At 43.3% G+C, this 576,716-nt stretch overlaps 14 protein-coding genes and 4 long non-coding RNA genes across 45 annotated transcripts; 10 read left to right on the top strand and 8 right to left on the bottom strand.

The window, feature by feature from the left end:
• Positions 1 to 94,510: 94,510 nt before the first annotated feature.
• Positions 94,511 to 195,117, bottom strand: CLIC5 (chloride intracellular channel 5). 3 transcript variants are annotated; one of them, XM_065681810.1, is made up of 6 exons: positions 195,010 to 195,117; positions 128,051 to 128,160; positions 127,570 to 127,695; positions 126,108 to 126,214; positions 105,992 to 106,173; positions 94,511 to 103,478 (listed from the first exon to the last, which is right to left on the bottom strand). In XM_065681810.1, exons 2-6 carry the CDS (start codon positions 128,104 to 128,106, stop codon positions 103,311 to 103,313), a joined length of 639 nt encoding a protein of 212 aa, XP_065537882.1. In that variant the 5' UTR covers positions 128,107 to 128,160; positions 195,010 to 195,117; the 3' UTR covers positions 94,511 to 103,310. The 3 variants fall into 3 exon arrangements, with proteins under 3 accessions (XP_065537882.1, XP_065537880.1, XP_065537881.1); XM_065681808.1 differs by lacking the exon at positions 195,010 to 195,117 and adding an exon at positions 186,279 to 187,222; XM_065681809.1 differs by lacking the exon at positions 195,010 to 195,117 and adding an exon at positions 166,823 to 167,153.
• Positions 195,118 to 195,849: 732 nt separating this feature from the next.
• On the top strand, positions 195,850 to 204,779 carry ENPP4 (ectonucleotide pyrophosphatase/phosphodiesterase 4). 3 transcript variants are annotated; one of them, XM_065681800.1, is made up of 4 exons: positions 195,850 to 196,037; positions 197,976 to 198,840; positions 200,129 to 200,299; positions 202,861 to 204,779. In XM_065681800.1, exons 2-4 carry the CDS (start codon positions 198,018 to 198,020, stop codon positions 203,223 to 203,225), a joined length of 1,359 nt encoding a protein of 452 aa, XP_065537872.1. In that variant the 5' UTR covers positions 195,850 to 196,037; positions 197,976 to 198,017; the 3' UTR covers positions 203,226 to 204,779. The 3 variants fall into 3 exon arrangements, with proteins under 3 accessions (XP_065537872.1, XP_065537873.1, XP_065537871.1); XM_065681801.1 differs by lacking the exon at positions 195,850 to 196,037 and adding an exon at positions 196,056 to 196,295; XM_065681799.1 differs by lacking the exon at positions 195,850 to 196,037 and adding an exon at positions 197,356 to 197,424.
• A 5,237-nt stretch (positions 204,780 to 210,016) lies between these two features.
• ENPP5 (ectonucleotide pyrophosphatase/phosphodiesterase family member 5) lies at positions 210,017 to 219,632 on the bottom strand. 4 transcript variants are annotated; one of them, XM_065681795.1, is made up of 4 exons: positions 219,318 to 219,632; positions 216,249 to 217,118; positions 212,336 to 212,512; positions 210,017 to 211,024 (listed from the first exon to the last, which is right to left on the bottom strand). In XM_065681795.1, the coding sequence occupies exons 1-4, from the start codon at positions 219,616 to 219,618 to the stop codon at positions 210,660 to 210,662; spliced, it is 1,713 nt and encodes a 570-aa protein (XP_065537867.1). In that variant the 5' UTR covers positions 219,619 to 219,632; the 3' UTR covers positions 210,017 to 210,659. The 4 variants fall into 4 exon arrangements, with proteins under 4 accessions (XP_065537867.1, XP_065537868.1, XP_065537869.1 ...); XM_065681796.1 differs by lacking the exon at positions 219,318 to 219,632 and adding an exon at positions 218,896 to 219,125; XM_065681797.1 differs by lacking the exon at positions 219,318 to 219,632 and adding an exon at positions 218,914 to 219,125.
• Positions 219,633 to 221,403: 1,771 nt separating this feature from the next.
• RCAN2 (regulator of calcineurin 2) lies at positions 221,404 to 307,002 on the bottom strand. Of its 5 annotated transcripts, XM_065681803.1 has the most exons (6): positions 306,908 to 307,002; positions 297,830 to 298,056; positions 238,001 to 238,174; positions 235,092 to 235,263; positions 227,655 to 227,861; positions 221,404 to 226,668 (listed from the first exon to the last, which is right to left on the bottom strand). In XM_065681803.1, exons 2-5 carry the CDS (start codon positions 298,052 to 298,054, stop codon positions 227,701 to 227,703), a joined length of 732 nt encoding a protein of 243 aa, XP_065537875.1. In that variant the 5' UTR covers positions 298,055 to 298,056; positions 306,908 to 307,002; the 3' UTR covers positions 221,404 to 226,668; positions 227,655 to 227,700. The 5 variants fall into 5 exon arrangements, with proteins under 5 accessions (XP_065537875.1, XP_065537874.1, XP_065537877.1 ...); XM_065681802.1 differs by having other exon boundaries at positions 221,404 to 227,861; XM_065681807.1 differs by lacking the exons at positions 221,404 to 226,668; positions 227,655 to 227,861 and adding an exon at positions 233,787 to 234,505.
• Positions 307,003 to 307,116: 114 nt separating this feature from the next.
• On the top strand, positions 307,117 to 313,727 carry LOC136015622 (uncharacterized). Of its 2 annotated transcripts, none has more exons than XR_010613270.1 (5): positions 307,117 to 307,202; positions 308,086 to 308,151; positions 312,069 to 312,192; positions 312,670 to 312,728; positions 313,451 to 313,727. It is a non-coding gene; the product is annotated as an uncharacterized LOC136015622 (long non-coding RNA). The 2 variants fall into 2 exon arrangements; XR_010613269.1 differs by having other exon boundaries at positions 307,170 to 307,251.
• A 3,576-nt stretch (positions 313,728 to 317,303) lies between these two features.
• On the top strand, positions 317,304 to 338,604 carry LOC136015621 (uncharacterized). Of its 4 annotated transcripts, none has more exons than XR_010613268.1 (4): positions 317,304 to 317,801; positions 318,699 to 318,822; positions 323,893 to 324,082; positions 324,813 to 325,140. It is a non-coding gene; the product is annotated as an uncharacterized LOC136015621 (long non-coding RNA). The 4 variants fall into 4 exon arrangements; XR_010613267.1 differs by lacking the exons at positions 317,304 to 317,801; positions 324,813 to 325,140 and adding exons at positions 317,917 to 318,167; positions 338,568 to 338,604; XR_010613266.1 differs by lacking the exons at positions 317,304 to 317,801; positions 324,813 to 325,140 and adding exons at positions 317,917 to 318,167; positions 325,928 to 325,955.
• On the bottom strand, positions 319,786 to 345,103 carry LOC136015619 (24-hydroxycholesterol 7-alpha-hydroxylase). Of its 4 annotated transcripts, none has more exons than XM_065681790.1 (12): positions 344,744 to 345,101; positions 337,422 to 337,557; positions 336,854 to 337,028; positions 335,372 to 335,521; positions 334,412 to 334,505; positions 332,806 to 332,904; positions 330,800 to 330,890; positions 329,578 to 329,711; positions 327,900 to 327,995; positions 324,989 to 325,077; positions 321,345 to 321,432; positions 319,786 to 320,328 (listed from the first exon to the last, which is right to left on the bottom strand). In XM_065681790.1, exons 1-12 carry the CDS (start codon positions 344,918 to 344,920, stop codon positions 320,257 to 320,259), a joined length of 1,401 nt encoding a protein of 466 aa, XP_065537862.1. In that variant the 5' UTR covers positions 344,921 to 345,101; the 3' UTR covers positions 319,786 to 320,256. The 4 variants fall into 4 exon arrangements, with proteins under 4 accessions (XP_065537862.1, XP_065537865.1, XP_065537863.1 ...); XM_065681793.1 differs by lacking the exon at positions 344,744 to 345,101 and adding an exon at positions 344,403 to 344,484; XM_065681791.1 differs by having other exon boundaries at positions 320,243 to 320,328; positions 324,989 to 325,090; positions 344,744 to 345,103.
• A 2,840-nt stretch (positions 345,104 to 347,943) lies between these two features.
• SLC25A27 (solute carrier family 25 member 27) lies at positions 347,944 to 356,115 on the top strand. Its single transcript, XM_065679214.1, has 9 exons — positions 347,944 to 348,197; positions 349,684 to 349,875; positions 350,596 to 350,680; positions 350,871 to 350,993; positions 351,237 to 351,349; positions 352,659 to 352,743; positions 353,399 to 353,491; positions 353,836 to 353,938; positions 354,792 to 356,115. Exons 1-9 carry the CDS (start codon positions 348,098 to 348,100, stop codon positions 354,861 to 354,863), a joined length of 966 nt encoding a protein of 321 aa, XP_065535286.1. The 5' UTR covers positions 347,944 to 348,097; the 3' UTR covers positions 354,864 to 356,115.
• Positions 356,116 to 357,304: 1,189 nt separating this feature from the next.
• TDRD6 (tudor domain containing 6) lies at positions 357,305 to 368,826 on the top strand. Of its 2 annotated transcripts, XM_065681784.1 has the most exons (5): positions 357,305 to 363,932; positions 364,406 to 364,524; positions 365,578 to 365,667; positions 366,478 to 366,535; positions 367,853 to 368,826. In XM_065681784.1, the coding sequence occupies exons 1-5, from the start codon at positions 357,305 to 357,307 to the stop codon at positions 367,939 to 367,941; spliced, it is 6,984 nt and encodes a 2,327-aa protein (XP_065537856.1). In that variant the 3' UTR covers positions 367,942 to 368,826. The 2 variants fall into 2 exon arrangements, with proteins under 2 accessions (XP_065537856.1, XP_065537857.1); XM_065681785.1 differs by lacking the exon at positions 366,478 to 366,535.
• Positions 368,827 to 368,963: 137 nt separating this feature from the next.
• PLA2G7 (phospholipase A2 group VII) lies at positions 368,964 to 387,350 on the bottom strand. Of its 3 annotated transcripts, none has more exons than XM_065681786.1 (11): positions 386,999 to 387,350; positions 379,743 to 379,867; positions 377,320 to 377,470; positions 376,611 to 376,704; positions 375,975 to 376,043; positions 375,027 to 375,174; positions 373,447 to 373,560; positions 373,076 to 373,167; positions 372,451 to 372,624; positions 371,179 to 371,327; positions 368,964 to 370,305 (listed from the first exon to the last, which is right to left on the bottom strand). In XM_065681786.1, the coding sequence occupies exons 1-11, from the start codon at positions 387,342 to 387,344 to the stop codon at positions 370,202 to 370,204; spliced, it is 1,566 nt and encodes a 521-aa protein (XP_065537858.1). In that variant the 5' UTR covers positions 387,345 to 387,350; the 3' UTR covers positions 368,964 to 370,201. The 3 variants fall into 3 exon arrangements, with proteins under 3 accessions (XP_065537858.1, XP_065537859.1, XP_065537860.1); XM_065681787.1 differs by lacking the exon at positions 386,999 to 387,350 and adding an exon at positions 380,472 to 380,732; XM_065681788.1 differs by lacking the exon at positions 386,999 to 387,350 and adding an exon at positions 380,023 to 380,465.
• IMP3 (IMP U3 small nucleolar ribonucleoprotein 3) lies at positions 380,727 to 382,451 on the top strand. The gene has a single exon (XM_065681789.1). It carries the CDS (start codon positions 380,787 to 380,789, stop codon positions 381,342 to 381,344), a length of 558 nt encoding a protein of 185 aa, XP_065537861.1. The 5' UTR covers positions 380,727 to 380,786; the 3' UTR covers positions 381,345 to 382,451.
• Positions 387,351 to 389,288: 1,938 nt separating the features above from the next.
• Positions 389,289 to 394,054, top strand: ANKRD66 (ankyrin repeat domain 66). The gene is made up of 3 exons (XM_065679212.1): positions 389,289 to 389,448; positions 390,745 to 390,973; positions 393,657 to 394,054. The coding sequence occupies exons 1-3, from the start codon at positions 389,310 to 389,312 to the stop codon at positions 393,835 to 393,837; spliced, it is 549 nt and encodes a 182-aa protein (XP_065535284.1). The 5' UTR covers positions 389,289 to 389,309; the 3' UTR covers positions 393,838 to 394,054.
• Positions 394,055 to 397,625: 3,571 nt separating this feature from the next.
• On the bottom strand, positions 397,626 to 398,576 carry LOC136014457 (taste receptor type 2 member 40-like). The gene has a single exon (XM_065679211.1). The coding sequence runs from the start codon at positions 398,574 to 398,576 to the stop codon at positions 397,626 to 397,628; it is 951 nt and encodes a 316-aa protein (XP_065535283.1).
• A 10,535-nt stretch (positions 398,577 to 409,111) lies between these two features.
• Positions 409,112 to 422,217, top strand: MEP1A (meprin A subunit alpha). 2 transcript variants are annotated; one of them, XM_065679210.1, is made up of 14 exons: positions 409,112 to 409,180; positions 409,265 to 409,289; positions 409,391 to 409,438; positions 410,317 to 410,357; positions 410,464 to 410,542; positions 410,879 to 410,996; positions 411,677 to 411,852; positions 414,812 to 415,033; positions 415,999 to 416,148; positions 417,842 to 418,057; positions 418,951 to 419,409; positions 420,563 to 420,736; positions 421,313 to 421,520; positions 421,980 to 422,217. In XM_065679210.1, the coding sequence occupies exons 1-14, from the start codon at positions 409,112 to 409,114 to the stop codon at positions 422,125 to 422,127; spliced, it is 2,133 nt and encodes a 710-aa protein (XP_065535282.1). In that variant the 3' UTR covers positions 422,128 to 422,217. The 2 variants fall into 2 exon arrangements, with proteins under 2 accessions (XP_065535282.1, XP_065535281.1); XM_065679209.1 differs by having other exon boundaries at positions 409,385 to 409,438.
• A 4,341-nt stretch (positions 422,218 to 426,558) lies between these two features.
• Positions 426,559 to 490,409, bottom strand: ADGRF5 (adhesion G protein-coupled receptor F5). Of its 3 annotated transcripts, XM_065681780.1 has the most exons (23): positions 473,325 to 473,578; positions 459,433 to 459,517; positions 459,045 to 459,171; positions 457,568 to 457,698; positions 455,295 to 455,355; positions 454,757 to 454,927; positions 453,366 to 453,545; positions 449,931 to 450,058; positions 449,404 to 449,462; positions 448,586 to 448,728; positions 447,571 to 447,783; positions 445,698 to 445,931; positions 444,610 to 444,774; positions 444,256 to 444,474; positions 443,787 to 444,005; positions 442,497 to 442,649; positions 441,099 to 441,295; positions 439,901 to 440,080; positions 437,163 to 438,533; positions 436,222 to 436,263; positions 436,064 to 436,123; positions 429,295 to 429,379; positions 426,559 to 427,941 (listed from the first exon to the last, which is right to left on the bottom strand). In XM_065681780.1, exons 4-23 carry the CDS (start codon positions 457,670 to 457,672, stop codon positions 427,862 to 427,864), a joined length of 4,065 nt encoding a protein of 1,354 aa, XP_065537852.1. In that variant the 5' UTR covers positions 457,673 to 457,698; positions 459,045 to 459,171; positions 459,433 to 459,517; positions 473,325 to 473,578; the 3' UTR covers positions 426,559 to 427,861. The 3 variants fall into 3 exon arrangements, with proteins under 3 accessions (XP_065537852.1, XP_065537853.1, XP_065537851.1); XM_065681781.1 differs by lacking the exons at positions 459,433 to 459,517; positions 473,325 to 473,578 and adding an exon at positions 490,371 to 490,409; XM_065681779.1 differs by lacking the exon at positions 459,433 to 459,517.
• An 8,043-nt stretch (positions 490,410 to 498,452) lies between these two features.
• LOC136015614 (uncharacterized) lies at positions 498,453 to 506,583 on the top strand. Its single transcript, XR_010613263.1, has 2 exons — positions 498,453 to 498,745; positions 505,994 to 506,583. It is a non-coding gene; the product is annotated as an uncharacterized LOC136015614 (long non-coding RNA).
• Positions 506,584 to 509,779: 3,196 nt separating this feature from the next.
• Positions 509,780 to 541,304, bottom strand: TNFRSF21 (TNF receptor superfamily member 21). Of its 2 annotated transcripts, XM_065681782.1 has the most exons (7): positions 541,119 to 541,243; positions 534,917 to 535,571; positions 532,738 to 533,229; positions 518,877 to 519,142; positions 514,591 to 514,644; positions 512,079 to 512,298; positions 509,780 to 511,203 (listed from the first exon to the last, which is right to left on the bottom strand). In XM_065681782.1, exons 1-7 carry the CDS (start codon positions 541,170 to 541,172, stop codon positions 510,974 to 510,976), a joined length of 1,971 nt encoding a protein of 656 aa, XP_065537854.1. In that variant the 5' UTR covers positions 541,173 to 541,243; the 3' UTR covers positions 509,780 to 510,973. The 2 variants fall into 2 exon arrangements, with proteins under 2 accessions (XP_065537854.1, XP_065537855.1); XM_065681783.1 differs by lacking the exon at positions 514,591 to 514,644 and having other exon boundaries at positions 541,119 to 541,304.
• On the top strand, positions 540,091 to 553,430 carry LOC136015613 (uncharacterized). Of its 3 annotated transcripts, XR_010613262.1 has the most exons (5): positions 540,094 to 540,900; positions 541,920 to 541,960; positions 542,033 to 542,131; positions 545,683 to 546,372; positions 552,578 to 553,430. It is a non-coding gene; the product is annotated as an uncharacterized LOC136015613 (long non-coding RNA). The 3 variants fall into 3 exon arrangements; XR_010613260.1 differs by having other exon boundaries at positions 541,920 to 542,131; XR_010613261.1 differs by lacking the exon at positions 552,578 to 553,430 and having other exon boundaries at positions 540,091 to 540,900; positions 541,920 to 542,131; positions 545,683 to 546,382.
• The last annotated feature ends 23,286 nt before the right edge of the window (positions 553,431 to 576,716 follow it).

Below are 576,716 nucleotides of genomic sequence, written 5' to 3'. Positions count from 1 at the left end.
ACCCTGCTTTGGAGGTGAATTGAGCTGTGCCATTGTGGGATGTACCCTGGCCACTGGACTTGAGCCCTGGCCTGTTTTATTTGTTCATACAGTGGCTATTGTGACTCCATTCAATAATTTTGAATCTTCTTCTGCTTCTTTTTGATCACAGAACATGTAAAACAATGCTGATGTACTTGCTGATGCATGTGCAATTAATGTCAGCCACAAGCAAAGGCATTCGTATGAACGCACTGTGTATCACCTTTGGGAATGAAGTTTGCTCCTTTTATTCTTTTTCATTTTGCTAAGAGGTGCCACAGTTGAGTAAAATAGACTATTTCAGTTGGAAAGGACCTACAACAATCACATCAACTGTCTGACAGAGGCATGTTCTTCCCTGACCCCTAAACTGCAGTTTTATCCAGAAAAAAGGACAATTAAAGTAAGACAAAATGAATAATGCAGCAAAGCCACTTATGATGATATAATCAGGCAGGTTTTGTTCACCTCCAAGCAACATCAGTAAAAATGTTGCTGATGTGCGATGGAGTACATTCACCTTGGTGTGAAGCTGATGGAAGGGTCTGCAACTGGTCCTGAGGTAGGTCTGTGTCTTGATATTAAACCCACTCCCTTTTTAAAAAGAGGAAGTGGTAGAGGTGGAAAACAATCCCTACAAAGCTCTTCCCTTGATGCTCACGAAGAGAGAGGGGTAAATATTATGGAACTATGTAATAAGGGGATTTGTCAGAACAGGCAGCAAATCCTAAAACCCCCATACCTGAAAAACCTTCAGGGCCAAGTAACATTTATCTCCTAGTTCAGCCAGAAATGGCATGAAGGGGCTATTTACCTTTGATGTTCAAAGTCTTTTGCAGAACAAGTTACAGGGCTGAACTAGTGTTAGGAAGAAAGGGAAAGACCTCACACTTCAGGTGGCAACACTGATGGTAGCAGGAACCTCAGCTAAACCATGTATCCATTACATTTGCTGTTACTGCTCTACCTTATTCAGTAGCATAAAATGGGTGTGCACCGAAAGCACAGTTTTGCTTCATATTTAAGAAGGGATTTGGGAAAGATTAGCAAATCCTGTGCTTGTGAACATGATTTCAGGAGCTGGTAACATAACTGGAAGACAGCCACACACATAGCAGGGGAACAACCACAATATCATCATTGATGAAAGGGTGGCTTGATAAAAGGAAGCTGCAGACATCATCATTATTAATTAAACATTGAAACTGGAGAGAAGGAGGAGTTTGTGGTTAAAGTGTTGGACTCAGACTCAAGAGATCTGGGTTCCATCGCTGGCAGCGTGAACATGGTCAAGTACCTTAACATCTCCTTTTGTCAGGTCTCTCCATCTGTAAAATAAAAGCAAACTACGCTCCTTTCCTTTGCCTATTTAGACAGTGAGCTTGCCCCTGCACTAGCCTGCAACAACCAGCAATGTGAAAGCCTTATAGCAGATGAAGATTCCAGGTGCTAAAGCCATACAAACCCATAATAAGAAATAATGGTATTGTTGATAGAAAGGTTCTCTTCCTTATAAATTAGTTTTCAATTCACTTCTCCTAAGGAAGAAATTCTATATTCTTAAAGGCCAAAGACCACTTGGGTTGTTGTTTTTTTTTTTGTTGTTTTGGGTTTTTTTTTCCTATTCCAATGCTCACAACGTGGGAGGTGAAAATCGAGTTCATAATGAGAACTTGATTCTGAGGGCTCCCAATGGGAGCATACATGTTGCAGGGTAAGTGTCCTGCCTTATAACAGCTTTTCCTGCTACTACAGCTATAACTAAACTGGTAGAACAGAAATAAGACCAGGCACAGTAAGTAACAAGGCTATGTTTTACCTTGGGTTTTATTTGTTGTTTTTTTTAAGGTCACTAAATGCTTGAGAAAATAACATGTGAAGTTACATGAGTTGCATCTGCTAAATCAACATGAGACACTGTGGATTTCACGCATGTATTTCATGGAAAAGCTTTATTCCATATATTTTCTGGAACATCTAAATCAAGGATTATTTTTCCCCAAGAGCCTTCCCCTTACAGTAATTCAATATCTGTCTCAAACACCTCAAGCACTGAGAGATTAATTTTTGCCATCCCAGGAAGCATGTTTTTCCTTGCTCTGCAAGCCTTCTCTCTTTTTCTCACTGACCTGGAGACTAAAACAAGCAGAGCTCTGGTTGTTTGTGACCTTGCTTCATTTTATTGACCCTAGATATCTGGAGATAGTTCCTGATCTGTAGAACCACATCTGTGTAATGCCTCCCTCTACTGGATTTATGTAGATGGCTAAGACAGTTAATAAATGGTTGTGGGTCACTCACAGCACTGGGAAAAGATGCATTTCTCTGCACATTCATAAATGATAGCTGGTTTGCCTTGATTTTACAAGGATTAAAAGAATGTCATGCATGCAGCTTGGCTAAACAATGGGTAAAGTAGATGAGATAACCATCTGCAGAAAGCTGTGAACATGCTGGAGTTTGCAGTTAAGCAGAGTTTAAGTGATTAAATTAGGAAGGGCTGAACTTTGCAGAGTCTGGGGCAAACAAAACTCTTCACCATTTTTTTCAGGGAGTGGGGGATTTGGGAGATTCAGAGTCACAGAACTGGCCTTGCTTTGCAAACTCATTTTTTTCCACTTGTAATTTCAACCTTTGTTGGTTCCTTCTCCACTTTGAATTCAATTAAAAGAATGTGTTTTTGGCTGCGGACAAATCCATGATGTATAGCGAGGAGGGAAGAGCCATTTAAAAACTATTCAGCCACTTCACCATGGCATCGACTGTTTTGTTCACTGCAAGGGGTAAATTTTCTGGCAAAAGGCACAGATCACTGTAAATGTGAGTTCAGAACTGATAACATGCTTGTGGTCCACCTGTATGTAACAACATGAATTTCTAATTCCTACTGAAACCCTGTGCCATACCACAATATTAACACTTCCTAAATTTTTCACTTCCTCTCCCCCTACCATTTCTTTTGAATCACACCACTGTGACAACTTTATTTCACTTTTTCAAAATTCCTCTTTATTTGGAGCGTCTGTCAATGTGTCAGTAAAGCTCTGTATATGCCGCAAACCCAATGGGACTGAATTGCTCAAACCATGATGGTGTCAAGGGGGATTTTCCAATCAGCTCTTACCAGCATCACCTGTGCATGCCTAAAGAGAATTGGGAATGTTATCACTGCAATGAGAATCAGAGCAGGGTATCTACTGAGTAAAATGGAGCTGTTTCTGTACACAATGACCTGTCAGAGCAGAACTGTTCTTCACAATGCAGAGATGTGCTTTGGTTCTGTTTTAATGATTGGGTAACGTTGAACTGTATCAACAATTGTATCTGTATAGAGATCACAGGAAAATTACTTCTTTCATGAAGCCAAATTATCCAGGATGTATCTGGTTGTATTAGTAATCTAAAGTGAGATCATACTGAAAAAGATCTGTGGGGAAGAACGAATATAATTTTGTAGGAGAGCTAAATAAAGATTACACTTAATCGTGCATATACTTCTATTTGTGATGATGCTCACAAAATGCAGGATGACTTCCACAGAGAAGTCATTTGTCAAAATCCTTTAAAAACATCTTTCAGAAATTTGGGCAGCTAGGACTTTAACAAACAGGAAGACGAACTGGTGAGGGCTGCAGGTTACTGTGTTGGATTAGTAAAAAAGCATCAACTGCCTACAGCCACAATTCCCCCATGTCTCACAACTTGAAGAGAGTAAAGGGTTTCAGAAGTTGAAACCGTGGCAGGTCTGGGATCTTGCTTTTGCTTTTCTCATTTCTGGGTCTGAACTATGTGCCCAAACGAAACAGACTCAGCACTTCAGACAGCCGATCTGCAGCCTGTCCAGTCCAGCTTGTACAATTCTGCAGGTCATTTTGAAATACTTGTTGAGCAGTTTATCACAACACATAAATAGTTTGAGCTGCAGGGGAAAAAAAATAGTGGATCGAAAAAGAGTCAGAGTTTATAAATGTTTTTCAAACCATCTACAATCTCCTTTGATTGTAGTCTCTAGTGACTTCAAGGAATAGCCAGCCTGTGGGGGTATCATTTGCCCTACCTTACATAATGTCCTTGCTTCAACCCCTATGAAATGCATTCACACCCTTGGTGGATCTATCCTTTGGGCTGCATAAGGGAATACCTCTAAAGGACTGATGTCTTCCAAATACTGTTAAGGCCCAGCTTCCCTTTTTCAGACTAAAAGGATCTCGGAAATGAAAATAGCACTAACAAAAGCAGCATTGTTTGCATGGACCTGTTTTGCTAGGAAAAGGCATTACTATATGTGCCTCAGTGTCAGAAAGATGTTATTAGATGATCTGAGCATCATCCAGTGCCGGATGGTATACTAGGATGGGGCTGGAGCAGAGAGTGAGGTGGTGTGGAAGAAAGGGAGACAGGAACAAAAAGAGTTTATTTCTTTCTTTGTGAGAGTTAGTCTTGTTGGTTCAATTTTATAAAATGCTTAATCTAGATTTATGAGCAAATGGTATCTTAATTAAAGTCACAGCTGAAGAGATCATCTTGATGCTTCTACAGTCAGGTCTTCTGCCTTCTCTCTGAAACTAACCTCTTTCTCATCTCACCAGAGCAGATGCAGGTGACAACACTCAGGCTCCCACTGATACTGTTCCCAGGCTGCCCCTCTGCTTTGACCTTACTCCCAGCCCTTCAGTGCCAAGCCACCCTACTCCGCAGAGCTAAAGGTCTCCAAAACGCTGCCTCCCTTTACTCCAGCTGTGCAAGAAAGCCTTAGTTGCAGTCTCTTGACAAATGATGATTGAAAGATATGTTCTGGGTCTCGGAAGATACTCCACACTGTCACTTTCCCCTGCATGCTGTCAAAAATGCACATTCATGATGGACACCCTCCTTTTACCATCAGTTCTTTGGTGAAAGGACTCTACTTTTAGCTGTTTCTATAAAGTACGTGTCACACAGTAGCAACAGAGGTCTTTTAGCATGGCATTGGCTCTTAATGACAAACACCTTCACCTGCATCTGAAACCACATGGGCTCTGCATATCAGAGCTGTTCTTATCTCTGTTTTAGCCACCTTTTATGTCTAATGCAGCGTGAACCTAATAAGAATACAGCTAGTTCAGATGAACCAAAATATTAAAATAGGCTTCAAGAAGCCTAGATAGAGCAAAGGCATGTGCTTCCATAGGTATATCATACTGTTTACTTGCATCATGGTTCCGCAGAAAGAAATCTAGAATAAAATGTCTAGGCACAGAGCACTGGGAATTGTGGAATGAACTTACAGTGAGACAAATTGTCTTAAAATTGTTACATATTCATGGATAACCCACTGACTCCCATGATTAGAAAAAATCCATTCAGTCTGAAAAGAAAGGTAGGGTGGAAAATATGGTTTTGTACTATAAACTTTCTTCAAAAGGGTTGTTTAATGCCCAGATACCAAGCATGTGAATAACAAGACTGATACTGATTGCTTTTGTTGGGGGTGTGTTTGTTTCCATCTAACTCTCTGGCATCTAGAGCTGAGCAACTAAGAGAGTTGCAGGGTTTTTCCTTGTGCAAATAACAATCATTTACTGGCAATGTCTGATGCTTGATCTCATGTTTGCTGAAGTAGGTGGAACCAAGAGGAAAATTGAGAGCTGCTGCATGAGTTTGGTTAGTATTCACTCTAGGTATAGGCATCATGGCTGTGTCCAGATAACATTGTTGCTTTCTCCTACATAGAAGGTGTGAACTTCATGACTGATTTAGGACCTTAAACATTGATTTATTAATGTACAAGGTAAAATCAGCCCTAGCTCACTCTCCCAATGTGGTGTTGATTCATCAATAAAGCTTGCTTTACCAATGCAGCTTAAGTGGATGCAACTTAGCAGCTAGATAGGGATAACTATGCTGGCACATAGTTATCTCATAACTGGCACATAGATGCAGACACATTGACCTTGAAAGTGCCGCCTTTCCATAAAATTTGCTGTAAGTTGAAGTTGGAAAGTACCTTCCCATTTACTCCAGAACTGCAGGAACCCAGTCTACAATCCATTCTCTGATTGCAGACATCCTTTAGTCTGCATTTGCTCTGTTTGGCAGTGATTTGTAACGTGAATATAATGTATATTTACACATACACCCTCTTAGCACTAGCTGCCTAGCCAAACTAGGAAACACTGCTGAAATAATAAAAGCAAGTTGATCCCCTTCCTGTTTGACGGTTAATGCTGTGTGGTGAGTGAAAGACTTTTCAAAATTGTTTTATTAAGGAATAACTGGGAACCAGGAGGCAGTTTAATGTCAGTGATTTTTTTACTTTAGAACAAATCCCTGTTATGAACAACACATTTTCTGCGAAGATCTCACAGGGAAACAGAAATGATTTTTCACCTATCAGTGCTCAGGCAGGAGCGGACTGGGACTCACGAACTAAAGATTCCTGATGGAGGTCAATAAGGAAAGATGAAGAGCAAAAGGAGAAGAAAAAAGAAAGAAAGCAAGAAAAAAAAACCCAAACCCACAACTAAACACAACAAAACTAATTAAATAAAGCAGATAGGTGCTGTGGGCAGTAGGTGGGTATTTCGGGGGCACGTGGGGTTTAGAAACACACCAGTCCCCGGTTTGCAGAGCTTCATCTTCTCTGTTGAAAAGAAAGCACTTGTACTAGTGGGGAAATGGACATCCAAAGCTTTTCTAGTATTACCACTCCTTGGGTGAGTAGACAGCATGTCAAATCCATGGCAAGAGAGCTTCAGCACAAGGATCTGGAGTGAAGAGGTCACAAAGCCAATGAGGTGTTAGGCTGGCTCAGGAGCAGCAATGGGAGTTTTTGCACCCCAAGGTGAATCTGTGCCCAGCAGTGGTGGGGGCCCCTGGCTGTCTTCTGTGTTTGTTCAAGGGCAGATCACTGATAAGGGTGACATGCAGGGGGATGTCCATTCAACTTCACAATATGCCAAGGATGCCTCCATGACAGATCTAGGTGATAGGGGGACGGTTCTGCAAAAATAACGAAGTGATAGCTGGGATTTTCAAAGTCATCCAAATGAATTTGACTCATCATTTCCTCAGCTTTCAGCAGGAATTGGGTACATAACCCTTCCTCAAGAAATGCTTCCCTCCCCTGAAAGTATGAACATTGTGTTTTTTGGGCTAGAGTCAGGCCAACCAAATTAAGGGACCTAAGAAAGTGTAGCAGCTCTAGATCACCCTCAGAAGACAACTGAGGTCTTGGTGGCCTCCTGCCTCCACTGACTGCAGGGGATATCTGAGCCAGTTAGACTCATATGCCCTCTACATTGCTTGTGCAAAGCTGGGCCGGAAGAACTTGGACATCTTTTTCTGCAAAGTAACATCACTCCACCTTCCAAAGGCATGGTAATGATCTAAAAGATGAAGTGCCGAGGTCCTGGGGTGATGGAGACTGCAAAAGCACACAAGGTGAAATCACTGTTTAGGACCAAGTTGGCTGAACCCACTTTTCCTCACCTCCTAAGCTGCTTGGTATGCTGCTGTGTCAGCATCCTCAATGCTTTTTGACATGGGTGCGGTCCTTGATGGTTTTTGGTACTGGAGAGTTTTCTGTGGCACTTTGCAGGATCCAGCTGCTGAGTTCCTGGCCGCTGTGGGGATGAGGATTATGGATTTAATACACCCGCATGCTTTACCCCCGTGTAAATCAGAAGCAACTCCACTGATTTCTTTGGCACTGAGCCACTCCAGCTCCTAATGGAGCCATTCATAAGAATCCCACTAACTTTCCATGGGGGAGTGTGGATACGTCCCTTGCCTTGGGAGGTCGAAGTCAGCCTGGTGGGGTTATCCTGTGAACAGGAGGGAAGAATCAGCCCTCAGGCCTTTCCTTTCTAATTCTGAACATGCTGCCAGTGCTTAACCGTGTTAATAATTAACCCGCAAGCCTGGAATTCCCTCCTCAGCCTGTATGGCAGCCACCACTGAGAAAAAACCTTTGCGAAAATGTGGGAGACCTGAGCTGGCTGCCCATGGGTTTTTCTAAGAGCACACAGTGCAATCTGTGGGATCTAAACAAAGGGGGAGGCTAATTTCCTGAGGAAAGCTGTAGGAAATCATCTCAGAACAAATTTTCTGTTGCAGGTGAGAAAAAGGGGAAGTTTTCAAAACAACTGTGTATTTGGATTTTATACTCTGCACACAAATTAACCTCTTTGAATAGGGTCACTCCATTGTTATTATTATTGTTTTTAGATACGTAGTTAAAGTTATGGTTAGCTTTATCCCCTCCTGTGTTATTGTTGTTATACCACATATTAATGTAGTGCTTCTGTAGCCGGGAGAAGTATGGTTGAATTACAGTAACGCACTACAAGCAGGAGGAAAGTGCTGTGGTTTGGCTGGTCCACTAGTAGATATACACCAGCACATCTGGACAGGAGATCATGTGACAAGTAGGAAAGCCAGAAACATATCCTGGATACTATAAAAAATGGGTTCTGTTAAATTAAAAAGGCTTTAAATATTGGCTCAGCTGGTTTCTGTATAATGTTTTTAGTAGTTTTGGAATGTGTTGCAAGATTTGTGATCATCAAGAACTTGATTAAATATTGCAAATCCATTGTGTTGCTAGTTTGTTCTCAAGGGCTCCGTGTTTCTTGCCAGTTCTCCTGTACTCTTGTAACAGAAGCCATGGCTTCTGATTCTGGATGAGAACTTTGTGTCCTCAGAACAACTTCTGTGCAAAAAAAAAAGAAAGCAAAAAGGAAAAAGAAAAAAGTAAAGAAACCAAACACACACACACACCCCACCACCCAAAAAACTATGCTTTTGCATAACATTTTGGACATTTCCAAAGCTGTAGCAGGTTTTCAACTGCTGTAAGATGCTAGACCTGACTCCCTCTGGTTGAAAGCCAGTCTGTTGACTCACAGAAATTTTAATCCTCAGCCAGACCAGTTGCTAAATTTCACTCATGTCTGTTCATGACCTGCTATGAAGTGCTGTTCTGCAAACACTGCTTCATGGCTGTACATGCCATCCTACTTTCTTCCTGAATGACCTTAATAACCTGGGTAGTCTTTGGTTCAGGTCTGGATACAAGTCATGTTCTTCTTCCTTTGTTGTGCGTGGAAACAACAGTCTTACTAGAACAGGCTGTGATTCTCCAAAGAGCAATGTACCAGCAATATTAATAAATTATTGGTGTTGTATCACAAAGAAAGCCACCATTGTATCAAAAATAAAAGGCTAGAAGGGGTCTTAAGTGATCATTGTATCCAAATTTGTGCTCTGGTATTAGCCCTTAACCTGTGCAGAGGAAAAGTAGGAAACACAAGATCAGACTGTATGGCTAAAGCATGAGCTCTCAGTTGACCTCCAGCAGAAGCAGCATACAGGGAGTGAACATGAGGGCAGATTACTAGTATAAATATGCGAGAAGAGCAGAATCATGTTAGAATAAAGTCAGACAGGCCAAAACACAAAACGGGATTAAAGAAGCAACATAGAAGGTGTCAAAAATCATTCTATAGATACATCAGCAGTAAGAAGAAAACCAAGGAAAGCTGGCTTATTACCAGCAGATCGAGGGAGGTGATCCTGCCCCTGTACTCTGCTCTCGTGAGACCTCACCTGGAGTATTGTGTGCAGTTCTGGTGTCCTCAACATAAAAAGGACATGGAACTGCTGGAACAAGTCCAGAGGAGGGCCACGAGGATGATCAGGGGACTGGAGCACCTGCCGTATGAAGACAGGCTGAGAAAGTTGGGTCTGTTGAGCCTGGAGAAGAGAAGGCTGCATGGAGACCTCATAGAAGCCTTCCAGTATCTGAAGGGGGGCCATAAGGATGTTGGGGAGCTCCTCTTCATTAGGACTGTAGTGACAGGCCAAGGGGTAATATGTTACACAGGGGAAGTTTAGATTGGATATAAGGAGGAAATTCTTTACTGTAAGGGTGGTGAGGCACTGGAATGGGTTGCCCAGGGAGGTTGTGAATGTTTCATCCCTGGCGGTGTTTAAGGCCGGGTTGGACAGAGTCTTGGGTGGGATGGTTTAGTGTGAGGTGTCCCTGCCTAAGTCAGGCAGGTTGGAACTAGATGATCTTAAGGTCCTTTTCAACCCTAACTATTCTATGAATCTATGATTCTATGATTCTACATTACCCAGCAGTGAGGAATATCTACTGTCAGATGATGCTGACTCACAGATATGTTTAACACCTTTTAAATAAGTTTTCATTTAAAGGTCTAAGATGATCAACATCATGAACAATGAATAAATCCATAATTTATTTATTCTTAGATTGGCTGAGACTGATGAATTCTGGTTGAGGATGTTGAGACTGCAGCTCCATGTCCCTTGAGTTTAGATGGGAAATGCACTGTTATAAAGGATTTCCCGATCTGCTCCATTTACTGTGCTCTGATTTGTTTTCCAGACAAGCTTAGATTTCACAATGAAACTAAACAGGAAGATACACCTCATGAGTGTTAATTAGTAGTTGTTAATGGGCATAAAGTCCCTGGGACCAAACTAGAACTAGTCTGAGGAAAAACCCAAACAAGCAGAGCATGGCAATTGGGATTAACTGCTTTTCATGACTGATCCATTCCTATCCCACCACAATGCTTGCACAAACAGACATAGCTTGAAACAGAAGGGTAAAACAGTCTTACAAATGTTAGCTATTATCTTTGACAAGCCTTTGGCGGAAGGTGAAGAATTGAAATTGGAAATATTGCCCATTATAAAAACAGGAGAATAGAGAAGCCAAGGAACTGTAGGCTTCTCTATTTACAGTTTACATTTAAGCCCCAGAAAAATTCTGGAATGAACAAGTGAACAAATTATTGCACCTGGAAAATACTAAGGACATGAGTAGCAGCCAGTAAGGGCTTGCCAAGAAGAAACCAATTGAGTATTCTTTCAAAACAGGAAAACAGGTCTTTTTGACTGATGAAAGTGGAAGTGTTTCAAAATCAATGCTGTTTCACTTGCCATTCTCATAAGCAAACTAAAGACATAGTTCAGGTGAAATTAGTTTAGGTGTAAAACTGGCCAAATTATTTTATCCATTGAGTAGGCAGGAATCTGCCAAAACTAGAATATACAACTTGTCAAGAGAATTCCACAGAAGTCTTCAGACCATGAAGCAGAGAGTAGATATATTGAATTTGCAGAGAGCACAAGTCTGGAAGAGACTGCAAAAGAGATCTTGAAAGAATGTTCTACTTGACCTCTGCTGGGAATGACCACCTTGAAATACACCCGGGGAGCACTTCTCTACTTGCTTCCACCACTCACATTTAACACAAGCTAGAGATTCAAGGAGTCTTGTTTTTCTCCAGCCTTAGGCTGGCACACAGAGAAGACCTCACAGTCCACGAATAGCTGCCCAGAGAAAGCTGTGGCTTAATCATCCTGAAACCTTAACTCCTTCTGCATGAGTACTTACATCACAGTGAAGTCCTGGGTCAATAAGCTTACATAATTTATTTTCTGATTCGCAGGGAATTCAGTCCTGCTCTTATTAAATCAGCAGCAGAGCTCCTGAGGGCTGTGAGTGACCAAGGTGCTAGCCGAAAAAGACAAGGACTGGTGATGCTCTGCTTTATTTCTTGATGGTATTGTTTGACATGCAGTAAGTAGGGCAGGGAAGGACATGCTGAACAACACAGCTATCAAGAGCTTCCTATATACAGGGTATCTGAGACATTACTGTTACACGATCCTTTGGGGAACCATCTCACACAGTGTGTACATTATGGTTTCTTTTAAAGAAGCTTATGGGAATTATTGAGCTCCATGTATTAGTCACCAAAATGATTAATAAGGACCTAAAGGTTCACATGCACATACTTCCATGTTAATGAAGCCCTCATGCTTTATGCATGAAGCAGAACACAAAGCTCCGGAAATAGTTCTCCTCAACCTTCTTTCCAATGCTCCCATTTTTTATGCTGTAATAGACATTGATTTATTTGAAATCAGCATAAAATATGTACCAGCTCAATAAACCCCAAAGAGGTTCTCAGACTTTGTTGAGTGTCCTCATCAGGCAATAAATCACAGAAGCAATAAAGTATGTTAAATAGCTTAACTGATCATGAAGTGCAGAGCCATCAAATGACTCATTTAAATACTTGTAGGACATTAACCAAATAAAAGATACTGGAGTCTTTAAATATATGTTTCTTTCTCACACTTATGCAATAAGTGTGAAGATAGGACAGTAAATTTCTAGGCCATGCATAAAAAGTTTTAATATTTTTCTCTGTAAATGGGAACTGCTATATGCTATATTTACTCAGCATATATCTCCCTAAAGTGTTTCATGTTGAACTATAGTATTTGAAGGCTTAAAAATCTTTACTATATTAATCTTGCTATATCTTACAGAGAAAAGGAAGTAACCTTGTTACCTCAAAATCGGGGAATTACAGGAGAGAGAGACTAAATGCTAGATCAGTAAAGGAGCCACCATAAGCAATTATTGGGGTGTACAGACAATATTTAGATGCTCAAGAGCTTTAGTGTTAGTATAATGTTAGAAAGATAAACATTCCCTCAGAAATGTAGATACTTACACTTCAGCCACTGGAAGCCAGCCGCTTACAGGTGAAGGTGCCTAGATCTGGTTAACTGAATCCCTCTAAAGATCTCACTGACTTTGCCAGCTAGGTCTTCATCAGCTGTACCCCGAGATCAGCTTGCAGCAGTCATCTACATTTACATGTCTTAATCTGAACCTGTATTACATCCCAGCAGACGTCTTACCTGTAGAACATGATTAAAGTCTTGGGCTATGGGCTGGATTCATGTGGCAGCCTAAGACCTGCATGTCACCAGTTGAGTGACTCCCTCTGATTTACAGCTTTCTCAAAGAACCCAGCACCAGACCCACATCCCATCTGTGAGAGAAAGGACTGTGTTCAGAACTTGTGGCGTTATGGGGGCCTTTGAAGGCTGAGTCAGTTCAGCATGAGATATAGAACTAAGACTAAAGTTCTGACTTTCAGTGTGACTGTTTAGAGTCTAGTGCCTTTTTACATAGCCTGAAATGGGTATCAACCTAAGCAGTTTTTGCTGCAGAAAAGGTCTAAAAGTTATTCAGACATAATTTCTCATTCTTGCTCTCCCTCAGGTTTTTTAGTGTCCTTGTTAGATACATACTTAAGAAATACTATGTAATACAAATATTTCTCATGTGTATTTTATGTGTGTGTATTATAGGAAAATAAACCATATGTATTCCTGTCTATATATGGGGCCAGAACTGGCAAGTAGGTGTTTCAAGTGCATGCACTAACTACTGGACAAGATTGTCTTCCACCTACCATCCTGCTCCTGGATTTCCTCTACTTGGAGAGCTCCTTGTAAACATGAGTCAGAGAATGAGTTTAACACTGGCACAGATAATCAGAGAGTTCAGTGCAAGCACAAAACTGAGGCATGAGCTAACATGACAGTGTAGATTTACTCAAGGAAGAGGATGGCTCAGCACATACACAGCGCTCTGCAGGTAAAAAAAGGCCTGGGTTGAAAGTAAAGCAGGGGATTCAAATGTGGGGCTTTCCACACTAACCCTGAGTACATGAACCCAGTAATTAGATTTAAGGGGACCTTCCCCCATAATTTCTGTAATAGAGCAATGGTAAAGCTCATGATAAGCAGGTGGAAATAGAGTGTGTACTCACTCCTTGTCCCACAGACCATTCAACAGAGACATTTTTTTAGTTAGAGGCTGCAGCCTGTTCACTAGCACACCTTGTATTCCTGGATTTTAATCTCACCTTAAACCCACTAACACCTCCGGCTTCTGTAGAAGTCTGCAACAAGGAGTTCCCTGCTTAATTACATTATTGATTAAAAAATTATTCTTCTTGATCTAAATCTGACTGATGATTTCCTACGGTGGTTTCCTCTTCCTGTCTTCTAAAAAATGGAAAGCAATTGTCTACTCTTTGCTTTCTCCATAAGACTCCATTTCTACAAGCTTCTCAGCTGTCTCTTTTCCAGTCTCTTTTTTTGCAGATACTACATTGTACAAACAACTGATCATCACTGATCGTTATTCTCTTTACCTTTCCAAACCACCCCTTTTATCTGTTGAGATGTGGTGACCAGATTTACACAGTTTTCAAGAATGAGCCCAGGAGATGTGCATGTAGTTAAATAATGATGTCTTCTGCTTTATAGCTTAGTCTTTGATAACGTTTTCTTTCTCTGTTTACTTTTTAGACTGCTGATACCTGTGTTACTGTTTTCACAGAGCTGCAGGATCTGAGTTGACAATAGCTTGTTCAGAGCTTTTCATTGTTTATGAACCCTAAGAGCTTTTTTTTTTCCACCAAATGCCTTAATTCACCTTTGAAAATATCATGGAGGGTGCTTGGCTGGAAGCTCACCTGAGCAGAGGTGCCCATTTACTGCACATTTTGTATCCTACAACCTTAGATAGGAGTGCTCTGTTGGTCACAACAGACCAGTAACATCTGCCTTGAACTAACCACTGTGTTGAAAAACTAAGGAGCACGGGCTATGTTGAACTGATGAAAGCGCATGCTGGCACATGAGATGGAACGGGGCAGCCGTGTGAGAGGATGGAGACACATTAGGGTAGAATTATAGAGTCATAGGCTATCTTGAGTTGGAAGAGGCTCATAAAGAACAATTAGCAGATGAGTAGCAGCAGATCTCGAGCCTAAGTTAATGTCTGGTCAAAAATGACCAGGAAGAGAGGTGGAGGGATATCACGTGGTAACCCTCTAGCTTGTTCCTCACTGTGTACTCATCCCTGTTGCCCCACAAAACAGTGTTTCTTGTGTTTCCTTATCCACAAAGTCCCCTGCCCTCTTACAGCCACCCGCAGGCAGTCTTTAGCCCCTGCCAAATCTCAGCTTGCTGCAAGGACCTCTCATCAGAATCCTTCACCTTCCCACCTCCTTCAGACTCAGTAGAGGTGTCCTTTCACAGGATCTGATCAAAAGTAAGCACAGCATGATTTGCTTGAGTGAAAGATGGTTGGTGTATCCATTGATATACACTTGCCCATCAGCTGTTTCCTCTGCCTCCTCTGACCTCGGTCACTCCCTTCCCAGTCCTGCTGCTGCCCCAAACCTGCCCCTGCGCTTCTTGATGTATTTGAAGTTGTGTGCTCTACATCCACGTTGCCACTGGCCCTTTCTCCTCACTCCAGGCCTTGAGGCACTGTGACTGATGAATCCATACCTCTTGCCCTGTATCTCCTCATAGAAAGAAAATCTTCCTCCTGCTCACTGTGATGGTTTGGAAGGCCTGGTCGTGACTTCTCATATAAAAAGATCCTTCTGGAAGACATAAAGGTAGGTGAAAAAGGAGTATGTCTGAAAATAGGTCTACAGGAGCCTCAGGACCAATCCTTTGGCCACCAGAGAGGTACAACACCCGATGAGATCAGTTGTAGTATCTTGCAATGCAGCACAAAGAAACTTGGACCCTAGTTTCTGTCCCAGATTATAGTAGGACTTTGGTCAAACTCCAGCTCTTCGTGGTAGGTGGGCTGGCTTATAGTTGGGAAAGTTAGGTACCTACTAAGGGGTTCATGCAGTTGGACTAGACGTTTGTTGTAGGCCCTTTCCAATGGAACTATCCTATCCTATCCTATCCTATCCTATCCTATCCTATCCTATCCTATCCTATCCTATCCTATCCTGTCCTATCCTATCCTATCTTATTAAATGCTCCATTAAATAGATGATGTTTTGATGCAAATTCTCTGAAAATCAGTAGTCACTTCACCACCAATTCTAATCATGTTGGCAAACCTCAACAGGCAAGGCAGTGCTACTAATTCTTAGCTCGGGGAAAATTTTCTTGGCACTGACCATTTTCATGTCCTTCCAAACTGTCTCTGAAGTTGCTGGCTGAAGAATCATTTTCTTCCAGACACAGTTTTCTGCCTGTGTGTATGAATGCACATGCTTGTGTGTGTAGGGGACAGGGTGAGTTATTGTGGCTTGACTTCTTAGCTAGATTACCAGCTCCATTTGCACAATCAATGTACATGTTTCCACAGGATTATACAATACACTGGTCATTCCAATTCAGCTGCACAATTTGGCATGTTGACAGTTGACTCCTCCTCCTCTTCCCCAACCCTCCCAGAGACTGGCTTCACTCCACTGAAGCCAGTGGAATTGCAATAAAATAAAAACAATATTATGGAGCAAAAGAATCAAGCCCATCTGCCAATATATTTATTTAACAATCCACTCATTTGGTACATTTCAGATTCTGGCAAGTGGCATCCTATAGATTGACCTCATTACTACCATGATAAGACCTCATAGCAGCCTTCCAGTATCTGAAGGGGACCTACAAGGATGCTGGGGATGGACTATTCATTAAGGACTGTAGTGATAGGACACGGGGTAACGGGTTCAAACATAAACAGGGGAAGTTTAGATTGGATATAAGGAAGAAGTTCTTTTCTGTTAGGGTGGTGAGGCACTGGAATGGGTTGCCCAGGGAAGCTGTGAATGTTCCATCCCTGGCAGTGTTCAAGGCCAGGTTGGACAGAGCCTTGGGTGGCATGGTTTAGTGGGAGATGTCCCTATGGGGGTTGGAACTAGATGGTCTTAAGGTCCTTTCCAACCCTAACTATTCTATGATTCTATGATTCTATGATGTGACAAGCCAACATCCATTTCTGTCACATTCTTGATATCAGGAGTTGGACTTCACAAGTTGGACTTTACACCTCTCTGTTCTTATTTTTAACCTGGTGTATCTAATTTTGCATAATAACAAGCCCAGAGGATAAGAAAAATATATAGTCAACCTAAGTATTAACCAACCAAAATACAGATATGCACATGTACACACATGCACACTCAGAAACGTAAAACCCAAACCCTGATAAAACCATTGTGTTGCTGCAACAGGTGAGATTTATCACCTGCTTAAACCTCTGGGCATGAAAAAGAGTACAGAAAAGCCCAGGAGAGTGTGGGCTTCTGCTTCCTTTTCATGCAGCCCTTGTGTGATGGCGAGAAAACTAATGTAGTAGTACAGAGGGGTTGTAGCTGAGAAGACAACTGGTTCTTCAGTGTTGTGTTTACCAGTTCCAGGGCAATTTTCAAAAAGACTTCAAAACAGCAGGATGAGCCTCCTGTCAATGTAGCTGATTTCTGACAGATTTAATTTGTTCTCTCCCTTTTCCAGGGGAGGAGCTGCAGAGGGAGCCGGTGACAAAAAGCCAAGGTCTGTAAGGTTTTCCCGGGAGCATCTAACAAATGCAGGAAACCTTGAAGGGGAAGACTATAAATCAGGAGCCAAAAGGATGCACTGCCCGCGGCAGCAGCTCTGAACCTTCAACAAGGCATTTTTGAGCAAGCTTTTGGAATTTTGGTGGGCTCTGACCTGCAGTTTTCACTTCCAAAATAACTTGACTTTTCTAAAGTGGTAATTTCATTTTCATGATAATGCTAAACTCAAGCCACATGTGCTTTAATTTAAAGCAGGACTCAGGCAGTGGACTCTGCCAAGAAACAGTAGAGAAACATGCTTATTCTACTAGTTTGCTTGAGGCATTCAGCATTTTTGAATGCCTAGGCAGAAATACAGTTTTTAAATAAGCCAATCCCAAGGAGAGAGAGGGAGCAGAAGAGGGAGGGAGAGGTAGAAGGTTGCAGCACATTTTTGCATTAAGCTTTTGTTGCATTGGCTGGTTAAATAAGAACTAATGAACTGGCAACAGAGCAAATATTATTTATTGCCTTCACAAGCTGTTTGTTCTTTTTGACAGTGAAGGTGTTGTCCAGACCCCTTCTCTTTTTCAGACACAAAATAGCATGTTAGACTTCATTATGGCAAAGGCTATTAGATTGCTTTAAATATACACTTGGTTGCACAGCTCTATCTGCTAATTACATCCCAGGGAGAGATACATTTACAGTCCTTTTGGCGGCATTTTTAGGATTATTTTAAACTCTCCTGGGAGGCCCAGGCAAGCAACCTTGTCTTTTTATTTAGTGAGAGCAAAAGAGAGACACAGAAAAGGAGACAAGAGACAGAAATGTGTGGACAGAGGAGGAGATATTTTTTGTCACCCTCCTCCAGAAAGCAAGAGGACCAGGTTTTTGGATGGTCTTGGATTTAGAAGCAATTTGCATCAGGCGAGAAGGCAGCTTCTTCCCCCCATTAAAGTGCCTTCTGACTACTTGTATCTGTCATTGGAAAATAAAGTTTGGTTGCAGTTTGCAAACTGCATCACTAAGACAGGACAGTGTTATCTTACTTGTGGAAGAATTTATACAGCCATGGGTGGTTAGAGTTAAAGGTTACAGGGTCAAATCCTGACCTGCAAAGGCTCAATGCTTTTCTTGTCAGGCCACTCTCATTTTAGATGTTCACAAGGCAGATGAAGGTCCTCACAAGAGGCACCAGTGGTTGCAAAACCACAGAAAAAAGTCATTGGTTGCCTACTAGTGAAAATGTGTTTTATCTCATCGGCTTCAAGACACACTAGAGATGCTCTCAACTTGTGCCTCTTGAGGATTTTCCTAATCTAATGTGTACGGTTAGTAATTACAAGAGTTGGAAGCAGCGATATCCACCTCTTTGTTGTACCCATAAGACCACAGCTGCCCCAGCTGTTTGGAATTACCCCAATAGAGGCTTGGCGTTATGTGTATGATACAGGGCAAATTGTAGCTGGAAAACTATGTTATTAAATATTGGACAAATTTGCTCATTTTTAACCGTTCCATTCTGGTCACATGTGTCTGATAAGGGTCATTAATGCTTCAGTCAGGGTTTCTTCCTCTGCTTCCAGCAACCCTGTCCCCAGATGTCCCCGACGGTTAATTCCTGAGCTTTCTGCTCAATGTCACAGTCCCAGGCCCATACACAAGTGTTCCCAAACTGAGACCCAGTCATTTCCAGCCAGGAAATCTTCTCTGTGTGCCAGCTTCAAGGTGCAGCATCAATTTTCTGTTTCCATAGTGCAGGGCCATGTCTGAAGCTGGAAATGGGATCAGCATGAAGGATGCAGCTGGGTTCAGGAAAAGTCCTGACAGACTCCAGGTGCCTTCTCTCATAATTAAAAAAAAAACACCCTTATAAGTAAAACCCCAGTGATCCACATTGCCCTACTCTGGACAAGTTTTTTAAATCCCTTGAAATAATCACTAGCATTCTGGAAAAAATGAGTGTGGGTTTTGATCTTAAAGAAAACAGAAGGTATTGTAACAATGAATTCTAATTTTGAAAGGCTGAGAGTTGCCTTTCAAACAATTCTTCCCTGGCCCTGGAACAGGCAGCCTTAAGACTGGTTGTTTTACGGTGAAATAGCTTCAGTAAGAAGTATTTAGAAAAGGAACCACAATGCCTCAAGACAGACATGATTCAGTGATTTCCCAAAACAGGGATTTTAAATAAATATTGCATTACATCTTTCTGGTTTTGTTTTGTTTTGTTTTTATAAGCCATCTGTAACATACATGTAGCAGCTTCCAGGAAGGATGTGCAGGTAGTGAATTATCCATAAGGAATGACCAGGGGCTGAAAGCTCAAAGCTTCCCTCTTTCCCTGAATTACCTGGCTGGCAGGCTATAACAAACATACATGCCACCCACATACTGTTTTAAAGGATTACTATTAAGGTTGCAAATCAATTCTTAACTCAAAAATGAACCTTAAATCATTTCCCTTGTGTATATGAATTATATAAGTCTTTAATTAAATGAATACCTAGTATATTTTCCTGCACCTCATTCAGAATGGCTGGTGCTCTCCTAATTCAATATTTTGTTCTCTGCTTACTATCTGAAGTGTGACCCCAGGCCTTATTTACAGTACAAATCTCATTCTGAAGACAGAATTATTAATTTCCTTGTGGCTTCTCCTGTGGGGTTCACCACCGCAGGATCCAAGGGGCTCCACAAATAGTCACACATCAGTCTTTCCAAAACGGAGAGGAGGGGGTGCTGTCATCCGCGTTGTTCTGGTGAAGAAGCAAGGCACAGGAGACTGATGAAAAGTAAGATCTAGGGGGACACAGTATGAGACACATGGCCTGATCTTGCACTTTATGTTCAGTGCAGTCAGGAATGATAGCTGCTTCTGCAAGTCAGGATGCATGTTCTTATCAGAGATACGGAAGGTGAGAAATGCACAGTTAATGACTTGTGGGAAAAATTTGGTTTCAGTGACCAAAGATGGGCTTAACAGACTCCAGGATAAAAGTGAGTCCAACTCAGCTAATTTGATCAAGAGACCATCCTTGCTTTTCCTGGAACCTTCATTTCTATTCTTTTTTCACCATTTCCATGCTTTGAAAGCATTGAGATAGCCATGCTGAAAAGAATTCTCCATTCAGAATGCCTGTTCCTAGAGCAGAGACTTATTGCACTGGGAAATGGGAAATATAGGAAGTCATTAAGCTATTAAAATCTGCATGAGCACCACTTACTTAGACACAAGAAACCAAACTGAAGTTGAGCAAGCACTCTTAAATTTGGTGACTCCTAACCTTTGAATGTTAACACTTTTTGTTCCATTTCTCAGGTTTTTAAGAGGGCAGTCTGAAAAAGACTTTCCCATAGGAGTTATTGTCCTGGCACCCACATGGGCCCATCAGCATGGCTGGAGCCTCCATATCACCCTCTTGGCACTTCAGATTACAGAATAGCTGGGCAGAGGGAAGCTTTGGGGAGGTTGCCTAATGTCTTAAAACTGTGTGAATTGTGGTTTTTCAAAGCCTGAAACCTTGCCAATTCTGGGCAGATTCTCACAGGGAATGCAAAAGACTCATCCCATCCATAGCAGCCAGCCAGCTGTAAAATTTGAGGTTCCCATTAGAAATTAAAAGAAATGTCCCCAGAATTCAGCAGAAAATAAACTAATTCTTCTTCTTGGAAATGGCTAATCATTTACTTCTAAACTTCTTCCCTGCAAAAAAGGGGGAAAAAAATAATCATTTGTAAACTATCAACCAAATTGGAAAATTTCAGCCCCAGCACAAAATCTTGGGAAACTCACAATGACATGAAAATTAGAGTGGTTTAGTAGTATTTGTTGGGCAATTTTTAAAGTTATTATGACAAAATTTTTCTCTCACTTGGAGCCAGGACATAATCCTAGAGATATCAAGTGACAAGAAGTTACTTTTGGTTTATGCTTGGTTACTGTTTGCTTGCAGCAATGCAGGTGAATCAGAAAATGTGGTCTATTTACCACGTGGCTTCATATCTCTGCTTGTCTTTGTAGCACTTCGACTGCTCTGGTTAAAATGGTGAAAGGAATATATGCAGTGGGAAACCTCAGATCATTACTACATGTATTCCCACTCCCACTCCTGGATGAGACCTTAAGTCAGCCAAATACTTTATGGTATTTAGATAATTGGCCTAATTTTCAGAGGTGTGAAAAGATTGCAAATCCCTCGTGTTTGACTGGCACAACTGGAAAATTGTACATCTTGGCTGTCCAAGTAGGAACTGAGTTCCTGAACTGAAAAACCTGTGACTGAATATGTCTGACCTTGCTTTTGAAGCGTTCAAGGCATTGTCTGGTCTAAGTTGTACAAAAAACAATGGGGAATTTGAATACTCTTTCATGTACAGCTTCATGCTTGCAGACAGGACTCTCTCTTGGCCAGATAACTCTATGGTAGATCAGAAGCTAATTTATTGTTGGTTGTTACCACTAAGATTCCTTCTAAAGAGCAAATGTCACCTGCTGTAGGACATAGAGGAAGGATCAGTCCATGCACACCCAGGCAGTGCACTCCTTGACCCCAATGAGCCATTTGCCAAAATCACCATGCAGATAAGACTTGCCTTACACAAAGACAGAGGAGTACCAGGAGGTATTCACAGGTGGAAAAGTTTAATGTTTTCCTGTGGGTCCTATCACTCGTTTCTGAACACAATGCTCTGTTCTAGCACAGGCTGTGAGGATTGTCTGGGCTAGAGGGCTTCTTCAGCAGCTTCCCCAGTGGGTCCCAACCTGTGTGCAGTGCCAGCATGGGAGTCACCTCTGAACAGCTTTGGAGGAAGTAGCTGGAGAGCCCCAGGTTGACCATTTGGATATCATTTTAATTTATATTCTTCTTATATGCCAGCTAATTGCTATTTGATGTGTAAAGCATGGTGATGGCTGCATGTTTTATAACTGCTAATGGGTGGGGTTCAGACAGCATTTTTAAAATTAAATTGGTATTTTTTGACAAAAACGACAATTTGTTACAAAATCTCCCTTTTTTTTTTTTTATTTCAGTAAAAAATAAGCTCTCAAATCCAGCTTAAATACATGAAGTGTTCTGCATATTTTCTCCAAGATGCATTTGCCAAAGTGTTTGAATTTTGGGCTGTGATGTTTTTTTTCCTCCACATTTTCAAATTGCCAGCAAAACAAAAAAAATAATTGATTTTGCCCAGTACTGCCTGGAAGATCATTTAGAGAGATGCTATGTCAACGACATCCATAGAATTTAACCCCTAGGGTGTTATATCTGTGTTTCTCAAGCTCTACTCTATCATAGTTTGCCATATCCTTAGGAAAAATTGAAGGTAGACCACTGAATTAATCAGGTTTGCTTGATTTTTTTGCCCACTGGAACTGGAATAAACAAAACAAATGCTAACATCTAAACCAGAACAACTGCTTGTCTCTCTGATGAATTAGGAAAGCCAAGAAGTACGCATTTTTTTAAACAAGAACAATGGAGAGCTGACATTGCAAAAGGCTTGATAAATGATACTATATTGTTTTCTTTTCAGTGCTTTCCACTGTTGCCCACTTGTTTCAAGCCCAAAAGGCCAGCTCCAGAAAAAGAAATCTTGATTTTAGTAAATGCAACAACTCCCAGTCAAGCTTGATGATTTATTTGTTCACTCTATCATTAAAACCCCTCAATCTGGATGCCACGTTCCGTGAAGAGCCTTACCGGACATGTTACATTGTTTGCATGGAGACTCATTCATGGTGGTATAAAGTGAACTTGTGCTAGCAGTGGAATATTTAAGTCATCTAGGCAACCAACAATTTGTCTTCCAGTCATCTAAATTGGATCTGCCAGCATATGCTCTTGCAGTGTGATGGACTAAAAAAGAGACCACTATTTAATACATGGTTGTAAGCAACCAGTAAAATAGTCCATTTTCCCTCCCTCTGAAACACTCGCAAGTTTAGCTCTCTAAAGGTTAAATAATTGGTTTAACCTGATCCCTCTATGACTCTCCTCTACCTTGTGGGAAAACTCCTGTAAGCTTATTGTAAACATAATTATGCTGTGTGGGCTTTTCATTAATCTAGCAAAAAACCACAAGATGACATGCATCAGACTATTTTTTTCCTTTCTGGAACTTGCCTCTACTTGCAGTTGCTGCAAGATGCTTATTTGTATAGTCTGAGCTTTTTTGCAAATGTACTGTGAACTGAATCTCTGTTTTTCACATTCTGAAAATTAAACAGGAGGTATCCCAGGGTTAATAATAAGGTCTTTAAGGCGGACCCACTTCTTTAGCCATTACATGACAGAAATCTCTCACCCTTCTGTTCTTGGGCTTTGTTGGCAAGTCAAGCAGCAATATATTACTTGAGAATGTGAAATACAAAGACTGGAAGTCTTTGCTGAGCCAAGTGACTTGGTGGCAATGTAGCCTTCTGAATTACATGTGGTTTGCAAGCTGTCCAGGTGTAGATCCTCTACCTTGCCTATGGCAGGCAGCTGCCTTGCTACACTGACGCCTAGAAACCCAACATTATTGATATAAGGAGAAGCAGGTAAGCTGAAGACAGCTGTGTTGGGCTACCCCAGAGCCGGCTGAGCACCCTGTTGAGTTTGCAGTGGGACATCTGGGAGCCATTGGCTTCTCCTCCTCCTCCTAAGGACTTTTGGAGAGTACTTCGTGCTTTCTGAAGTATGTGATAAGTATCTGGTGGCTCTTCAGGGATTTGGGGTCAAGATGTTTGGAGAGGAGTGTCTTATTGTGCTGGGTAACATGGACTTTTAAGGCGTGTTCATTAAATTAAGGTCAAATCTAAGGATACCCCAGTTTGCACGTATCTGCAGGCTAGTTCAGCTGCCTTCCTCTGCTTTCTCTTCTCCTGGGAACCACAAAGGAATATCTGAATTGCTGAATCTCAGCCATGATTCAGCAGTTGCATATTGTAGGGCCACTGACTAGAGACCAGGGCTGGGAGCCATCCTGCAATATACGACCCATTTCCCCTCACTGTCTTCGTCTATTAGGAAAAAACAAAAGATAAGTAACACGTGGTAGGTTGCCTAAAAGGACATTCAGGGACACGAAAGAATAACATTTGAAAATTGCTTTAGAGAGTCCTGTTACATATACCGAAATAATAGATACAGATTACTTTTCTCTCCAAAAAGAAGGTGCAGCCAGTGCTTGAATATGCATTACAAACTGAATTTGTTAGTTTGGCCTTTCCCACACAGCAGACCTGCACTCACATCATCTGGTCTGCAGCATGGCTGCAGAGGAAGCACTGATCCAAAACCGACAAGCGGCTCACTGAGAGTAGCCCAGCACTTTGAGCAAGACTCACGGGTCTGTTTAGGCACAGCACTGCACTAACGAAGCTGCTCAGCTTTCAAACCAGAGCTGGCTCGTGTCCAGCTCAACTGCAGGTCTGTCTGCAGGGGCTGGTGCAGAAAGCCCCACAGCTGGTGTTCCTGGGGTGGGAGGAGGGCAGTAGCCCCCTTGTTAGCAGCACCCTATGTGATATATAATACAGGTCAGCTGCTGGGGTAGCAGTAGCATGGCTGCTACTTCCAGCCCTACATAACTGGGGTCTAAATGAAAAGCAGAACATACTTCTAAAAATCTTTTTTTTTTTTTTTTATTTTTTAAATCATACATCTGGGAGCCAAAGGTTGGGCAGCAGTTGGTACTGAAACAACATCCATATAGAATCATAGAATCATAGAATAGTTAGGGCTAGAAAGGACCTCAAGATCATTTAGTTTCACCCCCCCCTGCCATGGGCAGGGACACCTCACACTAAACCATCCCACACAAGGCTTCATCCAGCCTGGCCTTGAACCCCGCCAGGGATGGAGCACTCACAACATCTTTACACAAATAGGGAGGTGTATAAACAGGCTTCCAAGTCTGCTTTCACTGGTACAATCAAAGTGGATAGCTTGGGGGCCAGAAATCAAAGAAATGCTGTACATCAAGACCTTGTTGCACAAATCAAGCTGTTTAAGTCTCCCATTAAAACCCTAAAGCCAGGTGACTTTATGGTCCAGTTGATAAGTGAGAATTACAGTGCCTGCAGAACAGCACAAGAGTTAAAATTGCTGTTGTGGATGTTTTTTTTAGAAGAAATCTTGCCAAACCAAACTGAACTCTTCTTCTGGCACAGCAACAGTCCTTTTGGATAAGAGAGAAGCATAGATGTTTTATCTTGCCTCTAATAAGTTTTAGATATGGTTTTAAACAGCATTCTTCAGACCAAGTCAAAGTGATAATACATGGGAGAAAAAAAAATTGCTGAGAAAATAATGGTTGCCAATACTACACTCTCTACTAGGAAATACATCATGAGGAGAGTTTTGTAGTAGTCTTCTGTGGTAACATTCAATGACTTCGTGAATGAACTGGAGATAGAGGAGAGAGAAAGCTCATTAAGTACATGGATCATGAATTATGCAGGCATTCAAAAGTGAATTCTGAAAGAATATTCAGGAACCAGAGTAGAATTAAATTAATTTTCACAAAATAAAGAAATGGCTGGCAAAAAGTAGGACTGTAGTCTGACAGGGGCAATAAGGAATATTATTAATAAAATACGGAATGTAGTCCCTCTGCTCCCTGGGTTGGCTAAATTTAAATTGAATTACTGTGTTCAATTCAAGAAATATGCGGCAGAAAACGCACAGATATTCAAGAAGAATGGTAAGAAGTCTAGAAAATATTACCTGCAGATTGAAGGGATTAGGATTATTTAGTCTCTTTAAAGAAGATTTCAGGGAGATGCAATAATGGTCTTCAGATATGTGAAATTAGCAGTAAAGAGGAAAGGAATAAACTATCCTTGCAGCCAGTGCAGGGAGAAAAAGCAGTAATAGGTTTAAATTGCAACAAGAAAGATTTAAGATAGCCTGTGGGGAAAAATGTAAACATAAATGTAATTAAGTACTGAGGTGGATTGCTTTGCAAGGCTGTGGAATCTCCAGCACAGAAGGTGTTTAAAAACAGGTAAAACAAGCATTTGTTGGAAATAATATCAGTATCACTTACCTAAGGTTGGTTTCCCACAATAGATTAGACAACCTTTCAAGGCTCCTTCTAACATTTTTTTTTGATCATTTTGAGTGAAGGAGAGGGTGTAGCATGTTAACTAGAGAACTATAACTATGGAGCAGAGCTGCAAGAACATCCTTACTTCTACTACTACTGTGTGACTTTCATTAAAATACTCATTTTTTCCACAATAATCTTCCTTATTTTTAAATTGCTTGTACTGTGAAATATTGTATTGTTCTTCTAAGTATCTTTGATTTAAAGATTTCTTCTATGCAGGCATTCATATAACCAATTGCATAGTTCCTTATTCTTCAGACAACAAGACATCAGGTAACATGAGGAGGATAGCAGAAGCTGATCCTTATTCCTTGCAGTCACCACTATCCTGAATAAAGCTAAGGATGTCTGTATTTCTTTCTATTTGAAGATAGCTTTTCCATCAAAAAATTCCAGGTGCAGAAGAATGAGTTAACTTTAGCTCCTTCATAATACTGTTCATGTCTCAGGTTATATTGTTTAGTTCTTCAGTTTCTCTTCTTGAAAATGGAACATAACAGTATTATAGTAGAGAATACCATAATGTTTTATTGTACTATAGCAACAAAGTCAATATAATACGTAGAAAGACAGAAGATACAGGCCACAAGCCAGGACAAAACCATGGGCAGTCTGTAGGCATAGTACTTTAGGTTTTCTGTAGACCTTGGAAGAAGTACAGAATGCAAAAGTCTATGCATTTTCATAAAATTAAACAGGACATCACTTTACTACTGGATATATATATACATATATGCCTCAGCTTAACATTGGTATCTACCATATTTCATGGATGAACCGAATATGCGACCTGTGTGTGATCTGGAGTTCATAGCATAAATGGAATTCCTCTTTTCTTTAGGACTGATTGCATATTTGAGTGACTGATTACTGTGCAAACAGAAAGAGATGTCAGAAAATCCTGCCCTGAACAGTTATGAAGAGTGACTCCAAGAAACAAGAGTGGATGCCAAACACATTGTTCTGCAGACCTTTTCCTTGATTTCTTTTCATTTTGGACATAGTATTGCTAGATTATACTTAGCATTTGTTTTGAAACTAATCAAGTTTGACTGTTTAATATGTATCTAAAAAGGCAAATGTCTAATTTCCACTTTTTAATATTCCTATTTCATGTTTTCCTTAAAAGACTGCTAGTGAAAGCAGTTTAACTATGACACATCATATCAAAAAGTAAAGATGCAGCACTTTTTTCCACAGACTGTTTTGGATTGAAAAGCCTCATCTTTGGGTCATGTACCACAAGACAGTAGGATAAACTAAAATCTTCCTTGACTGTTGAGACAGCATGTAGCAGGAATCCCCTGTATCCTTCAGGACAGAGCAGGACGCATTGAAATAATACTTCAAAATAAATAAATCTTTCAGAATATACTACCCCAAGATGAACCTCACCTCGAGCAGCTCCCATGACAGTAGAGGTGATCAGTCTCAATTTTTCACAACCCCCAATTTGATGCCTCTGGTTTTGTGTTAGGTATTAGCTGTAGGTACTACATTCTTTTTTATTGTTCTTTTAAAACAGTTTAGGTATTTTCCACCAGACCCTATAAGGAAAGATACAGTTTTCTAAGAGTTTCATTAAAACAATATACATGGGTCCAGTCCATCTCATCTGACAAAGGTAAGGTATGTAGGTAGTTAGATTAGGCTCTTTAATGTGGTCAACAGATTATGCCTCTTTTACTGATGATATAAGAAGCACTGAAAGACAGTGCCTCTACACAACACCTCACTGAGATGGGTTGAACCTACCTAGGTAACACCTGTGCAGCTGAACCCCCAGCTGGAAGCTAGGAGATGTGGTTTATGGCAGTGATCACTACATATGCTACTGTTTCTCCAAAGTAGACCTAGATGAATGCTCTGGAGGAACTTAAAGTTGCTCTATAATACTTTTGCTAGTCATGCAGTATTTTATCATAGAATCATAGAATAGTTAGGGTTGGAAAGGACCTTAAGATCATCCAGTTCCAACCTCCCTGCCATGGGCAGGGACACCTCACACTAAACCATCTCACCCAAGGCTCTGACCAACCTGGCCTTGAACACAGCCAGGGATGGAGCACTCACAACTTCCTTGGGCAACCCATTCCAGTGCCTCACCACACTTACAGTAAAGAATTTCTTCCTTATATCCAATCTAAACTTCCCTTGTTCAAGTTTTAACCTGTTAGCCCTTCTCCTATCACTACAGTCCCTGATGAAGCGTCCCTCCCCAGCATCCTTGTAAGTTCCCTTCAGATACAGGAAGGCTGCTATGAGGTCTCCACGCAGCCTTCTCTTCTCCAGGCTCAACAGCCCCAACTTTCTCAGCCTGTCTTCATACGGGAGGTGCTCCAGTCCCCTGATCATCCTCGTGGACCTCCTCTGGACTTGTTCCAACAGTTCCATGTCCTTTTTATGTTGAGGACACCAGAACTGCAAACAATACTCCCGGTGAGGTCTCACGAGAGCAGAATAGAGGGGCAGGATCACCTCCTTCTACCTGCTGGTCACACTCCTTTTGATGCAGCCCAGGATACAGTTGGCTTTCTGGGCTGCGAGCACACACTGAAGCTGGCTCATGTTCATTTTCTCATCAACCAACACCCCTAAGTCCTTCTCCTCAGGGCCGCTCTGAATCTCTTCTTTGCCCAGTCTGTAGCTGTGCCTGGGATTGCTCCAACCCGGGTGTAGGACCTTGCACTTGTCACTGTTGAACTTCATAAGGTTGGCATCAGCCCACCTTACAAGCGTGTCAAGGTCCCTCTGGATGGCATCCCTTCCCTCCAGCATATCAACTGGACCACACAGCTTGGTGTCATCGGCAAACTTGCTGAGGGCACACTCAATCCCACTGTTTATGTCACTGACAAAGATGTTGAACAAGACTGGTCCCAACGCTGATCCCTGAGGGACACTACTCATTACCGGTCTCCAGCCAGACATCAAGCCATTGACCACAACTCTTTGTGTGCGGCCGTCCAGCCAGTTCTTTATCCACCGAGTGGTCCATCCATCAAATTGATGTCTCTCCAATTTAGAGAGAAGGATGTCGTGTGGGACAGTGTCAAACACTTTGTACAAGTCCAGGTAGATGACATCGACTTCTCTACCACTGTCCATCAGTTCTGTAGCCCCACCATAGAAGGCCACCAAATTGGTCAGGCAGGATTTCCCCCTAGTGAAGCCATGCTGGCTGTCACCCAGCACCTTGTTGTTTTTCATGTGCCTTAGCATGCCATCCAGGAGAATGTGCTCCAAGATTTTGCCAGGCACAGAGGTGAGACTGACTGGTCTGTAATTCCCCAGGTCTTCCATTTTCCCCTTCTTGAAAATGGGGGTTATATTTCCCTTTTTCCAGTCATCGGGAACTTCACCTGACTGCCATGATTTTTCAAATATGAGGGACAATAAAGTATTTCACAGACAGAGTATTTCATAGAAATAAACTTTTCCCTATTGCTGAATCCCTGTAGGATATAGCAGGCCCTGTGATTTATTAGTCTTTACCATTTTGTTTAGTTTAATACTTTAACAGGTACAAGGAGGATTGAGGAGAATTACGTTCAGCAATAGTCAGAGATGAAAGATGCTGTAATTTAAAGTAAGAAATATAATCTCAGAGCCATTGACTTTAACTTCTGTATTGCCTCTCAAGGCTTATTCTTTTGTGAAACCTTTGCCATAAATTAAATACCTTCTCCACCAACTGTGAGATGTAAAGGATGATTTTGAAAGCTATTCTCCACTGTAGGTCATGCAGAAAGTGCCTGTTCTAGCTGGATGCAAGGTTGTGCAGGACCAGGACTAAGAACAGGTGATTTGGGCCTGCAATATCTCAGTGCTGATCATGTCATCTCTATAATACTTGGAACATTTTATGCCAGAGGACAACATATTTTTGTTCTTTTCTGTTTGGTTGGGGGTTTGTTCTTTTTTTAATGTAAATGCTTTATAAATCAACTGCCATTTATAATACTGACCCAACAGAGTTTTCTGGTTAATAGAAGTCCCGTCTTCCTCTAACATATTGATTGCTCTCAAGAGTAAAACTGTTGAATATTCCCATATCATCAGCAGTGAAGTCATCTAAGTTTTGTTTAAGGATGCTCATACTATTTGCCTCCAGTTCTTTTGAACCAAAACCCTTCCTGTTATTTATTCTTTCCCTACAACAATACCTCCTTCAATTCTTATGCTGACATCATCTGAGGAATTCAGTATGTGCTTACAGAAATCGATGGATTAATCCTCACAATGACCCTGACCCAGAAAATTATTATGTTTCTGACTCAGTATAGCAAAATATCTTTACCCAAAAGTCAGATACTTACAGTCTTAACAATGCAGAGCCGTAACAAACAGAATCATTATCTATTTTCTAGACTTCATGTCCATGTTCTGGCAGTAATAAAACACTTTCCCTCCCCTATGTAATGCATTCCCTCTTTCTTCAAACATCCACCCTTGAAATTCCTGCTTAGTGTAAATGTATTATAATCCTTAGTTTCAATATTTCAGTCAATTCATCCCATAAGCAGACACTTTCAAGAGCGAATAATTCCATTTTGAATCAACCCCTTTTGTATGTGAGTCATTCTTCCCATGTATCATATTTGCAGTCAGATGCTCTGTACTTTCCAGTTGAAACATACCTCTTGTCTCAGTAATAATTTAGGAATCAGTATCTGCTTTCTATAAATTAGCGAGGGAAAAACTTCCAAATATTCTCAAAAGCTTTCTTGTGTTTTCATCACGGCCAATTCAAAGGCAAATCTGATTCTTATTCACATAGGATAAGCATGTCAAATTTCTAATCCCAGTACAGTCTTTACTGCTGTCCTACGCTATTTATTCAGTTTATCCAATATTTCCATTGTCTTTAGAAAGCACTAAATCAGGCAGCTATACAGCTGAGATTTTGGAACAGATTTTCATTAGTGTAAGTAGCAGTGAGGTGCATAGCTCTTAGGCAGTTCACATGGGCAAGTAATACGGCTGCTCAAAGCCTTTGGGGATTTGATAATCTCTTCCCAAAACCAATGCAGTAGAATAACCTACTTCACACTTACTTGTAGAAAGTGCGTCTGGATGAGATGGCAGGACAAAAGAAAGTGTGTGCTGTAAACTCACACCTGAATTTACTTCATAGCAGTTACCCAGTGTACACAAGCCTCTAAGTAAATAGCAAAGGCAAATAAATCCAGCGCATTCACCAGTCTGCTGTTTGCTGTGATCACATTAGAGATGAGAGTTCAAAATTCAGATTTTGCCACCCTATTGGCAAAGTCTGGATATCAGTATGACGTTTTCAGTGTCTGTGTGAAATTGTACGTCATGGTCCTTGTAATATTTTGAGAAATGATCGCCTCATGTCGCATCTGTGTTCAGCTTTGTGCTTTGCTTTATTTTGTTTTTAAACCCAGGGAAGAGAATTATTAAAGCTCGGAGCTTTTGGAATTTTGATCAAATTCAAAGGAGTAATGGGATCCTTTTACTGCAACCTGATAATTTGTGTATGATTTTGACAGCTAGAAGGAAGATGATTCCTCTTTTCTTTTAAGCCTATCTCTGGTCTCAGACTCATTGAACCTTTGAGCGCTCCAGGCAGTCAAATGATGTCAAAGTCTATTCCTGTAGCAGCCTGCAGTGAACTGAAAGAACACTTGACACAGTGTCTCCTTCCCTATTGATGTTAAAGGAGTATTCTCAGCTCAGATTGGCCTCAGTGGCTCAGCTATGGTCACCTGTGGGCAGGAAGAACTGACTGGGCATCGAAATCAAATAATTCTTTGATGTTATTTGCCAGGTCAGTTCCTTTTGGAACAAATGAAAAAGAAAGAAGCCCCCGGTATGTCTGAATTAAGATCATCAGGCTTTAATATGTGGTACTCATTTGGAGGGAGTGGAAAGTGAAACAAGACAGCAGAAGCAGATATGCAAAAAATTGCCTTTGGCAGCAGAGTCTTGACAGATAATGATATCTAGCCCAGGAGAAGAGTAGGCAGAAGGAATTTGCTTTAGCTTATATCTGAGGTTAATTTACGTTGTGATGTTCGTACATCTGAGTTCACTTGATGATAATCTACACCTTCCCATGCCTCAGCTGTAACTACACAGTGCTGTATAAACCTGAAGTTCTAAGCAACGTTACAATGATCCAGTTGAGTGTTCTAGAGTCTGTTGCTGGTATGTTATGTGTTTGGTACCTGGAGCTGGTACCTGGAGCTAGTGCCTGGAGTTGGTATCACGTTAATTTAGGTGGGACAAGCACAGTGTAGGCTGAATAAGGGGGTAACTTAAGTGGGTTAACTCCTTGCCCCGTTGCCAAACAGAGGTTATGTCAAAAATTTCATTGATCAACCAGGATTTTGATTGATCCATTTTCAGCAGGAATCAGTATCCATCAGTAAGTCCCGCCTCTTCAAACTATGAAGTGCTTTGCAAATCTGTGCCCATTTTGATGACAAATAGGTGAGGGCAACTTGTGCCTATTCAGTGCTCACAGCTACTGCTCGCATTGTGCAACAGCCATGTTGAAATCTGTGCTTTACCCAGTTCACAGCCAGGATTTGAACCTGCACTTTGCTATTCCTCCGGCAAGTTTCCTAGCAATTTTTTTTTTTGCAGAGCAGCAACTTTTTTCCACACGAGTTGTATCTGCGTGCCTCAAGTTGCAAGGGCCTGGGGGACCTCACTGCTCAAATACTTGTGTGGAAGTTAATCCTCCTACAACTCACCCTCTGCTTATGTGGCCAGCGAGGAAGGAAAAACACAAAACCCCAAACCCCATTAGCAAAAAAGATTGAAGTATTTCATAAAAGTGACCCATTGAACTGTATGAAAACTGGACAAGTTCTAGTCACTTCTTCAAGGTCTGAAGGGGAATTGAAATCTGCAGATGAAACACTAGCATGACATCTGGGATCTCCCCGCAGACGGGGCACATAGGTGCAGTGTATGGATCTCATCAAAGACAGACGCGATCGGGAGCCTTTTTGGTTTGTGTTCATTCATGCCTTGCCAGTTCTGCTCACTTTGATGATAAAATTCCTTCTCACTGCAATTTCAAGGAAATAATGGGGACAAAAAGCACACAAAATACTATGGAAAATTTCAGTAAGGCCTTTAGAACAATTTTCTGTTAAGGAGTCAGTGTTTTTTCTCTAAGGGGGATTTGCAGTGTTTCAACCAATACTAAATAGGAAACTAAACCAATCTGTCACTAAAAGTAAAATCTTGACTCGTGTTGACATTTGAGCCAAAACTCATAACAGACCTTGGGAAGAACAGCTAAGATCTCTTGCATCTGCTTCCTATCTGGAGGTAGAGGATATTTGCTTTATCTTTTACTAAGAATAAAAAAGATGAATTAACACCTAAAAAATAAGGTTGAATTAAACATTGCAAGTCTCTACATATTTACCTGGTTTCTCACAGGGAAGTAAACTCACTAGAAATCTGTAAATATTTTCATAGAATCATAATGATCATTCTTAAAAGCTTAATTAATATCATTTGTGAGAAATCAAAGTATTCATACCTTTAAAAGTGGTGAACTGGGGAAAAGCTATGAATTCTACTCCAGTAATATTCAGTGTCTGCAGCAGTTAAAATGATAACACCTGAATTCATAGGCAAATCTGACTTGGACAAAATTTCCATGGCCCTGGAATTGATAATGCAGAGCACTGTAACTTCTAATAGTTGCAGATGCTGCACATCAGCTGTGTTGAGAAGGTAACCTGGTCAGATTAAAGACTAGAATTTACACATACTATATATTTTTTACATTTATATTTATACATTCAAAATACACAAGCTGGTCATTCGTCCGTAATGCTTAACATTCCAAGTAACAGTACCAAGTCGCAGTTCCAGACTTTCAGGAAAACATCCCTCTGAAATATCTGGCAGGGAAAAAAAAAACATACCCAAACCAAAAGGAGCAGTCATTTCCATTAGCAAATGCGGCAGATCTACTAAATTCTGGAATATACGACCACATGATAGTACAAACCATCAACCTCCGAGCCTTAGTTTCTCAAACTCTGTTGGAGGTGACTTGAGACACATTTCCAAAGCTTTCAGCTGGGATGTTTTGTTTAATGGGTTTTGTTGTGTGGGAACTGATTAATACCAATGATATGATAAGGTCTGCCACTTAATTGAGAAATGGTTTGAGTTAATAAATTTGAACTCAGCCACTGCCAAGTGCTATCAGAGGGTGAAATCAATGTATCAAAAAAACCCCTCACCAAACTTTATACTATGGAAATCGGTGGCAGGATCTGGCTGCATCAGAGACCGATGGGCCTAATGTAAGAACCTCAAAGCGAGGTTTTGTGGTTGGTGTTATGCCGAGAGTTAGTCTAGGTGATCTGAATGGTGCCTCCTTGCCCCAGAAGGTATTAAACTGAGGGATGTTTTGATATCTTTTCTGAGTGTGTTGTTTAAAATGACATTTCTTGTGTCTGCTTTCACGCTGTAAGTGCAAGGTATTCACTTGCACTCATATTAGAGAGCTTTTAGCTTCTCTAATCAAGACCCTGCAAATGTTGTCTTTGGGAATGGGGCTAAACATATTCATAAGCTTTTGCAGGAGCAGGCATTAATCAGAGCAACCCGTTTTAAAAGGACTGCATTTAATTAAATTAATTATGTTTCTTTGTATTTAATTAATTCCATGCTTCAGGGTTTCCACTGGATGCCTAGAGAGGCCAGGAAGATTTTTTTTCCCACCTTTGATGAATAACTTGGCTGCTGATTTCAATGTTTATTTTTCCCTATTTTTCTCAGATTCATCAGAGATCTGGAGGCAGTCTGACATGGGACATGAGGTCAGGTGCACTGCTGCTTTCCCCTTGATTTTGTTTTGTGCCTGTGCTCAGTATAAACCAGTCGTCAGTTACAGGGCCAGAAAAAAAGTTCTTCATGTCAGATTTGCAGTAATTTTGTGCATTGGCAAGATTCCTTCCACATTTTCACCTGGATAGTGCCCTGCAATTGAAGGTGCCCAGACCGCTGGCAATGACTTGAGCCTCTCCCGGGCTCATCCTGTGCAATACTATGGTTTTGAGGTTGTTTTGCTTGCTTGAGCTACAGATCTGACTCTTTTTTTTCTTCTGTTGGGGAACATAACCAATGGTGTTTGGATTTGTGCATAGAAAAGGCCCTTAGGAGACCTCCCAGGCTTAGCATCTGTTACATTTTTACTCACGGGGAGTAAGTTAGCTTATCCAAGTGATGTCTTGCAGTCTGACATCCCTGAGATGGCTCAGCATGAATTCAGAGTGTGGGATTATTTTATACTTGTAATTCTTGGGCACCATGCATGTAAGAAAGGGCAAACTGCACAAATTACTCTAGCCACAAATTTTAAGGAGATTCTAATGCAGGACTTAATAATAGGTGACATATTTATAGAATTACTAGTTCCCATTACAGTTTATAACAGCCATTCTGTTAAAGGCTTTAACACTGATGTGTGATGCATAGCTGAGCTTGGCTGCTATGCTGCCAAGGAAATCCTCAGGACAGAGGCCAGCTCTGCGACCAAGGCTGGAGCTGGGGATGGAAGGTGGGACTTTCTTATGGCTAGCAAGGAAACAAACTGGACTCCAGTGCTTTTCCTCCCTCGAGGTGACAGGGCTACAGTGAAGTGCACAGCTTGAAAGAAAAACTTGTGATGATATTTGAATAACAGGGTACCTGCAGATGAAGAGGGATTTGTGGTGATCATAATTAATTAAGATTGTGACAAACCATTTTGTTCAGATGATACCCAAAATCCGGTTTTGCAGTGGATCTAATACACAGATCATAAAATATGGCTTTTTTTTTTTTTTAATATATAAAGCATGCTATTGACCGGAGGGTTTAAGTGTGGGCTTTTTACTTCGTTTCTTTGATGTACACCAACACTGCTTCTTCAGGAAACCCAGAGGAAAGGTCATCATCCAAGACCATCTTGGGCATGAGGAAAACAAGGATGGAGTTGCAGAAATGCCTTAAAATCTTTCTGGGTCTGTACAAGGCAAGGTTTGATTTAGACTGGGGTAACTAAGACTAGGGTTGTGCCTAGAGTGAAGAGTAGGTGACTACTAGAACCACAGGAACTACATCTGTGTTCTGAATGTCTGGGTAAGAGGTTTAAGGAGAGAGTAGGATTGCTCCTCAATAGTCCATCTTTCTGGGTTCTACCCTGTGGAAGTCATTATTCTAGAAGGCATATCTTGCTTTGAGATGAGCCCAGAACCAGTGTTACTAATTCTTCCTTCTCAAAATCTTCCTGCCTTCATGCAATGAGTACCACAGAAAGGCTGTAACGCAAGTGCTCTTTGGTTCACTCACAAATTGGGTTGGGGTTGCAAATACTGTGATGAGACTAAATGTGGAGTGTTGCATTCTGGAGCTTCAGAACAAAGGCTTTGTCTCCTTTCTGCCAGAAAAACTGATCCAGGGAGCAAGGAAAAATTCTTGCTCTTAACGCACCATGTCAAGTGTGACCTGCTGCAGTGCAAGGCTTTGGTGTTCTTAGGGTTCCCTATCCAAACCAAGCTCCAGGATGAAGGCCAAAACAAAACAAACTTTTCTGGCTCAACTGAATTTTCTGCAACAAGGGTAAGGACAAGGATTTCTCAATGCTTGGGCTGAGTTGTAGAATTAAATTCCCCAGGAATTAATAAACATCACAAAACTCGCCGTCTTCTTCTGAAATGCAAGACACCTACCTCTGAGCTGCCTCCTTTAGCACAGGACAATGAGCAAACACTTAATAATCTTCCTTGGGAAAGCAAAATCCCTGTTGCACACGTTGTCTCCTAGGAAAAGTAAGAGAAATAGCAGATGACAAGTCTCTCAATTGGCTACTGGAGGGCAGTCATACATTAAGGTGCAGAGCCCAACATACGAACATACCGACACATACCATCATATGATGTGTCAGCCCATCATCAGACAAACTTCATATCGAAGCCAGGAGGGTATTTTGTCTCAACATAATGCCTCTTACTCACGTCCTCAGCATTTGTTACTTTAAAATCATAGCAGGGCTTGTTAGTTTGTTTGTTGTTTGGGTTTTGTTGTTGTTGTTGTTGTTACATTTAACTTTTTCCAGTACGTTTTAAAGGAAAAAAGAAATATACAAGAAATTCCTTCCTCTTAACAATGCTGTCTCCCTTTTTTAGCTTTGCAGCTGAGGAAGGGTGTGTTCGAGGAGGAGAGTGCCAGTTTCTTGAGAAAGCTTTTATTTTACAATAAAAAAAGCCAAACCAAAATACGAACAACCAAAAAAACACAACCCCAACCTGAATAAACCCACAGAAACCAGGAAACCAGTCCAACAAATCAGAATGCAACAACAAATCAGAAACTAAACAGTAATGTCAGTCAAGCCAAAAAAAAAGGAACATCAGATTCTTAAGTAAAAGCTACAGATAGAGTGAACCAGATGCCAAACTGATTTTATTATGCCTCCACTTTAGCATAAATAGGGAACTGTCAAAATACAGCATCTTGTCATTCGACAAAGTGAAATTCTACTAAATTGAATCAAGTTGAACAGAGAAACGACTGTAGTTTAGACAGGCTCTCCCTCCCCTTCTGACTTTGTAGGCCTGCTTGGCAGAGCACTCAGGTTTCAAATGAAAGAAATGTGTTGGAATAGAGCAAGCGATGAAAAAAATGTCCTTAACAGGAACTTCATTAATTAAAACTCAAGAGGCTGACAAGCCTTGAGCTAGTATCTTGCAGTGTTGGGGTGAGGGGTATATATTACTCAGAGCTACAAGCCAGGTTTATCTCCCACCCCTATTATCAGGACTTGTGGAAGTTTCGTCTGGAATTTAAACAGTATTTACTGTTGGAAGAGAAAAGAAAAGAAACACAACATCAATAAAACTGAGCACGTTGCACTTCTGCTAACCTTAGGGCATTGTGTATCTCTCATCATTTATGAAAATCTGGGCTATAAATTTCAGGGTGATATACTGGTGTCCATCATCAAAATATCTCTCAAAGCACCTAAGGTAGATTAGCCGCAGACTAGCTTTGCAGCAGTTTTCATGGACTTAGTGAATTCTGGCATTTAAAAATCCACCTTGGACAGGATATTCCCTTGGTTTGTTTGTTGATGAGTTACGATTTTTTCTTAGCTTTCTACAATTACATTTGACGTTAGGCTGGTGCTTCCTCTAGGTAGAAGAGGACCACCTGGGGGCTTTCAAGCATCTTGCTTGCAATAGTAGAAGAGATAGTAAGGAAGAAGGGGTACAGCATTTCCTGAAGATCAGATGTACCTTATCTTTTGTAAGGTCTATAAAGCAGATTTTAGCTTCAGTATTTTACAGTTGTTCTGCCTGCCTTAATGCTGCATGATACTTTTCATTGCAAGATGCTGTGTTCATTTGTCTATCTCTGAAAGTTTTTCTGAACTCTTTCCATGCCATGTGCTCTCTTCAAACTGAATTTCTCCTGAAGTATCACCAAAGTGCTTCCTCACTTCATAAATACAGAGCCCAGAAAAAATATTTACTTCTGTCATACAAGACATGAAGAGAGTAAGTTGAGGGGAGTTAAGATGAGACAAGGAGCTAGAGGTCTGGTAGAAAGCAATTAAATAGGACCTCTAGGGTGAAATGGCTCAGATCGCATCCTGATGGAGCCTGAAAGCGAGGAAACAGAAGAGTGATTGGTGGAAAGTCACATTCTTGGGCATTGCGTAGCTGCGTGAACCAGGCCACCTGTCTTTTTCTGCAACCTTCTTTTATTTTTTTTTTCATCTAATTTCAGCAAGTGATAATGAATTTTTGTGATAATTAAGCAGGGACAGCTATCTTTTCAATCAGGACTATTTATTAGCTCCAGTGAATGTCTGTTCTGCACACTGACAGACGCAATGATCCACAAGCTGGGAAATATCACATCTGATTGGGAAATATGAAATGGAAGTTTTTCCCTAAGAACAATGAAAAGAAGAGGGCAGGAATTAGTTGCCACCTGGCTCAGTGTGCAGTCCTTTGCACCACAGCAAATGAAAGGGTCAACAGACCTTGCTATGAAGCTCCCATTCCCCTAAGCATCTGTGGAATTAACATGAGGTAGAGAAAGAAGAAAACAAAGCTTAAAAATTACAATATTGAAAAGGAGATTATAAAAGAAACTGGTCTGTTATCTTTCTTTTTTCTTTGCTTTTAAATTAAAGTATTTCACACATAAAAGAGAACATTTTTCAAACAAAAGCCTCAACATCTGGAAATTTCATCTTTTCACCATGGACTAGACAGACCTTCCTTCCTTCCTTTCCTTCTGCTGGTCAGTTCCAGCCAAAAACTACAGTCCAACATCCATGCTCAATAAAGTATACAGAATAAGACATTACATGTACTACACTACCAAACAACTGGTAGTAATCAGTCTATTGAAATTAGTGGATTAAAAGAAAAGGAGTTTGACCCATTTGCAACAAGAAAATGAACCCAAGGCTATTGTAAAAGAAGAAGGAAAAAATGCAATGAGAAAAATGTATTTTGTTAAACAGAAATTGCTTACTAATATCAAGGTCTCTTCAGGTCAGAGGAGACTGCCAGATGTCTCTCTCAGGCTAATAGCACTTTTGCAGACATATCCATCTCACAGACTTTCCACCTTCAGCTGTATGGCTGTTCAAGATGTCCTAATACAAACGGTGTTGCCGTCAATTGTCTCCAAGTAATTTCTCCATCCATTAGTTCAGGCCACATGAAGGTTTGCATCCACATGTAAATACCAGCTTATAGCCTAAGCCCATCTCTAAAACCTTCCTTTGCAGCAAAGAGGAAAACAGATTTTTTTATTTATTTTTTTTAGTTTAATTTTTTTAGTTAATTTAATTTTTAGAAATCAGATAATCTCCAATTTTGTCTGACAGGAGAAGTTAATGGTTTCTGCGTGGGATTAGGTCAGTAAAATTATCATTAAGCCAGTCACCCTTTTTCCACAGACCTTTCACACAAAGATTAATGTCATGCCTCAAATTTAATATGTGTAAATGCAAAAATATCTGCATAGGATCAAAGGTCTGACCTAGGATCAGAGTCAGGCGCTCTTCTTGAAGCAATGATTCAGAAAAGGAGCTACTTCACATCAACTCCCGAGAAAACACTCTTGGGTAAGGACAAACCTTCAATACTGATAAAAAGGTGGTAGGCAGGAAGGCGATTTTATACAAGTATTACTGAGACCAGTGCTAGAATGTTTCATGCATACATTGCTATTGACTCCAAATTTAAAGAAATTTTGGAAAACTGGAAGAAAGATGTCAAATTATGGGAAATGGCTTTCAACAAGAAACTCATTCTCAGTTAAAATTGTTCAGTCCATGGAGTTTATGAGCAAGAAAATCCAGCAGTCCTGCAATTAGAGTCTGTGAAAATATTCTCAGTAAGGAAACACCCAGGATACAATGGGTCTTTAGTCAATCAGAGAAAGGGATAATGGGAGAATAAGCCCTAAAAATTACAACTAGAAATATAACAATGGAAGTGATTAATCATTATCACAAACTGTAAGGGAAGCAATGAAATATTCACCTGTGGAATTTTTCAAGGGGCTATAAAATGTCAAAGGTATATTTTGGCCAATACAAAATTATGGCTTTATGAAGTAAAAATTATTAGAGTCTGTAATCAGTTTTCACTACCTTTCTGTCATAGCATTATTTGACTCAATTAATTTGCTATGGTTTCCCCATTCTAAACTTGAGCAGCTATGAAACCACTGATCGAACCTTTGCACAATAAGCGCATGTTTGCAGTGCTTTGGTACAGCTGAGGGATGATGATGGTATTAATATTAGAAATTAGTTGCATGGATCTAGTTTAAAAGTCAATGGAGGTTATGTATAGCTTGCATATGTGATGCCCTTTAATGATCTGAAAGGGGGTTTGACTTATTTAGGAGGAGGCTGTAATGCTGTCAGCCTGTGCAGATCTTCTCTCCTAACTGAAATATGCAGAGCAAACTGCTATTTATCAGCATAAAAGTTCCGCCAAGGGAGAAATGAAGAACTTCCCAGTCTTTCACACGGAGCCTTTGAATTCAGCCTGTCTTCATAGACAGTAATATTAAGTGATCTGAGGAGAGACTGCCTTATAGTCGTTCCCAGGCTTCTTTTTGGAGTAGCTGGCAGAAAAGATGGGAGGGAAGTAACAGAGAAGGTAAAAGATAAAAGGAAAAGTTTGAAGTGAAATGTTCCAGTTATTTAGCTGACTAAAGTTCACCATCTGTGTAGAGCTGTTTGAGAGCCAAGGAATTTGCATGTTACAGTGAACCGTTTATGAAATACACAAATATGTTATATAAATATATTAAGTTTTCTTGTAGTTGGGGTTTCTTCACCACTGAAAGACCCTAATTACACTATTGTTTGTGACTCTATATAAATCACTTACAATAAGGAATCAACAGATTTCCGAAAATTCTTGAGTTTTCGTAGACAGCTTTTCAAAAGTACATATAATATGAATACTTCAGTATTCACTTTGAGCTTTCATTTCATTTCCAAAATGGGGCTCTTCCCCTCCCTCTCCCCACAAATACTCCCATCATATTTTTTATCAGCCTGATTTTCAATTAATTGTTGTTTTGGACAGTATAGTATGTATTAATATCAGCTCTGGAAGAATATCACAGATTAAAACTTTCAACTTTATTATACAAAGTGAGCTCTTTAAGCCAGCCAAAACTTTCTAACACAGAACAAAATCCTCTGGAGTGCCAGGGCATGTTGACACCTCTCTGGGTTTTAGTAAAGAAACTCGCTTTCTAGCTTAACTTTTTATGTGCTAAAGGCTTTGGTTTTGCAGCTCTGGAGGCTTAGCTGCTGAAATCTAGTAGACATTTGCGCAAGATGAAGTTCTGGGTCCCTCTGGTCACTTAAAGGCAGTGTGTGCAGGTAGAGAGAGAAACAGGAGGAATTGCCCAGAGCTATCTTGCTATGTGCCACCTTTTGCAATATTTGTCAGTCTATCACTGTGTACAGCTGTATTTCATTCTGCACCCTAAACACCCACTCCAATCCTCAACTAAACTTTCTGCTTTTCTTTAAGGGGATCATGATGGTCATTCAATGCTATTAAACTCAGAAGTACTTCTATCTCCCCCCTGAACATCAAGCTCAGGTTTCAGTAAGCAAAACACACAGAGGGGACTGTCCTGGTCTGGCACTTTCAGTATTCTCACAAATGACTTGCATGATGGACAGCACAAATGTGAAGCTATCAACACCGTGGGAGGGGCTGAATGCATGCTGGAAAAATGGATTGGGATCAGGATGAGATGACAAAGTGGAGAAATGGTCAGAAAGAACAGGGTGGACTCTGATAACAGCATGTGCGAAAGTCCAAATGGAGGAATAATCAACTGTACAAATACAAGATGAGGATTACCAGCAGTTTTGTTGAAAAAGGTGAGAGCATTACAGCGGGTTAGAAATTGAGTGAATGTACATCAACACTGTCAGGCTGTTGGAAAAAGGTGAACACAACAAAAAGCATGAAGAGCTCCTCCTGCTCTCTCCAGTATCAGTATGTTCCAGATGAGATACGGCTGAGATCCAGTTCTGACACCTCCCTTAAAGAAGAGTATATACAGGGAGAAGCCAGTGGACAGCAGTGAAACTCACACAAGGGTAGGAGAATGTCTAGAAAACCTGGCCTGGGAGTTAAAACTGAAAAAACAATTTTTAAGAAGACAATAAACCTGCAACAGTTCCCGAAGGTATCTTCTTTATATTCCTCTTTGCATGCCATGTCTATGAAATATGTTCACTTACTTTAGTAAACACACCTGAATATGCCTCTCTCTGCCACCTGTAAGGGATGATCCCCAGTCATGCATGTACGGTCTTGGGTCCCCAGGACTGCTTGGCCTCCAAATTTGGGACTGACCTCCTCATCTCAAGCCTTAAGTTAACTCCAAACCTGTTAGACAGCAGGACAGGACACTCCACTGCCAACTGCCTTACAGCTTCTCGATGAGGAGTTGGCTGGCCACCAGCTGCTGTATACAAAATAATCTGGGTTTAGGCAACAACATGTAAATGATTTCTTCCCTCTGCGGAGCAGTGTCTTTCCCAGAAAAATTACTAGAGCTCTTATTTGCCTTTAACTGCAGGAAAGTAGTCAGCTACAAGCTATAAATGCAGATCCATTGTCTATTTAGCTCCAGGAAATGGCAACTGCTCATCTTTCGGACTGTAAAATTTACTGTAATAAAACACGCTTTCCTAAAAGGGGCTGTGCTTCAGCAGAGCTGAAGTAGCATCTGCCTGAATACACAAATGCCCAGGTACTGGATCCAGTCTCTATCACAGCTGTATCATTTAGACTAAATCAACCATTAGTGTTCACTGGCCGTGACCAGTATCTGTGATTTACAGAATTTCCTCTGTACCATGTGCGGTAAAACAGCTGAAGGTTGCAGGACCATGTGCACTTCCATTGTATAGCTTACTATTGTACTAAGCTAAGGTGTTAGTGATAAAAACTAAAAAAAAAAACAAAATCCAAAGCCAAAATGTAAAAAACAAACAAACCCCACCAAACAAGCTAAACACCACCACCACCTCCTCCTCTGCCTTTTCACAGAAGAGTATTTGGTGTAGCAAACAGCTTCTGAAGCCTCAGTCAGATCTCTAACAAAGCGGGAATGTCATAGGCTGCAAAAACATTTGAGTCAGACATTCATTAGAAACACACACAAAACCACACACACACACACAAAGGAATGCACAGTTCATATGAGCAGACAGACTTTATATTCTGACAATATTCATGCATGTAAACACTTCACCTACAGATCAATTTTTTTTGTTGTTTGTGTTCTGTTGTTTGAGGATTTTTTTATTATTAATCCAAACCTTTTTAGCAAATAAAGACGCTGCTGGGGATTTTCTCCAGTGCCACGGTTTACAAGGAAGTCTTCTAAGAGTTTTCAAAGAAAATAATGTGCATCATCAGATATAAATATTCATGGCTGCATCCATTTTGCAAATAGCTTTGTTTAAAACAATGAGTGTATTTATGACCCTTAGATCATGTCAACAAATACTCCAAACTGGGTAAATTGTGGCCACTCCCACTGAAAAATCTGGCCATGACAGACCAGAGAGTTCAGAATCATATGCAAAACTTATTCAGTAGGTAATCACAAATGGAATATAGAATAAAGGGAATCATGGAATCCAGAAAATGAGATAGGATGTGTGGGTTGCATGTGTGCCTGCAGTCAGCACATAGCACATGCATCTTATAAAATAAACTAATTTTCTTATAATAGAAGTCTTAGGACAGACTTGAACTACAGTTCAAGTAGTTCTGTCCAGCTGTTCAGACTGATTATATCTCCATGAAAACAATTCAATCCTCTGTTTATTTATTTTTTCAGTTGTACTCAAGTTACTACTGAATGAAAGAGCTGTAACTCCAGGTGTCCTTTTTGTGTACCCATTTAACAATCAGATTAACATTTCAGTCCCCTTAGTTTTTAGGCAATATCTCCAAAGCAAAGCTTTGTTTGAGGGGAAAGTATATTGGATGTGACCTTCAGTTTGTTGTAGTCATTATTAATCTATGTAATGAAGCTAAACCCAAAGCAGTCAGTTTTAAACATGTGTTGAACAAATCATCTGAACGCATTGGAAAAATGGAGTAAAGGTGAAATTTGAAGAAGAAAATACCTTGCCTCAAATGTAGAATGAAGAAAATTGCCTTGTCTCAAATGTATCAAGTATATTCATCAGTCCACTTTATCAGTAGGCGCATGCATCTACACACACACATATATGCATACACTGAGACAGACACATGCACATACACATCTACGTGCATATGAATAGCTTTATGGCAGGTGTCTCCAAATGGCAGTGTTCCCACGGAATCTCCAGTTCTGTTCCTTGACACACAAGCAGATTTTTCTGCCATGTAAAGACATGCTGTTGCGCTGTTATGAGTTTTAATTTTCTGGCTAATTGTTGAGAGAAGTTCATGACATCTCAGGGCACCAGGTGAACCCCGAAACTGCAAAGAAAAGTGTAGAGCCTAGGTACAGTTAAAAGCTCTTAACAACTTGTTGAATCTGGTAATCTGATTTTTTCTTGACTTTGGCCTTTGCTCTTTCTGTGAATCTGTGCTTGGAGCTGGTTTGTGTGTGAGACATCTTGGGAGCCAACAATCAGCATGAAAGTAAGGATTGCTTTGCCCATGCTTGTAATCCCTTCTCTACAGGAGAGGTGCAGACATCTAAATAAAACAAATTGCACTTCCTGTGTCACCAGACTCATCCTCTATCATGCTGCTTAGTCAAAATATGTGTCTATATGCCTCCAGCGAACTATATATGGTGGAATACATGAGAGAGCAGAAGGAATTGCAATGTCTGTCCAGTTTCTAAGAAAGCAAAGGTCTTCCAGCCTAGCAAAAGACTACTTTCAGACTAGAACACCACAGCTTGTTCTGATTCATTGCCTTGGAGAAGTAAGAGCAGCTTTGGCATATACCCTTGTTATTGTGTGCCAGCTGACAGAAGCCACACATTGTAAGCCTTACACTGTAAGCAAAAATTTAAGTAAAAATCCACGGCAGTAATTGCTTCTTGTTAGTGCAGCTCCAACCCACAGACTGCAAAAGGTTAAGCTTTTGGTATATAACCTAAATAGAGTTTGTCATGTTGGTCCCTCATAAATACAGTACTCTTCTGTTTAGTTTGTTGTTTAAATCCTCTTGCCCGTGCCTGAGCCTTCTGCAGATGTCTGAACATGGGAGAAGCTTTCTGGTGTCAAATTCATTTTGAGACTAGCCATTTATTTTATTTTTGGGTTTTGCTTTGGGTCGCTTTTTTTTTTTTTTAATTTGTTTTGTTTTGATGTTGACTTTTTAAAAAAAAAATCTGATTCTGTTCACTGGAATCAGCCTTCTGTTTGACATGCAGAAACACACACACGTGTGCATGAAACAATATTGTGGCCACTTGCCAAAAAAAAGGTCAGGTCCTCAGGACATGAGCTGGTGGGTTTGTATAAGTGCACTTGTCCGCAGTGTGAAGACGTTCACCATGGGAGCACATCTGAAAGTGCTGTAACAGAGCTCTGGACTCTCAACAGGGCTGCCATGGAGAAGCCACAACCCCAGCAATTGCCTGGGCTTTGAAAGGAAAGCAGATTTCTCAAGCACTGCTAATACTTCCTCAAAAGCTTTTGTGCACAATTAACTTGGGGAACTCATTGCCACTAGATAGAATTGAAACCAAGGTTATGCTAATATTCAAAGTATGGATGCAGAAGCACAGCACAGAAACACCCAGCGGTACCTTAGCTTGCATGAAGATATGTACATATGGAAAGCAGCACTGAATTTACGTTTACAGGCAAATTTCTGTGGTCTATACTCATTAACCAATTTCCTTAAAAGGCAGTTAAACAGTTAATCCAGGCTACAGCTCCCTGAAGAAACTGTGCATAAAAATGCAAAAATGTTGTTTTCTTTCTCTGTATCATCTTGTGTCCCAATGAACTGCTATAAATTATTCTGCAATACAGATTCTGAGCAGTACAGTTAAGCTCATCTCAGATAAGAAAGGCTTGAGGTTTGCAAAGATGTCATGGTTTTACCCACAGTAATAATGTATCCCTAGACACTGTAATCTCAGTTTGCTCATGTGAATCCTCGTGACTTGCTACAGTGGGAAAATATCAGACTTAAAGATGGGTCAGAAGATGTCGAGTTAGTGATCAGCAATGCAGTCTCCTGAACTAACCTCTGGAAACTATTGCACCAAACTCAGAGGTGAAATAAAAGTGCAGCTCAAGCCATTTCAGAACAGCCTAAACTGTGTTGCTCAAGCTGTACAGACAGCAACTAAGCGTTTCATAGCAATTTCTGTAATTAACAGCTATATTAATTTAACAGAATTTAAACAGATTCCATTTTCCGTGGACAATTTTTGTGAAGCATCTAATTTAAACACTTATCAGTATGACAATCAGGATATAAAACCAACTTTGGAGAGAATGATACATCTTTAAAATACATCAGACAACTTGCCCTTCTCTAGAGTAAGCAATTTAAAGAATTTTGTTCACCTGCTCTACTTTTTTTGCTTGAAGCTATTAAACATTCAGTTACACTGATTCGAGATTGCGATCTCAGGAGCCTGTATCACAACTGCTTCCTATTCATTTTAGAATGAATCTCAAATAATTCTATTAAAAATTATTTTCTGAACCTCAAACCTAATTCATGTCTCATTTACAGGGCTTTTTACAAAGGCATATGACCTTATCTACCTGCTGTCCTGACACCCCTTGTCAGATTAATGGGTTACTACCTCTTCTGCTCTACCAACTGACTGACAATTAGATTTGGTTTCATCAAGCATGGCCCAAACTCCTCCTGGAATATCTGTTGCTGGTCTCTGCTCTGATGGTGGGTTCTGCACCTACTTCCTATCTTCTACCCTTCTCTTTTGTGTCTTTCCTTTGTCAGGTCTGCCCCGCCTCACATGTATGGCTTACTCCCAGCTGCTTCTTGCTCACCCATGCTAAGTGCAGATAATCTTGTGGCAAGCCCAGGACTTGGCTGATTTCCCTTTAACTTTGCTGGCCTTCTAGCTAAATATTTTTTTGTGATTTCCAGGCAATTCTGCATCCTAATATGAGCCCAACCTCAGCATTTGCCTCACCATTCGCCTCACCATTCTCACCATTTCTTCTTGAACTTTCTCCAAATCAGATCTCAAGAGTGCTTTCAAAGGCACAACATAACCTTCCTTGTTTCTTTGGTGCCATTTCTCTTGCTTGCTTTCTATTTCACAGCACTCTCTTTCCTTCCTTCTGATACAGAGGCACTTGTGTTCCTCCTTTAACACTATCAGGCCTACCTCACATGGTGTCTTTACAGATCCTGTCCCTCATTCCTCTGAATTTTTCACTTTTCTGTCATTTGTACTGCATTTTCGTCTTTCATACCCCACCTTAAAACATTGTTCTCCCATTGCACCTCCAAAGACACTGGTCAGGATCTGAGGTGCCAGTGTACTTTGACTCCTGTTTGTCACACTGAGTAGTAGTTGTCTCCTTCACTTGTGATTGCTGTCCACAGCCACCTCTTGTTTCTTGCCCCAACCTACTGCTGGGGTACATGATCTCATTACCAACACTTGGAGAGTCACCAGGACGCACTGAGCCACCAGGAAGGCCTGTGTGTAAGCCATTAGCCATCAGCCATCAGCAAACAGAATGTAAGACAGCTTAGGTGGTAACTTTATTAACATAGGGTCTGTATTTATAAAGCTCTTTGTTGGGGACCTGACCCTAGAGTTCAGGTCTCCCAGGGGCTAAGATACTTAGACTAATAATAATACTAATCCCACGAACATCGGCAAGGGAATGTTTTTTATTACAATACAGATGCTGCTGTTGGAACGCAAGGCTTCAAAATCTGCTTGTATTGTAATTTAAAAGAAATGGCTATGCTGTGGAAGGCCCTTTGACTCATTTATACTTGCTCCCAAAGTGATGTGAAATTCATCCCCTGAAGAAAGACAGTGCAATGAGCCAATTAGACCCCCAAGACCTACAAAGGGTGAGTTATGCCCAAAGAGCGCCTACATGTTATGAAAGTATATTGCTGAAAAAAAAGTACCCTAACTGTGTAACAGTCTCTTTGAACACAATATAAATGCTACTGTGGACCACAGGGGTTAATCCATTACAACAAGGCAATTAGATTTAGTGACTGTTTGGAAGATAAAAGCAGCGAGTCATAATCAATCCTGAGCACCCAGACATGATAAATTTCTATAATTTCCTCTTACTTCATAGATCTGAGCATGACAAAGCGAGTTAGGGTGGAGTGGTTACAGTCCCATGTCAGAAATGCAAGAGGAATTTTATTTTTATTAAACAACTTACATGTGAAAAAGAAGTCTTTCCCTCGCTCCCTTTCTGGCAATCCCATTCCAGATGGTGATATGTTTAGCCCTCAAACATTTTGTGGATGCCTCTTGCTAAGCTTTGAATGTCAGCTTCTGTAGAGAAATGGGAACGAAAGCTTTTGGGTTTTTTCCTACTGTAGCCAGGAGACATCAAATTGAAGTTTCTCATTCCCTATCTTCTGGCTAAATCCTGCCCAGGACAGTTATGCTCTTCTTAACAGCTTGTTTCACTTACAGTGGGTAGTTGGAAAGCATGTTTTCAGTCTTGTCTAGAGGTAGTATGTAGCATTATGCAAAGACACATGTTTCCCAAACCAGATTTCAGTAGTGGACCAAACGATTTCTGCAGCAGAGAGCGGCAGGTCCCCCAGTCATAAACCACTGTGCTGTCCTCAGAACCAAAACCCCAGGCAAGTACAAAAGACTCACTTAAAAGGAAAGCTACTGCAACAGTTTGAATTGTGCACTCATCGATCAATTCTGCAGCACAAGTCATCCAGCCTGGCTGCAGGAGGATCCTGGCTCTCTGACAGTATCCTCCAGCAACCTGTGTGTTGGCATAAATTAGATATGTGAGTTTGGATGCAACTCCACAGATCTCACTACACTATGATATGCCTACAAAGCAAAGGATCTCATTCTCGTAGGATATGAGTATCAGGGTGATGCCCTTGAAATACCGATCTCTGTGAAGTCGTTGCTCAGATTTTCTCTATAGACTCAAGTTAGAGAAACAGCAATGCAAGTGCAAGTCACTGCCACCCCACACAGCACAACTGTCCTTGGCATGTGCTACCTGGAGCTGATAACAGCTTGGGGGCTGAGATTCCGTCGCAGATAGTGGGACTTATCTCACCTAATCTTGGGTCTCCAAAAATTAGTGACATAACCTAAGCAAGTCATTGAGATTCCCTCTGCACTCAGGAGGAAACGATCAGGCAGGGACCAGGATCAGGAGCAGGCAGCTTATCAAGAGCTAAAATAACCCTAAATAAGGGGGATTAACACCCTTTTAAGGTGCTAGCCATACAGAAGGACTAAGCGATTTGTTTAGACAAGAAGCTTAGCTTTTAAAGAGCTGAAGTTAAGTGAGGTAAGTACAACTCTTTAAATCTGTACCAAGCTAGAGGCTAAAAGTAAGCTCAGGTATGTGGCATCAGTTAATTAGCCTCCCTCTCTCCCTTTTCCCTTTGTCTGAGGTAAAGCCCCAAATGAAGCAGGTTGAGCAGCACCCAGACATTGTCCTGGCCCCTTGTAAAGCTGTAGGTTCAGAACTACCACATAGGAATTCTCAGGAAGACGTGTCCTTGCTGGGACAACCCTAACTTTTCCTAGGTGAACATTGGCAAGCTGTCTTCTTCAGTGAGGTCACAGCTCAGCACCACAGGAGTAGAGTGCCAACCAAAAAGATGACACAAAGAGTAAATAAGATGCACCCCCCTTCTCTCCCCAAGCACCCATCACACCCAGCAACATGCATCTGCTGGCAGCATTTGGGTAAAGAGAACTGGGCTTAAGCCACCTCTCTGGATGTGTTGCTATTCAGTACCTTAAGTGACACATAATCCCCTGTTTGACAACTGGCCTGCATATCAGTGGTGATTCGACCAGCTAAATGCAGTTTGAGCATTCCTGTTCTATGTGTAGGTCATTAGGGCTTTCAGCATTTTTTCTCATTAATATAAGAATATGTGAGGAGGAAGAACATGGTAGCAATTAAGTGCAGCCATGAGTTCTACGAACAGTTTGCTGGAAAACACATGAATGACTTCATCAAGGCTGAGTGCACACATTAGCCCAGGGGTATTTGCTTTTTAAAACAAATGTAGTGCTCAGGAAAGATGCCCAGCTGACAGCCCTGAAGGCTAAAGCCCTCTCATAGCCACAGAAAAGATACAGTGAAAGCAACAGTGGGATATACCTCACTGCATTGCCATGCACATGTGGGCCTCAAGCCTGTTTCAGAAGGGTCACCTCTAGACTGGCAGAATAATTTGATATTACATCCTTCGCTGCTTATCTGTATTTGGAAAAGGTTCCTGTTTATGCCAGCAGTAATAGTATCTGTAGTATCTACAGTAACCAGAGCCTGGATTTTCTTCCAAACTGTAGCTGAAGAAACCGAATTACAGCTCTCGAAGAGTCAGCACCATTCTGATGTACTTCTTTTCCTAGTAGGAACTAGAGGCTCTGAGCTACCTGTAAAGTTAATCTTTCTTGTCTATTTGTTTTATTTATTTTTTTTTTATTACACATAACTTCACACCTCTTTTTCAGGCTGCCCTTTGAGTTTGGAAGAAGTTTCTGATAAATATCATAAAAGCATAGAGCAGCTTAGGTTGGAAGGGACTTTGAAGATCCAACCCCCTGTCATGGGCAGGGACACCTTCCACAAGACAAGGTTGCTCAAAGCCCTGTCCAACCTGGCATTGAACACTGCCAGGGATGGGGCAGCCACAGCTTCTCTGGGCAACTTGTGCCAGTGCCTCACATTCTTTGCAGTGAAGAACTTCCTAGTATCTGATGAAATCTCCCCTCTTTCAGTTTAAAGCTATTCCTCCTTGTCTTATCCCCACATTCCCTTGTCAAAAGCCCCTCTTCAGATTTCCTGCAGGGCCCTTTAGGCACTGGGAAGCTGATCTAAGGTCTCCCTGAAGCCCTTTCTTCTCCAGGCTGAACAAGCCCAGCTCTCCCAACCTGTCTCCATAGTGAGGTGCTCCAGTCCTTGGAGCATCTTTGTGGCCTCCTCTGGACTCCCTCCAACAGCAACACATCCCTCTTGTGTTGGGGCCTCAGAGCTGGACACAGTACTGCAGGTAGGGTCTCACGAGGGCAGAATCACTTCCTTTGACTTGCTGCCTATAAAATCTGTAAACCTACCCTATTTTCATTACGTTGGTTCTCTTCTTAAACATTTCCTTTGTCATATGATCTAAAGAAGACCAAGTTGGAAAAAGAAACTACAATCTTACCCCAGTGTCTGGCATACTAACCAGCAATGACTCATTGGCTCTAACTCCAGGGCTATCTGTTCATTATTCTGACCCAACTGGCGGCTCATGGTCAGCTGTATCCTGCAGGAGGATATGTTCCAGCTCCAGACACCAGACACCTCCCACTGCATTTGTACACCTAAGAGATGGACAGTCTCAGACTGCTCTGATGCCTGGTTGGCTTTGGAATGTAGAAAAGTTAATTTTTTAGACTGTTGACTTCTTAAGGGAAGAAGCCACTTTTAATGCAGTTTATGCAGAGAGCACAGTGAGGTCCAGGTCTTCTGCAACAACAACAATTCCAGACAACCCCACCACAAAATTCATATCCAATTCAGGATTCAAAGACCCATAAATTTTGTTCTTGGTTATGAAATTCAGCTTAGATTCTTATTACAAATGATTGCTAAAGCCAGTGTCATAACTGGACCCAGGCCATCCTTTGCTAGGAACTGAATCACTGCACATAGAAATATGGAAAATTCTCAAGTGAAAAGAAAAATACTGCCAAAAAATGTTTATAGACTACCGTTTCATCAAAATGCTATTACCCGTGTACTCCATTCTCAGTACTTAAGGCTACTTCACCCTTTTTTTCTCATTTTTATTCCATCACTAGTGAAATCTATCACATGCTGGTTTTGCATAGGTACTATTTCATGAGAAGATATTTCAGATAAAAAGCAAATCCATATTTATTTTTTTTTATTTCATCCCCCTCAGAGTGTAAGGACTAGAAGAATAAAGAAAATGGAAACAAAGCTTTTTCAAACACATGAGAGGAAAGCACTTTTTAACACACTGGCTAGTAAGCCTTTGAAATTCGTTACTTTTACATAAGATTACCAAACATACATGAGGACCTAAAAGAAGTAATTGATTTGAAAGCAACCTTATGTATAAGCAGAGTAGGTTTTAATTTTTGGAACAAAGGCCATCATTTCATTTCTCATAACTTTTATGGGTTTTCATGAAGTTAAAAAAAAATGAGGAAATAATTCATCAAGTAACTCCAAACAATTGTGTTCTTTTCAACAGAATTGCAAAATCACAGAACTGCTGAGTCTGGAAGGCACATCAAGAGATCACCTAATCCAAGCCCCAACTCAGAGCAGGGTCACCTACAGTGGGTTGGCCAGGACTGTGTCCAGTTGTGTTTTGAATATATCCAAGGATGGAGACTCCACAATCTCCCTGGGCAACCGGGTTTTGTATCATCTGCAGCCTTGCTGAGGGTCCACTCAGTTCCACCAAACATGTCACTGACGAAGATGTTAAACACTGTTGACCCCAGTATAAACCTCTAGTGCAAGCTGCTGGTGACTGGCCTCCAGCTGTATTTCATACCACTGCTCACAAGCCTTTAAGCCTGACATATTACTTATACATTATTTTTTTTCTTACCTAGATTCCATGTCGCATGATCCTACAAACATATATGTGCATATACAGATATATCTGCACACATACCTGATTATGTGTCTGGCTTTAAAACTGGATATAGTCCTGATCATTTTGGACTTACTCCCTAACTATTCTATGAGTCTATGATTATTGTGTGCAAGACTGTACAGGATCAGAACTCTTTAAATAACCTCTATGGATCCAAAGAAGAATATTCATCTGACCTCAGAATGCTGGGTATCTCACAAACACAGCTGAGAGCTATGTAAGCCAGGAAACTTAGGAGTAGAAAGATTAGAAATGGAAACTATGAATATTTAAGCATTTCCTTGGGTTTTTTTAATGTAAATTTCAATGAGGCCAATCTCTTCAGTCCATGGTTATTTTAAACATTTCCGTACCTCTCAAAGTATCTAAGGTATGGTAATAGCCAGCTTTTATGCAACACAAGCAAAACTACACCGTTTCAGGTTACCAGAGTTCCTGCTTTGGAATATGGCACCTTCCTAAGATTTTGCACTTATTATTGTTGATCAGCAAGGTCTTTTCCCATGTATTTTCTGAATTAAAAAAGGGAAGTCAAAGGTGGCGGTGAGATGTGCTGTGAAACATAGTTGTATATGAGGAACCATGCATGCAATGTGTATTTTCACAATGTCCTCAGCACCAGCCAAAATTCCACTTCAGAAGAGCTAGCCTTTCACATTTTTTTTTATTTTTTATTTTTAATATGGGAGGGAAGATTTCCAGCACTTCTGTGTTTAGTTTCCATATCATGCTTTTGCTGGAAATGTCCTCTTTCCATACAGCACTTCTGAGTCACGGCTCACTGGGAACGCTGACTGTAATCTCCTCTTGACATTAAGATGTTGCTGAGCGACTAGAGGATATTTCAAGCAGTGGAATTCGTGTTCAGCCACATGTTTGGGCTGACAACCAGTTAAACCTTGCTAGAGCAATATTTTTCTATGCCGTTAGTTTTTATACCAAACAAGGTCTGTAGTAACTGGACGCCCCAATTGAGCAAAACTGTTTACAAGAAATAAATCACTCCTGGCATTAAGAAAACACAAGGCCCATGACTCGCAAGCACAGCATCATTCACATCTTTATTTCTCATAAACCTAAACCCCTAAACATGTGTATTCTCATACACTGTGACTTGCGTGTTGAGTTGTGGTTAGCACATTTCCATAACCCTTTATTATCATGCTTACCTAATCTTGTAGCCATATTTAGCTGCAAATGCATAAGACACCATTTGACTGCTCAAAAAGGGAAAAATAAAAAGAAACAGAGCTGAAGACCTGACATGAGGTAAGCATTTTGTTTGCTTAAAACCAAATCTTACCTTTAATGCAAAACTCCAAGTGATGCATGAGGACCAAAACTTGGCCCCAGGAATGGTGTGTGGCTTTCTCAAGCCACTGGTGAGCCTGAGTTTCAGGTCCTCTTTCTACCAACCTACAGCGGATATGAGTTACTACAACTTCTAGCTAGGCTTTCCTGTCTGGAGGTTTCTGAGTTGCACCATGACGTGGCAGGTAAGAGGACTCGTCTATCACTTGCGAAGCTGTCAGACCTCAGTGCTGCAGACGAGCTTCCTCTGAGTGGAGGAGGAGTGCAATCCGCTGATGACTTGGAGCTTATGTTTTCAAATTTCAGACCAGAACGTGGTTGTTCCATTTTGTTTATGGAGCAGCACCCTCTGCTCCTCAAAGCCCCAGAGCACAGCTGCTGAAAGCAAAGAGCACTGAGCAAACTGTTTGGAAGGAAAGAAGGAAATGGAGTCCAGCACCTTGCTTGCTTCCCTCTCCATCACAGTAAGATGCAAGCAGAGTGCTGGACCAGAACTGGATGTCAATCTCAAATCCCTGCCAGTGTCCATTTTTTGTCCAAGTGACAGTGACTGGGTACAGCCTCAAGGCCATCTAGCTCCTTTTACTTTGCAATACAAGATCAGACCCTACTAGAGAGGCTACAGAAACTGATACTCCTTTGAACAGGTTTTTTCTCAAGCTGCAAGTTTCTCATCTCAGATAAAATTGATATGATTCTCTGAGTGATGCGTGTAGTTGTTAGTTCCTCTTTTGTAACATAAGAAAAACAGTACTTACAGTTTAATACCCGTAATCTCATCTCTCCAGACAGTTATCTTTTAGCACCACAGCCTACTTCTTCCTCTCTTTCTGCACAATATGCAGCATAAGAAAGCCTTGATTTTTGACTCAGACCTCTCGTTTCCTCACTGTGGAAAATAAAAAAAAAAAACAAGGTATTTTGAGAATTTAATTAAGTTCCCACACTGCAGAACTTTAGTATTTTTCTCTCATATAGGTAGCAAAATGTTATAAAAAACAGAGTTTCTGCTCAAACATCAGGTGTTTTGCTTAAATTATGTTTTACATTGCTGATTGTTTTAAATGGATCGTCTCTGTTTTGAAATACTTTTTCAAGTGTCCTATGTGTTCTCAGCCTATTTTCTAACCCTGTGGGTATCCATTGAAATGAGCCAAAATATTTTACCTTAGCTTTAACAGAAAACTGTCATTTCTGCAGACAAATACATAAAAACCTTTGTCAGTCAATCTCAAGAGTGTGTGCAGAAATTTTGCTTGCTTCAGAGAAGGTGATTGACTAAAACTTAATGTGCTATTTCTGGTTCTAAAAGCATAGCTTACATGCACATAATGACAATTTTCTGCACTGTTTTCAGTTACTTAGTTATTTTAAGTTATTTGCCAAATTTCTAATTTCTAATTTCCCATCCTGGATATGGCTCTTGGAAGATGTAAGTTATGAGAGAGGCCAAAGGATCCCACTCAGAACAGTTACATTTATAAAAATAAATTAAATGGGGTCAGACGCCTTTCTCTGGTCCTGAGGGCAAATGGCACAACATAAATCATGTCTGTGTCTTCTTCTCCTTCATTCCCAAAACCCCCAGTGCATCATTATCTGCACTGCTTACCAGGAACACCATGCCAGTACAGACCAGGTGAGTCCTTATTGGCATTTATCAAAAGCATGCCAGGGAGCACTTTTGATCATATGATCCTATGCTTGATGTAGAGTTTAAATCAGCCCCATGATATTAATGACCTTGTTTTCTCATCTGAATAATGTTTTTAATGGACATAATTTTAAGGAAATATTGCTCCATCATATTTCCACCAAGATGTGCTTTTTTTTTTTTTTTTTTTTAGAAATTACCAATCTGATCTAATATCTGCAGTAACATACACCTGACACCGGCTGAGTTTGAACGCAGAGGCTTAACAGAGGTTTTTCCAGGGATTTTAAGATTTATGCTTGTTTATATTATTGAATAAAATAAAATCCTAGAGAGACAACCGAGGAAAGCCTCCTTTTATGTACTTTGGCTATGGGCAATCTGCTGTCATCTTTACGCAAACCCAGAAAATTTCACTTTTGAGCTAATTAATAGAAGCAAAGGTGAATATCGCTGTTCCAGGCTCACTCCCATAAAAACAGAAGCTGGGCTTCTTGTGTGGGCACAGGTTTCAGCTGAGTGGGCAGATTTCCAGGCTTGGTAGAGAGTGCAGCAGGTAGATCTTGTGAGACTCATGACAGGAAACTCTATGGCTATCAAGTGCTTTAAGATGTTTTTGAAGTCTCAGCTGTGAATAATCATAACATTTCCACAAAATTGACATAAATTCTATGGTGATTATACTCTTTTCACCTTAACTGTGGAGCCAGAGTTATAAAGCTGTGGCACCGGGTGGCAAGTGTGCTCATGAAATCGGATAGCCCACACTGTAATTCGTAAAACTGGAGCACGTGTTTGGCTGTTGGATAAAATTGGAACAGCTTAGCTTTGTGTCATCAGTCCTAATAATATAAATAACACTTTTTTCCTAGATGGTCATTTTTGCCAATGATCATCAAAGTCTTTTACAAAGCTGACAAGTATAATTAACTCTAGTTTATAGGATAATAATTCAAGGCACTGAGAAGTGAAATTTCTGGTGTTAGGACTCACAGTCTGAGTTTTGCATGCCCTGCACACCAGTCTGCTTTCTTGATGATGTTAAACCCAAATATTGGACTTGCAGATTCTGAATTCTTGTCTATTTCTACCCCAATGCCCTATCAATATTGTATGCATGATATCTGTCTATAAAGGATTTAGGCTGGTTGCTTAAAAAATCCTATTCATTGTTATTGAAATATTGTTCTACTTCCAAAGCCCTGTGAGAAAAGAAAGCAGGTGAAAAGAAAGGAGGATAACTTTTCTGAATGCAGTAATATCACTTTTGAAGTCAATATGCCTTTTCTAAACTGTCCAACTGTTGTTCTTTAGAGATAGTGAAATAAGAAAATGCAACACATTGACATAAACCTCCTAGGCAGATAAATTAAGAAAAGCAATTAGTATGCATGAAACACTCAACCAACTCTACTCTTCCTCTAAGCTCAAGTGTTGCCTTTACCTTCTCACATAGCAGTAAGTAGGAACAGAGCCAGACATACTAGGTTTAAAGGTTCAAACACTTCCTCCTCCCCTGCCCAACAGAGAAGAGAGACGTCCAAATATCTCCAAAGCAAATTATAATGGAGGCAACCACAAGAATGTCTTGACGTTTCACAGTGGCTTGCATGAAGCTGGTCTCGCTCTATCCCAGTGGAGCAGAGCAGAAGAGACACAGCGTGGTGCACTTAGACCTCAGCCCCGTCAGCCCTTTCCAGCCTCAGGAATCTCAGGGTAATTTATGACCAGCTGCCCTCTGCCTCTGTGGCTATCTAGGTAAATAGCAGTGTACCAGAGGGGACTTGAAAGGGTAAGAGTCATGCACTTTGGATCACCTTCCATCATAAACACATGGATCTCTTGGTGTACTTTGTGTCAAGATTGCGGGTGGACATGTCATCTACATGGCATTGCTCCATCTTTGAAATGCCCCGCTGGAAATCCAGGAGGACTACACCAGTGTTTGTTCTTACTTTCTGACAGCTTGGCTTTCTCTAGAGGTTTTCAAGACCTTTCTCTTGGCTTTGTTAAAAGTGGTTTCCTGTTCAAACTTCCACTTTTGACAATATGCTTCATTGCACAGCTGTTGGGGGCAAGAACCACAAAAGGTCTTGGGTTCTTAACTTGTCTTCTAAGCTGTTCCTCTAAGCTCCCATGAAATCCAAATCCCTGTGTTACCTCCCACCTAACCTTGGAGATGCCTCAAAGGCACCACCAGCTGTATTCCCTAAATTTGCCACAAATCTTTGCTCTTGGCTAAATAGCAAACAGCCTAACCCGTTCTGCATCTCTAAGTCCTTCTAATCCTCTTATAAGTATACACCTGTATCTACCCAGGAATACACTTACCAGTGGGGAGGAGAGGTGATTCAGTAAACTCTAGCCCTTCTTTAATATCACTTGGTGTGGCATATACCCTCTGTGACAGCACTGGGAAGAAACTGGCAGAAGCATATTCCTTCACCCACAGAAGAACTGCATGAGCCCTTAGCTCTGTACCATTCTTCAAAGGACACTGTCCTATAGCATATACACGGCTTTCAAAACCTGGCCTACAGTAAAGGGAGCCTATACTTCATCCCACTATGACACTTTTTATAGCTGTTCATAACGTCATAAATTTAACCATTTGGGATGAAATTTTACAAATGCAGTTCACCTGTTTCCAAAAAAAATCCCAAGAAAAAAAAAAAAAGAATCCATTATTTTACAACATAAAACACACCAAAACCCAAATAGGTGTTTCATTAAAAAATTCTACTATCCCTTTTCTCTGGAGCAGAGATTTGGAATTCAGCGAGGGGCTTACCCTGCTGTCAGAGACATGCCTTTTCCTGCAAAAACCTTCTCCGGTGAAATTATCCTACAAAATGAGCCTTTGGGAACTCTGAGGTCGCACACACTCCACAGAGACTTTTTTTCAAGTTTAACAGCTTTGGAGTTTCCTCCAGCCCTGAGCCAAATATGAGTTTCCAGATAATTTGCTGCTCTTGGCTGTGGAAGGGGTGCTGGTAATGCTGGGGAGTTGGGGGACGCCTCTCGTGTGCTCCCATTGCTCCTCCTGCTGGAGTAGAGCAGCATGAGGGAGGCTGCTGGGAAGGGAGATGGGTAACACAGCAGTCGGGTGGGAGATGGGTATAAGTGGGGCAAGGAAGAAGTGAAATCAAGTACAGGCTTTGACCAGTCACTGCTGCTGGGACTGTCTGTTCAGGTTTTTCCCACAATTACTGTAGTTGGTAATTTATATAGTTTTTTAATGAAAATTTAACTCTCTGTGCGAGTTTTATGTTCTGTCAGCTGGAAGAAAAGCGGTAATTCTAATTGCCAGGGGAAATATAAGAACAAGTGTTCACAGCACCAGGAGCAGAAAACACAGCAAGAAAGCAGATGGAGCCTCTTACAGAGCTCTTTTCTTCCCCTGTAGTCCCCTACTCCATTTTACCACATCCTCACATGAGATGTGGTACTGCCATATGGCAGATCTTGGGACTTTATGCTTCTCGTTCACCCCTGAGAGTACTGATCCTGAGCATTGGATGATTTTGAGATTGTTGAAAGAGAAAGGATGTGATCATTTTATTCAAGACTTTACCATGGACTTTCTTGCACATGGAAATAAAAGGTTGCAAAAGCTACCGAAACTGTGGCTTTTCCTAATTTCTTGCTTGCTTTTGTGACCTAAAGCTCTTGAAGCAGAGAGATGTGTGCATGCATATGTACATAACGCACATTTTTCCCAGCTAATTTTTGTCTGGGTTAACACAGACATCAGACTGTCTAGTGTAAAAATTTACAATATGCAAGGTAAAACTGCAGTCAGAAACTGCCATTTTGCCATGGGTTTCAAAGCTGAGAGACACCACAAATAGGATAACAAGGAGAGTTTCATTAATCCAGTTGCTCAATAACATAATGCAGCCTTTTTAAAGCCTCAGTGGTGGATGCCTGTCTCCAGGCTCTCTTGTGGTCAAGGAAGTGTGAGGAGCCACAAATGACAGCATGTTCTTGGCAGCAGCATGCTGGCGTTGCAGGTCTTGTAGGATTCTCGTACTTCAGGACCTCAGTTTTTCATTCACTGAAGAAGAAAAAAAGGCATGTGCCTGATTTATTTTTTTAATCATTTTTTTCTGTCTCCTGCACTTCATGCACCACCACCCCCCACCCCCCCCCCCCCCCGGTGTCTGTGTATGAGTCTGAGAATGAAAGAGGAAACCGAGGGATTTATCTATTTCACATCACTTTTCAGTAATGTTATTAGACGGAAAATGAAAAAAAAATGAAAACCCATCAAACAACAGAAAAGCATTTTAAGAAATGGAGACAGCAGACAGAACTGAAAACACCTGTCTGTGAGATGGCATCACATTGGATACAGACATGTTTGAAATTTCTCAGTGAATATGGAAAAGATCACAATTATTACATGCAGTTGTTTCAGAGGGTGGTAGGCGGCTGGATACTCACTTTGAATTTCACTTCAGTGGTTTTCTAGGTAAGTAAGTATCTCTCACCACAAGAAGTACTTAATGTTAGAAGTCCTTTCAATACTGTAAAGACAAAGCCCTTTTTTTAGACACTGTGAGAGAAAGACTTGCCTGTTGAGATCCTTGGTGAAAGAAGGCGTTCAGAAATCACTTCTGGCAAATGAGAGAGGACTAAAGCACCATTCCCTCACCATAAAAGCAACTTGTCATTGTGCTGTGGGCAGCTGTTCTTTGAGACTGTGGGGAGGACAAGTTCCTCCAGAGCTGGAGAGTATCAGAGCTTCCTCTAGAGCTGGCAAAAACCAAGAAAGATCAAAGTGAAAAGAAAATTCCTTTAACCATGTCTTAGTAGACTAATACATAGCTGAAGTTAAAAATTCCTTTGGGAGACAGAGATATTTGAAACCACTTTAGACAGCTCTGTTCATGGGCTTAGGCACACAAGGTGCGCATGAAGAGCAAGGGAACATAAACAAGAAGTAATGAGTTTAAAATTCAACAAGAACAATTTAGGTTTGACAAAGGGACAAAATTTTTAAAGCTAAAACAGCATATTACTTGTGTATTTGAGTTTGTCATCACAGGGTGATTTTTAGAGCAGGCAAACATGTGAAGGACAACATGGATGACATTCAGCTTTGCCTTCAATGTCTTCTTGAAGTCTTTTCCAGAATTCCAGAATTATATTTCTCTAATTCTGAGATGTCACATCACACATGTAAAACTACATTAGAAAAACATCAGTAAGATTACAAAGCAGGCTTCAAAATGTTCATAAAATCTAGACTTTATGCTTCTCTGTGTCATTTTTCTATCTTTAACTCCCTGCATACATGCATGATGAGACAGCCAGCATCATTATTATTGCCTGTCTGCCATTTTCAGTAGTAGCAGTGGCATTGGGTCTGGTTTGTACTGTTTGTTTCACTCCTGGATTTTTGTCATTTACTAATATTCATCTGACAGACTTACAAGTACATCATGAATGTCCATATTTTGGTCTCAGACATCCTTCTGTGGCAAGTATTTCTCTGTTCTGACAGAAAGAAAACTATCTGGAAGACTTCAGAGTTGGGGAGGCTGTTGTAGGATACAGCCTCAGATTTTCTGTACAGAACTACAAATTCATACCTGGAATGTGCCGTAGACAAGACTGGTGGGAACATCCAAGCTGTCTGTCTTTGATGGGTGTCTGAAATTCAGATCTGGACAGGGAAAGGAGGAAGCATAATAGCATGGTGTACATGGGGGCTAAATACCACATCTCTTTCTACTCCAGACCTAAGTGATACTTGAAGGGCAAACTAGCGTTTGTAATGAATTGTAAATGACTGGACTCGATTTGCTACCAAAACAGATGATTAATTTTTCCATCAGTCTCAGGCTTGTTCAGCCTGCTTTTATAGTAGGATGGATTTAAGTCTAGTTTTGGCATAGATACAAATGTAATGTTTCACCTCTTTGCTGTTAATGGTGAGATTAAAGGTGTTTGAATAACACAAAGACTGAAGAGATGCTGTAGACCTTTTGTTCAGGTGATCTTTGATTTGGGTCTTCTGCAGTGCTTGGACAAAGACCATCAGCTCTAACATGAGTGCGCTTAACCGTATGGATACATGCGGTCAAGAAGACCGTACATGTCCATGACTTATAAGTGTAAGCACACAGGTTTGGTTGATTGCCTGTAACAAAAATGTCTTCTGAAATAGAAGAACTTTTAATTGTGTTTTCTACCAGCAAGAGAGGAATTAATCAGATTACAGAAAAGAGAAGGACTGACCAGTTTGCTGGGCAAAGACTTTTAGAGGTTTGATTGTATATCGGTATTGTTTAAGGCAAACAGTTAAGGTGCAATAGCAATTTTGATACATCTCTATAAATTTTCTAAATTTGTATGGGTGTGACCATTGTATCTTTGGTTCCACAACCAGCTCAAATCTGCAATGCCTCAGAGGAACCACTTTGTCAAAGTGATGACTGCTCAGATGATTGGCTATAACCTAAGAAGTTAGCACTTCCCCTGATACGGAGATGAAAAAGGCACTACAGTAATTGTCAGAAATTCATGATCTCAAAATTAGCGGTTTAACTCCCTTTTTGCAGCTATTAACTCCTTTTTTGCAACTCAGATTTTATATTCAGCTTTGCTTCATTTGATGCAAAATTAATAGGCAGCCTTTCCATTTCTTTTTCTACTCCTCACTGTTACATGTGCATTTACAGACAGGAGCCTTGAGGAAAAAAGTGTATGTGATGAGATAACTAAAGACTGTATCATAATTTGCAATGCCAGAAGGCAATGTTTTGAACTTGATTGACATCCTTAATTCTGGCATTTATCACCTTTAAGTGCTTGATTCTACAACTATAAAATGTTCTTTCAGGTTGGCTGGACTATTTACGTATTTATTTATTTATTTAAAAGTGTACCCAAGGACTCAATAAATCCTTACTCTCTTCCCACTCCATGGTTCAGCAGGTGCCATCATGCTAACGTTCATCTGCGTCATGGGAAGGGCTGGACACTATTGATGCAAACTATGGATCAACCACTGCTAAAGTGGGAAAGCAACGGTGAGATTAAATGTCATCTTCTACCAAAGCTAAGTAGAGGTGAGAAAACTTCACCAGTAATTTTCACAGACATTTACTGACTTCAAAGGAATAATGAGCAATAGAAATGCTGGGAGTTATCCAGACTGCAGTGGGCACAAAACCAGGGCTCATTCCTTCTTCCCCTTCCTCTCTGACTTCTCCCACTCTTCTTCCTTCTTCTGACACTTTACCCAATCCCATGCTTCTCCCCTATAGAGCTGCTCAAAACAGAGCAGAAAAATATCTGGTGTCAAATTATACATGTGGGCATTTAACAGTTCTCTGGACAGGCATAACAGAAAGATAGACAAGTAGGTAAAAGCTCCTAAATTGGTGAACTAGAACAAGCAGGGGTATGTTTTCCTTTGACCTGCTACATATCTGATAACAGGTTTCATATTCTCACTGTGTTCAGAAACTGTATTAAAAATGTTTTGGGACACATTATACTAAATTTACAAAATCTAGAGTCAGCACTTGCTCACACACATCAAAGCCCCATATAAACATAGGCACATTTGACTCCATAGTACAGATGCTAACGTATTTTTTTCCTGTAGAGGTTTTCTTTTTGGTCACTTATGTGGTGGAGAAGATACATTTCAAGAAGCACAGTAAGTAAATTCAGTAAGGCCCAAGGAAGTGGGTATTGTCATCTGTTAACTACCATGTTGAGCTTTGAAGTTAGGAGAAGCCACAGTGCTTACCACACCGCCATGGTCAATTTCTGAGTGGTAACATCTTCCTCCAGATGTCATTATGTCAACCACTGCAGTAATGTGCTCTCTCTCTAGCTTTGAAGGTTTTTCTTCCGATCAGTGTCTAGGATTTTATCGGAAGAGTCATGGACCTTGGGGGAACAACTGCCAAAAGCTCATTGTGAAATTTTGCAGGATCAGATTACAGTGGTGGAAAGAGGGTGAGAGTCCAAGACAACTTTAGACAAATCTGTCTAACTCAGTTTATTTGATACCACTTGTCTGGTTGCACAAAGCCTTATTTCTTTGTCAATATGAAATAAGAAAATATTGCTGCTTAACAACAAGACAATTATATGGCTGGATTCCAACTCAACAGAATGGACCTTGCAGTAAACTCCTTTTTTATTTCCCTGAAGATAGTAATTTTCTATTCACATGAAGGTCCAGCGTAAAAAAACTTTGTAAGAATGATGCTTTATGAATGACTAATGTTCATCAACTTTTTATTACTCAGATGTCAGGTGCTATCAAAACATCATGGCTTGTGCTCTAATACTTTTTATCCTTTATCTCTTCAATCTCTGTATCCTTTAAGTAACTATTTCTGTGGAAAGATTTTTTCAGGTTTGTAATTGTGAAATTAAAACTAACTTGCTTATACCCTCATTGTCTCAACTAAAATATGATCCAGAGTTAGCTAAAAACCCTGTGTAGTATTCGTTACTATATTAACCTTGCCCATGGTCAAACAGGAAGACTGTGAAATGACCACAGAGTGAGTTTATGAATCCTATACCTAACTCTAGTTCCTTGACCATAATATCATCCTTCTCATAAATCAGTCACATTTGGTTTTGGTTATCCAAAACCTCATTGATGACGTTTTGCATAAACAGAAAAATGCCAGTGTTGGGCTAACAGTAGCAGTCAGCTGGGCTATCCCAATCCTCATGTCTTCAGTGGGTTTGAATTGGTATTAATGAGGGTAGGATCTGCCCTTCTGTTACTTGGAATACAAAAGGATTTCAGTATGCAATGCTTGAGAGGTAGGGACAAGGGGAGAAAGATGTTCAAGCTACGGATTTGTGCAAGTTGCTTGGTCTTTTTGCTCAGTCATCAAATATACTGATCTTGCATCAACTTTTTTCAGGATAAGAAATACCATATATTGTTTGCAGCAATCCATGTGTACTCATATGTTTCAGTCAAGACTTGTATAAAGTCAATATAGAATCATAGAATCATAGAATCATAGAATAGTCAGGGTTGGAAAGGACCTTAAGATCGTCTAGTTTCTACCCTCCTGTCATGGGCAGGGATGCCTCACTCTAGGCCATGTTTCCCAAGGTTCTATCCAAGCTGGCCTTGAATGAAAAATAGAAGGAGGTTCCCCTCTTTAGGTAAGTATAGCTCTAGAAATAAGTAGTGCAGACTGTGCTCAGGATCTTCAGACCAGCAGCAGATATTTTTTTCTGTAAAATGTGGGTAGATACATTAATGTTATGCTTTGGCCAGGCAAGATGTGACCAAGGACAGGCGTAATGAACTAAACTGTAATTGTCTGTTAAGTACAGTGAATCAGATGCACTATTTCAAAGTTTTGGACCACAAGGACCAAGTTCACCTTACCATGGGTATACACTAAAATACAGACTTCTGCCAAAAAACAGTAACTCTAGATTCTCTTTATAGTCACAGTATCATAGAATCATAGAACCATAGAAACATGGCAAGGTTTGAACTTGAACGGACCTTCAAAGGTCATCCAGACCAGTCCCCCTGCCGATGGCTGAGGCATCTTCCAGTAGATTAGATTGCTCCAAGCCCTGTCCAACCTGATCTTAAACACTCCTAGAGGCGGGGCTTCCACAGCTTCTCTGGGCAACCTGTTCTAGTGTCTCACCACCCTTTTAATAAAAAAATTCTTCCTTATGTCTAATCTACATCTACCATATTTTAGTTTAAATCCATTGGTCCTTGTTCTGTCACTACAGGTACTAGTAAAGAGTCTTTCTCCACCTTTCTTATAAGCCCTCTTTATATGAGCCAACAAGGAGAGGGGCCATGCTTGACCTTGTGCTCACCAACAGGGAAGGGCTCGTTGAGAATGTGGTGCTCCAGAGCAGCCTTGGATGCAGTGATCACGAGATGGTCGAATTTGAGATCCCCAGGACAGTGAGAAGAGCATGTAGCAAGCTCACTGCCCTGGACTTCAAAAGAGCAGACTTTGGCCTCTTCAGGAGCCTGCTTAGTAAGGTTCCATGGGATATAGCCCTGGAGGGCACGGGGGCCCAAGACTCTTGGTTAATATTCAAGGATCACCTGCTACAAGCTCAGGAGTGCTGCATCCCAACTAGAAGGAAGTGCAGCAGGAGGGCCAGGAGACCTCCTTGGATGGAGAAGGAGCTGCTGAGGAAAATTCAAAAGAAAAACAAGGCTTATAAAAAGTGGAAGCAAGGACAGGAGGCCTGGGAAGAGTACAGGGATGTTGTCTGGGAAGCTAGGGACCAGGTTAGGAAGGCTAAGGCCCAGTTAGAATTAAACTTGGCTAGGGATGTTAAGGATAACAGGAAGGGATTCTATAGGTACATAGCAAACAAAAAATAGACTAGGGACAACATAGGCCCCCTGAGGAAGCTCTCAGGAGAACTGGCTACACAGGATTTGGAGAAGGCTGAGGTTCTGAATGACTTCTTTGCCTCAGTCTTCACTGGCAAAGGCTCTGACCGCACGACCCAAGTGTTAGAAGGTAGACACAGGGACTGTGAGAATGAAGACCTCGGGCCCACTGTAGGAGAGGATCTGGTTAGAGACCATCTTAAAAACCTGAACGTACACAAGTTGATGGGACCTGTTGAAATCTATCCACGGGTCCTGATGGAGCTGTCAAATGAAGTTCCTAAGCCACTGGCCATCATATGTGAAAAATTATGGCAGTCAGGTGAAGTTCCCGATGACTGGAAAAAGGGAAATATAACCCCCATTTTCAAGAAGGGGAAAATGGAAGACCTGGGGAATTACAGACCAGTCAGTCTCACCTCTGTGCCTGGCAAAATCTTGGAGCACATTCTCCTGGAAGGCATGCTAAGGCACATGAAAAACAACAAGGTGCTTGGTGACAGCCAGCATGGCTTCACTAGGGGGAAATCCTGCCTGGCCAATTTGGTGGCCTTCTATGGTGGGGCTATGGAACTGATGGACAAGGGTAAAGCAGCTGATGTCATCTACCTGGACTTGTGCAAAGCGTTTGACACTGTCCCACACGACATCCTTCTCTCTAAATTGGAGAGACATCAATTTGATGGATGGACCACTCGGTGGATAAAGAACTGGCTGGGCAGCCGCACACAGAGTTGTGATCAATGGCTCAATGTCCAGCTGGAGACCAGTAATGAGTGGTGTCCCTCAGGGATCGGTGTTGGGACCGGTCTTGTTTAACATCTTCATCGCTGACATGGACAGCAGGATTGAGTGCGCCCTCAGCAAGTTTGCTGATGACACCAAGCTGTGTGGTTCAGTTGATACGCTGGAGGGAAAGGATGCCACCCAGAGGGACCTTGACATGCTTGTGAGGTGGGCTGATGCCAACCTTATGAAGTTCAACAGTGACAAGTGCAAGGTCCTACACCTGGGTCGGAGCAATTCCAGGCACAGCTACAGACTGGGCAGAGAAGAGATTGAGAGCGGCCCTGAGGAGAAGGACTTAGGGGTGCTGGTCGATGAGAAACTTAACATGAGCCGGCAGTGTGCGCTCACAGCCCAGAAAGCCAACCGTATCCTGGGCTTCATCAAAAGGAGCGTGACCAGCAGGTCGAAGGAGGTGACCCTGCCCCTCTACTCTGCTCTTGTGAGACCTCACCTGGAGTATTGTGTACAGTTCTTGTGTCCTCAACATAAAAAGGACATGGAACTGCTGGAACAAGTCCAGAGGAGGGCCACGAGGATGATCAGGGCACTGGAGCACCTCCCGTATGAAGACAGGCTGAGGAAGTTGGGGCTGTTGAGCCTGGAGAAGAGAAGGCTGCGTGGAGACCTCATAGCAGCCTTCCAGTATCTGAAGGGGGTCTATAGGGGTGCTGGGGAGGGGCTCTTCATCAGGGACTGTAGTGACATGACAAGGGGTAATGGGTTCAGACTTAAACAGGGGAAGTTTAAATTGGATATAAGGAGGAAATTCTTTCCTGTTAGGGTGGTGAGGCACTGGAATGGGTTGCCCAGGGAGGTTGTGAGTGCTCCATCCCTGGCGGTGTTCAAGGCCAGGTTGGACGAAGCCTCGTGTGGGATGGTTTAGTGTGAGGTGTCCCTGCCCATGGCAGGGGGGTTGGAACTGGATGATCTTGAGGTCCTTTCCAACCCTAACTATTCTATGAATCTATGTTTCTATATTGAAAGGCCACTACAAGGCCTCCCTGGAGCCTTCTCTTCTCCAGAAGAACAACCCCAGCTCTCTCAATAGCCAATAAAGACAGATGCATTTTAAAGTCATGACATATCTCTTCCAAATACAGATAACAAAAATAAGCAAGATGAAGCAATCCCTAAGGGATCCTATTTCCTTTGCTTATAGAAGATACCTGGGTGATTACCCTTAATGCTGATATCCTCATTGTATCTTTCTAAAGTTATCCAAGATGAAACCCACCTCAAGTGACAACAGAGGAAACAAATTCAGTTGAAGTCAGGATGCATTAACATATCTCTTACTAAATTAAACTTTTAGAGTGGCATATATCAGGAATAACTCTATTCACTCTTAAAGAGACTCCAATTCAACTGACAACTTATTTTGAAAGATAGTCTGGTAAATGATGAAAAGGCCCAGTTTTCAGAAGCAGCTTGTCCCATTTTCACAGTGAATTTTTTGAATCATAGACTGTGTACCCCTCAGGTGAGGTTTACTTAATCAGTAGCCACTTTCAAAGTCTCATATTTCATATATCCTGATATTGCAGATTTTGTGAAACGGTGTTTTCATGGTATAAATGCCATTGGTTTTCTCTGAAAATCCATTCTTTAAAGTGAAAATCAACATTAACAGCAACGCATTCTGATTGGTGGAGTCTTCAGAGAGTCTTTATCACAAACTCAACCACATCTGTCTTTCAAGTAAGTCTACTGACATTTCTAATGATGAGGAAGGGAGAATGGCAAGCCTGTTCACTTCTATATGTCTGGCTTACCTCCCTGACATGACATCATTGCTCATGCCCTACTCTAGCATAATCGAGCAGGTCAGTGGTTATTCCAAGCTTCACCCATTCCAGATTCCACCCTTAACCCTCCAAAATGAGTCTTTTATAGTTAAATGATTCACTTATTAGGTAAAATAAACACAAAAATAATGTCAAGTTAAAATAAAGCGAAGTAGCATGAAGTTAAATTCAGACTGACACTGAACAAACAGTCTGGCTGGAATCATTATACCCTTTTGGAAACAGGCACGGATATCAGAGCATGGATCCAATTAGTTTCAATTGGGAGGACCCTTCCTGTTCCTGGCTCCCTGAGCTTAAATCTCACAGTTTAGATGTTCAATTAGAGTGAGGGACAACTCTCCTGCAGTTGCCATCTACAGGAACTCCAGAAACCTGCAAACTGTTCTGAGTCCAAGACAACAAAAGAAAGGTATTGAAAAGTATGTAGTTTATCATTTATAAAAATCTTTAAGACCTTGGTCATGTAAAGGCTCAACAGACCATGGCTCCTGTGACAGCTTGGAGAGCGAGTCAAATCCAGTCCAGGTTCTCCAAATCAAGCACTGGTCTTCATATCTGGAGCCAACAGACAGGCCAATGTACACAGAAGAAAAATGAGTGGAAAGAGCCGTGTAAGGGCTGCTCTGCAAGTCCTTAAAAGAAGTGCTAGACCACTTTTTCAGGCTTGCCATTATTAATAGGGCGCCACAAATTGTTTAGTTAGATTCACTACCAGACTATTGCTACAAGCCCTTTTTTGCTTTCCTGCTACTTCCCCTTGCCTCAGTCCAGCAGATACAAAATGATATGCAAAGTGGCATGAAAGAGCAAGTAAGCAGTATGGAGTAAGCTTTTATCTGTAGGTAACTTTCTGCCTTTCAGACATAAACTCTGTTCCTGAAGTTGCAGTATCTTGTGGGAAAAAACAAAACCACAAATTTAACTCGGTGGTGCCACTTTAGGATCGAGCTGGACACAGGATCATCACTGAGCACAGCTATTATCGGTGCCGCACAAATACTAACCCCAGAAGAGGAGGAAAGCACATTTTCCAGGTAAGATAAGCTTCTCTGAGCTCACTGAGGAGAAGACATCTTTCACACTCGTTTAGAAGAAAACTCTCAGCAGTGCTTGTAAGCTTTAAACCACTATTGAAACCATATCCAGGGTGTGTATAATAAGAGGTATAGTATATCCTTACTTGTTTGTAAACATCGCACTATCCTAAGAACTGTCAGTGCTCCTCAGCTGTATCATAAGGGGTAACATTTTAATATCCTGAGCCAACAGAACTCAGAAACATCTCAACAGCTACCTATCATGAGGCAGTCATGAGCTCCATGGAACAGATTTGTAAAGTTCTTGATTTTTGCAAACAGTGAGAATCAAGAAGTATGTCCGGATGTAATTTCAAATACTTGGATTTTTATTTGCATTTTGGTGACAAAATAGGGACATTAAATCCCTTTTTTTCTGTGTTTTTTTGGGTTTGGGTTTTTTTTTGAAAAATATCAAAGCAAACGGAGTCACAGTACTTCTGTTGGTCTACACCACTACTGTTCTTCTGAATTCTGTGTCTTTGATGGAAAGCAGTTTTCAGCTCTCTCTGCTCTACCTTAACTTGCCAATGCACATAAGGGTATTATACATATGCTTAAATTACCTTTCAGCTCAATGAAAACCAGACATATATTTTTAATTATCAAACTGTTGACTTTGAAAATTGGGCAACAGTGATTAAAAAAAAAAAAATTAAAGATGATATCACCATCTCAGCCAAGCGAGACTGATCCAGTCAAAACTTGGCATAATCAAGTGGTATGAATTCTTCCAAGCATTCATCACAATCTTTAAAACAATCCTTCATCCAAAAGGCTGATACAGCATCAGTCATCACTCCAAGGAAGCACTAACAAAATAGGTAAGAGAAAAGGCAAATGAAAAACTCTCTTATTAAAAATCATGCAAATTAGGCAAGGAATGTCTTAGCTTTGTTTTTCTTATGCTAGCTTCTCAAATATGACAGCCAATGTTGTCTACTTGTGCATGTCATCTGTGTAGGTTGAGTATTCTCTGGATGTGGACATCAGCTTTTCTGCAGACCATATTTCACCCTGGCAGTGTGTCACAGGCCTATGTCCACACACAAAAAAAAAGCCATGTCTACATTATTCTTAAGAAAATAAAACCAGCAAGATGGTATCTCTGTAGAATTTCTTCCCTTACTGCCCCAGGGAAGCTGGAGATCTCTGCCATCATCTGATTGCTCCAGGCCAAAACTACAAGCACAAATGAAAAGAGGTGGAAAGTATCTTTGGCTGGGGAAATTCTGCAGCCTTCCCTTCTATAAAGGAAAGGAATTCTTGGTGCCAGTCCCACCTTCCCAACATGCCTTTCTGCAAGACAAGCCACCTTCCCAGCATGTCCTTTGGTAACATCTTGTCCCTGTGGTTAATATGGCCACTAATATGTGGTTAATGTGCTGCCAACAGAAAAGTGAGATTTGCTTTGCCCACACACCCCAAGCAGAGCCAGTAGCTTGGCTCTTCTCCCAGAACACAAATAGCTACTTGCACCTTTCTCACTTTCTTAAAGAAACTTCTGCCCCACCAGTCTGTCATGACTGTCATGACAGTCCAGCCCTGACACAATCCATTGTGATCCCCCTGTCCTTTCTCCATAGTCTTCAAGGACCAAAACACCCACTACAAAGAAGACATTATAACAGGTTAGTCAGCCTGTTGGAATATTTCTGGTTTGGAAAGTTTGCCAATAAAAAAATGTCCAATGCCCACCTATGTACAAAAGGAAGTTTCTGTGGGTTTATGCCCATAAGCATCCTGTTTACTAGGAAAGAGAGACGGTCAGGGTGAACTATGGGGCCCAGAAACATTGCTATTGATGACCAGACCCAAAGCATTACATACAAGACTGTTGCCTGGGTCCAGTTTGTTCCATTCATAACTTCAAAACCGGAAAGTGAGCCACAGAATTAGAGGCCAATTGCTACTTTAGGACATCTCTGGTCTATGCACTGTCCCTGTCATCTGAATGAAACCTGCAGAGCTTGACCTTTTGAAATTTCATGTTACTACTTATTCTACATGATCCATATATTCCAAGCAAGTCCACAGATTGCAAGTACAAGAAATAATGACTGATGTCCCTCACCTGGACCAAGGCGAGACTGCGCAATCGTTCACTACTATTTGTCCTCTGTGGAACTATAAATCTTTCTGTGATTCTCTCATTTTTACCCTTAAAAATGCAGAACAGAAGTCACAAAGAACACTCAGCTTTTCGTAGTACTTTAGATTCAGCATCCTAGCACAATATTAAAATCCTACCAAAAGAAGGTTGTTAAACAGAACTTATTTAGAAAGAAAACAGGTGATGATTGAAGGGATTGTCTTCATGGCCCCTAAATGATGGATGGCCTAAGGATATTCACCCTACGAGATGATAGTGAAGACTGTAGTCTGGCTCTTATCAACACAGATGTACGTGTTTATATAAGCAAATCAATATGGCTCTGCATGATGCCTCTACTCCATTTTTATCACACAACATTGGAGCAACTTCAGAGTCAGCTTCATTGTTTTCATCCCAGATATTGCCAGTCACTGTTTTATACAATACAGCATATCATCTATGTTAGTACTAAGAATGTCTTATAATCAAATACATAAGACCTATTTTCAGTGTCAGATACTGCAAGCCAGTTGAACAGATGCTACAGAAGCAGAAGGCAATGCTCTCATTGACCTCACAGAAATCAGAGAAAGACTAATAAGAAATGGTTCTGGAAACACCACCTTGAGGGCACTCATGAAGGAAAAACTGCTCATCTTGATCTCAGTAATGTGTTTCCATAGTTTACCCTGGTGCAAAGAAAAAGGCACAAATCACAGTACCTGCTGATGTCTGTCTTACAGCAAGAGATTACGGCCACTCTGCCTCCTTGAATTTTGTAAACAGTGAAGTCCCAACACACTGGCTACTGTTTTGTATATTAAGTTGTTGGGGAGGTGGTATCAATAAACAGCTGCACAGTCAAATTAGTACTGTTTACTGTCAAATTAACAAGGAAAGTGATACTTTCTGCTCTTTGTTTATAACTCTGCACAGTTGGCCCTGGCACCAGAAAGTCTAAATGAAAATGGACAGCTCCCAATGGTAGATGATCTCCTAGATCAAGCAGAAGGGAAATTTTGTTTGTCTTGTAAAATAAACAGTATCTTTTCAGGTTCATGTGCTCAGAATAACAGCTATTCAGCTGCACCAGCTGTTTTTTATTTCACTGCTAATTGTATGTCTCATTCCTCAACTGACTTACAGGTCATTGTTTGATTGCTGGTGTTCACTCAGGGAAAAGGAACGGGAGTCCAGCACACATGTGTGTGCATGAGGTATTAGAGTGGGGAGATGTTTAAATTCCTGGATGAAAGTTGTGTACATTTGTAGTCTTGCATTGTACTGAGCTTTAGAAGATACGCCCTGGCCTTTCATCACACTCCCTGAGCTTTGTTCTTGCAGAGATGGTATGAAGGGGATTCCAAACATTTACAACAGTTATACTGTGTCCACACGTACGGTATTTTGTCCCCCAAAATACCTTCAAAATCTACAAATAGTCTTTGAGTGTAAAGAAATCCTGTGAGCTCCTCAGTTAAAATATTAATTTTGAACAGAATTGAATTACTGCTTTATTAAGATGTCTATGTTGATAGGAAAAAAGGAATTATTTCCAACCGAGACTTATTTTTAGGCGTGGTCGAGGGTCCTTGCATCAGGAAACCATTATTTCTGCACACTGTGCTTCTTGCCATTCACTCACTCTTCTGACATTTTTTTCACCGTTCATCAAAATTTCTCTTGCAGTTACTAATGTTCTGAAACCCCAAACACTCAGAAACACAAAATGTTGCCACCGCAAAACAATATAAAAAAACCCAAAAAAAAAGAAGTCACAAAAACTGTGCACAAGCTTTGTTTATGATAGATTTCTCCCTAATTTTACATGATTTGCGTTATTGTCACTTCAAGACAGGTTTCTGCAAAACACTTGGTGTTGGTGTATCTGCCTCCTTAATTCCAATAATAATTTTACCACGTATTTTCAAAAGTACAATTAGGAAAGTTGTGTGGGGAGCTTTATAGAGCTATATTTCTCATAAGAGTAAAAATTGGAGAAAGTAAACACACAGGCCATCATAGTTCACTCTTTGCATCTTTTGTTAAATGTTCAGAAACTGTGTGAACGAGTGTGACATAAATGCTTGGATACATTAAAACCAAAAGACAGATCTTCTCTGTCCCCAGTTAAAGCAGTTTTGTGGTGATATCATGGTGATAAGAACTATGAAATGTTATAAATAAGTAGATATAATCACTAAAGAATGTGCTTGAGGTATTCTAACTCATCCATCTCAAGAAAAAAGTCACTGCAAGCATCTTTTGCAGATTAAACAAAGTTTATTAAGCAGTTATATCAGTGAGAGCTGGCCATTTCTCCTGACTTGGTAGCTTACAGATCAGTATTATAGTTGGGAATCCTCACCTAAGTGATTTACTTATAAATTAGACATGAAGGTTGGGATAAATCAAGCCCGAAGTGCTTTCAAGACACGTTTACATGTTCCTGGTCATCCAGACCCCTGTTTTAGTCAGTTTAGGTTTAATCCTAACAGTCAGTGCGGTTCGTCTTGCTGTAGACATCTACATCTGGTCAGATGATCTTTGGCCAAGGTTCCACTAACCATATCAGTAACCTTTTAACTACAATGGTAGTCAACACAATGAGTTCACAGGTAAATATCTACATCTATAAGCATCTGAAAGTATGAATTAAGGTGACATATAAGTTATTTGCCTAAGTTCCCTGTATAAAGGGTGAGAGGAATGTCCCTTATTCCACACTAAGAGACAACTGTAAAATAACTGATGGGGTGTCGTACAACACTAACTTCTAAGGAACCCTAGATGAATTATTAAAGCTACCTACACAGCTTTGGAGGACTAAAATTCTATGAGATGAAAGGAGGAGGAGAGGGGAAGAGAGAGAAAGATAGAAAGAAAGAAAAAAGAAGGAAAGACAAAAAAGTGAAAGAAGAGTGATTTCTTTTTTTAAACAGAAAACAGCATCATGTATTGAGGAATTACACAGCCATCTTTACAGGCATTTTTAAAGAATAAATCCTTAGTTGCTATAAAATGAGATATTGAATCAGGATCCTACCAACTGAAATTTTCCCTGTGCTTTCATCTGGATGTTTAATGATATACTTGCGATCCAAAAGATTCTGTAATTATTCCTTCAGTATGACACTTCACGAATAGCTAAACTTCAGAGACAAGTGAAGCCATTTCTGAACATTTGCAGGCTGAAGAAAATACATCAGAATAACGCAACAGCAAAAGGTGCCTGAGTACCATATGCTGTAGCTCCGCTAAGCCCTCATCATGGTAGCTACTTTATTTAATTCTAACAGCATTTCTGTTGTGTGATGAACAAATGCAGGGTGACTCTAAAGCCAAAGAGGGTAAAGGAAAACATTTCTTGCAAATCTTTGTCAGACCCTTTCAAAAGAAAACTAGGAATGTAGCAAAACTGATCAAAGACAAAAGAGCCTGCCAGCTTTATTTACTCTCTACCCTCTGTCTGTTGGGGATTGACATTTTTAATATTTTTATTTCTTTTTTAAAAACAATAGTTTAGACAAATGTGTCTAGACTGATGGTAGAGCAAATGTGACATTAATTATGGATTCCTGCGCAGTGGCTCAGTGTATGTGGGCAGTCGCCAGTTCCCAGAGAAACAAAAATTGCCAGGCTGCCAAACTGGAAATAGCTGCTCATCTTACCATGCTTACGTCTCTTGAGTGTGACTGGTATCAGATGCTTCAGAAGAAGTTGCTGGCACGTTGAAGCAGACAACTGTACTGTAGCAGCACTGGAAATGTGCTGCTACATTTCCAGCAAAAGGGGTTAATGGACAGGAGCCTACAGGAAGATCTATTTTCACAGATCTGCAGGAGGTACTTCAGACCAAGTCAAATGCCAGGTGAAAGCTCACTGTTGAGACTGCTTCTGCACCCCAAGCTAGCTCTTTTAGTGGTATCCCTCAGTCCGGTATCACTGGGTTGATTTGCTCAGGTTTGTCCACAAGATGATGAGTACACAGAAATAGGCAATACTGCAGATCTTTTACAACAGTGTTAAAACAACTTCCTTTCTGGGAATATCTTCCATCCTGGGAAGACTTTCATAGAATCATATAATAGTTAGTTAGGGTTGGAAAGGACCTCAAGATCATCTAGTTCCAACCTGCCTGACTTAGGCTGGGACACCTCACCCTAAACCATCTCACTCAAGGCTCTGCACAACCTGGCCTTAAACACCGCCAGGGATGGAACATTCACAACTTCCTTGGGCAACCCATTCCAGTGCCTCACCATCCTATATCCACCTCCTTATACCCAATCTAAACTTCCCCTGCTTAAGTTTGAACCTGTTACCCCTTGTTCTGCCACTACAGTCCCTAATGAAGAGTCCCTCCCCAACATCCTTATAGGCCCCCTTCAGATACTGAAAGGCTGCTATGAGGTCTCCACGCAGCCTTCTCTTCTCCAGGCTCAACAGCCCCAACTTCCTCAGCCTGTCTTCATACGGGAGGTGCTCCAGCCCCCTGATCATCCTCGTGGCCCTCCTTTGGACTTGTTCCAACAGTTCCATGTCCTTTTTGTATTGAGGACACCAGAACTGAACACAATAGTCCAAGTGAGGTTTCACAAGAGCAGAGTAGAGGGGCAGGATCACCTCCTTTCATATTATTCCGGTTCCATTATGTTGGTGACTCCAAATAAATGTGATTATCAGCTAACAAACTAATGCCTTTCCCATCTCAGTTACTTTCAGCTGATGTCTCTGATATTCCAACAAAAATTCCCATTATTAATTCTAAAATGAAATCCTTGTGTTTTGCTCAGTTGAATATCATAATATTTCAGCTTTTCTCACCCTCAGGACATTGGTTGTCACTGCTTGATACCTCAGTCCTTTTTGTGTCATCAGAAAATCTCAAAAGCCTTTTGTGCTAAAGTGACTAATGACCATATTCAATATGTTCATTCTTAAGAAATGGATAATGGCAAACATAGTCCTTGAAAAAACTGATCTAATAAGCTCCTTCCAGCCAAATACATAAATTGTTTCATCACATGCATCTTTACTTTCTATTGAGCTAATTTCTTACACATCTTTCATCTAATTCATATTTGATCACTGATCAGCTACCACATACATTTTGATATCTTGTGGAGTTTTTAGAGGGCAGAGCAAGATATAAGCACATGATACTAACAGGACAATATCATTTAGTGTAGAACATGCTGCTGACCATACCCTTCTACACTTCTCAGTTTATACATGAAAGTCTGTATTGCAGTAGTCTCCCAGACTGTATTGTCAGGGTCTGCACAAGATTCTAGGTAATGTTTTTATCAAGAAAAAGACTTTTTAACACTTGGGCTCATGGCTGAGCCTAAAAAAATAAGTAAAATAAAATCAAAACACCAAAAACACCCCCCTCCCCCCCCCAAAAAAAAAAAAAAGAAAACCTAAAAATAACTTTTTTTTTTTAAAGGTAGTAGAGAAAATGGTTGAATGGTTGTGTATTTTAATAAAGCCTCAGCAGTACAATTTTTAGAACTTGCCAGTGACACAACCTGTTGTTGGTTTGTCCATATTAAAAACTTCCTGGGTTTACTTTTAATTAAAAATAGCTCTGACTGGCAGAAGTGCTGAAGGCTGTAACCTTCTGGTTATCCACAAAACTAGAATAACAAGGGCAATGGGGCAACCTTTCCTCACCCTGACTGTTCTCCCAGAGGGTCTAACTCTTCCCACTCAGTCTAGTGCTGTTTTGCTGAGTCTGACACCAAAACTGTGGAGCTGAATTTCCTGTAGGGATGCCAGGGACAAAACCAGAGTCAATGTGTAGCCACAAAAAATCCCTTAAAATTTAAGACTCAGAAAAATGACTCAGACTGGCTGAGGAAGCCAATTCATACAGATAACTTCTCTCCATAACATTCAGGCTAGGGTGAAAGAGGTGGGTGAACACTCTTGCCCTGTTATTAAAAAAGCAATTTCCCTGAATTTTTCCTGAATTGAATTCTCCATTGCCATGAGTGAGCCACTGGTGAAAGCGCAGCAGTCAGCTCTGCTGGTGCCAGAACCACAGGCGCTAGGCATTGCTCGCGCATCACGCATTCTCTCCGGAGGTAACGCACCTCCTGAAATCTCTGGTTCCCCACTTTCATGGGGGGTTTGAATATGGAGCCACTCAGAGTAGAGTGGGTAGGGATGGACTGTATGCTTCTCTGCTGTGCCTGATGCATCAAGGATCTGAACCAAATTGTCATGGCATGTATATAGATACCTTTAACACTCCATTTAATGACCAGGAGGAAACTAGCGCGTTTGCATGTAGTGTGTCCTCCTGAGCTTAATGAATAAATCAGGCATGTGTTGATTCTATTCACAGGTGCAAGTGGGCAAGGCAGGTAGAAAGAACTGGAAAACTAGGGCTCCAAGAGACATGCCAGTAGGAATGCCACCTCCTGGGATTTGTATCACCTCCACCTCATAGGTAGTGTCCAATTAAATTTCTGCCTCCTCAGCTCTATCACATCCCTGTGTATGGGCTGAATGATGCTGATGGTGTTTTCATGAAGACACTGCTCTGAGTAGAATGGCAGGGTAGTGACATTCAGAGGCACCAATCAGAGTGGCAACAATCATGCCTGGACCCATCACTGCCAATTCCATCAGCACCATTTGTCAGACTCCTGCCTCCTCATGCTGCCCCCTTCTTCATCTGGTTTGGCTTTTAACATTGAACAGGTTTATTCAAATCAGCTCCCTGATACCTAGGAGGTAAAAAAATATATACCTTTTAACTTAGACCTTGCCAGTGAAATGTTGCTTTTCTTCAAAGAAGAAAGCAATCCTTGGAAAGAACTGCTCCTGGCAAAGATGTATCGTGAAGACAAACAGATATGACACACAGAGGAAACTGGAAAGCCCTTTAAATTCTGTATCAAGAACGGGTTTCCATAGATTCAAAATGAGGACTTATTTTACCCAAACCAGTCCAAGGATCATTGCCATACCTGCCAAGCTATGTGACCACATGCAGAACGGCAACAGCAGAAGGAGCAGAGAAGTAGGGAGATGAGACAGCGTATGGGCCAGGGCATTTGCTCCTGGCATGAACATCAATCCATGTTTCAAAACATGCAAAGAAAATTAAGATGTACAACATTCCTTTGGAGGGTTCAGAGTGTTCACTAAAAGCATTTATTTCATGAAAAACAGGTAAACCTGCCTGGTGTGGTAGTAGCTATCAACCTAGGTAAAATAAGACCTACCTAGTGACAGTGAGACTCTGAATGACATTTTGGGCTTCCTAAACCACCAAGCTCTCCCTAAGCTTTTTTTTTCCTCATTTGGGCTGTCTGACACCTTTGACATTGTCCACATTTCATTTATTTTTTTTAAATTCTAGAAGAATATTAACTTTCCATGAAATCTTGGGCAAAGAAAAATACCTCTTTTTCCAATTGAATCCATAAGTAACAAGGATACATGGATTATAGAAACAAATCAACTGCTTTTCTGTTCCCACTGTGCACAGTTGTATTAGTTTACTTAAACTATTTAGCTTCAGCCAGTAGTCAAGTCCTGAACACCAGTGCACAACAGGAGACCAGCTACTTTCAATCAACTTCCATTTAAAAGATGTATCTTTAAACACAGCCTAAGTTTAAGTAGGTGGTATTGTTCCATGGATAACTCATTAATGAAGAAGCTGGAGATACACTCTAGATATTCTGTATTCAGGTACTTGTCTTATTAGTATCTCCCTGTGCCTCAGTTCCCCTACCCTTAAAAGACAGCATTAATATATCCTGATGTATTATTGATACAAAGTAATACAGTAAAATTAACCAGTCCTGTTTATTTAGGAAATTCAAAACTAGAAGTTATACACAATATTAGTTAATATGCATGTAAATATTAATTGTTACTGATGCAGCAGTTCCTGAAGACAAATAAAAATCTCAGTTCCCTCCTGCACATTGCCATCAGCTAATTTTAGTTTTCAATAATTCCCCAAAATACTAAAGCTCTGCAAAATCGTTGACAGGGGGCTGCTTGAAAGGGAATTAAAGAAAACAATTTTCATCATTTTCCTTTGATTTTTAACCACCTTTCTTCAGCCTCTTTTAATTTGCTAGTACTTTCCTGGGTTGTTCACTGTTGAATAATGCCCGTGTGTTAGGTTGATTTGCTTTTTTTTTTTTTTTCTCCTTCTAGCATATTTTTTAGTTGCTCACTTCTCATGGGAGGTGATGACCTTTCCCTGTCCTCATCCTGATAAGAAATTACTATAAGTACTGAAAATAGGCATTTTTCCTGTGTTTTTTTCATAATTGGACTTTTGGAAAAGAAAATCCCTTAAAATCCTTAAAATAAATAGGAAGCAACCTAGAATAGTTTTTTGTATTGTACTAAAACTTGATTTCTTTATGTGGGTTAGTCTGAGGCTGTTGTAATGAATTACATGTTCCCAGCATCCAAAGATTCTGAATGCTCACTGCCAAATGCCAGGAGTTACTATTAATAGTAAGCTTTGGACTACTTCCTGCTTGGTAAACGACTGTTTGTGATACAGACTGGGCTCATACTCAGCATGAGCAACATACACGCAAGACTGCACATTCATGAAATACACATGTACCCTATGAAAACATGGGCCAAAATGCACTAAAAAAGAAGGGAGATGGGAATACTTTATAGATTGAGAGAAGAAAGAGAAAAGGCAATAGGGGTTGGACAAGCAACAGAGCAAACAAAGAGAAGGTGCAGGACTGTGGGATCCTGGTGTTTAGCTGTTCCAAGAATTTCCATCCCAACATGTTCCAGAAATCTACCTCTGGTTGTTTATGATAGATACATATTTAAAAATATCTATGCATTTATACCAGTACCTTGAACATGGGAGCAACACTTCACTGGATTGTCCATGTCTACACTGCGAAATACTGTTCCAAAAGTGGTCAGCTGCATCCTTTGCTGCTGCTACCAGGAACTGGGAGCAGTTCCTGCTCTATGCTAACTCCAGGCTCACCACCGGGCCCTGATGGGATAAGGCCAGAAGTACGCTGGGGAAAATTCAGGCAATTTAACAGCCGACACAACCAAGCGGCTGCACCAAAAAATGCTCCTTGGCGCTGCTTAATCTATCAGCATAGGTGAAGACACAGTGTATTTTGTCAAAAAAAAACCCAAACAATAGCAGCAGTAGCAACATAAAGCCATGGATCAACTGAAGTAGCCAAAACCACTATTGCTCTCCCAAGACACTGAGCTCTCCACATTTTGCTTTCAGAGCCACTCCTAACAAGATGCCTTGAGTCAACAAGGTATTTACTTATTTATTCTAAATTTATCCCACTGTTGAGTAACCAGTCTTTTATTGCCTTCCTTCCTTTCTTGAGGGTTCCTTCCCCCACCTCCTCTTCTCTACCTCTACCTGATGACCCTGTAAAAATAAACATTTCCCAAGCAATCCCGGCATGTGGACCTTAAGCTGTCTCTACTTCGAAACAGGTTTCAGGACTCATTTTTAATGTATATTCAGGGTGTTGGAGGAGCAGAAAGGAGGGGAAATGTGCACAGTGGATTTATTTCTTTTTTGCACTAGAGCAAATCCAAATTAATTCCAGTTGTGCTGATGAAAGAGAAATTCATCTTTGTGCTGCCCAGCAGGGATCTTGTAAGCTACAGAATATTCAACTCCTTGGTTGTAGACCAACACAACCTTACAGTACACAGGGTTCTCTCTTCACAGCCCTTGTTTGGCTCAGCCCTGATTTGCAGATGTCAATAAGAGCTTTTTCCCTGGCTCCAGTGGGGGATGTCTACAGCTTTTGCCTGATTTGCTTCCTACTCATCACATTTTGCTGGCAGCTACATCTACCACTGGAGGAATAAATGTGTTCTCGTATATCTCCTAATTACTGACCTATGATACTGCAATGAGAGGAGCTTTTCTGGGGCTGCAGAGGAATTTGTCCCTTACAGAGCAGTGGTTCAGTGAATGTGACCGCAGATAATCCTGAGGGTTGGTTAGAGCAGCTGCTCATTGCCCAATCCAGCAAAGTGTGCAAGCCCAGTGCTTCACTTCAGGCCACTCATAGTCCCATTCATCTCCATATGAGATTATTCTCACTGGTGTTCACCCATCATAAAGCTAAATTAGTAGTCTGAGATGGTCCTCTGGAAAATAGGTTTGTTCCTCCCATCCTAAGAGGTGTGTCTACAGTCAGCAAGGAAAACAGCTTTGTGGAGGTGCTCATCGCATGTCATTGATAGCAGAGACACCTTGGTCTGAGGTAGCCAACATTAGATAAGGACAAGCCCACGTGAAGTGTTTGGTGTCAACCCCCAACCCTAGTAGAGTCACACCAAGGTGCAGTGGGCTCTGCAGGGGCAACACTCAGGCCTTACCGATGCAGCAGTTCCTGAAGACAAATAGAAATCTCGGTGCCTTGCTCCTGCTCATCACCATCAGCTAATTGATCCTTGTGGTTCAGAGTAATATAAATAAATAAGCAGATCTGTGATTCGCAGCAGACAGGTTTCTAAGAGGTTTTAACATCTTTGTGAATGAAGCTTTTTGCAGAGTGAGGTAACAGTGTCCCATCAGGAGACACCTAGTGCTGCTGACTGAATTCATTGGAAAATCTGGCTCAACCTGCAGAGACCAAATGGGAAGAAATCCAGCTCCTGGGTCTTTAGAAAAACTGGCCCTTGCAGTTCAAAGTTTCTTGTTTATTTCCTCCTCATCTGTCACCCCCTGCAGTCCTACAAGGAGTCAGAAGAAATTCGGTGCTAGAAAATAATAAATAAAGAAATATAGCCAATTGCGAAGAGGGTGCCAGCAGGCCTTATTTACAGAGCTCATCTTCACAGGTACTGCAGACATGGCACATATTTGTAGGTCTCTAGGACTCAACACTTGCTATTCACAAAGCTGGTGCAAACACCTTTTCCCCTCAGCCGCTGCATGTGTGTAGCCTATGTGCCCGGGATGTTTTTACTACAAACTGCGGTCATTCCTGGTTTGTACAAGCCCAGGCTGTGAGAAGCCACACGACTCCTCATAATGCCCCTGATGCAGTGATGCAAACACCAGGAAGCGGTTGACCACCACGAAACTATGGCTCAGCTAGAGGGGCAGCTGCAGAAAACCAGCTTCAACTCAGGTGGGGATGGACAACGTGGTCAGATGTCTGGTCTGAACCACGACCTCGATTTCTCTCTGCCTAGAGAGCGTTTGGGCACATACCGCTTTAGAGTGACGGAGCAGATGCTTAAAAAAAGGAGAAAAAGCTTTGAAAATGTCATAGCCTCTACTGCCTTCAGTGCCCAGAACTGTATTTGTACAAATATATCAGGAGTATCAAGAATTTTATAATGATACTCCCTCACCCATGGTTCCAGTTAAAACCTCTGTAATAAACAAAATATACACAGCACATCACTGGCACCAGAGGCTATAATTTTCTCTGAGCAGAAATATTACCAAAAAAAAAAAAAAAAAAGAAGAAAAAAAGGCAGGATTACATCCAATTTAGGAAGAAATCTGCACAGATCTTTTCTTTCCTTTCATTAAACTTCTCAACTACTATTAAAGGAAAGTCAGTAGCCAAAAGTTCTTTGATGATGACATTGAATAATTTGATGATAGAGTGTTTTGGGAAAGGCTGCAGATGCAGATCACTGGTAAAAATCTTGAGTCCCAGGAAGAATAATTTTTCAAACACCAGAATACTTTCCCTTTTGTGAAAGAACACTTTTAACCCTCTTCTTCAAGTGAGCTCCACATTTTGTCTTAAACACAGCTATGTTTAAGCAGCTATGAGGAAAATAACATATGATGCCTTTTATTCTTAGGCTACAGAAGATTCTGAATGATGGCAAAGAGAAAACAAGTACCAAGGCAAGAAATCTTGATTCTGCAGAATATGAAGCATGCAATACTCAAGCATTCTGGGAGACAAGGTGTTTATTTTCTTATTTTCCTGCATAAGACATTTTATAAAACCACAAGGAAAATGTGGGCTACATAGTGAACCATTCAGGGCTGCGCAACTCCTCATTATTCCACATTCCATTTCCTACGTATCTGTAAGTTTCAGATATCCTTACTAATCCGTTTTTCACTAGTTTTTAGTGCCTGCCTGCAGACACTTTAAAGAAGAACGACTTTTGAAGGTGCTGATCATTGCTGTTCAGAGGATGCTGTCTAAAGGTGCTTCTCCTGATGTGTCCTCTGTTCAGTGAAAGTGACCTTCTCCCTTACCTTGCCCTTCTTTTTTCAGTCAATCCATTTTTCTTTAAACTTGATGGAAATGCTCCCATTCAGTAAACAAAATAAGCACATCTTCAAGCACACACTAAACTTTATCCCAGATCAACAGACCATATAATCCCTTTGACTTCAGCCCTGGATTTAAAGGTAAGTATGTGGCCATGATTTTTTTCCAAGTGGAAGGCAAAGAAATGAAAGATCCCATCCATGCTGCATATGGCCAACTTTGAGCACATGCAAAAAGAAACCAAGGTGTTGCCTGCACCCATCCTTACGATGAATTATGAGGATCATGGAACCGTTTAGGTTGGAAAAGACCTTTAAGATCATCAAGTGCAACAGTTAACCCAGCACTGTCAAGTCCACAAGTAAACCATGTCCCTAAGCACTTAGTCCAGCACTTCCCTGGGCAGCCTGTTCCAACACTTAGTAACCCTTTCAGTGAAGAAATTGTTCTAATATCGAACCTAAACTTCCCTTGGAGCAACTTGAGGCCGTTTCCTATCTCCCTATCACTTGTTACCTGGGAGAAGAGAGAAAACCCCCATCTCACTGCAACCTCTTTTCAGGTAGTTGTAGATAGTGAGAAGGTCCCCCCCGAGCCTCCTCTTCTCCAAGATAAACAATCCAAATTCCCTCAGCCACTTATCAGTCTTGTGCTCTAAATCCTTCATCAGCTTCACCGCCCTTTTCTGGACCAGCTTCAGCAACTCAATGTCTTTCTTGTAGTGAGGAGCCAGAACTGAACACAGGGTTACAGGTGCAGCCTCACCAGTGCCCAATACAGGGAAAAAATCACTGCCCTGGCCCTGCTAGCTATGCTATTGCTGATACAGGCCAGGATGCTGTTGACCTTCTTGGCTGCCTGGGCACAAGCTGCTTGTGTTCAGCTCCGTCAATCAGCACACCCAGGTCCTTTTCCACTGAGCAGTTTTCCAGCCTTTCTTCCCCATGCCTGTGGAGCTGTTGTGACCCAAGTGCATGGCCTGGCACTTTGCCTTGTGAGCCCCATGCAACTGGCCTTGGTCCATTGATTCAGCCCATCCAGATCCCTTTGTAGAGCCTCCTCTTCATGTACTCCTCCACTTCATTCATATTTCACCAGCAGTAAAGCATGGGTCCCCTGTATTATGAACCATGGTACTCACCATGTTCACTCAGCCCACTTGTCAGAGGACAGCAAGCATGGGGAACACAGGGTGACAGTGACTACCAGCCAAAAATAGCCTTTTTTGGTGCACAGGAAGGAATAATTTCTTCTGAGCTGCCATCTTAAATACGTAATTGCATTTCTAAATACTGGCTTTCAATGAGATATTTAATCATAGAATCATAGAATCATAGAATAGTTAGGGTTGGAAAGGACCTCAAGATCATCTAGTTCCAACCCCCCTGCCATGGACAGGGACACCTCACACTAAACCATCCCACACAAGGCTTCATCCAACCTGGCCTTGAACACTGCCAGGGATGGAGCACTCACAACCTCCCTGGGCAACCGATTCCAGTGCCTCACCACCCTAACAGGAAAGAATTTCCTCCTTATATCCAATCTAAACTTCCCCTGTTTAAGTTTTAACCCGTTACCCCTTGTCCTGTCACTACAACCCCTTGTCCTGTCACTACATTGAGGCATGCTCAACATATAATGCTGGTGGAAGAGAAGGGGGGGAACATTCAAAGTTACGGCATTTGTCTTCCCAAACAACTATCATGCATGATGGAGCCATGCTTTCCTGGAGATGATCGAACACCTGCCTGCTGATGGGAAGTAGTGAATGAATTCCTTATTTTGCTTTGCTCGCATGCACAGGTTTTGCTTAATGATTAAACTGTCTTTATCTCAACCCATGATTTTTCTCACTTTTACCCTTCTGATCCTTTTCCCCATCCCTCCTGGGGAAGAGAGAGCAAGTGGCAGTGTGGGGCTTAGTTGCCAGCTAGGGTTAAACCATGAGACTGCTATAGTGGTGGTGGCACAGAGAACATGAGGATTTGTTGATCAGTACTATTTATCAACTGCATTATCTAGCCCAAGTGCTGAGCATGATTTCAACCCTCTACATGGGATAGGAGGTCAAGAGCTAACATGCAGCACGGCACAGGCAGCTGTGGCAAACAGAACTGGGAAGAAGAAATGGAAATGAGACTGTCATGGTTATTCAGTGTCTGGAATCCTACATGGTCACAGAAATAAGTAAAGACTTGTGGACTCAGAGGGGAGCTTTTCAGAGCATGGTCTGGCTATATTTTTCTCTGGAACCACCAGATGGCAAATAGGCCCTAAGTAAACACCATTTCTTCTTAGCTCTGGCCTTTTCTTCCTAACCCACTGTCACTAGGTTTCAACTGAAACTCACCACTACCCTTTTCCTCTCGCCTTCCTTTCAATGCAGTAGAAAACCTTGCTTTATTTATGCTAGAAATAGGAAGGCACTGATGATCCTTTGCTTCATACATTAATTTCCAGGAGATGAGGGCTGAACTACTAACCTGGCTAATTTGAGTGATGAGTGAACATCTCTGGACAATCTTCTCTCTGCAAATGGAGTCTCCAGTAAGGCATCTTTATCTCATTTGGCTTACAAATACATGGGAGTAGCACAATCCCTTCATGAATTTATTACATTATTGACATAGTGTGTCATATTTTTTCATAGAGAAAAATCATTATTATATTGCTACATCACTAGAATATGATGTCAGGCTTTGTTTAAAACTTCTTTCAAAGCTTGCTGTGCCAAATGATGCTGGTGTTACCCATTGGCTATTTGTCACCATCCCTTACACTTCTCTGCAGTTTTTCCAGAAGAAGAGATTAACCAAATGCTCTGCCATCACCTTCTGACAGAAGCAGACAAGTTTGTGCACAACCATCCTCGTTGTTCATTCAAACTACTCCAGATAAACACCATCATTGACTTAAAGAGTTCTCAGGCAGCCCCTTGCCCATGGACAGAGTCGTAGCAAACACCTGGGACAAGGACATTTTCCAGCAGCTCGGTAGTTTGCTTAGCAAACCACTGTCCACGGCATTTTACAGCCCTGAGGTTCTATGTAGATAAAACAAATCTGATTTATTGGCAGAGAAAAGAGGACTTGTCATGGAGAATCTCATCCCTGTGCACATCCCAGGATGGTTTGGCGGCACAATGGTCCCACTTGACCACTGTGGCTTGTGGCACTGGGAGGTACAGTGAATTTAAATCAAGTTGTGCCTCTCCCCATAAAGTGAAAGGTAAAAGCATGTTAAAACATGATTTTCTGAATGGCAACCAACAGAAACAAAACTCCCTAGGCAGCTGCTTTTCCCAAGTGTCTCTTCAACAGGCAGCTGGAACTGATAAAGCTGTAATTGCCCCTTCCATTTAAGAGAGCAGCGTAAGGAGGGATGCACTGAAGGCAGTCTCTGTCCTGCCTGGTGGGTACAAGAGTCTTATGCAAAGCAGATCTTTGAGTGGAACTGGTGTAAAGGTGTAGAGAAAACATTTATTTTTTTTATTTTTATTTTTTTTTACATGAGCAAATGTCACATCACCTAGACCCCCTTGGTCCCGCTGCATCTGTTTACAGACCTGGTCCTGCTGGTCATGCCTGTAGGACCCTGGTACAAAAGGGAGAAAGCAGAGTCCCGTGTTGCTTTTCCATGCATGGCACAGATGAGCAGCAGCCAATAGTTTGGCTGCCAGAGGAGCCCCAGAATCAGTCTGGTCTTGAAGGAAACAATGGCATTGTTGCCACTGGAATAAACATCTTGGTGGCCCTTTTGTGTTTATCTGGTATTTCCATTCGCTGCTGATTAACCCAGCCAAGCGAGGTCTTCATGTGGTAATTACAACACAGCTCATTTGTGTGTGTTTTACAATGGTGTTGATATAATCCCACTAGAGCACCCCAAGCATGTGCAAGGAGTTCCCACCAGAAATCTAAATAACGCCCCAGTGCTGCTGACAGCTTAATAACATGACAAAGTTCAGCCTCGCTGGATGTCAGGGACAGGAATGCGGCTCAGGCTGCTCTGACCTGGAGCTTTCAAAATACCTTACAGTTGAGGCTGAGCATTTGACAAATAACCTTTTCTTTGCCTGCTCGAATACATCAGACGTTACCAGGTGCCATGGAAAGGCCACATGCCACTGTTAAAATGTTAAATTGAGTGGCACAGCCATCGAAAGCTCTGGGGAGGAACATTTATCTTTATTATTATTGTTATTAATAATGCAGATATTGCTGTGTGTTGCATTCCAAGGTATTTTTGCAGCACTTAATCATCCAAATGCCCATCTATGGCCCTGATAAATCACACAATAAACCAAAATTCAATACAGCTGTCAGCCCAGACCCCAAGCAAAATCTCAGTGAGCTTAATTATAAAGTTCAGGCAGGGACTGAGCCTGTTTGAACAGGGATGAGTGGCAGCATGGCACTGCCATTTCAGGCGCTTGGGAAAGGTTGTATCAGCCTTCTCCTGCTCCTCGGTATCCCAGCACTGCCAGAAGCAGGAGGATGGGGACAGCTGCTCACAACAACATTTCTCATTGTTTTCCTCTTTCTGTTCTTTCCACACTGTTTATTTGCTTCTTATTTATTTTCTCCATTTGTATTAGTTCTACTTTTCCTTTTGCTCCTCTCTTTTCCTCCCATCTTTCCCTCTCCCCCATCACTTGCCTTCTATCTCACCATCCCTTTCTTGCTCTTTCTCTCTTCTTCCCCTCCTGATCCCCCCATCAAAGCAAGGAAACCGTAACCCAAAGGGAGAACAAGAATTGAACCTGTGCCAATGCAATGGGCCAAGAGGCTACATATGGAACCAGCAAATCACAGAGCCTTGAAAGATGTTAGTGATTTAAAGTTATGTATATTGAAGTCTGGATCTTAAAATGAATCCATAATGGTAGAGGTAACTAATGGGAAGACTTAACTGACAGCAAGCAAAGTTTTTTCTTTAACATTGTTATGGTCCCACAAACTCCTCTTTTCCTGTCCCCACCCTTTCCCTGCTCCCCTTTCTGATTAGTTCAACATCCACGCTGACAATGAAAAGCTAAAGCTGCTGCTTTGTGAATAAAGATTTTAGCCCATACACCATAAATATGAGTGTTACTCTGGCTGGACGCAGAGCAAGGCATCCAACTGGCTCTGACAGCCGTGGGGCTCTCCCTGGGGAATCGTGCCCAGTGGCATGAGGTAGTGAATTTTCCCAGCCGACTGGGCATGGTAGCACATCTCTCACTGCAGTGTGACAAATAACCTCACTAGGACTCCGGCTTCAGTGAAGATGGGGCACAAAATCCAGCTGGTCCCCTGTGGCAGCTCAAATACCAACTGCACCTATTTTCTGTGATTCTAGATACCCAGACTTAAAATGCTTCTCAGAGGGAAGGATGACACTATACATGTATACATACATATATGTAAATAGATGTATGTATGTGTCTACGCATGCATATTCACACACACACAAGACATTACACATATTAAAATTACAATAAACATTACTACACTTGCAAAGTCAAACACTCCAAACATAGGAAAGACCAAATACTGCTCAGCTGACCCAAATGTGCTACTTTTTATACACGAGCATTCTGGCAGCACAAAGACCTGAAGCAACAGTTGAGGTGCTGGAGCAATGAGCACTCCCAGCTGCACTTACAAGCAGCAGGAACTCAAATACCTCCCTTTACTAGCGTATGTATATAGATGCATGTATTTCTAGACTGTGAGATCCTTTTAGGCTCAGGCTACCCAGCACCCTCCCAAACTAAACTGTCCCCAGCATCATTTGGAGGTTCATTTGCTAGGGCCTGTTTCTAATAAGCAGTTTGCAGGCAGCCATCCAGTTTGGGAGAGTAAAGCCAGTATGGACAGGAACCATATTGTGCCAGTTTGTTTCAGAGATGAGGAAATTCCCATCACATTGAATTTACTGATACAGCAGTACCCTAAAATTGCTGTTTAGTGCAACATACTGCGAAAAACTACATGTTGAATAGATGAAACTGAGCATCACGATCCCATGATACCATGGCAATTTTAAAGAGCTTCCTAACAGGCTGAGTAATAAGGAACAAAGAAGGCCCAGCACCACACACTGCTGAGAAAACAAATGGCATCACCTGTTCAGGGGTAGGACCTGTGCAGGATGCAGTACATGAGCTGATGAAAGCTGGTACCACAACCCGTCTGCACGAGGACATGACTGAGGATTACATGGGTGATCTGAACTCCAGCAGGTACTTTAAAGTCCTTCTGTTGACACCTATCATGTTCTTTAATGTTGTTTTAACAAAGATTTGAGGGAAGGGAAACTTCTTGCAATAAATTCTTTCTTACACTTCTCAATTAATATGCTTTCACCTAGCTTTTCCCAAACCCTGTGGCTTCTAATAGAATAAATCCCCCCTATTATCTCTACCCGAGAAATCAGGAGCATAAGGATTTAAGCACCAAAGAAAGCACCCTTTCTTTTTGTTTTTGGCAATTTAGGCTTTCCAGTCTGCTTCACCTTCTTCCCTATGGCATTAAATAACCCTTTGCATTCCGCAATGCTGACTTACGGAGAAACTTAAACAGATTAAAAGCCCCTGGAGTGCGCATAAAACACATGGGAGAGAAGGGCTGTGTTTCCCTCTAGTTGCTGAACAAAAGGAGACTGGGCACCAGCATTGTGACACTCAGCCCTGTGATGACAGTGCTGGTGGAGCTGGTTGCAGGCCTGCTGTGGAGTGACTAGACTGCGGGTTTTTCCTTTTCCTCCAGGCCTCACCAGAGAAAAGCTAGATACTGTTAGCGGTGGCTGAACATTGGCCAGATTATGGGGCATGCGGGTATAGCCTATATTTATTTTTTAAGTATATATTTGTTTGATGTTTTGCAAGCATCTGCTTAAGATTTCTGTGCTTATCTAACGGGAGGAAAGAGCCCATTCTTCCCAAAGCCAATTCAGTGCAAGAAAATGTCATAACACTGCTGGGCCCCTTCGTTTCATCCTTCGCCAGAGGGACTCCATAGTTCCTCTGCTACTTCTTGGAAAGCCAACAGCAGTGGCTGGCAATTAAAGGCATCTGCTGGGCTCATGAAAAGAAAGGCATGAAGGATGGATGACACCTGAAATGTCTAAACTCTTGTCTGGCGCAGACTGGACTGATTGCAGTGTGTCTAGCAGGATGTGTAGAGTGTTACAGCAGGTATTGAGATAAAAAAGGAAAACCAAACTAAACCCTACTTCACAAAACTTCTCCCCCACTCCATCCCTGAAGAAACTGGTTCCAGCAGCTCCATGCAGCATGCTAAGGACACTATTTTTCACGTAGCAAGCAGGGAGATACAGCAGTACAAATCCCTTGTCAGATAGAGGGATTAGCTGGGTAGAAACAATCCTTCAGAGACCAAATGACCAAAGAAATGACCATCAACATATACATATGGTTGTGGAAAGGGTAAATGTTGTTCAAAGCAGATGCATAAGGAATGATAAAACAAAGACAGGAAAAATGATGAGTGATCCAGGTTGTTACTCACCCCATTTTTCATCATTCAGGTCTGCAATCACAATCACTCACACACAGAAACCTCTTTTCTTACGCAGAGCTGAATGAATCTGATGCACTCACTACCATAACATATTACCCAGAGCAGTGTTTGGAAAGCCTTAGAGCAGTGTCAGGTCTGTTTGTACAACAAGAGCAGCCAGACCTATAGGTAGCTATTTTTAACGAAATAAACACTGAAAAAACACCACCAGTGTGGCACACTTTTTGTTTGTGGTCAGTATGTTAAATCCCAGCCTGGGGATCCTGGCACCACCCTTTGAAGTATTCAGTACAGACCACTCTCAGAGATGCTCATCAGGGTGCACAGTCTCATGTGTGGTTCTGGCAATGCAGCGACGTGATGGAGCTGTGTAAGGTGTGAGTTTCTATCAGAAAATGCATGGCAGTGTTAGCAATCAGCCACAGCAGTGCTAGCCATGGCTGACCCTTGTGCAATTGAGTGACCAAACAGCAAGTTGTACTTCAGGACCAGTTACAAATTAGGTGAAAAAAAGCATCACATTACCTTATTTATTCATTCTCTGATATGCCTGATGGTGAGCTTTGCAGATACTCTGGTTTTCCTCCATGCTGTCAAAGGGAACAACTACATCTGCTATAAAGGTGCAATTGAGTATACATTGAGAGCTTAGTCCAAAAGCAATCAGCTGAGGACCAGGGCTTCTACAGTTCTGGACAGCTGAATGGCTATTTCAGCACTAGTTAAAGCAGAAACATTTAACTGACACTTAACAGCTTGGATTAGAAGAATTTGAAACAAATCATCATTTGTATACCACACATCATGAGAGATGCTGTACTACAGGGATGTGGCCAAAAGGGTTCAGACTTTGTTCACCAGAAAAAAAGTTGATGTGTAAACTGGGAGAAACCCTACATGCTCCTCTCCAATTGCAGCTGTTGATGATGGACTGTTGTTATTCCAGATAAATGGTGATTCCCTGTCATTGGCTGTGAGAGGGACTCTGAGCCTTTGTCTCTAATGCCTCTCTGGAAGTGGTTTGCTTTGGGGAAGTTAACTTCAAACTTTTGTGCTGGAATAAAATTTGCAATACTTCACATTTGTGTATCGTAAGCCTAGAAAGGCCATCCCAGAGCCAAGCCACCCAGCCCTACCTCGGCTGTATCTAACCTCTCACAGCGGAAGTAATATAAGAAATAAGGCAAGTGGAAATCTGGGCCCACTTCCTGGACCCTCTCCCAGCCTTGATATTTAAGGACTTCTTGACCTCAAAACTGCATCTAAACTTTCCTGTTTAAAAGCATTAATGGACCTGTTCCTCATGAAGTTGTCATATCCATATTTGAACCCCATTTTAATTTTGATCTGCGGAGCATTCTCTGGTAAAGGTTTCCAAAGTTTAATTATACAATGTGTAAAAAGGCACTGCTTTCTGTTTGCTTTTGACTTGCTGCTTCATGATTTCAGTAAGAATACATACTCTCTGATATGAGAAATACTGAATAATCATTCCCTGTTTCACCCATTTCATTATTTCTTAGACTTATAACCCCACCAGTTCTCATCTCCTGTGTGCTGCACTTGGATGCTGTCTTGGATGGAGGTTACCGGTCCAGGCCAAAAAGGTTCCACCAGCTGCACCATCTATACGGCAACAACATCCCGGAGACAGTGCGTGAGTTATACCCTGGCTATGTTTCTTCTTCTAGTACAGATTTAGCTTACTTGTCCTTGCTCTCTTTCCCTTTATTTCTATTAAATCTATTTTTAAATCCAGTGATGAGTATAGCTGTATTCAAGCTGTGAGCACAAGGGTTTTTTGATTGCAGACAATGGAATGGTGCCTGCTCAAAAAACAAATATGGATCAAGCAAACAAAAAAATCCTAATTAACAAATTAAACAAAAGTTCAGGAATAACCCAATGAGAAAATAAACCGCTTTTATTCAAATTATCAGGTGTTAATCACTCTTGGAATATAAGATTATAAACAGCTCCAATTCAGGAAGGTGCATTTCTTCATTTAACACGTACTCATTTGAAGGATACAAAGGAAATGTTTGCTTATTTATCCAAAAGCTTAAAATGAAACAATGAGCAGATTCTTCTTTGCTTTTAAAAATTAAATTTGACTATTTCTTCAATGATAAAATATACTACCTATTATACAAAAAGGACATTAATTTTGTTCACAGTTGACAGAATACAGCCGCACAATCAAAATAATAAAGGTGAACTGCAATGACAATTATATTATTCCTATTATTATATATTATGAGGGTTAGAGCAGCACACACAGGCACTAATCAGGTTCCTTTAGTTTCAAGAGCTGCACATACAGAGAAGAAATATATAGTTCTTACCCAAAAGGTTACAGTCTAATCTAAAATTATCCATTATCAGAGGATGTGCCTCAACTGAAAATCACGGGTATGTGAAGGGATTTCTCCTGCTTTTCTTTCATATCTGCTGGAGACCCCAAGATACACAATTATTTTTTACCATCTACCGCTATAAAATAGCTGTTTACAAAGAAATAACTTGTTTTTAAGCTTACAAGGTCTGAGTTTGAAGGTCATTCCTGCTTCCTTCTTAAGAGTTCCTCATTTTGCTTTTACCCCATAAGTCCGGGCAGTGACAATCCCAACAGCCATTTGGCAGTTCTGAGATTAATGATATTTTGGAGAAGAAAATCCAGTCCTGGACTTGGGTCCGGGCCAATACCTAAAAATTTGTGTGTCCTTCCAAATTAGATATTTTTTTCCTATATAATGCCCCAAAGAGGAACTGTTCCCAGTCTCCATGTTAAGTGTTCACATCCCAGGTTTTGCTTTTAACATCATTTCAGTTTTTAAGGAACTGTGCATCAGCTTAGAGCCATTCGGGTACAGGCTGCTTTCATGCTGAACATCAGAAACTGTCCATATACCTCCTAGGACTTCCATATCAGCTCCTGTTATCCTCTCACAGTGGAAGGACAGTAGCACATACAGTGGGCTTCCTTTCTTCTCTTACAACCTCAGATCCTCCTCAAAGTAACCAGGATTGTGCCCCAAATGAGTCAGAATTTGGAAATGGAGTTTTAATTAAAAAAAAAAAGTCATTTCCAATCACCCCTAAATCTCAGTATGTAACTTGATTGGATCTTCAGGCTTTAGAAATGAAAACAGACAACAGAAATGAACCTACTGATCACTGGGTCATACATTTCCAGGCTACACAGAGCAGCACCCTGAAAATAAAAATGAAAAAAGAAAAAAGAAAGAAAAAAGGAAAAAAAAAGGGGGATACCATCAGAGCTCTGAGGATTTGCACAGATGAGGACCCATTCTCCAGAAGCCAAAACAAGGAGCTATTGGGAATCTATTCACAGATTCTGAAAATATATTTACACGCACAAGCAGTCAGTTTTGCACTAGGAAAAAGGATTGAGTGGGGTTTGGGGTTTTTCACCTTAATTTCTTATGATTAATAATGCCCAGTAATTTCCAGCACTAAACAATGCGATATACTCCTGGTTTATTTGAGTCCCAAGGCTTAGACACAAAACGGATTTGGAAATGAGAAGTGAGGCAGCGTGGCAGCTCAGCACACTTAAGGGAACATTTTTAAGCCATTTAGCAGGAGTTTATTGCTTCAGCACAGGAGTCTTTGAGCATTCAAGCACGACAGGGAGTGCATTGTTGCGCCAGAATTGCCCGCCTTGGGTGTGTGTGGTGTGCGGCAAGGGGCCAAAGGCTGTGTTTAAACGCACCCGCACGAGAAATGCGATTTAGGCAGAACAAAGTACACTCCTGTTGTGCCTCCCCGTGATTATAAAATAGATCTGTGTCATTATAAATAGAAAATGACTGGTGACAAAGATGGTGCTTTGACTCACTTCTGAGGCCAAGCTTTTACGCTGTGGTTCCTGATGTCAGACCTATTTAGTGGCTGGGCTGCAGGCAAATGCGTCTGGTTCGGGGTTAGCCAGTCCGCATCTGATGATGGCTTAATCTCATTTTATAACAGCAGGGGATTCACTGCGGTCCTTCACAAGCAACGCTATCCGTTCACCCAAGGATGGTCCCAGACGCCTTCTGAAATGCACTGTGCCCACTGCAGGACTCAGATTGCTAAATGGCAAATTACCCTGTCCTCCAAAGAGACTGCCAAGCTATCTGGATCTGTGAATTTGAGATCCTGTTCCTACACAACTAAATGCTGCAGCTCTTGTTTATTTCAGTGGAAACAAAATCGAAGGCACAGAAGTAATAGTGATGTTTCAAGAGTGTAAGTTTTCCTCTTTATGCCACCTTCCATCCTAAAATGATTTATAGCACATTATTGAATTAAATAATGAAGTTAAATAAAGTAAATATATATACATAGTTTCTATGTTGTACAATAACTAATTAAAAACCCAAAACATCAGAGATTAAACCTGAATCTTAAGTCCCTATTGCAGTATATGGAGCATTTTGTTGGTTTATCCCTAAACATGGTCCTTAAAACAAACTGTAGTCTTCCTGCTAAAATTATTTAATCAGAATCACACTTCTATATATATTTTATACCACAGTTTATTCCCAAAGCTGGGGATAACCTCTCCTTTCCTTAAAGCTCTTAAAAACTTCCTTAATGAAAAAGCAGACAAATCTGCTGTTTGCAAGTTCTATTTGCTTATTGCTTACTTCCAAACTAAAGTAGTTAATTTAATGAAGGGGGGAGAAAAAGTGAGAGAGAAAAAGATTAATGTGGTGCCCTTAGCCATTTCCCAAATTCTTCAGAGTTTATAGACCTAGGGAGACAGGGAAAAAGCAACTTCTCAGCAGTGGAGCAGAATAGGCTGAAATGACCCTGTGAAACCAAAGTGATTCTGGGAATTAAAGGATGTTCACTCCTCTTATGTTTCTATGCTGCAAACTCCTTTTAGGGCTCCCAGTAGTACCCATTAGCAATAGCCAAGCTTTTCTGTTTTAATTTAATTTCATTTAATTTCCACCAACAAATTCCACCCTGTGGTGAGAATTGACAGTATCATGTTGAGAACCATTAAAGCATATTTGGACTGGTTTTACTCCATGTATATATAAAAAAAATTCCCCCACCCTTCTCAGTATTTTTTAGACAAGAAACTTCATAATAAGAGTGTGGCAGACACAGTGGAGGCATCGTTATACTGTGGGATACCACCACAGGGAGCATGGTTGGAGATACAGCAGAACATGCCATGGCATTACACTACAGCGTGGCCTGGTCCCAGCTTCATTCTGAACCTCCCCATGATAAAGCAGAATGGAGCCTGGCAGCAATGGTGGTGTCCCACCAGGTACCAGTGGAACATAGCTGGTGTCCTTTTTCTCTAAGAAGACCCCATATATCACTGCTGCTTCCTTTTCTCTTTGAGAGTTTTCTGTTCTGTAAGGACATCTTCACACTTGAAACATCTTCATGCTTATGTAGCCTTGGGCTCTGCTAGGAATTCCTATTGGGAATTCCCCCACTGGGAATTCTGCCACCAGATTTCAAAGGAAAGAGAATAATAATGCTCTTCATTAATATAGGCTTTTCTGTCATGACTTTTAGGCCTCTCTCCAGGCGAGCAGGCAAGCACATGTTTAACATTAAACACACGAGTAGTCTCCATTCACACGCTGCAAGCTAGAAATGCTCATTAGCGTTGGATCATGGCCCCAGCTGAGCTGCTAACACACTTCAACTAGAGAGCTGGGCTGGAGAAAAGGTGGCACTGAAACCTTTCACCATGGCTGCACCATCACTGGCTGAGCAGCTTCAGTGTTTCCTACCAGAGCACTGTTACTCCAATGGCCAATAGGTTGTCCACTTGGCAGCAGAGGCACAAACTGTTGAGCTGCACAGTGTCATCATTCAGAGCTGGTTCGCTGATGAGCACAGCTCAAAATACACCATATTCAAGTGCATCCTCTGGAGTATTTTCAGCTTTAGCATCTCTGCAATGAATGGTGAAAGGGGAATGATCTGAGGCAACAGTGGAATAGCATGATTGCTGCAGGCTCTGAGTGCTGGGTCCTGTAACACCGCGTGGTGAGTGCCTGAGAAGTTACATGGGACTCCTCAGACCATTATGTTACATGTTAAAACATGGGCTGATCAAGCTCTGAAAGCCAACATTGGATGGGGTTTCTGTATATCTCTATGTATCCTGGGAAATACCTAAGCAAAGCCGCCTTAAATATGGTGGCTTGCTCAGGTCTGTGTGGAAAATCACAGTCCAGACTAAACAGTCTATCACTCTCAGTTTTAAGTATCCCAGATGAAGAGACACATTTTGGTTTTAAACTGCTTTTAATACTGTTTTCAAAAAAATAAAAAAGAAAAATCATTACCTCCTTGAACTTCTCAACAAGTATAAACCTCACAGCTTTCCTGCCTCCTCTGGAATCACTAGGTCATTGCAGACATCAAAATTAATGAAGAGATGAAAGATTCGGCAGAAAGGCAAAATCTTACTGGAAAAAAAATATTTCTTATATCAAAAGCAATTTAAGAATAATGAATATATCTATCAGAGTAATAAACAAATACAAACTTCCTGATGCCTAAAAGAATGCACATGAAGGAGGACATAAGACTTGGGGGTTTGTTTTTTTTTTCTTCAAAACACCAATTCTTATTTAAAGTGAATGTATCAATGTGCTTCTGGGGCTTTACGCGAGTGGGATTTGCACTGCCTAAATTTTTGCTATAAACTCAGCTAATTAGCCAAACAGTGCAGAATGGGGGCTCTCTTTGCTTCATCCTTCAAGACAGATGGGTTAAGCTGAAACAGTTCTGCATGTATCCATCCATGAGCACCCTGTTACTTAACACTGAGGAAATGGCAGAATGGTTCTGGCTAACTTGGGATTGAATTTGAACAGGGATGAGAGACGTGGAAAGGTGGCTAGGGGTTAAAATTAAATGAATACATATCCAAAATAAATGCAATGTGCAATTCAGCTGAACCTTCTTGTAGGAAACTGAGGTGTTTAGTTTCTTTGTGATATAGACTGTCAGTCCTCACTGTCAGTGGCTTTGCAGCTATAAAACCTGTAACTCTATATTCCACACTAGACCTGACAAAGCAGTATTATTATAAGATTCTTGGTATTGGAAGAAAATGTTTGTCAGAAGCCCTCATTTAAATACTCCTGAAACAAATACTTCTTTAGTCCTACCTGTACAGCAAGATGACTTCTCGGCAATTTGAACAGTCTAACAGAGAATAAGTGTAACTAATGTATGGGATACTGTAGCACTCCCATACCACTGCTAATAGAAGAAAAATCAATATTAGTTCCAATATGAATGGAGTGTTGGATTGACTGAACAAGAAGCTTTGAAATAAATATCTAAGAAATGTTTGGATGAAATGGACATCTTTACAGACATTTGGTCTGCATTTCAGAAATGTAGATGATTAAATCCACATTGTCGGCTTCTTCCCCCTCTGCACTATGTCTTTCTTTACATCTTGCAAAAAATTTATGAACAAAGTTATTGTAAATCTGCAATGTCTGTCTTGTCACTTAGATTCTTTTCAGAAATGCTGCCTTGCCAATGTAGATATACAATCCTGGATGATTAATATTTATTACCTATAATTCTAAATACAATGGAAGGTCACCAAACATACCCTGCCTAAAGGAGTCTGGAGCCCTTTAAAATCTCACTAGTGATGGATCCTGAGTGAGCTAAAAATCTTAGCAAAACACTTTTCTATGTAGGATTTCCAGTATTTCCTGCTCCTGACTATAGCTAAAGCCAAAAAGCACAAAGGTGTGCAAAAGATACAGATCTGAAAACATGAGCTTTGATTTCAAATCCAAACAAAGGTCGGGGAATGCCTGGATCTTGGATCAGCCTACAATAGAGTTATATGTAAAATGCGAAGTTAGGATGCACAGTGAGACTTGAATTCAGATAGAACAGGCACAGCAGCTGAAAACTGTTTCATTTTCCTCTTTCATATATCTTTCTTCTTCTTATATCCACCAGTACATCTATGTAGAGTATCTTGGGGGTGTTAGAATAATGAAGATATTTAAGGATTTTTTTATTCTTATTAATTAAAAGGAAGGTAGATTGGGGATTTTCAGATTTTATAATAAAATTCTAGAAAGATTTTAAGAACATAAAAATCATCTTAAAAAAAACTCATGGCGCTAACTGCTGATTTTCTTTTTGTTATAAGCTCAATCATTTTTAAACACAGTTTTTTACAAATAGATGCAACTGGAGGTCACTGAGATCAACTGTTTATGATTTAACCCTCTTCTAGCGAAACTAAAGAAACACGCTAGAACATAATCAGAACCACAGGATCCAGTAAATTGGCGAAGATTCAGGTGGAAATCAGGTCAGACTCTGAACCAGTTCACTTACCCTGCCTGAGATCTGCTGCATATTTGGACAATCTTCTCTAAGGAGCTAAATATAATAAGCACATAAGAATCTGCCTCTGCCTCTGTGTCTTTATTCAAAGATTCACTGCAGCTGCGATTAAGCAAAAGCACTAACTGAAGTACAAACCTGAAAAAAATCAACTGAGAAAAGTGTAGATTCTGTTGATGGGCATGCCCCTAGCCAAATCATAGTGAAAATTAAAAAACCCCAGTGACCATTAATCAGATAGAAGACTTTTCTCTAGAAATGAATTTGCAGAGCATTGCTGGTGACACTTTTCTAAACAGAGTGATGTTGACCAGTGTGATGAGTGAAAACCAGAAAGACAGACAGAAAGGACTGAGTCAATTAAAATACATAAATAAATAAATAGGTGCCATAATTAAAAAAAAAATAAATTACAAATAATTCCAGTCTCGTGAAGAAATGTTTTTAACAAGCCACATGTGCTTGTGCAGACACTTCTAATCTCATTAGATTTTTCTGGCTGCTATCAGTGTTCTCTGAGCCAGTTGATTTCTCAGCAGTGTTTTAAAGAGCGTGAGCCTTTGCTCTCCAGTCTAGCCACTGTTAAAATAGCCCATTCTAGGAGAAGACTTGGGAGTTCATGTATTTTCTTCCAAGGTTTTGAAAGTTTGGAACAAATTGACTACTGCATGTGAAACAATAGTCAACCACAAACTATCTTCACAATCAACAATCAACATTCTGCTCCCAGCTAGTTAGTGTGAAAAGTGGAATAATCCCACCAAAGCAAGAGGACGGCTTCAGATTGTCATCAGCATCACACGGCAAAGGCTGACTTTCAATCCTGTCTCCAGTCCTCCAGCTTTTCGGTGCCAAACAAGAATCTCTCTGCTGTGAGATTCCCCTTGGTCAGGGCTCACCAGTTTGTGGTTCCATTCAAATCAGTGCAGCTCTAGCAGATCTCATCAGAAGGGAAGCCACCTTGGGTTACAGCTTAGCTTTATTTTATCCTTGAAAGCAACACTAAATCTCCCCAAACTGAAAATCAAGTGCCATGTGCACTGTTGTACATATCAGAGCAGCTGGGTTTCATGCAAAAGAGCTATCATTCTGAATTTGCTAAAGTAAGGTGCAAATAATCACTCGTATAAAGCGGATTGTGTCACGCAGATGCTACAGATAGAACAAATAATCAGTTTTAGAACATAATCCTCATTCAGAATCATGTAACCTGGATGGGTCAACCCTGGATGAATGGGACTAAGGCATCATGAATGGATTTTGGCTAGCATACTTGTTGAATTTCTGGATGGAAATGTGCCTCTCTCTGTTTTAGCCTGCCCTCTCTGAGGCTCTCAGAGCAAACTTCTGGGGTGAGATGACGAGTGTTTGAAAGTGATCCATCTGGAGCCCAACATGAAGAAAATGCCTCCCCTGCCTCGAATTCGCGTGCAGCAACAGCTTTCTCCTGCCTATCCAAGTTTCCCAAGATAGCAATCATAAAGGAACTGGTAACCACACAGTCAAGATGACAATACCCTGCATCATTTGGTTAGCTTTGCCAATTCTCTCTATAGTTACTGGAGACAATATGCTGTCCCCGTTATCGCTGTGTCTGCGTGTCACTACCAACTTGCAGATCCAAGGGCTGACCACTCAATTGCTTGTTCACTTTTGTTTAAATATTCAGATCCAACAATATCATGTAAATTCTATGCAAAGTAGCATCTGCAAGTCTGACATACTCACTCAGGTTTCCCCCTCTTGTGCCAAGCTAAAAATAAATGCCCTATAAACTCTTGGGCCTTCTAAAACAGAATATGCAGTCTGAGAGTTGTTCGGTTTAAATATAACTGCTAAAAGCATTTCTCCTCTAAGGTCATATTCCTTTCCCCCCAACCCCTCTCAGATTTTGCTCCTTCCTCAAGGATCTCAATATCACTGTGGGAAAAAGCATCCTTGAAATAGCCTACAGAAGAACCTGTTCTATGTGTTCCTAACTCTCGAAAATTCAGCTAACATCCTATTTTTAAAACTCCAAAGAATACAGGTGGTGATATACCCCAACATGAAAAAACAACCCTATTAAAGTGGATTAATTTCAAATACTGATTGCAAATAATACTAGTTGAGGAAGATCTTAGGTTCAGATTTCAAAGGGTCTCCATAATCCCACACTAAAGCTGCCTTCTCTTTTCTCAATCGAGAAGCAGATTTGTCCCTTACCAATACACTTGAACAGATGAAGTCACAGGGATGCCAACCAGACAGCATAAGAACAAAGTATATCTTAAGGCAACAAGGAGAAGAGTCTGTAAAAGGGGATACTGAGCCACCACTGAGGTCACTTAGGACTTGCTGAGCCGCTTGGCCACATCTGCATAAGCTTGCTCAATTTCTTTGTCAGCTGCACAGGTGTTGGTGAATTCATCCCTGGCATACGCGTTCTTCAGGTACCGCCACAGCCCTGTCATCTCCGTTGGGAACTCAAAATTGCGGTATTTCTTTGCAACAATCTAAAGAAAGAGAGAAAATAAGTGAATTGTTAGTGGTATATCTCCAGATTCTCTTTCAGAGAGCTTCTTACTCTTTCTTATTACATAATTAATCATAGAATCATAGAATAGTTAGGGTTGGAAAGGACCTTAAGATCATCCAGTTCCAACCCCCCTGCCATGGGCACTAAACCGTGTCACCCAAGGCTCTGTCCATCCTGGCCTTGAGCACCTCCAGAGATGGAGCATTTGCAACTTCCCTGGGCAACTCATTCCAGTGCCTCACAACCCTCACAGTAAAAAGCTTCTTCCTTATATCCAATCTAAACTTCCCCTGCTTAAGTTTGAACTCATTATCCCTTGTCCTGCCACTAATGAAGAGTCCTTAATGAAGTCCCTCCCCAAAAATAGGAAAGGACAGAAATATTTGGAGGCTCAGGGACCTGAGAAACAAAAAAGCCTGAAAAGTGACTGTTTGTTGTCCTAGATCTTGCAAAGATTCTATTTGGCCTAAAGACACTCTAAACCAATGGCTTGGTTACTGTCACCATATTATGACTTCTATGGTATCTGAAGTTCATTAATTTTACCATATCAGGTTTTGGTGTTTTTTACCAGTCTTCAGTACATTACTTGAAGCTGAGATGCCACATCAGAAAAAGCTGATAAGCTGAATCATAAAATGCAAGATAGGTTTAAGAGAAAGGTATTAGCAACAACTTTACATAACATATCTTCATATTAACTTTTACATTTACCATTATATTTTATATATACTGTATCTGTATCTTTAATATATGCAATATATTTTGCCTGGCCAATTATGTCAGAGGATGTAACCACCTACAGCTGTTGGAAGACTGTATCTGTATTCAGGCAAAGTTAATATTCAGGGTGGTATGGGTACCATGACTGAGAAACCCAGATGATTTAGCAGACATTAGAAACAGAAGTATTAGAATAAACTGGGAGAGAAAATGGTTATTTCAAGACTTGTCAGACTAGGAAATTGTCTATCAAGGGAAATTTTCGATTTCTAAAAACAGTCAGGCCCTTATTCAGGAAAATAGTTAAGTGCATACTTAATTTTAAGCACCTGTATAGTTGCATTGAAGTCAATGGGACTAATCTGTGCTTAAAGCTCGTTTGTTGGCTAAGTAGCTTCCTGGTTTGGGACATTTCAGTTTTCCTGTAAGAATATACCATATAGAATAATCCTGCGGTGACAGAATGAACTGCTGATAGGAAGGGATGGATTAGCTAATTTAATGAGTGCTTCCAATCTTTAATTTTTCTGACAGTATAAAATTGTTCCTGGGCATAAATTACATACATATGTGCCACAGAGTTCCCCTTTATTTTTAAAGCACATGGTAGAGCTGTTTCCCATCTCAGATTTCTCAGGACAGTCATGTTCTTAGAAATGACTGTGATTTGGTTTTATTACCAGGATTCACTTGGTATATGCAAGTCCAAATCCTGTCCTAAACCGCATTTAATTAAGCATTCTTGCCTTCAGTGATGCTTCACACACACTTTGGGAAGATAAAACCCAGTGGGCAATTTAAGATTTTCATAATTTCCAGCACACATCTTCTATAAAATTAAAAACTAATTTACCCTTTTCTTCCATCTGTAAAATGTTTTTCAGGCAATATCCTATGGCTATGCTTGTCTATGAAAAATTTTAATTCTTTTTCAACCTCTTTCATTTCATCCAAGGGGACAAGAACCTGTAAAGGGCCACATACTCATTTTGCACTGTCTGACTCCAATGTCACCAATGAAGACAAGCCAAGTAAAGAGCTAAATCTGTGAGGATGTTATCACATTTCTTACCTGGTGACTTATGCACTTTTGTTTCGTTTTGTTTTTACCTTCTTTTCATGCGTGCAGTCAGCTCTCAGGCTCAGTTTATGTTTTGGCTCATGGAGCCAAATTAGATGCATGGCTTTAATTCCTAGCTTATTTGCTTGCCAAGGTCTGCCAGGTACTTGCTTTATTCTAAAGAAACATGTCATCTTATAAATTAAGTAAATGCAACATTTACAAGTCGGGATGATGTACACCGTTTGCACTATACCAGTGACCATTGTACGTCTTAAATCCTGGACCTCAGCGGTGACTTTGATTTGTTAACTTCTCTGTGTGAATTATCAGCTGGAACAAATATTCCCCAAAAAGATGGACTGTTGTTCTTACGTTATAAATGGGTGGGAACTGACTAAATTTTTTATTTCTCTCTTAAGAATAATGGAAACTAATTAATATGAAAGACTGCTTTTACTTGCAGCAGAGTAAAAATAAAGAGATGAGATATCTAGACCTTAATATTGTCTTTGCCACTAATTAGTGATGGGACAGTTTCCTCATGTATTTAATACGTTACTTAAATTACCTTTAGGAAATAGTGAGGAGCAAAGGTACTTAAGGTATCTATGCTGAAATATATATTGACTTTAGTAGGCAGCTGTCAGAGCAGGGCACTTCATTGTCAGATATGGCTTCTTTGACCATTGAATGACATCTTTTACCTTGACAACATGGAGCTTGGGCAGAAGATTGCAGTCAGCGAGGGTCAGGTCATCTCCATCCAGAAACTTGCGTTTAGACACTTTCTCCTCTTCGGTGCTGTCTGCATCAATCTCCTCTGGCAGAGGGGTTCTCAGATAGTCATCCAGCTTCTTCAGCGCCTTCACCAAACCTTTTTCAAGGGCTTTGTCAAAAAGAAACGAATAAGTGATTAGGGCAAAGTAGGAATTATATAGAAACAGTCACTGTCAATGGCTATGGTAGTATCTCAAAAAAAAGCTAAGAACCACATTTTTGTTGTTAATTTGCACTTCAAAGTAGCCTAGCAAGGTCTGCCTGAAGGTAAAGTTCAACCTAAAATGGAAAAAGTGGACACAGGAAACTACTGTGGCACGTCTTCTCCCGACTAGCACAAAGAGGTCTTGGAAAGAACAGCTTGTCAGCATGATACACCAATAAAACATACACCCTACAGTATTCCTCTGGTCTGTTGAGGCCATCACACAGCAAACTGGAGGCCTGTACGCTGTTACTTTATATTTCTAAACAGCTAGGTAGAACTGTAATGAAACAGAATTTTCCAGCATTACTTCAGCTCTAAGAAGTTGTAGTTTTGCAAGTTTAAAACTTCTTCCCAAGTAATTAAAGGCAATAGCAATAATTCTGAAGATGCTGACCAGAGCTCTAAGGAGCTGGAAGACACACTGCAACTGAAACAAAGGTAGTATTTGTACACTATTGTTGATATTTAACAACAATGAAATACAGCGCTACACAGGTGAGATATTCAACCACTGTTAAGATTTTCCTCACTTCATGTTCAACTTAGGTGCAAATTCTCTTTCTGACATGTCTCCAACAGGGTGTCACAATGGAGAGGGGATTTTCGACCTTTTCCTGAAGACCATGTCCCACACTGCTGCTGGCTCCAACAAAATCCGGTCTTTAAAAGCCACTTCGACATAGTATAAAGAAGAGTACAAAGCTTTTACTTAAAAGCATCAGCCCAGGCACAGAATTTGTGTTCTTTACTGCCGGGATAATAGAAAAACTTGATTGCGATAATGCCTTACAGAAAGCTGAATGACTGTGCACAGGTTTGCATGGTATTTTAATGTCAAACACTCTGGGGTAAGAAGGGTCTTCAGCATTTCTATTTGAAGGGTGACAAGCACCGTGGAGTCCTTGCCCCTGACAAGTGCCCCAAAGTGAGAAAGCAATATAAATAAGAAACAGCAAGAATTTACAATGTGAAAAAATAACAACATGACTCGTGGGCTTAGGGCCAGAATTTCAGCTGGTGAAAATTACCTGCAGTGATTTATACCTGCTGCAGATCTGGCCTGGAGTCAGCATTTAAGGCCTAATCCTGTAAAATGTTATATTTCTGAGTAACGTACTGCCATTTAACTTGGGGAAGACTACTCAATGCTTCAGGTTACTCAGGTGGTGTAGCACTACAAGGCCTGTGGAGGTAAATATATTTATGGAGCACAACATAAGCTTCAAAAGGCTGCAGGGATCACCCAGCATAGAGCAGCCTGCTAGCACAGGTAGCTCTGCTGTCAGCCACCCCTGTACTTTTGGCATGGAGAGAAATGAGGCACGCACAGGGCCACTGAGAGAGCAGGAGCCGGACACCACAGAACATGATTTCTCTGCTGCCCTAACATCCATTAAACCTTGTGCCAGCAGGGGAAGTCAGATTAAGCTGCCTGATGTTTTGCTCCCACTGAAGCCTCTTGGCCAAGCACCAGGAGCCATACCAGCTCTCTTGCGGCTGACTCCTAGACACAGTGGCAAATCCTGGCTTAATTGATTGACTGGAGAAATGACTGCAATCCAACTGAAAACACCCTAACAAACATAGCAGGGAGGGAAAGAATTTTATTTCTGAAAGCAGAGCATCTAAAGCGACTGAAGTGCTGCCATCCATAAAACAAAAGTGTTGCCATCCCTTATTTAATCAATCCAAATTGAATTTTGACACTGACATTCTGCTGTCAGATGCTGGCAGTGGTGTCTTTAATTGTCTGCAGCTGTGCTCTGCCGCACAACTTCTACAGAAGGGTAATAATTTCATAGTGTGTAATATACCCCCACGTGGCAACACTCAAAAGATTCAGCAGTCTCTGGTTTGACCCATAACACCTGTTGAACAGATAGTTCTCCTTCTCTTGGTCAGCTTCGGACTATGGCCTCTTACAGTGCATTCATTTAGAGACAGTGGAATCAAATTACTGTTATTTAATTCAATTTTGCTCATCCAGACTTTAGAGAACTGGCTTAGCACTGAGCATTTTCCAGTATCGCCTTCACCCGGTCGGATTGTTGGTCGTCTGAGTCCTCTCTGCAATATTTCCAGTATCAGTACTATGTTAGATGTTTGGTGCTAGCCCATGGGGCCAGTTAGGTGTGTGTACAAAGACAGGAGCAGCAGGTGAGATGTGTTTATGTAACTTTTCTGGAACTTATTATAGTTGGGGTTTTTTTGCTCTTACTGATATATCAAAGTGCGTCATGGCTGTCGCAAAAACAATGCCTGGAGTAAAGCCTATTCGTGACAGTGGGAAAAACATCTATCTGAATTCATACTTGGCACTTGCATACAGCAACTTTCAGCCAGAAATAAGTATATGTTCAGGGTTTAACACATCTGTGACCTAATTCACAGGCACTGCTGGAACCCACAGGATCCTGTTGACATCTTACAGGCTGGACCATCTCATATCCTGATAGCCAACAACCGAATCACTACTTGTAACACCAATGACCCCATGTAATTAATCAAAACTCTTCTGATTCTAGTAGATCTCTCATAACAGCCATGAAAATCGAAGAGCAGTGAAGAAGGGAGAACTGCCTTTCTTTCAACTGAATAGTGACAGAATTTTTAAAAGCTAAGATAATTAAGATCCTAAACCTGCCATTTCAGATGGAGTTCAGGCATAGGATCAGATTTTTAAAGTCTGTCAATGTTTTTCAAGCCATTTTTTGAAATCCATATGCAAATATCCATATTGCAAATCCTACTTGCTAGGTGTCCTGACAGATTCAGATTTACCTATATGATTTAAGTCATGTTCCTTGAGCAGGTGCTCAGAGAAATGCCCACTGAAAGTAGGAGGATGAATAAAAGAGTCTCAAAAATATTGAAGCAAGAGGCTTCTAAGTGTCACATCTCCGAAAGAATCAAATGTATAATGCTGGCATGACTGGGGAACTCACCCTACGTTTGAATTCACCAGTGACACCCCAGAACAGAGAGGTATCAAAAGGACAGTTTAGTTTCTTAGAAAAAAAACCTGCGAGAAGTGCTCTTTGTGACCACAAAGAGTTGAGGTTAAAAGCTTGATACAGTGGAGACCAGTGAGGAGTGGCATTCTTCAGGAGGCAGGATTGGTTTTGTCAGTGGCATGAACAGTGGGATTGGGTGCACCCTCATCAAGTCTGCCAAGACACCAAGCTGTATGGTGCAGTCAACATGCTGGAGGGAAGGGGTGCCATTCAGAGGGATCTCAACAGGCTTGAAAGGTGCACCAGTGCACACGTCATGAAGTTCAACAAGGCCATGAGCAAGATCCTGTAATTTCAGAAACGTTTAGACAGCCAATTCCCTTGGCAATTTATCCTCTTGGAAACATCATTAAGTAACTACTTAAGCTGATAACAGCTGAAGCTCCACTGCAAATCAATGGGTGGGATTAATCTTCTGTGAAGTGAGTAAATTAAATGAGCTTCCTGTAGTCAGTGGAGTCTCTTCTACGTTTGGTTTTGGTGCCCCCTAAATCAGCTGTTTGGAGAACTTTTCCTGAAGTGTCTAATCTCAGACTTGCATTGTCTTGGTAACACCAGGGTGGAGGATTCAGTATTACAACACTGAGTGGAACTATGCCTGAGAATGTGGCTCTGCTGCTTTTGGAATTTCTACCTCCAATTACTTCCCCACTCTGCGGACTTTCAGTATTAATATAAAGATCCCAAATGTGACCCATTCTGCAAGAGGAGTCCTGTCGTTAGCTTACCCATGCAACTGCTGCAATGTCTGAACTCTTAGAAACCATCTTTCTGGATAGTGAATTCACCAAGCACAAAGGCACAAGCATTGTCTTGCCTCCACGGTGATGTATTTAATGTAACTTCAAATTTTAAGAAGTTCTAGCTGTGTATATACAAAATCCACAGTGGAACCATCTCTCTCACCCTCCACTCTGGGCTATTTATGCAGCCCAAGACAACTTATAGCAATCGCAGTCCTGCTGTGTCACACTACAAGTAGTAAACAACAGTATTAACAAAAAAAACCCTCACGACCTCTTTGTGATTTTCCTTCTCCCTTCAAAACTATGCTTTATACAACTTTAGTTAAGAATCCCGAGTTAGAAGCCAGAAAAATAGCACTTTCCAACCTCAAAGCAACCACAGAACACTTAATGAATGTATTACCATCTGTCAAATGCACAGGGTGAGGTTCAATTTAGCTGATGATACCTAATTCACAATGACGCTCTGTTTTCAGCAAAAGGTTATTTGATGTTGAACAATGACATTAACAAATCTTGACATGCACAGAAATATAAATAATGTAACAGAAGTTAATAATTGGCAAAATTGTGCTCTCAGTTACACTGACATAAAAGAGGAGTAACTCCGCATTGTCAACAAGCTATTCCATATTTACTCCAGTTCAACCAAGAACAGACTTTGGCTCTGTTACTCAACTCTTCAAGCAAAAACTTCCTTAAACTATTAGCCTGTGCAACTATTTCCAGGGGACAAAGAGAAGTTGTTGTGTCTTGAAGTAGTTATACCACAATGGAACAAAACACTGGAAAACGTAACTGCATGGAGCAATACTTCGAGTGGGGGGATGGAGGAAGGAAAGGGGGGGAAATATCAAAGATTCATTACTAGGTACTCAGGATGAAATTTTGGCCATACCAAAGCCCATGGAAGTTTTGTTGTTGACTTACGTGGAGTTAGGGTTTCTCCTGAAGCTTTTAAAGCCAAAGGGGACTATCACTATCAGTTAATCTGACCTCCAAACTAATACTGGCCACAAAACTCCCATCATCACTGGCCATTTCCATCTCTACTTTCTGGGGGGTCAAATAAGGCTGAATTAAAATGGAAAGCAACTAGAAAGTAGTAAAAGAAAAACCGTTTGGAAAAAGTAAAACTGATTCAGGCTGCCCACACCCACAGCATTTGCAGAGGTCAGACAAGGACTCTTCTTCCCCTTCCTTGAACTCCAAATATTTCCTTCCTTGTTCAGTGCTGGGACGAAGTGAAATAGCAAAACAGACAAAGCACATAAATGCCAAACTCTGTGGCCTGAAGGAGCCACTGGAAGGCAAATCATTCTGTCCTAAAATAGTAGCCTAGGAAAAGCTGAATTACCACCAGAGGAACCTCTCTCTCTCTTTTGAGAACAGGCAGACTGGCTACCTAAGTTTAAAATAGCTAAAATTAGGTGGGATGACTCCTGTTTTATGTGTCTGAGTGGAACCATTGCAGAATGAGAATTTTACTTGATAGTTATTATGGGAAGAGATGCAAAGCATAGAGGGCACAATAAGAGCATTAAGAGCAATTGTTCCTTTGCCAAACTGAACATGAAAAACTGTTTGATTTATGTTATACAAGAGCAAGACTAGTTCGTTCTTTAAACAAAGTTTAAAAGCAAACAAAGCAGTTTAAAGCAAAATAACATAAGATTTCCAAACAAGCATGAAAACAAAAAGAAAGCCATGTTTTGGGATGGTTGGTTAAGTAAGTCATGCCTAGACATTCCATCATTTTCACATCACTTTTAAAATGTTGGTAATCTTCAAAATTAACATCTTTTCCAAATTGAAAAAAAGAATAACCTTTTGTTTCAAAAGGTTTAAGAGAAAACACTTTCACTTTTCAAAACAAGTCATTATTCACCAAATTCAACCCACATTTGCCAATAATTCAGGTTACTCACACCGCACACGGCATTTTTTTGTCAAATAAACATTTTGTCACAAAATATTTTCTCCAAGGCAAAGTAAAATACATGTGGCCCTCTTCATAAGTGAATACCACTGAAAGCACAGTGACAGCAAGGCTTCGAAGTCATCTAAGCCCAGCAACATAATGACTTTTGTAGCCATCATCTGAAACCACCTGAGACTGACCTCGGCAGAACCGCAAGTTTCTTAATTGTCAAGCCCGGGCAAGTTCAACAAACAATGATCCATGTACAAAAATGAACAACGATTCCTGCTGCTACCCTGGATCACTGATTGATGCTTTTCCTTTTTACTGCTTTCTTCCACTGCCCTCCAGTAAGATTTATCCTGTAACACACGCAAATGAACTTGGTGAAATATGCAATGAGGGAAAAGGGGGAACAGTACATAAATATTCACAGTCTCACACAAACAATCTGAGATTTATTTTTCCTTTAAAAAAACAAACCACCTTTCCTGATCACTTCCAGATTCACAGAGTTTGATATTATGTGAGACCCAATACTGTTTTCTGGTAGGAGAGGGAAACCAGCTAAGAAACAGCAATTTAAGGTAAGAAAATATCATTCTACCAGCCTGACAGTCTGATTAAAGACCAAGGATTCATATTTTCACTCTCTTTTTTTCTCCATCCTGCCCATTTTTTTTTCAGGCAGGCTCAACAGAGTATTGTAACTTTAATCTGTATAGATTAATCCTTCTCACATGGAGGAGCTGTGACTGCAGTATGTACACCACTGTATTACATATTGAACAGTTTATCTTCCCCCTTATGATTTCAATGTAACCCTTGGGGTTTGAGTGCTGCCTTGATTTCTTTTGTTTAGCCATTTCAGAGTCAGGTATCTTGTCTAAGCTGGTTATGCAGGTTCCCTCTCTGCTCAGAGGTACTAAGCATCTCCAGAGGGCAATTCCTTCCAACTTCCCGAGACACCTGATTTAAACTGGTGTGACTCACTCTACACATGCCCTCCTTGCTGTGTGAATTACAGATAAAGCCTAAAGTACTAATTCAGACTAGACACCTAACTTTCAGGGAGGTAAAGTTAGGTGAGATGAATCCTACCCTTTAAACACAATTTCACAGTTCACCTAAGTGATGTAGGATTACACCTCCCATTTTATTTCATGTTACTTAAATATTAGGGTTTACTCCCCAAAGTACCTTGCCAATTTGAGCATTGCAACATCCTTTCCAGGCATGTTTCTGCCTTGTAAAATCCCCAGCTCTGAGCAGTGCCTATACTGAGAGGCAAATGAGTGGGCAGTCACAAAGAGAACCATTAGAAATTCAGAGGAGGAGGATGGATGTTGTATACCCCCATGCACCCAAGGCATATAGATGCCTAGCTCTGGGCCAAAGGGAGTTTCAGGGTGAATCACCCTCCTATTAAAGATGTTCCACTATAGTTAAATAATTCAGTATTCACTGGAACAGAGACTTGTGCATGTTCCCACAATAAAGATAAATGCCCATACAACCATGCTGAAAGGTTGTGATCTATTTCTCCTAATTTAATGAATCCATGAATACCTAGTTGTGTATACAGAAGAAAAATAGATTAGTGTTTCCTATTCCTCAACTCTACTTTCCTGGTTAGGGATTTCTCTTAAGGATTTTTCTTAGGGCACTGGGGATCATAATCATCATCAAAATCAGTCAGAGCTGTGACTTGAAAATGGATTTTTACTGCTAGTCAGTGTTCAGGTGAGCTCACACCAGTAGTGGGATGAGTCACAAAACCACGGGCACACACATGCAAACAGCCACACATCTTCAGTCATAAGTTGCTTTTCAGACATGGTCTAAACCAGGCATAAATAGGTATATATATTTCCGTATATGTTGGCATATATGTTCTGTGTGTGTCTAGTGAGAGAAATGGAGGTGCTAAACCCCAGGAGCACATCATCCATGACTTCAAGGAACACGGAGCTGAAATACAGCTGTTAGATACCCAAAGCAACCTTAGGAACACAGACACATCAAAAATCTAATGATTGACTTACAGATAAGGTTCACCTTGCCTAACTTCAGCCATCAAAGCATTAGGTAACTAGTCCAACCCAGGTGTTCAAGTCTCCTTTATAGATAGCAATGAAAGAAAAGCACTGCCAAACAAAGTTATTCCAGCTTTATATCCATATTTTAAGATCAACCTGCCCTTTTGAAATGGATTTATTTCCCTCTCCATTGACCACAAAAGAACCCAGGAATATTGAATGACTAATGTATAGCTTTTAGAGAGACTTAGGTGAACTGATCCCTCCCTTACCATCCCTCTTCCATTCTCTCCCCACCTTATCTACAAACTCTTGATGATGTGGATTGATTGATTGATTAGCACTTCAACCCAGAAGTCTAAAATATTTCAGCAGACTTGTCTCAAAAACTCCACAGAAGGCATCTCTCAGTCTCAGAGAGACTGACACCTGAATTCACCAGGTACCCCTTCCTAAAACTGAGCACAATGATCCAAGTTTAAGAGGTTAGATGGATTTAGGACACCTGAGTCTCTTCTTCCCAAACTTCTCTACATGACCTATATAAGGTTTAATGACTTAAATTCCCTGCCTTCAGACTTCCTGTATGTAAAATAACAATAATAGCACTCTTCGGCCACAAACTGTACATTGGTAGAACCAGTATTTTCAGCAAACAAAAAGAAAGCAGTAAAAGCAGTCCACCAGCTATGGACTTATGTTTCAGTTAGAGCGGGATAAATGGTAAATAGAAGAAGAAGAAGAAACATCTTCCTATTTTTGTGATACCATCTGCCCTACTCCCAGATTAAATTTAGTGAAACAGGTGAATCAATAATGTTTTCTAAAAAAAAAAAAAAAGAAATTAAACAATTAAACACATTTTTCAAACATCTAGAAAGTTTGTTTTAACATGTTTCTAGTCTTAGACTAAAAACTCAGTTTTCTTCCTTCCCTTTTCTTACATGATTTTACAGTGGAGGTAAGAAATAAATGTAATACTTGTAACTTTATCATAAAGAATGAAATTGGAGCTCCTTCAAATGCTGTTTTTTAAAAAGAGAACCCAGGTGTTCAAATGACACCAAAAGAGGGGTTCATTTCCCAGTCTCTTAAGAGGCCAAGTGACCCTGAGGGCAGGAAGCAAGTGAATGTAAAACTACTGTCCTACAAGTGCCCCAGGAAGAACAGCACCTAACGTGCATTTCACAAATCATTGTAACCTTGCAGTAGCACGTAAGTGACAAGCATCACTTCTAGAGCACGTCCCCAAGGGCCTATTCCTGACCCCTGTAATGCTAGTCTTTTGCAGGTGTCCCTAAACAAATGCAGACAAGCAGCAGCTGATTTGCATCAGAAAACTGAAAAAAACCCAAAACCAAAACCCCCAAAAAACCCAACCAAAACCACCAAACCTGGCTGATTATAAACCCACATATTTATAGCATAGAATCATAGAATAGTTAGGGTTGGAAAGGACCTTAAGATCATCTAGTTCCACCCCTCCTGCCATGGGCAGGGACACCTCACACTAAACCATGTCACCCATGGTATGAGATTATCACTCTGGTATCATGATTTTTAGGATGCTGTATGTTTACTCAGAGGGTAAAGTTTTGTTTTACTACTAAAGAGCAAAAAGATTATTCTGGGACTAACAAAGGAAAACTAAATAACATGTTTTTGCACTAAACTTCTGGTAGGGAGTGCAACTGGGCTTTAGAGACAGTGCTGTGGGGACCCCTTGTGTTCTAATGTTTAAGCAGAGATCGCTCCTCTACCGACTGTTGATGCTTGCATCTTTAATTTTCTTTCAATCCCAGGCATGTAGAGGAATAAAATCTGCTTTTGTTTACACCAGGATAATAATCTCCGTTGCACTCCCCTGTTTTCGACTGCATTATTTAACTTCAGCAATGGTGGAGGGAAGACACATGAGAGAGAAATGCAGCAATGCAGCCCAGAAGCACCTGAGGATGAAGTTTTAAAGCTTATTGAAATCCCACATTAACTTGGCAAATCTCAGTCTCAAATTGTTGCATTTTAATGTTTCCAGTATTTTCTGCCCTTTGTGTCCAAAAATTGTTACTGAGATACAAAAACCATGAGATGATGAGATTTACAAATGACTCACACCTTAATTCTTTTCCACTGTTTTTCTGCTTTTGAGATTTCTTGTTTCAAGCCCATGAAATGATTTAGGGATCATCCTGACTATACCTCAACTTAACCTTTCTGAAGGGAGCAGACGCAAAAAGAGTTATAATTATGTCTGGATATATGTAAAACTTTCAAGTGCTAATAGGGAGGTCATATACTCTGTTGTAACTGTACTGTTGCAGCAAGTATTAAGAACATTTTCCCAAGTTGTAGTGGCCCCAGTTTAAAAAGGCATTGAAAATTCCAGCAAGTGGTCAAAGGAGAACAGTACTTTAATGAAACTAAGAAAAGGCAGGCTTTAATCCATTTCTGACAGAAATAGGAGAAACTGGGATGGAGGAAGACAGAGTTGCATAGGCAGGTCATGGCACTTTAGAATCCCTAACATCAACCTTTAAGTCTCAGAACAAGAACAGAGGTAGGTTGATTGTACCATCTTGGTTGTCACAGAGAATTCGCCAGTCAACATTAACACTTCATGCCTAAGATGCTTGCAAAAAAATCACAGTATCTTTTCTCCTAGTACGCAATTAATCAGGTGTCTTATAGGCTTCTCCACGGCTATCAGGTCATTCTCTTCTAGACATGGGAGTAGTTGGACCAATGCCTTGGAGTGGTGCAGAAAGTCTTACTGAGTAGATGCTTTCCTCACATATTCAGAGTCATGCTGATTCCAGGTTAAGTTCCAGGAAATAACTGGTTTTGAGCTTTGAGTGGATGAATCCCTGGGGGTTCACCTTCCCCTGCAGTACAGAATATGGACCAATTATTGCCATCAGCTGGGTATACCTCACTCAGGATATCCTCCCCCTTAAAGAGGCATTGTGCACCAAAGACACTTAAGTTTCTCCTGTTCTCTGTTCTGATAGTTCTGATAGAAAGCAACTTTTGTTTTAAATGATGAAATCCTAACATGTTTGCTCAATGGGCAAAACTGACTGGAATATAATTTGCAGGAGGTCATAGCAAATAATCCAAAGGTTCTTCTTGCTTCAAATCCATGAAATTCTGATTTTTTTCTGCAATCAGAAGAATCACAATATGTAGACAAGAACTGTGTCTCCAACTCCCATTTAGTCATCTTATTCCCAGCACTACCTTCAAGCTAAAGGTCAAGTATTTAGGATCCAACCTAATAAATGAAATCAGCAACATTGATTTTATGTCTCATTCCTTTTTTTCCCCATTATTTGATGAAGAACATTTGCATGCATAAAACAAAAAAAAAAAAACCTGTTTTGGGAAAAACAGATTCCAGGCCAATCTTTCTCCCTTTGAAGTCATCAACAGTGTTGCAAACTGACTTCCAGAACAGCCAGTCATTGGACTCTGTCATGTGATAGCTTGCTCTACAGTTGTTAAATATAAGCCTGGGTACAGTCCTCTTGGGACAGTAAAACCAGCTGGGTGCTTAAATCAGGACATTTGCCTATGTAACATTTGGACACTTTACTGAGTAAGGGCATAACTTCATCTACATCCTTGCTGTGGGGAACATACTTCAGATGCACCAAGTCTATTGCAATGAAGGGAGTTACCCACCAGGGTGAAAACATAGAGCAATGAAGTTAAAATTCAATTCTAAATAATAATGTAATTTAGGCCTCCCATTCCAGCAGCGAGGCGCATAATTCCTCCCAGGACTGCTGCCGCCAAATTGCTCTAATCCATTTCCAGCTGTGCTACTGCTCCTGTGCGCAACCATGGGAGCTCAGCTGGGAAACAGAACAAAGCATCCGAGTAAAGCCAGCAGCAGTTGGAGGAATAGTCAAGCTCACAGGGGAAATAATTCCCTCTTAAAGAACAGCATCTGCCAACTACTGTTCCCACTGCAAGTATTTTAGTCTAGGCCTGGCCTGTGCATATATGCCTGTGCATATATGCCTGTGCAGATTCAGCAAAGGCTTGAGCCTGGATTTGAGTACATGGAATCATAGGATCATAGAATAGTTAGGGTTGGAAAGGACCTCAAGATCATCTGGTTCCAACTCCCCTGCCATGGGCAGGGACACCTCACACTAAACCATCCCACACAAGGCTCTGTCCAACCTGGCCTTCAACACAGCCAGGGATGGAGCATTCACAGCTTCCTTGGGCAACCCATTCCAGTGCCTCACCAACCTAACAGGAAAGAATTTCCTCCTTATATCCAATCTAAACTTCCCCTGTTTAAGTTTTAACCCATTACCCCTTGTCCTGTCACTACAGTCCCTGATGAAGAGTCCCTCCCCAGCATCCCTATAGGCCCCCTTCAGGTACTGGAAGGCTGCTATGAGGTCCCCACGCAGCCTTCTCTTCTCCAGGCTCAACAGCCCCAACTTCCTCAGCCTGTCTTCATACGGGAGGTGCTCCAGTCCCCTGATCATCCTCGTGGCCCTCCTCTGGACTTGTTCCAGCAGTTCCATGTCCTTTTTATGTTGAGGACACCAGAACTGCACACAATACTCCAGGTGAGGTCTCACAAGAGCAGAGTAGAGGGGCAGGATCACCTCCTTCGACCTGTTGGTCACGCTGCTTTTGATGCAGCCCACGATACGGTTGGCTTTCTGAGCTGCGAGAGCACACTGCCGGCTCATGTTCATCATATCATTAATCTCTTTGACTTCAGGATATGTTGTCAACTGATTTTTAGGGGTTTGCACATTCTGTGTCTTGAACTTATATAAATATATATATTTATTTCTTTTTCCTCTCCCTCCCTATGGTATGCTATGACTTCAAAGCTACTTCAGCACAGATGTGCCAGAAAATTGTGTTTTCTTGTACATTAATTGCAAATATTTACAGTTCCCAGAATAGCTGCATCTAAGGCTACTGTTCAGGCATACAAAGTACCTGCCTTGTGGGCCTGCAGTCTGATTGTATCTGGACTTACAGAGTTCCAGTTTTTTATTGTTTTCAAATAGTATTTTTTACATTTCCACCAGGAAATCTTCATCCCTTAATTAGACATGTCTTAGAAGAAGGAAAAAAAACCAAATAACAGGAAGGTCAAGAAACATTCCCTAGTAAGGTAGATATTTCTGAGATTCAGATGATGGTTTGTTATAATTTTAGAAAACGGAAAACCTCTTCCTTCCAATGGCATAAAAGTTCAGTTCTTAGTTTTGGCAAGTGAAAAGATATTGGTCCTTAAAGCTGTCACTGGTACCAGACAGAATACTGATGGGTCTGGGCCTCTTGCCAGCATGATTTTGAGGCGAACTTTCAAAAAGTTATTTCTCAAGCAAACTTATTTGTAAAGTGCTGTTTCTGAGCATTTTAGAATCAATCTTTGATTGCTGGTTAGAAAGTAGATAAAGCAGGAGAGATGATAAATGCAACTTGCAGTGCTACTTAACAAGTTAGCACACAGCTATCACCACTGTTTTAGCCATCTTTATATGTGTGTTTTTACAAAGAGACAGAGTGGAAAACAGTTTTATTAACATATCACGAGTGAGTTATATGGGTCATCCCAAATGAATGGCAATAAAAGCTTTATATCACACTCACCAACATGTATGTGGTACTTTATGTGCCACAAATGTTGCAGAAAAGCTATTTTACATATGTTTTAAAGACTGGGTATTTTTTATATTAAGGCTGGTTTGTAAAGCTGCCAGGCACTTCAGCTACTGCGAGCCCAACAGTATTCAGCTCAGAGGGAGTCATAAAAACTTGTTTAAAATGGTCTGAAATAGCTTTTTTGTGCTTCAAAGTGCCAAAGTTAAAGATCTGTCATCCTGATATCTTCCATCACAAAGCAAGTCCTTTTCTCTAAAACAATTTTAAAAGCTATTCCGAGCCCTTCCTGGTTGCATGACAGAGAAAACTTAATATCGTCACAGCATAGGATGAATTGTGGCTCATGCTGGGCCTTGGACAGGTGTTGAATTTTGTAGTGGAAAAGGGAAAATCTGCAACTAAAGAGGAAGAAGGAAAACTTTTAATGGCAAGTTGATACACAGCCATCACACACACAAATATATTTATACCCATATATTCGTACGGCACCTTGGAAATTTGTGCAAAAAGCATAAACCATTAATGTTGGTTCCAAATTAGAACCTGATCCAAGATCCCTGCCACAGGAAACTCACCATCAATACAAGGGCATTCAAACGGCTTTTTAGACTTGCTTTGTCAACGTCAGGAGTTTTGCCAGAAACTTTGCTGAGCACAGGGTGAAGCCTTTAGGCACGGAATAGGCCAGAAGGTACAAAGACTCAGGACAAGCTGCATCACATTTTCAGTTATAATCTGACCCCTAGGGAAGTCAGAAGCCAGGTTGGATGGAAGAGAGGTGAACCCCAGCCCTTCCCCACCAAGCATGGAGATGCTTTGAGGACAGATGTTTTGCTTTCCTACACTGACTTGCTGCTGACCCACAACATTGAGAAGCTCCTACCCAGGTACATATATCAGCTCAAGTGCCACAAAGGGTCTGCACCACAGAGCTGTTATTACTGTAAATACTCTGTAGGTTTTTGAAATGAAATGATTTTCTGCTTATTAAGGAGGCACGCAATGACTTCTAAAAAGAATCAGGGCACACCACCGAGTATGTGCACATACCTATGCTATGAATCTAACTCTCCTCTTAGCAGGAGTAACTCCACAGCATAAAACTGATGTAGGCCAGTTTTAATTCCAGCCCTGTACGTGTGTGTGCATATCTATCTACTGTATACATGCACACACAGCACACGGAGACATTTCCCATCTCACGCACCTAACCACAAAGTGTGATACAGCTACTGAAAGAGGTGAACAGCATTTAATCACATGTAAGTTAATGATTTAAATGCACTTTTATTTTTGGCCTCTTGATGTAAATCCAAACCAGACAAGCGGAGTCCTCTGGTCAGACGGCTGGAAATTCCTCTGCATGAAATCATGTTGGTGGTCTCCCAGCTCAGCGCCTTCTGAAGAGCCATACAGTCAAATATCCTTCCGTACCACTAATGAATGCGCCCACCCACACTGGAGCTTGTGCCCCCTAAGAACTCAATTCAAGAACAACTTTTTAAACTCATAAATGAAATCAAAGGGTTCATTCTATGAGCCAAAGAACTTACAATTTTAGGCGGGACAGTTAATGGGTGGTTACTACAGGTTGTCCCCTTGGTTTGCAGTATACAGTCTCACAAGAAAAAATAATAAGCAGGATACCAAATACATACACAGCATTCCAATTAAATTTCGTCCTCCTCCAATGAATACATATATTGTTGCTACCCTCGTTACTGTACAAAGCTTGAATGACTCGCCTAACATCAATCAAAGGAACCAAAGTAAACACACAAGATGTTGGTTTACTTTCCTGTGCTCAAACAAGATTGCTTTCTAGATATTAAACAATTGCTAAGCAACCAAAAACCCTCAAATTGGCCATGAAAACTCAAGCAACAGCATCCAGGAAACAGTTTTTAAGATGACTGATACTAAATTCTCCCAAAGACCCCTGTTCTCGTGTGGATGAGTACTTGTCATGTCGAGTACAAGCAGTGAAGCCTGGTGGCAATGTCTGGAGAACTGAGTAACTCAGTTGTGCCACTGAAGTGAGGTGTGGATTTAATCCTGCGCTGAGGAGACGACTCCTTCAGAGAGGCCTGTTATAAAATTATCAAGTGACACAGGGGGTGGAAGGAATCAAGCCTGTTGTAATTGAAGTGACTTGAAATAATAAATGCACACACTTTCTTTAAACACAGCTTGCCACATCCTGAGAATCTGGAATCAATTCCTTCCCTTTCAAGAAGCTTAAAAGTGGTGGGACTTTGATATGGCATGAGCATGTTTGTTTCTGGGCTTACAGCCCTAGCCAGCCCATTCCAAGCCTTTTAACGTTTTTATATTATAAGACAGAAAAGTTAGGAAAACAAAGATGGAAAAAAAGAATCAGAAATTCAGGGAACTATTAAATCAGGGCAGCCTGGCTGCCAAATACCTTTGGTAAGTAAATGAATCATGATCAATAACATATTGCCTTACAGACTTACAGAGAAGGTTATCACCTGCTTCTGTGCCAGACATAAAACATAATGGTGTGTGGCTAATGAAGTACTGCATGAAACCAGAGAAATAAAAATGCTGTTTTTCTTTGTAACTTTAAAGCGTTTTACCTCAAAGTAATTTTAACCCATCCAGAATAAACAAGATTTTTTTTTCCATGAAAACTTTGTCAAAATTGATAGGTTATTATGAAACACTTTTCTTTTGATGATGTTGCATTTATAAGAGGAAGCTGTCTTGATAAAAGAAACCTATTTTGTTAAGGGGATGTTTCAGCCGCAATTGTAAAGCTGCTTGCTTTATGTATTCACATATTTGCCAGCAGAGGGTATCACAATCTTAGAAACAGATATATATGCATCATTGCATCTTCTCCTTTACAGGCAAGAAATCAGACATTCACTAAACCAAAAGATTACAAATCTTGTTTTCTTCTGTAACTTTTGCACTATCAGAGAAAAACAAACAAACAAAAAAAAAAAAACCCCACAAAAAACCCACAACAAACAAACAAAAAACCCAAAACACAGAAATCATTTAGCTAATTAAAGGCTGCAGAGTGTTACCTGTGCCACCTCACCACCTCTCTCAGGATAGGGAATACTGCAATGACATGGCTAAGTGATGGGATCAGTTGAAGTCTGAAAGTGTTGCATGACTCTTACTGTAAACCATCCTGGGAGGAACACCACCTTGGGCTTATCTTTGGCATGCATTAAGTTCTCATTAATTCTCACATCCAGTATTCTCATACTGCATAAATCTCATTCATTATCCCAACCACTTCTTGCCACTTTTCAGCAAAGAGGTAATAGCCACAGGCTGTAGTGAGAGCTCATGTTACGTAGACCACACGATCGCTGCTAAACCAGCATGCTATGAAGAATTATCGTATATAATTACACTTAACCCACAATTCTCACACCTAGAGATAGGCTGATGCTACAAATTTCCAGTCTGATCTCCCACGCTTTAATGAATTCACCTCCCTGACGCCCAGTTTAAGAGAACATAATTTAAAGAACTTGATGTTTGGTGATTTAACTTACTTGGTAGACAGCACTCCCCTATTCCCAACTAAAATAAATTACTATTGTATTTTTATAACAGTCTGTGTTCTGCTTTCTATTCTTGATTTATTAACAAGTCTTATTCTATTTGTGCATTTTGATCATGAAGAACTGATGTCCCAGTCACTGGTGTGGCTTTCCAGATTTACACAAGAACTTGAGACAGCTGGAACTGCGAGCTGATCAGAGGATGACTGTGAGACATGTATTACATGTATTACCTTTATCTGAGAACTGGGGTATATGGGAACAGCTTAAGATTAACCACAAGCAGCAATCTCTGTTCTTTTCGGATCTCACCTGCTCATATGGACACAGGGAAAAGGACATTCACCTACATAAGTATATTATATATTTATAAAATGCTTTCTATTATTACAGATCTATATACAACTACTTCTATTGTTATATAGAAACAATAATGCATCAGAACCTTCTGCAAAATGACATGCATCAGAGCAGGGCTAGAGCCCCAGATCCCTTTCTAATTGGTCTTACAATTTAAAAACAAAAATGACATTGCAATTTTAAAAGATGCCAACCAAAAAGCAATAGGTTCATTAGGAAACACACATCCAGTGGTGCTGTCCTTTCCTTTTGCGCAGTCTTTTCACTGCTCAAGAAATCTAACACAACTACCTTTTAATTGCCTCATTGTCTGCCATTCAAATCAGTCTTCAGAATAACTGCTGTAGGTTCAGAAGAACTGGATAGGAAAGTGGGTAAGATATCCCTGGGATAAGGCAACATCTATTATTGCTTAGCCCTTGAAAACTGAAAGTCAATTTGCCAAAATTGAGGTCTACTTCCTGCATGCCTATGGCAGGTGGGTTGGAACTAAACGATCTTAAGGTCCTTTCCAACCCTAACCATTCTATGATTCTATGATTCTATGGCTTAAGTCTGCACTCATAGTCCTAAGGACTCCAAGGTCTTCCAGTACTTTACTCTGTTGATAGAAAAAGCATTTAGGTACTACTTATACTCTGCTCATCTCTGCTTTATTCTCCTTGCACTGCAACACTCCAGCTGTAAAAACTTAAGCTAAAAAGTTTCCTCTGCTTCAAACAGGGAAGTTGAGTATCAGTATGTTTAGAGATTGCAGTGTGTCTGGATATCACAAGATCACAAGCCAGATAACAAAAAGGAGTGAGGATGTTTGAAGGAAACAAAGATTGTTGTTCTACTGCCACTTAACACTTCTTCCCTATAGCCTTAGTGTGCATAATTGCCACTGGGAAGCGTTTTCCGTTCATTTTTAAGAGTACCTAAACCAAGAGTCTGCTGGGCAGAACTAGGGAAAGCTCCCGTTAATCCCACTGCAGCTAGTAAAAATGTGCAGACCAGGTCATGAGCACTTTGCAGGGTTAGATTCCTTATCTTACAGGAGCAGATATACAAACTTGAGTTCCAGCTCTGGTTATGACCAGATGCAGACACCTCTAAGACAGCCACTTATTACTGGCTGGAGATGCCAGCACTTACGAGCCCAGAGATTTGCATGTTGCAGAGTCACTAGAAGCAACATATTGGGATTGTGCGTGTGGACAGATACCTGTGGCTGTTTTAGAAAGCAAAGAGCAGCACAAATGAACTTCAGATTTACAGTTGCAGAGCAGACCATAAAAAATTTGTTGTAAATAGCCAAGATATTTTATTTTTGCTGTAACATCTATTTAGTCTAACTCTTCATTTATCTTCCTTTTACAACTTCCTACAGAGGTTAGCTGAGCATCCCATTAGCATTAGACAAAAAAAAAAACCCACAACTTTTTAGCATCCCTGAGAAGTGAAGCACTATAATTATTTCCTTCTGTTAACAACACAAAAATATTAAGGAGCAGATTGTTATCTGACATAAATCATCATTTACCCATTTTCATCTCATGGGCCAGCCCCAGGCAATGAAACATAATCACAAAGATGAAAACTGTGGCAAAGGTGGAATCTGAAAGAAAAAATCTAGTCTTCTGTGAATGATACAATACAAGCACATGGTACTTAACACGCCTTAGGTCTGTCTGTGAAATTAGTGATATACGGTAAGACGTACGTCAGTGAGTAACTACAAGTATTCTTTTAGATCATTTCAGGGGATATGCCAGTGTAAATCCATTAGCTTTCACCCAGGAAGAAGAGCTTAAACTAGCTGAAGTCTTGCCTTTCCGAGGGGAATATGAAGAATAAAAGCAGTTTCATTAAGAAGACAGTGTAGGATGCATGTAAATATGCATGGCATCCAGCTTCTGGGGGGTTCTTTCTTTTGACACACAAACATGTGAGGAAAAGTCTGAAGCTTACAGAGTGCAAATTACATTTCTTAAAGCCACTTCTTTAATGTACTTATTTTACATTTAATGTCTTGCTGTAAGTCAGTTTACATGAGCAAATTAGCTATAACAGCATAACATAATCATAAGTGGGCCAAGAGTCTGATAGCTAGATCTAACTAATTATGAAGGTTCAGGGCATGAGCTGCTCTCACCCAGTCATTCAGTACTAAATTTTCAGTACTAGCACAGTTGTGAACCCAGTCAACACACATTCCTCTAAGAGGTGCCTGGCAGAGCAGAGGAGGCAGTCAGACCACCAGGCACTTCCAGTAAGCAGTACGGGATCCTGTTCTGGAGGAGAAGCTGGGCTCCGTGGACAGGAGCTGTGCCGTGAGAGTTGGTAAAGGCACTACTAAGTACTCTGTGGCCTGTTTTATTTACTATTATAGATGTAGTTAATTCAAATATGGATGGACATGTGAATTGAGTCCAGTGAACCGACCATCTCAAAGTGATCAGTAGCAGTAGCTGACGTCATGTGAACAGAATTTACAATAAAACTATGGAAGAATGGCAAAATTATTACACATCTAAGCACACAAACTCCCTGGCACTTTTGACAATGATCCTACTCACCAGCGTTATCCTGCTGCTTGGTGTTCTTGATATATGCAGAAAATTTGGAAAAGATATCAATTCCAGCAGTGTTTGATTCCCGGTGTTTGGCAGCCAGCTTGGGGTACCTAAAAAGGGAGAGGCAGTGTGGGGAATGACATCTTGTTACCAGCAACATAATGATGATTACAAATACAATTTGCAAGAAGAAAGAAAAAAGCCCTGTACGAGGAACTGCAATTAACACTGTCATTTATCTCGAAACAACAGCTTGGCAAGTCCCTCTTAATAATAACTGTGTCTGTTTGCATAGTTACAGAGGGATGGTTTCATGACAAAGGTAATTGCACTGGTGCTTTATGTTACCACAATCCAAGATACAGTGGCCTTAAATCAGAAGGAAGCATAAATTTCCAGAAAGGTGCAGGCGAGTTTGGCAGCCAGCTCTCTCCATTATGAATGTCAGTCATGTCTAATTCCTTACGCTGAAAATGTACTCCAGAATGCAATAGCGAGGCATATTAGTATTACCCAGGTGAAGGAACATAAAGGTTTCAGTCCCTGAACTGTTTTTTATAGACATCTGGCACAAAGGAATACACGTATTTGAAAGACCAACACAAACGAACGACTCCTGCTGCCTTCAGTGGTCTTGGAATAGAGTATAGAAAATTTAAATCTGATCTCTTGCCTCAGAACTGGCCTATAGCTGCTGATTCACTTCGAGGTAAAACACCCTGAGAGGAGCCAAGCCAATTTTCATTGATTCATAGATTTTAAAGTCCAGATCACAAGCCAACAATTCCCTCCCCTCCGTTCCCTCTCCCCCTATTATCCTTGTATGAAGTCCAAAATGTTGGACTGACTAAGGTGTATCTGGTTTATCTAAATCTTTCTTTGGGAGCTTGTTCCAGTGGTTAATCATTCATACAGAACAAAATTGTGCCTTCTTTGTAATCTGAATTAGTTTGGTTATAACTTCCAGTCATGGGCTCTTGTCACTTCTTCACTAGAATAACGAGCACTTTTCTGCCCCCAGAGCTTCTCGCACTCTGTAATCAGTTCCCATTCCAACCTTTCTAATACACCATACAGCTCAGAAACCTCCAGTTTTTCACTGTAAAATGCTTTTCCTGGCACAGATATTTTTGTGTGGCAATTCTCGGCATCTATTCCAAGTTATTTTTAGCTTTGTGAAATGTGGACACCAGACCCCTACAAAATTTTTCTAGCATTGGTCTCCTTAATTCTGCATACAAGGGCATCCTGAAATGTGTACAGAGAAAACATTCTGCAGTTATTAGTCATACAAGCAACCTTCACACATGGAAGTCATCTCACTGAAGCCAGTAAGTTTCATAAATAAATATTACTCCTGTAAGTAAAGACTGTAGGATGGAGTGCTTTTTAGGAACTCCTCTTAGGACATCTTTCATTCCTAGGAAATGGAATACTGACTGAAAGAAAAATTGCAAGTTCTTACTTTGGAGGTGCGAGAGTCTCTTCCAAGAATTCCTCAATCTTGTTAACATCTGTCTTGACTTCTCCATTAAAAGTCAAGAAAGGTGGGTGGGTCCCAGGAGCCAGATTGTGTAGGTCAGCTGGCTTTCTGCAGAGGCAGAAAAAGTCATGAAATCACTAATCTTTATGGCCAAATATTTGCACAGATATTTATAGATCCCCAAAAATCAGTTTGCCCTTCTGTTTTTTGCTTTTTTTTTTTTTTTTTAATCCAGTTTGTGGTTAGAAGACTTTGAAACTACCCCAAGTGCCCTGTTTAATATAAAAACATTCCATAAATGAAAAAAAAAAAAAACCAACAACCCAACTTGAATCCCAACTATTTTATTGTGTACCACAGACTCCCTAGGCTAGATACCAACCTGACTGAACCTGGGAGGGCCTTTCTATAGGCAAAACACTGGATCATATAACTATTTTCAATTAAACTGAATGATTTGTACCTTTTCAGGTCAACAGTGGTGACGTTGAACACAACCCCTTTGAGCCAGAGGATCATGAAGAGACGCTGGGAGAATGGGCAGTTCCCAATGCTTTCTCCATCTATCCCAGCCTGAGGGATGGAAAGAGAAGAAAAATAGATTTCAGACTTATTAATCATTTACCTCCCTCAAGATGGAAAATTGGATGTTGAAAGAAAAATAATCACTTTAAAAATAACCATCAGTGCCTGCTATTTAATATAGCTTATCATCCGCACAAAAATGGAGTTACTCCAGGATCTGGCCATCATCAGGAGCTTGAGAAAGTCACCTGAAGTTTCTCTGGAGGGCAGCTCTGGGTAAAGGAGATGTGTCCCTTGCTGATGGCAAGCAGTATCCAGGAGACTATATTTTCTGAATTACTCACATCCCTACAGGACTGCCCACCTCATGGACATGCTAGAAAATTCAGGACAGGTTTTCTGCTCTGTTTAATACTGTGGACTGCAGCTTGTATCAGCTCAAGGCCTGCTTCACTGTGTGAAACACCATAGGTCCAAAATGTGGACTTCTAGATTTAAATTTAAACCCAAGCACTCCGGACATTCACTCATTCTTGTTCATATCAGTAAAGCAACAGCCTCAGACACAAACAACCAGCTCTAGACAAAATCGCCATCTGAATCCTTCCAAGGTTCAAAGCAGATTTCAGCCACCACATTCAGTCTCTTCCTATCTCTACTATCTAATGAGTTGCTTACAAACCACTAAAAAACAATAAAAAACTGCTAGTGTTAGCATTGAGGAAACAGCCTATTTTTTCCTCTGAAAATTTATGGTCCCTAGCCATGCAAATCCTGACTTTGAGCCATGAAGGGATACAAATAACACTAGCTGAACTGAGCCAGAGCTGCCTCCAAGGACAACATCCTTCTACAATAATTATGCTTGTGGCCAAAGCTTTCAGGACGATAATGGTTTTGATAGATTTCCATGTTAATTTGTGGTACCATTGTGTTTAAAAGATTCTTTTAATCCTGGTGAAGCAACCAACCTTCCGTTGTTGAACCACATGGGTTGCATAACTGTATTTTATGCACACTGTGTGTGTCTGAAAACGGCTGATGAAAGAGCTAAGTAAATAGATGCCCTTTTCCTTTGGAGAAAATATTCTATTACTCTGCTTGCTCTCATAAACTTTATCTTGTTAATATTCAAGCTGTGAGGTAGCATTTGTCTGTCTTAAGGAAGGAATCGTTTCTAATTCTTGCAGTTCTGTGAAACATTCACAGCACAATGAGAAGCACTTTGAGATGTGACCAGTTGCTACAGATTCAGGCCTTCCATCTGAAATGTTTAGCTGAGAGATTTTCTGGTTGGCGTCAGGAATCTTTCTCATGTCTTGAACATAGCTGTTGATGATTCTGGGTTTAAAAACAAATTCCACAACTCCTATCCACCAAAACACAGAGAGACTGTACAATCAAGGCTTGGAGACAACCTGCTGCGAAGTTAGGGATATGTAAAGAGTTTTTCTCTGGGTTAAGACTGGTTTTGAGCACACAGATTCTAGGGGTATTTGGATATGGGGGTACAGTTTGGCTGTATTTTTACCTGGAATTATGGATCTGCAATATGCCTTGCACATGGCACATGCAAGAATCAGCAAACAATGGAGTGAAAGAGTGGTATGGCGTGAGGATGAGCAAAAGAAGATGCATTTTCCCATCTGCCTGAGGTGTGGTTAGAGTAGTTCTGCAAAATTTCACTAGTTAGTTAGCTCTGATCTTCAAATCTCATGGCAAAACAATGACAGTATTACAATGGGACTATCAGGCACAACTGTATTGCACGCAGTAATTACTGCAAAGTCATATTCATTGATTTGGCTTGTTAAGCCACTGCCAAGAACTTTTAACTTCTTACCCTTCCTGAAAAGAGGCAAATGCTATAGGAGAAAACAGCAATACAACACTAAATTTCTCTTTGGCTTTTTCACCATCTCAAATCATAATCGTATCCTTCATAATGGAGTTGGCTAAGTGAGTCTAAACAATATATTACAAACCTAAAATTTTAAGAAAAACAGATCAACGACTGAATTAGGGGGCCAAAGACTGCAGACCAAAAGGATGGTTCTCATCTTGCATGCTCTGGATTTACTTTGGCTTGTAAATTCATTGATTCCTACTCATTCTTCACCTGATTCCCTTCAGAGTGTAAAACTGATTTGCCAAGTCCTTCAAACACCTTGAGAGCAAAGAGGTCATGTCTCACAGTAACATGCAAAGCTCTGGCCTTCCTTGCAGGTCTCCATCCCTCATGGATGTGATCCCCTGCCTGTCCTCATCACCTGCGTCTTCTGCTGCAAGTAACAACATGTTTTTTCTGGAAAGATACTTAGAAAGACCATTTCCCTGCTCTCTCCAATTATATATTCCCATACAAAGGTTAAGGGTTACCCAGATCTGCATCTTTTTACCCATTCTATATCCTGCAAGGCAATAGTGAAAAACGGTCTCAATACCAGAGAGGACTAAAGGGGCGACAGAGCAAATGCATGGCAAGGAAGAAACAGGAGTGATGGGTCATGTGAGGCTAAGGGATGCAGAAATCATTGGAGACAGGAGAAAGATGTGAAGTCTGGAAGAAATAAGATTCACTTGGATATCAAAACCAAAATTAATTGTGCAGGTCAAATGAGGCTTCCAACAGCCCAAATGGTCAAAATATCTTCCCAACACTTTCAAAGGAGTGGGAAACATTAATTGCTACAGACATATTGGGAATAGACAGAGGAAATTCCAGAAATGAAAGATAAACTAAAGAAAAAAGCACGGTATGATCTCTGTTCAAAGCTCCTGGATCTGGAAGCCAGGCTTATGATTTGGGTGGAGTCTGACTCATGGTTTTTGATCTCATGTGACTGGCATAACTGAAAATGCTACCACAAATCACAAGGCAAGCTGGTGACAGAGGAAGGAACAGAGTCAAAATCTCCCCAGCAACACAAATTACCCATTAAATTCAGCTCTTTTTCTGCAGATATTATAGTCAAGGCTCTGTTGGTTTTCTGAATTCTTTCTCATTGCTTCTAAGAGCAGTCAGTAGTTCAGTGTTCAGCGCTCAGAAAGAGTAAAACCTTAGTAGGTAATAACTTCAAAGACTTATCAGAGAGTCTCGAGACCCCTGCGAAGTCTATTAACTACCAGGAGGAGAGGAGGAAGAAAAGAGAACTCCCCAGCCTTAGCTGCTCTTAGCTTCAAAGAAAAACAGCTTGCTTAAAGCACCCCACTAGTGCCTAAATACAAGATTATTCTGTATCTGTCCAAGGTTAAGGGCTCAGAATGGAGGAATTAAATAATACCTTCATCAAGATCAAGAAATCAAACAGTGGATGGAAAGAAAAGAACAAAAAATGACAAGTTAGAGAAACACCATTTATCCCTGCTGTTATTCACAAATGAGCACAAAAGCTTTTTCACATCGCTTCCCTGAAGCACAGCAAAAATGATCAACTACATATAAAAAGGAGCAAGTTGATGATATATGCACTCTCCCTGCCAGAAACACCAAATATTTCTGATTTAATGTTTGCAGCTAGGGATAGGCTTGAGGCTTTGTAGGCACTAGGATCAAGGACATAGCTTTTAAAGTGCACTGGAAGTTGTGAAAGGGTTTCAGAGCCGCTTTTTCCCTACAGAGAAGGACCTCATCTGAAAAGTCAGGTCCTCAGAGTGACTGTGGAAGAGTAAAACAGATTCAAGTATCTGCTAGGGGGGATTCTGTTTAATGCTTATCCCACTGAAGTTTAACTGAGATGCCTAAGGCCAAGGCCAGCACGCACACCCAAAAGATTGACCCGGTCACCTTTCACTTTGACTGAAACCAATCAGTGCCTGAATTCAGGTGTGATGAATGTGGACCTCAGCAATAGAATAGCCTGGGGTTTGTGGAGGCAGAATTTCTAGAGAACAAATGTGCTCCATCTTGGAAACATCAGTTTCTGCTCCCATTGCTTCTCACAAGCTTACTTGCACTGGTGCATCTACTAAAAAAGTAAAAATCCTTTTCTACTTCTTCTCCAGCCATTTAGGCACTTCACACCAACTGATGCAAGGTCCTGCCCTGGAACTCAGTATAATCATATCAGGAAACCTCCACCATCTTACCAGCTGCTTGTTTCTATCTGAGTAATGGCAAGAACGAACAGGACGTTCTCCTTCATTATTTATAAGGTACTCCTCCTTAAATACTTCAGCTATTTTTAATGAATTAATTAAACTTCAAAGATATTTGTGTGCACAACTGGGGGATGTACGGACACATTACCAAGGAACACAATTAAGGAGTGGGGGGGAGGAAGTCTTGGTGATGAGTTTGTGCCAAGTACTTTTGCAAAGTAGAGGTAATATCGAGAGCCTCCAACCACTGCACAGCACAGCTGAATGCCATGAATGGGGAGCTCAAGTTCAAGCTAATACTTTGCTACAAATGAAGTAACTGGAATAAGCTTCCTCACTTGTTCCAAAAATACACCAACACGGTGACTGCAATGCACACAGACAACTCTATATTATTTTGACTAAACTTAATGGGGGTGGAGAGGAGGGGAAGCAAGTTTCATTTCCATTTATTCCCAAAATACAGCAGCTTTAAAGAAATATACTGTCATTAATAATAACTAAGCACTTAGCTTAAAAAAGGCTGCCTTGGAAAGGGTTGCATGTCCGAAAGCACTCTGTTTACTCCAGGAAAACAATGTACCTGGGTTTACCTATTCTCCTCCTCCTTTCCATTTTCATTGCATTGAGGCTACTCTGCACAATGGTCCAGTGCTCTCTGAGACTCTGGGGTGAAGCAGGGAGACATTTTTGATGACACTAAAGCACATTTCTTTTTCAAAAGGATTTTAACAAGTTAGCAAACTCAGGCAGGCAAATTTACTTCAGTTTCCCAGTAAGGATTAAGGGAGGATTTGATTTCATCATCCCTACAATCAAAATCTCGACTCACATTACACATGGCTACACCCTCTCTGTTTTAAAATTGGAAAAAGCGCCTGCCTTTTGACACTTACTCTCCTTACGCTCAGAACCCAAAGGGGAAGTGAAAATCCTATTCGAAACCCAGAGCAGGCCAGGAAATATCCTATTTATTGTGCCATTAAAAAAAAAAAATCTGTCTTAGTAATTATACCACACACACAATAGCACAAATCTCCATTGTAGGGGAAAATCATTGGCTGAAACACGAGATCAGACATGCCAAGGTATTGCTTTAGTAAGGATCATTTTCTTTTCCAGTTTCTCGACTCTTTCACAACTTCTCATCCAAATGTAAAAGCCAGTAAGCTATTTGGAGTGCCACCAACGGAGAGGCAAGCTAAGAAGTGTATATTCATAGAGGAGCGCTGGTAGGTCTCAAGTAAGAAGAAAATCTTGTAGCACAAGTCCTGTGTATCACAGGCCACTCTTATTGACTATGGCTCCAGTTCAGGAAAGCATTTAAACATGTGCTGAAATACATCCCAATTCAGAGGAGGTATATGTTTGACTTTAAGCATGTTCTTAAGTCCTGATGATTTCAATGGGACTTAAGTACATACTTAAGTACTTTCCTGAATAAGGGCCTATAACAACAATAATAAATTTGATGCGCAGGATTCTAACTTTGTTGGACTTTCCCTGAGATTTCATTTTGCTGGGAGAAACTCTGAGCATCAGCCTTCCAAAGGAGGGCAAGATAGAGCAGAACTATATTCCTAAGCACACACACATGGAAATGGACCACGTGCATACATGTCAAATAAAAATAGAGCATTTGCTAAAAGGACTGTCAGGGTAGTAACAAAACAAAAAGGAAGTGGTGAAATTCTTTAGCCAGCTCTCCAAAAGCCAGCCAAAATGCTGTCCAAGTCTGGCATACATACAGACATATATTATAGATGCACATATGCTTAACACGGTCTGCACTGCCAGCCAATTTGAAGGGAGCTGGCTTGAAACCCTCAGTTCAAACTGGTTATGCAGCACATCAGTAGAGTTGAGGATCTCCAAGGAGCTGTCATTGTACTTCTCAGATCTCTGCAGGTCTGGGAGAGATGTGTTTGTACCCTTGAGACATTCAGGATCTCCAGGAGATGGAATTGCAGGTTGGAGACCTCATAGGCATCAGTAGTTACGACATGACAAGTATTTTCATCAGGTTTGGGAAAATCATTATTTTCCATTTTTTTATATTCACATGAATGGCAGCATGGGCAGGAAGCAATCAGTCATAAAGGTCAGCTTCTGCCTAGGGATCCTTTCATGATGGCTTGGGATTTTCATAGTCAAAGATCCATTGACTCAAGCTGATCCATAGGCTTGGTGCAGAGCAGATTCATCAGCTGAGGTCCTGGTAGCAGAGCAGCTACATACACAGTGATCAACCTGCACAAATAAGTCTTGGTTTTCTTCAAGGGTTTTGTTAGAGCCACTGGCTACTGCACATGTGCCACGTTAAACATGTTTTGCTTTGAAATAAACTTTGTGAACTGCCATCAGTCATGTGCAGTTTGGATTTGGAAAATTACAGACTAGACAAAGGTAAATAATCTCATCACGTGAAAATGATTCATGCTATTCCATCACCTATTTTCTACAAAGAACTAAAGGCGCGTGACTTGACAAATACCAACAGAGTAGAAAAGCACAGACTGGTTCGACACCCAAACCAAGAAATGTTCCCATTAATATTTGCAGATCTCTTGCTTATCATTGCATGTGTTCAAAGTAATGAGAAATTGATAGTAGATAACTAAAGGAAGTGAGAACTGTAATGAAACATCCTACACCAAAATATATACGTATCTATCTATCTATATGAATTAAGGCTGGCACAAACGTGTTTTTTTCCTAGGAGACCATGTTCCAGAATGCTCTGCTGTGAGGAATTTCTGCATACCAAGTCTGATTTTCACATGGTGATGTGTAAGGGAAAAGCCCCCAAAAGAGTGAGAGTCATTAAGTAACGTCAGTAGTACTGTAGCAACAAACCACATATAGCACATCTTTAATGTATATTCTTTCAGTATCAGCAAAATGTCGGCTAAAGGATGGGTGGTAAATGCAGGCTGACATTTTCAAAGTGGCTAGCAGTTTTAGATCCTATGAGACAGTTTGAAGTCAGGTGACTTCTCACACATATCAACTCTCAACACTTGGAAAATCTGGCCATGAGCCACTTAGAAGGAATAGCTTCTCCTTTGGAGGAATATCCTTTGGAGGAGCACACTTGGGGTTTGTCAAATACCTGGTGGAGATGTGTGATAGCTTTGGCCAAACCACCTTGGAAATAGCCTAGAGTCCTGGTCTGTGGCTCCCCCCTGCAGTCCAGCTGGAGCACGGGCAAGGTGCTGGGACCATGCAAAGTCAGAAGACCACAGGGTCCCACCCCCTGTGTGCAGCTCAGCCAGGGCTCCTGGCTGCCCCATGGCCCACCCACCAGCCAAAATTTCCTGTGAAAATTGCTGACTCTCTTTCGGCTTCCCTCCTCACAGAGAACCCTCAGCTTCTCTTCAACAACGCTGTGAAGGTTTCAAAATGTGGGGTTTAGACTTAGAGCAAAACCTTGAAATTCTTCAAAACCCAAAATTGCCATTCTCATCACAGCTCTCATTAACAGATTTATGCACGAAGGTCATGGGCTTCTGGACACAGAGAACTGGAAATCTATGTTTCTGTCTTGGCTTGATGGACTAATACCAATCATCCTTTACGCTTCCTCCAGAGCCTTTCCCAACCTAATAAGACAGTTGTGATCCCATCATTCACCAGCATCATGGCACAGGATTCTGTGTACCCACATTAGCCACTAGATGTAATCAAAGAGAATAGATTTTAAAAGCTTTGCTTTTTGGGGACCTATCAATAACATATTGTCAGATACCACAGGAACAACAAAAGATCTCAGGAAATGACAGTTATCTTAGCTTAACACATAAAAGATACTGGAACAGATGATTAAACAGTAAGCTCACAAGCACATGGGGAAATCTAAAATTGATAAAGAAAGGCAATATGGACTTTTAGGAACAAATGACACTAAACTAAGCAAATTTTGTTCTCTACCAAGCACAGCGGGTAGAAAGGAAGCAGCTGTTATCTAGAAGCTGACTTCTGTAAGGTTTCCGACAGAGCTCCAGACCGTATTGTCCTAAATAGAGTGGGGAAATAGCAGAAAATCTCTGCAAAGTGCTTGTATAAGTGGTTGAAAAAATAGTTCCGTAATAGTAATAATCAAGTTTTCTGTTAGTCTAGAAACATAACAAATAGAGGCACCAGAAAGGTCTGCAACAAGATGAGTCATATTTAATGTTTCCATTAGCAAAATGGAGGAAGGAATAAACAGAATCTTGAATTATCTGACAGCAACAAACATGAAGATGTTATTGTTATTTCCCAGGAGAGGAGCAGACTCCAAAGTGATGCTAAGGAATTTGAACAAAATACAGTAATCACTTAAATGGAACTTAGGAAAGTAAACATCAAGGTATAAGACATAAGAAGAACAAAATCTAATGTACAGATGCAGAATGGGGAAAGCTGCTGGGGTTTTACAAAGGAAGGGGCTACAAAGGAGGTTTTACATAAATCACAAGCATTGTGACTATGAATGACCAGTGTATGCAACTACAAGCAACGGCAACAACATAATGCAATGTACATGCAATGTTCTACCACTACATAGCAGTCCTCAAGCATATATAAGACTACTTTACAAACTGGATGATGACCCATTGTTGCTCATGCCCACAGAGAACAGGATTAAGTATTTTGCTTAATTTGAAACAGTAGATCTTTAGAGGGAAAAAAATCCAGTGTAATTATAGGATTAACGAAGCACAAGGCAGGCTTTCTAAGGAGGTTGTGGAATCTGCACTAGTGCAAGCTTTGAAGAAATCCAGAGAAAAAAGGTTGGTAAAACTGGTCTCAATTTATTTCCTCCTGATGCACAGGATCATAAAAAATCCTTTCTAACAGTGTGTATTAGTGACTGACAATAAAGTTGTCCTAGCTAGGTGCTTGGTGGGACAGATCTTTGCTCTCCTCTGATCTGCGCAGAATGAAGTCTGTCCCCAGTGCAGTCCATGGGAATTTTGCCCGTGACTTTGATGCGGCCAGAATTTCACTCATAGGTTTAATGGCCAGAAGGGACAATTAAAATAATCTTTCCTGACCTTTTGCGTAATACAAACACAGATTTCACTCAGCCTGTAGCCAACATCTTGTCTTTGAACTAGAACATATGTTCTGAAAGGTTTTTCGGAGTAGACGCACGCTAGAGTGGTAGTAAAATCCCCTCTAGCGGTATATGTTTGCACTGCAGGGTGAAGCTCGCATGGAAGGCAACCACAAACCTCACGTTTGTAGGATTTTGCTACAAGTAGATAACTTGCCCCATCACTTATATAGATTTCGGTTTTTGCTATCCATCAGTTGCATTTCTATATGTGGGTTTAGGTGCTGCAAGAAGTCTTAGTCACAGAATGTGGGGAATCCACAGCTGTACTCAGAAAATCGTCACAATTTTAGTAAAAGTCAATAGAGGTGCTCAAGCATCAGCTACTGCTTGGTTATCTCAGATACAACAGTGCATCTCATAGGAAGAGGTAAGGACTTTGAACAGGAAAGCCACAAATCCTTTTTAAAGACAAATAAACTTATCTTGAAATACATCCATACTGGATGGCTGTTCATGCTCTGCAGATACAGAATGCAACTCCTACATTTTGTAAACTTATGCCTGTAGCTCCATATTCTGGTTTTGGCCTTTTGGTGGCAGAGCTAGTACTGGATTATGCGCTTATACACTTGATCTAATTCCATAACAATCAATATTCATACAAAATATTCCCACTAATGATAAATATACCACTGACTTTAATAAGAGTACAGTCACACTTCGGATTCACCGGATTCTTTCAAAGAAGTGACTAAAACCACAAGTCATTTTATGGGCTCTGGAGACAGAATGTAGGAATTAATCCAGTTTAGCTATTCATAAAGCACCAATTATAACCATTTTAAATATTGATGATTCTATATCCTGAGAACTGATTAGATATATAAAAAAAATCATTCTCCTAGGAAAGCTGCAGAAAATAAAATGAGAGATAGATCATTGTCAAAAGGTATCACAGGCAATGCAAATTATAGTCAAATTATTCATGTTCCTGGTAGAGATCAAATGCAGATAAAGGAGTCATTTCTCCAAAGCAGGCTCTATGCAGAGCTTCAGTTCTTATTACCAGAGCCCTGCATGCAGGTTTTCTTGTAAGAATTAAATCTGTGCACATCTGGAACTTGAATGTCTGTTAAAAATCTCTAAGCCAGGGACAGTAATCTGGTCATGTAGTATATTCTGCAAATGTCGATGAATTGCAGCCAAATTTCCATGCCTCTAAGCAGCATATCAGACTAACAAATAACAGCAGCCAGGTGCTGAAAGTTAATGCTGAACCCGAAATCAGATCCAGGGCTGAATTATTTATTGAAATTCCATGACTTTGCTTGCACTTTTAGAAGAGAGAGTCACTTGCAGGCATTGCAAATAAAGGTCTGAATAGCAGGGTCTCAGTGATAAAGGCATTTACCAGCACATCAACCAACCTCAGCGCAGGCCATAATCTACCCTTGGTGATCTCATTTTATCTCTTATTTAACATCGTAAAAGTACTGTTCATAGGCGACTTTAAAAGGGATGAAAGAGCAATCAGTAACTCTCAGGTGCTATCCTGCAGTGGGCAGGACTTGGTCTTTCTATCTCCTTCTGCATCTACAAAGTTCTCTGAGCTGCAGAGGGTATGAGAGAAGCATAGCCCCAGTGAGTGTCTACCACTTTCACTGAAAGCAGATCAAGTTGCATTGCAAGGAAGCAGCACGCTGCAGGCTCAGGCTGCTCTTTGGGTTGATGTTTACATCTCCGTACGACTTCCCAAAGCAACCTACAGTACGTCCAGTAAACCCATCATTTATCAATGCAACACTTCCAGCATTTGGACCAAGTCTCACTGCCATAAGAATACAAATGCAATATTATTCTTATAGTTCCCAGACACTCACAGAGAAATCATTATAGAGTTTACTTTTCAAGTGATACTTTTTCACCTTTAATATTTTCTTATTTGCCAAAACTGCTGTATTTGTTTGTCTGGTCATTCACATAGACATAGAGTCAAATTTAGGCATTAAAGGGGTGTTACATTACAAGGTAGTTTTTTTCTGATAGCCATCTACAAAGGAGGGGGATGTTAATCTCTCTGGGTGTTTTCTTAAACAAGAAACAAGGGGCAGGTTCTGAGTTTGTAAATGTAAATACCTGCAACAAAAACAAGAGTCTAAAACACACACAGAGCAAGCAAACATTCCTCGTGACTCATCCAAAAGCAAAACAAGCTGCATTTTCAATATCAAATGCTCAGGAAAAAAAACCTAACGATGATGTTTTCCAAAAGCTACTGAGAGTTTCTGAATAAGTGTGTGTACAGGTAGGAATACAATTCACATCTATTTTAAGGTACAGACTTCTGAAACTGATGTATGATAGATGCAGATATTAAAATAGCTGGATCAGTGAGTGGAGTTAGGCTCACATTTCTTGTCCACCCACTGTCTGAGTGCTGGATGATTTCTTAAATCTCTTTGTCTATCCTGCTTGAGTCAGTTTGAAGCGCTCCAGTGATGCTGCTTTACAAACTTCCCATAGGAAACAGTTCTCACAATTTTCTCAAAAACAAATTTTAACTTGATGCTTAGACTGAATTTCCTTTAATTTCATTTTATCCTGTTATCAGCATAAAAAAAGCTTAAGTTTAATTCAATGCTATTTATAAAGACAATTCTTACTTTTCTTCCCTTTTTACAAAAACTTACCTTATTATGCCATAGCAATTTCCTTAGTATCTCTTCACCTCTTACTGTCCTTTTGCTCCTGGCATCCTTGACCATGCTGTCTATTCCCAGTATCATCTTTTTGTTTTATTCTTATCACTCCTAAGTCCCTCTCTCATGCTCCAAGTGGACCACTCTCCAAGAAGACCAGCAGTGACCCCAGCATAATAATCATACAGCAGAACTCTTCTCCATCCTGTTCTTTCCTATCATACCTGTCTCAGAAGCAGTCACTGACCTTCTCCACATTTTTTTCTTGTTCACTCTCTTTACTCTTCAAAAATAAATCACTTTCTTAATTTTGTTTCATTTTTTGCCCCTCATCTTCCAGCCACACATTCTGTTCACTGGCTTCAGTGATCAAGTCAGTGATGGCAACACTGAAATCTCCTGTTCCTTCCCCTGATTGCCCGCTCTATTTCTCTGACATTGTCACCCAGCTGCATTATTAAAATTAAACAAATCCCATCTGATATGGTGGAAATGGAGTGTGACACAGAGATCATGCCCTGTAAATCCCTTCACCCATTTATTATTGTGTTCATAAGATGATGACACCTTTTCCTCCTCCGAAGACAGTCTTCAACCAAACTCTGTAAGTCATAGAATCGTAGAATCACAGAATGGTTTGGGTTGGAAGGGACCTTAAAGCTCACCCAACTCCAACACCCTCCCACCACAGGCAGAGACACATTCCGCTAGAGCAGGTTGCTCCAAGCCCCATCCCACCTGGCCTTGAATGCTGCCAGGGATGGGGCAGCCACAGCTACTCTGGGCACCCTGTGCCAGGGCCTCAACAACCTCACAGGGATGCTGGGGAGGGACTCTTCGTTAGGGACTGTAGTGACAGGACAAGGGGTAATGGGTTAAAACTTAAACAGGGGAAGTTTAGATTGGATATAAGGAGGAAATTCTTTCCTGTTAGGGTGGTGAGGCACTGGAATGGGTTGCCCAGGGAGGTTGTGAGTGCTCCATCCCTGGCAGTGTTCAAGGCCAGGCTGGACGAAGCCTCAGGTGACATGGTTTAGTGTGAGGTGTCCCTGCCCATGGCAGGGGGGTTGGAACTACGTGATCTTAAGGTCCTTTCCAACCCTAACTATTCTATGATTCTATGATTCTAATGTCTAATCTAATCTAAGTCAAATCTTTATTCTGCTTTCCTCTGGCTTCATGATCCTTTCATGATCTGCAGCACTAATCACTGTTTGGCACTCTTAAAAACAAGTTCTTTCTCCCAGCTTTTCCTCTCTCAGGCTTAACAAAATAGATGCAAAATATCATCTGAACCTTCTTGGTCTTCTTGTTTGTTGTACAGGAAAACATTTGCTTAATGGTCACTAAAATCTGCCACCACAGTTTAATCTGAACACTCAGGTTTGGGCTGACAGAGCAGCATTTTTTGCTGTGATAAGAACACGTTGTACTTCCTATGCCATGCCCATGCTTCAGATCCAGATGCTATTTTGGATGGGTTAGAAAGAGATGTTATGCTATCAATCTAAAATCTTGCTAGTCTTCATCACCATTTCTATACTTTTTTATTTACACAGTAATATATAAACTATTTTATATTTACAGCTTTATTTTATATTTACAGCTTTATTTTATATTTACTGTTTGTTGTGCTATCTGTTAAGGGGCACGGTCAGTCTATATTCCAGCATGGTTAGTCAATTATAATTCACACCTTACCACCTCCGAGTGCTCTTTGACAGCTCGTTAGGCCTAGCTATCATACCTAGAGAAGGGCTAATTCTCACCCTGCTTCATTTAAGAAGTTTCTCTGGCAGAATATTGTTCTATCCTGTGCTCCTGCTCAGAGTAGGCAGCAGTTTCCATTTGCAGGCTGTCAAAGAGCTGTTAGCCTGAACAACTGCAATCTGCAGAATGCGATTTGAACTCCATACGCCAAGCACCCGCTAAGAAAAGTTTATCGGTACCTCCAGGTTAATGAAGTAATTGAGAAACTAGCATTGGGCAAGACAATATCTGAACATTTTATGTACATTTGTGTACGGCTAGGCCAAGTTCACTCAAGTACCTGACTCAGCTCTGAAGAATCAGGTATTATTTTCATCTTTACTTACAATTTTCTCTGAAATAGAGGGTTTTATCTACTATTGTGAAATGCCAAGCACACAGGTGGTTCTTGAAGAATAACAAATACATAGAAATCCTATAAATTCACATGTTCTATGAAGAGCTAGGCATCAGCCAGTACAATAACCCTCTTTCTGACAGCATGGTGCAGTGTGATTGCCACTAACTCCACTCATTCTCAAAGATCCTGGATATGGCTTTACGTAAACGTTAAATCAATATTTAAATAAATAATTTTAAATAGATAAAATATTTAAATAATTTATAAATTTCATTTTCTTTTTTAAATAATCCTCAGTGCCCACAGTGGAAGAGATGTTCAGGGGCTGATTCTGAATAATCCCTTCTTGCCCATGGGAGCTGCAGCAAGGTGCTGCCACATGTGCAGACGAGGCTGAGAGGAGTGGCCAAGGTTGAGGGAAGGAGGCATTTCCTTCCCCTGGAAAAGAAAACTAATATTTCTGGGTTTCTCTCTTTGTCAGGGGAGTGGGACCCTGCTTCCGTTAAGTTCCCTTCCTGGTCACTGACTTCCCATGGTCTCCAAGGTTAGAACTGAGTGGATGTGCACAATCAGCACTTTTAAAAATTGTTATTGTTGCTATTGTTTTTGTTGTTGATGTTGTTATTATTAGTAGTATTATAAGAATCATCTCTTTCGAGACAAACGTCGAACCATCAGGCCATCAGGCAAAGATCATGCTCAGGCCAGTGAGACAATGAGGTGTCCCTATACAAGCATACCACAGGCCTGCTGGTTTCAGCATACCAGGATGGGCAGATAATACTTCCCAACCTGAAACAAGTCTTCCTGCATGCATGTTCATCTGCCTTTATTACAGGCTAAATGCTGTGAAGTCAGAGATGAACTAAACCCCAAAAGATTACATTCAGGCACTATGAGGAGATCCTTATGGCTCTCTCTTGGAGTACGGCGAGTATTTAATGCAGAGGAAGCAACGGATCATTTTTGAACCTCAGACAAGACCCAGCTGTAGAACCAGATCTAGAGTGTAATGGGGGAACACAGATACATTGACTTTAAAAAGAAAACAAAACCAAAAATTTGAAGTGAGAGCACCTCAATACAAGAAAAGGCGACTCAGTAAATCAAGGCAAAAAGACGATTCCTTGTCAAGCTGCATGGGTGAGTCAAGTCAGAGAATAAAAGTAAAATAAAATTACCTAAATGCAAGTAGAAGTCTGAAAAAACAGCTTAATAATGGTGGGATTTGAAGCACTGGGTCCTTTTGGCATGTCCTGAACAGGTAAAACAACTGGGGACAGAAAAACAACTAGAATGGCCACTCTGATGCATGCTGTAACCTGCAAGAATATTCCATGATTCAACCCCTCATCATCCAGGAAGAGCTTTTTAAAACATGCTATAAATAAAATAAATGAATGAAACAGGTCTCCAGTTGCACACTGAATCAGCAGCAATGGCTCATCACAAACCACAGGGCAGTGAAAGAAACTAATTTCCTCCCATGATATGCATTTGTATCTGTTTGAAGCTGCGCATTCAGCAGCTAAAAGCAAAAGGAAAGCAGTAGCACAACATGCCTGTTGACCCACACAAATTGAATCACAATCTAGAAAAACACCGGCAACAATAGCAATTCATTAGGGCTGGTTTCTCTGATTTCCACTTGTTTTGGACAATACACAGGTACAGACACACACCAGCACCCAAAACAACAATAGCTATGTGCGGTGCGTGGTGAGGTTCAGGGTGTTTATTTGGGTGTTAAAATGTCATGGAGAGGATAAGCTTGGCAGCTGATCTAGAGAAGCACCTGCCTGACCTGAGGATTAATTCAGTATTTTGTGAGGAGCTAAACCACAATGCTCGAATAGCTTTTATAGCCATTCCCCTATGTAAAGAAAAATGATGGAAGGCAATTTTAGTTGGAGAAGCCATCTGGCTACACAGATATGAACACAAATGTTGGTGCAAATTTTCCATAGGAAATTAAGCCAAGGCAAAAGGATGTGCCATGACTTAGGCAATGACAGACAAAGGGAATTCAGCTCTCTTATCTCCCAGTCACAGAATCACAGAATCACAGAATCCCAAGGGTTGGAAGGGACCTAAAAAGATCATCTAGTCCAACCCCCCTGCAAGAGCAGGGTAACCTACAGTACATCACACAGGAACTTGTCCAGGCGGGCCTTGAATATCTCCAGTGTAGGAGACTCCACAACCCCCCTGGGCAGCCTGTTCCAGTGCTCTGTCACTCTTACAGTAAAGAAGTTCTTCCTGATGTTAACGTGGAACTTCCTATGTTCCAGTTTACACCCATTGCCCCTTGTCCTATCACTGGATATCACTGAAAAAAGCCTAGCTCCATCATCCTGACACCTACCCTTCACATATTTGTAAACATTGATGAGGTCACCCCTCAGTCTCCTCTTTTGCAAGCTAAAGAGACCCAGCTCCCTCAGCCTCTCCTCATAAGGGAGATGTTCCACTCCCTTAATCATCTTTGTGGCTCTGCGCTGGACTCCTTCAAGCAATTCCCTGTCCTTCTTGAACAGAGGGGCCCAGAACTGGACGCAATATTCCAGATGCGGCCTCACCAAGGCTGAGTAGAGGGGGAGGAGAACCTCTCTTGACCTACTAACCACTCCCTTTCTAATGCACCCTAAGATGCCATTTGCCTTCTTGGCCACAAGAGCACATTGCTGGCTCATGGTCATCCTCCTATCCACCAGGACCCCCAGGTCCCTTTCCCCTTCACTACTTTCCAGCAGATCAACCCCCAACCTGTACTGGTACATGGGGTTGTTCTTCCCCAGATGCAAGACTCTACACTTGCCCTTGTTAAATGTCATCAAGTTTCTCCCCGCCCAACTCTCCAGCCTGTCCAGGTCTCGCTGAATGGCAGCACAGTCCTCTGGTGTGTCAGCCACTCCTCCCAGTTTTGTGTCATCAGCAAACTTGCTGAGGGTGCACTCAGTTCCCTCATCCAGGTCATTGATGAAAATATTAAACAGCACCGGTCCCAGCACCGACCCCTGAGGAACTCCACTAGTCACAGACCTCCAGCTAGATTCTGCGCCATTGACCACAACTCTCTGCCTTCTTCCTTTCAACCAGTTCTCGATCCACCTCACTACTTGATCGTCAAGCCCACACTTCCTCAGCTTATCTATGAGGATGCTGTGGGAGACAGTATCAAATGCCTTACTGAAATCAAGAAAAACCACATCTACCGCTCTACCATCATCCCTCCACCTAGTCACTTCCTCATAGAAGGCTATAAGGTTGGTCATACATGACTTCCCCCTCATAAAACCATGTTGGCTGTTCTTAATGACCCCCTCATCCTTGATATGCCTAGTGATGGAGTCAAGAATAAGTTGTTCCATCATCTTTCCAGGGATGGAGGTAAGGCTGACCGGTCTATAATTACCCGGGTCCTCCTTCTTGCCCTTCTTATAGATTGGTGTGACCTTTGCCATCCGCCAATCCTCAGGCACCTCGCCCATTTCCCACGACTTACCAAAGATGATGGAAAGTGGCCTAGCAATGACCTCCGCCAGCTCCCTCAGCACCCGTGGGTGCATTCCATCCGGACCCATCGATTTACAGATGTCCAGTTTGCATAGCTGATCCCTAACCCAATCCTCATCTACCAAAGCAAACTCCTCCTTTGTCCTGACTCCTTCTGGGGCTATAGAAATCCGGGGCCCTCGGGGAGAGTCTGCAGGAGTAAAGACAGAGGCAAAGAAGGCATTCAGCACCTCTGCCTTCTTTATATCCTCTGTCTCCAGGGTACCCACTTCGTTCAGCAGTGGGCCTATATTGCCTCTTGTGTTAGTTTTATTTGCTATGTATTTGAAGAAGCCCTTTCTATTGTCTTTAACCCGACTAGCAAGATTGAGTTCCAAGGAGGCCTTAGCTGTCCTAATTGCCTCCCTACATCCTCTAACAACTGTCCTATATTCCTCCCAAGCGGCCAGCCCCTCCTTCCATAATCCATAGATTCTCCTTTTCCACTTGAGTTTGCCCAGCAGCTCCTTGTTTAACCACGCCGGTCTCCTAGATCCCTTACTTGACTTCCTACTTATTGGGACGCTCCGATCCTGAGCTTGGAAGAAGCGGTCCTTGAATGCTAACCAACTATCTTGAGCCCCTTTACCGCCTAGTACACTTTCCCATGAGACTTCCCTTAGCAGTTGACTGAAGAGGCCAAAGTTGGCCCTTCGGAAATCCAGAACTGTGGCTTTGCTAGGTATTCTATTCCTCCCACACAGGATCCTAAACTCCACCATCTCATGGTCACTGCAGCCAAGGCTGCCATTGACCGTCACCACTTCGACCAAACCCTCCTTGTTGGCGAGTACTAAATCTAGCAGCGCTGCTCCCCTAGTTGGTACGTCCACCATTTGCATTAAGAAATTATCATCAATGCACTCGAGGAACCTCCTAGACTGTGAATGACTGGCTGTGTGAGTCTTCCAGCAAATATCGGGGTAATTAAAGTCCCCCACGACGACTAAGGCATGTAGTCGCGAGGCTACTTCCAGTTGCCTGTAGAAAGCCTCATCAACTCCTTCGTCCTGATCAGGAGGTCTGTAATAGACCCCCACAACTGTATCACCCGTGCCAGTCAGCCCCTTGATTCGTACCCACAGACATTCCACTTGCTCCTCATCCGACCCCGGACAGAACTCAATACATTCTAGTTGCTCTCTCACGTAAAGAGCCACTCCACCACCTCGCTTTGCTGACCTATCTTTCCTAAAAAGGACATAGCCATCCATGACCACATTCCAGTCATGTGAACTGTCCCACCATGTCTCTGTAATCGCCACTAGATCATAACCTTTAGCCCGCACACAGACTTCTAACTCCTCCTGTTTATTCCCCATGCTGCGTGCATTGGTGTACAGACATTTCAGGGAGCCAGTCCTAGTACCCTTTTTCCCCTGCGGGACAGGGTCTAAAAAGCTATCCTTTCCCACAAGTGAAACAAGAGATTGATAGTCCTCCTTAGCCCGCCATCCTTCAATCCCTAGCATGTTCCTCTTGGGCTTGTCCCCAGCAGGCCCAGTTAAATCCCCTCCCCCCTTCATAACTAGTTTAAAGCCCTGTCAATAAGCCCTGCTAACTCCTGCCCCAAAACCCTTTTTCTTCTCTGGGACTGGTGTATCCCGCCTGTCACCAGCAAACCAGGTGTCCCATACAGCAGCCCGTGACTGAAAAACCCAAACCCCTGCCTTTGGCACCAGTCACGTAGCCATACATTAACCTGCAGAGTCTTCTTATATATCCCTTCACCCTCGCTTGCAACAGGTACGGAGGCAAACACCACTTGCGCTCCAGACCCTTTAACCAGCCGTCCCAGGGCCCTGTAGTCTCTCTTCATCGCCCTTACGTTCCTCGTAATAATTTCGTCACTGCCAACCTGAAAAACCAGCAGTGGGTAGTAGTCAGACGGCTGCACCAGTTCAGAGAGCTTCTTTTTAACATCTCTAATCCGAGCCCCAGGCAGGCAGCAGACCTCCCTGTGGGGTGGATCCGGTCGACAAATGGGCCCTTCTGTTCCCCTCAGAAGGGAGTCACCCACCACAATTACTCTTCTTTTCTTCTTGGTTGGAGAAGTTCTGAGGTATGTGGGTGAGTGACTAGCCCTGGGTGACTCACTAGATAGATTTGCCTCACCATCTCCATTCACCTGGCCCTGAAGTTCCAAGACCTCGTACCTGTTATTCAAGGGCAACTGGGAGGGAGGAAGGGATTGTGAGGGTTTTCGCTTACCTCTCCGAGGAGGAACCTCCCTCCATCCATCCTTGTCCATTAAGCTCTCTCCTTCTGTCTGATGGTAGGAGGGAAGGGGATCCATATCTTGTTGAACCACTTCCCTCTGCCCTTGCCTTAGGGTGTGGTTCCACCAATCTATTTCACTTTCACACTCTCTAATGGCTCTCAACCTTTCTACCTCCTCCCTCAGTTCAGCCACCTGCCTGAGCAGGTCATTTATTTGCTCACAGCGAACACAAGCAGTATCACTGGCTCCCTCCAATACAAGTGCCAGGCTCAGGCATTCGCTGCAGCCAGAGACCTGCACAGCTGCATGTCTGCAGGAAGGCTCAGTCTGGATACCCACATTAGTACTCACTGCAGCTTTCGATCGTGTTGTAACCATGATCTATCTGGTCAATCAATCCGTCTACGTCCCTCAGCACTCCTTCCCCCTCCTGTACTCCAGGCGAGTCTTCTCGATGAGGCGGTTGGAACGCTTCCCTGCCCGCTTGCCTGCCCGCTCGCCTGCCCACGCGAACTGCCGCGCAAACTGCCTCGACCCTCTGCCTCGACGCTCTCTGTTTGCCGGCTCTGTTCGCCGCGCTCCTGGTCGCCGCGCTCCCTGGGAAAGATTTTTAGCCACTCCCAGCTGGTGCCACTCCTCCTGGCTCCGCCCCCTGTGAGTCAACCCCTCGCGGGAGCTGAGCTTCCGAGTCCTGGGCAAGTCCTGTTGAGGACTTGAGGCTCCCTCCTCAGTGGCTCTTGTCGCTCTGAGGTGAGGCTCCTGGACGCTGATCTCTCCCCTCTCCGCTCCGGTGTTGCAGGCGTCCTCTCTCAAGCTACTCACCTCAGCAACTGATCGAGAGTGGCTGTTGGTGGCCGGTTTGAATCTGCCACCGAGCCTCCTGGCTCCGCCCCCTGTGAGTCAACCCCTCGCGGGAGCTGAGCTTCCGAGTCCTGGGCAAGTCCTGTTGAGGACTTGAGGCTCCCTCCTCAGTGGCTCTTGTCGCTCTGAGGTGAGGCTCCTGGACGCTGATCTCTCCCCTCTCCGCTCCGGTGTTGCAGGCGTCCTCTCTCAAGCTACTCACCTCAGCAACTGATCGAGAGTGGCTGTTGGTGGCCGGTTTGAATTTGGTTAGCATTCAAGGACCGCTTCTTCCAAGCTCAGGATCGGAGCGTCCCAATAAGTAGGAAGTCAAGTAAGGGATCTAGGAGACCGGCGTGGTTAAACAAGGAGCTGCTGGGCAAACTCAAGTGGAAAAGGAGAATCTATGGATTATGGAAGGAGGGGCTGGCCGCTTGGGAGGAATATAGGACAGTTGTTAGAGGATGTAGGGAGGCAATTAGGACAGCTAAGGCCTCCTTGGAACTCAATCTTGCTAGTCGGGTTAAAGACAATAGAAAGGGCTTCTTCAAATACATAGCAAATAAAACTAACACAAGAGGCAATATAGGCCCACTGCTGAACGAAGTGGGTACCCTGGAGACAGAGGATATAAAGAAGGCAGAGGTGCTGAATGCCTTCTTTGCCTCTGTCTTTACTCCTGCAGACTCTCCCCGAGGGCCCCGGATTTCTATAGCCCCAGAAGGAGTCAGGACAAAGGAGGAGTTTGCTTTGGTAGATGAGGATTGGGTTAGGGATCAGCTATGCAATCTGGACATCTGTAAATCGATGGGTCCGGATGGAATGCACCCACGGGTGCTGAGGGAGCTGGCGGAGGTCATTGCTAGGCCACTTTCCATCATCTTTGGTAAGTCGTGGGAAACGGGCGAGGTGCCTGAGGATTGGCGGATGGCAAAGGTCACACCAATCTATAAGAAGGGCAAGAAGGAGGACCCGGGTAATTATAGACCGGTCAGCCTTACCTCCATCCCTGGAAAGATGATGGAACAACTTATTCTTGACTCCATCACTAGGCATATCAAGGATGAGGGGGTCATTAAGAACAGCCAACATGGTTTTATGAGGGGGAAGTCATGTATGACCAACCTTATAGCCTTCTATGAGGAAGTGACTAAGTGGAGGGATGATGGTAGAGCGGTAGATGTAGTTTTTCTTGATTTCAGTAAGGCATTTGATACTGTCTCCCACAGCATCCTCATAGATAAGCTAAGGAAGTGTGGGCTTGACGATCAAGTAGTGAGGTGGATCGAGAACTGGTTGAAAGGAAGAAGGCAGAGAGTTGTGGTCAATGGCGCAGAATCTAGCTGGAGGTCTGTGACTAGTGGAGTTCCTCAGGGGTCGGTGCTGGGACCGGTGCTGTTTAATATTTTCATCAATGACCTGGATGAGGGAACTGAGTGCACCCTCAGCAAGTTTGCTGATGACACAAAACTGGGAGGAGTGGCTGACACACCAGAGGACTGTGCTGCCATTCAGCGAGACCTGGACAGGCTGGAGAGTTGGGCGGGGAGAAACTTGATGAAATTTAACAAGGGCAAGTGTAGAGTCTTGCATCTGGGGAAGAACAACCCCATGTACCAGTACAGGTTGGGGGTTGACCTGCTGGAAAATAGTGAAGGGGAAAGGGACCTGGGGGTCCTGGTGGATAGGAGGATGAAAATGAGCCAGCAATGTGCTCTTGTGGCCAAGAAGGCAAATGGCATCTTAGGGTGCATTAGAAAGGGAGTGGTTAGTAGGTCAAGAGAGGTTCTCCTCCCCCTCTACTCAGCCTTGGTGAGGCCGCATCTGGAATATTGTGTCCAGTTCTGGGCCCCTCAATTCAAGAAGGACAGGGAATTGCTTGAAGGAGTCCAGCGCAGAGCCACAAAGATGATTAAGGGAGTGGAACATCTCCCTTATGAGGAGAGGCTGAGGGAGCTGGGTCTCTTTAGCTTGCAAAAGAGGAGACTGAGGGGTGACCTCATCAATGTTTACAAATATGTAAAGGGTAGGTGTCAGGATGATGGAGCTAGGCTTTTTTCAGTGATATCCAGTGATAGGACAAGGGGCAATGGGTGTAAACTGGAGCATAGGAAGTTCCACGTTAACATCAGGAAGAACTTCTTTACTGTAAGAGTGACAGAGCACTGGAACAGGTTGCCCAGGGGGGTTGTGGAGTCTCCTACACTGGAGATATTCAAGGCCCGCCTGGACAAGTTCCTGTGTGATGTACTGTAGGTTACCCTGCTCTTGCAGGGGGGTTGGACTAGATGATCTTTTTAGGTCCCTTCCAACCCTTGGGATTCTGTGGATTCTGTGTTTTCTTAAACAAGAAACAAGGGGCAGGTTCTGAGTTTGTAAATGTAAATACCTGCAACAAAAACAGGAGTCTAAAACACACACAGAGCAAGCAAACATTCCTCGTGACTCATCCAAAAGCAAAACAAGCTGCATTTTCAATATCAAATGCTCAGGAAAAAAAACCTAACGATGATGTTTTCCAAAAGCTACTGAGAGTTTCTGAATAAGTGTGTGTACAGGTAGGAATATAATTCACATCTATTTTAAGGTACAGACTTCTGAAACTGATGTATGATAGATGCAGATATTAAAATAGCTGGATCAGTGAGTGGAGTTAGGCTCACATTTCTTGTCCACCCACTGTCTGAGTGCTGGATGATTTCTTAAATCTCTTTGTCTATCCTGCTTGAGTCAGTTTGAAGCGCTCCAGTGATGCTGCTTTACAAACTTCCCATAGGAAACAGTTCTCACAATTTTCTCAAAAACAAATTTTAACTTGATGCTTAGACTGAATTTCCTTTAATTTCATTTTATCCTGTTATCAGCATAAAAAAAGCTTAAGTTTAATTCAATGCTATTTATAAAGACAATTCTTACTTTTCTTCCCTTTTTACAAAAACTTACCTTATTATGCCATAGCAATTTCCTTAGTATCTCTTCACCTCTTACTGTCCTTTTGCTCCTGGCATCCTTGACCATGCTGTCTATTCCCAGTATCATCTTTTTGTTTTATTCTTATCACTCCTAAGTCCCTCTCTCATGCTCCAAGTGGACCACTCTCCAAGAAGACCAGCAGTGACCCCAGCATAATAATCATACAGCAGAACTCTTCTCCATCCTGTTCTTTCCTATCATACCTGTCTCAGAAGCAGTCACTGACCTTCTCCACATTTTTTTCTTGCTCACTCTCTTTACTCTTCAAAAATAAATCACTTTCTTAATTTTGTTTCATTTTTTGCCCCTCATCTTCCAGCCACACATTCTGTTCACTGGCTTCAGTGATCAAGTCAGTGATGGCAACACTGAAATCTCCTGTTCCTTCCCCTGATTGCCCGCTCTATTTCTCTGACATTGTCACCCAGCTGCATTATTAAAATTAAACAAATCCCATCTGATATGGTGGAAATGGAGTGTGACACAGAGATCATGCCCTGTAAATCCCTTCACCCATTTATTATTGTGTTCATAAGATGATGACACCTTTTCCTCCTCCGAAGACAGTCTTCAACCAAACTCTGTAAGTCATAGAATCGTAGAATCACAGAATGGTTTGGGTTGGAAGGGACCTTAAAGCTCACCCAACTCCAACACCCTCCCACCACAGGCAGAGACACATTCCGCTAGAGCAGGTTGCTCCAAGCCCCATCCCACCTGGCCTTGAATGCTGCCAGGGATGGGGCAGCCACAGCTACTCTGGGCACCCTGTGCCAGGGCCTCAACAACCTCACAGGGATGCTGGGGAGGGACTCTTCGTTAGGGACTGTAGTGACAGGACAAGGGGTAATGGGTTAAAACTTAAACAGGGGAAGTTTAGATTGGATATAAGGAGGAAATTCTTTCCTGTTAGGGTGGTGAGGCACTGGAATGGGTTGCCCAGGGAGGTTGTGAGTGCTCCATCCCTGGCAGTGTTCAAGGCCAGGCTGGACGAAGCCTCAGGTGACATGGTTTAGTGTGAGGTGTCCCTGCCCATGGCAGGGGGGTTGGAACTACGTGATCTTAAGGTCCTTTCCAACCCTAACTATTCTGTGATTCTATGATTCTAATGTCTAATCTAATCTAAGTCAAATCTTTATTCTGCTTTCCTCTGGCTTCATGATCCTTTCATGATCTGCAGCACTAATCACTGTTTGGCACTCTTAAAAACAAGTTCTTTCTCCCAGCTTTTCCTCTCTCAGGCTTAACAAAATAGATGCAAAATATCATCTGAACCTTCTTGGTCTTCTTGTTTGTTGTACAGGAAAACATTTGCTTAATGGTCACTAAAATCTGCCACCACAGTTTAATCTGAACACTCAGGTTTGGGCTGACAGAGCAGCATTTTTTGCTGTGATAAGAACACGTTGTACTTCCTATGCCATGCCCATGCTTCAGATCCAGATGCTATTTTGGATGGGTTAGAAAGAGATGTTATGCTATCAATCTAAAATCTTGCTAGTCTTCATCACCATTTCTATACTTTTTTATTTACACAGTAATATATAAACTATTTTATATTTACAGCTTTATTTTATATTTACAGCTTTATTTTATATTTACTGTTTGTTGTGCTATCTGTTAAGGGGCACAGTCAGTCTATATTCCAGCATGGTTAGTCAATTATAATTCACACCTTACCACCTCCGAGTGCTCTTTGACAGCTCGTTAGGCCTAGCTATCATACCTAGAGAAGGGCTAATTCTCACCCTGCTTCATTTAAGAAGTTTCTCTGGCAGAATATTGTTCTATCCTGTGCTCCTGCTCAGAGTAGGCAGCAGTTTCCATTTGCAGGCTGTCAAAGAGCTGTTAGCCTGAACAACTGCAATCTGCAGAATGCGATTTGAACTCCATACGCCAAGCACCCGCTAAGAAAAGTTTATCGGTACCTCCAGGTTAATGAAGTAATTGAGAAACTAGCATTGGGCAAGACAATATCTGAACATTTTATGTACATTTGTGTACGGCTAGGCCAAGTTCACTCAAGTACCTGACTCAGCTCTGAAGAATCAGGTATTATTTTCATCTTTACTTACAATTTTCTCTGAAATAGAGGGTTTTATCTACTATTGTGAAATGCCAAGCACACAGGTGGTTCTTGAAGAATAACAAATACATAGAAATCCTATAAATTCACATGTTCTATGAAGAGCTAGGCATCAGCCAGTACAATAACCCTCTTTCTGACAGCATGGTGCAGTGTGATTGCCACTAACTCCACTCATTCTCAAAGATCCTGGATATGGCTTTACGTAAACATTAAATCAATATTTAAATAAATAATTTTAAATAGATAAAATATTTAAATAATTTATAAATTTCATTTTCTTTTTTAAATAATCCTCAGTGCCCACAGTGGAAGAGATGTTCAGGGGCTGATTCTGAATAATCCCTTCTTGCCCATGGGAGCTGCAGCAAGGTGCTGCCACATGTGCAGACGAGGCTGAGAGGAGTGGCCAAGGTTGAGGGAAGGAGGCATTTCCTTCCCCTGGAAAAGAAAACTAATATTTCTGGGTTTCTCTCTTTGTCAGGGGAGTGGGACCCTGCTTCCTTTAAGTTCCCTTCCTGGTCACTGACTTCCCATGGTCTCCAAGGTTAGAACTGAGTGGCTGTGCACAATCAGCACTTTTAAAAATTGTTATTGTTGCTATTGTTTTTGTTGTTGATGCTGTTATTATTAGTAGTATTATAAGAATCATCTCTTTCGAGACAAACGTCGAACCATCAGGCCATCAGGCAAAGATCATGCTCAGGCCAGTGAGACAATGAGGTGTCCCTATACAAGCATACTACAGGCCTGCTGGTTTCAGCATACCAGGATGGGCAGATAATACTTCCCAACCTGAAACAAGTCTTCCTGCATGCATGTTCATCTGCCTTTATTACAGGCTAAATGCTGTGAAGTCAGAGATGAACTAAACCCCAAAAGATTACATTCAGGCACTATGAGGAGATCCTTATGGCTCTCTCTTGGAGTACGGGGAGTATTTAATGCAGAGGAAGCAACGGATCATTTTTGAACCTCAGACAAGACCCAGATGTAGAACCAGATCTAGAGTGTAATGGGGGGACACAGATACATTGACTTTAAAAAGAAAACAAAACCAAAAATTTGAAGTGAGAGCACCTCAATACAAGAAAAGTCGACTCAGTAAATCAAGGCAAAAAGACGATTCCTTGTCAAGCTGCATGGGTGAGTCAAGTCAGAGAATAAAAGTAAAATAAAATTACCTAAATGCAAGTAGAAGTCTGAAAAAACAGCTTAATAATGGTGGGATTTGAAGCACTGGGTCCTTTTGGCATGTCCTGAACAGGTAAAACAACTGGGGACAGAAAAACAACTAGAATGGCCACTCTGATGCATGCTGTAACCTGCAAGAATATTCCATGATTCAACCCCTCATCATCCAGGAAGAGCTTTTTAAAACATGCTATAAATAAAATAAATGAATGAAACAGGTCTCCAGTTGCACACTGAATCAGCAGCAATGGCTCATCACAAACCACAGGGCAGTGAAAGAAACTAATTTCCTCCCATGATATGCATTTGTATCTGTTTGAAGCTGCGCATTCAGCAGCTAAAAGCAAAAGGAAAGCAGTAGCACAACATGCCTGTTGACCCACACAAATTGAATCACAATCTAGAAAAACACCGGCAACAATAGCAATTCATTAGGGCTGGTTTCTCTGATTTCCACTTGTTTTGGACAATACACAGGTACAGACACACACCAGCACCCAAAACAACAATAGCTATGTGCGGTGCGTGGTGAGGTTCAGGGTGTTTATTTGGGTGTTAAAATGTCATGGAGAGGATAAGCTTGGCAGCTGATCTAGAGAAGCACCTGCCTGACCTGAGGATTAATTCAGTATTTTGTGAGGAGCTAAACCACAATGCTCGAGTAGCTTTTATAGCCATTCCCCTATGTAAAGAAAAATGATGGAAGGCAATTTTAGTTGGAGAAGCCATCTGGCTACACAGATATGAACACAAATGTTGGTGCAAATTTTCCATAGGAAATTAAGCCAAGGCAAAAGGATGTGCCATGACTTAGGCAATGACAGACAAAGGGAATTCAGCTCTCTTATCTCCCAGTCTAGCTCTTCCTTCATCTCAGCCTCAAGGTCTGACCTATAGTGACACAGCATTGAGAGCCCTGGCCAAGCCAGCATCTCCTCAACCTTTGGAGGCGCTTCCGAAGTCTGGCCCTTTCATATCCAGACAAAGATAAGCAATCACATATTTAACCATCACCTGAATTAATCATATCCCACCAGCACACCCAGGACACCAAGACATATTTTAAGACATGCAAGCAGCCTCTGAATATCATTTCTATCAGACTGGCTTCCGTCAAATTTGTGCTATCTTTCAGAGACTTGGAAATCAAAGATTTCTTCTGTGCTTAAACCAAGCCCTGTTCTGGTCTGACAAGATATGCAAGATATTTGCAATGCCTTCCTGGTTTAAAGATTTTATGGCTTGTTTATTCCTTCATTGACTTTAACTATATGTGTTTCATTACAGCATATCTAGTCTTGATCTGAACTAGAAGAAGAAAGGACATGACTTCTTTGCTGGTTCATTCCAATGGTTAATCACCTTTACAGCTACTATTTAAGCTTATTTCTAAGTTGTCTCTGACCTTAACTAACTGTTAATGTCTTGTTATATTTGTTATCACTATATTAAAAAGACCCCTACAGATACATTTAATATTACGGTCAGTGACATTTGGTCTTTTAATTCAATGAGAAAGACTGCCTTAAAGATTTTTTGAACATTAAAATTATTCTTCTCTACATATTTTCCAATCTTAAAACACACATTAGACCCACGTGCACTTAAAATAGCCAGCTGAAAGGTAATCTAAACCTTGACCCTCCCCACAGCAAAGGAAAAAAAAAGCATAGTTGTGACTAGTATAATTTGTGTATTTATTATTGGAATCTTTACTGTGAATTACTATGCAGGTGTGGCACATGAACACTGAATCAGTCATGCTAAGTGCTAAGTAAAAAACAGAAGACACAAGAGCTATGCCTAAAGGATGGAGCATAGGACCAGGGTGGTCATACAGAGCACCATTAGGTCAGATTAAAGCAAATGAAAGTCAGCTCTGACCTTGAATATTAGGCTTAGAAATTCTTGTTATATTAATTCAAGCACATACAGGTGAATGCCATGGGCTTCCGTCTTCTGCTCCGCACACAAAATTAATGACTATCAAGAATGAGGATTTAGAAGAGCAAATTATCACTATTTGAGCAACTTCATCCTTAATACAATGTCATTTATACCAAAGTAGCAATAGAAGGGATAGGTTCAGCTCCCGCTGTCCTACTGAGGCATTAATAGGTTATTACAATGCAACACTCCTGAAATACACTTCAATTAGCTCAAACTGATCTCCTCACAGCACCACTACCTGTCTGGGCACAGTGACGTGCTAGCACCACTCCACAAACTCTGCACTAGAGCTAGCTCACGTCCAGATACTAAATAAAGAACCCAATGGCCTCTACCTGAGAGCAAATGCCGTTTCCTCTGGTTTGATTTATTTTATGTCCAGGAAATTGAGATTTTCAATATGCTTTGCCAGAAGACAGCTCTATATTGGAGACCTGGGCCCATCATATATTCCTCTTCTATTTTAAGTGGTGTTCAGTATGCCATACTGGAATAAGGCTCAAGAATGTTCCCTGCTCCCACAGTGTATCCACCTCTGGTGGAGAAGGACTGGTTATCAGTCTTTTAGCAAGGAGAGCCTCAATAATTTGCCTTGGCTTGCTAAAGAAGGCAGAAAAGCAAAAAAGAAAATAGAAGTCTTGCAAGAATGTAGGTAGAAACCTACTAATATTACAGAGCTTAATACCTTGCAAAATTTGCATGGCAGGACCTTCTCATAGTTTGATTAGAGCTGGAGAAAAAGTAATTAGAAACAGAGTTTTTAAAGGTGGGAGCTGTTGCTGTAGTTTTGTATTAAAATAAAGTGCTGAAACACTGACCTCTTCATAGAATGGAAAGTCCAAAAAATGTTGATTCGGATTTTGACAACACAGGGACAATTTTAAGATGGCAAAACATAGCAAAAATGCTATGGTGTGTTACAGAACTGTACCTCGGGTGCTGCATGTCCCAGTCTCTTTTCTGAGCACCTCTCCTTATGCAACTTCTGTGGTGCACCAGAGTCACTGAATCAAAGAGGAATCTGTACACCATGGAAGATCCACTTCAGTCAGTGAACACCACCATTAAAAAAGATACATATAAAAGGATACATATAAACTCATAAACACTCTAAAAGATAAGTTTTGAAATTATAATTGAGAGGGACAGAATAATACTAATTTACAAAGAATCAAAGAGTTAGAGAAAACATCCTATGGACCTCGTTCTACATTTATGTGTGAACTTGCTATCAAGTCACGTAGCAAACAGCAATGACATGCTGTAAATGCAATCAGGTACAGAAAGTTCCACCCTTAGGTATTATTAGATAAAATTCCTGGCTTTGGATCTGAATACATTTTGAATTATTTCTGTTCCACTGTAATAATTCCCAGTGCTTAAGTGTAATATAAAAAAACATGCCAGGAATACACGATGCTGATTAAACTCATCAGACCTACAAAAAATCTCAGATTTTTTTAACTCATAGCTCCAGATGTAAATATATATCACCGTTATCACATCTAGATGAGTTTTACTGTGTGTCATCAAAACTGCATCTAGATGAGTTTTACTGTGTGCCATCGATACACAAGTGCAAACAAATGGAGAGGCCAAGGAAGGAAAGGGAGTAAGGAACTATTTTGGACTTTGCCCACATTAAATTTTACTGTGTCAAACAAACCACTTCGAGCTATTTTCAAAGTACCTACTATAACACCTTTGGTGCCTGCTCTGATTTCCTAGTTCACATAAGATTCATAGATTCGAATACCAGGACAAGAACAAATCCAGCTCAAATCCAAACCCTTCCTTATTCCAACTGCTTGTCCCTATGACTTTGAGTCAGCCTTTGCTAAAATAAAAAGGATAATTGAATCCTTCTGTTATTTATGTATAAAACTGACACTCAGACTCACACGCCTTTAACATCTGTTTGTTAAAACAAGAGTAATTTGCAAAATCTTCTACCTGAAAAATGGAAATGCTAATGCTGATATTACATTTTGTAGCATTGCTGGGATTATTTTGATGGTATCTGCCAGATTCTGAGGGATTATGGGTCATACAAGAGCTAATATTGTTACCACGATTATCAATATGCTGTCTGAAACAATCGTTACACAGCCTTCCATCAAGATACATTTGACACAGCCAGGTGAACTGATACTAACATTGCCCTCCGGAGCACAGGCAGATGTACTTCCTACTGGCTCTTTTGGAAAGGATCCCTGAGTATTTTTGGGATGTTATGTCAAATGATCTCTGTGACATTTGCTGTTTGGGAATAGCCACAGCAGAGCCATATATTGCCAATAAAAGTTTCCTGGGGACACTTGCTGGGGCTTCACTGTCATCACTGAGCCATGACACAACAACCTGTGAGCCTGATGAGATACGTGCTGCCAGAGATGGAAAAACAGCAATCTGCAGCTAAACATAGAGCACCAAAAGCATCCTGGTGGTGATTTCTAAGTAGGCACAATAAGAATTACGAATATCCCCAGCTTCTCATGGTAGAATTAAAACACTGTGTTTATCTGGTTTGACTATTAGGCTCAGAAAAGCTGTAACAGAGGAAGGAGTTAGTAGGTGGCATTTAAACAAGATCACAAATACACTAAGAATCATAGAATATTTTGGGTTAGAAAGGACCTTAAGATCATGTAGTTCCAACCCCTCTGCCATGGGCAGGGACACCTCACACTAAACTGTGTCACCTGAGGCTTCATCCAACCTGGCCTTGAACACCACCAGGGATGAAGCATTCACAACCTCCCTGGGCAACCCATTCCAGTGCCTCACCACCCTCACAGTAAGGAACTACTTCCTTATATCCAATCTAAACTTCCCTTGTTTAAGTTTTAACCCGTTACCCCTTGTCCTATCACTACAGTCCCTAATGAAGAGTCCCTCCCCAGCATCCCTATAGGCCCCCTTCAGGTACTGGAAGGCTGCTATGAGGTCCCCATGAAGCCTTCTCTTCTCCAGGCTCAACAGCCCCAACTTCCTCAGCCTGTCTTCAGACGGGAGGTGTTCCAGTCCCCTGATCATCCTCATGGCCCTCCTCTGGACTTGTTCCAACAGTTCCATGTCCTTTTTATGTTAAGGACACCAGAACTGCACACAATACTGCAGGTGAGGTCTCACAAGAGCAGAGTAGAGGGGCAGGATCACCTCCTTCGACCTGCTGGTCATGCTCCTTTTGATGCAGCCCAGGATACGGTTGGCTTTCTGGGCTGCGAGCGCACACTGCCAGCTCATGTTCATTTTCTCATGGACCAGCACCCCCAAGTCCTTCTCTGCAGGGCCGCTCTGAATCTCTTCTTTGCCCTGTCTGTAGCCGTGCCTGGGATTGCTCCAACCCAGGTGTAGGACCTTGCACTTGTCATGGTTGAACTTCATAAGGTTGGCATCAGCCCACCTCACAAGCATGTTGAGGTCCCCCTGGAACTTAAACTGGCCTAACTCTGCTGCCTCTGAACTCAGCACTACAAACCTGACTGGCTTTTATGCCCATGGGATATAACCTACCCTGAACACTTCTGAAGTCTTATCCATTTGAATTAGGGATACAGTTTCTAAAGGCATTTGAAGAAATGAAGTTATGGATATTCAACAAAGCATTTGAAAATGTTTTATTTTAATCAGATGTTTTGATCACAATTAACATTGATACTGTTGCTACCAAGTCCAACAGAAAGCAAGTAGTCACAGAGATTTATATGAGGAAATAAAACTGTGGCACCTAAGGCTGTCATTCACATTTAGCTTGCTTAAAGACCAGGGAGTGTTTCCCTGATTTAACTGTGTCTGTAGTGGAGTTATTATTTTGAATCGCTATTAATTTGTGGTTCAATTTTGGGAAGCCTGACTCTCTTCTTATGCTCATTATAGATATATAAAGCCTCTATGGGCCTCAACCCAGTCACTCATGATTTGAAATGACCTAAGCAAGATAGGAACTGAGCCAGAATTACACTGAAACACCTGAACATGGAGCTTATGAAACATTTCTAAATGTTTAAACAAACCCAGCAAAGCTATTTTCCTCCAGACTACCAGTAAACCTTGTAAATTAGGTAACCTCAGTGCCAATGCAGAAGGCCAGTGCAGCAGAAGTGGAGACTTAGGCCAGTGATCATACATTACTTCACCAAAATAAGAGACATGGATGGTGGTGCCCTCCCCTGCTTGATAGCTCTGAAGAGATGAAAAATGCAAGGTTTATAATAACCCCTGTGCTCACACCACGTCCAGGTGAGAAGTGCCAGAGACTGCACGCATTTACACTATACGGTGGCTACGTCCCTCTCAAAGCGTGAAAGGTTTGGCCAACCTCATGACCAAGGATCAAAAAATGCTATTGTTGGTCTTTGCGCACCAGACAGGTTGAACCAGATGTGTCAGTATTGTTATTCTTCCTTGTGCTTTTCTCTCTTTAGTATTTCGTCTTTACCTAGAAAGTTTCACTGAATGTAGAAATGTTTTTGCATGGAAGCCAAGAGCTGAGTTCATAAAACCCAGTGAAATACCCAGATTTCTTGAGAAACAGACATTCACTTTGTACCTTCCAGATCTGATTCTGATTTCTGCTGTTCTCAAGGGCGGTCTCTGAAGCAAATAAATTACAGAAACTGTATTATTACAACTGGTGTGGTGAGCCGACCCTTGGCTCAACACTAGGTGCCCACCAAAGCTACTCTATCACTGCCCTCCTCAAACGGACAGGGGAAAGAAAATGCTGTGAAAGGCTCATGGGTTGAGATAAGGGCAGGGAGAGATCCTTCAGCAGTTACCATAATGGGCAAAACAGACTTGGGAAATCTGTTTCGTTTATTACCAATCAAACCAGAGCAGGGCAATGAGAAATAAAACTAAATCTTAAAAACACCTTTTCCCTGCTCTCCCCTTCTTCCCAGGATCAGCCCCACTCCTAAATTCTCTGCCTCCTCCCCTCAAGCAGCACAGGGGGACAGGGAATAGGGGTTGTGGCCAGTTCATCACACATTGTCTCTGCCGCCACTTCCTCCTCAGGGGAGAGCTCTTCACACTCTCCCCCTGCTCCAGCGTGGGGTCCCCCCACAGCAGACAGTCCTCCATGAACTTCTCCAACATGAGTCCTTCCCATGGGCTGTAGCTCTGCATGAACTGCTCCAGTGTGGGTCCCTGCCATGGCGTGCAGCCCTTCACGAACAGGCTGCTCCAGTGTGGGTGCTTCACAGGGTCATGAGTCCAGCAGCAAACCTGCTCCATTGTGGGCTCCTCTCTCCATGGGGCCACAGGTCCTGGTAGGAGCCTGCTCCATTGCAGGCTGCCCACAGGGTCACAGACTCCTTTGGGTATCCCCCTGCACCATTGTGGGGTCCTCCATGGGCTGCAAGTGGAGATCTGCTCCACCATGGACCTCCATGTGCTGCAGGGGCACAGCCCACAGCCTGCATCACCATGGGCTGCACCATGGTCTGCAGGGGAATTTCTGCTCCGGTGCCTGCAGCACCTCCTCCCCTCCTCCTGCCCTGACCCTGGTGTCTGCAGAGATGATGCTCTCACATACTCTCACTCCTTTCTCTTGCTGGAACTGCTCCTTCTTTCTTTCTTAAATATGTTACCCCAGATGTGTTGCCACTGTTGCTGATGGGCTCAGCCTTGGCCAGCAGTAGGTCCATCTTAGAGCTTCTCACAGAAGCCACCCCTGTAGCCCCCTGCTACCAAAACCTCGCCACTCAAACCCGATGCAATAGGTTAAAAGGTTCCTGTCAAGTTCTCTCTCCCAGTTTGTAAAGTCATTATTTGTTTTCATAACCCTGAAATTCTGAAACTGAAATGAGATTTCTTATCAGAGAAACTCACACATTAAAACCACAAGGGCCTTAATAGCAGGGAATGAATGATTGTTTGTACCAACCAGGAGTTACGGGTTGTTACCAGGAGTAACGTTTGTATTTGTATCTTCCTTCAAGGCTACACAGCAGCAGTTCACCAAAATCCAGACCAGGGTTAGCCTGCAATCACATTTTGGCAGGCACAATTTCTTTGAAAAATCCAGAAAATGCACAAAAAGAAATCCCAGGATGCATAAAAATCCTGCACCTCACTGGAATAACCTCTGCGATAACTGTGTCTGAGGCTGAGGAGAAGGGCAGCTACACCCTCCCGAGAGCAGTGACTCCTGGGCTTTTGATGGAGCACCCTAAAGCAGCAGGATGAGCGCTGTGTCCTGTACAGCCAGGCTCCCTGACTGACCCACTCATCCTGTGATCCTCCCATATGGATTTTAATAGTCTGAATTACTGCATGTAAAAACAGCACCATTCCAGTTCAGCCGTTACATTCAAGTATACAGGTGCGAGATTGCCCGGTAAAACTGAATATACCTTCCAACAGGGTGTCATTTATACAGACACACTTTGCTCCAGGTTAATTAAAATCAACCTGAGTCACAACAAGCCGGGTTAAGCACTGAACCAGCGCTACCTCCCGATGCTCACCTCCCCAGGACTGCTGCTGCCAGCGCCTTGCGCTACCGCACAGCAAGCCTTTTCCTCTGGCAGCCTCTTCCAGCTCCTTGTCAAACAAGTTTAGAGGGGGAATCAGAGCTGGAGTTTCGGTGTTCACATAAGGCCTGCTCACACAAACTGCAGATCTGATTAAGGGGGCACCGTCTCCGCAGCAGACCTCACCTTTGCCCGTTCTCACCCTCAGTCTGCTTGTGTCCTGCCCCAGATTTGGGGGGGTTTACTCTCAATCAAGCACCTCTTGCAAGAACAAACACTTGTTCACAGAACGATCTCATAGATCCAGGTTAGGGCACTGTTAGAATAAGAGTAAAATCAATGAGGATGATAACAAGGTGTGATAACCGCTTAACCTGTCTGTGCCAGAGCAGCTCAGCTGCGTCCTGGTGGTGCCCAGCCTATCTGCCCAGCTCAGGAGATAGCTAACCTGCATTGGGTTACAGCGCAGCTCTTCTGTTTACAATCACCACTCTACTCGTCTTTTTAAGGTTAAACAGAAAAGCGGAATAGAGCAATTGTGTAACACCTTTCTTTTTTTAACCTGAGACAGAAACTGCTTTTATTAGAGACTCTATGGCAGGTGAAAAACAGCCTTTTCTGGTTTGTTTGTGCTTGTGGAAGATACAGTTTCCTCCAGGCCACATCTCCTGCCCTACATTTCTCACTGATCTCTGCATTTTCTGGCTGTGTGTTCATTCAAAGGTGGAGGACAGAACTCCTTTCCTTGAGTAAAGTATTAGCTCCACAAAAATCAAGTGATGAAACGCTCATTGGCCCCAACATCTCCTGCTATTTGAACTGGCCTCAAGTGTGGTTCAGTATACTTAGATCTGCCACTTGCCCCAGTATCTTCTACTCATACAGAAATTGTCACCTTTCAGTTCATTCCAGCATAAAACAAAGTGCCTTCTCCTTTGCAGACTCTCTCCTGTTTATCTCCCCTTAGTATAGAACCATAGAATGGTTTTGATTGGAAGGGACCTTAAGGATCATCCAGTTCCACGCCCCCGCCATGGGCAGGGACACCTTCCACTAGACCAGGTTGCTCCAAGCCCTGTCCAACCTGGCCTTGAACACTGCCAGGGATGGGGCAGCCACAGCTTCTCTGGGCACCCTGTGCCAGGGCCTCACGACCCTCACAGGGAAGAATTTCTGCCTGAGATCTCATCTCAATCTCCCCTCTGTCAGGTTAAAGCCATTCCCTCTTGTCCTGTCCCTACACGCCCTTGTCAAAAGCTCCTCTCCAGATTTCTTGTCAGCCCCTTTAGGCATTGGAAGCTGCTCTAAGGTCTCCCTGGAACCTTCTCTTCTCCAGGCTGAACAAGCCCAGCTCTCTCAGCCTGTCTCCATATTAGAGGTGCTCCAGCCCTCTGAGCATCTTTGTGGCCTCCTCTGGACTCTCTCTGACAGGTCCATGTCCCCACTGTCTTGGGGGCCAGAGCTAAACACAGTACTGCAGGTGGGCTCTCATGAGAGCAGAGCAATTTCGTGCTCCAGAAGAGATTTCTGATCCTGTTTCTTTTACATGCTCCTACTTTTCATCAATTTCCTCCTCTCTTGTTGAATGTTCTTCTCTTTTTTATTTTCCAGCTTCTGAGCCGTATAACTTGCACACTCTGGTTACATTATACAACTTTTGAGACTTTTAATTAAATTAATGGCACCTTTCCAAAACATCAAGAATTGCAATTTTTCAGCCTAAGTGGAAAGTCCGCGGGAAGATACCAATTAATTCTTTTGCTCCAGCTCTGCAAATTCCGAGTTTTATGTGAGAGTCTTTACGCTATTCTGTGACATACATTATGCAGGAAGTCACATTACTAAAAATGTTCTTTCTGGAGTTATAAATCTTCAGGTGATGGCATGGCTCAATTGCATGCAGTGCAAATTTTTTCCAGTACCTTATGGACACAGAATTTCATGCTACGAATCTGAGCAACGACCTTCACTTTAACAGCTGATGCAGTCAAAGCACCATATATCACAAACACCCGTATCAGCCACAATAAAATAGCGTGGGCACTAAAATGAATCAGTAGCTAAACGTTTTCATTCCAGAATATATTTTCTGATAACAGAGTGCCAAACAATCCCACTAACCTATTTTTTAGCCCACAAACATCTCTATTAAACTCACTCTGGTGGAAACAGCTTGTAGGAGGCAAATTGTCTGGATATGGGGACCCATGCTGGTCCATTTTAACACACAAAGGATATATTGGGCATTTATGAACCAGAAATTCTTGTAAAATCTGTTTGCTAAGGAAAAAGACCTTGATGCTGGCTCTGTCAGAAAGGCTGCACTGAACTGACTGGTTTTGGAAGATGCATGAAAAGGCCATGTATACACATCACGGATGTGGCTGACATTTCAACTTACAGACCAAAATATCCATCAGGGAGTACAAAGCAATTATATACCCTCAACTTGACAGAAGGGAGGGGCTGGGATTTGCTTTCCCAATCATTCAGTACTTTGTTTACAAAGGGTCTGATGTAACTCTTGTAGATTGATAATAAACATATTGATTTACAGGGGTGGTTTAGGCTCTGAGAGACCAGACACCTGAATGTTATATGCGCATAGTGGATTTCAGGCTCAATGTACATAGAGCTTTCAAACATGCTCTGAACATCAAAAAATCTGAGCTCTTCACTGGGATAGAGTTTGCATGAAGTTTGCTATTACTAAGGTTGTATATGTAATATGTTTGAACATATGATTTTAATGGCAAGATTTTATTAGCCCAAGACTAACAGATGTACCCAATTTGAGACATTCGGAAATCTTACCATGTGACAGATGTACTGATTTTTCTATATTTTCATTATATCAGTTTTTGTTCTCAGTTACCCTTGTATAAAATCAGCATGAGCTTCAGGCTGAGGAAAATGAGAGTAAAATCTGGTTTCTTTTTCTTTTTTCTTTTTTTTTTTTTTTTAGGGGAAAAAAACCCCAAATAAACAAAAAAGTATTGAAGGAAATAATCAGAATACGGACAGCTTATCTCAGTCCTTTTTGGTTTACATTCCGCTAGTGTTTCAGACCTGACAGCCTCTGCCGAGGTACCAAACCATGGTACCCCTCCTCAGCTCTCCTTGCTTTCTTCCCAAAAATTCCGAAGGAAGTCATGATTCTTAGTGGCTAAATTAAAAAGCCTGAAGTTAGGACACAGCACATTGCAGGCAGCAGGCTAAGAATAACAGGACAAACTCACGAGGGGAGAAATAACAATAAAACACAGGAACTCTGGCTCTCCCTTCACAACATTACCTAATTCTAATGTCACGAAGGAGAAAGCAGTACGAACGTGTGCGCAGGAGATAACAGGCTGTCAAAGCACCGCTTCCACTCAGCGCCAGAGAATTAAAGTTTGATTATTCAGTAGAAGCGAGCTGATCTGAGAGTCACATCAGTGACTCTCAGTGCAACTTACCTTCACAAAGAGCTCAATTTCAGGGTCCTTTTCTTCCCCATTAGCAGCGACAGAGTCTGTCATTTTTCACCCCCAAGGCTACCGGCTGATCTCCCGCTCCCAAGTGGCAAAAGGAGGCTTCAACTGCACAGCGGGTGGGTTTCCCTTCCAAGCAGCTCTCACAAAGCTCTTAAAACATCATTTGTAAGGGTAAGGCTCGAAACCAGCGCAGAAGACAAGTTTACTGCTAATAAATAAATAATTAAAAGCATAAGAAAAGGCAGGCAGCAGAGCAGCAGTCCCTGTTAGGGCTGTGCAGTCCTTCAGAGCAACAAGTGCTGCTGTGCTCTGGTACAGTATCTCATCTGTCAGAGCTGCAGTTCTCACTGCCTGCCCAAAATAGCCCAGGGCATAAAAAAAGAGGGTGGGGTTAACTCACAGGGGAGGAGACAAGCTCCTGGTACCTACGGCAGGATCAGGCTCTGAGCACATAATTCTGCTCTTCCCCGTTTTCAGCGTTTCTGTTGTTCCCTCCCTTATTCTACAGCTGTGATCACCGGTGATGGGAAGAGGGAAGTTCTGCCGCAGGCTGCTTTCATCTCTTTAAGCAACAGTGATGTTTTTTCCTTCTTTTCTAAAGGGTGTTTGTCCTGCTTCTAGCTGTTCAAAGTCCTAATACTGCTATTACTAAGAAAGGTAAGGGGGAAAAAAGCCTAATTGCCTCCCCCTGTGCATTAGCTGTTGCATTGGCCCAGGAGGGTCCTGAATCGCAGAGCTCTGCCTTGGTGAAAACCCCATGTGTGATTACAAAGAGGTACAGAACCCAAAAGTGTATACTCTTAGGTGAGAAAAGCACCCAAGGTGCCACCACTTTTGAATGAGTTCAGGAGCAGAGGAATGGGGTTACACAGGAGAATGAAGAGCTTCATGGCCTTGGGAAATAAACTATTTGGGTCCCATAAGCATTTCTCAGTGCTCAGGGTGCTGGCTGTAGAGGGGGGACAGGAGTGAGGATATGCTGGGGTGGAGTATGAAAGAAAACTTTCAAGGGCCTCAGCCTGCTGTTGACATACTGTTGTCATCTATACTCCCTTCCTTCACCCTGCATTCCTTGTGTGACTCAGAGGTCACCTCACAGCAACCCTAAGCCAGAGGTGGCACTCTGTAGAAAGGACTGACACAGCTTAAAGGCATGGAGGAAGGGAGTGCTGGCACAGGAAGGAAGAGCAGGCCAAGGCAAAGGGGTCGGTAGGACCTCCTCGTCACTGCCATCAGTGCCTGGGGGGACTCCATCCACGCTGCCCTCTGCTCCTGTTTGTGGACCACCGCAGCTCGCTCACAGGCTGTTGGCCACTCACAGAGCCAGCCACGAGCAATTCTACCTTCCCCTTCTGACAGAGAGACCTTCTGGGTACGGTTTTGACATGATCTAACAGTCGCCTTTCCTGAAAATGCTCTTAGCTGTGTGCTTTTGTGATGATCTCTAACTCTCTCCGTTGACCCCCAGGCATTTGACACAGGTCCAGAGCAGTAGCAGCCAACATCTCCATGGCTTTCTGGGTAAGCTCTACAGGATTTCCCCACAGCTGTCTCATGTGCACTCCAAGAAGCACTGAAATGGTTAACAAGTAAAGCTCATTATGCTGTTGCAACTGTAATTACAACATAATCAACATTATAATTAGTGTAAAAGTGTGCTTATGCCTTTTAGATCTAATTAGCACTCATTCAAATAACTGGAAGGTTAACTGGAAGAGAATTAAGTGTTATTACCCCTTTGATTTCAAATTTTTACGTGTAATTTTTGGAGTAGGCACATTAATTACCAAACATTTATTGTATCATTATTCCTAGGCCTACCGGCAGACTTCCAGGGACATGGGCTAAGTGTACTTACATGTGGCAAAAAGAATCATTGCATTGTAATGATGTATTACAGTTATGTATGTTGTCTGCCAACAACCACAGTGTAGTCACCCTATCTCTAAAATGCATCCCTAAATAATGTATTATCAGCTATCACAGAATCACAGAATGGTTTGGGTTGGAAGAGACCGTGAAGATCAACTATAGGATTATATGATTTTGGTTTTACTGAAAAATTGTTTGGTTTCATTTGTACCTCATGTGACAATGTAATTTCCCTTTAATGAGGGTTTCTGGAAACAACGGGAATTGAGCCATCTTGACTGAGGTTACCTGTAGCTCCAGCTTCATTGAAAACACTGTTTTGATATAGATAAGTGCTTTGAACAGTTTAAATCACAGGAGAGTATATATCAGCTCTGGCAGAGAGAATACTGCTAGCTATGAGAACAGTAAGGAGGTAATAGTGCTGATGCTAAACCAAAATGTTTAAATACAATCAGCATTCAAGATATCAGTGCTTATAAGATGTGATGCATGTGACCTATTTAGATGCCTATTTTAGAATGAAAATATGTGCCCTAGAAGTGCCTATTTTTTTTCACTGGTGATAAAGGCAGCCCAGGGTAACAAGCTTAGATAAAGACATTATGGTCAGACAAATCCCGCTGTAATTATTAAGTAAAAGAAATCTGTAGCTTTAGTGCCTGATTTTTATGCACGTGTCCTCTCCCACTTCAGAAGTTGTGCATGCCTTGCGCTTCTGAAAGTTAAAGTCTAGAGGTAGCAATTTCAGTAGAGACTCAATGTGTCAAAACATTTAAATCCTTCCTTCCCAATTAACTGTCTGGGTTTAGTGGTACATTATAATCAGTTTGCAAGACAAAGGTTATTGCACTGGGGCTCAGTAAAGCAGAAGGGAAATTGTGCAAGACAGAGAAAGGAGCTAAGATGCCCTGAAGCCATCTCCATCCTGACCCAGATATAACCTAGTGCAGGAACAGGCCAGACCCCATCTAATTCAAGATGCTTCTGGGGAGCAGTGCCCCTGGAAGGTCCCTCCCCCATCCACTTTCACCTTTGAGGCACCACCTTGCACTCATCCCCTGCCCCAGGACTTGATATGAGGTGCTCAGGGGCTACAGAAGCTGTAGTGTGGATACCACACATCTGTTATTCCAGCTGTTCTTTAAGTATCCACAGACAGAATAACCCAGCCCACCTCAAAAACCTTCTGATTTTCAGAACTCTCCCTACAGAACCCTAGAAGAGATCAAGAAAATGTGTCCTGGCTCATAGAAATGCTGTGGGGTTTTTTAAATAAATCCTGAAAGCTGGATTTAAGATAAACATTGTAGGAGGCAGTGAGTAGGAGGAAATAGAAATACATATATGTGCACTACTTCAGGAGTCTATTCATGCATTTACTGCTTTGCTGTCATATAAAACTGACTTATCACTTACATCTGGGTGGAACCTTTTTGACTACAATGCTGGTTACTGCCTACACAGCTCTGTTTTGTGTTGTGAAATCATCTCGTTCTTCAGCCAAATTAAAGGGAAGATACTGATAAATAATTAGTACACTCTCATTTTACTGCAAAGAATGGGTCGCTTGGTTTGGCCTATCATTTGCTCCGAAGTCCAAAGTAGCAGAGGCTTTGAGTTACGTACAAGAATATTAGATACTGAATTATGAACTCTTCATAAGCCAAGTCATTACAGTTTGAGGGTTTTGAGATATATAAGCGAATATGAGCATGTCATCCCATTAATAAAAGAAAAGGACTGCTTCAGAAAAGGAACCACCACATCTCCACATAAGACCTCTATTGTAGGTGAACTCTGACACACTATCAGCTTTCATGAGCCTGATCCAAGCTTCACTTCCAGCAAAGATTTGTTCTGAGGGGGTGAATCAGAGGCCAAGCATCCAGAATGTAATTCTATCATGGAGTTCTCCAGCAGACCGCTAAGTTACCGCGAAGGATCATGGCACAGTTCTCCCTTGGTGCTGCCACCCAGCTCATTCTGTGAGCAGGGTATTACAAGTTGTATACGACACAAGTAACATATTTCACATTGTGAAAAAACCTCCATGATGGATGAAAATAATTAAAGTCTTTGTGCAGCTGCAGTAAATGGTATTTGAGGCTATGATTTTACCTGGGAATTATTTAACTGCTCAGTTGCCCAGAAAAATACAACTAAGCAGCAACCAGGTACTAAGCGAGCATGTTTGAACAGGTTATGATAATACGTCTTCCAGGAACAGACTGAATTACTGGTAATGTGCAACTGCAGTTATTGCATTGCTGGTAGCTTCAACATGCTACTTATTTCACAATTTAACAAATGCAAACAACTAATCCAATAAATTTAATTTCATTTTGAATTACAATGTGTCACTATCAAGTTCGTGTTTAATATTCAGGAAAATCAAAAGGGATTTATCTCAGATATTTGGGCTCAGACTGCATGTTCCCTGCCCTAGATGAACAAGACATGCAACGATGTACAAAGTTCTTCTCCTCAGCCTCATGCCAAGGCTGGGTAAGCAGGTATTTTCCCTCAATTCCAGAGATGTACAGTGCCTAAAAACATGCTGGTTTGATGGAAGAGCTGTGATTCTGTTCTTTCTTTTAAACTGTCCCACACTCAAAAGCATACCACAAAGACATCAAGTGATACAACAAGCATACAGACTGAATGACCCAAGGTGGGGATGGGATGGCAAAACCTAGGCCAGAAAACTTTGCAGTCAATTAACTGGCAAATCTGAGACAGCCCACTCTGTATCCCCAGATATTATGAATCCATTATAGTCATGAGGTACAGCAGATCTCCCTTTGCCTTATTATGAACATGCAACATTTTAGCTCTAAAGGTCTCTAGCTGTTTAATGGAATGACAGCTGACTAGAATCAGCTCAGACAGGATTTTTGCAAAGTAAGTTTTTCTATACAGTTATGTTCTCACATGGATGCAGTAGCAAACTTTGCTGTAGCATTAATAAGCATTAACACCCTCAAGATATAACCCCACTGCTGTTCAGTGTGAAGAGGGATTTCAGTATGGATAATTATCTCAGCGGTCATGTTGAGACAGTCACAGCTAACCATTCATGAGGAAGTGGCACTTAAAAGGTACAAAATCATCTCATAATGAAGTGTTCAGTAGAGAGGCTTCTACAGGGCAATAGTTTGTTCCTTTATTTCTTTATTTTGCTATCATTTCCAAACTGTCATTTCAGTTAAAAACAAAAGATATTTCTAAACAGGGCTGAGACCGCTCTGGAAAGAGGTATTGTAGGGGATACAATGGAGAGCATTACAGATTGTCCCAAACTGTGAGCTATACGGACAGTGATGAAAGGAGGAATGTAGATACCTTCAGCCCTTGCTTTTCAAAATAAAACCTCCATACTGTTAAGCATGATGAAGAAAAACACCACCAAGTAAGTGTGATGTACCTGTTATTGTTGACTCACTACTGTCACACAACCACAATGACATTTTACTTACAAGTCTGCAACACAGTAAGTAATGTATATCCGTCTTACAAGTGTTCTTAGTGCAAGTTCCTATTTAGATTATGATAATTCCTTTTCATGCTTCTTGTCATTAATTAAGTCTAAATTAATTAGGATTTGATCCATGAACAAGGAAACAAAGATAAAATCCCCCCAAGCAAAAGACCAGCACACAACACACTCTCCAATACCAATTTATGTATTATTTGCAGCAAGTGTTCAAAATGGCATGTACAACACACGTGGGTCTCAGGCTCGGTTTCAATTCCCCCCAGTAGGTAAAGCCCAAAGAACACATAATTGCTGCTGATTTTGCTTGATAGATTTGTGTTTCACTCTGTTGTTTAGCAAACAATTTGTCTGAAAGCAGAAATTACTTTCTATATTCTGAGGCACATTATTTCTAAAAGATGAAGCCTTTAGCAACTCAGTTTGAAGTTCCTTGTGACTCAGACTAGTTCCCATGGGTTCAAACGTTGGCCTCAGTGACGTTTAGCTGTGCCAGATGAAGCCATAAAGAACCTGTGCATGGATTATGTGTGTGGATCTGCATAGCAGTACAAGATCCCCTGTGGTGTATGCATTATTTGGCTAAAGAAAGGACCTCTGGCTTTTGACTCCCTGATAAACCCACTCCTGTTCAGTGTGAAATAGCAGGTATCAACATCTTTACATCTCTCCATGGCAGCAAAGTTTAACCTCTGCTTATCCTATGGTCCACCTCCTCAATGGCAGTACCGTAAGCCTGGGTTAACGCAGGTGGCTGACCTGGAGCCTTACAGTGAACTGTAGAACGCTTCCATTCTCCTTAGAAAATTGCCTTCATTCATTTTTCATTTCACCTTTTGGTACTTCTGTGATAAGGTTTCCATAAAGTTTGCCAGTGAACAAGCTCACTTTCCTTAGTGCATCACTTAGAGCTGTTATTAAATGAACGGTGCATTGTTTGGGGTTGTTTTCCTTCTTTCTTCCATATCAGAGCTAAACATCTTGAAGCACCTGACATTGACTTGGTGGTATCTCATTTCAGCTTCTGTTTGCTGATGGACCCTTTTCACTGCAGAGTTAATGCGGACAACCAGGATGAATCGAAGTAATGAGGTTAGTTGAGCACAGAGGTGAACCCCTCATCTGCAACTACACTCTCATGTTAGTAGATTTTTCATTGGTGACCACCATGCACAGGTTACTAGGACTAGAGACCATGTCCCACATCCTTAAAGGAAAGACAGTGGTGTCAATTGTTAACGAAGAGCTTAGATTAAGACTGAAAGTAAACCTTCGTGTGAAATTCACTCTGAACACAGTCTGAATAGTGATACGGTCTTGTTTGAGCCTGTCAGAGTTGGGAATACTGGGTGGCTTAACTAGAGAGATGCAAGATTTTTATATTTTTTCCTCTTAAGTAAAAGATTAAAAATAAAATCACTTTTTCCAAAACTCACAATTTTCACAGCGCATGTAGCAGGTATCACTTTTACAAAGAAGGTGTGGGCCCTCGGTTGCCTGGAAGCAACCTCACAGATCACCAAAATGCCCAGTCATCTTTGCAGTCTCACTGCTCTGACCTTGGTGACAACTATGATACAGGTCTGCGGAAAATGGAATAGTTTTTCCTGGGAGACCGACATCAGTTCAGAAACTGCTAATTAGATACTATTAGCAACTTCCACTCATTCCTAGTCAAGCAGCAGTGATGCCAGACTAAGAAATATATATAAAGCTACCTCATGACGTTGAAAGCCTAAATTCCCCTGCAGACGATGGCACCAGTAAGAGCCTCTCAGGTTATCTCTTGGCTCCATGTTAACTCAGAAAACTGGCTTTCAGAGAGGAAAAGCAAAAAGTTCAGAAGGGTGAGGTTAGGTGTGCTGTAACTATTGACTCCTCTCAGCTCTGTATCTCATATAGGTGGAAGCCAGTGTGAGAGTTTCCACCGCCTCTGCTCATGCTGGGTCTCCTGACCAGGAAAAAGATGACTTCAGTCTACAGAACTGCTGAACCATCATCTTCTTTTATCTAGTTTGACACAGGAGATCTCTCAGCTAAGACAGCACAAGGTAATTGAATGTTCTTATCAAAGGGGAAATGGCTAAGCAGTTATAAGTAACCTTTTCAGAAAATAAAACGTATCAAATCAAAACTGAAGGCAAGTTAGCTGGGTCGTGTTAATCTTGCAGGATGTTATAAACCTTGCAGTGTACTATTACAAGCCAGAAAAAAAAACCCAACCCAAAACTAAAACTCTAACCAAAATGAAAGGCAATCTACACATACAAATTTCATAGTGCAAAGTTTCATAAAAACAAACAGCCACTGGGATAAACACATGAGGAAATAGCTTAATATTGATAGGGCTGATACTGCCACCCATTTTAAAGACTTCCTAATGCCTTCTCAATTACACCCTGTTTTCAATTCAATGTAACTTTCGATAGAGTTTCAAAGGGGAGCTGTTCAATGTAGCTGTGTCCCTTCTTTATTCATCCAAAGCACTTCAGACACCCAAAAGTTTATCTTGCAATGCAATCAACCACTGAAGTCTCTGTTCCCCCCAAGACTACAGTTTAAAACAGAAGACAGGCAGAGTTTGGCTGGAAGCAGAAAGGAGAGGAAGTGACCAGATTTCCCCAGAATCAACAGCAAGGCTAAGAACAGACTCCCAAACTCCTCAGTGTCAGCTTAGTCAAACCATTGTCAAACAAAACCACATTTGTTTTTCCAAGTGTTCAGAATTCCTTCGCCATGGAGTATGCTCCTCGTACAGGTAATTATGTGAGCATATTTACAACGTTCTTGCACACAAACCCACAGATATTCTGCAGGCACACTTCCAAAGACATTCCTCCAGCCCACCTGTCATGCTCTGCTCAGAAAATCTGGCCTTCAGTTTATGCCTTCTTTGTGTCTTTGAAGTAGAACTTGGTTACTCCCCCATGAGTCACACAGCCCAGCGCGTGTCCTCACTTGAGGAGTTAATTGTTATGGGGAATGAAGCAGCAGAATGTTCTTTGGTCATATATCTGCAGGGGCTTGGAGAACACCGTCTCCTCCCTCGCTGGCAGCCGGGAGGCAATGCCAGGAAAGCCCTGCTGCTCGCTGGGCTTTTATACCAGCGCTATTTTTAGCTGTTATCAGCTGCAGGGTGCAAGGCCAATCAGCGCCGGATGCCTGCAAGAAACTCTGCTCCCGTTCAAACTTCACTCGCCCTGCAACCTCACAGGGAGGAGCCAAATGACTGAATCTGCTGCTCCAAACTGCTGCTCTGCTGCTGCTCACTATAGGGGCTCATTAACACACGGCAACGTGCCAGCGCACCGACGTGCATGGTTAGGACCATCGTGAAGTTACTGATTCAACAGATAAGCACCACGTTTGGTGAATATAAGTAGATTTCAAGCACCTCATAAAGTCCAATAAAGTATGCAATCCTGTGGGATGATATATATATATATATGTACATTTAAAACAATCTGTGTGGTTTTTACAACACTCTTCTTTTTTATGTCACCTTGTAACTATGCACTATGTAACTAGAAACCACTTACTGTGATTATTTACAAAGTCATGTGTTCACCAATGAAAGGGAAGACTGGTGCCTCTTCAAAACAGGACACAACTAAATTTGTGCAACAAAGTTTTGGTACTGGGCTTTTCCCAGCATACTTATTTAGTGACTTTTCACAGAAACGTGACTTTGTACTAACTGTAGGCTTAGAGAAATGGATGGTGGGGTTAAATGGTTTAGACATAGACCTCCAGAGTTTTAATCAAATATATCTTAAAATAAATCCAACAATGGTACAAATACATGTGAGCAGAAGTCAGAATCACAGAATGGTTGAGGTTGGAAGGGATCTCTGGAGATCATCTAGTGCAACCCTCCTACTTAAGCAGGTTCAGCTAGAGCAGGTCACACAGGAACACATCCAGGCAGGTTTTGAATGTCTCCAGAGAGGGAGACTCCACAACTTCTCTGGGCAGCCTGTTCTAGTGCTCTGCCACCCACAAGTAAAGAAGTTTTACCTCAAATTCAGACATAACTTTCCTTGTTTCAGTTTGTGCCCATTGCCCCTTATTCTGTCACTAGGAACCACTAAGAAGTGTCTGACCCCATCCTCTTTACACCCACCCTTGAAATACTTGTATGCATTGATAAGATCCCCTCTCAGTCATCTCTTCTCCAGGCTAAAAAGGACCAGCTCTCTCAGCCTTTCCTTATAACAGAGATGCTCTGGTCCCCGATCATCTTCATAGCCCTTCACTGGACCCTCTCCTGTAAGTCCTTGTCTTTCTTGAACTGGGGAGCCCAGAACTGACACAGTACTCCAGGTGTGACTTCAGCAGGGCAGAGTAGAGAGAGAAAATAAACTCTCATGACCTGCTGGCCACATCTTCCTAATGCAGCCCAGGATACCACTGGCCTTCTTGGTCACAAGGGCACATTGCTGCTGGCTCACAGACCAAAACTCCCAGGTCCTCCTCCACAGAGAAGTTACCCAAGCACTTGCCTTCATTGAAATTCATCAGGTTCTTCTCCACCCAAGCCTCCAATCTGTCCAGGTCTTGCTGAACGGCAGCACAGCCTTCTGGTGTAACAGCCACTCCTCCCAGTTTTGTATTATCAGCAAACTCAATGAAGGTATGCTCCATCCCTTCATCCAAGTCATTGATGAGTAAACGGAACAAGACTAGACCCTGGTACTGATAGCTGGGGCAACACTGCTACTACAGGCATAAACTAGACTCTGCACTGCTGATCACAGCACTGAGCTCTGCCATTCAGCCAGTTCCCAATCTGCCTCACTGCCCATTCATCTAACCCACACTTCCTGAGCTTACCTATGAGGATGTTATGGAAGACAGTGTCGAAAGCCCTGTTGAATCAAGGTAGATAACACCCACTGCTCTCCCCTCACCTGCATAGTCATTCCATCATAGAAGGCTATCAGATTGGTCAAGCATGATTTTGCCTTGGTGAATCCATGTTGATTACTCCTGATAACTTTTTTTTCCTCTACATGCTTAAGGATGACATCCAGCATGAACTGTTCCATCACCTTCCCAGGAATGGAGGTGAGGCTGCCAGGCATGTGTAGCTTCTTGCATCCTCTTTCTTGACCTTTTTGAAGGCTGCTGTGATATTGGCTTTCCTCCAGTCCTCAGGCACCTCTCCTGTTCTCCATGACCTTTCAAAGGTGATGGAGAATAGCTTAGTGACAATATCTGCCAGCAACATTGACACACGTTTGGCTAAATGATCTCTAACCCAATCCTCCTCAACCAAGGGAAAGTGATAGAGGGTTGAGACCATTATAAAAGCAGTAAAAACTGAACCAAAGAAGGCATTCAGTAACTCCACCTTTGTAAGAGAGAAATTAAATACCTGTAAGTTGAGATGTAAACTTCTGCTCCTTCCATTTGCTTCTCAACTAGTCCTCGAGCTATAGCAATAGTGTTGAGCTTCAGATTCTGAGGTTTCACAAAGAACAGCAACACAGACAAGGGAACAACCCCATCCAGATGTCAATTAAGGATCCAGAGAAAAGCCCCCTAAAGCTGTTGAACTTAAGACTGATGCCTGGTGTCTGTGACTACTCTTAACACCAATGGGACAGTGGGAATCATGCCCTGCTGATTCTCTGCTGGCAGACCAGGGAACCTTACAATTGTGTCAGGAAAACTGTTCCTGAAAGAAAAACAGGTGTCAGGATAAGTGAAAAACTGAAAAGCACCAAGAAATTAATGAAGCTTTCTCTGTCTGACTCTAATGTGTTTATAACAGGACAGTTCACCTCAAACAGAATGATGTGTTTACTTAAACAACCATAGATATCATAAACCAAGAGATCATTTGAGAATCTTTTATGCCATTTGTTTAGTCTAGCTATAAAAGTAGAAGCAACCTGAGACAGGATGCAACTGTGAAAAAAAAAGGCACCTTTGTGGAAAGAAGGTACATGTGGAAGGGGATTAATATGACAACTGGCAGAAATGGAAACAAAAAGGAATGGCTGGTTTAGCCCCAAAACAGCTGAGGAAGTCTAAGCTTGAACTGACTTTAAAAACTGCTAAATGAAAGAGTGATTGCTAATGGACCATGTTGGCACAAGAACAAGGAGGTATTAGCTGCATATGAATAAATGTCATTTGGAAATTAAGGTGTCGAACCATCAGAGCAGTGATGTTCTGAAACACATTTCCAAAATGAATAATAATGGCCACTTAGTTTTCAGATCAACCTTGATCAACTTATGAATTATGTATTACACGATGAGACTGTCTGTTTCATGGAACCTATTTTATATCCCTAAAGGTCACCTCCAACCCCATGAAATGTTTTTCAGATTACCAGTAACCCCAAAAAAGTGATTTTGGTAAGTGCACAAAGACCTTTCTGTGCCTCATCTTTATAAACCTATAAGCAGAAAAAATGTTTTCCTCACAGAAGATGTGTTCTTGATTTTTACTCCATTAACACTCATAGATTGCTTTGAGGTTACTACATGGAGGCTGCAGCAGAAAATCAATTAACTTGTGAAACGAAACCCTGGTTTCAAACACTTCTTGCCTGTACTGACACCTGACCTGCGCACTAACCAGTTCACTTCTCATCTGCTCCCGATTGTATCATTGTAACTTCACAAAGGTCACTGACGTCTTACAACATTATCAGAGATGTACCAACAGTATGAAGTCAACCATAACTGTATTATTAATTGACATGAAAGGATTACCTAAAGATCAAAATATAAAAATCACACCTTTAGACAACAAATCCATGACTTATTTTAGAGTGACATGACACCTCCTATTATTTTTTTCCCCACAGAAGGTAGTTTCATAGAGGTTCATACATCTGCCATTAGACAGCTATAAATATTTTAAAAGTTGCCACTGATACAGGAAAAATATTCAGGGCTCCTTTGCAGCCACAATCACAGTGCATGAGAGGACATAAATGTGAAAATAATTTCTAAATGGACCATTAAATGCAGTTGCAGGACAGCGGAAAACTTCGCTCAAATACAGGGTTTTATGACCCAAAGAAACAGAACAAATTTTCTTTTCACAATTAAAATCTTTAGCTGTGTTGGAACTGGTAGCTGCAAATGCAAATCTAACATATTAAGTTGGCTTCTCTCTTCTACTTTGGTGTCTAAAATAAAAAGTAACTATAAAACAAATACAGATGAAAGAAATATATGGGGGGTGCTGTTAAGAAAGGGATAAAGGTTGACTGAAGTTAAAGAAAGGGTGCTGGTTCTCAGTCTTGGAAAGATGCTGAAATGTATTAGATTATTTTATCTGAGTAAATTAGTGAACAGCCCAAGTGCCCAACATTGCAATGTTTGTTTGCTATTGCACTTCAGTTGCTGCCGAGTGTGGCCACTGAGAGAAAAAGGAAAATTAAATAGCCCAGAAAAAAAAAAATAGTCCGAAGTTTGTTTTCAGATACTCATTACCAGAATTAACTTCTAGTCTAGTCTAGTAACCCATGCTTTGTATTTAAGCTGTCACTGGTGGCATTCAGTTTATTTAACTTCAGGTGACAATGCCATTGTACTCAGTGAAAGTTTATGGCTTGAGTCAGTTGCCTAAATCCAGCAGCATTTCAGAGACCCTAGAATAGCTGAGGAAATCTGTAAACATATATGAGAAAGGATCTAAGTGAGACCCATGGCAGAAGCAGCTGGAGGCCAGGAGGGAAGCCTTAAGACACCACTGGATGCCTCCATTTAGTAAACTGAATTAGGTCCTTACTCAACAGAACAAATGGCATGTACCAAATAAACCTCACCCTACAGCTGATGCCTACGACCACACAAATGAACATCCCTTTGCACTATTTCAGATAGCTTATTGGTTTGAAAAACATCTGTCTCAGTAGAGCTGCTCTTTAGCCACTTCTGCAATAAACAAAAATAATACAAAATTCTCTGTATTGGACAGAAACTATTTAAGAGTGACAATGCTGCTACATAGATAATTTTTCAGGGACAGCAAAGAAGTAATCAATCCACAAATCCAAACATTTTTCTCTTGTAAAATGTAGGAGCTGAGATGTTTCAAAAGAAAAGAACAACCCAAGCTGGGACAACAGTCTTGTTTCCAGAACATGAGAGTTACAAAAAGGAAAATATAAGGAAATTAAGAAATAAATCCTGTTTTCATTTTCTCTCAGTATGACCTACATATTTACATTGTATTTGCTATTGCTGCAATCACAGTGCAGTAACAATTTCCTACACAATACAGGTATTTATTTTGAAGCCGTTGCTACGCTACTGTGCTATACCCAGCCACAGTCACTGCTGGAGCCAAAAGCTGAAGGTGGCATGTGAGTGTCAGCTGAAAATTGATTCATGGACCTTTCTGGAGGCAGAAAAGGTGCATGAACAAGGCACAGACTCAGCAGAGGTCAGAAGCAAGGCCTTTTACCCTTTGTATCTAAAAGATTAACCAAATTGCTATGCCCTGCTGCTAAAGCACATGTTCTATTTATGACCAATAGCTAGGAATTGGATGTTATCTGTAACAGAATGGCCATTTGCTAATCTCTTCACACAAGCACACAGAGTAATTCAGATAAGCATAAATCAAACTATGAAGACACTACAGTTTTCATCCTCAGAAATAAGGGTTGCATTGCTTCTAGGTTTATACGTTAGATATAAGATTACCCAAGACAAGGTAGAGGAGCTAGCCATAAAGGCATGTTGTACCTGCATAGTATGATGTGGAGATGTTGCAGGTGTATCTCTAGTCTCTGAGTTAGTAAAGCAAAAGCATTGGTGATAGTCCCCTCCACACAGGATTTATATTAAAGCAATTTTCTGACTCCAAAACCATACTGTTTTCAGGGATGGGTGATCAGAGTCTGGTTGCACCACTAAAAGAATCCTAGTGTTCTTGGAGTCAAATGGCAGGCACAAACTGTGCAAGAGTACTGCATTACACCTGATGGAAAACAGGCGAGTGATAAAGGGTTGAGACCATTACAACAGCATTTACTGGGGAAACATCAGGGCTAGAACATGAACTTTGCAATCCTAAACAGAAGGTTATAGGATACACAAATATGCTAAAATACAGCAGATAAAGTGTTCCGACTAGAGAGTTGGACAGACAATTAACTAAAGAGGCACTTCCTACAGTAATTTTTATTTGCACTGCTAAATATGCTACCTGTATCTGAAAACTGGAGCTGAAGAAATATATAAATTAACTGGTAAAGGACAACAAATATCCCCAACCCAAAAAAACCCCAACAAACCCCACCCTAAACCAAAAGAACCCACAACACACCAAACCACTCCAGTTCAGAAATGATGACTCAAGCTTCAAGGCAGGCTGAAAGAACTGTATTTGTTTAGTCTAGGAAAGCGAAGACTGAAGAGAATTTGACATGTCTTCTAGTATGTAAAGGACCCGTCTATTAAAATAGAAAAATAGCTCTGAGCAACAGAATTTTAACAAAGGAAAATTTCTGTTTCAGGAGAATAATTAAGCATTGACAGAGACTAATAGGTGTAAGTTCTGAATCCGCATCACTGAATGTTTTCAAAGAAGCATCTGCTGGGGATAGTCTAGATAAGGCTGAGAGCAGAATACATCAATTGATATTCCAGGCTTGCATTTCTATACTTAACTGTACTTGTAAACTGTCTCAAGTAAGATTATTTTCAGCAAAAAATATCTGTTAATTTCATTTAAATTATCAAAAAAGCCAACATCTTATCACATTAGGATATTGGCTCCCCATTAGTGACTTCTTCTGTGCATGTACTAACTTTAGCATATTGCATCTTAGCCTGTAAATCTGCCATGACTGAAGAACTCTGAAAATAGTTGTTGGATTTTTTCCTTGCTTAAGGCGCTCAGTTAACATTAGTTAAAATGTAGATAATGAATCATTTAACCTTTTTCTAAGCTTATTCATAAGACCAAAGTAATATTTGCTTACTTCCACTGGATTTATTACAAAAAATATTTTTAAAAGCTAAAATGGCATAAAAAGGCAAATTGCTGTAATTTTATGTAAATATAGAGCATTACACCTACTACCTGGCTTCAGCCATTTTCATCACAAGGGTAGGACATGGGAATGGCTGCACAGAGAAGCTGTGGATTCTTCACCTTTGGAAATACTCACAACTTGACCAGACACGGCCCTGGCTCTGAGTAAAGGGTTGGACTAGATGATATCCAGAGGTGCTTTCCAGCATCCATAACTCTGTTATCCCAGCACAGTGGCTCAACATGCATGTTCACAATGCTAAATGACTGCATTAAATTGGTAGTGTTTGCACTATACAAGGTGTTTATTGCTTGGGGTGAAGAATTACCTTCCTTCAGGGACCTGTGCTCCTATAGCACAAATGTGTACAGAGAGGGTATAATCTGCAGGTTGTCAATAAACCAGAAGGGCAGTAATTTTCTTCTGAAAAGAAAATAGAAGGACTATTCTTTAAATAACAACTCAAGTTTCACAAAGACAAAAAATTAACTTTTTCAAAGAAACTCACCCATCAGAACACACACATGGCTAAATAGGGAAATGCAGCCTACGAGGGAAAAAGCTGGACCCCTGAGCAACAGGTACAATCAGGTCATGCTGTCCTCTGTACCCAGTAACATGGCCTGTATGTCAGTCATATTTCCATTTACATTGCAAAGGCTTTTGTTTGAAGAAATGACAATGTTATTGAAAGGGCATTAAGATGGCGGTTACAAGCCTGGACATGCTGGATTCGCACAAGCATCTCCATTTTGGCACGTGCTATATTCTGCTATTAAAGGTACAGGCAATTCCTTTATGAAAGCCAAAACAGCACATCCTGAAATAGTCTACTGGCAGTGACATAGTTACCAATTACCAGTGAAAGATGAGTTAATGTGATTTAAACATTTTCTTGGTGTCTAATAACACAGAATGGAGTACAGAAAAGATTATCCAGTCCAACTGAAATTATGGTCCTATTGCAACAAAACAATATCCTGATGAAGTTGAAATTCTGTCCTAGGCAGTGCACTGCAACTAGATGGTAAATTAGATGTCATTTAATCTCCCACTTCCTCTGGTTTTCAGTCAGCAGCGACCTCTGTCTTACACTCATGTGTCCAGCCACTCACAGAGATTTATTAGTGCCACAAACAAAGGAAGAAATAAATAGTGGCAATTGCCATTACCACTATTGTCCCACAGCAAAAGATCCTGCTGTTAATGTCTGCAGAAAAGAGCAAATCCAGAAGCTCTACCCAGTTTCAGAGCCACACTGGTTTCAGGTGGACCACTGGAGAAGGGAACAAACTATGAATAACAGGCATTGATATAACTGAGATATTTGATTCCTACATGCAAGAAGCAATAGCCCTCAGGTATTTCACAACTGTTGCTATATATTACTCTACGACCTTCTGGTTTATAAGCTGACTTTTGCTACCTAGATAATTAAAGACAGCAAAGCTGGATCTGCACTCCATGGAGTTAGTGCTTTATTACCTCAATAAGAGAAAGAAAAGCAAATATCCAAACTGAAACATCACCCATTTCTCAAGGAATAAAACGCTGTCACAGGAGTTCAGGTCAGCCACTCACAGGGCAGTATTTGGCACCCTGCCCATCAGGCCTCCAGCTCCTGCTTGGGGAAGATCACCTGAAAAACTCATGTCCCATCTTCCAGCTAGGTGGGGATGTTCTGGGGCTCAAGGACACCTTGAAGGTGTTAGGCACTTATGTTTTGGCAAGTGAGTTGAGTCCAAAGTTTGCACTTCTCTCTAGAGCTGCTGATAAGCCCCTTTATGAGATCCTCAGCTACTCTGCACAACAGAAGCAAGGAAAAACACTTCCTCTATCCTTCCCCAGGACAGTTCTTTTCTTCTCTTTTCTTCTCACCTTTTGGAAATTTAAATTAACCCATCATCTTTGCTTAAACAGGAACATCCACACTCGTTTGCTTTTCTTGTGCATAAAGAGAGGACATCATTATTCTGAAGCAAGAGGAATGTGGAAGAATAAGGAATGGAGACAGATTATTTTAAAGGCAAAATGAAACACTCGTGTTGCTAACACCATGTTGTTGCTAACAAACAAAATATACTCAATCGTTATGACTTTTCAAACACACATGTAGGACTACTAGCAGAGACATGAACTTGAACCAACACCATAGATCTTACTTTGTCCAAATAACTGTCAATTCTAGAAACAACCATGATCCAGTCACAGAAATAGGACAGCTACTGCTGCGGAGTCCAGAGTCATACAGTGTGTTATAAAGGCCAGCTGCTCTCACATATCGCCCCCATAGCCCACTTCTACAGAAACCAGCGGCAGTAAGCATGGACTCAGAACAGTTCACGACCCAGCAACTAGTAGATACTTCCTCTCCTGAAGGACGCTCACCTTTCTACCAGATTAGCTGCAGTTATACTAAAATTCAAGAAAAACAGCTGAAGTTGTACAGTTTGTCTTATGTGGAATAAGACTGAGTAACCTTGACAGCCATTTCTGGTTTTCCTGGTTGGTTGTTGGATTTGGTGTGTTTGGTTTTTATATTTTGGGGGTCTTTTTGTTTGGGTTTTATTATTATATTGATTTTTGTACCAATAATTTATCAACCTTTATGCAAAAATTACAAAAGCAGTCATGAAGGACTATCACATAGAGAAGGGAGACACGAAGGGGGCATAACGTCAACTTTTCATGGAATCATAGAATGGTTTGGGTTGGAAGAGACTTTAAAGATCATCCAATTCCAATCCCTCTGCCATGGGCAGGGGTCCAGGTTGCTCAAAGCCCATCCCACCTGGCTTTGAACACTTCAGGCATCCTGTCATCTACAGGAGTACGTAACAGAAAGGAAAAATATTTAAATCATATCTTTCTTAATGCACTCAAGAGAATCAAGATTTGGTTGACACTTCATGGAAGCACTCTCCTTTATCCTACACATGAATGTTGGATAACTTTTTAAAGCCATTTTCCAGGAAATCGAAGGTTTACAAGAGAAATCAACTGAAGTATTAGGAGAGTCCACCATGCCATTTGATCTCCCCTAGCTCATACAAAATAATCAGCATTTCATACCAATGCAAATGTTACAGTGTGCCCTTGTTTAAATAAACTAAATTAAACAAGTACAGACATTGCTGAAAACACTTCTCATTATGTGTGGCAATGAAATCTCTCAGCCTGCTTTCAAAGCATCTGTCAGTGAAGCTAAGGAACAGATTCTGATAATCTTATTTATGTTATGAACTTCACAAGACTTCTGTAGAAATAACAGCATTACATTCACAGTTGATGGTCCTGTTCAAGGGAAACAAGAACTCGAAAATTTCTCTCATGTAGTTAAAAAGGAGGAACTGTCAGGTTTGTATTATGGCCTAATAAATACTGGGAATGGCTGAATACAAGAGCTTTTATAAAGGGAAGTGTAGTGTTTATTTAAGAACGCAGGTGTTTATGGTTTAGAAATTTAAGCTATACTACAAGTGTTTACAAAATACTTTTTAGAGAAAGTGTGAAAGTCCCCTCAGTAATTTCTACCTAACTTGAAATTAGTTAAAATTGTCACAGAAACACATTAATCTGAACACTGAAAGAAATAAAAGAAAAACCACTTTCATGGATGAGCATTTGTAGAAATTTTATTGCCATTATTTAAACTATATATTTAGCTTTCTTCATAGCATTAATAACTTTTGAACTATAGCTACTAGCTAAATAGTGAAATATAGAGATATCTAAACTACCTTAACTAAACCAAGTAGTAGTTGTCTAGCTGTAACAGCAGGAGATTTCACAGAATAAATAAATTGCAACAATCAGAATACTTTTACCACATTCAGACAGCCACTTGAAGTAAAGAAATCTCAGTCATCTTCACACAACACAAATCTCTTCCTGCACCTTAAGATGTAAGAGGTAAGTGAATGAATTGACCCCTACAGGACAGAGGCAGCAGAGTTCGGAACAAAGCACTGAGTAGATGTATTTTACTGATTCGGAGAACACATACACTGATTTGGGGGTTAAAACCGGTGTGTTCTTAGGAGCACTCAAGCTCTTACCTTTACAAACATGAAAATCTCACAATCTTCCTGAAAGTTGTCAGTTTCTCCAAAGTTATTGTTGAGAGGGAACTTGAGGGAAGTTGGAGAGTTGGAAGAAGTGCTCCGGCGCAACTGGAAATCCAGAGGAAAATGCATGTTGCTCTTAAACATCATGCCCTCTACATGTTTATCTTCCAGAGTTGGGCTCATCAGATCCATCTCCTGGTATGGGTGGTCTTCTTCAGCACCATGGTGAGATGAAGAAGAACCATCCTCCCCATCGGCCCCATGCTGAAAGGCCACAGAATTACCACAGCTATCTTCTGAGCTGTCCTGACTACTATCCATGCTCTCTGGGAGAGTAGTGATGGAAGAAGGAGATACTGGATCTTCATGGACATGATCATAAAGATTATCCCTTTTGTCTTCTTTAGAGTCCTGAATCTCATAGATATTGGCGGTGTTAACATTTTGATAAACATTGGTAAAGACCTTATCTTCCATGACTGCTGGCTGGTGAGTTTTGCCTGCCTGCTAGTACCTTACAAGACTGCAGTTAAAGTGAGATGTTACCAAACACTCTTCAGGAGGAAGCAGAGTCTGTGGTGCGCTTTCCGAATGCTCTGCTACACATGGCAGATCTCCAATAATCATTTACTGAGAGCTATAAATCAACAACTACACTTCCACTGAAGTAAAAGGGCTGTCTCAGTTTTAACCCCTTTGTTGATCTGACTGATGGTTACTATATTTTAGGAGATGGAATTACTTGTTCTTCATCAAGATATAGCCTGGCCAAGTACAGATGAAGCACCTACAAAGCTATGGTAAAGAAATACAGATTTTTTCCACAGGAAGTCAAAAATAGCTTTACTGGCAATGCTATGCACATTTTGTGTAAAGAGAAAGAAATGCAGACTTACCCATTTACTTGTATTTTCAACCCACAAAAACCTAGCTTCAAGAAAGGCAAAAGTGCCTCAACAAAACAAGCAATCATCTGCAAATTATAATAATTTATAAAAAACCCTATAAATATAAAAAATTATAAAGTGATATATCCATGAGAAAAAGGCATCAAACTTGAACTCTTTCCAGTTTTGACAGTGGTTCACTTGACCTTGAATGACTCCACGTTTAACAATTTCATCCTCTCATCTATAAACTAGGGCCAAGACTGTAAAAGGTTTGTGAGCTACCCTGGAATCTACGAGGGCAGAAAAAAAGCACTGAATAAGCATTAACTATTATTATGCATATTTAATTTACCAGTTACTTGTAATCACATTCAGGTTATACATCTCCATGTCATAAGACACAGACTCAAGCTGCCAAAGTTAGGTTAATGCTGCTTGACTTCAGCAACCTAGTTAGCCTCCTTTTCCATGCAGTTCCTTTTCTCTAAAGCATAAACAGAAAACCCCACAGAGTCTAAAGCAGAGGAGTACTTTCATCTTTAGCATCCTTCTTAAAGACAGATTTCAGAGCACCTGAAATCAGTGGAGTTGAAAATCATTACAGATTCAAATCTGAATTTATCAACGTTGTGAGAACTTTAGACCTGAATATCATGATGCAAAACAAAGAACAAAGTCCAGTTGCACAGCATTATATCCAATGACTGACTTCTTTTTTTTCCTGCACAAAGACAACATCAGCAGGAAGCAGCAGCACCTGCTGGAAGGTATAAAATATCACAGGTAAAATAAGGAATAAGAGAGTCATGTTTGAGTGTTATTCAAAAATACATAGAGTTGATGTGGATTTCACTAGTCAGAAAACTTCTCCTTTCCTCTGCCCCCTCCAAGAGCAAAGAAAAGCCCCATTCAGCTCCAAGATGCAGATTTCACTCTTGTGACAGGGTGATAACATCCCAGAGTAAACTTGACCACATTTATGAATTTATCCTGGTGAAAATCGGGTGCATTTCAAGTCATCTTATATGAACCCACTGCTGGTTTATAACCCTTATATTTCATCTTCAGGGATGACAGAAATCATTTTGGTGCCATGATTCAAAAATTAGGTTTGTAAGAAACAAGATCAAAACTGAGGTGTCCACATTGCAGCTTTGAACATGAGTGTCCTGTGCTGCTTCCCCCCTACTCCCAAACTGAAAATGCTATGTTCCAGCAAAGGAACCTGTGTCCAGTGAAATGGGACTTCTCTACTGCAGAGAAGTGAGAGGAAAGAGGTTGTATGAGGCAGGAGGGCACTAAGAGGTCTCAGCATCACTCTGCTCCGTTCTCTATGGGAAAGTAAAGCCCTTCAAGCATCAGGCCCAGCTCTACCATCACAAGAATGTAAGACTACAAAACAGAGAAATCACCAATTTAATCCATTCCTCAAATTCCTCTGCTCCCAAATCTAGGGTGCTAGCAATACTTTCTGCAGTTAGTTCTGTAATTCAAGTTGTGTCCCTTACCACCCATACCCATGTGGTTACTTGCTGTACAGAAATACATATAACAATATAACCACAAGCAGCAAAATTCATATAAGGACAAAGAACATGAGCAACAAAACTCATTTTCAAGGTTTACTTTTTACTTCAGGACCGAATTTCTATTTTTATGCTAACCTTACTCTTTTTAAAGCAAGAAATACCAGAATTAACATGACCATAACTCCAGTTAGTACACATAACCTCATGAAGTTCAACAAGGCCAAATGCAAGGTCCTGCACTGGGTGGGGGCAATCCAAAGCACAAATACAGGCTGACTGAACACAGCCCTAAGGAGAAGCACTTGGGTGTGTTGCACGATGAGAAGCTCAAGATCACCCAGCAATGTGCCAAGCATACCCTGGGCTGCATCAGAAGGAGCATGGCCAGCAGGTCATAGAATCATAGAATGGTTAGGGTTGGAAGGGACCTCAAGATCATCTAGCTCCAAACCCCCTGCCATGGGCAGGGACACCTCTCACTAAACCATCCAACACAAGGCTTCATCCAACCTGGCCTTGAACACTGCCAGGGATGGAGCACTCACAACCTCCCTGGGCAACCGATTCCAGTGTCTCACCACCCTAACAGGAAAGAATTTCCTCCTTATATCCAATCTAAACTTCCCCTGTTTAAGTTTTAACCCATTACCCCTTGTCCTGTCACTACAGTCCCTGACAAAGAGTCCCTCCCCAGCATCCCTATAGGCCCCCTTCAGGTACTGAAAGGCTGCTATGAGGTCTCCACGCAGCCTTCTCTTCTCCAGGCTGAACAGCCCCAACTTCCTCAGCCTGTCTTCATACAGGAGGTGCTCCAGTCCCCTGATCATCCTCGTGGCCCTCCTCTGGACTTGTTCCAGCAGTTCCATGTCCTTTTTATGCTGAGGACACCAGAACTGCACACAATACTCCAGGTGAGGTCTCACAAGAGCAGAGTAGAGGGGCAGGATCACCTCCTTCGACCTGCTGGTCACGCTCCTTTTGATGCAGCCCAGGATGCAGTTGGCTTTCTGGGCTGCGAGCGCACACTGAAGCCGGCTCATGTTCATTTTCTCATGGACCAGCACCCCCAAGTCCTTCTCTGCAGGGCCGCTCTGAATCTCTTCTTTGCCCAGTCTGTAGCTGTGCCTGGTATTGCTCCGACCCAGGTGTAGGACCCTGCACTTGTCGTGGTTGAACTTCATAAGGCTGGCATCAGCCCACCTCACAAGCGTGTCAAGGTCCCTCTGGATGGCATCCCTTCCCTCCAGCGTATCAACTGGACCACACAGCTTGGTGTCATCGGCAAACTTGCTGAGGGCACACTCAATCCCACTGTCCATGTCAGCGGGTCGAGGGAGGGGATTCTGTCCCTCTGGTCTGCTCGGGTGAGACCCCACCTGCAGTACTTCATCCAGCTCTGGGGCCCCAGCATAATGCTGGGGCAAGTCCAGATGTCATGCTTTTAAGCCCTGCCGGCAACTAAGCACCACACAGCCACTTGCTCACTCCCCCTACTTCCCAGTGGGACAGGAAGGAGAATTGGAAAAAAAAAACAAACATAAAAACCCACGGGTTAAGAAAAGAACAGTTTAATCATTGAAATAAAACATTATAATAACAGACTAGTAACAGTAATAATAGGAAATAGAAGGAATAAACAAGAGTGGCGCACAACACAATTGCTCACTACCCACTAACCGATACCCAGCCCAACCTGAGCAGCAATTGGCCCCTTCCAGGCAACTGTCCCCAGTTTCTGTACTGGGCATGATGTGCTGTGGTATGGAATACCCTTTGGCTAGTTTGGGTCAGGCATCCTGTCTCTGCTTCCTCCTGGCTTCCTGTGCCATTCCTCACTATTCCTCAGAGCATGAGAGACTGAAAATGCCTTGATCAGGGCAAGAGCCACTGAGCAACAACTAAAACATCGGCGTGTTGTCAGCATTGTTCTCAGACTAAAGCCAAAACACGGCACTGCACCAGCTAACCACTAATTCTTTATACAGTTCAATGGACAGCAACGGGCACCTCAGAGACCATGATAAAAAAAGATGAAAAAAATTAAATCATAACGAAATTAAGTATCAGTCATCTGAGTTCCTTCACATAAGTATCTTCTCAGACAGCAAGGCTGGAATTTACCTACATTTAAAAGCCTAGAAATGAACTCCATAACTCACACTACAAACCTAGATAATTGCCTGCTTCACTCTACAGAGAAACACAGAGGTCAGTTCAGTAGCCCCAGAACACATACAGGCATTTATTGGTATTTGAGTTTGCATAGACCAACTTGGTTTTTTCTGAAGGCCAGTAAACATAGTAAGGGCCCTGACACACTTAGAATAGTATGTTAAAATCACTGAAGCTGCTATTGAAACTTAAGCTGTTCACCCTTAAACCCCTTTTAGCAGCAATCAGCACCTCCAGCTTAAAATAGTCAAGCAGAAGACTAGCTTGCAAAGAAGTTCCTATACTATGAGAGTATGTTATCCCAAGAGGAAGAGTAGAAATAAGGAAGAGTAGCAAGAATGTCAGCATACCTTGCATCTTCTCAGAGATTAGTAAATAAAGGCAAAATGCTACATTGTACTATTTAATTCCGATTCCCAATACAAGACTTATTCCTGGGTGCCCCTTTAGGAAAGCAAATAATTTGCCTGTCTCCCAGATATTCCACAGCACTGGAAACTCCAACTCATCTGGAAGTGCTACGAGCAGCTTCAGTAGTTAACAGCCCTGTTTAGAAACAGCAATGTTTCTATTGCAGTTTCTCAGGAGGCAATTTCTAGTTGGTTATCACTATGATTTCAGTGCTTTAATTAAAAGAATCTTTAAGTTTTATCTATTCTTCCTGAAGATGCTTCTACACTTTAGCAAACAGTTTGTAAATCTTTCATCACAACCTAAATAAACTGAGGTCTGTCACTTCCTTGTTCTAAAGTGGCTTTGTCCAGCCCTAACAAGAAAACCTAATAGTTAAAACACCTGTGCATTCTTGGAAACAGTTGAACCTGAATGATGGTGAACCTTTTTTATGTCAGTAGAAATAGAGGGATCTTTTTTCTCTGTTCTCTCTAGAAGAATGACAGATTCAAGTTCCTCTATCCAGTTATTCCCACAGACATTTAACACACACCTGTTTGATAGGAACAGCCTTTGAAAAGCAGCACTCTAGCAGTCCAAGCATCTGCAGCTCCCCAGATTGTTTCAAGATGGGAATGATCTGGTGAGGAGGAGGAACAGGACTGTTCAGTATGGCTGTTTGTGCTCCAGTCTTTGGATGGTCACCTTTGGGCACCCAAGATCATCACTGGAACCTTGCTGCTAAGAAGGGCTACTTTACAAAGGACAAGAAGCTGCACAGATACACTGACAATTTTATCTGTACTGCTATGTGTGTGTATGGAGTTAGCATGTTCTGAAACATACACTTCAGCCCAGCTTCACAATAACTGTTGATATGTGCAGCTTTAGCAGTTTCTGCATTCTACTTAAGACATAGTGCATAATAAGGAAACGAAAACACACACTAAAAAACATTTCAGAAGACAGTGGTTTGGTAGAAGACTTTGATCATCTTGCTGTTTGACACAGCAGTCAGGCCTCCAGAAACCCATTTGCTGCTCAGCTAAAACTGACCTCGATGCTGCAGGCTAGCTCATGAGTTCAGGACCACGCTGTAATAACAGTGATTTATCTTCATCCAGATTTTGCTTTTCTACTGACTGCAAAAAGGTGTATTTAAAGGCAGCATATCAGTAAATTTAACTCTGCAGAAGACAGATGCTTCTCCATTGTGAACTAGACAAACAGGAAATTATTTTGCAGAGGACATTCAACTCTCATCAACAGCTTTTAGATGTTAAGAATACCAGGAATTATCAACAGACATTTGAAAATCTGCTTTACCTGCTGAAGGGCCTAAGCAATTATTCCTGATTTGGACATTCCAAAGCCCTTTATCTGTGGTCTTCCAGGTCCTTTTATAAAACCTTGTTTGGTTTTCTCTCTAGCTCTATGGTCAAAAACTCCATTAGAAATCTGAGAGCCTAAGAAATATTGGATTTTTATTCCCCCAAGTGCTCCAAGGAAAACATTTCTGTTTGCCTTTAAAATCTGGCATCATTTCAAAATCCTTGTTTGCCTCTGAAACCAAGCACCCTCAGGAAGCCCAATCAATCTGGCTTCAGGCTCATTTATGATGGAGGCTCTAGTATCCAAAATAGAGCAAGCAGAGACACCACCCTACTCTCTATCACCTTGTCATGCAGCCTTCCGGACATCATTCCATGGACAGCTTGAGGAACAGCAGAGTCAAAAGCCCTGTTTTATTTATAGCCTCCACATACAACCTATTTCTTAGAATAAATGGGTACTAAAAGCTTAACACTGAATACAGTTTAACAGGTGTTAGTCACCTAAAACTTCTACTGTTTTATGGAATGTCTTCCCATTTTTCTTCATCTCAACTGTATAAAGACGCATCAAAACACAGCAAATGGATTAAAAAAAAATACTCAGCAAAAATGATCAAAGAGATTTCACCACACAGATAAAATTAAGGAAAAAAAATTAAAAATGCAAGAAAATGTGCCTCTGTCAATATTCAGTTATTTTAACTTTTAAGTAATGAAAATGCCCTGCTTTTTCTTAAGACAGAAAATGCCTAGCTTATTCTTAAGTATCTGAACTACCCGCCTGCAACATTTGGTCTTCTTCCAAATAAATAAGTTGTTTTCCCTCCATAACATTGACAACAGGAAGGTATTGTTTCCCATCTAAAAATTAAGTGTTTTACTAAACCTAGCCAAACACTGAGAATATTTTGAAGTTGCCTGCCCTTTACTTCCCATCATTCACTGAATACCACTGACACAAACGAATGTGTGTAATAGTATTCAAGCTGCAAATGCTCCATTACACCAGAGCAGTAAATCTGTGCAGCTTCAGGCAGGATTTAGCATGGTCTAGAGCTTAGAAGAACTGCAGACTGTACAGCCAAATACGGGGTGAAATGCAATACAGAGATATATTAAGGTGATGAAAGGCAAACGTATTGACTGGTACCTCCCAGATTTACTTCTCTTAAGTATACATGTAACCACACCTTTCTTGTAGGCATACACTGTAAACAGAACCAAGAGATGTATTAAATATGCAATACATATTGGCTCACCCAGTTCAAAGTCAAAAGTTGGTGTGGTATGCTGCTTTTATGATGTGTCAAACTGAATACATTATATTAGGCCAGGCTCGTGAATAAGTGAATATTGCAAATAGGTTTCAAAAGCACCTGGGTAAGGGCAAAAAGATTACTCACACCTTTTAGCACTGAATAGCTGAGTGATTATGTTGCCAAACCAGGTAAACAAAAGAGCATTGGTGCTTAAAATATATTTGTATCTCTGCATAAAGTTTCTAAGAAGACCCCAATCGAAATTTGATGAAATTGGCTAAAAGATGACAACTGTTATGTGCTCCTCTGACCTCTAATTCACTGTGTGTAGTAAATATTTTGAAGAAAAACTGGTAAAGGACACTTCCCTCCTCCACATGATCTACTGTCACATGCATATTTACAGATGTGAATTATTATAACAAAAAAAACACACACAAAAAAAACAACAAAAAACCAACAAAAAAACAAGAGGAAAAAAGGGACAAAGGACAAAGTCCCTGACTTGAACTTGACAAATAACATGGAAATACCTTCAAGAAGTCTTATAAGCTCACCTGGATTTTTTTTTTCCTCCTGTGTTTTGTCCCCCCTGCTACATTTCCCTAAATCAAGGTGAATCAGAGGCATGCCATTTTATTCAGCTGATTATACCACACCATTAGAGCCAGCATGCAAAGGCAGCACAACCTGCCAAACTCACGCATATATAAAAGGCATTAGAAAGAAACAAGCTCAAATCTATGAGGCATTGAGTATAAACAAGCTAAGAGGATGCACAGTATGAAATTCTTTGTCTGCCACGAAGTTACAGACAGGTTGTCTTCTCAGTTTTTATGATGAAATTTGATTATTTCTGCTCCGTGCTACCAAAGGACACTTATTTTCTCTGTTCAGGCAAAGCTGATTTCATTATTATTCAGCACCAGTAACTTAACAGCTTTTGCAGAATTATTCACGCCTTCTCATAATAAAAAGGAAAACCAAGGGCACGTCAACTATTTGCCTTAATTTATGAAGTAAACTTATACCAGGACACAAAACAGACCTCAACGCATCATACCATAACGCACTGCTTTCCAAACAGCGGCAGCAGCATTCAGCATACTTACATGCAACAGCACAGTTCATACATACATACTTACATAAGACAATTCACAGTTTCCTGCTTGTATTTAAAGTTTTAGGGCAAACCAGTGTGCCACAAGAGAACGCAAGAAGGTCACACACAGGAAACAGTATTTCGGAGCTGCACGACCCCCGAGAACAGGAAACTGATAATCACGCTGGCAGCCGCCATTGCCTCGCAAAGGCCACAGCGACAGCTGCAAAGGAGGCAGGTTACAGGCATCCCGGGGAGACACAGGACAACTCCGTCACACAACCGGTCACAGCCTCGCCTCACCCGGCAGCATCCTTCTGCAGCCAGCGGCACCCCCGCAAGCAGCCTGTGCCCCAGGAAAGCTCTGACCCCTCACCAGCAGGACCCGCATCCCCGCCCGGAGAAGCTAACACCTCTCATAAACCCCACGCTCTCCCGCAGCCTGCCACATCTCCCTGCTTGTGGCAGCTGCCTCCCGCAGCTCGCCTCAGCTCTCCTCCCATCACCCTCCCACAGCCCTGCTCCTCAGTCCCCCATAGCTCCCTGCAACCTGCGTTCCCTCAGTACCTCTTAGGCCCCTCAGCTCAGCTCACATCCCCCAGCTCCCCGTGATTCCCTACAGCTCACCTCAAGCCCCACCGATTACCTTCCGCCTGCCCCTCACCCCACCTCTCCCTAGCCCCGCTCCCCACAGCCCCCCCTGAACTCCCCCAGCTCGGCTCCCCCCATCCCTTCCACGTCTTACAGCGCAACGCCCACTTCCCCACAGCCAATCAGCGCTCCCTCCAGCGAGCCCTCAACCAATCGGATGTTGCAGAGCCCCCCGCAGCCGCGCCCCCCGGGCAGCGCCGGCGCTGCCGCCCCTAAAGCAGTTGGTGCCGCGAGTGTGGCGGGTGCGCAGGCGCATTGCCCGTCCTGCTTCCTGCCCCCGTTCCCCGCCGCGGCCGGACTCCTCCGGAGCCCTTCGCGTTTGTCCCGGCGGCGCTGCCAGCAGGAGTGGGCCCTCACGGTGGGGTCGGAGCGGAACAGCGGCGGTCGGGCAGCGGGGAAGGGGACGACAGTGGGGCTGTGGTGAGTGGTGCTGCCTGAGCGCAGAGCGGAGCAGGGCCGAGGGACCCCCCCCGGGCTCTGGTGGCTGCGTCTCCTACTCCCTCGGTTTTCGGCTGAGGGGAAGTGAAGTGTTGGCGGGCTCTGCGGAGCCGTTGCCTGTGTGCGCGGTGTGGCCGGAGCCCCACGGGGCCGGCCCGTTGGCTGAGCGGCCCCGCGGTGCAGGCGCTCTGGGTCCAGGAACGCTGAGCACTGGGTGGATCTGCGGTGACAGCCCGCAAGGTACCGCTTTCCTGACCGAGCCGAGCAAGAGGGGACGTGGAAGCCTGGTTAGGAGGTTCAGGATACCTGTGACCATAGAATGGTTTGTCTTAGAGGAGACCTTAAAGCTCATTTAGTTTCAGCCCCTTACCACGGGCAGGGACACCTTCCACTAGACCAGGTTGCTCCAAACCCGGCCCAACCTGGCCTTGTGCACTGTCAGGGATGGGGCATCCCATGCAAACAGGGATGGAGTCAAGCTGATGCAGTGTGTAAACCAGAAATGCTTAGCATCTTCGGAGTATTTTGAAGCTAATACTATGGTCTTAAGTCTTACTGTGCTGTGAAAACCCTTGCTTCTGTTTTTTTTAAGCAATTGATAACATGAAGCAGATAATTCTCTCTCTATTGCTTATGTAATTTCTTCATTTTTGCCTCTCTTTAAAGGGGCTGTGTGTCACAAGTCCTCTGTATTAGAGGATCCCTTAAAACTATTTTGGACTATCCTTTCTTCAAACATTTGTATCTTCTAAAGAAACTTTAACTGTTGGTTGGGGGAGGGGGGGTGGTGTGTGTGATTTCCCATGCTTTGAATTCCACTCCCTCCTAAAGTTTTAGCCAGCATTAAAGCTACTTTCATTTTTGAAGTAATGCACTCACAGGTTTTAAGAGTTTGGGGAAAAGAGTTGAGATAGGCCAGAACTTATTACTATAGTTAGGAAGATACCTGCTCTTCATCCTGGAATCACCTTTGTGTGTGCAAGATAAAGGAGAAGTTTGCTGGGGTGAGGTTTACTTTCAAAAAGTAAATACGCTGTCTGACCATCTTGCAAAGGCTTTTGTGAAACCTGGAATTCGCTTCCTCTTTCTTAAAGGCTTATAGAATAATTCTGAACAAAGTACTCCTGTCACATAATAAGTTTAAGGATAAAAAAAGGCTTACAAATCATGCCTTGTTTCGTAATAGTAATGAGTTCATTGGTGAGAAATACTTGATTCATACCTAAGGTTACTAATGATTTTTTTTTTTTTTTCAGTTTTACTTAGAAAGAAATATGGTACATAGAGAACAGGTTTAAATGCTGTTATGGTAGATATGCAACAGCTTGGAAGGAAAACGGAAGTTACTCCTGGCAGTTTTATGTACAGAGTAAGCAATGATTAAATAGGAGTGTTGAAAGGCTCAAAAGTCTTCCAGCAACTCGAGAGGGTGGAAACTGCAGAAAAAGATGGGATGAAAAGGAGAAATTGTAATTACAGAAGAAAACAAAATTCTGGTCTGAACAGTGATGTGTAATGAGGATTTAGAGCTGCAGAGGATTCTTAAATGCAGAGCCAGAATTGTTCAGGTGTCTGTGCTTGAACATGAAGAAAAATACTGATTGTCTTTGAATGCAGAATCATAATAAGACACAGAACGATAGAGTGATTGCTTAAAAAAGAGAAAGCAATTCTTCCTTTCATTTAGTCTAGAATGAAAGAAAATCTCATTGCTCAGTTGTTTTAATGTATGAAAAACTATGACAATATATGAGAAGCTTCTAAAGTCAGTAGGGAAATCCACTGTTAACTTCAGTGGTTGTTTAGACGGGTTATTTAGCAGTTATCTCCTACAAGCAAGATGTACATGATGTCTAGCTAGTTAAACTGGTTCCAGTACAATTACTTTGTGTTACATGCCTTATCTTTTGAATTTTTCAGGTGCATCTGATTACCTGCTGTAAATACTTTGAAGTATCAACAATGAACTCGATGTTATCATTACTTTTCTCTGGAATAGTTGCCTGTTGTGCTCGCTCTGTGGGTGATCCAGTATCCAGGTTACTCCTTGTGTCCTTTGATGGCTTCAGGGCTGATTACTTGGAAACCTATAAACTTCCTCATCTTCAGGAGTTCATTGAGGATGGTGTGCTTGTAAAACAAGTTACAAATTCTTTTATCACCAAGACTTTCCCAAACCATTATACCATAGTGACAGGTTTATATGAAGAAAGCCATGGCATTGTGGCCAATGACATGTACGATGCAGATGCCAGGAAGAAGTTTTCACAGTTCAATGATTCGGATCCCTTCTGGTGGAATGAGGCAGTTCCAATTTGGGTGACAAATCAACAGCAGGGAAATGGAGCAAGTGCTGCTGCAATGTGGCCTGGTACCGATGTAAAAATTAATGATACAACCCCTCAGTTCTTCATGAAGTATAACTTTTCAGTAACGTTTGAGGAGAGAGTAGAGAAAATCATTGCCTGGCTGAACAGCTCTAATCCAGTGGTCAGTTTTGCTATACTGTACTGGGAAGAACCGGATGCAAGTGGACACAAGTATGGGCCAGAGGACACTGAGAACATGCGCAAGGTATTAGAAGAAGTGGATAGTCATGTTGGTTTCCTTACCAATAAATTGAAGGCATTAGGTTTGTGGGATACTATTAATATCATCATAACAAGTGATCATGGAATGACCTCCTGTTCAGCAAAGAAGCTGATTGTCCTGGATAACTGCATTGGGCGCAACAACTACACTCTGATAGACAAGAGTCCAGTTGCTGCAGTGCTGCCAAGACAGAGTATGTTTTGGTTTGTTTCTTTGTTTTGTGTTTAAGTCATACACTGAGAATTAAATGTTACCTTACTACTGAAAAGTACACGCTGTGGCAGATTGTTCACATCTCTGCAAGGTGAACTACACTGCTTCTGCAAGTTTGACATAATTTAATGAATAAGTTAAAGAATGTTTATTTAGAAAGTACTTTGCTTTGGTAATCAGTGTCAAATTGTTATGGTTGGTAAAGATGGTCCTAGTACAGCTTGTTGAGAGAGTACACAGGCTCCTAGTGTGGGTACTGCATTCAGCCCTGGGGCCCTCAGGACAGCAGGGATATGGACCTGTCAGAGCAAGCCCAGAGGAGGGCAATGAAGATGCTCATGAGGACAGGCTGAGAGAGTTGAGCTTATTCAGCCTGGAGAAGAGAAGGCTCTTGGGAGACCTTAGAGCAGCTCCCACTACCTAAGCGGCCTGCCAGAAATCTGGACAGGGACTTTTTACAAAGGCCTGTAGGGACAGGACAAGGGGAAATGGCTTTAAACTGACAGAGGGGAGACTGAGATGAGATTTTAGGCAGAAATTCTTCCCTGTGAGTGTGGTGAGGCCCTGGCACAGGGTGCCCAGAGAAGCTGTGGCTGCCCCATCCCTGGCAGTGTTCCAGGCCAGGTTGGATGGGGCTTGGAGCAACCAGGTCTAGGGGAAGGTGTCCCTGCCCATGGCAGGGGGATTAGAAATAGATAACCTCTTTTAAGGTCCCTTCCAACCCAAACCATTTTGTGATTCTGTGCCTGCTGTCTTGTTGCTCACTTAGTCTATATGGTTATAATTCACAGTGAGCGTGAAATAAACCCTTGTGTTTATTAAGAATTTTTGTATGTTGGAGTAATTACTAACAGGCATGTCATGACACTGCTGGTCTCAGTTTCCACATCTGTGGCCAAACTGAAGCAATTCTAATGAACAAAGTGATATATATAGTAACAAAATCTACTGCCTTGGTGCATGACTGCTTCTTCTTGATTTCTCTGCTTGAATTTTGCCCTCCTGCTTTGCGCGTTCAGGTGGTTAATTCAACTGTAGTTTCAAAACCACAGCTGTGAGGTGCCTCATTCAAAATGAGAGCAGATTGTCCAATTCACCTTGATACATGTAGTGTTTCACTGGGGACCTGAACAAATAACTTTTCTATGTGCCTTTTAAAGAATAATTGTTTTGAAAAAATAAAAATAAATCTCAGGTTTAATGACAGGTAATTACAGTTCCAGGACATCATTTCTGGCTGTTTCACATGCACTTTTTTTTCTTGCCAGATAAGGAAGACGTGTATAACTTACTGAAAAAATGCAACAATCACATGAAAGTGTATCTCAAAGAAGAAATTCCAGACAGATTTCATTATCGTCATAATAAGAGAATCCAACCCATAATCCTGGTTGCAGATGAAGGCTGGACCATTGTACAGAATGAGTCACTGTCAAAATGTAAGTGCATGTCCCTCATTTGTGCTCTTGGTGGCTTATGTTGATAAACTGTCTTGGGTTCATTCCAGCCATGTGCAGGCTGGTCCCAGTTTAATGAGTGGAGTCCTGGTGCTGTGCTTCTGTAGGAACTTCTCAGCATTTTCTAGAACATTTTCAGCCTGAGTCTGGAGTGTTTTAATAGATGAGGAAGAGATGGGGGATATTTCTTTGGCTAAAATACTTTCAACCTAAGAGTTATCTTAGGCAAGTCTCAAGCTTCTACTAGAGGTGGTTTAGCTCATTTTTTGTTTATAAAATATATAAGAGCACAGATTGAAGCATGCCAGACACAATACTTAATGCTACAGCACATATAATAGAAAATAAAAATAAATGGGGTGAAATACTAAAAATAATAGGAACACAACAATAATGGCCAAAGAAACCAGAGGTCTTCCTGTTAGGGGTATCAAATAGTATGTTTTAAAGAGAAAAAACAAATGAGATGTCACTTCATATAGTGCACTGCTAAGCTATGCATGTTTTTCCTGCTGCATGTTTTTCCTGCTACATGTTATGAATGTCAAATTGCATACATACATATGTATAGGTGTGGCTATATATATATCTATATTTCCAGGTGTTTTACATGCGGGGCTGTTTTTTGGCAGACGAGAGATGTCTGTAACTTACTGAAAAAATGCAACAGTTACATGAAAGCCACGGGCTTTAAACTGAAAGAGGGGAGATTTAGATATTAGGAAAAGATTCTTGACTGTGAGGGTGCTGAGGCCCTGGCACAGGTTGCCCAGAGAAGCTGTGGCTGCCCCATCCCTGGCAGTGTTCAGTGCCAGGCTGGACGGGGCTTTGAGCAAACTGGTCTAGTGGAAGGTGTCCCTGCCCATGGCAGGGGGTTGGAACTGGATGAGCTTTAAGGCCCCTTCCAACCCAAGCCATTCTATGAATTTATGCTTATTTGTACAAAAGTACTGTTTTCAAGGTAAGATATGTTTATATTTTAATTTCATCATAGATTTGGTACAATCATCTTCAAATTGGCAATACTTGACAGGGGAAGTTTAAATTGGATATAAGGAGGAAATTCTTTCCTGTTAGGGTGGTGAGACACTGGAATCGGTTGCCCAGGGAGGTTGTGAGTGCTCCATCCCTGGCGGTGTTCAAGGCCAGGTTGGATGAAGCCTTGGGTGAGATGGTTTACTGTGAGGTGTCCCTGCCTATGGCAGGGGGGTTGGAACTAGATGATCTTGAGGTCCTTTCCAACCCTAACTATTCTATGATTCTATGTTCTCTAATAGAGGTCTCTTTCTTGTTTATGGTTAGATTCATTTCCATGTACCTAAAAATAGTTAATAAGTCTATGTTTATAAGTAACAGCATTGTATCAGTTGAAGTGAATCACTTTTCAAAACAATTCTGCTAGCCAAGGCTCCCCAGAAGCAGCCAGGGGAGGTTTTAGCCAAAAAGGTTAAGTGTTTATTGTACTTGCCATCACAGAGTGGCAGCATAAGGAGTGGCTAGTGTACCAATCCCTACACTGTTCCTGTGTCAGCACACACCAGCCCTCCCACTTCATGGGTGAAAGATAGGAGTCTTTGTTGGACTGGGGACTTGGAACAGCTCTGTTCAAAACAAGAGAGCAGTAGAAGGAAAACAAATGTAATGGTGGAAAACATTAAAAAGGAATATTGAACTACACTGAAGTGGGGAGTGTGACCTAATCAATAGGAATCTTGACATTTCACATCAGAAACTTCAGTGGAGACAAGGAGACAGTTCTCAAAGAGACTTGTTAACTGTTAGTGAGAAATGAACTCAAAACTTAAATGCAGCCACTCAAATACTGTGCTGAGTTTGCTATGAGAAATTTTTAGCATCTTGGTCAAATTTTTCAGGCATATTATTAGGAAATTTAATTATAGCTGGTTTTTAGCTCTTTATATTCCACCAAAAATCTGAAGTATTTCTTAAAAACCTACCAAATGTCCAAGTACTGATGGCCTTATAGCCACAAACGTTCTGTTATATGCCTGTCACCAACACTGTCGTCCTTTGACTGTGTTTTGACTGCTTGGGTGTCCCTTCACCTGAAGTACATAATCTGATAAGCATGATTTGAGGGTACTTCACATGCTGGAACTGAACCCTGCTTAAGGAAAAGTGCTTGGCTTTTAAGAAACAAAGTGTCTGCTTTGCAAGGGGGAGATACCTGTCTAAAACCTGAGAAGCACAAATCTACATTCTGGTTACTGACTTGTGGAGTGACCACTTCCTTTTCAACTTTGACATGAGAAGTGAGAAGGGGAAAACTGGAAGTGTTGATGGCTGAAAAGAGATAATGGAGGGGGAACCATGGTGGAAGACCACTATGGGAAAAGACTTCTGGGGACTGGGGAGGAGGAACTCTGGGTTCCTTCTGTGTTTGATCCAAGAACTGCTTTTATGGTCTGCATTAGTCTTTGGTTACAACATGTGCATTTGGGGGGTGGAGGGAAGGGGAGGGGAATATTCAATATGCAAACAGAAATTGTGATTTTAACTCTATAAACTTTGCCTTTCTCCAGTAGGTGACCATGGCTATGACAATGCTCTCCCAAGCATGCATCCGTTCCTGGCTGCTCACGGGCCTGCTTTTCATCGGGGTTACAAGCAGAGCACAATAAACAATGTTGATATTTACCCAATGATGTGCCACATCCTGGGCCTGACACCACTGCCCCACAACGGCACTTTCAGTAACACCAAGTGCTTGCTTGCTGACCAGTGGTGCATAAACCTTCCAGAAGCTATTGGGATAGTCATTGGGGCTTTGATGGTACTGACCACCTTCACCTGCATTATTATAATCTCCAAGAATAGAGTAGCTTCTGCAAGGCCATTTTCCCGACTTCAGTTACAATATGATGATGATGACCCTTTAATTGGATAGCATTAGGGAGCCTCGTCTCGCTTGCTAAATAGGGATTTCAGGAAGAGAGTTTGCACTTGCACTGGATGGCATTCTTTGCACTTTAATGGTATATGTATAAAATCCTGTACAGCCAGATCTTGCTAACTTGTTTGTATGTGCTGCCTGACTAGTAGTCCTGTAAAACATGAGCCAACAAAACAATTAGCAGGTGGCATTCTGCTCAAAGAGATGCTTAACAAAATAAGGATGCTTAGTTTTTCAAAGCCTTTGACCACTTTCAAAATGAAATCCCAGCGTGTGAACTAGCCAGGATATAGACTAAGTGGATTTTTAACACTTGTAAATGTGGGATAATAATTTGATAATTAATGGGGGTTTTGTATTAAATTTAAATTAATGTTGACTTTTAGTGTTCTTGTACATGTTTTGGAAAGATGTTTTTTATGAGAGTTAAAAGTTACTTTGTTTGGATAGTATGTTCTGATTTGTTTTTGAATTTGGGCATAGAAGGCACTGAGAAGATCCCAATACTTCTGTCTCCACCCTAAGCCAGCAATATGGCAAGAGACTGGTAAGAAGGAAAACGGAAGTCAGCAGGAAAAGAATTGGTGCATATCACTTCTACTTTGAGCAATAAAGTGTGTGGTTCAGCAGTTCTAACACTGCACAGATGGCTCTTGATATTTCCAATGTGTGCCTGTGGATGACTTAGTTCCTGCACAGCTCCAGTTAGGATGGTACCACTTTGCTTATCTCAAAGATCTCAGTTTAAACTGAGAGTCCCTCAATGACCCAGTTTTGGGGCTTTAGGGGAAAATTGCTGCTTCTAAATGCTGTGAGAAGTTTTTCAGGTATAAAATCTGCTAAAGGTATTTTTGTAATAGAGGTGGTTCTGCCCTGTGTACCAGCTGGTAATAATCTTTTGAAGGCTGTCATGTGCTGAAAAGTAACAACTGGAAGTTTGATATGCAGTCATCAAGCAAGGATTCTAAACTCTTATTTTAAACCTTGGAAATTTAAAGGGAAAAGTTAGTTTAGTTTTTGAGGTAAGATCTGTTAGCTGTAGTGTCTGAGCTGTATAGATGCAAAGTTCTAGTGCAGACCAGGGCTAGTGTTCTCTTTATTTGAACTCTTGATTCCTTGTTAATGGGCAAGTCTAGTAACTTCCCATAAGAGAAATTAATTTAGAAAGCCTTAGTGGGACCTTCTCGTTCAGTGAGTAAAGAAGGTGGATTGAACTGTAAATGCTGTCCCCAAAAGAGAACTATAGTTACCAAGTGCTTTTCCTGTAAGTTTGACAGTTGAAAAACTGATTAATTTGAAGTGACAGCACTCGGGTACCTGGTAGCATGCAGCATGGTTTCTTGTTTGCAGGCTCAGGTTCAATGCAGTTTGGTGTTAGCCACAGACTACCTTTTCCCTGACTTTGGAGGGAAGGGTTACTTTTAACTGCCCCTTCAAAACTTAGACGTATTTGGGGTTTTTTTAATTTATTTGTGGAAGTCTTACAAATTAGTATCTTCCTCCCTGAGGATTCTGTTGTACTGATTAAAAACACAATGCACAAGCTAACCTGTTCTGTTTTCTTTTTCCTCACTCTTAAACTGGTAGCTCCTACTTGCTGACTAATGCTTTACTCTGAATTCATCTGAACTTAAGAGAAGTTCAGGCCTCTTCAGAAATCAGTACTGTTACTGACAGTGTAGTGGGCTTTACACTGTTACAATAGAGCAGTAACAGGACTGAATACGGAAGTCACTTTCTCATCCTGCTGGAAGATTTAAAGTAATTAATTACATACAATAAGAGGTTAAGGAGTAACTATAAATGAATGTTCTACAGCATCTCAGGCTTAGAAATGCTGTAAAAGGGAGGATGCTTGAGTTCCTTGGAGAAAGTTGTTAGCTTCTTGTTATTTTGCTCAAGAAGGCATCCTCAGCTTTTCATCATCTCTACATAGAAAGGCTTGACTCAACTGGCAATTTTTCTGGCAGACTCAGTAAAACAGTAAGCTGTTCTCTACCTGCCAGAAGGGTTATTTTTAGATGCTAAAATCAGAACAGTATATGCTCTTCTCTATTCTTCCCTTCCTCCTCCTTCCCTGAATAGCTGTCATGCAGTGTGACTGATGTGCTTTCAGTTCCACTGTGCATCACTGTCATGGGCCAGGTGTCACAGATAGATACCACCAGGATTTTAGTTACCAGAAATCTAATGTTGATGAAGTACAGTGGTAGGATTCTAATCTGGTCAGAGATGAGAAAATCTATAACTGTATTTTTCTTCCTAGCTCTAGGTAGCCCATTCTGACAAGAAGAGCTCCTATGAAACCAGGCAGCGAGTGGTAGTTATCTAACAGAAATGGTTCTTACCCTTCACTCCTCCTCCCTTTAGTGTTGAGATTAACAGTGTTATTGTGGAGAAGGTTTTAAAGAGAAAGCTGAAGTATTAAGAAACAGGATAAACTATATTCTGGTTGCATTGCTAGTTATTGTCAATTCCAATTGGAGTGCTGAGTCTTCTTCCTGGCATAACTGCTGCTGGCAGGACAGGCTTCAAAGTAGCTCTTGTACAGCCAGGACTTCATACAGATGATAATGTACAAATAAAGGACCTAGAAGAAACCTCTTTGTCCTTAGACACAAAGATGAAATATTTAAAGAAGATTGTTTGTAAAAGTTAGTTCCTAAAACATGGTTCAGTATTTCCACTGTCCAATTACAGTGTGTGTGAATTACTGCTTGTGAAAGTCAGCACCTGATTTCCTTCTGAACAGTTTATTTAAAACAGAAACATAAGAAGCCATGACTTCCCCCTTCCTCAAAGCTGTGACAGAGGACATACATACCCTACAATGGTTTGTGGCAATATTTAATGACTTGTGAAATATATACAAATCTGCAGTGTTCATACAGGGCAAATTAGTTTAGGGGAAGCTCTAAAACTAGCATTGAGGTTTAGAAGGCAATGGGCAGTTTCTAACACTACTTCTCAGCAATGAAGACAGATGTTTCATCATGTTGCCTACCTCGATAAAGGAACTCTCAACACTGCATAGAGAAGCCTTTATACCATCCACCCCTTGGGGTTTATATGTTTTTGTCCTTTTGCACTAAGGAAACAGTTCCACAATTGATCTGATTCAACCAACCATTTGCTACAGGGGAAGTTTATAACTTGCTGTAATTCAAAAAGAATGTAGCGTCTATGAATACAAACCAACAGCATTACATACCTCCAATGATAAGACCACAAAGGTTTGCTTTAATATGCATGGTACCCACCTTTTATTGCAGAAAACAGTAAGATTTGTTAACAGGATTCAGATCAGCACTTCATTATGGCAAGGCCCATTGAATGTGGTGCTTTCATGTGCTTGCAACAATTGTTGTAGCCTCACATGTAATAAACACACATTACCTTTACTGTAGTGCAAACATGCCCTTTTCTGGAAAGATGTGTAGAGCAGCACAAGCCTGCATTCATGGCCATTATTTAAGCAGGGAAGATGATGTGGCAGGAACCCTGTTGCATCTGCATTTTACAAAGCAGCAGGACTCGGCAGTGCCTGTTTGTCGTCCTCCCAGCACACAGCTCAGGATTGCGTTGTTCCACACCTCTGAAAAGTCACTCTGCACAACCCTTTGTTGGCATTTTTGTGCCCCTTTTTGTTTGAGCCTGCATTTCTTGCAAATAACATTTACTGCAGCTCGCTCTTTACCAAGGAAACCTGCACGGCTTGTTTTGATAAAAGAAACTATTCCCATTCCTGGTAACAGAGAGCTGTTATTTCCATAGACAATAGCAAGGTGGGAAACGAGAGGTCTCTTAAGAACTTTGACCTAAAATTCTGAAGTTCCATCACATTTCCAGTTATTCTCAATCACAGATGATACACTTTGTAGAGTACAAGAAATATTTGGGATACATACAAGTTAAGGCCATTTTCCCCCACCCATCCCCCCACAATTCAAGTTTTTTCCAGAAGTCCTTCTAAATGAAGCAAGCACTCAATGCTTGATAGCTCTATAGCAAAGACATATTTCAACTTCAACATTTCCAAACAGAAAGAAACAAAGAAAACGGTTGACATCTCAAAGTGTCCTTCACAGGTCACTAACGAAAGACAAAATCATGCAAGCTTCTCTGTTTCCAGCTGAAGTTACAAGCAGCATACAGCGTACTGAAACCCATTTCCAATAAACCTGTTTGTACATCAAAAAAGTACCATATACACAGAAACCAAATCCCAGATCCTCCCCAGCCAAAAGGTAGTCTGAAAAAATCGCCCTTCAGAGAAAAAGTTGCTATTTTTCTCCAGTGGCATCACATGAGCTTTCAATTTCATTAAGCATACACCCAACACCTTAAAGCAGTGTTTAACACTGGCTAGTTAGCATATTTGCACAGAGGTACCTGCAAATACACCTCAGCAATAAGGGAAACATGTTTAAACCTGCACCTAAATACCTAAATGCTGAAAGATTCCCTTCTGTTTCCTACATAGTTGCAATTTACCCCCCTCAAAGAAGGGCCTTACAGTGCAATACAGACCAGTGGCATCCAGAAGAATTCTCATGCTTGTGTTCCCAATTATTTTAAGTATTATTATTCCCAAACCCTTTGTTAGGGGAAACATACTCTTCCATTGTTGTATATTTGTGCAGGTGAGTCCCAAGATGACTGAACAACACTGACCAACTTTGCCTCCTCCTTAAAATCCAGGGTCACTATGGCCCATGATAGAGCTACTCTGGTCACAATTAAAGAAGCTGGAGTTTAATGATCACCTCTGAGACTACAATCCAGTAATTTTTACCTCTGCCATATACACTGCCGTGAAATTACTGCAATAACAATTTCTATTCAAGCAGAATGTTCCAAAGTGAGAAAGTGTGTAGCTGAGGTAGCTACAGGATGTTTATAGCATCTCCAGTTTTCAGTTGCTCCCTTGACAAAGCCTGTAGATCTTTCTTCAAACACAATGTTTATGCTAAAGCTTGCTTTTAAGTTACAAATAACAAAGAAAAGCTGGACTCAGTGCATCAAGCTGCTGTCTGCCACCCACTTTTTGGAAGGTAGCTAGGGAAGTGATAAGTCACAATTTAGAGGTTCAGGTTTTCTACTCGGACTTCCCCAGACACTCTAGAAACTGCTGTGACCATCACTGTTGCCTCCATCTGTCAGCCTGAGGAAGCCCCTGCAGCATTCAGCTTTAGCTGGCATCAGCAAAGTAAGCTTAAGACATAGCTAATGGTCAGCTCCACTAAGAATGGGTTTTACAGTGCCAGATACACCTAACTCAGGTGTTTTCCTTCAGTGTTTTCTTAAGAAAATGGCAATGTATGTAAACAAGGCAGCAGTACACAGAACAGGAAGAGCAGGACTGCACCGATGAGTCAGATTCTCATTAGGCTTCATACATATCCCCAAATCAAGGGGCTGTCTTCCACAGATCTGCTAGATTCCTGCCTTCCTACAGCTATTACTACAGGTAGACCTTCAGCATACACCTTAAAGTGGAGTATTTCACTGCCTTCCCTCTCAAGCATCCACAGCACTGAGCTGTGGTCTGTGGAAACCTTCCACATCCGTTTGCAAGACCACTTAATGCCAAGCAAGTGTCCCTGTCATCACAAAGGAATCCAGCAGGTTGTTACTTCAGACACACTGAGCACCAGGCAGTTCATGACACGGCACTGCAGAGTCGTCACTGAGGCAGTGAGGAGTACACTCGCATTTGAGCTCACCAAGGTGACATTCAGTAGGTCTGGAATTAAGTTCAGCAAAATGAGTTTTGTACTTCAGTTAGTCAGCTTGTTGCTCCTTGCCACATCTGCCAGCAACCCTGCATCTGCAGCCTTACACTCTTAGTCACACCAGTAGTTTGACAGATCACATCCGAGGCCAAGATGTCCCCACCTTTGCCCTTTTCTGGGTGCTGTGGATAAAGCAGTAAATTACACTTGAAATACCAGACTCACAGTTTGTGTGAATTTTGAGTGAGTTTCTTTCTCCTTCAGGCATTGTAGTCAGAAGCAAAGTGCAGAGAAATAAGTCAGCTCATATAGGGAGGGGAAAAACAACCAGCAGCTTCTAAACAAGTCAGACAACTAGACAACTTTTCTCACTTCAAACCACTGAGGTTTCACGCAAACCTTAGTCAGCAGCTTCTCGCCTCTCATTTAAATTAGCTCACCAAAAACCCCACAGCTCCAATAGCTAAACACCTATTGCTCCATGCAAAATTATCAGAGCAATATAGAGTTTTGATGACCCATAATAATTTTCCTTGACAAACAGCTTCCTCTGGAAGAACAAACCCCAGTCTTATGCCTTTTTTTCATATTAAAGTGTGCTTTTTCACATTTAAGATATGGATATTCCTTAAATTGTGTGTCTAATCATATTCATCAATCTCTAAGGTCCACTCAGTCAGATAAAACACAAGGCAGCAAGCAAAACCCACACTAGAGGAGAGTCTCCAGTAACAGATCAGATGCCGTCACCCAGTGACAAGACTGACAGCACTTTGAAGCCAGCTTGCACATGTATGTTCCTGATTCATCTGCCTTATTCTGAATGAACCCTCTCGTCACAGAAATATGGAAGAGTCCATTTGGATATAAAAGTGTTGTGCTTGTACATGTCCTTAAACTGCCGACTGCATGGAATTCCCAGAAAACTTAGTCCAGTGTACAAAGAACAACAGAAAAAGAAAGACTTACATTTACTTGAAAACATACCTAAAATCATAAAGACCTATATTTACCTGAAGAAACCCCAAAAGAAAACGAAAAACCAAGCAGTTTAATGCTGACTGCTGAAGGCAATACTGCCTAGATTCTTATTCTGGGGCTACAGTTAACACAGTAGTTTAAAGAAATATGCCTAACTCTAAACTTAAGGCATTTAGCAGTGCATGATCTAGCTTACTAATAATGTTGGTTTTCTGCAGGATTTATTCTGCCAAGCTAGGTGCAATGGTGATCCATGCAAAAGCTTCCTTGGTCATGGAATAAACACCCCAAAGAAGTCTAGTCCCATTCAGTGACTTGTTAGAATCCAAGAAACTAAAAAACTTCTCAAAGGGAAAAAAAAGGGGGGGTGGAGGGGGATTAAATCACCACGTAATAGTCTGTGAAGTGCACCTCAGCTAATGTTATTTCCCTAAAGTAGGTCAGAATCAGGTATTGAAGGTCTACATGTCTACATACATACAGCGTCCCTAAGAGTATTTTCAACCCCTGAAAGATTAAGTGGTTGTAGGTTGAAACAGAAACATGCTCTTTCTCTGCACACCTGGTATGTATGCACTCCACTGGACCAATGGATCAGCACCCATTTCCTTTTACTCCACACATTTATGCTGACCCACCTCTATTCATTTTTGTGACTTTTTTTCGTGTAAGCTTACGTTAAGCATCAAACAGGAAATAGTATCACGTGTTACTAAGCTTGTAACAGTGGCTGGGCAGCTTCAGTATGTTTCATTTGCATGGTGTTTGCTTGGATGAAGATAAAATGCTTAACAAAAATTGCAATAAAAACCATAACAAGAAAGCTGCCTAGGAAGACTCCTACAACAGTAGCATAGGTGTCTGCTCCAAAGGGAACTTCTTCAGCAAGCATGTCTTTCACAGCGTTGAATGAGCCATTGTGTGGCAGCGGGTTAATACCAAGGAGATGGCACAGTAAGGGATACAGGTCTGTAGAATTCATTACTTCTTTGGTGGCATTCTTTCTGAAAGCAGGCCCAAATGCCAAAAAAATTGGATGCATTTCTGGTAACACGTTGTCATACCCATGATTACCAGCTGGAAATGAAAGACAGATAAAGGTCAATATTCTGAAGCTGCAAAACAAGCATTAAACTTTCGGCTAAAACTAACAGGACGCAGAAAAGCAACAGACGTCATTTAGTCTTCCACAAGTTTTGAAGAATCTTTTTGATAAACAGCATAAATGTCTCCCAACAAATGCCAAGTCTCAGAACTACAAAGAGAAAATGCCTTAGGAAAAAGAATGGAGAACATTATTTTTAAGAAAGAAAGAGAAATTAAAACAAGGCAGGCCCACAGGGCAGTAACAGCGCTGCCAATGGCATGCTGGGCTACACCCAAGTTTCCTTGATTTTCCCTAAGGAAAAACTCCAGCTTTGCAACTGTACCAGATCTCTTGGAGGGAGAGAGGGAGGAAGGGGAAATCCATGTAAAGACAGACTGTCTGACTGCTAGTAGCTGACAGAACTTAAGCTGTGGCTGCTTTGACGCCTTGTCCACTTTTGTGCATGATCTACTCATCAACAAGGGAAAAGTTTGTAAGTCTCACTAGTGGGTCTCCAGTGCCCGCTCCTTGCAGGGCACTGAAAACCCTGCACACGTAAATACACCTGTAAGCACAAAAAGCTGCTCTCATCATCTATCAATAACTGAAGTACTTGTCTTACAGGTAACACCCTTCAGCTACATAACCAGCAGCAAAGTTTAAAAGGTTTCTAGTTAAGCAAGTTAAGAACTGACAATAAGACACCTTTATTTTTCCTCATAGCTAACCGAAAACTAGTTTAGTCTCCATTCTACCTATAATAAAAGTGAAACCCCAAGGAGAGGAACTAAAATGTGGGGATTTTTTCCTCCAGGTCACCTAGAATGCATCTTAGCCTACAAGGTAAACGAAAATCACTGCTGTACAGTAAAACACAGCATGTGAGGACTCTTTCTAGCAATAGAATAAGGTTACTGTAAGCAAATACATCCACAGAAACTGAGGACTTCCAGAAAGCATTCTTGTATTTCCAATGCAACCCCTCTCCGGCAAATAAATAGTACCTGATAAAACAAAGCAATTCATCCTCTACTCAGCAAGTTCACTTACAACTTTTAGTATCTTTTTCATCTCTCAGAAAGTGCTCATCAGTTTGCTAGATTTGACAATACGACCTCAAGTGTGTGGCCACTAAAACAGGCGAACGATCGTATCTCAGTAAGTTTTATTCTTTGAAATGCTAAGTCCAGTTCCCCCTCCCTCATCCCATGGGAAAAAAATTAAATTCCACACACTTAGCTACAGAGTTTTCCATCCCAGTCTTAAAATAACCAAAACACTGTAAAAGACAGAATACTTACACTGAATAACATCAAACTTATTATACACAATTTCCCATCCTTTATCAGCCACTGCTAAGATTGGCTGAATTCTACTGTTGTGTTTGTAATGTAATCTGTCTGGAATCTGCTCCTTTTTATATACAGTCATGTTGGGATGAGCATTGGCCAAAGCTTCATATACTTCATCCAGTTTGCCTTCAAAGAAACAAAAGACAAAACTTAAACACAGCAGTATGCTTACAGAACTCATCAGTAGTTTAAATACAATTGGAATAAGAGGGCAAAATGCACTTCCCCAAAAGGTAATTATAGCTGGGAGAGACAAGAGCGGATTAAAACATGCACAGAAGTTACTGTGAGAAATCCAGAGCATCATCCACAGTGAGCTCACACCCGGTACTGGCCTTCACAGCCTATTCCCAAGCAGTAAGTGCCTTGCTAATTAAAAAAATATCCCTCATTTCATAGTTACCAGCACATGAGCTTCTCACAGGAATGAATTAGAAGCATTCCATTTACCACTCACAGAAAAGAAACCAGCTCCTCCTAGCTCCATGCAAAGCTTGAAAGCGAGAAGATAGCTCCTAAACGTGTTCATGAGGTAACGCACACGTTAAGGCCATATTCTTCTTCCCTTCAGTTGGCTATGATGACAAATGACACTTTTTCTTAAATCAGTTTAATTGTTACTTGCTTTCCTTTAAAAGGCCACAGAGAGCACCACTTTGCTTCCTGGCATCTCTGAAAACTTACTTCTGAGCGAGCCCAACTATTTTTCTACAAGACGCTCCAATAAACAGCTACATACCTGAGCCCATTTGATTCCCAGTTTTGATCTTCTGCCATTCTGATGACAAGTTTAGCCGATTTAGAAAGAGCAGGTAGTTTGTTGCTATGCACCATATATCACAGTATCAGCAATTAACTGCTTAGGGATAAGCACAACTAGCTTGCATTAATCTTTCAACAGAAGCCCTCAGGTCACAGTTCAGACACCACTAGTGCGTTAGGAGCTGTACAAAGACTGCAGAGGCCTAAGCAGGGAATGGGGGACAAACAAAGGGACAGGCTGGACTGACACTGAAATGGCACTTCTGGCCTAGAACTGTGTACTCGATAGCAGCTAACATAGCTACACATTCGCTTGTATTCTTAGCTCTACTCTTTTCCCTTCCCTAGTCCTCTGCCGCATAGGGAGTGTAAACCCTCAAGAGCTGTACTAACACTACCAAATAAATAAGCATTTTCCACTGCCAATTCTTTATTTCCTTATTTCCAGTTTCTGAGCTTTTCTTTCCAGTAAAAGTCACTGAACAGCCAGAAAGCCGTTGGACAAGCTGAACACCACCAGCGCGCAGGAAGGAGGAACCAGGACATCCAGACAGTAACACAAAAGCAAGCTCAACAGCGTACATCTGAGCAAGTTTCCTCAATTCCACCTCCGTGTCGGCAGAGATTCCTGTTAAGGGCTATGCAGTGTATATAACAGACTTCTGTTAGGCACCGAGTAACCCAGCTCCATGACTTATTTAAGTACTTCGTGTTACTACACACATGTGCAAGTCAGTCAGACAGCAGAGCTGACAGCTAGTCTCTGCAGGCCAGTTTCAGCACTACAAGGTCTGAATCACAGCTGGAAGACTTTCACATTCCCTTAGTGGCCAACACTGCCATTTTTACTAGATAAGGGGAATTTTAAGTACATCCTGTCATTCTGACAACTTATTTCTGTCTAGTTCTGCCTTCACAGCTACAGGTGCTCCTCCAAGTGAGCTCTTCTCTGAGTGTCTATCCCAAGAAACAATTGCCTTGATGACCACCAGATCAAGTGCTTAGTTTGACCTGTCTGATGCTTCCTGAAGGATACCATTTACAGTGTGCATGGTGTTTTGCATGTATCTCAGGGGAAAAAAGTTTGGGAGGAGGTAACCAATGACTTTAGAAAAAACTTCTCCATTTTCCTCCTCAGTTCCTAGGATCTGGTATAGAGATTCTGAAGGAAAACTGGAAATGGATTAATGTATGTTACTTAACTCAAACTGGCATAAAAGAAAGAACCACTAAACTTAATAATCTTGACAATAAAGGTCTAGATGAGACAGCAGAAGTCCAGATATGATAGAGATAGTGAGAGCAACAGGGAAAAGGACTCCAATCTAGCATTTCTAGTACTAAATTAGTAACAAAACTAATTTTGTTATGCCACTTTTCTATGTGGGATAACAGAGAGGAGAAGCCCCAAATAGAGAAAGCTATGATTTTTACACTAAATTAACCCTCTGAATTAATGTATTATGTTATATGCAAGAAAAGAGGTCAGCATCACCAGCTGTGCTACAGTTACCATGTTCATGAACATGCTTAGTTCCACACACTATTACACCATCACAGTTAAATAATGGCTTTAATCCATCTCTCAGGGAAGAAATATGCACCCAAACAGTTAAAGTACCAGAAACTGCTGCATGTTGAAGCATTCAAAATTTTTCTCAATGTCTCACTAAGTTTTACAAGCAAGACAAATAACTCAAAGAATCAGTCCTATGTACTTGTTATTTCATACCTAAATGATTTGTAATAAAAATTACAGCTGGTAACACAAAATGAAGGACTTGTAACTATCCTCAAAACTAATTCTTGTCTATTGGTAGTGTAATAGACATCTGAACCTCTGAGCAAAGCCAATTCCAAGCTATTTTGGAAATGGCTTTTTTACTACTCTGTCATTTAATTGCTGCAGAGATACTATTTCTTTTCAGCATCTAGCAGGAGAATCAGGTTACACATCTTTTAAGTTCTTATTTACTGCATTAGAGACATTTCAGCACTAAAGTTCACTTTTACAACTCCTTTATTTGGTAATGAGAACATCCTGATCAACCTTGTTTGTCTCCATTAGGATGGGACTCCCAAACTCAGCTCTTCTATCACCACTGACAGAAACAGCACCCAGATACAAGAACCTGAGAGTGCCCAGGTAGCAGATGACTCAGTCTGGATGCACTAACCTTTTAGTCTGGAGTATTCTTCAAACTAAATAATGACAGGAGACATTTGTTTACATATTTAAAGGTCACTTAGGTCTGCAAAATATCCTCCCTGCTGGGACATTAAGTAGAGTGCTATCCACTAGCAATGCAAATGTTACAGGAATCTTAAAACATACCTTTTCAGAAGGTCACCTTAAAACTCAACTTCCAAATTAGCCCTGCTGCCCACACATAAACCCGCTATTTTCCAGGTTAACACATTCGCACCAGTTATAGCTGTTGATCATCCAACTAAAGGGCAGCACCCCTACATCACTACCCCAAACATACACCTGACACTTGAGCAACACTTCAATGGCTGCAGCCAGACTTCAGGTTTCGATTCCAGCAGTGTTCTTGCCCATTATTATGACAATAAAAATGGTATGAACATAACTGGCTATTAAAAGTGACGGGGAAAAAAATGAACTACAATAGCTGGCAGCTGATCGAACAGCCAACACAGGCTTTCTTTTTATCACAGGTCCCCATCTGGTTTCAGTTTACTGTTTGAGTTAGAAATCTAATTCTTCCATCATGACTTTAGCCGTATCATTTTGATGAAAGGCAAGATATGTGACATTCGGTTGTTATCTATCTAGAACACTATTCATCCTTGATAATGCTGCTAGATTATCTTACTTTTTGTAAGGACTAAAGGATATTTGGCAATATTAGTCAACAACAGACAAATTGCTCACAATTCATTTCAGAAAGTTAATCCAGGCTTTTGACAGAGCTAGCAAAAAGAACAAAGGAGTGATCCTGCAAGTACTCCTTGTTCAAGGCTGATGTCCTACTGGCATCAGTGGCTGCTGCTGCCACTTCAGTTAAGGAACAAAGTCTATAAGGTTTCATATTCAAGTATTTTCTTCAGAGAATTTTACTGCTGTAACTCCTACCTTCTTTTGGCAAAATAGCTACCACAGGAGAATTCTCAAAGACTTTATAGAGCTCTCTATTCGCATACTGATCAAGCTCAATGCGCCTTTTTGAGGAAGACTCTGACATTCCGTGATCGCTTGTAATTATGACATTTACCACATCCCATAGCTTTGCTTTCTTCAGCTCGGACAGAAGATATCCCAGCTTTTTGTCAATATCACTAATTACAGGTCGCATAAGTGGGTTTTCTGGACCCAGAATATGGCCCATCTCATCAGGCTGTTCCCAGTACAGGAGACCAAAGTTTATGGGTTCTTCTGATGTAAACCAGTCAATAAGCCTAGCAACTCTATCTTCAAAGGAAACAAAATAGTTGTAGGGCATATAATATGTAGGAAAGACTCCATGTATTTTCACATCTGTCCCAGGCCACATGGCTGCGCCAGTTTTATGTCCTTCCCTCTGGTTTGTTATCCATATTGGGGTGGCTTCTTCCCAGAACTTGGAGTTATAGACAGCCATTCTGCTCAAAGAGAAAGTTTCATTCAGAACAGGATCATACATCTCATTAGCAACTACACCGTGGCTTTCTGCATAGAGACCAGTCACCATTGTATAATGATTAGGGTACGTTTTCGTTATAAACACGTTAGTGACTTGTTTGACATGAACACCATTCTCCATGGCATAATGAAAATTGGGAGTCGAGGCTTTATAGATGTAATCCCATCGAAATCCATCAAAAGATACCAGCAACACTTTGGCCTGGGCTGGCTGGAGAGACAATGTGGTTGGAAGAAACAGTAAGAAAAATGCCAGGACTCTCCATAAACAGTTCATGGCTATTCTGGAAGGTATTCGTCCCTTCTTCAGAGGCAACATGGCATCTGTTGAGCAGAGACAGAACATTTGTTTGCATTAACCTGTTCATCAAAGTCATAACTTAGTTTTAAGAATGAGTAGCTAAAATATTCCTTCTGCATTTATACAGCTTGCCTTACTAACACTGACACTCCCAACAAAACCTTGTGCATAGCAGTTATACTGATATCCCAATGTCAGAGATGGGAAGTGAGACACTACAATTTGTTGGATGAAACTCAGTTTGCAGAGCAACTTCTTTACCCAGCGTCACTGCTCAACCTCCTCCTTTTTCCTTCCTGCTCCCAATACACAGGAACTCCTGCTCCTGCAATCTGACCAGTTCTTAAGTATTTTCTGTACCCAAAGTTGTAAGAAATTCTCCTATGAGAAAACTTCTGCTTGTTAAGAGTTAAGATGTAAACAGGGGCAGCTCTCACCATGACAATAACAAGGGCCATCTCCACCAGAACTTTGTAACCCTCATAAAAGCCAACGAAGCAAGCATGGCACAGACCACATACCTGCAGGGCAATGGATGGAAGAAGGAAGTACAACATGGGAACTGGTGGAGCCTGCACCTGCACAGCTCCCATCAGGGAGAGGGAACCACCTAGAAACCATCATAGCTTCTAAGCCCCCACACTGGGTGTGGGATTACCAAATGTACGGGTAATCTAGCGGGGAATCTAGAAAACAAGCTTTGAACTTCACATACAGTCAGACATCCATTAAAAGGTTGTGCTGCTTACAAGGTGTGAGATCGAGTCAGACAAAGAGCAGCAACGTCAGTTTCCCAGCATTTGATCACATCTCTAACCTGATTATAGCTTTGCTACAAAACCAAGCTCTTCGTGATCCACTTACGACCAAAGGTCACTTCTTGTGTACAGACAGCTTTACCAACAAGAACGCACACAAGTCATACAAGCCAGTGTACAGTTTAAGTTCTAACCACTTACGTCCCTACATGGATTGCAAAGAGGTGGCTGGAAGATTCCGCGGTACTGCATTCAGTGAGCCACTGGAACATCTCTCAAGTGGTTTTTGTACTCAAAGCTGTAAGAAACTGGCCTACGAGAAAACTGCTACTGAAATTCAGCTGGAAAACAGTGCTTCTGTAACCAGTGAATCCGTATTAATGTCCAGAGTACATTAATACCCTGCTTCGCATGAAAAGTTTTGGTGTAACAAGCATCTGAATGCCACTGCAGTGACGGAACAGGATCTGTCATTCTGGTAGAACACAAGATATCTTCCACAGGGAGTTTTCCTAGTTCAGCTCCCAGAATTCCTCCCACTACGCAGCACTGGAATGCATTTACACCGGGAAACAGTGTAAATGTTCCCCTGCCCTCCCGTGGCTCCCAAAATCAACACCCAGGCCCACAGCGCTGCTAAGAATGCACTGACACTTCAGAGGCACGATCCCCCCTCCAGCGAACACCCCAGACCTGCGGGGCTGCATCACTGCACTCCGCCCCACGAGGGATTTCTTCGGGCTGTATCTGAAGGCAGGCAGCACCCGCCGCTGTGTCCACCCAAACCCCAGCCGCCAAATGAAGCGCAGCCCGTGGCTGACTCATAAATTCCCCCTTCTTGGGAGTGACAATTACGACCTTAAGTCCTCTCGAGGGAAACCAGGTCCATCCTTCCGAGTTTTACACAGTTCATTATGGCAGCACCATTAACAATACCGGTGCCAACACCCTGATCCTCTGACTGGGTATTTAAAACGAATAATCGTGGTGCTCGTTTTCTTTTTCCTCAAGGCTCTCCCGCACCGGCCCTCCCCGGACACACCCGAGCACATCCACCGACCCAGGTCCCTCTCTCGGAGCCTCAGCACCGCCGCGCACGGCCCCGGGGCGCTGAAGGGGCTCTGCCGGGACGAAGACAGCTAACCGCAGCAGCGGGGGCCGCCCGGGCACCAGGGCCGCGCCCAGCCGGCCGGCGGCGCCCTGCACGGCAGCCCCGACCCGCGGCCGCACACGGCGGTGCGGGGCCTCCTTCCCCCGGCCAGGCCAACCCCGCCCGGCGCAGCCCGGGTCAGGAACCCCGCGCTGCGCACGCCGGAGGCCCCCCCGGCCCAGGGCCGCCCCCCCCTGCGCCGGAGCCCTCGGTCCGGGCTGCCCCAGCTCCCGCCGCCCCGCGGGCGGGTGCGCTAGAGACGGGGCCGCGGTAACCCCCCCGCCAGGCCGCAGCGAGCCGCGGCCCCCCATTACCTGCCGCGGGCACGACACGGCCAGCCCCGGCTGCACCCCGGCGGGCCGAGGCTGCTGCGCGGCGCGGAGGAGGCGCGGTGTGAAGGGGGTGGTGCGTGCCGTGGTTACACACGAGGGGCCGGGCGGGCCGGGCTGTGCGGTGGCTGCGAAGGTGAGGGGCGAAGGGCGCCTTCCGGGTGTCTGCGAGTGCTTCTGCGTTAAGAGTGAGCGGAACTGATTGAGGTGCGCTGAGCCTCTGAGCTCTCAGGTTGGTACGGCAGGTACTTCTTTGGGTGTTGCCGTGTTCAAGCCCCGGAGCCATGCGCTGCAATCAAGGAGAATTGGTTTTCCATCCTCATCTCAGTAGAATGTGAAGGGTTAAAAACCCGCGCTGGGTTTCCCCCCTTTAACAGCTGAAGGACTGTGCTATGAACAGGTACAAGCCCGTGCCTTGTGTATGTACACAAACCTTACTCCGTGGCTGCGTACAAAATCACTTCACCGGTGCACAGGAACATGCTTGGTATTGGTCACAGCTGGCACTGCCTAACTTGTACGCCCTGCTGGTGTAAACAAGAATTACAATGCAAAGAGAACAGAACCCGTGGGTTTAGGGGGTGTTAGGGGTTTTTCTCATCCTTACAGGATGAACCTGCTTTCTTCTTGACGGCAGCCTGCTGCAGGCTTCGCATCTCCAACACAGCAGATCATTAGTAAGTAGGTAGAAAAGGGTTACCTATAACTTGGGTGCAGGCTGTAATCCAGGTAAGACTCTGGCCCCTTTATGTATGAAGGGATGGCTTGGCTTCTAGGGCTTGAGATCACTGGGCTGGCCAGGCTTATGCAGGAAGAGACACGCTCAAGCTTGGGGCAGTGGCAAGGTCTGATCATTGTATCTAAATTCCTTAAGCAAGTGTGATACCTTCCTCCCCTTCACCCCAGCTCATAGAACTATAGCAGGGGACAAGGCTCTTCTAATTGTTTTCTTTCTATCTTTACTTTTTCCCCTTCATTACTGTTGTTCTGTTACAGATACAAGATGGAGACTAGTACAAAACTGGAAATACATATTGCTGGTATGATTGGTAGAAGCTGTGTGGATGTGGCTTGTGTACACAGGAAACTGGACTAGACCACATCTGTAGATAGCTCATCATATGATTCCTGACCCACACCAGCAGCTTGGGAGAAGGGGGTAAGCAGGGAAAACCAATTATAAATTTCTCTCTCATGAGACCCACCCCCTGCAGTCCTGCATCCAGCTCTGGGGCCCCCAACACAACAGGGATGTGGAGCTGTTGGAGCCACTCCAGATGAGGCCATGAAGATGCTCAGAGGGCTGGAGCACCTCTGCTGTGGAGACAGGCTGAGAGAGCTGGGCTTGTTCAGCCTGCAGAAGAGAAGGCTCCTTAAGGGGAGACCTTAGAGCAGCTTCCAGTGCCTAAAAGGGCTGACAAGAAACCTGGAGGGACTTCTGACATGGGCCTGCAGGGACAGGACAAGGGGGAATGGCTTTAAACTGAAAGAAGGTATATTTAGATTATACCTTAGGAAGTTCTTCCCTGTGAGGGTGGTGAGGCCCTGGCACAGGGTGCCCAGAGAAGCTGTGGCTGCCCCATCCCTGGCAGTGTTCAAGGCCAGGCTGAATGGGGCTTGGAGCAACCTGGTCTAGTGGAAGGTGTCCCTGCCCGTGGCAGGGGGGTTGGAACTGGGTGAGCTTTAAGGACCCTTTCAACCCAAACCATTCTGTGATTCCGTGGTTCCATGAAAACTGCACCTCTGTGTGCTGAAATCTCAGTCTAGATTCCCTTCAACAGCAGGGTGCTATGTCACACTAATAGTTAATGTTATTAGCTAGGAAATACAGTACTCACATTTACCATTCAGCTTTAATTTTGGCCTCTCGTCACTGATCCCGAGGCCTGGGGAACTTCAGCAGTGACCTGCACGCATCTGCAGTGGCTGGAGTTAGTCACTAGAGGGTAGAGGTGTATATGGATTTAAGGCACTGCTCTAAATAGCTGGAAATGATAATATTTGCCTTGGAAGTAGGAAATGGTTCAGCTGCTTAAAACATGTAAAATGAAAACAAAGCATGATCAAGGAGTTTGTTAATTCCACCAAAATGTTTAATACCATAATAGATTTTCATTGAAATACAGGGCTAATGTGAATATTTGTACAAAATATGTGGTTAAAAATAGTATTGATTTATAATATATACAGATATGTCACATCTGTGTCAGAAATGCAGACACTTGAACGAAAACATGAGTAATGGTTTTAAATCTACAACAACATACATGAAATATTTCTGCAGCTACCCACAGCAGGACAACTTGCCAAACTGACACTTAAGGATCCAACAGTCATTACAGATGGCGTTTCTTTCAGAAGTTTCTGAACAAGAACTTTGCTCTACAATGGATTCAAAACATTTACCTTCATTAACCAGATAGTGAACACACCTGTGTGGCACTAATGTAGACACAACTTTCTTGTACTAGTTAAATGATCAATTACAACAATTTGTTAAAACAAGGCTGATTTTACGGTGTAGAGAAGTTTAATCCTCCTTGGTGGATGCTCAGATGAGTGAGGAAGCCCCAGCTCAGGGACAGCAGATGGGCCCTTCTTAAAAAATTCTTCTTTGTAAAACCAAGTTTCATGAATTTACCTCCTGAAGTCTATCTTTAAGGTTGTAAATATCTTTGTTTTCCATTAACTTTGAGGCTGCTCACACTTCCCAGCCTTCCCAGCCTTACTCCAGCAAGAATCTCACTGACAAGTGTCCCTGATTCTAAGCTTTGTAGCTACTGCATCGGTACACAGTCCTCTAGTAAGATGACTGTTGGTGTAGCCCCAGAATCTCTGTGTAGTGACTGAACAAACTGACAAAGGGGAGAGACGAATCAAGGCCATTTTTTAATACTTTCTGAGCATCTCTGCAGTGGAGGCATTCAGGGTTCTTGCCCTTCCTTTGGGAGCGCTGCTGCCGTTCTACCTCAGTGCAAACTTCCCTCCAAGCCAAAGCAAATATACTCAACACTTCAAACAGACATGTGGGAAAGAGCTTTTACAACGCTTCCTCCCTTGTAATTTTAACCCTGAATGCTGCAGTCTACTTGTATTTTTTAAGAAAAGAGCACAGCTCATGTTAGGAAGAAAATCTCCTTTTAGGAGAAGCCTGGAATACGTGAAAGCTGCTGTGCTCCCCCCAGACAATGTGCTAAACCAGGAAAAACAGTGTTCTGTTTTGGGGTGGGTTTTTTAGGGTAGCATACCTAGTTCTTTGAGAGCATTGCATGAGGATGAGAATAAATGAGGGGCTGACTGGGGCTTTAATCTGTACCTGGGTTTACTTTTTGGTAAGACAGAACTAGTATTTTTTAGGGAGAGGGGAATTAAAGAAATGCAAAGGTCTTAAATTCATATTGGTACACAAGATCGAGTCAAATGTCTCAATGTTGAGTGGTAAAATGCTTACCACTAAAGAAGAAACAGAAATAAACTCAGTAAGGGTTCTTTAGAGGATGTGATCTGAAAGCACTGTAACTGTAGTCAGGATATCCACAACAACCTACTGAGGCACTGAAGCTCACTTCCAAGTGCACAGTCCAGTGCCAAGCAAGAGGGAAGAGCCACGACTGGCAGGCAGGCAATGCAGCATTTCAGGGAGCAGGGGAACAGCCTTCCTGTAGTTAGAACGTTCATTTGTTGCTCAAAAGTGAAAAATAAATTGGGCCTCCTATAGCACATTTTGCTTCTGAAGAACACTGTGAGAAGACAACTATTGGGGTTTTTTAATCAAAATATAGAGGCTAGGGTCTGCCTCTTCAAAAGGAAGCAGGGAGCTCAGAGCTTACATTTCTAACAAGACTTCTAAGCAGATCTAACTTTCAGAATCACGAACAATCATCCTGTGAGAAACAGTATCTTTTAGGCCAGGCACCCAGACAAAAACAATCATTTTCCCAAATGCATATCCGAGTGATGAAATACAAGAATTTCACAAGATGGTTAACCAGCAAATTCATCTCCTTGTTTGCAATCCACTGCAAGGTCCAGTACAAACTGACACAAGAGACTACAAACAATTACTTTTAATTTGTGTAATACTTAATGTTAACAGAACTTTTTCCCCAGCCTGGATGGCAGCTGGTTGCCATCCATGTTCCTCACTCAAGCTCTTGTGCCCACCGCATTTACCAGTTACTATAACAGCACAGTAAGAGCCACATCAGCTGCCAGGGATGTGCTTTTGCCCAGCAGAGATTGTGCTCTGTTCTTTTTTTTGCATACACCAAGCCAAATCCACAGCAGACCACTGCAAGCTCACATCACTCTCTGAAACAGCACAGTTTAAAACAGAACATGGCATATCCTGCCAGCGAGAGGGCTGCTTCCCCCCTAATTGCTACTGAAACAGAGTTTGGCCTAGATCACACATTTAAGCATTTTCAGTTCTACCAGTTAGGAGAGCAGTGGTAGGTACCACACTAGTCAGTTATTAATACTTTAAGTCTTTTAAATGATGCTTTTCAAAATGCCAACGCAAGCAGAACACAAAAATATTGTTTGCCATATTTATTCATTTAAACTAAGCTCTTATACAAGTGTAAAAGTGATTAATTAGCCAATAGCTTTGCAGTAGTCCTATAAAATATGACTAAATAGAGTATTTCAAAAGTATGTACAATAGAATGGAAATGCTCACATAAACCATCACAGTGCTCAGACATGCCACTGTCATCAGGTCTTGCAAGATGGTTTAGTCTGTCACTCTGTACAGTCTTTTTGAAGAAAACTTTTTTACTGTTACTAAATAGGAAGGACCAGGGGAAAAGACCAAAATACGAATAAACCCCTCCACCCCCACCCGATTTCAGATCAATTAAATGTTAAACAATTTAGGCATGGGGCACATTTTCACACTATAAAGCACCTTGCAATAACTATGCCTGTAATCTTGTTACAGTTGAGGAAGGGATGCTCTTGCCATGTTTTCTTGCTGAAAACAAAGTGTGCTTGAGGGTGTATGGGCATGTTAGGAAGGGGGGAGTTTGTACTACCTCGTCTTCATTACAAAAATCAAGGCCACAGAAATTCTTTCTTCTTCTGATCCAAAAGCACAGATTCAAAGATACCCTTTTGCCATGCACTGTAAATGTTTTCATGCTTTTAACTGTACTTAGGAAGTCATTAAAATTTTTATCTTGTATCTGAAGAGGTGAGAAAGGACAAGCAGGCAGCAGGCAACAGAAATAGCAACTGTACTCCCTGATTCCCTGCCTTCATTTCCAAGCAGCCGCAGCCATGTCCACCCAATAGCAGGCCCCAGGGCACTGCTGCCAGCTGCTCCCACAGGCTCCTGATTCAGAAATGACATTAGAAGGATGTCCCCTACATCAGTGTTCAATGGCAGATGTAATGTAACAGAGATTCCATTCTTCCAACACTGTGGACACCCTGTGAAAAGAGTATGCCAGCGGGACTGAGCCTGTAGGTGCTACATGAAAGAAAATGCCCACTGAAGTAAGCAGGGGCTCTGCCTGTGCATTACTGAATTAAACAGGACAGCCTCTCCTCCAGATGGTCAGTGTGTTTTGAAAGAAGCCTTTCTTCTGTGATGGCAAGAACATGCCTCTAGCAAAATACCAGGTTGCCTCAAGAGGTAAGTGTCACAAAAGCTGCTACTTTTATGATAGGGACGTTATTCCATAATACCTGAAACATTTTTCTGTGCTGACCATTATTTTATCACAAAAATGTGATCTATAAGCTTTGACCATAGTAGCGACAGGCTTCTTTGAGTTTTCAGGTTTGTAGTTGTGTTTGTATTGTACACTTCACCCAATAAGCCGTGTTCCACTCCTTCCTGGGCAGTACTGTGGAGTTTTACAAAGACAATGAGGAGTCATTACACGGGACTTATTTTTAAATCTGTCTGAAAATGCACATCTAAGATCCAATGCTTTAATTTGCAGTATAGCTTTGAATCATTTGAGGCCAGAGTCTATATTCCAGAACCGAGTCTCTTTGAAGTTCAAGTTCATGGATACAAGGATAAGATTTGGCTTCCAATGCTTTTTGCATGTAAAGAACTCCAGAGTACCAGCTCTGATTGGAGATGATCTCTGATCACTTACAGCACTTGAGGATGGGGCCAGTAATTTCTTGTATACAGAGAATCTCAACAAAAAAATCTTATGTGTTTAAATTTTACTGTCCCTGTTTTAAGTGTTCTAAACCCCATGGACCTCAGCACTGTGTATGTTCTCAAAAAGGACAGTGGTGTTACTCCTGAAACCTTGCAGGTGGCCTCTGATGGTGTTTTCAAGAGGAACACCAGGTTATAGTCCCAGGGCAGCAAGTGCCAATTTATTTATTGAAACCAATTGCAAATGCATCACTGAGAAAGTAACTGAAGTGAAACCTCTAAGGAGTTACTTTAAGACAAGTTTACACATGTCATGGGGATAGTAAAGCCTCATTTTTTGCTCAGTCTCTGCAGTAAGAATTTGCTTCTGTTAGTGTAACACACGCACAACAAGGTCCATAATGCAGTAACAAGTATCGCATTGTAGATATATGCTAAGGAAAGCACTACATCTCAACAGGAATAGTAGGGGCTGTGGTGGTCAGAGAATAAAGTCTATGAGGATGGTGAATACTCAGGAAGGTCTTAGAATATTCTCACCATGCATGCTGAGAATGGCATCTCCACTCTTCACTGACAGAGCAACCTGCTTTTCTTCCTGGGAGTACTGTGGAGCAGATGGATGCTCCAGCAAGGGGGAGCTTCACTGTGCTGAAGCCCGTAGCCTCACTGCTAATTAAAGGTGGAATGGAACCCTTCCTCAGAGACCAGGTCATTAGTTTTTAGGACAAAAGTCTTGATTACAGAATGTGAGCTGACTTTCCAGATCCTAGAGCGAGCTTCCAGGATTCATTCAAACAGTGGAACCTCACTGTGCCATTATAGTCACTTTTGGGAGTACAGCTGCAGTTAAATTAGCTTTAAAATCCCACTGTATCTTACACATATGCTCAGTTTTCTGCAGTATTAATTTCAGTGGAACTACTCATGTGCATAAATTAAGCGCATGCTTAAATATATGCAAAATCTGAGCTCAAATGTCTAGAAAATATGTTCTCAAAATGACAAGTGCGCATAATAAAAGTAGTCATCATGGAAGGTCTGTCAGGCAGGGAATCCGGTATCTGCCAGCCATGATGAAAACACAGGACAGTTCTTGTAACCCAGTATACACTGCAAGTGAAAGAAACATGCAGGAGGGAGTGAAAAAAGGGGATTCAGTTGCATGCAGTCTAATTTCAAGTGTGTAATTATGGTCCTGTTTTCTTTGGCCTAAAAAAAAAAGAGAAAAAAGAAATCAACAAACACCAACAAACCTCTCCTCACCTCCACAAACCCAAACTGCATACAGCTCAAAAAGGGCTTTAAAGCACACAAGTGGGGAAGTAAGAGATCTGAGTATCAGAGATGTGGAAGTAATTATTAACAGTTTCAGGGCTACTCAACACACCACTAGGAAAGCATTCAGCCTGTATCATTACTAGAACTTACAGCTATGACAGCCATCAGTTAACTTCTCTTTCTTCCTCAATCTCAGGGAGAAGTACCACCCATATCTTTATGGAAGACAGAACAACAATCCCTGTTGATATTTTGGCTCGCTCCTCTTTAAGAGAAGGACACTGGACCCTCCAGCAAGCTGCTGTCTCTCCCCTCAGCCCAGAGAGCTCTATCTCACATCCCTGCCACCATTAAGGACTAGTGAGCTCTGCTGGTGGGAGAGGGTGTTTCTCTGCTGCTCCTAAAAATGCTGCAAAGGTAGTGTTCCTTACAGAAAACTCCAGGGGGGCAAAAAGGCCACCAAGCTGCTAATAGATTAAAAGCAACACACATTCCCCCCTTAACAAAAGAATTAAAAGGAGAAAGAAAAGACTAAGGTCTGCAGAGGAGCTGGGAGGGTCAGAGAAGCTGGCTGCTCAATGAAGGGCAGTAGCAAGTATTCTGGGAGTTTGAATATCAAGCCTGGTTATCAGCCTAATTGCCAAACTGAACAATCTTTCTGGTAGTGGTGTTTCAGCATGCAAATTAGAGCTGCAAAAGAATCCTCAGACCGAAACCCTCCCTTGTCTCTTCAGCCTTGTTTTGTCCTTTCCAGAAAAACCTATCAGTTGGTGTGTGATATGGTTACATATACAAAGATCTTTTTCCTAGCCCTTTGATTACATAGGCTTGATTACTGTGAAGGGGTTTCAATGAGTAGTGTCCTGGAACTCAAAACGCGATGGCTGCCTTTCAAAAAAAACAAAGCAAACAAAAACCGAGAGCTGTGCTGGAGGAGAGAAGTGCTGCTTCTGCCGGAGAGGCTCAGTTAGATACAGGAGGTGGCAGACCAGGGCGTCGAGTTTGAATGATTTTTGGCTTTGGAGAATTCTTTGGGTCCTCGTCTTCTTCCATGTCGCTGTCGCAGACATGCACTACCACACTGGGAGTGGACTCTGTTCCTGCATGCAGCTCATACTTCTCTCCTGGAAGCAGAGGAAAACAGTTAGATCAAAAGACAACAACAGTCCACATAGTAGCACAGGCCATGGCACTCTTGGACTGCAGAATACTCCTGCGCCTGGATGCGGCAGATGAACTCGTGCTGCTCCTAAATGTAGGTGAGGGCAAGCATAACTAGACTGCATCAGCTGCCACAACTGATGGATGCCTTGGGTGGGGCATGATCATTGGTCTACAAGGCATAATAAAATGCCCTGATGTCTATACCCTGATTGGTGTTTTGCACCAATGTCAGTGGCCCATGGCATCAGTTCATGGAAGGTCATGCTTAAGAAGAGGGACTAGAGTCCAACCCCTCACACATCTGGTCTTGAAGTCATGTCACACATGTTGGGTTGGGGCTGTCTTTTTCTATTGTTGGCTCCAGTCCCATTTAAAGCCCCTAGATTCTGCAACTTGTCACCTCCAGAGAGACATCAACACTTGGTCCAATTGCTTCAGAAATACAAAAGTACACATATCTGCTTTAGATGGATTTTGAAGTCCAAAACTTTTTAGCCGCGGCTGTAACAAATTCTGTCTCTGCAAAGGAGGTTACAGAGTACAGGCTATAAATGCTCACTAGCAGGCGAAGCAGTTAAACAGTACATTAGGTTTCCTAACTACATACATTTCCTATTTAAGTCTGCACACAGTACACCTGCAAGGAAGGTAAGGGTGGTTTAGGTGGTTACCTGCAGGAGTCCACAAAGGAAAATCCGGATCAGACATAGGACTTTCAGTCCTGCATTCAGTCTGTTGGCACTGCATTGTGTTTTGGACTGTACACAGGATCTGAGTAGGTATTGGTTATTAGATTGCAAGGAATTAATTTAACACTGTAAGGAAAATGTCCTAATGGTGACATGTCTGACAGCATGACTTGGTCTTTCAGAACTGACAAACACCCATTCACTGCACTAAAAACTAGAAACCATTTCAGATAATGCCCTGTCCCCCTTGTCATCACTCTTATCTCCCAAGACCCACAAGTTACATTAAAAAAGGCTTACAGTGACTATATGCACACCTCATAGCTTGAATTTTTTCCATAAGACTGCTCCAGAACCACTGCTTTTTGCCTGCAAAATACTCTGAAATGAGGCAGGTGAGGTCCCAATATACTGAGCTGGCCTGAATTTGTGGTGCAGCAGCTCCTAAATGCCTGCATCACGGGCAGAGCCTGGCAGCGCTAGGTGTTGCACTATGAAAGTGAAATGGCTGCTCTAGCCCAAAGCACTTGTAGTTTGCTGGTGTTGTTAATTTGGGTTTCTATTTATTAGCAACTTTATGGCAGAATGATTCCTGTGAAGAAGAGCTTGCAGGTTTGTCCCCTCATTAGCACACGCAGCTCTGGGACTGTGCTCACATGCTGTTTGTGCTGACAAATTCTTGGTGCAGATATGACCAGGCAGCTTATGATTAGAGGACATGCTGCATTTTTGCCTAAAAAATAGGAGGCAAACTAGTGAATAATAGCTGGAAGTCAGGCATCTTGCTGTGAGAAATATTTTACTGCTGTGATACCATTAATGTTGACATTTAACTGCTCTATTTTTGGCTACCTCTCCTCTGAATCCAAATTGAGCAAAGGTCTTGCTGATAGGCTGAAATATAAAAAGAGGAATAGCTTGGTTGTGCTGCATTGAGAAATTATACGGTTTTTCTTTGCCTGTTTTCCCTGCGGGCTTCAGCTAATTTCTCAGCTCTGGGCTGACGTAAATGCTGCCAACTAGCACTGAAGGCTACATTGGTCACTGTCAGCTACAAGCAGCTCTGCAGTGCTGCGCGCACGCAGCGCCGAGCCTTTGCTCATACACCAGCACTGAGAAGTAAATCAGATTCGCTGCCCTCTTAAAAGGTAATAATCCCAGTTCAAATGCCACATTCTTTTACTGTTCAAATCCTTCCCAGAAGGGCTCTTTCCGCTGAAAAAGAGCAGTGGAAATAAGTACAGACACAAGGAAAAATATTCAGATGCCTCTGGCACAAGTAACTGCAATAGCAATTAATGTCACTTTGCAACTCAAAATGCAGTGCTCCCATAAATTAGGGGTTTAAGTCACACAGTTATTTCTGAGCATAAATGAGCTGCAGACTCAATTCTGTACTCACAATTATTCATGCCTGCAGAACTGTGGCTCAAACTGCAGAACACATTTTTATGGCTGAGCTAGGAACAGTAACTAAGGGACTGCTATACCGCTGTACCTTGTTCCTAAAGGGAACCATTGTTTGGGGAAAAATAATAGGGTAATAAGTACAAAATAAAAGTCCATTAGGTACAGGCAGATTACATCTTCCTTCTGCTTTTCGCTATGTTTTTTTCTTTCCTCTTAATGCCTTCAGCATAAAGAAAGAACTAATTCCACAGCAGTTAAACTACTGGAATAATGGTTGAATTGTTGCAACTGAGATACAGTTACAAGCCATCGGCTGTCCCAAGCTAAGAGTAGCAGGTCGAGTTAGTATAGATAAGATTATTTAAATAATCACGTAAGCTGAGGTAACAGTGGAAACTCACATAAATTTACTCAGAAAAATATCACCCAATTTATGCTCAAACATTTTAACTCTGCCTTTGGATTACAAGGCAGAGAAGAACTAAGCTGCAGCACCTCCACCATAGAGGCTTGTCAGAAAATGCTCCTCACAAACCCCTGAAAATAGCAGTGATGTTCCTTTCTGTATTTGATAAGAAAAAAACCCCAGGAATTTGAAGTTTCACCATTCAGCAGTGCGCCTAAGCTGCTTTGTGTTACTTGGCACTACCTTTTGTGGCCACACTAACCACAAGCCAAGCTACAGCCTCAAGTGACACAACAGAGATGACCACGAGAACAGCACAAAAGCAGCGTAAGGTATTTCAGAATTAGAAATAATGGCATGTGATTTTCTATCCCTTTCTGGATCAGTACTGTGACCTTTCCTTGATGGTGCATCTCTCATCTAATGAGGCGCTTGTGTCCAGCAAAAAGGATGTTCATATATTTAATTAATAATGAAGAAATGGTAATGATACTGTGCAGTTACCTCATCCCTGGTTCTGACTCATGATCAAAGGTTAATGGGTTCAGAGCTGTCCATTCCATCTTAACTGTGTCACCGCCATTATAAAAAGACCTTCCACTTATAGTCTCTTAACCCAAGTGCTTTACAAATAATATGGTGCAAATAATGTTGGTCCTTTGTGTGGGTGCATGTTTATGCCAAGGAGAACCCATCCTGTGTAAAACCTCTGCTGCACGGATCTGCCATACGCAAAATAGAGGAGTTGCTTTCTGGAAGCCCATTGCTGATATTGCGGAAGGGCACCCTCCTCTCCTGGCCAGAAGAAGGCAGAGGGAAAGCTTTCTACACCCAGCAGCTCTCCTGCACCCTGCCCCTGGCAAGGGGAGGGAAGTGCAGAAGCAGCCACAGAACAAAGGGGAGAGGAAGGACAGAGATGGAAAATGTTATCTATCACCCATCTTCCTGCCCCTCCAGCCCCTTTAATCCTCTCTGGAAGCCATACGAGGTATTCAGCATTTCCTTTGAATCAGTGAGAACAAACAGGAGGATTTGACAACAGCTAGGCATGGAAAACTTGCCATGCGATACACAGTTTGAAATCCGTGTGTGTAGCATTTTCTGGGTAGGGTCCTGCTCTTCCCTGTTTTCTCCTTCCCCATGCAAGGGTGAACCAAACCCAGGGGCAAGAGCTATGCATCCTCCTCAAGGAAGCCAGCAGGACCATGGCAGGAACAGCCACATCTTAATTGCTCTAAGACAACAATGAAGCCCTGACCCAACCCCTCTTCTGACCACTGATCATTCGCAGACCCAGCAGCCAAGTGACACAGCCTGCTGCAGGGTCTCCTCTGCGTACCCACAGATACCACTGTGGACACAAGAGCCATCACGTGCAATACTTTGGAATGGTGCTTTCATAGTGTGAAAAAATGTGCTTTGCATGACCTGGAGTGTAGCCTGAGGGCATTTAGAAGGTGCAAAGCCTGCTGGAATGCTGATGACAGACTGGGAAACATGGAGAGAACTGAAACTGGTACAAACTTGTCTGTAGGGGCTACTGGAGATGGTGCCCAGCCCGCACTGGTTTTCAAACATGCCTGAAATCATGAGGACAAGTGCTAACTGGCAGAGGGCAAAATCACACTGGGGAGCACATGGAGCGGGTGAGTGCTCAGGACCCTGACCCACAGTGTGTGTTACTGTATAGTGTGTGTTACTGTACAGTGCAGAAGAAATTGGGGTGACAGGTTTGAAAGAGGCAGTGGGGGTAGAAGGGAAGAAATATGCAGGTTAGGAAGTGGATAGGGAGAAAGTAGGACTGCTTTCCAGAAAAGGAGGGGTTTATTCTAGTGCCATGAGGATGGTTCATAAACTGCTGCCCAAACAAATGGCAGAGCAAACATAGCTGCCTTTTCTTTGCTAGGAGCAGCTCTGCTGTTTATGCATAGCCTGGACCTGGAGATTGCCCCTGTATCCCCCTTAAAGACATTTCTCATATGAAATTATTTCCTGTATTCCTCAGCAGGATGAAACTAAGACCTTATAAAACATTACGGAAAAGACATGAGGGCTTAGACTAGGCAACAGCTTGGTAGGTTGCAAGCATTCCTGTAGGAAAGACTTAGGTGACAGCCAGACCAGGCAGAGACACAACCTGGGCCTGGTAGGCAAACAGACAAACTACCACCCCAGTTAGTGCAATGCTTTTGTACCTTTGACAAGCTAGTGGAAGTTCTCTTGACAGTGGAAGTGTTTTTCATCAGAGGGATTAACATCATGCTTCTTTATTTGCACTATATTGGAAAAATCCTAGGCTGGTGGTCAGAACCAGGCACAGGCACAGTTCCTGGCTCTGACTGGTCTACAGCATTCTGTTCATGCCTCTATTTGCAGAGTGACAATATACATCTATCAACCAGAAACTTTATTAAGTATGGCATGATCCTCCCTAAGAAGTAAATGCGCCCTCACTGATCTTAATTTAATGTTGAAGGACCACAAGCCAGCTTCCCTTTGTGCACAGCAGAAAGAAATCTTTTCCATTAGACCTCTGAGATGCCAGACAGCCACTGCTGTAAGCCACAAGGAAAAAGACAACACGTAGCAAATCTGTTAACTAGCCACCAGCCTATTCACTTTAGTCCAAAGCCAATGTCCCAGCCTTTGTGCCCAGGATAGAGAGGAGATAAACCTGTATTCATGGAAGGGGAAAGTAGCATGGGTCTGTGTCCAAGTGGTGTATCTCACATTACCAGCAAAGTAGGTCAGTAAAACCCATCTTATATTGAGGAGATAGAAAGAAACTGTTCACTATTTACATGCTTAAATGAGTTTTCCTGGTACTCGGATATCATCACATGATAAAGACATAGAAGTCAGGCTCCAACATCCAGAGTCAGTGAGCATTTTTTCATAGCTGTTAACCATAGTTACACGTTTTAATTGTGTTTCTTGAATGAAAATAAAAGATCTAACATAGCTGAGGCCAACAGTTGATGTACAGCACTGTGTTTTACTTATTTCCTACTGAGAAATGAGGTTTGGTGGATTTGTTTTCAATGGAATGCTAAACATAGTAAATGCACAACTGAGAACTGCAACACTATTTTAAACCCGGCACTGCAGTTAACTAAAATTGATCCCTCTAACAAGTGCTAAAAATAGAAAGACGAGAGCACGCCATGACTTTTCATATTGCTCCCTGCAGGCTCCTTAACTACGGGTGAATATGACCTTCACGCAAAGCTGTCCCAGAGCGTGGGACAATGAGTGATATTTCACATTCCACTGCTCCAGAACAGGAATTGATTTATTACCCAGCCAGCTCGGGAATTCGTTTACGTGTTTCCATTATAACAATGTCGCATCAAAGGAAAAAAAACCCAAAAAACAAAAAGGAGGCTTTTGTTTTTCTTTTATTCAGCAGTTTAGAAGCAAAGTATCAATTCTGGAAATAATAATACGCAATACAGTATGAAGTGTTATGCCTGACAGCCTTTTTCTATGAGCTGTCCTGCTGAAGGGGAATAAGCTGCAGGAACCTCTGATGTTCTCCTGATAATGTATTTTCCCCCTGTGAGAGATCCCATGTCAAAAAGATGTGAGATAATCCTGCACCTCAGCTCTGGGTTACTCTGGTCCAGCTACACAAAGGCCCCAGTGATAAGATGTTTGCAGTTGGAAGCTACTCTCAGAACAAGCAAGCAGCATGTTTGGTTCAACTGCGGAGAAAACAATTCCCTCATCCCACTAGAATTTTAAAACTAAACTGATAAATTTTCATTAGCTCAGCCACCCCCCAGCTGTTATTAGATTGTATCTGAAGTGTTTTATTTCAGTATGAAAGTAATTTAATAAGCTATTTTTCCTTGTGGTTTATGAATGTAAATTAGACCAGTTTCTAAATGATACTGCTTAGACCTGAAACTGGAACCTTTTCCATTCTAAAAATTTTAAAAGATGGTGCTTAAACAGCTTTGAAAGAAAACTGCTGGTAAAGATGCCTTAAAACAAAAATAATCTTCTCCTAGGAAAAGTTTTGGTTTCATCAGATGAGCATTTTCTAAGGGAAAGCCTTGTTTTGAAAATCCCAGCTAGCTTCACTTCCTGGCATTAGCTGAAGATGGAAAGAGAGAAGAAAGCCTATCAGCATTACCTACTGACACGTATCTTATGTTCACAGAGGTTACAGCTTACCAACCATTCCGCCTCCACACAGTTTACAACAGAAAAGGGGCAGTCCTAGGAGAGCAACCCTGCCAGGATTGGGGAATGGCAGTTCTCTCCACTCCGGTGGAAATGCAGTGATGCCTAAACATTACATAAGGTATTCTGCACCTTAGAACGCAGTACTGAGCAGATGTGATTTAAAGCAAAAACTCAAGTTTATGGACAAACATTTGTCCAGTCCACACCTAAACCATCAGTTGCCTCATCTAAGCACAGACCCAAGCATAATAAAATGTGTAAGCAGGCTTTGATCTGATATTCAGTCAGACATCACTCATGAGCTGCAAATAGAATTCTGTATGTATATATGGTAAAATTCATCCTTAAGCGAAGAACCAGTTGACATGCATCAACTTAAATCCAAAGCTTTAATGCCACTTACAGGCTTGATGCCGACTTCCTTACAATTATTATCTACGCTGCTATTTCTTGTCTCCTTTTTCTGACACATTTTCACAGAACCACATGCTTACCTGGTCCTAGCTTAGAAACTGCATAAAGGAGGTCGTAGTTGATGACAGGTGTTGCATCATCTATTGGTTGCCACCCTACAGGTGGGGAGGCTGGAGGCGAGATGAGAAACTGTTTTGCAGGCTGTGGTGGTGCCAAATGAAGCTTGTCTCCATCTGTCTCAGAGGTCTGAATCTTTAAAGAATAACAAATACATTGTTTAGTAAAGGACAGAATCATACAATAGCTTGGGTTGGAAGGGACCTTTAATGGTCACCTCATCCAACCCCCCATGCAGGGACACCTTCCACTAGACCAAGTTGCTCAGAGCCTTGTCCAACCTGACCTTGACTGTTTTCAAGGATGGAGAATCTACCACGTCTCCCTGCATAACCTGTGCCAGTATCTCACCACTCTCATTGTAAACAATTTCTTCCTCACATATAGCCTCAATCTCCCCTGTGTCAGTTTAAAGCCATTTATCCATTGTCCTGTCCCTACAGGCCCTTGTAAAAAGCACGTCTCCAGATTTCTTGTCAGCCCCTTTAGGCACTGGAGCTGCTCTAAGGTCTCCCCTTAAGGAGCCTTCTCTTCTCCAGGCTGAACAAGCCCAGCTCATTCAACCTGTCTCCATAGCAGGGGTGCTCCAGCCCTCTGAGCATCTTTGTCACCACCTCTGGCCTTTCTCCAACAGCTCCAGCTCTTTATGCTGGGGCCCCCAGAGCTGAACACAATACTCCAAGTGGGGTCTCACGAGAGCAGAGTAGAGTGGGAGAATCCCCTCCCTCAACCTGCTGGTCACACTGCTGGTGATGCAGCCCAGGGTACAGTTGGTTTTTCCAGGCTGCGAGGGCATATTGCTAGCTCATGTCCAGCTTTACATCCACACAGGATGGGTAAACGAAGCGATTACTCAAATCATACACTTCTAATGCCAAATGCCACCCAGGCAGGGTTTCAGTGTCAGTCTCAACAGAGAAGGTCTGGAGATGAATTCCATTTCAGTGCTACAGATGGTTCCTCTACAGTAAATGCACTGTGGGGGGTTATTATATGAACAAAGCTACAACGTTTGTGTCTATTGTATATGTTCTGTGAGGATAAATGCAAAGCTTTGGTAAGGGTAAATGAGGGTAAATGCAAAGCTGCTAGTTCAGAGATTTTTGAGGCTGAAAAGTTATTGTTGTGATCTACTGGTCTAAATACCTACATAAAACCAGACATTAGACAAGAAACCAGTAACTCCTGCACCAAGGCCTTATAAGTAACTTCAGAAAGATTTCTGAAGATCTGATTTCTTTAGCTGAAGTGCTAAAGGAATCTATCACATTTCTTAGTCATTTGCAACTAGTTGTTCTCATTTCATTTCCATCTTAAATTATATAGTTTAGTTACTGCTCTTTTCTGGTGTATTAAGGAAGGTTCCACATACTTGAGCAAGTTTACAACCACCTTGAGCCCAAAAGCAGTAACCTGCATTTGCATGACAGCAAGCTTGAGACAGCAGCCTGCCATACCAGAACAGGCTTTGCAAAGAGCCAGTTTGGTTCTCTCAACTCCGTGTTCCCCAGAAATTCTAGCTCTTGAAGTGCTTATGCAGACTGGCTCAGGCCCATGTAAAGACACACTGCTCCAAACACTGTGCTGCTTCCACATATCCATTCCCTGGACACAACTAACAGGCTCTTTTAAGACTGCATATACTGGAGAGCATAGTGCAGATACCTAAATGGCTTTGCAGGAAATCAACTTAGATATGGAGACTGATCACTGTTATGCACATTCTTCGTTTTCTTGTGCTACCCAAGTTTTCAATTAACCTCTTGGTAGTGCAGTTGGAGTGAAATGATGCTCAGATCTGCTTAACAGCACGTTTTGAAACCTTTCAGAAAAAAAAAAAAAAAATCAGAGCCAGATCTAGAGATGAAGGCATCTAAAATAGGACTGAGGCAGCTTTTCAACACCTAAAGCCAACTGTAAAGTCTTCTGGACTCATCTAACCTGTTAAACACACTGTTTTGTTTTGTTTCTTTCACCAGTGCAGTTTTCCATCCTCCTGAGGTCCTGCTTCTGCCTAGCTTAAATCAGCTCTTACTCTGACCAGGCTGCAGAAGCTCAAAATTCAACCGCCTCTTGCCTGACTGACACCTTCCAATAAGCCTGATCTTAACCCCGGAGCTCTGAAGGACTGATCTAGCAGCTCAAAGCACACTTATGTCGCTTATGAGCACCAGTGAGTATCCCATAAGCCACAGTGGCCACAGCAATTCATTAAAATACATCCAGAAGAGGTGGTGGTCGGGTTCTCAGCGTCCCTCACCTTTCTGTACCGTGGATGAGGCCTAGTACTCACCCAGGCTGTGGGAGATCTGGGTTCTCTATTCCTTGGCCATGGAGAATCAAATCCTCAACTGACCCTTCCAACAGAAGGATTTAATCACCTACGCCCCAGGCTGGGGGTATGGCTTTTCCTGTACTTTCTTCCTTTTACTGATACTTACTAAATTCCTTTTAGAAAATTCACGCATGTATTCAGTAAGAATAAAACAAAAAGGGGGGGGAGGAAGCCTGACTACAGCTCAGGGATACAGTCAAATAAGTCATTCAGCCCTACTTTTTTTTAAGAACTTATGATACTTCACATTACCACTCTTTTATGGTGTAGAGAGTTACTCAGAAATTACCCAATGTTGTAAAATCAGTTCTAAGCCATGTAACCTCTGTGTATTGAATAAGCAGCTTGGGTCCTGAGTGGTCCTTTAAATTTACTGCATGCCCACTGGTCAGGTACAGCTCAGGCAACATAAGGACATTTGAGAAACCTTTTAGCAGAGAGACTGGACATGGGAGAAACCTTTATTACTTTTATACAGTGTTACTGCTCAATACTTCTATAAAAGCACTAACAGAAACAGACACCAGATTTCATTACCTGTGCAAAATACAACTTTAACTTCTTCCCTCTGAACTGTGTTTCATGCAGCTCTATTCTGGCACGAGCAGCTGATTTGGGACTACTAAAGTTTATCCGCACACGCCTGAAGCTTTTGAACAGCTGGAATGTCACGCAGTCATCGTAGGCACGGAACAAGCCTTCAAATTTCTCCTGCAGATGGAAAACAAAGAATGCTGAGCATCTACTTTGTGCTCCGTCACATCAGTCTGTGTCAAAGGATCATCTGAAACTTGACAACTGTTTAACCAAGGGGTTTCAGCCTGTGGCCTTTGGGGGTGAGTGTCCACAGACTAACGAAGGCTCTGTGAAAAGAAACTAAGGAAAGGACTGGTCTGGAAGTGCTCTGCAAAATGTTTGGGGGAAGATTCTTCAAATTGAGAACCCAGAAGCTATTGAACTCATAACAGTTGAGCGAAACTGCAACAGTGGCTTCTGGAATGAAGCTGAAAAGGGTGCATGACTGAAAACACCAGACAACTGTGGTCTCATCTGTACAAAAGCAAGCATTGTGCTGAATCACAATGGAGTAAGCAGACAAAGTCAGGTTCATTGTAACTGAGGGCTACATTCACATCAACACAGCAGGGTTATTTGCTATTGCATGTTACGGTTTTTTGATGCTTCTGTCATTTAAATACTTAGCACAGATACACTCATTTCTTGAGATTTCCTGTAGCTGCATGGAAACCAGTTAGGGAGCTGAAAACGGTCACCTGACCCAAAGACAAATTTCAGGCTTCAAAATGTTTAGCTGTAGAACCACTTTCAAAAGCAGATGACACAAATGTGAATATTTTAATACTGTGACGGAAAGGTCTGAGGTGTTCCACATCTATGGACCTAGAGATCAACAGAAATTCAAGGTTCATTAGCAGCCTTGGAGGATCAGACTTTCTCGGCAATTTCTCTGTAAATATGCAAACACAGAGGACTAGTTCCAAATCATCAAATAAAACCAAAGTCTTTACATCAGTTCTGACACACTTGCACAGGTCTTTTCATTCATAAACATAGGTTCATAAAGTGTTAAGACTGAAAGGGAGCAGTTACTATTTAGTCAAGCCTTTGTGTCTACTCAGACTTTTGACTGCCATCCAGTGAGTCTCACATAAAAGTTCTAGCATTTTAACTACTGTAACCAAGACTTAAAGTCTTTGAAGATGGAGAATCAGACTGAGCAAAGCTCTTTCTTTTAAGGGTTCTTTATCCTGAAAACTAAGTGTTTGAGATGATTTGCCACACCATTTCATACACTGAGCGCTGTTATGTCACCTGTTTGTACAATTCCAACAACCTGATGTTTTCTTTGATACATCTGCAAATAAGCTTTAAAATATAACTTATTTTCTTCTCACCCAGGATAGTTTATTTTCTCTTTGAGTGGATAAGTTGCTAAGGCTGCATAAGATGAAATAGAAAATGCAATGTATGTAATCTCAAGACTTCAGTTCTCATCTGTTGATCGTACAAAGCAAGACGAAGAATCCAGAACTTCTTAGAAAAATCACAGAATAGTTTGGGTTAGAAGGAACCTTAAAGCTTATCTAATTCCAACCCCCTGCCATGGGCAGGGACACCTTCACTAGACCAGGTTGCTCAAAGCCCCATCCAACCTGGCCTTGAACACTGCCAGGGATGGGGCAGCCACAGCTTCCCTGGGCACCCTGTGCCAGCACCTCAGCACCCTCACAGGGAAGAACTTCTGTCTTTCAAAGGAACCTCCCTGTGGTCTATTAAGCTTTCATGATTTTCATTTCACCTGACCTCACTCACCCCTTCCTCTCACCACAGGACATACTTCAGAGGAATAAACAAAAAAGAGGAGAAAAAAGAGAGGAGAGAGCTCAGTGGTTGGTCAAGGGGAATAGCGGCAAGCAGTAATCCCACAAACAGAAGTCACATACACTAAACAGCAAAATGAACATTTCCTAGTCATGAACATTTCGTAGCCCTTTGTAGTAGCTCTCAGTTTCCCTACAAGTCAACAATAAAATCATTCATCACATAAAAAAAATCACCAACCATGGAAGGAACCATGCACAGACTTGTCTGGCAACTGGGAAGTAAGTATTTATTATGACTTACTGTTTATTAGGAAACAGATTCTCCCTCTATTGAAACAGTGGTATTTTCTTGTCTTTTGTGCCTGCCCTCTTTGTGACACTCCAGAATACAGATCTTGGTGAGGGTCATAATGCCGAAGAAGGGAAGACGTGATTTCAAACTTGGGCCCAAGAACAGTGAGCACAAGGAATGTTTTGGGCACATTTCTGGACAGTAATGAGACACACTTCCATTAGGCACCAAAAGGGAGAGATGGGAGTATCTCTAAATAAAGCTGATTAAATACTGGACACCAAACGTAATACAGGGAGAACATTAAAGTGCTATGAACTTTATTCTGCTTACTTTTCAATTTGATACTGGCACAGCTTTAGAGATTCAGCTTTGATTAATGCTCCAAAAAATGTCATGGGGAGGAGGGACATCAAGGCCTCTATTTGATACTAATGCAGGGCAGTCTGTCCACAGTGGGGACCCACCAACTGCACTGACTGAAACTGCAGCTCCCATTGAAAAAAATCATACATCTGATTTTTTGTCCATTTTCAGCTGATAATAATAATGACCTCAGCAGAGGTCATTAATCATCAACTGCAATTAACGGTCCTCAGCTGCATTTAGAGCCATCCCAACTCCTCCTAGCTTGGTATTAATTCCCAGGAAATGCCTTATGCCTTAATTGCTATTGCCTGTGATTTCTAATATGTGCTGAATGTACTTATCCGGATAAAAGTCTTTCAGACTAACTCCAACCTATAAGAAAATGTATCATACGCACTTTAAACACCTAAGAAAAGTCTCTCCCTTTCAAGTTTTGTGGATAAATTATTCAAGACTCATAATCCTCTCGATTCAGGACTTTTAGGATACAGTATTCTTTAAATATTCTTTAAATACTTCTAGAAAATGTGTCTCTGAACTTCCAGAATACTTAGAAAACTCTCGAAAATAAAGCAAAGTCCGAAGCTCAGCAGCAGCGTTGCCACTCTTAAACAGTGCAGGAAGTCATGAGTTAGGCATTTATTTCTGGGATTTTGGACTGTCTTCATCCATCCCAAGTGTGTCTCTGTAAGACCTGATTTGCTTTGGCAAATGCGAGTAGTTTTCAGTTGACCAGTTCTGCAGAAATTTTCTCTTCTCTCTCATAGGCTCCGAGCCATCTCGTCATCTTGCTATTCCTTTGCTAACACCAGGCACCTTTCCCCAGTTCTTCCCTGTCACCTTACGTCAGCTCTCATCACCCATCATTCACCACCTCTAGCAGTTTCTAAAGTTCTTTTATTTTTTCATTAACAAAATTAGCGCAAAGTGCGCACACACTAATTGAGGCTGCTGGTTACTCAAGCTTGATTGTTATCATTTATGACAGCCAATGCAAAGGACACACAGAGCACCATCCATGGAAGAAATGAGCACTGGTGTGATAGACATGAGCTAAAAGCCTCAGAGTAAAAGGGCAAAGCTATGCGCTCCTGTACTAAAAACTATTGGTGCTACTAAAGGGGAGCTCACCTGGGATCCAAGATCCTGTCAGTCACATGATAAAAGTCATCAGTGAAATGCGGCCATAAGGAGGCAAACAAAATATTGAATGTATGTGGAAAAGTATTTCCAGTAAAGCAAGGAGGCTATTGACAACATTGTATAGAGCACTATTACATGTTATTAAAAATGCAGGTTTTGTTGCCTGTATCCAAAGTAGATTAAGCCAAACAGGAATAGATTCAGATAAAGGCTACAGGGAACGAAAGACTTACTGAATAAGAAATGAAAAATGCTTGGCTTATTTGCAAAACAAAACAAAGCCTGAGAGGAGATGGGACAATCATCAGTAGTTTACCAGAACTGTACAGAATAAAGACAAAGTATACTGTGCAGCGTACAGACTAGGAGACTATGTCAGCATGAATCAAGTGGAAACAATTGACATAAATAGGTGCAGCTCAGAAGTTAAAGAAGGTTTCAAACATCAGAGTATTGATCCAGAAACAAACTTCCAATTGCAGCAGGGGTGGAAAATGATTTTTTATAAAGATTGAATTTAGTTAGTTGATGGGAGGGACTATGACAAAGTATCCCCACAACAAGCATTGTAAAACATGACTGCCTGAATTAGCAAGTGAATTGGGTTCTGACACAGCAAGTTCCTGTGATGTATTTCCAAACAAATCTTTCATGAATAGCTCCACTGGTATTGTGTTAATTCAGGACAAAAGCCAAGGCCTAATTCAATTCAATGGAAGTCTTTCCATAGACATCAGTAGGCTTGGATTAGAGCCCTCTAACTCAGAACACAAATTACATTTTATTATTCAGTGTGTTTACACTCATTATCACCCTTGTTACACATTTGATTTAGGAGATGGCTGTGATTTAAACCTTTCCTAGAGTTTTGCAATCAAGGCTGTGTGGAGACCTCATAGCAGCCTTCCAGGATCTGAAGGGGGACTATAAGGGTGCTGGGGAGGGACTCTTCATTAGGGACTGTAGTGATAGGACAAGGGGTAATGGGTTAAAACTTAAACAGGGGAAGTTTAGATTGGATATAAGGAGGAAGTTCTTTACTGTAAGGGTGGTGAGGCACTGGAATGGGTTGCCCAAGGAAGTTGTGAATGCTCCATCCCTGGCGGTGTTGAAGGCCAGAGCCTTGTGTGGGATGGTTTAGTGTGAGGTGTCCCTGCCCATGGCAGGGGGGTTGGAACTAGATGATCTTAAGGTCCTTTCCAACCCTAACTATTCTGTGATTCTACGATTCTAAATACAGCATTTTTCCCATTTTAGTTTTTCCTGTTCATTTATATGAAGATAATACAAGGAACTAAAGGTATACAATAGAGAAACAGAGTCATATTTACAGTTATAGAATCATAGAATAGTTAGGGTTGGAAAGGACCTTAAGATCATCTAGTTCCGAGCCCCCTGCCTTGGGCAGGGATACCACACACTAGACCATGAAACATGTTTTTCTTGAAATTAGCTCTGTACCACATAAGAATTTGCCTTTAAGAAATAACCTCGTATCTCAGAGTGGAATGTTGTCTGTTTCCACATAGCCAGGCTGGTGAAATAGTGTAGATCCCTCATGCAGCACAAGAAGAAAGATGGAGCTTGATAAAATGTTTGGAGGCCAAGCACTAAAGAGTCTAATAACAAAAGCAGTCCACGAACAGCTCAGTAAGGAAGACACACATACCAGTTAATTCTAGAGGGGATAAAGGAGTTACTAAAGCAGTGCACATTAAAAAAAAACAAAACAAAACAAACAAACTAGAGAAACCGAGAAAACCTCAGCTGGAAGTAATTTCAGGACTGGGATGCATCAGTGCTACATGCAGGGTATTGTAATAACCTGGTCTGGGTATTGCGTATAGCTTTTCTCTTCCAGGATTAAGGAAGATGGAGGCAAGCTGGAAAAGCAATGGAAGAAGACTGCCAGGATGATTAGAGAAGTGCTGAGCGTATCATGGGAGGTAAAAGTAAGTGATCTTCCTTGGGAAACAGTAAGTAAGGTACGAAGTGTTTCCTGCTACATCTGAGTATAACGAAAGCAGTAGATGAAGTACAGGGAAATGGATTATCTGATTACAGTAACCAACAGCGCTGGTATGAAACAAAGACTTCCTATTCAAACGTTCAGGCTCCAACTGAGGTTATTTAGCATTAAACCTGTAAAATTTCAAGATGCCATTGGCCCAGGAGTAGCAAAAAGGGTAACTACATTCGTGAAAGGGGCAGGAAGGGAAGATTACAGGACAGCAGTATGCATTTCTGTAGCTCTGAAATAAAAAATTAAAAGGGCTCTGATTTGTAATCAGAACTGGGTTCACGTCAAGTGCTTTTAACAAGTCTTTCATGAGCCACAGAAACCAAGCAAACAGCTTGATATAATTCGTATGTGAAAATACCTTAAATGGCAAGACCTCCTGCAAGTAGCCAGTATAAACAACAGCTTAATCAACGATCAAATTCACTGCTTCTAAAAAGGTGAAATAGGAAACTTTGGAAGCACATATAGAAAACACTATTGATTTGCAGTTAACATTCCAGGAGTGCTGAAAAGGGAGGAAATACTTTAAATGGATTACGATGGTGATCAATAAAGAGCTCCCATGGTCTTGTCCTTATGCCTTTATGAAATGGCAGGAAAATAAATTACAGATTTATCATCCAGGGATACTAAGGCACAGGTCTCCAGGTCCTAGCTTTTTATTTTGCCTTTCACTGAAGGTAGCTGTAGCCAAGAATGTGACATCTTCCTACTCCCTTCCTTGCCAGTGGGATAGGATAGTATTTGAAGAAAATACTCAGAATGAATACTACCATCCGAACACTGGTTTGAAGGAAGTTTCTTCTGTTATCAACGGGGACGTCTCATACAATCCCATAGGTGGAAACAACAACAAAAAATGCAGTAGCAAACTGTGTCCTTCCATCTCTCTGTCATTCACCAGGGTACATTTTAAGATGGTAACATTTCTACAAGTGAGAAATTTTGAAAGGGAGAAAAAAAAGTGTTTTTCACCTTGGTACTTGGTGCAAAGTTCTGCTCATCTCTTCCTGAAGCTGGATTAGAGCATTGAGATAGGGGTGAAAAGAGCTTGGGTTTATTTATTTGAATTATGCATAGCACTTCCAAAATTGCACAATAGTCTCAGTACACAAACAAATCAACCCAGATTCGCTACCCTGATCCATGCCATTTGTTGTTCCGTGCTTGGCTTTCTGTTAGTTTTAAGGGGTGAAGGGTCAGGTAAATTATGAGCCAAAGATTAAATGAAACAGTATAAGCCAAAATAAATTTTGAGGTTGAACTTTGAGAGGAACAGATTAAAAAATACATTAAATCTTGCTGCCTTTGGTTATATCATGACCGATTTGCTTGCATTATTGCAATCCTGTGAATGTTAATGGGGGTCCTAATACCTTTTAGTTTTACTATGTAAAGAATACACATTTTGTATTCCAGAGGTGATGCCAACTGACCTGATTGCTCTGCTCTTTGCAGTGAACCAACCCTACACAGAAACACAGTGACTACAAAGTGTGCCTATGCACAGCCCAGCCTCATGGCTCACACATGCTCTCACGTTACATGGGCTGCTTTGGAGGCATCTGCACAGAACTTTTAGATCCCGAAGGCTGCAATCAAGGTTTTGCACCATCATTTTGTGCCAAAATCATTCTAACAGCAGAAATATTTGATGTAACGTTTACTGCTTACAGATATGGTGTCTTGCTCGAGAGACTTTGAGAAAGTATAACAGACATTGCACTGGGGTGTAGACATTTGTAATTCATCATCTCACAAAAACTTATGACAAAAATAGATAGGAAACAGGAAGAAGCTTAATAAGTTTTACCTCACACCAGGACTGAGGCAGTAAGAGCCATCCCTCCCTACCAGTCCTTCTGTGCAAGGACAAGTCCACCAAGGCATGATAGCACTGCAGCAGCACCACAAACCTCCTGGTGAACAAAACAAGACACACTTGCCTCTTGAAAAATCAGCTGAACTAAATAAATTCCTGTTCAGCTTCCAACTCACCAGCACAACAAAAGGTACAGAGATAATATCTGCCCCAAAGCTTAATGGAAACAGCATTCACATTTCAGAAGAGGCTGACAAATGTCAGGGGCACAGAATTTTGCTGCGTTGCCTTTTCTGTTTTTAACCAGCTCACATCTCTGTTTACCTCAATGTGACGCACATTCCTCCTGCTTAGCTCCACTGATCTGGAAACCAAAGGCTCCTTCAAGATGAAATAAATTGTTCCTGTGGCAATGCCAAGGGGGTGATTTAATATAGTTTGGAGACTTCTCAATTCAATTTCACACCCAACGACTGAGCTAAAAGAAAAATCCACATTTTATGTTTCTTCTTTATAGGAGCACTGCTATTTTACTGTATCACCAGAAACAGCTTTCCTGAGCATCCCACATTTGAAGTACTCCAGTTCCAGATGCCGCATTAGCTCACTGAAACGCTGGAAGTGCTCTTTCAAACCAGCTGGCCAAATGCACATTATATGACTATATTTATTAGTTTTGCCCCCAGTGCTAGGGAGTGTTCTATAGAAACATCATTCTTTGTTCTCAGAGAAGCTACTTCTGATTCCTGTGCTGGCTAGCATTTTGTGCAACATCACTACATACTTCCTTTTTTATTTCTCGTTTGTAAAAAAAGCAAGAACAAAGATCTTGAAGGACTTAATGCAATTTCTGTTTTCCAAATAGCAGCCTTACATTTTAGCTTAAGAATGATAAAAATAATGCTCATAATGAAGCCACAAGGAAAATAATCAGGCCTGAAAAAAAAAAAGCCTTTTAATGTTATTTTACTTCAAGAATTCACACAATAACTATGTAGATAATGTATTCAGGGAGCTCCGAGGAGCTCATCTGCATTGGATTTACGAATATCCATAGTATCGATTTTATCTTGTTGCTGCAAACATTTAAGCCCATCAATTAATTGGTAGCACAAGGAACAAATTACTGTGTATATGTTTAGCCTGCTCCAATAATTTCTAAAGCTCCTATTACTGTAATCTGGCAAACAAAACTAAGGAAGAAAAACAACCTTAATTAGTTTTTACCAGTAGCTATGTTACTGTCAATAAGGGTGTTCCAAGGAGCACATCTCTACAGCAAAACAGTTGGTGCTGAGGACTTTCTGATCAGGTTCTGTGGTCTGAATGCCCATTAGCAGTTGGAATATATTAGGCACATTACTGGAGTGCACCTTCTGTATTAATTTCATCTGAAAGACATCCAGTTCATGAGCTGCTCTGTGATGTGGATGAAAAGCATAGTTTATGGAGGTCAACAGGAAAGCTGCCTCATGAGAATCCCCAAATTGGACTAAAAAAGCTAATGTAGATGCAAGCCAGGATCTCACATCAGAACAGTCAGTGGCACTCCTGGAAAAGCCAGAAAACCCCAACCAAATTCAAGTGCTAGGGACAAGAATAAATAAGGGACTGGTAGTCAAACTGGTGCAGGGAACGAGGATTAAAGTTATGCATTAGCTGTGTGAACAATATTCATACCAACTGTATAAACTTAGGGACTGTAAGAAAAGCCACATAAAATTCCAGCTTATTACACTATTTTTTATTGATCTTTGACAACTGAAGTTTCATCTCCTTAACCCTCCTGAGGTATACTCCTCTCCTCCTCTGTATGGTGACACTGAGGAGAGGACAGACTGACTCGTAGTCACAGCGCCCACTTACAGGCAACCATGGGGGCAGACCCAGTGTTTATGTAACTCATTCAGAAGCATTTAACTTCTATAAGCATACAAAACCCCAGTCAGAGCATCCAGAAAGCTCAACCCCTTAAAAATCTGTTTATTGCGCCTGTTGAAGTGTCAGGGGACACCTCTGTTGCTGTCAGTGACGCAGAACTGGGACCTCACTGAATGGAATGCTAAATGCAAGAAAGAAATACAATAAAGAGAACACTAAGAGCTGAGAAACTTTGTTTTATTTATACTCTTGGAGCTGCAATGTTGTAGACCATAAATAAATACATGCTATTCCTTCCCTATTCCTGTCTCAGCTCAGTTAAACTAGAAAAATCAACAAGAAAAAGCCAGGGGACAGTTTAAACAAATAAAATGCTTGCTTTGCCCATTCCTGATTTACTATTTGGCCTACAGTGATCAACATTTATAGCATTTCAGCTGTTTCTCATCACGGTCACGGGGAATGCTTTTCCCTTCCCTCTCCCCCAACTGCAGACTGCACTAACACGGCTAGAAACAAACTCGCCTAGATTTAGAAAGGACACTGACAATTTTGAAAGTGATGATTAAAACAAAAACAAGTCGGAGTGCACAACAGGGCTCATGCTCCTCCAGAAATGTTATTTAACCGACAAAGTAAGGCATGAGGGAAAACTATTAACCTGCAAAGATACATTGTCAGAACGTTAGTACAAAAATCGCTGCTGAAATGTAGCTTCAAAGGAAAACAGCCTACCTGGAGACAAAAATGTAGAAGGCGGTTTTCACTCAAGGTGCTGATGCTAAATGACACTTGTAACCCTTTAGATGAATACCACTGACCAAATCTGAGACCAAGACTAGTTCCAGCTGAACCTAGGATCTGTCAGGAGTTTAGAAAACAAGGGGTCTGTTCTGAGCCTCACAACTCAACGGGAGGATTTCCTTATTCCCTGTATTTCTTCCATGAGATGTAAACTGTTGTCCAAGTCTGATTTAATTCAGCCTTACCCAGGCTCTCTTATGAGTTTAGAAAGCAAAGGGGTCCAATCTGAACCTTGTGACTCAGTGGGAGGGTCTCCTTTACCCTTTTCATCCTTGATCTCTATAAAAATCATTTTAGCTTGATTCTACCTTGATTTTCCTTTATACATTCCATTAGACATAAGCTATTGACTGAGTCTGAGAGGAGGGAGGGTCTCCCTTACCCTTGGTGCCTTTGGTCTCTGTATCAATCATCTTTAGCTTGATTTTACAATTTTCCTTTGAATGCTTCATCCATAAATAACAAAGTGAACCTTGCCATCAAATTCTGTTAAGTCCTGCTTTTATAAATCATATTAAAACTGCTCTTCCTAATACCTTTGATGGTTGTTCTTTAAGCAACCCTATGCCACTCATTTTGCAACAGCACCTCTGCCCTAAAACCTAAAATAAAGAGCTATTCTCTCTTGCCTTTCTCCCTGCTACTGCAGCCCACACTCAGTGGGCAGAATCTGCAGTGCTGTGACCACTGTCTAACGCTTTGGTTGTACTATTTGACTGTTTCTTATTCTTGCCAGTCTGTCTCGACCATCTGTCATTCGCTGTCTTACACTTCATTTGCAAATTACTCAAGCAGGTCTGTCGTCTGTCTACATTTGAACAGCTCGTAGAAGCTGCAGCCTTTAAGACTGGCGTCTGTACAAGGATACATCAAGGTCAGTGATATGGGATCTCAAGTTGAGGTCTGTTGCAAACCTAGATAAACTACATGTGAATGGTGTTTCAGGCTTAATGGTATACAAAAAAAGTATCAGAAATAAACACGTAAGGAAGAGGTAAAAATAAACCCAAAATACTAAAGGAAAAAAAAAATCATCATTGGGCTGGAAAAGAGTAAAGGTGTGCATAAAGGGAAGTTTTTGCTTCCTAATGTGACAAATAGAGGCATATGGGAAACTCCTTATAGGATCCATTTCAGACATATTCTGACCTATTCTGCCTCTTGTACATCCAGCACAGCACAGGTGAGGGAATAGGAGCACACTGGTCACACTGCAATACACCAGAACTGAATGGATGACACGTGCAACTAAACCAAATATTACCCTGATGGCTGCATAAGGATTTGAGGGTGCAGGGTCACACAAGAGATGCTTACAGCACAGCTTTCTGCATTTTGCCCTTGGTTAATACAGCAAAGCCCTTCACATCCCACTAAACAATAGAGATCAATACAGTTTTCTTAATAGACATTAACTTGTTCTAGTTTCTAATTTCACTTTAAAATAGAGAGGTGGTCTAAGTGGGAAAAAATGGAAAAAGGAAGAGGAAAATAAAGTGAAATAAACAACTTTAAAGCATAGATCAGAAACTATGGCAGCTCTTTTAAACTGAGAGCTCCAGAAAAAATGTGTTGAATTGCTGCAATATCTTAAGCAAAATTATTTCCAGAAAAGGCTTTTATGATTCATGAAAGCCTCATTCTGTAGCTTGCCAGTGAAAATCCACCCTCATCATCAATTCTCTATGTATATTTTCTTTTCATACTGTTTTGCTCTTTGTAGTCCTTCCTTCATTAACTGTTTACAAGAAAACATTTGAGCTTGATGCATTTATTTGAAGAGGAAAAAAGTCTTATTTTTATTATTACAAAGGATATAGACTTCCTCACAGGAGCTGTGCTGTCAAAAACAGAAGACACCAGTGTGTGTATGTATTTTTTATATACATATATATGTGGGAATCGCCGGGAGACGAGCTCATCAGATGATGACCAACAAGTCTCGTTTATTGCTAAGCAGATCGATACTTATATACCTTGCTTGCATGTTTATAGTTTGGTTACAGAGAGATCATTGGCTTATAGCTTTTACATGTTACAAGATCATTGGTTTATAGCTTCTACATTTTTGCAGCTACACCGTGCACCCCCCCACCATCCTCCTTCTCATGCACTTATCACTTAGTGGCCTTGGCTGTGATTGGTCATAGTATGTTGCTGTTTGCCGGTGTCCTTCATTTCCTCATTATCTGGCATGAGAGGTTTGCACCATCTTCTACACAGATGTCTTGTTTCAGCTCGTTGATGGGAGCATGACCTTTGACCTTTTTTCGACAAGCCAATCCTCCACATATATATATATATATATATATATATATACTTAAAAAGAGGATAACTACAGGTAACAGTGTGTTCCTCCTAACTTCAACTGGCAGAACTTCTGTAGACTAAAATGATCCTATTTATACCCTGCACTGAAAGAGGCCACTATAAAAGACTGCAAGTATATCATTCTCCCACACTCACTGATTTGGTGCCCTCAGAGGAGCTATAATCTGCGGGGTACAATTGCTCTTGATGCTGTTATCACTCTGAAAAGTTGAACTGTGAACTTGATTTTGCAGATCATGGCAGAAAATGGATGGAAAGTATCTGCATAAAGAGAGATGATACACTCATCCCTCCATGCTGCTTCTATACTGTCACTGTAACACTCATTTCAGCCCTGTCCTACAAAATATTGAAGATGCTTTCCAGTTTGATTAAGTTTCTGTGGCAAAAAATGTGCTTGAAACATTCTTACAGTTAAGAGAGGCTATCTTCTCCCCCGTCACAGGTCACAGTCTTCAGAGGACTCCAGGATCCCAAGCATCAAAGAAATGCCATACAGTAGTCTACCTGCCTAATTAAAAATCCAGCATACTTTCATTTCCAGTATAAACCACAATGCTTAATTAGACTCTAACAACCTTACAGTGCTATAGTACCCAATGAAATCAAGAATTTAGCAATTTTCAGAAAACTGGGCTTGTGCAAGCCAGAAGAGGGGTTTTAGTTGGCAAGCAGCCTCACAGCACCAAGTGGTTACTGAGAGGACAGACCTGGTCTCTGTAACAAGTACATAAGGGCAGTAAAATAAGCAATAGTTTCATCTGCCTCAACAGCCACTAGTACTGTCCACTACCAGACAGAGTATAGGCAAGGGCATTTCAGTCTTACAGTGATATAATTGTTTTATTAGGCAGATGGAAGAAACCCCAGGGTGAAAAAGCAAATATTCCTGACCAAACTGCTCCCATGTCATTTTTCAACCAACTGGATAATTTCCAGTTGGCACAGATTTTGTTTAGAAGCAAGAACTGGAAAATAGACTAATCCTATCTTACAGCTAAAAACAGCACTGCTCTTCATCAAAATCATTTTCATTTCCTGATGTGAAAAATTTATCAGTAACAGCATGATATTAAAAAGATACTGGACTGGCATCATGAAACTGAAGCCATTCATCATAGACGTTGCCTTCTTACCGATTGCTCTGGATACCAGCAAGCCCAGTGACTGGCAAGCAGAGTGGTAACTGCATGAATTTTTACTCATTTTATGAAAAGTAAAAAAGTAGGACATATAAAAATAATTAGTACCCCATAGAGTCCAGTTCCTTGCCCTGTGGCACTTTTTCACACTGCCTCTGTGTCAAAGAATGGTGCATGCCTTGCAAATGCCATCACATGAGTCTATAATGTGTTTATCTGCAGTGCTGGAAACGAATGTGCAAATTTGAGAAGTCCGGCTTTGAGGACAATGAGATTTTAAAGCACTGAACTTTGGTGCAAATAGATTCTAAGTGACATAAGAAGACATGGGAATATCAATTTTAGGGGAACTAGTCAGTCAAAATAAGAGAATCACAGAAGAGCTTGGGTAGGAAAGGACCTTAAAGCTCACCCAGTTCCAACCCCCCCTGCCACGGGCAGGGACACCTTCCATTAGACCAGGTTGCTCCAAGCTCCATCCAACCCAGCCTTGAACACTGTCAGGGATGAAGCAGCCACAACTTCTTTGGGCAGCCTGTGCCAGTGCCTCACCACCCTCACCGTAAAGAACTTCTTCCTAATATCTAATGTAAATCTATCTAAATCTAAAATGAAAGGAAGCAACCTGTTCGCTACTGAGGTTACATCTTCCAGACCACTCAGCCTGATGCATGGACTATACCTACAAATCACTACGCTGCAGAAGCAGTGCCAATTGTAGCCTTAAGAACAGAATTTACACTTTTCAATTCAACTGAAATTGGAAATTGTACTTAGTAAGTTTGGGATACTAATATATCATTAAGAAGGACAAGTATCAACTACAAGTGAAAATTTAATCTTAGAAGTCACGCAGCCAAGCCCACAGGCTCTCTAGGGGACACTTAAACCAGAAACACAGTAGATATGGACTTCCTATATATATGAACCTTAAATTTGATGGAAAACATTTAGGGAAGAATAACTCTAAAGAGGTTGAAAGTAGGGTACCTTCGTATAGATAAGTAGTCTCAAAATATAGTAGTTCAATATATATCAATCTGCAGCTATTCTTAGCCACTCCATTTTAAACAGTGGTGCATACTCCTATTAATTTTCATTTTACCACATTTATAATAATTATTTAATCCCAAAGTAAATTCTCCTTATCCAAGACCTTTTCTTTATGAAATACTTAAGGTCCATTTGCTCTGCTTCTGGTTCACTATAAAACCACATGAACTATAAAACAGGATAATATACTTAAAGATTTAGCAGAAATTTTAGCAAACACTGAGCCAAAGACACTAAAAAATATTCTGTATTATTGTTGCCTAGGATGCAGTATGCATCGAGTACTCTCCTGTTTCGGGACTGCCACTTTATGCCAAGCAAATATATTTATCCAGCAACACTTAGTGACACCAAGCTCCTTTCACTACCCCAAGAAATATTACTACTTTGGGAGTTAAAATTGTGGGCCGGTAGCTTAAATCACTACAGTTTTATCAGTGGTTTCAGTCTAGTTATCTGCTACAAAAGCAAGAAATAGATATCTGAGCATCTTTCATCTTTACTCATTTATTTAAAGAATTCAGACAAAAATACATCAACTAAGTACGCCAATAACTTACTGCTAGTATAAGCAGCGTACTTATTACTGTTATGGCCTAGCATTTGGCATTGTTCCCAGCTGTTGTGATTAATAAGAATTTTGTTCAATTCAGTGATTCTCAGATTATGGTTCAAGGACTAGCAGTCACCTGCAGAAAGCTGCCTGGGTGCACAGCCTTGGAAGTCCTCTAATATAATCAGCTCTTTCTAAAGATAAAGGTACTACCTTTCACACTTCAGTGGTTTTCTTCTTAGGATCTGTAAACAAGATGGCAACATGAAATCTCATTTTTTGACAAAAAATGTGCATCTGTAAAGTATAACCAGCCTCAAGAGACAAATATCGCACCAGCACTGACCAGCTTACTTAAACTGACCCGCAGTCACATTAGCACAGAACCCAAACCAGGAAACCACCACTCAACAGGATTAATGCACCCAAGAAACCACAACAATATTCACAACTCGAGAGCTTTCAGTCAGCTTGACAACATGGCCAGAGAGCAGCAGGTCAAGGGAGGTGATTCTGCCCCTCGGCTCTACTCTCATGAGACCCCACCTGCAGTACTGAATCCAGCTCTGGGGGTCTCAGCACAAAAGGGACATGGACCTATTGCAGCAAGTCCAGAGGAGGCCAAGATGACCAGAGGGCTGGAACTTCCAAAGTACTTACAAACTTACTTCCAAAATTCAAGTCAGATAAAGTATCTATAATCATCCAGACCCTTCTTCCCCTCCTCCATTCAAATAGAAATGCTACTTCTCTCCAACAGCAGTCTCTCTGTAACCTACGAATTCTCAAAGATAATTGCAAATGGTAGCAAGATTATTTCAACTGTATCCTAAAGCATTCTTTGGTAGATTTTATCAGGTCCTGTACACTTGAATAACTGTCTTATCTCTGCATTTTTAGCACTTTATCTCTGTTCTGGCCACTACTAGGGTTGGGTTTTTTCTATTAATTCAGCTACTTATTAGTCAAGCACTTTATATAACACTGTTCATTATGCATCTTGCTGTTAATGGATTTGCACATTGTTTTCCTCTCACTTTTTCTGCATCACCAGACCTTCCTTGTTCCTATTTAAATCCTCAGTTAATTGAAATCAATTTTGTAATTTTGCACACTCGGTTTTCACTTTATATATAAATCCGTAAACTGCTGTAAAGCAAAAGTTTTATCTGATCTAGCCACAAGAGTCTTCTAATGTATGTCCTATCTGTCCTTTGCAACAGGACAGATAATCTCCATTATGCATTCAACAGTGCCTCCTTAAACGCTAGCTCCCATGCACTCCTCAATCTCAGATAATTGTCTTAGGAGACACTGTTTACCAGCTCCATAAAGGTGCTGAAAATGACTTTTTAAAACATAATAATTTTCCTTGTTCATCCGATCGCAGACTCCCTTCATTTCAAAAGCTTGCTTCAAAACAACTTCCACCGAAAGTACTTGACATTATTAATTTCTTCCTTAGTTGCCAAGATCAAAATCAAGAATCAAATACAAATCAGCTACCTCCACTTGCTGAAAAGTGTGCCCAGAACATTCTCATAATTTATCATGTCCTGCTGTATCCCTTCCTGTTTGGATACTTCCAACAATTCAGAAATTACTGGATTTCTAGTATCATCTACCACACTGGACAGAAACAACAAGGGAGAAAACACCTTTCCTTCCTGCGTTTTAGAAGGATCCAGCAGAAAGCAAGACAGAGAAGGTCATGATTCTATAAGGTAGGAATAAGATATATTAAAAGAGCACAGATTTTCTTTTTTTTTTTGTAGGGTTTACAAAATAGTTTCTGTCTTACACATGCATATGTAGCTGAGTCTAGCCACATTCATTCCTTTAATTCCTTGTAAGACATACAACAACAAGAAGTTTTGAGGAGGAAGTTGAGAACAGGAGTAGCCCACAGTAACAGTTCACAAAGGGATTTTGTTACGTGGAGGTGGAATGGAAGCCTGTGGAAGATTTCACGACAGCAGAAAGCTGTCAAGATTGATGCACCTAAGGTTTCAATGATGCTAACATCTGACTGGTGACAGCTTTTGTCACAAAGTCCTCCGTTTCTTGACCACCACTGAGTTTTGTCAGCATCTTGTGTCAGCTTCTGCTCTCAAAGTCCTTAAATCATTCCACTACACCATGAGAAGTCTAAGTCATCTGCTCATTCCTTGGTCTTCCATTGAGCATTCTTGTTTTCATCAATTCTCTGTCCATCCTAACTTCTCTGCCCCTGCCGCCACTCAATCATAAGGCCTGCCACAACCGACCTCCCTGCCCCAGCCTCAGCAAGAGTTTTCTCCATTCTTGGTCTTGCACCACAGAGTCACTTCTGATGGGGAAAAAAAAACCCTATCATCATACCGACTTCCCTCCTCTGAAACTCCTTCCTCATTTCAGCCACCTTTTTTAATGACCAACTGCTTTCCTCCTGCCTCAGGTTAAAACCACAGCTCAGAGGACTTCCACCTACGACCTGCTCCTTAAAGATACGTGCTTCTTTTAATGTTCCTCTTTGAGGGAGAAAGGCCATTTCTGATGGTGGGTTGATTTTGGGTTTGGGTTTGGTTTGTTTTTATCAGCACAAGCAAATAAAATAATGCTGCCCAAAACAAAACACACACACCCCAAACAAACAATACCCAGCTAGAAAGGGCACATGTCAAACCAACAGCTACAGAGAACTGGTACTTAAAACAAATTTCCCAATATAGTTCTAACTATTTAGACAATGCAAAAGTCTGTATTCTTATTGGTTATTGGCTCTCCCTGGGAAACATGGAAAAGTAACCAATACTGAAGGCTCCCAGACAAGAGAATACACACCAAAGGATGATGAATACTTGAAGCTGGTAAACCTGGAATAAGACTTACACAGCAAATGAAATAATCATAATCTTATCTCCTCCATAAATGGAATTTCATTTCAGGAGAGGGTCAGCAGTTCTTTTACTACAGTTTGTTCATCTGCCTGCACATCAGCACATCTGACCTATGTGAATACAAGGACAAATGAGATTTTGCAAGGTTACCACTGCTCTGGGCATGACATGGGTATAACACAGCAGAGCTCACCACAATGCTTGATTCAGCTGTTTGAATGCCTCCACCTTTTATGGCCAGTGTATCAAGATTACTCACCACAATATATGAAGCAGACAGATACCTCTGCAAGTGACAAATTGAGCTGAAGAAATTACAGCATACAGCTGCCTGCTGATCCTGCTCTGAGCACAACAGGTTCACTGTGTTTCCCAGCTCAGTGATTGTTATTTCAACAGATAGGACTATCTGGTACTGCAAAACTGGAGGATTTTCCATGCTGCAGTACATTTCTCTGCCAAATGTAAAGCCATGCTGCAAGATAAAGTCCATCTCTCCATCCAGATGCTGTCGCAACCTCAGGCAGATTCTAAAAGGCAGCAAGGTTGGACTAGTTTCAACCCCTCTCTTCCCTTCCCAAAACAGACAGTAACTAAGCAAAGCCCCTTGTTGTCTGGCAAATGTCTACAGCTCAAACAGCATCTGAGGTTGAACACCTACAGAACCTGATACATTCTAATCCACTTTCCTAGTTAGAAAACTTATTTCCTGGTTCCTTAGTTCTCCGTCTGCAAATGAGAACACTTGGAACTTTCTGTGTACAACACCACTTTGAAGTTTTTCAGCAACTCTGGGAGTACGGAACAGCCAGCCTGCCATAGAGATGCTGCTGCATGCCCCCTAGCTCTGCAGTGTGCTATGCAAAGGTCCCGCAAGGACAACACGGCTGTTGACTCCTTCAGAGCTGCAACAACCAAGGGCTTCTCCTTGATTCAGCACCAACAGAAATTCCAAATGGGGGCAGTTAAATGCATCACAAGAACACTGATGCTGTGAGAAGATGACCTGTGCTTTCAGGAATTAACATGAACAAAGCAGAAATCAGCCTGAATTCTAGAAGGAAAGCATAGGCTGGAAACAAACTCAATGGCTTCATGTGCATTCTAGAACCACTGTCAATGAGGAAAAAAAATGGAGAAGTTTGTGTTTGGCCTGAAAAAAACTCTGCATATATAATATCCTACACTGAGGGCAGCTAAGCTGTCACAGATTCATAAAATAGTTAGGGTTGGAGAGGACCTTAAGATCACCTTGTTCCAACTCTGCTTCAGGTATTAGAAGCAGCAACTGAGGCTCATCTCTATGATCTACACCAAAGAAGAGTCAAGACTCAACACTAAGAAGTCAATAAAAACAGTTACTGTAAGAAGGGTTAGACAGTAGAGACTCAGAAGTCTCCCACGGAGAAATCTGAATTCAGTTGGCATTTAGAAGAGGGTGCACACTGACAGCCACGTCAATGGGGAAACATTCTGAAGTCCACGCACAGAGTCCTGGCACCGCTGTAAATATGTGGAAGGAAAACACAGAATCCTGCAGCAACTGAGCACTGACTAGAGGCTGAGCTTGGCAAGTTTCTGGACCTCAGCAGCTTGTGTGTTAGTCGAGGGTTTGATAAACTGCGGCACTCTTCTTGTTCAGCATCTCTTCACCAAGGAAGAATTCACTGCTTGAGATCACACTGTCATGGTTGTTTGCATTCTAGCATATGATCAGATAATATCTTCCAAAGCAAATATGCTGTTTAGCACATGAATGGTCAAAACTAAGTAGATTATTTAATGCCTTTGGCAGAATCACTCCTAGAAAATATTAAAGAACTGTCCAATCACAAAGCATAGCCATTAGTCTATGTGCAAAATAATGCATTAAAGAGATACACATAATAAGGTTGGTGCAGACCTCTGACTCAAAACTTGAAACTTCTCTCGGTATCAAAGCTTAGATCACGCTATGAAGCAGGCAACAGTATCAGCAAAGCTTGAGACAAACCACTGCACATACACATTACCTGCAGAGATGAATGAAGCTAGTCACTAGAGACATGAAAACAACGTTTCTGAAATGCTTTCTTTAAGAAAACCACAAAGAATTTGGGTATTTCACCTATATAGACTTTTCTGGGAATTCTAAACAAAATAATTGCCTAGAAAACTCAGTATCACACTTGCATGTGTATTAGAAGTACCTCAATCTATAGCTGTACTGATTAATTCCTCAAATGTGCTGAAGAAAAACGTCATCTCTGTATTGCTCCTTACATAGGCTGGGCCATTTATCAGCATAATTGCAAGCTCGCTCTTACCTTATTACCTGCCTTGGATTAATGCTGCATGTTCTAGCAATGCATTCTAGCTGTTACTTATTTTCATTTGATGACAAATTGCTGGTTGTCTTGTTATCCTTATGAAAAGGAAGTATCTTCATGTGGCTTCCAACAGAAAGGAGGATAGAATATAAAAACCTCTGACTTGTTCTCCTGTTCACTCTGTTAGTATTAAAAGGGTGAAGAATGACAAACAGAAAGCGTGCCATATTCACAGGTGTGTAAGCACCTGCAGCTGCAACTGACCTCCAGTGAAACAGCAGCATTCCCTTCTGAGGCAAGAAAAAAGCAAACAGAAATCACTGGAGATACAAAAAAAGCAAATACCAATAACTGAAGGTTAAAAAAACAAATACGAATCATTGAAGGTTAAAAAGGCAAATACAAATAACTGAAGGTAAGCCTAAAGGCACACCATGACACTTAGAAGTCTTACAACTGTATTACTTCTTCTTTGGAGATTTCTTAAGGAGTTCACTTGCCTTCACATGGGGCTGTTAGAAGGACAAAGCCCAATCTATTCCTGTTACGCTGGTTTCCAGCAGTGCTTCAGTCTTGCAGCAGCACTAGGTGCATGAGCCCCCAGGTTTGCTGGCTCAGTCTCTGGGCACTGACACTGAAGCCATGCAGCAGGGTCTATGTGCTGGAAACAGCACTACATCCTCTGAGAAGCTTTGAAGAACAGAGAGAACAGGGCTACCATGACACTGAAAGCAGAAGGTCTCTCGGACATGTACCTGCTTATTTAGGTCCTAAATATTTCTGTTGCTTTTGAAATTTTTTCATATTTAGAACATAGCAACTACTATGATATATATAGAGAGAGACATTACAACCCTCTTAAAGGTGATATCTTTTATCTAACACCCTTATTCTACATCAGTTATATCAATATTACAGCTTTTTGAAGACTAGAAAAAGAGGTTGCACTTTGCTCTCCAAAGCAAACAGTCCTATTTTAAAAGCATTATTACAGGTGGAGTAAATGAGCAAGAAAGCTAAATGTTTTCATTCTTCCTCTTTGTTACTTACTCTAGGTGAAGACAGTCAGTAAGCAGAGATCAAAAGACGTATGTATCTATTTCTCAAGCAGAACTACTGGATCTTGAAGATTTCACAGATGCAACATTATTTGCAAATAGAAAGAACTATCAAGTGCAGGAAATACTAACAGAAGTTTTAAAGCAATCCTTTCAAGCCATCGGGATATTTTTTGTAGTCATGCTGCTGTTTGATTTCCTCCTTATGCCCGCAGTCTACGGAGTCTTATGACTGAGCAACAGTCTTCCCACAAATCAAGCTCATGTGACTAAGAAGAAGAATTTGAAGAAGAGAAAGCCTGAAACTCACAAGAAGTCATGATTTTTGCCACTGGGCAGCTGGCAGCATCCAGAGGGGCAGCAACACTCCTCCAGCTTGCTTCACTTGACTCTAATCTTGGAGCACTTGAACTTTAAACCTCAGAACATCTTTGTGAATGAGCCACTTTCACAAATTGGAGGATTTTGTAAGTGGAGAGCAAAACCCACAAGAATCTTGCATGTTTTTGCCCTCTAGACTCAGAGGTTTAGATACAATATCAGCCTGTTAAACCTCTCAAAGGCAACTGCAGGGCAATGACTGATCTCCAAACCATCCATCCCGAACAACTAGCATTATCAGTGTGCTCACTGGAGCATCTGAACTGAATAATGAGTTTACAAATTGACAGACATCCCACTCCAACTGGAATTAATCCTCCAAAGCAATACAGTCAACACAGTGAAACTATTTCTCCTATTCCCTTTTGCTGCCTGGCTCATGTCCACATTGTTTTTCCTCTGCATTAAGATAATGGTCCTATCCACATTACATTATTCTCTTCAGATACAAATTCAATTGGCTTGGATCATAAATATTTCTTCTCTGTTACAGTAGTGCCTTGCAGCCCCAGCCATACCTTGATGCCAAGAGGAACAGTGCATATGAACATAACTGAAGAGAGAAGACGAATTATGAATAATATATGACTATCTTGCTTAGAGTAAGAAGTATGAGTTTAAATTCTCTTCCACAGTTTCAGTGATGTCTGTAATTTCTCTATTAGAAATAAACAAGATATTCATTAATTGATTGCTTATGTAACAAAGATCATTACATAAAATTATCACCTAGAGGCACTGACAGAAGAATGGTAATTATCCAGGTGAACTTCAAAGCACAACTGCACTTTGTGAGTTCTATGGTTGCCTTCTCACCTCTGCTGGTTCCCGATACTCATGCCCAATACAGTTAGCAGCATGTTGATTAGCCTGATCCTATTTTGAGATTATAAAAGACAATTCAAAGCAGCAGCTGATCAAAATCAGAAGGCCTGTTGGATGAATTCATGGATGGTAAACCAACGGTGTCAGTGCTGCAGGCCAGCTGCCAGTTTCAGGGCATCCAAACAAGCGGGTGTTTGCTGAAAGGATGAGCCATTCCCAATGCTGAAACTAAAAAGCTTTGCCTTCCGTACTACGTAATCACTCACAAGCCAAATGGAAAAAAGAGGATTTCTGAGCTGTATGCCAGATGCTAAGAGCCTACAGAATAAGGTCACTTCCACAGGTGGAAAAGCATTAATAAGACAAGCCACTCAACTCTGCCCTAAGCCCTGTGCCAAGCAGCAGGTGTTGCCTCTCTATGTAAGAATCCTCCAGCACTTCTCTGGAGGAGCAGCAAATACATACCACCTGCTGCGAGAGCTCCTGCTCCACAGCCCCAACACAAACCCTGCTCTTCCAGCACAGGTCTGGCAAATGGGGCAGCTCCTCTCCAGCCTCCAGCCACCCACCACAAGCAGGACAACGGTGGCTCAGTACAGCCAGTATCTTTCTCTGGAGCCCCACATCAGTTCTAAACCTACATTGAAATGAAAGCCATCTATGCTGCAGGCAAATCTAAGCCACAATCCTGGCTCACATTAAAGAAGTACTTCTACAGTGCTAATAGCTCATTTTAGGAAATCTCATCAAGCAACACATGTATCATGAAATCCTTAATACATATGTTCTACCACTGAAGGAACATTTCCTTCGCACTGCCAGAAGGTTCTCTACAAAAACAACTTTCCCCTGCATGAAGAGCTGTATAGCAGAAGACAACTGGAAGGACAATAGCCTAGATTTCAGTTTTCAGTAGTACTTGTGCCTCCCAGTCGGCCTGCAGAAGGGCTGGACAGAGCAGTACTCACAGAATCATAGAATGGTTTGGGTTGGAAAGGACCTCAAGATCATTTAGTTCCAACACCCCTGCCATAGGCAGGGATGCCTCACACTAGGTCACATCGCCCAAGCCTCATGGGAGAACAGGGGAAGGGGAGATGGCAGGATTGCTGGGCTTGCTTTTGCTCTTTTACTTCAGTTTCCACATCCATCTCTTCTCAGAAACAGCCTCCTTCCTTTTCAGACTTAAAGCTTGATGTTCCCTTTATCCTGCCAAAGTCAACATAAACATTACCATATTGACTGTGACCATTCTGTTAATAAAAACCCAACACCTTGAAGTGAACCCCTTTTGCAGTCAAATAAAACCATTGTATTTCGCTGCAGTTTTCCTAGGAGTGAGTAAAGAGCAGCAGATGTTTCCACCTTTAGATTATCAGTAGTGCTGAAACTTTGACAAAGGGGATGCTACACTACAGCCTGCTGTGTAGCAACTGGGGCTGAGAGCAGGGCTGGTGGGGCTCGAGCACGGGCAGCAGGCGCGCTGCGGCAGCACTGCACGCAGCCTCCCGAAGCCGAGTTTGGGCACAACTAAGTGGAAATTAGTCTGCAGTGAGCTGTGGGTCACCAAGGACAGGCTGCTTTCAGCATCTAAGCCAAACAACTTCAAAATAGACTTTGCGTCTAAGCTGCAGTGGAGTCTGCAGTGCAGTCACCATTGGAAATGTACCCAAAGTCTTTGCACTCAACATTTTAATTCAGACATCCGTAAGAAAAAGAAAAAATATAAAGGCAGTTTTAACTGCAAGTAATGAAAAGGATTACAGTTTCTGTAATGTCTCTGTAACCCTTTTGTTCTCTTTTATCTGTGTTCCTGGGCCATACTTTCCAAATGCTGCAGCTTAAATCACGCTCATCTAAGTCTAACCAAAGTCAATGGAAGGCTTTCTGCTGATTTCATGGAAACCAAGACTTTGCTTTTTCATTGCTACTGTCGTGAATAAGGATACAAGAGATCACTACAACCCGAACATCTAGCATAGTCTTATGTTGAACATGGACCTGTCAATAAAAGACAGTTGCTCCAGGTACAAACTCATCACAACACAGGTGTAGCTCCTAAATGAAAATATGTAGATATATTCTTAAGGAAGAAATAAATGAATAAATAAAGAAAGAAAGGAATAAGCAGACATTTTACTACTTCAAAACACTACAGAAAACATGTCCCACTGCAGGCAAGGCTGTTCACCTGAACCATTCCTCTGAATTACTCACTATTTCATCTCTAAATCCAGTTTTAAACTGTTAAAAGAAAGCTTTTTAAATTAAGAAGAATCTCTTGCTGGCAACACGAAAGCATCTGTACAAAGTACACACGACAGCACCTGGTAACAAATTCACAGGGAAATAAACCCCATAATGATCTCCTGCAAATAAAAGTGGTTTTATTTCCAGATACTTCCGTTAGCTTCAATGTTTGACTCAGAATTAAACAGCACAGGGATTCAAAATTTTACCTCCAATTAAATCCTTTTCTTCCCTGTTCCATTTTTTCAGTACTAAGAACAATCAGATTAGGAACTAGCGTTGTCTGTATCTTTGTCCTTTAAATAAACTGCTGGATATCACTGTATTATGCCTATAAGCTGTGAAAAGCATACTTAATATTCCTCTTTCAAACTTAATTTGCAGTGATTTTCTTGCAGCAATATGAGAATAAAAGATGATAATTGATTTCAACAGTAAGCAATTACACACAATGACTTTTCTATAGCAATTGCCTAATTAAGAGACAATTAAAAGCCCACCATACCAAGCCTTTAAGCATTGCTTCTGAGGTATTCATAGGATATGCAAGATGCACAACTTTCTGTATTCTGTTATATTGCAGATGCACCAAAATACTGGCTCCAAACTTTTAACCCTTCACAAAAAATTTATACTTGTACACATGATCCGGATCCGAAGGAAAGAAACAGCTTCTGTTCAACTGAGTAAAAATATGTGCGGATTATCAACATCGATAAATAACATCAGTGGCAAGGCGGACACTGGGCTAAAAATACCTCACCAAAAGTAACAATGAATGGCTTGTTATGAGTATGAAGCATGCATATGCACAGATGTCAGTTATATAACCCATTTCTTGTATCATTAAAGAGTAAACACCAGCCTATTCTTTCAGCTTCTGAAAACACAGTAAAAAGCAGGCACATTTCTCTCCCATATTCCTCTCCCCTAATTAACAGATTTTTTTTTAACTGCGTGACTTTTACTACTGCAGCAGAATCACATCTGCCTCCTTAGTCTGAACTGCTACATACAAATTCCTATTGCTCCCAAAGGCTTTCCTAAGAAGCATCCGTAACAAAAGAATTGTAGGCGCATACCTTAACCTCTTGGTTGGCAAAAACCTCCACATCAACCCCACAGGCAACCAGAGTGGAGACATCACAGTCCATGCTACGAGCTGGCATCCCCCTCTGTTGTACACAGAGTTAGGCAACCTCGGAGTTACAAATGATTAGAAGGAAAAAACCAAATCTTCAATTCAGTGTTGCAGTTGAACAGTCCAAGATCCTGCTTCAATGCTGACAAGAACTGCAAGCTTCCGACACAAGCTCTTTGCACTTAACTGAGTTGCTCCTTGCTTTTCCCCCGTACACCCACCAACTGAGCAGGCACAGCATAGTAACAGCGCTATTCCATCTCTCATGGCAATGACATCACCACAAAGACTGACATAAGCTAAATCTATTTTTTTCAACCCTTTTATCTCTAGGCAGCACAGCGGATCAAATTGAACATGATTATGTGCTAAATCTGAACTTGGACTAAATCAATTCAAGCAGCGTTCACTGGCAACTGAGTCATAGCTGTTGTTTCAGCTGAGTGCTTATGTTGGCAAAAAAGATTGCCTGACGCTGAAAGGTCCGCTCTGAGTGTAAATTAACCCAGCATTTAGAGCCACTAAGCTCAAGGTAATGTTTGTTATACTGCAAAACCTACAGCAGCGTACTAATAAAAAACCCTCAAAGAAACAACCAGCAAAACCCTTAGCATTCTGGTTTTAATAGCTCTAATTCCTCTTTTTTAGTAATGCACGCTTTATAACCCCACACATGAGATCATCATAGTCCTATCATCAGGAGTGATCAGCATACTGCAAATGTGATCCCAGTGCTTAGATATACAAGTTGAACTGTGACTCATCTTCAGAAAGATCAGAAGCATGTATGTGTGTGATTTGGAAGTCAATAGCCCTTCAAAGAACAGAACATGAAAATTTCCCTTGAAAATAGGGCTTTGCACTAGGCAAACCTTTATACCATCTGTCCTTATGGGTGCTCCTCCGTGAAGGTAACAGTATTTAACTGAAAGAAACAGATTTTAGAAAGGGAAGATGTTTTACACCTGCTGACTCAGTGGTCTGTTTATACTTTGCCATTTTATTTTTTAACGATAGAAATAAAATACCAACAAATTCAGGACTTATAAAGTTGATCTTTATCCGGGACTTCACTATTTTTCTCAGAAGCACAGAATCACAGAATGGTTTGGGTCGGAAGGGACCTTCACGACCATTCAGTCCCTGGCCCCTGCAATGAGCAGGGACACCCTCCCCTAGACCAGGTTGCTCCAAGCCCTGTCCAACCTGGCCTTGAACGCTTTCAGGGACGAAGTAACCACAGCTTTTCCGGGCAACCTGTGCCAGTGCCTCACCACCCTCTCGGTAAAGAACTTCTTCCTAATAGCTAATCTAAATCTCTCCTCTTTCAGTTTAAAGCCATTCCCCCTTGTCCTACACCTGCAGGTCCTTGCCAAAAGTCCCTCTCCAGGTTTCTTGTTGGGCTCTTTAAGCACTGGAAACTGCTTCTAAATCTCCCTGGAGCCTTCTCTTTTCCAGATTGAATAAGCCCAGCTCTCTCAGCCTGTCCCCATAGCAGAGGTGCTTCAGCCCTGAGGATCATTGTGGCCTCCTGTGGACTCACCCAAGCAGGTCCACATCCTTCTCATGTTGGGGGCCCCAGAGCTCTGATGTTTCATTTTGTGACCCATAAATTACTTTTAATTGTCGCAGGCCTAGAGATGACATTTTTTCCTAAATCAGATTAACAGGTGGAATTTAAATATTTAACTATTGATACAAACCTAGCAGCAGCACATAGCTCAATGTAAGAGACTGTTCTGCTCAACTTCGTTTCACTGACAGATACTGCAGCTTTTACCATGGTTCTGTGATACTGCACATAGTTTGCTACTGATACTTTAACTAGGTTGCCTAAAACTATAGCAGGTACGTATGCTGAAGTGTGGTCAGTTTGGGCTGCAGACTACCACACCCTTAATGAACTTCAAATCAAGATACATGGAGAAAATATATCAAATTCTTTGCGTTAAAACTGTGCATTCAGACACCTAAAAGCAGAAGTGGCTCCAGATCAGACTCTTCTTTCCTTACTCTTTTTGCCAGCACTGTAACTGGTAAGGGTGGGGAGTTTCAGATCAGGTGGTAACTGAACAACCTTTGTGGAGTAACCCACTCTTCACCCACGTGAGCTGGCAGTAGGGTTAGAAAGGCTGAGATCCCTTATCAGAGCATTCTTTTCCAAGTTCTGTTAAATTAATTTCCCACTTTTTATCTTTCTTTTATAGTAGCCCCCCTCAGCAGTGATCGCAAACTAAGATGCAGAACTAGGACACAAACACATCCCAGCAATAATGATGTTACAAACCAAGAATATACGAAGTCAACAGCCATGGACAGGGTAGTACAAGGCAGCAAGTTAATGAATATGGTTTATCGTGATAATCAACTGTTTTGCACACCAGCAACTTAATCACTGTCAAGCTTTTTCATAAACCACAGGAAAAGAAAGAAATTTGAAATTAAAATTTTTGTGTATGTTTAGAGGAACTTTTATTCGTGTATTTGAATCACAGAATCCCACATCATAAGGAACCTCAAGGATCATCTGGTGCAACCTTTCTAGGCAAAGTATGGCCCAGAGTGGATGTCCCAGCACCCTGTCCAGCTGAATCTTTAAAGTGTCCAGTGCTGGGGAATCCACCACTTCCCTGGGGAGATTATTCCAATGGCTGATTGTTCTCATTGTGAAAATTTTTCCTCTTGTGTCCAACCAGAGTCTCCTAAGGAGAAACTTGTGCCCATCACCCATTGTCTTCTCCATGGGACTCCTTGGAAAAAAGGGAGTCTCCATCTTCTTTGTAGTCACTCTTTAAATACTGGAATATAGTGACAAGATCTCCCCTGAGCCTTCTTTTCTCAAGGCTGATCAAACCCAGCTCTCTCAGCCTTTCCTCACAAAGCAGGCTTCCTAGTCCTTTGGTCAGCAATATCTGAGTATCATATATACATGATATTATAGAAAAAAAAGCCCTAAAAATGCCTGATTGAAGTTCCAAGTGGGCAGGATTGGAAAAATCATGAGATTTTTCATGAGAAGTTAGCAATCAGTTATCAAAGACCTGGAGGAATCACTGAAGGCAAAGAGAAGTCACATATATCTGAGCCTAATGAAAGTTTTAGCGGAAATGGACCAACAGGATGAAAAGCTGAAACAAATGTTTGAAAAAGGAAAAGATCAAGAATGAGATGATGGGGATCATTTTAAGGTCTTGAACAGCATCTGAAGTGAAAGTGATGCTTGTCCTAAGTATGGTTTCATAGTAGTGATGGAAAAAAGATCTTACAGTACAGAGCTACACTGAACAGTTCCATCAGAATTTACTTTTTCATTTTTAAAACTGTCACCTATCAATTTCACTTGCCCATCTCCTTAACCTTCTTATGAAAACTGGTATGTGGTATGCAAACTGACCTGTTCCACGTCATCATCATTCTTGCACGTCTACTTTCATCTTCCAAACAGAAACACTGAAGTTTTCCCACTCCATCTGAGTAAGGAAACCATACTGAGATCATAATTACTTTCCATTTCTTGTTTCTTCTTGCCTAAACACAACTTATTTTTTCCCCAAGCTCACTAGGGTATTTTAGTGAGCTCTTTACAAAGACAACCTATTTGGATTTTCTTCTTGAAACCAATGGTTAAATAGCAGAAGAACTCTACAGAGTGTTTGTACTTCAACTTATGTCTTTCAATATACATCATATTCTATTACTACTCATTTCTCATTTGAAATCAAGACATAACCCTGTATAAGATTTTTTATCAGAGCACTCTACAATTCCGTATTGTGTTATCTAAGGTTAATAAAAATATCAGATAATAAGTTTTTCATTATGAGGGTGCTGAGGCCCTGGCACAGGATGCCCAGAGAAGCTGTGGCTGCCCCATCCCTGGCAATGTTCAAGGCCAGGTTGGATGGGGCTTGGAGCAACCTGGTCTTGTGGAAGGTGTCCCCGCCTATGGCAGGGGGTTGGAACTGGATGATCTTGAGGGTTCCTTCCAACCCAAACTATTCTATGACTCTACCATAATTTAAAATTGATTAATATTGACTTCTTTCTCCACATCATGAGACTTGGTTTTTCAAATTTAAAGAAAGATTCTTCTAAAAATCTCAGATCAGGTTCTATATGGTCTTGCTAAATTCAATTCACCCAATTTGCAAGAAAAAATAAAGCCATATTTGTCCTGGGTTCAGCAGTAGCAGTTATTTTTCTCCTTCTTAGTGGCTAGTGCAGTGCTATATTTTCATTTTTTGGCCTGGGAACAGTGCTGATAACGCCAATGTTTTCAGTTGCTGCTCAAATGTTTGGTCTGGCCAAGGACTTTGTGAGCCTCATGCTCTGCCAGGGAGGAGGAGAGGCTGGGAGGAAGCAGAGACAGGACACCTGACCCAAACTGACCAAAGAGGTATTCCATACCACAGCATGTCATGCCCAGGATGTAACAGGGAGTACCCCAGAAGGGCTGGGACTGCAGGGTTGGACGAGGCATCGGTCGGTGCTTGGCTGGAGGGAGTTGGGCGAGTTATTGGTCGGCTGGTGTTGAGGTGTTGTATTCTCTTCCCTTGTTATTTCCTTTATCATTATTATTATTGGTGGTAGCAGTGATTTGTGTTATACCTTAGTTACTAAACTGTTCTTATCTCAACCCGTGGGAGTTGCATTCTTTTCGATTCTCCTCTCCGTCCCTCCAGGAGCAGGGGGAGGGCAAGAAGGGGGGGAGTGAGTGAACGAGGTTTGTGGTTGGGTTTAAACCACGACAATATTTCATGCATATTTTAAAATATCACATTCAATAAATAGAAATTGCTATAGACACACATGCACTTCAACATACACATGGAAGAACTCTTTCAGTAGGTTCTCCAAATCACAAACTGCTGCAAATCACAGCTTTTGTACTAACACGGGCATAATAAAGCTACAGGCTTTTTGGCACACGCTAAGCCGGAGGATTTGTGGATCACATGTATACCTTAAGGCTTCACCTGGAAGTTAGCTAGACACTATACGGAATATTAATACTGACAACTACAAGCCAATATTTTCCTTTCAAGAAAACAGTTAGTGCTGAGGACCTAACATCAACTGTATACCTATTTCAAGAGGAATTATTTTCAGCTAGCTCTAGTATGCCCTGTGGAATGGCATACAGCAGCAGCCCACCAGACAGAGTCCTGGAGGTTTCCTCTGGTTTAGGTTCATCTGAAGGTAACCCACATACAGAGCACTCTGTGATGTGAGCCAAAGCACAGACGGTGGAAGGCCATTTTAGAAGAAAATTACCTGAACTAGAACGCTAATACAAGTGCATCCAAAAGTACATAACTCTACTGCTGTTCCCTAACAATTTTATATTGGGCTTGAGACTACGACCACTAGTTCTGCGAATGGAGAGAGAGCAGAGAGTTTTGAGCAGTCATTCAGAAGTTTCTCAATTAATTTCAGGTTTTGTCCACAGTAACAAATGGGCACAGAATTAAAAGGGCTCTATTCACTATGTATGAATATTTCAGGGGAGCAAATTTAAGAGCAATTGAGACCCACTTGCATACGTAGGCTGAGTACGGAAGTACCAAGTTTTTACAGTGCTGTGTATAGCCATCAAGTAGGGTAGAACGCAGAATAATACTGATTAAACATAATTCTGGGTGGTATTCACTCTTGTTCCTTCACAAGAACTAAAGTCATCCCATAGCACCACTTGACCCTCTGATGATCAACACTGATGATCACTTATACTTGAATCAGCAATCCACTTCAAAAAAGATAAAAAGTTCCCCATATCAGAAAGCAAATAAGTCATGCTGTTCCAGCAAGGGACAATCTTGCATTCTGGATTTGTACAGTGCTGGGATAACACAGTTGTAATGTATAACCTTTACCCTGATGCATGGAGCTTTTGTTTTTCTACAGTGTTAATATAGTTGCAGCTGTGTCTCAGCTTGAGACATATAAATAGGACTACAGATTTGAGACTTTTCAAGCTCAATTGTCAAGTTATTAAAATAACTTGTGCAAAATCCTGACCCTCCTTTCACAAGCAAAATACTGCTGACCTAGCCTTAGGGAAACTTCACTGTCTAGACCTCACAGTAATATCAGCCTCATTGTAAACAAAAATACCAGCTGAATTCAGAAGCAAATGTGACATTTTTTGTTCACTTGATGAAACTTGTGCTCATCATTACTAGTAATAGCGGAATTATTTCTGTAGCAGCTCTGCTTGCAGGTGCAAACCATATTAAGGGGCTGTATAAATCCTGAACAACAAAAAAAAACCCCTCATTGATGACCCTTTGACACTTGAATGGAACACCATGAATGGCTTCACATTATGCCCGACTTATATGTTTCTAATGATGCACATCTTAAGTGATCTCATTCAGCCAACTACACAAGTCAGAAGTATTTAAACCAGGCTCCCTTATACACTTGTTGCTAGGAATACACTTTAACAAATATAATCCTATTTTCTAACAGAATTATGGAGGATAAATATTTCTAAAACCCCATAAAAACTTAGTAACATAAGAGACAGGCCTGAAAAAAAGCCCAGGAAAAAAAGTCCTTCCAATTCCTGTGTCTGCAGCAGAAGATAAGAAAGGCCAGACACACACATTCTTCAGGAGCAAAGTTAGCTCCTTCAAAGAGGTCTTTCATAAAGACATTAAAAGAAAACGGAGTACTGAAGACTGCATAGGGTTCGGCTCAGCCACAGAAGGAAAAAGAACATGCACAACCATTTCTTTGCTTATGGCAGTAAGCATTGACTCATGCTCAAGTAGATTACCCGCAAAAGGACGGAAGTAACAGATAAACCCAGCGAGACGAACCCACAAGAAGCACATCAGACTGCTGGGCCAAGAACGGGGAATTGAGAGGAGGGAAGTCCTCTCATCTCTAGCCACCCTACAGATTATGTTTTGCATTTTTGAAAGGGTGAAAAACTGGCACTCTGAAGACACAATTCAGAGAGAGATGTCTGAACACAAATGAGGGAGATCTGAAAGCAAATGAGATAAAACAGATTACTTGATGCTATGAGCTAGCATTAACATACTAGATAAATACACTGTTACCTGGAAGTATCATTCCCACTCTATATTCCCAAACAGAATTGCCATTAAACATTGTTGTTAAATTATGCCCCTTTTTTTCAACAACGTTGTGAGGATTTTAACTCTTGGTGTATACCCTTTTTAACAGATGGAAAAGCCTGAGATTCCATTAATGTCCACTAGCAAACTTCTCCAAGAGCAGAGTCAAAAGCTAAAACAATAGTGTGTTAAGCCAGAGGATGCCTATGTGCCCCAGCTTACTTGTTCCTAGGTTCTAAATCACTATCAAAACTTCCTGAATTTTCAGAGGCCATGGGACACAGCAGTACCAAAGATATAAAATAAGGCACCTACAGCATCTCTGAACCACCTATCCCCTGAAGATGAACTATACATTAAATAAAATACTTTTCAGATAGAAAATTTAACCGGCATTTACACTAAAGAAGGAACAATGAACCCCCCAACAGCTACAAAAGCACTGACTTTTCCAAGCTGAGTTTGACCCCCAAAGCTGAAGTTTCTGTAAATCCTAAATTGGCAACAACTGTCTCAAAAAAGGTCTTGGATTCACCCCTTCTCATTACAAATAATCATTCCTGTGGTTTGAAGATTTTTGAAGACACAAAATTTTGGCCATAGTAAAAAAGAAAATGGAAGGTTAATTAAACTTAGAATAACCCTAAATCAATAAATTCTTCATGAATGCAGAGAAAATCCCTAGCTGAACCATGCCTTGGCTAGCCTTGCTTTTTTGGAAAGGTAACTTTTCTGCACTGTGTTGATATTTTGTGTTTCTAGGCAATAACTTTCTGTTAGTCGCACTTCTAGATCTCAGAGTCTGAGGGTCCAAAAGTTATAAAATAAATCATAAACATTATGAGAGATTTCTCCCTCCTTTAATAAGGATAATATTAAGCACCTCAAAGACCCACATACACTAATGTGAGAATACTTCAGTGCCTGAATAAATGACTATAGCGTTTAGGCAACATCATTTTGCTGTCTCATTTAGCTACACACGAGTTTCAACTCTGAGTCAGAAGTGTTCAATTACTTTTAATGTAGCAGCATCATTCATAGTCCTTAGCTTCCAAGTATATGTGGGGAGGCGTGAGGAGGTGGAAACCAGTGCATGAGTCTTCTGTCTGCTGAAAGCGATTACAAATCATTCCACACCAGATCCACACAGGATAAGAACCATTTTGGTTCCCAACTACAGAACCCTCTCTTAAAATGAGCTGCCACAGTTCAGAAGTCAGGATATTCTTGATTCATTTTGTGAACAGATGACCACCCACAGAATACATAGAATCATAGAATAGTTAGGGCTGGAAAGGACCTTAAGATCATTTAGTTCCAACCCCCCTGCCATGGGCAGAGACACCTCACACTAAATCAGGCCACCCAAGGCTCTGTCCAACCTGGCCTTGAGCACCGCCAGGGATGGAATACATAACACATGCAGGAATCCCTGGTAAGAGAATGGGATTGTAACCCTGCAGTGTAAGCTAAATTTATTTGCGGTCTATCTGCATAGTATCATAGATAAGCTGAAACCTATGCAATTTTAAACTAAAAGAACTAAACATGGGGTTCTCCACATCCTGGCATATACACTGCCATTATAAGTGATAAATCTAGGACTTAATTTCATTGCTTCAGCAAGGATAGCTAGTGCAACATGAGATGCCTTAGAGGATCCATGCGTGGGGTTGACAAATGTGATAAAAGACCTCTGGAAGACTATTCTCTTCTGAACCATCAGCCAGAGGCCCCAAGAGGTTCTTTAAGATATTTAATTAGCACTAATTTGGGCAACTGAATGCCTCTTATACACTCAATGGACTCCAGAGTGGAATTTTGCTGACCTGTCACTTGATGTGTAGTTTAACATGAGCTGCATTGCTCTCTAACCTCTGCTGACGGCTACAGAAACTTATCTAGTGCATATGTACAGACGTAAAAGATGATATTTAAATTTAAGTGTTGATCTTTAACTGAATCCTACACATAATGTTACCACTGTGCCTAAGTTTTTTCAACAGCAAGATAGGAATGGTGATACTTACCTGCTATGTAGAGGTAAAGCAATGTTAATGTCACATATAAAATACATTTCTAATCAATAGATTCTCTTGCTAGCCCAGTGCTCCGAGGGCTGCAAGAACCTCTTGAAATCTCAGGCACCTTCTCAGTTCACAGTGGCAAGATGGAGCTGCTCACAGGCTGGCACTGAAGCAAGATGCTGAAGAGGTGGATTCAGTACCTCACAAACTACCCTTGTGACCTTGGATGAAGAACACACAGGAACACACATTCAGAAGAGCTCAGAGCCCTTGTGCTTTATTTGGATTTTAAGTGTAAGCTGGGCAAGACAGGTACTCTCCATTGTTAAATGTTTTTTAATGGATGATGGTGCTTAGGATAGGCCTCTAATACTCCTGCCAAAAAAAATCCCTGTGATTTACAGTTATCCATGAACTCTGTTAGCAGTTTCAAGATGCATTTTTAAATCATTTCCATGTACTCTCACTTGTCTCAGACTAGCAAGGGTATTTAACATGCCTGTACGTTTTCCTTGTCATTTCAGACACTTCATCACAGCAAAATGCCCTTGAAGGAAGAGCCTGGAATGCTCACTGCTGTGAGAGACCAGCCTTATCTCTCAGCTGCAGCTTTGCACAGGACACACAGGTGAGAGATTTAATGGCTGTGCTGAGAGAAAACAGTGCTTACTGCCAAGCCAGCAAAAGCAGTTGAGTTCAAAGGAAAAAGAAAAAAGGAGTAAAATGTCAAGCAGCATGCAGCCAGCAAAAAATGAAGTGATGAATAATAGATTTCTTACGCAATTGCTATTTTATCCTGATATTACAGGGTAGGTATTTAGTTTGCTGCAACACTTTAAACCACATAGTCTCTTGATCTGTTAATTCCCTGATCAACTGCAGATAAGGAAGAAAAAGTGTTCATACTTGAGATTTACCATATACAAATACCAATTTTTGTCTTCATTACAGACAGAAGACACTGTCTTCTATTTTGATAGATTCTTTGCTATTAATTTGTTATTTGTGTTCAAAGGACAGATTATGTAATAAGGGACCCGAAAGTCAGACACAAAGCTTCCCCGCTGGCTCTCAAGTGATATGTGAAATCTGTTCAGGAAGTTGTGTTTTCTTCCCCCCTACAGCATGTACCTTATGACTGGGAATAAAAAAAGAAAACTGGGTAATTCTAAAATATCAGTGAACTTGTAATTTATTTATAAGATGACTTTACCAGAGTCTCTCACCACAAGACTGATTTCCTGATTTCGCAAAGAGACCATGTTGGCACATTTAATTGCCTGTATCTTACATGAAGATGTAAGAGAGCAGATTTAGTTTCTCCCTTCTCCTCTCCCTAAAAACAGACTTATTTTCCCACCTAGAACTTGAGAAATGGTCATTTCATCGACCCTGACCAGGAAAGGACCAAACCACACCATTCTTCTGTTCTGCACTCTCAGTTTACTCAGTACATATTTCAGTAGTTTTAGAAAGTGTGATACAGCTCTAAACAGATATTAACTAAAATAAAAATAAAAGAGCTAGTTCCCATACAGTCATCTCACACAGGAAGTATCAGTACCATGGTTTCAGATACATATTTAATACAGTTGTAAATAATTTAGTCATTCTATATGTTGGTTCACTTTAAGAAAAAAGGGCATTACAAGACATTGCCAATATTCAATTGACAGTAATTAAGTAGCAGGTACACTAAAAATGAGTGACAGAAAACTGATCTTATTTCAAAGCAACCTATGCATATTTAAATGATCAGCTTCCATCTGAAACATGGAGCTGTGAACAATGCTATTACACAAAGCTACATATTTTTCTGGTAGAGGAACATTACCATGCAAAAAATTTTAACTCATTCTAGTTTTTATAGTCTTCAGGAATAAAACCTGAAGTTATTTCTGACCTGAAGTATATTCTGGCCAAATCAGAGCTACCACTATGATGCCAAATACAGCAAAAGCCCCCATGTCTACAAGTGCAGATTTCTCCCACTTTCAAAGAACAGCACCTGCAGTTACAGCAGTAAGCTAAATCTGTGAGAAATACTCCAAGTTTTGATGCAGAATCTACACCTTCCCCTTACACAGGGAATTAGTTTATCACATAGCAGTAGACCACTTAATTTTCTCTTTAGTCAATTTAATTAGAACAATGTAAATGAGATATGCAAAGAGATAATGTCAGCACTGAAGCACTCAAACCAATCAAACCATTAAGAGTTAATACAACAGCCTGAATTTTCATATAATGTACAGAATCCCAGTTTAGGGGGAAAAAAGGTCTCACTAAAAACCCTGCTGCTCTCTACCCTGTGCCCTCTGATGCAAGGTGCTCCATACTGATGTTTACCATAAAATATGAACTGGAGATAGTATTAGCTTGGAGCTCACTATTGGTTTCACAACTTTCCATAAAGCAAGTAGGGCTTGTAAAAAGGTGGTTGTTTCCTCATTGTTAAAAAGACAAAAAAAAGTATTAATTTGTAATTTAACATGCGACTTTGAAATAGTATTATATATAAATTTTAGCCGTAGCTTTTACAGTCAGAACTTTATACCCTTCAACTTAAGATGGACAAGCAAAACTTGACTTCATTTCACTTGAGATATCACCAATTGTATTACAATTTCCTCAAGCCACAGAGATAAAATTAAGCTCAAGTATTGCAACACATAGCAAGAGGCAACTTGGGTGTACCATCTTCTCTCAAAGAATCGCTCGAAACTACTTTATTCCATGGCACTGGTTTCATCAACTTGAACGAGAAGAAAATCATGGTCCAATTATGTGCATAAGAGGAAGGTCACAACTTTAAGTTAGCTTTTAAAAGACTGCTAAAAAATATTCTAGCATTGGATGATATCAAATGGCAGCAACTACTTCTTATGGAAAGGCTGTGCTCTGCAGCTAACAGATTTATTCCCACTCTAAATTATTAGGTGTATCTCTTAAGCATGTTTATGTTTCTGTGACACAAGGAAGCAACTGAAGACAGTCATAAGCCAAGAAACATTCCTGGAAGATAACTGAATTAGAACTTGAACAAAAAACCAATTTCTTATCTTTTGGACAATGCAACTGAAAAAGTTACATATTTCCTGTTCTGTCAATGTTCTTTCAGCATTTTAAAATATTATTGTAATGTCTGGTTGCTATTTACAAAATATTTTACATAAACCAGTGAATACAGCCAAATTTCTGAAGGAACATGTACCAGACCATATATAGTACATAGGTTTTAAAATAAGAACTAATTCCCCAGTGAATCAATTCCTATATCAAGTTGCAGATTGTTTCAGGGCTCTCTGCCCCACATTAGAGAATCCTAAGAGTAGTCCACTGAAGTTTTCAAGGCGTCATGTTCACTGTAATGATGGCCGGGGTATAAAATATTTGCACATTAAAGAGTGTCTTGCTAACCACTGAAAGACACTCCCACCAGTCTAATATCTGAATATGAGCCAGAAGGCACAGTGGCTATGAAACAGGGACAAGGTCTAGTCACAGTCTTACACACATTCCACCTGAGCACAAACATAAACCAAAGGCATTAATTCATAAAGACACATACCCTGACATCTATAAAAATAGTCCCAGCTTGCTGCCCTGGTTCTGTAAAGATCATAGAATGGTTTGGGCTGGAAGGGACCTTAAAGCTCAGCCACTTCCAACCCCCTGCCATGGGCAGGGACACCTTCCACTAGAGCAGGCTGTTCAAAGCCCCATCCAGCCTGGTCTTAAACACTGCCAGGGATGGACCAAGAATCTCACGGTATTTTGAAAACAGAGATCAAAGCTTTTCTGGAAGGCAGACTAGTTACCAAGTACAAAATGATACCACAAAGAATCTTCAAGGCATTGACAGGTTTGGAGTTGCATAGGGTTTTAAAATGTCAATTTAAATTCTGGAAAAATTACTTGAATTTTAATGGACTGCATCTTTGACTTTTCCTCTAAAGCCTTTGAACCCTAGTTATGACAACTGCTGTATTTAAATTTGCTAAATAAATTCTTCAGTTTATTAGTATAAAGATGAATAATTATTTTTATTGATTTTTTACCATACAAATTTCTGGAATAAAATATTTACTCAACCTTCATGTTCAAAATCAAAAGTAGTTCCTCTGCCCCTAAATGTAGAAGGGATTACAGGTTAAGAACTATTTTAGCACTGTTTCTAGAGAAAAAGCTAAGCAACTAAATATTACTTTTTAAAGGAAAATTTAAAAGGACAGAAAAAGAATGATGCTTTCCCACCATTTTAAAATCAGCACCCTCAAACAGTGATTTTGCATGCTGCAGCTAACAAAATAATGTGGTTTTAATTTATATCTGACTTCATAATTTTATATGTGAAAGTGATGGAGAATTCAGTTGTACAGAATTTGCTTTGTCTGGAATTGAAGCCTTACTTCCTTTGGTGAATGGGAAGCTATAGGTGCTGTTATTTTCAACTTGAATTTGTTAACTAACAGAACACAGCAAAAGGACTTTTATTTATACAGGTGATCTGAAGCATGTAGTTTTAAATTCAAATGGAAGAACAGAAGCTATCTGACAGATACTTCGTTTTTTAAACAGCAGATACAAAGAGCCAAGTCCAAGCTCCTTTCTTCCATTATCTCAGATCTTCTCCATTTATGACTGTACAGGATCTACTGCAACCCAGGAAGCCACTGAAAATGCCTGAACTGGAAAAAAAAAAGTCTCCTGTGTTCTCTCTACAGCCTGTTTTTACAGGGTAAAGTTTTCTAACTGCTTCATCTTGTCTCTTACGTTACTTTTGGGATCTCATTATTTGAGCATTTTCTGGGTTTGGTGCATCATTTACAAACTCTAACGAAAAACATCTGAAAGTTTCACCTCAAATCAAAGCCAGTGGGTTTAGATTAGCCTCAGATTTGATCAGTTTGGGGTTGTGTCACCAAGGCATAAAACCACATGACTGGACAAGAATAATCACAGCTTTCCTAAATATAGGTACAAGTGCAGTTGGCAAGCACAAGCCTACACAACTTCAAGAGATTTGTGGAAGATGTTTTCAAAGAGATCATTGTGATCCATATACTCAAATGCTAAAAAAAAAAAAAAAAAAAAATACAAACAAAAACCAAAACCAAAAAACCAGCAAAAGTTTCAAGCTAGTCTCTTTTTGAAGAGAATCTTTAGAAGATTTCGTCTAGCAGGTTTATTTCTGATAAATTTGGGATCATAGACTCATAGGATAGTTAGGGTTGGAAAAGACCTTAAGATCAGATATATAAGTTATCTGATACAGTACTAGGCAACAAATTGTTAATGCAGAGAAAATGAGATTGGTACAGTAACTGTTAAGTGTCGAAAACGATAGCAATACATTCAGTGCCAACAGAGGAAGTACCACTCCAGGAAAAGTCTATTAATACAGCTTCCATTGCAATGGATTATTAGCAGTAATTTTATGTGGCATATTAATGCCAACCCACACACAACCCATGCAACAGACAAGCACTAACAAAACTGCCCGTGGCTTACAGTTTTCAAAGCCCAGAAAGATCAAGACTGGGACTACAATTTATCACAGACCAGCAGCATAGGTAAGGAAAGATCACTAGCACTTGGAAAAAGCCAACACAATCCCAGGTCTCAACCGTATACTTCCAGGTAATAAAGACAAATCATGTCACTTCACCCCAGCTCAACACTCAGAACAGTTTAAAGAAAAGATAGATAAAAGATGACGACGGTATAGCAAACAAATAGAGCTTGTTGTTTAATGTTGAGTGTGTAAGATGTCTGTGGGAATGCTAACTGGAAAGCATGACTGCCATTGTTGTTGGAAAGAAAAGGACAGGAGTAATTTGAAAGCTTTTTAAGCTAAGTTTGGGAAGGAAGAAATGCAGAGCAAAGGTGGTGATAAACTTCAAATGGATCCATAGAACAGTGGCATGAATACGTAAGAGTGTCAGCACTGGAGAGAGGAGAAAGGAAGCCTGGGCATACTCCTATTTCATATTATTCTGCATCATCTGCTGGTTCAGGATCATGGTCACAATGATTCATAAGGAAGAAGCTTAACAGCAACATTGAATAATGAAACAGCATGGGAGAAAGTGTGGGCGTTGCAAAACCCAAAGTCAGCTAAGAGATCATTATGGGTGATACATTCTTTCGGTTATAGAAGCAGGGGGAAAGCAGACTTCCTGAAGTTTGCTGAACATGGATAAATTAGACTGTCTTGGTCTTTCACCTGGAATTAGGACATAGATTGCAACATACTCGGCATAAAAGAACAAGAAGGACGTCAGAAAAGGAAAAGGAATTCGGTTTCACTCATTCAAGTTTTTAATATTGCCAGCAAAGCACACGTAAGTGTCCATTAAAACAGGCCAGCTGGATTTAAGGAGCCAGATAAGAATTGGGAAACTGAATCAACTCCAGCTTTTGAGATGATTACTAAAATCAGGTGAAAAAACACCAAATTACCCAAGGCAACTTAAAGAGGGTTCCTGCCAGGAGAGACAAGAAAGCACAGAACAATGGGTTATGTTTTATCAGCAAATTGGGAATACAGCATTAAACCCAAATCTGACAGGAGCTCATTAATAACCTAAACTGAGATCACAATGGAAGCTATTTTACTTGCACAGAGCCCGATTTTAATTTGGATAAAAACTTCAGGAAGTGCCAGTTGAAGAAGTGCCCAAATTTGGGTTATAAAATTATTCTGATGACTTAAATCAGTACAAGCAATTGATCATTTTAAATTAACTGGTCTGCAATGATAAATTTAAGTGTGGGCAAACAGGAATCAGCAGAATCCTGATCACGGTTTCATTAAGGGCAAATTGTGCCTGATGAATTTGGTGGCCTTCTACAACAGGGTTACAGCTCTGGTGCATAAGGGAAGATCACGTACCTGGACTTGTGCAAAGTATTTGACAACTGTCCCACACACCACCACCGTCTCTGAACTGAAGAGACATGGATTGGGCCAAGCTATGAACAGCACAAGTACTCAGTCTTCACATTTTGTTCAAAACATATTGCTAGTTTACTTAAATAATTGACTACTGAACTGTTTTAGCTGATCCCATTCCTCTAAGCCAGGCTGAAACTGTACCCATCTTATGCATTACCTTGCTTTCCAAGTAATCCTATATACCTCAGTAGGGCTTCGCCAAATAAGACAACAAACATACACATACATGAGGCAGACTTCAATCATAATGCAACATCACTAGCCCTGGCCACAGAAAGCAATGGGAACAGGTCCAACTCTATCCAGAGAGTCAGGAGGAGGAGATGGAACCAGAGCTAAAACTAGAAAGGCTGCAAACTAAGTCCAAGGCTACAATGCTTGTCCAAAGACAGGACTTGAGATGGACAGACCTATGTAATTCAGGCCAAGAATAAAGGCTCCATCCTGAACTTAAAAGGAGCTCCCGGATCAATAAGCAGGAGGTGAGACAGGTCACAGTAACAGAAGCCTGCTGGTGACACAAACCACCATGTGCTGGCCACACATGTTATTAGGCAATAATTAAGCTATTTCAAGGAACCTGTTGTGAAATGGCTGTTGAGAATCATAGCTGACAACATGGAGACTTCCAGACTCTGCCTGGAAGTTCTTAGGGAAAGTACTGTTTGTCCTCAGCCAAAAGTGTGTCATGGACCATTTTAACAAATTGGTTGAAAACATTATCTCACATTATAGTGCTGGAACCCTTGCCAGAACATTATTTGATTTACAGCAGCAACACAGCCTAAGACTACAGCATTAGATATTACACTTTCATGTTTATTAGGATTGAATTTCTTCTCGGTAGATACTCGCTGACATTCAGTTGAGTGACCCACAGCAATACATCAGTTTAAGTTTTAAAGAAAATTATGACAAGCCAGACAAAACAGAAGTTTCCCTTTAAAACCAATTTTATATACAGGCTATAAATTGCTCTAGGGTCTAGCTAAACTGCACTCCTTCAGTTTGCCCATTCTCTCAGCTTTGTTACTAAATCAGGTATAGCCAACTATTTATACCACCTTACCTGGTAGCATTGCCAGTTTGCTCACTGAGAACAAAAAAAATCTATTTTACCAGGATTGCAAGCAAGCACAATGAAGAAATTATTTCAGGCTCATATCCTAGCTATATACAGGATACCACAGATGGCACATAGAACCATAGAATAGTAAGGGTTGGAAAGGACCTTAAGATCATCTAGCTCCAACTCCCCTGCCATGGGCAGGGACACCTCTCACTAAACCATCCCACCCAAGGCTCTGGGCAGGATCACCTCCTTCGACCTGCTGGTCATTCTCCTTTTGATACAGCCCAGGATACGGTTGGCTTTCTGGGCTGCGAGCACACACTGGAGCCGGCTCATGTTCATTTTCTCATCAACCAACACCCCCAAGTCCTTCTCCACAGGGCTGCTCTGAATTGGAGAATGTGCTCCAAGATTTTGCCAGGCACAGAGGTGAGACTGACTGGTCTGTAATTCCCCGGGTCTTCCATTTTCCCCTTCTTGAAAATGGGGGTTATATTTCCCTTTTTCCAGTCATCGGGAACTTCACCTGACTGCCATGATTTTTCAAATATGATGGCCAATGGCTTAGCAACTTCATTTGCCAGCTCCTTCAGGACCCGTGGATGGATTTCATCAGGTCCCATTGACTTGTGTACGTTCAGGTCCTTAAGATGGTCTCGAACCAGATCCTCTCCTACAGTGGGCCCAAGGTCTTCATTCCCACAGTCCCTGCATCTACTTTCTAAGAACTGGGTGGTGCAGTCAGAGCCTTTGCCAGTGAAGACCGAGGCAAAGAAGTCATTCAGAACCTCAGCCTTCTCCACATCCTGTGTAGCCAGTTCTCCCGAGAGCTTCTTCAGGGGGCCTACGTTGTCCCTAGTCTGTTTTTTATTCGCTACGTACCTGTAGAATCCCTTCCTGTTATCCTTAACATCCCTCGCCAAGTTTAATTCTAACTGGGCCTTAGCCTTCCTAACCTGGTCCCTAGCTTCCCAGACAACATCCCTGTACTCTTCCCAGGCTGCCTGTCTTTTCTTCTACCTTTTATAAGTGTCTTTTTTCCTTTGAATTTTCCTCAGCAGCTCCTTATCCATCCAAGGAGGTCTCCTGGCCCTCCTGCTGCACTTCTTCTAGTTGGGATGCAGCACTCCTGAGCTTGCAGCAGGTGATCCTTGAATATCAACCAACAGCCTTTGGCCCCCTGCCCTCCAGGGCTATATCCCATGGAACCTTACTAAGCAGGCTCCTGAAGAGGCCAAAGTCTGCTCTTTTGAAGTCCAGGGCAGTGAGCTTGCTACATGCTCTTCTCACTGTCCTGGGGATCTCAAATTCGACCATCTCATGATCGCTGCATCCAAGGCTGCCCTGTAGTACCACATTCTCAACAAGCCCTTCCCTGTTGGTGAGCACAAGGTCAAGCATGGCACCTCTCCTTGTCGGCTCCTCTATTACTTGCAGAAGGAAGTTGTCTTCCACACAATCGAGGAACCTCCTGGATTGCTTGTGCCGTGCAGTGCCATCGTTCCAACAGATGTCAGGGTGGTTGAAATCCCCTATGAGAACAAGGGCCTGCGAGCGTGAGGCTTTTCCTATCTGTCTGTAGAGTGCTTCATCCACAGGTTCTCCTTGATCAGGTGGCCTGTAACAGATTCCCGCAGTAATGTCTTCCACAGCTGTTTTCCCTTTAACCCTGACCCACAAACTCTCTGTAAACTGCTCACCTGTCCCCAGACAGAGTTCCATACTCTCCAGCCTATCCCTAACACAAAGGGCAACTCCCCCTCCCCGCCTGCCAGGCCTGTCCTTTCTGAAGAGCCTGTAACCTTTCATTCCAACACTCCAGTCATAGGAGCCATCCCACCATGTTTCTGTGATGCCTATTATATCATACCCCCATAGATGTGCACACATCTCTAATTCCTCTTGTTTGTTCCCCATGCTACGGACGTTTGTATAGAGGCATCTGAGACGAGCTCCAATTGAAGCCAGCTCGTTGGCTGGAGCAGCTGGAATATATCTACATTGTTCCGAGCATTTATTATAGGTGCTGGCAACTGACTGGGTGTGTTGGGATGGAATGATGCCCCCCTCCCCCAACACATCTAGTTTAAAGCTTCCTTGACCAGTCTGGCAAGCCTCCTACCAAAACTGCTCTTCCCCTTCTTTACCAGAGCAGCTCCACCAGGCCCCAGTAGACCTGGCCTACTAACTTCAGTCTTATGTTCAAGACACCCAAACCCCTGACTATGACACCACCCTTTTAACCATCTATTGACCTGGCCAATCCTCCTAGCTTTTTCTTGGTCTTCCCCTGTGTCCTGGAGAATTGACGAAAAGACTATCTGAGCACCGGAGCCCCTAACCACCTCTCCCAGGGCTCTGTAGTCTTTCTTTATGGTCCCCAGTCTACTACTACCTATATCCCTAGCACCCACATGGATCACCAGGAGCGGGTAATAGTCCGTGGAACTTACTAGAGCAGGCAGCCTCTCTGTAACATCCCTGATCCGTGCCCCTGGTAGGCAGCACACCTCCCTTGAGACGGGGTCAGGCCGACAGACGAGTGCTTCCGTCCCTTTCAAAGTAGAGTCCCCTATTACTACGACCCGCCGCTTTTTCTTTGTAGCGCCAGTAGAGATCTTAATCCATGCATAATCCGGCTGTTTGTGGTGCAAGTGCGTTTCCTCGTTAGTCTCCTGCAGGACAGCAAAGCAGTTCTGCGTGGGGACAACAGATTTAGGAGGAAGCTCCTTGCTTTTAATTGTCCTTTTCCTCCTTCTTTTGTTCTTTTTCTTTGTCACCAATTCCCAATTTCCCGGGTTGGTGGCCTCCTTCTTTTCTTCATGAGTTGGAGGGGAAGCTTGAGGCCCCCGCACAGTATGGGGCTGGAGCAAGCAGCCCTGCTTCCTCTCAGCTACCCTGACATCTTGAAGCCCGCTAATAGCATTCCGCAGCTCAGCCACCTGCTGCAGGTGAGCCTCCATCAGGGAGCACCGAGCGCAGCCCTGCCCATTGTGCACCCTCCCCTCACAAGCCCAGTGCAGGCACTCTCTACACTCCGAGCTCTGCCCTGCAGCCTCCCCTCTCACCGGCTCTGTCTGGGTGCCTCCGCTGGGCACCGCCGGGGCAGCCAGAGCAGAGCTCCCAGGCCGGGCCCTGCCCATACGACGGGTGCTCACCATCCCGCTCGCCTGCCCGCATGAACTGCCACGCAAACTGCCTCATCCCGCTCTGTTTGCCCGCTCTGTTCACCGCGCTCCTGGTCGCTCGCGCTCCCTGTAGATGTGCACACATCTCTAATTCCTCTTGTTTGTTCCCCATGCTACGGACGTTTGTATAGAGGCATCTGAGACGAGCTCCAATTGAAGCCAGCTCATTGGCTGGAGCTGCTGGAGTATCTCTACATTGCTCTGAGCATTTATTACAGGTGTTGGCAACTGACTGGGTGTGTTGGGATGGAATGATGCCCCCTCCCCCAACACATCTAGTTTAAAGCATCCTTGACCAGTCTGGCAAGCCTCCTACCAAAACTGCTCTTCCCCTTCTTTACCAGAGCAGCTCCACCAGTCCCCAGTAGACCTGGCCTACAAACTTGGGTCCCGTGTTCAAGACACCCAAACGCCTGACTATGACACCACCCTTTTAACCATTTATTAACCTGGCCAATCCTCCTAGCCTTTTTAGGGTCCTCCCCTGTGTCCTGGAGACTTGACGAAAAGACTACCTGAGCTCCAGAGCCCCTAACCACCTCTCCCAGGGCTCTGTAGTCCTTCTTTATGTTCTCCAGACTACTACTATCTATATCCCTAGCACCCACGTGGATCACTACAAGTGGGTAACAGTCAATGGGACTTACTAGAGCAGGCAGCCTCTCTGCAACATCCCTGATCTGCTCCCCTGGTAGGCAGCACACCTCCCTTGAGACGGGGTCAGGCTGACAGACGAGTGCTTCCGTCCCTTTCAAAGTGGAGTCCCCTACTACTACGCCCAACGCTTTTCCATCGCAGCACCAGTAGAGATCTTTACCAGTGCATCAGCCGGCTGTTTCTGGCGCAAGTGCGTTTCCTCATTAGCCCCCTGCAGGACAGCAAAGTGGTTCTGCGTGGGGACAAAAGATTTAGGAGGAAGCCCTTTGCTTTCAACTGTCCTCTTCTTCCCTTTTTTTGTTGTTTTTTACTGTTAATGTTTCCCAGCTTCCCGGGATAACGGCCTCCTTCTTCCCTCCATGAGCTACAGGGGACACTTGAGGCTCCTGCACAGTATGGGGCTGTAGCAAGCAGCCCCGCTTCCTCTCAGCTCCCCTGACACCTTGCAGCCCATTGACAGCGTCCCGCAGCCCAGCCTCTGCGGCAGGAGGACCTCCCCCAGGGCGCACCGAGCGCAGCCCTGCCCACTGTGCACCCTCCGCTCACAAGCCCGGTGCAGGCACTCCCTGCACCCCGAGCTCTGCCCTGCAGCCTCCCCTCTCACCGGCTCTGTCTGGGTGCCTCCGCTGCCACCGCCGGGGCAGCCAGAGCAGAGCTCCCAGGCCGGGCCCTGCCCACACGACGGGTGCTCACCATCCCGCTCGCCTGCCCGCGCCAACTGCCCCGGCCCGCTCTGCTCGCCGCGCTCCCTGGGGCAGGTTTTTACCCCCTCAGGGCTGGTGCCGCTGCTCCTGGCTCCGCCCCCAGTGAGTCCCTGCCCGCGTCCGCGGAGCTGCCGGCTCCTGGGCAGGTCCTGTCGAGGACTTGAGGCTCCCTCGGTGGCTCTGGCCGCTCCGAGCTGAGGCTCCTGGACGCTGATCTCTTCCCCGCTCCGGTGTTGAAGGCGTCCTCTCTCGAGCTGCTCACCTGCAACACTGTCAGGCTATACCTGGAATACTGTGTTCAGTTTTGGTCCCACTATATAAAAAAAGATGTGGTCAGGCTGGAGAGGGTCTAGAGAGAAGGGCCATGAAAATGATCCAAGGACTGGGCAGCCATGTGAGGAAAGGCTGAAAGAACTGGATTTGTTCAGCCTTGAGAAAAGAAGGCTCAGGGAGGCATTATCATGTTCTACTATGTAAAAGGTGGCTACAAAGAAAATGGAGACTCCCTTTTTACAAGGAGTCACATGGAAAAGATGAGGGGTGATGGGCACAAGTTACTCCTGGGGAGATTCTGGCTGGAAACGAGGAAAAATTTTCACAGTGAGAACAATCAGCCATTGGAATAACCTCCCCAGGGAAGTAGTGGATTCCCCAACACTGGACACTTCAGATTTGGCTGGACAGGGTGCTGGGACATCCAGTCTAGGCCATACTTTGCCTAGATAGTTTGGACCAGATGATCCTTGAGGTCCCTTCCAACCTGGAATTCTGTGATGCAGAATAAGGAAAGAGTTCAGAAATGTAAAGAGGTTGAAAGCTAAAAAAGTGGATGGCTAGAAGCTGAGTTCAGATGAAGAGCCGCAATACATTGCAAAAATTAAGATCTAGGTTCACCATAAGCAAAAACACTGCAAACGAACACTGACAGTAATAATTACTCTGTGAAACTATTTTGCAGGTCTGAAATGAAACTCAAATACATTTAGGGTGACCACTGCTGTTCACGTTGCACAAAACCAGCAAGGATTAAAAACTGTAGTTTGTGTTTAACATTCTAGTGGCAGGGTATTTAAAACGATATTCCTTAATATATGTCCGCCGAAGAGCTGTGTGCTACCTGAAGTAATCAGCAGATGGCACCCATGGCACTCGATACAACCAGAGCACACACATGCCGATGTCCTTTCATTCACATACAGTAGACTCTTCATAGAAAGTGTGGGGTTTTTTCTGCACCAGCCAGGATTTTCCATTACACAGCATTAACAGTCTAAGTGGGTATAAATTACGTTTATCTTCACTATCAAGGTGACTTGCTGCATGATCATTAGGAGCAAGGAGAGATCAGAAGCAGAATGGTGCTTTTCAACTACAACATTTTAATCTCAAATTCCACAATATTGGTGGGTTTACCCAATTTTCACAAGTGATGCATCTGTGTGAGAATCCCAGTTTCAAATACTCTTGCACCTCACCCTACATATACCTAAGGTAAGACCTCAAGAATCCAAAACAAAACCCAACAAATAGTCCACATACATACAGACGATGGTTGAGATGTACCGTAAAAGACAAACACACAAGGCATTACCAAGAATCTAAAGCTTGCCTAAAAAACCAGTATCACATTATAACTACAGCTCATGTATTACAGGTCTGGGGTTAACAGCAGTTCATACGCTACAAGGATAGTTGAAGATCCTTCAAAAGCTATGGTAATTAGGGAGAGCATTAACTGCTAATGCAGAATTAGAAGAAAAAGCAAGATAGGTACCAAATCTTTCAAGGAGATCATTCTATCCAGAAACCGTACACCACCTCTTTGCAGTACATAACACACAGAAAATCCTAAACCACTGTCCTCACACGACTTTCAGCTTATGAAGAATTTTCTGAAAATCTAGCACCTCTTAATGTTTATTGTATTTTGACACTCCTCCCCGCCATTCAAGATCACAGAATCATAGAATGAATAGAGCTGGAAGGGACCTTAAAGCTCATCTAAGTTCCACCCCCACCTGCCACAGCAGAGACACCTTCCACTAGACCAGGTTGCTCCAAGCCTCATCCAACCTGGCCTTGAACACTGTCAGAGATGGGCAGCTACAGCTTCCCTGGGCAACCTGTGCCAGCGCCTCACCACACTCACAAAGAAGAACTTCTTCCAAATATCTCATCTAAATTTCCCTTCTTGAGGACTATACTTTCAGCCCGGGATACCATGGTCTCCAGGTGTTAAAAAACCCCAAAGCTTTCAAGAAAAAATATCCTGAGAAATAGATAAACAATCTGCATACAAAACTGTCATGAAGAATAAAAATGGGAGAGACATAAATTGTGTGACTCTTATCATGGTGTCTGGAAGTCAGCCCTATGGTGCACACCAGCCTTAAAATGGGGAACAACTTCCTTTCAGTCAGGGCTGGGACTTTGTTTCCTCAGCATCTTCTGAAGTTCTCAGTTCTATTCTTCCTTTATGAGCCAGCCAAACACTGGAAATGCAGGGAAGAGATGATCGTATTTCTCCCCAGTACTAGTTCCAGTAACATTAAGCTCAAAATTTCTAAGTGATTGCATGTCACAGCCTAACAATATCTTTATGCTTTTCAGACTAACTACAAAACCAATTAAAAGACAACACATACCAATTTGCATCCCCCCTCCTGCAGTGTAATAAATGCCTTTATTACACTCTTGCCAGGGATACTGTAATTTCTTTTTCCCATAATGCTATCATCTTAACTTCCAGCTCATTAGTCTCTATCACATGGAAAAGGCTTGTTCTTATCCCTCTGAGACACACATAACATCCACCACAGCTGCAATGCCTCTGCTTCTGTATTAAGTTTCAAAGCCCAGTACAAAAGTCACATAATTTAAGCAGCATAGAGCACCCATAAAACGCAATCAAATTAAAGCAAGACAGCCTACAGTTAAAAGTGATCACATTAAAGTAAGTCAATAAAAAAAGTACAAGATACATTATTTCCAAAGCCATTCACACACTCATACTACACAGGAAACTAAGGATTTGAATGAACTCCTCAGGTGACCAAATGGTAAAGTTCATCAGATTTCCTGCCTGAGGAGTGGACCTGAGAACACAGCCATAGAGAAACCCTTGCACTACTGCACCAAATGCCAGAACTTCCATCAAGTGCAAAGAAGCATGAATTAATCTGGCACAGAAGAAAATGTGTTTTCAAATGTACAGAAGTAACTGATTATTCGTTTCACCTTGATTCAACTCTGAATATGATCTCTCACCTTTGTGCTCAAGTCTATGGCAGAACCTGCCTTAACCGACGCCACAGTCCTAAAGCTGCTGCCTCACTCTTTTCTACTCTCTACTACCGCAACTTGCCTTCAAGCATCCCTCATTTTTCTAAGACATTTCTACCCCTATTAAGCACTGATATATTAATTACATTAAATTCTGGTGCAGTTTTGTTAACGTAGATTTTTTATGAAACATTTGAGAAATTCACTTAAATAAGTAACTGGTAAAACTGTAGATTTACTGTTCTGAATGACATTAAACCAGAACATGGCTTCTGTAAATGCAATATCTTTATGCATTGGTAATGAAGACTGACCTTCATTTAGAAGCCTTTTCCTTGGCCAGAAAACTGATATCAGCACTTGTGGATGGATTAGGAGCTCTGATGGTATTAAAATAAGGAACAGCTGCTCCCCCAACCACATCAGAATGGCTTTACTGCACTTTTTGATTACTATCACCTACAAAAACAGTATTTTTGTTGACTTCAGAATGACAGCTTGCTGGAGGGAGAAGGGCAAAACTGTGTTTGATTATTAGCAGCCAGCAGCCAGTACGAACTACTTAGTGGAACAAACCAAAGACTTTCCTATAAACTGCATAAAAGCAGCTTTTCCCTTTTAAAGATGTAGCTCTTGCTTGTGTCAGCAGATATAAGAAGGGTTGACTTGCTTTAATACACACTGTGCCAAGATATGTTTCACTTAGATGCGTGGAAGCTCTTGTAGAAATGACTGCTGTGGTTTATTCCAAGTGTGACCAGGTATCTATCTTCTTGCCTTTATATTGCTTCATAAAAACACATTGCACCTTAGATCGCCTGACAAGCAAAAAGGCAAAAAACCCAACCAGGAATAACACTGGTCAAGAATAACAAGTGTCACCAGTTACGATAAATCCAACCCTCGCAAACTTGGTAGATATGAAATAGAAAAAAGCTGCATGAAATATTGCTGCTAGGTTCTCTTGCTTATCATCTCAGAAAGCAACATACCCTACTATCATCCTGGGGAAAAAGAGGCTCAGTATTCCACGTATATGCAGTCAAACTCACAAATATTTTTAAGCAGGATAGTCAGGAGGAGAAAAACACCACCAACAAAACTTCTCTGTCAGTAAAAGTCCTTGGTTGAACTCCACATCCCAGTTAACAGTGGTAGGGAATTCAGAGGGAAGACACACTAGCCTCAGCATTCCAGGCCAGATCTCAACTTCCTCAAAGATCAAAAGGCACGCAAGTCCAGGAATTTAGTTCAACCAATTAGAGGAGACCGATGAGTGCAAAGTGGAACTTTAAATCTAGACTTGTACAGCGTTTAGGAGCAACTAGATTAGACCTTCCCACAGTTCATCCTTCTATATCCATTGTGCTAGAGAAACTGACTTACAGGTAAGACATCTCAATTCTCTCTGGCTCCCAGAGCCTGTGTTTTCTCACGCCACAACTGAGAGTTCCTAAACCTTGACATGGATTTACCAACACCTTTGATAAAATCTTATTATTCAAAATTTTATCCATATTAGCAGAACTGGTAAGCAAACTGCATTCCTATACAAAAAAAATTACCCTGAATGTCCTTTCCCAGGAAAGACTTCCCACCCACCCTGGTTTCTTGAGATAATGCATTCCCTCTAGACTGCAGAGCAGAGCATGAGCACAGAAAGCCAATGCTAAAAGAATTTTTCCATAGTTGTTCTTAAGGAGAAAAGTACATTTCCAAATTTAAAAAGCAGACAGTAACTGCCGTCTTGTGTGTTCTGGAAGAATACTACTCAGTTTATTTTTGTAATTTACAAACAACCAGTATAGCTTGATGCTCTGAAGCACTACTGCAAATTTCAACGGCAGTGAACACAGGCCTACCTTTAACCCAGTTGGTCTTTTGCCAGGCACGTTCTCCCGCCAAAACAAGGGCATTTGTGCTACCAAGCACCCCGTGCAAGGATGGGAAAATAACCCCAAGTACTGTAGAAATTATTAGACAGCATCCACATTACAGACAGCGCCGTTTCAGGCCCAGAAATTCTTGGTAGGTTTTTTTTGATAGGTTGCTTCAGTTTTTTTGTTGCTTTAAACACATTTTCAGAGCAGGAATTGAACAGTGATTGAACAGAATAACATTTGGAGCTTTGTAACTCCTAGATAATCATGTCCAAATATACCTTCTACTTGCATGGGATGAAACGGGCATATGCACAGGTTCAACCTGACCATACTGTTACAGCTGCACAATCTCAGTGTTCTTCTTTGTGTTTCTTCAAAGGTTATCAAATCATAAAGCTTATGCACCTTCCCAGAAAGACAGTAAAAATGCTGTAGCCTTTCAGTAACAGCCAGAATCACCTAAGAAAGAAGATGGAAGGAATGCCTAAACCAGACTAAGCTAACAACTCCTTACAGTTCCATTAGAAATTCTGCAGATCACCTCAGATAAAATTAGTGTCAGACCCTTTATAAACACATAAATGCAAGTTGTCTGAACAGCAACAAGAGTAACCTTAAATAATCTCCTTATAAATATGTATTAAAATTCTGAATACACAAACCACACGAAGCAAAATGCATTTTCTTCCTCCGGACCGGAAAGAACGCTCAATAGATCCCAAAAGTCAATGAAAGTTACCTTTGCTACTGTTCTTAGATATAAAGAAGTTCTTTCCTGTGAGAGTGGTGAGGCACTGGCACAGGGTGCACCCAGAGAAGCTGTGGCTGCCCCATCCCTGGCAATGTTCAAGATTGGACAGGGCTTGAAGCAATCTGGTCTAGTGGAAGGTGTCCCCGCCCGTGGCAAGGAGTTGGAACTGGATGAGGTTGAAGGTCCCTTTCAATCCAAACCATTCCGTGAAATATCTACACCTCTTTTAGGCTATAGAGAGCACTTGCATAATGCTGCAGAAAAACCTGGGATTATCACTCTAACAGTCAGATGGGAACTCGGATGCCAAGTGCAAGAGGTCGGAGGTGTCTTCAGCAGAAATACTGTATTGGACCGAGATGGTTTCTACTGAAAAATATTAGAAATTAGTTACAGCACAAAATATGAATGTCATGGAAATGCATACTTCTCAGAGCAAGAGCAGCCTCCTATATAGCTTTTAGTTCTTAGATGTCAGTAAACTACCACCCAGGGAAGAGTACAAGACAGGATTCCCGAAGGGCAGCTATAATTCATGAACTGCTGAAGGACACTGCTCCCGCACCTTTTCCTTGCAAGCTCTCTGTATTTTTATTTTATTAGATGCAAATAGAGTATGTAGTAAAGGAACACTTTTTTTTTTTCCAGAATGACAGGGAATAACATTCATCCATTTATAAAGCAGAACAAGCCAAAGTGGGTAGAGATTCCACAGCTCAAGGCACAGTCTGCTTCAAGTGGCAGTTTCTGATAATGTTATCATATTGACAGATGACAACCTTAAAAGGTAGAAAAACTGAAAGTAAAACAAAGCAGCAGCAAGTGTACCAGGAAGGCAGAATGAAGCCTGCATTCCTTTCCAGCCTTGGAGTGGTGACTTCATCTTTGCTAGGGTGACCTTCCACTGCGACCAGGCTTGAATACTAATATTAGACTAAAAAGAAGTATGCCACCCTCTAAATATAATGATGACTCAACACCTAGAGGCTCCAGTGATGTAATGTGAAGTCAGAACCTCTTTGATCATAATCAAGATTTTTAAAAGTGAAGGCAAAAGGAACAGATCTTCCTTTGCAGAAATAAAGACTGCCTCCTAGAGCATCTTCTTGAATTAGCCTGTAGGAAAAGGGAACCAAAGAAACACTTCACACATGGCAGCAGACACAATGGCATCCCTTTGTTTAAGAGGAGCACTGAAAAGATACATTTCAATTACACGTCAAAGCATCAGTAGACAGTTTATGTGTTAATCCTAGAAGTGAAAAGTTAATGGCAACCCAGCAAAGCACTGAACTGTCCAGTGTCTTTTACTGCACCTTAAAAATAGCAGCATGCAGATATGCTTTGTTGAGAAAGCCAAATTCAAGTATAAAGGAAAAAAGCCTTTCCAAGAAAGGCTACAGAGTTCTCTTAAAACATCAAACTTGAACAAATATTCCAGCACTCACCTGAGTTAGCCTTAGATCTTTTTCAATTCCCAAGCTCAATAATGCATCTTTTTTAAAAAAGGTAGTCTAACATAGGCTTCTGTAGTAAAAGCAAGCCATCATCCAGTATATGTGAAAGAACCCTTCATGGACATAGTAACTGGTTTTGTAATAAACACCATTAAACTAGAATTATCTTTTCCACTGATTTGTTAATTTGACCTCTTTTCTCTTCCCTTCCCCACTCCATCTCCATTAACCTCACTGTTCAGGAAATGCATTCCCCAGTCTTGCATTCACCCTCCTCTTCAGAAGAATTTTTTAGGATACACTTCATCATATGTTCTGAGAATCACAAACTGGTGGAGGTTGGAAGATACCTCTGAAGGTCCATCTTGAACAACCCCCCTGCTCAAGCCAGCTGCCCAGGACCGTATCTCCAGAGGCTTCTGAATACATCTGTGGAAGGAGACCACACCACCACCCTGGGCAACCTGTGCCAGTGCTCAGTCACTTTCACAGTAAGAAAACGTTTCCTGATGTCTCAGTATGTGCCCATGGCCTCCGGTCCTATCACTGGGCACCACTGAAGAGAGCTTGGCTCCATTTTCTTTGCCCCCTCCCTTTAGGTGTTAATACACACTGATAAGATCCCCCAGAGCCTTCTCTTTTCCAGGCTAAACTCTACCAGCTCTCTCAGCCTTTCCTCGTAGGAGGTGCTTCAGTCCCTTCATCATCTAAGTGGCCCTTCACTGGACACTCACCAGTATGTTCATACCTCTAGTACTGAGAAGTCCAGAACTGGATTTGTCCGGTCACTATTTTCTCATGCAGAAATAATAATTTAATAATTATCAATAATAATCTCTCCTATTGGTTTTAATTAAGTTAGCAAGAAAAAGCACTTAGTGTACTTCAGCTACCACTTCCTAGGCAGCTTCACCATAACTAAAATGCTCAGAAACTGATTTTTCATTCTTTATCCAAAATACAACTATCAAGTTTGATAGGTGCTCCTCCTGATTTTAGCCAAAAGAGTGGCAAAATGAAGAGCATACAGCCTCTAAACAGCTTGAGGAAACACATCCTTCCCTCACGTAAGCATATTCTAATAGTGACAGTTTTGTGTAAGCAGTTCCTGAGGCATTACAGCATCTGAAGAAACCATCTTTAAGAGACAAAGATGCTTCACTTTGACAGTGAGCTTACCAGTTTCAGCCTGAAGGAAATTACAGTCATAATACAGAAAAGGATGTTTTTACAAAACAGTGATATATGCATAACAAGTTCACAACAAAAGGTTTACTATCCAGAAAGCCCTAGGGGCTACGTGCAGCAATTAACTGTTAAAACACACACATCCACCCTTAGGATTAATCAGTCATGCCCTTTGGCTCCCCACCACAGCTGCTTTTTCAGGAAAGATAAAAGGAGCAGTGCCTCCCATTCAGTCACACCATCAGCCAAAAATAACAGTCTCAATTTTGCCCTATCTTGCTCATATAAGCAGTCCCAGCAGTTTTTCCAAGAGACATGTGGTAATCATCAGGGTTTAGGAGTATTTTCTATTTAGTTTCTTTAGAGTAGGACTTCCACGACCCAACAAAGCCAGTGCTGCACACTCCAAAAAGCCTGCCCCTACCATTAACAAGTCATATGCTAAAATAAGTGATCATAACACAGAACAGTTATGGGGCACAGCTGGATGTGACCCCAGATTTGGAACAGGGCTGTTAGATAATCTACTTCTCCACACCTTTGTTGTTCTTTAAAAGTTAAAAAAACTCAGTATTTTCTAGTTGCATTGTAAAGAAGGTACAATTCCATTTTCTGTAAGAAGGAGCAGGCTATCCATGATGGGAGTGGAGACAAACAAAAACATCCCCCCTAGCTGTAGCAAGCTGACAGTGTATTGATGCTGCTAAACCATCATGTGCAAATCCTCAAATGCCTGTATCATTGACCCACATAGCCAGGGCATTCTCCTGACCAAGAACACAGGCCTGAAAGCAAGGAAGTATTTTTTTACTACATACTGTTACTGTAGCAAAACCAGATATACACAGCCAGTATAAATGTGTATTTCCTCTTTCTTCTGCCATTGTTTAGGATCAGGCAGTCACTCCTGAGCAGCTTTCTTTACACCAGATGGCAATGCTCATCTTCAGACTCAGGGCCCACAACTCTTCAGACTCACTCTGTCTGTATTGAGACCTTAGGGTGCCAGCCAGGAGTAGACTCAAGCCTGGCCTGATGCAATTTCTTAATCTGTAAAGAACATGGCCTTCAGCTGCAAGAATTCCTCATCTTCAGAAGAACGAAGGTCCAAAACTCAGGCTTCCTACAAATGCCACAGTCACTCTTGATAAGGCAGCACTGAATCCTTTCCAAGAAGTGATGTACAGCCACGTGAGCTTAGTGAAAGTGTATAAGTGATACAGAATGCAGTAAGATTGGACAATGTGAATCAGCATATCCACAGTGCTGGCATACATGCAGGTAAATGTTACCCCCAGGCTGCTGCCAGCCCCTTCTCAAGCACAGACTGGAACTTACCCTGTATCTGACACAGTAGCTAAGTGTCTTCAAATTAAAACATGAAGCAGTTAAGGCATTGGCTTTTAAAACCTATCTTTAGAGAGAATATTGCTTAGATAATTGCATATTCAAAGACTGAATTTGACAGTTCAGCCTCTTAAGGCACTTCAGCAATGTAACTTTAATATTGTTGCATGCCAGAGCCACTTAGAAGCTTATATATTTAAGTATTATTTATACAGCACATTCACAGACCAAATCTAAGCAACCTTTCAAAATGACAGGTTTCTCTGGCTTTCTTTACCACCTAACTTGTAACTTCCAAACCAGTCATACCTCCATTTTCCTCCTAAAAGCATAGGTCAGGAGTAAGAGACAAAAGATACACTGCAAAATCATTACTTTCTGTAGAATGGATAACACAATGAAACTAATACAAATATAACCATTATTGTAGTATGTTCTTTAAAGAGTTTTGTGTACCACTATTTTTACATAGGATCAATATATAACTGAAGATATGATTATAAGCAGCACTTATTGTGTGAGATTTTAAACTTCAGCTTAGTAACTTGGCAATATTTTATACTGAATTCATGTATGCTCTTATCCTGCAGCAATGGTTAATAATAGAAGGGATTACCAGTATTAATCAACTGGGAACACAAGTACATGCTCTACAGGAATAAAAATCATAATCAGCTCCCCAGGTCCTTGGATTTAATGAGAAAACTGAAGGTAATCCCATCTAGTTAAATATAGACTTATGGGGGTAACTACTTACCTGCCAACAGAGCTGTTCAATCCATGTCATTGACAGATAGTTTACAGAAATGCACACGGAACAGAATATCCACCTCCACAGCCCAGCTGCTATTCTTAAGACATCCTTAAGTCCTGCAAGTCTTTGGGGATTGCTATCCCACGTACTTACATAATCATCCACTCCATTTTCTAACTAAGCCACCAGCTAAATGCCAGAATAGAGCTCTCAGAGAAGAAAGCTCAGGAGCAAGTGGGGATAGAAACTCTGCAGGAGACAAAGAGATTCTCTAGTTCTGGGCACACTTCTGTTTTCTTCCTTTAAAATTGTGCTTTCAAACCCCTTCAACTTAAATGAAGCTCATTACCAAATGGTTCTGAAATTCCACAGAATGGCACAACATAAGTGCAGATGTGCCTATAACAATTAGCCTAGACTATTTCATCAGGCAATTAAGCACAAAGCTATCAGTTTTCCATCCCTGACATCTCCATCAGGAAGAATACTAGGTTAAGAAACAGGAACTGAACACTCCCTGCAAAAAGGTGATTTTTTAAAATTATTTTTATATTAAGATACTGTTTTCAACATTCTGTTTTAGTCAAACTACAGAGTTAAAAGTAATCTCACATAGTTCTTCGTGTCTTTGTTCTACTATCATTCATTTTAGATTTTCCAAATAAAATAGTATTTCAGATAACTTACAACATTTGAGACCCTATCATTCTATACAACTGCCTGAAAGGAGGTTATAGTGAGGTGGGGGCTGGTCTCCTTTCCCAGGTAACACGTGATAGGACAAGGAGAAATGGCCTCAAGTTGCACCAGGGGAGGTTTAGATTGGACATTAGGAAAAGTTTCTTCACCCAAAGGGTTATCAAACATTGGAGAAGAGGCTGCCCAGGGTAGTGGTGGAGTCACCATCCCTGGATGTGTTTAAAAGATGTGTAGATGTGGCCCTTAGAGACATGGTTTAGTGGTGGACATGGCAGTGCTAAATTAACGGTTAGACTCAGTCTTTGAGGTCTTTTCCAACATAAAGATCCTATGAGAAGATACAGTAAAGGCAGCCTCCCATCACAGTGGTACGTGATCAGCAAGTGGGAGAAACTTTCACACATTTAACTTTGCCACCCCCATCACAACTGCAGCTACAATTGCTCTGAAGACCTCTACCCACATTTCAGTATGCTACAAATCTGGACAAAAGAACATTTTTGCTCACCAGAGTTGATGAAAGCTTTTTAAGCTATTGAAATAGATGTCATGGCAGAGTATTGTTGTCACCTTAGAAAGAAACCATAGTTTGGTTCTATTTTCTCTGTACAAGACAGATTAAACTGATTCATTGAAACCGCAGCAAATACAAATGTAAGGCATACATTTCTCTTGTATTGAAAATATGGAAAGCAACACTGTACCTTGTTGTCCTCATCTTCAAACACAGACTGGTGAACATTACAAGCAAAGAGAGAATTCGGGAGATCGTTGAAGTCAATTATTTCATGAAAATCTTCCTCTGCAAAGCATCTCTTTAAATCGGTGTCTCCATTTATAGAGTAGAGCAAGAAGTGTGCTCCATCCTCCGGGATGCAACCATAGTGACCCAGGCCGCGCATTCCAAAGAAGTACGAGTCTCCCCTCATCCCTGGCAACAAGAAGAGATACAGTTACACTACACTTCAAAAATATCATATGCATAAGTTAACCAGAAATCCTTAGTTTGGGGGGGTAGTTCATAGAAAGTGTACTTTACACTATTTTAAGGCAGCAATTGGCCTCTGAAGCAGGGCATTAAAACTAGTTTCACCAAAGGGTGAAATAAAGGGGCTCTGCTTTAGTATTAATTATTAGCACAGAAGAGACCTAAGCATACCAGCACAAGCTACTGAACACAACCAGAAGCGTTATTTCAGTGCCCTTGCCTTAAGAGAAAATATTGGGTTGTATTTAGGTTTAAGAGAATCATGTTTGCTGCTGGGAAGGCAGGCTGGTGCCTCCGATTTCACAGTCAGCTTAGAGAAAAAGTGTAATGCGTTGGGCAAGATGAAAGTGAAAATAACTTTGACAATTAAAAAAAGCTAAGGGAAGAGTGGACTTGAGAGATGATTCTCAGCACCCTTTAGGAAAATACTAATGCCTTTGGAGCATTTACTCCAAATCTGTCATAGTAGAAAGATAATGTTGTGACACACAAGTAACAAGCCCATACATCAAATACTATCCCTACTATTGGTAACAAGAGTAAACTTCATACCATCCAAGAGGACTAAGTAAAGGTCCAGTTAATTATTGGTGTGTTAATTTGCATAAATTCAGGTATTTATCAGTCCTTAGTACAGGTGTAATACACATCAGCTATAACCTCTACAGAGCTCCAATAAGCTGACTAGAAGCCATGGAGAAGCATAATAAATGCCCTGATATTTTTGTTTCTTTTAATCACAACATGTAATCATTGGCTGCTTTACCTCCTCAGAACGAGTTAAAGAATTACATAAACAGTATGTTCATCTGTTTCTGATTTGCTCTACTGCATACTTGCTATTCTCTATAAACAATTGTAAATATTAGTTCAAATGCACTATTTAGGACTAGTGTCCAAAATTAAACTCTATGGGCTTATTACACTTAATCTTGGTAAAGCAAAGCTAAATTAGTTCAAAGCTTGATCCATTCATTTAAGAGGTCATGGGATCAAGGCCTAATCAGGTCATATTTAAGAGACCAATATAGAAGACTTATTTGTGAAAGTTAAAAACTGAATAGAAAGACACAGGAATATTAAGTCCCTGTTAATGTCTTCTTGAATCAAAACCTACTAAAACCTGTTTCCTTAATCAGTGCTTGTGCAGCACTGCTCGAGTAATGATTTTCTCAGGGGAGTAGGGCATTGCTTTGATATTCTGCTCATTTGTAAAAGTGATAAATTTATCCGAAGAAGATCGAAAGGGACACGGCAGCAATCTTTGCCCCCCAAAAGGCAGCTGCAAATGGAAAGAAGTAACTTCTTGATGCCAGGGCTAAGGCAGAGACTAAGAACCACACTGGTACCAACACATCACCAGACAAAGCCATGCTAGCCCTTGGCAGCACTAGGTAAATGGTTAGGACTTTATGATCTTAAAAATCTTTTCAAACCTGCACAATTCTATGGAGCTAATCTGCCATGCCTGTGCCTTTCATATAACTCCATTTCTGCTGCTGCTCTGGAATGATACTTAGCTGATAACAGAGCACAGCATTCCATGACATAAGGTTACAGAACTGTCAGTAAGTTATTGCTGAGGTTTCAGGGCTAACAATAGAAGTCCTCAAGAAAACAAGTTGAAGTCATGCTCAAAAGTATCAGTTTAGAGCACAGAGTCCACACTTACCACACTTTCAAATCACGTAATAGATTTACTAGCCAGTATTACTCACAACAGCTAAGGCTGGAAGGGGCCTGGACTGGTCACCTAGTCCAAACCACAAGGTCAGACCAGGATAACTCGGGACCTTATCCAGAGGTAAGTGTTGTACAGCAATACCACTCGGAGCACATGTAGCTATCTGCAGAGAGCTGGCAGGTCACAGTATCTTAACTGTCCTCCTTTTCCAGGTACCAAAGTATGTTACACAGCTAAAAACAGAATAGTTCTCTAGTCTTGTATTCCATGCATGTGATTTAGAAGGGAGGGGTTTAAAACAAGCAAGCGTGCAGTGCTGTAAGGAAGCAGGTATAGTATGAAAGCCTCAGGCCAACTACCTCCTTTTACTGTGTCAGCCTAAGGACAGGTTTTTAGACTATCACATGCACACCAGTAATTTCACCAGCTCACTTTGATATTAGCACAAGTAGCTCCAACTAATTTCAGTTTAGGAATTTAATTCTAACTGAAAAGAAAGTCTAAATAAGTGGCAAGAGAGATGCCTACTTCAACAGTAGGGATTAATGTAGTAGGAACTTAGTGTCACAGCAATAGTGCCTCTGGTAATTGAGCCAACTCACTTGAGCCTAGCATTACCATGGATTTCTGCATAAACGTACCCAAGTAAGTACCATTAAAAAAAAGGCAAAACTCACTTCACTGGGAAGACACTTGAATTCAGAACGTATCACCACTCTGGCAGAGAATATTAATAGATCTTCTACTCCAAACACAATCTCTAAACATGCTTACCATCATGTCTAGCATGTGCTGAGATTCATTGCTTCTAGGTTTATAAAAATAAACTTCAAGCACAATATGTTACAAAATAAAGTTTACATGCCTGAGAGTATGAAGTACTTCATTCACAACAGGCAACATGCTTGAAGTCAGTGAGGACACTGACTATTTTAGAGTCATACTGGCCAAGAACCTTCCCCGCCAACCCAAGCATTAAGCTGGAGGAGTCCAGTCAGCAGAGGGGGATGTTTCAAGCCAACTTTACGCAACAGAGTCAAAAGGATAAAGGTGACACAAGCTGATACTCAAAAGTTGAAGGAATTTGGATTATGAATAACACTCAATAAGCATCCTAGTGAGAAGGGTAAAATTAAGCCAAAATGGGAGTAGTGAAGTTTAGGACCTACAAGAATGTCCTAGGATATAATGAAAGAGAGATCCTGGTTGAATGGAAATTAGAGGCAAAGCAGAGCAAGAGAGGCAATACAACACTTTGATTTGTTTTCCATAAAACTATTTATATTAACTGATATGATGCACTTTTTATTAGTCTAATAAATAAGCTTAACTTTACAATGAAAGTACCATAGTAACGCTAAAAATAACCTCATGGCAGGTAACAAGTTCCATCTATCCTGTTCCCCAATGCATATCAAAGCTATTAGGGTGTGGAGAAGTGTATAGACATGAGTCAGGTCTACAGGTTCCTTCACTAAACTGCTGAGGGGTTTTTTCCCTCCATATTATAAGGTACTAGATCGGAAAGGAGGCTTTTAAATTAAGAATTCAGCAAAACCACTAGGACAAGCAACAAAACAGAACAGCATTCTGAGTTACAACCATGAAGTTCAAGTTTTTAACCATATTAGTTGGCAATATGGGAATAAGCATACACTATAGCAAGCAATTCTACAATATATAGATCCATCTGAGATTAGAAATTAATAAGTTACTTACATCATGTGGCAGTCATTTTGCTCTGCTAGAGCTCTTTATCAAGAAAAGCTTGCTCCTTTTTTCAGGCAACTCTTAAGACAGATTTGCTCAGTGGGACTTGGGTATTGGCCAAGTCTTCTTAAGAAAGTCAGTGTCTCATGCCTTTGACCATCTCTTTCTTTAAGACTTGTAGGTGGGTGTGTGTACACGCACATCTCTTCTACGCTTAAGATGTACCCAGAATCCTAGCCAGTGTTCCCTTCACTAGCAAGTCAACTTACAGTACCCTGATCTCTGCCCAGTTTAAGATGGGACCCGTGCAGGTAAGAACATTTGCATGGAATAACTATTGTTTCACAAATTTTACTTTGCTATGAAAGGGCCATGTGCTGCACAACTTTAAGCACAGGACCACAATTCAAACAGAAATCTAACAAAAGACATGTATGTTCCCTAAGAGAAATAAACTGCCCACGAGCCTCAGCTCAGTGACAATCAGAGGGGACAAACATACTTGAATCAGCAACATTTGTTAGCACACTTCAATGCTTTGGGCTGTAAATTCAGACTGAATGGACAAACAAGCACTTCTGCCAAAAGATGCAGCATAATCTGTCAAGCACTTCAGGCTTCTTGCCCCCAACACCGGTCATTTTCCTACACAGAGAAGGGCCCCACACCATCTTTTGTAGTGAAAAAAGCATCTCCTACTCTGATTCATGGCACAACCAAACTGATACAGTTGAAACACCAGGCCTAAGGAGAAAAGTTTGGGTTTAATTCTATGCATAAAGTAGGTAACTGACCTGATCAACTTCACAGCTGTGTAAATATTTGTAGCAACCAACTTAGGCCAAGTTTGGGAACAGAGAGACAACAGCAAAGGTTGGAATTGTACTTTTCAGCAACTAACCTACTTGAAGCATTCATGAAATTAGAATCTTGAGTTTTCACAGCTCTGCATGAACTTCATAATAAGTCACATATGGGACATTATCTTCAGCCAGTCATGAGATGGAAATCTTACCTTCTTCTGCATTATCAATAACTTTACACACATATATATATAAATAAAACAAATTAACTACACATCCTTTATTATGTCTGTCAAACAACTTAAGGCTCAGATTTTTTTTTTGTTGGTAGCTTCTTTGTATTTTGTAGCTTCTTTGAATTTACTTAGCCACAGGCAGTTCTCTGTCAAAAAATATTCTCTTCCTGATTATTCTACTAATTTGGAACAAAAGAATTTACATTTCAAATCCCTTAAAATAATTAATTCCAAATCATGTATAATCCATGAACTGCACTGTCATATAAAATAAACCCAATTACAAGTCATCTTTTATGTAACTATCATACAATCATGTGATCACATTCCCATTTATATTAAAGCTCCTTTCCACAGCTGCTGACAAAATAAGCTGACTCCTCCTCTCCTGTTGTCCCTCTTACAAAAAAACCCAACCAGAAAGACATCCAAGTAAGAGTAAACCATAGTTATCTTGCATTTAAAATATAATGACTCCAAAGAGAGCTGTGCATTTGCTTCTCCCTTCCAAATCAGGATATTTTTAAATACATAAGATACCAGAAGTTGTCATCCAGAGTTTCAAAAGAAGTAGTGACACCGTAACAGCAACACTAAGGCATCATCCAGCACCAATTCTGATGCTCGATTAATTCACCAAGATCTTAACAGGGACCACAATCATAAACTCCATAGCAGGATTGTTCCCCTTCAAAGACAGAAACATACACAAACCTGAGCCCAAGTCCGTGTACCCTAACGCTGATTGTTTGCCACATCTGTTTAACCCCTGTAAATAAAGTTCACCCATATACAGTCTGTGTTTCTATACTATTTCTGTGTTTGGTGTAGGGTTTTGATCTTAAGCTTTCACATTAGAAAAATACTAAATTACTTGAAATTTCTCCTCCTGTGGTCAATGGGTGCAAGAGCTTGAAATATGCGACAGTTCAAACCATGAAGCAAACACCCTTCCCACAGGAACAATTAGGTTATGTCAGTGTTCAACCCTACAGATACTATAACTGAAAGCTCTGTAGAGATTCGAGGTGGGAGCTAAGCATTCGCTCCGTCACCTCACTATTTTTAGACATGCTACAACCTCTAATTACAATTAACAGAGACCAGCAAAATATTATATTCTCTGGCAAATAGCTTACTGAAAATTGTTATCAAAAAGTACTGCTTTTTTAGTGTCGAACCACAAAGGCAAAGACGTACATCTTGTGATGGAGTCAGACCCCTACAGAGCAAAGAACTGCAGATGAAATTTTGCTGAATTAAGACAACTTTAGCACACAAAGTGTCTGAATGGACCAAAGCTTTATGTACCACCAAGCAGGTATAGATTTATCCGCTGTTTTTATGGAAACTAATAAAGCATTTCTTTGGCAACCATCTTCCAGTTTTAAGAGGTTTTAGGAAGAGTCCCTGAGGGACATAAAGAAACAGGCACAAATCTTTGGAAATTGCTAGGAAACTTTACTTTTTTTTATTAAACACTGCTTGCTATGACAAACAACATGGCTAAAAATAGAATAAAGCAAACAAAATGGTACAAATAGAAGCTTTAAATATAATCACTGTAAACTAAAAGTACTATCGAGTCCCAAGTACAAACCTGGAAACCATATCTACAGGAATTATGAAAATTTTCTGGGTAAAAAAAAAAAGAAAGGGGGGGGGGCAAAAAAAAAGTTGCAGTTGTTTTTCTAGAAGTGTCCCAGAAAAGGTACAGGGATTCTACCTCTGCTACTTAAAGTACAAAACCAAACAGCAAGTTTTACCATAATTTGGAGGGGGGAGTATCAGTCTTGGAGGGGGGGGGCAGATCAGTCTTTAAACATTCACTGAATTAATGACAGCACAGTCAGCCGTTCCTGTCATGTCAGCCTAAGGTTGCAGCTCCTGCTGGAGCACCTGTACCCACAGTGAAGACTTTGGAAGAAGGCACAAGGATATCAGCGTAGTTCAGATAACAGTAGCCTATTAAAATTTCATTCCATTCTGGAAAATTAACACTGGAGACAGGTATTATTTTTATGGGGTGGTAATTCTTCACTGTGGAAAGCTCTCATGCACTTAAATTGAGGTGTTTTCCTCAGAGAGAGCAGAACAGGACCTCATGACAGGATTAATGAGCTGCTGCAGTCTCAAAGGCAATACAGACTACAGTCACCCCTTCCCTCAGTCTGCACCTCTGCATCTCCCACCTGGACACCGACTATTCCCCTTGCAGTAACAAAAGTTACTGGTACAGTGGAGTCCACTTGCATTTTTAACTCCAGTTTGGTTAGCACCACACAAAAATAGCCTCAACCTCCACTATTGCTCTTGCAGAAGTGGCAGATATAAGGAAGAGGATTTTATTATTATTTTTTCAAACTGGTGCAAATCCCAAATGTTCTAATCCTTTCCATCGACATTCTAGTCGTATTAAATTTAGCTGAGACTTTGTAACTATTTTTGGAAGCTTTTAGCATCCAAAGGGACTATTCAGTTTTATTCATCTAAAGCAGGGCTGGCCAGCTCAAGCAGTTCAAGACCTGCATATTGCTGTGCCTCCCATGCCAAGGATGTATCCTATGACTAGTAAAGGAACTCTACTGGCCTTGGCTTGCCAAGCAGTCTGTACCTGAAGCCCTGGAGAAAACAAGCCAGCAGACACTGGCGCTCAACCCTACTAAACCAAGACTCCAGCAGCATTCCACAATGGGAAGATGATACTATGAGCAATTAATGCCAGGTGTGAAGACTTTACGTGCTGTTCTTACACTCAAGAAGCTGAGCCATGATTAATCGACCACTATAGTTACCATGGTAACATTAAGGCATTCAAAGAACAAAAATCCCCAAACCAAAGAAACCAGAACAAGCTTTTGGATTACCTTCACTTGGCCTCTACACTATGCTATTTAAAGCAAGCCAGTTTTATAAGGGACACACAGCACTACAACATTGCTGGCCTGCAGCCAGACCTGTCACCTCACACAGAGGTCAGTGGAACATATTTAATAGCCCTCTAGCTTGTAATGTGAAATTCATAACTAGACCCCAATTCCTACCAAGACCTACTTCCCTTTACCCTGCTAGGAGGAAAAAAGAAAGAAATCCTGTATGTCAGTACCACATGCAACAGGAGCTGTTCACAGTGTTTGACCCCTAGAAAGTACTCAACACTGATGACTTGGAATAAAACGTCATTGTTTCCTTGGAAAGAATTTTCTGCTGGTACACACAAGTGATTTAAATAAAAAAAAAAAGACACCAAGGACATCAATGCACTGACAAGCATTTTCAAGACAAAACAATCTGAGTAAACACTGTAATATCTGGAAAGCAGCAGAGAAGCTATATCACATAGCTGACAACCTTCTCAGAAATTTAAGGAGAACGGGACAAGAAAGGCAGCACTTACTAGACAGCAAATTTGATAATCTCCATAAAGCAATCTTCTGTCCTTTTGACTATTATGTGTTTGTAGTTTTTGAGATTTATACTCTCACAGTATTCAGACTTCCATCTGTCCAGGAATGATGTGCGACCATATAATTCAGTTTTACTGCGAGAGTAAATGCAGCAGAGTTTCTTTATAGTAATTATGTACTTCCATAGAAAAGGAGCTTTCCTTTTCCACAGAGCAACCGTTCTAAGTAGGTAAACAACACCGAGCAAACCGATTTGTAAGTGCAGAATTTGAAAGCTTAACACAGCAGCTCACATAAAGCATAACCTCTGATTAAACTACAGTTCTCACTTGCATGCTCTCAGCTGCATAAACCTATCATGCATTTTCCTTTAAGGAAAGTAGATTAAACTCCAAACTCAAGTAGCAAGAAGACAAAACACTTTAAAGGGATACAAAAGAATCTAGGAGAGGCGTGTATAAAACAAACCAACGGCTGCGGAAAGCTACCTGCCCCATAACCCTCGAACACCGGTGCGCGATGCTGCACAACTTTAAAGCAGCCCAAGAAGACTCTCCCTCAGAGATACGGGCTTCGCTGCACGCACCCCCGCCTCAAGGCGCACGAGCAGCCGGGACGGGCCCGCGGCGCTGCGAGCACCCACCTGCCCCGAGCCGGCACTCATCGCCTGCCCCATACGGCGGGCGCTCCAGCGCCTCACCAAGCCGCCGCTGGCCGCGCCGGCGGGCCCGGCTGCCCCAGCGCACGGCTCCCCACCGCCAGCAGCGGGAAGCCCCGGGCTCGCCCAGCATCCGCAAGGCCCCCAGCGAAAGGAGCCCCGAGGTAAGCGCGGGTGCCGGGGCAGGGAGAGCCGGCGGGCCGGTTACATAACCCCGCCACGGCGGGCGCACGGCGCCAGGCCCGCGGGGCAGGGCTGCAAGCGGAGCCCCTGCGCGGCAGCGGCCCTGCCCTTACCTGCGGCGGCTCGGCCGTCCCGCGCCTCCCGCAGCCCCAGGACCGGAACGTACCGCACACCTCTCGCTACCCGCTCCGCCAACGCGAAGCCACAAGCCAATCACTAAACCCGCCCGCCCAAACGGACAAGCTGGAGCCACCAATAAGAATGCGAGGAGCAAACTGGCCCCGCCTCCTTCGTGCCCTGGCCACGCCCCTCACCTCCCGCCGCTTCGTGCCGGGGCTCTGTTAGCGGTGGCTGTCTGTGGTCTGTGTGGGGACCGGGGAGCCCAGCGGGTGCTTCATGGCGGAGCCGGTACACAGCGAGGGGTGGGAATCCGGCCGCGGCTTGTGTCGTGTTACCGGTGCGAGGCAAAGCTTCCTTCCCTCAGGGTGTCGGTCCCCCTGCCCTGGGGTGGTGAGGGGTGAGGTGAGGCGAGGTGCGGTGGGGAGACGTGGGATGGATGTGAGAAGGGTGGGATAGGTTTAGATGAGGTATAAGGAAGAAGTTCTGCCCTGTGAGGGTGCTGAGGCACTGGCACAGGTTGCCCAGAGAAGCTGTGGCTGCCCCATACCTAGCAGTGGTCAAGGCCAGGTTGTACGGGGTCTGGAGCAAGCAGCCTTATCTAGTGGAAGGTGTCCCTGCTTGTGGCAGGGGATTGGAACTGCGTGAGGCTGAAGGTCCCTTCCAGCTCAAACCATTCCGCGACAGGGCAAAGTTAGGTGGGATGGGGTAGGGAAATGTGGGATGCAGTAGGGTGGGAGAGAGGAGAGGAGAGATGGGGTGGGGTGGGGTGGGATGGGAAGAAGTGTGGTGAAAGAAGAGGCCGTATGGATGCTCACACAATGCCAGCACACCTCAGTATGGTGACAAACCTCTGAATGCCCCTTGGTGCCTCTGGGGGATGGAACTCACAAGCACCATTCCCATCCCTGACCACCAACAAAGAAACTGGCCCTTGAAGTGAGCCCCATCTCGAATGGATCCAGTTGTCATCCCTTCTTGAGGTTAACAGGTGAATAAGCTGTACCTCCCCATTAGACATGGGGCCAGAAGGTACATTTGTAGGACGCTTAAGGAACATCACAGTTACAGCAGAAAAAGGCTTGTCACGCTCATGATTTTAAAAAGAAGAGAAAGCATTCAGATGCCCCCAAGGCATGCTTTATTAAAGGAAGGTCTATTTTCTCTCTTCCAGCCGTGTGTTCGAGACTACTAAGCATCAGAAGCTAATGCTGATTTTCTGCAGTCTTCACATTGGAATGTAAGAGAGGGGGATTTAATCAATAGGGTGATAGAGAAATGTAAATAGGTTTTTGTAAAGATGGCTTTGAAAATCTATAGAATATAATGGAGAACTAGAAGACTCCCATATAATTATTAAATACCCTATAAAAGATCTATAGAAGGAATAATTCTCCATTAGTTAAAAATATACAAAAAGAACTATGCCATTTATAGCAGCATTTTCCAATAATAGCATAAAATGACTGTTGTAATTAATGAGATCAATAGCGTATCCCACCTGATCTCTGCAAATATGTAAAGAGCAATGCATTGTAGGTTGTTGTATTTGCAAAAGAAGAGTTTCTTCCTGTCCCATTAACTAAGAACTGACTTATACCTTGATGCATATCTGGTTTAGACACCTTCCAGGCTTTCTTCTTTGGTTCTAATTTTATTTTTTAATATATAATACGTAGCTGATAGTAGTAGTTATTTCTTGTTTTAGCCTTTTGCCTAAAATGTGAATCCTTGACCATGGTCTTATTGCTTTAGGCACTGTGTAGAAGAGAAAGCAAGCTATAGAACCAAAGATGTCACAATACAAACTAATCAGGTTTTAAATCAAATTATATGCTTGTCATCTTGCGTTTTGTTTTAGGAATTACACCTGGTGGGATATCTTCCTTTGTCTCCATTTACATGTGTTCCCTTTGCATAATGTCTTATTTTAATATTCTGAGTAGGAAGAGCTTTTACTGTCCCACGTTTTATGTTACACAATTTCCTTGTGTCTTCTTATCCCCATGCCTCTTAACTATGTCTTGTTTACAGTAGCCAGTCTCAAGTTTTATTCTTTTTCATATTTTCATATTGGGAAGAATATTTTCATTGTGATGATATTGCCCTACTGTATGCTTTCCTTGTAGTAAAATGGGAATCTCTACAGTTATGGAAACAAGCTAACCCATGTTCAGGAAAAATTAGGAATGTCTAAATCAGTACTTTGACTTTTATGTGCATCCAGACATTATTTCTAAGATGAAGGGGGGAAAAACAAATTCCACCATTGCAGTAAAAATGCCTTCAGATTAGATAATAATGAGATTGGCAACAATTTCAGGGTCTTTAATATCCCTTGTTGCAAGCATTAAACGTTTCTATTAGGAAAGGTCACAAAATAATACATTATTTAGACATGGAAAAATGGCACTGCAAAAATAAGAGAGTAAGAGCATCTAAGAGACTGGCCTCTTTGGAGTCACACCATTTACTCACTTAGGCCCCACTGCTATTCAAGCCGTGCAGCCCCAGTAGGTAACCTGTGCTTCCTAAATGCTGTGGGCATTGCCCCACATCCCAAGTGGTTGTAGAGTGCCAAAATCTGTAGGAAGCTGAAATTCTGGAAAGAATACCAAAGGAGGTGATGAAACAGCTGCTACTTGCAAGATTTGCAAGCAGTGCTGTAGTCCTGCTCCCACAGAATGAGTGGGAGTTTTGTTACTGATACCTTAGCACACAGGCTTAGCCCATCTCATCCAAATCCTGAGCTGCTCATTATCTTCACTCTGCACCTGCTTCTTATCTCCAGATTGAATCTGTACGCAAAAGTGGCCTCTCAAATGTACTGAAGTAACCCTGGTGAATTTCAACACAACTGAAGTACTGCAACCAAAATGTTTTTCCCCTCTATGTTATGCTGGCATCTCATCATCAAAATACAAACACTGACTCAGTCCTGCAGCCTTTGCAGGAGCTTTGGTGATAAGAGCTTTCTCTTTTCAACAGAAATTAGTAAGTAATATCGCAAAATCTGTAGAGTCTCAAGAAGTGAATGCTTCTTTTTGTATTTGTGCTCACTGAGATAATCCCAAATTCTTTGGCCAGATATGGATGATGATTTCTTGCAAATGTCTGAGTCTGGAGATTAGAGTGGATAAAGCAAGTAAAATTAGTGTTGACTTTATCAGCGTTAGCGTACCCTTGATTGTTTCAGTTACTTTTTTAGCATATTTTTTTAGCATACTGTTGGATCCCTCTACTCTGTATCTTATCTCTAGCAGCCAAGACTAGATGCTTAGTAAAACAGTGTAAAAAAAGAAGACCATGTATTCTTCACCTATTTACCTTATAATTTTCCAGCAGCTACTGAGGTAGAGAATTCTGGAACTCAGGATTGTATCCAAGCTACTATGCTTAGTAGCTAACAGTGGTCCTGTTCTCCAGGAGTTTGTCTTAAGTCTGTTTTTGCTTTTGCTTTCCTCAGTGTGCTGTGATAATTCATTTTGTAAGAACATTTTCGAGTCTTCCTGATTGTTTTATTATGGGGATTTTTGTTGTAGAGGCAGTAAATGAAATTTCTTATTGACCTTCTCACCATCATTATTTTGCAGACTTTAACTGGATTTCCTTTCAACTATTCCTCTTTCAAGCTGATGCATTTTTCTCTATTTCCAGTGTGAAGCTTTACCACCATCCTCTCTATTCTTTCTGATTTTACTAGAAAACACTACTTTCTTTAAAACTTTAGTTCTACTAAAATGACTTGAATTTTGGTGGATCTGGAATAGGCAAGAGCTGTGTGGCTGAAGGACAAGGACTCAGAAGAACTCTGAGCATATGAGTCTGATGACTTTGGGAGTCCCCTTGTCACATAAGAGGGGAGATACTAATTCTGAATGTTCCATTCCCCGTTTTGACCACTTACTAGCCCCATATAAACATTTTTAGAGAGCTTTCCACTTCAACCTCCAGATCTCCTGCAGCAAGTGATAGCTCAAACCAGTGTCTATGTATGCTGAGCTAGGGTTATTTTTTCCCATGTACATTACTTTGCACTTATCACCGCTGAATTTCATCTGCTATTTTATCACCCAGTCACTCAGTACAGTGAGACAGCATTGTCTCAACACCTCTTCAGTTCTGTCCTGCATGCATATAGCAACTGCAAAGCAGCTTAGATACAACATATTGCAGATGTTTAAGTAGAAATGTGCAAAGCAAAGACTGTCTCTTCTTAACCCCTCACCCCCTTTTTTTTTTTTTCATTTCTCTACAGAGCATTTTGCAGTTTCAGGTACAAGAATAATAATTGCACAAATGCAAAATTGCTGCAGATGAGAACTGCTTGCTGTAAAATTGCAGTCCCTGTAGTGCCCTTGCACATGATACTCCATGATCAGGTTTATCATGGAGCCCAGCGGTTTCCTTCTGTGGGGGTCTGGAGATGCAGAAGAGCACAGGGATGCTGCTTCTCTCCAAATCTGGTATGTGGGGGTCAGGCAAGTAGGAGAACCTACGACACCACTCTGGGAACCCCTGAGCTCCCAGCCTTGCAGTGGGACAGGCCCTACATCTGGCTCTGTTGCTCCCTAAACCCTTTCTCTGGTATGACCCTTTTGTTCCTGAGCATCTTCAGGGCCAGGCAGGAGGCTCATGTCTTTTAAGGCAATGAGAATAGGAACGGTCTTCACATCTTCCATCCGCTACTGAGAGTGAGGGTTGCTTGAAGAAAAGTCTTTATAACTTGACATTGCAAAAATTCCATATCTAACATAAAGTGCCACAAAACAGAGCTTTATTATCTTACAGCTAACCCTCAGTTTTGAAAACAACAAAAATACCATGTCCCGATTTCTGGTTAAGGAATATTTTTAACCAAGAAATGTTTTTTTAGCCTAGATGCATGATAGATTGAAGGAGAAAATGGGTTTCATTGACTTTTAAAACAATCTCCATTTCAAGAAAGAAAGAAAAGAAAAAAAGCGCCTTTTGTTCTGTAACAAATAACATCTTTAAGTGCAAATACAGTTCTCTCAAATCTGAAACATTACGGCCAGATTTGTATTCTCCCATTTGAATGAGGACGCTGGAAGATGAGGAGGGTTTAATTTTGTTGAAATACACAAGGTATTTAAGATTATTGTTTTCACTTATGTGCGGCCTGTTTCTTCTCAGTTATCATCATCCCTATACAAAATGAAGGCAGCACTGCTTGCATCTCTGTGTATATACCTGCTCCCAAAGCTACAACCATCTCACTTTGGGGAGAAGAGGGATGACAAACTGCAGAGGTGGAATGGTAAGGAAACTGATTTCCTTTTTTCTAAGATTATTTTTTCCTCCTGATGTCCTTCTTTCTTCTTGATGTCCTTTGAGATTCTGAAGACCTACTCTCTGCAGAATCTCAAACTGTTGTAACTGCTTCACTAAGGTCAAGGCCTGTGCAAGCTACCATGCAAATTCAAAAGCAGTCTTGAAGCTACAGTCACAATTCAACAGTGTGACTGCTAACGTCAGCTCCAATTCCTCAAGAATGAACTGTGGTTTGTTGCCCCATGTTAGCAAGTAGAAGCACTTGGTTTCTACAATTTACCTAATCAAAATTAAGGGAGCTAGAATATCTGACTTGTCAGAATGATCATAAGGTTATAGAGGAAATGACAAAAATGCCAGACAAGTAAAATCCAGGAAATGAGCACAGTTGAACCAGAACATAAGTTTAGCCTCTGAACATAATGTCTCATCTTTCTGATGCACTGATTTCTTTATTTTTTAGACTGAAATTCTCCAAGCAGGAAGTGTCGTGTATTTGAGGAAGTGCTGAGCATCATGATGGTATTTAGCAAGTAATTCTTACCACCTCTCGTGCTAGTTCTTAGATTTGTGATGAGAATTATTAGAAGTGACTTGCCCATTGTGACCCAAATGGAAATAAAAAAAAAAAGCAATGAGCCATAGCTGTGTGACCTCAAGCCAAACGCTTCAAACTCATGGACCTAAATATAGACGCCTAAATAAATGGCCTGATTTTCAGAAGCACTGTGCAATTCTGAGAGTTGTAGGTGCTCTGAAAAATCAAGATGCTTATGTAGGCATGTAAATACAGACTGAGCTGCTGAATTTGTTACTTAATCTGCTTCAGAATGTAAATAATTAAGAAAATAAAGGTACTACAAATACTATTTTTACATGTTATTTAGGAAGCCACAGAGTGTAATTAATTGTGAGAAATATTATTCCTATAAAGCTAATAGCATGGAAATTACTGTTTATTAATTGTTGAGAAGTGGAATTCAGGAGCCCTAGTTCTGTAGCACAGCTAGACAGTTTTGATGGAGAAGTCCATTGTACTAGATTTCTTTGCCTTTTTAGCAATCTGTATCCATAATTACAGAAATGCATTTAAAAATGTCAGATTAAGGAGTTTTGTTTATATTGAGAGATCTTAAAAAAATATTTATATGTTTCATCCTCTTAAAGTGTGATCCATGGTCTTAAGCCTTTTTGCGTTTTCTTTTCTTCCTGAAATCATCATTCCATTATTTTGACACTTCTAGGTGACTGTTGAAGGCATAACTGGAATATCACCAGAAGCAGAGGACCTGATCTAGTTGAAGATGCCCTGCTCATTGCAAGGGGGTTGGACTAGATGACCTCTGTAGGTGTTTTCCAACCCAAATTATTCTATGGTTCTATGATTGTGAATTATGGGTTATTGGTCAGCACATGACATCAGATGCACATTCAGTTAATAGAGAATAAGCAGCTCAAGCAGGTAAGTAACAACTGAGACTATTTTTGTGTCTGAATTATGCCTAGAAGCAAAAACTTACACGCACAGCCTGTTTTGACACTTCCACTATGACATGTTTTGTTTAGACATAATATGTTAGTGTATGCTTATATATAGTGTTATTTTTATGTATTATGGCATCAGTGATTGACAGTTGGCCCCTAGATGGTGCCAGTGCCTACAAACTGCCAGCGCTTGTGCAGGGTGAACACTGGAGATGGTAAAATGGAAATGGTCTTTGTCACACAGATATTCTTGGGCAGTCATAGTTTCCATGACACTGAGTCATTGTAGCAGAACAATCTCTGAAGAGAGTCCTTCTGCCACATCAGCCAGAGGGAAGTCTCTACCCCTTCCTCCTGCTTTCTCAGCAGTGTGACAGAGCTCCAAAAGAGATAGCTAGTCCATCCAGTCATTATGTCCTACCTAAGCATCAATCTGTCAGTCATACCCTTCTAGTACTGCACTCCAACTTTAAGCTTTCCAGATATTGGGCAGCCTGGATATCTGAAAATCGTGAAGGAGAGAGTGTACTGGGTTTACAGCCCAGATGGGAAGGGGGAAAAGGGCATTAGTGAAATTCCCAGAGAGGATGGGAACAGTAAAGGGAAGTTAAAAAGGAGAGAAGAAATGGATCCTCTGGTTTAGATTCTGCTCTTGAGCTGCTCCAGGGCTGCTCCGTGCCACCTCTGGAGGAAGCCTGCTCTGCTGTGAGTTCATCATGTAAATCTGCAGAAAGGGTCTTGCTAGAGGTGTCCCATTCAGCAACCAGCCCACCAGCACATGCAGTGGCACAACACCAGGTTGTGAAATGCTCGGCCCAGAAGGTCAGACAGCCCCAGCTCCCACCTTTTGCCCAGCTTCTACCTTTGACCCCTGTACAAAGACGCCAACACTGGCACATCTCCATGTGGAGAGATAAATGTATCTCGTCATGTGCAGATCAGTGGTGGCAGGTGTGGTAGCTCAGGATGCTTTAGTGATTGCAACTTTTGCTATGTTCTGTCACTTACATTTGTCCTGGCTTGTGGGTATGTTGAGAACTCATTACCCAGTTTGTTCCTACAGACCCATGTGCCTACATGTGCAAACCATTCATGTCCAAAAACCTCTCAAGCAGACTGCAAGGCCAGAGTCTGTAAGAAAAATTTAGCAAAGCTGAATATGTTGATGAATACCCAAAGGACAGAATATAACCATCTCCTGCTGATTCAGGTCTTTCTGTTATTTTAAGAAACAACCAGATCTTTGTGATGAGACTGGCTTTTAACAAAGTGGTTCTTCATTTCAGTTCATGGTAAGCAAAGACCAGTTGCCAGGTCTTCAGACAGTAAAACATTCTTTGGTTTACTTTTTCAGAAAAATGAAATTCAAACCTCGGGTTTAATGCCTGAAAACATCCATGTAATGATCCTTTTTTATCTGTGTATTATGCCAGTTGTATAAGCAAGCTTAAAATAGTAAATGATAATACCATGATTTGGGCAGTACCTTGAGCTATAATGAACTACTTAAGGAGTAATTAGAATTAAAGTAGAACTCTTTAAGTACCTTGCACTGCCCATCTATTCATTTTTAACCTGGGAATCACGCTTGGGCAGGCATGTCACAATACTGGAAAGCACTTGATTTTCTTTTGGTATCAAGCAAACAGAAGGACACACAATGCTTTTCTGAGCAATGATGGTTTTCAGAATAAAGGCCAGATAAAAGGCCAGTGCCTTGAAATTGCCTCTGGATGTGTGTCAGCAGTAACAAAGACCAACACTATGAACCTACTGAAACTTTTGTGTTTAATCTGGAAGAGTCAAGTCTAGCTATGATTGAGACTTTTGACATGAGGAAGAGTGACAGAACTCTGTCTTCAGCCTGCAGCACAATTTACCAGTGCAAGACATCACAGCCAGAGGAGTCTGTAAATTCCATTTCCTGATCTGCATTTTCAGAATGAGGCAAAAATCTCATTTCAGGTGGGAATCTGCTCGTTTTCAGTCCACTGCAGAAAGGTAAAGCAAGCTCCAAATGCCCACCCATACTGAACTTTGGTACACTCAGCTGGTCAGCTCAAGTCACTTCTGAGCCGGAATTCCCTTCCTTAAGCTAACCAGATCAACTCCAAGGCCTCACAGGCTTAGCAACATTTTCATCAACTTTCTGATGCAGCTCTTATGTGCCTCAAATTTATCAGCAGCCTTTTGGAGTCATAGCCAGGGCAGTTACAGTGCTATCAGTGTGAGATGCAGTTCCTCCTCTCTAGCATTGAAGTTCTCGTTTTCACATCCAAAATCCATGTTATCACCTTCAGGCATAGTATCCCACTGGAGCTTGAGCCCGATTGTTTGCTCATTTGCCATGACTCCTTCCTCACTTGTCCTTTTCAAAGCTGCAAAGATTGAACAGCAATAGTTGCACTGTACCTGGACATTAAAGCTCTTTTTATGCTTGTTGCTCCAGTATTCTGCTTGGTACTTGGGAAAGTCGATGTATCAAGTTTTTAATGCAGTAAAAGCAGCACGAGTGAAAAAGCCTGGTAGATTTTTGGAGAGTATAGATGTAGTTCCTATCTTGCAGGTAGCTGCTACCAACCTTCTAGGTAACACTCCTCCAGAGTGGTTGCTCTATGAAAAGATGTATTTTTACTCAATAGGAAACTTGTCCATAGTGTTTAAATTCCGAGCTTTGCATTAAGACTAAAATATTTCTGAATTTCAGCATCCTAAAAAGAGTGAACTAAGAGATTTAAAATATTTCTTCTGAATATTTTGACCGTAACTCTACAATGTCATTTACCAGTAACACAAATATGACAGTTCCAATTCAGGACAGCACATAGCTTACGCAGAGTCTTACAGATATCCCTTACCATCAGTAAGCAGGCCTGAGTGCTCTGATGAGTATGAGCAATACTTACAGCTTTTAATCCATATGGACTTTACAGCAGTGGGTAATTCTCATTGTTACCCCAATGCCTAGATGGGGAAATTGAGTCACTGAGGGATGAAGTGTTTCGCCCAAAAAGCACAGTGAGTCAATAGGAGAGCTGGGAATAGAGTGCAGAATTCCCTGCGTTATCCATTGGAGTCCTTAGATAATATCATTTTATAAATGCTCTATCTTTGTAAAGACTTCAGTGCTATAATTATCTTCCCAGGACTCTCATGGAAACAAGATATTTATAACTCCATTAAGCCTTTCCTAGTAATTTTATGATCAAAGTGAAAAAAAAATAAGTAATGCTGTGCCAATCAGTCACATGTCCAATGTCATTCTGAATGGCTGCATGATGAAAGCTTCTCCTTGGTTGTCTCCATTAAGCACTTGCTATCTTTTGAATGCCTTTCTTGTGTCTAATTCCTCTTCCACTGCATACCGGTGGAGAGGAAATATTTTGTGCCATGTGATGAGCCACACATTTAGAATGTACCAAATAACTGGGAAAGATGCTTGCTGCCAGTAAAGCCTACTGGTTTATGCTATAAATGTGACTTTATCGTTTGCCAGTTTCACCTAAAATGAACAAAGCTACCTCAGTATTTCCACTTGCCCTTGCGTATCTTCAAAATTACAACACAGACGCCAAGACAAACTATAAACAGCAGGTTAGTGACTGAGGCATTTGGACCCTGGTTCAGCAAAGCGCTCAAGCTTGTGCTTAAACAGAAATCCAGTCTCATTCTGCAAATCCATTGGAAGTGTTTGCTTAAAGCCAAACACATGCTTAAGTCAAGTTTTGTTTGGCACAGCCTTAGGCACAGCAGAGAGCTAGGGCCTTAGAATTAATTTCTTTTTGAAAGGAAGTAATTTATTTTTAGCTCACCTCTCACTGGCTACAGCCATATCTTTTAGTCCCCAGATATCTATTTTCAGGAGGTGTACGTGCTAAGCCTAAACTTATGGTTTCTGTGACAATCAGTGGCGCAGAAAAGATATTGAATACCGTTGCTAGTGTAAAGAAAGAGACCACTTGAAATACTTGACTGCTAAGTACAGATGAGAGGGGCCTTCAGTGAGGCTCATTAGAGGGGAGACAAAAAAGAAGTTGCGATTATTCTGGGAGGTGGCTGCTCATAAGAGAGGTGATCTTTTCACTGTGCTGACTGAAAAAGATTCACTTGGTAAACAATTTTAACTCAAAATGTTTAAATGAGTTTTCTGTCAAATATTATATTTCCACAGTAAATTTATGATTTCAGGGAAGATATTTATGTTTTCCTCAAAGATACCAAAAAAGGTTTGGCTGCAGTGTGATACTTTGTGTTGTTTGTTTTATCCTGAAACTCTTCCTTAATATAGAATAAAGTTATTAAAGGAAATTTGATTTCAAAGAGTTTTATAGCTCACTTCTATCTCTAGATTTCTTATCTCTTGTTAAGCAGACTCCCACTGTTTGTTTCTCTGGCTTAGACATGGGAGTTACTTATCCCAGCATAAATGATGACCACCATACGGTCCTGGCCAGCTCAACCACGGGTTTTGCTCAGGTAGGTCTGGCCTATGACACATCTGGAGGAGGAGCAATTGCATTTTCAAAGATGTTTTTCTGAGGGATGCCCTGCTGCATTCCTTTTAACTTCCACACTTCCTACACAAGGTAGAAATACAAGGATAGGTCAAAATAAATTATTTTATTTTTTAATGTGGGCTTAAAAATCTCCTGTTTCGTACACCCTTGCAGTAGTGGAATGAATAAAACCAAATTCTGACTCTTGCTGCTGAGCTATAGAAAAGCTTTCTAACGGTGGGGAGAGCTGGGTAAGAGGACAAATTCCCAGGGAAATTCAGCACTGCTGTATTTAAAAGCAGACTGCACAAACACTTCATAAGAATAATTTAGATACTGTTAATCCACTCCTGAGCAGGGTGTCATGATGACCTTTTAACCCCGTCCCAGTGGGAAAGTCTTCCCCTTCCCCAGAGGCTGCTGAATTTCCAAGTAGAAGACCCCATTTAGCTCTATCACTTGGCCACCACATTGCTTTACTAATCCATCTCTCTTCTTTTTTTCCATGTAGGAAAGTACGGTGAGTGCATGGAGCTGTCATCCCCTGCGTGACAGCCACACAGTGATGGGATCCCTGGGTCAAGCCCACTTTTCTTCACTTGCTTGCTTGGTATCTCTCTGGCTGTCAAGAACAGGTACTTCTTTCCTGCCAAAAGTCTACACTTCAATAAAAATATGTCCTGCCTTTAAGGACAAATATTCTCATGATTATTCTAGACCGGTAGGGAGTTGCTAAATCCAGTGGCCCAACAGAGGTGAGGCTTTTCCTTCTCTACTCCTCTGTGTATGGGGGGGGGGGGAACATGATTGTTACCACACACCCCAACACTATTCTTGTGAGATGTGGAAGGAAGAAGGAGGTATTTTTCAGCAGACACAAGATCACACCAGCTCTGAAAAACCCAGCGATATGCCAAAGCTACACCAGACGTGTGACTGTATTTAGGACAGGTTAGAACCCATGTGCAATGGGGTGTCTGTAAATCTTCACTAATGTCTTCAGATGCCTTTAACTCATTGTAACCACACTGATGTTGACCTTTAGGTTATACTTTCCTTTAGGGATCTGTTACTTTAAAGTCAAGCTTGCCATTACAGAATTTTGTTTTTTTGAGTTATACATCATTCAAAGTTGTTAAATTGTTGTATCCATAACTGAGGAAAGCCAATTGTGCAATCAGTTATACAATGTGTTATTTTCCTATGGATGTTCTTCCCATAGTTTTACTGCTGCTGAAAGCTCATTTGTGGTTTGGTTTGGTTTTGGTGTGGTTTGGTTTGGTTTTTTGTAGTTGTTTTTTTTTTAAATACTTCTAAAATGATGAATAATTTTTACTTAAAAGACTAAAAGTACATGGCAGCTATTATTGTATATGAAACCTGACAGCAGTTAAAGTGTTGGTATCTGAACTTACATGACAGTTTCTTTGAACAACTTTTACTAAGTATTCCTCATAGGCCTAAATATTTTTAATTTGTGCACTCTTTTCTGTAAGTAAGTCATGTTAAAGTGAAAGCAAAAATGTTCCAGGTATTAGACAACCAGTCTCATGAATAACAGTAGCTTTTCTTGCAATCATTTTTCATTAGAAACCAAATATCACAATTCAACTTTTATTCATATTCATGCAAGGACTGATTCTGAATCCTGTGGAGCAACTAAAGCTCAGTAGAAATTTTAGGTGCTCCAGTGCAAGAAGTCCCCAGTGTTTCCTCTGCTTGCAATTTTTCCATTATAAATGCATTTTATCTGCAGCAACTGCAGACAGAGCAGGCCATGCAGATTTCCAAACACAACAGCTTTTTGTCCTGAATGTCCGGTCAGTGAATTTAGTTTATACACAGATTTGCACCATCTGTGAATAATTGGCCCAAAAGTTATGAATGCAGCAGGAGAGCTTGATTTTTAAATACTAGGAGGTAGGCAACCAGGTGAGGAGCACAGATACAACTATACTGCTATGGCACACGACAACACAGAGTATGTGCGCATTTAAAGTTGAAATTAAGAACTGTTAAGGCAGAGAACCTATCTGAAGACGCAGGACAGGGAAGCAGCTCAGTAGCTGTCATTCCCGGCATTTATACTGGACCCGGAATGGTGCCAGGGGTTGCTGCGTCCCCACCAAATGTAAAGGGCTCTGCAAAAAGAAGAAAATGGGTAAAAAAACCACGTAAGTTAGTTCAGTGAATGGAATTATCATTGTGTTTTAATACTAAGACATAAATGTATTCTTTGGTCTTAGAGGATGAAGACCAAATATTCCTTGGCTTTGCTGAAGCCTTCATGATGACTGGTAGAGGATGACACATGAGATCTTAAGAAACTCTTAATGATTTTGAATATCTTCACCAGCATAATTGCCAAGTTACAGTGAACTCCACTGGGAGCTGGTATGGCAACACCATCGTCAGGCAGAGGCAACCTTTCTCATATTCTGGGTGGACTCACCACCACTGCTTGAGATCACAATCTTCAAGGAGAGCAGAGGACTTAAGTTCTCTGAGCTGCCAACTTCCAGCCTAAAGGGGCAATCCTACAAAGCCCATGCCCGTCTAAAATTCTCCTTTTCTCCTTGGCAGTTTAGCTATAAGATAAGTGTCCTTTTAGGTTGTGACAGGCAGACATGCTCATTTAGCAGCAGTCCCTGTTTGTGAGGAACTATGATTTTTAGAAAGTGCAAAGGACACAGTGCAGATGAGAAGGAAATGACTGCTGAGAGTGGAGACTGCACCATCCTCCTTCAGTGGTAAAATCTTTCACATCTTGTCTTTGTGTAATCATTTATTCTTCCACCACTGAATATGTACTGGAAGAGCACTATGAGGGATGCATCTGATTTCATATCTTTAAAGTATTAATAATCCAGATGCTAACTGGTTTTGTGAATGGCAGAGAGCAGTTATAAAATCTCTTGTAATTTTTGGGCAACGATGAGTCAAAATACTCTTGTAGACGCTTTTTTGTATAGGCAGTGCAGCCACACAGCGTTGCTGGAGCTACTCTGGGTTTTCTGAATTACAACAAAGATTGAGTTGTTATTTGTTTTATTAACTCTCTCCTCAAAATTCTCCTTCATTATACGTAACCACAGCTGAGCATGATGAAGGAGGAATACAAAGATGTGGAATGCATAGAAAAGCATGGATCTTTTACCTCCTTTGGTACTGCATCCAAAAGCACAAATTCATATCTGTATAGGAATAGCACAATGAACAGTTGGATTTCCATGATGGCAAACCACCTGCAAGAAAAGGGAGGAGAATGTTGACCATTCAGCCTGACTATCTCAAGTGTGTTATCATCAGATAAGAAACAGGGTGTCTTCGGCACATTGCATTCCATTCTTTAGTTCTGCCTGGAAGTTTATCATCAGTTGGAAAATGTGCTGTAGCTTTGTTCGGCTCCATTACTCAGCAAACAACATGGATGTCATGGCTACCCCTTCTTTCTGGTGAAACGTTAGACTGACAGCATCCCTCTGACACCCTATTTTAAAACAGACCCTTATCATGATATGTATTTTTTCCACTGCACAAACATTAATGTTCTAACGCTCGCTGACTTGAAATAACTTCATAGGAGCGAGAAGACAGTCAATCATGGACAAGGCTATATGACTAATGGTGCTATATAAAGTTATATATACAGCTGGGAGCCTGATGACATCAGAGTAGCTGTGACAGTGGGAGTTACTATTTAATGCATCACCATCAGAATGCAGCATGAGACCCAAGGGTGTGATTTTTGCTTCTGTAACACTCTCAGAAAGGCCCTTTTTACTCAGTCCAGGGAAGATTTCAGGTAACTGCAGTGACTCCTTCAGGCTATTATTTTTTAAAGCTGACATGTACAAGGGCTGTCAGCATTCAGGCACTAGGATGCACCTGTGCCACGTCATGGGATTACTCACTTGCAGAATTTAGACTGAAGTCTAAAATACCTGGTGAAAATGAGAATACTCCCTTGCTGTTCCACACAGTTTATTTTCCATCATCTGAGAGATGCTGGAAAACTTGAACAGCTATTGGGAAACTCACTGGGGAGAAGGCCACATGACTGCACATGGCGTCAGCCTGGATTTGGCCTGGCAGGTGTGAAGAGGAAGCTAATAAGCCCCACGAGACACAAGCTGACTCCTGCAGAGCCATCCAGATCTGCACGCTGAACTGCCCCCTGATCCAGAGTGGGAGGATCTGTGCTTGTACTGGCATGGCTTCAGACTCAAATTATCTCCATGATTTCACTTTGGAATTACCTTGAGATAGGGAGCTTTTGCTGACCTTGAGCTTGGGGGAACGCAGTGCAGAGACATTTCAATGGAAATTAGCTTGGGTCAGGCAGGAATTCCTAGCCCAAACTCTGTGCTGGCAGCACTGAGCAAAGGTGGGCTTCCTACCATCACTGCACCACTGGCACAACACAGCCCTGGGGCCCTGGTGCTTGATGTCCTGCTTCTGAGCCATTCTCTCTGTTTTGGCGCAGATGTACCATGATGCAACCAAACACCCAAATGTCTCTAGGTTGCTCTGCAAGTGGAAATGCCTCATTTACAGAGGGCTGACCTTCAAACCCGAGCACAGCTGGATGTGGGCTGACCAGCTCCGACACCTCTGTACCCACAGTGGGGGTCATCTGCAATGGGTATAACCAATAACTGACTGCAGCGCTTTCCACCACTAGAGCTCCAAGTGCTTTTCCCAACAAGCTGCTGCTGTTATTCTGCTCTGCACACACCAATGCTGAGACACAAGGGTGATAAGCAACATGCATGTCTGAGGGTGGCCTGAGGGACAGCCCAGGAGTGAAAGGCAGGACTGCAGAGTCCCAGTGCATCCATCTCTCCCACCACACATCATACTGAGCAGCTAAATGCCCCCTACTTCCCACCCATCTTACATATTCTTGACTGAGTCCTAGAGCAGTTTTCCTGTAAAAACTCCTGAGTTGCTGATGCATTCCCATTTTATTTAGTGACAAGGGGGCTGGACAGATGTGTGCTTTCTGAAATCAGACCCCAGTGCACTGCTACATATTTGTGTTGTGCTGGAACACTGGTGCCCAGCTGTGGATTGAGGTCCTGCAGTAAATGGAGTCTGAGAATGAAATCACAGCCATTGTGCTGAAGGATTTACAATGTCAGCATAAGACAGGAGACACCAGATGGAGCCATGCAAGATAAGCACACTTGCACAGACAGTTGTCACCTGGTTAGACAAAAGTAGCTTCACTGCCATCAAATTTTCCTTTAGGTAAAAAAGATGGCACAGAAATGGCTTTGTGGGAGCTCTTCCCACATCAGTTTTCCAGAATATTTGCCAAGAAAGTTATTTTCTAGCTTTCAGTTTGATTAAATTAGCTTTTAATTTTATGATGAACATCTGCAATGGAGAAATAAAATGTTTAATACATTTCATTTATAAATCCCAGTACTGAATTAAATGGAATTAAATGAAAATGCATCTTAAACTTGAAATATCATTGTTTCATTCAGCCATACCAAGGAAATCTGCAACCTGGGATCTGGATACATCTTTTGATGCAATGTTAGAATTATGCTGAAAAGCATGAAGGTGTGTGTTATCGTGTGAGCTGCCAAAGGGTTTGAAAGGACTTTTTGCGTGTCAGCAAGAAAAAGATTCTCCATCCAATGTCTATGTAGAAATGCTATAATTTTCTTTCTAACCACAAATTTATTTTAAAGATACTATCAGAGTCCAGAGAAGAGCCTGAACAAAGAAATATGACAGTATATATAAACAAGCAGCTTTCATGAACATCATTTTGCAGCTTGTCCTGAACTGGTGGATGCCTCTTGTGAATCCTGCTGCCGTCCATGCTGGGAATGAGGCTGTGCTCATATTTAACTCAGGAACATGGTACAAGTCATGGAGGTGAGTGAGCACTTTCCTATGGCAGGGCTAAATCATGAGTGTAGTTTTATCCATATGTTTATGTCTTTAATGACCTCACAAAGTTTGTCTGGTACTCATGTCCAGCCTGCTGTAGGGTGCAGATTCAAGAATGCAAATCCTCTGCAACACTCTCCAGATTCCTTGCTCCACATGGGAGTTCAATTGACTAGCTCTAGGGATACTTGGTTACTTGCTTCATTGAGAAGACCAGGTTTTGAAAGCAGAAGATTGAGCATAGAGATGTTTGAACACAGAATTGAGAAGCAGCTGGCTCCCTGGGGCTTGTTCCAGGAAGAGGGACAGCAGAGAAAAGAGCAGAAGGAATGCAGGAAGCATCGAGGCAGGCATTGCTGAAGGAGTGAAGAGAGACAAGACCTGCAATTTAAGCCATTAGACAATTGCGTGGGTCTTAATGCAGACAAGATTCAAACAGAGGGGAGCCATTTAAGATATTAAGATATTAGTAAAGATGTCAGTGGCCTCATAGAGGAATAGAGAGTCTCAGAAATGTTCTTTAGATTAGTTTAGAACTGTTTAATGGCAACCTAAATGCCCATGTCTCTAAACTGGCATGTTGGTAAGTGGAAAAACTCTCCCATAAAGATGCCGCAGCAGCAGCAGAGCTAGGCTGACCTTCCTCCCTGGAGAATATCCCTTGATACACTAGTCTCAGATTCTTTTATATTGTGACTTAACCTGTCTTTTCCAGGAATGAAACCACTTTCAAATCAGTTTAAACAAGGTCCAGATAATACTGAACATTAATGGACTGACAAAGAGCAAGGCAATGAAAACACTTTATCTCCAACTGTAAGAGGAGCCCAGTTCAAGAGAGTTGTTCTCTGCAGGGTTTGGGAATAAATAAACCCCAGCTGTTTCACTGACCTTCCTGGACACTGATGCTTCCCTCCTCCGAATGCCACAAAGCTGTCCAAGAAAGCATTCTTCTCTAAATTTGCCTCTTTCCAACGATCCTGTGGGAAGAAACTTTTTTTTTCCAAATCAGCCTTATATAAATAAAGCTTAACTTTACTTCTCCAGGCTAAAAATGACCTTGGACAGCTAATCCTCAATACGAAGTTGCACTAATGCCATTTTTTGGGTTTGCAATTCAACCTGTTAAAGTCTGGATTCAAAAGTCAGCACCAGCTCAGGGAAAGAAATTAATCATACTTAGGTGCCTCAAAGTGCTGCAGAGTTTTTCAAACTCACCCCTAACACATCCTTCTTACACCTCCCCGTTTTTCTAAATCCTGTGTCTTGAGCTATTGAAATGTGTATAAAAATGTAAAGGCATGACTTTCTCCTTTTAAATATATGCACATTCAAAGCAATTGCTCAACCAGTACCTTCCCTCAGCCACAAAATTGTATCATGGCACACAAATGGCTCATGCACATCTTGCACACAAATGACTTCCAAGACACTGTGAACAGGCAAATGCAGCTGTAACACAAGAGAAAGGCAAGGAATGCACAGCTCCATTCTCAGGTGCGAGGCAGTGTGTGTGAGAAAATGGACCATTCCCAACAAAAACAGTCTGTCTGTTCCCAGAGGGCTCTTTGCTCCATCCTGAGTTGCTTTAAGAGAAAAGGAACAACATAAGGAATGAAGCAATATGGGCTGAAGTTTGGGTGGGTAACACTAACAAAAGTAAATCCTGTGAATGCTGGATGACAAACTATAGCACCCTCCAGAAACAAAGTGCTACTCCACCAAGGCCTTCAAATAACACCCTGTCAAGTTTATGGTGGCTAACTCCTCTGATGAAGCTGTCTTAGAGACAGTGTAATACTGTGTTTGCTTATTTTGTTTATATTTCAGCCAGCGCTGTTTAGAGCTTTCTGAAGAGGAAATCTGTTAGAATCAAAATCCAGTAAAAGGGATGAAGCAAGGTAATACACTTGGAATGGCAGTGTCCTCTTCCTCATGGAAAAAGGCTGAGTTTCTAAAAAACAACGTAGCTTGCTTATTAGGAATAAAGTTCCTAAAGAAGTAAGCTGCTGCATCAGGGTTTCGGATTTCAAACTGGCAGGAACTGTTATGAGGGATTTCAAATTGGTGAAGAGTTTGCTAGAAGGGAAGTTTTGTTTAAATTACTTCTTGATGTATTCCTATAAAAAAGACAAACTGTTCTATTTTGGTTGGTGCTAAAAAGAGCAGTTACAAGCCTGCCCACACAGCCACCTGGGGTGGAATAATAATCAAGAAACTCTAGATGAACTACTGAATTAGCAGAGCTAATACCTACCAGAAATCATCTGACTGGAAAGACCAATGAACCTGGGTAAATATGTGGAGATGAGTTATACAACAAACAAATGACAAGGAGAGGAAAGTACCTGGAATCAAAGAATTATAGAATTGTTTAGGTTGGAAAAGACCTTTAAAATTGTTGAGTCCAACCATTAATTTACCACTGCCAAATCCACCACTAAACCGTATCTCTAAATGCCACATCTACACATCTTTTAAATACCTCCAGGGATAGTGACTCAACCACTTCCCTGAGCAGCCTGTTTCAGCACTTGACAACCCTTTGGGTGAAGAATTTTTCCTAATATCCAGTATAAACCTCCTCTGAAGCAACTTGGGGCCATTTCCTCTTGTCCTATCACTTGTTACTTGGTAGAAACAACTATGATCTCCTTTCAAGTAGTTGTAGAGAGCAATAAGGTCTCCCCCGAGCCTCCTTTTCTCCAGACTAAACAACTGCAGGTCCCTCAGCCGTTCCCTATAGGACTTGTTCTCTAGGCCATTCACCAGCTTCATTCTTCTTCCTTGGACCAGCTCCAGCACCTCAGTGTCTTTCTGTAGTGAGGGGCCCGGAACTGAACACAGGATTTGAGGTGCAGCCTCACCAGTGCCGAGAACAAGGGGACAATCACTTTGCAGGTCCTGCTGGCTACGCTATTGCTGATACAGGCCACAGTGCCATTGGCCTTCTTGGCTGCCTGGGCACAAGCTGCTCATGTTCAGCTCTGTCAATCAGCACCCCCAAGTCCTTTTCCACTGAGCAGCTTTCCAGCCGCTCTTCCCCAAGCCTGTAGCATTGTATGGGGGTTTTGTGACCCAAGTGCCAGACCTGGCACTTTGCCTTGCTGAACCTCATACCACTGGCCACAGCCCATCGATCCAGCCTGTCCAGATCCTCTGCAGAGCCTTCCTATCCTTCAGCAGATCAACACTCCCAGCCACCTTCGTATCATCTGCGAGCTTCTGAGGGGGCAGTTCATCCAGGTCATCCCTGAAGATATTAAGCAGAACTGGCCCCAATACTGAGCCCTTGGGAACACCACATGTGACCAGGCACCAACTGGATTTAACTCCTTTCACCACCACCCTTTGGGCCCAGCCACCCAGCCAGTTTTTTACCCAGCGAAGAGTGCATCCAGCTAAGCCACAAGCAGCCAGTTTCTCCTGGAAAATGTTGTGGGAAATGGTGTCAAAGTCTTTACTAAAGTCTAGCTAGACAACATCCACAGCCTTTCCCTCAGCCACTAAGTGGCTCACCTTGTCATAGAAGGAGATCCGGTTAGTCAAGCAAGTTGGGTTCAATAAGTAGGGTCTTTCAGTGGCGAACTTTGAATCAAGATCAAAGAGATATAAAGAAGTACCAAATCATTTGGAACATATAACTGAACTTTTGAAGTCTTGCTTATTCCTACGGGCTCCTGCTTTTCGTGTACATCTTTGTATACAAAACCATCCTCCACATGACAAATTTAAGCCAATTTGTCCATGTGCTTTTGTTGTGAAATAAGTGGAGGAGAAACAGCAGAAGATGACAACTTACAGGTTTGAACATTTCTGGGTCAGGAAAGTATTTTGGATTCCTGTGCAACCAGTATGGTGACAACATCAGCATGTCACCTGCAGGGACGGTGAAATTCTGAAAAGGAAAAAAAAAATCTAAGAAAAGAGAAAATCACAGTTTTACATCATAAAACAGTCCCTCCTCTTACTACTTCACAGCTCTTTCACAGCTACAGGTTGGGCAAAGAGATTCAGAGCAGCCCTGCAGAGAAGGACTTGGGGGTGTTGGTCGATGAGAAACTTAACATGAGCTGGCTTCTGTGTGTGCTCGCAGCCCAGAAAGCCAACCGTATCCTGGGCTGTACCAAAAGCAGCATGACCAGCAGGTTGAAGGAGGTGATCCTGCCCCTCTACTCTGCTCTTGTGAGACCTCACCTGGAGTATTGTGTGCAGTTCTGGTGTCCTCAACATAAAAAGGACATGGAACTGTTGGAACAAGTCCAGAGGAGGGCCACGAGGATAATCAGGGGACTGGAGCACCTCCTGTATGAAGATAGGCTGAGGAAGTTGGGGCTGTTCAGCCTGGAGAAGAGAAGGCTGCGTGGAGACCTCATAGCAGCCTTCCAGTACCTGAAGGGGGCCTATAGGGATGCTGGGGAGGGACTCTTCATTAGGGACTGTAGTGACAGGACAAGGGGTAATGGGTTAAAACTTAAACAGGGGAAGTTTAGATTGGATATAAGGAAGAAGTTCTTTACTGTAAGGGCGGTGAGGCAGTGGAATGGGTTGCCCAAGGAAGCTGTGAATGCTCCATCCCTGACGGTGTTGAAGGCCAGGTTGGACAGAGCCTTGGTTTAGTGTGAGGTGTCCCTGCCCACGGCAGGGAGGTTGGAACTAGATGATCTTAAGGTCCTTTCTAACCCAAACTATTCTATGATTCTATGATTCTGCTTGTATCTGCAGAAGATCCTTACCAAGGATCAGTGAATGTCATACATCCACTGTGGGCACAGTGTGTTCAAACAAATTCTTCTTGCTGTTGCTGGTTTTTTCCCATGAGAAAGATACGAACAGTGGAGAACGGGGAAAGACTATTTCTGTTCTAGTTTGTTTTTTTCAGGTATTGAAATAATAGGAACATTATTTCTGTCTTTCCTGCTTTTTGAGGTACCCATGTGAGCTGGGACTTTTTTCTAAATCTTTTGTTAAGCACTTCCTTCAATGCAAAGCAATTCATAGAATATCTTATGTGACAGTAGACCTTTATGCGACTTAAGTAATTTCTTAAATAGGCATGAGCACTGATTCCTTAAAGTGTTTTTCTCCCAGACTTTTATTCGTGAGATTCCTGAATGCTGGCATTTCCCTTCTGAATGGCAGTGAAGAGGACAATCAGAACAGAGGGAGTTTTATCCGTTACTAAACTGTGATCCCTTCTCCTATATCGGTTGTCTCTGATTACTATTTTATATACTGTCAGCACAGTATCTCCAGCTCAATTCAAAATTGAAGGTAAGACTGTGAGAAAGGGAAGCAAAACCACTCTTAAATTCTTGATGAATACATTAATGATGATTAATAAATCTGTCAAACAGAATATGTATGGCAGATTGTGGAATATCTCTACTATCTTAGTTTTATCCAGATCTATTGGGAGGCCCCTTTCCAGACAAATTATACGGCATCTTTTTCTGGGGAAAAAACCCAACAAACCTCACCTGAATTCTTACTGGGTTTACTACTTTCTTGGTGATTGCACCTGGAGACCTCAGCCTGATGGCTTCCAAAGTGCACCATTTTATAAAAGGGAGCTTCTTAAGGTCCTCTTCAGAGACATCTATTTTATCTTTACCTGTTGTGGCATGAGAAAAAGACCCTGTAAATATGAGATTTCATCCCTGTTTTGATACATGCTGATACGTCTTGCTTTAGAACTGCTGATAGAATACTTCAAGACTTCAAACCCTCATTTTCACCCAGAAATTTTCTTTCTATTTCAAAGCAAATTAATGGACTAAAATCAGTACAACTTAAAAAAAGCCACTGAAGATTATTTAATAACTCCAAGGAAGGTGTAAATGTGGAATTGGCCAGAAGAGGGCAAACAAAGGTCAGCTTGTAAATTAAGAGTCGCTGGACTTTTTCTGCACGTGTAGGGACACTACATGGAAATCTGAGGGACTGTAGCCACCAGGACGAGAAGCCATGGCTGAGCTCTTGACCTATGTTAACACTAGCAAATAAAACAGGGCCAGGAGAAAGTCTTAAATTAAGCACTGGTTTGTGATTTGCCTTATTGGTTAATTATTGTCATGTTTCTTGATATGGTTTTGACTCATGTCAACTCAGAGTCTTCCATGAAAGTCTAAGCATGGTTCAGGGGATGGCAAATGTGAATGACTGCTCCCAGTAGGTGACTGCTTTTTGAGGGAAAGAGATTAGTCTTGTAGGGGGTGAATCATGCTGGACAAATTGGCCTCAGATGACAGAAAAGACAACAGTTCCTGGCCTGTTTTTCTACAGAATAGCTGTCACTCTGGTGAACATCACACCATGAAAAGCAGCTGAATTGAAAGAGCTCACCTGACCCTATCTATCATAGATGCATGAAAGAATCACAAGACTGGCTAATACAAATCTAGGTCTAAATGATAGATGTGGAATGAAGACACAAATACATACAGTTCTTCTTCTGCCGCCTTTTGCTAACACCAAAGGTGGTTTTGCTTAAAAATATGTCTTCAGCATATGTTCGATAAAGAACTCAGAGCTGGACTCTATGTTATTAGTAGTACTGTTAGCAGCAATATTCATTAATCTGATTATTCATTATTATTATATTAGAATAATTATTATATTATTGACCCAATGTGTCATGTGCTGGGCCAACATAGAATAAATGATGTCTAGGTTACAGAAGGACCCTGTTGGATTTATTACCTGCTTTGCCAAAAACAGAAGCCAGGTCTTCCATGATTTTCTTGTAAATGGAAGGATAAGCGAGTATGAAAACAAGGGTCCAAAAGGCAATCTAAACAGAGATGAAAGTACTTTAACTCAGGACTATGGAACAGAATTACAGCATCTTTGTAGAAGATCACAGGGGCAGGTGAAAACATTTGCACTTTTTTGTATGTGACTGTTGTAGTTGGGATGCACAGGGAGCTGTGCTTCCTGGTTAAATCCACATGTAAGGACTCAGATCCTGGGAGATTATGTCTAGTCATCTGCTGTGTGCTTATCTTCAGTGAATATTATATAGCTTTGGCTTTGAGCTTTGAAACACTGTCTTCTTTAATTTCAGATTACTAGGTGTTAAAATGAATTACTAAATCATTGAGTGTGATTAGATTTAGCCACATGAATGGGAAAAAGAATCAGTAAATTCCTACTAGTATTAGCAGAAATGAGGTTAAATAATTTGCAGAGCATTGTCACTGAGTGGCACTAAAACGAGCAGGAAGAGTTTTAATTAATGGCAAAACAAGCAGTAGCATATCCCCTTTAGAAATAATTTGCTAACTGATTATGCAATGAAGTTGAAAATCAAGAAATTTAGGAAAGGAGAAAATCCTCTTAAGTAGGATGAAACCAGAAGACTTGCAGCACTGCCAGGAATCACTCTCTCCTCTTGCTGAGCTAGCAGGAGATGCAGTCTGCAGACAGATCTGGTCATGGGCCATCTGTGCTGGTGAGGGATGAGAACTCTTACTGTTATTTCCCAAATAGCCCCACGTGGATGCAGCCCTCCTTCTGCAAAACAAATCTGGTAACTTAATTTTCTTGTACAGCTCTTGGATGCTGTGGCTTCACTCTATGGTCCAAGGAGGGATAGCTAAATTGTTTCAGGTAAAAGGCTTTAACATGCTTGTAAAAATATCCCCTTGGAAGGTTTTTTTTGTCTTTCCCCTCACCAGAACAGTGGTTGTGCTCCTCAAGGTCCCTTCCAACCTGGTATTCTATGATTCTATGACTATTCTGAGAAAGAATAAAATATCTATATGTCTATTTGCAGCTGAATACTACAGAAATAAGTAATGATAGTGTTGTGGAAGGAATGTCAGTTATCCCGATAACAGACAGCAGGCTATGCCTCTCACTTACGCCACCATGTGAATCCACAAAAACCTCACTGAAATGGATGAAATTCCTTTAGGGTAAATTGTAGTAACATCCGATCTACAAACCCCACAGATATATCCATTAGTAGTACATACAAAAATAATTTGCTATCATTTGTTTTCTAAATCACATTGTAACAGGCATAATTGTGCTAGAAAGAGCTTAGTAGTCATGGTAAATAAAGGATGTTTTTGCTACTATGGCTTTTTCATCTGAGAAATTCCTATAAATGTCTTTGGTCAGCCTAGGCTGTGTTAGACACGTTGGAGTTGTTAGCGTGCTTATATCTGTACCATTAGGCCATCAAATACGTTTGTAACACAGCCAAAAGTCAAGTGGCAGTAGAATCAAACTATTGCTTTTCTTCACTGGAATCAACACTGGCAGATCCCAGAAAGTGAAAGAGCCAAAATCACTCAAGGTTTTACACACAGGTGAAGTTACTCTGTATTACGTTTTAATATTCTTTACAATTGGTAACATCAGGCTATGTAGAATAGAGTCTCAACTATAATACAGCTGAAGTGCTTCAAAATAGAGCTCAATGCTCCTTGAAGCTTAAGACTGTGATCTTAACAGCTATGAGACATGATCCTGAAATGCTATGGTAGGGGACATCATAATTTAGGAAAAGTACAAGAAGAACTTTCCTTGTCATGGCATCTGTGACATTGCAGCCTGGGTATATTTTGAGTGATGCATGTGGGCGTGATAATCCCTTCTTTGGAATACACGCAGTGTGTGTGACCTCTGGTTTGAAGGCTTTGCTTCCCAAATACAGGCTTTTGAACAGGATAGAGTGTTTCTCTAGCTGAGGTACTTACAGGGATAGCATTTGCTTGGGAAGCCCAGAGCATTAGAAGACTGTAATTAGGAGCTAGGTGTCTTCCTTGCAAGTTATCCAGGAGATGTTGCAGTAATGTCTGTTATAAATAAAAGATAATAATGTGCATTTCCAAAAATATATTAAAATCTAGTTTCAGGTAGGGCTTATGAGAGTTCAAGGATATAACATATCCTACTTAACACAGGACTAGTTTATCAAAGTAATGTTAGTTACGGGGATTTTGCAGTCACAAAGTAGAGATTGTAGCTGTTAAGAGAAAATGAGACACACTTTCAGCGGCAGCAGGCTGGAAGAAATCAATGCACTACATGAATCCCTACTAAATACTCCTCCAGTGGAGGGCAATGAAATGCCCTCCATTTTCTTCAAGTTTTTAGGGGATTTGGTTCCCTCACTCCCAATTGTTTCCTGTATATGGAAGAAAAGAGAAATCTCAATTGTGTTTTAATTCCTGCTCTACTTCTCTAAAGAACATGAAAATGGGACTGAAAAAGTTGAATGAATGGAAATAGAGAAAATATTCTCTGTGTTCCTGCCAAAATGGTGTTTATTACGAAGAGATAGTCTGATACATCAGCAAACTCCCTAATTCCACGTGCTTTGTTAGTGACCAAACCAGTGACTGCAATAGCTTGATATTCTTTGAAACTACAGGAACCGTGTAATGGTCTAGGATCAGCTTTGTTTATAGTATTTCCTTAAATACAGGGCAACCATACATTCAAGGCAAAGCTTCCTGCCTGCTTTTCAGAGGGGAAAAGGTTGACCTTGAATAAAAATGACCACTCTTTTTCCCAGATTCCCACCCAGTCTAAGACACCAAGTTTGTCCCTCCTACTTCCTGCACTTCTTTACCTCCCACAGACCCCTCTCCTGCGTTCTCTTCTTTCCCGTTTTGCTTTACTTTATGAAAGAAATTGTGGCATGTAAAGCTTTTAAAGTCTAAATAAAACCTGGTTTGTTTAATGGTCTGTTCTATAACCATTTGGTAGAGCAAAATTCTCAGGCCAGTCTGCTGTCACGTTTGTCAGCTGTATAGACAGAATTCTTGCCATAGCTAAGGAGAATAACCAGGGAGACAATTTATCACAGCTTTCACACAATTGATATTTAGGGTACTTGGCTTCCAATCCAGTAATCTGCTATTTTCTACTAGTCTGGCTGCTGGAGGATCTCCTCACTCCACACCAGGGTTTAAAAATAGTACCTGCAAGGTTTTGGAATTTCACAGCACAGTGCCCTCAGAGAAACAACTGAAGAGGTCTTTCACCTCTTTTGACTGCTCACTGCAACTGTGATACTGAAGCCTGGCAATGGGTCACAGTGCTGAACTCTTGGCTTTAAATTCCCCAGAGGAAGATGCCAATTTTCACAATTGCAGGAAATAAAATACACTGAGGAGTAGGACTCAAAATTATGGGTCTGTCCTAATGTAGGTGACAGCAACACTGCACAATTAAGGTATAGCTATAAAAGATGATAGGTTTAGCTTATTTCTTCCAGTACTGAAATAACTCCTGTCCTCCATCACTTCAGTCAGAATACACATGAATTCATGTTATTTCATAGGCTCGGATGTTTACCTTGGATGTGGTCTCTGAAGGGTTGGTCCTTTCAGCATCCAACACTACTTTCTCAAATAATTTTAGAAGCCATGTTTTGGATTTAGACCAGTTCCTGTAAAGAAAAGCAACCAACAACAAGCACTTAACTGAGGCTGCACAAACTAACGTTTCCTTCTCCATGAGAAGGACCCCTTGGTTTTTCTCCAAAAGCCCTGGGCAGCAGTCAGTTGATGGATAGTCAAGTGTCAGTCTGACTGACATGAGGAACGCACTGACATGAGGAACAGCACGTCCGGGACCTTCACCTTGGCCAGACCTCATCTTGCAGCCAGGACCTGTGACTGCAAGACTCCTAGATTTTCACATCTGTTTCATTGTGGCTTTGGACAGATTGCTTAAGCCAATCTTTTCAAGAACTATTCTTTCTAACAAAATCAAGGCCACATTTTTGAAGCATTCTCAATTCTTTCTTAAGGCTATTTTGAGGTGCTTAAGGTGCTACCATGGCCCTGAGAGCACTGGCAGGCTCTGCAAACACTTGCCTCAGGGTTTGGTTGCCTCTGTCCAAGGTCAACTCTGTGACAGTAGAGCCATGTAACTTGGCATCAGTCTGCTGGGAAAACAGCTATGGTGTGGGAAAGAGCAGAGAGATGCCTTGTTGGGGAGCCCCTCGGCTTGGGACTCACATTTAGGCGCAAGCCTTTGCTCTTTGCCCCATTCTGCTAGTCCCTGACAGCTCCAAGCTGGACCCATCCCACCTAAGCAAAGCTGTTTCTGCTTTATGCCAGGAAAATGCACAAGACAAGGTCAGAACTGTTTTGAAGCATCTAGCTGAAAGCCTGACCCAAGGACACACTGTCAATAAAGACAGCGCATCATCCTCCAGGGAAAACGTCTCTCGTGGCTGATATTTCAGCAAGCAAAATGTAATGGGTACCTGTAATGGGTATACCACAAGCATCATCTCTGCTCCATTACCTCAAGAAGCATTCGGGCATCTGAGAAGCGTATTCAAAGTCCTCATCGTACTTCTGAAAATGTTGTTCGAACTCCTTGATTTCACTCTGACTTGTTGGACAGATGCCTTTCCCAAACAGAGTGTCCACCACTGCTGGATACATGACATGCCTGCAAGGACAAGTTACTGATGAATTACAGGCCACGGGGAGGCTGTTGCAGTTTTAGGTCAGAAGGCAGCATTTTGAATTGCCAGCACTAGAAGGTGTGGGACTGAAGGGTCATGCCAGTATGGAAGGGCTGGCGCAAAGCTGACACCTCATGCCCTCATTGCAGATTTTAAGCAGAGAATGGGAGATACACAGATCTCAGGCTAGTCCTCTTTACATGGCTGAGCTTCATCAGTGTTTGATCACTTGAGCAGTGGCAGAAAGGCTCTGGGCACCGAGGTCCCTTTCTCCCTATTAACCACCCCTCTTATTTCAGGTTAGCCCATGCGGACCTTCTGGGAGTTGCACAAACCCTTCTGCAACCAGGCACCCCAACAAACCTTTCCTCCGGATGCAGCGTCGCTGGACAGAACAATGCTTTTTTGTTTTCTTTTTGTCTCACCCCTCCCCTGATTGCTCCTCTGTTATCCTGACAAATCTGAGCTCCTTTTCCAGACCACTTCACCTCTTTAGCTCCGAGAAACCCTCATGCAGTCTTTGCTGGGCTGCAGCTACTGCTAGACATACAATTTCAGGCAGTGACTCTTTGGCTTTCCTCCTTTTCTGAAGATCACAAGGCCGTTGGAGCCACCTGCTGGCTCTATGGATTTCATTCTGAGGCAGATAAATAATTATCCAGGGCATTGCTACTAATTCTTTTCCCCTGCCTTGTTTGGCAAAACCGTAAGAACAGATCACACCCCCCAGATTTACTGTGGATGACTTTTTTGGATTCTGCAATCTATCATCCAGCATATGACTGGGGTTTTTTGAAACACTTTAAACAAGTGACAGCTCATTTGGATGCTATGACAGACACGGCACTGGGAAGAGCACCCTGTTCCTGAGGCTGCATCAAGGATGTAGCAGGGATGGGATGATTTTAGATGAAACCTTGTCCACTCCGTGTACCACCTGAAACTGAAGCAGTGATGAGCATCCTGACAGAGCTTTTCTAAGGCTGAAGAGCCTGAGCTCTACCTGCTTTACAGTAACAGGGGAGATTCAGTTTAGATATAAGGAAGAAAATTTTTACTGTGAGGTTGGTGAGGCCCTGGCACAGGTTGCCCAGAGAAGCTGTGGCTGCCCCATCCATGGCAGTGTTCAAGGCAATGTTGGATGGCACTTGGAGAAAGCTGGTCTAGTGGAAGGTGTCCATGCCTGTGGCAGGGAATTGGAACTAGATGATCTCTAAGTTCTTTTCCAACGCAAACCATTCCATGATTCTATGATAACATCCCTGCTTCCATACAGGATACCCATGCATTAGAGATGAGCTGCAGAACTCCCTTACCTTACCAGGTCATTGAGGTCACCTGTGCCCTCCGTGCCGAGGTGTGTCATGTGCTCATATAGCTCCTTACACAAAGTGCCCGTGAACATGTGCAGATTAGAAGGAGCCATTTTTCCCTTCAGCATGCTGTAGAGATTACCATGGTTCTGATAAAATGCTTCTGCAGGGACAGACACTAAATACAAAAAGAAATAGAAACATTTTGGAAAGTAGATGTTGTACTACAGGGTAACAACTAATTATTACTATTAGCTGATTTTCAACTCAAATGATAGGACAACATACTATTGCTACAAACCTGGTACATATAGGTGGAGTGTCTAGACACAGAAAAGGACCTGATCTCAAACTGGGATTGATGGATGATAACAGTAATAACAAGTCCCTGCATCAGAAACCCTTGATTCCTTGAGGCTGAATCCAAACCAGTTTACAGGTTTACAGTGCTGGATCCACATGTATAAATTTCATTTCGCCTTCATTTCACAGCAGGGGCTTTGGGTAGGGCAGTAATGTCCCTGGGTAGCTAGATTTGATTTCCATTAGAAAAGAGCAAGGTCTCATTTACCTGTATTCTTGACAGCTTGTTGGACTGCCTGTTCAAAATTTAAGTCTTCAGATTTAAAAAACACTTCAGTTCCTTCTTCCTCAGTCACAAAAGTGTACCGCTTTCCCAGAGCAAATATTGTGAACACAGGCCCGTGCTGGAACAAAGAAAGATTTCATATTACTGTACTGTTAACACGTTTGATGGGAGAATGGCACTTGGTGCTGCTGAGAGCTCAGGAGGGAGGACCTGGTGCTTTCTGCTCTCTGTACGCCTTATCTCAGAAGTGCACAAAGATCAGCATGAACCAGACCAAAATCTGTAGTCTTATGGCCCAGAAAGGAACACGAGATGTGCCTGTCCAACCCGACCTCTTGCAAAGTAGAAGAGATTCCTTCTCCGAGATTAACATTTTATATTTGAACTACATTACAGTTCAAGCAATACAACCTACTTGGGTTTTAAGAACCCAAGCGATGGATTATCTCCTGCATCCCTTGGCTGCCATGGCGAAGTACTCACATCTTAAAAATCCATAATCCTACCAATTTCAATCTGCAACTTTTTAACAAAAACCCTGTTCCTGCCCAGTTTTAGTATTTTGTCTTTTCCTTTCCCTTTGTTTTCCGTTTCCTTATTTAAAGGTTCCGCTAATACCAAGGATTTCTTTCTTGTACAGGTGTTTAAAGATTTGTATCTAAATAACTAGTAAGCTTTGAGCAGAATAGATGGAGTTTGCTGAGAGTTATATTCAGGGAATGGTTTTGATGCCATAAATCATTCCTTCATTTTCCCTTAATCTAATAGCCTAGAGCTCTCTTAGAACTTTCAGCAGTAAGTATCCGCATAATTATTCTGAATTCCTACATTATTTAAAAGATCACCGATATGTGTAGATACTCTAAGCTAGGAAACAAATGCACAGTGTCTGCTGGCTGTAAGATTTAGGCATAAAAAATACCAAAATTAGGAAACAGAGCATCTTTAGCATCTTTTTCTTAGTCAAGGCAATTTCTGCTTGCAGGCAAAAGCCTTGGGAATAAAAACCACATCATTTACATTTATAGGCACACCATCTTCTCTTGGCAAAATTACTGTGCATAGGGAAAGGTTTAGGGCTTTCATAACATCTCTAAGCACATCAAGGAACTTGATTTTGTTTTCCAGGTTACATTGCTGACAAGGGTGAGAAGTTGTTTGCTACTGATCTGTTTGGAGCACTGAAAAGCCTTGAATCCTCCTTGCTCACATGGTTTATGCCACTGACTTTAACCATTTCTTTTGTTGTCTGCGTCTGTATTGTAAAGCCTGCTCCATCAAAAGCTCTTTGAAGGAAAAGATCCCTCTTGACATCAGTTGAATTCTGAATGTGTCCTTCAACTGTAAATTATTAAAGAACGACTGTTTAAACTCTGTCTGATAATAAATAAAATACTGTTTAATAATAGCTAAATTGCTAAGGCTGCTTTCTTAATGGGTAACAGCAGGTCCTCACCACCAGGCTGGACAAACCCCAGTGAATCTGTGTTTGGGTTTAAATTAGATATTTTAAATTTTAGATTAACACTAAAATGTACTTAAAGGAATTTTAAAATAAAATTAAATATGAACTAATAGCCACCTGCAATAACAATTAATTATTCAATTAAGGTCACACTCAATTAAAACTAGAACACTTTATTTTAGATGATTACATGTGAGCAAGATGCCTAAGCTCCCATTATATGCAATCAGGGGAGCCTAAACCATGATTCACCTGACCAGCTACTGCGCCCCTCTATTTCTGAAGGTGAGCTGAACTGCCCTTAGGCTCCACCAACAGGACTGGCTTTGTGTCCACTGCTCATCAGGAAAGCTGGATGTTGTACCTGTAAACACCTACACAAACAATCTGATTTGGGTCTCACCAAATTTCCTGCAATCTATTTAGAATGATAAGAATTAAACCAATATTGAATGAAACTGCAATAAAATAAAGCCCTGTAAAGACCTCCTGAACAAGTCAGCTTCACTGAATAGTGCAGTGATGGTGGATATTCACAGACACACCTTTCAGAAGGGAGAATTTTGTGTCCCAACAGGAAATTACAAATAAATATGATAGCTGATTAATTACATCTAAAATTAAAACACTAAAGAAGGTTTGAGGATCAAACCACTAATGGCAATCCCCATCCCCTGTAATACAGACTCTTCCAAACACTCAAGACGCAGGAACTTTCACAATGTGTTGCTGAGCCTGATAAATGCTCAAGGTGCAAAGAAACCACGTGGGGAAGCATTTATGTCAGTTTAATGCAAGTCCCACACTGGAGCCTTTCACCGAGTGGGATAGACGGAGACCTTGTATCAAAGGAAGTATTAAGTAGAATAGACTTAAACAAGTGCTAGGTAAAACAGTGATAAACATTTCAAGTTAAAACTCTAGAGGAATTGAAATATGAAGTTGCAGAACTACCTACTGTGATCTGTTAAAGCACCCTCAGCAACAGGAGGATGGACCGGCGAACATGGTGCCTTTCTAAAGGGCTCCTGAAGGAGGACCTGTGAAACCTCAGTCATTCCAGTACTCAACTAATTTTTACAAGCATCATTAAAGATCAGGTTTAGCAGTTGATAAATAGGATGTACTGAAGAAGAGCCACGTATAGCTCTTAGGAAGATATAAGGATATGTGGCCTTAAACATATTCCTAATTCATTACTTAGAAGAAGGAACCAAAAGTTTTCTCATGATCTGGACTCACTTGGAAGTTTAAACTATGAGATCTAGAAACATTACAGAAGAAGAAGGCCTAGAATAATCACATTCTGAAATGACTTCAAGATCTTTTAGCACTCCAAGTGGTAGTAATTAATTTAGAGCTCTCATCTTGCTAGGAAAGGAGAGGAGAAAGGACAACAAACATCTAAACCCATCCTGTGCCCACATCTTCAGTTTAATATGTCTCTGCCCATTCCATCTCTGCAGGATATACTGATGGAGAAAAGGCAAAGGGATGCACAGCGAGTATGAATGAAAGTTGCAACAGAAAGATACTTAGATCCCATGGGAACGTGAAAAGAGAACAATTATTCCTGGGTTCTCATAATGTAAAGGCTAATGGGCACCTATTTAGTGGTTTAAAACCAGACAGCCTACTTTATATCATTTATGGTTAAATTATGGATTCATTGCTGTGGGATGCTGTGAAACAAAAATTACACACACAGTAACAAAAGAGACTAGGTTATTGTAGTCAGCTCTTCGGGATGCAAATTCCAGCCTGGGAAGTCCCCCAACTGTTAACAACCAGAAGCTGAGAAGAGGGAGTAGAAGGCAGCATATTCTGATCTGGGTGTGCTCCTTACACTGTTACTGAGCATCTGCCAATGGCTGCTATTCGAGACAAGACGCTGAATGAACAGGTTTTTCATGTGTCCCAGTATAATTACGCTGTTGTTCTAATGCAATAAAATCAGCCACTGGAACAAGCTGTCAGAGAGTTCTGCAGTTACCATCTCAGTGGTATGGGCGGGTAACAACGAAGCGTGGGCGCCGCCTGCCAACAGTGTGTGCCTATTTACTGCCCTGTCGGAAACAGGGTTTAAGGAGACATGATGACAGAGAGATGGAAAGCAAAATAAAAATGCTCTGAGGAGTTAGGGCCTATGAAGCTGCTTTCACTCCTCTGGTTTTCCCAAAGACTGGGAAACACTGCACAAAACAGTAGTGCCACGATGAGACACCGATCTGAACCTATACGAAAGTAATACTCCAGAACTTCAGAAGGACGTTCTCCAAAGTTCCAAAGGAAGGAAACTGGGGAAACAGCCTGTTTTCCCAGGGGTGCTGCCAGGCAGGGAGCAACCGCTCTCAGCTGAGACAGCTGTGGTTAGAATCGCAGAATCAGTGAGGTTGGAAAAGACTTTTAAGATCATCAAGTCCAACCCTTACTCCAGCACTGCCAAGTCCAACACCAAGCCATGTCACTAAGGGCCTCGTCTATGCGTTTTCTGAACCTGTTCAGGGACGGTGATTTCCCCACTTTCCTGGGCAGCCTGTTCCAATGCCTGATCACCCTTATGGTGAAGAATTTTTTTCTAATTTCAAATCTAAACCTCCCCTGGCACAGCTTGAGGCCGTTACCTCTTGTCCTATCACTTGTTACTTGTGAGACCAACCACCACCTCACTACAATCGGTTTTCAGGTAGTTGTAGAGGGTGATAAGGTTCTCCCTAAGCCTTCTCTTCTCCAGACTAAACAACGCCAGTTCCCTCAGCCATTCCTCATAAGAATCAGTCTCTAGTTGTGTCAAGAGTCACGTTGAGAGCTGGGTGCACTGGGCTGGTTTTCTCTCCTCTGGCGTACACACACAAGTTCAATGTCATGTCCCCTCTCTATCTCAGGGACTTCAGCATTTTGGTCTTCAGTGTATGGGACCAGGGTCACAGACCATTAGCAACTCAGATGTGGACACTGTCTTTGGAAACACTCTACCAGAAAACTTGTCCTCTCCTCCAGCCTGTTTCCCCTGCACCAAACCTCAGGCAGGATGCATGTAACACCGTGAGCCATCCCAGACGCAGCCACACAGAGACAATGAACCTGGGAGGCATCTAGCTGAGTCCTGGCACCATGTCCCAGACACATTCAACACACTGAGAGTGATGTATGGAGCCACAGTCCATACAATAGTGCAGAACAATCTCATGGGTTTCATTGAGCTTTTCGTGTTAGCTTAATTAGCAAACTGATGAGAAGCATTTGAAATTCCCAGGTTGAGCAAAACCTGGTCTAGTGGAAGGTGCCCCTGCCCATGGCAGGGGGTTTAAGCTAGATGAGCTTTAAGGTCCCTTCCAACTCAAACCATTCTATGATTCTATGATTTATAAACTCTTACCATGCTTCCATGGCAAAGTGTGGAACCACAGCCTTTGAACCCCTCACTGAGCAGCTCTCCCTGTATTTTGTGTGGCATGGTGTCTCCGGTTACCCACCCTGCCCATCCCAGATCACTTGCAAAACCACTTTAACTAACCGGGCAGCTTTAGGAGGAAGAGGTGGTATCTTTTATTAGACCAGAGATTAAATATTTTACTGGACAGGGGATCTTTCTTTTTTTAGACCCACTGATAACACAAGGGGAAAAACCGACAATTCTTCGGCCCACGGCTTGCTCTGTAGGAGGAAAACAGAAATCGTGAACTTCAAGCAAATTCAGGCTGGAAGCAGTGGAAGGAGAAAAAGCACTGAGGGATATAGACAAAAGGGCCAATAATAAGAAAGCTAACTTCAAGACAGAAATGAGTGTCACTTTGACAGAATGAAGAATTAATCCAGGGGAGGAATTTTCTAATTGTGAAAGTCTCCCTAGAAGGTAATGACCCTACCAAGCCAAAGAGGTTCTACATTGCCCAGAGCCTGCTGTTTCTGCTCTTTTATTAGGGCAGCTTGCTTGTACTAACGGCACTTAACCTTGTTCTGGCAATATTAAGGAGCTTGGAATTATTGCAGATATATTTTGCAATCCTTGTAATGACTGTTAATGACCCTTTGGCAGCAGCACTTGTTTTATTTGGCTGCACTCCGCTACAGTGCCTACTCCTTTAAAAGGGAGCAGTCAGGAAAAGGCTTGTCTTTCCAGGCCTCAGCACATCACAGTGTGGGAGGTGGGAAGGGAGGGAGAGGTGCCTGGCGTGTTTATGGAGAGGAAGGGAAGAACAGGAGAGCAGGGGCAGTAAGGGTAAAATCCTGTTGCAGCCAGCCAGCCAGGGAGTGATGGAGGGAAAGGTCCCTCTTGGACCAGGGGGACCACAGGGAGAGGTCAAGTCACAGGGATGCTGAGTTGCTGGACTAAGAAGAAAGCCGAAGGAAAGGTCCTATCAGCAAACACCCAGTAAAGGGGAGAAATGCAATATAGCCTCCTCTTCCTGCTTTGCCTTATTCAGAGTTTTCTCCCATTGGAAATGTTTTTTACTCTAGTTTCTGACCCAATAAAACCTGGGGTTTATAAAGTCCTTCAGGTGTTTCTGGTGTGTTCAGAGGTGTCAGCAGCTGCCTAAAGGGCAAGTGAACATCAGAATTAACCAGAGACCCAGTGCCACCAAGTTTGCATTTGTACTTCACAGATTCTTTAGTATGTAACAGTTTTTGCTCATTCAAGCTGTGAATGAATGCCCCAAAGGACTTTTCTCTCAGGGTTGGTTTTGGTTTTTTGGTTTGGTTTGGTTGGTTGTTGGGGTTTTGTTTGTTTGTTTGTTTGTTTTTTTGAAGAATTTCTTCTAAGAGATTTTATTAAAAGCCTCCTGGGGAAAAAAAGGCAACTAGAGGAAGCTTAAGTCACGGTGAGACATCTGTCCCCAAAAGCGATTGCACTGAAAAGGAGTCTGGTGAGCTGCTCTAATCTGGTTGCCACCAGGATGTTTTCAATACAAGCAGCTTTCTGACAGCCTCCTATCTGAAGAGTCAAATAAACACTATCATTGAGGTTTTTTCAAGTGAGGCTTGACCAGACTGTTTAAAGGATTATGTGGCTGGGTTCTGCTTTCATTTAACACCACGAGTTTATCACAACCGTGGCTGAAAAGAAGTACTTAAATATATGAAAACGAATAGCTCAAAATGAGAAAGCAAATTTTAAACATCCAATTTTTTTTCTCAAATTTCAGGATGTTGCAGTGCTTTCATTTTTGCTAGTTTGTGCAAGCAATGGGTTGTGCAATCCTTCAGTATTGGACATGTGAGGCTGACCACACTGCAGTAGCAGCTGCCATCGCTGACTGAAAATGGGAAATGGGTTTTACATCAGCTCGTACTAGCTACCTAGAAATTAAGCATGTAATCTAAATTAATCATTTAGGCTCTCTCTATCAGACAGGCAGAGAAAGAAAAGCACATCTAGTGAGTAAATCTTCGCACCTGCGTTTGTAAGTGCATCAGGATGAAAAGTCACTTGCCAAGCATGCCTGTGTCTCCTGAATGCTGGGGGACAGAAGCTGGCACCAAACAATTTCACCTACCTTTAGGCATGCAAGTAATTAACTCCTGGTCCCAGCGCCCAGCACAGGGCTTTTCCACATTATCCGAGACCAAGATTAACATGTATCTGGACTGCAAAAGCGAACAGCGGAGGCGCTGGGTCCAAACAGAATGATCTAAGCACAAAGATCACGCCTCGATCAGAGCCACAGTTTCGCAACGTTACTGGGATAAAGCCAATCCTTCACCAGCTAAATGCTCCTCACGTTATAAAGCATGGCAGGAAAGGGACAAACTTAACGTAGGAGTTCCTCCTCAGCTTTCCCCTGCACGCAGCCACCCTGAGCGCACGCCCATGCAGGCATACCGCCACAGCCATTACCTTGCTCCTAGCTTGCTCTATGAACTCCAGAGGAGCCTTCCCGAACTGAAACGCAGCTCCAAACCAAGGGATCCAGCCCCCGATGCAAGGAGGGGAGCTTGGGTTTCTCAGCTGAAACAAAACAGCCTTGACAACAAGAAGTCCCAGGATTGCTGCCAAGAGGAAAGCAAGAGCCATTTTGCCTCTCCGCTGCCTGCCACAGGACCCGTGCGGTCGCGTCAGTGAATAGGGAGTCCTTTATCAGTTGCCAGCTGATCACTGCCATGGAGACGAGATGTCAAAGCACCAACCAGCCCAGTCTGTGGCTTGTTTTCTAACTTGTGCTGGAAAAGGCAGAGTCAATTCTCTGCTCTGGGACAAGGACCAACTCCACTGCTTGCAAAACTTGGATGCTGCTTTGCCAAATCCCTGAACTTCGCACCCGTTGCTGAAGGCTACCCAAGCAGGCAGGGACACAGCCAGGGGCTCTGTGGCAAAGCAGGGTGTCACTTTCTTCAGTTAAAACAAGTATTTTTGTCAATGTCCAGATTACAAAGCAGAGAGGCTGTAATTTGCAGACATTTGGTTTTCACTAAGGCAAATGGCAAGAAACTTCTGCACTTGTCACCTGAAGTAATAAGCCCTATGAAAAGTAAACCTCACCTGCCTGAGATCATCTCATTAAAGGCTGGATCTGTGTCCAGTGTCTGAGGGGCAGAGAAAGGCTTCAGAGGTCAAACTGACAGTTAAAAACATGCTGGTGGCCCCTTTAATATCACTATGTCAGTAGACATTTCAGCGAGGTCAGACTGATTTGTGTGTGTGGAAGTATCACACCGACACTATGTACAGAATTCACCAAGTATAAAAAAGCCTAGGAGTGCTCTCATAGACTGCCCCTGCGCACACTCAGCACATTTGAAGACAATGCAAAACCAGGAAGAGTAGTTGGTAGACAGATGGGTGTGCTGCCATTCAGAGGAGCCTCAACAGGCTGGAGAAATGGGAAAATAGGGGCTTATATAACCATAACCATATAACCATAGAATATAAGGTTGGAAAGGATCTCAAGAATCATCTGATCCAACCTTTCTTGGCAACAAAGTGACCTCATGAAGTTCAGCAAAGGGAAACGCCAAGTCGTGCCCCCGGGTAGGAACAAGCCTATCAGTACAGGCTGGGGGCCACCTGGGTGGAGAGCAGCTTGGCAGATCTGGGGGCCTGGTGGACACCATGTAGAGAATGAGTCAGAAATGTGCCTCTGCACTCAACAGCAGGCTGGGCTGCATTGGGAAGAGCATTGTCAGCCGGTCATGATCCTCCCCTTCTGCTCAGTGCTGGAGAGATCCATATGGAGTGCTGGGTCCTGTTCTGGGCTCCCCAGTGAAAGAGAGACACAGACAGACTGAAGTGAGCCCAGTGAAGTGCCAAGAATTTCATAAAGGGCTGGAGCATCTGTCATTTGAGGACAGGCTGAGGCAGCTAGGACAGTTCAGCCTGCAGAAGAGACAGCTCTGCTGGAGCTCTCTTCCTCAGGATTTGGGAATACATAAGCTCCAGCTGTTTCATGGACCTCTGCGAGCAATGGCCCTTCTCTGCTCCCCAAATCACGGTGATGTTCAGACAAGTGTCTCTCTCCAAGCTAGGCTCATTTCAGAGATCCAGTGGGAAGAGAAAATTCTTTCATCACTGCCATATCCAAATCTGTCTGGTTTATTTCCTCAGACTAAAATTGACCATGGAGAGCTGCTCTCTCTACAGGATACCACAATTTTATGGGGTTTATTTGAAGGAGGGATCTAGTTGTTTTCCACCCCCTAAAGCACTAGGTTAAAGAGAAGAAAGAGTGAGACTGTCTGCAGAGGTCTAAGGGATGAGAAGCAATAGACATAGGATGCAATGTGGGAAATTCTGACCAAATATAAGGAAAAAAAAAAAAAAGATCACAAAATGGTTAAGCACCAGAACAGACTGTGGCTGTGAAATCCCATCCTCGGAGGCTTTCAGTAGGTGTCCAAACAAGACCCTGGGCAATCTGATGTAACCCTGAAGCTATCCCTGCTCTTAGAGGGCTGTACTAAGGGACCTCTAGAGATCCTCTCCAACCTGAACTGTGAATCAGTGACACACAACACTGATACGCAGTGGCACAAGCTGACCCAAACCCAGAGAATAGCTATGGAGAGAGGCAGAAAAGTGCCAACAGCAGCCTGCATAAACTGCCTAGAATAAGGCCGTGAACCACTCGTACCCTCAGTGCAGTCAGGCATGCTAGCATTAAACTGGAATATGCTTTCTTCCCATTTAATCAGGGGTTTGTTGGTAATTTATCACTGCTTAAGTTCTAACACAAAGAAGGATCCAGTTTAATGCTCATTACTGGTGACTGGTGAGATAAATTCATCTGACTATAGATGCATATTTCACTTGCAATGCTCCCTTCATTTGTCTGGATAGACCAGGACCAAAATGTTAGGCTGTTAGACAGTTCTGGGATAAGTTTGTGACCTAAAAACTCCTCAAATCCTCAGCATGAGGATTAGTGATTAATGGCTAATGATTAATTTAGTGATTCAGCTGAGCCTTCATGACAAATGAGAAATTTCTCTTGAGCAGCACATGCCTTTTTTGATTATGAGAACCTAAATATGCTTACATTAATTTAACAGAAACAAGGGCTGGCACACAATTAACAGGGCTTCAGCATTCGGCCAGGAAAAGCTTAGAGCTTTTCACATCAGGGCTTTGGTCAGAGATTTGCTTCTGCCTTCCCAGGCTTGTGTGCCCCTTGCTCAAACCACACTCCTCTGTGCCTAATCCCCAGGAGACGGAAGTTGCTACAAGCACTCCAGCACTCCACACTGACATGTAGCTGTTGCTTATGCAGCTTTTGTTGCACCAGATCTGGATCAAATCATCTATCTCAGATACCTGTGCAGATGTTTTGCCATGGGGATGCAGTCTGGGGCTCCCTAGGCACTGCTGACAATGACAGCACCCCACCCCAAACATGTTCTCATAATCTGGAGGTTTCAAGAATGATTTTTTTATACATATACACATTGGGCAATTGGGCAATAGTGTGTTTATGACCGTACCTGCACTACCGCTTTCCTGCCACACAGCAGCGCTGGTGACAGACTACATTTCCCAGGAGGCTGTTGCAGAGGAATCTCCTGTCACTGCACCAGGACCCTGCAGCTCTGCACTAGGCACTTGTGCTGCTGCAGTTCCTGCTGCTAGCGCTGGAGGAACGTGGCCTTCGATAATTAGTCACCTAACCGACCCAGAACAGAGCTAAGCTAGGGTCTGCTTTTGCTGCAGACCCTCGCAGGGCTGCTGGTTAGCCTTGTTTCATGCTGGACTGGACGCTAGATGTCACCTGCAGAAGAAAAGAGCTTACCTCTTCCAGAGAGATGGCCCCGAGCCAGCAAATTCGCTCTGTCAGCCTGTGCAGCCGCTGTGGCAGAACTAGGTACAACTCCCGCTGATTTTCTGAGAGGGAAAGGGGTCCACATTTACTTACGGGAGGCAGGGGGAACTTCAGTCCCCAAATACCTCGCTCCTTGGCATTCACTCCAGCAAATCTGTTTGTTCCACTGTGCTTGTCATGACTTTTCAATAATTTAAGCCTTGCAAGTGTTCTGTGCCACCTGACTGTGGCTGGAGGGAGGAGTTTTCAGGTCTAAATCTCTGCCTCCGAGACTGAGGGGCTGCAGTCATTAACACAGAGATGCTGTCACTGGCTTAAGCTTTGCACTTGCTGGGTTTCTGGAAGATGTAGAGACAGGAAGCTCCAGCAGGGATTTGTTTTTCTTAGTTAATGCAGCTTAATAAGAAAAATAAAAATGAAATCTTAGGGTTTTGGTTACACTGGGGATGTCTGTAAAAATGGAGTATAGTCCATTTCCTTCCTGAAATGAAGGAAGCACGCACCCTGGCATCTGCATAGCCAGGGTGCACAGCAATCAGTACCTTGGAATATTTCTCAGCATATTCTACATAATTTCTACAAGAGCATATTTTATATAATTTCTCCAAGCTCCTGTAGGCAAATCTGTGGCACTGTTCTAATGATTTGTAACTTCTCAATCTTTGCTAATCTTTAAATATGAGTACCAAACTTAATGCACAAATAGACTGGAAATCTGCTGAGGCTTTGAGTGTTTCTGCATTCCCCCAGCACCTCCAAGTCCTGCTCTGGAAGGATGCTGCAGCACAGTGTGTCACAGAGGTATGCAGCCAAAGACAAGCCCTGCTCCTGGTTCCTCGCTGCCTGAGACAGGCTGGGAAGGTCCCTCACCCAGTGAGACACTCCCTGCCTGGAACTGAAATTAGGGGCAGCAAATACATACTCACACTGTCTGAGGAGCAGCCCTAGGAAGCTGAGATCAAACTGGAGCACCTTCCCTGGCCAGCAGATATTTCAGTGAAAGAAATAATAAGCTAAATATTATTTCTGTCTGGATCAGAAAAGCAGCACGGTTAAGGGTGGTTCGTAGAACAGATGCTCACCTGTGTGCCAGTATTGCCATGGTCACTGTGGGGTTGCTCCTGACTGCAACATGTGCTGCCACTATGCTGGGTAGAATTGGAGAGGCCACACACTCCATGAGATCTGATTGATCTTTATTCATGAGGAGTAACTGGAACAGGATTTTAAATCCAGAGTCTCTTGGAAAGTACGCACACTGCATAACAAGCCAGCAAAAAGAAACTGGGGATCAAGAGTTGGTGTTTGATGAGAATTTTAGTTACTCCTGCCCAGAGCCACTTTCATCAGATCTGGACGTGAATCTTCTGTTCCCCACCCCTATTGGGTACAGTCCCTGCTGCCTCCTGCTGCTTGCACAGCCCCCTTGGCCACCCGGCAGGGGGATGTGGTGCAGATGTTACCAGCATGGTAGGTCTCCCCGCAGTTGCACTCGTATTCACGTTTGTTCCCTGCTTTTTCTCCTCAGTGACATTTCCCCTCGACCTGACAAAAACTCGACTGCAGGTCCAAGGTGAAGCTGCTGCTCGTGGCAGTGGAGCTGGCGCTGGGCAGGCAGTCCCTTACCGCGGCATGCTGTGCACTGCCGCTGGCATCGTTCAAGAGGAGGGCTTAACAAAGCTCTGGCAAGGAGCCACACCAGCCGTCTACCGACACATAGGTGATTGTCTGCTCATGACGGGATGAGTTTGGGTCCTGCCTTCTGTGGCCAACAGCCTTTTGGAGTGTCAGCTTGTGTCCTGGTATTGGCTGGGGTAGAATTAATTTTCTTCCTAGTAGCTGGTGCAGTGCTGTGTTTTGGCTTTAGTCTGAGAATAACACTGGTAACACAGATGTTTTATTTGTTGCTGCTTATCAGCTTACCCTGATCAAGGACTTTTCAGCCTTTCATGCTCTGCCAAGTGAGGAGGGGCACAAGAAGCCAAGAGAGAGCAGAGACAGGACACCTGACCCAAACTAGCCAAAGGGGTATTCCATACCAAGCCCCATCCAACCTGGCCTTGAACACTTCCAGGGATAGGGCAAATATGGTAACAGCAACAAAGCTCAAAAGCACTTGTGTGAGGTTTTGTGCTTGGCATCAGCTGAGAGGAAAGCAATGTGGTCACATCTCCTTAGAGTGGAGGCATAAACCATGCTGCCTCCTGGCAGACGTACGGCTCATCCAGATACATCTTTTGATGCTAAAAGTTGTGGCTCTGGCATTGCTACCAGGTAGCCTCCTCGCTTTCCACCCTGTGATCACGAACGCGAGAGCAGTGACCAGCTGACCCAGGCAAGCTCCGGAGTGTTTTACAACCCATCTCTTGCTCTCTCTGTCACAGGGTGACCTCCAGAAATGGCAGCCCCAAGAACTGTTTCCTGCTTTTGTTTCCCGCAGTGTACTCTGGTGTTCGGATGGTCGCATACGAGCATCTCCGTGACTCTGTGCTTGGCAGGGCGGAGGATGGGAGCTTTCCCTTCTGGTAATATTGCATATTTATACTATTGCCTGTTTGGGAACTGCCCTTAGTGTAGAAGTCCTGCAGCCCTAAAACCTGTCTGCCTGGGAATAACCATTTACACTTGTTTCATCTGGGCTGTGCTGCTGAACTCTTTAGCTCACGCACTGCCATTTTCAGTGTATCCTGGAGCATGTTTTTTCCCATTTGGCAGGAAAGCTGTAGTTGGAGGCATGTGTGCGGGTGCCATTGGACAGTTTTTTGCCAGTCCAACTGATCTGGTGAAGGTGCAGATGCAGATGGAGGGAAGAAGGAAGTTGGAAGGAAAGCCATTACGGTCAGTTCCTCTCGAAGCTGGTGTTTTCTTCCTGTTAATGATTACTCTTGGGCCCATGCTGTGGTTCTCCCTGTTTTCCGACACCTCCTCTCCACAGCTGCTCTGTGTCCTCCCAGAGGCAGGGCACTGAGATGTCTGGGAGGCATGTGATGGCTCTGGCCAGTGGGGAGGATGGGGGATTCAAAGATGCAAAGACTTCTCCATTACTGGGCTCTCCACCTAGTAGTTGCATATTGATTTCAGGTTTCAAGGAGTGCACCATGCGTTTATGAAGATTCTGTCTGAAGGAGGAGTACGGGGGCTTTGGGCTGGATGGGTGCCAAATGTCCAGAGAGCTGCTCTGGTGAACATGGGAGGTAAATGTAGTAACTTGGTCTGCCAAACTTAAGACTGCATCTAAGCTTTAAGAAAGCTCAGCTGCTCCCCTGCTCTTAGTCTCCTGCTTATCTACACTGAGGACCTGTCTGGAGTGCACTGCAGGTGACTTCTGCCTTGTGCACCTCTGTTTCAGTCCTGCGAAAATCAAGTCACTTAAAATAAACAGTCTGTGCCTGAGCCCAAGGGATGGTGAGCTGGGAGCTGAGGGGTCCTTCAACCAGAAGAGAAGAGACCTTGCCCCCTACAACACAGCTCCTGCTGCCCAATCAAGGTGACCAGGGCAGAGCCTGCACGGGCAGCCAGGTCTCCCAGAGATCCAGATCCTCAGGAAAGAGTGTGGTGATGAGACAGATCTGAAGCCAAGCTAGGAAGCTGTGCCAGCATCAGGCCTGGATAGGGTGGCCAGGGTCTGACACAGCTCAGCGATCACCACAAGGTCTATGGTGAAGACACAGGTCCAAGACTGAGCTAGGGAGATGGTCCATGGGTCAGTGTCCAGATGAACAAGGTGTGATGGAGCTGCAGAGTGGTGGCTGCCCGAGTGCTTGGCTGGTCCAAGAAACATTCACTCTTTCCACATATAGATAGATCTTTCCTATGTCTCTCCAAAACTGCTAGGATATGTTGGATGGTCTTTGTTCTCCTTCCTGTTTGTAAAGTAAGGAGGGAGATGTCTGAGAAAGACACTGTGTGTGCAGGTTCCTACCATAAAATACCTACTCAGTGCTTGGCACATACTATAGCATTGCCTTGAAAATTTTTTCTTTTGGATGTTTCATTTCCTTTGACATGATAGCCAGCAACTTCTAGGTCATTCAACACAGGGTTATGTTAGCAGTATGTCCAAAAAATGTCTTGGAAGGTAGAAAATGAGAGATACTGTAAGCTTACTTTCTAAGCACCAGTAAAGAATCACTGGATGGATAATGTTTGCAGCAGGAGCTGCTAAATGAGGCTGCAGGATGACTGTTGACTAAGGTATGTCTCTCCATACACAACATTAATATGCAGTCTTATTTTGCAGAATTTTCCATTTGGAATCATTTTATCATCTGTAGGGTAAATCTGATAAGAAGGTAACAGAAAGGAGCATGCATTCACATAGCTAAAGAGAGGACTTAAATGCTACAACCGTCATCAGAAACTGACGGCAGAGTGCTAGCCATGCCAACAGGGAGGAGCAGCGCTGGAAATACAGGTCTCGACAAGCCTCCATCCTATGTGGAGTACACCACAGATACCATTTACTTCTGACCGTGCTGTTTTTTCTCATTATCCTCTTTACAGATCTGACCACTTATGACTCAGTGAAACACTTCTTGCTTCTGAACACGCCACTTGTGGACAATGGTGTGACTCACAGTGTTGCCAGGTGCCTGTTCCTCAATTACCTCTTTTCTCCACTGTGGAGCATTTCCAGCCTTGCTGTCTTGATCTTACTCTCTGTGCCAAGAAGCCCCTATTTTTTGGTTGTGATATTGCTGATGAAATGCACCTTTATAATTTTGGTGGGTTTTTTTTTTTTTTTGCCTGAGAGGACATCACTTTACAAAAGACACAAGGATGCAACCATTGCTACAAAACTGCCCTCACTAGAAGTACCTTGCTGATGCACTTAAACACCTTTGCTCCCATCTGTGATAGCATAGGAATTTTCACTTTTCTAGAATTGGTACTACTTTATCTACTCTAGTTTCAACTTTAATGAACAATAAGGATGAGTGATAGAATCCCTGCAGAACGTCTTTTACTGACATAAATTATGAAGAAATCTGCTTTATGTAAACAATATCATAAAGTGCCTGCTGTGGGTCCTTTATCCCTGCCTCAGAACTGCATGCAGAGGTGAGGGCATCTTTGCAAGAGCAATACTAGTGAGCCTTCTCCCAGATCAAGTTTATGTTATATTACTAATTATTTGATAATGATGGCCTTAATGTATCTTTATTATTAGAACTGGAATCATGATGCTTAAATCATTGTGATAAATCTTAGTTTCTTCTTAAAGCATCTGTTGCTGTTGACAGCTGCTGTTCTGGCCTGGTAGCTGCTGTCCTGGGAACTCCTGCTGATGTGGTGAAAACCCGGGTAATGAACCAGCCAAGAGACAAGCAGGGAAGGTACAGACACCCTGGAGATGACTTTTCAGTAGAAAATTGAAACCTGAGTTTCACCCATTTTGCTGGGAGTTAAGTGATAAGTTTCTAATTTGCTCTTCAGCTTTTTGATGATAATTTTACTGATTTAGTAAATGTTTGGGAGGGGGAGCATTATTATGATGGCCACTTGAGCATACCCAGCTACTCCAGTGGATTTCAGTTTTAATTAGACTCCACTGAGCCTTCAAAAGAGCTTTTGCTTGTAAAAAATTAGCAGATACAAATTATTTTTCAGAAGAGATGAGTTCTTTTAAAATTGTGTATTTGTAATCCTAACACTATTTGTTCTCCTTGCACATTTCTAGAGGTCTTCTGTATAAGTCTTCCATGGACTGCTTAATTCAAACTGTACAGGGTGAAGGGTTTATGTCTCTATACAAAGGCTTTATACCCACCTGGATGCGAATGGTAAGTGCCTTTTAACTCTCTTCACTAGACAATTTAATTATTTGGCATTAAAATGTTAGTTCTTTCTGTGCCAGCACATTTTTAAAACTATGTGGGTCTCTTGATTTATTTGCAGTTAGCATCATTGAATGTGGTGCCTGACAACACAACTGCACACAGTGTCACTTCCCCCATGTTGGAATATACTGTCCTTCTTAATTACTAGTAATTTTCCTTGCTTTTGTCATTTCAGGCTCCCTCCTTTCTCCCTTCCCCAAACTCTGTTGTTCCCTTCTTACTCCCAGCACTGGATTCCCTTTGAATCCCTTGTACTTTCATTCCTCCTTCTCTCCTGATCCCAAAACTGCTTTATTACTTTTCCACCCCGGGGTCTCACTTTAACCCCCTGTTTCAGGCTGGCAGCTTTCTGCTGCATGCTGCTGGGCTGTTAAAGCTACATCTGTACAATTAAGCCAAGCAGAAGCTGGAGCCTGGGAACTGGAACTTGGCTTTGGGCAAGGGACAATTCCCAATAGCAAGTTTAGATGAGTCTATAAGAATTAAACAGCATTACTATGTCTAGACTCTGCCAGCTGGCTGTAACCTTTAAAAACATTGAAAAGCATTCAGCCTGAAATAGTCCCCAAGTATGAAACATTTCAGGTAATTTATGGGTTGGCAAGCTAAAATAAAAAGAGTTTTAGGTGTCTTGTGAAGGACTGGAAAGCCCTAACCATATGCAACACTACAATGTTTCTTAATATGATATGAAGCTTAAGAATATGATTTTTAAGAGGAGACAGTTTAATCTAATGGGTTTATTTATTAGGTTACATCTGGTTTAAGCATCTAAGTTCAGTGTTTGCTTTCACAGGCTCCTTGGTCACTGGTATTCTGGCTTACATACGAACAAATCAGAAGGATCTGTGGAGTTAGCTCTTTTTAAAATTGTGAAACCACTTCAATATTCACAAAGAAAGAAGAATCAGAAAACTGAATCATTCCACAAGGCATCCCGACCCTACAGGGAACTAATTTATTTAGGACACTGGCAGTAGGATCACATCTATAGGTTGCTGCCCCAAATCCAGTCCTTACGGGTTAGGAGCAGCCATGACTTAAGGACACCATTTGCTTGTCATACTGCTCTATGAAATTTAAGTTATCCACAGGATAAAATTTTCACAGTAATACTTCAATTCGCAGCCAGTATCAGCTTCCTGAAACAGTAAACAGAAGTAAAAAGAAGTCTTCCAAGCAAGTAGAATATAATACTGTTTGCTTGTGTGATTAACAGATGGTTTCTATTGTTAAAGGACAAGAGCAGGTTGAACAATGCAGCACTGCACATCTTCTGTGACTTAGCAGTATATAAAATTATTGGGGAATTTTTGTTATCGCTACATTTGCACACACATAAAGAACTATCTCTCATTTGATGCCTCAGCAAACCAAGCCTATAGTGCTACATACTGAAAGAAAGACTAAAGCAGTTTACCTGAGTTCAAATTTGCTTTGTGCAAAAGGTGGAAGGCTTTGTGTTCCTCCTCTTACTTTCCAGAGAGCGCCTGACCTCTTCACTCAGCCATCTGAGTAATAGCCAAGAGTGAAATGCAGTTCTGTGCCCAGGAAATAAAAAGCCTGTTTGAAGCCTCTTGGAGGGCTCTAATACACGTTGTCCACAGGACCAAGCTAAACTACTTGTTCTCTGAGAGTCCCAGTATTGACGTGGCAGACCGGGTCATTAAGGTGCCACTTTTCCAGGGAAATATGCACTCTGCCCATTTTAAATCTTGGTGGAAATACAAAGTTCTTTTCAAAACCACAAAATATTTTAATGTGATTTTTTTTTTTTCAAACCTAAAGCTTCCAGATTTCACAGGGAAGGGGACTGCTGCTTTGACTCTAGGCTTATCTTTAGCAATCATGAGGAAAAAATGCAGTATAAAAGCAACTATAACATAGAACAAAGCTGGCTTTGATTTAGCAATTTCTAATAGTGAAATGTCTGTACAAGGCTTAGTTCTCATGAGCCTTTTGTTGTATTTTTTCTGCCCTGTCCAGCTGAGGAGGAGAGTGACGGGGCGGCGTTGGTGGGCACCTGGCCTCTAGCCAGGGTCAATGCACCAGTTTTAGATTACTCTTTGCAACTAGTACCTTCAATGTGACAGTATCTGATTAAATACAGTGTAGACATCTTCTTGGCTTGCATCTGTACTTTCTGATCATACTGTAGGTCCGTTTTGGTGGCACACATTTGTATGATTCCAGCTTGGAAAAAATTAGTCTCACCAATATTAGGAGGTCAGAAGTCATTCAGAAATAGTTATTTTTCTAGCTGTCAGCCTGAGAAACTTCCGAGTTCCTTCCTTCCTGCATCACCAGCAATTAGAAACCAGCAGCAAAAGCTGCTTCTTCAGTTGAATCCTAAGTGGTCCAGACTGCAATTCTGTTACTGAGATAACCCTGGTGATGGATATGCAGAAGTACCTCATCTATTGAGTTAAAAAAACAAACGCAATTGTAAGTCTTGTAGAGAAAAAGTGAAAAAGAGAAAACTCATCATGAAACTTTTTTCTTTTGATCATGGAGCACTAAAGAGATTCATAACTATGCAGATTCCTAGTGTATTAGAAATAATTTGAACAGCAAAACTTGCCACTCTGAATTACTTCTTAATGTTCTGCAACTCCTTCTTTCAAGGAGAAGTTTCCACCACGTAAAGCGCTTGGCCGCTTGGACAGGGCGGTGACCGGCGGGGGGTGCGGGGCAGGCCCGCGGCTGGCCGCTCGCTGCGGGCACAGGGAGAGACCCGAGTGGCCCCGCCCCGGCTGCCGCGGGCCGCCAAGCGCCGCTGGGCAGCGCCCAACCGCACCGGCCCACAGCGGACACCCTCACCTCACTTCACCTCACCCCACCCTCACACCGCCGCTCCGCGATAACCAATAGCCGCCGAGCCCTGCACGCACTGCCCGCCCCCGACACCCGCTCTGACCAATGGAGACTAAGTGTACTTCGAGGCGTCTCTCTGTCGCTCCGCCCCGCCGGCGGTGCCGCTACCACACAGGCGGCGGGGTGCGCTCCGGTTCGGGGCAGGCAGATCCAGCGGGCGGTGGGCTGAGCCCTGCGGATCCTGCCTCCCACGGGTGTCTCCTCTTCGTGGCGCCTCGCAGCAGTCTGTTTAGCAGGCGCGGCCCTGTGTATCAGCCCGCTCCGTCCTTCCTCTTCCCTCCCCTACTTCCCCCTCCCTGTCGCCCCCCTCCGCGGGGGTCAAAGTGAACCCGACCACTTGAGTTATCGCCCAACGGCTCTCCGCGGGTCACGTGGGCGGCGCGTGCCGCATGAAAGCGGGTGCCGGCGGCCGTTTGGCGACGTGCGGGCGCCGGGATGAGCGGTGGGCCGGGGGTGCCGGGCCCCGGCAGCGCCGTGACCCTGCGGGTCTGCACCGTGGGGCTGCGCCCCGAGGTGCCCGTCGTGCGGATCTGGGGGCTGCTGGGGGACCGCCGCGCGGACTACGTCCGCCTCCGCCGTCAGATCCAGACGGCGGCGGGGCCGCGCCGGGCGGTCTCTCCGCGACCGACCGACCCAGTGTCCGGTGGGGTTGAGCTGTGCACGGGAGACCTGGGCCTGGTGGAGGTGGTTGGGCTGTGGTACCGCTGCTGCGTGGTGAGTCGCTCCGGCCAGGACTACCGCGTGTTCTTGCTTGATGAGGGCTGCATGGTGGTCACGTCTGCCTGTTACCTGGCGCAGGGCTGCGAGGAGCTGTTCCGCCTGCCCCCGGAGGTGCTGGGCTGTATTGTGGCTGATGTTGTGCCCTTTGGAAGCCCCGGGGTGGCAGCCTGTGGGGATGCTCTGTTCTCCAACTGGACGGTGGAGGCTATGGAGTTCCTGAGCTTCCTGCATGGCAAGGAGATGTCTGGACGGGTGCAGGAGGTGATGACGCCGCAGCTCATAGTGGTTGAGCTGCCCCAGCTCGTATCCCAGATGCATCGCCTGGGCCTGGCCAGGCGGGTCACTCCCAGCTGTTTCTGCCAGATGCTCAGGCAGTGCTTGGCTTATGGCCACCCAAGGAGCCACCTCAAGGTACAGCCTTCAGCATCTTCCTTTGTGTCTTCTGCAGTGCCACAGCTTCCCCATGTTTTCCTCTCGTATCAGCCTGTGTCACCTCCTTTGGATTATGTTTACCCACAGCTTCAGTTGGGTGTGATAAAGCCTGTCCTAGTGACCCATATCTCTGACCCACACCATTTCTACTGCCAGCTGAAGAGCTTGTCCCAGGAGATCCGTTGCCTTTCTGATACCATGCACCATACTTGCAAATCCTACTCCTGCTTGCCATTACCCAAAGTGGGCTCACCCTGTGCTGCCCGTGGCAGAGATGGCCAGTGGTACCGTGCACTCCTGCTGGAGCTTATTGCTGGGAAGAGAAACCAGCAACTGGCTCTAGTGATCTTTGTGGACTATGGCAGGAAGGAGACTGTGACCAGAGCTGACCTGTGCCATTTGCCCCCTGAGTGTTTCCACGTACCTGTGGTAACTTATGCATGCGCTCTTCAGGGTATCTCGGATGGGGGTTGTGCCTGGTCCCCATTGCAGATCAGTAAGCTGAAAGCATTAGTGCTAGGCAAAGGAGTGAATGCTCGCATCAAAGCCTTTAACTCCTTTGAGCATCTCTATTATGTGAACCTGTATGGGGAAAATGGCATCAACTTGAACTATGTTTTTGGGCTGCAGGCTTGCTGCCTGGTCAGCAGCCATACACAGGTGAGCCAAACTGAGGGTCGGGAGCAGCTGGAAGTAGAAGAATCCGCAGCTGAACTGGAATTGCCTCCAGGAGCACCTCCCGTTGCTTTAGCGCATGGAGATTTGGCTTCTGCTCCTGTAGTTGATGTGCGTGTGAACTTGGGCGCATTCTACAATGCACAGGTCTCCCACCTCCGAGACCCATCTGAGTTCTGGCTGCAGCTCCATGAGCATCGGCGCCTCTTTGGGCAGTTGAAGCAGTGCATGTGGGATTTCTATTCACATGCCACGAAGCTGGATAGTGCTAGGTGGGATCTGCAGCCTGGATCCCTTTGTTGTGCCAGTGGGAAAGAGGGTGTCTTTTATCGAGCAGTGATCACCAGGGTACTGGACAGTGAGGTAGAAATATACCTGGTAGACAGAGGCAATACAGAAACTGTACATCAGTGTGCAGTGAAGGAGCTGCTCCCTCAGTTCAGGGAACTGCCTGCTTTGGCTCTGAAGTGTTGTTTGGCAGATGTCTGTCCTCTGAGAGGGAGTTGGAGTGAAGCATCTGTGTCTGCATTTAGAGAGATTGTACTGAACAAGGGACTGAAGGTTCATTTTTTGAGGGTGCAGGGTGACAAATACATAGTTGAAATTTTTGACCAGTCCCAATTAAGAGAGAAAAGTGTAAGTAAACTCATGGCTCAGGGAGGGTATGCTGAATACCAGAGGTCTGAAATACCCAAGAGTGTCCAGAAATCACCTAATATGGCTGTGAGCGTGGCCTCAGATGTTGGGGAAGAAAACCAAATAAAAGCAGAGAAGAGGCTGGGAGAGGAATCTGATCTAAAGAAAAGTGATAGGGCACTTAATTCTTATGCAGCTGTAGTGGTCAGAGGGAGCCCTGTTGCACCCGTTCACAATTCTGCAGGCAGTAAATCTCTTCCTGCTCAGAAGCGTGAGGGCAAGGATAACCTGCCCATCTCCTCTACGCAGAATTATGACAAAATGAAGCTAAGCTCCTCTTGTGGAGGTCAGTTAGAAGTGGGAACTACAGTTAATGTTGTAGTGTCATATGCTGAAAATCCGAGTTATTTTTGGTGTCAGCTAAGTAGAAATTGCCAAGACCTTAAGTTATTAATGTCTGAAATTCAGGAGTATTGTGAAAATTCATCCCACCCACATGCTTGGCCAAATTCTCCATGTTTAGCCCAGTACTCGGAGGATGAAAAATGGTACAGGGCTTTAATTATTAGTGAAGTTCCTTCTGCAGAAAAAGTAGAAGTCATATATATTGACTATGGCAACAGAGAGCTGGTCTCTCTAGCAAACCTCCGCTCAATTCACAAACGCTTCCTTAAGTTAGAAGCTCAGGCTTTCAGGTGCAGCCTTTACAACTTAATTCAACCAAATGGTCAGGATCCTTTTGCTTGGGATGAAGCAGCAATTCGGGCTTTTCAGGAGTTTGTTGATACTACTTCATCTCATCTTGAACTGAAGTGTACGATATTTGCCTTAGCTTCAATAAGCAAGGAGCTGTTTCACATTGTAGATTTAATGACACCATTTCAGAGTGCTTGCCAGTTTTTGACCGAGAGGGGTGTAGCCAGACCTTTATCTCCTCAAAAGCCTCTGTCGTCCTTGGTTCATCTTCATTCTTACTATTATTCTATGCATGGCATCAAAATTGGGAGTGAGGAAGACGTTTATATTACGCATGTTGAGGATCCGTGGACATTTTACTGCCAACTTGAAAGATGTTCAGATGTCTTAGCACAACTTACCGATAACATTGGTCGCCTAAGTGAAAGAATGAACAGCTTAGAAACCTTGCAAAAGTCTGAGAGCTTGTGTCTAGCCAAGTATACTGACAATCACTGGTACAGGGGAATAATTATGAAAAGGAAACCTGATACGGAAGTCTTCTTTGTGGATTTTGGGAACACAGAGGCAATAGATAAAGATAACCTGCTTCCTTTACCCAGTGATGTTTGTGATATCTTGCTTTTGCCAATGCAGGCCATAAAGTGTTCCTTATCTGATGTATCTCATGTTCCCGAAGAAGCTACATCATGGTTTAAACAAGCTGTCCTAGAAAGGCAATTAAAAGTGATCACTGTAGCAAGGGAATCTGATGGTAAACTGTTGGTTGAGTTGTTTGATGGTAATACTCAAATAAATGCAAAACTGAAGGAGTTAAGCTTAATGAGCAATACAGGAATCGGGCCTATAGAAAATGAAGCTTTGTGCTCTAGAAATATGGATGTGATAGAGAGGAATACGAGTGCAGAATCCACTTTAGATGCACGCAGGACTCTTGAAAGGAAAACAAGCACATCTGAAGCCCAAGGAGAAGGGGGGGGTAGCAAAAGGCACTTCAAGAAAGAAGATGAAAACCTTTCCCAGCCTGCTGCAAAGGGAGATCTGGCAGCTGGATTACTAGAATCTGATGAAGTGATTAGCAGTAAGAAGGATGCTTCCCTGTTAAATAGAGCTGGGAAGGAGTCTTTGCTCTCCATCCAGACGGATACACAGTCAGATATTAAGTCTGATGCTGAAGGTGGGAGTATAGTGCTTGAAAATGTATCTGATCTACTGCAACAGAAGATAATGCCAGGTCTTAAAGTGTCAGCGTATGTGTCTTATGTAAATGATCCACTGGATTTTTATGTTCAGCTAGAAAGCGATGAGGCTCAACTTAACAGCATTTCAGAAAGCTTAAATGATAGGACACAAAGAAAGAACCCTTGTGGACAACTTTGCCAAGTGGGAGACTTAATCAGTGCTGCTTATTCAGAAGATGGCCTGTGGTATCGAGCTGTAGTGAAAGAGAAGACTTCTGATAATTTGATAAGCATACAGTATATTGATTATGGTAATACTTCAGTAATTAATGTTGGTCAAGCACACAGACTCCCTGAAGGCTTGTCATCTATTCCAGCAATAAGCATTCACTGCTTCCTAGGTGGACTTAAATGCAAAGAAAATACAGACTGGGCAGAGAAAGCTGTGCTTTACTTCATTAAGAGAACAAGTGAAGTTCTGCTAACGTGTGAATTTGTGGAGAAGGTTAAGGATAAATGGGAAGTTATCCTCAGTGACCATGAAGGTATAATAACTTTGGATTTAGCTGATGAAAATCTTGCAAGTAGCAAAGGTTCTTGTTCAACAGAAATACTTGATAAAAGAGAGAACAGTGACATAATAACGGAGTGTGAGCCTTTGCCGCCTCAGGCACAAAATAAAACTCCTTGTGTAAGTAACTCCAAGTCATTTATCTGGAAATTCCCAGAGGCAGGCCAGACTGTAAAAATTTATGTCACAGTGGGAAATGGTCCAGGATACTTCTGGAGTTGCTGTGCTGATACAGAAGACATGAGGTACATAGAGGAAAAAATAGAGGAAGCTGAAAGCATTGGACTAAAATCTTTGAATGATTGCGGAGCTTGTATTAGAAGCGGTGATATTTGTCTAGCAAAATATAGTCAAGATGGGAAGTTCTACAGAGCTAAAGTCAGCAGCATAGAAGGTGACAGAGTAGTTGTTAGACATGTGGATTATGGAAGTGAGGAAACTGTTAGCATGGAGTTGGTCAGACAGATTCCGTGTGAATTGATCCAGGTACCTAATCAAGCATTTGCTTGCTGTCTGTCAGATTTCAATTCCTCTGAGGGCTCATGGCTTAGTGAAGCCAAAGAGAAGTTTAATGATATAACCCAAGATGTCTTATTAGAAGCAAAAGTAATAGAAACTCAAGAATGCAGAGCTTTTGAAGTCCCTCTGTCTGTTGTCAAGCTGGAAGCTTCTGGTAAGAGTATTAATGAGGAGATGAAGTCTTTTTGGAAGGCTAATAAAGGAACTGGTGACAAGGCTTTCTCAGACCTTGAGAACCCCTTAAAGGAAAACAGATGTTCAAAGAATGATACGGGTCCTTGTCTGGAAAGAGGAACTCCTGTTGCTTGTGGATTAGCTCAAGAAGAAAGTGAAAGTGCTTTACTTTGTTCTGAACCTTTCCTGGGTGTAACTTCTGAGTGTTTCAATACTGTAGAAACAAGTATGTCAGTCGAAGCTGTTGAGCATATGTCTGGGAAGGCTGATGATGGATGTGAAACAGCTGAGCATCAAAGCAACTTTGATGAAGACGTACCTCTATCTGGAGGAGACAGCAGTAACAATGTATTACTAGAACCAATGAGAAGCTGCAGTCTTCATGTTTTGAAGAGTGAAATGAAAGCTGAAGAACAAGAATTATCTGAAGAAACATTTCAAGAGGATGCTGAGCTGGAAGAACTGACAGGCAGTGCTTCAGCAGCCAGTCTTTTCCTAGAAAACAAACAAGAACTGCAAAGAGAGCCAGTGCTACAGTCATCTTCAAGTGATGAAACAGAGATATTAGGAGCACTGGCTCAATTACAAAATCAATGCTCATATGATGAGCTAAAAGAGTTAATACTGGAGCTAGAGGCACTTTCAGTTCAGCCCTTTGCTGAAGTAACAAAAGAAGCTCTGGAAACAGAGTCAGCTGAAATGCAGACAGCTTCGTGTGTTAAAGCAAGAGAGAAAGTGTTCAAACAGGAATCATTTGAACTGCCAGTCATGAGTGAGAACACAGCGGAGTTGGCAGCTCTGAACTTTCTTGAGCTCTTACCATCACTTAATGAGGGAAAGAATTCAGTGCCTTTGGTTAGCACTGGTGAGAACACAGTAGACCTGATTCCGTCTGATGTTCAGCCGCCTTTGGGAGAGAATGCAGAGAAACCAGAATTGAATTTGTCTGGAATTCATAAAGCAGAGTCTTTGCAAGAAGACTGGATAGAAGTAGAGCCTCCTCCCCTAAAGCTGTCTTTGTCTGATGGTAGATCTGAGAAACAACTGGACCTGAAGACCCATGACATGCTGTCATTGCTGGGTGCTGAAATTGAGCAGCTTCTGGAACTGGTGCTGCCTGATGTGCACCCATCTCAGGAAGATGGGGATGAGGACTCATTAGGGTTGGAACACACTGCACTGCAAAGTTCTGCAAATAGCAGAAGTCAATTCTCATTTCTTACAGAAGACTTACTGAATCGGAGGTCTGTTTGCACTGTAAAATCATGCGACTGTAATGTTGAGAAACATAAGGAGTGGCAGAAGAAAGACGACTGTTACGTGGAAGAATGGATGAAACGAGACTTGACTGACTCTTTTAAAGAATATGGAAATACACATGTGCAGTATTCAGCCTGTAAGCCTGAGGATGAAGATGTAGAAGAAAAGCAAAACAAGAAGTTGGCTGCATGCGATGCAGGTAAAGTATCTGAGGCTTTTTTAAGGAGTTAAATAATCAAAATGCTGTGCACATTCAAATGAGAATCGCTTTCTTATAGGAACGTAATTTTTATTGCCTAATAAATTACTATTTTAGTGTTAACATCAGTATGCTTTCATGGGTTAAGGATATCAGATTAAGTGTAGTATCTAATGGATCATGTGACAGACTAACAGCAGCTAATCTTTGAGAGGTTAATGATTTTATGATTGAAAATCCTACATCTGAACATGAAATGCATATTTAAGACTGCAGGATGAAAAATTTTAAACTTTCAAATACTAAATAAAAGTTTGGAAGGGGGTGGGGAGTATGGGAGCAAGGTTGTGAAGCATTTGTGGGTTTCTATTTTTGGAGGGATTGTTTTTGTTGTGTTTTGTGGGGGTTTTGTTGTCTGGGGTTTTTCTGTGCTTTTATTTTCTTACTCTGCTGCTAACATGATTTTTTTATAGGACACAATGAGTATACTTGTCATCTGAAGGGCTTTGCTGTTGGTTCCAAATGTGTGGTGAGGACCTCTCTAAAATGGTGCGAGGCTCGCATTTTGGAGGTATCTGAAAAGGGTACCAGGGTAAGTATGGTTTCAATATTCTTTCTGCATACTTAAGATCTGGTCCTTTTTTGGTCTTCCTCCAAGCTTTTAATATTTTAGGGAAGTCTATTACAGAATTTAGGACTTAATATTCCCAAGGTTGATTCTGCACTTACAGACTTCATAAAAACAACTGAGTGGATTCTATATGTCAATACTTGATATTCCCTTCATAGGAAGACTGAAGGATCTGGCTCCAGTTTGAGATACATATTTTTGTGTGTGTTTGTCTGGCCTGCAAGTTAATGTTCTGCTGTGGAGCTGTGTTACCATTAAATGCTTATGAAACTTGTCATTATTTTACTGGTGTTTTATACTGAGGAATTGGTGCTATAACAGTATAAATTTGGGAAGAAACCTGAATTATATTGTAATTAATAATGAATATACAACTATTACTGCTTCAGTGAAATGTATTAAATAAGTGGTTGGTGGAGTTAACAGATTATAATCTAATGGGCTGTGTTGTTCTACTGCTTTTAAGCTATGGGATAAATAGTCTTCCTGTGGTTTAGGGGGAGTGTGTGTGTATGTACACAACTGCACAGATGTTACACTTAACATAAAAGGGCCTTTAAGTTGTAATTTAAGGTTGCATATCCAAAAGATCACTTCATGGAAGTAACTTTTTGAAAGATTGAATGAATGCCTGAGATCATGAAGGCCATTTCTTTTACTAGTGGATTCCTTGGCTATCTAAAACTAACTTCAGCCTGTATTCAGATGAGTGTCGGGTATGTAGCGACATCCCTCCTGATTTGTTTCCTGCTGGTTCTGACCTAGTACATGTTTTCCAGCCTTCCTCTCTCACTATACTTGGGTTAAAAGTTCAGGAGAACCTTGAGCAGATTAAGTAGTGATACTCAGCTTCATTAGAGGTTTACTTCTTCTTTGCTAGATACAGACTGAAAGCCTTCTCAAAGGCAGGGAATCCTCAGCTGTGTTTCCCTCCTACTATGATGTCTTATTTGCTATGTGTTCTCAGGATCAATCCACTGCTGTGTTAGATGTGGTTTGGCTCTGTCTGTACAGGTCTTGAATCTCTCCAGTGGCAATGAGGAGATTGTGGATCCTGAGAATGTCTGGAATGGTGTTCCTGACTGGGCTTACAGGTCATCTGAGGTAAGGCAGTGTGGTAGTGGACTGGGCAGGACAATACTGTCTTTTAGAAAGGGCTCTCTGAGTTTAGTTGTGCTTCTCCCTGTGTCACCCTGAGAAGAGAAAGGCAAAGTAGCATTAATCTAAATCTGTGTATTCATGCCCACCGCTAGAAGTGCAGTATTTTACTTTAAGACTTCATATTATCCTTCCTTCTCTATGGATCACTATGGAGACTATAGAAATTTGTATTAATGTATTATATAACAGATATACAAATCCATATAAATAGTTTACATAAACTGTCAGCCATTTGGCCTGAGGACTATGAATTCAGGCTGGGAATAGATTTATGAAAACAGCTTGAAGGAAGAAATGTTACGGGAAGACTAGTATTAATCAAGAACTGTAGAACAATGCTGATATGTGGCTTTTCACAGATCATGCTAGTAGAGCATGTAAATAACTGGTGAATTATGAAAAATACTTCTATTATTAAGTAATTGGAAAATTATAGTAAGTTTTTTTTCACCAGTGTTCTTCATGACATACCAACAAATAAAAAACTCATCTCTGGAACCTGAAACTCAGGTTGTCAGCCATCCTACTGATAACAGAATGAATTTCCAGTTTATTCTTCACATGCAGTTCTTCCATCAAAGTAAAAAGTGGGAAGAAGACTTCTGTAGTGAGTTATAAGGGGACAGAGCAGTGGTGAATTAAAGTCCTGCAGTGCTGATAAAAAAGTTAGCTTTCAGTTGAGGCGATTCCTTTAATACTAGACTATCTTGGCAGTAGTGCCAGCTCCCTAACAGAGAATCCCCTTTTGTTTAGGCAGTAACCCCTGTAACAGGAAACTTGCAGTTATTACTGGAGGAGTCCTCACTTCAAGGTAAGACTACCTTAAACTCCCAAAGAGGTGGTGAGCTCCATGTTTGGATGCTTTCTAATTTTCTAGGAAAAGCTTTATTTAGGAAACTACAGTTGAAACTGGTTTTAGCTTATGTGTTTACTATTGCTGTTCTGATTTTTCTTAGCATTAGCTTATGTACTGTGAGTTTAATGGTGAATATCTGTAATGTAAGCTGCTACTGTCTTGATTAGAGAACAGTTTAGTACTTATTTATTCAACCTAGTGGACTGAGCCTTTTGGACAAGTCGGAGTGGTACACCTACATTACAGATTTTGGTAGGGTTTTGAGCATTGGCCACCACTCTTGCTCGCCTTGCCTCAGAAATGTGGGCAACTACTAGGCAGACTCTACTAAGCATTGTGATTTGGTATTTGAATGGCCCAATTCCTTAATAGGTCTTAAATCTAAACCCATAATAATACCATCTTAGTTGTTGTAAGGGTAGTTTGTGAATAGTGCCATGTATGTCTTTATTACTTAAATTCTGAAGTGTTACTAGCAAACACCTATTGTGTACCAAAGAAAATAGTACAAGTTCTTTCTGATTACATACTATATAAAATATATTAAAATCTATGGAATTGTAGAGAAGTTCTGGTTGAAATGGACCTTTGAAGATGCTGAAAGCAAAGTCAACTAGAGCAGGTTGCTTAGGACCTTCCTTCCAGGTCTGTAATCTGTCCAAGGATGGAGACTCCAGAACCTCTCTGGGAAACTGGTTCCAGTGTTTGACCAGTGGTTGTTTGATAGAGACTGAACTAAGCCTGAGTAGAGATTGCATTTGTGTTTTCAGTGGTTGAATTGGTAATTTCATTTTGGTACACCTGTACAGAAGGTGGACTGATTCTCAGGTAACAAATTATGAAGCCTGCAATGGGGATCTAGTTACCTGTTGGGTAAACAGCACAGAAAATGTGAGTTAAGGTCATGCAACCATGTGGCATAGATGTAGATCTTGCTGCACACGTGGGCCGCTGCCTGGAAAGGGAGTTAGAGTAGAATGTACCCAATCCACAGGATGCAAAAACTGCAGTGTGTTACTCTAAGACCACTCAGGAATGGAGTGGCTTGAACTTGTAACTAAAATCTGGGAGTACTGCTTGCTTCATCTTGGGCAGTTGTGTTTCAACTGTCTTATCCTTACAATGATAACTTTGCCTTAGTATAGTCTTTTAATATGGTGCAATAAGTTGATATTTAGTCCAAAGCCTTGTTGAGTTAGACTTTAAATATTAATGCATGTATATGTTTATAGAAACATTCTGATGGGTCTTATCTATTTCTACTTTCTGTAGAAAAGCAAAGTGGCTGCAGTTCACATTTAGCTGAAGATCCCTCATGTTCTCCAACATCACTGAAACAAAGTGATGTGTTCACCACATGAAGATCAACAAGTACCTGCGTCCACAAGCGTTCCTCTGAAAATGTGTTTTCATGGGAACAAGAATACAAGCAAAGCACTGTTTCTTCAACATAATGGAGCGAATGTCTGTTGCTACTGTACTTCCCTGTCAAGGAGCAGTACTTTTTACTAGACTGTTACTGTCTGTTTGGCTTCTCATTTCTGTATTTTCTTGTTATCTAGCTGCCAGTGGGTGATTCTTCAACAGCTGTCTGAGTTGCTGTATAGGCTACTGTGGGGCACAATACTACTTTCTGATGTTTGTTTTGAGGAAAGTTGCATTATTAAGTGTTTTGATGGGGTTTTTTCCTCTCTAAATAATGGTTGAGGGTATTTTTTTATTTTATTTTTTGTGCGGGAAGGAGTGTTCTTTTTTTTTGTGGGGGAACACAGTTGATTCAGGTTGAAGTCTTGCATTTGGTGCTGTTCTAAAGCAATGGAAGAAGCTGGAATAAAGCTTCAGCTGGTGTAATACTGTTTTGTTAATGACTTGTGTTCATTCCCTAAGCATAAGCCCAAATGTTGTGTGCATAGCAAGTATCTTTTTTTCAACTCTACTACTGCAGTTAGATGTAGCTATGCACATTCTGCAGAACCTGGTTCTGTTTTGACCCTAACCAGCTCTCTAGACCACTGAGCTGTGGTGAATGCTTTGAAATATCAGTCATGTACAAAATTGAACTTGTACTTATGACATGGCCTTAACTGCACTAATGAAAGACAAAACTTTTCCTACAAATACAAAGCAGACCTAGCAGAATGGTTTTGCTCTGCGTGTGTACAGTAGGGTAAGGATTTTTTAAACCAGCCACATCTTGTCTCACCTTTTATTCTCCTCCTCGTGTGTTGAAAGGAGATTTCTGTTTTGTAGTCCTGTTCTGTGTCAAGATCTCTGACAATGTAATAGTCTGGGTGAATATCACAGTAGATGTCAGTGTTAGTGCTTACACAGTAAGAAGAAACAAGTGTGTGTCTAGTCCCTTAATAGAGACAATACATATTAGTAGGCTGGAGAGAATTTAATTCTGAAAACAGGTTGTAGATGTTGTAATCTCATGTTAAGCTCACAGATTATATAAGTATTTAATTATTCTGTTAATTGTTCTGCTTGCTTCAGTTTTGTCACGTAATTTTGAAGCAAATAGGCTACAGTTAGAAGTACTCCCCCTTTTGCAAGGTTTATTCATTTAGAAGTCGCTCTTCCAGGTGGCAGCTTCAAGGAGTGGTGCTCTAAAAACCAGAGCTCCAGAGCTTCCTTTAGCAAACCACATAGTCAACTGCTTTTACTGACAGATACAGACAGCAAGTACCTGTACAAAGATGAGTGTCTGAGTAGTACATCCACGAGAGAAACATCAAGATGATCAAGCAATGCTTAATTACTCCTTTCTAAAGGGAGTGGTAAAAGGGACGCATCTCTTCTGTAATTTCACCTACAACAGTATGACTGACAGTGGTAATACAGACAGGAACACGAAGGGCACTGCTTGGAGCTTTGACTAAGGGCCGTTATAGTTGCTACAAGAAAAGTGACCATTTCAGCAGCTTTTGGAATGGAAACAGCCTCAGAGTATGGTAGTAAACACAGATCTTAAATATAAGTGGGTTGAGCTCGTATGAGAAATCCTGTGTCTGAACAAACACTTCTGTTACATTAAGCTATTTCTTGTAGCTTTTACTGGGGCTTACTAAAATAAGACAGTGTTGAAACCCTTCATCTGTTAACTCTCTGACTTAGGAGGAGCAAAAACCTGCTCCAACTTTCAACTGTTGTTGGAGTACAGCTGAAATACCCAAGTGGTTTAACAACAAATCAGAGATTTCTTTTTTTTTTTCTTACACTGCAAAAACAGTTTGCTGGATGCAGACTGACTTAAACCTTGATAAGCACAACTTCAGCTGAATTTCTTAGAGCTTAACTGTCTCTCTGCAAACTTGATTCTAAATCAAAACTACAGAGTTTAAATTACCATCAAATGATTTCCCCTCGGCTGCCTACAAAGCAGAAGCTACCCTGTTGCAGTGTTACAGAGAATCCCACTAACTCATTTGAACTAAAACCTCTCAACATTTTGATGATAATATAACCTAATGCCTTATGTCTTTTTTATTTTTTGTTTTCTTTTTCTGTTCCACACCCCAAAAGCTGTGTAGGTGGCCAACGTTATCACGTGTCTGAGTAATGTTTGGCCAATGTTAGTGTTGTGATGTCTGTAGCATTTTCAGTACTTCTTTGTATTCCTTACTCAGGTTCAGCTGGAGGTAAGTCAATATTGGTACCAGGAATAACATTGGGTCCTATGCCATCCACAAGAGAATCCCACTGATCAAAATCTTTCTTAAGACCTGTAAAATGGGGAAAAGGAAGCCTGAGTTGCAATGACTTAAGTAATTGGCTTTCTTAAAGCTACACTGAAAAATGAAACCAACTTGGCGAAGTAGGGGAAGCATGATGTTTTAGGGAGGAAGAATAACATAGAACCATAGAATAGTTAGGGTTGGAAAGGACCTTAAGATCATCTAGTTCCAACCCACCTGCCATGGGCAGGGACACCTCACACTAAACTATGTCACCCAAGACTCTGTCCAACCTGGCCTTGAACACTGACAGGGATGGAGCATTCACAACTTCCTTGGGCAACCCATTCCAGTGCCTCACCACCCTCACAGTAAAGAACTTCCTCCTTATATCTAATCAAAACTTCCCGTTTAAGTGTTAACCCATTACCCCTTGTCCTATCACTACAGTCCCTAATGAAGAGCCCCTCCCCAGCACCCTTGTGTGTCCCCTTCAGGTACTGGAAGGCTGCTATGAGGTCCCCATGCAGCCTTCTCTTCTCCAGGCTGAACAGCCCCAACTTTCTCAGCCTGTCTTCATACCGGAGGTGCTCCAATCCCCTGATCATCCTCGTGGCCCTCCTCTGGACTTGTTCCAGCAGTTCCATGTCCTTTTTATGGTGAGGACACCAGAACTGCACACAATACTCCAGGTGAGGTCTCACAAGAGCAGAGTAGAGGGGCAGGATCACCTCCCACCTGCTGGTCATGCTTCTTTTGATGCAGCCCAGGGTACAGTTGGTTTCTGGGCTGCGAGCACACACTGAAGCCGGCTTATGTTAAGTTGCTTGCTTCTGTTCTTGTTCTAAACTGAATGGTTATATAGAAGGCCTCAGAGGAATTAAATATTAACTTCATACTTAGATGTAAACAGATACTTACTCAAATGTTTCTGCAGGAAGGCTAATGATGCATGATTGCTTATATCAATAGCTTCATTTGGATCTATTTCTCCTTTTAGTTTGAAAAATCTTCCAATAAGTCCTCCACTCACAAAGGTAAAGTCAGGAAAGCTCTGATGTACTGACCCCCTGCAAACAGAAAAATGAGCCCCAGGCTCTTAAGAGTGTCTGATTAAAAGATGCCATAGGTCGCACAGGCTTCTTCAAAGGCAGTCACACATCTTATACTGTCTTTTTTAGCAGAAGATAAAGCAGGTTAATCTCATGAGCATGAGTAGTGAATGAGATGTGAGTGAGTGAGATGAGTAGTGAATTCTGCCCTAATCACAGAAGGGAAGAAGTTTTGTACATGTTTTACTGTAGTCACTGCAACAGCAATCAGAAGTGGGCTTGGCAAAACTTCAAGTTGTCTCTCTGCTCCGAGTATAAGGTTTATTATAGAGCCATCAACTCTGCTGCACGCAGTACCTTAATGATGCAAGTGCATAAATGCACCCAGAAGGCTATTTAAAGTGTTCAAATGCAGATCTGCCTTTGAGCAAAACTTGCGGCCTGGGGCAGGAATGCATACCTTGGGGTATCGTAAACTTAGGGTTACTGGCGGCTTTGAGAAGTCTCTGTCTCCAGTGTGGGGACATATTGCTATCTGTTTTAAACATGCAGTGAAAACCTGGGCCATGAGAAAGTATTGACTGTCTTTCTGCAGTTATATAGAACCATTGAGTGTTTTCGGTTGGAAGGGACCTTAAAGATCACCTAGTTTCAACCCCCCTGCCACAGGCAGCGACACCTTCTACTAGACCAGGTTGCTAAAAGCCCCATCCAACCTGGCCTTGAACACTTGCCAGGTTTGGGGCAGCCACAGCTTCTCTGGGCAACCTGTGCCAGGGCCTCAGCACCCTCACAGGGAAGAACTTCTTCCTAGTATCTCATCTCAATCTCCCCTCTGCCAGGTTAAAGCCATTTCCCTTTGTCCTGTCCCTACAGGCCCTTGACAAAAGTCCCTCTCCAGGTTTCCTGTTGGCCCTTTAGGCACTGGAAGCTGCTCTAAGGTCTCCCCTTAAGGAGCCTTCTCCAGGCTGAACAAGCCCAGCTCTCTCAGCCTGTCTCCATAGCAGAGGTGCTCCAGCCCTTGGAACACCATTGTGACCTCCTCTGGACTGGCTCAAAAAGGTCCACATCCCTCTTATGCAACTGAACATCTTCAACAAGAGAGTAACAACCACAGAAATGATGGATCCTGGACACTTACTTAATAGTGATCATTTTCTTGTTTGTGTCATTGGAGCTGAGCTTCTTCATCTTTAAGATGTTATCAGCCCACTGGAATTTTTCAGAGTTGATAAAAAGCAGCGGTTGCTGGACACTGTTTTGGTAAATGTCATCTCCTACTGGAAGCATCCATGCGTCCAGGGCAATGCCACACCTGTCAAAAACAATTGGGTACTCTCACAGAAGCAGGAAGCTTTGTATGGAAGTTCTCAGCATGCTTTGATTTGCAGGAGACATGGCAGAGAAACACTCTATGAAACTGAACAGGGGAACAGATGAATGAATCACTTTGTTTAAAAATTAGTTCTCCTCTGGGGGAGAGAATTAATCCATTATTGTAGTATCCATGGTCTCAGTTGCCAGGTGCAGCCCCGCACAGGAGATTCATCAGGGTGCCACAGTATCATGGTACATGATACAGTATGATGCAGCTATTGTGTTCCACCACATCCCCATGGCTGAAAGAAGCACAACTTGAGAAAACAAGACATGCCAAACAAGCCTTTTCTTCAAGAGCTAATCAGCAGTTGGGGGATCTTAGGCAAGGTCCCCTGCTCCAGACCTCTTAAGTGCCAAATGTCTCTTGCCTTGTTTTGCATACTTACCTGAATCTTATTTCTTTGCTGAGACTCTCAATAACTGTAGCACCACCAAAAGAGTGTCCCATCACAGCTATTCTGCTAGTATCAACAGAATCCTGTCAAAAAAATCCAGGTGCTGTAAGAGACTTTCTTTCCCAAACTTTTCTTTTTTTCGTTTGTTTTGTTTTTATGGAATAATTTTTTAGGCAATAGATCCTATTGAAGTAGGAGAAGTATTATTTCAGCTCCATTGCTATCTATCTAGCTGAGAATATTTTCACAGATCTACAGTGTGATCTTCAGAATAGTTTACAGGCACCAGTTTAGAAATGGAAGAGGGAAACCAGAAGCATTATCAGGTGTTTAACAAGATGCAGTCACAGCGCTTCACTCACCTTTAGGCTATTCCAGTCAAAGTTTGAATTTAGCACATTCGTTACTTCCTCTCCTGAATTGATTTTAAGAATGAGATTGAGAGCTTTGATACACTCCTGCGCTCTCTGCTGCACCTGGGGAGAAAGAGAAGTTGGGACAGAGCAGTGGAAGGAATTTTCAGACAACCACTAGGCTTGCAGGCCCTTTGGACACAACACTGTCTGATTTCCCCCTACCTTTTGTGTCCGACACTGTAAGAACTATTCTGAACTGCAGAATGGAACTCTGATGTCTGATCAACAAACAAAACTGACTTTTGGAGGTCCAAAGAGTTGAAGCTCTTGTGTAGAGCCTCTGCACATGGAGGATCTACATGCACATGTAGATCCAAGTGCCAAGACTTTCAATCCTTCATCCTTTCACTACTCAGAGAAGGGGTTGCTGGGATGTGCAAAAGCTTAAGTTATACAACCACAAGGAAGGCTGACTCGCTACTCCTCTTTGTGCTCACTTTGATGAGCAAATGTCACTACATCACTTGCCCCATCTCCACAACACCCCTGAAATCATCTTTACACTGGATAAACCCAAAATAAGAAACTCTCAAGAAGCCAGTCTTCTTGTGTATATATATATATATATATATATATAATATATATATATTCTTGAAAACGGTACAAAGGTGCTGCAAATAAAAGTTCTCATTGTTCAGAATAAGAAGTGGTTTTGACTTCAGTATATCAGTAAAAGAAAAGCTTCAAAAGCAGCCAGAGAACAGTGCTGTCCCTGGGAACTGCAGTGTGTAGGCAGCAGCAAGATGCCTGTGCATCACTGAATTTCAAAGAAATATCAATCTCCTGACTTACCCATTACTGAAATTTGCAGGCAACAGCTTCTGGAGGTTATCTGCAAGCTCAGACACTATGCATTTAGACTTGTAAATAGGATGTTGTATGCACACAGGAAATGACTCTTGTACTGCTGTCTGTATGGCCTAGGGAGATAAACACCTCCCTGGCTAAGTCTGCCTTAGCAGGAAGAAAACACTCCCATTATTTGAAAGATCAAGTCTACACTTGAGGAAATCATCAGTATGACCATTACCACATCTAGTATGGATGCTGCTTATCACAAGGAAGTCTGCATAGTCTACATTGCTATAAACCACATTAAAGTGTGTTGAAGATGATGAAGCCAACATGATTCATCTTGCTATCCAACAGTAAACAAAAGCTAAAGCAAGCCTAAGGCTACACAAACATCTGAAATTAATTCTGTGTCACTTAAAGGCTGGGCTGGGCAGCAAAAGTGTGAACACAGAGAAGAAACAGAAAGCTGACTGGAAGCAGGGGTGAAACAGCTGACTACGCTCAACAGTGCAACTTCATGAGAAAGCTTTGTTGAGGAAGCAGTTTATGCTCTGAAGAAAGCTGCTGTTGGCTTTCCCATCTTCAGGGACACAGGACTTGATGTATTTTTGCATATGCATATGAGTCATGGCAGAAGACTGCAGACATAGTTAAAGGGAAAGAGTCTGCTGGTTAGCCCTCAACATACCACTCCTGCCTCACTTCCTAGAGCCCAGACTTAGGATGAGTACCTGCTTATGGCGCAAACAACGCTCTTCCTCTCCAGTTTTTAGTTTCCTGTAGTAGATCCACTCCTTCTCCAGGCCTGACGCAGACTCTTCCTGTGGTTCAGAAATGGACTTTTTTTTACAGTAATACGTTGCTGAAGCAGATTCATCTCTGTAATATCAACATAAGGTTATTTCTGGGGATGTTTGAAATGAAGTTTGCGGAAATTTTAGCTTTCACTTATCTCAAGAGATTCAGCTACCCACCAATGCTGCTGCAATCACAACTGAGTGTTGACAGACTTTCTAAATGATGCATTAACCCCACCAAAACTCCTGCTTTCTTTATATTATAGAATCATAGAATAGTTAGGGTTGGAAAGGACCTTAAGATCATCCAGTTCCAACCCCCCTGCCATGGGCAGGGACACTTCACACTAAACTATGTCACCCAAGGAAGTTATTATCCAGGCTCTAACAGAGAGAGAAAAACAGATTGCCTGAAGAATGATGAATGATATCTACCTCAGGACTTCTCATTCAAGGGCTTATCTAAGCAAATCCCCTTTAGAATCAACTAGGTTGGAAAACACCTCTAAGATCAAGTCCAACCTTTACCCCAGGAGTCCAAGTCCACCACTAAACCTGTCTCTAAGGGCCTCATCTACATGTTTTTTTGAACACTTCCCAGGACAGTGATTCCACAACTGCCCTGGGTAGCCTGTTCCAATATCTGAGCACCCTTTTGGTGAAGAAACTTTTCCTAATATCCAGTCTAAACCCCACCCTTTGCTTAGATAAGAGTTAAGCTGAGAAACAGAGAGGGGGTGAAGAGAACAGCATGTGAGGAGGGTGACAGGGCTGAAGAAGGTAAGGTAGTTTTTCTTTAAAAATACACGTAAGTTCCTCTTTAGAACTTATTTAATGTGAGAAAGTTTTCCACCAGACCTCAGGAACGTGCAGTATACGCACCTGTGCTCCACAGCAGCCACTACAAAGCCTTGAGAAGCCATCTCTATGCAAATAGCCGAATAGATGGTCCTACAATCAAAACCACACCATGGTAAGACATGTGCATAGGTCCTTATTTCAGTTGGACTGCTCTTTAAACGTTGACCACACTATGTATGTGTGGTTCACATAGGTTCACACACATAGGTTCGCTATTTCTTCTGTTTAAATTTGCTAGCCAGTAAAGCAGGCTTTTGTATGCCAGGCACCAGAGCCTTTTCACAAAACCCTGTTACTGTTTTACTACCTATTCAGAAGAAAAAATGTTAATGATTTTAAACAAGTAGCACATATCACACTTTCCAGCTTCAAAGAGCTATCCAAAAATCAGCTAGTTAATCTTCACACATGCTCACGGATTATGAAATACCTTCACCCCTAAAACACACAGGGGAAACACAAACAAGTACACCAACCCTGCTTTTATTTACTGCTGTTGATTTCAGTGGAAGGGCACTGATACACAGCAGCCTGTTCTAATCTTTTCCAACACCACAGAGATCTCACCCCCCTACTGAAAATCTGTTCAGAACCATTCTTGGAGGCTGCTGTCTACATAGACAACAAAAATAACTTGTCAGCCATCTGTGGAATTACCGAAAAGCTCCAAGTCCATGAGAAAAAATGAGGAGTGGGTATTTTTCTCCCAGCTTAAAAGCAGCATTTGACTTTGCAGGACAGGTCACTGAACCTAGATAAAAATTGAAGCATATGTCATTATTACTGAAATGAGAGAATCTGGTGACTGCTGATTTCATGGTGGTCATCTAAAGATAAGGTACCAAATCTCATCCTTATAATACAGGAGACAAACATAGATCTGATTCTGAAAACACTTTCTACTAGGGAAGTTACTTTCTTCTCCTCCTCCCATCCACAGCCTAGCACAAGCCCTATATATGTCTTAAACGCTATGAAAACAGATTTATAGGGATAGGCATGCATGCAAGTCTAGTTGGTATTCAGACCTTAGGATCTATCTGACCTTTGTATATCTATGACTTTCCCTGTGGGATTTAAATCCCAACACATAGGTGCACCTTAACCAAGCTCTTCCTAGAGCAAACTGCCCAGCCATTTCTACTCAGCGCAGTCAAGACACTGCAGATCTGCCTGAGAACTGAATCATGTCCAGCATTGAGCCTCACTACACAAACCCATCCCAAACAAACACACTTCTTTGAGAAAAGCTGTTTTTCAGTCCTGCAGCAGTAACACAGGGCTCATGGAGCACTCAAGCGACAACTGACTGTACAGAGCTCATGCCCTTGCACTAGTCAAGGAATAAAACCAGAATCAGTCTTACCAACGTAGTACTGGAAAAGCCTTTCTCCTACAATTCGATACATGTTAAGGAAGTCAGAGAGTCCCTGATAGTATTCTTTATCTGGAATCCATGGTGCCTCTTCATTATCTGTGGCACTGCATGATGGATAATACAGGCGCAAGAAGCTTCCCTGTGAAGAAAAAGTAGAAACATTTTTGCCAAGGGCTTCAGATACAAGAACAACAGCTCAAGAGAATTAACTCACGAGAAAATGGTTATTCTAGATAGGATTTGATGCCGATCCGATGTCACTATCTTTCTGTCCCTGCAATGAATTTAAAGTAGCATGACTGTTGGCATCCAGGCAAAGATACACATCACCTTCTCTAGGTTATCCTATGGCTAGTTCATAACGCTCCATTTCATGAAGTTAAGCATTACAAACACTACCTATTTGCTCCATTTCTGCATACTGCTGGGTCATTTTTCCTGTGTTCCTCACTATGCCTCCCCTTCAGGGAATGGCACAATGCTGCAGTCTGATCAGTTTAACAGGGGTGACTCTTGCTTCACCCTTCCAGCTGTTACTGACCCAATTCAGCTTGCTAACTGGGAAAAGAAGAACCCTTCTAGAAGTATACCTTTCCTCTAGGTTAGCAAGACAAATTTTACCCTGAGACTCGTTTCTCCAGCAGAGTGGGTAGTCACAGGCATGATCTCAATGTGGCCATAGTATGGCTGGCTAAGCTGAGCAAAAGGCAGTCAGTAAAGCTCTTGGGCTGTTTACAAGTCTGCAGTGGTTCATCTTTCTAAACACAACTTTGTTAACCTGTGTTTTAGCTGCCTCTGTTTCTTACCAGTTTGGATCTTCTTTAACTGTCTGCACTCCAGGTCTTCCAGGAAATCACCCACACTTTCCACATTTACACAGATCCTCCATAGCCCCTTGCCAAGATTCCTTCTATGCAGGCAGCAGCAATGTACCATGGCACACCTTAGAGCAGACCTCCCGGCAGATAAGCTGTTTGTAACTTGTATTCTTACTTCCTGGCTTGCAAGGAAATTTGTGACACTATTCAAATTCTCTGTCTTGCTAAAACTGTGCTTTTGTTTTAACAAGTTAAGTCCAGGGACAAAAAGAACATGAACCTTGGAACAAACTCTGGTTTCTTGAACACTAATTTATCCGTTTCATACATAACATGCACCAAAAACTTGTTTAATGAAGCTTGAGTCTATTTAGTCATCAAACTTAAATCAAGCTTTGACACAAAGACCATTACAGAAGAAACCACCTTCATCTGTACTGGAAGCGATATTAATTTGATCCCAGAATGATTCCAGTGAACTTCCCCAGGTGACTAACTGCATACCAGAAAGGGGAAGAGGTTCATTACCTGCACCTGAGAGAACTGTAATTATACAGAGTGCTTATCTCAGAAAAACACAGGCTGATTGCAAAGAGAAACAAACTGCTTATTTTATACTAGTATGGAGTAAGCTCAGTAAAGAAAAACATATGAATAATCACTACAGACTGATCACAAGTTCCACTATACCTGGCTAGCCTGAGGAATAAAACTACAGTGTAGATGCAAGCACATTCTCATGGGAAAATTAAAAAGCAACAGAATTTCAAATGGAAAACCACAAGTGAGCTCATCAGCTGCCTATTTACTGTCCCCATCTCCTTACCGTGGCTTCTCCCTGTACTAACCACTTACAGAATTGACATCCTGCTCTTTTACAGATAGGTAAAACCTTAGGAAGACACCTCATGCTTTACCCTGTGGCTGAAACACTGCCTACCCTCATCACCCAGCCCTGCCAAACCCTGTTGGGATCTTTGTGATGAGAAAACAGCTACAGTCTCGGAGACTGCATGTGGAGTCTCTGCAGCAGCCAAAGCAGAAGGCAGCAGTGGGATGGATGGGAAGAACCCCATGGGTCCCAGGAGGACACAAGCTGGTCTGCATTATCTTGCCTAAGGGAGCCAGGAAGGCAAGTATGCTAGGAAGGTGGGAGGAAGTAGCTATAGGGGAGACTTGTAGTTTACATCCATCTGAACTTCATTACTGTAAGAGTGACAGAGCACTGGAACAGGTTGCCCAGGGGGGTTGTGGAGTCTCCTACACTGGAGATATTCAAGGCCCGCCTGGACAAGTTCCTGTGTGATGTACTGTAGGTTACCCTGCTCTTGCAGGGGGGTTGGACTAGATGATCTTTTTAGGTCCCTTCCAACCCTTGGGATTCTGTGATTCTGTGATTCTGTGATCTGGTAAAGGCCCAGTACACATACTACACTGGGACAAAGAGGGCAGGAAGCTCAGCTCTGAGCGTGTGCCATGGAGCATTCCTGCACACAGACAAGACCTTCTGTTTGATTCATCTGTACAACTATAGTGAGTCGTTTCACTAAAGCTGTAGCTTTAAGTCTAAGAAGGAAGCACCAAGCGCTTTACCTCAACTTCATTTTCTGTCATCAGGTCTGTGCATCCAACCGAGTGTGGTCCCTTTCCTTTAGGGATCCTGTAAAACTTCTCAGCACTGCTGCTCCCCGGTTCCATTGGTGCATTCACTGACAAACCTGGGGAAAACCACAAAGCAAATCAAGAGCCTGCAACGTCCTGTGTGACAGACCACCTACCCTGACATGTTGAAGATGCAGGAAATTAAAGGTTGAGCTGATACAAGAACCTTGATGAGAATCAGAGATCTAAAATCCCGAGTCACCAGCCTGACCTGCTCTTTTGGGGGGTTCCCTTGGAGCAGTATCCCGAGTCCCAGGGATCAGAGAACACCATGCACCGAACAGAAAGGCAAGGAGGAATCCTTTGGCTGTGGGCGCTGTGGCAACACTCAGGAGGTCGAGGTGCTGCGGTGCGGGGCAGCAGCAGCAGTCTCACTTCTCGGGCACGAAGAGGGAAGAGCAGCAGATTTCAGTTGTGAAGGCAGTTCCCTCCCCACCAGGCTACGACATGGAGCTGCTCCTCCGAGTCCGACCGGCAGAGAGCGGGGATTTCTCAGCTCCTCGGTGAGCAAAACAAGCCTACGCATCTGGGTAGAAGGGTGTCACGGAGAAAACCGAAGGCCGGAGCCGTTCCTCAAGAGGGAAGATGAAGGCTGGATTTGGCCACTGGAGAGAAACGCCCCGTCCGCGCAGGGGAGGCTGCTGGGAAGCCGGCCCGTACCTGGGGTGAGCCCTCGGAGCCAGGCCCGCCCTGGGTGCCCGCACAGCGCAGCGGGGAGCAGCCGCATCCCTCCCTAGGCAGCGCGCCCCGCGCTCCGGCAGCCGCCGCGGCTCCAAGCAGCCACTTCTCCTTCCCCCGGTGGCAGCAGCAGCCCCAGCACCGTGTGTCCCAGACCGGCAACCATACCCCCGCCGGCAAGGCCTCTCGGCCAGCCCCCAGGCCCTCCGGGGCGGACGAGGAGGGGCCGCGGCGGGCGGAGCGCGGCCGCTCCTCCCCGGAAGGGGCGGTGGCTGGCGGCAGCACGTTCCCGTCAGGATGGTGCGGAAGCTGAAGTACCACGAGCAGAAGCTGCTGCGGCGGCTGGAGCTGGTGAGCTGGGAGGCGGCGGCGGGGAGCTTGGCCGAGGTGAAGGCCCTGCGGCGCTACCGGCTGGGCCGGCGGGAGGACTACGTGCACTACAAGGCGCTGGCCCGCGCCGTCCGCACCTTGGCCTGCCGCCTCCGGGACCTGGGCCCGGCCAGCGCCGCCTTCCGCTCCCGCTGCGCGGCCGCGCTGCTGGAGAAGCTGTACGGGCTGGGGCTGGTGAGCGGGCGGCAGTCCCTGGCCGTCTGCGAGAGCCTGTCCGCGGCCGCGTTCTGCCGGCGGCGCCTGCCCTGCCTGCTGCTGAAGCTGCGCATGGCGCAGAACCTGCGCCACGCCGTCACCTTCGTGGAGCAGGGCCACGTCCGCGTGGGGCCCGAGGTGGTGACCGACCCCGCCGTCCTCATCCCCCGCGCCATGGAGGACTTCATCACCTGGGTGGACGCCTCTCGCCTCCGGCAGAAGGTGCTCGACTACAACCAGGAGCGCGACGACTACGACCTGGCCGCCTAGGGATGCGCTGCCTGCCCTGCCCGTGCTGCCCGCACGCCTCTGCCCCACTCCTTAGGGCGCCATGGGCAATAAAGACACACGGTGGTACCACTATAGATGTACAGCCCCCCTCAACGTACCCGAGAGGGGAGCAAAGAGGAAACCTACCATTGGTACCCTGTTGCTCTGCTCCCAGCTCCCCTTTGCACCTAGCAACTCCATCAGCATAGAGAAAGTTCCACATCCGTCGCTCTGAGAAAACACTGGACAGCCCAGCTCCATAGAATCGCCGAATCAACTAGGCTGGAAAAGAGCTTTAAAATCATCAGGTCCAACCATTCTCGCAGGACTGCCAGGAGCACCACTCAACCATATCACTGAGGGCCTCGTCTACGTAGTTTTTGAACACTTCCAGGGACAGTGATTCCACCACTGCCCTGGGCAGCCTCTTCCAATACCTCTCTGTGAAGAAACTTTTCATACATTCCCATAAAGTGAAACTGCTCGGGGGGAGCTTTACCTGATGGCAGGCGAGGATGCGGTTGGGTTTAAATGCTTGGCCGCTACTAATAGCAGTTGGAAGAGGGCTTAAGCGCAGATGAGGATTGAGTTTAAGACGGAGCTTGACAGCTTTGCTGCTGCTCTTTGAAGAGATGGCCCTGCCAGTTCCTCCTGCAGCTGGCTCAGTGACTGGGGGAGCTGCTCCTGGGTTTCCTCTTGGTACAGGGGAATGTGTATATGGGGGAAAGGCAGAGATTGTGTGGGGTCAGCAGTAAACAGGGAAGCCGAGTACTGCGTTTCTGGAACTGTAACAGTTTTAGCCAAAAATGGAATTAAAAAGAAAAAAAAGCTGACTTCGTTTTCATGTGAAATTGTAAAGGGAAGTTTTATGCTCTGGGTTCAGCATCTTTGCTGTATAGGGTTCTAGCTGACAATTAAGCATCATTTATGGAGCCAGGTCTAACTGGAGAGGCATCTGGGCAAAAGCTGGCCTAACTAGAACTGCAAATCTGGGGTGAGCTTTTGCATTTAGCACAGAAGCCAGACGGTACCTAAGGGGAGGCTCAGGCCTTCTGGGGCTGTTGGGAAGTTTATTTCCCGTTGAAATAAAGAGCACAAAACCAAAAATCGAACAGTTGTTATAAGTAACTGAAGAAATGTGTCTGCTGTTTTATGATGTAGTTTCTCTGAGAGGTTCTTGTCATTTTTAAATATTCTAGTAAGCCCTGTTTGTCAAAAAGCTACAGACCTTTTGGGGGTTTTTTTAATAGGTACAAGGCTATTGCTAGGTTATAAACTGGGTTCTTTTGGTAGAAATGCCTTCTTTCTCCTACCCAGGGCTACAAAAGGACTTCGCAGTAGGTCCAAGAGCAGAGCTCTGACTGTCCATCCCAAGTCTAGAGGGCTGGAGTTCATCTGCTGCCACTGCCCTGGGTCTGGCTTTTCTGAACAGAAAAGGGTGTTTTGGGGGCATTAAATGACCAGAAACTATAAAATATTATGGCTGGTTTTTTTAAAAGCAAACAGTTAAAATTCCTGCTAGTCTCATAAGCCAAATGCATTAAGCAGACCATTAAGTTTTAAAGCACTAATTAAGAAAAGGACACAAAAGAGGTGGGAAAATCCCATTGCTTATCTTATGACCTACTCCTGTTTATACTTGAATTTCAGTAAAACATCACCTGTAATACCTTAACATTTTTCTTGGGGCATGCACCTTGCTTATGGTAAGAAATGCAAATTGAAAAGATGTTTTGCATCTGGAGCATGATTTTCCTTAATCTAGACCAATGTAATTTCTTGTGAAATCCCAGGTTAAAATGATGTATATGCTCCGCTTTACTCTTTTGGGGGGATCAGAATCACAGAATGGTTTGGGTTGGAAAGAACCTTAAGGATCATCCAGTTCCACCCCCCTGACACGGGCAGGGACACCTTCCACTAGACCAGGTTGCTCTGAGCCCTGTCCAACCTGGGCTTGAACACTGCCAGGGATGGGGCAGCCACAGCTTCCCCGGGCAACCTGTGCCAGCGCCTCACCATCCTGATAGTGAAGAACTTAATCCTAATAGCTAATCTAAATTTCCCCTCTTTCAGTTTAAAGCCATTCCCCTTTGTCCTGTCACTTTGTAAAAACTCCTTCTCCAGCATTCTTGTAGGCCCCCTTTAGAATTAAATAACAGCATAGTACAGGGCATTTTACTACTCAGATGCTAAGCTGCTGCTCTGCCCAGTTTGTCTGCCTCTGAAAGGAACAGCAGAAAAAGAAATGTTGAACCTGCATCCTGTTAGCCTCTGCAGTTTATGCCGCACACCTGTTCTTTTTGTCCTAACCCAACTTGTCATCATTTATGTGCCCCCAGCACCTGTAGCAGAAGAGAAACAACCCAAAAACCCTATAGCTGTTAAATTAAGTGCTGGGAATTGATTTTCTTATGGATACTGTGAGATAACAGCATCCATCATGCCACCTCTCCTCCTGCAGTACTGGAAATCAAAATCTTACATTCTTACTTAAGAAATGCATCAGGCTGTTTATCATCAAATGTTATGCTGTATGTTTATCACAGAATCAGCTAGATTGGAGAAGACCGTCAAGATCATCAAGTCCAACCTTTACCCCAGTCTGTGTACGCCTTAAGCCTGGAATCCTGCAGCCCAGCTGGTTGTACAATAGGTGATGTCTGAGATGAGTGTGCTGCTCCTAGATTTTTAACAACTGGAGTCCACGCATGCCCTGGACAGTACTGGATCCCCTTTAAGTGCGGTAACAGGGTGTTGTCAAAGCGTGAAAATGGAAGTTGAAGTTGCATCTGACAGCAGCATGCCCACGTTGGTGCTTACGAATGCTGTCAGGCAGATGATGGCTTCCTCGTGTAATGGTGGTTTGTGTGCCAGAGCCAACATGCTGTGGCTGTCATCAGGCAGTTCATGCAGCAGCTCTGGAGCTGGGGATTGGAAGGGTGCAGGAACCAGCTCCAACAGCCTTTCCGGGTACTTAAATTCCAAGGCTGGATCCAGTGTTGGTATAAATTGGCACTGACTTCCCTGGGTCTGTGTAAGCTGGCACGAGGAGGTAAGCTGGCATTGTGCTTTTGGGGCCCAGATCCTGCAAGCTCTCTGGTGCTTTGGGGGCTTGCAGTAGGAGAGCTTATGCACATGAGAGCAGCAGAACAGGGTTGTGGGTATCACTGTGCTTCTTCCTGGCACCTTCCCCACTGCATTTGCCATTCCTCAGGCTGCTCAGCATCTCCATGCAGCGTGTGGGGAGTTACTAGTGGAGAACAGAGGATGGGGGTGCTGGTGTTGGGGTGACCTCTTCCTGTGCCTGAAAAAGCCTCATCTCTGCCACCTCCATAAGTATCCATCCCAGCAGCTGGGGGATGGAGAGGTGCCAGCTTTTCCAGCAAAGGAGGACAAAGCTGCAGCGGGGTCTGGGCAGTGCAAGAGCAAACAGGGAGCAGTTGGTATGCAGGAGCTCTCACTTGGACAGTGGGCAGCAGCAGGGGAGGTTTTACCAGTGCCTACAGTTTTAGACGGGTTTTCACCTCCTTGTTTTACTTGTTTTCCTCTTTGTTTTTCCCTGACCTTGGCTTGTCCTTTATTTGAAGGCTGCAAAAGCGGGGGAGCGGAGCCTGCCAAACGTGGGGGAGCAGAAGGACAAAGCTCTTCACACTGAGCCTTTTGCGTTGCAGAGCGCAAATGGCTGAGGCTGTCACTGAGATGCAAATGTGTATTTTTCCACTGATGTGAGACACTTCTTTTTTTTCCAGTAAACAAGCACACAGCACTTTTTAAAGGCTGCTTCCATCCAACAAGTGTTCAAGGCCAGGCTGGATGGGGATTGGAGCAACCTGCTATAGTGGAAGGTGTCCCTGCCCGTGGCAGGGGGGCTGGAACTGGATGAGCTTTAAGGGCTCTTCCAACCCAAACTATTCTGTGATTCTTAACATCTTGGTGTGGCTTAGTGCAGGGGTGGTGCTGACCTCAGTAATTTGGTGACAGCGCATCACCATGAGCACAGATGGCACATGAGGCTGGGGAAGGAGGGTACATGCTTTCTCAGGATCAAAAATGGAGACACAGAAGCAAAGGTGGAGGTGGGTGATTCCCAGCCTTTCAGGTGATGCTCCTGTATCCCAGGTTAGGCCAGGTTCTTCCAGCCATGCCTCCGTGTGCTCATCTCAGTAGCACTCCCCAGTGAGATGCTCTGCAGCAGATGGATGTGTCACTGCTCCCTTTGGTAATTTAAGTATGTTCCCTGCCTGATTTGGCACTGCAGGTTGAACCAGAGCAATTTCTCATCACTGGGGCATGGGATCACTGTAGACCCTACCTCAGATATCAAAACATTTCAACATTCACTGGATCTGCAGGGGGAAAGCACTCTTAAGAGTTATGACAGCATTTACCTTAAAGCCCCAGTTGTGGCCACTGCTCTTAAGTGCCTCATCTTAGTCACCAAAGAAACTCTTTGGGCCTGCAGCAGGACCTGGGTGGTGGAAAACCTGCCTGCTGCATGGCTGGGAAATGGGGGTGGGACATGGGGACTTCGAGTGGAAGTAGCAGGCAGCAGCTTTGGAATCAGCAGGAGGAGGCACCCTCCAGAGATGGAGATCTGAGCGTCTCCTGTTTCCGCCTATAGCTGCCCATTAGAGGACCTTCCATGTCCCCAGTAGTAAGTCACAACAGCTTCTCAGCTGCTGTAAATCATGTCAGCAGGGCTGGTAAGTGCAAGCCCAGATGGCTTTGCCACCCTTGGTTCCTGCCCTGAAGAGCCACTACCTACTGCTCCTGGAGGTGGTTGTGTCACAGGCTAAAGTACAGGCAAGCTCTGTTAGTGTCTGACTAACGTTACAGTCCACCACCTTGTCACCTGTAGCTGAGCTCATTGGGCTTAAAGTACACCAGGGCAAACCACATCCTGAAACCACCATCTCTCTCCCTGCCAGCTCCAATAGCAGCCAGGGTGCAGGGTCCCGCCTTGCAGATGCTGGGTCTGGGGGAGATGAATGCCATGATGCAGAGCACCCACAACCTCATGCTCTGTGTCCCTCACAGCCTCCCAGAAGAATTTAGGTTGGAAAGGACCATTGGAGGTCACGTAGTCCAAAGCCCAGCTCAAAGCAGGGTATGTATAGGGCTGCCTCGGTTTTGCATGTCTCAGTGTTGGACATATGAAGCGGAGGTTAGTCACCCTTGCTGTGAATTATTTTTTCCCCTTCCCTCTAGTCTGAGTTTCCCTTGGTGCAGACTGGGACTGTTGCTTCTCATCCCCACGCTGGGCATGTCCATGTCAGGAGGTGGGCTACTTTTCCCTGCAGGAAAACTCCATTCACTTTTCCTCTGAACATTGGCTGTACACACAGCAGGATCCACCATGACCCCCCCATGCAGCTCACCCAGAGCAAATCTGACGCCTCTGCAGGGACACACAGGGATTTGGGGTCAGATAAGGGGCTGGGAGGAAGTGGAGAAGCTTGAGCCTGTGAGGATTTGGGACAGGCTTTGGGAAGAGCAGGCTGAAGCCAGGAGCGGGGGCAGTGCCAAGCTGTGCCAGGGACTGCACCGAAACTACCGAGCTCCTTAAAATCCCCCTCGCACCACGGTTGCTCCTCCCCACGCCGTCCCCGGACCCTTCTTCCCCATGTAGCAGTGCTTGGCACCCCACATACCTGGCGTGCAGTGCCCCAGCCGCCCTCCGCTCCCGTCCCGCCGGCTGGAGGTGCGGGACGGACCCGTCGGCCACCGTGGTCCCTCCGGAGCCCGGCGAGAGGCGGCTGCTCCCGCAGGAGGACGTCTCTGTCGCGGGCAGCCCGGCGGCCGGGCTCTCCCTGAAGGGGAGGGACCAGACTTTGCCTTAGCGCTCAGACGGGACAATCTGCCCGGGAGGGACCGCCGCTGCGCCTGGAACAGCGTCTGGCACGGGGCCATGCCTGAAAACCACTGCGCGCCGCACGGGACCCCGCCGCCGCTTAGGCGCTGGGCTCTGCTTTGCACGGCGGTGACGGGTTTATGCATGGCATTGCTGGCGTGCGGCTGGGAGCTCTCCCGGCTTTCCTCCGGTGCCGCCGAGCGTGGCTGGTCATCCCAGTGAGGAAATCCACCCAGGCAGGCTGCGACATCCTCCGGAGGAGCCGCGGCGCTTACGGGATGCTTTTGGGCGAGGAGAGGGGACCTGCAGCAGGGAGAGAGCACTGCCCTTTGGATCAAGGTCCCTCCATAAACATCCAAATCTGGATGTGGGATAACAACACTCCAGGGAAACCAATCTCACTTTCGGGCCAACCTGAGCAGTTTAGGCTGGATCAAGTGCAGGTCCCTACCGATTGGGCAGATCTGCACCTGCTCCCGCACTCATTTATGCAGCCCTGGCGTTTGCCCCTCATAACGCAGAGTTTAGGGCATTAACCCCCAAACGAACACCAAAAATAAAACATCAGTTTTCTGAGACAGCCAACAGGCTGATCCAGCTGATGAAACAGCCGTCTGAGCTTCAAGGCCAGCAAAGGGAGGCAGCAGGGGAGGGACAGGAGGTAAAATTTGGCTTATGAAGCTGCATCCTTGGAGAGCTGGTGAGCCCTGGGGGTGGGATTGTTGGCTTCTCTTCTTCCCCTTTGCATATACATGTGTGGATATAAACTGAAGCTAGCAGATCACAAAGGTGCTTGACATTTAAGTTCTATTTTTATACTATGATTTTTGTTGGCAATTCCTTGAAAAAGAACAAGAAAGTGGCATGAAAAGGTCCAAGATTATTACTGGTTTTCCTGCACTTTTGTCCAGCACTCATTTCGGTGATGTCCTGGATGCATTAAAGCATAACATTTTCAACATAGATTTAATGCTGATGAAAGGTCTTGAAAAACAACTCTGAAGACCTTTATTTAATCTAAAGGGACAGGTTCTTCAAGGTTAGTGTGAGACAATGAGGAGGAGATGGTGTGTGTTTAAAGCAACAGAGACATGCCAAAGCCAATGATACTTTGGTAGCCCACTGAGGAGCTCCAAAATTTATTATATCTTTTAATATATTCAGATATTCCCTGATATGCAGGATTTAAACTCAGTAAATGTCATGTATGGGTCTTTGTCTTCTTTCTGGGCTACACAGTCCAACCACATAAATCAGGGGACCTGCTTGGTGATTCCCTCTGACCTTTTAAATCTCATCCTTTTCTTACAAGAAAGCAGGGTAGAGATGGTTGTGTGCCTCTCCAGCCTGTATTTGGGATGTGGTTGGCATGTTTGTGGGAGTTGGGAGCAGGGAAATGGCCCCATCCACCTCTGGCTCCCAAGATGTAGACCCCAGGATTGCAAACCTTCCCTCACATCAGCCTCTGCAAGCTCCCATGTTGGTCCTTTCCAACATGCTGAATGTGGAAATCACACTCTTTTCAATCTGTGAAAATTACTCCGTGGAGTAAATGCAATACAAAACGCAAAGCAAGGCTATGGAGATGGGATTTTGAAGCAACATGCCATAGCTTGATTATTTGCACCAAAGAACTTCAGGAGTACCTTCACAGACATTTCTTTCATTGCAGTAAAGCACCACCAATAATGGATCTGCAGCTCTGGCAAGGGAGGAGCCAGTTTCTATGGTACTGAGTACTAACAGACCCCATAGCAAATGTTTGGCCTGAGCTGGCGGTTTGTTAGCAACGTCCTTGAGAAATGCAACGTGGTTTTATGTAGAAGTCCTTTGTATCAAGGGCTGCACTTTGCTCCAGATTTCCGTGACTACAAACCAAACGTCACTGTCAGTCTGTGATCACTAGTTTGGATAAACTGTTTTCCTTTTTCCCCACTCATCCCTTTTTCCTTATTTTTGGATAAATCCTGGTTTCTCACAGTGCGTGTCTCATTTTTAATATAGGTGCTGCTTGATCTGTTAAAATTACTCTTGAGAGGAGCCGGTACATCAATGAACACGCACTAATTAACCATCACTCTTTTACCAGGCACCTTTCTGAAGCGTGCAGCATGACAGAGCTCCACGAAGCTGTGGCTGTGGGGGACTATGACCTGGTGGATGAGATTTTGAGGACAGGGCGCTGCGACCCGAATCACAAGGATGCCGACTGGCACGACAGGACCCCGCTGCACTGGGCTGCTGCAAAAGGTAAGGGTACCCCTTGCTCTGTTTACCTCTGCAAACTGGCATCATAGGTGATGCTGATTGTAATTGCATCTCACTGTGGTGGCAGTTAATGCTAGTGGTAGTCACAGCTTGTATCTGATCTTTCTGTCCTTAATGGGAGAGAAAAAGGAAAGTAAAAATTTAAATGGGAAATTTGCCTCCAAAATAATTTATGGGATGGCCATCAAAGTGGGGTTTTAGGGCTTTTTCCATCGTGAAAATTTAGCTTACATGATGCGTGCATACAGCATGTCTGCTTGTCCCCCACATTACTTTCCTAAGAGGTGGCTTCATACAGTGCAGAGGAGTGATTTCTCATGTACATCTGCCTGAGTGAGCAGAAAGTCAAAGCCACTGTATTTGTACCAGGGATTTATCAAACCCAATAGAACAAAATAGTTACAGTGTGTTTTACATTGCCCTCCCTTTATCCCACCTGGTTGAATGAACAACACAGGACCAGAACTGTTTGCATCTCCCATCTGGTCTTTCACCGTAGGAAATGCCTGTTAAAGTCACATATGCCTTTGCAGCCCAAAAAAGAGATGAATGCAACAATATATAATATGTAATTGTACAGTGTCCTCCTCCATGCTAAGGCATTTGTTACACATTGGGATCTCACATCATGGCGTCTGTCTCTGCTCAGAAATCAAGTATGAGATTTGCTGGTTTACATTTGACGCCATGTTTTACTTTTGCCCTGGTACTTGTTTGAGCATCAGGAAAGGGAACTGAGCTGCTTAAGAAAATGATGATGGGAGACTGGCATGGCTTTGTTTCCACTGGGAGCGATCTAGTTCAGTCAAGGCAGCGTGAAGCTGGGTAGAAATAACTTTTTTTCTTCTTTAAGCAATTCCACAAGTTAGAAAAATGTGAAGGTGAATGAGAACAAGATATTCACAGGTTTTTCAGGTTTTTAATGTTTAAATTTTAATTTGCATTGAACTAAAACCCAAAACGAAACAATGAAATAGTCGGTAGCCAGAAGGTCCATGACTAATTGAGGTGTGCTGTTCAGAAATTAATAGAAATCTTTTTGATTGTATTGTTGACTTGTTGCAAAATTCTTCTGGAAGCAGTCTGGTTTGGGGAAAAAAATCAGCATTTTCTAATGAGTATCATTTATTTGATAGATCATGGCCAGGTCATGAGTGAAATCCATCATTGCATGGTGAGGGTATTATGATCAGCTGTGCGTTACGGTCTTCAGCATCCTGAAGGTATAAAGTCTAATGCGTGTGCATCTTCTCTCCCTGTTTTGCTGTCCAACACAAGGGCAATCGGAGCTGGTCAAGCTCCTTGTGGATCACGGCGCCCGGCATTGCCTGCGGACTGAGGTGGGCTGGACTCCAGCTCACTTTGCTGCTGAGGCGGGCAGGCTGGGTGTGCTTCGCACCCTTCATTCCCTGCATGCTGCCATGGACGCAGCTGACCTCTTTGGTGACACTCCCAAGAGGCTTGCGGGAATCTATGGTCACCAAGACTGCTCCAGGTTCTTGGAAAGGTGAGTAGCCATGGCCAGTGCTGCTGCGGCAGCTGATGGGGCTTGTCGTGAATCCCCACTGAGGATCCTGCTGACTACACCTGTAGGTCACAAATGAGTGGTTTAGGGTCGCTCAAAGAATCACCGCCACAGGTATTAGCAAAACCGGGTTTAATATTAACTTGTGAAAGTGTGACTTAACAAAGCTCAATGGCAAGGTGCACTCTAGTACTTACTACATGGAAGAAGTTCTTCCCTGTGAGGGTGGTGAGGCTCTGGTACAGGTTGCCCGGAGAAGCTGCGGCTGCCCCATCCCTGGCAGTGTTCAAGGCCAGGCTGGACAAGGCTCGGAGCAACCTGCTCTAGTGGAAGGTGTCCCTGCCTGTGGCAGGGGGTTGGAACTGGATGAGCTTTAAGGTCCCTTCTCACCCAGACCTTTCTGGGATTCTATGAGACTCATGCAGCTGATGGAGGGGTTTCTGAGGTGGCTGACTGAGGTGGAAAACTTGTCTCTCAGACCCACGTGCTGGCCTCACTTGCCCTGTTGCTGCATGGCTGGTCTAGGAACATGGCTAGAACAATTTAACAGCTGGGAAGATGCTTTGAGTGCCCATGCCTAGGACATTGTATAAGACACTTGGAGGCTGTGAGGTGATCTCACATAACACAGCCTCTGGGCAGCCAAGAGTTACCGCTGGGGCTCAGGAGCCCTTTATTTTAAGTCAAACCACTATAATTTACAACCACAGTGAACACCTTCACCCTCAAGCAGCAGCTTCATCTCCTCACATCAGCAGACTTGGAGTTAATCATCAGGATGAATTACTGACATTTGTAGTATAATCACAATTACTTCTGCTCTTTCAGTTGCGCAGAACATCCCAGAGCTGATGCCCATGGTCAGGCAGCACTGCGTGGCTCTGATGGGAGCTGAGCAATACTGATGGGCGCTGCAGACAGAAAATGAAGTGTGAGTCTCCACACTAATGCTGTGCAGCACAGAGTAGGTCTGCCCTCCGCTCATGGTGTGTGTGTTGTCGGTATGTAAATATGAGGGATATTTTGTTACAGAGCATCACCGTCGCTTTTGGATATTTGCCTCTCATGCAAAAAGAGAGAAAAGGCAATTTTTAAAAGTCTGAGGGTCTGTGCCAAATGCAGACGTGTATTATAACAGGGCTCTGAGCATTCAAATCCTTCCTAAACCCCAGCTGAGCCGCATCTAGCACCACCATGATCCTTGCACGCTGTGTCTCTGACCCCAGGTGTGCCAGCTGCACATCAACATGGAAATATTGCATGTATCGACATGTAAATATTATTAACATGCAAATATTAATAATATTCTGCTACAGAGTATCTGCCACTCACCGAGGTTTGCATGGGCATGAAAAGGACAGGAAACAGCCTTCAAACACCCGATTTGCATCAGGGGTTTTCTGCATGAGGAGGGCTTTACCCTGGATGCTGTGATAGTTGCTGAGGATGGAGCCAAGCTGTCACAGAGACACTGCCTGTGCTTGCCACCAGCTCTCTGCAAAGTGCTGAGTGTTGAATGCTCCAGCTATTCTAAGTCCAGGGCATATATACATTCATAATATGTGTACGTGTGTGTGTGTGTGTGTATACACCAAAATACATATATAAAAAGTGCCCAGAAAGAGGTTTCTTGCCCTTGGTAGCAGATACTTTAGACAGAACAGAACAGAATACAATAGAATATAATACAATAGGATAGAATAGTTCAGCTGGAAGGGGCCTACAATGATAATCTAGTCCAACTGCCTGACCACTTCGTGGATGACCAAAAGTTAAAGCATGTATTGAGAGCATTGTCCAAATACCTCTTGAACACTGTCAGAAAATGGGGCATTGACCATCTTTCTCAAACATATGTGTATATAGAGAGAGTAAGCCAGTGCATCTCTGTGGAACCATTGGCTTTGCTCCTTGCTTTCAGCCAGAACAGCATTGCACTGATGTGACAGAACTGCTGTATTACAGAGAAAAGGATTTTTCCTGATATCTAGTGCTATTTCTGACAGAGCTTCATGAACACTGAGTGCCTACAAAAGTCAGTCCTCTGCAGTAGGGGGAAAGGGTTTGTATTCTTTTGGACAAGATTTACACTTAAGAGTGCCCAGTGAAAGAGAACTAGTGACTTAAATCTTGGTGGTTGACATGATCTTCAAAGGTCCCTTCTGACCCAAACCATTCCATGATTCTATGCTGTGTGACTTGGAAGTGAAGGATAGATGTACTTGTCATTTGGCATTAAGAGTTTCTAGTACTTATGAATGAGCAGTACAAAAAAAAAAAGAAAAGAAATTGGGAACGTTGCAGTGAGTTAATATACCAGGTACAGTTGCATTAAATGTGGGTAAGCCTATTTAAAACCACAGACATTCACAAGATCAGTCTTTGAGAGTTTTGATGGCTAAAATTATGATTCTGATGGTGAAAGTCCGATCTTTGATCCTTACCAAAGGTTTCCCACTTCAGCCCAACTCTCAGTGAGTACCTGGTTGCATGGGGTGATGAATGCTGTTAGATTTGGGATGAAGCTCAGTGTTTTCTTATGTATTGCTGGCAACAGTGTTGTGAACATACCAATACACACTGTAGATGGGCTGCTTATGAGTGGTGGTGTGACTGTGCTGTGCCCAGTACTGTATTGAAGATGTTCTCTTGCTTTCTTCTCCAGAGCAGAGGTGGAGAGCAGAAACTATCGCAGGACAGCCGCAATGAAAGGAATCCCATTAGACCAGGTTGATGAAGACTGGGAACTCAAGAAAGAAGAACTTAAGAGAAACCCACCGTGTTCTTGGAAGAGCTATACATCTTTTACACAAAAGAAAAGTCCAAAAAAAAGGGGGAAGCAGTAGTGTGCCCTGCTTATTTGGGGCCACTGACAACTTGCAGTGCAGAGCAAAGACCCTGACAGACCTCAGGTGCGGCTGCAGGGTGAAATGTGGATGAACAGAAGCAGATGGCCACAAGAATGCATCCCTGCGATGTACTGTAAATACTCTTGTTCACAGTGAGCACATACAAGTGCCTCTTTCTGTCTGTGTGTCTGTATGTGTCAGATCTCAGAAAACTGCACAGGATGTTTAAATACACTTATACTGGAATTCACTGAAATGTATAAATTTACAGAAATCACAGCAATTTCTTATATTGTCTGAGAGGGAAATGGGTTTGCTCCTAACTGATTAATGAAAGCACCTGGGACTGTTCCGCTCACTCTGCTGATGTCCATGGCCTTTGCTTATTTGCTCTCATCCTGAGTCACCAGGAGGCTCTGTAGGGGCTTGTAGCCTCTGGTGGTGCCTCTCACTTTGAGAGGAGGGTGTAGTTGTTTCTTGTGGCTGAAGGGGAGGTGCTGCGTTGACCTTTTACTCTCGTTGCTTCTTTCGGACATGTGTGGCTGCCAAGCCAGTTAGAGCACTGCCTTATTTTTAGCAGTGCCCCCAGCCAGTTTTATGTCTGTGCTCATCGAAATGCTGTGGAGCTGGTCCTGAGCTGTCCCTCTGCACTTCAACACTCTTCATGGGAAAATAATTTTTAACGGTTTCACTTCTCAATCATAAAGAGTTCAGATTTGACCCAAAGAAGCTTTTCATTCCATGCCAGCAGTGGGCAGCCATTTGTATTGACTTCTGACATCTTTTATGTGTCTGCTTCGCCTGCTCTTGTGTATCTGCCTCCTTTCCCATCTGCTTCCCCTCCGCCACCCAGACCTTGTGCTTCTGGAGTGCCTTGGTTACAGGTGTCCTTTGCACAGCACCTGAGCACTGCAGTTGTAACCAACAGTGCTGTGATCCATCTCCCTCTTCTAGATTTCCAGGGATTAATTCAGCCATCCACACAGAGGTGTCTAAGCCACGTGAGATGCTCTCAAGTACCCAGAATGATCCTGCAGGTCTACAGAAGATCTTGTGCTGTAGCTCCTAACCCCATGCAGATGTCTCAGGTACCCTAGGCACCCCAGATGAGTCAGGATGCCTATGGGAAAAAAAGTCAAGCTCCCAGCTTTGTCTTGATCTTAGGGTCCTTTCCAACCCTAACCATTCAATGATTCTATGATTTGTAATTCCCAAGCCATGTGAGACATCAACTCCATTCACGGTTGGCCTGGCTGTTGAGTTGGTGACAGTGCAAGCAGAGACACGTGTTGGACAGGGTACCTGTTGCCATACTGGTAAACTAAACAGGGCTGTTTCTAGCCCTGAGGCCAGCTGGCGGAGTGTCCTGTAGTTCAGGAGCACTTTCCCTGGGGCTGGGCACATCACTGCATCTCTGCAGAGAGCACCTTTACCATACAGGCTGTGCACTGCAGCTGTGCTGTTTCGCAACCTATCTCCTACAGTGCCAGCTGGGTGGGGCTGGAAGCTGGAAACTGGGGGGTGATGCTGCATTGTGTGTGATGTTCACAAGGGGTTTATAGAGGTGAAAGAAGGTATCTTCATTGTGGCTTAATTGGACTGCATTCTTTTTGTGCGGTAACATCTGCAAGATGTTGGTTTTTCCTGCTGAGTTCTGTGGCATGTGAGGTTTCGAGGGATGATGTTGCATGGGTTGTAGGGAGTAAGATGGTCCTGTGATTGGGACCGTCACTTTAAACAATCAACTGCCTGAGCAACGGGGGGGAAAGAAGGGAGGTGTGGTAGTTCCTGCCCTTCAAAAAGGCCTTTAAAGCTGGAGACACGTGTCCGGATGAGGTGTTTAGGATCTGCCTCTGTCTGGACACGGAGTGTCTCAACAGATTGAGTGGTGTAGTGTCTCCTGCTGTCAAAGTGGGACTCTGTATACAGAGTTTGGCATCTGATCTAAAAAGCGCAATTACAGCTAAAGGCAAACAGCTAAAGGCAGTGTCCTCTGAGTGTCTGATTTTGATCAAATGAACCAAACCCTTTGAACCCATCTTTATTACAGAGCAAAACAAATGTCGTTTTTTTGTTGGGTTTTTTTTTGTTTGTTTGTTTGTTTGTTTTCTTTTTTCCTTTTTTCTTTTTTTTTTTTTTTTTTTTTTTTTTTGCTTTCCTATTGCAGGAAAAGCCAGAAAAGAGTGAAAGCTGATGATTTAAAACCAGCTCCTTTTACTTTCCTTTTAAGCTCTTTCCCTTTCATTTTTGTTGGTATGGAGAGGAAGAGGGAAAGGAATGGCCTTTTGCTCACAGGTGAAAAAGCTCATGGGTCAAGATGAAGACAGGGAGATCACTCACCAACTGCCGTCACGAGCAAAACAAACTTGACTTAGGGGAAATCAGTTTCATTTATTGCCAATCGAAAATAAAAGTAGGATGATGAAGAACAAAGACAAAACCAAAACACGTGACTTCCACCCCCTCTTCTCAGCCTCACTCCTTCATTCCCAGCTTCTCTACCTCCTTCCCTCGAGCAGTGCAGGGAAATGGGGAATGTGGATTGCGGTCAGTCCATGATTTATTGTCTTTTCCACTTCTTTCTCCTCAAGCTCTTTGCATGTCCCAGCGTGGGTCCCTCCCATGGGCTGCAGTCCTTCAGGATAAGCCTGCTCTGGTGTGGGCTCCCTCCAGGTTTCAGTCCTTCGAGGCATCCCTCTGCTCCAGCTTGGGGTCCTCCATGGGCTGCAGGACAATTATCTGCTCTACTGTGGACCTCCATGTGGTGCAGGGGAATCTCTTTCCATTCCTTCTCTGACCTTGTTCGCTGCAGGACTGTTTCTCACAATTTCCTTCACTCCTCACTGCTGGGCAGTGGTTTTCCCCTTCTTAAAGATATTTCCCCAGAGGCACCACCAGCACCGCTGACGGGCTGATCTGTGTCCTGCTGTGGTGGGTCCATCGGAGCTGTATGGAACTGGCTTTCCCTGGCATGGGGCAGACTTGACCTTGCCTCAGAGAGGCTCCCATGGCCCCCACAACTGCCAGCACCTGGCATGAACACCGTGTACAACTGCAGTGGGTCGCTGCAAGAAGAAAGCTTGACTTCATCCCAGACCACACCTTGCACAAAACCCACTGTCCTCGGTGTTTTACTGCTCCAGAGTCCATTGGCAACAGCAGATGTCATGAGGGAGAAAAAGCAGAGCAGGAGCACAGTCACACAGGGCAGGGGAAATCATGTTTCACATGAAGTGGGGCAGAGAGGGGACGTGTATGGCTGGTGTTGTACGGGGCCTTTCCAGCCCACCTGTCCACCCTGAGGCCATTTCTGCATTGCTAAAGCCAGTTAGCACCTCTGCTGAATAATAGTGATCAACATATTCACACTTATGTTATAAACCAATGCACGATAGTGATACAGCTCCTATTATTACGGACAGTGAAAGCAAAATAAATGTAAAACAACAAATAGACATAAACATGTTTAGTTCAGTAGTTTCAATCAGCAGATACCAAATTTTTAGGCTCTTTGCAGTAGTGTTATTCCGCTTTTGCATCTAGCCCATGTACCAGGTCTGATTTACTTTGTTATTGACAATAATCTAAAGTAAAGAATTATATAAATGATAATAGTAATTTATTTAACTCAGAATAATTGACAGAATTGTAATGAAGCTTTCTTAGTGAAGGTAGAACATCTGTGTCATCTACACTGACTGGAGAGTTGCATTAGAGATTGACTTACTTGGGTTTTCTAACAAAGTATCAACATTTTTGATGGGCTTCAGCTTTTATTACAGTTTCTACTTCTTGCAAACCTTGCACTTCACGCAGGGCAGAGTCCTTAGCAGTGCATTTTCCAGTTTGGGATTGCTGAAAATCAGAGTAAGGGAATGAAGAGACGGAAAAGCATACTGGAATATGAAAATGAGAAATGACACAGTATTTTCCTTCTTTGTGGCATAAACCAGTGTCAAGATCAAACATATAAAATTAAAGCTGTAAATGATGAAGATGGACAGAATAGATTTTATGGCTTTGATATAGGCATTCATGTTGAGTTCCTTCATTGAGTTGGTCTGCATCTTGCGTTTTTGTCTCCAGAGAGAAAAGATGAGTAGGACAGAAAAGACGACTGCAGTGAATGCAGTGGCAAATCCAAAGCCGCTGATAAGAAAAACAGGAAAAAATTCTTCACTCATTCTGACATCCATTTTCCAGAAGTTTTCTAGGGAGGTGGAATTGGGGTGGATACAGTTTGCCTTATCAGTGATGTAGTAGACAGTGATGCAGATGACCAGAGATAAAAGCACTGAACCCAACAACAGCCATGGCACAATCCTGTCAATTTTCACTTTCAGGTAGAGGAAGAAGGTGTACCTGAAATTGGCAACTTTTACGCAATAAAAAACACACAGACAGGCAGAAACCCACAGGTTGGAAGAATTCAAAAAGCTTTGAACAGCTGCAACTACTTGGGGTATGGGGTGAACATAAAAGTATGTGGGATAAATTATTGAGAGAAAGCAATACACCCATGTGACGATCAAATACGCAAACCTGGAGCATCCTAGAAACAGCAAGACCTTCTCATTAGAGTTAAAGCTTTTCTTTTTGACCCAAGAAATACAAATCACAGAAATGATGAAAGCATTTATCCACATGCCAGCGAGTGCCTGAAATGTGATGATGGCAATAGCCAGGGCATCATATGAAGTGACATTAAATTCTTCTTGAGAGTAGCACAAATTCATCCTCCGAGATGGATGGTGACGCTCCGCTGGAAAAGTAGGTTGTCGCACCAATGCTTAAGGCAGGTTAGCAACTGCTGTTCTATGAGTGTCATGTGAGGGAGCTTTATAGAGCAGGGAAGAGGGCTGGGATTTTGGTGCTGCTACTGTTCAGAGCAGGGCAGGTGCAGGAATGTAAATGTGCTGGGTATTCCCTTACCTGGTATCAGTGTCAGTCTTCAGTATTTGAATGTCTGTTCGCAAGAGCTGTGCTGGGTGGCATAAACAATGTAGATGTTCCTCTGCAACGGACAATGTTGTGATTTAGTGACTGTCCCATGTTTGATCACTGTCAACATTCATGATCTGTGTTCTTCTGTCCCTTTGTCACTTGTGATGCTCATGTGGACGGGTGCGCCCAGCAAAACACAGGCAGGGAAGTCACTCTATCATCTGAGAGACCAGCAGATGTAAAATTCAACCAAGATGCTGGAAACTGGAGTTCATTTTGATCCTCCAGATCTGTGTTAGCCTTCCTAATGGCAATGCCTCAATTTTAAGTGAAGAGCCAATTGGTAGGGGGAGGGCACTGAAAGAAAAGCAGGACTTTCTTTTAAAGGTTGAAGTTGAAGCGTACAAAGGATAAAGGCAAAAATAAGCATGCGTCCTGTGCGCAGGTTCGAAACACACCCGCTAGCAATGTAAAGAGCTTTAAGGAAGGGACCATGCTGGGCTCCTGCCACACCGAAATAAATTTAAGTCCTGGAAACTGTGGGTTTTAAACAGGAAAAGTGTGTCAAGCTGTGTCAAGCTCTGTAGAGCATGGACTGCCAATAGACTTCGAGGTTGTACAGGGCCTTGTACATTGGACCTTGCACATTGGGACCACAGTTACAAACTAGATCTTGGCTGGTGTAATCAGGAAAGAATTTAGACCCAACAAATGGCTATACAGCTACATGAAATAAACAACCAGCATTTTCTCTCTTCAGAATGATGCACTTGTTTTCTGGGGGATATAAATGTAGAAGCTACTCTTTAAATATTACAAATGTGTAGGAAGCCCAAAGCCTTCATCATAAATTTGGCAACACATTCAGCTGCTCATGAGGAATCATAGAATAGTTAGGGTTGGAACGGACTTTAAGATCATCCAGTTCCAGCCCCCCTGCCATGGGCAGGGACACCTCACACTAAACCATCCCACACAAGGCTCTGTCCACCCTGGCCTTGAACACCACCAGGGATGGAGCATTCACAATGTGCTTGGGCAAGCGATTCCAGTGCCTCACCACCCTAACAGTAAAGAACTTCCTCCTTATAACCAATCTAAACTTTCCCTGTTTAAGTTTTAACCCATTACCCCTTGTCCTGTCACTACAGTCCCCAATGAAGAGTCCCTCCCCAGCATCCCTATAGGCCCCTTCAGATACTGGGAGGCTGCTATGAGGTCTCCATGCAGCCTTCTCTTCTCCAGGCTAAGCAGCAACAACCCCCCTGTGCTCTTCTGCAGCACAACTCCCAGAGAAACCTTGGCAGTGGCCCTAATCCGACTTCTGCTTTGTCGATGTGAATTTATCTTGAGTTGGTTGGTTACACGTGATCCGTGACCAAGATGTGAGGCTCAAGCACCTTCATCCCTGCCGCAGGGTTTCAGAACGTTGCACTGACAGCTTCTATTTTCTGACATTGCCCATTTTCTGCTTTATGCTCTGGTGTAAGTTTCCTCTCGTTTTGGTGACAGAACAGAAAACATGGTGTAGCATTAGGGGTTTTCTTCTTCTCTTCGTATGTATGTGAGGAGAGTATAAGTTATCTCTATAACAAAAGGGATGAAAATTAACTGCCTATGCTGGCAGTGTGCTTGTACAAGGGCACTAAATGAAAATGTTACACTAGCAGGACCATACAGTGGCTGGGGTTTGGTTTCAGCTCTGTGTGAGGAATCTGGCCCCTTACAAAAAGTAAGGGTGTAAAATTAGATCTTCAAATGCTTTTTAAAGCATGGAAGATGTGGATCAGCTGCTTCAAACAACATTGTCTGCTGCCAGTCCCCCCAGCACCACTGTAGAAGGGAAGAAATATCTCAAGCCTCTCATCTACCAGCCCATAGATAGCCTTGTGCATCTCAAATGGCACCAGACACCTATGTTTAGGCGTCTGGATGAGCACACAGCTGTAATGGGATCTGAGACACAGAGAACATAGATTTAATTGTTTCAGTCTGACCTTGGTTCAGGCTCAACCTCTTCCCTCTACAGAATCCTTGTCTGTCTCCTTTAATCACATAGGAAATCCCAGATGATTAACCTAGGTTAGCTAACTAGTTAGGCTATTAGATGCCTAACCTCCAAACAAATCCATTCCACCAGTGTATCAGTGTCAATGATAGGAACTCCACAGTTATTTCAGGATACAAGCCTGAGAAAAAGAATAAAATCTCCTCTGGGCAGGTGTCACTAAACTGTTGCAGAAATCTTTATTCAACCCCAAATCCCCTTAGCTGCAGACAGAGAACTGGCATGTTATAGTGCGGTAATGGTTGCTTGGTTGCTTCTTTCTGGGCAGTTGCTGTTTAGAGAGATATGGGCTGGTTGATGAGGCAGCCTGATTAATTGTGTGGTCCTTGAAAAAGCATTTATTGTAGTTGTTGATATGCTACCCTGGCCTAAATGGTTGTTTATCTCATTTCAGAAATGGGAAGGAAGCTTTTTGAAGTTGATATTATCTTACCACTGTGTGCTGCTGCTCTAAACCAGCATCAACAAAGGCTGGTCTTAAAATGTTAGCACAAACATGCAGATCTCATTAGTGGCTGGAGAGGAATGCTCTGAGAAACAACTCCTACAAATGGAAATTTCCCAACCCCTATATCCCAGCTGACAGCCTGGGTAGTAAGACTTTTTATTATGGTAGCATGGTATTACTTGCATTAGATATACTCTCTTTTTGTCCAGCTCTCTGGGCTGCTTTTGCTTCATTTGCTACTGAGTTATGCTGCATTAATGTAATAACAAGGGCTGCATTATGCTGCCCTTGTTACTGCTGGCCAGATAGAACAATGCAACTCTGCCCCAGTACACTTTGTTTTCAATACAACAGCCCTAGTGACCAGCCAGATGCTGATGAGCAGCCAATTCAACTAGTATCAGTGCATCTCTAGATAATGAAGTCAGGAAATCCTAATCTCAAGAAAAGGAATGTTGAACTACTGCACCCTTTGTGCCTTATCTCTTCTTAACAGGCCCACTTCAGTACAGGCAGAAAGGAAATGCAGGTGCTCTAGAAGTAAAAAAGTTCAGAGCATTCTCCCTTCTTGTTTTCAGCTAGTTTTAGGCACTATTTGAAAATTTGAACAATTTAAGAGTAAAATCTAGTATTAAAATCAGTGTTAAAATCCTGCACATTTCTCCTGTGTTTGCTAGCCCTGAGCTCAGTTTACAATACTCAATATTACATAGTAATATGCAATCACATTGCCCAGTGAAACAGGAGCAATGCCCTGGATGTCCCAAAGCCTGTTTGCTTGTTTCAGCGCTATCGGTTTATCCACAATATTATCTCTCTCTCTGAGCTCTGCCAAAATTACTTTATTCAGGGAATTCTGCTAACAGCCTCCTGCTCTTTCATGCAGGCAGATATTTGTTATACGTGCTCATAGTCTTAATGCATGCTTGTTCATACTTTCTATCTAGAATTGTAGATATTTACAATAATATAAAAGCAAAACAACTGCTATTGTTACCCTCTGCTGTCCGTTTCAGATCTGAATGCTAAAGTTGTTATCCTGCAGATGTTTGACATGTTCAGGCTGAAGTTTTGCATTGATTTAAAGCCCTAGGAAGGAGAACAGACTTACCTGAGATTTGAGAAGCTGGATGGGTGATTTTGTATTAGCAATCTGTTTTGTACCATTTTGTTTGATATGATTGCTTTTCCAGCTTAGAAGACATTAATTTTCATTCTTGTTTGTACAAAGGACATAACTACCTGAGCCACATTTCTGGCCCAGAGCTTATTTGTATTACACTGGAGTTAAAACTGATGCAAACAGACTAACCAAAGGTATTATCTGCATTGAAAATACCATTTTATTTCCATTTGCATCCTAGCTACTGAAATAAATCCCTTTGTTGGCTTTCTTTTAGGGAAAACAAGCAAATAACTTCCTCCTGTTGCTGGCATGTCATTAATGTGTTGGCATTAGTATGATGCATGAGCATCCTTGCTTTCGGACACAGGGCTGGATTTACTTGAGCAGCTGTTGAAGCCAACAGCCTCCACCACTGCGCAGGTCACTGTGGGTTGCCTTTGCACTCAGGAGGTAACTCTTCAACCCACAAACCATCTTACCTAAAATAGAAGTCTAAAATAGGTCCAGTGACTCACATCTCAAATGCCTGTTACTCTTCAGGGACTGTAAAGGTGCCAGGGAAGCTAATACAGTGGTGATGCCAACACTGTGAATATCTGAAGTTAGGTCAGGAGATTTTCCTGCTTGCTCGAAAGGACCATCAGGAAGTTGTTGACACCAGTTAGCCTCTGTGTCTGGGAATCCGGTCTAGATCTGCCCCTGGGCATGGGTACACTTGTGACAGCATTTTGGGGCAGCTTTTCTTTTCTTAAATCAGGATTTAAACTGGTACTTAGGAGCCAAACCAGGGAAGCCAATGCAACCTGAACTCCCTGGGAACTGCTCAGTATCTTTGAACATTGGGCCACTTGTTTAGGTACTTTGGTAAACATACACAGAAACAACAGCCATGCTCATGGTCATCACAAAACTGTCAGGAGTACAAATGGGGTTGATTGTGATTTCCAACCCCACTGGCAAAGCTATGAAGGTGAATACTCAACATGTCATACAGTACTGACATGCTGTGTTAGCATACACCTGAATATTGCTGCTAGCTTCAGCAGGGCTACTTCTGATTGGCACCCTGAAGAGAGAAATGGGCCACATAGCCTATCCCGGGCAGGATGAGAGAATATGGGTGTCTGAAAGGGAAAACTAACATGTAGGTTCTGAGCTAGTTCGCACAAGGAAATGGCCAGACAAGAATGGGGTAAAGAGGTGAGATGTTTCTTTCAGGGAAAACATCATTTATGTAAGGTAACAGATGTAGATGTGAAAGTCTATGTAGTCTTCAGCTGTATTAAGAACATATTTCCTGATGTTAAGTGCTGCATGTAAACACTCCAGAATAGGGTTAACAGTGGGAGCCTTATTGGATATTAATGAACACGGTAAAATATGTTACTCTATTCTCAGCAGCTTTGAGCCTCACCTTTTTGGACCAGTGCTCCTCTGAATACATCAATATATGTGGGATAGTGCAGAGTGGACAAGATGGTGCTCACCGGGAGCACAGACTGGGCAAACCAGGAGATCAAGACCATACTTTGGTAGGAAGCCTTGTCAGTAACAAGTGTCATTTTAGAGGGTCATTAGACTTTACCATGGGTTCGTGAGATGTGAGAATGAAGATACACAGAGATAAATAAGTCATTAGAAATACTCTTCTATTAATGGTAATCACTGTATACCTCATGCTAAACATGACTCTTGAATTTCCAGATAGAAAAGCTAATAATATTAATTTGAAATGATTAATCCTCATTTAAATCTCCTCCTTACATTGTAATATCTCATGAAGAAATTACAGTTCAAGACTTAGCTGCTGTAAACTAGTGTATCTCCATTAAAATGAAAGGAGTCCACTTGAATCATCCCCAGAGAAGGACATGCATAAGCAAATACCACAAGACACAAATTTTGTTTGTAGACAAATTCTGACATTGAAACCAATCCAGGGCCATCAAAATAGGAAGCTGAGCTTCAGCAGTGTGTCATGGAGCAGCAGGAAACCACTCTCAGAAGACTTCTTCAAGGGAGGGGTTGCAGTATGATGCAGAGCTGTATCAGGAGGGTTTAGCTGCTGCTAATTCAGTTTGTTCTTTGTGAGATACACCACGGAGGGTAAGCCAAAAGACTGTATAAGAAGCAAACGCTGTGTGATTTCCCCTCTTCCAAGGAGAGCATTGAATGGGGTCTTTTGGCTCCAACTGCAGTGATTTAGACATATATTGAACAAATATGATTGTACTGAGCTCTATAGCATTTTGATTGCCAGGACACAAGAATCAAGTAGGGTCTCTTGTTTTCAAAGGCAGTGGGGAGAAAATGAAGCACTGCAGAGGAGCATCACATATGCGGCCCAAAAATCCTCAAGTTTCTTTTGAAAGTCACAGGCACGCATGGTCACATCTGCTTCCTAATACACAAGTGGCTAGTCATGAAAGTGTCTCACAGAGCGGGGGAGTTAAAAATACTGAATAGAAAACAAAGCCATTTCCAGGGGGGAGGGAATGAGAGATGGCTTTTGGCAGTAACAGCTCCTGTTTGCTGCCAACGCTGCCTTTGGTTGCAGTTCAGAGACCCTGGGGTTAAACCAAGTTTGCAGGAGAGCAGGTGCATAGCAGGCAGGGCCAGGGAGTGCTCCTGTTCTCCTCACATGTGGTGGTTGGGAGGGCAGATGTGCACCCAGTGAAGAGCACAGTGCAAATAATAGCTCTTGGAAGACCCTCGGAGCCGGGAGCAAAATGAACGGGAGAGTTGCTTTGGTCCTGTCATTGGCACTTTCTTGTTTCTAGAGGAACAAGTTCGTCTGGCTGTTGTTTGATGGGCTGCTTGCTTGCAGTTTGCAGGGTGTGTGGTTTGCTGACACTGTAAAGGCTCTGAATGTGTGATGGACCATGTGGCTGGGGAGCTGACAGCGGCTTCCTGCCTCTCATGGCTAATGACAGATAAATCACTGCTCAGCTTCAAGGAGGGGGAAGAAAAAATGTTTAAAACGTAAGGAGTCAGACTTCAGATGTTAGCTGAGAGCAAACGCATCAGCAGTTCTGGAAAATAAGCAGCTTTGTTTGGTATTTGCAGGGTAACTTACAGCAGAAGGACAGCAATGCTTATGGGAGCACATCAGAGCACCGGCACGTCGCTGGAAACAGCAGTGGAGCTGAGGACAGCATCAGGCAGCCATTCAGTCATCGTTCTCCACATGATCTCTGCTATTTGTATCAGCTGGCTCCCAGACTGACAGAAAAGTGCAAACCCATAGATGCAACAGCAGGGTATTTGGAAATCCCCAGTGTGATGCAGCTTGAAAATATCCTTGCTGTCAGGAGAGACACTTCCTATGTAGAGGGGATATATTCAGCCAATTAGGTGAAACTGACGTGCTTGCTCAGTCTTCTTCAAGAAACATATTTAAAATTGGAATATACAGGTTATAGAATCGTAGAATCACAGAATCACAGAATGGGTTCTGTTGGAGAGGACCTTAAAGCTCATCCAGTCCCAACCCCTGCCACGGGCAGGGACACCTTCAACTGGATGAGGTTGCTCCAAGTCCCGTCCAACCTGGCCTTGAACACTGCCAGGGATGGGGCAGCCACAGCTTCTCTGGGCAACCTGTGCCAGGGCCTCACCACCCTCATAGGGAAGAATTTCTGCCTCATATCTCATCTCAATCTCCCCTCTGTCAGGTTAAAGCCATTCCCCTTTGTCCTGTCCCTACAGGCCCTTGTAAAAAAATCCCTCTCCAGGTTTCTTGTCATCCCCTTTAGGCACTGGAAGCTGCTCTAAGGTCTCCCCTGAGCCTTCTCTTCTCCAGGCTGAACAAGCCCAGCTCTCTCAGCCTGTCTCCATAGCACAGGTGCTCCAGCCCTCTGAGGATCTCTGTGGCCTCCTCTGGACTCACTCCAACAGGTCCTTGTCTTCCTTATGTAAGTGAAAGTGTGCCTTCATATCTGAACTGCTGGCAAACCTTGGTGCAGTACAGCACTGGTGTGATTTATCCTATGAAAGTCTGATCAAGTGTCCGGTGTAAATCTAACTTTCATTTGCTTCTCCTGAAGAACTCCAGAGTTAGTGCCCATGAGAACAGAGTATGGTTTAGAGGCAGTTTCCTTAAGACTGTTCCCAGATTAACAAGGGTGCGGGGCATCAGACAATCACCATCCGAGCAAACAGGTCACAGGATGCTCTTCGGTTGACAAAGAACATCACTAGAAATTGGCCAGCTTTCCCTTTGGTGTCTAAAGCAAATTCCAGTGTAGTTTTCAGGGTTCTAGGACGAGATTCAGGAGATACTTGTGACGCACTGCTCTTCTGATGGGCTCATCTCCACCGGCTATGAAGTAATCCATCACTGCTGAGTAATGGTGGGTGGGATGAATCCCATCACCCTTCTGAAGTAAATTTCCTTTGGGAAATGTCAGTGACTGCAAGGTGAAAACGCTTTGTATAAGTAACTAATCATTAACCAGACCTGACTGTAGTACAGGGGGCAGAGCACTGGTCGGAGGTAGGAGAGGACAGCTGAGGGCCCGCTGTGACAGTCCACTCACTCCTCATGACCAAGGACTGTGAATGCCAGGCTGTGAACTCTCCTGGCAGGAGGATTTCTCCCTTGCTTTTCATGGGGGAAAAAAGTGCGAAGTTTTTGTTTTCATTGTAGCAGAGAATGGAATGGAAGAACTTTTGAAATGGCAAGAGCTGCGAGATGGGAAAGTTGCTTCCCATGAATGCTCAACCAGGAACGTGTGCTGCCTACTAAAACGCAAAGAGCAGTCTACACTTGCGGTGTACAGAACGGCCCAGCTTTTCTGCAGGTTATGTAGGGCACCCAGCAGTGCTTCCAAGTCCCCTTCAGCAATAAGAAAAGCAGCTGAGGGCTCTTTGTGCTTTCCCTGAACAGTGCTTTGTACCAGGAGTAGTTCACTGTGGGAAATTCAGTTTCACTGTGTCAAATGGGCGCCAGTGGTCTCCAGAACATTTGCAGCTCCTGTGTGAAATTGTAGTTGAGAATTTCAATGAGTGGTTAGGAGACTGCATTTAGTCTCCAGTTATAAATGGGTTCAGCTTCATTTCTAGATACTAGATTGAATATGGTCACATTTATAAGGTTCTAGTCTCCGCATCTGAATATTGATTTTGATACCAAGGACAGTGTTACGCTGCCCTCTGATGAAGGTTGGAATTTGTTTCTGTCCAACCACCGGGGGGTCTGCTCCATGCCTCCTACTTCTCCGCAAGCTTTTCCACCCTCTCTCCACACCTGCCAGCCCTGCTTCAGATCGCTTCTGACCTAAGCCCTCTGCTTTGTCACCCCAGTACCCCTCCAGCTCAGTAACCTCAGGATCCCCTGCCATGCATGCCTGCAGCTCTCTCCCCTTCCAGTTTCTCCTTCTTCCCATGAGATGGCTTCATAACCATAGTCCTCTACAAACTCAAATTTATGCCTATAGAATGACTTATTTATAGACATTCTCTTTAGGGATTTTTTGGGTAATTTTTAAGTTAAGGGGACTAAAACCCAAATGTTTTAAGATTACTCTGATTTTGCTCCAGTTTTTTGTTCCTTTCTCATGTCTGCTGCTACATATCTGCAAATCATGGAATTTGTGCTGTGTTTTGACTCTCTTTGCTCAACTGTGAAAATGGCCTTTACATGATTTATCTTGAGAAATGCTTCTCTTTTGCTGGTAGTGGAAGCCGTGTGTGAGGCAGCTCCACAGCACTTCTTGTCTTCCTACTCAAGCTCTCTCTATTGTGCTGTGGGTGGTTGTGCTGTGGTACAAGCCTTTTCCTTCTTTATTGCTGAGCATAGAGGTGGACATCTTCACCTTCATCACTTGTAATTTCAGATGCGACTTGAGGAAATAGGATTCATTTGCCTAAGTTGAAGGCATTGAGACACTCCACGGAACATGGGATATTTGCAAGGGGATAACAGGTATGATGCAAGACCTGTGGGAGATCTAGAGCTTTCTGGAGCCTTGCTCAGTTAGCCCATATCCCCTCCCTTTCCTGAGAAAGAAGGTAGCAAAGTGGAGGACAAGAGTTTATCACCTCTGAAGCCCACCACATGAATGAAAGAAACATCAGGCTGGAAGGCCAAGCATTTACTGGTACATGTAACTGTCTATGGAAGCAAAGAACAGCCAGTTGTGTACTGGGGCATCAGTCCTGGGATGGGATCAGATGTGGGAAAACATTGTCAGGGCATTCATAATAATCTCTCTTTTATCTCTAATCTTTACAAGGTGATGTTAATTATTACTTGAAAACAGCATTGGGCCAAATTCTAATGTCAATGGAGTGCTATAAACCTACAATAATTCTGCTTAAGCATTTGGCTTTCCTCCTGTGTAGCTGCGATTATAATGCTGACAAATAACAAGCATGGTGGAAGCAGTCAGCAACTTTGGACCAGATTGAGTTTGTACACAAAGTCTGGGTAAGACTTTCACCAAGTGCACTGAAGCCATGAAGTTATCACATTCCTCCCTGTAATATTCCTCCAAAGTGGACTTTGGTAATCAAGAACAGCAATTCCATCACGTGCCATTTACAAAGAAAATCTTGATGTTATAATAATGTTATGAAGGTGGAAAGATAGAAGCTGGTTGGCTGATGTTCTGTGGAGAGCTCAGCAGCATGCTTTATATATTGCAAGAGATGAGAGGGACCAGGTTCTTTTTCCATTGCAAAAATGGGCTCCAACATCTTCCCACTCTGCCTAGTGCTTCTGTTACGCTTTCTTTATGTTACTCCAGTCTCTGTAAGTAGAAACCTGATTTCTACAGGCTCCTTTCAGTCCATAGACATCTCATACTTATAATGGTTGTATTTTATTCTCTTTCAGGTCAGGCACCTCTCCCGTGAAGCTGGTAAGTGCTCTGTGAGCTGTTTTGAGTTTTGGAGCATTTTCGTCCGCTTGCTGTGTTCCACCACATCTGAACACGATGTTTTGTCCGTCTTGCAGCAACAGATGTTGATGCTGGTGAGACAATCAAAGACATTCCAGACATAAACCTAGGTGAGTTCATATCTAAATTCTTGTAAAACCTGAAAAATTATGAGCAAAATCCTGAATTTTTTAGTGTGGTAAAAAAGACATGGGTGACTGCTGGCCGTTAGTTCATGGTAACAGGAGAAATATAATTAAGTGAGCTCTGAATTACCATCCTCTGGGTATAACATATAAATCTACCCTAGAACTGTAACCCTATGTAAACATGGGATGCAGATGTCTTTCATTTCTGAAGTTTGGACAGAATCCATGATGTAAGGCAGTATCATGCTGCATTGATTAGAAAAGCTCTAAGTTCCACTAGCATTTTTCCCCTATTTCTATATTTTTTCTATATAATTATATAGAAGTTTTACAAAGTGGAAAAGTGCTTACATGTTTATTGAGCCCCTGAATAAGTGGTAAGGAAATCAAGTAGAAAAGACACAACACACTTGTGGTTTAACAGGACAACGCTCTACTGTCTTCCTCTATTTTTATATTTCTTGAAATACAAATTTCCGTATATCCTTTGATGATTTTACACTGTATGATGTTCTTTCTGATGCATTACTCAATATTGCCATATTCTCTAGAGCACTGGCTCACTGTATGACTAACTGATAGCAAGCAAGAGGTCATCAAAGCAGACAAGGATAATGGTTTCCACCAGATTTCTGCCACCAAAAATGCAGCCATTGCTGGGTAGTAAATATTGAGTAGAAACTACTGTTACTTTTAGGCCTGTCCCTATATTTCAGTATGAAGATGCTGGTCCTTCTTTATTTTCCATAAATGCCAAGGACATTTATCTTGCCTAAGTAAGCTCAATATGGTTTATGAGATGAAGTACAGTCAATATTTGGTATTTCATTTACATTATCTTTCATTAAATTACTTTGCAGCTGCTGGACTGGACCTCTTTCAGGGTGATATCTTGCTCCCTGTAAGTAATTAAAAACTTTATCGCTTATCCTACTTGTATTTTTTTGGTACAAATCAGCCTATATCCTCATCATAAATGCATCACCAGCTGTTAATTCCCTTTTCAGATAAAACCGTTAAATGCACTAAGAAATGAGAGCTACAGGTGGAAGTTCCCCATTCCCTATATTCTGGCTGATAACTTAGGTAATGCAAATACTTTATGTAGATTTTAGCTCCCATCCTTATCTGTGCTGGTATCACTGTGATAAAAAAACCCTGTCTTTTTCAGAACTGGTTCTCTCACATTAAAATTCACCAATAACTGGATGGCTCCTTTATATCAACCCCCCTTTTTGTTTTCTTCTACAGCTATCATAACAAAACATAATTTAATCAAATTAATTTTTCTGTTCCATTTTTCTTTCAATTATCTTTCTTTTGGTCCTGCATGTATATCTGTGTGCATATTTTGTCTCTTCAGAATGAATGATCTGCAGTGTGTGTTGTACTAAAGATACTCTCCTGATGCATGTTTTCCAGATCTGAATGCCAAAGGAGTAATTCTCCAGGCGTTTGAAATGTTCCGTCTTAAGTCTTGCATTGATTTTAAGCCTTATGAAGGAGAGAGCACCTTCATATTCTTTACAAAAGAGAGCGGGTAAGGGTTATACCAACTTCTGTTTAATTTTGCTGTGTAAAATCAGCTGGGAATTCTTTTCATTTGACTCTAAGAGTCTAAAAGTTTAGTGTAAGTTTGTTGTCAGCAGAGAAAAAAAGGCCACCAAGAAAGCAACCCATCTTACCTATCTTACCTTCTTAGACACAAAGCTTGCAAGCTGCTGCCTCCCTCTGCTGACTGCAGAGAATATGTAGATGATGAACTTGGAATGGGTATATGGTTACTGTTTGATGAGGTGAATCTCAGCGTTGCTGAGTTTTCACCAACTGCTTCCACTTTCCTGCCTAGGGTTGCTTTCCATTTCGGTGGTGGGTGAATTGACCCCCATTTGCATTCTCTTAACTTACCAAGGATGTGAATAACCAAAATTTAGGTTTTGAAATCTTTGGAAAACAGTTCAAAAAAAGCTGTGGAAAGCCAGTTTATTGTAGTATTGCTAGCCTCATGCAAGCGATAGTGAGTATGTTTTAGGGGTTTAGTCTGCTTTCAGATTAGAGTATCTGTAAAATATCAAGGTCAGCATCTAAATAATGATTTATGTAACTTCTTTTATATTTGAAACCTTTGGATATTACTTTAAATCCAATGAGCAGACTGAGAACTTAAATAGATTAGAGAAAACTCTACTTAACAGACAATAAGATCTTTCTCTTTCTCAGGTGTTGGTCCCTAGTGGGGGACCAGCAGACAGGACAGAGCCTCTCTATTGGGGCAGGGTGTGACTACAGAGCAATTGTGGAACATGAGGTCCTGCATGCTTTAGGATTTTACCACGAGCAGTCGAGGACGGACCGGGATGACTACGTGACTATCTGGTGGGATGAAATTATTGAAGGTGGGTTTTGACCTACAAGTCAGATTTTGTCAAGTGCTGATTCATCGGTATCTTATTTTCCCACCTAGATTTTAAGACCTTCTTAAAGTTATGATTTTAGAAAGACTGGGTCACACCGGAGCCCACTGTAAATCAGTCTGTACATGTAGCAGGATTTTGCTACAACTTCTCTGGTCTTTCACCAGAGACTGTCTAAGGCCAGAAGAGAGAGTCCCTGCTCGGAAGTCAGAGGACTTTATTTCCCCTTGGTTCCAGGACTGGTCTGCTCTCTGATTTTGATCAAATTGCTTCCCCTCCCTGTGAGTCTGTTTTCTCTTGTCATGTAATGCAAGTTGTAAACTTACTGGGATGGCGAGCTTTGAGGTGGCTTTTCTTTAATCAAAGGTCCTCTCAAGATATGAAAGGTTTTTATACTCAGAGATTCAGGCTTTCCTGAAACTGGAAAGATTTACTTTGAAAATGGAGAAGCCTCAAAGTTATTACATCAGATGGGACACATAAACTAGGGCTCTATCCTGCTCTACTGCTCTGCTGCTGCAGGATCTTGCTTTCAGGTTTAGTATCATCAGATTCAGTGACTTTATGAGTTTCAGCAGAGTTTCCACAATTCCCCTGGTCCCCAAGCAGTTTGCCCTGCTGTCTCCTATGAGAACTGGTTCTGTACAACTTAATGATCACTTATTCGAAGAAGAGTGAATGGGAGTCTATAATAAAATCTGAAAGGCATACTGGCAAAGACACCAGCTGTAAACTCTTGTTCCCAGTGGTGGTGCTTTGCAATGCCAGTAATGGCAGCAGTGCAGCAAAGGTGCCCTGCCATTGTTCGTGCTCTGCATGGACAAGCTCATCTCTTCAGTCTTCAGAGTTAGGCACTCACCATCCTTGCAAATAAGTGAAAACTACACAAAAAATAGTCATCAGAAAGGAGCAAGATTCATGGAATGCTGTGTTCTCTTTTGGATAGGTAAGAACTGATGGTACGAGCAGTTTCTGCTGACCTCTAAAAGCAGTATCTGATATTTTAAGTTGTTCTAAGTTGAATGGTCTTGTGCATTGCTACTTTCCTCTACTCTGTAATCTGTAATGTCTTTTGGGGTGGCTAAGCAGTAGATAGAATGGGGATATTGATTTTGCAGACCATTTTTATTGTTACGATTAGCACTAAAACCAATTCAGCTTATTACTAACGTGATCTTATCTTGGGTCATGGTGATGAAGATAATGATGATGTTAACAGTATCTAGACTCTGACTTTTGGACCCCTTTTTGCTGCACACTGTAACTAACTACCTCTAACGCAAGAAGTTTTACAATGTACTTATAATGCACTGTTGTGGGCTCCATGAGGTACAGAGGTATGGAAGAGCTCTACAAAACAGTGCCAGTTCTCCATGCTTTTTTTTTTTTGACTCCTTCAAAAGAATATGTCATTGAATCCTCCTAATGTATCTGTGGTGTATTCAGTAGTCACAAATCTGGAACACTAAAAAAATGATAAAGCTGATGGACTTTAGTGTGACTCTATTTTGAATGGAGTCCTGGAGCTGTCCTGATATCACTACAGTCAGTTCTGTAGGTTTCCTTCCATTACTATAAAAGCTCATTTTCCAGTTAGGCAAGTTTCTTAAGTATAAAACTCCTGCTATAGTCATTTGAAAGATGCCTGTTCCTCTAAAGGGGAATAAGGCTGATATGATTGTGCTCTCTGGTGTGTGACTGTGCACATCTGCTCCCATAATTCTGATCAGCGACCCCAGATTTAACAGCATGGTAGCAATTTTTGCCATAATGGATTCTCATAAACTGCAATGCAGATAGCTGGCTGGCAAGAAGAGATCCTCTATTCATGTTGCTGTTGACAGAAACTCTAATAAGCCTGATAGACTTCAGAGAAAACCCATAGGAAAGCCTAATGAAAATGCCACCTTCCAGTACGGTTTATTTCTCTTAAAAACACATAGAAGTTACCCTTTGCCTAGTAATGATCATTACACAAGCCTGTGCTCTGCCAAGATATTTTCCCCAGCTATTAAAAGTGATAGCACTCGATCAGCAAGATTCTCACCCTTTTAGATAAAAGATGTGATTCAAGTGTCTGTAAGAAAACAATCCCAAACTCTTGTATAATCTCAGACCTTGGACTGAAGACCTTTGCACCCAGAATGGACTTGCAGAAGGGAAGGGCAGTCTTTGCACAGAGAAGCTGCAATTATCCACCAGTCCGGTCATGTGCTGTTTGTTCTTGGAGAAAGTCTCTCTATACTTCCATACTAAAGTATGTGAAATGGCTCACTTTCTTTGTCCTAGCAGACACTTTCATAATGAAAAACTTTTCCTGAGGAGAAATTACTTGACCAAGAAACAGTGAGAAACGTGTTTCTAAAAGACATTTCAATAGAAATATCGTAGCAATATTGTCAATCTAGGGTAAAAAACCACACACACACACACACACCCCTCCATTGCTAATGTGTTCTTTGCTTCAAATAAGAACAGAACCTGGAGCCATTCCAGGAGTGTCATACTTGTCTCCTTGATGATTGGAGGGCTCCAGGGCCTCTCCTTGTCCATATGTGATCTAATATCCTGCAAAATACTTGCATCAATATTCACAGGCTCTAGATTGGAGCACATTAATCCTTAAATTCAATTCTTTAGGATGCTTACTACCAGACCACCTAATCTGACCTTCTGTATACCCTATTCTTTACAGAACATTGATATTTGATTTTGAACTTACTGAAGACACATGTAAGAATGCAGAATTGCAATCTAAAGACTGCTTTGTCATTCAAATGACTTCATAAACAAACCTTGCTACATTTGAATATTTCAATGTGAAGTAACTGCTTTTGGATGTATCAATTCTGCTTCATAAAAGTGTATCCAAGGGGCCATGCTAAAGCCATTTTCTTTCCAATTTCTCTAAGCATAAAGCACTTTTCTGTTCTTTTACCAGGCAGAGAGCACAATTTTGTGAATTACGATGACAGCTTCATCGCTGACCTGAACACCCCCTATGACTATGAATCACTGATGCACTATCAACCATTTTCATTTAACAAAAATGAAAGCATCCCCACAATCACAGCAAAGATACCAGAATTTGATAACGTAATTGGACAACGTCTAGATTTCAGTGCCATTGACCTGGAAAGACTGAATCGCATGTATAACTGCAGTAAGTCGTAATGTAACCATGGCAAACTGTTTCCTTGTTGGTACTTGAGCCTGGCTGGTTCACCTCCTTTATGTCTCTAAAATCACAAAAACTTTTCTCGGATGCTCGTGGGGAGGTATGGGCGAAGACCTGTGGTGTAGAGACTCAATCTGTTTATTCCTTCCTCACCCCTCTCTTTGGCTCTGCTAACTTTCATTACTTTCGTAAAAGTTTGATTACTCAATGAAAGTCAATCCATTCACATCTTTTCTTCTGTGTTGCTCTAGGGGTTCAGACGTGTGGTTGTGTTCTGCTTGTGTTTGGGCAGCTTCATGGTGGTTTTGTGATGTGAATACAACTATACTTCTTTTTGTTACTGATGTTTGGTCTTTATGAGATTATTTTGCACCTGAGATTGGCTAAGTCTAGAGTCCGACACTGTTTAGTTGATCGCTAAGCTGGTTGAAGATGTTATCACCACATGTGATTATTAATGAGAGTTATTGTCCCCGTGATCTGTCAACAGAAGCATCAATTTGCAGGCAAACTCAGCTGGACTGGTCCAAGGTAACTGAGTGGACTTTGCTTGAAGTGAAAGAACAGTGCTCGTACTCACCAAGCAGACAAGTGAGCCATGCAGAACCGTAACTCCCAGCTGAGGAATGGTTGAATACACCAGCACTACTCATGAAGTGACTTGTTTCTCCAAGGCTTGCAAGGAGGCACAAAGGCAGCCACCAGCACTGTGTTTCAGCTGCTGCACAGGAGTTTAACCTTCTGCAACGTGGCCAACTCTTGTTATCGTTATGCAGGGAATCCCTTCAGGAATCATATCTGTCCTCTTTTGAGTCTTTGGGCTTGCCTGTGCTGTGGGTTGTCTTTTGTACTGGATGTCTATACTGCTTTAAACAAAACACCCTAAAATTGGAGCAGAAACTGTAATGAATTACTACTTTTAAAGTAACCGTCTGTGCACTTTTTTTCAGCTTCAACTCACACTTTTTTGGACCAGTGTTCTTTTGAGATTGAAAATATCTGTGGCATGATTCAGGGCACCAAAGATGATTTAGACTGGAAACATCAGCAGAGCAGTGCTGCAGGGCAGGAAGACCATACACTTTCTGGGCGTTGTAGAGGTAAACCAAACAGAATGCTTTCCTGTGGAAAAGGGGTTAGCTGGAGTAATGGTCTTTTGTGCATGTCTGTACTGGTATGGTGTGCTTTAAATACAGCATCTTGAAAATCTTTTCCGAACCTGTTATTTTAGTCAACCCTTGAGAAAACCCAGCATCATCTACTCTGAAAACACAGGAGTATAGGACCGTATTTAAGATGCTACCTAGCAAACAGCCAAGTTGTAGCATTTCTGGTTAAGCAAAAAGCCCTTTTCCTTTTCACGTGTCTTGGCCCTGTGAGTGTCAGTTTATGGTTGCACTTCTGCTCTTGTTAATCTTTTTCGACATAGTGGAATGTTTTCCACACCAGCAAGATAAAGGGGGACAAAGAACAATCTTAACTAAAGGCCTTTTAAATGTAACCTGGAAAAGGATTTACTGCAGCTTCCAAAGTCTAAATAAGAGCTGGGTTACTGAATAAAACGGCCCTCATAGCCACCCATAAGCGTTCTGTTTGCTCTGTTTGCAAAGCGAATGAAAAGTTAAGCTTGAGGAGTGCTGGTTCTGGAGGTAGAAAAGGGTTACGAAGTATTTTATGATAGAAGTTTAAGGATAATTTTCTTTTTCATAAGGCAATTTTTCTGGTTTTCAGAGGAAGAAAAGGGTAGAGCCAACCCCAGTCACGGCTGCAGGGTGCTGGCTTACAACAGAGAATAAAGGTTAAATCCCAATAGGCAATTCTGAAAAGCAAGGGCCTGATTTGTCATTATTTAGACAGGGTAAACTACGACAGGCTCCAAGAAAAAGTTCCTTTTCTGGTAAATTTTGCCTAAGTACAAAGTGGGGGAATCCTGGCCTAAAGCAGGTGAGGCCCTGGCACAGGTTGCCCAGAGAAGCTGTGGCTGCCCCATCCCCGGCAGTGTTCAAGGCCAGGCTGGATGGGGCTTGGAGCAACCTGCTCTAGTGGAAGGTGTCCCTGACCACGGCAGGGGTTTGGAACTGGATGAGATTTAAGGTCCATTCCAATCCAAACTATTCCATGATTCTGTAAAAAGTTCATGTGATGCCAAGATAAGATATGTGTGCAAACAATAAACCTCTTGTAAATGCCAGGATAAAAGTAGACCCTTGAAATTTAAGGTAAAAACACTTCAGAAAAGGTTAGTGGGAAATTAAACTAGAGGGGCAATAACTCTTAAATATTTTCCTCAGACTGAGTCTTGAAATGTCCTTGGGCAAGCTGTAAAAAAGATCTTCACGTGCAAGTTCAGCAGAGTGCTAGTTTTGTACCCAGGCCTTGTTTATTGCCTTTATCACTGATAAGAAGTTATCTTACTCTTTACAAGATAATATAGCATACGATCTCTAAGATCTTATCTTGAATATAAATCAAGTAAAAAAAAAATGCATCTACTAATTACTTGCAGTCAGCACTGAACACTTTGTCTTATATCTCTGACATTCCTGAGACATCCAACCAGACCAACCAATGGAACATCGACATAAGCTGCCAGCAGTGAGTTCCATATATGTGCTAAACTACTAGTCCTCTTCTTATCCTGGTCTGTTTTGGATGGTTATCACATACTATTTCCTCTACTATTCATGTTAAGTACTACACTTACGCCTACTAAAAGAGTGGAGTTGAAATGGTAAATTTGCTCCATGCAGCCATAGGAAATCTGGAGACAGTAACACTATGCTTTCTTTGCAGATGCTGGCTATTTCATGTACTTCAGCACCAGCTCTGGTGAGGCAGATGAGGTGGCAATCCTAGAGTCTCGAATCCTTTATCCAAAGAGAACTCAGCAGTGCCTCCAGTTCTTCTATAAGACTACAGGAAGCCTTTCTGACAAGCTGGTCGTCTGGCTTAAAGAGGATGATGGCACTGGAAATGTTCGCAAGTTGAGGAAAATTCAAACCTTTCAAGGTAATTGTGGCAATATGAGGAATATCTAGAGTATTAGAGATGGGGAGGGAAGAGTTGCCTTACTGAGTCCATGAATGAAGCGGATTAGCACAGGAATCAAAATATTTTCCTGAAGCTACCAGAATATCTAGCAATTGGCTATGGATTTTGGCATTATGTAAGGGCATTTAGCAATGAAACTATGGGTTGCAATAATGTAATTTAGGTGCTCGACAGCAGAAGTCACAATGTTCTTAATAATGTTACACTCAGTGACTGAGACAGATGCAAACTCTGCTAGAGATCTGTTGACTAGATCTCCACTGGCTATATTATCTAACAGTGAGCTGGTCAGATGTAAATACCTGTGCTCATCTGCAGTCATTAAGAATCCCAGCCTGATTTTTACATGGTTGGAAATACAAAACCATATGTAGTTCTGGAAATCTGAACTGAGTTCCCACTTCGGGTGATTTTGCTAAATGGGACAAATTCAGCCATGGCACTGTGCCTTTGTCGTGTCAAAACCCAAGACCTGTGATAACCTGCTTGTATCAACCTGCAGCAGTTTGCAGGGAAGGATAAGTCCCTGGGAAAGTGGCAACAACAGTTAATTCTAACACATTGGGTCTTATCCACTTGTTATGACTCGACCCTTAGCCTGCTCCCTTTATACTAGAGACTGACATTCACTAATGTGTGAAGAGTTCCTAATACAATATCTCTAAAGCATTTAAATGGTAAGGCGATGTGAATATATTATAATCACAATACCAGCTTAAGATCTCTAGCCTTCAGGACTGTGAGATGTCCAGTTGCCCAAAAATGCAGTTGGAATGGGTGGCCAAGGGTAAGCTGTTTCATTGTAGCACTAATCATGCTGATGGCAATGTTTTGCTTTCCTTTTACCAAAGCGGATGATGACTATAACTGGAAAATTGCCCATGTAACCCTCAATGCTCAGAAGAAGTTCCGTTACCTCTTCCAAGGAGTAAAGGGCAACCCTAGCTCTTCATCTGGTGGGATTGCTATCGACGATGTCACGCTGACAGAGACTCCTTGTCCCACAGCTGTGTGGATCATTCGGAATTTCAGCCAATTCCTTGAAAACGCATCAAGTGATGTTATTCAAAGCCCCAGGTTTTATAGCCCTGAGGGTTATGGTTTTGGCATAAGTTTGCATCCCCACTCCAGAACCAGTGGCTACAGTCGTATTGCCTTTCACTTGTGCAGTGGAGAGAACGATGGTGTTCTGGAGTGGCCAGCTCTGAACCGCCAAGCTGTACTCACAGTGCTGGACCAGGACCCTGACGTCCTGAAAAGGATGTCCTCAAGCAAAAGCTTCACCACAAGCGCAGATGATGTTAGCTCAAGTAAGTGATGTCTGCTGGAGGAATGATGAAAATGAAAGCCAAGGAACCTGAGTCAGAGGATTGAACATAGGACTCAGAAGTTGAGCAACTTTGGCTGTATTTCCCAATTTGAGACACTTTCTTGTGTATGAGTCAGAATTCCTGTCCATGAAAGATCAACTAATGTGAAAAATGACACCTAGAAGGCTGGTGTTATTATAAACTGTCCCTGGGATACCTGAGTTTGAACCTAAATATAGAGTTCTAAGAGCTGGCAATTCCCATCCTACCTGTGTTTCGTCCATTACGATAGGTGACATATCACCACAGCATGGTGTAGTGACAGCAGGGCGCTGTATTCCATTATTAAACCAGCAATAATTTAAGTTAAAACTGCATTTTGGAGACCTGGCTAATTCGAGCATACATGGTCTGAATTCACAGCATCCACATTGTAGCTGTATTTAGGAAAAAAATACCTGCGAGATCAGTCTGCAGCACCTGAAGCCTGTCTTGCTTGGCTGGGTGTAGGCTGCAGATTATGAACACTTTCACACTTCACCTCTTAATTCCGGGTTTACATAGCATGTAGCACCATAGTTCCACATCCAGCCCTAGAATGTCCCACGGGTATGTTAATTCAAACAAGCAAGAACAACAGGACAATAGTGAGCTTGTACAGAATAAAATACCAGAGATGAATCTCCACCCCTCTTTGCTTTTTCCGGTGGAAGCTTAGTACACACCTTTTCAGTAGGAGCTTTTAAGCCTTATGTATGCACATGTTTAACAGAACCATAGCAGTGAACAAAATCTGGTAAATTCTAAAGCATAGGTACTTAAAAAACTAGTTAGGAGTGCCCTTACACAGAAGGGAGCTCTTAGCTGGTGACAATGAGGAGGTAACTTGTGTTTGGTTAGTCCTTAAGGAAAGGGGAGCTGTGGAATTTCAATGCCCTCATTATGGACTAAGGGTCTTCATGCAGACCATATCTGATGATCTGCTGGCACCCGTAATCTGTCAGTCCTCTGTGATTTGTTTGGGTATTTCAGATCTGAATTTGATTTTACAGCACAAGTCCCGTTTAACACTGTAATGCAGAAAAAAGAGGCATGTCGTACTTCCAGCTGCAAACTTTGTGGCTCTTGTTCATCACTTATATTCTCTTTGCAGATGATAATGAAACCTCAATATGGGAGAAACCATCAATTGTTGGGAATTTTGATGCATCATGCAATTGCTATAGAAGTGTGTCCCTGGGGTGGAATAGCTTCATATCCCACAGCCAGTTAAGACGGAGGAGCTTTCTGAAAAATGATGACCTAATTATTTTTGCAGAATTTAACGGTAAAGACCCCCTTCCTGGTTCTCCTTACAAAAGCTAATCAGTGATCCTTTCTGTCTCTTTTCATACATCCAAGTAATTATTGCCACTAGAGTCGTTGTCTCCTCTAATGGGCATCAACTTTTAAAAGCATTTCTGTGTCTTAGTTTCAGGTGGGTGATGATGATTAAAGTGACTATGAGTTCAGAGGAATCTAAATGACAATAAGTTACTGAAGGTTAACTTCTGAGACAGCTTTAAGCACCCTAACCAGTAGCTGTGTTCATTTCTAAGCATTGAACATACTGAAAGGCCATCCCTATTGTTCATATTTTCGAACAGAACAGCCATACTTGGCATAATTTTTTGACTTACAGAATACCACTGATTTACCTAACTATTATTTTCTACTTTGTGCTTTGAATATGAAGAACTTGCTGTGGTATGCGAGGAGGTCTGTAAGGCAAGAGCTCCTTAAAGGGAAAATGGAGAAGTACCCTGTAGTTCACAAAGAAGCCTGTAAGCCCCTGGTATGAAGAATACTACATATAGTGTCACTCCTGTCTGATGTCTGTCTCCTCTTTTCCCTTTTTTAAAAGACCTAAGTCACCTCAATAACACTGAAGTTCCTGTTGAACCTGAACAAGCTGCCTTCAGGAAAGGTCTCATTCTTGAAAGGCAGAAGAGAGCAGCTCAGGACATACAGCCCATTGAAGACCAGCTGCCTTACCTGCAAGACCCTTGTGACCCAAACCCTTGCCAGAATGATGGAGTCTGTGTGAATGTGAAAGGAAGAGCAAGCTGCAGGTACTACAGACCTCTTCCCTGCTTGCCTTGACTTGCCCATCCCTCCGGGAGCGGGGGGGAGGAAGGGGGGGGGGGGGCAGTGAGCAAGCGGCTGCGTCGTTCTGGGTTGCCGGCTGGGTTTATACCACGATGCTTCTTAAGCAAATGATGCACCTAATAAGTATTCAGAGCTACACATTTCAGAGGCCTAAGCCATTAGGTTTTCAGGGAGCAGTAGGAGCAAAACACTTCACTGCAGTGATTGGTTTTAACTAGCAACCGTAAGGGGAGGCAAAGAAACCCCATTCTCTGGTGCTTTCAGGGTATGTAGGTAGCTTCCAAACAAGGTGGGGATGTTGTGACATGAACCCCTCTGATGGGTACTGCCCAACCAGAATACTGAGTGTGGGGACCTTGGGGTGGACCTATAGGGCAGGACAACGCTCCTGATCCATGTTAATCTGTACTTGATTTTTCCAGGTGCCCATCAGGACAAGCCTTCTTCTTTGCAGGTGAGAGATGTCAGTCACGGCAGGTCCATGGGAACATCCTGGGACTGACAGTTGGTGGAATTGCTGGAACCATTGTCTTAACCATCGTCCTCATTTCCGTGATGCTGAGAAGATAAAGAGCTGCAGGAGGATAAATCACAGCCTGGTGTTAGTCCATAGTCCATGAGACATTGGGTTTCAGTGAAAAATTATGAATACAGCTTGTCCAAGACCAGTCAGTGTATGTATGTGTGTATGCATGACGTAAGCAAATGGCTGTTTACACTGCAAGACTTCACAGTTAAAGAACGTCACGCAGAACTGTTGTCTAATGAAAGTTCATACACTGCCTTCCTTGTGTATTCTTTGCATGTTTCTTTTCTTCATCCAGTAGCAAGCAGTCCAACAGTGCTGAGAGTCCATGCATTTACTCTCAACCACAGTTCAAACTTAAATACAGGTAGAACCTCTCAAAACACTGGGAAAAGTCACATAGAACCACATATGTTAAGATCCTGCAAATGTTTCTATAGAAATGGCTCAAGAAATCCACTTTGGAAATGGATGAAAGGTGCCATGGCCGCAGATGAAGTGCAGTTTTCGGGAACCCCTGGAGCTCAAATGAAAGCAATCACCATGGGTAAATTGCAAATACTGCACTCAGCCCACGAGCTACAAGCTTAGGAAAAGTCAGGCGCTAAGCACTGGAGCCTTTGGTGGTTCCTCTCTCCAGTGAGCCTGCGTTACAATTAACTTGTACTCTTCCTGGGATCAGGCACTGTAGGATGTAGCTGCCAGCATCTCTTGGCTCTCAAACATCACGTCTAATAAAGGCAGCTTTGTCACAGTTACTGGAGCAGAATATTGAAAGAATGACTTTCTAAGGCTCTGAAAATCTATTTTCAGGCTCCTTAAATAGACCTGTATTGGAGTTGCCTGGAAGCACTGATTAACTGTAGTTTCTAGCATGAGACCTTGTTTGATCTGTACTTCTGAATACAGGTCAGTTCCAGGAAGGCCTCCTAACTCTGACCCCCTGGGAGAAGGACTATAATAAGCCTGGCTTGCCATCTGAAATTACTCTGAGAAGTGGCTTTTGGAAACTCTAGATGAGATTTTTATGCTTGTATGAAGGAAAATATCTGCTTTGTGTTCAAACACAAACAGTAGCTGGTGTGTTGGTCATTTTTGCTCGAGGCCAAAGCATGTGTAGCTCTTTATTTCCTGTTCAAACTTGCATTTAGGGCATTCATTTTCCTAAAAGCAAAGAGCTGTTTCCAATTGTCCCTTGCTTAACTCGCACCACTTGCATGAGAACTGGGAATTCTGTTGCTGGATAACAAATCCCTTTCTCTCTAACCTCCACCCACAGGCTTTCAGTGCAGAACATCAGTCTTGCTTGTGTGCCCCACACCTGTATGGGTGGTGGAGCTGCATTACAGACCTGCAACCCTGGCATGGGTTTGAAGCTGCTGATACTTTGCTTGCTTTACCCAGCTATTTTGCTTCACAGCATTGAACTGGAACCAACAGTGGTCCAAGGTAATGGAGACTGGAGATCTGCATGATAGGGAATGCAGACACCACATCCTCTTAGCTTCTGCAAAGGACCCATAACCTACCGAAGATCCTTTGGAGCCACCAGGTGTCATCAGCATTGCTTGCAGCTCTTGGCTGCAGGGGAGAGATGTGAAAGGCACAGCTCAGACTGCCTGAGCTTTGAAGCCAGTGTAGCTTTGCCAGCTCCCAGCCCTAAGCTTAGTCTATGCCCTAGGAGGAGCTGTCACAGCAGTAATTCTCAAGCAAGGTGCCTGTCCTCTCTCTTTTAGGTTTTCTAATCAGCAATGGCATCACTCAAAGGTGTGAACCTGCCTCGTTCACTTACTCAGCCAGGGCAAAACAGGGTCTGCAGCCCAGGCTCCATGGGGCAAAAAGGGTATAGAGACTTCCACAGTGATTTCTAGGGCATTTCAGACTTCAGCTTAATGACTCAGGTGCTCTCAAACAACCGCATATATCTCTGCTCCCGGTCCCACTGCCAGATCTGCTGCTGTAAGACTCCTTCTAGCACTTCAGAGCATCACAGTGAGACATCTCGTGCGTGGTTGTTCCTTGTCCAAGGCTGGGACTGGAAGTAGACAGTTCTCATGGACACATATTTACTTTGTTGTTAACACAACACCTCACCTTCCCAGCATGGCTGGCTGCTGCAGACACACAGTTAAACAGGGGCTCTCAGTGCAGGGCTGGCTGGCCACCACTGCTGCAGGCTAAATGACTTGGGTAATGTTTACAGTAATGTTGGACTGGGCACAACCAGGAGCCTCTCCTGAAATCGCTGCTTCGAGTGAAGTGATTGCTGCTGCGAAGCAGCATGTGGAAAAAATCCTGCAAGCTCTCATTTGACCCACACGTTGGTTTATCTTCCATCTGCAGCTGTGGGAGATGGACTGCCGCCCAAGGAAGGGAGGGAGCTGCCTGGCCTGCCTGCAGCACAGTGGACAACGCTGACGACAAGTCCACAGCGTCACCCGGTGCAATGCACACACCCTTTTCAAGGAGATGGCAGCTGGCAGAGATGCACCCAGACCACACAGTTCTCTAGCACTTTCCTGTTAGAAAGACAGGGTAAAGCACAGGATACAGCTGATGTGGTGCACCCAGGCTGCGGGCAGGACAGGCAGGTAGGTGAGCAGGGACCTGCCAACCACGATGCCAACACTGCCTTTCACACACAGCTTTTCTTTCCTTCGTGCAGCAGCTCTATCCCCTTCCCTTGGGGCAGATTTTTGCTCCCCAGTTCAGTTAACAAAGGGAAGCCTCCTTCCTGCCTGACAAAAAAACCCAAACCTAATGTGCTGAGATGTGCACTGTTTGTTACCCTGCAAAGGGAGAGGGATCCAAGAAGAGATTGCAGGAGGATTAGCACTACTTATCCCAAGGAAAAAGCTAAAAAGAACTTGGAAAGAGTGTTAAAGTGTTAGAAGAAATTATCCTGGATTTTGTGTTGGTTGTTTTGTATATTTTACCCTGGTTTTCTAACGGGAAAGTACTAAGGCAATGACATGGTCCCTGTGTGAATCTGCCTGCCAGCCGCATGTCATCTCAATGGCATTGAATCCCGTTAGTTGTTGAGAACCAACTTGACCTTTCCAAAATGTAGCTGTTTCCTGGACATGTTTCCTGGGACAGTGAAAGGAGTGAATATGCTGGCCAGACTGCTGAGCCATCAAAACATCAGAGATCAGAATGTAATTGGTTTCATGGCCCAAAGAAAATGTGTCAGAACTGCACACCTGTAAACCCCAGTTCTGGGTCACACTGATTTTTACTGTCCACTCTAGTGTAGATAAAATGGTCCTGGGCTCTTTGCATTGTCCATATTGAAGGTTCCCAAAGTCTTTAAGAAATGGAGGGTAAAATCTGAGCTTGATGCACATATAAGAGCTGTTCAGCAACCAGCACAGTTCAAAACCTCTATGTAGGGCATGTGAGAGAAGGCATATCTGTTCTTCAGAGACCTGTGTGTCACAGTTGCCTCCTTTACTATTTTTCCTGATCTGGAATATATGAGGAAGGTGTCAAGGCGGTGACTGTTCTCTATCCCATGCTATAAAAGGTGAATAATCCCTTTTAGACATTAGTGGAACCTGGTAGGGTTTTGTTGCAATGTTTTTAACTCAGTGCCTTGCAGTTAAGCAGGGAGAGGTACATGAGTGACAGAATTATCAGGAAACAAGCCCCATGACAGCTCTGACTTCAAGAAGGGAGGTGAATGCAGGAATCCGGGCTTTGGTCAGGACAAAGGGAAGGACTGGGCCAGCTGCCCAAAGCATGAGACTCCCTAGGACAGCAAGCTGCTGGTGAGCCCACTTCTCACCTTGCCTGGTTCTTGCTACTGGGAGGGGTATAGTGTTGTTGCTGCCATTTGTTTTCCCTTCTTCCACCATTCAGCACTTCCTTCCACTTTTTCTTCTCTTCCCTTATATCTGATCCGTGTACAAATACAAGTGAAGCCTTGCTCCCAAGTGTTTAAGACCAGCACAGTTAATTTCTGAGCTGCTTTTCTTTCATGAATTGTCATGGCTTTTGAAATGCTGGCAAGGACCTTGCCTTTCAAGATCCATCCAAAGACAGCTTTCAGTGCCAGACAGCTCAGCATCGCATCACATCCTGATTTCTCATTCACATACAGTCAAGACCCTGGCTTAGCTAAACTGGGCAGTGTGGTGAAGCCTCAGGGGTGAAATGTCCACAGAGGTAAAGTGGGTGGGACTGTGCCATCTACATGGACTTGTACTTTAGAGCTTATGTCCCACACAGTGGGATTGTATGATTCTGTAGCAGATCAGTATTGCACAAGCTACTTCCAGAGTGAGTTAGATCAAATTGCTGTCCAAAGGCAAATATTGGTTGGAATAATGTGGAAGGGTCTGATTTTCAAGTTTCCACTGGCCATGCAGTTCAAAGAGATTCTGGATTTTCAAATATTTCTTGATCTCTGTACTCAAGTTCCAGTATTATATCTACATCTTCAAGGAAAAAGAAATTCTTTTCAATATAAATAGTACATTTGATTGATGCTTGTTTATTGTTTTCAGTCATTACCTGCCCATACCAACCCATTGCACATGCCTGTAACTGTAGTCAACAGTTTCACATCCTGGTTCATCCCAAAGTCCTGGGAATGGGTTCACCACTGGCAGACATAGGCCTGATTCCCCAATGACCATATGGGGTTGTACCACTCAACAGCAGTGTTTGATAATGGCCTCAAATCTAAATCTTCATGATTCCACCTACTATATTTTACATTAACTTTTGTAACATCTCTGTGCACTATAAATACTTTGCAGGCTCTCTCATAGCCCTCCACTTTAGGCAGGAGTCCTGCCTTTAAAGGTATACAGGCTTGAAAATAGCTGTTTCCAAAAGTGTAGTATTAGAGCAATAATTTATATAAAACCTTTCATCCTGCCTGGCACATGGTGGTTTACATTCACTGCAGAGTTGACTCTCTGAGCCCTCCAAGTGTGATGCTTCTCTGAGAGGACCCTCAAACATACAGACTTTACACAAAAGATTCCTTACATACTTAACACTACTTATGCATTAGATAAATGCAGTTCCCTCTGTGGTAGAGGGCAGCAACCATCATCCTCTCACCACATATCAAGGGAAGGACAACTATAGTTAAGGATATAAAGCTTCCTTTTCTTCAAAAATAGTGCCACATGGAGCTTTCAGTACAGAACTTTCAGTACATTCCATCTGAAGAAGACCATGCAGGAATCATCATGGTCTTCGTTTAACCCAAGTTAAAAGTGAAGATCTGAAAGGGACCTTCTTAATTGTGAATCTTTAGTTCCAGAAAGTCTTAAATAGAAAGTGGAGAGCACTATACCCTATGGACTTTCCAAACTCTTATATGAGGGCAAGAGACAAGCTATGAGGTACTCGTGTATCTATCTACACAGGCTTTTGGCATCAGTCTGAGAGTTGATAGGGGAAATACTAAAACCACTGGACAGCAGCTGTTTATACAACTGCAACTCATGGCTCAGTACTGCGCAGTGCTAAGCACCCTCTTAAAGGCTGAGAATTCTTCACTCCCAAATGTCTTTTCCAGCACTTAGAGGCCTTCAAATCCCTGTCATCTCTTCTGGGATTGGCAGCCCCTGTAAAATTCCACTTCTCAAAGCTTCCCTGCTTTACACGTTAACCAGAAATGATTATTCCAGAAGAATGCACCAAGGCAGTTTACTCAAAATGAAGCAGTCCACTTCTTGATGACTCACAGGTACTTTTTGTGTGCGTCTTGGAAAGGGGAGAGGTCCCTTCAGAGCTATGTGATTTAGCATTTGCAGTGCCTCAGTTAAGCAAAGAATATGCCTTGGAAGTGTTTTCAGAGGAAGAGCTGGATGGCTCTGAAGAAGATACTCTGTATTTTCCTGCAAAACAAAGCACAGTGGTTAGGCATAAGGACAGATCGCTTGAGACATGTTGTCACTGCAAAGCAAGGACAGTTAGACTGTCCTGGTGACACAGTTGGCTCTGACTCGGTCTGCAGCCCTGATACTAGCTGTGTTACAGCAGTACAAGCAACCACAGAAGTCAGTGTGTTTGGTGACACAGCCAAGATATGTCAGCCTGAACTGATGATTATGCCATGGGGTAGTAATTTGCTCACACAAATGCAGGGACTTAGTGGTCCTCATTGAGCATGGTTGAGATGAATCCCAGCTCCCTCCTTTTGTGACCATGAGAATCTAAACTAAGACCCAAGTGCAGAGAACCCAGGAACAAAGTGTGGAAGAGAGTGGTAATAATACAAGGGTCTCAGGTGACAGCAGCATGGGAGGCAGTTATGGGCAGGTATCTTTCTTGTGGTAGGGGGCTTCTGTATCTGGTGATTGTACTCATGTAAACTTACTGTAGCAGAGTAAGAAACCAACTTCTCCTTCTATTATTTGACTAATAAACTGCCTCTTAAAAAGCAGTTGCTTGCCTACATTAAATTCCTCCTTATACCCCTTTGACCAAATGTCACAATCATCTTCTCTGAGCAACGGCTGGATGCAAAGATTACACACTTACATAGGAAAGAAATTACTCATATTTCCATCAGTGCGTCTTACAAGATAAAGTCATAACTGAAATGCTGACATCCATAAAATGACAGCCAGAGAACTTTTAAAGAGATATAGCTACAAGGTGGTGAAGAGTACATGAACAGTAAACGAAATGAGGAGCACTGTCAGGATATGATTAAGCCCAATCATATGGGTTTTAGAACTGATGAAGCATACCATTTTCCAATACTTGTTTTAGGCTTTAAACTGAAAGAGGTAGATTTAGATTAAATATTAGGAAGAAGTTCTTCCCTGAGAGGGAGGTGAGGTGCTGAAACTGGTTGCCCGGAGAAGCTGCTGCTGCCCCATCCCTGGCAGTGTTCAGGGCCAGGCTGGATAGGACTTGGAGCAACTTGCTACTAGTGGAAGGTGTCCCTGGCCAGTGGCAGGGGGTTGGGACCGGATGAGCTTGAAGGTCCCTTCCAATCCAAACCATTCTATGAATCTATGATTCTATGATTATGCTGCTAGCATTATGCTACAATCACGATCAGTCATGTTAGTGATACCAATGGCTTACTGTAGTTCCTTTGTATTAGGAGGTTAAATGCCATCTGCAGGTGGATGGATAGACAGATATACTGATAGATAAAAGAATAGACAGCCCCTGAGAATGAGAATGCAGGCAGAACCTTATTTGTGCTTCAGTAGGTGAGATTTATTGTCACATACCTGTTTTCCCACATAAGTTGTTAAAGGTTCTTGAAAATGGATAGCTCATAGCAAGCATTGGTGTCACCAGGATCAGGGAGGTTGACTGTAAGAGGGAAAAAAAAAAGCTTTTTGTCAAAAGCCTGGAACTTTCTTAGCAGCCACATTGATGGGGGAAAAGTATAAAACTTAATAATAAGGTGTCAGTAGTACAAGCAGGCAACCCACCGATGGACAAGTTAGATGTTTGAGAGGCATCAAGTTCACCCACATGCATGTTTATGATTGCAATGAAGGAGACCAGTTTTGAAAGAAACTGCAAAGAAACGGCCGGACACAAACAGCCTGTCTCTAACTGCTGGCTAGAGAAGACTGGGTGGGCTCCAGAGTCTATCATATCAGACAGTACAGAGTTCTGGTCCCTTATGTGAGGGAATATGTCCATTAAGGCAACCAGAAAAGCTGAGATTTATGTGCTTATGGATGGTCCTTGAATGCCAACAGCCTGATAATCAGAGGCAAATTTAACTTGGCACACTAGAGGGCATTGGAACACAACTCTTTACAGTCCAGATGGGCAAGAAGAAACGCTTGCTGCTAAAATGAAGTTTCTTTTTGGGGTCTGGAATGGCTTGGTATTCCTCTAAAGATGTGTTTAAAAAATGTATGGAAAACGTGGGGTTTTTTTGTTCAGTCCCTCTCTGTTCATTAGGTTGTACCATGGTGGCGGAAATTGAGAAGTTTTGTGTATTGTCTCCTGTATCATAAGGTGGTAAAGGAAGACGGGATATGAATCATATCTAAAAAGTCTGATCAAAGACTTTGATCTTGCTTAATTTATTCCTTATCTTGCTTAATTTATTCCTTATCAGCAGAACTACCAAGGAAATATGCCACTTCCCATTGGGGCAGCTTCCACAGTGTCAGCTAGAGTTGGAAGAGTCTGAAAAGGAATTCAGAACTGAGGTCCAAGACTTGTTATCTCTACTTTATTCTGCTGGATGTGTCAGTATAAGATGGAATGAAGAAACTGACATGCTTAATGATAGTTGTATCAGTTATTCCTGCCTTCCTTTCAGTATCCTGAGACAAAAGAATTTTTTCCCATAGTCAGAGTAGCATCACATACAGCAGGTGTCTTTTTCAAATCAGAAAGAAGGAATGGTGCTGGGTTCCCGGGGTAATCCTGCTGCAGAAAGCAATAGGATACTTGGAGTACTGGTTAAAAAAAATCCATGTGGATTATTCTGGGCATCCTAAATGAAGAAAAATGAGTCAGAAACTTCATCTTTCCCTCTGGCGATTGGAGCACTTAAAACTTAGAGAGCTGCTCTGTCTCCTTCCGGGCCTTCAGCATGTTGCTGGAGGGGGCATGATGAGAGGTCACTGCATTAATGATATAGATAATGGGAAAAGTGCACCCTCACCGAGTCTGCAGAAGATACAAAGCTGGAATGAGTGGCTGATAGATCAGATGAGTCTGCTGTCATTCAGAGGGACCTCAACAGGCTGGAGAAATGGAATGACAGGAATCTTATGAAGTTTGACAAAGGGAAATGCAAAGTCCTCCTATCCCTCAGGAGGAACAGCCCTATGTACCGGCGAATACAGGGGCCATCTAACTGGAAAGAAGTGAAAAGGTCCTACACCTGGGCTGGAGCAATCCCGGGCACAGCTACAGGTTGCGCAGAGAAGAGACTCAGAGCAGCCCTGTGGAGAAGGACTTGGGGGTGTTGGTCAATGAGAAAATGAACATGAGCCGGCTTCAGTGTGCAGTCACAGCCCAGAAAGCCAACCGTATCCTGGGCTGCATCAAAAGGAGCGTAACCAACAGGTCGAAGGAGGTGATCCTGCAGGTCGAAGTTCTGCTCTCGTGAGACCTCACCTGGAGTATTGTGTGCAGTTCTGGTGCCCTCACCATAGAAAGGACATGGAACTGTTGGAACAAGTCCAGAGGAGGGCCACGAGGATGATCAGGGGACTGGAGCACCTCCCGTATGAAGATAGTCTGAGAAAGTTGGGACTTTTGAGCCTGGAGAAGAGAAGGCTGCGTGGAGACCTCATAGCAGCCTTCCAGTACCTGAAGGGGGCCTACAAGGATGCTGGGGAGGGACTCTTTGTCAGGGACTGTAGTGACAGGACAAGGGGTAACGGGTTAAAACTTAAACAGGGGAAGTTTAGATTGCATACAAGGAAGAAGTTCTTTACTGTGAGGGTGGTGAAGCACTGGAGTGGGTTGCCCAGGGAGGTTGTGAATGCTCCATCCCTGGCGGTGTTCAAGGCCAGGTTGGACAGAGCCTTGGGTGGGATGGTTTAGTGTGAGGTGTCCCTGCCTATGGCAGGGGGGTTGGAACTAGATGATCTTAAGGTCCTTTCCAATCCTAACCAATCTATGATTCTATGAAAAGAGAGACAGACTTTTCTCATTGGTGCCTACTAAAAGGACAAGAGGTACGAATCAAGGGGCTGACTGGCACGGGTGATACAGTTGTGGGGGTCTATTACAGACCTCCTGATCAGGACGAAGGAGTTGATGAGGCTTTCTACAGGCAACTGGAAGTAGCCTCGCGACTACATGCCTTAGTCGTCGTGGGGGACTTTAATTACCCCGATATTTGCTGGAAGACTCACACAGCCAGTCATTCACAGTCTAGGAGGTTCCTCGAGTGCATTGATGATAATTTCTTAATGCAAATGGTGGACGTACCAACTAGGGGAGCAGCGCTGCTAGATTTAGTACTCGCCAACAAGGAGGGTTTGGTTGAAGTGGTGACGGTCAATGGCAGCCTTGGCTGCAGTGACCATGAGATGGTGGAGTTTAGGATCCTGTGTGGGAGGAATAGAATACCTAGCAAAGCCACAGTTCTGGATTTCCGAAGGGCCAACTTTGGCCTCTTCAGTCAACTGCTAAGGGCAGTCTCATGGGAAAGTGTACTAGGCGGTAAAGGGGCTCAAGATAGTTGGTTAGCATTCAAGGACCGCTTCTTCCAAGCTCAGGATCGGAGCGTCCCAATGAGTAGGAAGTCAAGTAAGGGATCTAGGAGACCGGCGTGGTTAAACAAGGAGCTGCTGGGCAAACTCAAGTGGAAAAGGAGAATCTATGGATTATGGAAGGAGGGGCTGGCCGCTTGGGAGGAATATAGGACAGTTGTTAGAGGATGTAGGGAGGCAATTAGGACAGCTAAGGCCTCCTTGGAACTCAATCTTGCTAGTCGGGTTAAAGACAATAGAAAGGGCTTCTTCAAATACATAGCAAATAAAACTAAAACAAGAGGCAATATAGGCCCACTGCTGAACGAAGTGGGTACCCTGGAGACAGAGGATATAAAGAAGGCAGAGGTGCTGAATGCCTTCTTTGCCTCTGTCTTTACTCCTGCAGACTCTCCCCGAGGGCCCCGGATTTCTATAGCCCCAGAAGGAGTCAGGACAAAGGAGGAGTTTGCTTTGGTAGATGAGGATTGGGTTAGGGATCAGCTATGCAAACTGGACATCTGTAAATCGATGGGTCCGGATGGAATGCACCCACAGGTGCTGAGGGAGCTGGCGGAGGTCATTGCTAGGCCACTTTCCATCATCTTTGGTAAGTCGTGGGAAACGGGCGAGGTGCCTGAGGATTGGCGGATGGCAAAGGTCACACCAATCTATAAGAAGGGCAAGAAGGAGGACCCGGGTAATTATAGACCGGTCAGCCTTACCTCCATCCCTGGAAAGATGATGGAACAACTTATTCTTGACTCCATCACTAGGCATATCAAGGATGAGGGGGTCATTAAGAACAGCCAACATGGTTTTATGAGGGGGAAGTCATGTATGACCAACCTTATAGCCTTCTATGAGGAAGTGACTAGGTGGAGGGATGATGGTAGAGCGGTAGATGTAGTTTTTCTTGATTTCAGTAAGGCATTTGATACTGTCTCCCACAGCATCCTCATAGATAAGCTAAGGAAGTGTGGGCTTGACGATCAAGTAGTGAGGTGGATCGAGAACTGGTTGAAAGGAAGAAGGCAGAGAGTTGTGGTCAATGGCGCAGAATCTAGCTGGAGGTCTGTGACTAGTGGAGTTCCTCAGGGGTCGGTGCTGGGACCGGTGCTGTTTAATATTTTCATCAATGACCTGGATGAGGGAACTGAGTGCGCATCTGGAATATTGCGTCCAGTTCTGGGCCCCTCTGTTCAAGAAGGACAGGGAATTGCTTGAAGGAGTCCAGCGCAGAGCCACAAAGATGATTAAGGGAGTGGAACATCTCCCTTATGAGGAGAGGCTGAGGGAGCTGGGTCTCTTTAGCTTGCAAAAGAGGAGACTGAGGGGTGACCTCATCAATGTTTACAAATATGTGAAGGGTAGGTGTCAGGATGATGGAGCTAGGCTTTTTTCAGTGATATCCAGTGATAGGACAAGGGGCAATGGGTGTAAACTGGAACATAGGAAGTTCCACGTTAACATCAGGAAGAACTTCTTTACTGTAAGAGTGACAGAGCACTGGAACAGGTTGCCCAGGGGGGTTGTGGAGTCTCCTACACTGGAGATATTCAAGGCCCGCCTGGACAAGTTCCTGTGTGATGTACTGTAGGTTACCCTGCTCTTGCAGGGGGGTTGGACTAGATGATCTTTTTAGGTCCCTTCCAACCCTTGGGATTCTGTGATTCTGTGATTCTGTGATTCTGTGAATGAGAACAGAGCCAGGCTTTTCTTGTTTGTGCCCAGTAAAAGGACAAGAGGCATTGGGAGCAAACAGAAATACAGGAAATGCCACTTAAGAAGAAACTTTTTCACTGTGAGGTTGTTCAAACACAGGAAAAGGCTGCACAAAGAGATTGTGGGGTCTGTATCCTTGGAGCTACTCAAAATCCAGCTGGACATGACTCTGAGCTATAGCCGACCATGCTTTGAGTGAGAGGGTGGTACTAGATGATCTCTGGAGGTACTTTCCAACTTCAGTGACTCTATGACTTCATGGAAGTTGGAGTGATTCGAGTCAGTGCTGCTGCTCTGAGCTGACAGTCCAGCCTTAATAGATGCCTTAACTCCTTCGAACATATGTACCCATCTGTCTTAATTATTCTCATTTTTAAGTCTGCTTCCTAGTTCTTTAGCAATACCTGTGCAGACTTTTCTAAACCCATATAATATTCAGATACCGATATAAAATTAACCTCTATTGTCATTTAAGAATGATGCCAGCATTTATCACCATTTACTTTTTCCACTATAAGTGCCAGTATTTAGATTCCGATGCCTTCAATCCCTTACCCATCCTTGTGTGGTGTCTTTACTGAGGGATTATTAATGCAGAAGTGTAAGCTGAAACAAGCATTTCTGGACATAGAGCTATTCATCCTCATGCAACCGTCCCAGATACAGGTATTTTATCCCTGTTGGCTGAAACTTCTCTGTATTCTGTGTCTGGGAATGTGGCTCCTCTTGTGCAGAAGTAGAGACGAACACACCTTTGTCATCAGCGGGAAGCGGGTAATAAACACCTCTGTAGTCCCAACATGTCTTCAACCAGCAGAGTTCTTTGTGAGGTGAATATTAGTCCATAGCCTCAGCTCTTGGCCCTCTCCTAGGGCTGTAATACATGCCCTGGGTCACTGAGGCTATGATTCCATTGTGTGGGTGGCCTCCTCTATTCTGCTTTAGAGTTTTGTCAAACCTCATTGTAAAAGCAGGCAGTTCTGTGGGTTTACTCCTTTGTGCACACTGAGAGACTGTCTCCCAACCTTTCTAGAGGATACTGGTTGCTTAATGTCATAAGCAGAATTGCACTTGATTGAATGCAAGTATCCTCTAGCCCAGTTGCTTCTTAATCCAACACAGGCTATATCAGAAGCCCTAGGGAAGAGTTTCATAAAAGCAAAGCAGCAGTTCTCCAGAATGTTCTTTCCCCTTCTGCCTTTCAGAGGTACAAAGACTTCTGGAGGCAAAGGCAATACTTTGGTGTTTAACAGCCTTTAATGGCCTATTAACCTTACACAGCATGAAGTAAATCAAGGCTCATAAGGGGATACAGAGTACAGGTTATTTTCTCCTCTCTCCTTCCAGTTGTGGGCAGCAACGTGAGAACCAATAGACAGACACAGTCCATTAATACATGGCTCTGTGGTTGGATAGCCACAGAGCAGGTCAAAAGCTTAAGGGTAAGAACCAGAGAGCGTGTCAACAAAGGATGGTTGGTGTTTACTGCAGGCTGCCCAATCAGAATACTACTGATGAAGCCTTCTTACTCCAGCTTGCAGGAGACATCGTGCTTGCAGGCTCTTGTCCTGCTTGGGGACTTCAACCATCCTGACATCTGCTGGAAAAGTAGCACGGCGAGCTATAGGCAATCCAAGAGACTCCTGGAGTGCATTGAGAATCACTTAAACCAGGTAATAGAGAGCCCTATCAGGGCAGATGCAATACTGGACTAGATGGCCAGTAGGAGAGGTATGGATGGACTGTTTGGTGGGTCACATGGAGAGGGTTCAAGTTGCCATATCTCCATCCTTTCCTGCTCGTAGCTGAAGGGCATCTTCCCCAAGAAGTTCCCTTTGTATTTCCCTTAGGTTGTGAATAAATACTAGTGCCACTGAAATTTTCTGTTTTCTAACTTAAAAAAAATGTAATTTCCATTATATTTTGTGGTTTATGCCTTGTGGAATTTAGATCAAATGTCCACCAACCTCCTTCTAATTATTTACTAATCATAGGTGAAACAATGAACTTTGAAAATGTGCATCTGTTTATGCTGTTAGTATCTTCTCTTTTATTCAGCAGTAACCGAAATAGATTCCTAGGTCATACTTCTAACCTTTGTCTGCTGAGAACTCCATTTGGACATTGAATTCCTTTTCAGCAGGGCTTCTTGTATCTATTTGTTAAAAAAATATGATCAATTGGTAAATGCAGAATTATGTTCGAATTCCAACAGTATTTTCATGCAATATAAGAAATAATTTGAATTCTTACCTTCTTGTCCCAGAGAGTCCCAAACACCAAAATGAATAATCCCTAGGAGACAGACAGTTACATGCAGTTTGATGATACCTTTTAATTGCAGTACTTAATAATTATTTCAAATATTGTCCACGTTGACCATTTAAACTCTCAGCTCTTTGACAGAGGACATTTTTCTAACTGCATCTCATAATGGAGTGTTAATGTGGTAAGAGTTTGCCTGGCCAGGCCTATATAAACCTGATGTATATCTCTTCTGTAGAAGTGGCACAGATAGTTTGCCAGCACTGAACACATTTAGAAGAAGGCACCACTGTGTATGGAAGACATGCCCTGCCTATACTTCCCAGATAAGCTAGCAGTTTGAAGCATACAATTTTTATGCTGTTCTTTAGAGACAGAGTAGACATAACTACTGTGTCCTTAAGAAATCCCATTGTATTAGGATCCTACTGGCTACTTAAATATGTTGTTGCAAAAATCATACTGACTGAAAACTCTCAATCATGTGTATTCATTATTAGTATTATTCATCTGTTCTTGGTGACTTTCATGTTCTTTATACTAATTTCTTGAACACACAAGAGATAAATATGGTGCCTCCAGATGCACTAAATGAAACCAGGCAGCTGAAGCTTGCCCACCTGAACATAACAGGGCTATTTTCCTGATCTTCAGGAATGAAATTCTTCCCAAAGGTACTGACAAAGTTGTAAGTTATCTTTAAGTCAGCTTTATCTATAAGGCACATCTGTTAAGGCAGCTGGGAATATGAAATGCTGCTGAATTCCTGGAATAGGTTTCTCAAAGAGCCCTTTGGGAATAAGGATGTGTAAGGTAAACCTGATCTCTCCCAAACTGTTTTTATTCCTCTCCAAACACAGCACTACAAGAATGTCACTACATGTTAAATGGTGAGACAGTAAACAAAACCACATGTATGTGCAACTCACCTGCAATGCATTGAGAAAAGCAAAGAGGATATGGAAGATTCGATGACTGTTTTTGATGATGGTGGCAAGACCAAATCCCCAGGTAAGGCCTAATAGGGGTGTCAAGATGGCCACACTTTTGCCAATTTGAAACAAAGAGTTCCTCTCCTGCCTGTTTGACCTGTCCCCAATAGTTGGCCTCAGTATTTTTATTATAACAACTGCAGTAATGAACAAATTCATAGCCACAATGATCAGGGCAGGTATGACGAAGGCCAAGAGAGCTTTGCTGTCCTTCCAGTTGAGCCAGCAGACATCCTTTCTGGTGTAATTGTTCCTTGGCAGTGTGACAGCAATGGTGATGGCTGCAATGGCAAAGGGGCATCCATATCCCAAACAGAATGCCACTGCTTTCTGGGAGGTCTTGCTTGTGTTATGCAGGATGAAGACCAGTCTGTAGAAAAGAATGAGGCCCAGGCTGAGCATCCAGAAAAAGACACACAGGTAGAATAAATGGATGAAGAAGGTAGCCACTAAACAGATACCTCTGCTCATCTGTTGGTTTTGGTCATTGATGGAGGCAGTGACAATGAACCAAATATCAGCAATCAGAAGTGATGTAGCTATGTTGAGTATACAGACATGGCGCATATAGGAGGTTGTGTTGTTTGTCACGTATTTCCAGACTAAGGATTCAATTATAATGCAGACCACCAAACTCAAGATTGAAACAGCCAGGCCAATGTAGGTAATATAATCTTCAAAGATTAACTGGGAGGATTTATCAGGTGACATCAGAATGGAGAATGATGTCAAGTGATTACAGGAGCAAATGACAAAATCTTCTACCTCTGTGGGGGTGCAACCATTAGTATCCCAGCCCCCTCCAAATTTGTTGAGTGTGAAGTTCCAAAAGACACATCGGGGCATCTTTAGAGACAAGTTTTTCTTTGCGAAGGTCATATTAATATCGAACTTCTGGCTTCTGTTGCTGCTCACTGTTGTTGATAGCAGTAAACCATTCAGATACTCAGACTCATTCTGGAGCAAAATACGTCCGAGCTTTGAGTACATCACACTGACAATGGTCGAATTTTGGGTTAGAGTCTGAATCTCAGTTTCATCAATAAGCACACTAACTGTGAGGTTTTCTGTACTGCGGAAGTTCTTATTGTAATCCATGTTGCTATTTTCTGTGACAACTGTACCTTGTAGCTGAAGGCTGTTTGCAGAGACAGCAGGAATGGTATTATTAACTGGTTGGAGACGCAGGGAAAAATTTTCTACTGATTGAAGTAACGAAGAACTTTTGAGTCTCTCTTCTTTATTCAGGTCTTCCCAAACTTTAGCTGTGGAATCAGCAACAATGAAGTCCACTGTAGAGAGGAAATTCTGGAACAACAAAAGAATAATGTTGTTACTGAAATCCCATACAAATCACTGTTGTTTCTGATGGTAATTTTTGTGTGGGCCTAGAATTGCCTTTTGAAAAAGCCCAGCATCTTCTTATGTTGCTCAATCCATGTGAAACCTACAGTTGTTAACCCTCTGAATGCTCTATTTTAAAGTTTCCAGAAATGGAGCTGTGTGGTGCTTTCTTTTTTATATATTATTTGGTATTTGTCTTCTCCAGCCTTCTTTTCCTTCTTTCTTGGGGTTCGTGCTATCTTTAATTTGTCACTTTCTATCATGGAGGGTTCTCCAGCTCCAAAACATCATCTCTTTGCTCAGAAGAGCAGTGCTTTTCCTCCGTACCTCACAATCGACGTTTTTAAGTATTTCTAAGATTTGCTTTGCTAATCATTTGTTGTAACACATCTAATTGACTTTCCTTGCTTGATCATGGCTCCTGGAATTCACTCTCCCTAACTGTATTTCAAACTTTTTTTCTATTTCTCCTTCTACACATAGAATCATATAATTATGGAATGGTTCTGACATTTTAAGACCAATGCAATCCCCTTGCTATAGGCAGGGAAATCCATCTTGACCTTCAACATTTCTAATGATGGGGCATTCACAACTTCTCTGGGAAACCTCTTCCTATGTCTCACCACCCTCATTGTAAAAAAATTCTTCCTTATATCCAAACTAAATCTCCCCTCTTTTAGTTTAAAACCATTGCCCCTTGTCCTGTCACTACAGGCCCTGGCAAAAAGTCTTCCTCTGTCTTTCCCATAAATCCCCTTTAAGCACTCAAAGGCTACCACAGTGTCTCCCCAGAGCCTTCTCTCCTCCAGGTTGAACAACCCCAACTCTCTCAGCCTTTCTTCATAGGAGAGTTGTTCCAGCCCTCTGATAATTTTTGAGGCCTCCCTCTGGACCTGCTGTAACAGGTCCGTGTCTATCTTATACTGGGGAACTCCAGAGCTGTACGTAGTACTCCTGGCGGGGTCTCACTAGAGCAAAATAATGGGGGAGAATCTCATCCTTCAACCTGCTGGCCATGCCTCTTGTTATGTAATCCAGAATACAGTTGGTTTTCTGGGCTGCAAATGCACATTGTGTACTCATGTCCAATTTCTAGTTGCTAAGCATATCACATCCTCTCTTTCATGCACAGGCTTCTTGTCTTCATCATGTTGACCTTTTATAAACTCTTTTGTATCTTTGCTGTCATTTCATATTTGCTGTCTTAATACTTTCGTGTTCCTGACCCTAAGTAACTGTGGAAATTCTTCAGGGAGAACGTCATCCCCTGTGACATAAGGGGCCAAAGGGCTTTGTAAGAATAGGTAAGACTTAAAATAAAACCTTACTTGAATAGTGAGCTCCTCTGCATCTGCTGGGATAGAGGAGATCATATCCAGGATGGTAACAATTGCGCCTAGGTTTGCAGGAGAATTGTTTATTACGTTTTGCTCCTTTTCTGTGTTTTCCTTAAGCTCTGCAAGGTAGTTAGGTAGGTTTGCTTTTGCCTCAGGACTGTTGACCAAGGACTGGAATAGAAGATAACAAACAGCACACCACATGTTTGCAGTTTGCCTAGAGCTTGATCTTCCTACATAATGGCTACACCTACACCAGTAAAATAAACAGAACCAGGGTCATTCTAGACAGGCTGTTAATGTTCAACTCTCTGACCCTCCAGAACACAGCATCCTAACCTGTTCTGGGTTAGTATCTAGGGTATTGTGGAGAGTGGTGTCTTCGTGACACAGAACAGTCTTGTCTGTGCTAACTCTCAGACTCCTGGCAATAAAGTCCATTCTGGTAATGTTGGGGGAAAAAATAGTTTGCCTGGACCAAAACATATGAGGGAGCAAAATCTAGCAAGTGACAAAAATATATAACTGAGTGGCTGTACCTCTGCCTGGGACCTTGCTGTGCCTAATTTACTAAGATAAACATAGGAAGTATTTGATGAAAAAAAGACAATTGTTCTCATCTAACCTCACTGAGGGAAAGGTCACTCTGAATGGTTTGTACAAGCAAACACCACTATGGCAGGGTACCTAGGCTGCAAATCAAGGCCCAGCACTTATCTGTGAAGCATGGTGGCTGAGGGGAAATGCTAAACAGGGCCTGGGTCTGAGGCTGGGCAGTGGCCCAACTGCATCATTGTTAGTGTACTCTGTAGCACACTTTGGGTTTGTGGCAACAGCATTCCCGGCTGAGCATGGTTCAAGGGACACTGCAGGCCAGTGACGCTATGAATAAGGTCACCTTGCCAGGGGAAGAGGGTGTTTGCATCTATGGACATTAGCCATGCAATGCAATGTGCCCTCTGTGTCGGAAAAGGGGACTTAGCCTCACTGACTTGTGCAGATATAGGTACAATTCTTTATATCTTTTAGAACATAGTTTTAATTATTTGATTTTTTAATGCTTCATAAATTTTATATTATATTATTATTATTTTATATATGTTAAGCAAAAAAAAAAAAAAAAAAACCCCAAAATATTTGCTCTCTTCCACTCCCACACCCCAGCCTCTAGAAAACTCATAAATGTTACCTCAGCACTAGTCAGCAGGTTGCTTATTGGTACAGATAGGCAGTCATTCCTTTCAAGCCTCCAGGATTTGCCAGAGCACTTGTAACTTTTACTGCCTAGGGTAAAACCGTATGGATTATCTGACTCACAGCATGGCTTTATTAATATGTCTCCTTCTGTTCCAATCCCAAAGCTGTCTGAGCAGGAAACTTCCTTATCTGTATTGAGAAAAAGACATGGAGGTGGAAAACTAAGAAGCAGGGAGATGAATAATTTACACCCATCAAAACTGTGACATCCTTAAGTTAAAAAGTCTTTAAATTACCGAGGATTTCAGCTTGCTTTCTTCATTGATTATTACTTTTTAGGGTCTATGTCTTGCATTTCCAATTTTTTGGAATCATGAAATTGAAAATGAAATTTAATAAAGCTCCTTGGTTTTGAATACTGAATTAAATCAACAAACCAATACCCAAAGTTTTAGGATTTGTCTGTTACAGTGCAGGGCTAGATAGAGGCGGAGTGGGATTACATGGACAGCTATGTGAACAGTAACTCACACAAAGTTTGTTCTGCTGTCTCTGTGCTGCTGCATCATTAATAGGAAATTCATTAAGACTTTGATTGTGAGATCTCAACAGCTTTTGATGGAGAGTGAGTCCTGCTAATTGGTGTCATTTGGTTTGTAATATCAGTAAGTATCTGCTGTGATTCAAATTAGGCACCACTACTGTGGAAAAACCAAAAAATTCTACATTATGGGGATGTGCAACATTTCTTTCTTTCCAGTTTAGAATAGAAACGGAAATATTCAAACTCTGGTCAGAACTAAACTTTGAAACTGGATTTAACAAAGTTGAATTGTAATTACCCATGTGTTTAAAGTGGACATGCTCTCCCACAGGAGGACCTCCTGAACTAGGTGACTTCTTCCTGAGGCACCACAGTCTTATCTTTGCTAAATTGTTGGAGCAAGCTGGGAGATGTTTGACCACATTTCAAATCAGGAGATGAAGCTTGGTGGTGCACGCTGCACCATATAGAAGTAGGAACAGGAGATCTATAACTAGAACTACAACTGTAACTATAACTACAACTACATGGAAATAACTATAACTATATGGATATAGATACAGATACAAGAACTATAACTGCCTGGGAACATACTGGGGCCACTGTCAAACACAGTGAAGACAAAACATGTTGTCTATTTTTCTTTTTTTTTTTTTTTAATTACAGCAAAATTGATATTTTCCTCTGTATTTCAAAATTTCTCATCAAATATAGAGACAAAAAGTCTTAGCTAACAAAACCTGCTCCTGTTAGGTGTCACCAGTGATAAATCTGTGGCATCTGATTTAACAAAGATATTGGGATTTCCTATTTAAAAGCTTTAAATAGCAACTTTTTTTTTCTTACCAGCTATCAGGTGCAGTCTTATACTTTCACTGTTGACTTCCTGTCCAATGCGATTAATAAACTTGCAATGTGCTCTGAGCTCTTTCGTCTCGCTGCATTCTGTTTCTGTGTAATTGCACATGTAGCAAAACAAATTTCCCTTTTGCTTTTTCTCTGTATGGAAGGATTAAGATAAGTTAATGCAGATTTGGGGTCAATCAGCTAGCAGACAGCAGAAAGCTTCAGCAAAACTTCCTTTCCTGTGGGTCCTAGAGAAAAAAAACTTCCTTTGTGGAAAGACTTCCTTTCTGTACACTGATCTCTGTCTGTTACTCCCCATGTAATACATCCTCTGGCAGCTCTTGCGTGATCAGTACCTCTTCAAATCCTGCCCAAACCCTCCTTTACTGTGCAGGAACCAGAGTTTGCTTCAGAAACTGTTTTGGAGAATGCTTCTTCCTGCTTCTGCTTCTACCACAGGTGTTTCGTTTAGGCTAGGATACTTCTTTGCTGCTTTTATCTGGTTCTTTGTAACTCAGGATCTGAACTACACTCTGATTGCTTTTCAGTATGCCTGTGCCTGAGGGTTAATGAATGCGATATCTTCTGAGATCTCAGCATTTCTCTTAGCAACCAGGGGATTCCTCAGTCTCCTCCTGCTTTACAGTTCAGCCTGGGCTTGCACTCCTGCATGTCTTCTGGGTTAGTTTAGGTGGGCTGTTGGTTTTGTTTTCAAATTAACTGTTTTGTAACCCACTTAAAAGCTTCTAGTCTATAAAAACGTGCCAGGAAGCTGTAGAACTGCCTTAAATTTGAAGACATAGAAACCTAGGCTTTTGTGCTGTTAAAGATACGCTACCTGTATCCTTGAAGAAAACAGAACAGTTCTTTGAACTGCATTCTTAATGAGTTATTCTACATTTTTCATTAATTAGTAGACCTTGTTAAGTAATGTTTCCATGATAGTTAGTCCAAAAAAGTGGCAGTGTGGAAGATAAAAGCAAATAAATGCAGTCCAGCACTTTCTAATCTGAACCATGGTGAGGATGCTCACTTCTCACTGCCTGGCAAGGCAGACCAAACATTGAATTTACCTATTTATCACTACAGCAATGACTTCATTTGCTCTTCTGTTAATCTCAGCTGTGCTCAACAGGCATGGTAACCTAACCACCCTCAGGAGTACTTATGAGTTGTCATAATAGCAGTAAGATTGAATTGGTTACAGAGACCTAACTGAAAACAAAAAGTCAAGGGACTGGTTGTGACACATAATGCAACTAACGATTCTGCAAGTTTATGATTTCTTACCAGCTTGAAATTCACTTTGTTGAACCACAAACGTAACAGTGTATTCTTCCTTGGTGTTAGCACTTATGCAGCACTCGAGGGCTTGCTGCGTTTTGCACCTCATAGGTGATGCAATGGGGTCTATCAGGATGTTCTGCTTCAGAGGCAAGGAAATAACCTCAATTGTCACATTGGCAGAACTCTCTGCGTGCTTCTGGTACAGTGTGCAGATGTAGGTGCCTGAAAGGAGTGACACAAAAAACATGTCTCAGTCAGTGCAATTGGTTCTCAGTTTTTGAATGGTCCTGGGTCCTAAACTAAGCAAGTACAGTGCCGTCAGCAGCATCAAGTCTTGCTGTCCTCCAGCAGTTTTAACTCCTGCTTTAATTTACTGTGGCCAGACTGCACAGCGATTTGCAGGGCTAAGGATACTATAAATGATGCAAAGATTTCATTGCCTTTGTAGCCAGTATAAACCGTGTTCACTCACCGCTCCAGTCCTGTGTGGCAGTCTTCACTGTGAGCACAGATGTAGCTGGAAATTTGCTGGTTTTGATGCATGCATCACAGTCTACTATTTTTGTGTGATTTCCAGACTGGATTTTCCAGCTGATACTCTCATAATTGCTCACATCACTTTCACATGTTAGATTGAACGAGTATCCTTCCGAAACTGCTGAGTTTACGCTTGAAGATATTGTTACATGGGCTAAGACAACACAAGACAGACATCACATTTCTGAGAGTCACTTACTATAATCATATCCTTACAAATGACATGTCCCAAAGAGACTACCCATGCACTGCAGTGCTGGTGGTCTGTTACATGCTACCTGACTCTTACCTGTCCGGAAATATGTCACTCTGATGTTTTCACTGCGCCTGGCACCATATCCAGTCTGTAGCTCACATGTATATGTAGTCACTGTACCTGACTTTTCAGGTGGGCATAGCGACTCATTGACGTTCAACTTGTATTCAGTGCAGTTTTCACTGAAACTGGCGACTCCTAAAGAGAAATAAACATTCCTTGAAGGGCTGTGGATGTCAAAAAATACCTGGGCTTTGGAAACCACAAGCAATCACTCCAGCTAAGGAAAACCTCGTGCGTTTATATGATAGCATGGCACTTTTAATACATCATTGCTGAAGTTCGTTCACATTTTTTACTCTGTTTTTCACAGTATTATCCCAAAGGCTTAATTGTCTGCACGGTGCTGGGCACCTACTGCCTAAATCAGTCTCAAAGCATCAACATTGCTTGGCCAGCTCAGGATAAGCCAAAATTTAGAATATTCTGGTTTGGCCTAACCTGATTATCTGAGATATTTAAGATGAGTATCTCTTTGCAACACATTTACTTGGTGCTTTATTAACTCTTTCTATATACATTATAAGCAAACCCTTGTGGAATGTTACTGGCATGTGATATATCACAGCTACAGGTGGAGAGGGAAACTGTCCACTCAGTATTAAGCTATGCTGCAACTGCTTTAAAGTGTAGCGCCTGCCTCTCTTGATTGCCAGATCTTGGTATGTGGTACAGAGAAGCTTTTCATTCCCCAAGAATGATTCTGGAGATAGCAGAAGAGACTGATGCACTCACCCTTGCTCTCAAAACTAGACAATAACAAAATAAAGCATTTGGGAGAAGTTGGTGTGGTGCTGCTGCTGGCAGCTGTTTGCATCCAGGACAGCACAGTTTAAAGCACTAATGTCTGCACAGTACATGGAGATACCCAGAAGCCTGCTGGCTCTGGCACAGCACATATGGAGTCTGTACCATGCCGTCCATCAATCATCTTCCTGCCCCCCACCTTTGGAGCATACCCTGTATTCATCCTAGTACTTGGCCTTTGGGGTGGCCAATTAGGAGATCTTTGAAGAGCAAACAAACCCAGCAGGTGGAAGACAACCGTTTGTTAATCTTACCTGTCATATTGATTGCTCCATTTACTTCCCAGTGACCAGTTAGTGATGGTAAGTGTTTGTCAATACAACAGGACAGCAGAGGACCATTTGCCTGCATTTCAGGACTGTTGCATGTAACATTGATGTCTTTTAAGTTTGGAGTGATGTATAGCGGAGACACTGCTATTGTTTTCGTGGCCTTGTATATCAGTGTGTTAAACTGATCGCTGTTTGTGAAAGTGCACTTATAGGAACCTGTAAAACATAGGCAATATCTTACCATTAAGAAGATGTTTTGCTGGTTTTTCCTCTACACATGGAATCAGGAGGTGGGAGCTATTTCTATCCCTGGTTTTCACGTCTCTCTGCACTGCAGTGGCTCTCCTACTTGCTAATTAAAATGTACCCTCAAGTCATCTGCATTATGCTTTCTGCAGACTCCTGGTGCCGAATGTATTCAGGTTAGGCAGCTTCCGTGTTGATGGGTACTTGAGAAGAGACCAGCAGTCTGGGAGTGAAATACTTAAAATCTGGCTGAGTTGGTGTTTTGGGGATCTGTGTATTGCCTATAGTCCACATGGCAGCAATATGTCATAGTAAGAATATAGACTGACTGTACAAAAGCTTCCTACACAGAATGGGTGAGAGATAGGTGTCCAGGGTGGAGTCCAGAAGAGCTGGCACCCTGGGTGTAAGTACATATGCTGCTCAGAAGGTATTGCCAAAGAGCATGAAGTATTTATGAGCCACATTCTCAGGCACTTTTCCTCTGGATGCAGCCAGGCTTCCTTTTGAAATTGGTAATCACAGCTCCCAACTCCCTTCATACTTTAGGTATGTGGGTTCCCTTTCCCCATTGGGATAGGCAAGTGAGTAGGCCACTTACACTGGAGTAGAGACACCATGGTTCAGGGCGTCCTTAGCCCAAAGAAGTGTGGACCCATGGCTCCCACTTTGTGGATGTGTGCCCAAATACCTGGTTACAGATTCCCTTTTTTGAAGTTGAATGTAAAATTTATGGTCCAAAGAACTGAGTGGGAGCTTGAGTCAAAGCTCTGATAACACATGATAATTCCCCTGACAACTCCTCTCAGCAAAACACCACAATTTAACAGGTTTTGATTTTCAAAAAGCCCTACACATGAACATGCAAAACTGTAACTGTGAGCTCTGATTGGTTAGGTGATGCTTGCAAAGGGGACAAGGGCCATCGAGGACAAATTCAACCACAGTCTCAAATTAGCACCCCAAAAGAGTGAGAAAGCCCCACAGCCGTGTAGTCACTGCTGTCTCCTGTGATACAGCAGTGAAGCCTGGCACTGAGAACACCCAAGCCTGTATAATCATTTCAGTCATTTCACATCTTTCTGGCAATGTCAGTCCAGTCACTACATAGTTCATTAAAGGTGAAAAAACTATGAGGGACAGTGGAGACCTCATAGCAGCCTTCCAGTATCTAAAGGGGGCCTGCAGGGATGCTGGAGAGGGACTCTTCATCAGGGACTGTAGTGATAGGACAAGGGGTAATGGGTTAAAACTTAAACAGGGGAAGTTTAGATTGGATATAAGGAAGAAGTTCCTTACTGTAAGGGTGGTGAGGCACTGGAATGAGTTGCCCAAGGAAGTTGTGAATGCTCCATCCCTGGTGGTGTTGAAGGCCGGGTTAGACAGAGCCCTGGGTGACATGGCTTAGTGTGTAGTGTTCCTGCCCATGGCAGGGGGTTGGAACTAAATGATCTTGAGGTCCTTTCCAACCCAAACTGTTCTATGATTCTATGATTCTACCTTCCACAATTGCCCTAGGAAAATGCAGTCACTGCATTCCTCTTTGCTTTTTATAGAACTAATCACACTGGAAATTTACATCTGCTGTTTTAACAATAGAAAGTCATACCAGAATCCTTCATCGTAACGCTGGCAATTTTAAGAGTCGACCTCGAGGTTTTTGTTGTAACTTTTTTCTCCATTGAATACCGCATGGAGGTTGAGATGATCTGATCAAAGTGATACCAGGTCACATTCTTGGATGTTGAATTTATCTCACAAATCAGTGTTAGTGTATCCCCTTCAAAAATGTCTATAGGACTCACAGTGAAGTTTGTCTGATCTAGGAAGACAAAGAGCAACATTCTGCATTATTGTCATTTCAGCTCACATTTTCTATCTTTCATATGTCTTTCATCTTGCGGGAATCCTAGGTGCTTCACAGCTAATACACACTCAACATCAGCTGCAGAGCACTACTCCTGATAGAAGGTATGCAATTTTTCCTCATCATATTCTTCTACTATCTTTGTCAGCCAAAGATCCCAGACGGTTTTACACAGAGGGCCAGAAATATTATCCCCACCACTATTATCTAAGCAGGTAATTTGAGAAAAGAAGCAATCAGGTTGAAGTAATCCTCTGAGACCAACAGACCAGTGCTCAGTGCACTGAGAATACAGCACCTCTGGGCACTTGATCAAGAAACCGATTTGTAACACACTGTCCAGGAGCAGCACGAAAACGTTTCAAGGAAGGCAGGGGGAACCTGTTGTCATGTCAACTGCAAGAGCTTTTGCTTTTGTTTGAAGATGTGGGAAGTGCTGGCAGCCTGATATGCTAAGAATTGTCTCAGTTCTGGAGGTGAACTTGAGAGTATTCAAGCTCTCTCCCATGGATGGACTGAGTAAAAGTTCAGTGGAGTATCTAGAAGGATTTGGTTTTCTGTGCAAGGTATTGCATGCATGGTCATCTCATGTAAGTCCTAAGCTTTGGTGGTAGAGGATGAAATGGAATAGCCAGAGAAATAAATGATTTTTAAAGGTCCAGTAACAAATAATCAAGAGTATAAGGCAGCTACATGGTTCAGGCTAGAAATACCAAAGTAAAGGTTGAAGGAAAATACTGAGAGAACTTAAACTTACTAGTTATTTCTGCTGTGTATGTAGCTGGGTTTAGCTGGTATGATGAATCTAGAAACTGTGGTGTAACTTTGTTGGCATTTGCTAGCTGTTCAAAGCTTACTGCTCCTGCTTTTACTTCGTAGTTCGCAAAAACACTTCCAGGCCTGAAGAGATACAAGAACGAGAGAAGCACCAGAATTAAATATCCTTGCATATTACTGGTTTTCTATACTGTGTTGGCCCATCTTGTGTGGCTAGGAAGGCTTCACAGGGCTCTCCTTTGAAGGCTCCTGATGTGAATCAAAAGTTGTTCTGGGATACATGAAGGTTATGCTACAGCTCTTCCCAAAGTAAGAACCCCTCTATGTGAGATCTCCTTTGCCTGCTGTTAATCTCTATTAAACTTCTCTTAGATACCTAAAATACAGCTACATTTACATATACGTGGACATAAATAATATCTCTGTGACTCAGATCCAATGTTATATCCAGAGTCAATGTACTAACTCATCTTCCTGATGACCTAGCAAACGATACAAAGGTTTACTCACATCTATTTCCCCTTTTGGGTGGGATTCAGGCTTTCCCACAGAAAGCTTTGATCCAGATGGAGAACAGTTATGTTTCTTGGAATTTTGCACATTAGTGAGTTTTACCTACAATCCTATTTCCATGCTAATAGTTGGCATTTCCTTTGCAACTGTTATACTGTTACTCAGCACGTATATACTGAGTGTGGATTCTAGCCAGAGTGAATGTAGTCTTTGCTGACTGGTGTCTCATTGAGATTGGACAGAAGGATTTGTGTCTTTCATGAAAAAATGTAATTGTTTACTTACCTGAAACCAGTCACTGTTGCCGATACAAAGCCTGGTAAACATCTGTAGCTAGCATTAAACTGTAAAAAAAGACATATCACATGACGTAAGTCCTCTGTACATTGCTCTAGTCCTCTGGACATTAAAATGGGAAAAACTCTCCTCTGCACACTGATGTAAGGGCATGTAGCATATCTGATATAACAGGCCTGGTGTTTTCTGCACTTTCATAGGATAAGTTTGTGTTGATGGTTTCATTCTATGTGTGCTCATGTAGATTTAAGCTGGGACCCATTATGTGATTTATTCTTTTCATGTTTTTGATGCAAAACATTCCTAAATACTTTTCTATTTACAAACATATTAAAATTAATGGGAATATTGTCATTGCCTTTCAACAGAGGTCAGCCTTAGCCCACTTTGTAGCTACCACCGCTGCATACTTGGCAGCTACCCACAGACACAGTGACAGTACACCCAATTTAACAGACACCATAAGTGTCTTAGAGGGCTTTCTTCCTTCAGAGATAGAAAACTGAAGTCATTACCGCTTTCTCAAGGTCAGCTTTATATTGTTTGTATAGTTCGGAAGAAGAATCCCTGAGATCATCCCGAAAGTCTGAGTCAAGTCTGACTGACATATTCATTACAATGGGCTCTCCCATACCACATGAATCTGTAACGAAAAACATTCAAATTAGCGTAAAAAAAACAATCAAAATCAGTGCTTACAAAGTGATTTCTTAGCTTATTCTTCTAATTTAATCATAGAATTATAATATCATATAACGGGCTGGGTTGGAAGGGATTTTTAAAGATTATCCAGTCAAACCCTCTAGCCATGGTCAGGGACATCCATCCTGAACCTGAATACTTCCAATTACGGAGCAACCACAACTTGTCCGGGCAACCTGTTCCTGTGTCTCACTGTCATTATTGTAAAAAATTTCTTCTTCATGTTCAATGTAAACTTACCCTCTTTCAGTTTAAAAACACTGCCCCTTCTCCTGTCATTACAGGCCCTGGTAAAAACTCTTTCTGTCTTTCTTATACAGGATCATAGAATCATAGAATAGTTAGGGTTGGAAAGGACCTTAAGATTCCAACCCACCTGCCGTGGGCAGGGACACCTCACACTAAACGATGTCACCCAAGGCTCTGTCCAACCTGGCCTTGAACACCGTCAGGGATGGAGCATTCACAACTTCCTTGGGCAACTCATTCCAGTGCCTCACCACCCTTACTGTAAAGAACTTCTTCCTTATATCCAATCTAAACTTCCCCTGTTTAAGTTTTAACCCATTACCCCTTGTCCTGTCATTACAGTCCCTGATGAAGAGTCCCTCCCCAGCATCCCTATAGGCCCCCTTCAGATACTGGAAGGCTGCTATGAGGTCTCCACGCAGCCTTCTCTTCTCCAGGCTCAACAGCCCCAGCTTTCTCAGCCTGTCTTCATATGGGAGGTGCTCCAGTCCCCTGATCATCCTCGTGGCCCTCCTCTGGACTTGTTCCAACAGTTCCATGTGCTTTTCATGTTCAGGACACCAGAACTGCACACAATACTCCACGTTAGGTCTCACAAGAGCAGAGCTTCGACCTGCTGGTCATGCTTCTTTTGATGCAGCCCAGGTTATGGTTGGCTTTCTGGGCTGTGAGCGCACACTGAAACCAGCTCATGTTCATTTTCTCATCGACCAGCACCCCCAAGTTCTTCTCTGCAGGGCCGCTCTGAATCTCTTCTTTGCCCAGTCTGTAGCTGTGCCTGGGATTGCTCCGACCCAGGTGTAGGACCTTGGTTAAACTTCACAAGATTGGCATTAGCCCACCCCACAAGCGTGTCAAGGTCCCTCTGGATGGCATCCCTTCCCTCCAGCATACCAACTGAACCACACAGATGGTGTCATCGGCAAACTTGCTGAGGGCGCACTCAATCCCACTGTCCATGTCACCAACAAAGATGTTGAACAAGACTGGGCCCAACACCGAGCCCTGAAGGACACCACTCGTTACTGTTTTCCCCCTCTACATATTGAAAAGCCACAATAAGGTCTCCCCGGAGTCTTCTCTTCTCCAGGCTGAACAAGCCTGACTCTCTCAGCCTGTCTCCATAGCAGAGGTGCTCCAGCCCTCTGGGTATCTTTGTAGCCTCCTCTGGACTTGTTCCAACAGGCCCACATCTCTCTTGCATTGGGGATCTGAGCTGGATGCAGGACTGCAGGTGGGGTCTCACAAAATCAGAGTAGAGGGGCAGGATCACCTCCTTCTACCTGCTGGTCACGTCTTTTCTGATGCAGCCCAGGATATGGTTGGTTTTCTGGGCTGAATGCACACTGCAGGCTTACACCCAGTTTTCATCCACCACTATCTCAGCATGGCTGTTCTCAATCCCTGCAGTCCCCAGCCTGTATTTATACTGGGGATTGCCCTGACCCATGTGCAGGACCTTGCTCTTGGCCTCGTTGAACTTCATGAGGTTTGTACAGGCCCACTTCTCAAGTGGTCGAGGTCCCTCTGGATGACACCCCTTCCCTCTTGTGAATGAAGTACATCACTCAGCTTGGTGTCATCTGCAGACTTGATGAGGGTATACTCAATTCAACTGCCTATGTTGTTGATGAATATAATAGCACAGATCTTTGAGGGCATCACTTGTAACTGGCTTCAATTTGGACATTGAACCACTGACTGTAACTCTGGACATGGCCATTTGACCAGTTTCTTGTCCATCTAGCATTTCATCTGTCAAACTCCTATCTCTCCAATTTAGCAGCAAGAATGTTTTAGGGGATCATACCAAAGACCTTATAGAAGTATAGATAGATTACATCTGTAGCTCTTCCCTTGTCCAGTGATACAGTTAGTCCACCCCATAAGACCACTAGATTAGTCAGGTACAATTCACCCTTGGTAAAGCTATCTTAATCCTAAATCAAAATCTTACAACTTGCCAAGATTCATTTGAATAATAGGAAGGTTGGGATTCTCCTAATATTTTATATCTAATTTAGATGCCTGGCATCTGCTAAAAATCTATGCAAAACTGTGGACACCTTCAAAAGGTGATAAACATCTTTCCTACAGTGGTTGAATTACTACATTGCTCTAGCTATAGAAAGTTTGTATGAACAACTTTGATCAAATACTTATCTTTCACATACTGAAAGTTACAAAGGACGAATATCCACTTATGTTTCACTGAAATGAATGTAAAAATCCTCAGTGACTTTGGAAGGGTAATATTCTGGGTGAAAACCCATCAATGGGCACAAAATAATAAAAATGCTTAAAGAGATACTGGAATTTTCTAAGTTGGGCCCACTTAAGGACATGTCCATACCATCCAGTGGAAGAGCATTGTACCATGGGCCCTGGACTTCCAAGAGGTATGTGACTTCCATATGAAAGAGATAGTAGGTGTAGTTCTGGAAGTAGTACAGCAGTGCTGATAATGGGCTGCCCTGTGATAAAAACATTGCCTCCAGGCAGAGTTGATTAGAACGGGCATGCTGACAGCACTGGATTGCTTCCAGCTCTCGGGCTGCCTCCGGATGACTCTACACGCTGCTCATCACAAATCAGAGGAAGAGCCTCATGGGTGTTTGTCTTGGATTGCAGAGACAAGAAGCAGAGTTCCATCACAGCGCTGCCAAGCCTAAGTGCCTAGTCATCAGTCAGGTTCCTAAAAGCCCATGGGCATCTTGTCACAAGAGCCATGAAATAAAGCCGGACAAAAGATTTGTGCTGGATTTTTGCTCCTTCTCTTCTCTTGAGCACTGTGGCACACATTGATCACATTTGTAAGTTCCTTTGTTGAAAACATGATGAGATGAAACTTCCTTTACTTAGCAGAAGCTGGAAGTCCTGAAGAAGCAAGAGAGTGATTCCAGGAGCTGGGGCTCCAGTATGGCACTAAATATCTGCAAGTACTTGGGTCAAGGTGGACCCACATCAGAATGATGAAGTTCAGCACTCTTTCTCCTTACCTTTAGTCTGTGGCTCACAGTAAGGCCCGGAGAAAGGCATTTCCTTCATGTAGCCACAGGGCAGATCAGGTGCTAGGCTGACAGAAGGGCAGGTTATCAAGTCACCACACACCGCACTTGGCCAGGCATATCCATCTTCACAGGAACAACAGCTGCTGTTCTCACCACTGGGCAGACAGACTAGTATCAGACAGAAACACTATGAGAATGGTAAACATGGCATTTTGTATTGTACGATATATATTCACCCTGTGTACCTTTATGCCAGTGATCTGAACTAAATGTTGCCCTTCTTGTGAGTTCACTTGAATGATGCAAACATGATGATCTGACACCTTGCAAACCTTACTATACTAATGACAAATAATTAACCAGAAATGGGGACTAGACTGGTACGGTGATAAGTCTGATTAATCACTTTTAAGTAATTGAATGCAGATGTGAACCCTGATCATAAAAATTTACCTGGTGTGTTGGCCAGGGTCCTATGATAGTTCTCAGATTGGGTGTTTCTATATTGACTAAACTGGAAGCAAACGTCTAGGGTTTTAAAGATTTTAAGAACATATAATGGTCATTACATGGTGACTAGTGAGGTGCTGTCTAAATACTGTCTCCTGACACATGCTGCATGAGAGAAGGTAACATTACCACAAAGTCCTTTAAAGACATACATTCTCTCTAATAAAAGAAATAAAAAATAAAAACATAACCCCCAAACCACTTCACTCTCAGTTTTTCTGTTCTTAATGTACCATTGATAAAATAAGGTATTAAAGTAATTTTCACACATTGCATGTGACCCTGAAGACCTCTAGAAGATCCATTTGCATGTTGTTTTGAGAAGCGATGAACACTTCCTTTCACTGCTTTATGGGTCAGCTCATGTAATAAAACCTGGTATCTTGTCAAGTAAGAACATGGTTAGAGAGTTATACCAGGGAAAGACTGCACTTCATGCAGCCTATCTTGGTCAGGGTCAGAGTACAGCCTCTTACAGCAATTTACGTTTCAAATGCAAGTGGAGGGAAGTAAACAGTCTGATAACCACAGTCACAGCTTCCTGACACTTGAAAGTAACTCAGACTGCCTGTTAGTCAAACTGGAGCAAAATCCTTTGGCTCAGGCTTCCTCTGGCTTTGTCCTTTCCTTAGGAAAAGAAAATCATTCAGGGCTATTCGTAATGCCAACGTTATATAAAGGGAAGTGGAGAGATGCAGATAACAAAACATGCTGTTGTGAGCTTCAGTCTTCATGGATCTTCCAGAGACAGTTCAGTTTTGCTGATTCCTAAGCGTGACAGATGGTAAAACTGGGAGAGATCAACTGTTGGCAAAAAAAGCATACTATATAAAAGTAAAGCAGAATATAAAAGTAAATAACCAACCCACCTGTGGTAATGTTGATGTTTGAAACTGTCATTTCTACATTTGAAATATTTGTTGAAACTGGAAGATTAAGATTTTTGAAATAGTCTTTGACTGGCTCCAGGAAAGATGAATCCATAAGGCTTACTTCAATGTCAACAGTGTACTCCAGAGGGGGAAGGTCAAAAATAAGCACTGAAAGAGAAGAGAAATAGCATGAGACTAAGCTATGCATGAGGGAAAATCAGAAATTCATAGCTTCCATTTCGGCATTTGGGGTCTTTGTTGCTTAGTGTGGCATTTTGCTTAGGAAATCTTGTTTCCTACTCAGCAGATATTCCGCACATGTTTTAACTGCTGCTTGTCTGACAAAAGACATTTCTTTGGTCTTTGGACAATAGGAAGCTGATACAAATGGCACAATACATACAGAGAAAAGCTGTCCCATCCTTTCTCTCCTTTGACTCAGTAAGTCAAAGTACCTTAAGAGGTGCTAGCCCCGACAGTGATTTCACCCTTGGCTTACTAGAATCATGCTGTTACCACATGTTTGTGTACGTACTGTTTCGCTTCTGCCTTTGCATCTCTGATTGGAAGTTTTCCTCTACTAGCTCACTGTCAATCTGTGGGGGAAAAAAAGAGAGTGAAGCTCTGTGAAAAAAACAAAGTGAAGCTTTAGCTGCTGTTGTTGGCAAAGAATTGATGGAGAATGTACGTAGATAGGGTTTCTTCCCTCCACCAATCTTAGCCCCTCTTAGGCTTTCCTCTTTAAACAGAATATATATATCTTCCATGTAGGAAAGCAAGGCACCACCTGAGGGATGTACTGAGGGTGTAGGTGCCTCCTTGCATATTTCTGCAAGGCAGTTGCCTCAACTTAGCAGGAATTCATCAGCTAAGGAGCTGATTCTGTGCTTTTAGGCCATGGCTAGCCTTGCAAACTTCTTGGGAAACCTAGCCACTCAGCCTCTGGATCCAGAACATGGACTCATGCCACCCTCTGCCTTCCTCTTTGCTCTGAGCTTCCAGCTCTGCAGCAGCAAAGCCAACATGAGTAGGAGTAGAAAAGGGTTTGAAATGTCTTGGCTCCAGCTCAGGTGTCAGGTCAGCTATTCTGTGGGCACAAGGTTCACTAGGGCAATGGTGGCACAATTTCAGTGTGACTGGGTTCACGCAGGCTACAGCCAAGTGAGATGCAGGCCATCTTAATTTTTTAATCATGCCCTAAAAATACACGGGCACCACAGTTAGCAAGAAAGGCTGAAGAACAAGCAAAGACACAGGCAGGAAATTCACAGCTTTGCCAGTTTTTTTGATTCCTACTGAAATCTTTATTTACAGAAAGGGTGAATAGCTTGGCAACTCTTATGTAATCTCTTTACATAAAGGAACCATCTGGTGTGTGATTAGAACTGGGCTTCATATTGCAGCTGTGCTGGCAGTGAAGATCCCAAAGTGCTCTGGCAGTTTTGCACTGTTGAGGTACCGCTGTTCACCTCAGAGGTTAGCTAAAAGAGTTACAGAAAGCCCACTGTGATTCTTCCTCCAGGTTTGGACCAAGTGGTTTTCCTTTTCAATTATTCTCCCAAAGAAATGCAGGGTATCGCTACATTGCTAAATACTTCACGTATTTCACAGCATTCAATGATGACTCATTTGCAGGTTGAAATAGGCATCAATGATGTTGAAAAACAAGGTGTTACTCTTAATAAAAATGCCTAAGTGCCGAAATGGAGAGAGTTTGGAAAAACAGAGCAAACGAGATACTTGGTCATTATTATACATCTGCCAAAGAGCAGATCAGGCTGCTGGCATCAGCTGTATCTTGGCTTGCCAAGAAAAACGATTGGTGGCAGGAACAGCTTAAGGAGTTCCCACCCTCCTCTTCAAGTTTGCATGCCTTTTTTCAACCTGCTAAAAAAATTACATTGTGCTCTGGTCAGTCCATCAGAACTAAGGTCCCTGTGGTGCTAGGGGCTGAATATAGATGTTGGGAGTCCGTTTTGGCTTGACAGAATTCATAATGTAGAAGATGAAAGAAGCGTTTTCTGGACCAATAATAATTGTGATAGACCAAGAGTTGGTAGATTTGTACATTAGTTTTCCTTACCAAACTACATTAACTTCCACTTGGTCATACCATTTTTTTCTCTGTCCCTTTTTTCCTTTCCAGTTAGGGACTATTCATGCAGAAACTGTCTGGTAATAAAACCATATACAGGACAAAGCACAAAATGGTTTTTCCATAGTTCACACTATTGATGAAGCAAAAACAGTATGGGAAGATTATTGAAACAGTGGGAAACTGAAGTGAGGTCTGACTGCAAGCACAATGCCTAAACACAGGTCTCTCAGGAGTGGCATTTTGATCATCTACTTGTCCTATTGTCAAGACAGTGGTAAAACTCCTGTCACCTGTGTGTAAGCACCTCCGAGCCTGAGTTAGTTTTGTTGGCACGCTACTTCTAGGCAAGATTTATTTGATTTCTCTCTCTCACAGGACAGGTAAATTCCACCCAGGAGCAGTGCTCATGTAACTGTTTAGCTCCAGGGACAGCAATCTAAATCCCTTGTGGACTAACACAAGTGAGAAACCAGTTTTGCTCAATCTCTTCTGGAGAGGGGTAAAACTGGGAAGCAAGGAGACCCCAGTTCCTGGATTTCTCCATCTCTTTTACACACTGGGTAAAAGTTTCCCCACCTGGTTTCAGTTTCCCCATATGATCATATACTGACTTTCTCTAAGGTTTTGTGGATAAAAAGGAGAGCTATTGTAGCTGGGTGCTACAACTAGAGACCAAATGAAAACCAATGGAGCTGGGAAAGGATACTCACTACATATCGGATGAATGGTTCAAAGTTTGAGTCTTGTGATGTCTGGCAACATGCTGTGACCAGCAGAAACAGGCAGTGGAGACCTTCAGTAATCAGGGATGGCATTTTGCCCAGTGACTTTGCTGTACAGCCTGAAAAGAAAATGAAGCAAAAGCACCAGGGGATTTTCAGCTGACTCACACAGTAGGAAACACCAAACACTCTACAAAACCAGTGTGTTCAGACTTTTTCGGCACCCTCTGTTTGATTGCTCCATCCAGGAAGTGCATGGAACAAGCTCTGCCACTGTCACCAGACTGTTTCCCTCATATGTCATTGTTTTTTACGTCAGTTGTACCTACTCAAAAAGGAGGGAGAAAGAAATCACCTGGAGAAGGCAGAGTCACAAATAGATCCCTAACCAGGACAAATGAGGTGCTAAAAATTCTTGTGCCATGAGAAAAGTTGACTTCAGCTCTTCAGATATTTCTCACAGTGATACTTGGCAAATGCACAGCCAGAACATGAGGAAATAGTTAGGAATGTTGTTGTGAGGGCCTGTCCTGTTGCAGCAGGGAGAACTTCGCTACCAGTCATGTCCCAGTCTGGAGAGGGCTGTAGTAATATCATGGACTCAGCTAGAGATTTCTGTGTGTTTGTTACCCCTTGGCTAACAAGAGAAACAACGAAAAGTGTTATCTTCTTGAAAAAATCCTTGTAACTCTGAATTTTTAGCATATATCTCCACTAACTGCACTGAAGTTTACAAATAAATAACCTAAAACACAATATTGACACACTGGAACAACAAGGCGAGAAATCAAAAAAATCAGAAAACCAAAACCCAGAAACCCCCAACCTTTTCCAGCTCATTCATACCTAAGCTAATTTACTTGTGCAATAGATTGGATGATGAAATAGAAAGGGAGAGGCAAAATGTGCATGAACCCTTATTACAGGTCTTGATGCATTTCTGCAACCAGATGAAACAGAAAGGAGCTGAAGAATACATAAACATACATATTTTCCTATGAATATACACTTTCTGATTATTCCTAAAACCAGAGGCAAAACATGCCTCTAGCACACTTTCCTAGCTCCAGAATGAGCAGCTAGCAGAGAGGTACATGAAAAGGAAGAAACCAAGTAGATTATGAGAATCATTTTTATAAAGGAAAGTACTGAGAAAAGACTTCAGAATAGCACTGAACAGTACCTGAGTGGATAACATCAGCTTCATTAAAATAATGAGCTTTTGTACAGTTATGATCTTTCTGCATTGAAAAATCTGGCTGTGAAAGGCTGTGAATCACTAGGGGAAAGCAGAAATATCAGCACCTCCTGAGATGATAGTGAACATTGGCAATGACTGCTGATTGCCACCATGTTGCATATCATTGCTGGGGCTCACAAGCAGACAGGGCGCTTCATTGTGACTTTACAGATCAGAAGAGCCCGTGATGGAAAATTACAATATGAACATAATCTGAGCTCTCACCTTGTGAATGGACAGAGGACAGCAATGAGCTTATAGCCAAGCAATATGCTTGATGTCACTGACGCAGATATCCAGCAGGAACGTGGCTTTTCAAGCAATTCATCTGCAATGAGACTTCACCTGGATACTGATTAAAAGATAGGGGAAAAAAAGCAGGAGGAAATTATTTGCTTTTCCAATCAGAAAATGGGCTCTGAAGAAATGTCAGTGGAATTCTGAGATGCAATTAAAGAAGGAAAATTAATTTTAAGATATTCTAGGTTAGCAACAGAGAGGGGGAAACAAAAAAAATAAGAAAAAAAATAAAGGGAAAAAAAACCCAACCCCAAACCAACAAAAAAACCCAAACCCTATAACCCCCCTGTAGTATCTGGACATTTGAGCTCACCCAGCATGGCTGTTCTTATGCTTCTATGTGGGGATAACAAGAAAGCAAGACATCTCGCTGATTCAGATTATCTTCCCACCCCACCCTAAAATCCATTAAAAAGAAGATTGTTTCAGGAGATATGTATATATATTGCATATATATATTAATGCATTGGATGAATGGCTGTCAGAATTGGGGGTGGCGAGAGGTAGGGACAGAAGTTTTTTAACTCTCCTGAGCATGTCAGGCATTATAATTAACTTTCCTGAGCATGTATCCAGCATTCCACGAAAGACACTATGTTGCTGTTTTGAAGACATTATCCACTTGTGACAACCTCAAATTTACATGGATCTGGCTAATCCCAAGACCAAGATGGATCAAGAGGGAAACATTGTCAAGTTATAAGCTGTGACACAGATCCTTAAGATAGTGACATGACTTACTAGTAGAAACACTAACAAAAGAAAGGTTGCTGATAGTTTTGTATATGCACGTATGCTTCCAGCATATGGTACATTAGCTTAATCTGCACAAAGAGCTTGTATTTCATTAGTAATGGGTTGATGGAACAGATAACAGGAAGGAAAAAAAGCCATTAAACAAAATTTATGATGAGGTTACACAGCATCTGCTATAGTTTTGCATGTATTGCTGGCACTGTTCACAAACGCATTCATATTCAGATGTTGTGGGTCAGCATCTATTTTCAAATGCACCCTTTCTGCAACCATGTAGCTGAGACCAAACGCCCTGTTAATTGAGAACTGTGCTGCTACTCAGACTTTGATAGCTATTTAAAAGTACTCAAACCAGGATCTAGAAAGCCAGAAAACTGACAAATATCAAATTGCAAATGGGGGAAAATATCAATGTTCTTCTCAAGTAACGTGGCTGCTCCCCTTGTTCATTTAACTTTTCACTGAAAAAAAAAAGAATTGCTGTAAACTTTTCAGTGAGCAATTTCTTAAAGTATCTATCTAACTTCAGTTGGTAAAACAGAAGATATGGGGACACATCCATCATTTCTCATACAAACTGTCTTCTGGGAGGCAATAAATACCTTCCACTTATTAGGACCCAATATACTACACAAACCCAGGTTTGCTAGCAAATCACATCTCCACGGCATTCAAATGTTTAAAACATTAAAAAAAATGTTTAAAGTTAATTTTAAAGTGCAGAAGATTCCTAGAGGTAAATAGCAACTTGTCATTTTAACCCAGGACAGAGGTGATCTACATGACCTTCTCTCCACTTTTTCTGTAAGTTTCTTTTTTCCATGAATGTTGCAAAATAATTACACCCTCTTACAAATCACAATAGTAACCATCACGTATATTTTAGAAAATAAAATATTACCCCGAGATATAGTCTGTTTTACCTTCTCAGGTGATTCAAGTTGAAGACCTTCTGATTACATCCATCTTAAACATCCTTTGTTTTCTACTACAGCCCAGTCTACTCTCCCAGAGGGAAACCAAGACACAAGAACTTGTATAATTAGCTGAACATGTTATGACCAGAGATGCCACTGCAGAAAACCCACAAGGCATTTTAAGAGGAGCTATTTCCTGATACCATCCCTCAGGTGGTATTTATTACTTCCCGCTGCACTGATCTAAGTCCTTCAGGTTCTTATCTGCAGATTAGTTTATCAAGTGGACTAACTTGTTCTGCTGCTATTACTCACCTGCTTTCTTCTAACAAAAGAAGGTGTTTGAGGACTGAAAGCAGTAAAATCATGTTTTGCAGCTATGGCTAAATGTCTGTGCGTTTGATTAAATTAAAAAGAGAGGAAAACCCTCAAGTTTTCCTATACATGCTGGCAGCATGTTTGCTATGGGCTGGACCTGGAAGGCACTAGTGTCATGCGTTGATGCCTTTGGAGAAGCTGCAGGGATGCAGACCTATGACTCTGATAGCTACTCTGAAAGGTGGGGAAGAACAGGAAAATCCCAGAAACCAGGGGAAACTGATGTGTTACTGGTGTTTCTACCTTGAATAGAATCTGGAGCTGTAAAACTCACTGCGCAAGCAGGGACCATCTGTCCAAATAACCCTGGGGACCTTGTCTCTACAGTGCTTTATCACAGCTGGTTTATCAATGGAATTTCTTTCCACAGCAATGTGTGTGAGACAGCGATTCACTGAGCTTGTGTAAAGTCAGCTGGAAAGCCTGGGATTGAACTCATGTTGTATTCTGGACTCAGAAAAAAGATGTCAAAACCTCTCAGAAGCTGGATGCAACACTGCAGGTTCTTACACCATTTGCTGTTCTTATTATTTTGGACTCAGAATTTGCACAGTCAGCCTCTCAGAGAGATTTGGTTTTGAAATGGAAGGACAGAGTGAATCCCAGTGTATTTGAACTAACAGGCAGATTACTCTGAGCTAAAAAGTTTGGGAATGAATCTGGCAGTGCCTGGGGCTTCATTTATCATCTCTCTTACATGACTTTATATAGTTTTGCCCATCACAGTCCTATAGAAAAGAATCTGGACAAACTCCTAGTAAATTGTTACCTAAATCCACTCAGCAAGATGATGTTGCAAATAAGGCTTATCTAATTCTGAAGTATTTTTAATTTAAGGTAACGAAAGTGCTCTACTTGATGCTCTTGATGCTGTGGCTGGAGTGCTGTGTCTGGATGTTGCTGTATCAGAGAGCATCCAAAGGAGAGCAATGTGAATGCTAAGACATGAGCAGAATACGATCTTGTGATCAGGTTGAAGGTTGTTTGGTGTAGTCAGGACAAGACTCAGGTAAGGGCGCAATAACTTGTCTGTCGCTTGATAAAGGACTGACATAAATGTTCACAGCAACAGCTGGGTGAAGGATGATCTGGAATCATACAATCTGAAGCAAAGTTAAATATGCTGGTGATTATGGAAAATGTGTAATTGTAAAGGTTAGAAGCACTGAACAGAGCTACCCAGGGCAGCTGCAAAGTTTCCTTCACTGGACGGTTTTAAGAGCAGGCAATAAAATTGCATAAAAAGGGGCACCAGGTAGATGGTTTATTGACCTCTTCCAATTACCTCAGTTTTGTTACACTGCTTCTACTTCTGTGCAATCAGAGAGCTCAAAGAGATTCAGAGACATGCAAGACCACCAATCTTTGTACTCAGAACTCAGTTTGGACTGACTAGGGCAGTGACTGTCACCCTGTACTCAGCACTGGGGAGCATGCACCTCAAATCCTGTGTTCAGTTCTAGCCCCTCACTACATGAGAGATACTGAGGTGCTGGAGTGAGTACAGAGAAGGGCAACAAAGCTGGTGAAGGGTCTGAAGCACGAATCCTGTGAAGAGTAGCTGAGGGAACTGTGGTTGTTTAGTCTGGAGAAAAGGAGGCTCAGAGGAGACCTTATGGCTCTCTACAACTACCAGAAAGCAGGTTGCAGTGAGGTGGGGTTGGTCTCTTCTCCCAGGCAACACGCAACAGGGCAATAGGAAATGGCCTCATGTTGTGCCAGGAGATATTAGGAAAAATTTCCTCACCAAAAGGGCTGTCAAGCATTGAACAGGATGCCGAGGGAAGTGGTTGAGTCATCAACCATGGAGGCATTTAAACACATGTAGAAATAGCACTTATGGACATGGTTTAGTGGTGGACTTGGCAATGCTGGGTTAACGGTTGAACTAGATTATATTAAAGGTATTTTCCAAACTAAATGATTCTATCTTAGACAAGTTCAGGAATTCCTTTCTGGACCAGCACAACATTTCCACTGGTTTAAGCGCAGAGCAGGTGAACTGTGTCTACAGCCTTATCAAGAGTTTCCCCAAAATGATATTTCCAGAGAGGGGCTCTGGTTCGCACCGTTTTCTACATCAAGTCACATTTTCCATCCTTATTTACTAAGAATATACTTTTCCTTCTTGACCTATGACTTTAAATTCCTCTATTCCTCTGTGAGCCTCCCTGTGAATTGGTGATGACCTTTTAACATACTCAAATAGTCTACATGGAAAATTAAAATAATTAAGTCCAGCTATCTGCAGATCAGGCTTAAATCATAGCATGACCAAGCAGGGCTTCCTGCAAGGAAAAATATAGCTCTGCAAGACTCATGTTTGTAAGGCACAGTAACTGAAATAGGAACTGCTCAACCAGATAACTGAATCATAGCATTGACTAGTTTGGAAAAGACCTTTAAGATCATCAAGTCCAACCATTACTCCATCACTGCCAGGACCACCACTAAGCCATGTCAGTAAGGGCCTCATCTACATGGTATTTGAACACTTCCAGGCATGGTCATTCCACCACTTTGGTAGCTCATGTCAGGTGGCCAAGCTGCTTCTATAGACACTCTTACAGGCCTGTGGCTCGTGACACGGGTTCTCTAGCTCAGGTAGCCACTGTTCACTCAGTAGGACCTGGCTTATTCTACCTTATCCTTCTGTCTGACTTCCTGATTTCCACTCTCTCGTCTCTTACAGGCAGACACATTTGATAGCCTCTCTTAGCATGCCCAGCCATGTCTTCTTTCTAGATTCTTTGGGACAACATTTTTAATATGCCTATAGGGATGCTGGGGAGGAACTCTTCATCAGGGACTGTAGTGACAGGACAGGGGGTAACAGGTTAAAACTTAAACAGGGGAAGTTTAGATTGGATATAAGGAGGAAATTCTTTCCTGTTAGGGTGGTGAGGCACTGGAATGGGTTGCCCAGGGAGGTTGTGAGTGCTCCATCCCTGGCGGTGTTCAAGGCCAGGTTGGACAGAGCCTTGGGTGGGATGGTTTAGTGTGAGGTGTCCCTGCCCATGGCAGGGGGGTTGGAACTAGATGATCTTGAGGTCCTTTCCAACCCTAACCATTCTATGATTCTATGATTCTATGAATATGATACCAGACTTAGTGATGAGAAGATTTCCTGGTTCTGGATATATCTGAAGCCCAGTGTTCAGTTCCCAGGTTCCCCAGTATGAGAGACATAGGCATGTTGGTGTGAGTCCAGCAAAGAGCCACGAAGAAGACTAAGGAGCTGGAACATCTGTTATACCAGGAAAGGCTGAGAGAACTGTAGCTGTTTATCCTGGGAAAGGAAAGGCACAGGGGGATCTAGTCAATGTCTATAAATAACTGATGAGAGAAACTAAAAAAACACCCACTCTAGAATGGTTTCTTTGGTGAGGGAATGCAGAAGTGTAAGTTGAAACAAGCATTTCTGGACATAGAGCTATCCATCCTCATGCAGCCATCCCAGATACAGGTATTTTATCCCTGTTGGCTGAAACTTCTCTGTATTCTGTGTCTGGTAACGTGGCCACTTTTGTGCAGAAGTAGAGATAGACACACCTTTGGCACCAGCAGGAAGAGGGTAACAAACAACTCTGTATCTGCAACAAAGCAGAGTTCTTTGTGAGGTGAATATTAGTCCATAGCCTCAGCTCTTGGCCCTCTCCTAGGGCTGTAATACATGCCCTGGGTCACTGAGGCTATGATTCCATTGTGTGGGTGGCCTCCTCTATTCTGCTTTAGAGTTTTGTCAAACCTCATTGTAAAAGAAGGCAGTTCTGTGGGTTTACTCCTTTGTGCACACTGAGAGACCATCCCCCAACCTCTCTAGAGGGTACTGGTTGCTTAATGTCATAAGCAGAATTGCACTTGGTTGAATGCAAGTATCCTCTAGCCCAGTTGCTTCTTATCCAACATAGGCTATATCAGAAGCCCTAGGGAAGAGTTTTACAAAAGCAAAGTGAGCATGCAGCAGCAGATTGCCAGAATGTTCTTTCCCCTTCTGCCTATCAGAGGTACAGGAATTCTGGAGGCAAAGGCAAGACCTTGGTATTTAGCAGCCCTTTTAATAGCCTGTTAAGCCTACACAAAATGAAGCAATCTACAAGGAAACCTAGGAGAGTGTCCAACACCCATGATGTCCAGCAGCATGAAGGTCTAAATCTCCTTTGTTTGTTTTGAATCTACCACTCATTAGGGTCTTGATTATCAAACTGGATGGCACACTTGCTCTATGGCCTCATAGCAGCATACATCAGTTTTACGTTCCCCACCAGTTGTCTGTGTAATTCTAGCACAGCAGTCCTCCCACCTCTTTGGTATTTGTTCTGCTCTGCATATTTCTAATTGGGCTGTATCATTTTTTGAACTTAATTAAGCACATTTGTTGCCATGTTAGCATTGTTCTGTGGCCTAAATAGCTCTGCCTCCCTTTAAGACATTCTGGATGAAAGGCCTGTGGTGCCGTGAGGTCTGTGGAAGTGAAGAGCACATAGAGAGAGGAACCAGGAGCTGCTAAAGATTAGAAGGTGTGAAGGGAGGAGATACATGGTTGGCACAAGACAGTCAAGCTCTACAGCTGCCCAGTAGCTTATAGCAGCTGAGCCCTGGTTTACCCTTCCCAAACAGCCACTGAGCATTTTTTCAGAGGCTTAGTCTCTGGGGCTAAAGCCCTTGTTTTCAGTGACCATCTAGTTTGTTATCCCTCAGGCACAACAGAAAATCTTTCTTTTCTGTGCATAAAACATGACCTTTGGGTAGTGCGTAATAAGTTGGATGATCAGACAATGTTTGTTTCAGACATAAAAAACACAATGACTTTAAGAAACACACACCCAGGCACAACAATATTTCATTGGCGAGTTGGCTAGAAGGGAAAGGGGGGACAGGGGAAGTTGCACTGACCTTAGATAACACATCTGAATGAGAACAAAAATAAACACAAATTAATCAAGTACTCCAAACCAAACCACTCGAGTGATAAGGATTCAAACAGGCAATAAACAGGCTGTGAGATACTTTCTCTGTGATGTTTGAGGAACTGTCTTATTCCGGCTTTGTCCCTAGCATGGTGCAGGAGGCTGAGCTAGCGGGTGGACTATAGGATCTGCAGAAATTGAGCAGAGGTTCTGTTTTCAGGGGCTATTTTAATTTTTTGTGAGCTACTTGTGTGCAAACAGATGTTCTGGCACTCATAAATGAAGGGATAAATGCTCCCCATGCCAAGTGGGACATTAATATGTCAGACTGAAAACAGGTCCCTGAAACCAAAGTGAAAAAGGCATTTAAATCAGCACTTCACTGGAAAAAGAAAGCCCTACCCAATTCTTGCCTTCTTCCTGGCATTTCTTCCTTACCTCTGCTCGGGAAATAATAATTTTCTACTTGACAAAGAAAAACGTTTTGGCAATGAACTGATTAAAGTTAGGCATTTATCAGTATAAAGTATAAAGCACGAAGAAGGCAGGAACAAGTACGGAGTTCAGGTTTATAACAGAGCATCACACTCAACATGGCTGCTTTTCATTTCATGTGAAGATTCTCAACTCCAGCTAATGGCTGCTGCTTGACCTTTGTGTTGGAGTTTTGTAGAAAGAACAAAGGAAAAAGAGAAGAAAAAAGGAAAGAAAGAAAATTCAAAACAATGAGCTCCACTCTGCTATTCTAGCTTTTTGCAGGGAGCTGAGTACCATATGTTTTAAATGGCTGTGGGAAAGCACGCACCAGCATACATTTGATCCCCTCTGATGGCTGGGATGGGAGAAAAGACGCAGCCATGGTATTTCCTTTCTTCTCCTCAGCCCTTTTGGAGCAGGTGGAGTTATTAGTGGCAGGTCTATCTCACAGCTAGCAGCAATGATGCAAGAGATTTGGAGCTCAGCACCAAGTACAGGGAAGGTGGAACTCTCCACTTACTGCCATATCAATATAGCAAAGAGTGAGGTCTAACAACATCTGTTGAAACGGAATTTCCATGGGCTTCAATGAGTTTTGGATTAGATCCCTAAGTCAGGCCAGCCACGGGTTACTTCTATAGACTGAAGTACTAGAAAGCCTAATGACTGCATGCTTCCTGCTCGTTTCATATTATTAACCTCTTGATTTTTTTCCTGTTATTGCTGCAAGCACAGCTGGCTGTATAGGAAGCTACTGCGAGTTGTGTAGGTGTCAGCCATTTGGAGTTTGTATAATCCCACTCTGTACAGCAGGAGTTTCCTGCCTGAAGGCCTGGCTTGTCACACCTAGCAACACAAATGTAGATGTAAAAAGTAGCATCCACCTTTCAAATAAAGAATTGCATAAATGGAAGAAAATCCCCCAGACCAGTGAAGGCAGGTCTCTGTTGTCCATATCTCATAATTCCCCTCTCTAATGATCAGGCCTGAGAGAAAAAAAAATCGTTTATATTTTGTTCCACTGATTTCACTTCCATCCTTACTATTTTTGTACTCATCTGTCTGCCAGAGCACAGAATAACTCAGAAATGCTGAATAGTGCCAGTATCAAACTTCTTTGAAGCTACACTCGTCTATAATGTTTTCAAAATCATCAGAACTCTTTTCTCTTTGACACTGGCATTAGGTGTGAGATCAAGACAGAACATCATCAGCACAGAGGGGTCTGGTTTGTTTTACTAATGCTCAGAAGACTTTATGGAACATTAGACTTCGGACAGATGCTTGGCCTGGTTCAAAATAACATCAGACTTGTGAACCCTGTGGTGCATGTTGGGCTCACATAGTGTAAATTCGGAGCAATGCAAAGACAACTTGCACTTAATGGCAGGTTTGTTCATGCAATCCAACACCAACCTGTGTAGCTGAGTGGCATTTCTCATGCCCCAGGGTGCCTTTGGAGAGCTTAAACAAACACCTGCCATGAGATGTAGAGCTGGAGTAGGTGAGCTGCTGAGGTCTCTTTCTGCCCTGTTTCGCATAGGAGACCTAGTCAATACTTAGCCTGTTCCCCATCTCAACTAACGCCAATGCCAAGATCCATGGAAATTATTCAAAGAGCAGTATGGATCAGGGGCTGTTCCCTGTCAGCAGCACAGCTTAAACTGCCTTTTCGAGGGAAAAATGGAGCTCAGGCATATGGAGGTGAGCTCTGCCCTGACAGATGGAACAACTCTAGGCTCTCATGCTGTACTGTCACTGTTGCATGTTTCCGCTACTCCTAGTATGACCTCAGGTAAAATGCACATTTCAAAACCAGGAAACAATAGCACAGAATACCTCCACTATGAAGATAAGCCAAGAGAATTGGGGTTGGTCAGCCTGGAGAAGAGAAAGCTCCAGGGAGACCTTACAGCAGCTTCCAGTGCCTGAAAGGGCCAACAAGAAATCTAGAGAGACATTTGATGAGAGCAAGTAATGACAGGACAAAGAGGAATGGCTTTAAACTGACAGAGAGGAGATTTAGGTTAGGAAGGAATTCTTCCCTGCGAAGGTGGTGAGGCCCTGGCACAGGTTGCCCAGAGAAACTGTGGCTGCCCCATCCCTGGCAGTGTTCAAGGCCAGGTTGGACAGGTCTTGGAGCAACCCGGTCTACTGGAAGGTGTCCCTGCCTGTGGCAGGTGGTTGGAACTGGACGATCTTTAAGGTCCCTTCCAACCCTAACCATTCTGTGATTCTATGATTCTAACATCTTCTGTGTCCTTTCTGAAATAAGGGCCAGTGTTTATGAACAGCAATCGGATTTTTTAAGCTCTAGGCTTGAAACAGGATGGATAGTGAGAGGAAGGAAGGAAGGAAGTTCCATCGGTCCTGCTTTACAGCCAGTGAGACTTAAGGCATGCACAGGCTCATCTGGGATCTCAGCCATAGGATCAGTTAACCCGGATGTTAGGGACCCCATGCACGAATTTAAAGAATTTCTCCTCAAGAATGAACAGCAGAACTATCTCAAGAGCAAGGGGCATGCTGTGAACAGCCTGTCATAAGGCACGTAGGGGCAGCTTTGGGATGAAGATGGTTTTTACGCACTTGGTCTGATGGTTGTCGAGGGCCAAGCCCATGGCCACAAGAGTGAGCTGAAGCAGGAACTCTAGTAGAGTTTTTCCCCTGCACATGAACAATTGGGGGAAGCTCTGCCGTTTTGAGGAATTTCCGAGGACAGTAAATTACATACTAGATCACAGCTCTATTATGTTTTTGGGGAAGGCATTTGGAAATTAATGTTTCATATTAAGATACAAATGGTGAATACATACATCTCTGCTGCTCATGGGCATCCTCAAACCTGGCCTTCCACAGCATCGTCTCTCCTGTTGAGGTGGGTTTAAGTGGGAGCTGGGTTGACAGCAGCCACCCATGTAAGCAGACCCTCACTATCTCCACGCTTCTGTTCTCTGCTGCCAAGGATGGTACTAGCTGTCCCTACTCTGGGACAGGGTGTTTAGAGACAACCTGGGGCAGGAATAAGCCATCACTGCTTGCACTAATAGTCTGATAGAGCAAGAGCTGTAGAAATACCTCAAAGGCAAATGAGACACAGCTCTCCTTTCAGCTAGAAGGAAGGATTTCAGTACCAGGACTGGTCAATTTTTGGTGATCTTTGAGCTCTTCCTAAAACAAATATTATTTTGTGTAAATCATAGAATAGTTTGGGTTGGAAATGACCTTAAGATCATCAGTTCCAATCCCCTGCCATGGGCAGGAATGTCTCACCCTAGACCATGTCGCTAAAGGCTCTGTCAAGCCTGGCCTTGAACACTGCCAGGCAGGGGTGGAGCATTTACCACTTCTTTGGGGAACCTGTTCCAGTGCCTCACCACCCTCACAGTAAAGACAGAAATCAGCTGATTGAGATGACACAGGGCAGTTAAAGTTTTTTCCTGGGCTGGGAAAAACCTTCTGTTTATTCAAAAGCATCTAAAAGGTGGGCTAGATACCCTGTTGTGGTGCATTGACACTGTCCTGCAGCCAAGCACTCACACAGCCACTCACTCCCCACCTGCCAGCAGGAGTAGGGAGAGAATGGGAAAAGTGAGAAAAGTGGTGGGTTGAGATAAATAGAGATTAATAAGAGAAAGAAAGGAAAGAAAAAAGTGATATGAAGGCCATCACAAATCCTCTCCTACAAGCAGAAAGTCTCCAAGCAATGGCCACCTTGGAAGACAACCGTGTCCCCATCCTTATTTATTATTGCTGAAGATGATCTTATATGGTTTGAAATAGCTTATTTGTGAATTGGAGTCAGCTTTCCCAGCTAACCACTCCCAGCATCCAGCCCATTCACTACAGAGGCAAAGTGGTAGGAAAAGAAAGCCTATATGCAAGCACTGCTCAGCAAAAGCTAAAACGTTGGTGTACAAGCAACACTGCTGTAGCCACAAATCCCAAACACAGCACCTTATGGATGGTTATGAAGAAAGTTAACTCCATCCCAGCCAGACCCAGTACACCCATCTTGTTTGGCTTACTCAGAAGGGAGTTATGATGGAGAGGGGAGGGCTTTGGGAGAGAATTCATTACAGGCTTTCGCAGGGATAAACTGAGGTTTGGAGAAAAGACAGGGGCTGAGAGCAGAGATGGTGAATTAAGGTTATAACATCCATGTCATGGGGTGGTTGTCACAGTGATACCTCTCTTACAGGCCACCACCATCAGCAGAGAAGCCTTCAGATAAGGCTGCAAATGTAGTCAAAAATTCCTTAACAAAGTCCATTGGTGCAGCATTATAACATGCAAATACAGTGCTGTTACTACTAGACAACCGCTACAGTGAATTAGCTGCTATGCAAGAACTGCAGAAGACATGGAGCAGATAATTCCTCTGTCAAAGAGAAACGAGCCACTACAAACCCCCTTTTGCAAGCCCTTTCCCTTGCTCCCTGCTCCTGAACACCTACTTTGTGCCTTCCCTCTCACACTCATCCCTAAACCAACCCCTCCAACCCACTGCAGGGTCACCATCACAGCCCCCCGGTTTCTGCCTTTGCCCAGCACCGAGTCCTCATGGAGGATGCTGCCTAGCACAGATAGGGGGGACAAGCTGCTGCTTTATTACCACACACACCAGGTGTTGGATCAAATTAGTTGATGGATGGTAACTGCCAATGGGCAGGCTGAGCAAAAGCAGGATCATTTGAAAAATAAATCATTTAATTATGCAATTACAGTGGATCAGCTCACAGATTACAATGGGACCCCTTTTTCAGATCACAGCCCTAAGAAACTCTTTCCTGGAAAATTGGAAATGTTTTTCTGAAAGGTATCTGGGTTTATTGTAGCTTGGTCTTAAAAAGCCATGATTCCTGCACAAGGTGGAGGTGAATTCCAGCAGCAGGTAATTTCAGTTTCAAGTTCAAGTACATTTCCTTTATGATGTGCAAGCATAGCCCCAAAGCTACTGATGCCCTCATGGGTGATACAATGCCTGCCTACTGCAAGCCCTTGTTTCTTCTGGGAAACCGGGGGCTGCAGCCATGAACGGTGACAGCATCAGGGAGGCTTTCTTGATCAAGATGAATGGGTTAAAAAAGGAACTCTAGTAAAGGCTGCGCTGCTCTTTTGTGTTTTAACAATAAGAGGAAGCTCTGCCTAGTTTGAGGAATTTCCCACGTCTCCAATTCAGACTTTGGTAAACTGCTTTACGAAGCCTGTCTAAGAGGTGTTAAAAAAATAAAAATAATCAAGGAGATGAGGACAAAGATATCTCCCCAGAGCCTACGCATGTTCTGCTTGGCTTTCAAACCTGGATCACCGGAGGCAAACTCAGAGGAATCTAGGGAAGTTAAATAATGACAAATGCCAAATAGTCACACCAGGTTCCTGCCAAGCTGGCCGAGCCATTACTGAGTTCAGTCAAGTGTCACTGCTATGCAGATGCTAAAAATTTGCCTCTAAACTTCCTTATATATCACTTCATTCTGCAGTGCTACCAGACATCACAAGACAGATTCAGTGACAGAAACAGATGAGGAATTTTCTGGATGACAGGAAGATCTATGGCTCGAGAAATGCCATTTTCATCATGCAACAGCAAATGATGGAGAAAGGAAAAATGCAGCCTCAGGCTTTTGAATTTCCAACATCTTTTCATTTGCTATTCCCTTGCCTGTTACAAGATCATTGCCTTCCATAAAACTGTCACTGAAAGCAATAGCTACAGCATTCGAACAGTAACACCTTTCTTCCCCAGATCTGAAAGCTCCTTATGCACCCAGGTGAGCATCACTTTCTCACTGAGAGGGAGAGAAACAAGGTTGTACCAGCTCAAACCACAACTGTGTTTTTTCTGAATGACAGTCATTTAAGCATCCAGTAGACACTGCTGCACCAGACATGTTTGGATGGAGCAGAACTTTCAGGGTTATGGGCATTGTTGGAGGTGAAAGCATCAGAAAGCATCCCTGCATCCCGCCTGACACAAGCACTGGCAACAGCAATTCAGCACTCAAACATGACACCGTAAAACTGACTTTCATTAAAGCAGCTCAAAACACAGGTAGAAAATAATGGAAACAAGATAAATGTGACACTCAAAAACATTACACAGCAGTGTCTCAGCCTGTGGCCATGGGTGCCCCAGGTCCCTCTCCCTTGTCAACAGTCATCACCTAATATGAAACTGAAGGGGGATACAAGAAATTGCTCTTAAAAGGAACAAACCTATCATTTTGTACAGCTGCCAAAGTACATTGCCTGTTACCAGCACTGCAAATCCCAGCCACTGTAGCCATAAAGCAAAGTGAAAATAATACAAATGCTTTTGCAGTTGATCTGTTTGGGTTTTTTCTGAGGCTAGGTAGCTGCGCTAGGAGGTAATAAATGCAGTCCAGATAAGCACAGCGTTTCCATGCACGTCTCTCTTTACCTCTGCAGCCCCAAGCTTAAACTAGGTTAACCATAGCCTCTATTAAAATTCACTAGCCAAGCTAGCAGACAGTAGCACTTTGACAGCATCTGAATGGCTTAATTCATACCCTCACAAGCCAAAAGCATCCTACAGAAAACTGCCAACTAATCACCACAAAATTAAACACGTGCCGATCGCATGTCTCCCAATAGGAACCTGCAGCAGGTTTACTGGTCATGCAAAGCTCACACCTCAATGTCACAAGCTGGCCCTGAAAACTTCTCCAATCAGCCTCCACCTGCCCCAAACAGCTAAACCGCATGAGGAAACCAATGCCACGTTTCACACGCATCGTCCATACCTGTAGGACAGCAAGTACTGTTCGTGTCCGAGCCTTTTCCAAACTTGTCCTCCTGTGCTGGGAGGAGAACTTCCCATCTAAGTGTCACCTCCTGCCTCAGTCTCTGCCCTTTGTTCTCCCAAGATCTGGAGACACACCTGCTTTTCCGTGTGTGTTGTTGGTTGTTGGGCTCGGGGCTTGTTTCTTGTTTTGCTTTTCTTTTTGGAACAAATTAAACAGCCTGTGAGCAGCTCTCAGTAAACGAGAGAGAGAACCTTTTGGCTTGTGGTGATTTAAGCAAGCAAACCCCGTGACCTCCCTTTCCTGCGATCAGTGGGAACAGCTCCCTTCTCCACCAGCACGGGGTGGAGTTGCAGCTAAAAAACACAAGCCTGAAAACGCAGTGCTGGATGGGCAGGGCAGATCTTCCTTCTCCGTTTGTTGTGTCAGGGAACATGGTGATTCCTGCTGGTCCGAAACACCGAGGTGACCTCTAGCCAGGAAGGAACCTGGGAAATATTTTCTCAGTGATTTCCTGCTGTGGGGGGAGGAAAGTGGATGCTAGAGACACTTGGGTGGGGGTGCTAACAGGGCTGCTGGGGACTGCAACTGCAAGATGAGGAAAACACTTTTCTGGTCATCAGGGAACTAAAAGAAATTGCTATTTTTTTTTTCTAAGGTAAATGTTCTAAGAGCCTCAGTTATCACTATGCACAGTGAGCTCAGCTGTGTGGGCGCTTCTCAGACTTTCAGCTGTGGTGCCGTTCATGCTAAGAGGTGCTGAGATGCTCTGTAAATTGATGTAGGAGAGCCTTTTCACAGGGAGCTCATGTTCAGCAACACCCCAGTGATGAAGCCATGGCATAAAGGATTCTTGTCAAGGTACAGAAGAAATCTGGGGAGGCTCACGCATCCAGAAGGACATCTATGCCTGGAGTAACCCCCAAACTGTGCTGTCTGCAAACAGGCCCAGCTGTCTCACACTGGGGCAATCAGCATGGGATTTTCATGCACTAGCCAAAAGACTGCACCCCAGGAAGATGGGGATGGTTCCCCACAGCTGAGTCCCGATTACAGTGATAAAATGAAGGAGCTGTAATGGCCTCCTTTGATCTCTCCTGGCTTTGCATCATCTCTGCAAGATAACACTTGCAAGTGGCACATCATCAACCTATCTGATAGCACAGGGCATGTACCATCTGTGACGAGTATTGGTCTCTGGAAGTATCAGCAACTCCTTCTTCACTGTAGAAGTAGCTGAGAACAGCTAGTCTCTCTGTTTCAGCATCTGAGTGTAGTCTATCTGAACCATCCTTCTGAACCATCCTTTTGAAGATGTCTTAACATAGAAAGTTGTATATATGATAATGGACTCTACAGCTAATAGTGTCCTTCTTTCTAGACACCAAAAGAATTTATTTTAGTAACTTGGTATCTCCACTCAGGATCACTTTTTAGTTACTTTATTGTGATCTAGTTCATACTATAAAAAGAAGAATGGACATTTCACTGCTGAATACATCTCACCCACATGCTCACTGACATAGGCTTGTATTTTCACAGAGAGGGAGAGAAAGAGACAGAGAAGGAGAGCTGTGTACCCCGTCTTTATGTGCTTTTGATTAATGAGTGTCATCCATATTTCTTGTATTTAATGGCAGCCTTTATATCTAACAGCAGCCACTTCATTGCAGTGGGTTTTTCAGTTTCATTTCTTTTAGTCTGGCTAGAGCTGGAAGTTTTATTCCTGTCCATCTCCTTCTGTTGTCTGGGATAAGTAAAATATGATGGTTAGGGCATCTAGGAAAGAAAATCATAGTTACAGAATAGTTAGGGTTGGAAAGGACCTTAAGATCATCTAGTTCCAACCCCCCTGCCATAGGCAGGGACAGCTTCTACTAGAGCAGGTTGTTCAAAAATACTTCTGCAATGCTTTCCTTAGAATGACAGAACTATTATTTCTTTAAACAAAAGCATTTGAGAGATTATTTTTTAAAGTATATAGAAAGCACTTACGTTTATTGCTCAGGCTTGTTTTCCTGACTTTTATTCCCATCTATATTGCAGTTCACTGGTGAGTGAGAATTCTACCACTGTGGTAATTTCCAAGGTTTCAGAACTGTTCCTGTTCAACATCAAGATAAATGTAAAATCTGGGATTGTCACACCTGGGAATTGGAGAGAAGTGGGTAATCTAGAGAATGATTAAATAAATATCTAAAATGACTCAGAAGAAAGTATCTAGATAGGTTCAGACTACAGATGCTTATTCTCTCTATTGACTAATGGGAACCTCAATGACTAGGTTAGGAGCAGTTACCTACATTGTGGTAATTTCGAGCAAAGTGAGATGAATACTAGTCTTTGTGGAAAGACCTTGTTGCCTTCAATGGGACATTATTATTATGCAAAATGGAATGTCTCTTTGGACTTCAAGATGAGAGCTGACAGGTATGGTTTAACAACAGCATCATCCAACAATTCCGTTTGCCAGAGAGCAAACTGGGGCGTAGGCCAGAAGGAAATTTCAGAGGGAACAAGGGAAGTCTGAACTTTTGATAGTTAAGCAGGCACGAGTAAATGCAAGCTATGCCTAGGTTTGGATTATTCTGGTTTAGAGATTAGGAAAGGCTTACAGGACCGCAAAAGAGTCCTATCATCTCCGTCTTTGCATATCAAAGCTTAATTTTAACTCCGAGCGCTACAGGGCTCTGAAGATGGCTAGGGCATCTCAGTACAACAGTAAATCATTAAAAGCCACAGGCCACTAGAAGGGTGATACAGCAGTTATCTCACAAGCTTGTCCTGCCATCAGGGAGTGTCAGTAAGCTGCAGTGCTCTAACATGCACAGGGACAGTAAGGGGATATTTCAGTTGTCCTGGTGATCCTGGAAGAGAGCAAAGACTTAACCTTTGCTCATACCCTGGACAGCAAATCCTGACGTGCTTTGCTCTAATATGCTGAGAAGGAAGGAAGTAATGAAATGTCTCATTATACAACTGACTCCAGTAATATATTTAGAACTGACAGTAGTGCTGCAGACTGCATGGTTTCATACCAAAAGGAATGACAATCTCTGGCTTGTCTCACTGCAGCCAATGGTCAGCTAAAACCATATATTGAATAAGGCCCCTGAACATTACTTTTTTTCCTGAAGCACCAGGAATTCATTGCAGTGACAGAACAATTAATTTGGGTAATCAGAATACTTCAGTTATACATTGCTATTGCCCAGGCTTATTTTAGATTTCAGTGGTTTAAAATGTGGGGTTTTCAGACTAATTACCACGCTTGTATGAATTTCATTATAGGAGAGTGATGACTACAATAATGTGTAATGTAATCATTGTGTTGAAAAGGCACAAACTCCTAAATAGCTATTTAATCTTCTAGAGAAATGCAAAGAAGAATCAAATGTTGGAAACTGAAGATGGACAAATCTAATTTAAAAGCAAAGCTTCATGTTTTTAGTAATTCCAGATGTCAACCACACATGTAAACTTCTGTGTGATTCAATACTTGACACATTCATACCATAGCTGGCTGCTTTCCTACATGAGGTGTTTCATTTTTCTTCATTATTGGGCTTAGATGGACACACAGCTATTTGGCAACCCTCATACATAACCTGCTCTTTCAGCCTTTAGACTTCCTGAAGCTCTTCTATTACTAAATTAGGCATCTAGGTGCTTTAGTAGACTGTGGTTTTAACAACATGTTTTGTCTGGGATTACATAAAGCTTCATGAGCTAAAAGCACTTTTGACAATAGGCAACCAAGGGCCTTCATAGCTGATAGGAAATCCCAGTGCAGAGACCCAGGCCAAAGTAGGGACTTCTGCAGAACGATGGAGAACTCATTGAGCTCGTGTGAAAACCAATAGAGGAAATGGACATGCCTGTAACTGGTAGCCTTTGTACTCATGCGATTGTTGGATTTCCCCTACCAGAAAACATGCAGCAATTCCTCCAGGGATTTTTGAGTCCCTACCCACAAAGTACAACCCACCCATCCCTTTCTGAAACTTCAAGCAGCTTCCTTGGTTTAACTGGACCTTGTTTAAATTGAATGGCTCCAGGCAATGGCCTATTTTCCTGTCCTTTCTTCTGACAATGTGCAATGAAGGAAATGCTTTTTAATAGTGTATTACCAAACAGAAGTGTTTGCATGTGGAATGCTCTGTCATGCTGTATGCTACATAACATGAGGCTTAAGGATTCCATACAATGCAGTGTGCTGAGGAAGTGCCACATATTTTGATTATCTGCAAAGTTGTTAACAGAAGTAATCCCAAGAATAAATACAGGCTGGGCAGAGAATGGATGAAAAGCAGCTCTGAGGTGAAGGACTTGTGGGCACTGGCTGTTGAGAAGCTCAACATAACCTGGCAGTGCATGCTTGCAGCCCAGAAACCAACACACCCTGGGCTGCATCAAAAGAAGCGTGACCAGCAGGTCGAGGGAGGTGATTCTCCCCCTCTGCTCTGCTCTTGAGAGACCCCACCTGCAGTCCTGCATCCAGCTCTGGGGCCCCAACAATGGAGCTGCTGAAGAGAGTCCAGAGGAGGCCACAAAGATGTTCAGAGGGCTGGAGAATCTCTCCTGCAGAGACAGGCTGAGAGAGCTGGGCTTGTTCAGCCTGGAGAAGAGAAGGCTCTGGGGAGAACTTAGGGCAGGTCCCAGTGCCTAAAGGGGCTGACAAGAAATCTGCAGAGGGACTTTTACAAGTGCCTATAGGGACAGGACTTTACTCCTACAGACTCTCCCCGAGGGCCCTGGATTTCTATAGCCCCAGAAGGAGTCAGGACAAAGGAGGAGTTTGCTTTGGTAGATGAGGATTGGGTTAGGGATCAGCTATGCAAACTGGACATCTGTAAATCGATGGGTCCGGATGGAATGCACCCACGGGTGCTGAGGGAGCTGGCGGAGGTCATTGCTAGGCCACTTTCCATCATCTTTGGTAAGTCGTGGGAAACGGGCGAGGTGCCTGAGGATTGGCGGATGGCAAAGGTCACACCAATCTATAAGAAGGGCAAGAAGGAGGACCCGGGTAAATATAGACCGGTCAGCCTTACCTCCATCCCTGGAAAGATGATGGAACAACTTATTCTTGACTCCATCACTAGGCATATCAAGGATGAGGGGGTCATTAAGAACAGCCAACATGGTTTTATGAGGGGGAAGTCATGTATGACCAACCTTATAGCCTTCTATGAGGAAGTGACTAGGTGGAGGGATGATGGTAGAGCGGTAGATGTAGTTTTTCTTGATTTCAGTAAGGCATTTGATACTGTCTCCCACAGCATCCTCATAGATAAGCTAAGGAAGTGTGGGCTTGACGATCAAGTAGTGAGGTGGATCGAGAACTGGTTGAAAGGAAGAAGGCAGAGAGTGATATCCAGTGATAGGACAAGGGGCAATGGGTGTAAACTGGAACATAGGAAGTTCCACGTTAACATCAGGAAGAACTTCTTTACTGTAAGAGTGACAGAGCACTGGAACAGGTTGCCCAGGGGGGTTGTGGAGTCTCCTACACTGGAGATATTCAAGGCCCGCCTGGACAAGTTCCTGTGTGATGTACTGTAGGTTACCCTGCTCTTGCAGGGGGGTTGGACTAGATGATCTTTTTAGGTCCCTTCCAACCCTTGGGATTCTGTGATTCTGTGATTCTGTGACAAGGAGGAATGGCTTTAAACACAAAAGGTTTAAAGAGGGTAGATTGAGATGAGATCTTAGGAAGAAGTTCTTCCCTGTGAGAGTGGTGAGGCGCTGGCACAGGTTGCTCAGAGGAGCTGTGGTTGCCTCATCCTTGGAAGTGCTCAAGGCCAGGTTGGATGGGGCTTGGAGCAGCCTGGTCTAGTGGAAGGTGTCCCTACCTGTGGCAGGGGTTGGAACTGGATGAGATTTAAGCTCCCTTCTAACGCAAACCATTCTGACATTCTAATAGCAACAACACAACCTTTGTATTGAAGATGTACAGACCCAAAGTTGCTGTTCCAAAGAGCAGGACAAGTAGCAGAATCATAGCACTGTTAGGTTGGAAAGGATGTGCTATATTGTGATCGAAAAAATACTTGCTCCTGGAGCAAAGTGGGGAGAAAGCTCCAGCAGCTTTTCTTCACTGGGGAGATGGGCTATACTATACTGCCTTTTTTCATGTTTTCACCCTCCTTTCACTTAGTACTCTACTTACTTAGTACTCACTTCATATGCAAGAGAAAGGAAGCCTGATACAGGTAGGTGTTAGGATAATGAACTTTCTTAGGAAGACGTGGATTTAAAAGCCTTGCTTTGACAGCAAATATCATGTATGATATTAAGGTACAGTACCTTGGGCAGGTCCTCCAAGGTGTTTTCCATGCTTACGAAGGTGAAGAAGAAGGGATCTGATAGCTGTAAGAGGCCTCAGGGTGAAAGAGTAAGGACTGTACAACCTCTATTGATACATATTTAATGTGTGCTGGCCAAAGTACTTGTCAGCGGGATGCATGCATATTTAGTTCATGGATTTGTGCACCCTTTCCAGTGAAGAGACCTTTTCACTCAGTCAGAACATGTTTAGGCATCATGCTGGTTACTGGTAAAGAGCGTTCTGATCATACAGCTGCTTCCCAGAGACCCTTCTGCCCTGAACGCCCTTTAGCTCCCTGCAAATCCAAGCAGGCATGAGACAGCAAAGGTCAGATCCCTCCGTGAGAGCTGTGGAGTCACCACATAGATAGCTAGAGGTAATTGAGCCCAAAGAAAAGCAAGTACAAAAAGGATTTATGAATTCCAGCTTACAGAGAGTCCATATATATATTTAGATACATATAGTCCATTCATTCAGTAAGCTGTTTCCTCTTTTGCCTAGAAAATGACTAGGCAAAACAGAAACTGGCTATAGCAAAACCTTTGTTTTTGCTACAGTTCTCTGTGAAAGGCATTTTTCCTGTGTGAGTCAGATCTTTTCTCTCCTTTGCAGACATGAATGAGGCATCTTTACCATATATGTTCCCCCTGACTCAGAGATCCAGATCCCAGACCTGTTTTCTATTAAATCAAATTCTTCTTTGCTGTCCATCTTTGCTCTGGAACAAGAAACACTCTTTCCGCTGTTGAAAAGAAGACAACATTGCCACAGAGGTTCCCTGGCCAGAAAACTGTGGCATTTCTAAGACAAACCCATGTGCACTGGGAGAAGCAAACTAATCTGAGGAAGAGGGGGTTTTTTTAGCCATGAGTATGACTTGTATATTGCACTGTTTGTTAATTCCTTCATCACCCTTTAGTCTGATCACATGGTTTCTCTGTGTGAGATATTGCAATCATGTAATCTCAGTTATAATAAATACCTGTATGCTTCCTGTCAGAGGCTGGGCTAAAGTACAAATACCTAAAGGATACGTGTGTTTTGTTTGGCTGCTCAACAGCTAGAAAAGATTCCCAGCTACTCAAACACCAGATAAATGATTGCTGACTTACATGGTGAAGACTTTCATCAGGCTAACAGCCAGGCTGAGTCAGACTAAAGACATGAGGGCTGACATATTAGAAAGGGATGGACAGTATAGAAAGTAATCGGGGGGCACCGTGGGGAGGAAAGGAATAGATCTGTTGGAAATACAGGTGACAGTTGAGAACAGAGGCATAGAAAGTACACAAAAGGAGTATAGTAGGGTCTAGGGCCAGTGCAGTGGCTTGAGTATTGTTATGGTATTACAGGGAATATGGTGGGACTCCAAAATCTTGCAGTAGAAGGTGTTGGATAACAAAGCTGGGGAAAAATTTATTACTTCTATGGTTCATAAAACAACTTCATCTTTTTACAGTTCTATGCTAAGCAGGTGAAAGGTTGTTGAAGAATCCCAAATATTCCTGCATCCTAAAGACTCTGGAAGGAAAAGTCCAATCCAGCGTCCTAGGTGTGAGACACAGATGAGCTTGGAGCCAGAGCAGTGGGGAAGGACACCCTGGCTCCATTGCAGGAGTATTTAAACAGACTTTTATCAGTGTTACTGAAAGGTGGTTCACCTGAATTCCCGCCTTATAACAGAGACTTCCTTGTTTGCTTACATCCATGTGAAATGGGGAAACTACCATGTAACAGCATTAAGAAAGGGTGCGGTTTGTTTCTCAGTAGAGTTCAAGGAATCTGTACAATTTAGTTGCCTACCAGGGGAATGCTGACAAATGCCACCCTCACCCCTCCCAAGAGCACTCCTCTTTCATTCACCACCTGGCAGAATTATTGAACTATTGCATTGCTATGGTGGCTGCGTCATTGCTTTGTGCCTGATCCATGATGTTCATCAGCCCATTAGTTGCTTTTTACTCAAGATAGATGGGCCATAGAACAATTCAGTTGATTTATTATCCTGCAGATTGGAGCCACCAGCAGGTATCATGATGTTACCCTGAATCTTCAGGTGGTTTCCATTGGCATAGAAGTCTCCAGCAGTAGTGTGTTTCCAAAGACTCACAAATTCCCAAGAAAACCAATGGAAAGGCACCTGCTGGGGGACCTAGGACTTGGCTTGCAACTGCCTGGGTAAATGCTTAGCCCACAGGTGAAGGAGAAACCCAGCTCCAGGGAGCAGAAGAGGCTGGCTGCTCCACACGGCAGGAGCCGGGAACAGGCAGAGCTGCGTGCTCACTGCTGGGCACAGTCCCATGGCATCTGAACAAGGAAAGCAGACCAAGTCTGGTGACAGAGACTGGGTTCAGCAACAGTCCCATCCCAAATGAGTCCATAGTGAAGACACAGGTCCAAAGTGAAGCTGGGAGTCACATCAGCAAGTTGATGTCAGGATTAGCAAGGTACAAGGTTGGGCACACACAGATGGACAATGTGGTTTGGCCAAGGAAAGAGCCACTTAAATGTGGTTCCTGAACCAAGGTGGGGTCTGCAGTGAATTGTCTCCTACCTTGTTCTCACACCTTAGCTGTTTCCCCAGCAGTCTGATCCCTGGTTACACAGCTGCACCCTTGCAGAGGTAACCTTGGGAAGAAGCAAGCAAACAGCAGAGAGAGGACTTAAAAGCTTGCAAAGCCTGTTAGTGCTCTCAGGACCATGATACTTGCCCTTAGACATTTGAATCCATATGGAATGACTATCTAGAGTGCTTCAGTGCATATAGATGCAGTTATTCTGCAAAACAATAAGATGCCTCGACCCAATGTGAAAAAAGAGGCAACACCTCTCTTCTCAGCATCTGCTGCTACCGTAATTCTTTGCCTTCAGTTCAGTGTACAGGCTTGCCATTACACATGAGGAGGACTAGTTGCTTTGTGTCTCAGATCCAGCTGAAGCAAGAGCAAAATGCTGTAGAGCAGGGTGCTATTTGAGTACCAAATCTTTTATGCCTTGCTACATATGGGATGATTCTCTCAGCAGCCTCACTTAAAGGTTTTTCCCAGGTTGGGGGCCTCAGTTGCACTAATGGCTTCAGTTTTCTGTGCTTACTGTGTTCAAAAAGAAAGAAAAAGTAAGAGAGAGACTAATAGAGAAAAACAGACCTGAACAACCAAAAAACCCCAATTATTCACAAGGAAAATCAGTGTTAGAGGCCAAAAGAGTAGATGCCAAAAGGATCAAATGCCAGACATAACCTTGATTTGCAGCTCATTTCACCATCCAAGGTTTGGCTTTTGTTCGTCCACTGAGCTCTCTCATTTGTCAGCACCAGAAATGCCTCTCTGGTATGCAGTCATACTGGTCTGATCCCTTAGGCTCAGCTTGGCATCTTTGCCACCCATGCAGAGTTGATGCAGCTGTTGCTGGGCAACTGCAGACTGAACCTGAAAGGGTTTGGGTGAGATAAGTGTAATGGCATGGCCTCATTCACCTCTCTTGGATGTGCTGAGACAGCACTGTAGTGGTATTTCTGATGTGTAGCAGGTACCAGTGTGAGGTGCTGTGTCTGACAACACAGTTTGGAAGTTTTTGCTGAAAGCCCCTGTGATTTCTAAAGTCTGCAATTCCTTAGCCAAAACTAAGTGCTGTGTTCAGCTTCACAGGTTTCTGAGTCCCTTCCTGAGGAACTCAGCCTGGACCAGCTCCAGACATCATCCACACAAGGAGGCATTAATGGGGATTACAGGCTGTCCCTGGCCAAGACAAAGATCTGGGGCTGCATGTGTGCTTTATGATTTGCTCCAGACTTGTTTCCTCCCAAGAGTCCTTCAGACCTCACCTCCAGAAATGACTGGAAAACCTGTGGGATTGTGGCCCACTACAAATATATCACCTGTAGAACAGATCTGGAGAGAAAACCCTTGCTGCACATCCCAAAAACCCTTCAAGAGACAAGGGAACACAGCACAAGGCAACACCAAACTGTCAGGTTAACCTGAAAATGCCATCTCTGGATAAAAAAGGTTGGTTGGTTTGTTTATTAACCAGCACACCTGGCTCTTTTATTAGTGCAGCACAGAAGTGGTTCTTTCTTGATTGTTAACACAAAAATAAGGAAGAAATATCAACGGCAGACTGTGTATATGAAAATAAACCCTGATCTTGGGTTCAGGACTGCATTCACCAAGCTCAGCTGATGTTGGGCACAGGTTTGACCTTCCCGCTAGTCCCAGCTGAACAGAATAATAGCTGAACAATATTCAGCTTGAATTTCCTCTCACACCACTTTTGCGCCAAGGGTGGATGGAGAGGAGGACCAGACCTGTGGACTGGCAGGTGGTCCTCCTCCTCTGGGGCTCTTCCTTCTCAGGTCCTGGATCACTGAACATGCTGATCCTTACAGAAAGGCTGATGCATAGCAGGCTCTCTCCCCATCCAATTTTTGGTGTGTCCAATCTGTCTGAGGGACTGGGGAATGAAAGCTGAGAAGTAGCTGAGATTAGAGGTGGTTGAAAGCTGGACTTTCCCTCCAGCTAAAATTCATCACATCATATCCTGCTCTGGGACCTTAAACAAGGATCTCTAATTGAGTCTCTAAGAGAAGGAAATAAGGAAAAATATTTTGAAATAAACAAAATACTTCCATTTATCTGATAAATGAATCTGGGATTGAAACAGCCTTATCCATGTTGATGGCTTCTTTCATCTTTGCTAGCAGTCAGCCAGATTAATAAATACTCAAGACTAGTGAATACTCAAGTAGTCAGAGTTTTACAGAATTTGAGCACTGGGTGAAAGTTTTCCTGGCCAAAGGCACTGAGAGCCTTCCACCAAGCCCTGAAGTAGCTCCTGTTGCTTGTTGAGTATCCCAGGTGTCCAAGATGTGGATCTAAGATGCCTTGGATCTTTAACAGGGATCTGAGACACCCTAGGACCATCAGCATGGGAGAGCTCTGCTGGGTAGAGTTTCCCTGGAGGCATCACTGGTGGTGGCTAGGTCTCAGAGGCAGTAAGAAAGCAGGCTGGCTTCCAGCACACATAGCCCTGTCAGTGTTTCCTCCACGGTTTTGTGGAGTCAGACACATTTCCACAAGACTTAATTGGTGACAAAATAACATTCCTCAGTTAAAAAAACACAAACAAAAAGTCCATGAAGAAGACCCACAGGCTTTCAGCACCGGCTTTTCTCCCTGTTCCCATCTGCATACAAGGCTGATCCAGAGCAAACCTTCTACCTTTGCCTGGGTCAGTTGCACATTTCCGGCAATTATTGTTTGCCCGCTATCCTTCCTGTTACGAAAGGGAAGTTGGCAAGATAAATTTTGGGACTAGTCTACACTTGAAAGCACTGGCCCTATGCTAACCCCAGCAAGGAATGTGGAGGTACATGTGCTGTCACCCGACACACCTCAGAGGGGTCTCCCAGCAGATGAGATGCTGCTGCTGGCAGCAGGTGGAAGAGGCACAGCGTAGGGGAACTTTGTTGGATATATGGAGCATATCCTCTGTTTTATCTCCTTTCCCCAGATCCCTTGCGCAGCTCTGATTCAGCAAACTTCTGGCTCATCCAAATCCACTTTCCTCATGGTCCCAGCACCATGAGGCAGGGGGCAATATGAGTTCCTGCTGATACACGATGGAGGCTGCTGGAGCCTAGCCATGACCTTAGGAGACACATGTGCAGGTGCTTTGAGCACAGACCTCACTAAACATATCTGTCCAGTGCTGCTGATTGTACAGAGCTTGTGCTCCTGTGGTAGATGGGTGGGCTGTAGTCACTATGGGACATCTCTCCACTGATGCTGTCTGTTGTAGGATGTGTCCCAAAGGAAAAGCATCATTCCTTCTCCCACTAGCCAGCACAAGCTAGAGCCACTTGCTGCTGAGAGGTTTTAGACCAAGGACTGCATGTTGCCACCAGCCCATGCTTACCCGTTTATGCATGTCAAACTGCCAGGGGCCATCAGGCAGCACAGATCTGTGTATGCATGGCCACAATGTCCATTCCCATGGCTAAATCCAAGGTCAGATGGGACAGGCACCCACTGCTTTCTGGGAAGAGCAGCTTTTGCTTTCTCCTGTTTCAAAGCTTTAGAGTTGGTCAGATGCTCCCTGTGGAGCACAGTCCAGCTTTCACATTGGTTTTGCTTAAAACCTCACAGATGTAGCTCAAAGCACCAGCAAATCTGACCAGCCTGAGCTGTGTGCTGGTGGAGCTCTCGGTTGCAGGTTGTCCGCTTCAGACTACAAAGGATGCTTGTAGAATGTCTCTAAGAGACCTCAAATGAGCAAAGTCTGTTTGTCTTATCTTGAGTAAACAGGTGATACTTTCTGATAAGCAGACATGATAGAAGCAGGAAGGAAAACCTGAGGTATGGCTGTCCACCGGCATTGCTTAGCCAAGCAAGAAAATAAATCTTGTCTTTTTATGCAGTTGGGAGGGCCAGGGAAGCCTTTCATCCAGCCTGCTCATTTGATAGGGAAATGGTTCCAAGAATGCAATATTTATTTAGTATTAAATGCAGTCTTTGCCAGCTATTGAAAAAGACAGGTTTAGCTTTTGCTGCAGTTGCTTAATGATAGACTGACTGTCCACTTTTATGTTACAATTGCTACCAAAACCCTGACAGTTTTGTACTGAGCTGGCAGGAAACCTCATGTGAAGTTTGGTTTGGTTTTGTTTTGAGCTGGCTTGTGCCAGCATAGCGGGATGAAGCAAAGCAGCAGACGGAGGAACTGGTGGAGCACTCAGGGTGCCACAGAGCAGGGGACAAGGAGGGAACGCAGCAAAGCGTGTGAGGGAAAGGGGCAATCAGCTCTGTTCAAGACTTCATGTGTCATACAGGGGAGAAGAAAAAGTGAACTGAACTCACCCCTTGGAATTTTCCTGCTTGAGTGGTTTCAGCAGAAAAATTCTGCAGAAAAAAGGTATCCTGCTCAGTTAAATATTTTATTTAGAGAGGAATTTTGGCCAGTCCTACCAAGAAATCCTTGTTTAATGCAGACAAGCGAGAGGTTTACATGGACACCTCTCATGTGACCTTAGGCACAGCAAAAGTGACTTTCTTCAGATGTGAAGGCCAAATCCTTTTAAGTGAGTTCTTTACCCCCTTTTGGAGCTGTGCAGTTCCATTTTGATCCCTGGGCAAATGAAAACATGCCCTGTGTTGTCAACCCAAGGGACTACTTTGTACCTCAAATGAATTTTCCTGAAAGAAGTATCCTCTAATTCCCTGTGTATGTGTGAAGTATTAAGGGAATTAATGAACTTGTGCTAGTCTTTGAGTGGTGCTTATTCCCTGCTAACCAGGGCTGCTTATTTGTCCCATGCTTTTTGTAGTGATCAAGCAGCAATTCCAGCTCTCATCCTGCTCCATGCACATAGCTCCTGGGGAGCTGCAGGCAGCTCGATGCAGCTTGTTTGCTCCCAGTATGGGCAACTGGAGCTTGCCTGCTGCTGCAGGTCCATGAGCACTTTGGGGCACAAACAGACCCCAGGGACAGAGAAGGTCCCTGTGGGAGTCGTGTGAGCTGGTCTGTGTTTATGTAGCAGCAAAGCTGCGCACAGGCCCTTGTGTTTAGGGATCAAGGTTCTCATTAATGTTATTAGTGCAACAGCTCTTTGAATGCAAGAGCTGAAGTTCCCTGTTCACTCAAAGGGATGGTGAGTTCCCCCAGGACTTAGGGTAGACAGCAGTTAATAGGGTTTAAGAGGTACCCAGCAGAGATGTGGGGGATCACTAAGAAACCACCCATCTTGAGTCTGCCCAGCCAGAAACCTGTGAAAAGGAAACCAAACTGGGCACTGCTTCTCTGGTGTGTTGTTGGCAAAGGATGAATCGGTTGATTTAACAAACCGTTTTTTCAAAGGAAGAAAAGAAAATGGTAACAGGAAGATAATGAGTCACAGGATACCTAATCACTTCTGCAAAGGTTGATCATAACTGGTCACTGCCCTTATCTCAGTGTCCCCAGGGAGGCAATTGCAAGATCAAAAGCTCTTGAAGTCAGAAGGTGCATTTCTAGTACAATGATCTGTGCAGGTCTCTGAGAGCTCACAGGGTAGTGGTGTGCGTGAGCTGGAGAGCATGAGCAAGCTGCAAGGGAGGGAAGGATGTATGCAGCACTCCTGAAATCTATAGGGTCTCCTCCTAGAGAGGGCTGTATGGGGAAAGCAGCCCCTGCAAGCAGTTACACAGCAGCCCTCCATCAGTGAGGGACAACTTTGCCTCCTCTGCTGCCCACTCTGACTCCCCAGCTGGCAGCTGGAGATGGGCTTGGTCCAGCATGTTTATTTCAGTCTGCTTAAAATAATCCTTGGTATTTATGGCTGATTCAATGCCAAAAATACGTCCAACACCCAGTCAGCTGGCTTTTCTCTGAGCAACACAAATCAAATCAGCCCTTAATTGAATTCCCCTCTGTTGAGGCAAACTGGAACTCAAGCACTGGGATTTCCTTGGATTGTTCCCACCGGTGAAGCTTTCATCCAGTTTTGCTCTTGCGCTTGGCACTTCATATAGAGCTGTATGCAGATAGGCTTAATGAACTGTGGATGCTCTCAGGTGGGCAACGGGCAGACAAAGCATCAAGCCATTAGTGTGGTGTGCCCAAGCTCTGAGACCAGTGTCAAAGGTAGCACATCAGTCACCTAGTGCTACAGTAAATGTAAGACTTAGTGGATTAGACTGCTCTTTCCATGGTCCCACCATGCTTGGTCACTCTGCAATATAATGTAAATTGCCCTGTCAATAATCTTCATGGCAAGAAGCTCCATGAGCCAAGGGAAGCTTCTGCTCTGCAGGGAGCTGTGCGCTCCACATGGGTGCTGCATTCCTGGATGGTGGGGAGCAAGTAGCCCCCCACACCATAGTGATGTGAAACCCTGTGGTAATTCTGGGCAGCTGGGCCAGGGCTTTGTCTGCGCTGACCAGAGACCTTCAAAGGCACTGTCCTTGCTGTCATTTCTCCCCTAACAAGAAGGCTGGTGCAGGTCTGCTGCAGGTCTGGCCCCAAGTCCTGGTAACCAAACCACTAAAGGGGATGAACCATGAGTGCTGCCAGTACCTAATTTACAGCCAGAGGAGGTGCATCCACGGCAGCATCCCATCGTCACCACAGCCAGCCTGTGGCACCCCTCAGTCACCTTCCTCCCGAGCTGGCAGGTTGTTTTGGGTGAGAGCGCAGGCCTGAAAGAAGCCTTTCACAGCAATAAGCTTTCATTCACCACACAGGGCTCTCCCTAGGTCACTAGGGAAACACAGAAACCTCGTGCCCGTCCGCCCTCCTCTAAGAGGTAACAAGAAGGAGCCGCATCTGGATTTCCGCGGTACGAAAGAACTGTCTCTGTCCTCTTCGACTGCCTCTGCTGCCTCTCATCCTGGGGACAGCCTGCCACCTTGTGTTGGGAGCTGAGGATTATCAGGGTGGGTTTGCTCAGGGCATTGGAAATGACTCACTTAACGGGTTTGCATTTAAGATTCCTAAAGCCGAGAAGAACTGATGAAGGCCTTGAGGAGCTCAGCAATATGGCGGAGTCAGGGAAGCAACGGAAACTTAGACTGAAAGAGGACGGATTTAGGTTACATGATAGGAAGAAATTTTTCACTATGAGGGTGCTGAGGCGCTGGCGCAGGGTGCCCAGAGAAGCTGTGGCTGCCCCAAACCTGGCAGCGTTCAAGGCCAGGCTGGATGGGGCTTGGAGCAACCTGGTCTAGTGGAAGGTGTCCCTGCCCATGGCAGGGGTTGGAACTGGATGAGCTTTGAGGTCCCTTCCAACCCAAACCACTCAGTGATTCTGTGAAACCGCCTCGGTTTCCCCAGTCCTGGCTTTGGTGGCACAGTTTCTATTGGGTAGGTCATTGCCTGGAGTTTCTCTCCCCAGGTAAGGGTGAGCATCTGTAAGGGCAGTACAGTAAGGGCGATCCCCAGATTTTGAACTGTCACTGGTACAGAGAAGAATTTCAGTCCATTCAAATTGCGGCATCCACCACAGCTGGGTATGGCCCTTCTTGCCTTTGAGCCTGGCCCATGTTTTGCAGCACCCATACCAAAAAGCCCATGAAAGCTCCATCGCTTTTCTTCACTGAAGGCCTCAGGCATCACTGAGGTGCTTATGGGCATCACAGGCATAGATACGGGCTTCAGGTGCAACTTACGGGACATCAACAGCCACTAAGTGGTGGCTGGAGGCTGTTCCAGGCGCTCAGGGAACCTCAGACAGCCCTAAGTACCTGTAGGAGCCAAGGACTGCAGGGCCTTATACCCCTCAGGGGCTTCATCTCAAACCAGACCCTGCCTGACTTCCACTTGGCTCCTTTCACTTCCTCCACTCTTAACAAGCATAAGGTTCATTAGAAAGGATAGATGCTTATAGGGTGTAAGACTCTTTCCAGATTAGTTTTTCATTTTTCTAAATGCTCCTAAGAGTGTGACAAACTCTTCTCATAAATTCTGTTCACGGTTAATGAACCCAGAGGGAGATGTGCTCTCATCTCACTGAGCATTGCTGTAGCTTTCTACAGAGGTTCTCTATTATTCCTCATGTCTTTCATAGTTTCCTTCATATTTTTTCTTTGCTTCACCATAAGCATTTCTACCCTTCTTGCGTTGTTTTCCTCCTCTCCCTGTTGTTGCTGCAAGTGGTGTTTTCACCATGTTCATACACAGACAAATAGCACACATGATGCGCAGATGTTATACAGGATAGGAGGTACGGGTAAGATACTCACAAAAAACTCCATCCACCCAAAGGTATTGGCTCTTGCAGCTCCCAGCCAAGGGGTGACAGCAGCTGGATTAGCCGTGACACCCCAGAAGATGTGAAGGAACCTGCCTTCGCTCGGTTTTACAGTGGACACACAGGGACTGAGCTGGAAAATGGTGATGGGTCAGAGCCAGCTTAGACATGTGGAAAACCATCACTTCATCCTCCTGGTTTTGGATTTCACTTCATACACAGACCTGATTCCTCTTACCCTTGTACAGGCAAAGAGCTGCCCAGCTGAGAAAGGCTGTGTTTGGAGTTACTAATCAGTTATGACTTCAGAGATACCTGTATGCTTACCAGTGGGTGATAACTCGACCAGGCATAACACACTGATCAGCATGAGCAGGGCAAAAGTCAGGTTTTGGTACTAAGCTGAAGTACTGACTGCTTCCTGAAACGTGCTGGACATCGTGTGGTATGTCACTGATGTAACCCGCTGGGGACACGGGGGCATGGTGCAATTCTTCCTCGTGAGCAACCGCAGGCTGAGCAAGGCAAAGCTGTGCTGCTTTTTCTAAAATGAGCTTCCCTTTCTTTCTCCTGTGGCTGGGCCAGCTGAGAATCAGTCTGCAGGATTGGTGCTCCATGCGTGCTGAGGTGAACCAAAGGAGACCTAAACTGCAATGTTCTTTCCTTATCAGCAGCAGGCTGCGAATGCAGTCTGGTAATGTGTCACCCACTGAATCCTCTCCAGGTATTGAAGAGCCTCCTGGCAACTCAGCTGGAGAATGACTTATGGGTTTGTTTACTTGCTAGGGCTCCAGCTCGTGTTCAGTATAGGCCAAGCTGAGTGGAATGTACACATTTTGCTAACATGGCATGTGCGCATCAGGCATGAGGAAACATGCTAACGCTGCAGGGACACAGCCATGTGAGAGCACTCCTTGGTTTCCTTGTTCCTGCATACCAGTGCTGGTCAAGGCAGAAGGTAAGGGATGGCAGATCCTGTTGTTGGTTCAAGCCTTGGCTGCTGACCTGCTTATCCAAGTGCAAAATTAAATCATCTTCTAAAGAAGGTCTGAAATCCTTGCTTTTCCAGTAAGCAAGCAGGTAACTGTTTACTGGAACATTGTGAAACCCTGCCAAGAAATTGTGCAGAGTGCTAGCAACAACAAAAAAATAGTCCCACGTGTCCTCATAGCAGGCCCTTTCATATGATGAGGAGTAAGCAAAAGGCAGCTTTCCAATTACTTTAACATGCATAAAAAAATTGGATTGTGCCTGGTCATGGCTCTGTGATCTTTCAGTGGAATTACTATTTTGCACTGACTTGCTCTTGCATCTTTATTGCTTATTTAAAATGTGCCTGTGCTTGGGCTGGAGTTTTGTAATAGCGGCACTTGGGCTGCCCCATCTATTGCCTTGGAAAAGATCACATTAAAACTTGTTCAGCTGTACAAATCCCAGCCCTGCAGACAGAATTCAAAACAGCTCTGGCGCCTTCCTAGGTTCCCTGTAATGCACTGACAAAGCCTACCCCAAATCTGCAGTAATGAGCCCCTCCCCGTGACTGTACCCCTCTGACCACACACTGTGAAAGTGCCCTTCTGCTTCTGATCCTACTTGGTAACTTCAGTACACATCAGATGTACTCCACCAAGGCAATTCATTTACCTCCGCTTCTCCATCAGAACGTATTTACCTCCATTGTCGAGCACAGTATGAAATTATTAAGTAATTTACTGCTGTCATGGTTTAACTGCAGCCAGCAGCTAAATACCACACAGCTTCTTGCTCCCCCCTGCCCTGGTGGGATGGGGAGGAGAAGTGGAAATATTCTGTGTTGAGGTAAGAACAATTTAATAATTGAAATAGAACAAAATTATATCATAATTAAAATAATAATTATTATTAAAGGGGAGACAACAAAAATAGAGGAATAAAACCCAAGAAAGACAAGTGTTGCACAATACAATTGCTCACCACCTGCTGACCGATACCCGGCCCACCACCAAGCAGTGATTGGCCCCTTCTGGTCAACTCCCTCCAGTTTCTGCACTGGGCATGACGTGCTGTGGTATGGAATACCCCTTTGGCTAGTTTGGGTCAGGTGTCCTGTCTCTGCTCCCTCACAGCTTCCTGTGCCTCTTCGCACTGGCAGAGCATGAGAGACTGAAAAGTCCTTGATCGGGATAAATGCTACTGAGCAACAACTAAAACATCAGTCTGTTATCAGCATTGTTCTCAGACTAAAACTGAAACACAGCACTGCACCAGCAAGTAGGGAGAAAATTAACTCTATGCCAGCCAAAACCAGGACAACTGCCTTTTGGTTAGCCACGTAGAAGGCTTTTTCCCCAAGTTCAGACCTATCCAAATGTGGAAGGAGTCACTATGGTTAATCTCATCTAGGTTTTCTTCTTCATCCCTCTCCTGTCTGGACTTTGTTTTCCTACAGTCTCTCATTTTCCCCTTGGAAGAGGCTGTGCCTTTCCCTTCAGCAGCCCTGTGGGATGGAGCTGGCCCCATACAGAAGTGTTGAATGTTGCAGAGGTGGAGGAGGGCATCTTGTCAAGACTGGGCATGAAGCTGGTCAGGAAAACAAAGGGACACTTGGCTGCTTCATGGTGTTGCACATCTTCTTTCCAGCCATGAGTGTGATGTAGACCTGTGACATATTGGCAGAATGGGGGAATTTTTTGAGCTCTTGAGGCATATAGATCACAGGTGGGAACTCTTCCTGACAGATGGATGTGCAGTAGGTGTGGGAAGCAGCAAGCAAATGCCTCCGAAGCTGTGGAAATCTGAAAATCCTTGGTTACGAAGCATATCTGTTATGTGCTTTGTTTTCTAGAAACAAGATCCAAGTCTACAAGGATGTTTAGGAGCATCATTCCTACATAGGCTGCTAAACTGTGTCAGCATCTATGGGTGTTTATGCCACCGGTAGGAGCTAGGTGCTAGTGATCTTTCACACATCTGGCTTCAAGCTATAGTTTTGGCAGACATGCAAAGACAGGCAGTCCTGACTGGAAGAGACCACACACAAAATACAAGGTGTCCTGCGTGGGTTTGTTGCCAGGGAGAGGACACTCTGCATCTCTGCCTCTGGCTCACTGAATCACATCACCCATGCCTGGATCTTGGCATTGTGCCTCCATGCACAGCACTTTCCGTGTTCTTCCTGAGACTCCTGAGGCTGAGCTGTGTGTTAGCTTGACAGAGGATGTGCTAGAGTCTTGTAAGAAAAATCCAGAGAAACAGAAGGACCACACAGGTGTCAGGCTCCCCAGGGAAGTGGAGACCAAGTCACAGCAGAAAGACATAGGGAAATAAAATCACATAGGTGGATGCTGCTAGGCCAAGCCCAGCACAAACCAAACCTGAGCTCAGGTTTTCTGTGTCACCTTTTTCCCCACAGTGTTTTTCCTCAACAAAAAATACTTCCTGGTTTGATCCCCTGGTTCTAATTGCAGGCAAATGAATGGAGCTGTGTCTGATTAGGGCAAACTGCAGGAATTTCAAAGGATATCCAGACGTTTAATTTCTAAAATTTAGAAATGTCATGTGTACTTTAGCTTCCATGCAGTACTTCATAACCACAGAAACATAGAATAGTTAGGACTGGAAAGGACCTTAAGATCATCAAGTTCCAACCCCCCCTGCCCATGGCAGGGACACCTCACACTAAACCAAGTGGCCCAAGGCTTTGTCCAGACTGGCCTTGAACACTGCCAGAGATGGAGCATTCACCACTTCTTTGGGAGGACTGTTCCAGTGCCTCACCACTCTCATAGTAAAGAACTTCTTCCTCATATCTAACTTGAACTTCCCCTACTTAAGTGTAAACCTATTACCCCATCTCCTGTTGCTACTGTCCCTGATGAAGAATCCCTCTCCAGCATCCTGACAGGCCCCCTTCAGATATTGGAATGCACAAACTATGGCAAAGATGGGGGAAGAACAAAAAGGGAATAAAATCATTGTAAAATTAAGTAGATCAGCAGGTTTTGTCTGGAGTTATGAAGGCAGGATGATTCAGCATGGTCTGGACATTATTCAGTGCAGTTGCATCAGGAAGGAGAAGGCTGATGCTGAGCAAAATGACTCTGGGTCCCACTGAGGATTTCAATGTCATGTGAGAGTTGTCCTTGCCCATGATCACCTTTTCAGGAGAAGCTCTTCGAAGCCCACCAGCTCCTTGCAGGTTCACTCTCATGGGGGCTGCATTTCTGCAAATGTAAGACTTGTGACTTTTTTTATGTTAGTTCCCCAACATTTGCTTTCCTAATGTTAGCCTCCAGAGGGCGAAAACCTTTCAAAAAGGCTCTGGCAAAAGCTCCAGCCAAGCTGGAGGTGATAGGCTTACGAAAGGGCAGCAAAAAGACGCGTGATAAGGAATTCCCCCGCAGATCGTGCATTTTCCGGCCCATTTCCATGCTGACGTGTCCGGCCCCCAGGCGTGACCACTGCTGCAGAGGTCACAGCGATGGGTTGGGGGAGAGAAGGCGAACGTGAACTCCTGACTTCGGACTTCCTGGGAAGCTTCTGGGATGATGAAATCGCCTGGTGCCTTACGTCAGGTGGGAAGTTTTCAGTAGCTTGTCCCAGGAGCTGGTTCACAAGCCAGGAACCCTGGACGATGCAGGGAAGTCCTAATGGTGCTGATGCACAAGTTACGCTCCTATTCCGTACAATATATAAGAAGTTTCCTTGCAAAGTGCTTAAGGAAAGAAAGGGCTCTGCCACATGCCAGCTTCAGAGTGGATAGAAATCCTGCTGGATCAGAGCATCCTGGTGCTCTAGCCATCTCTCTGAGTGACGGAGAAGTGGGTCCCAGGACAGCTGGTATTAAAGCAAGGGCTGGGTGGTTTTGAGGACAACACATACATTGCCACTTGCTGAGGAGACCTAATTCCTGGGAAATGCTGAGTATCTGTTTCGAAAAACAGTCTTTGTGTATGTTTCCAAAGGAACTGGAGAAGTGAGAACTGGTAGGAATACCATACTCATGGGCAGAGATGATAATGACTCACATCTGGAAAAAAAATGGGTTTTAAGGAGGTACAAAGGTAAGATGGAATGGGATAGGAGCAGTTTGGGGGTGAGATGAGAAATGGCACTGAGGAAGATAATTAAAGGAGAAATAGGATTGCTGGGTGCATCAGTATATGAAATATCTCAGTATCTATATACATGCATATCATCTATACATTTAGAATACTCACTTTCTATAGTATCATTCAATTTTATAGCATATTTATGGAGAGGTGGGAGGCCACAAGCTCAGGCTTTCCCCAGGCTTGCTGCTGGGCAATGGAAGGATGCTGATGTCAGCTGGAGGGACCCAGCACCTCTGCATCCATCCTAGCACCATCACTGAAATAAGCTGAGTAATTAAATCATTTACTGCTATGTTTCTGTCAAATCTCATTACACAACACCTGAGTTATTTTTCCAATTGAGTGATTGCCTGGATTCTACTGTGGTGAAGTCCTTGGCAATAGCCTCAGAGGGGACATTTGGTCAGGGCTGGAAATAACATTCTTCTGCGGCAATAATGTTCTTCTGCGGCAATAATGTTCTTCTGCAGCAATAATGCTGTCAGGGTATAATCCTGATACGGGTGTGCTCCTGCCTCATCTGGCATCACAGCTCACCATGGACAGAGGGGGATAAGTTCAAAGCAGAAAAGATCAAACAGTTCCTGCAATGAGTAGGTCAGGGCACATTGTCTTTGAAAAGAAATGGCTGGAGGGGAAGCATAGTAAGGCTTATGAAACTGGGAGAGGACAGGCTGTTCACTGCCTCATCCAGCGACAGATGAAATAAACAAACAAATAGATAGATAAGGGCGTCAGCTGAGGTTGGCAGGCTCAAAACACACAAATCAGCCAGTGTTTGGTACAAAGTCTGGCAAGGAAGCAAAGGCTGGTCCTGCTGTCTCTGGAGGAGCCAAGATGGTCATGGAAGAGAAACCTATGGAGGGTCACCCCAGGTCACAAATGGTCAGAGACAGGAGGGTTTACAGAGAAAATGTCAATACCTATTCCCATACCTTTCCAGACATCTTCTGGTGTCAGGGACAGAACTGTGGGTGACTGGGATATGTGGGTGACCCAGTACAGCAGTCCTGTCCTGTTCTTATAACCCCTTCGACCAGTTCAAAGACGCTGCAGCAGCGACAGCCCTGGGCAGAGCCTTTGCAGGCTCACCTTGGTTCCACTGTTCGTGACCTTGTTTTTTGCAGCACAGGCATGGGTGGCTTGTGACAGCACAGATGCTGTCCTTATGCCAGTCCAGTTGGAGAAACACCTGGAAATAGATCCCCTGCTTTCATCTGTCTGTGTTATACCAGGCTAAGGAGTCTTTGCCTCAGCTGCCTCTTGTATCCAATAAATCTTGAATTGGTTTGTTTTACACAGTCCAGCATTAACAGCACAGATGGAGCAGCCATACTGGAATATGCATGGATTTTAGTTGAGAGGAATAAATTATAATGGTACACAGCTGTTTTTTCCTATGGCTAGGAATGGTATAAATGTATCTTACCAAAAAAATCACTTCCTTCTCCATTGGTCTTCTTTCCCATCCAAAATAATCATCCTGGCCAAATTCTTGCACAGAACCTCTGAGTTACCTGATGGGCTTAAACCACGACAGTCTTGCAAAAGAGTTTTTAAGATCTTCATCTTTCAATTTTTAATTTGCACATATCTGACATTAAAGAGGCCAAACACGAACATCACAAAGCCCATGTGTTTTTTCTTTGCCACTTTTCAGAGCATTGCTGTGTTTTGAAGTGGTTTGTACTGAAGAAAAAATGAGTGTCAAATACAGGGAGCCTGTTGTCAGAACAAACCCATGTTCACAGCACTTCCAAAGCATTTTGCTTATATTCTGCATTTTGTGTGAACGTTCAAAACTGCTTGTTTCATTTCCTTTTTCTCAGAAAAAAGGAAAGCAGACAAGGTTTGAAAGCCGAGAACATGATGAGTGCTTCAGAGTTTTTCTAGCAATGCTTGTCAGGTCCTTCATCTAGAGCTGCTCTGCTTGACAGCCTGTGAACTCCCATTTCTTCAACCAAAGCTCTGAAAACATGATATTCTGCTTAAACTACCCCAACCCTTTAAACTACTCTAACCCTTTATAGCTTTTTAAGCTGCTTAAGATTCAGATCAATTCAGACGCTAAATCATTGCGGAGTAGCCAAATGTTACAAACTCTCCTGGCTTTGAAATTTATCTCAAAATTGAAAATGTTTCAACTGGTAGCATTTAAATATTCATTGCTCTAAATCTAAGAAATTTGCTTCTAAATAGGATTGAATTATGAGCCTCAAAGAGATTTGCAGCACAAAGCCCCATTTTCAGGGAGCCTGAGTAGCAGTTTTAAAGTTAATAACTTCTGCAGTTACGAAATTCCTCTATAAGTGGCATCTTTAACAAATGCTTCACAAAATTGCCTTCACCAATCAAAAAATACAGATGCAATTAATTTGTCCTGAATTTTAAACCTCGCTGGCATCAACAAAATGAGCTGTATTTTATCTCCATGGCTCCCACTTCCCAAGCTGAGTGCAAAATCTGGCAGTGACATAACATCAGTGCGGCTCGATGGTTTTGTGCTCGTTTGCTCAGATTCATTAAACCAGTTGTGATGGGGATGTGCAGTCGCACATGAGGGCAGGCACAAACCCAAAGCTGTTGTTGGGGTGAGATGGAGCAAGCCCAATCCCAGGCACAAGGCGAGTTGTTTTTAAGTCACAAGAACCATGTGGGTCACCCTTTAAAACTGCCGACAGGGCAGTTAAGTGCATCGATATGATGCTGTGCCAGTGTGTTTGTGCCAGTTTTCAGCCTGTCGTTGTAGGGGTTAGATGAGGTGACACAAGCCTGGGTGAGGAGCAGATGCCTCCAGTGCACAACAAGATGCAATATGCCTGTGGCCAAGTTTTTTTCCTGCCTAAAGAACAGGACGTGATTTTCCTGGCTGAAATAGAGCAAGACCTTGTTGGGTCATCTCTCCTGCCTCCGCCTGGCTGTGGAACCAGGTTAAATATCAAACTCTTCAGCTGAACCCATTAACCAGCTCTAATGCTGCAGAGAGCTGCTGGGCTGGAAGCAGTGGAAAAATGCACAGGCACGGGATGTGATGCGTCAATATGCTGGGCATTGAGCTCATCCTAAAAGCCCAGCAAACTGCCATGGGCATCCAGGTCTGCAAGCTGGAGGACAAGCAGGGAGCCTGTTCTCTGTAGTGATGACCTCTAAACCACCACATCTCCCAGGACTACTTGATGGTACTTCCCCTGCCGATGGTACTATTTCCCCACCTGATACTGGGTGCACGCCCTTGGTGTGGGACTTGAGCACCTACATCCCACGAGGAGATCCTGTAAGTCCCATTCAATCCATTGATCAGAAATCATGGAATAGTTTGGGTTTGAAGGGACCTTTAAAGGTCGTATAATCCACCCCCCCATGCCATGGGCATCTTCAACTAGATCAAGGTTGCTCAGATCCTTGCCCAACCTGAACTTGAATGTTTCCAGGGATGGGGCATCTACCACCTCTCTGGGCAACCTGTGCCGGTGTTTCACCACCTTCATCATAAAAAAATTCTTCCTTATATCTAGTTTTAATCTACCCTTTATTAGTTTGAAACAGTTACTCCTTGTCCTATCTCAATAGGACCTACTAAAAAAGGCCACTTAATCTCCTCAAACTCCAGCCTGGAACTGGTGTCCTGGCTGGCATCATTCACAGCAGTGTCTGTCATCATATATAGGTGCACAGTGACTGTCCCAGGCCTTTAATGAGGAATTTCAGGTGCTTTAATGGTGCTGGTCATGGAGGTTTCTCAGAGCTCAAGGATGGGCAGGTCTGTTGGACACTGCAGTGAGGATTATGTTAAATAGAGTTTGAATGTGGCAATGCCAGCTTTCCTAATGCTCAAAAAAACAGCAAGCACGGGAATATAGCTGCTTTCTCTGGTCAAAATAAGCATTTCTTTTTACCTTCTGAAGAATAGGGTTGATTGAAGAATGGGGTTGATTGAAGAATAGGGTTGTAACTAAGTTGACTTCAAGGACATTAGGCTTTGTTAGCAACTATAGAGATAAGGAAATGGCTAAAATAAGCATTGCACAAGAACTGGCCAGAACCAGCCTGGTGGTTACTGACATGACAACAATCCTAAAACAAAGCGATGAAGAGGAAGATGAAGAAGAAATAACCACCAGGGGTCCCAAAGCCCACTACCACATTTTAGTGCACATGCAGGAGGAATTCTACAAGTATGATGTAATGTATAAGTAACTCAATGAGTATGTATGTAATCTAATGAATATGTCTAAGGACAATATAATCACGGCCTGGTTGGTGCTCGGACGAGACACGCTAGGAGGAGCTATCCCGTGTCTCCCAGCACCACAATGAAGAATACCTGCTTGTCAACTTAAACTTTGTTGGCGAGATCCTGGAGATTTCTCCGAATCACTCTGTGAGGAAATGACTGCGCGTGGAGAGATGGGTGGTGGTGAGACACTGGCATTTCAGCACTCCAATTACACCTTGTGCTTTTTAACAGAGCCTCGGGGAGCAACACGAATGACACAGAGGACAGGCGCTGCAAGCATTAATGTGCTTTCACCACTTCCCTCCCTCCTGCTGGAGTTACCAGGGGAGAGCACCTGGCCTTCCTTTGAAAGCCACGTGCAATTTATTGCTCCGATATTAAAGGCTGGACTCTGAGCCCAAACATCACCCTCAGAGCAGCAGGGTGTAAATCCCTGCTGCTTGCTGTAGGACTGCCTCCATGGCAGGACAGCTCCCAGTAGGCATCCCTTTATCCTGGAGGAGGCCTGGGGCCAGCTGAGCAGCAGTCTTGCCTCTTACTCATCTAAGAAATGCTAATTGTGCTGCGCTTGCTTGAGCCTCAGCTCTAAAATTAGCTGTGCTGCATCAGCAGGTGTTGGTGCTGCAGTGTTAATGGTGCAGCTCCTTTTCCAGGAGCTGCTGGGACTCCAGTCAAATGAGGCGTTATTCTGGGTGACTTGTCCATCATGCACCTTCCCCAGGTCCACCCATCTCCACTGAGTGCAGGTCACTGTATGATGGCAGAGCTGGATTTTTATGGTGACTAACCCATCAGTCTGGTTGGCAAACACTCATAGAGTTTGGAACACAGTCCTATGGGCTTCATACAGAGACTCCAGGGGGTGATAGTTGAGAAGATAACTGGGACCCGGCCTGTGGACACAGCCCCAGCCCCAGGGCAGCACCAACGGCCAAGGCAGCACTAGGGGTGTTAACCCCAAAGGAAGGGGTTTCTGACTTCAGAAGAAGCATTTTCACCCCTTTGAATGCCCCAAACCCAAACTGAAGGGTCTAGTCCCCTGTGGCTATTGCACACTGGGGCAAGTGTGTCAAAGTCAGTGATGCTGAATTCAAGCCAAATGCTGTGCCACAGATACAGGTGTATTCATTGAAAATCTGGTATGCCATCCTAGATTGGTTCTATCAGAAGCATGTTGAATGGGGCAGAGCACCTGTAGCTTGGGATGTCAGGCTCAGACTGAGGCCCATGTGGCCATCCGTGGCAGCAAAACACTGTTGGCGTTATTCATACATGGGGATCATGTACAAGAGTGCATCACCTTGGGGTGGATGCAGGAAAACAGGCTTTCCCCACCCCAAGCCCTTCCCACCCCAGATTCTTCCACGCTGTGAAGCAGGGGTGCCACGGTAGGGCACAGAGCAGGGGAAGATGGAGCAGAACAAAGGGGAGTGGGAAAGGACAGTAAAGAGTAGGGAGACATTCAGTATGTGGTGCAGAATACCCAGGTTACTTTCATTTTTCCCATCAAAACAGCTTCTCCCCCTCCTCCCCCATGGAATTGCTCAGGTATCCTGGAGACATACTGAGATTCTTCCATAGCCTGTGAGTTAAAGGATAAGCCTGCCACTGATCCTCCAGGATTTGGTCCCTGCTGGACCAGCTTTTATTTCCCTCCCAGATCCAGAAAACCTTGTAGATTCGTCTCCTTGGCACTTCATCCTGCATGCCCATGGCACAAATGAGCAGCTGCAGTTCCTGAGTGTCATCCCCAGTTTGTGTCACTGCAGGAGGGAGAAGAGCCAGGACTGTTCCGTGTTTCATACATTAGTGGCCCTGTTTCTAGGCTAACAGCAAGACCAAGGCGTGTTTTGCAGAAGCCTGTGCACTTTATCCCAGGAACAAATCCTGACTCAGCCTGTTACATAAATGATTTATCACAGTCACAGAAAGTTTGAGGAGAGCAAGGCTGCATTAGTCCAGACAAGACAGCTGATGGCAGTGAAGTGAAAATGTAAGCAAATGCAGGGCCATGACAAAGGCTCCTGATTTCAACAGTGCAAAGCTCGCAAACAGCATCACCAGACCATGGCTGCAAATGCCACTGGTCTGAGGAGCATCTGTCTCTGGCAAGGTTTTGGCCCAGGAGAGCTCTCAAAGGTCTCCTGTGTGTTGCTTGGAGTGTGGGGGATAAGAGACATCACCTTGCCCTTGAGGCATATTTGGACAGGGCCACCCTGTGTAAGAGAATGAGAGCTAATGTACTAGCTGGCCCTGGTGCTGTTGAGTTTACTCACCATCTCAAGGATATTAGGAATAAATGACAAGACTGCAAAGTAACCAGGGTTTCCCAGTGGTGGGGGCCCTCCCATGGGTGTCCACAATGGGAAGGGAGAGGGGACTAGCTAGGACCTGTGTCAAATAACAAAGAGCTACAACAGAGTTACACTGTTGGTGGATAAGGGAAAAGCAGCTAGCGTCATGTACCTGGAGTTGCGCAAAGCCTTTGACACTGTCCCACACAACATCATTGTCTCTGGTGGATAAGGAATTAGCTGGGTGGCTGCACTCAAAGAGTTGTGGTCAACAGCTCCATGTCCAGGTGGAGACTAGTGGCGAGTGGCATTTCTCAGGAGTCAGTTCTTGCCTCCTTCTCACCACCACTGCTACAGGGGTGAAAACATCCAGAGAGGGAGAGCAGATGCTTGAGGATGGGAGCTCTCTAAATGACCACACATGAGTCAAAACCCTGAGAAAACCTGACTTTCTGAGCCCAGAAGAAGAAGGAAAGGAGGGAATGGGTTCACGGTCTTCAAATACCTCCAGGAGGGAGCCAAGGGGCAGAGAAGGAAGGATAAACATCAGGCAGGGAAAACATTTCATTTAGCTAAAGGACCATATTGACACTAGAGCAAAACAGGATTGTCTGTCCATGGGTACATTTAATTAGAAGAAAGTTCACAGCCATTAGAGCAGAAAAAGAAGAAAAAAGCAGAGGTGAGAAATAAAAAAGGAAATCTGTTTTCAGGATTAAATGTCATTTTAAGAAAGGAAACTTTAGAAGATGGGAACAGCAGGGGGAGGGGGAAAGGCTGATTGCTGTTAAGCAACCGGAATCTTTATTTGCTATGTTGCATTTCAACAGGTTTAATTCCCTTCTCTCCCTTGAGGAAACTGGATGAGAAGGCTGTCACCACGGACAGCTGTGATTTCCAGTTGTGAACCCCTGGCCCCATGGAATTGCTTTGCTTGCAATGCCAACAGCTCTGCTCACCCATTTCATGTCTGTCTTCCATTGACACCTGTATGAGTATCACTGCCATGCCATGCCCTTGCACAGAGCAGAGAGAAGGAATATCCCTGCTCTGGGGAGGCAGGACAGCCTAGGGCATAAGGCAGGAGAGAATAGGGAAACAGGGCAGAGGGCAGAGAACAAAGAATGAGCCTATTGGCTTAGCTCTGGATCTGGACCTTCCTCCCAGCTGCACATTGCGAGTCGGAACAAGAAGGCAGCAAATGGTCTAACCAGGGAGCCACCATGGCCATAGATTATTTTCCAGCTAAAAAAATAGTTTAGTGTGCAAATTAATTAACGGAAAAAATGGTTTGGGAACACCGCCCCCAACCCTCTCTGCTTGCTGGGGCTCAGCACTTCAAACCCCAAGTCTTACCCATACACTCCTCAAGAGAGGATGGTGTGGGGTCTGATGGGGTTTCTCTGAATTTCACCCTGGTTTTTTTTGTTCTGTTGGGCAGTTTTATCTCCATCCTTCAAGTTTCCTTACCTGTAAAATGACAGTAACACTGCCAGCCTCAGCTGTAAGGTACCTGGAGCTCCCCTCGCTGGGAGAGTTGTAAGACAGCTAGCTATTACAATAAATTAGTACCATCAGTGTAAGAGAAGAAGCAGTTTCCACCAAAAGCAATCACCAGCCTATTGAAGCACCCTGGAAGATCAATGATTCAATCAATCTAATCTTAGCCAAGTAGTAGTCTGGAAAGATCTGAGCTGCCAGAAACAGTCAGGCCGATTAATGTCTTGCCTACAGTCCTGGTTTCCCACTGGGCCTGGCAGGTGCTGGCAAAAGGTTCTGTGTCCAGAAGTGTATTTTGAGATTAGCATGCTTGCAGAGCAACTCATTTCCTTCATATTAAATTAAAGCTAAAGTAATCTCATACATAGTGGAAAGACAGCAGACAGGTGAAGCTGGCATTGCAGCAACGGGGTCCTTGTGGGGCTTGGAGAAGAAATGGGGTTGCAGGAACACAGACATACAAGGGTGTCTTGGCTCAGCTCTGCTGAGCACTGCAAAGCTGCAAGAGCTCAGGGTTCAGTGCAAGAAGCATGGCTGACAGAAATCATAGAATCATGGAAAGGTTTGGGTTGGAAGGGCCTTTAAAGATCGTCCAGTTCCAACCCCCTGCCACTAGACCAAGCGCTGTCCAACCTGGGCTTGAACACCACCAGGGATGGGGCAGCCACAGCTTCGCTGGGCAACCTGTGCCAGGGCCTCACCACCCTCATGGTAAAGAACTTCTTCCTTATATCTAATCTAAATCTACCCTCTTTCGGGTTAAAGTAATTCCCCCTTGTCTTATCACTACTTGCTCTTATAAAACACTATCTCGCTCTTATAAAATGCTATCTTGCTCTTATCTAATAACATCTACATGTCTGCTGGTGACACCCTGCTGATGTAAACTGTTGGCTTCCTTTGCCTGTTCACTCATTGAGCTCGTGTCCACCATGATCCCCAGGTCCCTGTCTGCGAAGCTATTCCCCAGAATGGTTGATCCCTGCTGGTGCTGCACTCCCGGATTGGGTTTACCCAGGTGAAAGACCTTACGTTTGTCCTTGTTGAACTTCACAAGGTTCTTGCTACCCATGTCACCCTGCATGGTGGCTCTCCTTTACAAAGTGTCCACTTCAAAACTTCACCAGGGTACACTTGATCCCATCTTCCAGGTCACTTATGAAGACATTGAACGGTGTTGGGCCCAATAGCAGCCCCTGGCGGACCCTATCAGTGACAGGTCTCTGGTTTGAGAAGATCTTCACCACCATCAGGGAGCGCCTGCCTGTGCAGGGCAGCTTATTCCCAATGTTAGGACTAAATGTGGTTAAACTCCTCCACCTTCAGCTGTTCTTAGGGTGAGGTCCCCAAGTTAGGGGCTCACGTGCATTCAGAGAAGAAAAGCCCCTGGGGAAAGTGCCATAATTTGTGCATTCGTGTCTGTAAATTACCAGTTGTGAGCTTATTGGGGGTAGGGGGTAGCAAGGCTTCAGTCATGCCCAAAACATGAGATTCCCTTCTTCAGCATCGGGGAAACACAAAAAAAGGGATAAAGAAATATTAAACAGACATTTAAAGAATAAAAAGAAAAACTAAAATTCATAGGATCACATATTTTATAAACTTCTTTTTTTTAGAGGAAAAGGATTATATCATAGAATCATAGAATAGTTAGGGTTGGAAAGGACCTCAAGATCATCTAGTTCCAACCCGCCTGCCAGACACTAAACCATCCCACACAAGGCTTCATCCAACCTGGCCTTAAACACTGCCAGGGATGGAGCACTCACAACCTCCCTGGGCAACCCATTCCAGTGCCTCACCACCCTAACAGGAAAGAATTTCCTCCTTATATCCAATCTAAACTTCCCCTGTTTAAGTTTGAACCCGTTACCCCTTGTCCTGTCACTACAGTCCCTGACGAAGAGACCCTCCCCAGCATCCCTATAGGCCCCCTTCAGGTAGTGGAAGGCAAGATTAGCTTCTGATTTTTAATTTGGTCATTGCTACAGTTTAATCATGTAGCCAAAGCAAATCAGAGAGGAACATCTCCAACATCACTTAAGTGACCTTGAAGCCAGCTACTCCAAGGGCAATTTGGGCACCTGAAGAACACAGAGTAGAACCTGGCCTGGCTTTAATAGCACGTAAACCAGAAGGAAGGTTGGTGCAAGTTCAGGAAATCCCACAAAGTCGCTGCCTGAGCTGCTGGACAGCATCTTCATCAACAGCTGATCCAATGTTATTTGGATGCTTTTGGTGTCATTTTTGTTTGGAGTTTTTTTTCCCTTTTTCTGCATTATATTTGTTAAGAAAATGCTTGAGAAAGGGAGAAAAGCTGGAAGGGAAAATTAAATTACAACAGTCCAAAGGAAACTGCAAAGCTTGTAAATGCTCACACAGTGAAGGAGCAGCCATGTCTAAAGGCTGGTTTGATAAACACCTTGGGAGACGCCACCACTAGGCATGTACTCGAATACATAAACAATGGCTCCTCTTATTTCTCCTCCAGCTTCCTATTTCCTACCAGTTGCCCTGGAAACTTCCCCATCACAGTACTCACAGGAGCAAGTCCATGAGAAGAAAAAGCAGCTGCAAAGCTTTCATGACTTGAAACTCATGGCCCAGCAATGCCAGAGGAGGATTTTGGTGTGAGCCATCCCTGTGCCAACCTGCCTCCCTCCCACACCCTGCACAGCTTGGCCCCGCAGCCCCGGGATGGGCATGGACCCCCTGGGTAACTCCGCATCACACGCCGAGCCCGCGGGCATCCTAGGGCGGCATCGCTACCCATCTCCCTGCAGGTTATTCACACAACGGCTGCACAGACGATTCCTCCTACGCACAGGCTGTGTCGCAATTCAGCCAGACAATAGCTGATGTAAGAGGGGTGAATAACCTCCCAGAACACTTGGGTGCTTTTCCAAGGAAGGATGTGAGCAGCCACGCCTGGAGGGTTGCAATTAATTCACAATTAGGATAAACTCCAATTAGGCTGGGGTAGGAGGAAAGTGCACCAGGTGCCTTGTTCTTCTGCACGGAGCACCTGCAGTTCGTGGAGCAAATAAAGAAAAAGAATAATAAAAATAATCCCAAACCTCATTTGCACTGGAGGAATTGAAAGGCTCTGGAAAAGCAAAGCCATCTAGCCCTGAGGATGCTAGGCCACACTGGAGGCATCTCCAGAGTTTTGTCCCAGCAAACACTGATCTTGGTGGGAGATGCGATCTTCACACTTCATATCCATGCCCACAGCAAGCAGGACTAGAGCAGCTGGCATTTTCTTGCGTGACCTACAGGAGAAATGTCAGTCTCTGCTCTGCCACAAGATACCCACAGCAGGCAGAATTGAGGAGCATGGCTGCACTCTTGTTTTGCTTTCTGTCCCCCTGGTGGTTTTACAGGTTGTCCCAACCAGGACTGCGACCCCAGCACCTAAATCCCCCCTCATACCGGCTGTCCCTAGGTAGAGAACAGCACATAAGGAGCAAGCATAACTGAGCAAGCAAGGCCAGACAAGGGGCAAAGCCAAGCCACACGTTTCACACCCCACCTCTCGCCTACAGTGCACACTGGAGTACATTTTTACTGCATACTTTACATAAAATGCAAAATGTGCATTAATGCATGTTAGATACATGTATAAAGGTCTCTATAGTCACGGCTTAACCTTGCTAAACCCATTTAGCCCAAAACCTCACACATACAGTTGCACCAGTGCTGTGGTGTGCAAGGTTTATGTATTGCCCATGATGCCTCAAATAAGCCACGCAAGAGGACAAGGACCGTCTCTCTCCTCTGTAGGGTTATGCCTCCAGGTCACAAACCCATTGATCCTACCTGCCTGGTTTGTTTTCTCAAGGCCCTAGAACTGGCTCAGAGGAAGGGTGAGGGCATGGGGCTTGTGGCTCCTCACACCTCCCACACTGTCAGGAAATACCCCACCTGTATGTGGGGTTCAGTGTGGCTCAGCTGCTCTCAGGCATTTCCCATGCACACCCCCAGAATCATAAAATACATATATATATTTATACACATATATACATACATAAAAAGAATTTTAAAATGTATAGAAAAATGTAGCATATATTCATATACAATATTTGTATCTAGCAAATATACATATTGCACACATACACATATGCAAACAGCAGAGGACTGCTTAGAGGGCAGAGTTTGGAAATGGGAAATGATGGTGCCAGGGACAAGACCAACACCCAGGTGCAAGCACAGGAGGGAGCAATGCTGGAAGTGTGCACAGCATGGATGGAGCCAAATTTTGGCCTGTCCCACAACCTGCCACCAAGATGAGTTGAACACAGCCCAGAGACCCACCAACGCCTCCTTGTGCCTCCTCAGAATCTCCTGGCCTCCACATCACACCTGCTGCAGGGCCAGCAGCTCAATGGAGGCGATTCTGCCCCTTTGCTCTGCTCCAGTGAGACCCTCCCTGCATACTGTGTTCAGCTCTGGAGTCCGCAGTACAGGAAAGACACGGACCTGTTGTAGACAGTCCAGAGAAGGGCCACAGAAATGATCAGAGGGATGGAGCACCTCTCCTATGAGGAAAGGCTGAGAGGGTTGGCGTTGTTCAACACAGAGAAGACTCCAGGAAGACCTTGTTGTGGCCTTTCAGTATTAAAAAGGGACTTACAAGAAAGATGGGGAGAGACTTCTTAGCCAGGCCTGTTGTGATAGGATGAGAGGTGATGGTTTTATACTAAAGGAGGGGAGATTGAGGCTGGATGTGAGGGAGAAATTTTTTACAATGAGGGCGGTGAAGCATTGACGCAGGTTGCCCAGAGAGGTGGTGGATGCACCGCGCCTGGAGACACTTGGGGGTAGGCTGGATGTGGTTCTGAAGGGCAACCTAATCTAGCTGAAGATGACCCTGCTCATTGCAGCGGGTTGGACTAGATGACCTTTGAAGGTCCCTTCCAACCCAAGCCATTCTGTGACTCTATGATTTCTTCAGCTGGTTGCTAAATCCTCTTCTCAGGACCATTTTGTTTCACTTTACCTTCAAAGCCCATCAGAAAGCACGAGCAGCTGCCAGGATGGGAAGCAGAGCTGCGGGATGAAGGCAGTGGTGCCCTGGGAAGGTGGCACAATGGCTCTGGTGCTTGCAGGCCATGTCTGTACCTGGAAGAACTTGAACCATCATTGTAAAGGACAAAGCCCCAGTTTCCCAGCTGGACTCACTCCAAGAGCCTGCTAAGGATAATTTAAAGCCAGTGGTTTGCACTTGCCTTAAGCTGTAGATTGAACCCATGATCACACACCTTCCTTCCCCCTGTCAGTTCTTGCCTGGGCACATCAACAGCAACCACCACCACTCCCAATATGGGGATGTAAAAAATCCACTTGCCAACAGAGTGGTGCTGGGCTGCACCTCAATACTGCTTTTAGCAACTTGGTGTATGCCAGGAACATGAGCCATGCTCACGATTTCTTCATGATGCTTTGAAGGCATGTTGAAGCATTGAGCTCTTCAGTGGCTGCAAGCTGGCATTGCCAGTGAGGAAAAAGCCCACCCCAGTGCTCCCAGTAAAGGCTCTGTGCTGTTTTGCACTGTATTTGATATGTCCATTTGTTGAAAAGTTTTAATCCTGTACCTATGTATAGTTCTGTAACAGCAATTTTCAACACCAGCCAGAAGGAAAACACACTACCCAAGTTAACAGAAAACACTCTGGAGCTAAGTATACAAAATGACAGTATTATAAACCAGAAGCATTTGTCCCATTAACATTTCCATTCGTAGACAGAATAACAAGGGATGAGTTATTTGGAAGTGGAGATGTTAAGGACACTGGTAATGTAACAGGACAACAGAAATGCTGTGACTGCAAGACCTCCGCTTAGGAGTGACTCAGCACAGCAGCTGCATCCTGGAAAATTAATACTTCAGCCCCCCCCAGATGCCTGCAAAGCCTTTGAGAGCCTGCAAAAACCAACCCTGGAAGCCCCATCAGCCATCTGATCTGCTCATCACTATGGGGATTAACACGTGTCCCCCACCCCGGCTCAGTGCAGGGACCTGCCCTGGGGGGAAGTATTTCCAGTGTAGACCATGAGGACTCAAGGCAGTGTTGTCAACAGAAAGCAGCCACATTTGGCCTCAAAATTACAAAAGCAGCCACATTTGGCCTCAAAATTACAGAAGACAACCCGCTCACCACCTTCAAACCCCCAAATCTCCCTCTTCACCCTTCCATGGACACCCTGAGCAGCCCCTGCTCCAACCCTGGTGTCCCCAGGCAGAGGCAGGTGTTAAGGAGGTTAACATGGAATCATGTCAAGTAACAAACACCTAGTATTTATTAATAAATTAGTACACTGGAAGGCAATTTTTCAATTCATTCCCCTCTTCCCCCACTCCCACCCTTCCCGTGGGGCAGCACACGCCACCCTCATACCACGATTTCTTCAAACTGAGTGTAGTACAGACTGTTTGTTACGGGAGCATAAGAGTTGCAAATATAATCAGACAGACTTCTTACGATGCAGCTTTCCCCCCCTCCCACCCCTCAATCTCTTTTAATAAAAAGTGAAGTGTGATTTGAAGAGACTATTAAGACCGGGTAAGGTCTTCAGAGAACCTATCGGCCACGTCTGTATAAAAAACAAGAGACATGAGTGTAAAAGCATAGCTTGGTTTAAGTCTTACACCATGAGGAGAGCAGGAACACTGGCAGCCGCCTTTGCCTCCCCACATCCAGCACCGGCTCCCTTCAGGGCCCCTCCATCCCCGCAAGCAGCAAGGCAAGACAACTTCTTACATTCGACTGAAAGCAAAGGACCTTTTCATTGCCTCGGAGACTGGTGGGGCTGACCCTTTTTTTTTTGCGGTTAAAGCGCTTCTGCTTTAGCTTATAGGAGCGCGATGCATTGTCCGGGTGAAAACCATACAATAAATAACCGTGCTAGTAAAATCTCAGCAATGGATACGAGCTATACAATAGTACATTATAAAAAGTCAGCTCGGGTGGGAAGCTTAGCTGTGTTAAGAGACAGTAACCAGCCACGACTGGGGTTTTTTTGTGTGTGTGTTTGCCATTTACCGCTCCGAGGCAAAGGGAGGTGGTGGGAGACAGTCACTCTGAGCAACAGCTCTGACAGAAGACGCGGGTTATAGAGCAATCCCCGATTCAATGTGTTAAATTACACCAGATTCATGGTCTTTTAGTTTGTTAACTGCAATATTATTATTCTTTTTAAAGTGCATCAACTGATCTGATTGGAATAAGAACAGGGAGAAGAGAGGCTGGGGAAGGGGGCAGAGGGTGCAAAGACTTGGACTGAGCGATAGAGTTACAATGGAGGGGTGCAACGCTGGCAAACTGCCCCCCCTCCAAAAACCAAGGACACCTCAATGAAAATACTGGCCATATATTCTACAACAAAACCTGCCTGTGTATTGTCGGTCATCTTAACGAGTGCCAAGCTAGCTCTAGCAGATATTTGGAGAGTGCATGGTGACCCAGCAAGTCTACAGTAAGTCAGGAAGGTGGCTATAGACAGAGTCCAGGAGGGTCTGGCTGGCTTCCTGGCTCTTGACTCCAGCGATCTCAAATAGCCTGTCCAGCTTGTCTTCAGCCTGTGGGATCTCCTCTATCACATGGAGCTCCTCAGGGTTGAGGATGTGCAGCATGTCGTCGAAGATGGGCTGCAGGTCGCAAGGGTCCAAGCGCACCTGGCGCAGGACAGTGTCCTTCTTTTCTGTAGGAGGAAAAGAGACGGTGGTCAAGAAACCCTTCAAGAAACATCTGCTAAACAGGGCTTGCTTTCCTTGTCCATCTCCTGTTGCTAACTGTGAAGAGATACATGTCACAAGAACAGAGGGAAAAGATGGAGGGTGAGGAATGATAGGGAGGGGAGAAGATGGAGAAGCCACTCTGCTGAGGCACCTAATCCAGTATCCCACTAGAGCAAACACAGCGCTTATAAATGCTGAATGGCCAATACGGAAAAATGAAGGCAGAAGGGGAGCCAAAAAAAGCTGAATTCTGCTCTTTTAAGTTGTTTTTGTTGGGTCAGCTTCATTTCCGCACCCACGTGTACATTGGGTAGACTGACTTAGCTCAGTGTCTCACCTTCATCAGAAGTTAAAGGAGATTAAACACAGCAGGTTAAATGCAGTAAATTAAACCCCCTCAAGAAGAAGGGGGGTGACTAATGGTGACTGACATCTCAAGTCACATGATGCAGCAAGCAGGACCAAGGGTGAAAAATACTAATTCAATCTTGAAATGACATTTTCCTGGCTTCATCTCATGCCATAATGCAAGGGCAATGCAACAGCCAAAAGTGAGGAGAACCGCCCCCAGACATCCAGGGATGCTACAACTTTTCTGTCAGCACAAAGAGTTAAAAGCCTTTCAAGGTGTTTTCCCCTCTCAAATCTGTATCGTCTTTGCTAACAGGATATTCTAGTCCGGAACAAGCATGTAATGAATGTATCCTGGAGAGCCAGTTTTCCCAGTTATTTACTTCAATGATATCATGTTGGGCAGCTCTACTGCATGTGCTAAACATATGTGACATGCCACGGCAACCCTTTGGTCCTCCCACTTCCCCCAGGCTGATTTTGGTACCTTTGGTAATAAAAGAGCCTGTCCGGCTGAGCGCAGAGGAGCCGCTGGAGGTTGAGTCGCACCGCAGGAGAGGCTCTGCTTCATCAACGAAGAAGCATTTCTTCTCTGAAGGAGAGGGCTCCACGGTGAGGACAGCTGCCTCAGGAGGCTTGGGGCTGGGGCTGGGCGCAGGGCTCACCGGGCTGGGGCTCACCGGCAGCGCCAGTCTGTCAGCTTCCAGCTTTGGGGAGAAGAAAGAGAAGGAAAATTAACTCAGGGGATGCTACGCAATGGGCTTGCATTCAAATTCCTCTGCATCCCGGCTTTCAACACACCCCAGCCCATCCTTGGCTAAAGGTCCCCATGTTCGGTGGCTTCCTCCTCCCAGGGTCACGCTGACTGGAGGTGACCCAAGGGGACATGAGTGATGGCATTTGGCATGTCAGTGCTCAACAGACAGAGAGGGCAACACAACCCATGCTCTTCGCAGGAGCAACTGCAGCACCAGCTTGGCACATGGAACCACAGCAGAGCATTTTAACTTGTCTTTCCTTCTCATTCTCAGCTCTTGGGGCACCAGGTGACGACACCCAAGCAGGTAAGCTCCCCGCAGACATCCTGCTCCACAGCTACTGTTTGCTAAAAGCAAGGCACAGCCTGATTCCATGCCTTCAACCCGTGCCAAGGCTACAGGGTGAGAGCTGCGAGACCCCCAGGGACCTCCACTGCAGCACGCTCCCGTGAGCAGCTACACTGGTCACACTGCAAGTTAATGATTTGTTTGCCCACTCTCACCCTTGCTCCCATGAGTACCCCATTAAAGTGTGAGGGACAAATCCACCCCACCAGACTCCAAGCTCAGGGCCAGAAGGACAAGCAAGGGCTGGCACTGACCCCAGTGTCACTCAAGTACCTTTGCTTTATGATACCCTGCTGTGAGCCACAGGCAAGCGTTTGGCTCCATAGTCCCAAAGACACCGGCAGCAGCAAGTGCTGCTGGGACATGCTGCACACAAGGGTGGTGGTGTGAACCCGCTTCCTAATTTGACGGTGCTCTTCATCTTCCTTTTTGTATCTCCTTTCCACCTGCATGGCAGCAGCCAACATTATCTACCCTCCTCTGCCTCTCTGCATCCCTCAGGGTGCAAATCTCAAGCAAAGCTTTTCTGGTTCCCGTTCCCTGCAGTGATGAGAGGCTTGGGGCAGCATCCCACATCCCTGGCTGGCAGTTTGGGCAACTCTGCCTGTCACCAGGTCCCCCCAAGCAGGTTGCTTTAAGGACCACCTAATATCTAACTTCTTCCCAAAGCCTGCATCCCTGTTTGACTTGCAAGAGAACAGATATGCAAGCCCTGCCCACATGCAACCCATTCTCCCAACCTGTTTTCTCCTTTTACAGAGGCAAGACCAGGCTATTTCGACTAACATGCTTTGCTTACTACCCAGGGATTAAAATGTGAAATTTGGATTAAAGGCTATGGGAAAGGGAGCTGCTGAGCCACCTCCGCGTCGGCATGGATGTGCCGGCACATTCCTCATCCATGTCGAGGAATTCGCCACCCACAAATCACATGTCTGCTCAGACGCCCATTAGTTCACATTAAATTAACATTGAAGCCTGTTTCTGATAGTATGAAAGGGGTTTTTTTTCCTCTCCCCCCATTGAAAACAAACAGGGGGGGATTTGTTCTAGCTCAGCGTATTACACAATAGGCATATTAAAAATAAAAGTCAGCTTTAATTTTTAAGTAACAGAATCTGCCTTCTCTCCTGAAACTCCCTTTCCAATAGGGCTCACCGATGGGAATCAGCCCATCGCCATTAACGGGGACAAAGCAAACGAAGCAGCAGAAGAGTGGCTGGCCACTTTCTAAATTGCAACACACTCTGATTTCACCGTTAAAAATAACAGACAGGCTTCAGGGGTGAGTTTGTCCTCATGCAAACTCATCTAAGATCCAGCCGCAAACACACCTCCTCATTTCCAAAAAGGGGGCCAGCAGCTGAGGAGCAATTACAGGGAGGGCAGGGAGCAGCCATCTGCCCGGGCTCTGCCTTCCCAGCAGAGGGGAAAAGCCCTTCCCAGAAGTGAGTCATTTGGAGTTTAATTAAACAGCTGCTAAAGCGCACTAGGAGAAAAAAATCACCCGAGGTTATTTGACTGTAGGCGTCCCCGGAGCTCAAAGCTTTCCAAATAGCTGAACGGTAGCGAGCTTGAGGCAAAGCAAACAGGATGCTTGGATGCGTGTTAATATTTAAACCGCAGGAAGAAAGCAAGTGGGAATGAGGGTTTTGAGAAGCCAGGGAAAGCAAGAGGTTGCTGCGAGGTGAAGCCTGTGGAATAGGTGTGAAAATACACTATTCGTAGCCCATGACTCATTTGCTTGAAGCCACCTTGGCCATTCCTATTTTTAAGAACAGTGGTGCTCGAGTGAAACCCAGCTCTGGCCAGGGAAAAAAAAGAAAACAAGACAAGAAATCAAAACCACCCTCCACAGCCCTTTTGCCTTTCCAGAGCCACCAAATTGCTCACCTTTCCATCATCATTGCAGGGTTCCTGCGCTTGCCACTGAGGCTGCATTTGCACCTGCAGAGACAGATACATGGGACACTGTTAGATGGATGGTCCGGCATGAAAACTGAAGGCGCCGTGGTGGCTTTGATGCATCAGAAGCCTCCTGCGACCAGCCAGGGCACCCTGCCAATTCGATTTTGGGTTTTTCTGAGCACTGCAGCAAGAGGCTTGCAATGCCAAAAAAAACACCCCAGCATCCTAAATGCCTCTCTGTAGCTTTAGATTGCGGCTCAAGCACTGACATCCTCTTGGATCCCAATGCATCTGGAAGGATGTTCTAAGCAGCTCAGAGTGCCTGAAGGTTGAAAAGGGGGCAGAAAATGACATAGGCTTGGCTTTGTTTTCTTTTGACAGTTGGTCCCAACAGCTCTGTTTGAACTGGTTGGTCCCATTTTCTGCTTCGTTTTACTGTACAGCAATAAAAGATCAACTTGGTCACCAGCAACTGCAGCTGCTGTGCTAATGTGAGGAAGGAGCAGTTGGAGGCATCAAAAAAAACCCTCCCTTGGGCAATACTTCCTGCAGCAACCAGGCAGTAATAAAAGCTGGTGGCAGGTTTACTGCTACAGAGGGTGGCTGTGCACCCTCCCGGGATGTGGCGGGACAAATTTAGCACTGAAGCGGCTGTTTCCTGGATTCCCTGCCAAAAGATGACACCCGGCTGACACCAGCCCTATTCCCAGATCTGTTATGCCTCTGTAAGGGATGCAGGAGAAGGAACCCCAGCACATGAAGCAGGGTGGGCTGGGTGGCAGCCCTGCAATGCTGTTCTCACTATAGTCCCAACAGTCACAGGGAGGATCTGTTTGGATGAGCAGCTTCATGGGGCTTGTGGTGTTTGGTGGTCCACCTTCAGGGCAGACCAGACCTTGGACGGTGAAACACCACTGGCCAGGCCACAAGGTGGTGGAGAGATGCAGCTATGGTGGGAAGGTGCTGCAGAGTTAGGAGGCAACCCCTTCACTGGGATGTGAAAGGCACAGGGGTGCTCAGCACCCTGGGGTGAGAAAGCCCCAAGGTCCTCTCTGTGCCCTTCACCTCAGTGGCAAGGTTTCGGAGGAGCACTCAATGCCACCTCCGTGGTGGAGCCAGCATCCCTCAACACAAGCAGCCATGGAGAACAGCTACTCAAGTCAAACCTCATGGAACCCCAGTGCTGGGTCTGGGGAGGGTTTAGACACCAAGACAAACACGCAACCATACACAGAGGAAGCAGCTCTTCCCCATCAGCCCTGGCCATTCGTGGGCCAAGTGCTTCTCCAAGCAGGAGATGGTGTCTCTGAGGGCTTCTAGAACCTTCTCCTTTCTGTGGATTTGCTCACCCACTTTTTCAATTCAAACCATGATGAAGAGATGATGAAGCCATGATGAAGTGTTTCCAAAGTCAGCTACAGCCTAAGTCACTACTGAGTTCAGCCTGTTATGACCGCACCATCTTCTAGCTTCATTTTATATTCCCAAGCCCATTGTACTGCAAATACACACAACACGAATCCTAGGAGATGTGGCTACCACAGCAGGGAAACCTCAAACTGCAAAATTTGTATTTTTGTGTTTCTATTGCTTATGTTTTGTATTGCTTCATAAATAATTTATTTTTCTTTTATTGTACACTCTCCAGCCTGGTTCAAACCCAGCCTGGGTTTCCTGAAAATCAACTCCTGATTTAGGGCAAACCAGGAGTAAAGCAGTGACGCCCACTCCAGCAAAACCCTTGCTCCACTGCTGACACTTGAGGTTAACAAAGCACAAAATGAACTGCTAATTACTTTGTTCAGCCCAGTTCAGCTTTGCAAAAGAGGAAACAAAGGGGATGGGCAGGAGCTGCTGGGGGCTGAATTTGAGGAATGTTGCTCCAGGCTCTTGACCTGCAAGGTTTTGACCTGCAAAAGAGGAAGGGAAAGAGCCAAAAGGCATTGACACAGCTGCATGCTTGGACACGGGGCTGCTTTCACATCCTCTTTTTTGGCACCCCCAAAACCTGCACTGCTTAGCCTCACACCAGACCTAGCCCTGACATATTTGCTGATTCATGCAATTATCTGCAGCATGCAATTAGCTACAGACATAAATCTCGCTGGGCTCAGGGCTGCAGCCTCCCCCTCTGCATTTTTGACATCTCACTTATTAATTTATTATTCTTTTCTATAAGGTTTGCTGAGGCTGCGCTGCTGAACGCCCTGAGCAGGGCTGTTTGCTTCCCCTCCATCCATTCCCTGGAATATTTCAGCCGAGGCCAGCAGAACCATAAATAAAAAGCTCTTAACGCATTGCTCACGGTAGGACACTTACAGTAGCCAACACAGCCAGCTGTGCCAGCAATGCTCCCAGCCAGCCCAGGCAAGCACAGACACCCCTTGGCATCTGCACAATGCCATTATGCACCCCCAAAAAAGCCCATAGCCCAGTGCACTGATTTTTTCTGGTTTTACCGTCACAATGGAGAATCGCAGTTCCCTCGGATAGCAGTGAAAAACCTCCTTTGCCCTTCTATCCCCCATTTTTGTTCTCAGCACTAATTTGGGGTGTGCCTGTGCTCAACGAACACTGCCCAGGCTCGCATGCTGCTGCTCAGCAAGCCTGGCTGCAAGTGGAGAGATTCTGCAAACCTCGAGGCTGAGAAGCATTCATGGCCAGAGCAAGCCTGAAACAGGAGCCCTGCAAGCTAAATGCACCCCAAGAAACCTCCCCACAGCTGCTATGCTCGCTGCAGAAAACAAACCCTAGCAAAGCGATTCAGAAGGCTAATCTCGTTTTAACCTAAATTCATTCAGCACGATGCAAAACCAGCATAATCTCCCACAGCTAAAAAAGCTGGCGAGTCTTCAGTGGAGCTGCTCCCCACCTGAGGGAAAATGTTCTGCAATGTACCGTAACGCTCCAGAGACTCCCATTAATTCCCTTATTCCTATCAGGGGTTGTAAATATTTGGATTTTGGAGCTCAAAGGGCTGCCTGAGGGAATGGGACAGATAGGAGAGTGCAGCTTTGCCTCCACAGGTTTTGCAGGCTTAAGTCAGACGCCAGGTAAACGATTTGGGCAAGAATGTGATAGCAGATGGGATGGTGAAGAGAGGCTGGCTGGGTTTAGGTATTTGCTGTCCAAGAGCTGCATCTTTTAATAACATAATTTTTACTTATGAGCCGGGGGTGTCGTTCCCTTCTTATGGACACAGGAACATGGGGACTGATAGGGAAACCCCTTTTTGCTCCCAGGGATGCCAAGCAGGGCCAAAGGCATCACGGATGGCATAGCCACCCATGCATCCCTCCTGAGCTCATCTAGGACACACTGACACACATTAGGTGCTCACTGCTGGCTTTGGTTACCCCAAGGGCATCATGCCCTTAGCCATAGGGAGCACGCATCTGTTTGTATTGCTTATGAGAGTCCTCACTTCCTCCACAGCACAAAGTGCTATCAACAATGGGTCAACCTGCTCACTCGGATCAAACCAGTTTGGTACAGAGAGAAACTGCCTTGATTTGTCTGCATTTGGACAGACGAATCACTGAGTCAGACTGGAATTCGCACTCATTAAAGGCTTTCCAACCAGCAGATTAGGAAAAAACCAAAATCAATCTCCCTGCCTGCTCCCAGCACTGAGCAGTCGGCTGCCCCATCCACTCACAATCTGGATGCTGTGGTGCAGCTCAGCCACTGGCATGAGGCTCCAGGGATTCAGCCTCCTCTGAACAAGCTGCTTCCCACAGCTTTCTCTGTCCCTCCCAGGGCCATTCTCTCACCACCCACATCCACAGTGCAGGAGCCAGTTCAGGGAGAGGAGGCAAACAGGTTACAGCAAGTAAAACCTTGCAGAAACACAATGTGCTACCATGCTGAGTCTGCACCCCAGGGTGCTTCCACACTTTTACATCCCACATACTGCTTCAGCACACCAACTGGTCCAGGACCTTCCAGACAGGGCAATGGCCAGCACCTAAGGCTGACCATCCCCAGTATAAGGGCTCAAGTAACAGGTTCTCCTGGTGACCTTCAAAACTACACACAAACTACAACACCTGGGACTTAAGAGTTTATCAAAACTTTGACAAGGTTTTGAGCAAACTTTGGCAAAACTCAAAAGTAATATAAAGCTTAATTCTAAGCCCCTGAGGAGCTCCAGGGGGAGATGGTGTCCAGCTATTTGGCTATGAGCTAAAGTTGATGATGCATGCTTAACATAGCCAGACAAGACATGCACTGCATCAGACAAGAGCACACAAAACCCAGCCCATCATTACCGGAGCGGTGTCCTCCATCAGGCCTCGGATCTTCTCCACCACGTCATTGCGCCGGTGCTGGCGGAGGGCACTGATGAGCTGGGCCAGGCTGGCCTCGGGGCCGCGGATGGTCCAGTGCTGCAAGGCGGCGTAGGCGCGCTCGTGGTCAGCCGCGTAGCCATTGGAGAAAGCTGCCACCTCACGCTCGCTGGCGTTGCACAGGAACTGGTAGATGTCCTTCCACTGGCTCCCTACCTGGGCTGCCACCAGCTTCAGGATGTCAATGCCTGTGGGGCAGAAGAGCTACAGGTGAGGAACAGGGGTCTGCAGCCACCTGGCACTGCAGACCTAAGCTTTAGCAAAGCTTCTCCTCCCCATCCCATCCCTGCTTTGTTTTTGCTTGGTTGGTCTTTGTTTGGAGATTTTAATATCATCATTATTTTTAGGACTGTTCATGAGTCCAGGCTGCAAGGGGCCCTGCAAACAGGCACCTGCAATGTCCTCAACATCTGCTATTCATGTAAAGGGTGACAGACCCATAGGTGGCTCCAATCAAGGCAAATGCACACTAAAATTAACCACATTAATTTCCTGCACTCTTCGGCACAGGAAAACCCCTTGTACTCAGCCACCACATGGCTCCAGGAACAGGGGATACGGCAATGTGCTTGCCCATACACCCGCACTGCAGCCACCAGTTTGAACGGGAGCTGGATTAACAGGTGAGTCATCAAAGCACCTCTGTACAAATGAGTATTTCCATAACTGAGCACCCAGAGCAGCTACGATCACATTTAGAGCTGTTTCCAGTGCAGACCGGTGGGATGACTCAGTTATGGGACAGAAGAATTGGATGAATGGAAGGTCTGGTAGGGGATCTGAAGAACAAAAGCAGGGTTTCTGCCCTGACATGACGGCTCAAGACAGTGAGAGGGTTTCCCTCCCCATAGCTTCAGGGGCAATGCAAACAGCATGCTTATTCTTGAACCTACTAAGAGGTCAGGAGTTAAACCTTCAAATAAAGCCATAGCTCCTCCATAATAGCTAATTAACCCTGTTTCATCAAACTGAGCACCACCTTGTTTCCAGCAACCACACTAAGGGTTGGGTGTAGGCGAGCTGCAAAGAGAAGCTCACTTTTTCCAGAGAAGTAACTACACCTCAGGTTTCTTCATAAGCCAGCACCACTTCCATCGCTACAGGGACTATTTCTCTCTCCCTCCTCAGGCACCACAGTTGTGTCAGCAAAAGTGGCTGCTTATGAAGAATACCAGAGCCAGGGTCTTTCCCAATGGCCTAAAATTTAACAGTTTCTAGACCAAATTAGATCAAACCTTCAGGTCACAGCCCTGATACAGCCAAATAGATAGATACATATAGATATATATATATAAGCTATACAAACTAATATAGATATATTGATATATCTTAATATACATATATATAAATATGCATCAGGCTGTATAGTTTGTATCGCCTTCTTTATACATGTGATGTTTGTATACATATATATATATATGTATACACACAGATATATGGTATATATTTTTTTTTTTACATATCTCTATGTAGCAGGAATTAAGCCTGGTCTTGTTAACTCTTCCCATTACTCAGATGAAGACTAACAATTCTCAGTTCAAGACTGTGGGCTTCCAGGCTCCAAATTCCTCCCAACTTGATACCTTTGCATCTGGGTTAGCCATCAGTCCTGCTCAAGTAGGACAGACAGCACAAATCATGCCAGCAGTCAAGCCCTGCACCTTTGGGTATCACACTTGTGTCAGCAAGAAGCCCAAAAGCCAACAGGCTTTGAATTGGATCCTTTAAACCAGCAAATTCAACTGCTGTTAACATAAAAGCAGCAAAATGCCAGGTTTATGCAGCTGACACTTGATTTTATCACTCAACCACCCAAGGGAACAAAATAAAACCCTGAATACAAGGATAGAAAAAGCTTTGCAAGGCTTGTGCACCAAGGTAGTGAGAGCAATGCAGAGGGATGAGCAGGTCTAGTACTACTTATATATCTATAGATAGGTAGCAGTTAATGCAGTGAGATACCTCGGCATATAATGCATAAGTTGTAGTGCATAAATCTTGCAGAGCTTTTTCTACTCTCATACTCAGGGATTGTTTTTTCCTGGCTTGAGTGATATATACTGAGATATATATATATATATACAGATAATGCTGCCTATTATACATATACATATATACACACACACACGAGATAAGGAGGGTTGAGTCCCCCCTGTGGTGCCCTGCAATGATACGAAGTATTAGAGCTGGCTAGGAGTCTACCCACACCCATGTGTGTCAGTCATACAGAAGCATTAAAACATAATTTACTGGTTTATGATGCCTGCATGGTGCACCTAGTCCTCCCAGGAAAGGAAAAGCCCATATACTGCCTGTTCCCATCTATGTATCTCATGCTGATAAATCCCAGTATTTGCAGCTGCTCTACTGGTGAGAAGACTTTTCAGCTGGTCGCAACCCGACTTGTACCAGTTTTATGCAGTGGCACGATATTTATGCCCTAATGTTCTTGCACAAGATTTATGACAGAGCGCTCGTACTCCTACTGACATTGTCAAGTTTATTTAGCATGTTTAATCTCATCGTTCAATAAAGTGGCCCCATAAACATGTTTATATCCCTTGGCAATAATATCCCAGGGCACGAGAACGCACCAGGCAGCAGAGGACTTAATGGCGTGTAATAATCTTTGGAGAACAAATGTTCCATTAAAAACGAATTTGGAAACGTCTACCTTAATACTATAAGAACCTTAAACTCATTTTCTTGCAACTATTAAATGAATTTAAGCCCCATATGTTCACCACAACTACTACAATATTGGGCAAACAAAACCCCAGAGAGATATGGAAGAGACACAGACGTGAGCACAGATTTGGCTCCAGTCAGTTAGAAAACCATTGCTCCCTCTGTTCTTGAAAAATAAGATTAAAACCATTACATGACAAGTTGTGGCTGCACACTGCCAAGTATTACTGCTCAAACTAAAGAAAATGTTAATGCTTGTAATAAGATTACAGTCCTACTACTTCCACATTTCCAGAAGCCCTGTAAGTTACTCCGAAGGGTAGTAATGGTGCTGGAGCACCCACTGGGATGGGAAGATGCCCACCCACCAGGGTGCACAGACCAAAAAGCCCAGCTCCACCTTCGGTCCTGGGTCCCCCCCAACCACCAAACCATGTGGACCTTCTCCTACCACGCTCATCTCCATGCCAAGGCTAGAGATGATGCTCAAAGCCCTCCAGACCCCACCAATCCCAAGTAAAATGGCTGAGCTCAGCAGAGACAGTGCTTTAACTCACACACTTCACACTTCCCATGCAAGGCTGGTTACAGCCACACCGGTGTGATGCTAAAGCTGCCCTGAGCTTGCAAATACCAGAGAACAACCCGAATCCTCCTTTTTTTATTGCGGGCCATGGGAACAGCCTGGGAGAGCTGCCCCCACCATGCTGCTAACACAGGAGGCACCACTACCCTCTCCACCTCCACCACCACCACCAGGGGCCATCACCATTTATCACCCAGCTTTTGCTTGCCTCCGACACTGGAATTAAAAAGGAGCCCTTGCTGTGAAACCCCCATGGCTACATTCAGCAGAGCTGTGTGTGCCACGGCCATCCCGTAGAAGGCAGCAACAATATCTGATGGATCCAAGACATCCATGCATGTCTTAGGCACCTGAGCAGATGGCATTTCAATTGCCATCACCTGAACATTGCATTTCTCTAAATGTTTGAATGTGCTAATCCACATAAGCACCCAATATTTTAAAGTGGTGATAACCCCAGAGCAATGAAGAACTCCCCTTCAAGCCAGGACAAAGCCAACATGCTCTGAACAGGCAAATGTAAAGCCCAAAGATGAATGTACACACAAGGGAACATGGGTGCAACCAGGCATGTCTACAGCCAGAGCAAACAGAGACAAATGGAGACAAGTCCAGAGCAGACAGATGCCTGTAGAGCCGCACAAGCAAAGAGCACTGCTGAGTACACGTCCAGCAGTGTTTGCTGAAGGGAGGACCTTCCCGGAGAGGTAGGGACAATCTGTAGGCAGGTCTCCCTAAGCACATTGCTTATCTTTGCCCCAGTCTTCCCCATAAACACATTTCGGTTGATTTCAGTGACTTCCTTGAACCTGGTTTAACATTCTTCCCACCCATTTCCATCTCCTTCAGATGGCTGCAGCCTCATTGTGGTACACAGCTTGGGGCAAACAGAGCAGTCACTCCTCGCACTTGTGAACATCACCAAAGTGGTCACCACACACGCACATGGGACTTGGCTGAGCTTTGATGACTCTCATGAGCTTGTTCTGAACAAGCCTCACTCAGTTCCCATACCCCTGCTATTTACAGGATGGACACAAACCCAGTTATTCAGTGATCACTTGGCCTCATGTGGGGCAGGAGGCCAGTGCGGCACAGGGCCATGACCAGCAGTGCTGGCACGTTTATGTACAATACCTACGAGAGACCATTTCTCTTCTCTGCCATTACATTTTTCATTGCTTCAAGCAAACTCACGAGGAGTGGAAGCCAGAATGCTACACCCAAGCACCTGGCAACAGATACAGCAAAGTCTAACCACAGCCTAGCCACAGAGGAGCTTCGGTTCCTTCCTCTCCCCGCCCTCTGACAAACAAAAAGCCATCATCATTTTCATTTCTGGAGCTCTAGCCAAACATCATTTGTTCTTTTTCAGAAGAGTGCTTGTTGAGGAGCTGCCACCTTGAAGGAGAAATCTCGAAGCTACAGAGCCCTTCAAAATCATAGGTCCTCCCATCCCATAAATAGTGAAGGGATACAGCACAGAGAAAACTACTAACACTTCAGTTCAAGCGATGCTGTGAGTAACAACGAAGCTGTGAATGCCCCATCCTTGGCAGTGTTCAAGGCCAGGCTGGATGGGGCTTTGAGCAACCTGGTATAGTAGAAGGTGTCCCTGCCCATGCCAGGGGTTGGAACTGGAAGATTTAAGGTCCTTTCCAACCCAAACCATTCTATGATTCTTACAGGTTGTCTTACACAGCTGAGAAGCAAAACTCAGGAGACTCTCCAGGCTCTGTGGCACGCATGGTCTCACCCAGCAGCAGCTCATCTGCTGGGGTTCCTGAGTTTCCAGAAAGGCTGGATTTCTGGAGATTCCACACTCCAGCCCTTCTTCAGCAGGGCCAAGTCCCACCAGTCTACCCACAAAACCTGCAGGAACTGACCTCCACCATCCCAGTACCAATCTGAGCTAGAGCCCAGGGAGCTCCCACCACCTATCTACCGAGACAGGTTTTCCAGAGATGGGTGATATTAATTTGCACACCACATGCAGTGACAAACCCCGATTTTGGATTCCGACACTTGCACAGACCTTGAGGATGAAGCATCACAGGTAGAGAGCAAAGCTGAAGGGCACATGCAAGTCAGACGTGAGAAACACAGTGATGCAGCCAAACCCTCCCTTACATTCAGATAAGGGCTTCAAATCACTGCAAACTCAGCTCTGTTCCTGAGCTCAGCCCACCTACCTCCTCCAAATATCCTCTTGACTCATGCAAAACACAGCCACAGCAGCCTATTTTTACCTCTGAGCACAAACGAAGAGACTGCATGTACAAGCAAGTCAGAATGTGGCACATCCAAACTCCAGCTGATGAGACACAATGGCTCGGCCAAAGGACTTAGAAACCCCAAATCCCTGACACAAATGCCTTTCCAAAACGTGAAAATGTCACCAACCGCCACCAAAGAGGGGCAGTTACCGGAAGTTCAGCACACATATCCCACACACCCCCCCACCACTGCCCTCCCCAGATATATTCCAGATCCTAAATGAGGAAATTTAAAAGAGGTGTAAGGTTCTGCACCTTGGTCAGGACAATCACTGGTATCAGCACAAGCTGACGGACAAAGGGATTGAGAGCAGCTGTACCAAGAAGGCCTTGGGATGCTGGCAGATGAAAGACTGGACATGAACCCACAATGTACACTCACAACGCAGAAAGCCAACCATATCCTGGGCTGCATCAAAAGGAGCATGACCAGCAGGTCAAATAAGATAATATTCCCTGCTTGCACGAAACCCCACCTGCAGTCCTGTACCCAGCTCTGGGGCCCCAACATAAGGAGGATGTGGACCAGCTGGAGAGAGTCCAGAGAAGGCCACAAAGATGCTCAGATGGCTGGAGCACCTCTGCTATGGTGTCAGGCTGAGATTTGGGCTTGCTCAGCCTGGAGAAGACTCTGGGGAGACCTTAGAATAGCTTCCAGTATCTAGAGGGCTTACAGCAAAGCTGGTGAGGGATGTTTTACAAGGGCATGTAAGGATAGGACAAGGGGGAATGGGCTTTAAACTGACAGAGCGGAGATTTACATCTGGTATTAGGCAAACATTTTTCCCCATGAGGGCAGCGAGTCACTGGCATAGGTTGCCCAGAGAAGCTGTGCCTGCCCCATCTTTGGCAATGTTCAAGGCCAGGTTGGATGGGGCTTGGAGCAAACTGGTCTAGCAGAAGGTGTCCCTCACAGTGGAACTAGATGAGCTTGAAGGTCCCTTCCAACACAAGTGTTTCCACAAGGCTAACAGAAGCCTTTGTCCAAACTGAAGGAAAAGACACATTTAAGAGTACTCGTTAGCAATTTGCTATTTCCCTCAGAGAGGACAGTGCTGGTATCAGACCCTCCCAGCAGCCAGTGAGTCACATCCTCAGCAACCACTGTTTGAGCAACAAACCACTAAATGGTGATGTTTGTGGGGGTTTTTAAGGAAACAAAAATCTTGCAGGGCAGGAAAGGGACTCCTGACGAAGACTTCCCACACTCTGGAATATAACTCAACCAAACCAGGCAGCGGAGGAATATCTGCGATCAGCCACAAGTGGTTACGAACATGTCTCAGACCCAGGAACCTGAGGCTCAGCAGGAGACCAGACTTCCCTTTCCCTCCATGGAAAGTCACCTCTATAAGAGCACCCTTGATCCAGCCCTCCTGGGACCTCTATGTGCTCCTGCCCACCACCACATGATGCTCCCTCTGGGTCCTGGTGTTGGCAGTGAGGACCCGCAGAGCAGACTTAAAATAGTTAAGAATAGTTAGAATACTTGCTCCTCCTTTAGTTTAAAAGGAAACGTCCATCGTAAGTATTTTATGTAATTATTAAATTTTAAAGGGCTTGCACAGAGTTAATCTCCATTATAACCCTCTCGGACAGCTGGTAACCCTGAGCAAGCACACTGCCACAGCCATATAAATATCCAGGCACCCGGGGATGCCAACCTGAGGATTAAATTTGCCTCCTGCATTTCCCCTCAACCCAGACAAAGCCTTGGCCAGTGAAGGAACAGGATCAAAATAAAAAGCCTGCCTTGTTATTCAATGAGTTATGTGCGAAAGCCCTGCTGAAGGGAGAAATCACAGCCCTCCCAGCACAGAAACCAGTGCTTGGGGCTTGGCAAAACAACCCTGAGCTCAGTGTGTTTTTCTACAAGGACAACCCTCCTCTCTGCAGCAGAGCTGCCCTGCTTCCAACACTCAGCCCTACACCTAGCATGCAGGCACAAATCCCGATCCGTTATTAAATTAACCCAAGGACCACCCACGAATTTTGGCCATGGGATAATTTTGCTTTTTAGCAGATTTTGGAGCAAATACACCAGCTTCTCATAGCAGCTTCGAACAGCCCTGCGCACGCTGTGGATAGATGGCTCATGGAAATATGTGCACTGAAAGTGATCACGCACTGGTCTTCAGGCCCACTAATGCGATACGGCTGAAGAGCGAGATATGCTAAATCAGCACATGATTAGGATTCCTCCTCTTAGAGGAACAGCAGCCTCCCTCGTTTGCATTTTCCCAGGTTCCCTTTCACCATGAAGCTTGGTCAGCTCCTGCACACCCCCTCTGGAAACCACGGAGCTTCCCAAAAGGTCAAGGATGAGTTTGGGGCAAACCTGAGCAAAGTGGAGTAGTTTGAGGCAGGTGATGTTTTGAACTCATCCGATGTCAGCCCAAAGCTCACAAGGCAGAGGTTTGTGCTGCGGATGAAGAGCTGCTTCATCCCACCCCGAAGCAGAGCATCATGCCTGTGTTGGAGCAAACACAGCATGAAACGCAGAGCTCCTGCGCAGCTGAGCAAGCTGCGGTGAGGGAGCAGTCTTGTTTTAAGGCTCAGCAGGATCACAGCATCTATATTCATCATGGTGCCCAGTACATACCTGCCCCTTCCAATTTAATAAGCTCCCTTTCTGCCCAGGTCTCACTTTGCAGAGGTGGACAGGCTGACATTAGAAGACTACCAACACCTTCTGCCTCTCTGTTTTGGCAGGTAGACAAACATTAGGCTCTCACCTCATGCTCTGTCTGCTAGTGCAAGCATTAGGATTCATACACAAGCCTAGGGCTGCTCCTCTCCAGATGTAAGAACAATTACTAAATTACATTAACAGCAATGGGCAGACCTGCCCTCACTAGATGCTGCTGGTCATCTCTTCCCTACCTGGGCACAAAACCATGAGACCACCACAGTCTGAGACTGCTGAAGCTTTTAATTCCATTGCTTATCCCTATGCTCTGCAGATGTGTTGAGGAGAAAAGAGTCCCCAGGGGTGCGTTTCCACATCCTCCATCCTCACCCTGCCCCCCAGTGTGATGCTCCTGACATCAAGCTGTGACGTGTTCAGGAGCTGATGGAAGGAAAACCACCTCCACAAAACAAAACCACTACACTAAATGGCTTTCATCTCATTTACTCAAACAAGCACTAAGGAGGGGTCCTCAAGTAGCACCCAGTCTCTGCAGAGCTCTGTGGAGCTGTAACCCTGTGGAGCTGCAGATGCCATCTCTGCAGCCGTTTCCTTATTTAAGGTAGCAGTTGAATAGTGAGGGATACCAGGCTTGAGAAAGAATATTCCCTGCTGTGTTGTTTGCATGCACTTGCTACCCTTCATTAGGTGATCTATAGAAAAGATTAGTTACATGTGAGCTTTTTCAGTTAAAGTGCCATCGCTTTAAAAGCAAAAGAATCTAGCAGTAAACCTCTTCCAACACTAACAATAAATGAGTATCTAATTCCACGTGAGGACAAACCCACAGTGACCCAGATGTCTTGGTGCATACTGCCAAACACACACGTTGGTTATATTCACAGGGGGAAGCTTCAGACCTACAGCACCATTTTCTCTGAGGGACAAGGAGGTAACACCCTCTTCAACACTCTCAATGACTTCCTTGGAAGCAGAACAAGCTCAAGCCTAGCCCTGGTTCTACACCAAACAAGCTGCACACCAAGGACTATTCCCTGTGAACTGCCAACTAAGAAGATCCTAGCTCCCAATGTGCTGACAACTAGGCACCCCAACAACTGAGCAACCAAGACCCTCAAATCCTAATACTCCCCATCTTTCCAGCACCATCCCTCAACTCCCCACCGAGCCATTTTCAGTATACGGTCTTCTACTGGTAGTCAAGCCTCAGCTCCATCACAGCTGCAAACAGCTTCTGCAGAACAGTTTATTTCTCTGATTATTTAACAAGAGGCTTCCTCGCTTCGCTTTCACCACCCACTGCAATAATGTGCAATTACAGGACTTGAAGAAAAATTAAAGGGAAGTGGAACATCATGCCAGGCCAGCGCTGCCAAGATCTGCTCTTCAGCCTTTCAACTCCAGGAAAAAATAAATCACCAAACTCCCTTCTTGCCTTTTGTCACATTGCTTCAGGCAGCTCCTTCTACACAGATTTTAGCCAAACCCGTAATATTTTACACAATCTTTGCCTTTCATCCTCTGCTACTCAATGGGTCAAAAGTAAAACTATCAGCAGTTTCTGCAAGATGGTTTCAAGAACATCTTCATGTTTGGCATAGACTGATGCCAAATGTGGCATTTCCAAGACATTCAAGAGACAGGCTTCAACTCTCAATTTTGATTGAAAGGTTTCTGCAAGATCAATTCCTTACCCTGGGAAAGAGCTGAAAAAAGGAAATGGGTATTTGCTAAAATAAAGCGACTGCTTAGAACAAAGTGTTTCCAGTGTGTAGGCTGCTCTTGATCTTCTAAAAGCAGTTGTACAAGGTTAAAACCACAGAGCACTATCAGCCCAGTACCACGTCATTCAGGCACCACATCGATAATTTCTTTGGAAATCATTGGCAAACTGCTTTTCCCCTTTGGGTTCCCATCTGCAGGTCTACAATGCAAGAGCCAGCTGAAGCAGCAAAAGAGGTCTAATTTCTCCAGTCACAGCTGCACTGTTGGTGTTGCTCTACCCTCACAGTTCCATGCAAATGAGACCTTGGGGCTCGTCTATGTGTCCCTGTTGCGCAGACGGACAGGAGGACACATGTGGAGGTAGGCTGGCTGCTAACTCAGGCTGTTAGTCATCACAAGCTCTTCCTAGACCTCTGAGCCATTTAATCCAGTGACAATCGTCAGCATTTGCTGCCCTGGCTGGAATATATCTACGTTAAGGACATAGGTCTAGTTTTAACACCAGCCTCCTAAGCTACTGCTATTTTTAGGTTTGGGTTGTTATTTAAGGCATGTACTATGACCAGAGAGAGCACAGGGCAGAGACACCAGTGCACGGGGAGATGAGGACAAGCGAAACACCCCATGACAACAACTGCTGTTCAGGATTGCACACCTATCAGCTCAACTATTTAAGCAAGTCAGTATAGCAACTGCCTTCAGGGACTGGGCAAGAGTTTGAGCCACTGGTGCCACCCTAAAATCTGCCTCTTTGGGGAAGCAGCCCAACCACTGCAAGATGTCTTTGTTCCAGCACCCAGCCATGCTGGTACCACCCTGGCCATGCTTCACCCAGAACTGATGGGCTTGAAGCAAACAGTAATACAATCTTCCAAAGAGGCAAAGCCTTGCAGGCCCATCTGATGCATGGGAGGCTTGAGGGGTGCTGTTGCAAGGGCATCCACTCAAGCAGAGCTCCTCCATGCACAGCCTGCAGCACCTACGTCAGACCCCGTCTTCCCTTTCAAAGGTTAAAGCTGTTTACCGAAAGGATTAGGAGGGAGGAGATAGTAAACCAGGAAGAAGCTGGGGGGAGACTGCGTGCAACAACTACGCACACAGGATTTGCCCTGACGATAAGCATGCCCTAACCCCTTGTTGGCACAGACAACCAATGGACAGGTAGGAAGGTCACACTCATGTGGGTGCACTGCCAATACCAGACCCTGGGCCTTCACCCCCGGAAGATTTAAGCCAGACTGCTTGTCCTCCACACCCCTAGTGCAACCACAAACCAGGCTGATGCCCGAAGATGTGGTGATCAGCTGTGGTCCTCACATTATGGATGCTTTGCTCTGGCTGCCTACAGTGGAGGGATCTCTGCTGGCAGCACCAGAGGGGAAAGATTTCCTCTCTGCAACAGCCTGAAGCCTATTCCTAGCTATATTCATCCTTGCCTGAAACACTGCTTCAGGATGAAGCATGACTTGGGTACAAACACTGCTAGAGCAGCAGAAAGCTAAGCTATGACGCTGCAGCTCTGCAGTACATCTTAGCTGTACAGCTAGTTATTAAGCAAAAGGTCAATTTCTCCATGGCACTACATCTTCTCTCATTTCAAGTAAACAGTCTTAAGAGCCAGACATTTCAATAAGAAAACCAAAGAGGGATTTATACACCACCACGGAGCAGAGCAATTTCCATATCCAACACAACAGAGCACCACCACCAAGTAAGAACTAACGAGCAAGGCCCTTTCACCTAATAGTAGAATAAACTAGGTTGGAAAAGACCTTTAGGATCACCAAGTCCAACCGTTACTCCAGGACTGCCAAACGCAACCGAATTTGGCCAACACCAAGGCTGCACTAAAAGCAAGACAAAGCATTAACTGGTTTGTGCTTGTCTGTCTGCCTTCATTGCACAAAGGTCAACTGAGGACATTCAGTGGCATGAGGAAGTCACGAAGACACCCATGCCAACATGGAAACAGCGTGACTGCTGCAAGAATGACTGGGAGGGATGTGAGAAACTGCCTGGCCAGGAATCCACAATAACAGGGCAATTTGCCTCCAGACCTGAGAAACTTGATCAGATACTGGGCCAGTTTATCACCTAAGTGTGGTTTTGCTTTGTAGCATCCACCTTATTTCCCAAGACAAGGGGAAAACTTAACAAGTATCTCGTGAATTTGATGCACTAGCTGAATTCAGCTGTTAAAGGATGACAAAGACTGGAGCAGCTCATCATGTGAAGCACAGGATGACCCATGAATTATGCTGTCCCTCAAAGGATGATAAGAGCTGGGAGGTGGGGTTATATCTAAATGGGCTATACCTAAATGGGTTATACAACTCAGCCCCTGCTCTGACACGCTTCAAAAATCAGGAAGGAGTCAGAAATTCAACCAACATGTAATTAGGTCTTGGAGGAAAAAAAAATTACAAGTTAGTAACAAACAGCTGCTTTTAGCCAGTGAACCATGGTCAAAGCCATGCAGTATTTCTGGTGGTGCCCCCAAATAAGGATGTCTAATAATGCTTGAAACTCCACTGAAGATCACCATAGCCTCATGGACCATGCTTTGGGTACCACAGATTTTAGAGACACTAGAGTGCAGGTGTTATTGGAAAAAGTTACCACAAATGGAAAAAAAACCCAAGAAACCTCACCTCAAGAATTCAAAAGATTCAAAAGGAAATTGGCAAGTAGCACAAACACAGGAGAGGGCACAAAGCTAATTCCAACAAGATCTTACTGGTTCTATAAATGCACTAATGAAGGCAAACAAAGGGCACGTCTATTAATCAACGGGAAGGAGAAGAGAGTACATGACATAAGACGCCCCTACTCAAAGCCTTCTTTGCTTTGTACTTAAGCACTCAAGGATGACTTTCAAAGACTTATCTTGTAAATCTCCCAATCTTTTTTTCAATCCATTCTTTATTTGCCTCCCCCCTTGTTAAATGTGCTTTTCTAAAGGTTAACTGTGAACGGATGTTTAAGGTTGAGCAACCTCAACCTAAAGTACAGACTCATCAGCGCTGTCTACACAGGATAAGGGGGGGCGTGTCAAAATTGCCTCTATAGCTTTGCAAGGAAGAACCATGCATCCTGCTAGGGAGATCACAGCTCCTTGGTGCCCATGTACATGCCACCATTAATTTATCATTGATTTTTACAAATTTCAATATAATGACCACAACCAGTCATCTTTAAATCTCATCAAAAAGCTGACAGCAAGTCACCCACCAAAAGAGAAAACATCACGAAGCAGAGCTTCCAGAAAGGCTTCATAACACTCATGGAGCTGTGACACAAACTTTAAGGACAACCTTCCTGGCTCCAGCATGGGCAAGGGGCTGGGGACACAAGCCAGCAGTCAGGATTTAGGGCTAAGAACCTGAAACTGGGGAGCTGCCAAGAGGCATGGGATGACTCCGCCTTCCAGAAACAGATGGGGTGAGGGAAAAAAAGAAGACATGAAAGACAAACAGACCCATGCCTGAGTCACCAAGAAAATAAGGAGTACGCAAAACAAGACAAATGGAAAGAGGTATGGAGAGGAAGGAAAAAGAGCCTTCATTCAAAGTCCTTCTACCAACGATGGTGGGAAGAAGGAGAGGAGCTGGAATGAGTAGGTGTCATCGCCTCCATTAACCCTTCCTTCAGGAGCAGGCACACACCATGGGAACAGAAGGCGGAGAAGCCAAGGATGAAGAAACATCAAAGGAACCAGTACATGGGCTTTGTCCTCGTAACAAGACCCAGCAAGTTAGAAAAGACAGGTCACTGGATGTGAAGTCAGCCTCTCTAAAGCACCGCACAGGACAGTGAAGAGGACACAAATCCCCGTGGCCCCCAGTCGCTACTGCTCACCATGCCCATTGCAGTAATAGATCCACTTCTCCCTGTTCTGCGTCGGGGTGGTGGACTTTTTCATGATAGCTTTTTCCACAATGGCACTGGGATCTTGCCTGGGCCCCTTCTTCAGAGTCCGTGAGCTCTTCCTTACGCTGCAGACAACAATAACCACCAGGACCAGCAGCAAGAAGAGGACGATCATCCATGGCAAGTGTTCATTGATGTCAAAGTGCTGGTGGACGTTCGGTGGACCTCGCCGGGGGGGTCTGTATGGGACACTGGACTTCTCACCCCCTACCATCTCTAATGATGGTTGCTTCTCCAACCCTTGGCTAGTCTGCTTGTGCCGGTAGCTCTGTGCCTGGCTGGTGGCACCAGAGCCAGCAAGGGTCCCACCAGCGCTATCTGTCTCATTGGCTGAGGTTTCGTTGTAGTAGCTGGCCGCCATGCCGCTGGACATGCGTGGCACTGGAGAGGGGACAAAATCAGGAACTGAAGAGTTCAGGCCTGCGAAAAGAGAAGAGAGTTCAGTGTCACAGCACCAGAGATGCGATACGGCATCACATCACAGTCTAAGACCTGCCTGAGCATCTGCTTGGCCAGCAGACAGAAACCCAACGCCAGACAGCGAGAAAGGGAAGGGGTGAAATTGAGGTTTGACTCTGGGAACAGATGGGTACGGTTACAGAGACAGGTTCAAGGTAAAACTGACCCTTGCTGGTTGAGACTAGTGGCAGCTAATTAAAAAAAATGAGTTCTTAAAGGCATGTTGTCAATCTGTGTTTGCCCCACATTCAGTATTTCTGAGGGAGTTTTTTCTTTCTTACGAACATCAGTTTTACTTCTGTTGTGGAATTAGGTTTTTGGGGGGCTAAAAATACGGGAGAGTTCGGAGGCTTAGAATCCCTCTACTGGGTTTTATTAAGGAAGCACTAGCTTCTTTATCAGCACTGCAAGCGGCTGTGGATGCCATCAACTACAAAACAGGTTTCTGTAGCAACAGAAGACACCAATCTTCCCCCTAAGCGCTACTTTCCATCTTTACTGAGTTTTCTTAACAACCAACAGCTCTCAGGTCCCAGCCAGATGAGAAGCCTGGTGAGAAAAGGAAGGGCTGTTGTGGCAAAAACTAGAGCTTACTTTGGAAACTGAAGATCACGCTTCACCCCACCTGAGCCAGAGAGGGGCTGTAACCATTAACCAGACTGTGCCTCTGAGCTGGTTACCCAAAACATTCTGACCAGGATGTGAACAGGGAAAATGCTTTAGCTTTTACCTAATTGTCTACAGTTAACTTCAACATTCAGGGAACACCTCCTGTCCTTTCCCGATGACACACAAATATCCTATCAAGCTTTGAAACCTAACAAGGAAGAGTCACTGGAGGTCTACCACTGTCAACACTTCCCTATCATATTTACCAACTCACGTGTTCAGGCCATCAAAAGTTGCATTTTTTTCAATTAGAATGCCCTATCCAAGACACTGTAAGGAACTCCTTCCCAGGGAATGCTGAGCACCGCCTCAAATGGGGTCCTACAGCACCACCGGAACTAGCCAGATCTCAATAAAGACTATGATGTTGTACCATTTCCAAATAAGCAAGAGAATAGCAAATTTAACCTGGGCCTCCCCACCAGTGATAACTAATGGAAATCTTAGAGACTGAAGAAAAAATGTTATAGGACAGGCTAGGCTCCTGGACAGCTCATTTAGCAATGGTTCCCATTCAAGCCAATACACCAGCACAGTACAGGGGGAAATGAAGCAAGGAAAGCATGGGTGTGAAAGCAGTGAATTCATCAGAGGAGTCTGGTAGAGCAATGCTCCTCTCCTCTCTGGGTTTTCCTGCTGCACCCCACCTCACGTTTGTCACAAATGGACAGAGACTTGCACCAGCACAACACAGAGGCAGGAAAAGAGGCTGGGGAACGTGATGTCCTTTCAGTTCAAACAGTAGGACAGACAGAACTTCAATCATTACTACAGTCTCAGTGAAAATGTTACCAAAGGTAGTTTAACACAAGTGAGGGCTATCTCATGCACTCCGGAGCTGCCTTCTGGCCCAGAAGCAAAAGCACCACCCACAATTTAAACCAGGCTGCCCTTTAACAGCCTAAAACCAACCATGACCGAGGCAGAAATGCAATGCCACAACCAAAAATCACATCTGTGGCTCAGTGGTGGACATTACCTTTGGGAAGCTGAGCAGCGGGTGGAGCTTCATAGGGCTCTTCACCCACTTCGGCGCTGGACGAAGTCAAAGACGTGTTCGGGAGAGACGCTGGAGAACCACAGACATTGTCGCTCTCCTTTGTCCCTGGCTTGATGACCACCATGTTTTTCCCAAAGCAGTCAGTGTATGTTTTGCACTTCATCACACTAGAAGGCACATCAGAAAAGGTACCACGAGGGCACGGCTTGCACCTAACGTCTTCCGTCTCGGTTCCTTTCTTGCGGACGCCCCAGCCGACCGGGCACACCGTGTAAGGGACGCAGGTATCGTTTGTCTGAAACGTACCAGACAGGCAAGTGCACTCGCGGTCAGTCAAGGCAGTACAATGAGTTTTCTCAATCATTGGCAGTTCACAGGGCTTTCTACAAGGGTGGCACCGCTCTATGCCGTTCTCATGCTTAGTAAAGGTCCCATCTGGACAAGGGCTGCACTCTCTTAAGGTACTCGTTGTGCAGTGTTTAGACACATAGGTTCCTGCAGGACATTTATCGCAGATCAGCTCTTTATTGGTGGCACGGTCGAGGTGGCGGTACTTGCCAGGGGAGAGGCTGATGGCATTCTGCTCGGAGGTCAGCTTCAACTGACCATCAGTGGTGCCAAGGAGCATGAGCAGCTGGAAGACAGACAGGAGGTGTTAGTCAGCAACAGCATGAGATGGAGCCCTCTCTGCCAGCGATCCCGTGCAGGGTCACAAGGGATGTCCCAGAGCCTTGGGACCTTGGAAGTGTTACTACACCCAGGGAAGCAACCTCAGCAGGGTCAGAGTGGAAAACAATCAGTAGAAGTAGCACCATGCTCTACAGACACATCACCAACTACAATTATAATCCCTTAAATCTGACACCATGGTTCTAGGTGACACTAAGCACCATTTACACTGCAACCCTGACAGGGCGGTAAATACCGCTAATTGTGTTTCAGCGGTACGTGCTACCTGCCACCCCAGGAGAATTCAGACCAGCTTTGCACTTCAAGGCTGAGGTTCTCCAGCACAAGCCAGGCGCTTGCCAAGAACACAGAAAACACATGCCAGTGGCAGCTCTGACCTGTAAAACGCTCCTCCTCTGTGTCTGTTAATCTGCACTTGCCCAAATTGTTACCTTTATAAATAACACAGTGATGAAATCCAGGCTAGCAGCCACTACCGGGCTATTTCTCAGCACCTCCGCCCTTCCATGAGTTTTAAGACCCTGTGCAGGGTTTGGTGAGACCAGAAGGGATGTTCTGCTTTGAGCCTCCAACCACATCTGAACCCACTTTAAACCGGACGCATTACCAACAGGAGAGAAACCTGATGCTATTTTTGAGCAATTTGCGGAGCTCAGTTCCTCACTGCACCAGATACAGGTAACAGGTCTCCAGTTTTTAGACACTAAACTGCACCCAGCTGGGCTTGGCTAGATGATGGCTACGAATCTGTTTGTCTACACCTATTCACAGTTCCAAGGTTTTATTCCGTCAATTCCTCAGCACCGAGGCCGTTCCATCCCTAAGAGAAACTCCATCTACCAAGTCAGACCTCTGCTTCCTCCCAAAGACTTCTTGTCCACAGATTTAACGTCAGTTACGCCAGCAGAGACAAGACACTAAGAACAAAAGGCATATCAAAAGAAAGGCTGACAACCTCACACAGCACGCAGCAATAGAAAGCACATTTTCAAACAGCCGCAGGCTGAGTTAGGAGAGGGAGAGAGGAATGAGCCGACGTTACCTTGTATTTCCAAAGGTGCTTTCTACACGGAAGGTGAAAAGACCACAGACCTCAACACTTTCCAACTGCACAGCCAGGCACATAAATCGCTTGGCTGTGTTACACAAGCCCTCGCCTCTTGCTCCGCTACCTATTCTGGGCCACCAGCCAGCAAAAAGATATTCAGAAGGAAAAAAAAGGAAAGAGAAGGCTCCCAACAACATGACTCTGCAGAAGACACATCGCAGCACAGCCGCAAAGCCTCGCCGCGGCATTTTTGGTGCAGTCTCCTGCTTCCTGGAAACACACCGCACATTGCTGTTTCACCTGCTCAGTCACTTACAGCTCGGTACCTGTACAAAACACCTTGAGTCTTAGTGTTTTATTTGCCTTTCTCCCGAAGCGGCAGCAATTACAGAGGAGGCAGAAGCAGGCAAGCCCGCAGGAGCTGACCGGTATCCTGCCGCGGCCAGGCTAATTACAGCACATCGAATTAAGAAGCAGGGCTGCCCTGGCAGGCACCAAAGGCTTACACAGGAGGTATTTTATTTCTCCCCTCCCCTAAGACACGATTTAACAAAGCGCTCAGACGGCTCTAAAGAAACCTGCCCGCTGCACCCCCCCCCCCATAATCTTCATGACACAACCTTGCATTAGCAAACCAGATTCAGCAGGATGCAGCCGCTCGAGGTTGTATGGGGGGATTACCTGTGTTACTCATCCTCGTCCCCAAGACAGCACCAAGCAGACAGGGTGTTGGGAGAGGCAGCAGCTCTCCTGCCTTGCTGGGGATGACCTGCATGCTGCTGTCTCAGATACTGATTTCTCCCTCTGCATTAAGCCAGACCTCAGGAAATCCACAGACAACCTTGCATGTGCCACAAATCCCCCCTGTTCTCCCTTTTCATCTTCACCATCATTCCACCACTCATCCCAGTACCAGTACAATAGTGTACTGTACAAACCTGCACCAGGTTTGGTTTTGTTCGGTTTTGGGTTGTTGGGGTTTTTTATCCTATTCTCAAGCAAAGCAGCACTGGTGCTTTCAAACGTCTCCAATTCTTCAGCTGCAGGCTGAAGGGACAAGCAAGCAAGCTTAGGGACAGCAGCAAGTCCCCACAAGGGGAGGCTAAGCAACGCTGAGCACCCATGATTTATTCAGTTTGGCACTTCCAGTCCTTTAAAAAATACCCCAGCTGCTCAGGTTTCACGGCTGGCACCCCTCAGATCTGTCAAAGAGGGGTCCAGGAGCAGGAGGCTGTCTTTAACATAAAGGGGTGCCTGCTGGTTTGGTCCTTCATTCTCAGGACTGCCCAGCCACATGCAAAACTAAACCCCCCTGGTTGATACACCCAGTTTCAGTGGTGAAAGCAGCAAAGCAATGAAGCGAGCTCTGCTCCACCACTGCATTTCAGTTCATTACTCCAGTACTAAACGAAATGTATAGAGTAACAAGAAAAAACATAGAAAAAAAGAATGGGTGCAAGACAACACTAATAAGCACATTGGGTTTCAAGCAGTTTCGGTGCTGCTCTCTGTGCCCAATGCAGGAACACGTCTCAACACTGAAGCCAAAAAGATCAAGTGGGACAGATCCCAAAAAGCACCCTCAACTCGGCATCAACACCCTGCACCACACTGGCAAAGGCACTTCCTGCCCATCTCAACCTGTTCCAACACATGGAGGTTTTATGGCAGAAGGAAAGCAGATAAGGCTGGGTCAGGGAAATGGCTCAGACAAGGGCATCTTCATGCTCAAACGCTGCAAACAAGCTCTCAAGCCAGCAGCACCCCACAGCTGATGTGGGCACGACCCACCTTGCTGTTAACCAGCTTGATGGCCCTATCTCAACAGTCACATCCACACCATGCCTCCCTCACCCTCTTAACTGCATGCTGCAGGAGAGATCCAGGGGGGGATTCACACAGTAAATAGCTTTTAGGGGGCTACAAGCTTCCTGGGCACACAAATGGGGGACGTGGCTGGGAATGCAACAGCTCATTTGGGACCCGAACCTGCTCAGTGAGTTAAAACACCAGCAGAAAGTTAGTGGATCAACAGGTATTTGTGTCCTGAAATGGGATGACGCCTCAAGACAGTCATAGATTTGGGTTGTGTACAGTGCCACCCTGCTGCCAGCCCTGCAGGGAGGCAGCAACAAACCCAAGAAATAAAGAAAAAATAAAGAAACCCAAGCATCTAAACACAGGGCACCCCCGGTAGAGAAGAGCAGGAGAAGCACCAACAGTGCTAAATTTACGCTCTAGGAACCATTTCCAAGCACACCCAGAATTCGGTGGGAATGCCTTGGCACAGGTCAGGTATAGGCTGCACAGCCTGCCACCCTCCCTGAAGGATGCCTGCACCCCCTGCTAACCAGCACCAGGAAGTCACTTGTGACATTAAAATAAGAGACAAAAAGTGAAAACCAAACCCAGAAAGACAAATGAACTGTTCTGGAAGTTTTATGGTAACTTCGCAGACAGAAGCAGCCCACCTCCTGCCTCGCTCACTGTAAAAAGGATCATGTTACTCCAAAAAAGTTGCCTGTGAGGAGAGTATTGAAGAGCAAAGCAAGTTTCTACTTCTTGCAATGCAAGCCAGCGATTTCAGCTGGTTTGGGGTTTATGAAACCAAAAGTCCGGGGCTTACCCTGCTCAGCAGTCCCTTTACTACATCTCGAAACACAAGCAGCCAAGCTTGCCAAAACAGCAGCACCAGCACATCTGGTCCCCATGAAGGAAAACTCAGCAGCTATTCCCTGCAGCCAGTGCAGACCAAGGCTCAAAAGCACCCCCGGCAGCTACAGCTGCGCTCCAAGCAGATGAAATCCCTCAGGCTCCTGAAAGCCTCCAGTCAAAGCAAGGTGACATAGCATTGGTTTGAGGCAAGGGCATTGAGGGAAACGGTGGAAACTACCTTGCAGCAGCCAGCGGGAGCCTGAAGCGCTCACCAAGTGAGGGAAACCATGACCAACACCAGACTTATGCAATCTCTGCTGAGCCGCTACTGCTCAAAAAACAAGCGGCCAAGCGGATTCAGGTTTGCTGCACCAGCACGAGACACACCAGCTACTGATTTAAACCCTTCCATCAGGCTGGAAAGACATTAATTCCTTCTAAGGACAAAAGGGATTGCCCAAAATCCTGAAGATGAAGATGCTGGATGAAGAAACCCCTGACTGGTGGCTATGGGAGCATCCTGCCAGCTCATGAGCAAGCGGGAATTTTGCCTTAGAGCCCGCCTGCTCATCCCATCAGCACACACAGAGGTTTTAGTACACCCGTGCACAAGCAACATTCGTGCTTGCCTGCTCAGTCTCAAATTCATTCTGCAAAGTTGCCGTTGTACTTCCCCACACCATTATGTCACACTTCCCCCGCTACCCCCCCACCCTTCCCCCCATGCCAGCTATTCCCAACTGACCTCCAGGACCCCAGCTGGAGCTCTGTATCTCAAGCTCCCCATCAGCATCGCATCTTCCAGACACACAGCAGCACTAGCCTCTCCCAGCAGGAAACCAGCAGTCAGGAGCACCCAGCCAGCACCGCGCATGGACCCTGGATGCTCCACGACTGAACCCTTTGCCTTCAAAGCAAGGAGGTTGTGTCCCACCTAATGCTCTCCCAGCTTTAGATTATTTTCTGTTTGCACGGATTCCTGTCAAGCCAGCGCCAGCTTGCTAAAATCCACCTTGAGTTCAAGAGCAAGTGCACTCCTCGGTTACACAACCCTGCCACAGCAGCTGCGGCGTGTGCCTGACACACTGAATTACCATCTCTTCTCAAAGAAACGGGACATAGCCATAAAGCACTTGACTGGGAACAGCCCTACCTGGGCAGGTAAACCTGGAGGTGAACCTGCCGGAAAATATTCTCATGTTAAGTGAGGACAAATGCCTGCAGTTTGCAGCTGTGAATTCTGCTGCCTGTCCAAAAGGTGGAGAAAAGCAGCTAGGAGGGGATGGATGGATGGATGGATCCATCCCAGCCCAGTGCCAAGCAATGGGAGTGGGACACGGGGGCAAAACACGGCGCTGCTCAGACTTCAAGGTGGGCGCAGCCCTGGATGAAGGCTGCGGGAAGGATGCTGCCCTTCGGCCGCCTGCAGGGGACGGCGAGGATGGAGCAGGGGATGTGGCACCCAGCCGGTGCCCGCCACAAGGCTGGCGATGGCAGCATCCCCCAGGGCAAGCACAGGGGAGCACCCACACCGCACGGGCCGAGGGAAGAGAGGCGGTGAGACACCCAGGTACCTGCATCCCCCGAACACACCCCCGCCCGCCCGCCTGCCCCCCCCGGCCAGGCAGCGCTCCCCACACACACCCCGAGGAGGAGGAGGAGGGCGGGCGGCAGCCCCGCACTGCAGCACGTCCCCACCCCGCGGACACGCGGATCTTGCGCCGGCGGCGCCGCTGCGCTCGCGGAGCGCGCAGGGACGGACGGGCACAGCAGCCCCGCTGCACTCACCGTGAGGAAGCCGGCGAACACGGCGGCGCTGGGGCACGCCGCGGCGGCCCCCATGGTGGCGGCCGGGGCCGGGGCCGGGTCCGCCGCGCCGCGGGGCTGCCTCAGGCGGCGGGTCGCGGTGCCAGCGGCGGCCGGCGCGGGCAGGCGCCCATGGCGGGGCCGGGGCGGGGGCCGGCCGGGGCGGGGGCCCTGCCGCCCGCCGCGCTCCCACCTGCCTGCGGGGCCGCGGGCTGCGCACTGCCGCGGCGGGGCGGCGCGCACGTGGGGCGGCGCGGCGGGGCGGGGCGCTTTGTGGCGTCACCCGCCCGCGCAAGAGCGCGCGCAAGGGCGCCCCCCCGCGCAGCGCCGCGCGGAGCGTGCCACCCCGGCGTCTGCCCTCCGCGGCCGCGGAAGGGTCGCGCGCTGCCTGCGGGCGCCGCCATGCGGCGCGGAGCCCCCTGCCCCTCCCCTATCCCCGTGAGGCCTGCACCGCGCCCGGCTCTGCCGCCGTTCGGCCCGGTGAGCCGCCGGCCCGCTCCACTGGAGCGACAGCGCTGCCCTGCCCGCCCGGATCTGTCCCTGTGCCAAGCACCCGCGCGTCGCGGAGTCACAGAGCGGTTCGGGTCGGACCTTACAGCTCGTCCAGTTCAACGGGCTGGGACGCCTCCCACTAGAGCAGCTTGCTCCGAGTCCCATCCAACGTGGCCTTGAACACCGCCACGGGGCAGCCACAGCTTCTCTGGGCAGCCTGTGCCAGGGCCTCCCCACCCTCACAGGGAAGAACTTGTTCCTAGTATCTAATCTAAATCTCCCCTCTTTCAGGTTGGAGCCATTCCCCCTTGTCCTATCCCTACTTAATAAAAGTAAGGCCCTACGCAGTGGCGTTGCCTCCGCTGCCTGGACTTCCACAGAAGGATGACCATCTCACCCACCAGGGACTCAAGGGATGGAAGCACTGTGTAGGAAATGTGCTTGCTCCAGCTCTGCTGTGTGTTGCTTTAACATCTCTCTCCATCATCTTCTCTATAAACAGGGTAGGCATAGTTTCTTTTCCTTGACAAAGTTTTGCTTGGGTGATGCGAGCATGTGGAAACAGCAGGGCAGTGAGCGTGCAACACCATCACATTTTGGGTTGTGGTATTATTTTTTTTCTTTGTTCTCCAACATCAGACCAGATATAAGGAGGAAATTTCTCATGACAAGGGTCATGAAACACTGGCACAGGGTGCCCAGAGAAGCTGTGGCTGCCCCGTCCCTGGCAGTGTTCAAGGCCAGGTTGGATGGGGTTTTGAGCAACCTGCTCTAGTGGAAGGTGTTCCTGCCCATGGCAGGGGGTTGGAACTGAATGATCTTTAAGGTCCCTTCCAACCTAAACCATTCCGTGATTCTATGAACATGTAGCCCATTCCCCGTGATTGAGGGAAGCATCAGGGAGCAGACACATCCCTGCATGAGTGAGGCTTAGCTGGAAATTGAGGGTGGCTACAGCAGAGACAGTGCAGTACCTGAACAGGATGGGCAGAGTGGGGTGCTGGTCACAGCATCTGTTGATGGCCATGGCAAGTGATGGAAACAGGTCCAGGCCTCTCCAGGGAGCCAAGAGGAGCAGGAGATGGAGGCAGAGAAAGGACTGGAAGGGCTCCAATGAAAGTCCAAGGTCCTTCCAGGAGACAGAGATGAGGTTTCAGGGTGGCTCCAAGGTCCAATCAGGAGACCCAGCCATGGGTGGGCAAAGCCTGGAGCAAGGCTGATCAGGGCCTTGAAGTTTTATGAGAGCACCAAATCAAGGCATTACATGACTCTGTGTTGCTGGTTGCCTATGGAGGAAAGCATTCAAATGCCTTATTTCCAGGGGCTGCAGAAATTGTTTTTGGCCAACGGTGACCTTCTGGAGGCATCCTAAAGGCAGATGAAGTAAGGGAGGATTTCAGTGTCACACCAAAGTGAGCAGCACAGAACCCCCATGAATGACAGAAAGTCTTCCCCCTCCCCCCCCAAAAAAAAAGTAAAAAGAGGAAGAAAAAATGATGTTCTTGCTCTACAGGAGCACGGGTTTCATCCAAACCTATCTGGAGCTCACAAGAAGCCTCCGCCTGGTTTCAGGGAGGTTTGAATCAAGCTGGAAGGCTCCTCTCCCAGCCAAGGTGGACTTTTTATCTCTGTGCTTTCCCCATATCTAATCCTGGAAGGGAGCAACAACCGCCTGGAGCCTGGGAATGAGCCTGGAGAAGAGCTTTCCTCCCAGAGCTGGGGTTGCAGTGGCAGGACTGCTGTTCCCAGGGGGCGATAAGAGAGACCGTGTCATGTGCAGAGGGAGAGGACCTTCCTCCACAGCTGGCTGTGTTCAAGTGCTGCAGAGCTCTGCTTCGAGCTTTGCCTTCCCCTGGGGCCACCAAACCCAGGAACAACAAGCTCTTCCCAAGAGGTCAGGGAAGGGGAGCCTCATCCTAGACAGAGATCATGATGCAAAGCAAGACCCAGAAAGGTTGCCCAGAAGGAAACCTGGAATGTTCATTGCTGCTTTTAGTTCAAAATAAATGGGGCAAATAATAGGTGATAGCACAACAGGTAACACCAGATTTTGGGATGCTGAAGGGGATTTTAAGTTGGAACATGTACAGCTTCCTGGTTAAACATAGGGCAAATCTTGCTCCACTGATGCAGAGCTAACCAGGATGGTTGTGTCCAGGCTAGAAGAGGGTTTGAATTGCCCTGGCAGCACCAACACACAGTGGATCCACCAGCAATGTGAAAGGCAGTGTTCAGATTGTATTAGGGAAAAGCAGAAATGTAATCATCTGGAGGATGGAGTGACTCAGGGGACTGGCAATAAGATGGATCATGTTACTGCCGTGGAACGGCTTCCAGTTAGTTACATCCGCTTTCAATTATTATTATTTATACAGAACCTAAAGGCAGTCACAGATTATCCAAAAATGTGTGGGCTGATCTGTAAATCTCCCTTCACTCCCCCCCGTCACAGCCCTTATAATGACAAACACCAGTCACACTGCCTAGACTGGTTAGTACTGGCTGCAACATAAATGGCTTATTAACATCCAGCTTGCTGCATCTCCACTTTTCTCACTCTTTGAAAGGAAAATAGGGAAGCAAATGACTGAGGCTGGAGTTTCATGTTGCGTTTTTGCTGGCAACAGCAGCTCAAGAAGTTCCTCCTCGCCTCCCTGCATTTGGTTCCTTTTCTCCCCGCCTTGTGCCACCCCATGAGTAATGCATACACAGGCCTCGGGGATCAGCCGCGTCAGTGAACTTGTAACGCTGTTAAAATGAACAAGAAGGAGGGTATTTTTAATCAGAGTTGGTGAACCTCGCTGCTCGTGTTGACCAGAGACTCCTTGGTTTTCGCTAAGATGGTGGCAGGAGCCTGAGTGAGTGATGGAGGGACATCCACCAACCTGGTTTGCCACCAGGTGCTGTCTTCTCTTCGACGGCAAGCCCTCCTCTCTCACAACGAAAACCCTGGTCCTGCTTCATCATCTGAGGCTGTTTAAAGCATGTTCATGAGATTGGAGGAATTGTTTCACCGAAAGAAGTTTTGGGGAGATGTTAAAAGAATTCGCTACAGCACCATCACTTGCTTAAGTTTTTAGAAACCAGAAGCATTCTAGGAAGTGATTTCTCACCTCTTATTTGGAATAGAAGAAGCCAGGCTAATGGGGCAGACGTAATTTACTTTTGGACTTTCTCATTCTCTGTACATTCTCTGTACATGGACCATTGCTTCCACATATCCTGTCGAAACAGAACATTTCTATGTTCTATTGCTGTTATGGGAAAGCAGCCACTGTATGGGAAAATCTGCAGCTCCGATTCATACAGAAACTACAATTATCACTTGCATTAACATAAATTGGGAAGTTAAATCAACACAGCCCATAGACTTCCGTGGGTGAGGGAAAGGATAGTTTGGGTGGGAGTTCTCGCCCTTCTGGCCCTCCTTATGATCTCCAGGAAATTGGGAAGGGAAATGTCTACCAAGAGCAGATGGTCCCAGCAGGAATGTATAGAGATATATATACACACATATATAAACACAGTGGTTTCTAGCAAGATCCACGGCAAATAGGGTTGTCTGCAGGAAGGTCTTTTGGGTCGTTGAGGAGAGAGGGGAAAACATTGGTCTTCCAGTGTGAAATGGCAACCGAAAAAGAGCATGAGAACATCCTCCAGATCAGCAGACAGAGCAGCTCCCCCGTGGCCATTTGTCCAGACTGGGACAGAGTGTACTTCTTGCCATCTCCTTATTAAATGAGCTTTTCTCACCTTACACTGTGGGAAAACAAAATCATACTCTCCAATGCAGAGCTAAGATGAGCCTGGGTCTGCCTATAAAGACTCTAGTCCCTACATCAATTTCTTTTGCCAGCAGCAAGTCACTTTTATGTATTATATTGATTCCACTGACTGAGAAGCATCTTGAAGGAGAGAAGGTGTGTTATAACTGATGGATGTTCTGCCAAGTAGCCCATGGGCAAGGAGCTGGGGGTGGCAGCTGGGAAATGAAATGTGGTGCTGTTTGGTTCAGGTTTGGTCACCATTGTTCCTGAGCTTCTCTCTTTTCTAGAAAAGGCCAGTGCACATCTGGAAAGCCTGTTTTCACAGAGGACCTCAAGAAAGGAGAAGGCAAGAGTGAGTGCATAAGCACCACTTTAACCCAGTGCCCAGGGTAATGGCGGTGAGATAACCAGCAGGTAAGGTGGGGAGTTGAGGCTGCACACGCAGCACAGCTGGCACTGCATCTTCACCCCCGGCGACAAAAGGGAGAAGGACACTTGGGGCTGGCACAACAAATCCTTTCCAGGTCAGTGGCTCGTAAAGACATTTCCTTTCTGCCCCCAGAGCAGTTACAGCAACGCAAGTGCTGTAAAGCAGAGCAGTTACCTCCCATCTGAATGCATGCCAACTTCAGTGCAGGTGGAACAAGCCTAGCAGTCACATCTGCACCTTTTAGAGGAAAAATCATGAACCGATGTACAGTTAATGCTTCTCTCAGGGGAGGGTTATCCCTTTAATTATACGAAGCCTTGTTTTGCAGGAGGTCCTTCAGTTCAGCTTGGGAGCAAAGCCCATGTTTTGAAGCCTGGAGTCTCATCTCAACCTCACCAAACCCACTATGACTCTGGGCACTTCATATGCTTCCTGCTTCTCCTTGGATGCTAGTGCTCTGGAGCTGAGGCTTGAATGGTGCCTCACAAAGCTGAGCCTTGCTCTTAGCTGGAGCATCTTGATGGTCATGAAGTTGGAAATGAAAATGGTGAAGATCATTTTTATGCATGTATCTGAAAGTCTTGCAGTGTCCCTAAGCTTACATTGGAGAAATCAAAGCAGCAAATTAAGCATCATAGCTATGATCAGAGAGTTAGCAGCAAAGCCAAGAGTAGAAGACAACGTCTTGCTCCTTTGAGCCCAGCCTGAATGGGATGGGGAAGTGGCAAGGTGATGGGTTGGTTTGCAGAGCTTTGGGAGACCACTGCAAAACCCAGTAGGAGTTTCCCAAAGCCAGCTGCTTTCTTGGGAGGGTTGTGCACTCTTGTACATTCAACATCACAAAAAGACACCCAACAACCCCCCTTGCAAATCTGTGATCCACGTCAGCTGTGGGTGCAAGATCCCTGTTTTGTATGACTACCTGGCATTCATGATGCTGCTAGCTTTATGCTTAGTATCACCTGTAGAAGGACCTTCATAGTGGCACGGGTAGCCACTGCTTAAACCAGCCTAAACCCTCCCGGTATGGAGATGAACCAGAAACTAACTCCCACCATCTCTAACCCAGCTGGCTTCATTCCGCTCAGCACAGCACTTTTTTGCTTGAGCAAGAGCTTAAAGACAGATGTGCAGCCTTGGGGTTGTATTTGGGGCCTCAGAAGAATGTTCCTTCCCAAGTGACCTTGCTCAGACACCCCAGCTGCCCCCAGCAGAGCAGATCTTATTGCTGAGTGATCTTAGTCACAGCTGAAGGTCTCCTCCACTCCCCTGATATAAGGGGCACCCCACCACTCTGTTGTCCTGGGGCTGAGGGTACACAAGGCTATGCACATGTCTGTGCCAAGGAAAATACAGTCACCAGGTAACTGTGCCCATGGGGGAGGATGGTCAGGGTGAGAAGTAACCCACAAGGGCTCTTCTGTACCTGCACTATACATCGTATTTGATGTGTGTGCACAGGGTACAGACTTACCCAGGGTGATCATTAAGGGTGATAGCAAAGAGATGCAAAATGTTTAAAATAACACCTAAGCAGGCAATACAAGGGCATGTAAAACTTAGTGTCCTTGAAGAGGGGCAAGGACTCCCTCCACGTGGGCTACTGCCACCCAGGAATGAGACCCCAGAGCCTTTCAGAGGCTCCCCTGGGTATCTGATCACACCACAGTGGAGGGCAGGGAAGGCAAACAACCTCCCCTGCATCCATGCGGATGGTGATGGGTATGGAGGAGCCCCTGGTTTGGGAGGGCTCAGCAGGCGACATGAGGGAGGGCTCACGGGGACATGAGGCCATGACATGAAGTCACGGGTGATACAGAGAAAGCCAATGGGGAAATTGGTAACGTATCGCTCACAGCCTGCGTAGGTGACAGCCTGGGAACATGCCAGGTCTCTGAATCACCAGGATTTGTGCAACCTCAGCCCTGGCAGTGCTGGGTGTTCCCAGCCACATCATCTGAGTGCTGAGGCAGCCTTTCCCCTAGAGCAGGCGCTGGTGGAAGCATGCATGGAGCAGCCTGCTGTGGCTGTAGGCTGGGGTCCAAGTGAGGCTGGATGTCCTCAGCACCGTGGGGATGTCCTCAGAACCATGGGGAGCAGGGCAAAGTGGCTTGGAGGTAATGAGGTGTCACATCGTCCGCGAGCTCCTGTAGTCCTGCACAACCATTTAAAAGCCTCGCCCAAGTTTGGATGATTTAAATCACTTCAGGCTATTTAATCATCGCATAAGCAGACGTAGTTTAAAGACTAATTTGTAGACTTAATGTCAGTTAGAGTAGCTTGGTGGGCTGTATAAGGAGCTGGTTAAGCCATGATAAGCTTTCAATGGAGACAAAGGCCCAGGCAGCAAGACCTGGAGGACAAGGGAGCCCAAGCCTTGCATTAAGCACCAGTTTAGGAGGCAAGAAGAGCCGTCAGGAAACTCCCTGCAGTCTGTCACTCTCCTGCCTTCACATATTTCTAATGCGTGCAAATCCTCCTCCAGGAAATTTAGAATTAGCGCTGGCGCTAAATTACTCTGGAAGAGAGCATCTTTAGTGCTGGAGAGAGTAACGTCCCTTCTCAGGGCTTGATGTGTAAAGCAGCACCTGGGTCGCAGGCCAGCTCACGCGAAGAACACATCCCTTCCATCTTACCAGGTCCTTCCCAGAGACTAGGCAGTTCTCTGTTCCCTTGGCAGCTTTCAGACCCTCTCCTGTGGTGGTTTCTGGTCTGTTTGCCACTGCAGGTAAACTCAGGCTGTATGAGAGGGAGAACAGAGGATAAGTCCCACTCCCTGAGCTCAAATCACCTTCAACCGTGGCTTAAGCAGTTCATCTTGAACCAGCCTAGGAGCTTGCCAAACAGACCTCATCTCAGCCTGAGCTCATCACTGAGGGGCACTTGTTGTTTGGGTAGCAGGAGGATGGTTGGATACCCAGTTCTATGCCTATGGAATAAGCCTGCTTAGAGGTAGTACAGAGCTAGCCATGTAGCTACCACATTGTTGCTTTTAGCCCAGTTCTTTCCATTTCACATTTGTGAGCCTCCTCTTTAAGCTCTTAAGTGTCTATGGGGCAAGTTGTCCTTGGAAATGACAGGTCACAGCTCTAAAAGCTCTAGATGCTGCCCTGTCTAGGGGTAATACTGTAATAAATGCAATCTTTCTGGCAGCAGCAAGAGAGCAATTAAGAAATCCCTTCTTTCTAAGGGTCCTTGCAAGCACATCACTAGTTTCTGGCCAGAAACCTGGGAAAATTTAGCCAAACCAGCCTGAGCAGTCAAGGAACTATCCTGCCCTGCAAGCCTTTCCCCACCATTATGCATCTGGTTGCCTTCTCCCACTGCCATGCTCCAGCTCTCCTTTCCCTACTTCCCTTCCCAGCTATTCTTCCCCATTTGTGAACAAAGAGACTTAAGAGAGCAGTGCTTCACTGAAAGGAAGAGAGGCAAGGGAAACAGGAAAGCAGATGGTATAACAATAAACAACCATACATCCAAAGTACACAGAGAAATGGTCAGCTGTCCCTTTCTCTTTGCTTCTCTGGGGCCCTCTAGGAAAGCTGGCTACTGCCTCTGTCCTGCAGCATCGAACTGAGCTCAGTTCACTGGTCTCAAGCCTCAGGCTATGCATTTCTCCCAAGCAGCAGCCCCTCTACTCTGCTCCTGTGAGACCTCACTTGGAGCACTGTGTGCAGTTCTGGTGTCCTCAACATAAAGAAGGACATGGAGCTCTTGCGGTAAGTCCAGAGGAGGGCCACGAGGATGATCAGGGGGCTAGAGCACCTCCTGTATGAAGATAGGCTGAGGAAGTTGGGGCTGTTCAGCCTGGAGAAGAGAAGGCTGCGTGGAGACCTCATAGCAGCCTTCCAGTATCTGAAGGGGGCCTATAGGGATGCTGGGGAGGGACTCTTCATTAGGGACTGTAGTGACAGGGCAAGGAGTAACGGGTTAAAACTCAAACAGGAGAAGTTTAGATTGGATATAAGGAAGAAGTTCCTTACTGTGAGGGTGGTGAGGCACTGGAATGTGTTGCCCAGGGAAGTTGTGAATGCTCCATCCCTGGCGGTGTTCAAGGCCAGGTTGGACAGAGCCTCAAGCAACATGGTCTGGTATGAGGTGTCCCTGCCCATTTTTAACACACAGTATATAATCGCATTTGTGCTGAACTAAGGTCTTAAGGTCATGGAGTGACAGGAATGTGACCCAGGAACAGGAGTGCTTGTGGAACCTCCGGTTTTCCATCGCCGGGTTCACTTTGTGTTCAAGCAAGAGTGGCAGAGGAGAGGCTCAGCGCGGGAGCATGGGGACGTGCACTTCTGGCCGCATCGCCTGATGAGTGACGTGGTGCCAGGCAAGGGACGAGCTGTTCCCCTGCTCATTATTGTTACCAGATGAGTGGGGGACTTTTACAACTGCTGGTTTGGGATAATCAAATGCTGATTGCGACAGAGGGAGGAGGGCTGCGCTCCTCACCCCTCCTGCAGCCTGCGCTAGGCAGGGAGGGGTGGCAGGCACAGCCCACTGCCCTCTCCCGCAAGGCTTTGTTCCTAAGGGTGATGCACAGCATCCCGGACATGACTGTGGATCCCACCCCCCCCACGACGCCCCGCTCTGTCTGGGGTTATTGTGCGATGCCCAGAACAATATGTTGTGGTTAGGGATGCCTGGGAGAGCGCTGGGAGGCTCCCTGCTCCCCGTCTCTGCTAGTGCTGGGGGGAGGCAGCTTTTAGCCATCTGGTAGCTGTGGGTTTGGTGGAGGTCCCACAGCAAGGGAGAAGGATCAGTCACCAGTCCTGTTCCTAGACAGGAGCGCCAGCGTTTGGCAGTGACTCAGCCCCAGATGCACTGTGTGTCTTGGGCACAGGGTGCCTTTGGGCACTGTAGGATCACAGGATAGCTCATGTGGGAAGGAACTGCAGGAGGTCTCCAGCCCCACCTCCTGCTTATGCAGGGCCAGCTCTGGGGTCAGACCAGGCTACTCAGTCAGGTCTTGGGAACCTCTGAGGTTGGAGGCAGCACAGCCTCTCTGGCATCCTGGAGCAGTGTTGAACTGTCCTCACACTGGGAATGTGTTTCGTCATATCCAGCCTGAACCTCCCTTGTTTCAGCTTACGTCTGTTGTCCTCCTCTCATGTGCCACTGTGTAGAGCCTGCCTTCATCATCCTCATATCTTCCTTGCAAGTAGTGGAGGTCATTATCAGATCCCCACCAAAGCTCTCCCTTCTCCAACCCTGGACCCTCAGCCTCCCCTCCCAGGCCATGTGCTCCAGTGCCATGACAATCTTGGTGGCCCTTCACTGGACTCACTCCATGTGTCCCTGTCTCTCTTGTATTAGGGGCTGAAACACGGATGCAATATCCAGGAGTGCTGTCTTCAGGGCTGAGCAGAGGGGAAGAATCCTCTCCCTCGACCTGCTGTCAGTGCTGTGACTAATGGAGCCCAAGGGGCTTTGGCCTTCTTTGTTGTAATGATGCACTGCTGTCTAATGGTCAACCTGGTGTCCACCAAGACCCTCAGGTCTTTCTGCTGGACTTGGTATTTGTCCTTGATGAAGTTCACAAATATCCTTGAAGTATCAGGTCAAGGAGAGAGTGGCCAGCCAGCAGGTGCCTCATGGGCTTGCCCTAGACACCTGGATTTTTGCTCTGATACGGTTTGGAAAGTTCCTTCCAGACCCTACCTCTGTCTTAGGGAGTCTGCTTATTTGGGATGTTGTGATGGCTGGAAGCTCAGGCGCTTGATATAGCATGGGCCAGTGAAATAACCACGAACAGCAGAATTGTATCTCACAAGGAAAACTGCTACATCATCCAGTGCGGGGAGAGAACTTGTGGGAGCACTGCGGACATCAGACAGGACTTTTCCTGACAGTGCTGCATTGCAAAACCCTCAGAAGTCAGGGGCTTCTCTCTGGTGGCCACAGTACTGTCAGGAGGGAAGGGAGACTGTGTCCTCTCAGGCCTTGGGGGTCCATTTGGCTGCCTGGTGGGATATCCCTCAACACACATCTTGTTTGTGCAGCCTTTCTGAGGAGTCTGGGGGCACATGCTTGTTTGTGGCAAAGAGCTGGGTGGTCTGGACTTCTCTGCCCTTGCTTGCTGGTTGGTTCCCCCTGTTATGCAGAGCTAAGCAGACCCTCACAGACAGTTTGGTGTGGGGTATGTTTGGCGCAGGATCTGTTAGTCGTCTTCCTTTGCCATGTGCAAGTGTGTTGGGAAATGGTCATCGCCTTTGGTTGGGGCAAGGCAGAATAACGTTCTTCTCCACTAATTACCCAAGGAATGACAGTGTCTTTAAAGACCATATGAAATGAGACATGTAGGAAGATACCATTTGTTTTCTGTGGATGAAGACAAAGACCCCCTTGGCTCCTTTGACAGGGAGCTGCCATTCTTCCCCAGCTTACCACAGCAGCCGTGCAGGGTTTCACCCTCATCACAGAAAGGTCCCCCTCAGACCAGAGTATTTATCCCCAGGACTTCCCCACCCCAGGGCTGCTCATTCATCTCCCGCAGACAGAGCGGAGCCTGTCACAAGAGCAGATGCAGAGCCGGCAGAGCTCCCCGTGAGATCCTTCAGCACCAGAGATGATAAACAGATGGGGAAATCTGCTGGGAAAGGCACTGACGTAAGAAGTAGGTGAGAGGCTGGAGCACTGTCCCCAGGGAGGTGGAAACATGCTGAGAAAGCTGGATGCGGAGACCAGCGCACAATGGCTCTTTGATTCTCCCAAACAGAGAGCTGCTAATGGACCATTTCCTCTCCCAGCCCTCCCTGCAGGTCGGAGATGTCTTGCCCTTGTGTTATCTCTCACCCTGACTTCTTCTCTCTGGGATTTCCTCTGACCCCCTTCAGCAAGCTGCTGGGCTCCAGTCAACCCCGGGCTAGCATCCCTCGTAGCATCCGTCTGTCACCAGAGCTGCTGTGGCTGGAGGCGCTGCTCCGCAGAGGGCAATAACCTACCACTGACACACGTGTGCGGAGCATAGCCCCCGTGGAGGAACCTCAGCATTCCCATCCAGAGAGGGAGGTGGGCTCAGGCGCTTCTCCAAGCCCTCAGTCTGACCTGACAGCCCTCCTTGGAGGGCTTTTCACACCAGGGCTGCACCCCACTTCATCAGTCCTTCCCGGAAAGACAAAGCAGTCCCTACAATTGCCATCCATGCAATTATGTGTGTTTTGCACAATATACCTCTCGCTTTCCCTCTGAAAATTAAATGGGGAGTGGTCATCTGCCAGGAGAGCGGGGCCTCGGGAGAGCAGCACACCCAAGAAATTCATCCCTGCAGCATCTGCGTGCTGAGCTGGTCTTTATTATTAAACTTTAATTACCAGGGCTGAATTTTAATAGAGAAACTGTATAATTCCGCTTTACATCCCAGCCCCAAGGCCGGGTCGCCAGCATAAGAATCCCTAATGATGCGGTGAGGGTTTCTTTGGCTAATGAAACAAAAATTCTCCCTGGATTTGGAAAAGCAGGAAACAATTTGCCCCAGGGGAAGGGGAGGCAGAAGGCTGCCTGAGGTGCAAAGCTGCTGGGAGGCTCTGACATCCAGACATATATTGCTGTTTGAAATGCTTAATAGTGAGCAACAGTACAAAGCCCTTTCTTTATTCATTTCTCTCTCTAGCACTTCACAGCATGCAATAACTTGGATTTATAAATTAAACATACTCCTTGTTTTTATGTATCATCTACTTCTTATTCTACAGACCCATAATAGGATTTTTTATTGCCTGTTATAGAATCATGCATCGTCCTTGCAGTCTGGGAGTGTGAGTGTAACCAGGAGTTCATTGGCCCATGTCAGTTTCAAATGGTGTATTTAAATCCTCACATTAACACGAGCGAGGAACACGAGCGGGAACATAGGACAATCGTAATTAAGGAGAATTGTTTTCTGAGTAAAAAAAAATGGGGAAAACCAGACCAGAAAACCAATCAGATTTCTTCTTCTTTCTTACCCACCCCAAAGCAAAAGGCATTGCAGTGTTTTAATTATTGCTGGGCTTATTTTCAACTGATGTGTATCCAACAGCTCGAAACAGATTAGAGTCCAAAGAGGCTGAGGCAGGGGGCTAGAAGGCCCGCTCCAAGGGTGGCCATACACCCATGATCTGCTCTTTAAATTGGACCATCCAGCTCCAGCCCCCTGTCCGGCTTCATTCACTGCAAGAGCCGTGGCTGCTCTGCCCTGCTCCTGTGCTCAGCAATGTTAAACCCACACAGTGAACACCGTGTGCTGCTCCAGACTCTACACCCCAAAGCAGGTGTGCCGGGGTGAAAAACGGACCGGAAAAGGCAGCTGGATGGTTAATAGGGATGGAGCAGCTGCCCTGTTGCAGTTTAATGTGATTTCCTTTTACAACACTCAAATATCTGCTCTTTGTAAGAGTTGGCTGTATTATAGAGCTTTTATCACAGCTTCTCCTTCCTGACAAAACAAAGTTAAATCCTTTGACCTTTCTACTTTTTCATATCTTAATCTTTTTTAATTAATGAACGTCTTTTTCAAAGTGTATCCTAAGTAGGAGGCTTAGGGCAGCCAAGACCTTATCAGCATGGCAGAAAGTTGAATAATTACCTCCTCTGGCTTGCCCACAACAGTCCTGTTATTGCATCCTAGAAAGAGATTTGCTGCTTCTGCTGGTGTTTTCCCAACGACAGAGTTCTCATCCCCGTCCTTTGTGACTTGCCATACCTCCTCTCTTTCTTCTGTACTGACACCTGGTAAGAGCTCCCCAGTGGGAGCTGCACATTTGATATCACTCCTCTAAGGGCCACAGTTTTTGCTGTTATTTGGTGCATTTCATTTTGTTTGATTCAGGCTTTTTCTACAGTTTTTCGAGGTGATTTTGAATTCTCATCCAGTGCCTGTGTCCGGCACGAGCTGCACGTTTTAGACATGCATTCCCCAGGCTATCATTCAAGTCAGTAAGTTTAAAATATTGAATAGAAGCTCCTTTATACCCTATCCAGGAAGACACTGCTCAGAATCAGCTCCTTGCCTGGCTGAAAACCGTCAGCAGTGACTCCAAGTGTCTTCTATTCAGTTGTTCCTTAATTTAAGTGAACTTGTGAGATGCCAGGTGGGACAATTCCAAAAGCTTTACCTAAATCGCAGCACTTTTCAGCTGCCCAAGAGGAAACCTGAACTGAGCATTACTTTGGGTTAAACATTTTATTTCTGACAAATTCACCTTCTCTTCTTATCCCCATATTCTCCTCTGGCTTTGTATCAACTGTTTGTTTAATCATTTATTCTGGAAGTTTTCCAAGGCTCAAAGTTAAGCTTTTTAAGGTGTATAATTCCCACTCCTTAAAGAGAGATATTGTTCTTGCCCTTTCTGCCCCTCAGGACAGGGAGTCTGGGCAAAAGCATCACAATTGCTTTCTCTGCTCACCTCCACCTCTTTGGTTAACACGTAATTAAAGTGATTCAGCTGGTGACAAGGACCCTTTTTAGCGAACGCAGCACTGGCCCTTTCTGAGTCATCCCTTGGTTACTCTTTCCTCTTTCTTTTCCTTCTGACGTATTTATAGATCCTTCTATTGCCTTCCCACCCTTGTTAGCCGAAACTCATTCATGCCTTCTCACATGGTTTCGCAATAGGGCTGTTTTGGCTGCAGATACGTAATGAACTCCCAGGGCTGCAGACTCCCTCTGCCCTGGGTCTGCAGCAGGACCACTGGTATTGGGATCTGTGGTTGTTTTTCTGCCTTCCTCCCTGCAGGATAACCCTCCCGCTGCCTTTAGGGCTCTCCCCTGCTGTGCCGACCCTCCTGCTTCCCCAGGAGCTACACACGGTTTCCCCATGTGTGTTGAAATCAGCCAGTTCGGGTTCAGTGTCCCTCTGCCCTTGCTCTGGCCACTTCCTGTTTGTGAGAAGAACGAATTCTGCCACTCTGTGATCACCGTCCCAAAAATCACTCTGCCCTCCAGTTCCCAGCATCAGCTCGTGGTCACAGTCCAGTCCATGTAGTTGTTTGTCCATCTGAGCTGAAACTTTATCCCCAGCAGCCTAGGGACCTGGTGGACTGTGTCTCTTCCTGTCTTGTTTCCAGTTATGGGTAATTAAAATAACATCTTTCACTCTGACTGTTCATGATGGTTGGAAGAACATCTTCTACCTCCTCCTCACATCTCCTGCCATGGCCACATCCCAGGCACAGCCACATGTCCTCCCAGCATGGCCTTCCTTTCCTCTGCTCTTCCCAGATTATCTCTATAAGGACATAAGTAGGTTTCTGTGCTGTGAGTTCCTTGTGCATAATGTCACCATTGTGTCTGTGCCTTAGGAATTCACGTTGTACTTATTTATCCCCTAGGTTCTTGGGGGATGTTGTAGAGACATTGATAGATGCTCTGTTGCCTTTTTCTCTTTGTCAGCTCTCCCTTAAACCAGCACAGTAATTTCTCCAAGAAGAGTGGATCTTCCCCCCATCTCCCGTATTTATGTACCTCTGCCCAGGGCAAGGGTTTCTCAGCCACCAGAATCTTCATCCCCAGCCAGAGGTGGCCAGGATGTCTCACACTGCTTGTCCCAGTGACCGTGGAGGCTGAAGGTTGAGTGCTCTTTGTCAGGGGTGAGGGCCAAACACCTCCCCAGCTTTGATGCCCCACTGGTGTCCAAGCCCACTGAGCACTCTTCACTTCCATTGCCCTCCGAAGAGCCCTGAGCGCCTCCAAACCCCACCAGCACCAGGGTCTGCAGCTCACAGATTTCAGCTTCCACCCAAACCAGCAGGTCAAGCCAACCTGCAATGCAAGCAAGAGATCCTGGATGTAGAAGAGGAGTACTTAAAATGAAAATTGGGTTCTGAGATTGGCAGCAAACAGTTCCAGAAAGTGTTATAAGTAACTGTGAGATGATGCTGCAAATATTGCTGGCTGAAACAGGAGACTTGAGCACCTTTTCTCTGGTTTTATTCTGCAGTCCAAGATTTTATTTACTGTACATCGCAAAATAGAGCCCTTCCTCCTTCCCCATTTTGTGTTGAACTAACAGTGCTATGTCTCCCCTGCCACTGCAGTATTAGAAAAAACTGGGTCATGCATACAATTCTGCAGAGGGAAACAAAAGGCCATTATGCCCCCACTGAATCTCATATTTATGGATGCTGTGGCACATTATGGTAATTCTCGCTTGAATCCAGCATTTAATTCATAGCTAATAATTTGGTGGTGGCATTTTTACATGCAGATTTGGAGAGAGATTCATGACACAGTGGACAAGACAGTAAAATATGATTTACACATAAAACTGCTTGCAGACTTTCCAAGACGCCAGATTCCCACCTCCGCTTCGCCTTCTGGCTGTTCACACACTCCCGCATTTTGGAGGGTGCTGTTGATAACTAATTCTTTTCTCTTTCTGCATTCTGTCCCATTTTTAAAAGACACAGTGTGTCTGCACGCGGAACCGAGTGGCTGATGAATTTATTAGACGTGTAACGTCGACATCTGTTCCGTACTCACAGAGGGACAATTTCAGGAAGGTAGTAAATTGTGGAGGTGCAGAAATATGCTCGCGTATACTTGTTTATGGGTTGTACATGTCAGTTTTATAGATGCTCATGTACAAAGTGGTGAAACTAAACTCAACTTTGGCTTGATGAACAGGCTGAAATCACCAGGAGTGCAAACTGGTATAAATCTATTGGTTTCTGTCATATTTTAATGTTTCTTTGTGCTCCTCTGTACATTTAGCCAAGTATTATCTCTTATACCTGCAGTCAGTGGCTTGTTGCAGTAAGATCAATCTCAGGGCAAAGAGATGAAAATCAAAGCCAAAAAACCCCTAGAAAACCATTTCTGTGTATGTGACTGAGAACAGAAGTGTTCCTGCTCTGCTGAGGTCAGGATGTGACATAACCACTCCCCTCCAGCAAGGCCAAAGCAAAGACGGTGATGAAGCAAAACTCACTGCCATTATCACCCTGGGATTATCAGGCATAATCCTGCAGGGTGAGATGAGGCCTCAGGGAATAAATGTTGCCTTCCAAGCACGTCCATTACTGCATGCTGCTGTGTTTCTCTGGCAAATCTGGGGTAACATATGGTCTAGGAAAGTAATGCTGCCGACCCCCCTCTAGCTTCCCCGGGCGCACACATCATTACACATCATCTAAACATGAAATATCTGCTGCACCTTTTTGTTTGTGTGTTTGGTCTTCAAATAAAAGCCAGCTAAAGTTGTGGGTATGCATTTCCCCATAACAACATGTCATAGAATTATAGAATCATAGAATAGTTAGGGTTGGAAAGGACCTCAAGATCATCTAGTTCCAACCCCCCTGCCATGGGCAGGGACACCTCACACTAAACCATACCACCCAAGGCTCTGTCCAACCTGGCCTTGAACACCGCCAGGGATGGAGCACTCACAACCTCCCTGGGCAACCCATTCCAGTGCCTCACTACCCTAACAGGAAAGAATTTCCTCCTTATATCCAATCTAAACTTCCCCTGTTTAAGTTTTAACCCGTTACCCCTTGTCCTGTCACTACAGTCCCTGACAGAGTCCCTCCCCAGCATCCCTATAGGCCCCCTTCAGATACTGGAAGGCTGCCATGAGGTCCCCACGCAGCCTTCTCTTCTCCAGGCTGAACAGCCCCAACTTCCTCAGCCTATCTTCATACGGGAGGTGCTCCAGTCCCCTGATCATCCTCGTGGCCCTCCTCTGGCCTTGTTCCAGCAGTTCCATGTCCTTTTTATGTTGAAGACACCAGAACTGCACACAGTGCCTATACAGGCCTTACCAAAGAAAGCTCTATTTCTCTTCATTGACACTCCAAATAAATGGTGTGACTCAAGGCATTGGTAGGACTCGTGGAGTAATTAAGAGCACCAGCATCAGAGCTGACATTGCCCTACCACATCCCATTCAGAAGGATTTTAAGCAGCCCAAGCCCTGTGGCCTCAGGTGCAGGGCAGGGTTGCTCCTCCTGACCTGGAAAGCAAAACAACAGAACAGCACTGGGAGCAATAGTTACAGTGTTCCTGTAGCTGCTGGAGAGCCCTGGTAAACACATGCAGCATCCCTGCTACCTCTTGTTGTACATGGGACAGGGGGATGCAGTCCCTTGGCGATGCTGGTGGGATCACCGGGGAGATGTATGGGGCTGCAGTAAGGGGCTGCAGTGAGGAGCCACAGGAATGGCCAGCCCCTGCATATCCTACACTGGAGGGGAGAGAACAGTTTGGATCTGCTGCTGATAATAAAACATACCTCATAACGGGGTCATGCTGGCACTGAAATAAGCATTTTGCCACTAATTTACAGGCTTTTTAGGCTTGACGTCCCCTGTTCCCAGCCCACTTCTGCCCTGTTCCATCCTTGATGGTTTTGCTCCTACTGTGGCTGCTCTGCTGTAAATGCAAAGAAAGAAAAATGTGAGTTAGAAAAGAAGCAGGGTGAGGCACGCACACATTTCATTTTTATGGGCCTTTCACCATATTTCATCTGTCCTTCATTTAATATACCAGCGACACTTATATATTCCTTGAAATGCCACCCAGTAAAGAAGACACATGAAGCAATAGCTTGCCATAAAGAGTGAGGCATCCTTCAGTGGGACTGCCTGTGAATGTGCAAGGCAGCCTGCAGGCACAGGCACCCATCCCTCTGTGCCAAGCCATCCCCAGTACCTTCTGAGCTGTGGTGGTGGGGTGCACCGGCTCCATGCTGCACATCCGAGTGGCTCCTGCTCTTCAGTTTTGACTTACGTGATCTGGCTGCCACTTGCAAGCAAAGCTGATGGCTGGAAAGCAGTGAACAGTTTTGCATGGAGGTCTCCCCCACCCCCTCCAGTCCTGCTTTAATGACTTGAAATTTCTAGGAAGCTGCAGGCAGACAGAGGAGACAATAATAACAATAAGCCCCCATGGCAGGGGGGTTGGAACTAGATGATCTTAAGATCCTTTCCAACCCAAACTATTCTATGATTCTAATAATAATAACACTGCTGAAGGCAGTTAGTGTTTAGATGAAGATAGCTCCTTGGGTCTGGGAAGCACCATGGGCCAGGCACACCCAGGCAGCAGGAACCTGGACAGGCTGGTGAATGATTTTACCCTTCAGACACAGAGGCTTTTGGGCTCATATCCTGCACTGAGGAACTGCTGTTTATAACCTTAAACTGAATGATAACTGTTCACAGCATGGTCTCTGCTGTGAACAAAACATCTCTGCAATGGTAGCTGACAAGTTTGGTACAGAGAGAGGACAACCCTTCTTATCCTTTACATTGTGCATGGCTTTAGACCTTCCAGAAGTATACATTTGGTCTGGACACAGCCCTGGTGCTGTCTAGCTCCAGGCTCAGATCCAGTTCTGGAGCTGACCTGTTTCATGCTTATGGCCAAATCCCTGCTATGGGGATAATCTTGCCCGATGCCAGTCTCCAAGGGGAGTGTGGAGGCATCATTAGTTGATGTTTAGGAAAGGCTTTGAGCAGGAAAAGTGTATTCAGCGTTAAAAATGAATGAGCATCAGTAATGCCAAAAATGTGTGTGATAGAGGGAGAGAAAGGCAATGTTGGAGAAAAAAATGCTCAGGGAGCAAAGAGCTGGCCCAGACAGAGCACCAGGTTTGCTAGTGCCCAGGTTGGGGGCCTGGCTGTAGCACTGGCTGTGGCACCGTGCCCTCTGGGGACCAGTGGCCTAACTGGCTTGTCCCACCTTACCCTGGAGCATAAAGCAGTGGAAAACTCTCAGTATTCTCCTGGGGAGTAGCAAGCAAGTATCTTCTTTGGGTACCCAAGCAGGTCAGCATGGAGATCTTACCACAGGGAGCCACAGCTCCCCAGGTTTTCCTTGTGTTTGTGGCGACATTAGGCTTTGCCATCAAGAGATGGGTGTTAAAAGACGTGGAAAGAAGGATGTTCCCTACAGCTGAGAACCTGAAGGCAGCTGTGGCTGAGGAGGCAAACCTGGTGACTCACATGGTTTCCCCGCTGCTCTGCAGGCTCTGTCTCACACCCCAGGGAACCTGCTGGCAACCCAGTCCAGAGCACTCCTCCATGGAGCTCCTCCTGTCCCTCTGAGGCAGCTCAGCTCTTGGCCAGCGGGGACACATAGGCTCTCTCTGCAACTCCAGCAGAATTCCCAAAGGCGTGGATGGGAAAGGACCTTATAACCCTTCTCTTCCCAGCCCTCCAGCAAAAAACATCTTTGATCTCTTCTGTATTACTACTGTGTGTCCCTTGGGATGTGGTTGTGTGCGAGGGAAGGAAATGTCCTTTGGTTGCAGTAGCCAGGTGAAGGTATGGCTCTCATGGACACATGCTAAAAGTACTCTGTGCCTCGTGCTCCTGGGGAAATGAGGACACTTCCTACTCTCTCCCTGAGGAGCACAGCTGAACTGCTTGCAGTGAAAGTACTGCCAAGCTTCCCAGATGAACCGCATGTCACTTCCCACGTCTCCGGAGTAGCAGCTCTGATGTGAAGCTAACAAGTGCTGCCAGCATGCCAGGAGCATGCCATTCCAAACCGAATCCTAGCTCTGAGCCCCTCTGAAGCAGTGACTCACCATTACTGTAGAGCAAACTACACGAGACCCAAGGCAATTATAGTTGGGAACAGGAGAACTTTGGAGCAAATCCTTGGACCCATGTTTCACATGGCACTGGGTGCCCACAGCAGCAGGATCTGCAGAAGATTCCGACTGCAGAATCCAAGCAGGATTGAGCACAAGGTGCAGCAGGACAACAGGTTGTGCTGTAATCAGAATTTCTGCTCAAAAGCAGCTTTCCTGCTAACAGCACTGGGTGCAGCCTTACACAACCATAGCTTTGCCAGCCAGCCCACTCCTTATCAAAGGGGAGAGGAAGGAAGGGAAAAGGAATGAACACTGTTATTTCTCATGTAAGGGAGAGAGATTCAGAGGATGGGCATTGGCCGTGGGGCTTCCAAGACACTTCTTCAAGTTTCTTTTTTATGATAAACACCATGTGTGACCCTTGACAGATCATAAACTTATATACTGTTGGCACATCTAGTTTGATTTCTTGTTTGACACTGAATTATAACATGTAACCAGCTCCTTCTGTTCAGTTCAACAGCTTGTGTTTGACTAAAGCACAGATTTCCCATCTGTTCTTCAGCCTCAGTCCTTTTTGCTGCAGCACCACACTCTGAGCTGGTACAGATGATCCCCCTAAATCCCTCAAATTCTTTTTGAGTCCCCATGCTATAGGCACTGCTTGTGTCCTTTCCCCACTATATCCCACTGCATGGAGTGCTATTCATCCTACACAGTTGGAAGAGAATCAAGCCCCAGTACAACTGCTCTGTCACTGCAGTTACTGATTATCCCACCAATCTTCCTGCAATCCCCAGCTTTTTACCAGCAATGTTCTTTGGTTTTCCCCGCATCCTAGTGGCAGAGCTGAACAGTGCAGGAATTAGCAGCTCTCCCTCCAGTTCCCAGTTAAGGAAACCAAGTATTTTGTTTTGCTTGGAGCTATCTGCACCATTTCAGGCTAACTTGGTGTTGCACAGGTCATTCCTTATGTTAAACCTGGATTATCCTATACCCTGAGAGGCTCTGACATGTGGGCTACTGCCCTATAGCTGCCCCTCCACGGGAAGACCTCAAGAAAAGCCCTTTTTTTTCGTGAAGGGAAGGAAGCTTCTGGGAGCAATGCAATAGAAGAATATGGAAAGTCTTGGGCTTTGGCTTAGTGTAGGACCTTGTTGTTCTCTCCTATAACCTTACTTCTTGGTGCTCCGGAAGATCGGCACAGTGTTCCATAAATCCAGTACGGTGATCCCTCCATGTCTCAGCAACCGGAGACATGGCCGTGGGGAGATAAGAGGGTTCACAATGCCAGAGCAGACCAGGAAGCCCAATTTCCTTAATTTGCAGAATTATTTTCATGAGGAGCTGGAAGGAAACCTCAAACAACATCAGTGAAAGCAGAATACTGCAGTTTTGTTTTGGAAACACAGACATTTTTGAAGACAAATCTGGCTTCCAAGATACCTGGCAGCATTTGGATAAAAGTAAGCAGACTCCAGGGACTTCAGGGCTGCTCAGGGAGGGGGAGCTGCCAGGACAGGTCATGGCAGATGCCTACATTCAATACAATAGGTATGTGGAAACCTGTTACTGATTGCGGGGGTTTGTTATCTTATTAAAGAAAGCCTTCCCTTGCTGCTGAGGGTGTCTCTAGATGTGCCTTGTTCCAACCATCGAACACGTGTGCAGGAGGTACTTGAGCACAGACCCAAACCCCAGCTCCGCACTGCATGCCACCAGCCCTGCCTCTGCTCATTGTTTAAGGTGTCCCAATGGTAATCTGGGGCTGGAGGCTACTGCCAGGAGTAAATGTCACTGGTTAATAGGGACAGGGGTTTTACTGCTGAGAAAAGCAGCTCCAAAGGCCCTTGATGTCTCCATATTGGAACTTAAAATCGCAGCCATGCATAGCTGTGCTGGTGCTGCTTAGTGATGAAGGAGCTGTTGCTTTGTACCATCAGGCTGATGTGTTGATGATGCTCAAGGAGGGAGATGTTTTAAGGGAAGTGGAGGCTCAGCTGAGCTTCTGATTACAGATTTCAGCCCTTGAGTGATAACGCAATCAGGGTTCTGAGACAGATCGCTGTGTCAAGGTTTTTAGACACAGACCATTATCCTTTAGGGCTGCTTTGAAACACCTCTTGGAGGCTCATAAAGATCATAATTCTGAAGTGGCGGAACCCATTGCACAGCAGGGTAAAGCTGTTAATAGCTTAAGGCTTCATCATAAACACATTTTTCATTCAAAAATGACTGAGAAGCTTTGCCATTTACAGGTCAGCCCAGCCTAGGATACTTTCGGGGTAACTTTGGATGCCACCCCAGGCCTGAATACTGAGAGCAAGACTCCTTTGTGCTGCCAGGAGTTGTGAAGGCATCCTTAGGCAATGGATGCTCCAAAGATTTTAGTACCCCAGGTTGGCTCTTTACATAGAATAATAGAATCAGTGAGGTTGGAAAAGACCTTTAAGATCATCAAGTCCAACCTTTACCCATCACTGCCAAGTCCACCACTAAACCTGTCACTGAGGGCCTCATCCACAGGTTTTTTTAACACTTCCGGGAACTATGACTTCACCACTTTCCTGGGAAGCCTGTCCCAATACCTGACCACCTTCTCTGTGAAGAAACTTTTCCTAATATCCAATCTAAACCGCCCCTGCCGCAGCTTGAGGCTGTTATGGCATCAAGCACCATCCTTGAGCAACCTTCACCCTGTCCCATCCTGCCCAGACTGATGAGTAATGATGAAACCCAGCAAGGAGCCCAGTTTCTGTTTGCTGTTATTTTCAGTCAACAAGGCTGAGCCAGGGGAGAAGGGCCCCAGTGCAGGTTTTGGTCCTGGTGTCAGTCTGGAGCCTGCAAAGGCAAAGCAGTGATCTGTGGCTCAGCTCATTGGGAAGGAGACAGGAAGCGGAGAAAAGGAGTGACTGGAGGACATGCAGAAAGACAGCTGAGGAGACGGACAGGGAAGGAGTAACTGCTGTTCTTTCTAAGGCTGTTGTCCACTAAAGTACTGCACTCTGCAGTGCTCTCCTGGTTTGAGTCACAGGGCTGCTGAGCCCTGCCTTATACCTCCTACACAGCCTGACTGAATGGTGCAAGGATGTCTCCTTGCCTGTTCTCAGAGATGAAGAAGTGAGGCATGGAAAGGTCTGCAGGGTGCTGACAACCCGCAGCAGCCCCTGCAGCAGCAGGTTGCACGTGCCTTGGGTGGCCCTTTCAGAGCTATGGGGCTGCTCCAGAGGAGATGCTGGGGCCTTTTGCAAATTGCATGGTGAAAACTAGAAACCTGAGCAGCCACTGAAGCCACCTGCTGATTGCTGACATAGGTGACTTGACAAAGTGATGACTGCAGTTAGAGGTCAGACCTCCAGGGACATATCCTGCAATCTGGGCTCTTGCAACACACAAACTGCCATATCCAGCCATGATGCCTGACTTGTGACTCCCCACTGTGACCATGCCTCCTGCAAGAGCAGAGCAGGTGGGATAGAAGGGAAAGCACCTGGTGCCTTTCTTGCTCTAGTCCACAGCATGTCCACCAAACTGGTCCATGAAGGTGTGTTTGCACTAGGAAGCCTGTACTGCAGCCCTGGAACCAGCCAGAGTGTGGACACAGGTTCTGCATGGTCAGATCCATCTGGGGAGCTGTAGCTGAGTGAGGACATGGGACTGGGTTGAAAAGCAGGGCAAGGGCTCTGTAGATGGACGCAGACATCTTTGTCAATGCATGTGAACTGGAGCTTTTTACGTTTCCCTTCCACATTGTGCTACGCAGTGCCTGTGAGACATCCCCAGGGGAAGCTGACCCTGCTGACTGCTGGGCTGAGTTGGGCAGGTGGGAACAGGCTAAGTGTGGTTCATTCTGTGTGCTGGGTGGGCTCTGCCAGCTTCCCTGAAGCAATGGCTTTCAGCCAGGAAATCACTGTCGGGCCAAATGAGCATGCTCTTGCCCTGATTTGCCTGGAATTTGACAAGGGAGCCAAAACTCAGCATTGCTGCTCCTGAAAGGAGGTTGTAGTGAGGTGGGTGTTGGTTTCTTCTCCCAAGTAGGAAGTGATAGGATGAGATGTCCTCAAGTTACACCAGGGGAGGTTCAGATTGGATATTAGGAAAAATGTCTTCACTGAAAGCGTTGTTAAGCATTGGGACAGGCTGCCTAGGGAAGTGGTGGAGTCCCACCACTAGATGTTGATGAGATGCTTAGGGGCATGGTTTAGTGGTGGACTTGGCAGTGCTGGGTTAACTGTTGGACTTGATGACCTTAAAGGTCTTTTGCAACCTAATTTAGAGAACCTATTTTAGACAACAAGCCCATCTTTTTAGGTATCAGGTAAAGCTGTAACCCCTTTTGCCCATCCTGGATGTTACTGTGTTGGTAATGATCTGTTTACATGAAAAACTTTTGCCACCCATGACAAATCTTCCTGATATCTCCATAGCAATCTGCTGCAAAGGGCTCTAGCTGGAAGGGATGCGCCTTTTTTGTGGCTGTTCCAAGCCTGTGTTATTCAAATTTGCATAAGTGCTTTTTAAATTGGCTTGCGTCCCCAACCTAAATGTATTATCTATAAAATGCAATTCTTGACTGTGCACAGCCAGTAAAATTGAATTGCCAGGTAGAAATAAATGTCAAACGGATTGGACCTCTAGGGGCTTCCAGCATCAGGTATGGAAAAATATGATAAAATACTATTATGAGTTGTGCCTTCTGTAGTATGTTAGATGGCAGCTGCTGATTTAACCTGTTCAGTGCCAGACAGTGCACCTCAGCACTTAGGGACTGTAGTGACAGGACAAGGGGTAACAGGTTCAAGCTTAAACAGGGGAAGTTTAGATTGGGTATAAGGAAGAAATTCTTTCCTGTGAGGGTGGTGCGGCACTGGAATGGGTTGCCCAGAGAAACAGTAAATGCTCCATCCCTGGCGGTGTTCAAGGCCAGGTTGGACAGGGCTTTGAACAATCTGATCTAGTGTGAGGCATCCCTGCTCATGGCAGGGGTGTGGAACTAGATGATCTTAAGGTCCTTTCCAATCAAAACTATTGTGTGGTTCTATGATTCTATCTCCAATGCTGGCAGAGGCATGATGCAGCATAGTAAATACATGTGAAGTATCTCAATGCTGCAGGCAGGAGGACAGTGCTGCAATGCTGCCTGCACAGGCCCACTGCAGCTGCAGGAACTGTCACACTGATGTGCTCACCCAGCTAATGTCATCGGCGTTCAGCTAAGCACATCCTAGCACAGCTGCGATGCGATGAGATTGAATGACTGTGTGCTTATCATGGGCTGGAGCTCCAGGGAGAACAGCATGGGGTGAATGGACGTCTGTCGGAAAAGAACAAGGTCAGGGTGGGAAAGATGTCAGAAAGCACGAGGGTTAGACAAAACCCGTGGTGGTTTGCAGGTTTTGAGGCAGAAAGCAGGAACTGCGGAAGGGCACACAGCCAGGCTCCCCGTCATCGCCACCACGCAACTCCAAGGCTTGCAGAGCCACCTACCGCCTAAATGATGCAGGACAAGGAGTTATTCCCTCTAATGCGTAGGTTTTTCCAACTTGGTCCAAGCAATTGAGAGGTTACTTGAAGAACAGCCCGTGTGCGCTGTGGCCGGTATAGCCTGGCTCCTGCACACAACACTGGAATGTTTTGTCCAGTGCGGTGCAAGGGGGAAGAGGGTTGCTCGGTCATTAGAATATGCAGAAAAGGTGAAGTGCGAGCATGACACTCCTGACACAAAAGCCGTCCCCGTGGCACAGGACATCAGACCCCTTCTCCCTGACACTGACATATCTGCAATTCCGTGGACAGGGTTGTATGTAAAACACAAATGAAATATTTCAGTTCTGTATTTGTTCAGTGCAAATATGAGATCCCTGATAGGAATGACCAGATGCCATATAGTACCTAAATAATGAACATAAATTCCCTCTAAAAAGCAACCACATGTGAAATGTGGCATGCTACATACCCCAAAAAAGAGCCTTATCTCTGCCCATCATATTGAAATGCACCATCATTATGTGTGCTTGCTTTGCATTTCAAGACCAACGTGTAATGTTTACTCACTTATAACTTTTTATTTGTTTGGGTTTAGTTTGTGGGTTTATGGTCCCTTATCAAGCCTGGGCTGAAACTTGCCTCTGCAGCATCTTGGTTAAGCAGCTGTCACTTGAGTGCCTTACCTGCCTGACTGTGATTTGTGACACATCTCTTTTGCACCACATTTCCTCTAAGGTTTTATTGTGTTATTTAGTGTTACATTGAAGACCAGTCACAAGTCAGACATGTACTGTCTAAGAACAGGCACACTGTGACAGTGCTGTTCTCAGCATGCTGCCAGTGGGAGACACTCGAAGGAACATGAAGCTGCAGGTGATGGAGGATGAGAAAAGCCCATAATCCCCTTCTGGAAGGGCCTGTATGGCTAAGGAGAAGGTGAAGGGAGTAAAGAACTATTATCAGAAAAACACTGGAGCAAGTCAGACAGCAGATCATAGAATCAAAGAATTGTTTAGGTTGGAAGAGATATTTAAGTTTATCGAGTTCAACTGTTAACTCAGCACTGCCAAGTCCGCCACTAAACCATGTGCCACATCTACAGGTCTTTTAAATACCTCCAGGGATCGTGACTCAACCCCTTTCCTGGGAAGCCTGTGCATCAGTCTGAGCTGGGCCAGTCTTAATCTGCTCTGCATCAGCTTGGTCTGAATTGTGAATACAGACTTGTTTTCAATTTTCACTTGACCTCCTTGCACAGAACTGATGCATGTCAGGGGCAGGAGATGACAAACACTTGGTAGGACCATCAGCTTCCCTTCGTCCCTGTGGAGACCTTCCTGCATTCACAGAAAAGCAGAGGGCGTTGCAAACTGGGTCACCACAGGCTGCAGTGATATTTGCTGTCAATCAGCTTGAGCCTCCTGCCTCTTCTTTGTCTCTCTGCCAGAATGCAATGGAGAACACCAAGATTACAAGAAGCAATCGTTAGTCAGTGTGGGAAGCACAGGACATCTTTCTAAGCACCCTCCTACATACTTGTTTGCAGCCAGCCCCATTCAGCTTTCAGTTTAGATGTACACGGACAGCAAGATCTCTGTTTTCCTGGTGACATTCACTCAGTCTCCCCCAGTTAGTCTGCAGCACCTCTGTACAACCATTGGCAATATCAGATTCCTTTTGGCCCTGACCCACTGCCCCACACAAATCAGCTGGTTATAGTCTACAGAGACCTGCGCAAACTTGACAGTTCTGCACGGTGGGATGCATCAGGTTTTCCATGCCAGCCTTGAGGCAGGGAGGGGGGTGATAATGTGCAGTGCCACACACAAGTATATTGTAAGTATAGAATTATTGAATTGTTTGTTTGGAAAAGATCTTTGAAATCATGGAGTCCAACCATTAAAAGTAGGGGCCGAGGGATGTATGTGGTGCCTTTGGCCAATGCTTCAGCAGAAGCACTATGGGGTTAGGTGGCACCTAGAAAAGATGATGTGCCCTTATCTCTGGGTATAACTTGCCTGGACAGAATGTGGGTAGATAACAATGTTGACCTAGCCAAAGTGCTTGGCACTTGGTTTCACATACTTGGATAGAGGCTGTGAGACAGGCAGCATGCAGAGCTCAAGGGGAAATCAACTGTGGGATGCGCTACCACTTGGTTCATCATAGTGACAGGCCTGTGGGGAACATGAAAAGATGAATGCTTCCTGTGACTCCCTTTCCTTCATACTCAAGAGCTAGGTGAACCTTGGTATAATAAAAACAACTCTTGATTTTTCAAAGTTCTTATTCCAGGCAGCTTCTCCATCTAAAATCCCTTCTGAATGAATGCCATGACCAAGAAACCGAGGAAAAATATGGGGGATTTTTTTGCCAGATGCTTCCTTCGTTGGGGGAGTTGTCTTTGTGAGATCTGAAGTTTGACTGAATTAATGCTACAGCACCTTGGACAATGACCAGACTGGGCTGTGTGGACCAACCCTCCTGCTCGGTCTGATGAATGTCCAAAAACCTCTAAGTGTCTTTGTAAAAGGGGCTGTGACAACATGGAAAGACATTTTGGCATAAGGCTAACTCTGCATCCACTTCTGCTCATGGAGTTTCCCAGTATTTACACAAAAGAAAGGATGCACAGAGAGATACATATCTCTCCAGAGAGAGCCGTGCTGGAAGGCAAATTATTCATGCATTTCCTTCGGATGTGGTCTTTTGTATATTGGAGAAATTTTAATAGAAATTTCCCACTGAAAACATCAGGTTCTGTAAAAACCTCGCAGTTAATTAAGGGTTGTGCATGTCAGCATTAATTATATGATGGTTAAAAGGTTTTATTTCACAAGTAATGGTCTTCAACCAATTTAATCTGTGGTATGAGTTTATTAAAGCATTCTGAATAGGAAAATCATTTTGGTTATAAAAAACAAAAGAAAATTTTTTCATGTTATTTCGAGAGTCACTTTCTTCCAGTTTTACTTGACTGAATTATAGCAAGATATATATATATGAACTTGTAAAATTTAATTTCTGTAAGTGCATTTGTACGTGCAAGCACGTATGATGCAAACATTACCATTAGCTGTCAGCACAGCCCAAATCCTTCTGTACCACTGGCATATGTAGATAGTATGAACAACAGATGGGGTTTTTTATAGCATCTAATCCCTAAACCAAGAGTTTTACTGGTGTTTTTACCCCTTATGACAGAAATGTCCAATATATGGCTGGAGAACAAGCCATGCAATTTCAATTGAAAAATGAGTCTTGTGAAATTTCACTTTGGCATTTGGTGAGGAAAAACAAGGCCGAGGTTTGATACAACTTATTTCTTGAAATTATTTTCTCCCTTTCTGCCCTGATGCAATAAACTCATGATTTCAACTGTGCTGCTGAAATGAATCAGAATTCAGCCTGACAACATCTCCTGAAGAAACGCAGGGGACTGCAGTGAGCATAGTTCAAAACTGGTTTAATCCAAACACTGACTAGTTTTTTTTTCCCTTACGGACACACGGAGTTGGTTCATCCTTTTAGTTCTGCCCTCTCCAGCACATCATTCATTAGTCATGTAATTCCCCATGAACTTTGCTCTAGTAGAGGTTTTCCAGGAATGTAGTAGACTTTAGCTCTTCACGCCTCCAGACTTTACCTTTCCGAATCTGCCTAAATTAGATCAGCTTCATTCTTCCCCTCTAGCAAACATCCCATACAGGCTATTTCTTTTGTTGGCTGACAATTCAGTTTACTCTGAAAGAAACATGCTCATTCATGGACTTCCGCTGAAGTAATAAGGAACTTGTAAGAACACTGATGTAATTATTTCAGAGTAAGCTTGCATGAAGGCAACCTGCAAGATTTGCTGAAAAGACTGTGCCTTGTGCTTCATGGACATATTATACAGACATGGGGAATGTAGAAAAGGAGAGCACACCTACTTTGTATAACTTAGAAAATACCTATTTTACAGAAATTGTGATTGATGATCACTGAATTAGGAATCTAAAGACTGTTTAGATCAGAGTTGCTGCCAAGGGACTCAACATTTGTCAGCTGAAGCTCAACAATCCTGTGAACTCCAGCTGTTGCAGACCCTGTATGAGCATCATGAGGCATACAGATTCTGCCAGAAAGGAGAAACAGTTCCATACAGCACCTGCAGTGTGTATGTACTTAAGTGCCTGTACATGTAAGACTAATTCTAGCATGACTGAACAGTCCTTTCCCCCCACAGATACAACTGCTAATGCCATCAGCTAGCCATGATACAGAAAGAGCCACATTGAGAGCATCTTACCCTCTACTGTAAGACTGGCCTATGTCCTACTGGAGACATTGGCTTTGTGATGCTGATCCATAGTACGTAGCTGTAGACAGAAAACAAAGCTCAGCTACTCTCATTAGCTGCCCCACAGGATGGGTGAAGAAGGAGCCAGAGAATGGAGTAGAGGCATGTGCAGCCCAAGATTTTCCTGCTCCTTCTGCATCATTTCTCCACCTCAGGAGGTCCTCAGTGTCAGCCAAAGCTGATTGCGTCGGGATGAGAAAACAGCCATTCTTCTCTGTGGTGAATTCAAGGATGGGCTGCATGTTGGTAGTGGATGGGGACTCATGAGGTAAGTTTTGTCTATTATTAATAGCACTCAAGGCTTGGAAAGTGTTAAAATTGGAATGTTCCAGGTCATGTTTGATTTAAAAAAGCACAGGGATTTATTTCCATCAAAAGATGGAAATCTGGCAGTTAAAGAGTTAGCATGGACACCTCTAAGATGTTTCATGCCAGGTGGGAAATGATCGCTGGCTAGCAGTGAATCCTGCAACCAGAGCAGGAATCACTTTTCTTGGCTCAGCCCACGCAGAGGTGCTACAGACTCAGGAGCAGCTCACTCAGAGCGGTCAGACCATGTGCAGGGATCCAGCAGCTTATCACCAGTTATTTTTTAACAGGACTTTTTTTTTTTTTTTGTGAAACATTAGAATAGTTGCACTTTATCTTTTCCCGTATTTATTTTGTAATGATGCATCCAAGAAGAAAAGGAAGTATCAGGCAGTGTTCATAAGCTCAAACAATATGCTTCTCGTAAAACTTCACAAGCAATTCATATCTGATTAAAGTTGGGCAAAACATCTTTTTTCCTAGCTTCAGACCTGCCTTTCTATTATGCTTCTCATAAAGGAAAATGTTTGTTGTGAACAATAAAAGGAAAGTCCCACTTTCCTGTGAATAGTTGTAACATCAAACTTCAGCCTTTAATATAATGGGTTCTTATTCTCTCCCTGGACTAAAGGGCAGCTTAAGTGAAACATTCCCAAGAAGAGATGGGGAAAAAAAGTCCCCTAGAAACAATTAAAAAATTTCCCAAACAACCAAGCACTGAGCCTCTGGCTTGTGCCAAAGCTTTCTGCTTTGCTTTTCACCTGACTGTCTGCCAAGAAATGAAGAGATTATCCAAAAGCAAGACGCAGGATCCTTTCCCCTGGGCCAGAGCTTTCACAGGGAAAGAGACCAAGCAGATAGGAAAAAAGAAACAGAATTTCTTTTGTGAAAGCCAAGGGGAGAAAAGTGTGTAATAAAGATGCGAAAATGTGAGTGGGGTGGATGACACACGGAGTGAAAGGGAAGACGCAGCCATTTTTGCTATCATGTAAAAATTAATTAAATCATGTTCTGAATGGGGGCACTGACGGTGACTCCCTCTGCGGCTTTTCAACTCACTGTATCACTTTGTCTGCAAGACAGGAAGAAATAAATCTACCTGCATTGCTGAACTGTGAGGGATCAGTTAATGATTGAAGGGGATTTTAAAGATGGGGAGTGTACAGTATTAAAGTTGGTTATGAGTAAATACCAGGTGGCTCAAACTTTGCCCTCAGCTCACAGAGGCAGCCAGGCATCTGGGCTTTTCATGTTTTTGCTCACTAGTAAAAATACATTAGAACAGGCTCACATTGTGTTTTGAGTAATGATTAGAGAAATGTTACAAAAAATACTGTTAAATCTCTCTGTTTAAATAAAAACATTTTAAACAGTAGGAAAAAAATCAAAACCAGAGAAAAACAGTATTAAAGAAACACTTCAGAGTTCAGAACTGTCAAAATACTGCTTCCTGGTTAGTGTGGGAAACAGACAAACATCCAGAAAATACTTGGGTTTGGTTTATTCGACCTTAGCCACAGCAGCTGTTTGATCATACTGTTAAGTTTCAGGTATTCAAAAAGACTAAAAATATGATTTTAAATGGTCAAAATGTTCCTCTTTTGCATGTTTATTAATAATCTTTGAGCAAAGTACTACTTTCACCATTGGCATTTAACCTTGAGTCTTTTATTTTCTTTCACCAACTAAGCACAATTATGCAATATTCCTTCTCCTTTTACTGCACTTAGCTGCCATCTCCCTGCTGACTTTGCACACATTGAAAATAGTTGGTGATTTCACCGTGTGAGAGAGAAATGCTCACACAATCTTACTGAGGCTCAGGATAACACCTTCACCTTCCTGCGTGTAAGGAGGAGTTTCATCAGGAGCTCGAGGGGAACAGGCATAGTTGCCCCCTTGAATATAGAAGTGACATGAGTGCAAAAAGTCTGTGGTATTTTGCTTAAGCAGTATTTGCTTACTATTACCTAACAGACAAAAGCTAAGTTACTGCACTTAAGTCCTGTATCAAATGGATTTTGATATAATGTAGACACTGGTTGAATTTCTATGACCAGTGTAAACATTTGGGGGGGGGGGGGGGGGAGAAGATCAGAATAAGATGCAGCAAGGAAATTGAATTAAGAATAACATGAGGACATTATCCAAAGTCATGATGTATGAAAGAGTTACGTGATGGGAATGGAGGAATGATAATGGCTGATAGGTTTAATGTCTTTTTTCCTTCAGTAGTCACTTAAGAAAAAGGAAGTTTATTTAAAATGCTGAAGTAGCTGTTGTAAGCAGGATGAGATGTGAGTGATCATCCTTGAGAAGGTGGTGAGGACAGATGAGGTCTGAGGGCACTGGAGAAGAGCAAGCATGGTGAGTATGGTAAAAAAGAAGGAAGGGAGGTACACAGGAACTGTGACCAATCAGTCTGACTGCATTTATGAGAATATATCAAATATATCAAAACAGTGTTTCTAAAATGCAGGAAACATCTAATTAACAACAGACAAGGCAGACTTGTAAAGAATTGATTTGTTTAACCAGCCTATGGCATGTAAGATGTTGAAATGGTCTTTCCAGTCTAGATAAATTGCTAAGGCTGCAGATGGAATAAGTGTGCTTGGTTTGCGAAAAACACTTCAGAAAAGGTGTAGACAATTAATCCATTTCTAGAAAGTTCTAGACAATTCTAGAAAAGAGAATGGATGGTGAGGTTTGTAACAGCCTTTGCATACGCAAAAATACTTCTGAAAAGAAAAACTGGATTCTTTTTTCCTGTATATTGCAAAAGGACATAAAATAATCAGCTTGAATTACAGAAAGTACACTTGCACTAATGTTTTGAAGTCCCAAGTGACTGAACCATTCCAACTTGTGTTTAGCATATTAAATTCTGTCCTCTGTCTCACTGTAAACTAGTCAAAGACCTGCTGTACAATAAGTGATTTGTTTACACTAAATGCTCTCCTTTGTTGGAAGTTGATCTGGCAAAAATCATTATGTTATACCTCAAACAGTGAGTCATTGAGCTTCCTCTTCAGGAGGACAAATGAGACACGGTTCACAATAAACTACAAATAATCCCCACGGATCTTGAGTTCTGATTGTTGGAAATCCTTGCAGACAATCCGTTTAAAACTTCCTTCCTATTTACAGAGGCTCCTTCTGAATAATAAAGAGAGGTACAGAACCAGGATAAACATACTACAAGGGCTCTGCCATCTGTGGAATGTTCTTAAGGCAGATCTACAAAGGCAGATCTGCAGGATGCTGTAGGAGCTGAATTCACAATGCCCAAATTCTTTGTGTGAGGTTTCCAGATCAATGTTAGGATGGTAACCACAAGCAGGATGCTCATGACGACAGTAGGAGCTGCCTGAAGGTCTCTGTTCTTTACCAAATGGTGGCTTTACAGATACACGTAAAGAGCCAGCAGGCAGTACCCTAAGGCTCCCCAGTCCCAAATGAAGACACCCCTCCAGTCACAGAAAGTGTTCTGGTTGCATTCACTGTGTGTTTATGGGCCCATAGGGGCCTTACCTTAGCAGGGCTGGAGGAGGAATCTCTGCTGAGATGATCTAGTTGAGTACAGTAAGGTGGGAATTCAAAGCAGTTCAGGGAAAACCTGTAACTGTCTTCCTCCTGGGCAAGAGATCTGGGCAGTAGGGTTCTAACAACAGGGAGGCATTGCCTTCAGCTGTATGTGGGGGAACACAACACTAGTTTATGTTACATGGCTGGAGAGAATCTGCCCTGCCAAGGCTTGCCTAATTTCTAAATTCTAAGTAGCCCCTTAGCCAAAAATTAAGTCCAGAGAGGTTTAATCCCGACAAATGTTTACTGCAAAACATGTGAGCAGTCCTGGGATTTACATGTACCGGGTTCCCACTGGAGATGCTAAAAGCTCAGAAGCAGGTTATGTACTTCATGAGTCCTCCTCAGTGCTAGTGAGGGTCTCCATTTTTTAAACATCACGATTTTAACTGAGCTTGCTAGGGCAAGTTAATTTTGGATTGTGCCGCTATGAACAGAAATGTGCTGTTCTGATGCAGCAAGTGTGCAGTGTAGATATGGGGCAATTTACAGCTGTGGCCTATTGCCATATCACAGTATTATTATCCCTTGAGAGGGAAACAATGCAGATTTATGACTTGAGTTCTTTGTTTTGATTATTTTTTCCTGCCAGGTTATTTTTAGTACAAAATTGTTCCAAATTATGTAGAGAATGGGAGAAGCTGAACTAAAACTGTGATCGGAAATGCTGCTGAAGTTAGAATAAGGGATATTTCTGTAAACAAGAGCCAGTGATATGTTGGACTGCATAACCCTACAGAAATCTCTGGAAAGCAATGTACTACCTCTGTTATTTACAGACAGTCCCCAAACCAACCTGCCCTGGGATGAAGAAGCAACTTCACTGACTGTCAGTTTTAGCAGTTGTAGGATCAGATACTTTGAATTGAAACAGCCACTTGCAAGAAAAAACACATCTCTGTGTGAAGACACGAGCTAACTGACACTTCCATTTCCCTCCTCTTCCACTGCTTTTGAAGAATATGCAATATTCAGACCATTAAATCACTTGCAGGCTCGTGTTCACTGCTCAGAACATTTTACATCTCCCTGGGCTATTTGATTTCAGAGACAGAAACACGGCGTTTTTCAGAAATTAATTAACAAATTCACAACCTCTTTTGGGTGGCTTGGGAAACAGCAGCATGGATGAATGCTTTGCCTGTATGGTTTTAACGTTGCGCTGTCAGAGATACAGGTACCTGACGGTTCTTGAAGCCTAATTACGGAGCACAACTCTCTCTGTTGCCATTTGCCTGCTCCAAGGAGAAAAGTGTGTTTCCTTCCCTTTAGTGAAAGAGCACTGTAGTAACAGCTTACAAACATTTTATCTCTGGAAGCAATTATTAGTTTGCTTGAAGAGCTGAGCTAACATTGAAGACATGTTTATTCTCCAAGTAGACACTCTTGTGTTTGAGCTATTAAATTACTTGCTACTATTTTTAAACCAGTGTAGTGCAGTTGTCGATGCAAGTGGCTTCATCTGCTACAGAAAACACCCTAATTTGTTAATAAATTAACACAAGGGGAGTTAAGGGAGAGGTTTTAAGAGCAAAACATTGTGTTGGGAAATCACCTTGATTCCACACTAAATTAGAACAGTGTGATGTTGCCAGGAAATCCCAAAGCCATAATGAGCTGTCTAATGCTCACAGCCCC

Source organism: Lathamus discolor, chromosome 5, assembly GCF_037157495.1.
Source record: "Lathamus discolor isolate bLatDis1 chromosome 5, bLatDis1.hap1, whole genome shotgun sequence".
In the NCBI taxonomy this organism is placed as follows: Eukaryota; Metazoa; Chordata; class Aves; order Psittaciformes; family Psittacidae; genus Lathamus; species Lathamus discolor.
This window is presented reverse-complemented; position numbering and strand designations above follow the sequence as displayed.

Bases quoted from the DNA above. Each gene is read 5' to 3' on its own strand.
- ANKRD66 (XM_065679212.1), top strand. From the start codon at position 389,310: ATGACAGAGCTCCACGAAGCTGTGGCTGTGGGGGACTATGACCTGGTG. The intron at 389,449-390,744 runs GTAAGGGTACCC...GTCCAACACAAG, and splicing joins GCACTGGGCTGCTGCAAAAG to GGCAATCGGAGCTGGTCAAG. The intron at 390,974-393,656 runs GTGAGTAGCCAT...TTTCTTCTCCAG, and splicing joins TGCTCCAGGTTCTTGGAAAG to AGCAGAGGTGGAGAGCAGAA.
- IMP3 (XM_065681789.1), top strand. From the start codon at position 380,787: ATGGTGCGGAAGCTGAAGTACCACGAGCAGAAGCTGCTGCGGCGGCTG.
- LOC136014457 (XM_065679211.1), bottom strand. From the start codon at position 398,576: ATGAATTTGTGCTACTCTCAAGAAGAATTTAATGTCACTTCATATGAT.
- TDRD6 (XM_065681784.1), top strand. From the start codon at position 357,305: ATGAGCGGTGGGCCGGGGGTGCCGGGCCCCGGCAGCGCCGTGACCCTG. The intron at 363,933-364,405 runs GTAAAGTATCTG...ATTTTTTTATAG, and splicing joins GTTGGCTGCATGCGATGCAG to GACACAATGAGTATACTTGT. The intron at 364,525-365,577 runs GTAAGTATGGTT...CTGTCTGTACAG, and splicing joins TATCTGAAAAGGGTACCAGG to GTCTTGAATCTCTCCAGTGG.
- CLIC5 (XM_065681808.1), bottom strand. From the start codon at position 186,764: ATGGAAGATAAGGTCTTTACCAATGTTTATCAAAATGTTAACACCGCC. The intron at 127,696-128,050 runs GTACAAATCATT...CTGCCTCTGCAG, and splicing joins ACCACTGTTGACCTGAAAAG to AAAGCCAGCTGACCTACACA. The intron at 106,174-126,107 runs GTGAGTAGGATC...TTTTTGACAAAG, and splicing joins CAAGCAGCAGGATAACGCTG to CCCTTGAAAAAGGTTTGGTG.
- RCAN2 (XM_065681802.1), bottom strand. From the start codon at position 298,054: ATGAGGGGAGACTCGTACTTCTTTGGAATGCGCGGCCTGGGTCACTAT. The intron at 238,175-297,829 runs GTACAGTGTTGC...TTCCATCTGCAG, and splicing joins TTGAAGATGAGGACAACAAG to GAGAAATTTGAAGGCTTGTT. The intron at 227,862-235,091 runs GTAAGCATGTGG...CTCTGCTTCCAG, and splicing joins AGTTTCTAAGCTAGGACCAG to GAGAGAAGTATGAGCTGCAT.
- MEP1A (XM_065679209.1), top strand. From the start codon at position 409,112: ATGGGCTCCAACATCTTCCCACTCTGCCTAGTGCTTCTGTTACGCTTT. The intron at 416,149-417,841 runs GTAAACCAAACA...CTTTCTTTGCAG, and splicing joins ACTTTCTGGGCGTTGTAGAG to ATGCTGGCTATTTCATGTAC. The intron at 420,737-421,312 runs GTAAAGACCCCC...CTTTTTTAAAAG, and splicing joins TATTTTTGCAGAATTTAACG to ACCTAAGTCACCTCAATAAC.
- SLC25A27 (XM_065679214.1), top strand. From the start codon at position 348,098: ATGTCACCTGCAGAAGAAAAGAGCTTACCTCTTCCAGAGAGATGGCCC. The intron at 349,876-350,595 runs GTGATTGTCTGC...TGTTTCCCGCAG, and splicing joins AGCCGTCTACCGACACATAG to TGTACTCTGGTGTTCGGATG. The intron at 351,350-352,658 runs GTAAATGTAGTA...TCCTCTTTACAG, and splicing joins TGCTCTGGTGAACATGGGAG to ATCTGACCACTTATGACTCA.
- TNFRSF21 (XM_065681782.1), bottom strand. From the start codon at position 541,172: ATGGGGGCCGCCGCGGCGTGCCCCAGCGCCGCCGTGTTCGCCGGCTTC. The intron at 533,230-534,916 runs GTAATGTCCACC...CTCTTTTCGCAG, and splicing joins CGCTGCTCAGCTTCCCAAAG to GCCTGAACTCTTCAGTTCCT. The intron at 519,143-532,737 runs GTGAGCAGTAGC...TCTGCCCCACAG, and splicing joins CTATTACTGCAATGGGCATG to GCATTGACATCCTGAAGCTG.
- ENPP5 (XM_065681795.1), bottom strand. From the start codon at position 219,618: ATGGCTCCGGGGCTTGAACACGGCAACACCCAAAGAAGTACCTGCCGT. The intron at 217,119-219,317 runs GTAATGGGGGGC...TCTGCTCAACAG, and splicing joins CCGTGTCGTGCCCGCGGCAG to ATGCCATGTTGCCTCTGAAG. The intron at 212,513-216,248 runs GTAGGAGTTACA...GTTTCTTTGAAG, and splicing joins AGCTATTTTGCCAAAAGAAG to GCAAACTGGATGAAGTATAT.
- ENPP4 (XM_065681799.1), top strand. From the start codon at position 197,362: ATGGTAGATATGCAACAGCTTGGAAGGAAAACGGAAGTTACTCCTGGC. The intron at 198,841-200,128 runs GTATGTTTTGGT...TTTTCTTGCCAG, and splicing joins TGCAGTGCTGCCAAGACAGA to ATAAGGAAGACGTGTATAAC. The intron at 200,300-202,860 runs GTAAGTGCATGT...GCCTTTCTCCAG, and splicing joins GAATGAGTCACTGTCAAAAT to TAGGTGACCATGGCTATGAC.
- PLA2G7 (XM_065681786.1), bottom strand. From the start codon at position 387,344: ATGCATAAACCCGTCACCGCCGTGCAAAGCAGAGCCCAGCGCCTAAGC. The intron at 377,471-379,742 runs GTAAAGCGCTTG...TTTTCTTCACAG, and splicing joins TGACAGAAAATGAAGTTGAG to GGAAGCTTCTTGCGCCTGTA. The intron at 373,168-373,446 runs GTGAGTGAAGCG...TTTTTTTGACAG, and splicing joins TTGACTGGAATAGCCTAAAG to GATTCTGTTGATACTAGCAG.
- ADGRF5 (XM_065681781.1), bottom strand. From the start codon at position 457,672: ATGCCATCCCTGATTACTGAAGGTCTCCACTGCCTGTTTCTGCTGGTC. The intron at 453,546-454,756 runs GTGGGTTGGTTA...GTCTGATACTAG, and splicing joins AAACATCAACATTACCACAG to TCTGTCTGCCCAGTGGTGAG. The intron at 429,380-436,063 runs GTTAGAAGTATG...TCCCTCTTACAG, and splicing joins GGAGTTCTCAGCAGACAAAG to TCAACCTCCCTGATCCTGGT.
- LOC136015619 (XM_065681790.1), bottom strand. From the start codon at position 344,920: ATGGCTCTTGCTTTCCTCTTGGCAGCAATCCTGGGACTTCTTGTTGTC. The intron at 337,029-337,421 runs GTAAATGAGACC...TTTTGTATTTAG, and splicing joins ACAAGCTGTCAAGAATACAG to TGTCTGTCCCTGCAGAAGCA. The intron at 327,996-329,577 runs GTGAGGTTTGTT...TTTCCTTTTCAG, and splicing joins TAAACCCAGTAAGAATTCAG to AATTTCACCGTCCCTGCAGG.